The sequence below is a fragment of the Chionomys nivalis genome, chromosome 23 (assembly GCF_950005125.1).
Source record: "Chionomys nivalis chromosome 23, mChiNiv1.1, whole genome shotgun sequence".
NCBI lineage: Eukaryota > Metazoa > Chordata > Mammalia > Rodentia > Cricetidae > Chionomys > Chionomys nivalis.
The window spans coordinates 18,678,605-19,255,320 of record NC_080108.1 but is presented as its reverse complement, the minus strand read 5'-3'; the positions used below and the strand labels follow the sequence as shown (position 1 = coordinate 19,255,320).

Genomic DNA, 576,716 nt, shown 5'->3' with positions numbered 1-576,716 from the left:
AACTTGCTGTGGGTCCTTGGGCCAGCCACTCAGCTTTCCTGGGCCTTCAAAGACGACACAGTTAGATCAGAGGAGGGGACTTCACAGTCTTTATTTCTCCCTTGTGTATGCTCCTATGACATCACTGATGCCCCCATATACCCCCTCATTTAATAAGATACTCAAAATATCGACAGACCTAGTTTGTTGAATCTCAGCCACATGAACAAGCAGTTTGGGGGGAAAAATCAGTCATAATCTCTGGTCACTTGAAAGACAATTATTTTATAATATTAAATACATATTTGAGAAAAAGAAGTTTGAATTGAGAAATTATACTGCTCTCTTAAAGATGTCCGGTGGACACTTAGTGATCTGCGCGGTCCTGCTTGACTTAGTTTAACCAGCATATCTGTCTTCCAAAGTGACTAAACACTGGTCTTGTTGGTTGACTCATGATGACTTTGCCACTTCACTGCCCACTGTCTCTCTGCTTTCAGCAGAGGGCATTTAAGAGCCGTCTTGGATATGACTCATTGTTGATTAGACTAGAAAGTGGTCCTTCACCCAGATTCTGTTGATCTACTCAAGTGGTGTATCTTTGGTCTTTGACTCCCATGTTGACTGAAACAGCAAAGAATTATCAGGCTGTGTTGGAAACAAGACCAGTTGGTGAATGAAGAGGAGTAGTGCAAAGTATCTCTATGGTCACCCTGATACAATTTGTTCTTTGGGTTAGCTGTCCATGTATTCCTGAGTGGTGTGTGTGTGTGTGATGTGTATACACATGTGCATGTGTGTTTACCTGTGTATGGGCACACATATGTGTTTATAAATGCATGCAGAGGCCCAGAGGTCTCTATTGCTTTCTGACGCTGAGATTATAGGTGGGCTGCTATGTCCACCTGGCATTTCTGTGCACTCTGGGGATCCAAACTCTGATTTTCAACCTTATGTAGCAGTCACTTTAACCACTGCACCTTGTCGCTAGCCCTCCTGGGACACCTCTTTAGTCTTATAGTAAATTCTCCTTTTCTGCTTTTACTGCTATGAGTGATTTCTGTAACTCACAATGGATAAAATCTAATTTATTTTTTATTTTTTAAGGAATTCCTAATAGCATTTCCTTGAATCTGCAAAGTAGTACACAATGATTTCTTTCAGAGCACCTTGGCAGCAACTGTAGGCTGAGCCAGGAAGACCTCTAACCGTAAAGGCAGGGGCATAGCAGTCTGGGCACTTAGCCTGCTGGTTTGTGGGAAAGCAGATTGTGTTGTAGTCTAGTTTCATTCCTGCTGCTGTGGTTAAATGCCCTGTCAAGAAGCGAATTAGGGGATTGAGTGGCTTATTTCAGCTAACAGTTCTAGGTTTAGCCTATCATTTGGGGATATCAAGGCAGGGTCTCCAAACACACACAGGCAAGAAGAGAGCAAATACATGCAGTATGCTCACTTGTTTGCTTGTGTGCAGCTGCATTTATCCAGGTTTTACAGTTTGAGACCCCTTGCCTAGGGAATGGTGCTGCCCACAGTGGGCAGGGTACTCCTGAAGACGAACTCCTCCTAGCGCCACCACTCCAACCCAGTGCAGGAAAGCTCTCATTAAAACTCTTCCCAGGTGATGCTGGTGGAGTTGACATCGCTAACCATCGCAGGTAGTGTTGGTAAACTTCCAATTGCTATAACCAACATTACATATACTGAATTTAAAAAACAACAACAACAAAGGTTCACTTCAGCCCATAGTTTAGAAGTCCTTGTTCTTTTGAGTCCACGATGATGTAAAATCCACCTATATCACAAGCCAGGAAGCAAAAAAAAGAGGGCTGAGTTCTCAAATCTGCTGGTACCTTCTACCAGATCCCACCTCCAAATGGTTTCCATCTCTTCTCAATACCCTGGGTTCCAAGCCTTTATCTCCCCTACCTCTCTGTCTACCCAACATCAGGACCCAAATCATAGCTGGTGGTTTGGGTTCAAGTGATGTCTGAGGGCAAGTACTCTAACAAACACATAGCTCCAGCAGAATCAGGGAAGCAATATTTGGATGTATATTCTCCTGAAGAATGGCAGGCGCTCAAAAAAGCATTGATTATGTTTTTAAATTTTATGGTATAATATCTTGCAGTGGTCTTATTGACCAGGGAGCAATTTCCCTTCCCAGGATTCACTAATACCTAGAAAAAATAAACAATTTAACTGTTAGTAAGTCTTTCACATACAAACCAAGCAACTTATGGCCCCAATCTCCACCGTCTCTTTCAGCTTGCTTCCATGTGTAAAGTCAGTTTTTGCTCAAGCTTACTTGAACCTAGGCCAGGCACCAGGTAACTGGAGACAGTCTAGACTTCCCAAATCTTCTGGGATTTATTCAAGCCAGTGTTGGTGCTTACTGGAGCCTATCTTTTCCTTTTGAAGTCCAAGACAGACATGGTACTAAAGAAAGAGCTGAGATTTCTACATCTTGATACATAGACAGCAGGAAGAGAACTATGACACTGAGCATAGCTTGAGCATAGGTGACCTCAGAGCCTGCCCCCACGGTGATACACTTTGTCCAACAAGGCCACACCTCCTAATAGTGCCCCTCCCTTTGGGAGCCATTTCCTTTCAAACAACCACAGCTCATTTGTCTTTATCATTGTTATTATTAAACATTATAACATTGTTGTTATTTAATAGAGATGGCCCCTATAGGCTCATATATTTAAATGCTTAGTCCATGGTTGGTGGAAATCTTTGGAAAGGATTAGGACAAGTAATTCTCAACCTATGGGCTTGTTGTTTTGTTTTTTAAGTTTCAGAAGCCCAGACATTCCCAGTTAGCTCTCTCAACTTTCTCTCTGCCTTGTAGTTGTGGATGAGAGGCACGCTCTCAGCTACCGCTCCAGGGCCACGCCTGCTGCCATGCTCTCTGCCATGATAGTCATGGTCCCTAACTCTCTGGACATGTAAACATGCGCCATATAAGTTTTTCTTCTATAAGTTGCCTTGGTTGTGGTATTTCTTCACCACAATAGAAAAGTAACGAGGACAATTATTATTGTGTGTATCTCTCTACGTGTGGTACTGGCAAATAAACACAGGGCATGAGCACAGAGATGAGCTTTCTGCCACGCAATCTTCAGCTATAAGATTTTTACCTGCGATGTTTTGAGCTTCTTCTATAATGCTCCTGGAATGAGTCCACGCTTTCCTGCTAATGATTCAAAAATGCTGTTCAAAGATCCCCATAGTTTTAGGCCTGGGAATAGTTTCAGCTGTTTTCACTTCTTATTTTGACAAATATCTGCTTCTAGAATGGCATCAGATATCTTGATCTTCTCAATCCAGCCTCATCACTTTTAGAAACTCTTAATTTTGATTTCATCATTTCTCATCATTGTATTGGGAGTATTTCTTTAGTGTTTTCTCCTGGTTTGTTTGTCTTCTTATCAAATGCATCTAATTTGCTTCCTATATCTGTGTTGAGATTTTAATTTCAGGGAATTAAGCTTTCCATTTCTAAAACATGTCTCAATTCTCGCTTAAATTGTCTTTAGAAAAAAAATAAAATACTTTTAAAATTTTTTAACACTTTATTATTATACATTTTTGTTCGTTTTTTGTTTTGTTTTGTTTCTTGAGACAGTGTTTCTCTGTGAAACCACCCTGGCTATCCTAGAATTTGCTCTGGAGACCAGGCTGGGCTTCAGACTCACAGAGATCTGCCTGCCTCTGCCTCCCAAGTGCTGAGATTAAAAGCATATGCCACCACTGCCTGGTTAAAATACTTTTAAAAGAATTCTAACCTAAGGCCAGGGACATGGCTCAGTGGGTGAAGGGTATTGTTGCCAGGGCTGATGACCCAAGTTTGATCCTAGGACCCACGTGATAGGAGCGAGTTGATCCTGCTAATGACCATCAGCCCTCCACGTGTACGTTGTGGCACACACACCCAAATAAAAAATAATAGTGTATAATAGATTAAAAAGCCAATTGTGACCTAGGGATTGAGAAGATCACTTAGTTGGTATAGTGCCTGCTTTGCAAGCTTGAGAACCTGAGTTTGATCTGGAATATTTGTATTATTAGAGCAGGTAAAGTGGAGACAGGGGGATACCCACAGTCCACTGACCAGCAAGTCTAACCAGTCAGTCAGCTCTGGGTTCAATGAGAAACCCTCTCTAAGAAAAGAGCATGGTCCAGAAGGACACCCAATGACACATGCACACACTGTCTTGACTTAGTATACAGCTTCATGACTTCCTCCTCTGTAATTCTTTGGCAGTTTTCACAAATTCAGCTGCAGGTCTCTATTTGATTCATTTATCTTTTTGTTTTATTTTTTCCCACTGGGTTTTTGATAACCAGTCAGGGTAGTTGCATGCTGGGTTGAGGAAGTGACCCTGTGACGGGGTTTTGGTTTTGCACTTTGAGAGAGCTAGTTTTCTTGGTTATGTAGTAATGATGTATTCTCCTCTCCAGTTGGGAGTTTTCTAGTGAGTGGCCTAACTTTGGACTTTGCGTGCAGAGATTCTGAGATCATACTTTCTGAAGGCTGCTTCCCTGGTCCCTCCACACACACCACCAGTCTCCTATAAAAACAGTGAGTGTGCTCTTTTCCCAGGCATGGGCAATTGTATTGTCTTGGTTTGGAGGACGGAGTAGCTCTCTTTGGCTCCGGGTTTTATGAAGGATTAAAATGGTGTCTCTGTAGATAGACAGCACAGCTGTCTCCACAAAGTGACGTGACAGTCGGCAGATATGAGGCCCAGGGTCAGGAGGAATTGGGGAAAGAGTTTTTATTCCAGCTCTGCTGTACTGTGGTAGGCGAAGCAGCTGAGTGTCTTACCCTTCATTGCTTCTAGGAGAGTGAGTCTCAAATGTTCTCACCAGGGAGCAGGAGGGCCTTTGTGGGAAGTTTCTTGACTCCTCCCTGTGATACCACATTTTGGTGTTAAGCCCCTGATCTCTGTAATTAGCTACCCACAAGAGCCACAGACAATGAACTTCCCTTTACTTTAGATGCTTGACTCTGAGTTCCTAGGTTTCCCTTTTCTTTCTTCGTCCCCAAAGCTCAGTTGCCTGACTTTTGAATGCCCCTTTTCCCAAGAATACTGTTGGTCCTGTGTTTCTGCATCTCTACCCTTAGCCATCTCCCGTGCATTGCGTTTAAAGTTTAAATAAGATGTAAGAGCTGTCTTGATTCTGTTGTCTCCATATGCTTCCCATCTTCTGTGGGAGCTTAAACAGTCTTTGAAATGTAACCGTTGTTGAAACAAAACATTTTTATAATCATGTTATTACGTCATTTGTGACAAACCTAAAAAGAAAAGCATCTGTAAGTTTTCTTCTTAGGGTAGAAGGAAAAGTGAGGCTGTGAGTGTGGTGTAGAATCAGATAGGGTCTAAACCTTAGCGAGGTGCCGGTTTGAAACGTAAGCACAAACAGAAGGGCCACTTTGCCCTGCTGACCACTGTTAAATGGAGCTGGCACACAGTAAATCAACAATAAATATTCACTTAATGGAGCCTAAGGCAGGAGCCTGAGGCACTATGAATTTGGAGCCAGCCTAGGCTACATAGTAAATTCCAGAACAGCCTAGGCTACAGAGTGAGGCCTTGTTTCTAACTAACTAACTAGCTGACTAAGTAACTAACTAACTACTGACAAAGCAAGCCTGGGAATGTTATTTGGTGGTGAAAAGACTTGATGTGCAATCATAATACCTGAACTCAGATCCCCAGGACCCACGCCAAAGTCTCACATTACATATTACCATAGTGTGGGGATCAAGGTTGGAGCCAGGAGGATTGTGGGTACTTACTAGCATCTAGCCCATTGTACTGGGTGGTTTTCTGTGTCAACTTGACACAAGCTAGAGTCATCAGAGAGGAAGGAGCCTCAGTTGAAAAAACGCTCCTTGAGATCCAACTGTAAGGCATTTTCTCATTTAGTGATCAATGGGGGAGAGCCTAGCCCACATTGGGTGCTGCCACCCCTGGGTTCCTGTTCCTAGGTTCTATAAGAAGGTAGGCTGAGCAAGCAATGGAAAACAAGCCAGCAAGCAATGGAAAACAAGCCAGTAAGCAGCATCACTCCATGCCCTCTGCATCAGCTCCTGCCTCCAGGTTCATGCCCTGTTTGAGTTCCTGTCCTGACTACCTTCAGTGATGAACAGCAATGCTGAAGTATAAGCCAAATAAACCGTTTTCTCCCCAACTTACTTTTTGATCATGGTGTTTTGTCACAGCAGTAGAAACCCTGACTAAGACAGCAATGAACAACAAAGCCCAGTCCAGTGAAAGACTGTATCTCCGAGGAATAAAGCAGAGCATGCTAGAACAGGAGATCCAAAGATCCAACGCCATCTTCTGACTGCTGCACATGCGCGTGGGTGGACATACATATACATATACATGCATGCACACATGACACACTGTTGGTAGCAATATACAAGCAGAACCTGATGAGAGACACTCTCAGATAAGCTGAACTGTCTAGAAGAGGGTTAGATCAGATGAGCTCCCTGAACAAAGTAGAGACCAATACAGTTGCATGGAAGCTCAAACCAACTGAGCTATCTGGAAAGAACACTCTCCAACCTGATGAACTACTTCTAGGGTTCTTAGTGAATGCCAGGTTTCAGGTCTCATGAACTGTCAACCATGCTGGGGGAAGATTTGGTGATGCTACTGTCTTTGAGTAATTTTTGGTCCCATAAATAACCTCTGACCCATATTCACATAAGTAACCCTCTCAAAAGAAAATCTTCATTGGCTTACCAAGTCGTTCTGTTGTTGGGATGAGTCGATATTTGTTCATGTCCTTTAGGGATAGCATCACACACCACCACCACCATCACCAACAACCCCATCACCACCATCACTAACCACACACACACACACACACACACACACACACTGACTGAACCAACAAAAAATTCGAGAATTCTCTGAGATTTTCTATTCTTGCCTGTACAATAAGAGTAACACTGCTACCATCATTCAGTTGGAAACAGCTTGGAAGCAATCTGCTAAGTCCCTGCACCCACAATAAAAATACTGTGGGAGGTTCTAGAAAAGGAAAGACTGTATTTGGTCAGCGAGGACCATGAGAGATTCTGTGGTTTGGCTCCTATTGTTACCCCTTTATGAATGTCTAATCATCGCATCCTTGTGTGCCCTCTGTGCATTTTCTGTTGTCTGCATCACTTGGCTAAGGCTAAGAAGGCTGTCAGAATGGAATGTAGCCCTTGTGGCCCCGAGCACGGTGCTTTTATCTCCTGCCCCTCAGGATGCCCTTTCCAAAGACTCACCCCACAATCACTGCTTGTTTTCTTGTCACCATTTCACTTTAGCTGGTGGCACCTTCCTTGCTGCTGCTGTCATCTCTAGCGTGGCCTCCGCATCCTTCCAGTGCTTTGTAAAGGTCAATTTGGAATTAAGCTCTCCCCCTCCCTCACTTGCTCGTGTGACTACATTGTTTCTGCAGCATGAGGCTCTCACTGAAATAGCGTTTGCCTTTCAGCGGCTTATCTTTTTATTACTTTGTTATTTTTTTTATCATTTTAGATCTACATATGATTTAGGAGATTTTTATAAGTGGACTTTATTTTGGTTTGACCTTTGGCATGTAGACACTTTCTTTCATCTTTCAAACAATCCAATTCCGCTGGGTGATGGTGGCACACACCTTTAATCCCAGCATTTGTGAGGCACAGGTAGGCGGATCTCAGTAAGTTCGAGGCCAGCCTGGTCTACAAAGCAAGTTCCAGGACAGCCAGGACTGTTCCACAGAGAAACCCTGTCTCAAGGAAAACAAAAAACAAAAGCAATCTAGTTCCTTCTTTGTTGACTGCTTATCCTGTGTCCAAGGCTCTATTGGGTACAACAAAATAGAAGTTTCAATCTTCGACTCTCAAAAATGTATAGTTTATTTAGGTGTGGTATAAAATAATGTGTAACCAAGTTGGAAGTTCTATGCCTCAAACCTTTAAGTCTGTGTGAACCTGGAGAGGAAAGAGAGTCCTATGGCCTGGAGTTACCTTTGGAGCTTCATGGGTCTCAATCTCTTTCATGGTCCATGACAGAAAGGAAAGACTGGAATGGGCAGGAGAGTGTCACAGAATGGGGGGGGGCACGAGTAACCATGGGTCACAGAGGAAACTTGCTGTTACAGAACAGAATTTATGCTTGCTGGCCAACACGAGCCACTTAAAAAGGACTGTATTAGAGTCGGAATTCCAGGAGAAATCCTAAAAAGACACAAATTGGAAAGGAGATTAGTGTGTGCCAGTGTGAATGACTTCTAGTCTCCCGGGTCTTCTACCAAAAACCAACCACGTATATTTCAGGCACATGCCAGCCATTCTGGTTTGAGCAGTGCCTGTTGGAAAGAGCTCTCCATCCCAAATATTCGTCTACAAATGCCAAAGGTTTTTTATGGTTGCAGTATGTTCCCAAAGGGTTCATACTTTCAAATTTAGTCTACATTAACAGGTATGTAGAAGCTGACAAGCCAACAATAGTATTCAGAGGTAGAGGCTGTGGGAGGGGATTAAGTTAGATAAGGTCATCAAAGGATGGCTCCTGAAATTGAATAGTGCTGACCTTATGAGAAGGAGAGAAACCAGAGGATACATTGCATGAACTTCCTGTCTCTTGGCACATGATGCCTTATCAGGACTTTGATAGCAAAAAGGCTATCAAGAGATGTGGGCTTGTCTTAAGAAACCTCTTCACCAGTTTACTTTGCCTCAGGCCTTTCAATGTAGCAATGTGATACTGATGGATACAATGCCTTCCATGGAGAGTCACACCATTTCCGTCAACCTGTATAACTGTACCTGCTAACCATACCCAGTAACACAGACAACAGCCCTGTAAGGGCCTCCTGTTCTTCAGCCTCCACCTGCTTATCAGGGACGAGTTACCTGTTTCTTAGATTCTTTCTTGCCTCTTTTTCTGCGTTCACTGTCTGAATGCATTCTCTCCCTTCTGCTCATGGAAGGCAGGTTTGAGTGTAAGTATTTTCTACCCCGGACTGTCAGCAGTTCTTTTATTGAACCAGGAAGGGTTCCCACCTTTCTGTGTGAAGATAATCTCCAGCTGTCTTCATGGGCGAGCGTGTCAGCGCAGGTAGGGTTGGGCTTGGGCTGGCATGAATCAGGAATCTCTTACCATGGGACTGAATTTGACTTGCTGGATTTTGCTAAACTGCTGTAATATCTGAAGTAGGACGTAACGTGTCTGAGACCAAGACGCCGTGGGATGTGAGGCTGCTACTCTAAGGGCTTGGCATGAATTCCTTTGGGCTTCTTTCATTATCATGTTTTACAAGCTCTTTTTTTGAAAGCAGGAAATGATGATGGACTGGGGTGAAATGGGGGACATAGGAAAGGGGCTGTCCCATGTTGTATTTGAGTAGTCCTGTGGTAAGATACAAATTATCTATCCACATGCTCCAGGAATTTGTGAGTTTGACCTGATGTTGCCCTGGTAACCAGAGAATGGCCGAATAACACTAGGAAAACACTGGAAAGATAAATCTGTGGAAAAACCACCCTATTAATGAATTAACAGCAGGAATAATGAAAATGATGATGAGGATGGATGATGGATGGATGGATGGATGGATGGATGGATGGATGGATGCTTTTCAGACCCTTTTACCTTTGTTCTGCATCTGCAGCCTTACCTCCTTTGTTTGGCTCTGACCACTGTGGCAACATAAATGTCAGAGGCAGCAGTTACCTTGTCTTGATATTGTCTAAATCCGGACATGAACTGATTCATTAACACTTTCTTGACTACAGTTAAGAAAAGAGTCAAGAAGAGAGTGGAGAAAGCAATTGTGTCATGTGCAAAAATGAACCCAATAGCAGTTCAAGGGACCATTTTTTAGAATTCCCCCAAGGCCTCCCAACTGTGCAGAAATTACTTGGACTGAGCTGGGTCGATAGATCAGTAGGTTAGTACTTACCTACTGGAGTTTGAATTCCCAGAATCCATGTAAAAACTAGATGTTGAGCCTGTGTCGGTGATGCCAACACTCCTGCAGGTAGACGGGATGTGGAGATAGGTGAATCCTTGGCTTGTGGGACAGCTAGCCTGGCATTCACAATGGAAAAGCACAAGATCCTGAGATCCCGTCACGCCCATGGGGGAAGGGATGACCAAAACCCTCAACTGTCTTCTGCTTTCAACGTGTACACAGTGACAGGCACCTCCTGCCACTCAAACACGTGAAGTTACACACCAAAGTAAAATTAAATTCACAAAACTTTTTAAATGACTTAGGGCTGGTAAGATAGTCTCATGGGTGAAGGCACTTGCTGCCGAACCTGACAACCTGATCCCCAGAACTTCCATGGTGGAAGGAGTGAACTGACCCCCACAAATTGTTCTCAGATTATCACACATGTACCATAGCATGCAGATCCATGGTTCCCCTCTACCCATAATAAATAGGTAAGTAATTAAGTAAATGTAAATGTTTTAAGATTGCTTGTACATGTGAGAACCACACCATCCCGGCACTGCCTGTGGGTTTCCAATCAGCCATGTGCTCTGGGCCAGATGCTTGACCATTAATCTGAGTATAGGAGTTCTACCAAAATGGTGTGCTCAAGGGGCCTCAGAAATGCTGTTTTCCTGGGATCTTAGCTACATACAACAAGTGACAAATCTCAGGGACAGCAATTTGCCTTTTGATTGAAAGTAAAATTCTCCCTTTTATATAACAGATGTTTTTGACAGTCGCTTTTGCTGGTAGCGAATCCCTGTGAGAGAAAATAAGCCCACCAGGTCTGAAGGGGAGGGAAAATGTTGAATAATAAGATCTGAACCTAATTCTTTAGAAGCAGAGCAAGAATGAGGACAGATGACCTACTTATTTTTTTTTTTAAATCGCTGTGAGTTTTTGTTTTGCTTCTGTTTGGCTTCACTCTGAATAGAGATAACTCTGGGTTCGTTAACAGGCATGTGGGTGAGCAGATTTTCATTTGTGGCTTTTGTGCATGTGGGGTAGAACCTACCTGATTTCAGAAAGGGCCACGAACCTGACTTCTTCCCAACTAAATTGGCCTCTCTTCCACCCCTGGGCTCTAACTATAGACCAAGGCTGGCTGGTGTGTGGGTGAGGTTTGAAAACTCTCTTTAGATAATATAGTGTTGTTCAGGAGAAAAACCTGTTGCAATCTGTTTATATCAGAGAAATATTAAGAACAATATTGTTCTGAAGCACAGCTGGTTCGTAGTGCCCTAGTTTCCTTTCCATTACAGTAAGAAAATATCCAGACAAAAAGAAACTAAGGGAAGAAAGGGGTGTTGGGCTTCCAATCCCAGGTCACGGTCTACCCTTGAGAGAAGCCAATGATTGAACTCAAGCAGCAGTTACAGAGTCAAGAGCACAGAGAAACGAATGCTCCCATGCTGCCTACTCGCTTGCTGTATACTCTGCCAGCTCTCGTCACTCTGATAGAGTTTAGGTCCTAGCCCATGAAATGGTGGAACCCACATTCAGTGTGGGTCCTCCACCTCAGTAAACCATCTATACAATCCTCCGATCTAGATAATTCTTCATTAAGATTTTCTTCCTGGTAATAGCTGTGGGGGTGTTGCATGGGAGGAGTTGGAGCAAAGGGAGGAAGAAGAAAAGTCATATAATTTACTCTAAGTTTTTTAAATTGTAAATGATTTTTTAAAAGACTCTTTTCCCAAGTGATCCTAGGCTTTGTCAAGGTGACACTTGACACTAACCAGTCCAGAGGGTTTGAAGAAGGCTGACACACCCAGGTCCTTATGCTTCCTTACCATGTAGAATGAGAATGAATGGGTCTGTCCACATATGGTCCTTTATGTCATGATGTTCTGAATTTGCAAAGCATGGTGCTTGGAAGGTAATGGGCTGCAAATGCATTTGGGATATTGTTGGTTTCTGTTGGTCAGGGTGCAGCCCTAGAGGGAGCAGATGAACCACTTAAGGAGAACTGTCCTTAAAGAGACACACCTCCGGGGAAGTCAGTGAAGGGATTTCTAGAGAGGTTTAACTCAGGATCAAAGAACCACTTTGAAGGTAGCTGATACCACCAAATAGGCTGGGGTCCCAGGCTGTATAAGAGGGTATAAGAGAGAAAGCCAGCTGAGGACTATCATTGGATCTGATATGGAAAAAACAGAGAGCAATCCAACAGACCTTTCAGAACAGGAGGTTGCATGCCGAAGAGGCCAGAACAAACCAGAAGGAGCCTAAATGCCTGGTCATTATGGAGCCTTCAGACAAACTCTGAGCTGCCTACTTCTGAAAATTTCACATCTCAGAAATATGTGTGCTTAATAAACCTTTCAAACATACATACAAATTGTGAAGTAATTGCACAGCAAGCACTCACCATCCAGTTTCTACAGCTAACGCCTCTACGTTTGTTCCAAACATATCCACACATCCATCCATCCACCCCTCTATCACCCAGGCACCTGTATCATTTTTGGTGCATCTCCAATGTACATCAACAGTTTCACTCCTAAACACATCAGCACATATAACCAATTCCTAGAACTTAACATGTTTAAAGCTCGTCTTCCTCTTCCTCTGAGATAGCTTCAGTAGACTGTTTCAGTTTTACTGTGATATTTGATGAGATCTGGAAGACACCTATACCCATCAATGCCATCAGCATTGGTAACAATATTGTCACCCCCTCAAGGATGTCTTTACCTCTGTCCCTTCCCCAGAAGAAACCGTTGTTCTGATTCGTCTTCCTTTGTGAACCATGTGCTGGTTGTCTCTGCTCTGGAACTTCAGATAAATGGGACCGCGGGGCAAACACTCTTTTGTGTTAGGGCTTCTTTCATTCACAAAAGTGTTTTATGATTAAGTCATGTTGTCACATTTATCAGCAGCCCGTGGTTTTCTCCTGTAAGCAGTATTGTGTTTGCGTGTCTATGTGACAGTTTGTTTATCCATTCTGCTGTTGTTGGACACCCGGTCTGTTTCCAGTTTCTGCCTGTTATAAATAAACCCATAAATACAGCATTGTACAGTTAGTTTTATAGGTATTTGCTGTCATTGTCTCTTGTGGAATTGCTGGGCTTTCCAGAGAAATAGAATGGATGGGTGTGAGTGAGTGTATATGTGTGTGTGTGTCCATCTGTGTGTGCATGTGTGTGTGTCCATCTCTGTGTGTATGTGTGTGTGTGTGTCTGTATAGATTTATTCTAAGAAAACTTAGAATAAACTTTCTGTTGACAAGTTCAGATCTGAGTATAGGCAAAGCATGTCGTAGCTCAAGTCCAAAGGCAGTCTGGAGGTCTGCTCCCACTCCTTCTCCTTTGTAGAACACCAGTCTTTCCTCTTAATGCCTTCCAGGCTGGATAGGCTTACCCATTTGTCAGCTGATTGAATGTTAGTCTCATCTAAAGACATCTGGGTACCATGACGCAGCCAAATAGGCACAGAAACATCGCCATCACAAAATAAACATGCAAAATCTTGTGAGAGACCATGCCATTTCCCCGAAAGTATTTGTACTATTTTACATTCTTACCAGATTTTAGATTCTCCTTGTTCAATGTTTTCAGCATTTGGCTACTTTTAGCCTTAGCCAAAGTGTGCTGTGGAGTGGAATCTCACTGAGGTCTCATGATGGAGGAAGGTCATTGGTTAAATAATAAAGAAACTGCTTGGCCCTCATAGGTTAGAACATAGGTGGGTGGAGTAAACAGAACAGAATGCTGGGAGGAAGAGGAAGTGAGCTCAGATGCTATTTCCTCTCCTCTCTGGGGCAGACGCCATGCCGCTGTGCTCCAGGGCAGACGCGATGAAGCTCCAACCCAGGATGGACGTAGGCTAGAATCTTCCCGGTAAGCACACTTTGGGGTGCTACACAGATTATTAGAAATGGGCTAAATTATTACGTGAGAATTAGCCAAGAAGAGGCTAGATATAATGGTTCAAGCAGTGTTTAAAAGAATACAGTTTGTGTGTTGTTATTTTGGGGCATAAGCTAGCCAGGCGACCAGGAGCTGGGGCAGCAGAAACACAGCCCGCAGCTCCCACAACGGTCTCAATTTTTATTTCCCTCATAGTTAATGATGTTGAAGATCATTTTACATATTCATTGGTTAAATGTGTGTGTGCTATGTATATCTTCAGTTGCTTCTTCCATTTATTCATTTGGTTACATGGATGTTTTATTGAGTTTATATGGAATTATTGAGTTGTCAGATATTTGTTTATTTTTAAGAATACTAACATTATTTCTAATTAACTTTATTTTTAAACTTTTCTCATTTTACATGCCTATCCCAGTTCCCACTCCCTCCCCTCTTCCCGCTCCCCCCCTCAAACTGTTCCTTAGAGAGGGTAAGGCTTCCCAAGTGGAGTCAATAAAGTCTGACACATCACTTTGAGGCAGGACTGAGACCCTCCCCCCTATATCTAGGCTGAGCAAGGCATCCCTCCAAAAACAAAGGGTTTCAAAATGCTAGTTCAAGCACTAGGGATAATCCTGGTCCCACTGTCAGTGGCCACACAACTGTCCCCACATTCAGCTGGCCTAGTTTAGTCCTAGGCAGGTTCCTAGTTTGATCCCTGCTATCAGTTCAGAGTCAGTGAGCTCTTACTAGCTTAGGGCAGCTGTTTCTGTGGGTATCACCATTTTGGTCTTGATCCCTTTGCTCATATCATCATTCCTTCTTCTCTTGTACTGGTCTCTGGAAGCTCAGTCCATTGCCAGCTGTGGATCTCTGCATCTGCTTCCATCAGTTGCTGAATGAAGGTTCTATGATGACAACTAAGGTAGTCATCAGTCTGATTACAGGGGAAGGCCAGTTCAGGCACCCTCTCCACTATTGCTTAGGGTCTTATTTGGGATCATTTTTGTCGATTCTTAGGAATTTCCCTAAAGCCAGGTTTCTTGTTAGTCTCATAATGGCTTCCTCAATCAAGATAGCTCTTTCCTTTCTCTTCCTCTCTGTCCTTCCCCCATCTCAACCATCCCGTTCCCTCATGTTTTTCTTCTCTTTCCTCTCCTCCTTCCACCCCCTTCTCCTCCCTCCCATTTTTTCTCAGAAGATCTTGTCTAATTCTCCTTTCCTGGGGGATACATGTATGTCTCTCTAAGGGTTCTTCTTGTTACCTAGCTTCTCTGAGGTCATGGACTATATAGGCTGGTTATCCTTTGTTTTATGTCTAATATCCACTTATGAGTGAATACGTACCATGTTTGTCTTTCTGAGTCTGGGTTACTCCACTCAGGGTGGGTGTTTTTTTCTAGTTCCATTCATTTGCATGCAAATTTCAAGATGTCATTGTTTCTTATTGCTGAGTTGTACTTCATTGTGTAAATATACCACATTATTAATCCATTCTTCAGTTGAGGGGCATCTAGGTTGTTTCCAGGTTCTGGCTATTATGAATAATGCTGCTTTGAACACAGCTGAGCAAATGTCCTTGTGGTATGAGTGTGTATCCTTTGGGTATATGCCCAAGAGTGGTATTGCTGAGTCTTGAGGTAGATTGATTCCCAATTTTCTGAGAAACTGCCATACTGATTTCTAAAGTGGCTGTACAAGTTTGCACTCCCACTCACAATGGAGGAGTGTTCCCTTTACTTGGCATCCTCTCCAGCATAAGCTATCATAAGTATTTTTTATCTTAGCCTTTCTGACAGGAGAAAGATAATATCTCAGAGTTGTTTTGATTTGCATTTCCCTGATGGCTAAGAATGTTGAGAAATTCCTTTCAGCCATTTGCAGTTCTTCTGTTGAGAATTTGCTGTTTAGATCTGTAACCCATTTTTCGATTGAATTATTTGGTATTTTGATATCTAGTTTCTTGAGTTCTTTATATATTTTGGAGATCATTCCTCTGTCCGATGTAGGATTAGTGAAGATTATTTTTTCTATTCTGTAGGCTGCTGTTTTGTCTTATTGACTGTGTCCTTTGCCTTACAGAAGATTCTCAGTTTCAGGAGGTTCCATTTATTAATTGTTGCTCTCAGTGTCTGTGCTACTGGTGTTATATTTAGGAAGTAGTCTCTCATGTCCATTCATTCCAGGCTACTTCCCAGTTTCTCTTCAATGATGTCCGGTGTGGCTGGATTTATGTTGAGGTCTTTAATGCATTTGAACTTGAGTTTTGTGCATGGGAACAGATAGGGATCAATTTATATTCTTCTACATGTCAACATTCAGTTATGGCAGCACCATTTGTTGAAGATGCTTTCTTTTTTTCATTGTATAATTTTAGTTTCTTTGTCAAAAATCAGGTGTTTATAAGTATGTGGATTAATATCAGCATCTTAAATTTGATTCTATTGGTCCACCTCTCTGTTTTTATGTCAACAATAAGCTGTTTTCATTATTATACTGCTATAGTAGAGCTTGAAGTCAGGAATGATGATGCCACCAGAAGTTCCTTTATTGAACAGGATTATTTTGGCTATTATGGATTTTTTAGTTTTTCCATATGAAGTTGAGTATCATTCTTTCAAGGTCTGTGAAGAATTGTGTTGGGATTTTAATGGGGATTGCATTGAATTTGTAGACTGTTTTTGGTAAGATTGCCATTTTTTAATGTTTATCCTACATATCCAAGAGCATGGGAGATCTCTTCATTTTCTCATATCTTCTTCAATTTCTTTCTTCAAAGACTTAAAGTTCTTTTCGTATAGATCTTTCACTCCTTTGGTTAGCATTATCCCAAGATATTTTATGTTATTTGTGACTATTGTAAAGGGTTGTATTTCTCTGATTTTTTTCTCATCCCTTTTATCATTTGTATATTGGAACACTACTAATTTTTTTGAGTTGATCTTGTATCCTGCTATATAAATGAAGGTATTTATTAGTTGTAAGAGTTACCTGGTAAAATTTTGGGGGTCATTTATGTATAGTGTCATATCATCTTCTCAGATATTTATTTAGCAACTGCTTATCTACCTGTAACATACCGGACAGTATTTTTCCATGATTAAAAGTTTTCATTTTATTAAATAAAATATATAATTTTATAAAATTTTTCTTATTGTTTGTCATGGTTTTCTGTGACATGACTCTAAGAAACTTCCTGTTCATAGATTATGAAAGTGTTTTGGTTTCAACAAGAAAGACTATAAATTTCGTTTATAGTCACAGCTGTGATCTGTCTTGAATTTTTTCATGTACAAGGATGAGGACTTTATGGAATCCGTGTCCATTTTTAGTTGTGGCAGCACAACTAAGCTTTCCTTTCCTCACTGCATTGCTTTGGCTCCTTTGTCACAGAATGAGTGTCATTGAGTCTATTTTGGGATACTTTGACACAAAGACTTATTACTAATTATGAAAGCTCAGTCTTAGCTTCGGCTTGTCCCACTAGCTCTTATAACTTAAATTAACCCATTTATTTTAATCTTTGATTTGTCACAAGGCTCGTTACCTCCTCTCTCTGTTCTGCTCATGTGCATCCTCCAAGTCTGGCTGGCAACTCTGCCCTTCCTCTTCCCAGAATCCTCTTTGTCTCTGGAAGTCCTGTCTATACCTCCTGCCTAGTTATTGACTGTTTAGCTTTTAATTACACCAATCAACAGCAAATTTTCACCCAGAGTACAAATATCCCACAACACACTTTGATCTATTTGTTGAGTCTATGTCATATAATACTCTTTTGTACTTGAAATTTATGGTAAAGTGTTGAGTTTAGGTAATTCAAGTAGTTCAACTTTTTAGCTTTTGTAAAGATTTTATTTAGATAGATAACTTTTATATCAATAAAAATTTCAGAATCAGCTTGTCAATTTTTAAAATCTTGCTAACATGATTTGGAGCATGTTGAATCTAAAAACCAATTTGTGAAGAAATGGCATATTAAAAAATATTGAGTATTAAGACCACAAAAAATACTCTTTCTGCATTTATTTAGGTATTCATTTTCTTTCAGCCATGTTCTTATAATTTTCAATACAGAAATTTTACATGTACTTTAAAATTAAATCCTACGTACTTTATGTTTTCTGGTGCTATTATAAATTGGCATGCTTTTATTTAATTGCTTCTTCAACATTAGCCAATATAATTGATTCTGTGTACTTAGTCTACATGGCCCAAACTATTTATATAAATTTATTAATTTTAGTTGCTTTGAAGATTCCTGGGGATTTTTCTGTGTAACTACTCGTGTGATCTTCAAATAAAGACTAATTTCTTAGGCCTCTGTGACACTGATACATTCTGTCACTTGTGGCAGTATTTAATCTTATCTAATCAGGCGAGCATCCCAAGTAAGCCTGACAACAGGTAATGTCAAACACAAGAATGCTTATAGCAGCATTATTTGCCATCTGAAAAATGCTTCCAAATAAACATTCTACAATGGGGGAATTAGTTCAACAAACCCAGGGTCCGTAGCTTATGATGATAAAATACAAGGAATACTTCAAATCTTACTCTTGAATAATACTAAGGATATGTGAGCCTGCTGGTGAAGTATATGAAAACAATACAGCAAGAGAGAAACAAACAGAGCACACTAAGTTATTTTATGTCAGCAAACCATCTCAAAGTCCTGGTTTCTTACTCTAGTACACATTTATGATTGCTGTGGTTCATTGCCACTTAGGCCTCTAACTGGTTGCTCCCTCTGTGACTCTGGGATCCGAGACATGCAGTCTCAGGGAAAGAGAGCCTGGACAACAGAAAGGGAGTGCTATAGTCAACTTTGGTTCATGTCTCATTGGGCAAAATTTGTCATAGTGATCTAATCTTCAAGACCCTTAGCATAGACATGCTCATGACCAGAAGAGGGAAATAATCCAACATTGCTAGGCATCCTTTAAAAGTATGCAGTGTTATTCCAAAATGCCATTCAGATATAAGCATATTTAATATTATAATGGACAGAAAACTGTTTGTGGTCATATATACTCTTCCTTTCTACAAGCCTTTAACTTCTGATGTGGATATGCACATTTATATCTGAAGTTAGTATTCAAGATAAAAAATTTTTTTAGCAACAACAAAAGCTTTTTGAAATTACAATTATTACACAAAACAGAAAAGTCCCCAGATCAATGGAAAACCAGAAAACAATATTGTCTTTTACAAAGTTTCTGAAGAGCAAAAAGTTTGAGGTTGAGGGACATGCTCATTGGAGACAAGCATCTTTCAAGTCAATACCAGCCTGTGATGTGGAAGACAGAAAGGATGGATGGATGGATGCTGTTCAGTGCATCTCTGAAAACTTCCAGCCTCTCTCTGACGTGGCCTGGCACTGAGGAGAAACTGGAGGGCAACTGAAGGACTTTGGTGCCCACAGGTCAGGACTCTTTCCTTACTCACCAAATAACTAAAGCAAAAACGGAGGAGTACCTTCAATGGAACCAGAAGATGCCCAACAGCACTATGGGTAGATGGTAGACCAGGACTTCAGTTGCTCCAGGTGCTGCAATCAGTGTTGGAGGAAAAAGTTTCCAGCAGAGTGATGAATTCTCAGATGCCCCAAAGCACCAACCTAATGCTTTCCTGACTATCATAGTAAGAGCCACGCTGTTCCCTTTACTCCTTCTGGGGTATGTCATGACTGAATGGATTCCAAAGGCCTTGCAAGCAATGTGACACAATGATTAAGCTGGGCACAGCCACCTCTGTTGGCTGAGGTTTCTGTCCTGCCCGGTTCCCTCAGTTGTTAAGTCCCAAAGAAATACACAGAGGTCTACATTAGTTATAAACTGATTGGCCCAGTATCTCAGGCTCTTCTTATTAACTAACTCTTATAACTTACATTAGCCCATAATTCTTTTTTTTTTTCCACCATAATTCTTACCTCGGTTAGCCACGTTGGCTTGGTACCTTTATTGGCAAGGCAGTCACATCTTGCCTCCTCTGCAGCTGGATCACAACTGCAGACTGCGCTCCCCTTTTTCCAGCATTCTCGTTTCCCTGCCTCTACTTCCTGCCTAACTACTGGCCAATCAGCATTTTATTAAAAATAATACAAGTGACAGGATAAAAGACCATTGTCCCATAGCACATCTCTGAAACCTCACATATATCCCCAAAGGGAAATGTTGCTCACAAGCTGTCCACTCCAACACACATAGCATCTGTCCACACATTTAATGTCAAATCCACGTGCTAATCAGATCACGATTCGAGCTTCCAGATCTCACATCACCTCACCCTTCTGTGTTTATTAGCCTGCTGGTGATTGATGTAGCTTTAGCCCACCAGAGTTTCTGAAGCATGAGTATTACTAATATTTTCATATATACAACCTTTCTGGGGATGACACAACATTTCTGGGGGGATCAAGTGAGAAGACACTGAATGTGGGTTTAACAGAAGCTTCCAGCATACACGGCCTCGGGTTTTCTTTACCCAAGTCGAAGGCTTCAGTGACCGAATCAGGGCACAGACAGAACATAAATTATAGCAACTGCTTAAATACCTGCTTCTGTACTGCTAAGGAACCCTGAAGTGGTGATCCTGGTGTCCCTTTCGCACCTTCTGCATGTTCCCCTCACCTTCTGCCAGAACCTTTATGGTGGAATAATGGCAACCTCCTTTTCCACAAGAATCAAGTTCATAGAGGTCCTAAGCTCTCCTGTCCTTTGTGGCTGCTGCAGTGCTCTACCAGGGAAGTGAGATGCTTTCCTTCCAGATGAGGCCCCATTGGCTCCTGTTATGTAGCACTAACCTTACCTGCCCTTGGTAAAGTGCATCCTTTATTACCTACAAGCTTGTCGACCAGGTGTCAAAAAGTGGTTTCTTGAACATATATCCAAAGGCTACAATCCTACTACAAATATACTTGCTCACGTATAGTGGCCTAGATGTCCATTAATGGATGAATGGATAACCAAAGACTGGTTCATTTACACAATGAAGTAATCATCATATGCTAAGGAAAATGAAATTATAAATATTTAGGTTACGGGATAGAACTGGAAGCAGTCATTCTGTTCTATACAATCCAGACCCAGAAATACAAATGTTCCATGTTTTCTCTCACTTATGGGTGTTGGCTTTGAATCTTCAGATCCGTGTATCTCATTGGAATACCCACAGAGGCCAGGAAATTAGTAAGGAGCCAATGAAGGGAAGCTAGAATGCAGTGTTGGAAAAGAGGGAAGGGAACTTATGGAAAAGAGGGATTACATGGGATGGTGAATGAGATTACAAGGTAAAAATGGGACTATGGGGAGGGATAACTAACACTAAAGACCCTCTGAACATGTCATATGAAAAATGCTTCTACAGAAGTTTCCTAAAATAATAGCATATATCCACACAAGAAGGAGCTTAAATGGAATTACCTACAATGGGGAGCAATGACCCTACCAAGCACCACACACTAACAAATTAAAAGCCCAGTGTCAGGAATTGGTTACCTCTAGTGGAGTTGTTGGCTAGTGAGGTCCTATAGACCCCCAAACATTATAGGTACTACCATTTGCCCTTAGGTACCCTTCAGAACTTGACAGTAAGGCCCTATTGCTAAAGACATCATAAACATCATATACTTGAGTGACAGAATGGAGAAATCAAGGTGGTATTGACTTGAAATTTTATCTCTGCCGGATAGTACTATGAAAATAATGCTAGAATTGCTATGCACACTACTGGAGGAGAAAATTAATCATCCATTTTAGCTACCTGTGAACTGAAAGCTACAATAATGGCCTTCTTAGCATGATATCCCCACTGATGCAATAGTGGCATGGATACCATGGAAATAACCAACCACTTTCCATTTTGACTTAAGGTCTACTCCACGTGATTAGCCCATAACTGACGTAGTTATCAGAGTCAAAAACCTGTGGCTAGATAGGTTATAGGCCCTAAGGTAGAACCTACTATTACTCTTGCTCATGGTATTATGCCACATCCCAATGACTTCTTGTTATAAACATAGTGCACCTCACAGCATTCTCAGAGAAGCTTCTATAGTTGGTTATTAACACAGAGACTTACAGCTGGCCAAGGAGCAGAGAATAAGTGACTGTAGTGTATTCAGCCTTGAGTGGACACTTAGATCACGTCCCTCCTCTCAATACTTAATGGCCATTCTTAATTGGAGAAGTGACAGAAAGACTGTCAAGAGCCAGAGGTGGGCTACAGCCTCATGGCGGTACACTGATAGAAATGGGTTAATTTAAGATGTAAGAACTAGCTAGGAATACACTAGAGGCATTAGCCAAACAGTGCTGTAATTGATATAGGTTCTGTGTGATTATTTGGGTCAATCTGTCAGGAAGCAAAAGAGCAGTCTCTGCCTACAGGCCACTGGACTCAAGATATGAGAGATGGATTGGGCCCAATCTCCATCCATCATTTTTTCTCTGAGTGGTTGCTACGTTGCCTGAAAATGACATCAATTCAGAAGGAGGCTCATATAAACTTTGGAAGGTCTGTGTGTTACTTTCTCCTTGGTATAAAGTCACACTAAACAGATGGGTGCAGGTCACCCTGCAAATGGTATTATGGTTTGTATATGAAATGTTTTCCCAGGCCCATGTGTAGGACCCTCAGTCCCCAGGAGGTTGTACTCTGTTGAGAAATTGTGGCAACTTTAGAGTTGGGGTTTAGATGAAAAAAGTATGTCATAGGTACATGCCTCTGAAGGTTAGAGTTGGTTCCTGGCCTCTTCCTTGGTGTCTGCTTCCTGTATGCCATGAGACGAAAAGCCTCCTCCACTACCCATCTACGATGTTCTGCCTCTTCATGACCTCAGAGTCAGCAAAGCCACTGACTAGGGGCCACAGTCTTTGAAACCAGGCACCAAAAGGAACACTTCTTCCTTCTGGTTATCTCTGACAAGTAGTTTATCACAGCCGCACGAAAACTAAGTAAAGCAGGAGGTCTAGAGATAATCACAGTCTTACCTGTGGGTGCTTTATCTGGTTCTTTCTCAAAATACCCAGCTTTCTCTTGGCCAATGACTTACCTTGATTGGGAAATAGATTAGCAGCGATGGCCTCTGTCCATCCACACTTACACCCACATACACAAACATTGAAAGCCAGGACCTACATAGGAAAGAGAGCACATGACACTTGTCTATCTGAGTCCAAGCTATCTGCTTTAATATAATAATTTCCACAGCCATCCATTTTCTTGCACATTTCATAATTTCATTTTTCACAGCTGGATAAAACTCCATTATATTTATGCACCACGTTTCCATTATCTGTTCATTGGTTGATACTTTCTCAAAGTTCCATTTAGTCTTAATTATTCTGTTTGGATTAGCATCCGTAATTTGTTTTAATTTAAAAACTTGGGTGAAATACCCAGTGTTCAGAAGACATCGTGTTGCTGTGGGGGGTTCAGGCTTGGGTGTCGGGGCAACCATGTGGCACAGAAAAAGATGAAGAGAAGGGGTTCCAGGAGAGTTGTGTGTGTGTGTGTGGTGTGTGCTGGTGTGTATGTGTGGGGTGTGCGTGTATGTGTGCATGTGTGTACATGTGCATGTGTGTGCATGTATGCATGTGGTGTGTTTGTGTGTGTGTTTACGCATGCATGAAAAAGCCAAAAGTCAGTCTTGGGTATCATTCCTCAGGAGTAAGACAACTTTTTAAAAAAATTTATTTGCTTATTCTTCTTTCATATATTACACCCTGATCGCAATTTCCTCTCTTTCTTCGTTTTCCAGTTCCCCATCTCCCTAACCTCCTCTCTCCCTTATATTAATTGCTTTTAAACCATTTTCCTTCAGAAAAGAGCAGGCCTCCCAGGGATATCAACCAAACATGACCTAACAAGTTACAATAAGACTAGCCACATACCCTCATATCAAGGCTGGGCGGGGTAACCTAGTAGGAGGAAAAGAGTCCCAAAATCAGACCAAAGAACAGAGACAGCCCCTGCTCCAACTGTTAGGAGTCCTACAATAATACTGTGCTATAAAACCATAACATATATGCAGAGGGCTTAGCTCAGACCCACAGGGCTCCCTGATTGATTCTGTGAGTTGTGGAAAGACAGACTCCTTTGTCAGTCTGGAGCTCCCTGATTAGTCTAGACTAGCTGGTCATCGAGCCCCAGATATCTGCCTGTCTCAGACTCCTTGATGTTGAGATTACAGTGCATACCACTACACCTTTCTCATGTGGGTGCTGGTGGTTGAATTCAACTCCTTGTGCTTGCTACAATGAAGCCAGCTTCTTCAGACTCTTTTTGACTTTTCTGTGGGTGCAGCTTAAATCTGCCAATGAATCTAATATGCAATCTCTTCAGCCCCCCCCCCCCCGCTTGCTGTTAGGTTCCTTTGGGCAAGCTTTTAAAGGGGGTGCCCCCTACTGCTTATGTTGAAGTTAGTTTGTGAAAATGTGTTTCTTCCTAGGATCACCCTGTGGGAATGATGGTTCTGTAATAGCAGTGTTTTATTTTATTCAAGTTTTATCATTTGTATTTAACAAGGCATTCAATAGGAAATACATCTTTTTATTTTAATTGTCAATCAGCACCTCTGGTAGGTGGGCCTCCCTCTTGCTACTGCAATTCAGACATACAGAGGCTCAGTAGAGGGCAGAAATAATGACCATCCATTGAGCATGCTTTAGGGTAAGGAATAAAGGAAAATATCTGAGCATTATCTAAGTGGAAGACCACTCCTGATTACAGTGGATGGCTGGTGGCCGCAGGACAGGCAGGATGTCAGAGCAATCAAATAAGGACACAGAAACATGGGATGAAAGACATCTGGAAAAAATAACACATGGCCACTTCTAGTTTCAGGGGAGCTCACTTCGGATATTTGTCTCTCATCCTCTAGAAGGGGGATATAAGAGGGCTGGACATGAAGCAGATGTTGCTCTCTGACTCAGAAGAGGTCAGGTGTGCAGCTTACCCCTGATAAACCATCTCAGGCCTGTCTGCTAGCCATGTGATATCTTGGATTATGAATATATCTTTTGATGACACAGCCTGGCATATGTTTACCTCGGCTAATGTGGCAAGAAGAGGCCAGGTGTGCAGCTATCAGGAGTGGGGTCAGTGTGTTTGTTCCTTACCTGCAGCTATAGACACGCCATCATTACTGAGCATCCTACATCCATGGTCACAAGTGTTCTTTCTCATCCATATTCATCTACCGCATCAGGGAGCTGCTAAGTGACACAGGTGTCCTTAGGGGCCAAACTCCTTCAAACTGTTCTTTCCTTTGCTTAAAGAAATTATTTTTTTGAGAAAAGGAAACTAAGGAAGCTCAGAAGAATCCCTGAACATGGGCCCGGAAATGTTCCCGTGAACTGTTTTAACCTTGGAACACCTACCCCATGGCCTTGAGCTAAGCATGCCCAGGAATGTCTTTTCTTCTTTAACCATTACTTTAAGCTGGGCATAGAATGTATCTCTTAGACTGAGCATGCTCAACAATGTGTTCCTCACTGACAGCCAGGGAGCCTGCATGGGACTGACCCAGGCCCTCTACATGTGTGTGACAATTGTGTAGCGTGGTCTTCTTGTGGAACTCCTGGTAGTGGGAGCAGGGGCTGTCCCTAACACTTTGGCTGGCTTTGGGGAATCTATTCTTCATACTGGGTTGTTGCCCAACCTTAATACAAGGGGAACAGCTTAGTCCTACCACAACTTGATACGCCATGCTTTGTTGATACCTATGGGAGACCTACCTTTTCTGAACAGAAACAGAGAAGGAATGCATTGGGGGGGGGGTGGTGGAGAAAAGGTAGAGGGGAGGTAATAGGAGGAGAAAAGGTAGGGGAAACAGCAGATGGGATGTAAAATAAATGAATAAATTTAATTTTTTCCTTAAAAAATAGTATACTTACCTATACGAATCTGTTTATGCTCCCTAAATCCAGTATTTTGTTTAGGGAAGGCATTGCTTGGAAATATGTTGTATTCACTTGCTACTCCAAGCAATAACCCTTTATTTCCCAGGCTTGTTTGGGCTGTGGAGCTGGCAGGATATGAACCCAATGCCTTTGGTTATACAACCAGTTCTATCACAATGATTTTGGGGTGCTTCAGTTAGGGCAAGGTGGGACTCTGGAGTAGGCACGAAGGGCTGGTCCATCACCTGCTACCACCTGACCCAGTAGTATTTCTGACCCCAGGTTCCCCTGGTTCCTATGCCTGATACCTCTTATCCCAGTCCCAATGACCTGCTTGCTCCTATTTTTTCCCTCCCTACTTTGACTAATGAGTACCAGAAGCCCTCTTACTGATCCTGCACCTTAAAATCCAAATCTTACGCCTTCCCCAACCTCCCCTTCCATCACATCTTTTAGAGCTTTCACGGCTGGATGGAGGGGCCATATCCTCAAACCATTATATTATACATGGTAGCTTTTTGCATGCCTATATTACAAATGACCATTTCATCTAGGTAGGTGTCCCTCATGATAGGACAGCTTTTCACAGACAAAGGACCCCTGTGGTTTTCTTTCCTTGTGTGGCCTCTTAAAGAGGTCTTACATATGTGTTCTGCTTAAATGATTTCAAACCTATGAATTCCTTTAGCATGGCTTCCTACTGTGTATTATAAATAATTTTCACAGTTGGATTGTTAATTTGGTTTACATTTGTGAACCTCGGAGTTCAAATATCCATGAAGGGGAGGGAAGAAGAATGAATTAAAACTGAGCCTGGCTCGTTGACACTCCCACTTTTCAAGTTCTGAGCCATCTGAAGCTCTCCTCTGCTTGTCCTTTTCCACATTATTCACTGAACAAGTGCCTGGAGCGAGCAGCTGAAGTTATTGCTACCAGCCATAGGTGTCTGAGCTGAGAGCAAGCCAGTCTAAGGTTCTTAAAGTTGCCACCTCCTTTTGTCTAGGCTTCACCCCACTTTACACACTTGGCTTCAACAAAAACAAGGCCATTTTGGAATGAAAGAGAGCTCAAGACACCCCTGAGACCCCAGATACTATGAGAAGAAAAGAATCTAAGAAAAGAAAACAGATTGCAAAGAAAAGGCCTAGGAAAAGAACACAAATAGTTCAACCAAAGAGAACACAGGAATGGACTGGATCTTTTCGAGCTCATTGCATTTAGAGGGAGGGCTCCACAGCAACTAAGTAGTCTGGGCTTTGCTTCTCCTCCCCAGGGTTAGCAGGTGGAGGAGACTATCAAGATAGCACGGCCTATGAAGCATCCAATGAAGCATCTTAACCCTGAATTTGAACTGTGTCTTGCAGCAATGCTGTACCCCCTAAGGGTCCCACAAACATATTTTCTCTGCTCTCAGACTTTTTAAAAGTTAAAGCGTATTGTGCAGAAACTGATGGAGTTCAGCGTGCTGTTTCAGCACTTGGACACAGAAGACACTAATTATATCCAGCCCTTCTTTATTACAGACATTCCCAAAGGTGTGTCTCCCAGATGATTCAGAACCCGGGAAGCTGCTGATTGAAATTAGCCAGCACACTGATGCATTCTGGCAAAATTTCTAGGACTACAGGACTCAAGGTAAAAGAAACTTGTTTTTGAGTAAAGTTCTACTGTCGAGTAACAATCTTGACCTTGAACCAGTGGCACTACTTTGGCATGACTGTATAAAACAAATGTCTCTTACTATATCCCAAGCCACAGGTAGGTGATCACACTTGTGGTTGGTGCCTTCACAGCAGCTAAGCACAAAGTCATGTTAAATGATGGCCAGAGAAGTGATTCTGCCGGGGGCAGGATTCAGGTTTGCAGGTGCTTATGCCCACTCTGGGAGCTGAGTCCTACTCCTTTTGTTAAAGGTTTATTTTCATTATCTATGGTTATATGTTTATGTGGTGTGTCTTCACTCAGCAGAAGAGGGTGTTGGATCTCCTGGAGCTGGAGTTATAGGCTATTATGAGTCACCAGCATTGGGTGCTAGGAATTGAAGAACTCAGGACCCCCGCAAGAGTAGCAAGTACTCTTAAGCCATGGGCCCTCAACACCGCTCCTCTGGTGGAGTCTCCATCTAGGATGACTGCTCATTGAACCACTTACTCCCAAGTGAGAAAAGCTGTTAGCCCCATCTCTATTGCCCTTTGGTGGAAACGCTAGTTCCAGGAGAGGTGGCCTATAGAAGCTAGTTGTGGCTAGAGAATGTGTCAACCTGAGAATACTCTATTTTAGTTAAAGAATGACCCTCCAAGTATCAGGTGTACATTGTGAAGATGTGTCTTTGCCAAGGTGCCTTCTGATTGGTTAAATAAAGAGCTGAAAGGCCAATAGCTAGGCAGGAGGTATAGACAAGATTTCTGGGGAGAGATAGGAAGAGAAGAATCTAAGCACACAGGAGAGGCCAAGAAACACAGAGAGGAAACAGGAGGTGCAAGATGGGAAAGGTAATGCCAAGTGATAGAACATAGATTAATATAAATGGGTTAATTTAAGTTTAAAGGCTAGTTAGGAACAAACCTAAGTGATAGGCTCAGCTTTCATAATTAGTGAGAAGTCTCCATGTCATTATTTAGGAACTGGCTGGTGGGACAGAGAAAGAATCGTTGCACTCAGGCCCTGCCTTGAGAAGACTCCCATGCATATGAACTTCAAGTGTCCTCCCACAAACATCGATGCCCTTAATCTGTACATTCGCTTCCTTCTTAAACCACAGTAAATAAATTCGTCAACTCCCCTCCAATTCTCCCCAGTCCCCATAAATGCAATCCAATTGCTCTGAATGCATTTGCTTCTATTTTGAAAATGTAGATGCCTCCGCGTCACTGTAATTATAGAGTAATGATTTATCTTCCCTTTCACTCTCAGTGTGGTTAGCATTAAAATAACATAATTTACAAAACCGTAATTTAAAAAAAGTGTTCATTTTTTCATTATAGATTTAATGTGTACTTATTAAACAAACAGTTTGGGGAGGAAAAGAAGCAAAATTTGTAGGAGAATGACACTGTAAACATGAGTAATGGCTGCCTTTTGCAGTGCTTTCTTTCAGGTGTGCCTGGGCATGGAGTTTTAAAAATACAGCTGCGACCAAGTCTTAAAGGAAGGTTTTAATATCCCCTTTTCAGACTTAGCCCAGAAAACCCTTCCCATCATAAGACTATAATTATAGCTTAGCCTCCATGGACATAATTTATAAAATATTTATTTATTTTTATGTATACACACACATGGATGCTTCTGCAACTTTATGTGCACAATGTGCATGCAGGTGCCCAAGGAAGTCAGAGCTGTCAGATCCCCTGAAGTTAGAATTACGAGCAGTTACGAGTTACCTGATATGGGTTCGGGGAACTGAAGCAGAGTCTTCTGCAAAAGTTCCTAACTTCTAGGCATCTTTCCAACTCCCCATAGGTCTAATTTTTTTTTAGAGAGAATGATGTTCTATGGGTGCTTAGCATTTGGTTGCTGAGAGTCATCAGCCTGTCTGTGTATAGTCATGTGACTTCACCGTTTTTTATTTCCTTAGGATGGACCCAAAGTAGTGGATTTTTGATGATGATGATGATGATGATGATGATGATAAAGAGGAGTGATTTCTCTTATTTTGACATCCATTCTTTCTTTGGGTAAAGAGATAGCTGTGCACTATGTACCACAGTCCTTATAGACATCGCCTGGGTGTCAGAGACCTTTTCAATCACGGGGAGGGGCTGGAGAGAGGGTTCACTGGTTAAAAGTACTTGCTGCTCTTGTAAAGGACCTGGGTTCAATTCTAAGCACCCACATGTGGGCTCACAGCCACCTGTAACTCTAGTTCGTGGGATCTGGCTCTGTGTTCTGGTTTCTGTAGGCACAAGTCATGCAGGTCATACACCAACACACATGCAAGCCGTCACTCATATACGAATCTTTAAAAATAAATAGATAAAGAAGTAAATAAAGGAAGAAGTTTGCATTGAAGAGCTGAAGTCCTTGTGACTGGACTTAAGACAGGCCTTGAGCAGCCTATGACTAGTAGAGACAGTCACCTTAGTACAGGATGGTGTGTGGCTTATAACCCTACTGATAACAGAGGCAGTCTAAGATGGTAACTCTCAATACTGTATATCCAGCACCATAGAAATCTTATCAGATATTCACAGCTTGGGGGTCCAGTCTGAAATGAATTTTAAAGAATTTCCAGCCTTTTAGGAATACCAGAGGATGTAACTAACAAGCCAAGAAGCATGCTCATACACCAAGATTAAGAATATACACCGTTGTAGGAGAGAGAGATCTGACGTGCAGGCATTCTGAACCCTGCTACCCAAAAAGTGGGCTGCACAATGGCAGCAGCAGAGTCACCTGGGAGCTTGTTAAAATGGACCTCGCATCTGTCCCTAGACCAGCTGAGTCAGAACCACGTGGCTCTTGCTCTCTATAAACTCTGAATCGGCAGGTTTGGTGTGTGCCTCCTGAATTCCCCTCTCACATGAACTTTCAGGCGGGTTACACCTGGAAAAAAAGCAGAGCTCTGTTTGGAGATCTCCATGCTTTAAAAATATATACTAAAAATCAACCTGAAAAACCGCATCATGCTGTAAACATAGCATATGCTACACATTAATCATAACTCTCATTTATTGGTGAAGAAAAAAACCGAGGAGACCGATTTACAGAAGGATGACCTGCTAGCTAGCTCCTGTAGACGGCAGGATGTGGTACTTCTGTGTCCCACCCATTGAGGTAAGGCTTCAGCTGCTGAAAACACTCAGAACTTTAGGTAACAACTGAAACCCCGATCTCGGAGCATTCTTTAACATATGTAGATTTGTCTCCCTAGCTCTGGTTTTGGAGCTCGGCTAATATTTTATCATATAATTACCACTTTCTTCCTAAATATGGGACTCGAAAACTATTAGCTGCCTTATGAGGTGTGACTTCATCTTGAATGTGGAATTTTTTTTTTCCTGGGCCATTACATTTCCAGCTTTGCCCAACACCATTGATTTCTCACGTTACGCCCCTTGAGGACTATCAAACACACCTGGAGCTGTTAATGTCTTAGGTGTTATTTGATCAGAATTGGCTGCCGTTTCTCAGGCATGGACGTTAAGCAGATCATTTTCTAGCGGTGAAGCAGGGGAGCGAAAGGGAAGCATTTGAGCTGCTGCCTGGTGACTGGCTTGTTTTTGTTTTTGTGAATTAGCTTGATCTTCATGTAAACTCGACTTCGGTCTTCACTGCAAATGCAGCCTTGTGTCAAGGCTGATAGATCCCGACCTGTTAAGTGTTAAGCTGTCAGCACAGACCCGTGTCCAGACTCTTCTGTCCAGCCTTCTTAGCCAACAGTCGCTTTCTGGAAGGAGCAGGTTTCATTCCGTACCTGCTACTGATGTGTCAGTCAGCTGGCTGCACGCAGCCTCTGGAGCTATTACCAAGAGAGGAGAAAAGGAAAAAGGCGCATTGCACTTTTAAATTACATTTCAGGCTAAACTATCTCATTACTTCCAAAGTAAGATGAAATACAATATAATTTTGGCATATGCCTTGGCAGCCTCGTTCTTTTCAGTAGAGTTCTGTTGGTACTTGGGGGATGATGGATAAGTGGTGGGAAGAGAGACTTAGCTGGTTCAGTACCACCAAGATCTCGGTCGATATGTAGCAGTAAGTGACGGTAGATAGCTCACCCTGCCACTGTGAGGCAGTTGGACACATTCATTTACACCGACAGCCAGGGAGGTCTGCAGTACAAACAATAGAAAGGACACGCTGAAGGAATGAATGCATAGGACAATTCCACTAGGCATGTTCAGCCTCAACAACTCGCTGCCCACTTGTTAAAAAAAGAAGGGAGGGGGCAAGCCTTACTATTCCCCAGAGTTTATTGCCCAGCTGAGGCAAATTCATGCTTTAATGACTGCGGCACTCTGATTCATTCACCGTACGAATCCCTGTGGCCTGTGCTTTTAAAATGGGGTCTGTGGGGCCTGTGGACACAGAGCCCATTGTGTTTCTGAGCAAAGGAATGTGCATTTTCTGAGGATCCCTAATGATAGGCTCTCTTGAACATTATAGCACCCAATTGACACCAGTTCAATTTATAGTGTGCTGAGCAAGGCAAGAATGGACTATTTGCCTTTGTGCTTTAATTTGGACAGTTCTTGATTCCAACCAAACTGGCAAAACACAAACTACAGACCTGCTTCAAGGCAGCTGGGAAGCTGGCCTGCTGTGTTACTCTGAACCCCTGAGTTTGCTCTTTAACTCCACCAGAGTATGAACCACTGGAGCAGGAGATGTGTCTCTGGGTATTATATTGTGTGCGCCATTCCCATCCCAGACTATGTAAGGATACAGCATCCTCAGTCAGCACTCAAGAGTAACTAAGTCTTCATAGGGCATTTCAGTCATATCAACATTTAATCAGCCAACTGGATAAAGAATAAGGGTCAAAATGGTTACTTTTAGAACGATTTATTCTAATTATATATGTAGGTTTATGTATGTATGTGCATGAGCTTGGGGAGGACAGAAGAAGGTGTCAGAGTCCCTGGAGTTGGAGTTATAGTCAATTTAGTGACCGTTAAGAACAGACCCAGATTGCTCAAGAGACATTGAGCCAGAGAGAAAATGAAGAATGTCACACCAATGAGCAAGAACAAGCAAAAAACCTTTAAAACATCCAAGGAAAAGGATGCAGGTGACGGCCAATGAAGAACAACGGCCGATTTACCGACAGAAACAATGAAAGCCAGACGGCAGTAGAGTGGCATTTTAAAGGACTGGAATAAAAATTTTAAACGCCACCTAGAATTTTATGGTTAGGGGTGGAAAAAAAGCTCTGTCAGAAATGAAAGCAAATAAAGACCTTTGCAGACAGAAAAAGAGAAAGCTAAAAGGATTTTATTGCCATCAGAATCACACCAAAAAGAAATCTGTTAAAGAAAATCCTTTAGACGGAAGGAATGTGATGGCAGGTGGGCATCTGGATCTGCACAAGTGAGGAGATGAGAAGTGGTACCCAAGGGGAAAGGCAGGAGGCGAGACAGGGGCCATGGTGACAGGCAGGAGGCTAGATGTGGTCCATGGGGAGAAGCAGAAGGTTAGATGTGGTACCTAAGGGGAGAGGCAGGAGGCTAGACAGGGTCCATGGTGACAGGCAGGAGGCTAGACAGGGTCCATAGTGACAGGCAGGAAGCTAGAAGCAATATACTCAGGGAAAGGCACGACTTTCTTTTTTGTCATTTTTACATTTCAAAAAAAGAAGATAATTTACTCTTTGAAGCAATAATAATGAACGTATATCGTGGCATCTAAAACATATGTAAAAATTCATATTGATGCCAGCAGAATCAGAAAGGCCAAGAGAGAAGTGGATGGAGCTTTCTGCAAGGCTTTGTACCGCACATAAGGTGAAGCAATGGTATTGTTAAGGAAACTCTGCTAAGTTTAAGATGTGCGTTGGTATACATGTGGAGGATAACTCCGAGGCATCAGCTCTGTCCTTCTGGCTCCAGAAACTGAGCTCAGGTTATCAGGCTTGGTGGCAATCACTTTTAACTACTTGGCCATCTCACTGATCCATATTCTTACTTTTCACTGTATAAATTAATTACACAGAGTATGAAATTTATCATCTTAACCACGTGAGTGTCCAGTTCATCCACGCTCCTTTGTATTCTGGGCAGTTAGTCCCCAGAGCCTCTACTCAATGAGCAAGGACTTCTACTCCTCCCTCCTCCATCCTTCCCCACCCTAGCAACCATTCTGCTTTTCTACCTAACCTAGCTGAATGGCACAGAAGTTTTTCCTTTGATAACAACTTATTTAATTTAATATAATCAAGAATCATTCATGTTTGTCATGTGTCAGAATTTACTTCCTTTTAAATGCTGGACAATATTACATTATCTGTGTATACCATATTTATTTTATCCTTTTGTATATCAATGTTCATATATCTTGACTTTGTGCATAATTCTGAACATGTGTGCAGTTGAGTTGTTATGTTTAAATTTTCTCATATTCTGCTTGTGTAGTTTTAATTTCTCCCTCCCTCCCTCCCTCCCTCCCTCCCTCCCTCCCTCCCTCCCTCCCTTCTTTCTTTCTTTCTTTCTTTCTTTCTTTCCTCTCCAATTTCTTTGCGGCAGGGTCTGGCTTCTAGGTAGCTCTGGCTTTCCTGGAACTCTTTGCGCAAACCGTACTGGCCTCCAACACAGAGATCCACCTGCTTCCTCCTTCTCAGTGATGGAACTAAAGTCATGCACCGATGACCAGCTTTTTTCTTGTTTCTTAAGGAAGAATTTAAATGACTAATTTGAGATTTTAAAAATCCTTTCCTTTCGCTGCTGCGTCCGCAGCCATGAGTTTGCTCAGGCTACAGAAGAGGCTTGCCTCCAGCATCCTCCACTGTGGTAAAAAGAAGGTGGACCCCAATGAGACCAATGAAATCGCCAATGCCAACTCCTGACAGCAGATTCGGAAGGTGATCAAAGATGGGCTAATCATCGGAAGCCTGTGACGGTCCATTCTCAGACTCGATGCCTGAAAAACACTTGGGCTCGACGGAAGGGCAGGCATAAGGGCTTAGGGAAGCCAAAGGGTACTGTAAATGCTCAAATGCCAGAGAAGGTGACCTGGGTGAGAAGAATGCGGATCCTGAGCCGACTTCTCAGGAGATACCGTGAATCCACGAAACTGACCGCCGTATGTATCACAGCGTGCACCTGAAGGTCAAAGAGAAAGTCTTCAAAAACCAGCAGATTCTCATGGGGCACATCCACAAGCTGAAGGCAGACAAGGCCTGCAAGGCGCTCCTGGCTGACCAGGCTGAGGTTCGTAGGTCTAAGACCAATGAAGCAAGAAAGCACCAGGAGGCGCTGAAGGAAGAGACCAAGAAATAAAGCTTCCTTCGTGTCTGTACATAGTGGGCTGCCTGTGGCTTTAGGTGGATCAGTCATTAAAATAAAACAAGCCTTTGTTGAAAAAAAAACATTATCAGCATTTAATGCTATGAATTTCTTTTGATTTTCTATTTTTGATGAACCCATAAATTTTAATAATTGGTGTTTTCATTTTTATTTTGTTAATAATACCTCCTAATTCATATGATGATTTTTTTTCCTATATCTAATGGGTGAGTTAAAAGTGATATTCACAGTACAAATATTTGGGACTATCTGTTATTGATCTATAAACTTCTTTGGGTTCGTAAAACATGCTATGCATTATTTTAGCGTATTTAAATGTATTTGTGTCGGTAAACGTTCTATGTGAATGTGTAAATTCTGTATACCGTGCTGTTTAGGGCCTAATGTACCAGTTAGTTTATTCATTACTGTGACAATATGCCTGCTAAAAACGGTTTAAGGAAGGAAGTATTTGTTCTGGTCAGCAGTTCCCAGGAATACAGTCCATCCTGGCAGGGAAGCCATGGCAACAGGAACAGGAGGCATCAGCATCCAGGAAGCAGGGAACAATGAGTGCTGGTGTTCAGCTATTTTTTCCTTTTTATTCTGTGGGGGATCCCAGTTTATGGGGTGGCTCTTCCATCCTCAATCCATTCAGTCTAGAAACTGTCACAGACTTGCTCAGAGGTTTGTCTGCAGGGGATTCTAGATCCAGTCAGGTGGATACTCAAGGGTAGCCATCTCGGGAAGAATGTAAGAGACCTTAGCTCCTTAAATCTCAATTGAAAGCATTGTTCAGGATGCTTCGACCATCAAAACGCAGCTACAAGCTAAGGACGCACCTAATCATACATCATACAAATCCCAACAACAAACTGAGATGGACCATTTATCTAAATGTAACGCTGACAGTATAAAAATTTTAGAAAAAAAAATTTATAAACACAAACTGAGAGAAGATTTCTCAGCTATAACCGTAAAGGTACAAAACACGGAGAAAATATCACAGAAGACATCATTGAAATGGAAAAACTTTTGCTTGCAAGGATTATGTTAAGGGATTGAAAAGACGACGCATAGTCTGCAAGAAAATACTTTGCTCTGTAGCTGTTTCCTCACAGTGGGACCTAAGCTTGGCTGTCTGCAAGCAAGGGAGCTGCGATCTCCCACAGAGATTCCGTCAATTAACGTACCTTCGCGGAGGGAGGGGCGACTCTTCTCTCAGGAGACCTCTTGGCTCCCCAGGTTATGTTAGAAGTAAACAACCTACTGGGATGGGACTCTTTAGTGGAATTTACACGAGGTAAACGGTTAGCGGGTGGGTCCTCCAGAACTGAAGGTGCTTCCGGTTTCTCAGAGGTACCTCTGCCTCTTAGTCACTCCTCCTGCTCCTGTAAGGGACCCAGTAAACTCACTGCCTCACCAGGCTGGACTTTCTTTGGTTTGTCTGTGCAGTCTCTGTCTGAGACACACAGAAATTTCCTTCTGTCTCCCCAATGGAAAGCATTCAATGTATTTATAAACCACATAGCTGATAAAATGCGTGTATTCCAGATAGGCACAGAGCATCCAAAAGCCAATAAGGTGAAAATCTGACCAAATAAATGAACAGAGGTCTTGCTGGAGTTCATAGAGGACCGTGAAAACATCAAAGGCTGCTCAGTAACATCATTACTGGTTTCTTTATTGATTTGTTTTAGACAAGGAATTTGGGAGACTGATAGCAACATATTTTAAGGTTTGTACATGGTCAGATGTCAGATCTGTGAGTTGAGAGTTGGGGTATCTTCTTGAAAGACTGATGTGTATCACAAAGTTTCACCTTAAATCTGTTTTAGCTCTTAACACTACTACCCCAGCTTTTTTTGGTTTAGGATAAACATTAAATTCTGTTATCAATAATTTTACTTTTCAGTCACTTGCCTATGTATTAGGAACTTCTGCATAAATGCAAATCAAATTTTTTAAAGTCAGGTCAGAAAGATCAATAAAATTTCCCATGATTTTTGTCAGTATATATATATGTGTGTGTGTGTTAAATGAATAGAATAATGGGTGCCATTTTGTGGCATTTTCATGTGTAAGCAGCCGACTTTGTGCTCAGTCCATTTCCTTCTCTTACCCTCGTTCCCTTGACTCCCCTCCTCTCCTAACTGTTGCCCTTTTTAACCTTCCCACAATTTTATCTTAACCTCCATTCTCCACATGACAGAAAACACGTATTTGTGTTTCTGGCTTATTTTATATAGGACTTTGCACCATTCTCCTAAAAATGGTAGGATTGTAATTTTTATAGCAGAATTGGATTCCATTGTGTGTCTATATCAATTTTTATATGTATTTCTGTGTTGATTGCACCTATAATGATCCTGTAACCTGGCTTTGGTGAGTCCTACTATAGTACATAAAGGGAATCATGTCTTTCTATGGTAAAATCCCATGTCTTTAACAACAGACTCTGCGTCCTTCTTATTTATTGGAATAAATTGCTTGCTTTGTCTTATTTATACTATCCTCCAACACTGCCTTCCATCTTAATGTTTTTCCCATTTGGTTTTGTGTGGTTTTCCCTTATTAATAAATTATATGGGTTTTCTCATTTCATTTTTTACCTTACAGCATTTTTTGGAAGATGTTTTTCCAATGTTCTTCTTTTGGTGGTTATCCATAAAAGTCTAACCCTCATAGTTAGTGTAAATTAATCAATATATTTATCCTCCTCCTGACCAATGCATGGGCCTTAGAGTATGTATGTTACCGTCAGTCTCTCAGCCTAGCTGCTATTGCTACCCAGAGATTTCTTTTCATCTTGCTAGTACTTTTAACTCTCACTATTTCCCAGATTGTTTAGATAGCTTCATATTAATTATTTTGTCTCATAACATCTTAAATATAATTCTTTAGATATTCCTTTAATGAAGAATTACAGCCCATAAACTTCTTTCTGATTTGTGCAGAAACACTCTCACTTCGGCAATATTCTTTGAATAGCCAACTATTTCTCGCAATAAACACTTAAAATAAGTATTGGTTAAGAGAACACAAAGAATAATATGTTTATATATATTAAAAAATTAAATTAGCTTTTGAAACTCTGAAAGTAAGCTGTGAACACTCTGGCATATCTCCCTGGACTGTTTCTGTGGGCATCTCTTAAAAGCAGGCACACACTACAAAGCTGCAGGACCACAGTTATGCTGAAGGCATGGTCCAAACGTTCAATATCAGTCCATAGTTAATTGTCTCAAATTGTCTTCAAAACTCCTTGACAGTTCATGCCCCCCCCCAACTTTATTAAGTTTCCATTACTTGATTATTAAATCTATTAGTACTCATTTACCTTACTCTTATGGTCCTTTCCGTAATGAGTTGGTCTTTTATATGGAGCTGTGATCAAAAGCTTGGATTTGGATTTGTCTAGTTTCCACCTGATGTTAGATGTTAAGTTTGTTGAAGGCTCATCATTACCCTTGGAAGATATTATGGGTAGTTATAAAATTCTAGGTAGAAGCTAGATATGGTGGTACATGACTGAAATCTCAGTGTGAGGGCCAGCCATGATAATCTAAGTCTGAGCAAAAAGGAAGTTCTTTACTTCCTCCAACCATTATCACCTGGGACTCTAGCCATCAATAAATTTAAATGGAGTCTAGAGTTTCAATAGTTTACCCTGAGACAATGCCTGGCAGGCTGAGATTACCTGACCTCCACTCAAGAGCAGACCATTCAAAGGAAATTCCTGGCATCCCAAGCACTGTAGACAGAAACACCTGCCAGCACTTCACTAGGACACCCCTAGACAAATGTCAGCCAATCAGCTCAGAGACCCCTCACCGCCACCTTTACTACTATAAAAACCCAATTCTAATTGAGCTCCGGATATCCCAATATGTCGGACATGCGGAGAGACCGAGTTTGCAAACTTGATTAAAATAAAGACTCTTTGCTTTTACATATGGGACTTGGTCTCCTTTGCTGGCTTTTGTGGTGACCCACGGATTTGAGCATAACACTCAGCCTTTGAGATGCAGAGGCAGGATAAGCAGGAGTTCAAGGCCAGCCTAGGATACTTGAGACCTTGTCTCAAGTGATAACAGTGACATCTGTTTCCCCCCCACACACCAGTGCATAGAAAATATCATATTAATGATGTCTTGCATCTCTGTAGCTATTGAGGTGATGTGTCTGTTCATGTCTATCTTTGCTTTTAAAGATTCTGTTATTAAGAATTCCTAGTTGGGATCAGGTGTGATGGGACACAGACAGGTAGATCTTTTTCAGTTCAAATCTAGTCTGGTCATCTACACAGTGAGACCATTAAAAAAAGAAGAAGAAGAAGAAAAAAGGAGGAGGAGGAATAAGAAGAAGAAGGAAGAAGGAACAAGAAGAGCAAGAAGAAGAAGAAGGAAAAGAAGAAGAGGAAGAGGAAGAGGAAGAGGAAGAGGAAGAAGAAGAAGAAGAAGAAGAAGAAGAAGAAGAAGAAGAAGAAGAAGAAGAAGAAGAAAGAAGAAGAAGAAATGGCTCAATTGCTCTTCTAAAAGAACTGAATTTGGTTCCTGCACTCACACTGGAAAACCCATAATGCCCTCCAGGAAAACTTACACCCCCTCCTCTGGTCTCTACGGGTGGGTACTGGTATATATATGAAATACACTCACAGAGATGCATACATGGAAAATAAATAATACTTGGAAGCAAAAGAACTCTGGCTGATAATATTATCTTTTCTTCTGGGTTCTTTAGCTGACTTATGCTGTGCCCACGTTATGGCATGATTTATGGCATGCCCGATTATGCCATGCTCAGGTGTGCCATGTTCAGGTGTGCCATCCCTAGGTAGGTGTAGTCATGCCAAGTTATCCCATGCTCAGGTGTGCTGTGTTCAGGTGTGCCATGCCCACATGTGGCATGCCCAGTTATGCCATGCTCAGGTGTGCTGTGCTCAGGTGTGCTGTGTTCAGGTGTGCCATGCCCAGTTATGCTATGCCTAGGTGCACTGTGCTGAGTTCTGGTGTGCCATGCTTATTTTCCCCTGCTCATTGGATTTCCTGTGTCACCATTAATCCTTCCCTCCATCTGAAAACATGGGTATGGCTGTATGGCATTGTCAGCCAAAGGTTGGGTCACTCATACCTTGGGACTCATGCCACTCCCAGGTCTCAGGTTGGACACACCAAAGTTACTCAAATATTGCTTCTCCTTTGTTCCTTTTCCACTTCTTCGCAGGGTTATCTGGGCTTTGGTTGACCTTCTAACTCGATCCTTCATGGCCCACAACCCCATATTTTCTCTCAACCCTGATGCACGCTGAAATTCTTTAAAACTCCAAATTATCCCTGAGAGCGAAACATTCTCATTTGTAGAGTCAACTGAATTTCTGCACTCTCTCCTTGGCCAATCACAAGCTACTAATGAGCTAACAACTAGATTGAAAACTCTCTGCGTTTGAGACTCTGATCTCGCCTGCTCACAGAGTCAGTTCAGCATCACAGGCCGCAGCTTATGAGGGGGATGCTCAACAGAATTAAAGCACAAAACGGCTTTTCAGTCCCGCGGCGATGCCAAGAATAACAGTCAGTGATTCCTATCATTTCCCCCAAGTTCTTGATGTGGCGACTCAAGCGAAACTGCCTCTCTGTCTCCTTCTCTTTGTTTAGCATTTCCCATTCAGGCCACAGAATGAGGAAATGCCTTGCTCTATAATGTCTGCTTTTAGATAAAAAGCTGAGGATGAGTGTGACAGCTTCAGAGTGGCATTGGGAGACGTTTGTCACCAACAGGTTGCAAGGTGTTTAGCTGTTCCCTGGGTGATGCCACAAAGATCGCCGCTATGCAAGAAACAAACAAAACCCCAAATCATTGTGAGCTCCACCCCAGGAGAGGGATAACTGGATCTATGGATATGCTGTCTGTGCATCTTCCTGGTTGATTGACCGAGTCCAGTGAGGTCAGCCATGGGACACAGTCTGTGGTGGTGACTGCTGATTCTCTACTTGACAAAACCTAGACCCACCTAGGAGGAAACTCTGGGCACAGACTAGACTGGGCACAGCTCTGAGGTGTTATCTAGATTAAGGTAGCCTCTGAGAATGTCTGAGATGACTTGCCTTGATACTGTTAATTGATCTAGGAAGATACTTCTTAATTGTGGGTGGAACCATTCCCCAAGCACTGGATCCTGGACTGTATAAAATGAAGAGAAGAGAGAAAAAAAAAATGAAGAGGGCAAATTGAGCACTAGTATGTGTGCATTCCTGGTTCTCTGTTTCCAATTATGGATGTAATATGACCCACTCCCCCCAAAACTTCTGCTGCTGTGACTTCTCTGCTATAACGAACTATAATCAGAAACTATGTGTCACAATGAACCCTTTATTCCCTAAGTTGCTTTGCTTGGGTATCTTGTCAGAGCAACAGAAGAGGAAACAAAGACAGCGCCCAACACAGGGTTAGAAGTAGGCAGAGCACACAGACAGCAGGCAGATTCACTTCAGCTTCAGTGACTGGGACATCCGGACTTCAGCTAGCTTGCCCATGCAAGGCTTGGTGGGGACACACAAAGATGGGTACGGTTTTGAAATTCCAGAAACACCGGTGCCTCCTGAGCCCACCTGCTTCCCTGAAAGGCTTTACATGCCTTAAACACCAATATACCTGAAGATGGCTCAACTATCAAAGGGCACAGCCTCCTCTTAACAAAGGGCTCCGATGGGAATGCTACTACCACAGTGACCACTTCCCACCACTTCCCAGTTAAGTTTGGCTTCGAAGGGACTCAGAATGCAGAGCAGGAATTTCATCATGGAATATTTCAGAGCGCACTCAAATTTTAAGGAAAATAGCTAAAAGGATTTTCCTTTGAAGTTTAAGGCTTTTCTACTTCAAAGGGCCTGGCTATGTTATTTGATGAGTCTGATTCAAAAGTTTGCTGGGAACCTTTTGTGGAGTGGATGACACAATTTGTTGGAAACACAGGTGAGAGTTCAGCAGTGATTTGATTGTGGGTTTTCAGGTTGTCTTGAGTTTCAATATCAAATGCTTTGAAAGTTTGTTGTAAACCCGTTTATGGACTCAACTGTGTAAACAGCAGCCATGTGAAACTCCCATCTCCCCAAGTCTCCCGCCTCCTCTCTCTCACCAGCCATATTGCTCACTGCTCAATAATATTTCTCCAGGCCTTCTGCTCTAGCCAGGTCCCTTACTTCTGAGTTGAGTCTGTACCTATCCTTATGCAGAAGCCTGAACTTTTCTTTACTTTAGTCAGTATCTCCCTAGACATTTATAACTTCTGCTGTCTGTAATAAAAAACCCTATTCTGACTAGTTTTATGTTAGCTTGACACAAGCTCAAGACACTTGAGAGGAGGGAACCTTAATTAAGAAAATGTCAGAGGCACAGGCCTTTAATCCCAGCACTTGGGAGGCAGAGGCAGGAGGATCTCTGTAAAGTCAAGGCCAGTCTGGTCTACAGAGTCAATTCCAGGATAGCTAGGGATTCATAGTAAAACCCTGTCTCAAAAAAACAAAACTAAAACAATCAAACAAAAATCTCCATAAAATTGGGCTGTAGGCAAGCCAACAGGGCATTTTCTTAATTAGTAATTGTTGTGGGAGGGCCCAGCCCCCAGCCCATTGTGGGTGGCACCATCCCTGGACTGGTAGTCTTGGGTTCTATAAGAAAGTAGGCTGAGCAAGCCATGAGGAGCAAGCCAGTAAGCAGCACTGCTCCATGGTCTCTGTATCAACTTCTGCCTCCAGGTTGCTGTCTTGTTTGAGTTCCTTCCTGACTTCCTTTAGCGATGAACAGGGAGGAGGAAGTGTAAACCAAGTAAGTTCTTTCCTTCCAAAGTTGCCTTTGGTCATGGTGTTTCATCACAGCAATAGTAATCCCCTGCAAAGGGGCCGAGAGATGATGATGATGATGACTCTGATGATGATGATGACTCTGATGATGGTGATGGTGGTGGTGATGTTGATGATGATGGTGGTGGTAGTGGTGGTGGTGATGGATGATGATGACGGTGGTGGTGGTGGTGATGGTGATGATGATGATGACTCTGATGATGATGATGATGATGACTCTGATGATGGCGATGGTGGTGGTGATGTTGATGATGATGGTAGTGGTGGTGGTGATGGATGATGATGATGGTGGTGGTGGTGGTGATGATGATGATGGTGGTGGTGGTGGTGATGGTGATGATGATGATGTTGATGGTGATGTTGTTGATGGTGATGTTGATGATGATGATAACTGAGTAAAGAGCAGTACAAACATAAGGACCCAAATCTGATACCAGAACTCATGTGGAAAACTGGATATGATGATATGTGTTTGTCCCAGGGCTGGGAAGATAGACAAGTGGGTCCCTGGAACTCTCTGGTCAGACAGCCTAGCACAACTGGGGAGTTTCTGCCCAGGAAGGAATCCTGCCTCCAAAATGAAGTGGACAGTTAGTTCTTGAGGGGAAATCACACTTTACATTGTCCTCTGGCCCAGATGTGAGTGCTCAAGTTGCCTCTCAACCTGATTTAACAATAGTTTCAAAAAAAAAAAAAAAAAAACCAACAAGCATTTTTTTTCCCCTCAAAAAATGAGGCCTTGGGTGGTGCGGGTTTCTGGGGCTAATATGACACCCCTGCAATGGAGAGGACTGTCTCTCTTCATGCTTTGTTATTCCAAGCATGCGGTTTTCATCCTCAAGGCTGCCTCAGGATAGCACAATAAATGCTATTGCTACTGCCGTCCCGTTTATATTCCGGCGAGCAACAAGAGAGAGAATCACAAATGCCAAAGAGAATGCCATCTAACCAGCACCCTCTTAAAGAGCGCTCCAGAAGCCTGGTTCAGTAAAGCCAGTGGGAAGATTACAGAGCACCCTAATCGTGTCACTTCTAAATGAGAAATACTGCTGTTTCCTATCTGCACAGTCTCTAGAGCCAGGGGCTGGCGTCTCAGGCCACAGGAGCCATTCTTGCCACAGGCAACTCAGACTAAAAACGCAAGCGCTCACGTCAACCATTCAGGAAGACGCCTCTTCCTTCTCCATGTAACCATGCTACACAAGGCTCCCTTGGCTCATCTTTGGCCACGCCCACCCCACGGTAGCTGTTGACCGCCTCTCTTCCCTGGAGTCCACAGAGACTCTGTCACGGGTGAGTCTCTCACAGCCTGTTTTCTGTGCTTTACCCAGACTCGGAATGCAGAAGGTGTTTAACTTGTTGCCCATTCCACATCAAATCATAAATGCAAGAAGTTCAGAGAAATCCGTTATTGTCATCCCCTGACTTCACCTAGAGGCGGAGGCACTGTCAGAACGGTGACAACTTTTGTTGGCTGAATAAACACACAGGTATGTGATGGCTGACTTTAGTTGTCATCTTGGCCGGATCTGGAACCTATAAGCCTCCTGGCACCCCCTGGAGGACTTTTCTTGATCAACTTCTTTGAAGTAGGAAGATCCATTCTAGATGCCCAGATCAAAGGACATGGGGGACAGAAACTTTGCTTTTTGCCTGTTTGCTATCATTCTCACTGGCAAGTTCATCTTCCTATTGTTATGGCATTCCACTGCTTTTATTAGAACCAGCTTTTTCAGGGTTTCCATGTAGACTTTCCAGGAACTGTCCTTCAGGCCTTCAGCACTAGGCCTGCTTGCTATCATTCTCGCTGGCAAGTTCATCTTCCTATTGTTATGGCATTCCACTGCTTTTATTAGAACCAGCTTTTTCAGGGTTTCCATGTAGACTTTCCAGGAACTGCCCTTCAGGCCTTCAGCACTAGGCTAGGTCAGCTGAGACATCTAGCCATGAGGGCTGACCAACAGCCGGGTTCTCAGCCTCCCCGGCATGAGATAGCCACTGTTGGATGACTACCAACAACGCTGTGTAAGCCAACCTAATAACCCCCTTTTACTGAACACATGTGCCTTCCCAGTTTCGTTCCCTTAGAGAACCCTAACCCTGGAATAAGGAAAGCATGTGTCTGAGCTACTGTTCTGCTACTGTGATGAAGCACCATGACCAAGGCTACTTTAAAGCATTCAATCAGGGGTTTGCTTATAGTTTCAGACCGCGAGTCCATGACCATTGTGGCAGAGAGCATAGCAGCAGGCAGACAAGGTGGGTGCTGGAGCAGCAGCTGAGCGCTTACATCTGATCCGGAGAGAAAAACTGGGCCTCGCAAGGGGTTCTGAAACCTCAAAGCTCACCGCAGTGGCACACTCCTTCCTAATCCTTCCCAAACAGTCCACCAACTCGGGACAAACATTTCAAATAGATGAGTCTATGGGGAACAACTCAGAATGGGAAGCAACCAGGAAACATCAGAAGCCTAAGAGATTAGTGAGTAATGCCCATCAGAATAGACTGTTGCTAACTCCAGATTCTGTCGTTTACATACAGGGTTTAAGAAGCTAGATTCTTTTTTTTTTTTTTTTTTTTTTTTTTTGTGCAGCCATTATTAGAAGATGATGAATTGATGAATTCGTGGCGGATTTTATTCAAATAGAGTCAAAGTTCAGAAGAGGTTCATGAGGATTCTCAGGATTCCCGAGGCTTGCTCTCTTATCTCTTATGTGATTTGTATGTGATACCTTGAGCTAATGGTGTTAAACTTGAAATTTATCCAGTTGCCATTTCGAAAAATCGCCCTTTCCCTCTTAATCCTGCTCAAAATAATTAAGGAGGCAGCGGAGGTCAGCTACCCTCTGAGGTCAAGACAAGAGGGAGCCTGGGGGTGAGTGGATGTGCAGCGCCCCCAGCTGGACTGGGGGAACATCACACCCTGCAAGGTGTCCTGCTCACGGGAAACACTTTATTGGATCTTTCCCCAGAGTCACTTTGGAGATAGAGTGGAGAAGGAAATACTTCTGACAATGGGCTGTGTAGGATTTACTCAGGTAGCGGGATACTCCTTTGTTCTGTTATGCATAAAGAGAAGGGGAAAATGTTTACCCAATAGAGGAATGAATGGTTTTGTTGTCCCAATCAGACATTTGAATACGTAATTAGAAATTTAAAAAGAAATATTTCTGCTGAAGAGGTCTACAATCCAGGAAGCTTGAGAACCCTCTACCATCTGAGACCCAGCTGGTAGACTTTGTACCATTGTTTTTAGCCTGATGAAAAAACACAGGTGAAATCCCAGTTTGACTTTGGGGCTTGTAACTTTAGCAGTAATGGTTTTATTTCACCTTAGTGACTCAAGAGGTTCAATTTGGATTTTGTAACGTGGCTAAATCACAGTGAAGAAGGTTCATGGTGGGGTAAGGGGGGGTCAGGATGGCCACAGCTCATCAAAAGCAAGAAGTAGAAGGAGAGCTGGGACTAGTGGATGTTGGGACCATTTGGAGTCCTGGCCTCCAGCTGCTCTTCCCTGCTAGAGATCTTTACTTTCCTTCTGATTTGAGTTACTGAAAGCTGTGTCAAAGTTGTTTACCAGCTCTGCTTCACGAGCACGTGTTGCCTTGGCCTTGCGGATCAGAGGATAAGGTTTTCACCTGTTGGCCCACCTGACTGTGTTTGGTAAATAAGCCTCCATGGTGCTATTGAATAGGGGGCTTCTTACCAGTGACTTAGAGATCCGTGTCTCTATCTCTCTTTCTCTGTGTCTTTGTGTGTTTCAACCTCCAGCCCCTTTCCTGAAGCTCGCAAACTGTATGGTAGCGCATAGAGCGCAGACAGGCCATGTGCCCGGCAAGTGGGCAGTCATTATGCTCCTGAGGTGGGAATGGGTGGCTTCTGATCATCCCCCCAATAAGAGGAGGGGGTCATCCATACAGAAACAACTAAATGTAAGCGAAAAGTATTTGTAATTCTAGTGGACTGAGTCAGAGCAACAATGTGTCACATTGTTGACGTTTCTGATCATTCGAGAGCAAGCGCTTTAAGTCTATATGGAACTCTAAATTCTAAATATGCTATCTCAAGTCTTTTTTTAAATGTGTGTGTGTGTGTTGCATGTGTATGCACCTGTGTGTGTGTGTGCCTGCATGTGGGGAACTGGAAATTGGCACAAGGAATCTTCCAAAATTCAGCCCTCCCCTATCTTTGGAGAAAGGGTCTCTCACAGAACGCAAAGACCACTTATTGGCTAGACTTACTGGCTCCTCGTGCTTGGGGACTCCACCTGTCTCTGCCTCACCAGTTCCAGGGTTACAGAGATCCTTGACATGCCTGAACTTTACACAGGTGCTGGAGGGTCAGAACTCAGGTCCTTATGCTCACACAGCAGGTACTGTACTGACTGAACCATCTCCCCGGTCCTTAAAGAGTCTTAATAGGTCTGTTCAAGGTGTTCCGGCTTCCGAAGCTCCACAGTTGGTAGACATTCTTGTTATACTCGGGGAGAAATGAGCCTGCTTTCGGGAAACATGATGTATTGCTCTGGAAAAACTCCTTCATAATTGCTCTGGATTAATATGGGTTTCACTCGCCTTGGAAATCACGATGGGATTTTCAGAGGGAATAAATTAATGGCCCGTGTTTTCATGGCTTATGCTAAATGATTTGATCTTTCCTAAGTGTGACAAGTGACCTGGGCAGGAGATCCCGAGAACCTCTTTAGTGATAATTGTCCCGTTTTTGTTTTGAAATGGTTCCTGGGGTCTAAGAACTCAGAGCAGTGTCAAGCCACGGTGTGGCTCAAAGGACAATCTCTCATCTTAATGGGACAACCTGCCTAATAAAAAAAAACAAACGAAAAAACCTGGATCTTTCTTACGAAAGACTGAATTCCTGCTGAGGGCCCCTAAGACTTCAGAGAAACCCCTTTGGATGGGACTGAAGGAAGCTAAGTTCAAAGCTCCCCCTCCCCCCAAGCTTCCTCAACCTGGAAAATGGTCTCACAGGCAGTGGATGGAACCAGAATGAGAGTACAGGATGCTGGTGTTCTGGGGTGGCTCTCTCTGGTGCGTCAACACCTGAAACCTGGAACCCTCAGGCCTGTCTGTGAGCTGGGTAAGTGGTTCAATCCCTTGAAGGCAGTGGTTCGCAACTGGTGTCGGTCTGTCCCCAAGGGGACATCTGACCATGACTAGAGATAGCCCTAAATACCTGGGTTTCATCTAAATATCCTATGATGCCAAGAACAGCCTATCATGAAGAAGGATGTGGCTTCCAACTCTAGAAGTATTGAAGGCAGAAGGCCTTTAAGGTTCTCGGAGCGTGAACTTTGCCAGGAGAGAGGAACAAACACCAGTTCACCTAAGATAGGACAAAAAGACAAGACAAAGAAATGATCCCACTCAAGTCTGTCTTGGTAGATTGGTGATACAATTAGGGTTAGTTACATTTTATTAGGAGCAGGGGTAAGGAACTACTTATAGAACAGTGGGCACCTTACCAGTGTCCACACTGCTGAAGAAAACATCTCACCTTTCTTCAGCAATGGTCAACTTCCTATAAATTCTCAGAGGCAGGTAATGGAACCTCATGGGCTGAATCTTGTTCAGTTTTTGTACAGACAATCTTCGCTGCCAGGCTTTCAAGCAGGGCAGAAGCTGTCATGCCTGGAGGATAGCCTTCCACCTCAATCTAAACCTGGGTCTCCTCTTGGGTAACTATTGATTGATAGTCCTTCTTCAGGGGAGCTTCTGAGAATTGGGTACAGGGTCCTTGATGACCATTCAATAACAGACAGTCACTGTTACACAAGCCATTTGCTACTGCCTGGCATGGTTCAGGCTAGGCTGTATTTTTAATCCATACCTACTCTCTGATGCTCTGTGCCTTTTATATATGGCACTCCATGCTTTAGGGTCTGATATTTGTTGTTGTTTTTCTCTGGCACATAGATGAATTCATTGTTTATGTGGGTTCCTGTTGGGATGCTTTCCTATGCTTGACACTAGACCCCCAGGGTCTCTTAGCCTTGGGCATAAGGCTTGTAGGTCTTTTCCCTCTCAAGTGTAGGACTGAGAGGGAAGTTGCTGCCCACACCACATCTCTTTACAGTGATCTTCATTTTTTGCCTGTACCTGGGAGAGGTTTGTTAGATCAACCCCACTAGGGTGTACCTTCCCATGTTCCCTCTTCCTTCATGGCTGGGGAAATTGGTGGGACCTTGAAACCTAAGAATCTATTTGGTTACTGTAATTTTTTTTTTTAAAATTAGAAGTATAAATTACTCACCATAGTATTTACTTGCCAAAGTGTTCAGTTCAGTGGTTTTTTTGTAAAGATAGTCATAATAATGTTACCATTAACTCAATTTTAGAAAAATTTCATTCTTTTCCCTCATAAAAAACCCTACACATTAACAAGTCCATTTCCTCCAACCCAGACAGTCACTAATATATCTACATTAATATGCACATCCCCTTCTGCTCAGACAATCACTAATGTGCCTTTTTCTGTAGGTTGTCTATTCTAGGCATTTCAAATAATGGATGTAGGGAGTGGAGACAGCCCTAAGTGAGTGTAGTCCCAAGGAGACTTGTGCTGTTGTTGTGGAATCTCCCCAAAGACCCTATATCCTTGGGTTCAGAAGGCCGGCAAAGCGTTTCTGGGGACTAAGTCTGAATCTCGACAGTGTGTGCAGAAAATGATGAACTTTCTGAGTTCTGAGATTTTTCTGGCAAAGAGTGTGGACCACCTGGCCTAGATTTTGTCTCTCTGTGTGTCCATCATTTCTTCATTCCCTAACCGCCCCTAGGCAGATCAAGTCCCTGGAAGCCTTGCGTGAGTGCCCCAGTGGAGTCATAGAAAATGTTGTCTCTGTGATGGGTGGGCTCCCTCACTTAGCACAATGCTGTCAGTAGGCATCCCTATACTAGTATGTCACTCTTTCTTATGATCAAGTAATAGTCTACAGTAAGAATACATCACATTTGGTTTATTGATGGGTTGGTGGCCACTGGAATTATTTCTTCTTTTTGACTATTATGACTAAACTTGCTATGAACATTCACATTCAACTTCTGGGTATCTGTGCATGAATATATACATATAACCATGTCTCTTAAGTACACATTTAGAGATGAAATTAAGAGGTTATAAGTATGCGGGCTTTTATTTTTAACACTTTTGAGGAATTGCACGGCATTTTCAACATTTGCTGCACACCCATCACTCTGCATGCATCTCAGCTGATGCGGGAGTCTGAGCATCTTCATGGTTTTGCAAACCCTTGCTGTTATCACCTTTTAATCCCAGGCACACTAGTAGGTGTGCCATGGCAAGGGAATTTAAAAAACCAAAACAAAACTAAGTTTTTTATAAGGGTTTCCTTCTGTTTGCTCTTCTTTTTGAGTTTAAATTGTTTTGTGTTTATGCACTGTCTCATCTTTTTATCCTTCATCTCTCTAAGCCCTGCAAAATTTCTCAGACTAAATATTGTTATTGGTCGTTTTGTAATATCTACCTAATTCTTTTTTTAAAATTTCATCACTTGGTTTTATTTTCTAATTTTATATAACTTTCTTCTTATTTATTCTGTGTGTCTTTCACATCATGCATCTTGATCCCTTTCATCTTCCTGACCCTTTGTATCTGCCTTCTGCCCTTGAAACCTTCCCCTAAATAAAACAAAACAAAATAAAATTTAAGAGAAATTTAAAAAGAAAGAGAAAAGAAAAAAAGAAAGAAAAATCTCATCATGGAAGGTTTAGTGTGACATACTGAGTCATACAGTATACCCTTTTCTCCAAACATCTTTACTTGCAAGAGTTCATTGTTGTGAGCCATTGGTCTGGTTCGAGGCCTCAGGTTTCTGCTTCACCACGTATACTTGACTCTCACTAGGGCTCCTCTTGGTTATTCTGTTGTTGCCCAATGTCATGGAAATCCTGAAGCTTTGGATCTGCAGAACAGGCCTGTTCACACATTCCAGCAGACCTTGGACGGGGTGATTGTTGAGGTGGGCCAACTCATAACCATGATTTGAGGCCTGGGTAGTTGCAGGATTGGTTTGCCTCTTTCATCACCGTCTTCATCACCAGGGTGAGCTCTATGGCACTGTCCATGCTAGTACACCCCATGCAACAATGAGCAAGGGGCAAGGGCCAGTTCTCCTGTTTGCCCTTACCTACATCATTAGGGCCAACTCACTCTACTATGTTGCTCAGCAAGGAAAAGGAGACACTCTCCTGAGTGCTGCAGATGGTGGGGTCAGAGACAGCTCTTTCTCTCCTATGACCTTAGGGTAAGCTCTCCCTTGTACCAGGAGATGGTTCAGTCGGTAAAATGCTAACTTTATCACAAGCGTGAGGACCTGAGTTCAGATGCTGAGCACCCATGGGAAAAGCCAGGTGCAGTGTTACACACCTGTCCTCCCAGTACTGGGGAGGTAGAGACAGGAGGAGCATTAAAATTCACTGGCCAGCCAGCCTAGCCAAATCAGTGAGCTCCAGGTTCAGTGAGAGACCTTGTCTCAAAAATATAAAGGTGGAGAATGACTGAAGAAGATGGCCAACATTGACCTCTAACCTTCACACACATATGTGTGCACATATTTGGACAGGTCTACATGTACCTATATGAAACATATATTAGACACACACACACACGGAAATGGACCTTGCACCTCATTAGTCTTCCAGACGGTGTGAGCATGTTCCTTCTAATGACCGTATGATGCACACCTCTTTCTGACTGCTTCTCTTTTTCCAGAGACCCCGGGGCTTAGCCTGCACTTGTTTGCTGCAGAAGTTCTGGAATATTTGCTGTTCCCAGTGTTTTCTGGGCCTTCCTTTTCAGGGCTGCCCTAGATATGCTTATTTGGTGTCCCTCTGGTTATTAATGAGTTTCTAGGAGGAAGAGAAACACCCCAGTGATGCAATACACACCCGAAGTCCAGGAAAGTTTCCAAAGCAGTGAAGACCTACCCTGCCCCCTTTCTACCCTTCCCACAAGCCTTTCCCTTCCTTCATGCCATCATGCCAATCCCACCTCCTGTGTCACTTTGTCTCTCTCCTTTCACTGTGGTTAGCACTCTGAGTCTCTTAGAAAAATGCTCTCCACTTCTGTGCTTTGGGGTAGTAAAATGCCAGCCATGTCTCCCCCCAGTGCCTGTCATTTCCCTTTTTGTCCCACTCACTGACCCTGTAAATGGCATTTGTTGCACAAGAGCTGGGACGGTCATTAGTTTAAAATGACTTTTAAAAAAAAAATCGTTCACAGCTCTGAATCCTGTCTTTGAGGGAGGAAAAAAAAAAAGGTGCCCAACAGTAAATTCTCTGGCATCCTTGCTGGCCCAGCTGGAGTCTGATTGCAGAAGAATGACAGGCCCTGTATACCTTAGGTGAGTGACAGAGCACCCCTGCTGTCCTGAAGGCAGGCTCCCAGGACCCACGTGCTTTCCTCTTGTTCCTCTAAAAATGACTTTAATCTTTCCTCTAAAATCTCAAAACAAAGCTTCTATATATGTCCTGTTTGAGTGTTAGCAAAAGCAAACCATGCAAAAGAAGACAGCAAGCAGGAATGTCTAATTAAGCTGTGTAGTGTATCTTAGAACTGCCAGGGATTGAATTCAGCAAGCAGAACAGGGGCCTGTTTGCCCCCCACCCCCACCCCTTCCTCTCCCTCTCTCGGATTCTTCCATTCTGTGTGAAAACCTGAGAGACTCTGGAAACCCTTTGCATTATGCTCTTCCTTTACTTAGAAATGTTGGTTTCCTGAAGTGAAAAGAGCACACATAAGACCACTGCCCATCTGAGAAGGGCACACCTGCATTAAGCCATCTTTGATACCAGGGACATATTGTTCCTGTCTTCTCCCCTTGATTTCCCAGTTACCTTGTGGTCATGTTAGATACCAACCATCTCAATGTTTTTTGAGCTGTGTTGATTCTATCTTCAATCTTATATAGTTTTTGTTTCTGTTTTTTCCTTTTCATTCTTTCCAAAAGTTTGCTGGCTGCTAAAATAAACGCTCTGATGATGTAAGTTGTCTACTTGATTACTGTCAGGAGAAAACTGAACAAAAGAGATTAAATTCAGTTTTTGTTTTGAAAAGAAAAAAAGGGGATACAGATATGATAGGATAAAAGGGCAGATTATTGAATCTACTCTGAAAAAAAAGGAGCATATAGAAATGATAAGATAAAAAGGTGGATTATTGAATTTACTTTTAAAAAGAAACTACTAGTTTTAAATAGTTTATATTGGATTTGAGTTTTGTATATTGTATACAAATTTTTTGTATATTCATGCAAATTTAAGATAAATTTTGTTAAAACATACTGTATGTACATTTCTAATCTTGTTCAAGGTATTGTACCTATAAATCTCATTTAACAACGTAATACAAATTTCTAGTTCTTAAAAGTTGTTATTAGCAACTGTTTAGGTTGATAAGGAAATACAGATTAGTAATTAGTCACCTATTACATTTAAACTTATATTAGGTATCTTTTCAACATCAAACAGAGATACATTTTAAACAGATAAGTCATTTTCAAACACTTCAGAGATCTACAGAATATGGCATTTAAGATGTTTTAATATCATAGGTCCTTTTTTCTTTATGACAATAAGACATATCTGCTCCTGGCAGCACCAATCTACTTTAAAGGAGATAGTGGGCATGGAAGAAACTCCATATGCAGTTTACTTTCTTTGTGGCAAAAGTAAGCTCCTGGGTAAGAAAATGCCTTTGCAGCTACAGCTGACAGTATGCTGTCCTAATTGGACAAACAGGACACACAAAAGAATAACTGCCAAACCTTGTCAAGACAGGGTGGGACAGTCCTTTCAAAATCCTGCATAGAAAAATCTGTTGAATATTCTAGGCCTTTAGGCTGAACATGGGTGCTTCAACATTGCAGAGGAACTGTGAGTGACTGTCCAGACAGCCAGCTGTTTCAGTCATTTCTGTTATTTTTTGAAAGTCACTCGCTTGCACTTCCTGCTTACTCAGTTACTAGTGTTTCTTTCTTCGGTCTCTGAGATAGTTGAAAACTAGATAGTTATAGTTATAGTCTTCTCTTGTTTATGAGACTCAGAAAACATATTCACTAAAGAACTGTAAAGTGTATAAGGTTGAGAGACATCAAAAGATAGTTTTGAATGGGAATGCAAGTTATAACAGAAAGTAAATTAGATACAAGACTTTGGATTCACCAGGATAGAATAGATAATGGAATATGTTCTCTAAATTTGTCAACTGCAAATGGTCTAGACATTGTTGATGTATTTATTGCCTGTATATACTGCGTATAGTTATTGTACTTATTGCATATAGTTTTTTGTATTAATTATAGATTTCTTTTTTATTTTAGACAGAAAAGGGGAAATATAGTGATATTTTACTTGTGTTTAAGTAAATAAAGCTTGCCTGAAGATCAGAGTGCAAAGCTAGATACACTAGTCAACCATATAGGCCAGGCAGTGGTGACACACACCTTTAATCCCAGCAGCCACACTAGTTAGCCATAGAGATCAGATGGTCGTTTAATCCCAGCACTAGAGAGGAATATAGGACAGGATGAGACAGGAACTCACTCGCCTTTCAGCCTGAAGATTTTGTAGAAATAAGAACTCTCTAGTGATTGGCTGCTTTGCTTCTCTGAACCCCAATATCTGTTTCTGGGTTTCTATTAGTCATGCTACAGTGGTTCTTTACACATTGTAGCTGTAATTATAATTACACATTATTCCCCAACTCCACTTCCTGCCTGCACTTGGCTTCCTGACTGAGAAGGTCACCTGTCCCATGCCTTCCTTGTCACGGTGAACCATATACCCTGAAGAATTTCTTGCCAGGTATTTGGTTGCAGTGGGTGAAGGGACACAGCAAACTAGAGCATGTGGCTCTGGTAGGACACGTCCTTCTCCCCCATTCCGTCTGCTAGAAATCTGTTAGATAACTTCCTGAAGCTAGTTACCAAAGTCAATAATCCCTTATTTGGTCACTTTGTCCTCCTGAGGCTGACTACCAATGTCCAGCAATCAGAAGCCCCCTTTATCTCACCTATTAATATGCCCAATTAAACACCTCGTCTTATCACGGGGTTTCCCATTTTACCTTTATAAACCACCATTTGCTTATGTGCCTTGTCTATCTTCTCTATCCAGAGTCAGTCCTTTGCCCCTGCTTCCTTTCCCTTGTCCCCTTCCCCTTCTCCCTCATCCTCTATCTCCTTTACCACTGCATCCTAGATTATTCTAACACAGACGGCCCCTTCTTCTCCTCTTAAAAATTACATCTGCAAAGTCATTTGCTGCTGTTTTTCACTGCCTGAGTCAGAAAGCAGCCACTTAAGTATCTTTCTTCAAAAACAGATGTTTGAGTGTGGTCTGTGCCTAATCAGGGGGGGCTCTGGAAGGGAGCCCCCGCTGTGCAGGAGTCCCCTTCAAGAACAAAAGAAAGTCATGAATATGGCTGACCAGCCCCCAGCAGATCTTCTGCTCACCTGCTATGAATAGAAACATTGCTTTGAAATAATGTAATATTTTTTCTAGCTGTAAGTCATACAGTTCATTTTTAATGTGAAAATGCCATTAAAGTTAGAAAATAATTTGACTAATAGCTTAAAAGTAGAATAACAAAAGTTACTCTGGTAGTGTTAGTGGCTGTATTCTTTTGTGGTCTGTGTGTACACTATTATTATCTATTTTGATATATATTTTCTATTTGGTATATATTCCATACATATGTAATTCTAGACTTCTAAAATTCACACACATATATGATCACAGCATCAGTATCATACTATATAGTTTTCTGTCCCAATCTTTAAAGACTTACTGGTGTATCAGAAGTATTTTCCCATGTCATCAAAAGCTCTTTGTAAATGTATTTAATAGCAGCATAACATTCTATTTTGTAGCCATGCTGCACTTAGATATAACTCTTTTGTGTACTCGGGTTGTTTCCTGTGTCCCAGTATTGAGAATAATATCATAATGAACTGCTTTGTGTATACATCTTCGTGTTTGTTTTTGATGACTTCCTTAGGACCCACTCATGGAAAGGAAAATTACTGATTCAAAGGGATGGAAGTTTTCACAGCTCAAGACAGAATATATATGTGTGTGTGTGTGTGTGTGTGTGTGTGTGTGTGTGTGTGTGTGTGCATTGATTCTAATGGGACTGAAAACCCTTGTCGCTGGTGAATCCAAGAGCATGATTTACCATTTCTTTGTTTAATGCTGGGCCTAAATTTTCTCATCTGTTTTTGGGTATTACCATTTCATTTTCATGAAGCACTTCTTGGTGTTATTCATCCATTTCCCATCATTAGTGGGCTTTATTTCTTTTTTAATATTTATTTTGTCTCTGAGTATTTTTTTAGATGTATGTCTATAACCACACACATGATTGTACCCACTGAGGCCAGAAGAGGGAGTTGGATCTACTGGAGCTGGAGTTACAGACAGGTGTGAGCCACCAGGTGGGTGCTGGGAATTAAACCCTGATCCTCTGGGAGAGGAGCCAGTGCTTTTACCCACTAAGCCAACTTCAGCCCCATTCTCATTTCTCAGGCTATATAACAAATATTTGCTTCCTTCTTTCTGGGTTTTTTTTTTTTTTTTTTAAATTTATTTCCTTCCTCAATGTGGCTCTCCCATAGGGTTCCCATTGTTTCCTCTTGCAGATGGTGGACACTTGGGGTCATAGTTATGATTTTGTTCTGGACATTCAGAAAAGTGTATATTACCCTCTGGTTGGGGTTTAACTCTGTATTGCTGTGCTGGCTAACTTGACAAAAGCTAGGAGGGAGCTTTAACTGAGAAAACGCCTCTATAGGATCCAGTTGTAGGGCATTTCATTAATTGGTGATTGATGGGGGAAGGCCCAACCCATTGTGGGTGGTGCCAACCCTGGTGGTCTTGGGCTCACGAAGAAAGCAGGATCGGCAAGCACGAGGAACAAGCCAGTAAGCAGCACCCCTCCATGGCCTCTGCTTCAGCTCTTGCCTCCAGGTTCCTGCCCTGTTTGAATTCCTGTCCTAACGTCCTTCGTTGATGGAGTACAATGTGGAAGCGTAAGTCAAAGAAACCCTTTCCTCCTCATCCTGTTTTTGGTCATGCTGTTTACTCGCTGCGGTAGCAACCCTACCTAGGACAATTGCCCAAATGACTACTGTTGCTAATTGGGTTCAGATGTTTATTCTCCCACCTGTATTTTCTTCGTTTAGATTCTTTGGAATTATTTGACCATTTCTCTATTTGCGTATTGAGTGTTGAGGGTTTATTTATTCTTAATACACTTCTCTCCTTCCTGGGCAAGCTGTAAATGTTTTCTTGAAACTTGTGCCTGCATTTACATCCTGTAAACTGTTTTGCAGCAAGGCTTTGGTGTTGGAGAGGTGTGATTTATTGTGTTTTTACTTAACAGACTCTGCCTTTGGGGTTGTACCTATGAACTCCTTAATACAGGATCACAATAATGATCTCATTTGTTTTCATCTAGAAGTTTTATGCTCTTAGGCTGTTCGTTTAAGCCTATAATCCATTTGGAGTAAAAATTTATGTAATATGAAATACCTTTGAAAGTCAACTTCTTTGCTTATGGATATCCAGAAGTGTTTGAAAATGTTATCCTTTCTTCTAAGCCTTTGTGACTTTGTAAAGAGATGAATCGAATATATTTGTGTGGGTCTATTACTGAACTCGCTTCTATTTTCTTGATTATGTACCTAGCCATTCACGAATATTATACCATTCTTGATTGTGCATGTCAAATAATCTTAAACCCAGCTAACGTGAAACTTCTGCTTCCATTTTCAAATTTGTTTTGACTATTCTATTGCCTTTTATTTTCCACATAAATAATGGAAGTCCTTTGTGGTATTCTCAGAAGATCACTATTAGATATGCCTAGGCTTAGCATTTGTCCCATGACCAGAGTGGGGAAAAGTGACACCTTCATCTTGTATCTCTCTTAGATTTATGCGTGTTTGTGTTTGTGTGTCACATGTGTGCAGGTGCCTGTGGAGGCCAGAGAGGGTATCAGCTACTCTAGAGCTTGAATTATAAATGATTGTGAACTACCTACGGTGTATGCTAGACCTGAAACTGGGTACTCTGGAAAAGCAGCAAGCACTCTTAACTGCTGAGTCATTTTTCTAGCTCCTAATATTGTATCTTTAGTCTGTAAAAAGGGAATACATATCAGTTCATTTGGATATTGTTTGACTTGTTTCTTCAGGTATTGTTATATTCTAAATTCAAAGCCTACACCTTTTTAATTAGACTTGCACCTACAAATCTTACACTTTTTGCTAAACAGTATTTTGTCTAATAGTTTTGATTTCCAGTTGTTCATTTCTGCTGTATAGAAATATGATTGATAGTTGCATATTCATCTGACAGTCTAGGACTTTGTTAATCTGCCTTTAACATCTTCTATAAAGACTATCATCTCTGAATGAAAACAATTGTATTTTTTCCTTTCCAATCTATAACCCTTTAATTTATTTTCTTCAATACACTATGAATTTTCACAATGTTCAATAGGAAGCTGGGAGGGAACATCCTTCCTTGTCTTGGGGGAAGGCATTAAATCTTCCACTCTTAAGTGTGTTTGCTGCAGGTGTTCCATGGATGTACTTTATCAAATTAAAGAAGTGTCCTTCTGTTCCTAGCTTGTTGCCAGCTTTTATCAAACACTGACTCTGAGCTTTGCCTAACTCTTTCTCTGCCTTCCTTGATACGAACATATGGGTTTACTTAACCTGTGAATCTGGCGAATGGCATTGATTGATTTGTGCATTAGGAGTGCATCTTGTGTTCCCAGAATAAGCTACATTTGACTGCAAAGTATTCGACTTTGCACATACTGTTAGGTTCGATTTGTTAGCTCCTGAAAATTCTTTTATTTTCTACTTTTCCAGTGTTTTAAAATATCTCAATTTTTAAAAGACTCCTATATGTATACATTGTATTTTGAACACAGATCTCTTTCTTCATTCCCTACTTCCTCTCTCCTTTTTTTGTCTCTATTGCCCCCGGTTAGTCTCCTTTGCTCACCTAGACAATTTCGTTTTTTTCTTTACTATATTCACACATACTTTTGTGTAGATTTATGAAATCTAGGACCCACAATACTGCGTTTGTCTTTCTGAGACAGACGGTACTTGTCTAATATAATCACCTCAGTTACATTCATTTTCCTGCACACGGCAAAACTTCATTGTTCTTTATGGTTGAAACAGTTCCACTGGGGAGAGACACCATATTTTCCTTACCCAGCCTTCTGTTGTTGGATACTCAGGTTTGTTTCGTTGTTTTGCTATTTTGTGAATGGTCTGCACGGAACATTGAAGAATACGGCAAACATCTGTATGACTTGTTACTGAGTTAGCTTTCTCATTGCTGTGACAATATGCCTAATGAGAAGCAAATAAAGGGATGAAGGAGTTATGCTCTATAATTCAAAATGATATGGTCCGCTGGAGCAGGGAAAGCATTATGGTAAAGCATAATTAATTAAAAATCAGAGAGAGAAATTGGGGTTCATCCTGAAGATCTGAAAAGCAAAACAGCCAGCCACTGGCTCTTACCTGGACCTCAGTCTGAAATGGCGATCCTGCCTCCAGGAATCTCAGAATGAGACTGTCTGAGAGCTGTCTCCTCCCATGTTATAATCCTTTTTAGTTCTGGGACTAAATGCGTGCACCACCGGGATTAAAGGCCTGCACCGCCCAGTTTCTATGACAAACTAGTGTGGCTAGTGGGATTAAAAGTGTGTGTCACCACTGCTAGGTAGTAAGGCTGACCAGTGGGGCTGTTTTACTCTCTGATCTTCAGGCAAGCTTTATTTATTAAAATACGAGTGAAATGTCACTACATTACAACCTGTGGAGGTTTTCTGTAAAGGTCTCTGCTTAGTGTAAAGGAATCTTTACTCTGAGAGGTGGGAGTCACACTTACCTGCGGGCGTAAGAATAAGCTACAGAATGCAGCTATGAGTCGGGATGGTCTAGGAAAGTGACTGCAGTAGACTGTCTTCTGCTATCCATGATAGCACTAAGCCCAGGTACTTGTCTAGGTTTCTAGTAGCAGGCATAGCTTCCCTCATATTGAGTGGATCTTCTGCAAAATTAGACAGCTGCTGCTTACTGCCAAGATACGCGTGACAGTATTCCACCTTTAGGGATGTCTTGCCAAGATGGTCATTCTTGTAGTTCGCAGCTGGATAGATTATTGAAGTTATGCCACTCGGGGTGGCAGTGCTATCCACAAGAGCCATAGACTATATCTAATAAAACTCTACTATTGGGCACGAGAAACCTCCTCTGAGTTGTTGGTCAGGGTAGTCCAAATGACTCTCAAAAGAATATAGTGTATTGTTGTTGCCCTTCTACCTCTCAGAGGTTCAAGGTTAGCCTCTGAAGACACCACACACTTTAAACACAGGACTTAGGAGAGTTGAGTTGGATCTTTCCTACTGCAGTCTGCTTTCAGAGTTCCAGAAAGTACTATGTGAGGTGTCAAGGAGGAGGGTGGTCAACAAATGAATGATCTTTTTTTGATAGGTTCTTGAATTAGTTTGCAAGTATTTTATTCAGAAATTTTGTGTTTATGTTTATCACAGAGATTGGCCTATAGTTTTCTTTTGTTGTTGTTTTTGTGTCTTTCTCTAGTTTGGGTGTTAGAGTAATAGTAAATTCATAAAAAAAGTTTTTTTTTTCTATTCTGGAATAGTTTGAAAAGAACTACTGATAATTATTTGAATGACTGGCAGAATTCAGCAGTGATTCTATCTGAACATGGTCATTTTCATTTAGGAGATTAATTTTTTTTCCTTTTTTCAATATTGTTATTTACTATAATCTGTTCAAATTACTTATCTCATTTGTGTTTAATTTTGGCATGTCAAAATCATCCAGAAATTTGTCTGTGTATTTTAGACTTCCCAGTTCAGTGTAATGTAAGTTTTTAAGGTATATCCTAATAATTTCCTGAATTTTATCATATTTGTCATTGTGTACCTCATTTCATCTCCAATTTTACTAATTTCTGTCTTCTCTTTCTCTCTTTTGGTTAAATTGGCTAAGGTTTTGTCAATATTGGTTTTCAAAAACTGTTTCATTGAGTTTTCATAATTATTTTTGTTTCCATTTAATTGATTTCTGTCCTGATGTTAGTTATTTCTTTCTACTGATTTTGTATTTGGTTTGTTCTTGTTTGTTCAAGGCCCTAAGGTGCATTACTAAGTTATTTATTTGGGTTTTCTTTAATTTCTTAGTGCAGGTATATATAAACTTCCCTCTTAAGATAATTTTCATTGTATCATATAGACTTTGGTATTTTGTTTTCATTTTTATTTGATTCTGTGAAATTTTTCATTTGATTTTTGATTTTTCCCTGTTTGAGATGTGCTGCTTAAAATTCACACGTTTGTATATATGTTCTAGAGTTTCCCTTGCTCTTTATTTATAGTTTTGTTCGGCTATAATCAGATTTCAAGAAATTACTTCAACTTTTCTGTATTTGTCAGACTTGCTTTGTGTCCTTATATATGATTTAGCTTTAGAGAATATTCCGTGGGCTTCCGAGAACAATGTGTATTCTGTAGTGTTTGGGTAGAATTTTCTGAAGATGTCTGTTAAATCTATTTGATATGTGGTGTCGTTTAATTCAGGTGTTTCTCTGTTGACTTGTCAGTGGGCGATAGTGGAGTGTTGAATCTTGAATCCTATCATAGTGTTGGGATAATCTGTGATTTTATATCTAGTGGTATTTGTTTTATAAAATTAGGTACCCCTCTCACGTTTAATGTGTATATATTTAGAATTATAATGTGCTCTGTATGTATTGTTCCCTTAGTCAATATGAAGAGACCTTGTCTCTTCTAAATAGCTTTGGTTTGATTTCTATTTTTCATATGTTATAATGACATGTACCTGTGCTCTGGTTCCATTTTCTTGGCATACCTCATCCTTTCATGCTAAGGTAACATCTGTCTTTTATGGTGAAGTGCATTTGTTGGATGTAAAAAATAGATGGATTGTGTACTGTAATATACTAGTCTGTGTCTTTTGGTTGATGAATTAAGAATATTAATATCCAGAGTTATTATGAAAAGATGTGAGTTAATGCCATCATTTTATAATGTTTGATAGTTCTCTTATTTAACTGTTATTCTAATGTGGTTTATTCTTCTCAGTGGCTTTAAGGATATGCTTAACTTTATCTTCAGTTCAAAGGATTCCTTCAAGTATCTTTCATCATGAGTTCCTTTAGCTTGTTTTTATTGTGCAATTTTTTCCTCCTTTAATTATGAAAGCTAGTTTTTCTAAGTTGGCCTTTGTTGTGTCTAGAATTTGAAATAAGTCATTCCAAGCTCACCTTGATTTTAAAATTTCTCTCGTCAAGTATCTTTTCACTCTGGTAGGCCTACCCTTATTCATAATTTGGTCTTTCTCTCTTTTTATTAACAGTGTATTTTATTTTCTATATCTAATGGCTTAATTATGTAACAGGGGAAAGTCTTTTTCAGGTCTTGTCTGTTTGGTGTTCTAAATCCTCTTCTATCCTAATTGGCATCTTTATCCAAATTTGGGGGCATTTATTTTCTGATATGGTTTTGTTGAAGTTTTCTGTGACTTTAGAATAAAATTATTTTCCTTTTTTGATGCTTAAGGTCTTATATTTAGTTTATATATCTCAAGCATTCCAATCATACTTACATGTTATTTTTTTAATTTTTTATTTATTTGATATTCCAATCCCTCCTCCATCTTTTCAAGCACAGACAATATGTGTCCCCCTTGATCTATTCTTTTGCTGAGGTCTTCCATGGAGCTTTTTATTTGACTTGGTATGTTTTTTATTTTCACTACTTCTGTTTTTTTAAGTGCTTCTCTTCTTTGATGAATCCCTCTTTTGTAGCTTGTATTGATTTTCTCATTTCATTCAGTTGTTTGTGTTTCCTTGAAGTTCATAAGAAGATTTTGTTGTCTTTGATTTTTTGAACATATTTATAATCATTCTTTTGAGTTTTTTTTTGTTTTGTTTTTGTCTGAGATTCCTGTGGGATGAGTAGATTCTGGAGAAGTTACATTCCTGTGGCTTCTCAGAATACTTGTGTTCTTTGGATTCTAACTTATGCATCCAGAGTCAGGTCATTGCTTTATTTATTTGTTTGTTTGTTTATTTAAAAGTCTCCTTATTCTTTCATTGCAAGGATTTGAGCCTTACAAGACAACTTAGGCTATGGTAGGGTTGCAGTGTATTTTCTCACTGCTAACCTGGTGGTCAGGGCACAAGGTTCAAATCTTAGTACTTGCCTTTAATTACTGTATTACCTGCAACACCAATCACTATCAATGCATGGGCCTACTGTGAAAGTATAGTACCAGTCAAATAAAAACTAATCACTTTTTAAATTCCACCCATTTTAGGAAATAAAGGAACACTGATAGTTGTGTATGCACAGACTGTGGATAATGCATGAAAAGAAAAGAAAAAGAAAACATGGTAACACATGATAAGTATTGGGTGTAGAGGGGGAAAAATAGAGCAGGTAAACATACCTTGAAAACAAACAATAGGGACAAAGGAGAGGGAGATGACGCATTGTTAGCTAGAGATTGCCTGAAAGGGGGCAGGCAAAGGAATAGAGTCAAAAGCCCTATGCTGTTCCCTGCTTTAAGTAGGCAGAGATACAGAGACTGCTTCAACCAGGCCAGCCTGTGCTCTTTGGAAGTGAAAGATGAACAAAGAAGCCAGTGGGGGATAGGGCTAAGGTAGTGGAGTGGTTTGCTAAACTTCAGGTGCCGAACACACTCATGGGCATTCCTACAGGTGACTGTTTGCTAGTTCGGGCCCCATCTCCTGCTCCCGCCCACTCTCCATAACTGGTCTTCATCAGTCTGGCTCGTTTCTGGAATTCCCAATGTTGTTCCTGTACACAGTTCACTGGTGGAGACCACCCAGATCTGCAAGGTCAGCAGTAGCAGGGCCAAGGCCGGAGGCAGTCAGGGTGAGAGGGCCAAGGAGTGCAGGCTCTGTCTGTAAGTAGGCAGGTGAGGCTACTGCGCTGTTGTAAACAGGGATAAACAGTGGGTTTGGAGCCAAAGCGAGCAGGTGCTGTCATCGAGACAACTTGGAGCCATGGCAAGCAGGCTGTAGTTACAAAGTTGGCGGTGAGCGTGATATGGAGGATGTGGGTACCATGGTGGAGTCCCCTAAAGGGTCCCTTCACAGTTGAAGAACATTAAGGCTTCCCCTCTTGCAGGGAATTTCCTTGCTACAATGGTTAAGACTGTTCCACAGAGTGGCTTTGGTCACCTTGACTGTGTCAACCGTAGCAGTGGTGGCAGCAGAGGTGGGTGGGTATCCAGGTCCATTCCTGGTAGAAGTTTGCTGGCAGGTGGGGTGAAGACTATTAGGTGAGAAGTAGATGTAGCAGAAGCAGCTGACTCGGCAGTAGCTGTAGCAGCCCCCATCTTTCCCCTCCCCTCAATTATCTCCTACACACGCAGCAGCTGCAGCTCCCAGTCTGCAATGATGCCTAGAAGTCAACAGGTTTAAACTTTCTGTTGATGTTGATTAGAAGTTTGTTTTCCTGTAAACTGGATTTAGTAGTGCATGCAAAGCAGAATTCACTGTGGTCAGGTAGGGTTTATCCCTGGGATGCAAAGATAGTTTAATATATAAATAAATGTGACATACTATCTCAATAAAACGAAACAATCCCGTACAATAAAAGAGCTTGTTTCTCCTTCACCGTCATCACAGTGACTGTGCTTCAAACTACTGGCAACCTGACCACTAAGGCCATAGCCTGGGAGGAATTTTGTTCCCAAGACAACAGCTGAGTTGCTGCACTAAAGGTGCTTCTAACTAAATATCTATAGTTATAATAAAACTCCCAAAGACTAGGGCAGAAACCTTTGAGCTCAAAAAATCAGAGTAGCAACTGACTTTCTCTCTTTGCTCGTGTCCGGGAAGTCACTCCCTTCTTCACAGCCCCAACTAAGAAAAACACCCTGGTTCCTCCCTGCTACTTCCAGTCAACCAGTTGATAACCCTGCCTCTCTGAACCCAGGTTAATTTTATTTAAATTGTTTAATTATTTAATTAAATTTTATTCAAATACAACAAATCTTTATATAGTTAACAAATGCAGCATGAAGAAATGTAACACATTTTTGTCTGGTTAAAAAATATTCCACACAAGAGCTTCTAGAGGGGTCATCATCCCTGATTTCAAGCTCCATTATAGAGCTATAGTAATAAAAATCACAGGGTACTGCCATAAGAACATACTGCTGGATTAATGGAATCGAATCAAAGACACAGACATAAACCCATACATCTATTTTAGACAAAAAAACCAAAATTATACAATGGAAAAATGGTGCTGGTATGGTTGGATATTTGCATGCAGAAGAAGGCAAATAAATTCATATCTTGCACCATACAGAAAAGTCCAAGTTGATAAAAGACCTCAACATAAATCCAGATACACTGAACTCTGACAGAAGAGAAAGTGGAAAATAGGCTTGAACTCATTGGCATAGGAGACAACTTCCTGAACAGGACACCAAGATCAACAATTAATAAATGGAACCTTGAGAAACTAAACATTTTATGTAAGGCAAAGGACACTGTCAATAGGACAAAAAAGCAGCCTACAGAATGGGAAAAGATCTTCACCAACTCCATATCTGACAGAGGGCTGATTTCCAGAATATATAAAGAACTAAAGAAACTAGACATCAACAAACCAAATAATCCAGTTTAAAAATGGAGTACTGATCTAAACAGAGAATTCTCAATAGAGAAATCTCAAATGGCTGAGAAACACTTAAATATTCAACCTCCTTATCCATCAGGGAAATGCAAAGGAAAATGAGTCTTACACCTGTTGAAACAGCGAAGATCAAAAACACAAGTGACAGCTCATGCTGGAAAGGATATAGAGCAAGGGGAACACTCATCCACATCCACTGTCGGTGGGAGTGCAAACTTGTATAGCCACTTTAGAGGTCAATATGATGATTTTTCAGAAAGCTGGAACCTACAAACAACCTAGATGTTCCTTATCCAAGGAATGAATAAAGAAAATGTGATATATTCACACAATGGAGTATTACTCAGCTATTAAAAACAATGGCATCATAAAATTTGTAGGCAAATGGATGGGAAAACATCCTGAGTGAGGTAACCCAGACCCAGAAAGACAAACATGGTATATACTCACTCATAAGTAGATATTAGCTGTAAAATAAAGAATAACTATACTATAATCCACAGACCCAGAGAGACTAGATAACAAGGAGAGTTAAAGGGGGGGATGCCAGAATCTCCTTGGGAAGGGGCAATAGAATTGATTTTGTGAGTGGACTGTGGGCAGGTGGGGTGGGAACATGATCAATCAGCTTGGGTTGAGGAATTGGAAGGAAAGAGTACTGAAAGCGATTACTGGAAAGCGGAGAGGCATTTCATGGTCAGGTAAACCTGGCACAAGGGAATTTCCCAGGAATCTACAAGGATGGCCCCAGGTAAGATTCCTAACAATAGTGGATACTTAGCCTGAACTGACCATCACCTATGGCCAGGCAAGACTTCCAGTGGAGGGTCTGGGACACCAATCCAGCCACATAACCTTCTATTTGTAATCTGTCCTGCCTATGGGTTGTGCTGGGATTGGTGCCTAGCCCAACTGTCACCTTAGAGGCTTCTTCTAGCAACTGATAGAAATGGATGCAGACCCACCGCCGAACATTAGGTGGAGCTCAGGGAACCCTGAAGAGGAAGGGGAGAGAGGATCCTAGGAGCCAGAGGGGTCAAGGATACCACAAGAAAACCCACAGAATCAACTAACCTGGGTTCACAGGGGCTCACAGAGACTAAGGCAACAACCAGGGAAGCTGTATGGGACTGACTAGGCATTCTGCATACATGTTACAGTTGTGTACTTTGGTCTTCTTGTGGGACTCCAAACACTGGGAGCAGCGGCTGTCTCTGACTCTTTTACAGGCCTCTGGGACCGTACTCCTCATACTGGGTTGCTTTTGCCCAGCCTGAATACATGGTGAGGTATTTAATCTTACTGCAACTTGATATGCCATGTTTTGTTGATATCCATGGGAGACCTGCCCTTTCCTAAACAGAAATGGGGGAGAAGTGGATTCGGGGATAGGAACAGAGTAGGGGGAGTGAGGGTGAAAACTGGTGTAGATTGTTCTTCACTATCCTTTGAATATTTTAAACTATCCGTGCTCATGTCCATCTCTTTCATTCTTAAAACTGGGAGCCTATGTGTTTCCATTTTTGTTCAGTATTGCTAAAGGGAAATTCATTCCATTGATCTTTTCAAAGAATTGGCTTTCACTTATATTGATTTTGATGTATTCTGGTATTTACTTTGTTTCAGTCCTTTTATCTTTATTATTTTCCTCATTTTAATTTCTCTCTTTATTTTTTCCTCTTTCCCATAAATGCTTAAAGCAAATCTTATCTTGTTTAGGGTGGATTTTTCTAATACAGTTTTTTTTTTATTATTATAAATTGTTTGCCATAACTCACAAACTCGGATGTGTTGTAGCTTCATTTCCTCAGTGCAAGTCTTTCTGAGCTTCTCCCGAGACTTTCTATTTCATCTGTGACCTATTTAGATGTGTGTTGCTTTACGTTTGAATATTTACATGTTTTGCAGCCGGTTGTCTGTTAGATTCTAGTGTATGCTTAGGTAGTGAGAGGGCAGATCAGGTGCTGCCCCCTTGTGGCAGGGTGATGAGAAGAATCCCGCTTGTAAAGAGTCTCAGAGAAAGACTGGAAGAGGGGCAGCAGGGTTAGAAAGTGCAGAGGGGCACCCCTGTGGGGAGACAAGCGCTGTGAAGCTGCAGCTATTGGGGATGCTCTCCTAAGGGGAGTGGGAGGGGAAGCCTGCTCTGAAGGTTGGCCAGTCAGCCTTGAAGAGACCAGTGGTCTTGCCCATAGGGCTAAATATGGTTCCCATAAGCCTGCATCCAGCCGGGGATTCTGGTTAGAACATGACTGCTTTGTGAGATAAGCCAGTGATGGACAGTTCTGTTTTGTCTTTCCCCATGTATCCAAAGACTGTGATCAAGTACCGTGCTTTAGAGAGAACCCATTGTTTAAGACTGAGTTAGACCAGTGCTCTGAGAGCAAGAAGCAGTCCCGAAGCTGGGAGTCTGTGGTCAACACGCCACAGCCCAGAGTGGGTGGCGGCTTCAGGGAACAGTTTATAGAGGGCCAAACCCAACGCTTTCAGGAAACTCAGGTGGTCAGAGGTCCAGCTGGGGCTGTGACGGCCACTGTGATTAGTAGAGCAGTCTCAGTTGCTATGAGCTGAGCACCTCATCTAGGGAGAAATGTGGGCTCAGCTCCTAGCCTAAGATCAACAAGTGGTCCAACATTCTTCCTTTGTTTTTGAGATGCTGTGTTTGTTTTCAATTTTTTTTGTTTCTTTATTCTTATATTCTTTGACAGTTTCACTGTCAAATGTAATGGATTTTAGTCGTGAAAAGCCCTATGGGCCCCTCATCCCCTCTCCCTCTTCCACTGAATCACTTCTTCCCAGGAACCCCCTCTTCTATTTTTGTGTCGTTTTGTGTGTGATCCACCAAGTAGGCTACCTTTATGCTGCAAGGGTCACTGTCAGTGAGACCAAGAACCTGGGAGCTCCAGCAGAGCCCTGGATGTTCACAGCCTCATCCATCCAACAGGGAGGTGTAGAGCCCTGTGGGTTCAACATCCCAGATGTCCACCTGCCTGTGTGGATCAGTGCTGTTTGCTTCTCCCACCTCCATCATACTTGGGAGGCATCCCCAGGCTAGACTGTCCATTAATCTAGGGAACACAAACTGAGGAGCCTCAGGAGTAACTGCTCACCCCAGACTGCAAAGCAAAATGTGGTCAGCAGAAGCTGCTGATGGGCAAGGAACAATCCTAAAAGGCAGAGAGCCCGGCAGGCACTCCACATCGTAGAAAGCACAGCAGTATTCTGTGGCAAGGGTCCCTGCCCCAAACTGGCTAACTACAGTTCAAAGCACCAGCAGGAGGTTGCTCCAACATTCACCCTTGTTTTCTGTGCCCTTATATTTCCATTTTTCTTAAAAAATTATAGTTTGTGTATTATTTAAAACAATTTTATATTTTATATTTAGTTGTCTTCTTGCATTTATAGAATATACATTTGAAATAAAAGCAGAAGGTAGGGGTAGCACCTTGGAGAGGAGTAGAAAAAGAGAGGTGTAGGGGAGCAATGATAAGAAATGCACAGTGATAGAGATATGTAAAAATGCCACAGTGAAATCCATTAATTTTATACTAACTAAAGAATAAAAATTTAAACTGGCATATGTCTTAGGGCTTCTATTCCTGTAAAGAGACACCACGACCAGGCAACTCTTATAAAAGAAAACCATTTAATTGGGGTGGCTTACATATTTAGGAATGTAGTCTGCTATCATCATGGTGTAACATGCTGGCATGCAGGCAGACATGGTGCTAGAGAAGGAGCTGATATTCCCATATCTTGACCTGCAGGCAGTGGGCTGAGACACTGGCTGTGGCTTGAGCATATATGAGATCTCAAAGCTCAACTCCCCAGTGACACACTTCTTCCAACAAGGCCACACCTACTCCAACAAGGCATTTTCTTTCAAACCACCACAGAATATAAAACAGTTTATGGGCTGGCGAGCTAGCTCAGTGGGCATTTGCCTTTAAGTCTCGTGTTCAACCCCCAGGACTGATAGGGTGGAAGAAAAGGACAGACTCCTGTGTATAACCCTCTGACCACCACATTGCGATATCCTCATGAATGCACACACAAATTAAATAAATAAACATCATAAAAATGTTTGAACAGTTTCAGATTTGTATTTTCCTATCAGGGGCATGAAATCAGTAAAAAAAATATTAAAACACTCAGGAATCTGAAACAGTTTTGGATGCAAACATTTTGGACAAAATATACACAGCCTATCATATTGTTAGGAAGCTTGGCTGGCTGTCAACATGGCTCACCATGCTAAAGAACTATGACAAAATGGTAATGGCCACTACCTTGCTCAAAACAGTGATCTGTACCCGGGGATTTATATGCATTCGCTCGCATCCTCACAGAGGGCTTTCAAAAGTTAATATCTTAAAATTTTTTCCAAGTTTGAGTCTTGAAGTCATTAAGTACCTTTTCCAAGGTTATATGTCTATTAAAAGACATAAATAGATTTCAAATATAAATTCTTAAAAGGTGTCCAGAACACTCTGCTTTCAGAGAAGAGTGAAAAAGAACTTATTCTTAGACATAAAGTATTAATAAGCTCATCTAAGCTATAGTGTGGGAAAGTGGGGGAATGCTTGAACACTCATTTTGTTTTGAATTTGAAATTTTATCTTAGAATTAGAAACAGCGGCAAAGTGGGAAAGGCCTCACTGGGACATTGCACTGCCCAAGGCCTGAGATTCGTAAAACTATTCCGAGAGATGTGAGCAAAGTCAGGCAAACTATGGCACGGAAAATGAGATGGCTGCTTGCAGTGTGCTATTCCTAGGTAGAACACAAGGAACTCCATTTTCTAATAACTTTCCCCTTAGTAGAATTGGGAACATGGCTGACAGATTTCTCCACAGATTTGTCCCCGTCATTTTCCCACAGGGATGAATCTTGAGGAGCCCCCTGTGGAGTGAAATGAAATGAGTATGTACATGGAAGGGGCATGGTCAGCTTACTTGAGAATTCATTTTCAGTTTCCTGAGGAGCTACCAAACTATTTGCTGTAGGGGCTACACCATGTTGTATTCCAACTTGGAAATCCCAACGCATCCTGCTACACAACCGCTGAGATTTGGACATGGCTGTGTCCCCAGTGGCTCATGTGCTGGACTCTTGGGTCATGGTGTGACAGTGTTGGCTGTAGAACCTCGAGACGGGTGCAGCCTAGTGAGTAGTGACTAGGTCATTAGGGTCAATATTAGAAGAAAGCACCGTTTTGAATTGATATGCACACAAGACTACTCTTCATCACTGTAGAGGGCGGGAGGAAGCACAGCTGCAGCCGCCTCATCACCTCCACCCCTCTCTCCTCCTTTCCTTTCTTCTTCTCCGTCTTCATTCCCCCTTCTCTTCCTCTTCCACTTCTGATTCTCATTCTGCTTCTTCTTTCCTCCTCCTCTTCTTCAGTCATCATTCTTTCTCTTCCTTTGGGACAGAGTCTCACCATGCACCCCATCTCTTATTCCTCCTCTCTTTGGGACAGAGTCTCACCATGCACCCCAGGCTGGCCTTGAACCTCTTGAGTACTGAGTTGTGGGGTATGCCACCATGCCCAGCTCTGGCTTCTTACTTCACTCATTATATCTCTCCCTCTCATTCCTAATCCATTAGGATGCCGCCCACTGTGGTGTGAGATGGAAGGAGGAGATTTATGAGAGTCGATGCCATTATGCCTGGACTTTAGCATCTAAAACTGAACTAAATAAATGTACCTCTCGTCTGTATACATTACTCAGGTTAAAGCATTTTGTGAGAGCATTAAAAAACAGACGAATGAAACACTTATAATCGCATTTTAAAAACCATACCCTCAAAATGGATGTTGAGTTGTAGCTCATTGTGACTTCCTGGTCACCGCTATTTGTGTGTCGTCTTTGGTTCAAGCCATTTGCCTATTCAGAGATCACGTTATTTCTTGCTTTCTCAGTTGTGGGAATTCTTTATATAGTCTGGATATTAGTTCTTTGTCATGATATATTTGCAGTATTTTCTGCCATTTCAAAGGTTTCCTTTTCAGTCTCTTGACCATGCTTTGATGCTCAGAAGTTTTAAATTTTAATGTCGCCCAGCTAGAAGTGGACTCCTGTACTGTCTGTCCTTTTATGACTGGTTCATCTCATGGATATCCTCAAGATTTACCTGTTTGTGAGTGACATGCATCTGGGTATGTATATTTTTATTACCCAGGCAGTTTGTAGTGTGAGCAAAAAGGCAAGCTGAAATTTTATATATACATTTCCATTTCCTTCTGGGAGCTTTATAGTTGCAGCTCTTACCCTTAGGTCTTTGATAAAATTTGAGTTAATTTTTTAATGTGATGTGAAAGTCTAACTTCATTTTTTTGCATGTGAATATTTACTTTCTAAAAGATTTATTTTTATTTTATGTGTATCAGTGTTTTGCCTTAATAAATATATATCAGTGCACTGCATTCATGCCTGGTGCCTACAGAGACCAAAAGGGGGCACTGGGTACCCTGGAACAAGTTACAAATAGTTGAGAGCAGTTATGTTGGTGATGGGCTTGGAACTCAGGTTTTCTGCAAGAGCAGCTGGTACTCTTAACTGCTGAGCCATCTCTCCAACCATTGTTTGTTTGTTAGTAAAGGATTTTTTTTCTCTGTTTAATGATCTTGTCACTTAAAAAAAATCATTCGGTTCATTGGACTGGAGAGATGACTTGATAGATAAGCACTCACCACACTAATGTGAGGTTCAGATCCCAGCACCCATGTGACTGCCAGGTAGGCATGGTGGCCTGTTAACAGTTCCATCGTACACAGTAGACAGAAACAGGATCCACAGAGTCAGCTGGCTAAAGAGATTAGTTGCAGCAGTAAATTCTGGGAGAGAACTCAAAGAATAAGGGAGAGAGAGATGGAGAAAGACAACCAGTGTTAACCTCTTGCCTTCACAGTTTTAGGGATATGTGTGCACATATACTCCACCAACATGTGCCCTCACGTGCAAACATGAATACACACTATACATATATACACACAATCATTTGATCATATATTCAAGAATTTATTCATGGGCTCCATTCTGTTCTATAGATCTATCAGTGTTTGCCAGAACCATACTGATCTGACTATCATAGTTTTCCAGTGCATTTTGAAATCAAGTATTTTCTTTTTGCTTCTTTCTTGTTTTTCAAGAGTGCTCATTTTTGTTATTTGAAGTCTTGTAGATTCTGTAAGATGTGCTTTTCTGTTTTCTGCCTTTGCAAGCACGTTGCTTGGATGGTGGTGGGAATTGTTGAGTCTTTGGATTGCTTTGGACATTTAAACAACTCTAATTTCCAAAGTTCCTGGACGTGGAGTGAATGTCTTTTCGTGGGTGTCATCTTTTCATCTTTTTTATCCATATATGGATTTTTCTTTTTTTTAAAATAACCACTGCATTTATAATAGTAAAGATTGCAAACAACTTAAATGCTTGCCCTTCAGTGAGTGGTTGGTTAAACAATCCACAACCCTGGAACATCCTAGCACCAATAAGAAAAACCTGAGTTTCTTTAGCCAAAACCTGAAGAGAGAGAGGCAGCAGAGCTAGGATCCCACAGAATGGACATTATTGGGCCATCTATTGACCAGAGTGTGGTCCCAGGCAGCAGCTGGGTCTAGATAAGAGGCACATATCAGATTGGTATGAAAGTGATTTCACCCTAACTGAAATGTACTAAATAGTTTTGTCTGCCTCTGATTTACTAGGCAACTGTGAGAGAAAAAACAGAGCAGGGTTCCTCAGGGGGCAATCACAGCAGTTATGACTCAGCACAGCTGCGGTTGTGTTAAACCTAATCCATAAAATAGGCTCCACCCTTACCCACTAGTCAACAAAGGAAGCAAATGCACTGCTGATATCCTCACGATTTCTGCTGAGCCCCCAGAGAACTCCCCTGCGGAAAGTGAATCCTCAAGTGTTGTACACTAAGAGTCCACTTGAATAACATTCGCGAGATGATGAAATTATAAATACGAAAGGTTTGTGATTCCCAAGATTTAAGGGTGGCTTGAGGGCAGGAGGAAAAGGGAGTGTGGTAGCCAGGTGAACAGGGGTACTGTGGTGCTGGAAGGGTTCCGGATCGACAGTGTTGATGCTGATATCCTGTTGTGATGCACAGTGAAACCACTGGGGACACTAAGTAAGTGGTACCTGGGATTTCTGCTGTTTCCTACAACTCTATGCGAATCTATAGCCCTATCAAAATAAAAGGTATAATTTAAAGAAAAAAAGGCACAGAAGTGCACATTATCTTTTAGAATGCTTTCCATAAAATACTGATAACAAAGAGATTCCCCCACCATGCTGCTTGGGAAGTAGGTGGGTATTATAACTCACTTCTCAAGGTCTCTTGAGAACCAAGGGTTTTTGTTTTGATTTGTTCTAATGATGTTCAGAATCAAAGTGTCTTCTAGCCCAAATAACACTGGAAATTTTAGGAATCACAGTTGCTATTAGAAACTAATTGGCACTGAAGAGAAGAAGGAGAATGTGTCCAAGAGGGTGTGATGCCCTTGTCTGAGTCAGGTGGCTTTGAGTCCTGGCCCAGCAGCATGAGTGTGATGACTGCCTGCAGGCTGGTACCTTGCAAGCACTCGCAGGGAAATCTGTACTTGCACAATTAGATAGTGAGGGCTACATTTCATATTGCCCAGTCCAGTCCTAGCCCCGCTTCCAGCCTTATGTTCTGTGAGCAGAGACTGCTCGTTCGTTCCTGGCCACCCAGACCCAAATAATCACACAGAAACTATATTAATTACAACAGTGTTTGGCCTACTTGCTCAGGCTTCTTATTAACTAACTCTTACATCTTAATTAACCCATTTCTATTAACCAATGTATCACCACAAGGTTGTGGCCTACTACTGGTAAAGTTCCGGCATCTGTCTCTTTCAGCAACTACATGGCTTCTCTTTGACTCTTCCTACTCTCTTTCTTTATCTCTTCCAGCCTGGCTATATTCTGCCCTGCTATGGGCCAAAGCAGCTTTATTCATTAACCAACAAGAACAACACATATCCAGGAAGACATCCAGCAGCAATGTTCCATATATAAACATACCAGTTTCTCCATTGTATGTTGAATAAGTGGTGGAAATTTAATCCCAAGAATTCTGAAAGATTGCTAATGGTGTCTATGTGTAAGAGATTAAGCAGCTGATACCTATCTTTTCATTTGTGTGTGTGTGTGTGCGTGTGTGTACATGTCCACACATGCCATGTTGCATTTGTGGAGGTCAGAGGACAGCTTTGTAGAATGGGTTCCCTCCTACCTTCATATTGGTTCCAGGGATTGAATCTGGGTTGTCTGGCTTGGTAGCAAGTGCCCTTACCTGCTAAGGCATCTCAGTGTCCCAGCATTAGACATTTTAAGCAGGAACATATTTAAATTTCATTACAATCTTTTGATGAGTACCTTGTTATCAATTGACAAATTAGGGAACTGTGTGTTGGGAAGAGAAAGCAGATCTCCCATGAATGTTCTGCAAGTGGATGAAGATGCCAGGAAGGATGAAGATGCCGGGAAGGATGAAGATGCCGGGAAGGATGAAGATGCTGGGAAGAAGGCAACCAACTACCCAGTTTAGCCTATATTTGTGGGTGACCTGGGTGGTGAGACTTTTGGTGCCAACAGTAGAGAAGTCCCAGGCAACATGGTCACTCCTGATGGAATGCCAGCCCTAAGTTCACACAACCTCAGAGTCTTCATTCTCTCTGCTGCCCCTCTCCACCTCGCATTTTCTTAGAGACTAGAGAGAATTACATGTGCTAAGGAAAGCAAGTCAAATTGGGCTTTTAAAAGAGGGAAGTGGGAATAATGATGCTACTTGGAGGAACAAGAGAAAGTGGTAGGCAAGGAAACCTGTATTTATATTCTATTCTGTTCAGTTTTCCAAAATAATTGGCGAATAGAAAGAAAGGCAAACAATTAAACTTGAAATGTATTCAAATGAGAAAACAAGGGAGAGGAGAATGGAATTTGTGTGTTTTAAATTGCTCATGAAGTTTTAATAAATAATGTGTGCCCCTCGAAAAACAAATGCTAACGAATGAGATCTGGTGAGCGGCTCACTGGAGGTTTGGAGATCAGCACAAGCAGAACATCAATCCAGACATTGGATGAGTTAATGACTCCACAGGCAAGCCAGAGCCTGCTTCCCCGGGATCGCAGCACACACAGATTTAACCCCTCTTCTCTCTGTAACCTGCTTTCCGAATAAATGTTCACTCTGCAGGAAAAGTGTGATACGATCCTTCGGGAGCAGAGTAACACGGGAGGCGAGATGCAGAACCAGCAATGCGTGGCAGATGCCAAATCCAGTGACCACTGGAGCAGAGTTGGGTAGCAGATGTTGTGTTACCATAGCAACTGGTGGGCAGCTCCAAATGAAGAAGGGACTCCATTTCCAAGGACTGAGACCTGAGGGAGACTTTGAACTCTGCCTGTCTCTAGAGCTCTCTGGCTTTGGAAATGTTGGGGGCAAAGGAGGAAGTGAGAAGAGACTCTCACAGCCTTTTTTTGTCCCCCTTCTCTCTCATTGTCACTGTGCTGTAGGTAAAGGAGAAAGACACAGTTTTCTTTATTTTAATACCAACCTTTGTCAGGAAGCATGCTCCCAGCTGCGAATTAATGAGTTGCCTTGCCTCTGGGAAACTGGGTGATGATCTCCTACTCAGCTGAACTGACGCCGCCTCCCACCTCCCTTCTCGGCTGTCCTTCCCTTCCCAGCTTCTGTTGTTGGCAGCTGAATAAGCAGTGTTACAGAATGACTGCTAGTACCACGCAACCTTCCTATTGTCCTCCCTTTCTGCACCAGACTGCCTCATTGTGCTTTGAATTAATTTTTACTAGGAAAGCCCGAATTAGCATGTGAACACCACAATTACATTGCCTTCTGGTTTTTATGTCAAAAGCCTTGATTTAAAAAAAAAATACAAACAGCTATAATATTTCTTGATTATTTTCACCCCTTCATGGCATTCCATATTTTTCCAAAGGATTCCAAGCATCAAGAAAAGCATCCTACAATGGCCTTCCCTGGCCTCTGGAGGGTCCTTGAGTCTCCATGGGGGAAGAGCAAAGTCTCTGGGAGAGGGCAGGTTCTGAGCCTCAGTTGCTGTTGTTAAAGCTTGGGTCTCCAAAAAGCAATCCCTTAGAGTACGAGCCGCAAATAGGAAGCCTTCTGCTAGTTTTCATCTCATTCTAAAACCTCATTTTCTCAGTTTGTGTCAGTGTTCATAGCATAGGAATGCAATGGCTCATATGCATGTCTGTACAATTTTAAGCTCTGTAAATATCTGTGGAGGTTCCAGCCAATAAACTTTGTACAGACACTTTTAATTCATGCACCACACAACGTGGTTGTTTAGAACATAGAAATCAGAGGCTGGAGATGTGGCTCAGTGGTCTCATGCAGAGACTCTTGGTTTGGATCCGGTACCTGTGTCTTCTGACTCACAATTGCCTGTAACTCCAGTTGCATGGGATCTGACACCCTCTTCTGGCCTGTCTAGGTACTTGTGTGCATGAGGTACACATAAAATCATGCAGGCGCATGCATACCCACACATGCACAAATACACACAAATAAGTAAAAATAAATCTTTAGAGCATGTAAATCGATACTTTTCAGCATGCATGTGTGCAGAATTGTGTGCACGTGATCCCAGATCTCAGAACAGTTCATTCTTACAATAGAAATCCTACACTCCTATGTTTTAGTTCCTTTATATTTACTCCTGCTCCCCAGTTCCTGGTCTCTTAGATCCCGACTAACACTTGTATAAATGATTAACATAAAAGGAGGCACATGATTATGGCCTTTTATTTCTCTCTTCTTTCATTTAACATACTGTTTTCAAGGTCTGCCTGCATTGTAGCATGATTAAACATTCCATCCCTTTATATGGCTAAAGAATATTCGGTTTCACACTGTCCACAAGGGCCTCAAGTAGTTATCTTGGGGTAACTCTTCCCAAACAAGTTCAAGACCTGTAGGATAAAGACGTCAACAAGTCTTTGAAGAAAGAAATCGAAGAAGATATCAGAAGATGGAAAGATCTCTTATGCTCATGAATTGGTAGGATTAACATAGTAAAAATGGCCATCCTATCAAAAGCAATCTACAGATTCAATGCAATCCCCATCAAAATTCCAACACAATTCTTTACAGACCTTGAAAGGACAATTCTCAACTTCAGTTGGAAGTGTGGAAACCGAGAGCATGAGAATGACCCTATAGAGGACTCGTAGTAATGGAGGATGTGGTATCTGAATTGACCATCTTTTGTAGCCAGGCAAGGCTTCCAGTAGTGGAATTGGAGTTGTTGGCCAAGGGTGTCCCATGAAGATCCCTAAACAACCCAGGCTGATGCTGGAATAAGAGCAGCTTTCTGAAAACCAACAACAGGACCCCCTTGCTGAGGAAAGCTTCCAAACAACTCATTGAACAAAGAAAGGTCGAGCTGGTGTAGGCTTGGGGCCTTTATCCCAACATTCTAGTCTCTTTGGCATGAGAAGGTACACTGCAAGCAATGGAAAGAGAAACCTGGACACTAACCCAGCCACAAAACCCTCTGCCTACATCTGTCATGCTTTTAAGATGTGCCAGGGCAATGGTAATGGTGGTTTAACTGAGGCCCATGCCACAAAATGGAGCCCATATCCTACGCTGCCTGCATGGCCAAGAGCCAGAAACTGGATAGCCCAGAGACCTAGAGTAGAAGCAAACATGACTGGTTAAAAAAAAAAAAAATCAGTGAAATGGTTCCTAATGATATTCTTCTATACTCATAGATTGGTGCTTTGCCCATTCATCACTAGAGAGGCTTCCTCTGGAAGCAGATGAGAGCAGATGCAGAGACTCACAACAAGACATTATCTGGAGAGAGAGTCTAAATCGAAGGTCTCCATCAGGTCCCTTCCCTTGGAGATCAGGGAACACCATGGAAGAGGGGAAGAAAGACTGTAGGGTCAGAAGGGGAATGGAGGACACCAGCAGAACATGTCCCACTGAATCAACAAACAAGGCTCACAGAGACTAAGCCTGAAGCCCAGAGCCTGCATGCCTCTGCACTAGGTCCCTCTGTTAGCTTGGTGTTTTTGTGGGACTCCTAACAGAGGGAGCAGGTACAACTCTTTAGCCTGCTCTTGAGACTCTTTTCCTTCTGTTGGGCTGCCTTTCCCAGCTTTGATATGAGGGCTTTTGCTTTGTCTTATCTTGTATCTTGTTTTGTCCTGTTTGGATGTTGTCTCTTGGAGGCCTGCTCTTTTCTGGAGAGGAAATGAAGGGGAAGTGGATCTGGGGGATAAGAAGAGGTGAGGGTGGTAGGAGAACTAGAGGAAGCAGCAAGCAGAAACTGTGGTTTGAATGTACTGTATGAGAAAAGAATCTATTTTTAATTAAAATAATATTCTGTTGTGGTATGTCCATACCACTATGTTTTACTTATTCATCCATTATTAATCTGGTAAAATAACTAAATTTTATAATATACTTCTTATTTCTATAATTGCGTGGGGGGTGTGTGTGTGCGCGCACATATGTGTGTATGTGTGTGTTTTCACAGATTAATATTCAGCCTGGTGTGGTGGTACTCACCCGTGATCCTAGAACCTGGGAGGCCATAACAAGAGGATCATGAGTTCAAGTCTAGCCTGAGTTAGATAGCAAGTTCCAGGCCAGTGTGGTTATAAAATGAGAATTTGTCTCAAAAAACAAATGAAACAAAAATAAAAAAAATGAAGATGCTTATTTGTATCTTGTTTGTATATGTTCGTGATCCATGTATGTGCACACCTTTTCATGTATGTGAAACTCATGCCTACACATGAGTGTTACAATGTGTGGAGATCAAAGGATGACCTCAATGTTGGTCAGTGCTTTCCACCTTGTTTGACACAGGCTCTCATATTCTTTGCAGCTATGTAAGATAGGCTAGCTGGTTTCAGTATTCACTTCCCACCCCAGCATAGGAGTGTTGGGATTATAACTGTACCCCGCTGTCTCTGGATTCAGATGGATTCTTGGGACCTGAACTTGGGTCCTCACATTTGTGAAGCAAGTGTTTTAGGCAGTGATCCATCTCCCCTGCTATTGAAACGTCTTACAACAACAAGGCACTAATAGCATATGAGTGCTGGGAACTCCATAGAGCAACCCTTTCTTTGCTGGAGTCAAGGGATTGAGGGCTGGGGCACTCAGGGCAAAAGCCATCCACCAGCTCTCATGCAAACATTTCAATATCTTGACAACTGATACAGCCGTGTGTGTGTGTGTGTGTGTGTATGTGCAAGCTGAATGCTCCACGTATAGCATGTTCTGGTATATTCTCTGTGAGGTTAAAAGAAGCCATAAACTCAGAAGGGTCTGGGGTTCCTGTTCAGAAAAATGTGGCGCCTTGCCTTGGACAGCAAAGGCTCTTGTAAAAGTTTCGCTTCTCATTCTTTCTATGTAGGACAGCTCCTGCAGCTGAGAGAGTCTCTCCTGTAGAAGCCAATCAGATTAAGCATCTACAGAGAGCTCTTAGGTCTATGGCAGCTGCAGGCAAACTACTGAGACACCAGAAGGAAAATCTCCTGCATGGGTCCCATGGCACCTTCTCCAGAAAAGGAGGAGGAACCTGGCTGGAATTCGATGGAGCAGCCTGGTTATACGGCTGCCAGGAGACAGGAAGCAGAAGAATCTGAACAAAACCCTCTCCTTTCTATTTTTTTTTCTTGGCTTATCTACCCAGACTGTCCTTTGAGTCAGTTGATAGCCTGTTGGTCACTCTTCATTTTTGCCATTACATCTCAGAATTAGTAGGCCACCAGCCCAGAAGGAAAGCCACTTGTACAATATCAAATCCAGACAGACAGGGAGTGAGCAATCTGGGTTGAAGGCAGAGGTCTCTGGGTTGCCAGCTGGGGCTTCTTCCAAGAGACACTTCTCCTGTACAAAGAGCAACAAAAGCAGTTGGGATGACTGTTATGTTCAATAAAATGAATTAAGTATTGACCTCCTCCAAGCCATAATAGTGCCCGGTACCCACACTCTGCCTAGCTGACACGCAAAGTGTAGTCTCACATGCCATGTCTCTCTCTAGTCTACTCCAACCATGTGGAGTAAGAGAAGTTTTAATGACAGAAGTTCTGGTTCACTGGATGATCTAGACTGCAGCTAGGTTGGAATCAGTTTTACTTAGGGGTGTGGCTCCCAGTGGCCTGAGCATACTCTATTGGATGGGCACACATTCAAGTGTGTATGGGCAGCACAAATTAGACTTGGTGAGTTAGGAAAAAAGACAACGCTACGTTGGGAGGGTAGGGAGGTGGTATAGACCTGGAAGGTGTTAGGGTAGAGGAAACATATGTTCAAAATACATTAAAAGAAATTCTTGAAGAACTATAACAATGAGAAAAACAGTAAAGTAGTTAGAAACAGGACTAATGGGAATGGAAGAAAGGATTTATTATAGAAAAATGATGGGGTAGAGGAGTGGTATTTTTGGAGATTTTGTATAGAAAAGATTTACTACAAAGGGATGAGAAGGCAGTTACTCATCTCAAGATGGTGGATTTGGAACTCAACAGGGCTTAGGAGAGATGGAGGTGAGAGTGTGACCTATGCAGATGGTAGTCAGTGAGGCTTCTGCACAGTAGTGGCTGGTGAGGACCAATCTTCCCAAGTTTAAGCCACCTTCCCTTCCATTATGTGCATCAACCTGTTTGGCTGGGAGATGTTGGAAACCCAACTTGGACATCTCGGCAGGGGATGTGGGGAAGCCAGAGATGGCTGGTCCAGGGTCACAGAGCCACCAGTCCGGCTCCTACCTCCACATCACCAGCTGGAATCCAGACAGTATCCAGAGCCTCAGCATTCTTCCATAGTAGGATCAGTGGAAACATTGAACTGAGGATATTCTGAGATGGTTCAGAGATGAAGAATTTGTTTCTCAAAGCATTTTTAAACTGAGAAGTCCAAAATGATGGAGCCGGCTGAGTGCCTGGTGGGGGCCAGTTCCTCATCCACAGATGGCACTTACGGCTTCTCATGTGGCAAAGCCCCTGTCACAAGGACAGTGTTCTCATGATCTCATCACTTCCCAAAGGCTCCATCTCCTGATGACACTGACAGTGAAGGTTATATTTGTGGATTTGGAGAGGATTTCAGTGCATCTAGGCTCAATTCAGGCTGGCACAATTGACAACAAAGGCTTCTCTCCTGCACAGAGGTGGACAACAGGCCAGGACCTATGCACACAAGGGTAAAATGCTCATCCTCATCAACAAAGCCCTGGCTCTTCATCTTGCCTCACTGATGACCTCATTGCCTTCATTCAAACTCTCTTTCCTGGAGGGTTGTGAGGTGATGTTGGGGAGAGACATGGTGATGCACTTTTGTATTCATGGAGAAAGACCCTACGTTCTTATTATAGCATGGGAGCCCTTTTTTTCTCCCAGTTAGGCTCAATAAGTCTGTATGTGTGCTCTGAAGCAGAGGCAATCACCAGGGAAATGCCACGAGTCAGCTGATACTTTACCCTTAGAAAAAAACTATGGGGTGAAGTTTAGGGGTTAGGTATGGTGGTTCTTTGACAGCTGGTTGTCAGAATAAGCCTGATATTCTTGAACTCCTATATGATGTGGGATTCCCTTCTGTATTCTGTGGATATGTTTTATTACTGCTGGTTATTAAAGAAGCTTCTTTGGGCCTATGGCAGAGCAGAATAGAACAAGGCATGAATTCCAAGCAGAGACAGAGGAGAAAAGTAGGCAGAGTCAAGAGACGCCATGTAGCTGCCAAAAGTGATAGGCTCTGGAATTTACTGGTAGGCTACAACCTCGTGGTAAAATATAAGATAATAAAAATTGGTTAATTTATGATGTAAGAATTAGTTAATAAGAAGCCTAAGCTAATAGGTCAATCAGTGTTTTAATTAATATAGTTTCTGTGGGATTATTTCAAGTCTGAGTGGCTGGGAAATGAACTAGCAGTCTCTGCCTACACCCGTATGTAGAATGAAGCTGAGTTGCAGCTCTTATGGTATCAGTCTGATGGTGTGGGTGTTTCTAATCCAGTTTCTGTCCCTTTCCCTTTGTCATTTATGTCATGTTGTCCAACCTTTTCCTCCTCAGCAACACCTCCACAGTCTTTCCTGCAGTATCAGCACTCTGTCAGTGTTCTATTTTTTTCCCTTTAATAAGCTCCCTTGAATTTGTTTAGAAATGGAGCCTTTCAACACAGGAAATAAAAAGTTTGTGTATCATGCTAAAATTATACGGCTGGCATCAAACTAAATAAGATAAACAGTATTCATTAATCTTACCTAGATCCTCTTGTCTATAAAAGTACTTGTTCTGAGGAGCCTCTTATTTTTTGAATGTGTATGAGAGGGTGTGGATGATGATGATGATGATAGTGTGCGTGTGTGTGTGCATATGTGCGTGTGTGCAGATACATATGTCCATGTTCACACAGAGCCAAGAGGAGGACTTCAGGTGTCTGCATGGTCCTTATCTCTCCCTCTATCCCCAGACTCATTTCTTTGAGATGGGGTTACTCACTGAACTTGGATCTAGGCTGGTGACCAGTAAGCCCCACAGACCATCCTGCTTCCTCCTCCCTTTTCCTCCTGCCATTTCCACACAATGAGTAACCTGAGCATTTGGACAGTTATACTGTGTGCTGCTAGTATCAAGCGCTTACAACACCAGATATCATAGTCTATATAACAGTACATCCTTAAAGCAGCAGTGGTTACAGTGAAAAAATTCCTTAGCTCAGAGTGTGGGTGATCTGCCCCAGGCTTTGCAGCAGATGAATTCCTAATAACCAGCATGTATGCTGAGGTCAACAGTATCTTCAAGGAAATTTGTAATGTCTTAGGGAATAAGTAAATGCATGGGCAGAGGGTACACATTCCTCTTTGTAGACAATATTTGGTGGGGTTATGATTCACCTATTTCTTGTCTTAGTTCCCTGCTTCTCCAGGGAGCAAATGCCCCAGGCTGGGGCTGACCGATGCATCAGTTACTTTGCTTGTTGCCTTGGAACAGACCTGACAAACATGACTTGAGAAGGGAAGGTGTGCTTGTGCTCCTGGTTGGGGGAACACAGTTCACAGGGACAGGGAAGGTGTGCTTGTGCTCCTGGTTGGAGGGAACACGGTTCACAGTGACAGGGAGTGTGTGCTGCCGGGAGTGTGAGGTGGCTGGGATCAGTGTGTCCACAGTCAAGAAGCAAAGAGAAAGAGAGGAATTCTGGTCTCAGCCTTTCTCCCTTTTCCTTTTTATTTCATCTGAAATGTTAGTCTAGGGGATGGTGTTGCCCACATTTAGGGAGGGCCTTCTTGCCTCAGTTAAGCCCCTCTGGAAACTCCCTTACAGGCACACCAGAGGTGTGTCTCCTAGGTGAGTCCAAATCCAGTCAAGCTCAGGGTGATGATGTGCTTTACCCAGGAATTTGAGAAGGTACATTTCTGTTGGGCTCATCTGCACAATGCCTGGATTTTGGAGTGGTTGCCTGGCCTGCCTGTGGTGGAAGATAGAATGGGAACTCTCTGTGGGGACCTGAGTGACCACATCTGACCTTTCTCCGCACAGTACTCCAACAACTGAAGGCATTTGAAGTGATAATAGTCACTTTAACCTGCCCAGCTAATCAGACATTCTAAGAACCTCTTCCCAGTGTGAATGGGGAACTAGAGTAATTGTACTAGGCATTAATTATGGGCCAGCCTCTAAGCCAAGCAGTGACAATGCAATAACTTGTTTGAATCCCACGAGCACTGCTTCCTAACTTACTGCCAAATCGAGTTTAGGCTTTGTAGACTGTCCTGAGACCAAGTTCCAGCTCCATAACTGTTTCTTGTGTGAATTTGGATGAGTAGGTTAACCTAGAGCCTTGGTATTCCTGATAGCTACTTAATCAGCTTTCTATGGTTAATAACATTAATACCACAATATATGTAAATGATAAAGGAAGTTTGATTTAGTTCATGGTTCTAATCCAAGGGTGAGGAAATGAATCTGTTAATGGCCTTACTACTAGTAGAGTCCCAAAGTGACACAGGGCATCAGATGCTGAGAGACAAGGAGTGTATGAAACTTAACCAGAGCCACTCTGGAGATAATTTGTTAATCCCTTGCCTATATAAATGGGCTAATTCACCTAAGAGGGCATATTACTAATCATCCCCTCATAAAGGTCCTCTCTGGGAGAGCAGCATGGGGACTTGGCGCAGGCACATATCACATCTCCCCTTAACACTCTCCTTGGTATTTATAGAGCTTTCTGTTTCATTCCTATGTGGTGGCCTGGTGGCCAGAAATCCAGCATGTCTCACCTCAAGATCCACGAGAGATCTTTGAATCTTGTGGGAACCCCACTATCGAGGCTGATTTCTGCACCTCAAAAAGTCTGCTCAAAGCTGCTCTGCCCATCTGGTATCTATGAGCCCTGGACTTCCAGAACAATGACAAGACGCACTACATGGGGAAGGGTGTCTCAAAGGCTGTTGAGCACATCAGTAAATCGGTTACACCCACTCTGGTTACCAAGGAACTGAAGGTTGTTGACCGGAAAAGATCAATAAACTGATGGCTGAGATGGATGGGACCAAAAAGAAATCTAAATTTAGTGCAAATGCCATTCTCGGTGGTGACGAGAGGTCCCTGGCTATCTGCAAAGCTGGTATTGTGGAAAAAGGGGTGTCTCTGCATCACCACATCATCGTCTTAGTTGGAAACTCTAAAGTCGTCCTGCCAACCTTGGCTTGCAATGTGTGTTCAATGGTGGCTTTCATGCTGGCAGCAAACTGGCCATATAAGGGGATACGATCCTCCATGTGGGTGTGTTTAGTTCCCAGGAAGCCATGCATATTGGAGCAGACATTTACCACAACCCGAAGAACACTATCAAGGAGAAATATGGGAAAGGAAAACATGTAGCTGATGAAGGCAACTGACATCCTGGAGTGCTGCAGATGTTGAAGAATGTAACCGGGAAGGCTAGCAACACTGATCAGGTTGTCATTGGCATATGGGTGCCTTTGACTCCTTCAGGACTTCAAGTTTATGGTCCACCGCTGGCCCTGCTATGCAGCCTTTGGTCTCATCAGGTGAAAATCTCAGATCAGGCGGCTACACGGGTACTGAGAGTTAAGACTGGGGTGAGCTTTCCAGTTCTCATACGTCAAACAGATGTGGTAGATACAGATTTTTCTTCCCCAGCTCAGAAGCAGTTTTCTATGAGTTTAATTTGTACCTGTTTTTCCTGGTGGCAAGAACGCACTCCCAAATAATTGGGGATTTCTTGTTCTTTCCCTGAGTTTATATTTATACTCTGATTGAGTCATCTAAAACCATTATTTTCAGAGCCCAGTGGGTCCTCGGTATCCCAGGAACATGTTCTGTGCTGTCCTCATCTGTCTCTGCCGTCTAGTCATGCCCTTGCTAGACAGGCTACTTGGGGAAGACTGTCTCCATCTGGAACTCCCTTGGCCCTAGATCTGTCATAGTTTCTGAGCATAGGTGTGCTCTTCTTATATCATCTAAGATTTTCCCCTCCTGTGGTACAATGGTAACTGTTTAACCACAAGTACTGGGGTCAGATGGTGAATGTTGAAATCAAAGGCTTGAGGGAAGGAAGTTCGGAATGACAGTTTTTACCATATTCAGGGCATCTGTGGTCTCAGCATGACTAGTTTCAAGCTAGAAATGACATCCAATCCACTCAGAACCTTCTAGAAATTTCCTGATTGTACTGGCTATCCTCTTCCAGCATGCCTTTATCTATTTGCAATTAGTAAATATTGTTAACATTTCTCTGGAAGTGAGTAGATTCTGCCATTTTTCCCTAGCAAGTGTGACGAAGACCATGTAGCTCATACCTCCTAGAAATGAATCTGATTTTCCTACCTGGTCTGACTCAGCTCCAAGATCGGGGCACAGTCTCACTTTTGTGGGACTCTGCATAAGTTACTTCTCTCTCTGCTGTGACAAATTGCCTAACCAAGTCAATTTAAGAAAGGAAGGGTTTATTTTGGCTTGTGCTTTGAGTGTATAGTCAATCATGGTGGGAAGGCATGAGGCAGCTGGTCACATTGTAGCTGCAGTCAGAAAGCAGAGAGATGGATGCCAGTGTCTCCCTCCCTCCCTCCCTCCCTCCCTCCCTCCCTCCCTCCCTCCCTCCCTCCCTCCCTCCCTCCCTCCCTCCCTCCCTCTTTCTTTCTTTCTTTCTTTCTTTCTTTCTTTCTTTCTTTCTTTCTTTCTTTCTTTCTTTCTTTCTTTCTTTCTTTCTTTCTTTCTTCACTATAGGACAACTGCGCATGGAATAGTGCTTCCTGTAGTGGCGGTGTTTTTCCTTCTCACTTAATCCAGTCTAGAAACTCCATCACAAACCTGCTCAGAGTTTAGTTCCCTAGGTGATTCTGGATCCTGTCAAGTTGGCAGTTTTAACCATCGTGGGCTCCGCTGCAGTTCCAGCAAACCCTACCATGGCTGTGCTGCCTCTTACTCTTGCTGTTCCGATCGCTGCTTCTTGAAGCCTGGGGAGCACTTTTCTCATTGGTGGATGGATTTGTATCAGAGGCCATCATTTCAGCTTCTCAGTCTGGCTTTCCATCTTGAGTGAGTCTGTTGCCAAAGGCCTTGATTTTACAGTAGCTAATTCCACTGCTCCTTTATCACACATAGCTCCCCTACAGTAGTGAGCACAGAATGGACTGTTCCAATGAAGGGAAGAAAAGGCCAAGAGAGAAACGTAGGTGCAAAAGGAAAGACTCATTAACTTTTTTTTGAAGCACTGTTCCATCATAGATAGAGTAATGTACCATGGGTTGATAGAAAAGATAAAAGATAGGGAGAAAAATGGGAAGAGCTTGAGGCAGAATGTGATATAAAGACAGTGCTACATCACACGGGGTGTCTCTCTCTTTCCTCTACAGGTGAGCTCACCAGACATTGTTTCCACTGTAGTGGGTTAAGCATAGCTCCTAGAAGCACTGCTTACCCTTCTCCATCCCCTCCCCACCCCGAGAATGCTGTTGATGGAAGTCTTTCTATGGAGGAAGGAAGCACACACATTATAAAGAGTTTCCAGATCTTGTACAAAGCAGATTTTAGCTACAGAAGTGAAGGATTAAAGAACAAGCCTCAAAGGTGTTAAACGGGGTTCGATTGCTCAGGACTCTGCTGTATCGTTTGGTGAGGCCTCAGGGATATGTCTTCATCATCCTTGGCTGCTGTGACCAAAGGCTCCACCGACACAACTGAAAGGGAGAAATTATTTGTTTGGGTTCATGGTTTAAAGGTCTCATCTGTGACAACTTGGCTCCATGCTCTTTGACAGGTATCGTGGTGGCGAGCATACACAGTACAGAGAAGCTTCAGTATATGGCAAACAGGAAGATCAAAGCAAGGGGTGAGGTGTCCGGTAGAAGTTTCAAAGGCGCATCCCCAGTGACCATCTTTCTCTAGACAGGTCCTCCAGACAGGTCCTACCTCCTGAAGTTTCTACAACCTCCCAGAATAATGCCAGCTGGTGGGAACAAGTCTTTTACACCTGAGTCTATGAGAGTCATTCTGTATTCAAACTGTTACAGGGCATATGGTGTATTGATGATACTGCATCCCATGTCCCCATTTACAGGTCTGGCTTAGTCTTTGTGTTCCACTAAACCATCCTGAACCCTTTGCTGCCTGTTAGATGACATGTGTGATCAGGAAATAGCCATTGACTTTTCTTATTATTTCCCTGGCTTCACTATGGATTTTCTCCATTAGAAGCCACCTCCACTCAAGAGGGGATGGAAAAGGTACATTTTTCAGTGTCATACTGCTTGATTGTAATCTTCTAGGCCTACCTAATCTATTGTTTCTAACTGGTTTGAGTTGCTATCACCTTCTACATAGGGGACAGGGATGGAATGACCATTTCACGTTCATCCAGTCTCTAGCTATGGCCATGTCTTAACACTGAAAAGGTATGGCTGTGTTTCCAAATAGAAAGACCCGTTAGAGGCCAGTGAAGACTGATTTCTCCGTGGCATGGGAAAGAGGCTGGTATATGGTTGATTTAATCCCCTGAAGCCCATGCTCAACATAGCTTTGATCTCGTGGAGATGGAAGATCTTGGGGAGAATGGAGCAAAGGGAATTAGGGATCAGCAGTTGGTAACAAATTCTCCTGCTTCATCATTGACTTGGATTACTAGGAGCGCCAGCTGCCTGCAACCCTGGGTGGGTCCTTGAAGAAAATAATGTGGCAAAGATCAAGCCAGAAAAATCCCATCAAATGCAAGGCCAGGCTCTTGGCAGGGAGAAATAATGAGAAGGACCCTCATTATTTTTTTTCCTCTCTCAAGAAAAGATGTATCTGATATTGCAACTGGGAGAAAGTATCTTAAATCTTAACTACAGATTTCTTTTGAATCTGAGGGCATAATTTTTTAAATTTCAATGTTATTATTTTAATTATCTTCATTTTTACTTCTTAAAGAGCTTAATATAATGTGTTTTGATCATATTCTCCCCTCCCCCATCTCTCCCAGATCTATCCACCCTTTTCTACCCACACAATATTTTCTTTTTTTCTTTTTTTTTTTAACCCATCAAGAACAGTTTGTGCCACCCATATACTCTTGGATGCATGGCTTTCACTGAAGGGTGGTGAACCCACTGGGGGCTGCACCATTAAATAAAATGGTCTCTTCCTCCCAACAGCTGTCAAGTGTCAATAATTTCTTAGCTAGGGGTTGGACTTCAGGCCTGTCCCCTCTCTTCATGCTGGATTTTATTTGCCCCGAGGCCCCACAGATCTTGAACATGCTGTTTCGTTTGCTGTGAATTAATATGTTCAACTTTCCTGCTGTGTCCAGAAAACTCTTGTAGCCAAGGCTCTACAGTAGCCACGGCTCTTGTAGCTTACGGGCTCTACAGTTCCTCCTCCCTTTTCACCAGTTGATCCCTGAACCTTGGAAGGAGATCATGCAATACAGGTGTCCTATTTAGAACTGAATATTCTACAGGCTCTTTTTGCATTTTGACCCATTGCTGGTCTCTATGTGAACTGCCATCTACTGCAAAATAATAATGATGATGATGATGATGATGATAATAATAATAATAATAATGAAGCTTCTCTGATGAGGGCTGACTGATATAGTAATCTGTGGATCTAAGAATGAGTCAGTTTAATGCTGTGTTCATTTAGCGGAGTAATAGTAGTACATTATTCCCTGGGGCCTGTGACCTGTTTGGCCTCAGGTTCTTGGCCCCAGAAAAGGTGCCAGGCATGGGTTTCAAATTGTTGGGTGGCCCTTAAATGTAACCAGGAGGCGATAGCTAACTCCCGTGATATTCATGCCACTACTGCACCAGAGAACATGCCTTGCCAGGCTGGTCATTGATATAGTTCTCCGGGTTCACAATTGGATAAGAGTAGTGGTTCTCTTTCTCCTCTGCTAGCTTGCATGGCACTGTCCAGCACTATGAAAGATGTCAAGTAGGGACGAAGCTTCCCTGTGAGAAGCAGCTTGATTTCGCCATGCTCCGTGTGTGTGGTGTCTTCAACAATAAGGTCTTACAGTCACGTTGTGGAGGATAACCAAAAGCAATGGCAGTATAAAAGTAGAAAATGGGGTTTCTATGGGACCTCATTTCCCAACAAATACAAAAAAGGTAACCCATTCTTGTCAGTAGGTTTTTTGTTTACTATCCTGTGGCTTCCAGTAGAGACACTGTTGCTCCATTATAGGGTAATTTGATTTTAAGTTTTATATATGTGGATTGTATATTTCAGGAAGCTTCTACAGTCGTAGGTTTCCCTATGATTTTTTTCTAAACATCTTTAAATGTTCGTTGTCCCTCACTCTATTCCTTCCTGTATCCTGGCCTTCCATATTTGCTCCATTATACCCTTTCTGTACTATAATTCTGCTATAACTGCTTATTACTTTGTGTTCCATCTCTCTCTTATTATTTTAATTTTTGTGTGTGATGTGTGACAATATGTGTGAGTGTAGGTTCCTATGGAGGCCAGAAGAGGGTGTTGGATCTTCTGGAGCTGGAGTCACAGGGAGTTGTGAGCCATCCACTGTGGGTGGTAGGAACCACACTCAGGGCCTCCTCACTGAGAAATCCACTCTAGACCCTTGGGTCCCATTCTTCACAACCATGGTAGCATATAATTATTATATAGTTGTGCTAGGGAGTGGCACCATTAGGAGGTGTGGCTTTGTTGGAGTGGGTATGGCCTTGCTGGAAGAAGTGTGTCACTGTGGGGGCAGGCTTTGAGGTTTCCTATACTCAGGATACAAAAAAGACACATCATTTCTCTCTGTGTTATGATTTTAGCAAAAAATCTGGGCAGCTCTTAAGAATGTGTATAGTTGGAATACTCTGGGTATCAGGCCATCACACTGGCCACATAATTTTCCGTTTTAGGTGACTGGACAGAAAGCTACTTAATGCAATTTAAGAGTTCTCTGGAATAATAATGGTTAAAGAATGCAACAAGACACAAAAAATATCCCTAAAAAGGAAATATGTAGGTCTAAACATGATTAATAAAGAGTATGGATGCTATGGCAGCAAAGGGTTAGGGAAACCAGCAGCAAATTCTTACTTCTCGCAACTGAGCCTTATGAATCGGGGAAGAAGGTAGAGTTGCGGGCTTTTCATGTATCACTACTGAGTTTTGTGGGTTTTTAAGGCATTTCCATCCCAGCTTTTGCCTGTGGAGCCCAGAAGCATTTGGAAGTGTATTCCTTCTAGGGATACTAGGACAGGGTAAGATGCTACATGGAAACTATGAACAAATTATTGAACCATGGGCAAGAAGTCAAGCTCAAAGAACTAATCCCAGGAAGCACCATTGTTTTCTCAGTGTGGATGCATTTATCTTCCTTTCCTGCACTTTTCGCTACTCATGGTTTCAGTTACCTTTGGCTAACCACAGTTAAGAAGATAAAGTGGAAAATTCGAGAAGTCAGTAGTTCCTAAGTTTTAAATTTTGTACTGCTCCGAACATTGCCATAAAATCTTGCATGGTTCTCCTGAGAGGAGAGTCACCCCTTTGTCTAAGTATCTTTGCTGTATTGTTATCTGCTGGCACTGGCTAGTTTTATGTCAGTTTGATGCAAGCTATAGCCATCTGAGAGGAGGGAACCTCAACTGAGAAAATGCCCCCAAAAGATCAGGCTGTAGGCAAGCCTGTAGAGCATTCTTAATTAGTGATTGTTTGGTTGTGGAAGGGCCCTGCTCATTTTAGGTGGTACCCCCTCTGGACTGGTAGTCCTAGGTTCTAATTAGTCAGGGTTCTCTAGACTCACAAAACTTATGGAATGAATCTATCTATCTATCTATCTATCTATCTATCTATCTATCTATCTATCTATCTATCTATCTATCTATCTATCTATCATCTACCTACCTATGTATGTATACATCTATGTATGTATGTATGTATGTGTGTATGTATGTATGTATGTATGTATGTATCTATCTATCTATCTATCTATCTATCTATCTATCTATCTTCTATCTATCGTCTATCTCTGGGAATTTATGGTAATGACTTATAGGCAGCAGTCTAACAATGACTAACTCTGAAAGAAAAATCTAAGACTGTCGTAGTTGTTCAGTCCTACAAGGATGGGCGTCTCATTTGGTCTTCTGAATATGCTAGAATCCCAGAGAAGTAGGCTCCACTGCCTGTGAAAGAAGGACTATGCTGACAAGGCAAGGCAAGCAGCTGAAGAGCAAACAAACCCTTCCTTCTTCCATTGTCCTGTATAGGCTTCTAGCAGAGAGTGTGGTCCAGATTACAGATGGGCCTTCTACCTCAAGATCTGGATTAAAGGCATATGCCACCCTGCCTCCAACCTGGACCATAAGTGAGTCCTCCATTTCTGGATTGTTCATTCCAGATATAGTCAAGTGGAAAACAAAAGAACAACCATCACAGCAAACCATGGAGAGGAAGCCAATAAGCAGCACCCCTCCATAGCCTCTGATTCAGCCCCTGCCTACCTCCAGGTTTCTGCCCAGTTTGACTGAGTTCCTGTCTTGACTTCCCTCAATAGACTATGATTCAGAAGATGTGAGCCGAATAAACCCCCACTTCCCCAAGTTGCTTTTGGTAACAGTGTTCCATCACAGCGGCAGTGACCCTAACTGCCCGCTCGCCACTTCTTTCCTATCCGATGCACCGTCACAGTAGTGCGGGGTGTGTTTTCAAGTATTTTTTAGTTGACTTAACAGTGGCTCCAAAGTTGATAAATAATGATGCTGGCTATCCAAGTAGTCTAAAAAGAAGCTATAATATACTCAGAATGAAATGTAAAGTTTTATTATAGGTTTGCACGTGTAGGAAAAACCATGTAGTGTTCCATATCATCCACGATTTCCAACATGCGCAAGGCATCTTGGAAATGTATCCCAGAAGATTGCTGTGCAGATGCTGGATGTTGAAGGAGAAGAATATTTAAACTAAGAGGGGGAGGTAGTGTTATAATTGATGTATGGAAGAAGGGATTAAAACTCTGGGCCTCACCGTGCTCTAAATGGGTCATGAAGTAAAGACTGAGAATGGTCAGGAACCCAGCTCTCAGTTACCAAAGATTCCTGCAAAGTGTAACCCTGCCAGGTCTCTTCCTTGACAGAAGTGGATGATGAGAAATACCAAGTTCTGGATCATCCTGTGTTTTAGTATTATAGTATTATTTCTGTTTTTTTTTTTTTCTGAATCATACTGTATGAGCATTTAACATTTTGCCAGATTTCCCATAGTGACTATATTAAATTATGTTCTAGCACTTGCCGTGTGTCTTGGCAGGAGATAGCATGAGTGTGAATGTTTTGCCAGAATTTTAGATGAAAATGTAGTAAAAACTGGTCCTTTGAAAAGACCGTGTTTATTTGCTTAGTGAGTCTAAACATGTGGAGGACCACAGTGGCTTTTCCTGAATTTTTCTGTCAGGTTTACAGTGATGGTGAGGGCAGTAACAGACTCGGGTTTGTGTGATTAAGCAGCCCCTTCCCCTTGTCTCTGTCTTTCTCTCTCTCACTCACATACATAAAAGAGATTATATGTATTGATAGTAACTGTTGTTTATAGATATTTTAACTTGCTTGCTTGTGTTAAGCTGCCTGGTTTGAGAATACAGCTACTTTAGTTTTAAAATAGTCAGGTCTAACCTGCCTTTCATCTGTGAATTTTTGGTATTTTCTGTCTTCCCCCTAATTTTTATAGTTATTGTGCATTTTTATTTATTTAAACTGCTTTGAATTTGTCTTTGGCAAGCAGTAACAGATAAAATTTATTTCTAATTTGTTTCTTTGAACTATTAATTGAATAATCTGATTTTTTTTTCTTCAGATTCAAAATGCTTTCTTTTAACTTATATGTTCTAGGTCACACATATACAAATGTCTGTTTATGGATGCTTTTTCTGGGCTTTTTATGTATTTTTCTGGTCTGGTGTTGTGAGAATGCCACTTTTTTTGAAATAGGAGATCTCGGTTAACATGTTGATTTTGAGGGTTCCTATTTTTAGATAATTTTTTAAAATCATATTTTAAGAACTTCAATGGTGATGCTTAAGCATTTACATAGTGTGATTTGGGAAGTATATTTCAGTTTTATTAGAAACTGTTGAGGTTTTCATGGAGATTGCATTGAAATTACAGGTTCGTTTGTGGGGAAGGGATCGCATTTTACCGGTATTTAGCCACCTGATCTAGGAATACCATAATGGCCTCCAGTTTCCATTTTGTTACTTTTATCTCAGAAAATGCTTTATAGCTGATGCAGAGATCCGCAGCTAAGCACTGGGTGGAGCTCCCAGAATCTAGTCAAAGAGAGAGAGGAGCTATAATATGAGCAAAGGGGTTAAGACAGCTTACCTGAACTAGTGGGAGCTCACTGACTCCAGACTGATGGCTGGGGAACCTGCATAGGTACAATTGTGTGGCTTGGGCAGTTTGTGGGACCAGTATTTATTTCTAGTGCATGAACTGGCTTTTTGGAGCCCATTCCGTATGGAGGGATACCTTGCTCAACCTAGATACAGTGGGGGTGCTTTTTTCCTGTCTCAATGTGATATGCCAGACTTTGTTGACTCCCCATGGGAGGCCTCACCCTCTCTGAAGAGTGGATAGGGGTGGGGGTGGGAGGGGAGATGGAGGAGGGGAGGGAGAGAAGACTGGGATTGGTATGTAAAATAAAAAAGATTGTTTAAAAAATAACACGAAAAGATTTTTTTTTTTTTAAAAAAGGAAATGGTTTATAGTTGCTACAAATAACATTTCTGCTAGGTTTATCTGTGGGACCCTGGGGGTGAGAAAGCATAGTCAACGCTGTAACGCTTGCTCCTGAGTATGAACCCCTTCACATATGAATTGGGTAAGTATGGCTTCCATGTAAGTCTGGGTTTGCCTGAGGCAAGTAGCACATTCATAGTCACCCAGTAACAGAAATCTGTCAGTGCTTGCCCTGCCCAAGACAAAAGGATGTGCTGATTTGGGCAAATAAAGACACAGCCCTGACTCTGGGTTCACACCTGCCAGGAAATAGAGCATCAGTTCACACCACCAGTTCCCACAGACGGTCACCAATGTCTAAAGGACAAGCCCATTTGTACAGAACTGGGATCTGGTTATTATTTTTTGGAGGTGCACATTTTAAGTCAGGATCTCATGATGTAGCTCAGGTTGGCTTTGCACTCTGGGTCCACTTTTCTCAGTCTCCCAAGAGCCTGGGAGCTCCCATGAGCTCCAAGGCCAGGTGAATAATTTTCTATTAAAAAACAACTCAAGAATTTTTCCAATGAAGTCTGATTGGCTAAACATTAGAAGGATTATTACATGCCTTCCAAAGGTTGAAAATGGCAGCCTCCTGTGTCTGGCTGATCTTTACTGAAAGTGTTTCCTCTCCCGGTTCATTTTAAAGCAGCTTGGAATTCTCAAAGGTAGGCAGGACCTAACCACTAAGGCTATTCCAAGTATGCAGGGATACTAAATACACTCATGTTGATTTCTGCAATCTTCTGGGTACAAAGATTTTTCTTGTATGAAGAACACGTGATTAAGAGTTTTTTTCGGCAGTAACCTCTTGAGGTCCTCTCTGGCTGCCATCTTGGAACAGACGGTTCTGTTTTCTTTTATGACAGGAACAAAGTCAGAACTAGTGGGAAGGACACTCTTCCTCTTTGGGATTTATCCGGTGCTAAAATAAAGTTTTATGGTTTCCTTATCTCTACCTCACAGAAGTATTCGGAGCACCTAAGAAGAGTACCACTGTAGACTGCCACCAACATTCACAAATGAAGAATGGCATAAAAATTCATGTGATAAACACATCCTGATTCTCTTGTGGCACTTAGAGTGATAAACAGGGGGCATAGGTTCAAAAACAAAGCCCCAAGCCCCATGTTCCTAAGTAGAAGAACAATGACGATGTTAAAAGGGAAAATAGTCATTGTTACTCTGGATTCACAAACTTGAATCCTGATAATCATAACCATTTTATTTTGGAATTCATGAGAAATTCAGAGAGTTTATAAACTCAGTTTCTGAAATCTTTTCAATTTTTCGTGTGGTTATTGTGTTGTTGGACACTATAGCATATATCATGGTCTTTGCATCCTGTTTAAAATCACATTCTCAATCTGGTTCCCCTGTATCTCTTTATAGCATTACATTCTCTTTCTCCATCCTTGGATGACCCCTTCCTCCCCACTGGTCCTTTACTGACTACCTAAATTCTGGGGTTATTTGTATTTGTAAAGTTCAAAAGCTTGCATCCCACATATAAAGGAAAACATGCAGGGTCTGTCTTTTTTGGGTCTGGGTTAGCTCACTCAAATCAAGCAACACATCATCCAGATAAAATATTTATTTGCTGAGAGCTTTAGTCCAGAATACTGCCTTATCTGCTTTTACACAAAGATCAAGAGGATTTGCTGTGTGGCTGGCAGTCACAGCCATAGCTTTTCGGAGGGACAGGGACATGTTTCTAAGACTGAATGCATGATGATTTGGGGGGGGGGGAATTAATATGTAATTTGAATTCAGACGACAAGCTTAAAAAGAAAATCCCGCTTGGAGAAGCATTCTGAAATATCTCTGGGGAATACATTTCTTTTATTAATCCAGTCAGCCACTGGATGTCATTCTCCCAATTTAATTACGTTTATCTGCCAATGGGTGATTCTGTTCCTTATGCATGTAATTTTAGTCGGTGCAAATGGTGATGGCAAACAATTGTCCTGAGGGAGATAATTGCTGTTATAATTATTTACTCATGCAAGTTAGCCGTGTTTGCATTTTACCTCAGCCAGATGATCTGGAAATGGGAGTGAGAGAAGACATCTCCTAGCTCTTGGACATTCTCTAGATGGAATATCCAGTACTGAGTACTCTAAGTATGTCACCCCACGATTCCTCACGGGCTTCCTAGGCTGGCCACAGTGACCTTGACACTACTGATGAGGGAATTAAGATTCAAGGCCAGGTCGGCAGGCTGGTACAAAATAATCTGTACAGGCTGCTGCTGCTGCTAAAACGAGGTGACATCTTTGTATAGTAGGGGGCTGGTGAGGTTGCTCAGGGTGGTTAAGGGTGCTTGCCAGTGAGCTTAATGATCTAAGTTTGGTACCCACGTGGGAGGAGAGAAGTGAATCCTACAGGCTGTTCTCTGACCTCCACACACATACTCAACACACACACATAGATAGATGTAATTACAAAGTTAAAAGGTATCCTAGTGCTTACGAGTGCTGCTGTCGTCTTAGGTCCTCTTACTTCTGCAATCAGGCCCTGCCTGCATTCAGTTTCTCATTTCCACAGAAGGTTGAACATCATACATTGGTTCTGAATGATACACAACTACATCTAGGAGATACGGTAGATATCCCACCTAGCCAGTTATTGGGAATTCTCTTCTCTCTGCAATCCCATCCTCACATCCCTCCCATTCTGTAGGAGCCCTTGGATATTCAGGGCTCTCGTGTCTTTTTCTTGTGCTCAGACTCACTCTTTATCATTCCAGGCTAAAGTCTTATTTGGATACAGGGCCTTGTTAAACTTCTCAGAGAGTACCAGGCTCTGTGCCAGGTGCTGGATGAATACGCTTTGAAGAAGTATCAGATCTATGCAGAAATAACTAGCTGATGTTGAGAAGGTAGCAGGACATTCAGGTGCAATTGAACTGGCCGTGTGGTTTATCTGAGAGACTCTCTTGAGGTTGTGGCATCTTGCATCGCTATCACTTGTTGGCTTCCCTGCCTCTTTAGATGATTTCAGTATGTTATAGTGCTGTGGCATGCTGAGAGAGGGAGTTTGAGAACTTCTTTTGGAAAATGTGGCATTATCAACATCTTCCTCCCATCTCTCTCTTTCCCCTTCCCATGCAAAGATCCAGAGAAAGGAATGAGGGGTCCTGTTCTTAGGGGAGAGGTGAAATGTTCATGAAGAGGAATACTGTTTAGTGGCCCTCTCTGCATTTGAGGGTTGGGGCTCAGAAAGCAATTGCTTACAGTGTGTGTGTGTGTGTGTGTGTGTGTGTGTGTGTGTGTATGTGTATGTGTGTGTGTACACGCGCACATGCATAGTAGTTATTGGTCATGTCAGCACTCAAGCTGGCTGACTTTTCACTATCCAACTAGGATGGAGTGGTACAGGAGGACACTGGAGACATGAGGCCATGGAAGAGAGAAGCAAGGACAGCTTTTGATAAGTGACTTTTACACATAACTAGGAATGATTCTGTTTAGATTACCTAACTCAGATGACATTGGAGATGTAGGACTCCTCGGGGGCTTTCTGACTGCAGGAGTAGGTGCTTACTGCATAGAAATGAAATCCTTGGCTGTTAATCGGAGGTGCCAATCAAAGAAGAGTGCCAGAACCAACGCAAGCTCCTTGGGATCGAATCTCCCTTCAGTCAGGCTGGGTGAGGACTGTCTGCCCTCACACCAACCATAACTGGCAAAGGCATTACATTTTGCCATAGGTAGTGTGGGAAACAAATAGTGCTCCTCTATTTGGCTTCCACACCTCCTCTTGAAGCCAACCTTGGAGAAGGAAGAAGGAATGGGAGAGTAAAAACCTCCTTGCCACTCAAGGACCCTGAGTCACAGGCCTGACCTGCACTTAGAGTGGGAATGTGTGACTGGAATATGAGGCCAAAGCTTCCAAATGAGTAGGATTAGGTCTTAACAATAGAAATGTATTTCCTTTATCAAGTGAAAATGACTGAAAGCTGAGGAACTGACCGAGAAGCCACCGTAGAAGAAGGCTACAGGAAACACAGAGCTGATTTCTATTTAGATGGTGAAGGATGATACTTATCATGACGTCTATTCCTTTGTCCCCACAGGGGACACTGTGGCCAGACATAGCTGAGCTTGTCAAGATGTATCCCAAGTAGGCTGTCACTTTCTATTTCAGGGCCACAGAGAGCCTAAGGTCGGGTGTGAGATCTGGCTTGATAACCTGGCTATGTAATAAGCATCTGAACCAGGAGACCAACTGATCACTGCTCTTTCCACTAAGTCATCCAGCTTTCCCAGCACAGAGTGTCTACTGTGTGCAGAGAACTTTACAGAGTCTTCTTGGAGCTTTACCCAGACTTTAAAGATGATATACATCTAAATGGAATTAATTAACCATTTAGAGCATGCATTTCCAGGGAGCCCAAGACACCATGTTTAGCGTGAGACCAATCAGAGTGAGTGGGGGTCTCATGTGTTCTTTAAGTCCCTTCCTCAATCCTGCGTGAATCCCATTTTTTGCTTCCTCTCTTAAGTTGTTTTCTGGGCATTTTTTCGTCCTAAGATCAATCCACTGATATATTCTGAGAAAATGTCTTACAATAATTGATCCTTCAGAAGTCATGTTTCCGGGCACAGTTGTGTTGGAAGTTTCCAATGTCCTGTTTAGCAGGAATGCCTCCTTCTGTAGCATCACTGTGTTGAATCTAATTGGCATCAAACTCGAGGTTGGTAGTGATGGTTTTAGAAATAGGAGCAGTAACTGACATTTTCTTTGGGCGGTTCTGGCTTTTTTTTTTTAATCCAATTTTGAGCATTGATTTCTTTATGACAGTATAGTCTGCTCAATGCAGAACAACTCTCCAAGGAACTTGAAGCATAAGACAGAAGGATGGGTGTGGAGTTTAAATGTAGAGGGTCTCCACATCCACTTCGTTGGGAAGACTTTGCCCCTGTTGGTCCTTGTTGCCATGGAACAGAGAAACTTTACAGGAAAATGCTTCCTCCGCTTTGTAGAGGAGGACTTCAGTCACATCAAACTCAAATCCAAGGGGCTGTGAAGTGTATTGGACACAGAAGCCTTTGTGCTTGTTACCCTGGTGTAGTATTCTTGGTGGTTTCCTTATTTCAGCTCTTAATTATTGCACAAGGGATAGGGGAGTGCGATACTAGAAGATGCAGCATGACCTCCATTGGGGACTCCGATGAATGCATGTCCACAGACTCCACAGCTGGAGGGGTCCAGGAAGGTTACAGCACCTTTCAAAAACTTTCCAGAAAAGAAATCAGTCTCTGCCCCGCACATTAACATTAACTGTAGACCAGAATACGTGCTATAGAAGCTTCGTAGGCTATCATTAAGTAAAGAAAACAAAGGGCTCTGGAAAATGGCTACTCAAGTGGCTCTGAATCCTTTGGAGGCCATAAAAGAACTTGCTTTTAATCCAGTTGAACATAACACTTCTGAGCAGAGACTGGGGCAAAGGTGAAAATGAATCTTAGGATGGATAAATGTATATCTGGTTCTAGACCATGGTCACCCATGATTGCTCATAGGGACTGTAGAAGAGATGGCTGTGGGCTGAGAGATGGCTCATTGGTTAAGAGCACAGGCTGCTCTTCCAGAGGTCCTGAGTTCAATTCCCAGCAACCACATGGTGGCTCACAACCATCTGAAATGAGATATGGCGCCCTCTTCTGGCACGCAGGCGTACATGGAGGCAGAATGTTGTATACATAATAAAAATAAATAAATAAATCTTAAAAATAAGCTTTAAAAAAAAGAGAGATGGCTGTCAGGGTCTATGCTAAGCCATCTCTTTTCTCTGAATTGTTTGAATAACTTCCAGGTTTAATCTCTCATGTATTATTAACCTCTGTAGTAGGAATCTCTTCACTATAAACAAGAAAGAGTGGTTTTAAAAAGATTAAGCAGAGGGGACATAATTCTGTAAGTTTCCAAGCACCACCATCCAAACAACACCAAGCCCCTAATAAACAAGCGAAACAAACAGAAACTCCCTGGGTACCACATGTGTAGATGTTGTATGGAAGCAACATCTCTCTGCCTTCTTTTACCTCCTCTGACTTTCTGGTGAAGGTGAAGCCATCTTCCTTAGGAAGAAAACACCACTTTTTCAACTGATTCAGCATCTTTTCACATCAGGATGGAGGATGTTGAAATTGCATTTTCTTGGGACTTTTGTGCTAGAGAGGATAAATCATGTTGACTCATGAAGATTAAAAACAATCACATAAATAACTGGTCCACACTAAAGAGGAGTCTGAAGGACCCACTGGTGTGGTGATCAGGCCTTTAAGGAAGGTTGAACTCATTGTTTCCTTAAAGTCTGGAGCAAAAAGACAAGCAGGGATGAGATGGGTACAATCTTCAAGGGATGCTGGCTTGATAAGCTTTGATTTGTGGGTGAGTCTAACTGCAAAGGACACCAGTATGGAGGGGAAGATCTGGGCTGGGACGAGCAGGAAGAAAGTGGGTGAGTAATCAGAGCTAGCCCCACTCCTGTGACACATCCAGGCATTTGCCTGGATAAGTTGTCACAGACTGGATCTGGAAGCACCTGTCCCTGGAGCTGCAGGCTGACTGCAGAACAGGACAGGAACATCTCTAAGGTGCCGGCAAATGGCAAGATCAACTCACCCAACTTGCTCATGGGAGGTTGGAGTCCAGCCAGTGAATAAGAATGTGGAAGTGAAGCTTACTGGGGAGAAGCTTGGTAAGGTATAGGAAGGCAGCTGCTGCTAAATGCACGGTGAGTCACAATGCTAGAAAGGGAGGTGAATGATGGGGCTGTGCTAGAAGAGGAGAAATACAGTCAGAGTAGTGCAGGCTCCTGCTTCTAAGGCTGGTTGTTCAAAGCCTGTTTCCATACCCAGTAGCTATTGAACACTGTATTGAACAGTGCAGGTGTATTGAGCTGACGATATTGCCCCCTCTCCCATGCTGATACGGTGGGGGTGTCAGAGAGGAAACTGGAGGGGGTGGTGTCAAGGGCAGGACCGTTGATGCATTCACAGCAGCTGCATCAGTGCAGTGGAATCTAATTCCAGCATCAGGTTGTGGGAGCAACAAACAATAGCCATACTTGTGTGGAGCCCTGAGTTTGGAACCTTCATATGCATCTTCACTTAAATGCCGGTGCAGCTGTCTTAAAGCCATCAGCAATGTTTCTACTTTGCAGATGACACTGGCACTCTATCATGTCAGATCGCTTGACTGGCATCATATCGGTAGCAAGTGCTGGGGGTGGAGGGGAGAGGATCCGGATTTGGGTCCATTTTGACTCCAAAACCTGTGCTTTGGGGCGCGTATCAAAGCCCAGAAATAGAAACTACACACAGCTAGAAGCAGAACTTTGTTAGGCTAGCTCTGCTGAGAGATACAGGAAAAGATAACAGAGTTTACAGCATGAGACAGAGGAAGAATTAAAATAGTGCTTTTAATATAATTTTCAGCAAATGTACAGTATATACTCTATATCATGTATCTCTAAACTGCTCATCTGGAAAATATAAGCTGCAAAAAAAAAAAAAATACAGACGACCACGCTCAGAATCTATTAAGTGTGTGCTTTTCTTCCTCTTCTCTTCTGGGAACCTGGATTTTTACACCCTTCTGCGAAAGTCCGGTCTCTGGTGGTTTCTTTGGAACTGTTAAGAGTTAAGAGTGTTCCATCAGAGAAGTATCTCCCAAAAGGGGGAGGTTTCTAAAGCATGTCAGAAAGCCATCCCTCAGAAGCTAGAAGAGAGACAGGCCAAAGGAAATTTGCACATCAGGTCAACCTTGCTTCTTAGGAATGATGCCCACTCTGGAGGGCTCCTGAGCACGTGACACCCCCTTAGTCCTTGTCATGGGCCTGTGCTTGAAGCCTCAAAGGACCAGACACTGGATCATCCACACAGGACCCCTTGGGTTTCCGGGCAGCGTAGCGCTATGTCAGGCCTTGAGGTCTGTGAGCGGTAGTGGTGGCGGCGGGCGGCAATGGTAGGCTCTGCCATCAGAGAGGGCAGCCCTCAGCTTCGCACAAAGGAGTCTTCTGAAGGTGACTCAGGGCAGGTCTTCTCAGTCTCAATGTCTTGGTACTCTGTGCCTAAAGGGGAAGGAGGGAAGAAGAGCCAAGAGGAAAAAGAGATGGATCTTTTCTTCATTTCCTACTTTCTATTAGACTTACATCATAGCGTCACGGCTTTCCAGTCAGAGGGATGTGCAGGAAGGAACGGCGGTAACTGCCTAGCTTTCTCTCCAAGCCCAAGAGCATCTATGGAGGCTCGATCTCTCAGAGCCTCTCAAAGCATGTTTATTCATACTCTCATATCAATACTCATTGTGGGAGCGAGCAGATGTACCCCAAACCTGACTTTTTTTCTTTTACGTAAGTCACCAGTAATTGATCTTGTGTCCAAGGGTTACTTGGACTCCAAGAGTCTTTATTAAAGAGCAGGCTGAGTGCTAGGGAGAACCACCTGAACCACAGTCGTGCTTTCTCCTGTAGCACTGGGGACCAGTTCATGGTCCATTCATCCAGACAGTCACTGCGTGGCAAGTGAAGCAACTTCCTCATCTCGGCCAGGTCTGAGGAAATGTCACGCCTCCATAAATGATGCTGTGACTTTATTTGAAAGGTATTAACAATTTAGCTCATCCCAGTGGCAATCTGCAAGCCATGCAGGACTCATTCATGGTGACGGGTGACTTTTTTTGTTCACGGACAGGTAAACAGAGACCATAGAAACCCCTGGCTATTGATCTGTCCTCTTTCGATTTTGACCTGTTAGTTTAAAAGGTGGCAACAGTCTGCACTCAGCACTTCGAAGTTGAGACTTGGCCCATCGAGAAAGAAGCCCATGTTCTGGGCTTTACTTTTTGCAAGGTTCATGTTCTTACAGTCTTGGGAAAGCTCACTGGAGAACTCCCCAGAGGATTATCTTTCCAAAAGCATGTCAGAATGCCAACTCTGCAGAGGGAGAGGAGGAATGGGATGGAGGAAATGCACGTATGGATTGGCACTGCTCTTTGGGGCAGGGCAGGAGTGAGAGCGGGGGCTGCTTCTTACTCAGCACAACTGGCTGGGAAGCGTTTGGTGTGGCTAAGATGGAAGAAGGCAGGCTCTGCCAGGTCTCTACTTGTTAACTATTAGAGTGAAACCGGCTTTCTCATTTTACGGTCCTGGGTTAGCAGGCAACCTTTCGCAGAGATCTTACTTCTAGCTCTTGGCTCATTTCTCTGGCAAGCTATCAACTCACAGTGGGAGCAGGACAGTCTTGTATCAGCACCCTGTCCCCTCACCATCCCTCCTCCTTGTAGAAGGATGTTCTGCTGACTTCCAGGTTCCCACTTCGGTGGTAGTGTGCTGGACTAGAAAGGGCCCTAGTTCAGCAATCAGGAAGACCTGGTCCTGTCTTCTGATGACCCTAACTAGCTGGTGAGCTTGGGAAACTTGAGTTTTCTTGGCCCTCCTTTTCTGATCTGTAGAGACGGGGAAAATGACTTACCTGTTAGAGATACCCCAAGTGGGCTATTGGGGTCAACTGGGATTCTGCATTCATGGACCTGGCATGCAACTGGTAGGCTCAATAAACAAGAGCCCCCAAGCCCTTCTCCCTTTATGGTCTGGATTTAAGCTCAACCTGTGTTTTAGTTGTGTTCACTTCTAACACACTTCCTGCATTGCACTGCCGTACTTCATTTTATGGCCTCAGATCCTAAATCAAACATTCTTGCCAAATTTGTTTCCACGAGAGCCACCTCCTATTTGATTAGCGTGAACTTAAGAAAAACAGTAAGGAGATAGCAAAAAATTTCAGCCTACCAAATGTCACATCTCCCGAAAATTGGCTATATTATTCCATTTGCTCATAGCAAAAATAATAATCACTTCTATCTTATGGAAAAATATTCAAAATGTATGATTATTATCAAGCCCTGATTGTCGACTTGAGCTGTTATTATGAAAATGGAAATGTCTAGATGCTCGGCTTTTTCAAAGGCAGCAGTCTGGAAAGAGTAAGATACAGTGTACACTTAACATGCCTGGAACCCCTGAGTCACGGCTGAGCGTACGAGATGGACGTGACCATATCTGGTAAGGAGGCAGGGGTTGTTGGGAGCTCCTGCCTGGTACTGAGAATAACCTCCAGGACTCTTGATCCATTTCAGAATGCATTCCTTGTTTCCCTTTACCTGCTCATCTTGGGTGGAACACCTTGTATACATGGACCACTGGGATAAGGGATAAAGAACATCCATAGCTAAAAGAGGGAGGGTAGACACTCTGTCCAGAATACAGCTGCCATGGTGTCCTGCTTATTATATCAGGGGGCATATATGAGTGGGAGGCCTAGTTCATTTAAGTCAGACTTTGAGATTAGGTATTTCCTGGAGGCAAGGAATGAATGAGGCTCCCTTATATCTACCTTGGTAGGGAGGGAACATTCATCATGGTTACCAACAGGCACTTTGGGCTCATTCTTGGGTTTGAATTTTGGCTTTTCTCATGACCTTGAGCCAATTCTGAATGCTTCCAAGTCTCATTTTCGTCCCCTGTAAAATAAAACTAACGATAGTCCCTGCCTCGAAGGGTTAGTGTTAAGATGAAACGTGTTAATGCATGTAATCAGTTCAGCCCAGAAGCTAGTTCAGAGTAAGTACCCGATAAATGTTAGAGACTGTTATTATTAGCTATTACTAGTGCTTACCAGTTATTCTCCCTGACAGATTGACTAGCTCTGGAGTGCCAATGTTTTATGTTGGTGCTGAGGAGGGAGAGGAGAAAAAGGGCTTGAAGTTCCGTTCAGTATCTGGAACCACTCCTCTTTCCCTGTTTCCTGTATTTCTCCCTCATGTGTCTGTATCCATCATTTAAGGGGGAAAAAGTTGGGTCAGTCTAGTTGAAATGTCAAGTGTCAGGCTGGAAGGGACGGTAGGTTCTGTAGTTCAAATTCTCAACTTCACCCAAGAGAAAAATAAGGTTGCCTCAACTCCAAAGTTGGACAACAAAGGGGCACTTTTTTCCTCGTTGTAAACAAGTGAGATGCTTGAATTAGATTGCTGTGGTCAGGGACATTAGAGTTGATGTTCATCTACTTTAGGACCCTTTGGAGAAATGACTCAGCCAATGCTATGGCCAATATTTAGGTGCCAGATGTGCCCTACCTATTCAGAATGGATGGTGTCTCCAAGACATTTAGTGCTGCCTCAGCACACCATGACCTCCTTTCAGTCACTAATTGTTTTTGTAAATAAAACTTTATTGGTACACAGCTTGGGCATTGTTTCACTTATTGCTCTGAGTTGATCTGGGTTGACAACACAGGGTAAATAGTTTTGACAATTTGCTGGCCTAAAAGGTTTGAAGGATTTTACTAGACAGTCCTGAACAAGAGTAATGTGTTGTCCTTGCTTTGGTGACTCTGTGTATGGTGATAGGAGTGATTTTTTTCCTTCATCTTTTTAGTAGGTACCCGGGAGACACCCACTGTTATTTAGTCTCCAGGATCCCCTCTTCTCTTTCTCTCTCCTCTTTGATTACTGCAGCTATCAATCAAAGATTGCTATCAGCATGAGTGGGCTCTGAGTCATTTCTCACATGCAGACAGAACCTGGCTCGGAATGTTCTTTTGTTTGTGTTAAAATCTGTCCAGTTTACTGAGCTGTGAGCTCTTGGAGGAGAGGAGCCATGCACTTAGCTTATAGGGTGGCACACAGCCCAATAGTTTAGATAAAGGAATGAATACATCATGTTCAAACACCACATTCTTGAGAAAAACAAACCCTGCAATGAAAAATTATGCTAGCATGGATGGTCTCTGATAAGTCTAAGCTCCTGTCTTCATCTCCGAGGCAGGCAAATACTCCTGAGGTATGAAACAATCTTTGCTTATCTGAATTTTCCCATGTAGGTTTACCAGGTCATGTTGATCCTGCCATGGCGTAGAAGTAGCTGAGATTCCTTACAGGTGTGAAGAACAAGGGAGACAATGTAGAGTAAGGGGTTCCAGGGGTTCCACAAAGAAGTGGTCCCTATCAAAGGCCTGCGAGCAACAAACTTGGACTGCCAGCCTGGTTTATGAGTGGCGGTAATACTCTAGAGGAGATGGGACCCACAGCCTGTCACTTTGGGTCAGCTGCCCTATGAAATTGGGTTTTGAGTCAGAGAGAAAGAGTTTGGTGTGGATTGGGTGAGGCAGGACATAGTGAATGAGGAGAGAAAGCAGAAGGAAAAAGGCTATGCTTGGATACCAAATAAATTTCCTAAACCAGAATGTATTTCATGACCACCCTGTCTTGAAAAATGTGGTAGCTCTTAGGTATTCAACCTGGTATGTTGAGGGAAAAACCCAGATGAACTGTCCAGGTTCTAATTTTTGGTACTGCCCCTGACTTCTGGCCAGAGAGCTGGCTGGCCCATCCATCAAAATAACCAGACTAGAACAGTAATGGCCAGAAGATACTTTCCATCTGTTAGACTGGGGGGGAAGGGGAGAAAGCCGCTCACCTGCGTCTCTCTGCTCATCACAACCAAACCAAACACACAGCAAAAACAGAGCAAGACTCCAATAAACAGCAACGGTAGCTTCCTTATTCCATCCTTGTCTATCTGTATGATCAGATAGTTGATTTCCACATACTGATATTTATTATTCAATGTTACGGAGTAATGCTTTAAAAACTGTCATGTAGATCTTAGGACACACCCCATAGTTGACAAGCTGGGGGGGGTGGATGAGAGAACCACTTTTCCCCAAGACCAGAAGCAGCAGATGGGCAGACTGGTGACCAACAATTGTGTTTCCTCGGAGCATTTGTCTGTGAGTTCGCATGCATACTTACACTTTCTGGGTTCCTTTATAAAAGCCTCCCCAGAAGCTACTGAAGAGGAGGGACCAACCCTACATCACAATTATATACTCAGGAAAAATCCTCGGGGCAGTGTGACTATTGGCTGGGTGGGTATCCTTGTGTAGGACATTCCTGTGGGTTATGTCAGGCCTACAAGGCTTTTCACAGTGTGAGGAGAAATTCCAGAGCATCACTGGATCTGAGGATCTAAATGGATAAGGTACCACACACAACCCAACTTAAAAGTCACCCCCAGAACAGCTATCCCACTGTGAGGTAGAGAAAAGGAAATGACTGTTAGTCACGCTGCCTTCCTGAACTCCCCAATCGCTCATCGGGGGGCTCTTGGCTGTTTTTTTTTTTTTAAATTATTCTGCTGTTAAGCACTAACAGTGAGATCCTTAGGGGGACCCAAAAAGGATTCTCTTGCTCTTTATTTGCTGTGAGAAGAGTCTGGCCATTCTGTGGCTTTGTTATTATCCCCAGGGTATCAGAGCATCGTGGCCTTCCTTGTGGAGGTGGGAAGCGAGTAACAGAGACATAGGTGTCCCTGACAGCATACAACCTCAGCTGACGGAAGAAAAGCAGGTTTCCCACACATGGGAAGCAACACAGGTACAGAGCCTAAAACCTGCGTGGTCTACATGGAAGAGGCTTAAAGATCTGTCAAAAGCCACAATGGAGACCTTTTCATCCATCCTTGTGTGCATTCAACTAAGATGGTGGAGGGACGACCTTAGAAGACAGAACTCCGATTTCATTTTTTTAGATCTTCTCCGTTCCTCTCAGGTTTGCTTTCTGTATGTTCAAGGGAGATCTTAGCAGGACAGTTCTCATGCAGAATGCCACTCAAAACCAGACAACCAAGGGGCTGGATCTAGCCTTGGATGCCAGTGTTGTTTTTTTTTAAATATAATCAAAAGGAAAATTTAAAGTCGATTGAATGTTCTCTTCTGTCATACATGAGAGAAATTGAAAAATTTAAAGATAGTACAATATTCATTGAAATCATTTTGCCACAGGGAGATTTTAAATTTATAAATAACTGTTTATAAACATGAGCCCTGGAGTTGGGTTCCTTTGTTGTCTTTGAGAACATTTTAGGGAAAAAAGCAATCCAAGATACAAAGAGCTTAAAAATTATATTTTTTTTTTCAAAAAGCAAATCAATCTCATGAAACAAAGTGTACATCCCAGGGCCTCAGTTTGGAGAGATACACAGCAGCAGAGAGAGGCCAGTTAATCTCTTAGTCATTTAGTTTCAAAACAAGACAGAACGGAAACCTGTTTGGAATGTGACCAACACCTTCAGAGCAACAGAACTCACTTCATGAACTGATCTGGAGAACCATTCCCCCTTTCCTAGTCACAGACTCGATGAACACCCTGTCTGTGTTTATGAACAAGGCTAGGCTAATGCCGGTCTGTTTTAGAAGCACCCTTGAAGGAGGCAGTGGATCACAGCCACACGGCCACACAGCATTCTCTAGGTTATCTTGGTTTGATGCTTCCTCCAACTTGGGGCTATCATCCAGACCTCCCCATTTACACTGTCCCTTAAAAAACTCTGGCACATCCCCGTCTTTACTCTTCTGGCCTTTATTCTTTCATTGCTTCAGGTGAACTGTAAATGGCTGTTTAAGGTGAAAAATTAAAACCAAACATCCTTCGTGGCCTATTCCAGGGTATGTCTACAACACAGGCCAACAAAAAGGCATGAAGGGTGATCTGACTGGGCCCTTGGCTATACATGTATGTGCTCCCTTCTGACCCAGTCCCTGAAGACAGTGGCCATACTGTCTTAAGCGTGCTGGTGCAAGAGATTCCCCTACAGGACTCTTATCCCAAATGACCATGCAGGTCTCTGAGGTTCAGCCGCTTTTGACACACTGAGTTCGGGATTGACCTGGGACCTGTCACTGCCATGTTCATGCATTAAACACGTGATCACTTCTGCACTTGTGGGTTGATGATCACAGATACCACAGCCCACTCAACAGGAACCACACTTCCTCTCTCTCCTGTTTCCAGGAGCAAGGTTCCCATCCACACAGACCCACATCTGAGCGAGTCTCCTTCACAGGCTAAAAGGAAGGCCTGTTGCAACATGAAGCATGAATATGAAAGCGCTTCCCATGACAGTGACATCACCATGGGGAACAAAGCCAGAAGGCAGATTTGCAGCTTGTCACGTTATCCCAGGATCTCAAATGTGCATCTTTTAAAGCTGCATTTACACTCTCTCTTTCTGGGGCATCTTTTTCTTACAACACGCTGTGCATTTTTCTGCACGGGATCAGAATGAGGATTAAAAATGACAATGGATTAACTGCATCCCTTGAATCACTTTATATTTTTGGTGCATTAAAAAAAGGAGAAAAGTGAAAGCCTTGTTAGTGACTGAAGGGTTAACACAGACTCCAGAAGCAGTTAAAAATAGTATCAGAGGATTATACATACAACAGTTGGAAATTCGTACGCTTTGTAATTTTTTTGTTGTTTTTGAAAAAAAATGGTAAAATGTTTGGCAAATGTAAGCAAATGACTTAGGCTATGTTGGGGCTCACAGGCTCTGAGCGGGTCAGTCATAGCCAGGTGAGGCCCACAGCTTCCTGAGGTCACACTGTGGGGCTAGTCGGGAGGAGGTGCTAGGAGATGGGGAGGGACATGTCCCCCCCACCCAGCTCCCCCTTGGGCCCTCAGTCTTGATATGGAAATGGAGCTGGTGAGAGGTGCCAACCACAGACTCCAGTCCGGATGGCCCATCAGCATCCGTTCTCAGAGAACTCTGGGGACTCGAACCACACGCAGACTGGGTAAGTGGTCTACACAGTGACCCATATTGCGACAGTTGGAGAGAGGAGTGGGGCTTCCACCCCTCCAACCTGCACACCCCCCCGCCCTGATGGAGGGAAAGGGTGTCACTAGTGCTGATCCTGGCCATGTTTCCAACTTGAACTTGTGATTTTAGTAGACTCGTTTTTTTTTTTTTTTAATGCTTTTAAAGTTTTGCATGTGTGTGCATATCCAGCAACGTCCATCCTCCAAGCTGGCCACAAGTGTTCCCTGAATTTGGCAGTGCCTGTTGCTTGTAGCTGTTGGCATCGTGAAAAACCATGAGGTACCTTCCAAGCAGAGCCCAGCAGGGTGCGTGTCCTCCAGGGCCATCCCATCCTCTCTTTATTCTGAATCCTGACTGACTCTGAATTCTTTGAATAAGACAAAGGTCTTTGTGTGTGTGTGTGTGTATGTGTCTCTCTCTGTGTGTGTCTGTCTCTGTCTTTGAAATCCTTTTTTTTCGTTCTCTCTCTTTTTGATTAAGAAAAATGACCCTTTGTTCACAGAGTTCAGCCCTCCTCCCGTAGTCACTATAAGACGGATTCCATGTTTTCACACCACTCATGGTCTTCCAGGTTATAGATAAACTTTGTCCTATGTGTCTGGTGCGCGGGCACAGGGTCCCTCCCCAGATTGTCTAGGGTCAGAGTAGAGGCAAAGAACTCACTGGTGCTCAGCCCGCCCTCGTGGTTTTTGATGTAGCGTTTATAGTTTTTCCGCAGGCACTGCCACGTGGTGGTGTAGAGGATGAAGGCAAAGGACTTGAGCGCAATGGCGATGCTGACGTACAGGTATCTGTAGACCACATTGTCGTAGAGGACGCAGGCGCCTTGCTCCCCACAGAAGGTGCTCCAGAACAGACAGGTGGAGTCGATACCAGCCCCGAAGATGAGAGGTGGGGGGATGAAACCTGTCAGAAGGAAGAGATCATTTCAGATTTTTTGGCTCAGTTGGGCAGTTCACTGCCAAGAAGGGATCTTCCATCCCTGGCTGGGCATTTGTTGATAGGACTGCTTGGAGCATTCGCTGGATTGCTAGGCTCGACAGTGCAGTGGTTCAAACCACTGGATCACACATCCTAGTTCAGCCTTTCGTTATCCAGACAAAATCATCGAGCTTTCGATGCCCGAGGCTGGCTAAACTAATACATGAGAAGCATTTAGGGTGCTATGTGTTGTGCCTGGTAATTAGGAGATAAGTGACAGCTGTCATTATTCTGGGATGGAAAAATGTCTTTCCTGGAGCCTTAGTGTTTGTCAACCTCCCAGAGGGAATCTCAAGGAGATGTGTGGCTCTGCTCACTGCCCTGTTGCGTAGGGTTTGCAGGGCTGTGTGAATGCCCAGTGGAGGGACCAGCGACCAGAAGTAGAATGTGAATGTGTCATACTGTGTGAGCACATAAGTAGACAGAGTTATAGTGTAAAATGGGACATGTGACAAACATACTCATGATTACTGTTGGTCTAGTTATTAAACTGGTGTGAATTCTTTTCATGTGGAGCTGATACCAGATTCCCACAGCAATTATCGTAAATGCTAGATGAGATGAGGACTGTCCCATTCTTAACTCAGGACCAGGACAATCTGCTGGTCTATTTGCCTGTTCTCAACCCTTCACTCCAATGCCATCTGACCCCACTTAGACCACCCACAGCCATCAAAATCCTGGTGTTTATGTTTATGATACAGCTCTATCATTACATGTTTGTTTTCTATTTTAAAGACACTGTACAGGCTGTACTTAAACTCATGGGCTCATGTGATCCTCCTGCTTCAGTATTCAGTGTAGCTGAATGCCAAGTACTTGGGTCCTTACTGCCATCCTGGGGTCTGTCATGTGCACTCTCTGTCTCTCTCTGTCTCTCTCTGTCTCTCTCTGTCTCTCTCTGTCTCTCTCTGTCTCTCTCTGTCTCTCTCTGTCTCTGTCTCTGTCTCTGTCTCTCTCTCTCTCTCTCTCTCTCTCTGTGTGTGTGCACACACATATGTGGAAACCAGAATTTAGCATTCAGTGTTGTTCAACTGGAATTGCCTACTTTGTTTTCTGAGACAGGGTTTCTGATTTCCTTAGAACTTGCCAGTTTAGTTATGCTGGGTGCTCAGGGACCTCCAGAGATGCAACCATTCCTGCTGCTTCCCCAGCATTGGGATTACAACCCTTTTATATTTGTTTTAATGTGAGAATCTAGTCCTGCTTGCATGGCAAGCTTGAGGTTTGATCCTCAGCATTGAAAAAAAAATCCTAGGTTATTCTGGTCTGTTTTGAGGAGCCTTATTTATAGGTTGGGGGAAAAATGAATAGGTTAATAAGTTACTAATACAAATTCATTGTTCAAGATTTCTAGCACTCCCTGAGGCTAGACTATGGGACCAGCGACCTTCAGTGACAGACCTCAGTTGTGACACATGATGGCTGCAATTAGATGCAGACAATCCTGAGATGGTAGGACTGGTGCGCCAGTCCTGGAGTGTTCCTTCCAAGGTCAGTCCTGGACATAAAATTTCACTTTTCACTAAAGTCTTTTTGAGGATTCGATTACATGTAGATCCTCTGTCCAGAAAAAAAGACATATTCTCCAAGCACGTGGCTTAGGGGGTCAGAGAACTGTTTATTCAACCCACAGTGGACAGAATCTTTCAGATGTCTAAATGATACAGCACCACCATCCCGAGGGGGTGCATAGGTATTGGAGAGCTGCATGGAGGCTTCAGCACCTCCCTCACCTCCCTGTTTTAAGATGGGCCTGAACAGATTGCTAGGTTCTATCTTGCCCTCTTTGGAACTGAGAGGTTAGCAGAGCTGCCTTCTAGGTCTTGGAGTCTTGGACCTTCTCCTAAGTCTGCTGCTTGTTACCCCAGAGAGGAAACCCCACATGATGGATTCTAATGGAATCCCCATTAAACTCCTCAAACAGCTTGATTTAATAACTATCATAAGCTCAGAATCCCCTACAAGCTGTTCTCTGTTCCTGGTGCAGACTTGGGTCCTGCAGAGTGGAAACACGTCTGCTTCACTCCCTGTGACACCCAGGCTGCTTAGGAGCTCATGTCTTCCCCACTAACTGGGCTGGAGCATGTTCTCCCCACTGCAACATGGAGGGATTTCCATGGCAACTGATGCAAATGTGGATGGATCCATAGCTAAATGGCACTGATTTGACCTATTCTCGGGCACAGTGGGACAGTGTAAATCCATTCACCTTTTCTGTTTCTGTGGTTTCATTTCGTGATTAGATGCCAAATGCTCTTTCTACCCCTTGGGACCAATCTTGAGGTCATTAGCCTTTGCCCTAGCTACTAGTCACCCAGCGGTGAAAAGCCAGTACTGACAGTCACCCTGCTCAAGAGACATCCTGTTGAAAAAGTCTGTCACAGGGAGGAGCTAAAATCTAGATATTCTTTACTCCATAATGCATGGATTCTCAGACACATAGGTACATTTGGAAAATCAGGATATATTTTCATCCTATCACAGGACATCTGGAGTATAAGGGAGCCATTTGTTAGTACTTGTTTAAGCTCAAACTCATTGCGCGCCTCCTTCATGATCCTGAGTCTGAATGTTTATAATATTCACTTGTCTTTAAGTAGATTATGGGTGCTCTGTGCTCTGAAGGTATCAGTTTTATTCCATTGCCTGGTTCCTCTAGCAAATGATGATGCCCCTGAAAGAACTAGAAAAAGCCTTCAAGTAGTTAGAAAGTTCAGTGTCCATTAAAGTTTTCTATGTTGTACTCAAGATCTTAAAATGTTGGTGGCAGAGATGGGAGAGTCCTGACTTAAGGAGCTGGAAATTCTGAGGCGTGTCACTTGCCCTCTCAGTGTCTCTGTAAAAAATGGAGCCACTATCACCTTCTAGGGTACAAGTAATTTTGCAAGGGACCTGACCCATTCATATGGCCAGAACTTTTGCTAACTCATTCATCTTCTACAGGGACTTAAGGTGGGGGATTTCTGAATAAATGCTAGGCTTAGTAATATAAGAATAGCCTTCATGAGACTTCTTTTGTATGTCTACATAAAGCATTAGCTTTCTTTTCTGCTACATTAAACTCCTCCCTTTTATTGACTTGAATTCTCTTCAAAAGGGCAGACTCTGAGTTCCATGCTTGGGGAGACAACACAGATGTCGATCTGAAGCACCCCTTTCCTCTGGAAGTCTTTGCTATTCTGGAACTCCCTTGAGAGTTACTTATCAGATTCCTAACCCCTTGGCGCTAATTTTCACACTCAGCCATTTGTGTGTGTGTGTGTGTATGAAAAATCAGAACAAGCTGCCCTCAGAAGATGCTGGCCCACACTGAGACCAATGGGAGACTTCTATATGATTAGTAAACCAGTCAGCTAAGCACTGGAGAGGCTGCAGCTCCATCCGCCATAATTCCTTTCATAACTCATAACCTCTCTTATTGTAAAGGGAAAGAGGCCAAGAGCCCAAATCTAGTCATTTGCTTTTCTTCTAATTCAAAGTTCATTAATTTGAGAAGCTTTTAGACCTTTTCTCTGGGATTTCCAGCGTTACAGAGAACAGGTTATTTATTTACCTTCTGCTAAGCTCCTGGAAACCCTGTTTTGATGTGTGGAGAGAGAGAAACACACAGGCATTCCGATCCTTGCCAATTGTAGAGTTCTCCCTCCTCTGGGCTTGTTAATGCATAGAGAAACTGGGAGCCTGATTTGTAAACACGCGTCCCAGTGTCTGGCAGAATGCCTCTGGCAGCACCGGCAGACACTTGTCAGCAGGGAGAGACACTCTGTCATCAATGTCCTTGCCACCTTTTTTTTTTTCTCAGTCAGGGTGCTCACATCTGGAGGTCCTCCTGGTGAACGAGGAAATTCTATTCCATCTTTGTCACTTGGGAACTGGGACTTTGGGCAAGTTCCACAACTTCACTGAATCTCAGCCCCTTTATAAAATGGGTACAAGTGTACTTTCTTGGTGTAGGAGTGTATTTCGTGTGTCTGTGTACATGTCTGTGTAAGGGCAGGAGGACATGGAGAACAGAGTCAGTATTAAGAGTCTTCCTCAATCCCGTTCCGTTTTATTATTTTTGAGACAGAGTTTCTCACTGTTCCTGAAAGTCATCGACAGACTTGCTTGTCAGTGAGTTCCAGACAGCATCCTTTCTCTGCCCGCCCCCCAAGTGCTCAGGGGTTACAGGTAAATGCCACCAGGCCAACCTTTCACATAAGAGCTGGGGATCAAAACTTAGGTCCTCAAGTGCTTCAAGAATTTAACCATCTTCTCAGCCCCCAAATTATACATTCAATTTTTTAATTGAGAAAATATGGATAGAGGATGCTTACTAATTGGGTTCTTACCCTGTTTTTAGGCTTTTGTTCTCAGTCCCTTTGGCTACTGACCACCTGCTCTTTTTAAAAACCCCATTTCCATAGTAACAAATATGTAAGGAAACCTTTCAAGCCAAGAGATTGTGGGTTACCCCTCACCCCTTAATGCTGTGGGACAATGGTCTTTTATCCTATCACTTGTATTATTTTTAATAAAATGCTGCTTGGCCAGTAGCCAGGCAGGAAGTAGAGGTGTGGCTATGAGAATTATGGGAAAACGAAAGATTCAGTCTGTAGTCATCACCCAGACACAGAGCAAGCAAGATGTGACTGCCTCACCGAAAAAGGTACCAAGCCACGTGGCCAACACAGACAAGAATAATGGGCTAATATAAGATGTAAGAAAGAATTAATAAGAAGCCTGAGCTACTAGGCAATTAGTTTATAATTAATCTAGACCTCTGTGTGTTTTCTTTGGGACTGAATGACTGCTGGACCAGGTGGGACAGAAACTCCTGTCAACGCCTTAAGAGTGAGTCTATTTTAGAAGACAATCAGATGTTTCTGGAAGGGAGGCAGGCACATATCAGCGTCTCTTCTCATTTGGGTGTCTCCATTGTGGTACACCCTTACTATGAAAGAAGTGGGAGGCAGGGGCGATAATGGAGTATTTTTGTTAGAAACATCTCCCTTCCCTTTGTGTCTCCTGGGCAGAAACTGGAGTATGAAACCTGCCTCAACAGGGCGTCACCATATGTTGGCAGAATATATGACAAGCTCAGTGCTACTTGCTCTTTCAAAAAATATTAGAAGAATTGAATCTTCCTTATACTCCAGCTCACATATGTGTACACACATATATATGACACACAGATATATAGTGCACATACAACACATATACACATACTGTGTATGAGCAAAACCCTCTATGCTGCTTAAGGAGACAGTCTCTGCTTTTCTGAAATCTATTAACAGAGATTAACCCTCAAGGCCCTATATCTTGGCTCTTTTATTCCTTCTCATGGCTGAGAAGGCAAGGCCTATTCATATACTTTGGTCTCAACTTAAAGAGTGAATTGAAAGGCTTTTGTGAGAAAAATAAGTCCACGTTCCTTTACAGGACAAAAACGGAGGCTGAAAATGGTTGTGCCATTTACATTTATAGAAAGATAACGGTTCTTCTTTCGCTTACCTGCCAAGACTCGAATTCACCCCGGATTCCATTCAACCCAGAGCAATTACTGTTAGCGGCGGCTCCAGCTAGAGGGGAATGTTGAAGGGTGTATTCTCCTGAAAAGATTGACGCATTCCTCTCCATCAGCGGTACCGAGAGAGGGATCGGACTATTGACACCAGGCAGGTGCTTTCCAGGGACACCTGCCACTCACTTTTTCTGAATTCCGAGAACTCAGCAGTTACTGCATCCTCACCTCATTCCTGTGTCCTTTGTTAAAAAAAGTCTGGAAAGTTCCAGAGCTTAGGTAGTCTGCCAAAGGCCACCTAGACAGGAGTGACAGCGAGCTGTGCCTGGCTGTAGAGGGCTCAGTGGTCAAAGCGCTATCTCTCTTGGCCAGGTAAGAGAAGCGGACTCAGTGTGTGTGGATAGTGTCCAACAACTATTTATGAATTAAAGAGGAACAGTGGGCTGGGGAAGAGTCCTCCCTGCTTTCTGGACACCGACCCCTGCTCCTGCCCACATGGGGCCCTTCGAGTGCACTGTGTTTCCCTTCTCTCATAAAGCACGAACTGATATGTGTGCTTCTTCTTGCCTGTGCACCTCCTCTATTCTAGGCTATGCCCAGAGCCAAAGCTCAACAAACCCATGAAGATCTGCATCAGGTTTCTAAGAAATGCCTCCCCAGAGTCATGCATGATTCAAAGACAAGACCTAAGACTCAAGGCCAGGACGCCCAGGAATAAACACGCATGTGCAGATGCATACAAAGGACCTTCCAGTGCTGGCTGTCTAGCAGCTTAGCTCTGTCGAACTCTGCATGGTGATTGGTGGGTGGAGATTTCATGGTGAATCCAGCCTGTTCTGCTCGATACCTTTGAGACCTCTGGTTGGTTGGTATCTGTTCTGTTGGTCCATTCAGGGCTTCCCAGTATCACAGGACCCGAACTTAAACCTCAACTTCATCTTGCTCTCTGTTTCTTCTTCGCTCAAATCTACTTAGTTGGTTACAGATATGGGGAGGTGGTTTAAAAGACACTGTCTCCACGTCGTGGCAGCCATTCCCTTCTGCCTTCTAGGCTTCCTGCTCTAGTCTCGATCAATAGATTTTCACTTTGATCAATGTATTTTCACTTTGATATGCATGTACGTGTGTGTGTATGTGTATGCGTCATTAATTTTTACCTTTTTTTGGAGACAAGGTCTTTCACTGAATTTGGAGTCTATCTAGTTGTTTGGGCTGGCTGGCCAGAGATCCTACCTCCCCAGAGTTGGAATTATAGCTTTTTATATGGGTTCTGGGGATTCCTAACTCAGGTTCTTGCGTTTCTGTTAGAAGTGCTTTACCAACTAAGTCATCTTCTCCACAGCCACACCTTGATGCCTTTGATGAACTGTCCTGCATCCCGCCAGCCTCGCTGTCAGGCTAATCTCCCCTAATCAGACCATCGAATGTGTGTCCACGCTCCCATCTGAGACCCCCCTCTGCCCCGCAGCTGAGTGCAATCTTTCCCCTTGAAATTCAACGTGCTCTTTAACTCTGCTCATAGGAAGCCTTCCCCTGCTTTGCCCCTACCTACTCCACACCCCTGCTTCCAGGATCCTAAAGGCAGGATGGTATCTCTGGTTCCTTACATTCTTTGTGAAACCCAGAGCCTTAGACACGAGTCACCGTGCATGTTTGTTTCCAGGGATTTGAGTTGATGTGACATCCATGGTAGGAAGTTGACCTCAGGGGCCATTTACTTTTTGCTTTAGCAGGGCTAGGGAATCAAACCCGTGGCTTTCCACTTGCAAGTAAGCACTCTACCACTGAACAATACCACCAGTCCCAGGACCAGACCCCATGAGCAAATGGCTGGCCTATCACCCAGACATAAAAGCAGTGATTAGGGCATTTGTCATAGTAGGAAGGAGGTGGGATCTACCGCACCAGGATTTCTGCTGAGGGAGCATCCAGGTCATTCTGAGTTAAACGACCCTTCTCCAGCTCTGTGGCCTGCTGCTTCACTTCAGCCACTGGCCTGGATGACATGTGTTCCCACACTCTGGCCTTTTGTGGCTCTCAGTGTTGAGGTCCCATTCCATCAAGTTCTTACGACTCCTTTATCCCTTTGCCCCTTTCTGTGACCTCTTATTTTACCTCTTCTTTATCCAGGCCAGGAATTACCATTAATCATGTTAGCTTCACTTTGGCCACTAGCCTCATTTTTTTTTTTTTTTAAAGAAGGTCTCATGTAGCCCAAGCTTGCTATGTGGCCCTACATGACCTTGAACCTCTGATCTTCCTGTCCCTGCCTTCCTCTTCCTGGGAGTATATCATCAAGCCTGGCTTTATATGGTGCTGGAGCTCAAAGCCATCTTTGATGGCTAGGCATGTATTCTAACAGTTGAGCTACATTCCTGGAACTTAGCATCCTTACTTTTCTTGCTTTGCGCTCCTTGCACCTCATCTGCCACTGATACCGCCAACTGACATCTTATTTCTGCCCTAGGGCTACTAGGGAAGTTCTCAGCCCACAGTGCCACTGAGGTCTCTGCTCTGCCTGCGAGCTCTTCTCCATTGGCGACTAAAATCACTCAGGAAACTAACGTTACCTTCACTTCTGGATCCTGCAATTCTTTTCTATCCTGTCCATAGCCCAGTGCGATCTTCTATGCCAATGTACTTCCTTCTGCCCTGATGTATTCTTGCCCTTATACACCTCTGTTGAGTATGACAGCCACTGGCCACATGAGGCTACATTAATGGAAACCAATCAAGGGTGAATAAAGTAGTCCACCCAAGCCATCTTTCAAGTACTCAAAATAGGATGAGATAAAGAACATTTCTGTTGTCACCCCAGGACAGCCCAGCCATGGTCCACGCCTCTCCTCACCTGCCTCTTGGGTCACCTGCCTATCTCAAACACCGGTATCTCCAACCCATCTTCCTGCATACTTTATACCATTCCTGGATTGTCCAAAATACACAATACAACGTAAATACTATATTAGGCAGCTTATACTATTGTTTAAGAAGTGGTGACATGAAAAGCCAGTGTGGGCATGCTCAGTATGGACACTGTGTTGTTCTTTTGGTATGCTGAATTTGTCTATTTGAAACTTGCAGAGGTGGAGAGCCAACTGAACTTCAATTCGGAGACCAAGTCATGAAGGGTCATCCCCATTAACTTTTAATCCAGTATCTCAACACAAAACCCTCTCTCCACTCTAACTTGGCCATACCTTATTAGGAAATTGGACAGAATTCCTTTCTTAGGTACACAGTGACTCTTGTCCCTGCCTTGGTAAAGCCTATCTATCTATCTATCTATCTATCTATCTATCTATCTATCTATCTATCTATCTATCTATCTATCTATCTTCAGCTTCTATTTGTCCTAAAGAAAAAAAATCAAAGCTACCCCAGCGACAGGAGACCTTTCTCATCAAGTTCCTAGCTTACCACCTTCACCAGCCCCAGGTTACACTATCTCCACCCCACCCTACTTCCCTCACCAAGATCTCAAGATCCTGGAAGCTTTATCCCTGTAGGCCCCCTTGTCTAAAGCACTCTTTCCTCTCCCTGTATATCTTCACAATCTTACTTACTCTCAGCTCAGGGTATCATGCCCATATCCCAAGGTAAAAGTGAGATGGCCCTTCCCCAAGTCACTGTTGTCCCGGCGCAGACTCCATCACAGATCTCGTCACACTCAATTTCAATGTCCCCATCGTATTCCCATTACCCACATGGGGCACCATGAAGGCTGGCGGTGTCATAGGATCTGATTTATTCATTGGCCTCACATTAACAATAATGGCCATTAATCTTATAGGGTTCTGGAGGAGATAGAATTAGGCCAGATGCCAAGACTTTTCTGCTAAGCCGCTTTTAATTAAACGATGAGACAGTGTCATATCCTCTTAGCGCGGGGGTTTTCCAAACTGATTTGTGACCCATAATGGGCAATAGAATCAATATGCTGGGTCATGACCAACTTTTCATAAAGCATGGAGTGGAATAGAGAATATGTGAATGAGTTGCACACGTTTTCCCATGAAATTTTTGTCTCAGCTATATCTATGCATATGCATGTGTGTAATGGGCCATAACGATAAAGTTATCTCTTGTTCTGGCTTACAGTCACAGAAATGGAAACTTCCCTGTTCCCGATGGTGCCTGCTTTCCCGGAGGCAGATAGACAGATTGCGTTGACTTCAGAGCGGTGAGGGTTTATCTTAAGTGCATCACCTTAAGATACGTCAGTTTTCAGTTTTGTCTTCAGTTATTCTATAATTTTCAGAAACGTCTTATTCTTTTAAAATTTTTGGGCTATCAAAATTATTATGAAGGATCCTGTTTTCACATATATGTGTGTATGCATCTAGCTATGGTCTGGAAGCTCAGAATAACAGAAGTGTTACGGAAATGTCAGCTGGTGTAACTATCGTGGAATTGTTCTACCACTTTCCCAAAGGAGGCTTTCTAGATTGTTGGTATGCCCATCTATCTACCTACCCTTGTTGGTATGCCCATCTATCTACCTACCCTTGTTGGTATGCCCATCTATCTACCTACCCTTGTTGGTATGCCCATCTATCTACCTATCCTTGGTGCTGGTCCTCAGACACTGTCCACATGTCCACATTTTGTCTGAGATGGGGTCTCTCATTACCTTGGGACTCTTCCCCATAGGCTAGGCCAGTGGTTTTCAACCTTCCTAATGCTACGTACGGCCTTTAATACAGTTCTTCATGTTGTGGTGACCCCTGATTATAATATCATTTCTGTTTCTACTTCAGAACTGTAACTTTGACACTGTAATATAAATATCCATTATGCAGGATATCTGATATGTGACCCCTGTGAAAGAGTTGTTTAGCCCCAAAGAGGTCACGATCCACAGGCTGAGACCTGCTGGGCTAGGTGCTAGCCTGGTATTTCCGGGGATCCACCTCTCTCTATTTCCTGAGTTACTGTTGTCAGGATTATTGGCATGCACCATGGTACCTAGCTTTATACATGGGCTCAGGGGATCAGAACACGGGTTCTCATGCTTGTGACGTTGTATATGGGCTCAGGGGATCAGAACACAGGTCCTCATTCTTGTGATGTTGTATATGGGCTCAGGGGATCAGTACATGGGTTCTCATTCTCGTGAGGCAAGTCCTTTACTGCCCAGGACATCTCCCTAGCCCTGGTGTTTCAGATCGTGGGCAGACTCTTTAACATGGTTTAGATATGCAGTGGCCTCTACAGAAACTCTACAGATGGGGGTAAAACATCCATTTTCTTTTGAGCCCTGATATGGAGAAACAAACTCTCAAGGGCAGGGCTGTGGTCACCTGTCTCGGTATGGCCTGGGTGCTTGGGAAATGTCATCTTGTGGCATAACTATCTGTGGGATAGTTCTAACACTTTCCAAAAGGAGGACTGCTAACTTATTGGTATTTCATGTCCATCTATCTCTCCAGCTACTTTACCACTGAGGGCAGGAGATGTGATAACACATTTGGCTCCACTTCCAATGGCACACACAAAAAAATCGGCATCATTGTATCTCTGGTGGTAGAAGTTTTCAAGCTACCACAGTTTCCCAGAAACACCCACGTGTTTTAATTTGAAAGATGGATTAATGTTTGTCATCTGGGGCATCTCCATAGCTATATATTTCTATTTCTGATGAAACAGAAATAAGATAAGGAAGCCATTTATATCCCTCACCCCCACCCCATACATCAACACACACTGATCCTGAGACCTGCGACACAGGGAACAGGGATGATGATGGGGACGATTATTACCAAAGACAATGGAGGCAGAAACTCTTGGGGTGTTTCCTTTATCATTTATACAGGAATTAACAGCATTATAAAAGTATATATCTGTATAGATCGTCAAAAGTTTCAGTTTAGAAAATATAAAATCTTATTACTTAAAGCTATCTGGTACCATTTTGATGTTTACCTTCCCAATATTTTTCCATATTTATTCATGCTTTATAAACATCTGAATCTATTGGCGAGTAGGCCACCTTTGTCCCTTCCACATGTCACAGGTCCTTTCTAAGTCTAGACAAATTTTTCTTTCCAGAATTTAAAAGGGAGGCATGGTTCCCACCTGGATTGCAGACCATCACTGAATTAACTAATTCCCGGCTGCTGGATAATGGTGCCGATGGGAAAATGCTTTTACAAACCTCACGTTTCTAGTGCCAGATCTTTGTGCCCATCCATGTCTACAGACTGCCAGGGAGAGCTTTATGCTCATTCTTAAGGTGACAGTCACAGTTACCTCCCTTTCCGCCCTCAGTTCCCATGTAAAGTTCACTCAAATCATTTTGACCTTGGTTTTGAAAAGCAGATATTCGTGACGTAACAGCATGGCATAAGGAGAAAAGTGTGACAGAGGGGTGGGGTCAGGCCACTTGTTGGAAACTCAAGGTAAATAAATAACATTTGGGGAAACCCAAAAGGCTGCGAGGTGATGGGTTTGTGGCCTCTTATGGGAGGCGGCTCATAAAGCAAACCTGTCTCAGGCTGCTCAGGGCCTTCTTAATGGGAAGTTTCTAGTCAGCTTGACACAAATTAGAGCCGTCTGGAAAGAGAGAACCTCAATTACAAACAATGCCTCTACTGGGTTGACCGGGTAGGCAAGTCTGTGGGACAATTTCTTGACTGATGATGGATTTGAGTAGACACAGCTCACCGTAGCTGGTATCACTCCTATGCGAGTGGCTGTGTATTATGTAGGAACGCAAACCAAGCAGGCCTGCAAACAGTGTTCACCCACAGCCTCTGCTTTGGTTCCTGCCTTCAGGTTAGGCTCAGTGATAGGCTGCGATCCATGTACGCCAAACAAACCCTTCCCTCCCCCAAGTTTCTTTGGGCCATGGTGCTTATTCTAGTAATAGAAAGCAAATTAGGACCAAATTGTACGACTAAAAGTTTTCTCCCTTTCGGTGCCACTGCCTTTTCGCCTTAGCTAATGCAAATTCAGGGTGGCATGAGGACCCAAGTGGGTAATATATGAGGCCTATGAGATCAGGGATCTAGAATGGTGCTGTCTGAACTTGGAGCAAAATGTTCAGATTTCAGGTGATAAGGTTAGATGAAATCTGTCAACATGCCAGACCTAGAATCACCTGAGAAAGCAGTCTCAGTGCAGGGCTATCTGGATCAAGCTGGCCTATGAACATGGCTGTGAGGAACTGCCTTTATTATGTTATTTGAAGTGGGGAGAGCCCCTTGGTGTGTCACTGTCCCATGGAGTTTGGGTCCTTGACAGCACACAGATGGGAAGATGGGAGAGGCACACATCAGCACGTAGGCGCTCATTCCCTCTCTATTCTCAACTACGGAGGCGGCCAGCTGCTTCAGATTCCTGCTGCCCCGACCTCTAGCAATGACGGACTATAAGTGGAATACACCCTTTCTCCCCTAAATTTGCTTGTGTTGGGTTGTCCTGTTATTGCAACAGGAATTAAACGTGGGAGACAGATAAGCAAACATCATAGAAAAAGAAAAGAGGCCGACTCAGGAACGGGGACAATTTCACCAACTCTCACTTACCTGGTTATACACATCCAGTGCATTATGGAGGGGGTAAAAAGAGACAATACGTACCCAACAAACGAAGGAGGAGAAAAAGAACTCCCAACGCGTAAGATTTGAGTTCAGGGCTGACTGTCCTACGTAGAAAAGAGACGGAGGGGAGAAAAAAGATTCTTATCACTCCATTTTAATGAACAGACCCAGAGCTATTTGTTGCTGTCCATTAGATCCTACCTTAGAAAATGACTAATAGGTTTTCTTCTCTCTTTTTTTTTCCTTGCCCAAAGTCTAAAAATTGACTGCAACTGTGGGACCAAGATAAGTTTAGAAATTAGGTGGGTTTTTTTCTACCTTAAATAACTTGAGCTTGAAGGGCTGGATGAGGTCTATACTTAGAGCTGTGTCCTTTTGTTCCAGGGAAGAATCATCATAGGTGGGTAGGGGATGTGCAATGTGGGACACCAGCTCAGCAAATTTCTGAAGAGTAGCCAAAACCGTGAACACCTTCACCATTTTGGGGGCCATTTGTAAGATCCACCAGGTCTGCATGCATTGGCATCCCGGGTGGGACAGCTGGAACGCAGGTGTGTGTACCGAGTTTTAGTGCCTTGTAATCTTGATCGGTTCCTCCCGCTGGCCACTAGACTCTCTGCTTTGAGCTGACTCAATCTTCCTGACCTGGGTTGGCCCATGTATTGTCCCTAAGAACGATCTCACATGCTCTCCAGAGTGTGGTGTTTTTGGAAGGGGAGTAACTATGGAGCCAGTTTAAGAGTGATGACAGATTTTAGATAGGTTATATTATCCACACAGGGGATAATGCCTCTTACGCTTACAGCTAGGATTTATTCAACGCTTGCCTTCTCTCCTCAAGGCTAAGAACAACTTGCCTTGTAGTTACTTCTGTGATCTCAACCACACTTACTTAGCTCTAGCACTCCGCCTGTGCTGAGGGAATATGTAAGTGGGCAACAAGCTGGGCAGATGTCTCCGACTTACCACCCAGGGAACCTCTACCTGTGGTTTTGTGGTGAAGGACTCCGAGGGAAAGAGATTGGACACGATGCACATGGGGCGGGCTTTGGGTTATGCAGAGTGTCACCTCTTATCTCTGTCACCACTGTGTCTCCTTAGGGGAGAAAGGGATGTATGTGACTACACCTCTGGAAAGACGTGGCCAGGCATGGAGCCAGTCATTATGGCCGAATCTTACATGTGCTGGAGCATTTTAGTACGACTGGAGGACTAGAGACCAGAGCCACATTGTGAAATGAGGCTGTGGGAGTAAGTTCTGTAGAAAATAAAGGTTAGGAGCAGAATTACTCATGGAGTATCTGGTATAATAGGTACATATTATTGTCTATTGTCTGGGTGGTGTGAGAGAGAAGAGTATCAGAAGTCAATGCCAGATGTCTTCCTCAGTCCCTCTCTCCCTTGCTTTTGAGCCAGGGTCTTTTACTGAACCTAAGTTCCAAAAACTTGCTCGCCCTAGCATCAGCGTCCCATCAAGGTCATTGTGTCTGGTATTTATGTGGGTGCTGGGAATATAAACTTAGGTTCTGGTACTTACGTGACACTTAACTGACTGAATAATGTTCCCAGGCCTAGAATAATATTCCTAAATGATCCCAAGGTCATTTATCCAGCAACCCATTGACAGTCATCCAGTGATCTGTGACTTAGGTTGAGCCTTTTTGTGCGTGCTTCCGGCTTCTTGTTATAACAGGTCAAAAGTGGTCATACAACCAAAAGAAATTGCATATATGCTATAGACGGACACTTTCTCGTCCCCAAATTCTTCCATTCAAGCCTAACCCCTAAAGTGATAGTGGGACCTTTAAGAGGTGCTTAAATCCTGAGGGTGGGGCCTGCAGGAATGGATTAGTGCCCTTCTGGGGACAAATGTCTAAGAGAGATCCGTTGTCTTTTTACCACCTTGGGACACAAAGAGAATCTGTCATCTCTGTGCTGGAAGTGGCCCTCACCAGTTAACGTAGCCTTGCTCTTCAATGTCCTGGTCTCCAGACCGGAGAGAAACAAATTCCTATTGTTTATAAACTACCTTGTCTATGATATTTTGTCATAGGAGTCTGCAAAAGACTATGCAACAGTAGCTTTTATAATATTTGCTAAATTCTAAGATTCCCAGTAAAACCAACAGGTGCTATTCGAGGGGAAATGCAACACATCTTTTTAATTATGGAGAGTGTGGTCCAGATGCATGACCTCAGTGCAGCATGTTTCCGACCTCCACTGGGCCACCGGCTCAGGACTCTGGCTGACAAGCCAGACACCAGTTCCAGGTCATGAGATCTGCATCTCTGGGCAGAACTATGGCTCTTTGGAAGACACGCATAACAAAACCCAAGTCCCTCATGTTGTTCCTGCTCCATGGCTACAGATTTGGCACTTTCATTCGAAGGCTTCACTTGAAAGACACGTAAATAAAAGCAGATCTCCTTATCAAGAAAACATGCCGCTGTAATGAGCTAGGGTGTTTATCACTTGCAATGCGATTTCCTTTCAGCTGGCATGTCACTGGGAACAAAGTGAGGAAGGTGCTAAGATCTTTCTTCATATCCTGTGGAGAGGCTGGTTCCTCTAAGAACCAGGGATCTTAGGAAGAAATGGAGGGCTCAGGCAGGATGTTACTGAAAGACCAGGGATGCAGACTTAGCATCATTAACATACCAGCTGTGAGACCCTGAGAATACTGTGTGGTCACTGGTTGGACAAGTTTCTTCATGGGTAAAACAGGAATGTTTGCAAGGGTGCAAATGCAGCAATTTAAAATAAGGGCCCAGAGATGAGACTTAACATCAGCCCAATGACCATCCACTTTCCGGCTTCCTTCTCAGCATTCTTTTTAAATATGCTGTGTGTATATGTGTGCATGCGTGCGTTCATGTGCTCACATGCACACATACAAGTGCATGTTTGTTTGTATAGATGCCCGAAAACAACTTCGGGAGTCATTCTTATGAATGGCATCCATCTTCTTAGAGACAAGGACTCCCACACGCAGGAAGTGCATCGGTTAGGCTAGGCTGGCAGGCTAGCGAACCCCAGGGATCCTCCTGTCTTTCCATCTTTCCACTTCCCCACTGTTGGGATCACAAGTATGCCTCACCATGCCTGATATTTTTACAAGGATTCTGGCAAATGAACTGGGGTCTTCATGCTTGTGAAGTCAGTGCTTTGCCAAGTGAGCCTCCTCCTTAGTCTCACTTCCTCCACTGTCCCTGTTGACAACCCCTGGCCAGCATAAGAATGAGTCCACAGCTTCGGATCAGGCAAGGATTGGTAAATTATCTGCTGTGGTCAGCCTGCATGGGGCAGCCTTATTCCTGCCTAGAATTTCGGTGACGGCAAGCTAGACTGTAAAAGGGATGGAAGGATGCACAGGATCCCTTCTCAACAGGAATGTGAACATGTGCCTATAGCTAACAAGGGGTTCATAGATCTATGTGGTCAGCACAGGTCATTGGGATCATCAGCTCTTGATCCATCTAAAAAGAACCCAGCATTGCCTGAAAATTGGCAAGACCTGTTTATCAAGCGGAGGCTTGGAAACAGCTGAAATCTCCATAGTGAAAATTTTATCATGAATGGGAACTCATGGTGAGGGAAAGGAGTGGAGCGGCCATGACTAAGGGTGGCGAGGGTCCCTCTTCCCATCTCTGGTGCCTTCTGTGTGTGAGTACTGCAATACAGTTTCAGGAGAATTTCTAATGAAAAATAAACGGCTCATAATTCAGTCAGCATAAACTCATACGTGAAACCTGATGGGGTTTGTTCATATGCATATTATATATAATCGCCTTCCACGGACGTACAGTTTTAAATTCAATGGCTCATTTCATAAACACTTCTCACAGCCTTAAGATTTTTCATTATTCCTGGAACTGCAGTTCCATAATTTAACTCACTGCTTCAATTCAGGTGTTTCTGCCATTATAGTTAACGTTGTAATAAAAAATCTGTCTGTATTGAGCTTTATTTTTTTCTTGTAGAGAGGTATTTCCTTGAGATAAATGGCCAGGAATGGGGATAGGTTACTGTAAGGGCCTGAATATTTTTATGGCTCTTGACTTATACTGGCATATTGCATTTTTGAGCGGACTGATAGGCTTTTCAAAGCCACTAGCAAAAAGCGATTTGACTTACTTGACCACAGACCTCCAAAGCACTGGGATGAATTTGTCGAACTTCCTAAGTGTAAGATGCCAATTTGCTATTGTACCCTTAATGCCTCTGCACATTCCTAAGACATTGCTAACGATCATCTGGGTAGCGCATGGGCTTCCTATAAATCTACTTTCAGGAGAGTTGCCAGCAAGACCAGAGATTGTGGCAGGGAGGGCTCAGGCAATGGGAGAGCTGGGTAAAGCAGTTGGTATCGTGGTGCAAGAAATCCAAGTGGCTCCAAGCTCCCCATTTCCATCCCCAGGCCTTGAACTGCCTTGCCTATGTTTCTAATGAGGTGAGCCTTTCTGTGGGATATATTTGTTCTTCTGGCTCAGATGGACACTAGGGTATGGCTCAGTGTTTTTCTGGGTACCTTGTTCAAATCCAGATAGCAATAGCATTGCAAATGATGAAATTTGCTCAGAATATTGCTAGCCCTTCATCTGCCTCCAGGCAGGCTTCCCAGACCCAGGGGCTACAGAGTCCTGGTTGTCTCACTGCAACCATTTATGAGTACAAGAGCAGTCACCATCTGCACATGGTGGGCCTCTTGGCATGGTCAGCCTCTCGTGTCTCCAGAGTAGTCTGCACACATGACCTGGAAGGGTCCAGATTATGGCAGAAAGCAGGCAGAACAGTGCTGCAATCTCTTTAACAGACTCAGATACAGACATGGGGGGCCATGTTGTGTCCAAGGCATATGGCTAATTGACACAGAAGGACAAGGTTAAGATATAAGGATTTGGTCAGTCTAATGCCATTTTCAAATCTTTGTGCGTGTGTGTCCATGTGGGTGTATGTATGTATGTAAGTCAGAGGATAAGCTTGAATGTTGTTCCTTGGGAGCTTTCCCCTCTTTAGTTTTGAGACCAGGTCTCTCACTGGCCTAACACTTCCCTGAGCAGGCTAGACTAACTGTCCTGTAAGCTTCCAGGGATCTGCCAGTTTCTACCTCCCACCGCTCTATCATGTGATAATGAGCACACTCTACTACATCTAGGTTTTATAGGGGTTCTAGGGAGTGAACCCATGCCCATGCTTGTGAAGCAGGTGCCATTGCCAACTGAGCCATCTCCTCAGCCCATGATCTTCATTTCACTTCACCAACAAGGCCTGCTGAAAATATCAGTGTGCAATGCTTTTTCGCCTTCAAATGCCTTCCTTCTGAATTTGAGGAGGTGAGGCTCTAACTCTCAGGTTATTCCTGGGAGGCCATGAGAGTGGCCTTCTCCTGCTGTCCTGTTGGGCTATGAAGTCCCAGCTGATGGATGGCTCCTAACTGATTCCTCTGAGCCTCGAACAGCTGTGTTCCCAGCTGCAGCCCCCATCTCGCCTCGCTTTCAGGGCTCGCGTGGCTCTGACCCACAGGAGCCCTGCAGATGTGTGCCAGGTGAAAGGGCATAGACCAGCCAGGCTGACTCCCAAGTTCTCGGGACTCACTGGGCAGCTTACCTGATGAGGATGATGACGGAGGGCGTTTGGGCCATGGCCCCGATCAGGCTGCACACACACATCACACAGAGGAAGGTGAGGAAGGCCTCTTGGCACCCAGGACTGGGGCATTTTCCTGGCACCACAGTGGCATTCTCAGGGGGGACGGTGGTGAGGCATGCACAGCCTGTGAGGTTCTGGAAGGGAAGGTTCAGCCGTTTTAAACTGGGGGCGTCTCGTTTCCACACCCAAGGCAATCCATCAGCTAAGCTTGTCACAGCCTAGTTATACATTCTATGGCATTCCATTAATTGGGCCTGAATAAGCGTGGTAGCTTTTTAAGGAATCTGCAAAAACACATGCAAATAAAGTAATATTTATGGGGAGGAGAGCAGGTTTTCTTGTCTCCTGTGTATTTCATTCCCATTCTTAAGGAACCTTCAATAAGTTGCGCTGTAGATAAATGTGTCCCCCCAATACAATTAGAGAGGAAATTGTGCTTCTACAGTATGATAAAACATTGCCAAATTAACATCGTAATTACTTGCCAATTTGTCTTCCCTTTATGCAGTTATAATTACACCAAAGTGTATTAAAAGAAGTAAATCAGGTAACCCACATATTGTTGCCGGTTCAGTGCCTGGCATGGCACTCGGAACAAAGGGTGCACGCTGTCATGCATGAAGCCATTGTGCCTGCGAGACCCTGATGGAAGGAAGCTGATGGAACACTTGCCCAGCGGCTGAGGAAGCCGAGGGAGCTAAGGGATCCTAGGCAGCTGACAGTAGCTCTCAGAAAGCAGATCAAGAGTCTGATGGGATACATTTATTAATATAGGATCAGAGAGGAGAAAGAAAAGCGACCAGGTTCCATTTGATCTTCCGAGGGGCTCTGGATCAGCAGCCCCTGTTCCCAAGTAAGGTTTGCTCTCACACTCTCCTGCAAGCTTGCCAGCTCGCTCCAGGGATTTCTGATCGCAGAGGGAGGAGCAGGGGCTGGAGGAGGCTGTTCAGAGTGCCAAGCCAATTAAGGTTTGATAATAATAGTGCAGAGGCCTTTAATGAATACAAAGCGAAAACAATCATCAATGATTCATGGCTTTCTGAGCGCTTGCCCAGCAGGTAAACACTCCTGAGGGGTCAGGCAAACTAAGTCTAAGATTCTCCTCTTCTGCCCTTCTCCCTTCTCTTTTTCCTGCTCCCCCTTTCTTTCGCCACAGGATATATTACAGATATGGGGTAATTGTCCAATATGAGATAGCGTCAGGGGTGTCCCAAACCCACTAAGTTTACCCCAACTGTGGCCACCCTGCATGGCTGGGTGGGGCAGATGGTACTGGCTGGCTAGACCTCTTCTAAATGGTGTGCCCAGGGCAGGCATCTGTGTAAATGGTACTGTTATATACCTGAGTGTTTATGGCAATTCCCAGGTGCTGAGGTCTGGCATCCCCTACTTCTTGTCTTATACCTGGAGACTTTACCTGGCTTTCCCACATCTAACAAACACCACACCCCTTTTCTAGCTCCCCTACAGCTGAGAAGCTCCCCTTCTCCCCTCCTGGACCCTCTAAGCTCTGACCTGAGCATGCCCTACAGAAGATATGGGAACTGTCAGTCAGGAGTGTCCCGGGACAAGACTGTGTTTGGTGCACTTTCCAGAGCATTTCCTTGCACAGTGCTGCTGGGTACTAGATGAGACCTAGAAAACAAGTTTCAGAATGCACAGGTTGATCGCTTAGCCCCTGCTGTTTCTAGGAGCAGGATCCCCCCTCCCCCAGCTGAAGCTTACCATGCCATCCTCTACAGAGAGAAGAGTATGTGACATCACCGAGGTCACAGGCAAACCTCTCCACGCTCATCTCATTCTAACCGGCTTCTCTCTCCGCTCGTATGAATCAGATCTCATAAAGTTCCCCTGTGGCATCCTTTCTCCTCTCAGCGCAGCTCCATTTGCTCCCTGTCTCCCAGGCCTCCATTCCTTGGGTTCCCGTTTGCTTTTTTTTAGGCTACACCTTGTCTTTCTTTCTTGGCAGTTTCCCCCTTTCCCATGCTAACATGCAGGAACAACTCAGGGCTACATTTTCCTAATTGGTTCATGATTTCCCTCAACTTCATCTCTAGTCCATATCCCCCCTGGATATGTGATCTGTCTTTTCCTGACACGCGTTATCAAGCTGAACATATGTTGCCTACTTGACACACTTGCCCTTGGAAGGCTGGGAGCTTCTCACAGAGGTCCATCTCTAGCATGGTTTAGAGTTGGGCAGGAAAACACAGTATGATGCAGAAACCAGGAGTCACAGGAGACCAGATCACACTACCCTAAAATATGCCTCTTTGGTACAAGGATTATTTTGAGCTGGCCATGTGAAGACATTTACAGACCCAGGAGAAGATGGGACAACACAGAAGCTACCAGTTTCTGAAGAAAAATTTGCAGTCAGTGGTTTCTTCATATCCAAGAATATTGAGTTCCAGGATACCATACACATACTAGACTCTAGAGATGGCTGAATCCCGGACAGAAGATGGTATAAATCCTACACGCCTCCTTCTGTATGCATAAACCATATCTAGATGACTTTATATCTAATACAATGCAGCACTATGGACACACTCATTATACTGCATTGCTTAGGGAATATGATATAGCAGATTCTGTATAAGTTTGGTACAGATACAATTCCCCCCTGATTATCTGCAGTTCACTGAAGCCACAGAAATGAAAGTTATGTGTACAAGGTCCTATTGCATAAAGGAAATACTGTGTTTACACTTAATGAGACATGAAGTCTTGCTTCGTTGCTCAGACTGGTTTCAGATTTCTGAGCTCAAACGACCCTCTGGTCTTAGTCTCCTGAGTAGGTAGGCTACAGGCACACACCACTGCCCCGGCTCAGAAATCTCTGTCTGTAGGGGAGTCTCCCTTCTGTACTAGGAAGAGGAGGCGATGGAGAAAGTGCTAACTAGATCCATAGAACAAACCCTGTGCTAAGCGTATTTTCCCTGGTCACTTCCCCATTGCCAGCCTTCCCATGCCCTTCTTTTTTGAAGTCTGGATTCAAAGCTGCCTGTGTGTGAGTCACTCACTTCCCTGGGTACCTCCCATGTAACTGAAGGCATGTGGTGTGAATATCTTCCCTTTCTGTTCTTGCTAATATGTCTCTTGTTAGAGGCATCCATCCCAGCTAGGAACCACAAAGGGCAGAGGGAGCAATAACTTCCCTTCCCCTGTGAATTAAGAAGAGGCCACTGCCCTCAGAAGGTTATTGGTTGAAAGTAGGGCTGGACACAAGTGTCCCTGGTACTCTGTTGACCAACAGCGCTTCCATGCTGCCCCCTGTGACCCGACTCCTCAGGCCTCTCTCCAGGTCCTCCTTTCTGGTCCTGCATCAGAGTAAGCTCAGGGATGTGGCTTATGGATACAGCTTCTTGGGTTTCGCAATCAGCTGTAAATCTCCATGGAGACAGTACATTTCTCTTCCATCTCACTTTTTCCACCCTTCATCTCTCCTAGTCAAACAGTTCCGATTTCTTTATTCATCCCTCCTTCTTCCAGACACTGTATGGGCTGTTTTCCTGATCAATTCCTGATGAGACTTCCTAGTCCCGAATTCCTTGGCTTTACCATCTCTTAGTAACAATGGCCATCTCCCTAGGAACCAGGTGATAATTCTGATGCCACCTAACCTCGCATCAAACTCTCTTCCTCCTGACTCTAAGGCTAACGAATGGAGGCCACTGTAGTTTTGTTACCTAATGTACTCTCATTTGTATTAGATGGTTTGGCTCACACACCCCAAAAATGTTTTAATGTATATGTAAGTCCTGATACCTTTCATTTCTCTAAAGGATGTAAACCCTGACCCAGGTCCAGTTACTCTTTTGATCGATCTCTCTCTTTGATCGATGTAGTAGCTTGGCTAGGAAAACATCTGTGACTGGGGCCTCAGACTCATGGGGACTTAGAAAAACAAAGAAGGATAAATGGGGACAGTTCCTCTTGGGTTGTCTTACTGAATGCCACATGAACTGAATGCTGGCTTGTATGGTTTCTCAAGAAACACACCTCAGCGACCAAGCCAGAACCCCATGAATTAAGACACGTCACTTTTGTTGGGCTTATCAATCATTTGTCTCAGTATCTGTGTCTGTCTTTAGTTCGGAACTAGACCTAAGCTATAACCCATTGTATTACATTTGCCAAAAAATGAGGTTACTGGAGAGATAGCTCAGTTGGTAAAGTACTTGGTGTTCAAACATGATGACCTAGATTATATATGTGTGTGTGTGTGTGTATGTGTGTATAAATGTGTATGTGTTTTCTCTCCATGTATGTATGTGTATCATGTGTGCACAGTGCCCATGGGGGCCAGAGTTGGAGTTATAGGTGGATGTGAACCATTGTATGGATGCCAGGAACTGAACTTTGGTCTTCTCCAAGAACAACAAGTGCTCCTAACCTCTGAGTCATCTCTCCAACTCCAAGGACCTGGGTTTGTTTTTCAGCACCAATGTCTGAAGCTAGTGGCACAAGTTTGTAATCCCAGCACTGTGGTGACAGACCAGGTGGGTCCCTGGGGCCGTTGGGCTAGCCAGCGGGCTGAATTGGCAAATTCTAGGTCCTAGTGGGAGATCTCTAAGTGTCTTTAAGGCAGTAAAATGAATGAGACACGATTTTGGAGCTCTGTGTAGATGTAGACAAGCTAATTACCTGTCCAGCTGTATTCCATGAACAAAGTAAGACAACAGTGCTGTCAGATGCTATGCGGTTTGTCTCAAAGGCAATGTGGAACAGAGACAAGCAAGGTATAGAGATAAGGTGGGGTGGGGACCAAGCAGATCTATGTGAAAATGTGTGTCCTCTCTAAATTTGTGCGGTCAAACCTAACTACTTAGGAGGGTATGAAGCTACTGGAGGAGGGGGTGTAGTCATGAGGGTACAACCCACATGAATGGTTTTTTTTTTCTTTTAATAAATGAGACCACAGAGAGCTACTATATCTTTCAATTACATGAAGATACAGTGACAAGATGCCACTTGAGAACTAGGAAGTGGCCTTCACCAGGCAGAGAATCTGCCAGTGTCTTGATCTTGGATTTCCTAGCTTCCAGAACCATAAGAAATTGGTTACTATGGTTTATAAGTCAGCCTGTCTGTGGCACTTCCCCACAGTACTCTGAATAGAATGAGGGAGGGAGCTGCAGGCTGCACACAGAGAGGGATGTTGGAGACCAGGATAGGACCAGTGAGGACACAAAGCTGGAAATGGATGGAATCCTTCCAAAGGATCTACACAAGAACAGATAGGGTCTGATTCATGTGAAAAGGGTTCAGAAGGAGGAGAGGTTAGAAGCCTGGGTCATCAGAGCAAGAACATACGGGGTGTGTTTTTCCATTTGATGAACCAATTGGATTTGAGGAGGAAACGCCGGGTGGTCTCATGGCATGGGACATCTTTGAAGCTCTTCTGGTAGTGAATCTAAAGAAGAGTGCTGGGACATCCTCAGAGTGCAAGCTCACTTGTATTTAGGTGGCAGAAGAGAAATCTGGAGCTAAAAGACCTAGGAGTTCAGGTGTTCAGGGATGTTAGCATCTTCACTAAGACTCAAATGCTGCAGAAGGAACTGCAGGTGGGGACATGTTTGGCCTCACTTTCCCCAGGGTGCACACTTGAGGCAGATGATTTCTTACAGAATTAGTAGGAGCACCCCCAAACATGAGAAGCTCTGAGCAGTGGGAAGCCTGTGTAGACAGAGAGGCTGAGTATGAAAATGGTACACTTCAGTTTAATAAAGGAGGGTGGATGCTCATTCTCTCCTCCAGTGGATGATGCAAATTGAAGATGCTTCTAGAACATTCTGTGGACAGAATGACAGGTGTCTAGAGCTTTCTCTGGCAGGTCCTGCAATGGTGAAGTACTAAGAAATTGTACTATATTTCCAATTTATTCATGATTCCCAACTTGGCTAGGGACCACTTTCTCCCTCTCCCTGTCTCCCTCCCCCATTCCTCTCTCTCCCTGTGTCTTTCAAGTACCCCAGGCTAACCCCAAACTCACTATGTAGTTTTTTTTTCTTCCCAATTGCTGGATTACAGGTGTAAGCTCCTTTGTCCAATGAGGGTTGGGTTTTTCACCCCTATTCCAAGGCAATGTCTTTGCACTGTATGATTTTTTTTTCTGGGAAGTGATGTAGTCCCTATTGTCCCCAGAGAGTTGGATTCTCTGTCTGCTGTCACAGTATGAGGTATCAGTATCTAGCTTTCCTGTCATTAAAATACCCTGTCATCCTTCACGTGGACAATTAGAGCCCTGTGCTCACAGAAAAGGCCTGAGAAGCTTGTTGAACAAGATGACAGAAGGGAGCTGGCTTGCAAATCTCACAAGGATTCTTCTAGTAGATAGGCTTGCCCAGGCCCAGGGTGACAGATGAATGACATAAACCAACTATGGTTTGTAAGAGTTGATGGCTATCTAAATATTTAACTATTTCTGCTTTAATGGGCTCTATTGGGTCAACATAATAGAAGACTGCAAAGCTATTTTTTAAAAAAGTACTTTTTTTTGGTCTGATGGAAAGAGGCCCAACATAAAAATCCTTAACTAAAAATCTAAAACACAGGAACAAAGAAGGATCTTCTAGGCACATTGAAAATCTGTAAGAATATATGAAGATACAATACAGAATACCCAAATCCAAACTTTTTTGAGCACTGACATGATTCCCTGAATTATGTCATTCACTTGGCTTCATGGGAGTGGCTGCAACCAAAATACAGTACGTTCAGCACCTCCAAGGACCTCTTAGCCCCCTGTGGTTGTATCTCTCTCTCTCTCTCTCTCTCTCTCTCTCTCTCTCTCTCTCTCTCTCCTCTCTCTCTCTCTCTGTCTCTCTCACTCACACACACACACACACACACAAACTGTATATGTGAGTGCATGTGTCCATGCATGTGCATGCAGAAGTGCAGGTTTCTTACACCATCACTTTCGGCAATTAACACCTTGAGTCAGAGTGTCTCACTGAAGCTCAACCTTGCTTTTGCTAGCCTGGCAGGTCAATGAACAGTGGGTTGAGCTGTCACTGCCTGCCGTGGCACTAAGGTTACTTGGCTATTTTGATTTGAGCTCAAATTCAGGTGTACATAGCAGTCAGGGCTCTTGTCCATCGTACCATCTCCCCAACCCATGAGCATCCCTCTTGATCATATTTTATCAATATCTCATGACACACATGCAAAGACTATAAAATCTATAAGAACCCTAAGCCCTAAATTACCATAAAGGGGTTTCAGTTAAGGGGCACTCAACGGCATGCCTGCACCTATGGTGGGTACGGTCTGTTGGCAGGTTGAGAAGTGAGGAAGAGAGGACAGAGAGGAGGGAAGAATTCTTATGGTTTGTCTTCATTCGCGATGGTTTTAAAACTTACAAATGCTGTGTATATTTTAAAAATTAAAAACTCCACACCAGTAAAGAATAAAAGAAGAAATCAATGAACGAGCAGTTGCCCCTATCTGCAAGCTACATCCTTTGGATCCCACATATGGCCACTGATTTCAAAGGAGAAATGCTTCTAACACATGCAAGAAGGCAGGGGCAGATAATCATGATGGCAATAAAAGCTGAAGACCATCAGTGCAAAAAAACATTGATTCCCCGGGTCTTGGATGTGTTTTTCTACTGATGAGGGAAAAGGCAAGCACGCTATTTTGACAGCTCATCCTACAAGAACAAGACACTCGTCAGCGTGCCTTACAAATCGTGGCAAATGAAGTTGCTGCTGTTTTGTGCGGCCCATCATTCAGTACTGATAGGTCAATTCTGAATGGGCCAGGAGAAATGGATTCCCAGGGTGACGGATTACGTCTGTGAGGGCATGGTGTGGGCTGGATGATGTCACTGGTGAGAAAGCCTTGCAGGAAAACGTGAGAGAAAGATGGCTAGCCTCCTTACTCTGGAAGCATTAAGATGTCAGGAAGTCATGACTGTTCCCTAATTTGTGGTCCAGAAGGGATTTTCCAGCCTGAGTGTCCACGTAAGCCAGGCTTCCTCCTGATTCTGCCTAGGAGACCTTCATTTTTTAAAATGTTAATATATTAATTATTACTATATTAAGCAATAATGAGGTGGTACAGTGTTAACTAGAAAAAAGTAGGAATAAACTGCAGGTGTTGTGTGAAGAGCTTGGGTGAGTTGTGAAGGAATCTAGGCCTAGGAAGATGCTGCCATTCTCAGATAAATGTCCCTGTCTACTAGGGGCCATGCCCCAGTCCTTTGCCTCTTCAATATTAGGATGTCAGGGACAAACCTGGCATTCCCATGTATGGAACTCGTTCCTCATTTATAAAGAACCCTGGTGACCCTCCTACCAGCTCCTAGCAGAGATATGTGGAAAAAAATAACCGTGAGAAGAAAGATACTCTGCCCTCTTTCCTTGGCAGATTACCGATGGAAAGATAATGGTCAGGAGGAAAGATGCCAAGGAGAGGGGAAGACCTGGTCTACCTGCACCCTCCCTTGTAGGACCAGGGCTGGGGCCTGTCCCAACAGAGGTGACTTACCTCCTGCTGGAGGGCAGCCACAGGGCTGCTTTCTGGGGGGTGGGCAGTTCTGCTGTGGATCTTCCACCACAGGCAGGACACAGAGTACAGCACTGAAAGGGGGGATGTGACCGTAGGTTCAAGTGAACCCTCCACCCTATGTCTCTCCTTCTTGTGTTCTGTCTCTAGATTTCAAATTCTGCCATGCCGGTTCAAACACATTTATTATGACCACTTTTATTATTATGTAATAGTCAACCCTGGTACAACTTAGGCAAGCACCTTCTTATTGGTCCACACCCCTAGTGTATCCCTAGGACATTCGTACAGGGATATCCTTCAAGGCTGGGCCACCAGGCAAAAGCCTGCTCACCCTCAGGGCGAAGGCCTGCCCTGGGACAAAGGCCCCCCTCTCTCTTTCTAGCCAGTCTCCCACAGAGCTCATTTCTACCCTAGGGGCATAACAGCACAAGGCCACTAAGTGGGCTACCTAATCACTTCCTTATATTAAAATATATTTCTATTTAACTTCCTCTTAATATTGGAGCTTAAAAATAAAACTTTTCCTTATTAGAAAAGCAATATGTGATCATTTAGGGGCAATTCCAAAATACGCAGAAAATCCGGAAGAAATGAACAAAACCTATTTTCTTACTTCCCCATCAAGGTAGTCATCAACGGATACAAGCAACTGCTTATAGATTCATCCAGCTTTTCCTTTGTGTTTATATTTGCACATGCATGTGCATGTATAGGTCAACATTGACTGGCTTCCTCAATCGCTCTCAATTTATTTGTGGTTTGGAGACAGGGTCTCTGTGAACATAAGCTCACCAATTTGGCTCCTCAGGGATCCTCTGCCTCTGCCCCCTGTTGGCTAGCCCTGGAACTGTAGGCACACACTGCCATTTCTGCTGTATTCATGAATCTGAGATATTGAATTCTTCTTCTCATGCTTACATGACTCAGCCACCTCTCTACTGCCCCAATCTTTTATTTAAAATCTTTTGTGAGATTATAATATAGTTACTTTATCTCCTCCTTCCCTTTCTTCCTTCTGAGCCCTCCCATAAACACCTCTCTTCTCTCTTTCAAATTTATGGCCTCTTTTCTCATTAATTGTTGTTACATATACATTTGAGATGAAATTCTAAATATTAAAATTTTAATATTTGATCACGTTTCCTCCCCAACTCCTACCAGAAGCTCCCTGCCTACCCACCCAACTTCATGTTCTTTTTCTCTCTTTCTTTCAAACAAAACCCACTACAAAATGCCAAAATGAGAATCAGAACAAATAACCAAAAGAGCAGTAAGACAAAAAAATTCTAAATATTTTTTCCATTTTTTTCTTTTTCTTTACTGGAATATTTTTTCTTTTATGGTCTATTGTTTCTGATGTATTCTTTTCACTTAACTATAAAGCTGGACTGAATATTGTTTTTTGTTATTTTCTTGTACAAGCTTCTAGAAAACACCATAGTGCATTGTACAGGAAATACAGGCCTTGAACCCGATTCATCTCTGCATCTGTGATGCCTAGCACTGGGCCTGAGATGTGGCAGGTGTCACAGCTGGTAAAACTCTAGCGGGGCTTTATTTGAGCGTCCCCAAGGTCCTTATCATGTATCATTACCGGGACGAGCACAGATTGTTAAGTCAATGTTGGGGAGCTGGGCCATGCTCTGGGAGAGATGTTCACAAACTCAAGTGTTTGGGTCAGACCAGAAAATAGACACAGAAGAAAAAGTGGCTGAGGCGAGGGTGGCTGTTAATGTGGATGATGACTACACAGAGAACAGGGAAGGATGAGCCAGGTCTTAGCTGCAGCTAACTTCCCACTGCCTTTCATGGCTGCAGAACACCCGTTGGCTACCTTCCAGCCTTCCAACAGAGGCCCAAATCTAGATCCACATACAAAGCCTCCAAGCTAAACGCTTAGTTTAATCTTGCCTAGCCCACCAGAAATGGGTCCTTAGGGTGTGCGAGCCTAATTAGCATGCGCCAGCTGCACGGGCTGCACACGCTGACAGGGCATTTCCGACACTCCGTCTGGCACGTGCGGAAGAGAGCGCAACAGCTCAAGGCTGGAGATCCCAGCACACGCCTCACCTCTTCTAGGGTTGCAGTGTCCCCAGGGACACGCGGCCACGTCTCACGACATCTGTGGTGGCCAGATAAACTTGAAAGGCTGGTGGATGAAGTCAAGAATGTGGCTAAGCGTCCTTGATGTGGTTGGCATACAGGACAGCTCCTAGGGAGAAAGAATTGTCTGCCTCAAAGTATTAGCAAGGCCAAGGTGGAGAAACTGTCTATTACCACAGTGGCTTCCAACCCTGGTCGCAAATGAAGAACACTTGAGAGGCATAAAAACAAAAATCACATGCCAAAAACATGGAAGACTCTCTGAGTAGAGCTCAGACCCTCTGTTGGAAAAGTCCCCAGGGATTCTAAGATGTGGCTGGATTGAGGACTGTGAGGTGGAATCACTAGATCCCAGCATGCTCCTTGGTGGAATCCTTCTCCTTGCACAGGACCTATTCACTCAATAGATATTTTGTGACCTGGATGGGGGTAGATCAGTCACCTGTCATTTACACCCTACAAACTGCTGTGTTTGGCTTGTACTGACTTTTAACCTATTGGTGGCTAATAAAAGCCGTCTTCCCCCTCCCAGTCAATTATTCAGGCCGTCCGACGGGCAAAACTTCCGGCGTGCAAACATGCTTTCTGCTGAATAATTACTTCTGAAAGTGAACGGTCTGCAAACAATCTATGCAGTATATTCATAACAAAGGAGGCTGATAAAATCAACTCCATCTTTCTGCCATCCCTCCTCACCACAGGCAATGACAAAGTTTAGAAACGGAACAGCAAATGCAGGCTAGAAAGTTCCACTGCTATCGCTTGAGAGGTAAAAGAAGAAAATCAAAAACAAAAAACCCAATTAAGACCATAAAGAAAGTAAAGATAGGAACAGTTGATGCTGACTGTTTCATTAGCATCTCAATGATCTGATTGGTTGGCTTGTTTGCATCTAATGCAGGCCTGGGGTAGACTTTCCATGGGTCCTGATAATATAAATATTGTAAGGACAAAGGTGCACCTTGAAATTAGGAACATCCTGTCTACTTTCTTGCCAGCTGCTGCCCAAGAGCACTACCCACTGGAGTCACCTGTTGAAGGATGCATGGGAACACCAAGGGACACTTGGGAAGGCTGAGTCTTTGTCCGGATTTCTGACACTGTGGGGGTCAAAGGTCTACAACACAGCCCCATCCCTGAAGCCTGGTAAGAGACTGTAATGCTGAAGTCAATGAGCCATTGGCACCTTTGACCTTTAAATCTTGCCAGGTGAGAACAGGTGTGGTGGACACACACATTGTCTGGAAGTGGTGTTGAGGTAGGAGACAGTGTTGTAGGAGCAGGGAAATTACAAAGAAGCCTGAGCCTTGGTGGGTAGGCAAGACAGGACCAACACACACAGGGGGGACTAGTCTATATAGCATGAATGGCATGGCAAAGGTCCAGAGGCAAAGAAGAGCCTGTCTGTCAGTAAGAGCATCATTTAACAAGTGGCTGCTTAGGAGACAGGAAGAGAAGGGAGGATGAGGCTGGAGCGGCAGCCAGGGCAGACGTGAAGGCTGAATGTATTGAGTGTGACTGGCGAGCACGAAGATGCTGTTTCGTGTAGGAAAAAGATGAGCGTCCTGAGGATGAGTGGCTGAGTGCAGAGAAAGATTCTGAGCTTGGTTTGGAGGGTCCCAGAATCCCCACCACATTCTACTGTATGATCCTGGTGAGCTATCACATGTTTGGATCAAACAGTCATACATAGTACCTCATACAGGCAGAGATACAGACAGGCCAGAAGAGCCCAGGGAACTTACAGGGAAGGGCTGAGCCCGTACTGAGACAGCCTGTCTCTAGAGACAGGGAAAGAAACCATGGAAGATTAGAGAGGCAAGAGGGGCCCCTTCACGTGGGGAAGAGTAGTCCTGGAGACCAAAAGGACAGGAAGCTAAAAGGAGAGGAGGAGGAGAGAAGGTGGAACACCAGGAACATACCCTCGTTTGGCATTTCTTCTGAATACTGCCTCAGAGATTTTTTGCTCATTTTTGGATGTTGTCCCAAGAATCCGTTTGACTGGAGGCCACCTTGTCACAAGTGGAGCAGGGGAAACCCAGCGCCTGGCCTAAGCCAGGCTCTCAGCCTGCAGTTCCTGCAAGCTCACCAGTGGCTTGTTTTTAAGGTTCAGCAACTACAATGACCCCATTCAGGGTGAACAGACTCTGTCTCTGAAGCCAGGGCCACCCAGAGGCCTGCTTCAGTGGGCAAAAAGCGGAACGCCATGGCCACTCCAGCAGGCAAGGTGAGGGTTGGAGTCACGAAGTGGAGAGCAGGTGTCTGGGGAACGAGTATCATGTCCCGAGCTTAGCCTGAGCCTGCTGTCCTGGAATCACCTCTCCCAGCTATTCAGCTTCAGTGGCCACAAGTGAACACGTGGCTTGAACAAACTGCTACTCAAAAAAACCTCTTCAGGTTTGGGTCAGTGTGCCCCCCTCTCCCAGAATAAAGGCCTGCTGGGTCTCAGGACAAGGCTACTCAGAGTTACTCAAGGGTTCATCACAGGACAATGGCGGAAGCTGCTGACAGATTCTGGATATTAAAATGTCAATGAAGTTGTTCTTAGGAGAAATAATAACTTGTGCTTTTATTTGAACCGCTCTCCAGGTCCCAACCCCCTTTTAATATTTCCTTCTACTCACATAAAGAAATTGCTTTATCATCTAGTTTATAAAACTGGGTCTTCCCCACCCCCAATCCGCAGTGATTTATTTTCTTTATAGGAAATATGTTAATGACTGGCCAGGAATCTAAATTTTAAAAGCATGCAAAAATGAAATCTTTGAAAATGAAAACAAATGATTCTTTTTTTTTTCCCCCACCCTTTCAGGGAACTGCTGCTCTTTAAGATGCAGGAGGCAAGGCAGGGCAGAAAGAAATGACTCGAATTAGTTCCCTGAAAGCAGCCCCCCTGGCAAGTGTCTCTCCCTTCCCATCTGCACATTGTCTGAGAAATTATCAAGTACTTCTGAAGCAACAGTGTCCCTAGTTCAAGAGAGCCAAGGATCAAAGTCAGACAGACGCTTGCTACAGCAAAAGAAACACACTCAGGAAGGAACAGGCGTCTGGAGACTCAAAAGCAAGAGCTCCAAAGGGAAAAAGAGGGGATCATTTCAGAGTAGCAGGCATTGGAAGAGGGTATTGAGGGATGAATAGGAGTTGTCCAACAGGAGTGAGAGAAGACTGAATGGCCATCTAGAGCATTGGTTCTCAACCTTTCCAATGCTGCGACTTCAACCTTTCCAATGCTGCGACTCTTGAATACAGTTCCTCATGCTGTGGTGACCCCAACCATAAAATCATTTTTGTTGCTGCTTCATAACTGTAATTCAGATACTGTTATGAATTGCAAATATCTATGTTTTTCAGCGGTCTTAGGTGACCCCTGTGAAGAGGCCTTTTGTCTCCCCTCCCCAAAGGGGTCATGACCCACAGACTGAGAACCACTGATCTAGAGGGCAAAGAGACAGCTGGAGATGCATGTGAACTGGGCTCAGTGCCCCACAGGGCAACATGGGGAAGGGGCATCTGAAGTGTCCCAGGAATCCTTCTGGCGGTAGCGTGAGGACGTAGGAGGGGGCAGCCCTGGAAGGCTAGCAAGGTGACCACGGCACAGGTCCAGATGAGAAGACAGACAGCCCGCAATGGAGCAAGGCAGCATGGAGCATACGACGCACAGGTGGAAGGGGCACCTGGGAGGCGGGAGCAACAGGACAGCATGGCAGGTCACTTGGCGCAAGGCATTCACACAGAGAATGTGGAGGATGGCGGGCTGGCGGCCAAATGAAAAATGTGTGCTAATGAGGAAGGAAAGGAAAGGCATGGTGGGAAGAAAGAAGCGTGAAGGAGGCTAAGCTTCAGTCAGTCAGGGTTTCCCATCTTTCCCATTAATTAATTAATTCTGTAGTGGGCAGCTCACCACTGCACACAGCTTTATCCCCTGCCACCTTTTGCAAGTACCTCGTGCCCTTCTTTCCAGCTTCATGGACATAGTTCCCTTTGACTTTTACTTTTGGTTGCTCTGGGGAGTATTTTAGAAGCCCGTTTGACTTAGCAAAGGCCCGAGGAACTGCCATGTCCTGTTATCTCCCGATAGAGGATTCTATGTTAGACCAGGGCAAAGAAACAGCCAAAGACTCTAGACTGTGAGCAGCTGGGGCTGCCTGGATCCTACCCCCCCGCCCCCCGCCAGCCCGAGGCTTCAATTACCGTGCTATTGCAGCCGGCGAAGCAGGCTGACAGGTAGGTGATGCCGTCGGCCCCACACACTGGGGTGAAGGAATCGGTCTGGCATTCACAGTTCTTGTTGCACAGAGAGTAGGGGTCAAGGGCCGAGCCACGCGCTGAGCTGGAAATGAAGAGTTAAAGGGGACTCCTTAGAAGTTGGGGTGGACTAGGACTGTTGAGGGCATTCTGCTCTGCCGGGCTTTGTGGTACCCTTGCTCAGCATGTTGCCCTGGTCTGCCTGGCCTTTCCCTTTTCATTCTTCCTGTTTTAGCCCTGACCTGCAAGTGCCTGTCCAGGGCCACTGCCAAGAGCCCACGCTGCTGTACCCCTTTAGGTCTTCCATCAAAGTGAGGAGGGGACTTTTTTTTTTTTTTTTTGTAGTTTGTAACCTTGTGCCCTATGACTGATGGCGGCTGGGGCTTAGCTTAGGGTTGTCCACTCCAGGACACTATTCTAGATGGCCACCCTTCTCCCCACAACTCCTTCTGCACTGATGGAGGCCCCCATGCCCGCCTGTTTCTCCCTCTCCTGTGTATAGGACGTCCAGCCTGGCTCCAACAGCCACCTTCCTACAGGTTCACTATACCAAGAAATACAATGAGTGCTAGGGTGTTTTATACGTGCCTGTTTATTACAAAGACCAGATACCAAGAACACATAAACTGGAGAGATCAAAAGGGAAATTGAGGCTGGACCAGCTGAATTGTCCATCCGGATGTATATAGTGTCTGAGTGTGGAAAATGCGCGAGAGCTGGGTAGTGTGAACACAGGCCTTGAGCTTTTTATATGTTTTTCGTTTATTGGGCACCGTGTCATTATACCGTGACCTGGTGCGTGCAGTTCTAATCACTACAGTTTACCGCTTGTACTGTTGGCCCTCCACAGGGAGGGGTGCTGTTCAGAGTGAACTGCCAGCCGGAGGGGACTCTCTGTGTGTGAGGAACTGGGAGGGGGGATTGCCTGACATGCACCCAAGTCTGGGAGAAGCTGCCTCTCCCTGCTCTTCCTACTTTATTCTCAAAGGGTAGCAGCTGAGACCCAGCTCTCCCAGTCTCCAGGCTCCTTAGTGCAGCTCAGTGACCTGCCTGGAGGAGGAGCCTGACTGTGTGACCTGCAGGGTAGCCACGGTGCAGCTTGTCTGGGCTAGACCCCACAGCCTGACTGTAACCTACAGGGTAGCCACAGTTCAGGGTGGTCTCAGAGTCCCACAAGGAAAGGAGACACTGAGCATAGAGATAATATAACCCCATAATCTATTTGAAGAGCAATCTCTATGGGGACTCAGGTCCACAGTCCTGGGATAACAGCCAGGGCATAAGGAAAGAGACACCATAGCAACCAGCTGGTCTCTGACACCCCCTGCCTTCCCTCCTTGTTTTTTTTTTTTCTGTCCCTTTCTTCCTCCACCACTTAAACATGCTCACCAAGGGCCAGACTTAGTGATGACTATGTGAGTCGGGTGGCAGCTTCTAACTCGGGTAGGAATTATTGAAATTGATTCTGTCTTTTATTTTCAACTGAATTTCGAAATAAGGTTTATTGTTATTTTCTATCTTCGCATCATTCCTGAAGTCAAATGTCAGAAAGAGCGAGTGGACTGGAGAATGAGCCACTGCCCTGCTCTTGGGGCTGCCTTGCCACGGTGGGGAGAAAAGGTCAGCTCTCAAAGGACAGGCTGAGTCTTCCAACAACAAGAAGAAATTAAGGTCTCCTGGGCTTTTCCTCTCAGCATCACTAGCAACCAATCTAGCTCTATTAGCCTGAGTCAGAGAGTCCTGATGTCCCTGGGCAGGGTTAAGCTAGTTTTGTAAGCCACAGTTACAGTAAAGGTATCCCTGGTGTCCCTGTTGCCCCTGGGCAGGGTCAAGCTAAGAGTTTAGATACTTACTTGTTTCCATAGGGAACAGTGACCCCAGCCACAGGGCCTGTGTCACAGCCCAGGAAGAGGAAGGAGACGTAGCAGGCCGTGGACACTAGGTTGACCAGCATGGCCATCCGAATGGCCCCCAGAGCAGACAGGCTCAGCTTCTTCACCAAGAGGCCACCCAGGAAGATGCCCAGGCAGGCACAGGGGATTGCCGTCATCCCTGAAGAAGGAGAACAGTGGGGTATGAGTAGCAGAAGAGGGGCTGGAAGGTGGCAAGGGCTCTGTGACTTCATGTAACCCCAGTGTCTTCATGATGGGCCTTATTTCTGTCCTCAGAGAACTCCCAGAAAACAAGGGGAGACAGATTCGGAAAAGTCAGTCATTGTGAGCCAAAACACACACTGCTGGCACGCCATGCCTAATGCCATCCAAAAGGATGTACGTGGGGCCAATGTACATGATACACGAGTTGAATCTGGAAAGCTAGGGACCCAGGTGTGAAATCCAGGAGATCTGGGGGAGCAATAGTATGGTCTTTGTATTAATTATATCTATAGATCTATCTATCTATCTACATCTATATTATCCACCCACCCATCCATCCATCCATCCATCCATCCATCCATCCATCCATCCATCCATCCATCCACCCACCCACCCACCCACCCATCCATCCATCCATTTATCTGTTTGGTGGTATTCTATAGACCAGACTAGCTTCAAACACTTGGCAATCTTTTTACCTCAGCTACCCAAGTAATGGGATTAAAGGCACATCCTACGAAGTTCAACTTCTCTGTGAATCATGCATGTGAATGTGTTTGTGTGCATGTACACATATGTGCCTGTATCACATAGAAGCCAGAGGATAGCCTTGGGTGTTATTTCTCAGGCACCTACTTTTGAGATGCCTTCTCTCGCTTTGGCTTTTATGTTTCTCACTGTATCTGAGTTCTGAGCATGGAACTCAGATCCTTAGTCACCATGCCACATGAGCATCTCCGGGCATATCTGCAGTGACCCCTAAAGGGGACTTAAGATTATCTGAGAGTTTAGGGAGGGGGAGATGGTTTAGTAGACAAAGTGACTGTCATGCAACCATGAAGGCTGGAGCTCTGATCCTTAGAAGCCACAGAAATGCCAAGCAGGCCTGGTGGTCTCAATATATAGGAGACAGAGATAAGATCCTGAAGACAAACCATAAAGGTAGACTGGCGGAAGATGTCAAAGTGCCAAGCTCAGCAAGAAACTCCACCTCAAAAGATTGAGTGGGGGAGTAGCTGAGGAGATTGACATCAACTTCTTGCCTACACACACATTCCCATATACTTCAGTTGCAGACAGATACACACTTATACATGTGAACACACATGGATTCAGCATACACACTCACACACTCTCAGACCTATACAAACTTATACATGTGAACATACACACACGAAATACACACACCCACACTCTGAGGATTTTTTCTTCCTCTTCTAGTGAGGCAAGGCAAGGACAGTTCATAGGCTCCAAAGCTGTTTAAGCCAAAGGCTGGAGGACACCATTTAGCCAGTTCTGCCACGCCTCAGGAAGCGGTATCAGTCACATCACTATGTTCTGCAATACCTGGTTAATAATTAGTGAGTATACGTAGTCTCTCTCTTCTACACTGAGCTATCTCATAGGCAGCAGGCCCAAAAACTGTTTCCCAGGACTCTCAGAGACCCAGAGTACTGTCAGAGAACCAAAGGACGCTGCTATCCCAATCTCCTCTTTGTTGGGGTTCTCTTCTGATTCATTTCGTCTGCGACTTGTCTTTAAATTACTGAGTGTCATTTATCTACCGTGTAGATTATGCATGGCCAATTTTCCAGCCTAGGCTGTCTCCCCCCTGCCAATCAACCGACCCCTAGGTCAATCGACTACATTACCAGCTGGTACGTGCTGAGGGAATGCAAATTAATTTTTCATATTACGGTAAGAAAATAAAATTGGGAAGGCTTAGCTTGCCAAGGCCCTATCCTGGCCATGCTTGAAACAGACACAGATCTGTGTGCTACTGGCTGTCTCTGACATCTGAGCTTAGTTTCCACATGATCTTGTCCTGTGAGCCTCCATCCCCAGCCCAGGCCACTGGCTACTCTAACCACACCCGTTTTTTTTTCTACTTTCTCTCCCTGGAAATGTCTAGGTGCCCAGAGTGCCGCAGTCTTTGCATACACATTGTTTCTATTCCTAGGACATACTTGTCCATCTTTCCTGGAATGGTCTCCCCCTCTCCTAAGAAGCTGCATCAGCCCCCACTCCTCTGGTGACATACAAAGGGGACTTATGACCATCTGAGGATCTGGGGCAGGAAACATGGCTCAGTGGATAAAACACCCGTGGTACCAGTGAGATCCCACCTCTGGGATCTCATGGGCAGGTGGTGGTGGCCCACCTGTAACTGTACATTTTGGAGGAAGAGACAGGGGATGTCCATGGTAAGCCATCCAGCTGGTCTACCTGGCATCAGGGAGCTCTTGGTTCAGTAACAGTCTCCTGTTGTCCCTAGGCAGAATTCCTGTTGCCATGGTTCTCCCTGACATCTAAAACTGCTGTGTTTATTTTTGCCCATCCTGTATCCTGCTCTCCTCTTCTATCAGCATGGAGTTTCCAGGAGGAAGGGTACCCTCTGCGTCCCATTCAGTCCAGCCCAAATCCCAGAGTCTAATAGAGCACCCTGCGCTGGCCAGCATTCAGACATCCCTTTGAGAAAGAGTGAATCTGTGAGCAGCCTGGATCTGTGTGGATAAGCCTTGGTGACAACATGCCTACTCCTGGAGAGCATCTTGGGCTTTGTGTCATTTTCTAGTTGAGACAGTGGGGGTGTCACCTGGTGATGATGGTAACCATGGCAACAACAGGATTTCAGCAACTCCTCTCCCAGTCACTATTAGCCTCCCTTTCCCTTCCTCTATGATGTGTGTACATATCCTTAACACCCCTGGCCATTGCCAGAACTTCACAGGACCAAAACTAATGCTCATTAGATTAACTTATGTAGATTGAGCCCTTTTAATCTATACTCATAAATCAATGTCATCGGCCCCTGGCTTGTCTACACTGCTCTTCTCTGAACTCTGACCCATTTGCTGATGACTTTGTGGGTGGCCCAGAGTCTTTCCTGCATAGTACTGCACACACACTATCTTCCAGGAGCACAGGAGCTATTCTGAGAGCATCTCCCTACATAAGCATCCCCTAGCACACCCTGCCCGCCCCTCCTGCAGTGGGCTGTCCCTAGTACACACTGATTGGATCTATGCCATTGGCTAGACATAGAAACAGGAGATGCTGGCTGTCTGCCTGGAGACTACGAAGAGATCCCCACCCCCTTTCTTCCCACCTTGTTAAGCACTCTAACAAGCAGGAACCATTGGGAAACAAACAGATGTTAGGTAGCAGAATTGTTTTTCTGACCTTCTGCCCTGGAGACTATTGATTTGTGTGTCGATAGAAAGCTTAGGCATTTGTTCCAAAATAGGACCTGGCCCTGAAGATGCAACGGTGCAAGCACAATCAAGATGGAAGACGTAGCAGCAGAGAAACCAGGAGGTGGGAGATAACCTCTGGGGTGCTGCTGCAGAGCCAAACCCCAGATCCTAGAGACAGCAAACACTACAGCTTTCACCATAAGGAGAAGTGGGTTTTTTTCCCCTCCATTCTGCAAGTATTAAGAAGCTGCATTTTGCTCATACTCTGACCAAAGGGTAGGTGGCAAGAATGACTAGTGAAAAGAGAGGAGAAAAAAAAAAAAACCCAAAAAACAAAAACCACTACCACCACCACCAACAACAAACACAAAAAACTTGTATTCCTCCTCTTCAGTTTTCATGGAGGAAAAAACTATAGCATGTTATCATGATGGTAAGGGTTTAAATTTCTTTTTAATTTGAGATGTGAAACACACAAGACCATGATGCTGAACTTTCCAATATGCAAACGCACCCACAACCAGCATTCAGGTCAAGCTTAAAACTCCTGGGGCTTGGGAGTGCTTGATCCTCAGCACTTTCATAAAAGCCAGGAGTAGGGGTGCACACTTGGAACCCCAGTGCTGGGCTGTAGGGAGACACATGGAGCCCAGCATCACGCTAGCCAGTGAGAGACTTTGCATGGAAAACTAAGGTGTGGAGGGACTGAAGAGAATACCTGCTGTGGATCTCTGGCCTCACATGCATATGTGTGAATGTGTATCTGTATTCACACGCACACACACACATATGCACATGCACACACACACATGCATATATGCGCAGCTGCCTAGGAGGCTCCTGAGTACCTCCGCCCAGTTGTAAGCCTCAAGGACAACTGTGGCTCTCGCTTCTTTTATCTTAATTGACGATTCTTTTTTTTTTTTTTTACGACCTATAAATTCTCTTTGTGTGTGACAAATTTAAACTCATACCCATTTACATGGACGTCTGTGTGAGAGTTCGTCCTTTCCCAAGCTGTGTGGTATAGAATGAACAGTCTATAGTTTATTTACCCATTCTGCTGTAGACAGACATTTGGGCTGGTTCCAGTTTGAGAGAATTATGCACAAAACCGCTCCGAACGTTGTTATATATGCATATGCAAATGAGCGGACCTAAACACTCCATTCTGTTGGAGAAGTGCCCAGAAACGGAACTGATGGATCACAGCTCAGGCATATGCTGAGCTTTAATGGAGGGTGTAAAAACCGCCCGAAGCAGAGGTTCTGTTGTGCATTCCCATCCCAGTGTGGGTTCCAGTTCCTCCTCGTCCTCCCCAACACTCGGGGCTATCATCTAGTTGGTGTGTCATAGCGCCTCCTTGAGGTTTCAATGTGCATTTCCCTCATCATGCCAGCCAGAATCTTTGTTATTTATGGGCCATTTTGTGAAGCAACGGGAGGAATCTCTCTCTCTCTCTCTCTCTCTCTCTCTCTCTCTCTCTCTCTCCCCCCCTCCCCCCCCGTGTGTGTGTACATGCATGTGTGTGTGCACGCACAGGTGTACATAGGTATGTGAAGGCTAGAGGCTAATGTCAGGTACCTTTATCTATGGCTCTCCATTTTATTTTAAAATTTACTTTATTTTATGTATATGGGTATCTTGCCTGCATGTGTGCTTGTGTACCATGCTATGACTAATGCCCAGGAGCCAGAAGAGAGCTCTAAATCCCCTGACACTCAAGGTATTAGCAGTTCTAAGCTACCGTGTGGGTGATGGGAATTTAACCCGGGTACTCAGAGAGCAGTCTGTGCTCTTAACCTCTGAGCTATTTTTTTAAGCCTCTGCACCTTTGTTTTTTGAGATGGGTGGTTCACTGAACTCAAGAGTTTACCCATTGGCTAGACTGGCTGGGTTTGATGCTCATGGCCACCTATCACTCTGGCTCAAAGGGACCCCACACCTTCTTCTGACCTGCAGGCACCTGGAATGCACACGGCGCACACATACCCGTTCAGGCAAAGCATGCATACCTAAAATGACGTAAAGAATCTTTGAACCAAAACAACTCCTGGGGCTGTAGAAATAGTTCAATATGTAAAGTCCCTGCTGTGGGGTGTATGGTGCTGAGATCATTCCTTAGCCTAATAAAAATCTATTAATCTAACATGGACTTTGATTGCTTTCTTCATATGTGCTTCAAAATCTCCCGTTCACATCAGTCAAGGGACTTCCTGGCCTCTCATAATGCTTCCTACATGTACCTTCTATTGTTGTTCTTCCTTATAATATGGTTTTGTTTTTAAATTTATTATTATTATTATTTATGCCTGAGTGTGTCATGGTACCCATGTTGATTCTCATCTCCAAAGGTGGGTTCTGGGTTTTGAACTTGTGTCACCAGCCTTGAGTAACAAATACTTTCCCTGCTCAGCCATCTCGCAGACCCTATAATACGTTTTTAGTATTTGTCTCAAGTATGAAAAAATCTCATTCCGAAGTTCCTTGCAAAGAAAGGTCACAGATACACCACACCACTATTGGCTTAGCATAGCCCTGCACACTTCCTGGCTCTCAGTGCATTCTCTGAGCATCTGGGTATGACCGGAGGGCAAAGAGACCCACTCACCGAGCAGCTGGTTGGCAGAGGAGGTGGTGAGGTTGAACTGCTGTTCCAGGTACTTGCCCAGGAAGGCAGCGAAGCCAGCCACCACAGCAATCTCCATGCAGGCAGCCAGGACGATACAGGTGAACACGGGGTTTGAGAGCAGGTGCTTGGTGACCTTGGGGATCACTGTGGGGAGGGACAGAGAGCAAGGTCAAGGTCACACGTGTTGAGTGCCTACTCGAGACCTCATTAGAGACTCCTTCTTGATGCACTCTTGCCTGTTTCTTTAAACAACACCCAAAGGCACTTGGGTGGCTCAGGCCAGAATCTTTATCTTTATGTAGGTCATTTGTAACTTTGAGAACTCTAGATTCAAAACTCACCAATATCCTACAAAGTAAGCCATCTTCTACTAAAACAGGCTGCTCTATCTGGCTTCTTCAATGCCACAACTTCAGGGGCTCACATGAGATAGTCAGGTATCTTTTAAGGAATTACAAGATTTTTTTGTCCCTCACTCCACTCCAAAAGGAGATCTGTTTGGGAATTTTCCCCCCAAGGTGAAAACTGTTACATATATAAGTTTTATACATCAAATTATTTAGGTATAAGTCAACATGCCCAATATATGAGCAACATATACACTCTATGTGCAGTCAGAGAATAGGTTTAACATTATCAGTGTCAAGAAAGAAGTGAATCTCTTATCTTTTACAAAATAAGTATGAACCAAATCAAGTCTTCCTCTCAGGTCTTATCTACAGGGCCGGCGCAATCCATGGGGGTCTGAGCTAACAGCCTTGATTTGATCATACCCTACATAGTAACTAATAAGATCAGCTTAAAGGTTTTACTGCTAGAGTGTCCACAGTAGGGAGAGCCACAGCAGGGAGTCTATAATTTACAGTCTGGTACTCTAGGTTTTGGTCTACTTCTTGGTACTGGGACAGTCCCAGAATGTTTGACCTTCCCTCCCCATTCCCAGACCTTGAGCCCCTCTGAGCAGCATCCACATTGTATGCTAGGTCTTCTTCATCTACTGTAATGTTCTTCTCCTAAATGTTTACCACGCTCATACCCCGCCTCCCAGGTACACTTTCCTCATTGCCCAACCTAACCTGGAAGAGGTTCCCAGACCACTGTAGGTGCCCAGGGACTCAGGAGAGTTGGCTTGCAGCATGCACACCCTGGAGCTGTGCACTGCCTTACGTCTCAGCAGGGCCTGACAGTGGTGTGGAGGCCACATGGTTCCATCTTATTTACTGTGGTCTATTTGCATTACAGCATGGTTTCGTAAGCCACCAAAACCTCCTCTTTTATCGGTGCTCCTAAAAACTGGAGATTGGTTTCTGTACTTTGAAAATAAGTACAATTACTCAAGTTTCTAGTAAGTAGAGTTCTTGGCACATGGTCTTCAATCAGCTCTCCTCAATTGATGTATATATTCTGGATGATGCTAGGTTAGCCCTATCTTTTCTGCACTGATGCCTTATTTATTTACTTATGTATTGTGTGTGTGTAAATGCAGATGCACGTATGCCAAAGCATGCATATGGAGGTCAGCCTTGGGGGTCAGTACTTTCCTTTCACTTTGAGATAGTCCATCTCCTTCTTGCCTTCCTACCACAGGTTAGCAGGCCTGCAGAGTTTCTGGGGATTCTCCTATCTCCGCTTCCCACTTACCCGAAGTTAGATATTTGTGCCGTTCATCCAGCTTTTACATAGACTCTGGGGGTTCAAACTTAGGTCTTTAGACTTGCATGGCAAACACTTTTTACCAAGTAAACCATTTCATACTCTACACATTTATTTTGGTGTCTGTACTGGACACCAAAATCTACACACGCTCAAATCTATTATATAGAACGGTATATTATTGGTCTGTAACTCACACCCATTCTTCGATGTACCGTAAGTCTTTTCTAAACCATTAACATCAAATACAAGGCGGATGCTATGCAAGTAGCTACTAGAGCACATTGTGTAGGGAATCATGATAACGACAAAGTCTGTACTTGTTCAGTACAGATGCAGTTGTCCGTGGCGTGCATTTCAATCAGCAGTTAGTTAGGTCTGCGGATGTAGAACTTACACAGATGGAAGCCAATGGTATTTACAAAATAATTAACCAAATAGAGCTGATTCATCAAGAGCTATGGCTTAAGACAAGCAAACTTGATTTCAAGTAATTTGAAGACAAGTCTTATTTAAATCATAAATAAGTCTCTATTAATAGTAAGGATAGAGGTGAGCTGTAGGTTACAGCCAACACTGTCCAAGTGTTGTGCTGTGATTAGACTTGGGGCTGGTTGGCAGTGGGGCTCAGTTAGTAGAGTGGCTTGCCACGCATGCACATAGCCTTGGGTTTGATCTCTAGGGCTGCACAAAACAGGTTGGCAATCTCAACCCCTGGGAGGTTGAAGCAGGAGGATCAAGATGGTTCTCAGCTACACAATGGGTTTGGGGCCAGCCTGAGATACATGAGACCCTGTCTCACACAAAAAAGGAGAATTCTATTTTGTTATACTCATATTAGTAAGAAAAATGAGGCATGGTGACAGGGTCTACTTGTTTCCCCTTGTGCACATGGAAAAGATCAGACACAGAGACTCATGTGAAGTCAGATTAAGTATTAGAAAAGCCCAGTAAAGTGCCTGCGGCCATATAAAATGAATAGGTGGGCTGGGAGCCCAACCCTGCACTCCAAGGTGACGACTGAGCCAGCTGTCCTAAAGAAGAGAGCTAATTACACAGGCTCAATTGCATCTCCTAGGAGACGAAACCTCCAAATGGCCCATCTAATTAGAATAAAATAATAATAGGAGACACATAAGTTTTTAATAACATTAACAGACAAGCTCAATGCATCAAAATGACAGAACAATAGGCCAGGGACTGGCAGATATACAAAACTTAAAATTTATCATCTCTGGGAAAGATATCAAGTTTCCAAAGTGAAACTCTCCAGAGGTGTGTGTGTGTGGGGGGGGGGATTTAAGGGTTTAGTTACAGCACGGTGCTGGACCAGATGAGTGGAAGCCGGGATTACTGTGAACTGAGCCCTGAATCTGAAGGAACATAGTCAATAACCAGAGTCGATGGCCTCAGCTGTTCTACTTGTGTTTCTGAGGTTTTAGGAAGGCAGCTTTAGGGTTAACGAAATGTGCAAAAAAAATTAAAGTCCAAACTTTACGAAGTGTATGAACCAAGACGGCAAACAAACAGCTTCAAGTCCTTGGTGTTCATGCCCGCACACTGTGCTTAGAGTTTCCTGGTCTTTATGGGCACGCTGTGTGTATACTTTACACGCCTTTAAACATTTATGGCAATCTGACTTTTCAGAAGTATCATTTCAAATAAATGCCTAGGAGTGTTTGCTTTTAAAATCTGTGTTTAAATGTTAAGAAACTTTCCTTTGTTAAGTCCATATTGTTTTAAAGTATTGTACAAATACTCAGAGAACTGTTGACTCGGCAGCGTTTAAAGTGGAGCTCAACAAATACGGAAAACGAACACAATGGCCGTAAACAGAGGGTGATTTGTTCTTTATGGACAAAAGTGCTTTGGGTATCAAGACTGGTAAATCACTGTTGAGGAGCCAAGGTAAACTTGAGACAGGGTGTGCCAAGCACGAGGCTAGTCTGTACCCAGAATCAGGGACTGGTGGGTCATAGCCACACACCATAGGGAGAGTAGTACAGATCACACCACTCGGTCGCAGCAGCTCCCTGGAATGGGTGACTACGAACCTAAGTCCTGGCTGCTGTTGTGTCACGGCAGACACCACTGTTACTTAGTCACTGTGTTCTTTCAGATGACACAGAGATTCTGGAAGCCCGGCCAAAAGTGAAGCGGCAGGTTCGAGACAATCCACATAGATCTAGGATCTCCGCCATGCTTTCTCTGTAGGCTTTATTTCCTCAGGGGAAGTGCAGTCTCTGCTGAGCGGGACTCCAGAAGAATGAGGAGCTTTGTAATTCCCCTTGGATCACACCACCAGGAGCCTCCCACAGCAAAGTTTATCTGGCTCCAAAATGACACTAGCGATGATGGTTTGAGTCAATTAGCACATCTCTGCAGACCTCACTATGGCCTTAATCTTCATTAGATTCTTCATGATCTGTTTCAGGGTAGGAAGGGCTCTGGCCCCATGAAGATGCAATTCCGGTTAATAGAACATTTCTGTATTTCTTCAGGCTTTTAATTATTCTCGAGTTCATTCCACTCTGCAAGAAGAGCTCCTAGTTAAGACAGGAGCCTTCCTGCTTGCCTTAAGGCCTAACGACTAACTTCTCCTTGAATTAGATGTGAAAATGATTAAGTTCAAGAATCACTGGGCTGGGGGAAGGCCTGGGATGCCTTATTTGCGCGACCCTTTTCTCTCTGTAGCCAAGCTGACTGGCTTCCTCAAGTTCTGCTCTCTTCCTCCCACACTGAGCCTCCCATGCCCAATTTTATCACAACAACGTCCAGCCATCAAAAGCCGACTCCCTTTTCACAGGTTCAGCCCACCTTCCATACCCCAGCTTGGAAATGAGGCCTTAGTTAGCTTGGCTTTAGGGCTCTCCTAGTGCCCCAAGCAGATTGCTAAACCCATAAAAGTCAGCCTTTCAAGGAAGGAGTGGCTAAGGAGTGGCCCAGATGAGCAGAGACTGGTGAACCAGGGCCACAGCAGGTCACTGAACATCTGCAGCCTCCCTCAGCCATTTAACTCTCCATTACTGATTTAGCCTTGGTACTAGAGCTGGGGCCTAAGGGGTTGGACTGAATCATCTACCAACCTGGGAAACCTTTCACGCTCTCACTGGGAGCGTCACCAGTAGGATGGTACAAACTTGGAAATAGCTCAGGGGAGCCAGATCCACGGAAAGCAGGCTGTCTACTGTGAGCCCCCAGAAGACATTCCTGTGGGACAGAGGACTGTTGTTCATTTATGGGTCATTTGGGGACATCCTAAGGACCAATGTCATTGGGACTTTGTCTATGTGCCAAGTGCCATCCTAAGTGTTCATCACCAACTCACAGACTCACAATAAACATGATCTTTGAACCATGAAATGCTCCATTTACAAACGGGGAAACTGAGGCAGGGATGGTCCCACAATTAGAGCAACATAGCAGAAACTCCAGCCACAGCACCAGCCACCACAGCACATTGTGAGAAGGGTGTTGTTCTGACCTGGATTCTCTGAGCCACTACTGTTATTATGAAGATTAAGCAAGCAGGCTGGACCTGCCGGTAAGAAACCATGACCAAAGTAGAATAGAAGGAAGGGTTTATTTGGGGGGCTTACAGTTTCAGAGAGGGAGTCCATGACGATTACGGGAGAGAGTAGGGTGGGCCAACTCATAGCCTGAGTGGTAGCTGGGTTTGTCAGCCCACCAGTTCTACCTCATCCTCATCACCAGGAAGAGCTCTTAAGCACGGCCCCAGCACGTTCACCCTGTGCGGCAAGCAGCAAAGGGCAGGGCTAGACCTCCAGCTTTCAGGCCCCCACGGCCAACCCACACCTACACCATGAGGGTGAACCCTACTGTGCTGCCCAGGCAAGGTGCAGGGGCCGCTCTCCTGAGTGCTGCAGCTGGCGAGGGGCAGGGTCTACTCTCTCACCTGCCACAGATGGCAAGGGGTGAGAGGGGCAGGGCCTCTTTCCCCTGCTCTTGCCACCACGGCGGGGGCACACCTCCCGCTTCCATGTTCTCAGGGCTGGCTCACCCACGCCCCTGCCAACAGGGTCAGCTCTACTATGCTTACCCTGGTGAGAGACAGGACCTATTGTCCTGAGTGCTGTAGCCAAGGCCATACTTACAGATCCTTCCCAAACAGTTCCACCAGCTGGGGACCAAGTATTCAAATATATTAGTGTATGGGGGAATTCTCTTTCAGGCCACCTCACTGAGAAAAATGATCTGGTGTAGTGTGTGCCTGGGACATAGTGCAAGATTTTTCTTTTCTTTTCTTTTTTTTTTTTTGAAGAAAGGAGTTAGGAAGTTGGGGGGGGGCAGGAAGAAATAAGAGACAGAGTTGAAGGGCTGAAGGAAGAGCTAAGAACCAAAGAAAAAATGTGGCTGAGGAAAGTTGTGCCACATCAAGTCAGGGACTATGCTCTAAAGAGGCAGGTGCTGTGGATTTACATTTTGGATTGAAGACTTGGTAGGTCTGGGACTCATCCCTACCCATCTGTGAAGATGAAAAGACCCCAGATCAAGAAGCACGTGATCCAGCATTCCTGACACATAGGCAGGAGCTCAGTGAGAGCCAAGACGAGCAGGCAGAAGCAAGACCAGGTGAGGGATCGGTGGCATTTGTACAGTGTGCCATGAAGTCACCAGGCTGGCTTTGGTAATTCATCTCTATGAGGGGACTGTTGAGTGACAGTTGGCAGAAGATTGGGGCAGGGTTCCTATGGCCATGGAGATAGTATGTTGAGTTCCTGGGAGTCAACATTGGAGCCGAGGGTTTCCCTAATAGAGGCCCCTCTTCCGTAGAGCAAATCCACAGGCCAGGCTAGGAGTCAAGTATCTTACTACCCTCCCAAGACTCAGAGGAGGCCCAGCAGTGGTTCTTGTGAGGCTCCATGGAGACCCCACCAGATTAAATTTAGTAATCTACACTTAGTAAATTACACTTAGTGTAATCTAGAGCCTAATGTTTTTCTAAAAGCTGAGTGGCCATGAAGCATTTTGTAACAGGTAGGGCTCAAGAGAACAGAGGAGTGGAGAGAGCTGGAGAAACAGAAATCATCACAATTGGATGGAAGGGTGGATGAAAGGAAGGAGGAGGAGGAGAATGGGGAATACCATGACAGAGACAGAAGAGTGACTCCAAGACTAAGGGCACATCCTGGGAAAGATGGAACATTACGATGTGGCAGCCTCCCTGCCGGTCCTCCATGTGCCCAAACCAGAGCTGCCGTTACTGGCAACAGTGCCTAGCCTCGTCTTTCCCAGGCTAGTGAGAGCAGGGATGAAAAGACAAAGGCGCCATGTCCCAGAAGAGCATATGTCAAACAAACGCAGGAGACGGAAAGGGTTAAGGAATCCAGTGACTAAGTGAGTAGATCAGCCTCAGAGGCCTGGAGGGGAGTGGTGTGCAGGCTTTTGAGAGACAAAGGTGCACTTACAGCCAAACTCCGAGTGACTCCCACAGGTTCACGTCTATGGTGGAAGTGGGACAATTAACTCAGCCAGGTGAGTGACACCTTGGCTCTGGGACATGTGTCTCTTCTCACTCCCACTGACGGTTCTAGAGTTGTCTAGATCATTCCTTTGGTTGAGAGTAGAAGAAAGCCCAGGTAGAAGAGGAACCCAGCAGCGACTAGGAATTTTCTGGAAGCAAGCATCTACTACACACTGGCCTCAGGCTGGCCAGCCTCTGGTTGCAGGTATAGGTCTGTTGTGGCATTACCAGTCAAGTTGAGCCAGTTAGCTGGTGTCCGCCCTGACCTCTCTTGTGGCTCTCTTATGGGAACTAACTCCCAGCTGCCCCGTCCTTAGAAGGGAACAGGCACAGGGCAACACTTTCTTTGTAAGAAGAAAAGTGTGGCCCGGGTGAGCAAACAGAAAACTGCCAGCCTCAAACCAACACTTAGAATGAAACCTAAGTGTGAGCTGGTGTGTGTGTGTGTGTGTGTGTGAACTGGTGTACGCTGACCAGGGCAGCCATAGCCGAGAACTGATTGATTCTACTGATTCTTTCGGGACCAACAGGAGGGTCTAAGAGAAAAGACGTGGTGGGGCCACTCAGAAGTCTATTTAAAGCAAGAACTAAGAGTTGGGCTATAGGTCCACATTGGTGCTATCCAGGGTCTTCCCTTTCTATGGATGGCCCAAGAGGCACAGGCTTACCCAGGAGGACAGAGACGACAGGAGAAAGGAGGCTCAGAGACAGCGGCTGCTTTTTCCGACCCAAGCGTTGTATCTTTCCAAGGCAAAGATAGCAGCAAGAAAATGACTTAGGCAATAACAAGTCTTGGAAGCAAACAGACACCTCTACTTCACGCCTGTATCTAAAAACCTCCTCTGTGAAAATGCATTCTGTCCTGGAAGGCTTGCTGTACCTCCTAGTTCTGAAAGTGAAAACCCAGAAATGTGAGAATTCGTTCTTGGAAAGTTTACAAAGACAAACAGTAGCATTCTGGTAAAGCAAGGTGACACACAGTCTACCTCAAAATCGAGCCCCTACCCCCTACCCTGCTTGCTTGCAGCACGACCTCATGACACTCAGGTCACTGGGGGAGCCCATTCTGTCCCAACTTGTTTGTGACAGAATTCTCTCAGCACTTGAATTTATGTAAGCTCAACTGTGGGGAAGTAGCAGGGATGGGTGGTGGGAGGAGGAGGTGCTCTGATCTGTCAGCCCTTCATGGGGACTCATGGGGACCCAGCAAGGGTCGTCCTTGTCTCTGGTATTCATATCCAGTTAGGAATTTACTTAGAATCACTTCAGGGACTTTCAGATATCATCATCCCCGAGCCTCTCCTTCTTGCTTTACCTCATGGGAGCAGACTTTCCCGGAGGGTGGATACAAAGTGGTATTGTAAGACATTGTACAGGTGGAGTTGACTCAAACTGCTGGTGGGGAAACTTGGGTTGATAAAACAAAGTCCAGACACTTTTACCTGAAGGTCAGTGCCAAGGCATTGATGATTCATTCATAATGCACCCAGGACTTCTTTTTCAGATACCAGACACTCTGCTACACATGGGACTGTCCCCATCTGACCTCTTCCACACCCTTTTCTAAATCACACACAAACCAGATGCCCATCTCCTAAGCACACCCGAGTACACAATGTCCATGCATGCTGCCTCTGCTTGCTCCCAGAGCAAGGTCACTGTCCTCTTCTCTCGTCCTTCAGTGCAGTCTTCAAGAACACGCTCTACGGTCCCTAGTACATTCTTCTGAACTGTGTGGGGTCCTTTCATCTTGTACCCTGGACTGTGGAACCCTTTGCTAATGGTTACAGAGGTAGTATAGTCTTGCAGCCATGCAGCTATGAGAAATCTGGATTAAAATGAAATCATCCAGCCTCCCATGGAGCTGGCCTTCTCGGAGCTGTTAACAGGCTGATATGAAGCATGATCCTCAAATGGGGAGAAATTGTTCAGCTGGTAAGAGTGCCTACTATACTATCAGGACCTGCGTTCAATCCCCAATATCCACGGAAAAGAACGTGGCATGGCGGTACACGTGTGTTGGCTAGTCTTAGGTCAACTTGGCATAAGCTAGTTATCTAAAAGGAGGGAGCCTCAACTGAGAAGATGCCTCCAAAAGATCAGGCTGTAGGGTAGCTTGTAGGGCATTTTGGTTTGTTTGTTTTTCTTTTTGGTTTTTGGAGACAGGGTTTCTCTGTATGACAGTCTTGGCTGTCCTGGACCTCTCTTTGTAGACCAGGTTGGCCTCGAACTTACTGAGATCAACCTGCCTCTGCCTCCTAAGTGCTGGGATTAAAGATGTGCGCCACCACCGCCTGGAACATTTTCTTAATTAGTGACTGATTGGGGAAAGTCCAACCCATTGTGGGTTATGCCATCCCTAGGCTGGTTGTCCTGGATTCTATAAGAAAGCAACACCCCGCCATGGCCTCTGTATCAGCTCCTGCTTCTAGGTTCCTGCCCTGCTGGAGTTCCTGTCCTGACTTCTTCCTGTGATGAACAGTGATATGGAAGTAGAGCAAAAAAAAAAAAAAAAAAAAAAAAAAAAAAACAACAACAACAAAAAACCCCGTTTCTCCTCAACCTGATTTTGGTCGTGGTGTTTCATCATAGCAATAGTAACCCTAACTACGAAACACGCTTGTTACGCTAACACCTGGAAGGTGCCAAGAAATAGCTCTCCCTGTGTCTTGCTGGCTAGCCAGCCAGTCTAGATACTTCCACCAGTTCCAGGTTAGTGAGAACCCTATCTGAACAAAAACACAACAACACAATAAAGAAAACGACAACAAATCCGCAGATGGCTCCTAAGGAATGAAACATGAGGTTGAACTCTGGCCTCTGTATTTATGTGCACATATGCACATGTCCGTCTGCACACACATATGAACTTGCCTTCCCCCCTACAACGTGAGAAGGCCATGGACAGGTTTCCACATGTTTGGATAGCCACTGCTTTCCTATCCTGATGTTGTTCTGGTTCAAAGACGTCCCTCTGGGAAACACTACCTTCTAGCTATTTCCTTTGCCTATTCGTTCAGCTGACATTCTGACACGCCAACCATGACCGGCATCCTACTGGGTGCTCTCTTCTGTTCAGCTCAGTGGCTTTGCTGAAATAGCCAGAAGAGAACATCACATGAGCGGGTACTCCAGGGCTGGCTCCCAGCGGGCACCCTATGCTAAGAACACTATGAACTCACTGACTAGCCTGGTCCCTGGTGAATCCTAACCAAAGCCCTGGGACTCAGCAGGATGCAAGGCATAGCCTGGTGCAAGACTGCCAAGGTTTGGGACGGCAGATTGGTTTTTCACCATGGAAGCAAGAACGCAGAATTTCATAGTATGAGAGATCACAGTATGAGAGATCACAGTATGAGAGAGGTCAGCTGTGGAGACAAATCATGTAATAGACAGCATTCAGCAGGCAGCATGAGCATGCTCAGACTACCAGGCTCCTCAAACACAACTGAATGAAAGGTACAGCAGCCAAATAAGAAAAATGGAGCAGAAACCAACTGCTGAGCTGAGAAGGGATGGAAGAAGCCAGGGCTGGAGCGGGGTCCAACAGACCCTTCCTGACACAGTTGGGTCACTTGTAGGCTTATGGCGGCATACAGACATGTACAGCATTTACCATGCGTTCCCAGGTGGGTCATATGGAAGCCACCACTTGGGTGGGTTGGCGTAGAGGTGGCTGGGATACTTCAAGAAAACGAAAGTGCACTGGGCCTGGTAATGCCCCTTCCATGATCCTTCATTCCTCCCCTTACCACAGGGGAGGATGTAGTCCCAGGGTGTCAACAAAATTGGGAGGGTCTCCACCTTCATGGAGGTACAAAGGAAGTCACACATCACCCGTCAGAAAGTAAAATGAAGCCATGATGGAGGTAGGTCTTGTATTTATCTGTTGCTTTCATTGGTTAATCAATAAAGAAAACTGCTTGCCCCTGATAGGACAGAAAATTAGGTAGGTCGAGTAGACAGAACAGAATGCTGGGAGAAAGAAGCCGAGCCAGTGAGTCGCCATGATTCTCCCACTCCAGACAGATGCAGGTTAAGATCTTTCCTGGTAAGCCAGCTCGTGGTGCTACACAGAATATTAGAAATGGGTTAGATCGATATGTAAGAGCTAGCCAATAAGAGGTTAAAACTAATGGGCAAAGCAGTGTTTAAAAGAATACAATTTGTGTGTTGTTATTTCGGGGCATAAGCTAGCCAGGCGGCCGGGAGCTGGGGCGGCAGGAACACAGCCCGCTGCTCCTATTACAACAAAGCCGTGCCAGGGAAGGGGTCCCTCCAGGAAGTCAGGAAGCTGTGCTTTAGAAGCAAAAGGCAGGTGGTGTCCAAGATGGGATGCGGCTTCTGGAAAAGGGCATTGGAAGCCATTTTCGAAGCGGGCAGGGGACAATGGAGTACTTCTAAGGAGACTGGGGACTGCCATGGCAGAACAAGGTAGGGGTGACAAGGGAGCCACAGCAGGGCTCTGCCACCGTTCCTTTAGGAAGCAGGTAGCACCATGATCAGGTGCTCCATCGTGTTTGCTGCTGTGACAAAATACACGTCTGAAGTGACTTGAAGGAGGAAGGGTTTACGCTGGCTCACAGTCTGAGGGGCCCAAAGGCGCTACACAGGCATGCCGGGTGCCTGGCTGGTCACGCGGTGTCCTCAGTGAGGAAGCAGAAAGGGTACATATTTGATTGACTCTGGCACTGAGGTCCTGGGATGGAACTGCCTATATTCAGGGTGGCTCTTCCTTGCCTTAAAGACACACCCAGAGGTGGCGCATGCCTTTAATTCTAGCATTCCGGAGGCAGAGGCAGGCGGATCTCTGTGAGTTTGAGGTCAGCCTTGCCTACACAGCAAGTTCCAGGACAGCCAGTGCTATGCTGAGAAACCCTGTCTCAAAACAATAAAAACAACAACAACAACAACAAAAGAACCAAACAAAAAAACTCTGAAATATGTTTCAATGATGATTCCAATGAAGCTGCCAATGAAGATGAGGCATCATGGATGGTTTAGGTCAGGAAGAGACCTTGGGTAGACAGGAGGTGGGGGAGACTGGGGACAGGATCCAGCCGTTGAGGTTTAGTAGAGAAGGGCCACTGACCACAGTGCTGGGCCGGGCTGGGCCAGGGTGACATCTCAAGGCAGAGCTGTGTTCCTCTCCCAATGAGGCTGCACTAGAGAAAGTACACAGGGCTCAGCTGTCTTTTCAAGGACATTAAGAGGCCACTTTTCTGTCGGCCACTTGTCTCTCTCTCTCTCTCTCTCTCTCTCTCTCTCTCTCTCTCTCTCTCTCTCTGTGTGTGTGTGTGTGTGTGTTTGTGTGTGTGTGGAGGGCTGAGACAAGAGCGCTCAGTTCATCTTCTGATTGCTGCTCTAGAGATCAAACTCAGGGATCGCCCTGAGGATTTGGAGCCTTGACATAGGCAGTTACACCGATCCTAGCAGGTCAGGACCTGCCAGAGCCAGCAGGGAGCAGGGGCTTCCTTCCTTTTCAGCTGCAGCCCCATTGGAAGCTACCTTGTTTTAGGGGACATCTGTGCCGCTGCAGAAGACAGTTACAGCACACACACTTGTTTTTCTAATTGAGTCTACTCAGTGACAGAGGCGGCATCATACCAAGCTTATGGAGACAGGCTTTGTTTTCTCCACACTGATTCAAGTGTCCCTTCGTCCCTTCGTCCCTTCGTCCCTTCCTTCCTTCCTTCCTTCCTTCCTTCCTTCCTTCCTTCCTTCCTTCCTTCCTTCCTTCCTTCCTTCCCATCTCTAAGTTTGATTTCCATATCTGTAGAACAGTGCCAGTGTCTCACAGGGTTGGGGAGATTCAATGGGGTAATGGATGAGAACCAGCATTTTTGTTGTTGCGGTTGTTTGTGATGGTGTGAGTGTGTGAGTGTGTGTGTGTGTGTTCAGACACCTCTATAGAGACCAGAAATTGATGTTGAGTGTCTTGAGTGTTTCCTTATAGTGCTTTCCATCCTCCATTCTGAGATAGAGCCGCTCACTGAATCGGAGCTTGCTGATTCAGCTAGACTGGCTGAGAGCCCCAAGGCCTTGCCTGTCTCTACTTCCTGATTATGGGTGTGTGTGTGCCACTGTGCGTGGCATTTTATATGGATGCTGGAGATCTGAACTCAGACGCTTAGGCTTCTGTGGCAAGCACTTGACTGAGTCATGCTACCAGCCCCTGCTGTGTGTGTGTGTGTGTGCGTGTGTGTGTACACATGTTAGCAAAGTGTTCATTTGTTACTTCATTCACTAAAATGGCACCATTTTCATGGCAGGCACTGCCTCGCACCGTAAATAAACAGATGCATGAGAGCTTTGTTTTGGAGTAGATGCAGAGCACCACTCTGGGGGCACCAGACTACAGTGGGGACATAGCAGTAGCAGGGGCTTTGCAGAGGCCAAGTGGATGGTAGGGCAATGCAGCTGACCTTGTCCTGAATACAAGGCACGCACCTAGAATGGCAATGCATGCATGCATACATACATACGTGCATGTGTATACATGTGTGACACGCGTGCACTCAAAAAGGGGTGGAAGGACAGAGACATCCCAACAGTGTATTAAGGGGAGAAGGCCATTTGAGGCAAAATGAAGAGCAAAGAGGGGGTGTCCTGATGCACTGCACAAATCACACAAAGCAAGCAGATCAAGGGGGGCAGATCACTTCACTGGGGATCCAGATCCCGTCCATCAAGGCTTCCCAGGTTATCTGGGACAACGTAAAAATAAAATGCAAAACTACAGACGTGACATGGATCGCAGCACCCGAAAGCACCACACATGTTTGCTATGAAAGCATGCCTGTGTCTATCACACAGCGGTGGGTGTGAGGTTTAACAGGCAAGTGATGAGCATATTGAGTGTTTATTTTATAACAATGAATGATTTGTATTTATTTATGTGTGTGTGGCAGTGTGCCATGGCATGTATGTGAAGGGTGAAGGTTAGAGGACAACTTGCAGGCATTAGTTCTTTTGGGGGACCACGTGAGTTCTGGGGATGAAACGGATGGGTCAGGCTTGGCAGCAGCACCTTTATTCAGTGAGCCACCTTACCGGCCCTGGGTTATCTATTACACTCTCATGGAGCGGTTCTCCCCTCTAGGCTGCCTTTCATTAATTCTGCACACACTGTCCAGCTGCTGGGTCCAAGAGGGTCATGCCCCGTGCCAATATATAATGTATTGGCATAAAAGGGGAGGGAAGAAGAGTACCAGGCGCCAGGATGAAGGTGACAGTGAGGGCACCTCAACTGTGGGGTCACCGGGGCAGAAGGGCTGCAGGGCCAAGACTTAGAAGCAAAGACATTTGGTGGCCTGTTGAGATCCAGCATTATGCCTGGGTTTGGCAGCCTCCCACCTGGGGGCGACTCTGCAGCTTAATAAACCCAAGCATGTGTTTGTCTGCCGTCTGCTTTACCGAAGTGCTTATGGGACAGGTGCTACAAGCTGGGGACTTCCAGGCTATTATGAAACCAGATTCCATGCTTTCCACCCCTCATCTTCTGCAGAGACCTGCAAACTCAGTCAACGGCTGGCTCTGTTGGCGACAAACACCCATATCATGACAGGGTAAGCACCCTGTATACCGTGATAAATAAGACAGACAGCTGCTGTAAAGAAGAAGCCAGATCCCCATGTTAAAGCCAAGTAGAGCTAGATGTCATGACCGAGGTGCAAGGAGGCACAGCGGGGAAGTGGCTGAGATCAGAATGTTCCACTCCAGGCAGGCTACTCTGTGTCACTCTCAGACACTGGGAAGGCTGCATGGTGGGGTTGAAGGCTGCTCTAGGCAGATTTTCTGAGCATGGCCTGGGACTCAAATAGATTGTGCAAGAAGAAAAACCTTTGTTAAGCTCCAAAGAGATGCATGAGAAAGGGTCATTAGTATCTGAGATGATTTTTTTTTTTTTTTTTTTTTTTTTTGGTGAATCAGATGAAGAATCAGTGTGGGAACATCAACAGCACTGAAGGCTGCATTGGGTGAATGTGTTACTGGGGCAAAACCACTTAGCTCATGGGGGAAGAAAGGATGTAAAGACAGCGGGTCCTTCTCTGTGGCCAGCACTAGATGACGGTTGATTAGCACAATAGTTCACGCCACTGAATTCCTGCTCTAGGGGAAATCTGGAGTCACAGTTTTCCTGCCCTGCTGGAGTGTCCTCTAGGAGTCCACTGTGGACCAACGAAGTAGGAACTGTTCATCCTTAATGAAAAATTGTTACTCTGGAAGTGTGTTCACACCGATGCCATGCCCAAACCATTTCTGATCTAGTGAGTTCCAAACCCACTGACCCGAATGCATACTTCTCAGCCCAGGCCAACTACTTGAGGTTCATCTTGACTTTGATGTGTCCTCTCTTGTAGCCTGCCTCCTCTATTGAATTATAAGTTCTAGGACACAAGTCACTTAATTGCGGCCATGTTCCCAGCCCCCAGTAGGAGTAGGATATCTACGCTTGACTATAAAGCAGGATGGCTGAACCTTATCCCAGGAACTCTGAAATTGTGACAGCCTGTAGCTCGGGACCCAGCTGAGCTAGGCCCCTTACCCTCCCTGGCCTTCCCCAAGCCTGTCTCCCTGTACCACTGGCTGTCTTTGATGGCTTGCCGGCGAGGTCTTTAACGGCCTAGTTGTTTCTTTTTTTATCTCTGTATATCCAGAGATGAAAGGGAGGGTCTACAAATGTGGTTTGTAGGAGACAGAACTGTCACCTGAACAAAGAAGGAACTGGACAGGCTGCCACGACTGGGGACCAGGGTCCTCTTTCGCCAGAGCGACTCTGATGCCAGCCTGATGGATTACTGTAGGCCAGGGGCTTGAGATTACAGTCAGCTGTGCTCTCAAGATAATGACAGGCCTCACCCTCCAACTGACTGGAGACTTCTGCAATGTGGTAGAGGCAATTTACAGCCTTATTGCGAGGGTGGTCCCAGCTAAGGCAACCTCCAGGGACATACAGTAGCTGGACTTCTCACCTATGAGTGCATCCTGAGTTTAAAAGAGGAATTTTAAGGCCATCAATTGGCTCGCAGCACTTGTAGATACCGACAGAGAACATGGGACCAGACGTGACATCAGGTTATTAAATTAGTGTCTTTGCAGAAATAGCACAGGTCTGTCCGGCTCCTCGTGGACTTGCAGGTTTGATTAAGTGTCTCTACAGGCAGAGCTTTTATTATCAGGATAATGACATGACAGGAGAATCCTGCAGTCTTAAACTTGTGGAACCATGGTGGGGGGGAGGGAATGGAGCAACCTCACAGCCAGTGTGGAGGGGGATAGGGAAAGACCCTGGGGTCCGTCAAAGGCTGTGGTTATCAAGCGCACGCCACAGGGGCACCTCTTCCTACAGGTGCTCACCTTGACTTTGATTTGACCTCTGGGCAATGCTGAATGGTGTCTTGGCATGTGGCCCATGTGGCTACTAAAGGCTGGCTTAGAAGAGGTGATGTCCTCCCATTGTCCTTCCATCCCAACTTCTCTGAGAGGGGGTACATCAGCCTACATCGCATCCAGGCACCTACCTGCAGCCAACTGCTCTTGTTTAAACTCCAGCAGGTACCCTGTAGGTCCCTCATATGTGTGTGTACATGCATGAGAGAGAGAGAGAGAGAGAAGGACAGACAGATGGAGGCATGGAGCAGCCCAAGGCTGCTGGGCCATGTTCCTTATAGCCATTGCACTAACTTCACCATCATTTTCTATGCCTTTAAGGTATCATGCTGAAAGCGGAAACCACCCAGAACACACCTTTTTGGGTTGACATCCTTATCTGCCTTTTTTGTTGTTGTTGTTGTTTTGCCATTTTGTCAAAGAAAAGCTGCGTCCAATTTTCACTTCACTTCTAAAAAAGTGTAGAGCTTTGCTGCACCCCATTTATTGATGAAATCACCAGGGGTTCACCAAGAAATGGCGGTTACCTTACTTTTGCACTCATTGTGTCTGGTCATAAGTTAGGCATAAGATTTGTGCGTCCAATTACATAAAATTCTGAAAACCCCCAGTGGCCAGACTTTCCATCACGACACCCCCATTGTTGTGACCATGCAGTTCCATTCTGGGTGCTTACCTCTCAGCTGCTGGAAGCAGGAGGCACTGCTGTCTGGCTCCAGAGGGTGTCTCAGAACCCCATTGCTGGGCTTGGGCCTCTCGTATTCTCTCTCTGGGAGCATTGCCTGCTCACTCTCCATGGCGGGGTCTGAGTGTGGGGGCAGGGACTGTGGGAACCCAAACATCAAGAGGGACGAGAAGAAGAGCAAGGCACCGCAGAGCAGAAAGCCGCCCCACCAGGCTCCAATCCAGCGTGGGTCATCTGGAGTGATGTCCAGGTTACCTGCCAACAGAAAGGGCACCGTTTAGTGGAGAGGCGGGACATTTGGGCTGTGGGGACTCTGCTTGGAGAGAGATGTCCCCTGCATGGAGTTCAAGGGCTGTAGAAATGGGTGAGGGGGTGGAGCTCTGAGCTGGGAAACTATCTTCCCCACGTCAGAGCTCCTGTTTCTCCCATCACCGGGGACGGAGCATGTTTCCCCCTTAATTTCCCTGTCTGCTCCACGCTTTATAATCTGTCTAAACAAAAACAGCAAGGAGCCAGACAGCCGAGGCAGGCTGGAATTGACTCATCTCGCTGCATTGCAAAGCCGAGTTCATGAAAACACAAGCAAATATTCGCTATCCAAGGGCGGACTGTCACTAGGTATACGCTCTCTCACCTGAAACAAACGGCTGGCCTGAAATTTCATTCCAACTCTCGCAGCATGAATTAAAGCAAGCTCATAACTAAAAAGAGCAGGTGCGGAATGCAATTCAAGGAAATGGATGCCCATGACGCTTGAATGAAAATCCTGCCCTTTTGGAGATAGTTTTGAACTTTATGCCTCAGTTTACAAATCTGCAGACAGGGATGATGACGATGACAACATCCACCTTGCAGAGTCATTAGTAAGGGCCAGAAAACCACACCAGACACATGTCTGCATACTCGGGGACGACAATCTGTCATTTATGGTGCCTAAGATTCTACTGGCTAGGATGACCCAAGTCTTGAAGATGGCTCTGGCTGGGCCCCAGCCCTCTATTAGAAAGCTCTGGCACAGCTTCGGTGCTCAAAGACACCATGCATCACCATGCCGTTTGGCTACGTGGATCCAGGCAGCTTGGTGCTGGCACGTCTCTAATTTACCAACCCAAGTCCTGGGAACGAACGGGAACTGCAGCTTACTCCCTGGATTTTGCTGTCCATTTTACAGCTGCCCCGCAAAGTGGTGTGTTCGGGATGAGCTCCCTAGAAATGCCTTTTTAAATGAGAAACCGTGTGCTCCCAGAACCCAAAAAGAGATTCTTGGGGACCTGGAGAATAGTAGGTGAGGCAAGGAAAATGGGGCTGCAGGCCAGGACCAGATGGATGGACGGCTGGGGAAGAGTGATGGCCACAGACACCAGATGAACATTTTGCCCTTTGCAAAGTGCCCCGTCTCCCGCCAAGCCTCTTAACACTGGCTATCATTTTCCCCGGTCTCCTCCGCACCAGGAGTCACACGCAGCACACTCTTGCTGTTCCAGTAAATTCTTCCTATAAGCTGATAAAATAGGGTCGTTCATGCCCTCCATTTGGTGTGAAAATTGAGGCTTGGAGAGCCTAGGTTCTTTGCTTGAGTCCACATGAACACAGAGGTCTTTACACACAGGCCCCCTCGGTACAGCATCTCATTTTAGATTTCTCTTTAGTCCGTCTTCAACATCCGGCCGTTGTGGGTGAACACTAGATTCCTGTACTCTGTGCATTGAACTCAAGGCCACCGATTGTTCTGGTTAGGTACAAACTGGTTTTGGGATGCTGATATTCTCTACCCTGACTGATGCTCAGTGGTCCTCCCCATGCTACGATGGACCAGTTGCTTTTGCATAGCCACATGTTGGAGAGGAGAGAGCTTAGCTGTAGAGGGCTGGGGTGGCGGTGCTGAATCCCGGCTCTGCAGCTCACTAGCAACCCCTGAGCCTTTTCATCATTTGTGAAATAAAGATGCCACCGCTGGAGTGGTTGTAAGGATAAAAGGTAACAAGCAAGCATCCCTTGGCACACAGGCGCTCTTTGGATATGGCAGCTCTTATTCTTTTCCCCCTACGTATATGAATGGGCTTTTCCATGTACAGGTTTTATTTTTAAACAGAATGCCAGGGCCCAGGAAATCTCAAGGTGATCCTGGAAGCAGCTTCATGCAAATGAGGGAGGAGAAAAGGAAGTACAATCACCTGGGGTGGCTGAATAGGGCTGTTTTCCCTGCTTGTCACTTACTGTTTCTTCACCTGCTGCCAGGCAAGGGAAGAAAACAAAGGGGAAGGGAGCCACCGCTGTCTACAAGCTCCAGAGGAGAGCAAGACAGAGAAACCCTAGCAGTTGCTGGAGGGGAACAAAATTAGTGCCCTGCAGAAAGTCACGAGAAATCAGTGATTCTTCTGGATGCGAGAAAAACATCCCGGAGGGTGTCTTGGCATAGGCTCTGTGTCCCCTTCTTCCCTGTAGGTGTGCATGTATAGAAAGCTGACTGCTCGAGAATGGAAAGACAGCAAGAACATGTCACCTGGGTCAGGCTAGAAGGGGCCTCATGTGAAGGTGTGGAGGAAGGCAGGATTCACAAACCACTGTTGGCTTTCTGGGGAGCTCACACTTCTCCATGTCAGTGACTCACGAGCCATACTGTGGCAGGAGAGAGACGGCACACTGACAGGACACCACTTGGCTTCCGTGTGTGCCGGGGGAGGCCGAGTGAGTGACTCTCTACCTGACTTAGAGAAGACAGCTCAAGCTTGAACCTGTCTCAGAAACTCTTCTACCAGTGTCTACACCAAAACATAGTGCACGTCTAAATGCACGTGTGCCTAAGGGAGCCTCATGTTTGTGTGCATCAATGTGGCTGTTGTGGCGGAGGCCAACTCGGCTATGGCTATTATTCTTCCAGAGCTAGCCACTCTGTTTCATGAATCAGAATCTCTCATTGTCCTGTAGCTCACCAATTTGCCTACTGGCCAGCAAGCCCCAGGGGTGTTCTTTTGTCCCTACCTCTCTAGTCCTGGGGTCACAGCATGCACCACAATACCTGGCTTTTTCATGTGGATCTGGGTTTGAACTCATGTCCTTAGACATGTGGGCTATACTAAGTGAACTATCCCTCAAACTCCTCAAATAATATTTTTATGAGGAATTCTGGCTACTTAATAGTCAAAAAACAAAACAACAACAACAACAAAAACCCTCTCTACATGCATGGCAATTCTCAAAGCTCAGGAGACACTGTTCTTGAATAGCTGATAGTGAGATAGGATTCTTTATGTTGACAAAGAACCAATCGGAAGATGCCATTAAGGTCTGGATTCCGACCAGCTCTTCTTCTGGATTCGAAGAGTATATGTCCCTGGCTTGGTGAAGCGTGGCCACATAATAGAGTTTTACAGAGAAAAACGTGAGCAGGGGAACAGGCATCGCTTCTGTGTGTGCCTGTGTAGTGCTGTGTGTGGTTCCCACGTTTCGTCTTCCCAAGAGGAATATATGAACAAGCCACAGTGAACAAAATGTCCCCATTGACCTGCTTTGGATACTTGGGGGGAACAGGATATAAACACCATCCTAATGCACAGATTTGGGGACATAGTTGTTACTGTGGCATGAACTAGCCTACCCTGACTACCACAAATGGCTTGGGAATTAGCCACCCCTCTCTGGGGAAGCTGAGGACAGCCAGAGCACTGTTTCAGGGAGCACTGTCTTAAGCACTTGGCCCAAAGCTTGAGAACCTATTTATTTCTCTTTCCAGTTCTAGTTCCTGTATTGACTTTAAAGCTTGTCTTCAGCCTGTTGTTTGAAGGTGGCTGTTTGCAAGATGTCCAGGACAAACTGAAAAGCACCAATCCGTCTCATTTGCTCAGAGACATTAATACACCAATGAAAGAAGACGCGGGGATGAGGAGAGCTATGGATCAGAACAGAGTGGGGGTAGTGCTTCAGGCTGAGGGCCATGCCAGGGGAAGCACTATATACAGGGAAAGCACTCTGCTGCCACTTGCCCACATTTGGTTTCTCTAGGAGCTGGGAAGACATAGGATCTCAGTCTCAGGGTAGTTCTATCAATCAGAAGGGCAAAGTTCTGGAAGAGGCTGAAACCACAACACTATCTGCTAGCTGTGCCTGGACGGGACACATCCATCACGAGATGGTACACGTCCATCACGAGATGGTACACAGCTGGGGACTCTCTTTGCAAATGTCTTGGACATGCATACAGTCTCCCTCTTTAGACGATCCATTTTTTTTATTTGTGTGTCTCTGTGTGTTTGTGTGTATTGTATGTTATGTGTGTTCTTCTGCATGGGCACATGAGTGTGGGTCTGTGTGCCCCTGTCGAGTCTGGAGCATGATGCCCGGGTGTCTTCCTCTATTGTTTTTTATTCTTTCTCGCCTTGAGATGGGGCCTCTCACTGACCCGGAAGCTCACCATGTTGGTTAGGTTGGCTGGCTAGCACATTCTGGAGACCTGTGTTTCTGCCCTCCACTGCCCTCCCAGTCCTGCAGTTCTAGACTTGCATAGCCATGCTTTGCTTGTTCACGTGGGTGCTAGGGATTCAAACCCAAGTCTTCAAACTCATGGAGAAAGTCTACTACCCAATGAGCCCTCTCTCCAGCCCCAAGATTCACTTCTCTAAGTGTTTCATTTCGACATCTGGGTTGCTTTTATTCTTTCTAGCTCTGTTGAACAAAGGGAGCAAGTCACTAATATCAGTTTGCCACCTCTGCAAAGAGCAAGTGACTACAAGGGGCCTATCAGGGCTTTGTCCCCATTTCCAAGGTTAAAAAAGAAAGAAAAACGGGAGGAACAGGGAGAAACCAGCACACAACTCATTAGCAGGTCTACCCATGAGACTTTGAGAAGAGTGGGCCAAAGCAAATTGGGGACAGTCGCTTCTTTCTCTTGGGCCATCCTGGTGTGTGAGAGCCATTATGGCTCTTGGGGCATTTTTAGGTTCATGTGCCTATTTGCTTAACCCACGTTATCAGTCTCTTTCTATGGGATTCAGGACTTCCAAGAGTATCGTTAAGTTGCAAACCTAATTAGAAAGTGGAGGCAGGGAGGGTGTGGAACATTCCAGATCCCAGCCATCCAGCTAACAGGTCCAAAGGGAAGGGGTCTGGCATCAGAGCCGGTGACCTTCTCCCACAAGCACACAGACCATGTCATCTTGTGGTAGCTACGGATGCCACGGAGCTGCCAGGGTGATTTCCAACAAGGGTTCAGAGGAGGGTGGGTGAGGTTAGAACTACCAGGGGGAGGTTTCTGTGGATGGGGAGCGGCAGCCTTCTGGTTCAGTTCAGGTTTTAGGGAGACAATTACTAGGCTGAGAGGAAGCCTTGGAAGTCAGAGCTGAAAGCATGCTGGGTCCCCCAGTAACTGCAGACTTCTAGAGGACCTCTCAGACACCCCATTATATATAACCTTTATGGCATGCTTCCCATATGCCAGACACTGTCTGGGCACTCTGCATGGTTCTCTTGGCTGCCCTAGGATCACAGAGCTCAAGGGAGTGGTGTCTTGGTTTCTATTGCTACTATAAAACACACAATCAAAGGGAAAGTTGGGAAGGAAAGGGTTTATCTGGCTTACACTTCAGCATTGCCGTTCATCACTGGAAATAAGGACAGGAACTCAAGCAGGGCAAGATTCTGGAGGCAGGAGCTGATGCAGAGGCCATAAAGGGGTGCTGATTACTGGCTTGCTTCCCTTGGCTTGCTCAACCCAACTTCTTATAGCACCATGGACCAGCAGCCCAGGGATGGCACTACCCACCATGGGCTGGGGCCTCTCCCATTGATCACTAAATGAGAAAATGCCTTACAGTTGGATCTCATCAAGGCATTTCCTCAACCGAGGCTCCATCCTCTGACAGCTCTAGCTTGTGTCAAGTTTACACACAAAGCTAGCCTGTTGTGGGACAATGGTCTTGTATTGTTTTAATAAAATGTTGATTGGCCAGCAGCCAGGCAGGAAGTATAGGTGGGGCGATGAGAACAGGAGAATTCCGGGAAGAGGAAAGAGTCAGTCTGCAGTTGTCACCCAGACACAGAGGAAGCAAGATAAGAACGCCTCGCTGATAAAAAGTACCAAGCCATGTGGCTAACACAGACAAGAATTATGGGTTAAAGTAAGATATAAGAGTTAATAAGAAGCCTGAGCTAATAGGCCAACCAGTTTATAATTAATGTAAACCTCTGTGTGTTTCTTTGGGACCGAACGACTGCAGGACCGGGTGGGACAGAAATCTCTGTCAACACTAGCCAGTACAAGTGTGATCTAGATTCACAGGGGTCTGGAATCTAACTCTGTAGACCAGGCCAACCTTAAACTCATGTAGATCTGCCTGCCTCTGCTTCCCAAATTCTGGTATTAAAGGCATGTGCCACCGCTTGACCATTACACACAAAACCTTATCAGATAGAAGCGCCACTCCCAAGTTCAGAATGAGACAGCACACATGCACCTTTAATAACTGTTGAACCATGGCAGATGCTCTTCCTAATCTTGTAATAAACCCACACTACTGGTTGATTCAACAACTGGGGTAACCCCCCAAACCAAGTCCTTTCTTTCAAGGTTCTGCTCTCCTTGAATTTTAGCTTTATCAAGATAGCCTAAAAAAAATGAAATTCTGAAAGTCTCATCATTTACCCCCAGCGTTCACAGGAGGAATCTATTCACCTTAAGAGGGACGAACAGAGCCAAACAGGATCAAACATAGATGAGAGGCAGCAGCCACTGAGTCTTGTGCCTAAGCCAGGCCAGATGAGCCTCCAGGCAAGCTGCCTATGCCCAGCCCCTCTAGAGGATCTTCTCCAGGACTGCCTGCTCAGTCCTACAGGCTACCTGTTCCCCTGCCCCAGCAGGGACTCTGACTGCCAGCGTGGTCCACCTTTCTCCTTGCAAGTTGCCTCCTTAGTCACTGCCAGGCCAGGGGAGAGGTCATTTTTTTTTCCCTCCACCTGCCCCACAACACAGGTCTTCCACGGGTGCCATTTTCACCAGCACAGAAACTCTAGGCCAGCCATTGCCTTCCCTGCCCTCTCCCCAATCCCAGGTTTCAGAGATGCATGCATGCCTATGTATATACAGACATTCATGTGGAATTCAACATTCCCGTGTGGTGGGCAGCTCTAAAGGAGAGCTATTTCAGGAAGTGGACAAGATGGTGGCAGCGGGGGGGATTAAAGAACAGAGAATTTTTACCTCAAAATGCAGCCCAAATGCACCCAAATGTGATAAGGTTCTGCCACCAGATCAAAAACAATAAAAATTGCTTGGAAAGGAGATTTTTCCAGGCTGACTCCCTGAAAGAGTTAGTGATGTTCTTTTGCCCTCTAGTGGTGAGAATCAGCATCGTCCTTCAGGCAGCTTCAAGAAGAAGTAGACATCCTTTCTTAGCAACAGTATGGGCAGGCTGCCACTAGTAAGATGCCCAGACAGCAAAGAAAAGTGTCCATCTGAGGTATGGATGGGAGGCATCAATGTCAACGAGCCTACAAGTGTGGAGGAGGCTTCTTTACTTCTCAAAGGGCTTAGGGAAGCAAGCAGAGATGATGAGAATAAGGGGTCTGCTTTGGAAAGCGGGGCCTTGTGGGTACCCAGGTATCACTCTACCCACAGTTACTCCGGGCACCAAGAGAACAGGCTCTTTCATGGGGTGTGGGGGAGAGAGGATCATGAATGGGAGAGATCTCCCAAGCGGCTCAGGAGATTTGGGTTTTAAACAGATATGTTTCCCCTGGTGGGGTTCCTTCCCTTCTCAGTCTGAGACTTGGGTTCCTCATTAGTATAATGAAAACTCCAAAAGAGAAAGCTGCCCAAGGTTTTTTCTGACTCAGACCTTCTGGCCGTTCCTACGACCTTGGTTTGATGGGTCACTGCTTGGTTTGTACTGGTCACTGCCCAGTACAAAATACATTACCCTCCATATTCTCAAGGTAGCTTGCTCCTCTCCAAGGCTCTTGCTGCCCCTGGATTTTGCTGCCTTTGGGACACCGAAGGAAGCCAGATTTTCTGTCTGGATGAGATGGCAGCTGACACTTCATCTAGTATGTCCCTTACCAGTCCAACCTGACTCTCTAGGAGCGGGCTTCTAAGGGTCAGGCTGCTGGGAAACAGAAGCGTCTAATCCCTTCCTGAAAGAGGCCTAGCGCTTGACAAGAATAAATACAGGCAGCTGTATCTGATTTTATTTTCTCCTTGAAAATTGGTAACATCATTAGCGACAAGTAAATATATCAGTGGGATTAATCGAGTGAGCCACAGTGCGGCTTGATTGGATTGAGGACCACATTATTTCTTTGGGGGTGAATTAGTAAATTTAGCACTGTCAAGAGATGATGGATTGGGAACCCAGGGAACTGAAAGTTCTTATTGATCCCGAGAACAGATCAGCCCAAGAAGCAGCTACAACAGCCTCCCACCCCCACTCCCACCCCACCACCCCCCGCAGAGAAAGGAGATGTGGCTATATGACTGATGGAACGATCCAGAAATCCTGTGCTCTCTTTCAGATACCGGCCGTGATATTTGAGAATACAAGCATTGGGGTATCTGGGGTGACACCCCTGTGTGGATGTGAACCAACTGGCCCCCAGAGGACCTAGGGAATGGTACTATTAGGAAGTGTGGCCTTGTTGGAGTAGGTGTGGCTTCTTTGAAGGAGGTGTGTCACTAGGGGCTGGACTTTGAGGTCTCAGAAGCTCAAGCTACACCCAGTGTCACTCTCTCTTCTTGCTGATCTAGGTGTAAACTCTCAGCTGTCTCTCCAGCACCGTGTGTCTCCTGCATGCCGCCATGCTTCCCACCATGATGGTAATGGACCAAAGCTCTGAACTGCAAGCCAGCCCCGGTTAAATGTTTTCCTTTGTAAGAACTGCCATGGTCGTGATGTCTCTTCACAGCAATAGAGACCCTAATAGAGACAGCCCCCCAAATCCCCACCTCCACCTGAATTCATATTCTCGTATAGGAACCCTGCTTCTGTGGGCCCATGTGACTGGCTGTCTCCTAGCAAAGAGAGCTGGAGACATACCACAAAGTCATCCAGCAGACTAGCTTACAAAATATGGTGGCTCCTTCTCTCGGGGACTCTCTCTCATCTTCTCTACAGGAGGATTGGTGACAAAGTCCTGAAGAGAGGACCGAGAGTCAGGGTGACCAACACTGGATGGGCTCGGAGTTAGATCCTCTCTCTTTTGGTTGTTAAGGGGACTGCAGCCTAGGTTGTGACTTGGTCCCTTCCCCCTGAAGCTGCTCCTGAGTCCCAGACCCAGCATGAGTCACTCTCCATGTGGTGTCATTGTTATAGACATGCTTTTTAATGACAGGGACACGACAGGGCCATCGCTCTTCACCACGGGCTTTGAGGACCAGTGGATACACGCCTGAGACTCTACCCACTGGGATCAGGATAAAGACTTGTGGACCTGGGTCCCAGAGAGACCATGGTGAGTGGATCCTTCTCAACCCCAGTCTGTTCTGAACAGGTTATCTACAAAATTAATTTTTAGTATACCTAGTCACTTGAATTTGAGACTATCTGTCACCACAACACAGTCACAATGGCCAATCCCTATTGCTAACTTGATGGGATGTACCTGGGAGACAAGCCTCTGGGGACGCCTGCGAGGTATTATCTATCTAGACTGGGTTAACAGAGGTGCTAAAATCCACCCCTTGCGGCTGACAGCAACAGTCCCATGCTTGGGTTTCTGGCAGGAATTGAAAAGGATAAATTTGTGATGCGTTTCTGCCCTCTAGTGGTAAGAGGCAGTAACACATCTCATCAAGACGGAATGGCTACTGGCAATGGGATACATACATATACACGGTTGGTTATTTGGCTACAAAGAACAATGAAACACAGGTAAATGGTCCACATCAGACAGAGCTGGAAAAAAAATCATTGTGAGTGATGCAACCCAAGTCCAGTAAGACAACTGTTACGTTTTTCTCTCCTATGTGGGTTCCAGATTGGAAAGCTTGGATATGTGTGTTTAAACTAGAGAACCCATAGAAGTCTGAAAACCGAAAGGGGGCTTTGAGGAGATCTCAAGGGGTGAAACATTATTTGATGTACTCGACAAGGCTGCCATCCACATGAACTCAGTGGACATGACTGCATACAAAACACACACACACACACACACACACGATCAAGGGCAACAAAATCTCAGCATGGATTAGGGGCTGCCCATGAAGTCCTGCTCTTAGCTGAGAAGCCACAGGCAGCCAAGGGTGACTGGGGAAAGGGGGGAAGTTTTTGTCGGGTATGACGACCCTGCGAGGCTACCCATCCTCCAGCAGGTGGTCCCACACTCATGCACATACTGGCAGCATTAAGTGGACTCAGTGGGCTCAAGGGGAGACAGAGCATGCACAGGAAATAGGGAGGGGAAAGTGGTGGATGTGGGAGGAGTTAGAGGAGAGAGAACAAGAGAGAGAACAAGAATGGAGGTGTGTGGATTTGATTCATGCAGGCATTATATGCATGCATGAAATTCCCAATACAAAACCCTACTTCCAAGATGGCAGAAGACCACAAAAAGCTGAACATGATGGTTCACTGCTCTCTACTTCCTGACGATGGCTGCACCATGGTCAGCAGCCTCAGGCTTCCACTGCCATGTCTTCCCCACCACGGTGGACTCTCAGAGTTATAAACCAAAATAAAGTTTTCACCTCACAAGATGCTTTCTGTCAAGTGATCCACTTTGCTTTGCTGTTGCTGAGATCAATCGCTTTATTTTATTATTTTTTTTTTCACTAGTCAGGCTAGGAACTCAGGGCAGAAACCTGGAAGCAGGAGCTGAAGCCGACACCACAGAAGAATGCTACTTATTGGCTCACGCCCAGGCCCACACCCAGTTATCTTTCTTATAAAGCCCTGACGCACCTACCTAGGGATGATACTCCCTCCCCCAGTGGGCCGAGCCGTCCTATATCAGCTAGCCATCAAGAAAATGCCCCACAGACACGTTTCCATCTAATGGAGGTAATTTCTCAGTGGAGGTGCCCTCTTCCCAGGTGTGTCAAGTTCACACCCGAGACTAACCATCCCATGTTTGATCTCAGCGATCAGACATGTAACTAAAAACAGTATCATTTACCCTGACAGTCATTCAGTTTAGTCTCAGAATCACCGGAGGGAAGCCCAGTGCACCTGAGAAACATATGTCCTCTTCCTATTAAGAACACAGCAAGTTTTTCCCAAGATGGCTTTATTTTTATATTTTGCATATATCTGTGTAGTGCATGCGTGCATGTGTGTGTGTGTGTGTGTCGGTGTGTGTACCTTTGGGAGATGGGGCCTTGTGGCAAAAGTTAGATTGTCGTGGCAAGCCTTAGAAGAGGATATGGGGACCCTGGCTTCCTGCTTTCTCTTCCCTTCCCAGCCACCATGTGTTATATAGCTCTGTTCTATCTTATGTTCCTCCTCATAAAGTGATGTTACCCAGAGACCCCCAACAACACGTCAACCAGAGATCGACTCTGAAACCAGGAGCCAGCGCAGGCCCTTGTTTTCCCTTGATTGTCTCAGGCGTATATGTCACAATAACAGAAAGCTGAGAAGCACAAGAATATTGCTTAGTGTATGTGGAGTGTTAGAACCCCGTAGGCTAACAACGCCTTCGTGAGAGCAGGGATGGTTGCAGGGGTGCTTAGCAATTCTGATCTTGTATTTCTTACTTGTGTCAATGAAGACGGCATCCACATAGATTTTGGTACAGAAAGAGCCCAGAATAAATCCACAGGCTGGTCCAAATACCAACATCGTGAACAGGATTCCTGCAAGAAGAAATGAAAAGTTAGGTTAAAACAGAGAAGCCTTTCAAAGAGTGAGATCATCAAAGACCCAAGAGATTATCTTACACTAACCAGGTAAGATAACTGGTTATTACAAATGACAGTACAAGGACTTAGTCCAAACACCACAGACGGGATAATTAGTGAATTTCCAACTTTGAAGACTCTATGGAAATACTGCGTATCATGCTAGAGTCCCGCAGGATTCTGTTTTAGATTTTGTTACTGTTTTACATCAAGTATAAGTGTGGATCTACGCATGTGTGTGCTGTGACCTCAGAGGCTGGCAGAGGGCATTATATCCTCCGGAGCTGGAGTTAGAGGTAGTTGTGAGCCACCTGGTATGCATGCTGAGGACAAACCTGAATCTTTTCTCTGCAAGAGAAGCAAGCACTGTTAACCACGGAGCCATCCCTCCAGCCCCTCTCCAGGAATTTGATTGGTTGCTCTAGCAAGGTTGTCATAGACCCCCATTTCTCTTACCTTTAGGGGACTTTGTGCCACATCAATGAGAAATACTAAAATAATCCAAATCTGTCATTATGTAGTTTTTCTACCACGAAGAAATCTGCAGGGGAGGTGAGCTGAAGATATGGCTCGGTTGGCAAAGCGCCCCCAGCATAAATATATGAACCTAATGTGGATCTGTAGAACATAAAAGCCAACTGTGGCAGCCACTCTGTAATCCCAATACTAGGAAGGTGGGGACATAAAGATCCATGGAGCTCATTAGTCACCCAGCCTAGCCTAATGGGTAAGGTTTAGGGTGACACTGCGGCTCAAAAAAAGGAAGGTGTAGAGCCACCAGGGAGGATACCTGTCACCTGATGCCAGCCTCTACTTTCCAAATGCACATACAAACATGTGCACAGGCGCCTGCGCATATACACGCACACCCCCTCCCTATGTGCACATACACTCCACACACACACACACACATACACCACACACACACACCACACACACATATACCACACACACACACCACACACACACATCATACACACATACACCACACACACACCACACACACACATACACAACACACACACAAACCACACACACACCACACACACATACACATACACCACACACACACAACCACAAAAAGAATTTTGCAACTGTTTTTACATTCACTTTAGCTATAGACACTTCTTCCTTCCCTCCCTCCCTCTCTCCTTCTTCCCTTCCTTCCTTTCTTTCTCTTTTCTTTCGCTAATCTAGGCACTCACACAAATTCAAGAACTCTTGGGAAGTGAGAAAAACCCAATCCACAAATTGTTTTCAAATGCAACCAAATATTTATAATCTCTAAATATATTAACTATGAAAATCCACACAGAGGTGTGGATTGAGAAGAAGTGACTAGACCCTGGATAATCCAGTTTTGCCACCCCCCACTGTGGAATCACTGGCAATGGTAGTTCGGGGCTGAAGCCTGTCTGGGAACCCGAGAAGATGGCAGGCCTTGGCTGTGTATAGAGTTACCTGGAGACTATAGCACGTAAGTTTTACACAAGGCGTTTGCATGACTCTTGGAAAAGCACCAAGCCTGAACTGAAACTCACAGGCTATATATAACTGCTTAACTGACTTCCATTCTTCAGAGGAATTTCCTGAGCACTGATCATCCCTGAACCATGAAAATGAAGAGGAAAGTTGCAATCCCTCATGACAAAGACAGTCATCTGATGTGGACAGCCAGTAACTTATGCCCAAGTGGTTGATCTAGAACGGCGGGTACCAGCGGGTCTACCTGGGAATCAGTGTCATGATGGGAACCTAAGCTCACGGGAGGACACATATGTCTACTGACTGGCTCCGTCAGAGCTGGGCTCAGAGTACATGGCTCACTGTGTGTGTGTTATAGGTACATTTTATCACTCTGCCTCCTGCTCACCATGAAGCCAGTGGCTCTGCCCTGCCATTCCCTTCTGCATGGAATTCTGCTTCACCAAAGGCCTAAAATCAATAGAACCGAGTGACCATGGACTGAGACATGACAACATGAGCCAAAATAAACCCTTTGTTGGCTCAGTTGTTTCTCCCCGTATTTTGTCGCAGCCATGTGCACCTGCTAACACACAAGCTCCTTCTATGAGCCGAGCACCAAGCTCAGGCTTGGAGATTCAGTACAAAACTTCAGACAGTTAGGAGTCCTGGTCTTCATAGAGCTCACTGACTTACTGGAGGGACCCAAAAGAAAACTCCAGAAGCTGTAGGCCTAAGTTCAAATGTTTCTAAGTGTTTGGGAAGGAAACTAGGTCTTTACAAATAGGAGCCCAGAGCCCCAAAGCAATCACTTGATTTTGTCCTACGGACAGTTAGACGGACACAATGCAAAATAATGGTCTGTGTCACAAGAATGGGCCGCTGGAAAGAAACTAATCTGCTTCACAATATTCTAAGAACAGCCACAGACTCCAAATCCCACAGCTGTTCTTACTTAAAGGGAAGTTTCAAAAGGCACAACATGTTAACTTTGGAAAGGAACGGTGTTCATAGGACCAGTGCGCCAGTGTGCTTTGTCATGTTGCAGACAGTTGAGGATAGCCTAACAAAGATTGGTGTGTGTGCACGCGTGTGCATGCATGTGAGAAAGACACACACACGCACGCACACACACACAGTGTGTGGCAGTGATGCAGAGATGGACCCCAGAGCCCAGGGAATTACAAGCTAGTGTTCCATCACTGTATATAGCCCTAGCTGAGTCTCTGGGGCCAAGTTGCTCCTCCGCAGAGAGAAACCATAGCAAACCTACAGTAAGTTGGTTTCGAAAAGTTTTCTATGAACAGCCCTATAGTAGGATGTGGGAAGGGTCGCCTCACATCAGGAGGCCCAAGAATTCAGATGGAGCGGCCTTGGGGTAAGGCCCTGGGTCCTTAGGGAAAGCTGCAGACCTGAGGCACATGGGGATCTCACAGTTACTTGTGAATTTGTTGTGCCAGCTCTCTTTTCGCCAAGCTGTGGTTTAGTTTAGCTTGTTAGTTAGTTTTTTGGGTCTTTTTTTGTTGTTGTTGTTTTTTAAACTTAGCAAAACTACCTCAAAATGACACCTGGCTGTAATATCCCTGTGTGAGACAGGTCCTGGCCCAGAGGAAATGTTTCTGTTGTCGTTCTTTTAAATTTGTGACTCAAGAGTGCCCTCTGCTGTCTGCCTGGTGTCTCTACATCATAGGAAGGGCAAGCTGTCAAAGAGCCTGAGAAAGGGAAGCCAGGAAACCAGGAAGCCAGAGTGGTTTTCCATCTACTGCCTCTCTAACCCAAACCACTTCACACCTCTAGTCCCCTGCAGTCTCTTCAATGATTCAAAGAGCAAGTTCGTACATAGATGCATTCTCAAACGCTCCTTACTGCGTCTGCAGCGTGTAACTCAATCCATCACACGCAGGGGGCCAGAGGTCGGAACTGGCCAGTCTGCTGAGGGGACTGTCCTGGTGAGGACTGGAGAGCCTGGACCGAAACCCATATCTACTATTTCCTATCCTCACCAGAGCTCACTTGCTTCTCTGATGTTAGCTGCCAAGGACAGTGGATGCTGCCCTTGCTTTCTAGTGGTGATATGCCTAGAAAGAGGAAACAGGGCCTCAGGAGGGAGCAGGGGATGCTGGTGGTGAAGCTGTGACATCCTTAAAATTACTGTACATCTGCAGTTGCCAAACTGGGTGCTGAGGTGCTGAGAGACCATGAGCCCCCTCCATGAACTCACAGGATACTGCAGAATAACCTTTCTCTGTCTTTCTATTTTTTTTTCATTTATTTTATATACCAACCACTTCCCCCTCCCTCCTCTCCTCCCCTCCCCTCCCCTTTTCCATCCACCCCCTCCTCCCCATCCACTCCTCCATCTCCATACAGAAAGGGACAGGCTTCCCACGGGCTTGTAGAAAGCATGACACATCAAGTTGAGGCAAGACCGAGCTCCTCCCCTTACATCAAGGCGGGGCCAGGTAATCCAGCATGGGAAACAGGTTACCAAAAGTCAGCTAAGCACCAGGAAGAGGTCCTGCTCTCAGTGTTAAAAGCCTTACTTCCTTTTTCCTTTCTTTCTTCCTCCCTCCCTTCCTTCTTTCTTCATTTACTTTGTTTAGTTTTTCAAGACACAGCTTCTCTGTGTAACAGCCCTGTTACTCTCTCTGTAGACCAGGCTGGCCTCGAACTCAGATATTCACCTGTCTCTGCCTCCCAAGTGCTGGGATTAAAGGAGCATGCCACCACCACCCAGTGTGGTCATCATAAAATAACACCAGATACTAGATTACCACATATTACTATATATTATTATGTATGTAGTATGATACACATATGCCCACATGTCTAAAAGTAACTGTAAAGGCCCTTCAGATGTGGAGGGTACAGAAGAGTCAGGGTAGAAGCTGATGATGGACCGGAGAGATGGCATTAAGAAAAATACTTGACCACTCACACTGGCCTTGAAGGAGTGAGATGCCACTAGTCAAGAATATGAGCACCCTACAGAAATCAAAAATCAAACAAACAAAAACAAAACAAAATAAAAAAAACCCTGCTCCTCCAGAAAGGATTTTAGTCTGGCCATCTTGGCTTTAGATCCACATGTCCCCTTATGGACTTGAGATCTCCAAAAGTACAATATGACAATAGTGTGTGGTCACTCTGTCTGTGACGTATTAAAGACATGCAAATTAATCACTTTGGCCAAACTTTGCTAGTAAAATCAGCTGAAGATAAATCCACCTTCTGACGGGTGGTTCTCGCTCTCAGGAAGTATTCCCAGGGGTACTAGGAGACACACCCAATAACGCTCGCACCATCACTCTGTGAGACCTCTGTCCTGAGAATACACTGTCTGCTCAGACACCCTGCAGTTGCTACATCCTGGAGTGTCTGTGTGGCAAAGAACACGGGTCACTCACAGGGTGGCCGCTGCCAACCAGCCACAGCATTACCATGAACCTTAAAGGGCACAGGAGAGTCTTAGTCTGTGCGTCCAGATCCAAGGTGGCAAAACGAAACCAGAAGAGAGACAGGCAACGCTGGAGCCCAGGGAAATAAGTCGTACAGAAGTCAGAACTGAAGCTAGGATGGAGAGAAGGGGAGTTGTTCATATCATTATTACACTTTTGTGTGTACAAAGTAGCTGTGGGTATGTGGGTGTGCATGAGCGCTCGAGTGTGCGAGCCACGGCCCGTGTATGGAGTTCAGATGACAGCCTTGGATGCTGGTCCTCATCTTCCCCCTTGTTTGAAATGTTCTTTTTGTTGTTTTCCATTGTGATACCAGTGTGGCTGACCTGAGCTTCCGGGTGCTCCTGTTACCTCCTCCCATCTCGTCCTAGGAGCACTGGGGTCACAATGCTGGTGCTGTGTGTGTTCATGTTCCTCATGGGGTTTCCCCATGGGTCCATCTCTTTAGTTCCTATCTATTATTATTAGTCGTATGATTGATAAATAGGCGGACGGGGCTACAAAAGGAGGCAATTCCACAGTGTCAATTCTATAGTTTGTTTATAGGTTATATGACTATTTTTTTTATCACAATGTGTGAAGCCAGATATCTGTGTTCTCTGTTGGAGAAAAATGTCTGTGCATACGTGATTCTGAGTATCACTCACACACATGTGTGAGCGTGTGCGCAAACACACACACAAACACACACACCTCTTTGTTCAGTGCTTCTATGGGGTGCTAAAGGACCATGTGATTTTCACTGATGATCTCATGGTTCCTTTAACAGTGCAGTCTGCTACCCTCATTGCAGATTTACTCAAGGAGAGATGTGGCTCACAGAATCTCAGTTATTTTGTTCCCTGACTTGTGACTTCTAGGTTGTCAGCTAGGTCACTGGGTCTGCAGGGGGCTCATACAGATAAATAAGACTGAGGCCAAATCGAACTCCACGCTTGGCTGGGAAAGGCAGCTATTTAAATGCAGAGCCATTTGAAAGAATCTTGGGCTAACCGGATCTGTACAAACACAGTAGGGAGGCTCTCGCAGCCCCCTCAGAAGCAGCTAGCACGGGCCCCAGTGGTTTACAGAGCAGGCGGTGAGGGTTCCAGGATCTCTCAGCTGCTGAAAAGACCTCACGCACCCCTTAGCCTTGCCAGCTGGGCTTCCATCTGAAAGAAGCATGCTAACAAGATCAGTTTTAAGGAGCTGTAGTGAGGAATGCCACTACCAGTGTCAGCCTGGTGTGACCCTGGCACAGATGCAAATGATCGGCTTCCACCCATGTCCACAGCCTGGCTCTGTGTTAGCAGAAGAAAGGAAGGAAAGACAGTGGAACTACATTGGAACCTCCCATTTGGGAGTGCATGTTAACTCCTCCTGTGAATATCTGCTCACCACGGCCACCAACTTAGGGCATTGGTGGTGGGCTGCAGGGGGCATGGCTGGCATCACTGTGAGGGAAAGGGTGAGCTTTCCTTCCAGCCCGTATCTTTCTCTGTGTCAAAGTGACACGGGGCGTGGTTCTCATATGGGAGTAAAGGATATAAGCTAACCCGAGGGTACTGCTGGCCTCTGCGATCCGGCGGCATGAGCTCTTCATGAATTGAAAGCAATACCAGGACAGCCTCCTGCAAATCCAGGCCCTTTCCCTAACACCTCCGATCACTTTGCCGCCAGTGTTTCTGAGTCACAACTTCCCTTTGTGGGACAGGACCCAGGTGTGACCTGCAGAGGGTGGGTTAGCTCTGCTAACAGTCTGTCTGCGAGCACGGTGCCAAGTGTGTATGTGTCTCAGTTTCTTCTCTGTGATATGGACTGACAACAACCCTATATCCAAAGAGTCTTAGAGTATCAAGTGTGTGATGCATATAACAGTCTTCAAACTCATTTCTGAACCTGGTCTCTGGACTCATCCATTGTGTTTATTCTCTTGCTGGTGCTCCTGCTTTAGGAGTTTTACTTCTTTTGATCACTTAGGTAAGAGCGGCTTCTTTTAGAGAATATAGAAAATACAGAATCGGAGAGACCGCTTTCCTAGTTCCTTTTATGCACTACTGTATTTGTGAGTTATTTCTTCAAATCCATGCTCATCCGAGGCAAGAGCAATAAGAGAGGAGGAGAGTCCACCACTGTATTCCAGAGCACTGACCCTGGAGCCGGGCTGCTCGCAACTAGACTCACCAGCTGTGCAGCCCTGGGAAGCGCTTGCCTCTGCACACTCATCTTAGACTGGCTGTAAGAAAAGTCCCTGCCTTGCTGGGCTGCTGTGGTGGTTTAATGTGTATCAAAGGCCTTTCACAGTTCTTTGCATACAGTTAAATGCTTGGCACTTTTCTGAATCATGATTGTCAATACATCAGCATCTCTATCACCCACAGAGAAACGCTGATGTGCATTTAGTTAAGGCCTGACAGTCTACTCCCAAGTGTAAGGTTCATTTCTTAGCGTAATTAGAGGAGACGGGCATAGCTTTCCTAATGACTGGAATCCCAGGGACAAATGAAGAAAGTTTCTAAAGATTATTTCTTTTCTTCCTTTTTATTCTAAACTCAGTGTTCATGTGTGTGTGTGTGTGTGCGTGCAACTGCACATGCATTTGTGTGTATGTGTGTGCATGTGTACAACCACACACCTGACTCAGTGCACACACACACGATAGAGGACAGCCTTGCACGTTCCAGTCACTGTCCATCTTGCTTGTCACAGGGTCTCTTTGTCCCCACTGTGTATTCCAGGAGAGTAGCCCCCAGCTTCTGCAGGAGCCCCCCTTCTTGCCTTTGGATCACAGGGACCCAGCTTGACATGGTTCTGGAGTTCATTCAGGCCCTCACTCTTGCAAGGCAAATGCCCTATTCCCTGAGCCACTTCTCCAGCCCCTAAAGACCGTATCTGAAGAACAGGATGTCGGAGTGCAATAGCAGCCGAGGCACCAACCAAAGGGAAATGCAAGGAGCAGGCATCCTGGGCGACCTTGAGAAAGTGCTAGGCGAGGATCTAATAACGCCCAGCCCCAGGAGGGCAGGAGAGGACAGAGGTCTCCTGTGACATTCCTGACTTCTTAGCAATAGCGGGGACATCACAGGATGGGGAAGGGCAGAGCTGGCGGTTCTGGGCTTGACAAAAACCCACTTTTTTTAAAAAAGAGAAAGTGGAGGGTTTTCTTGGGAGAGAGATGGATATTGCTCTCAGAAAGTGAAGGGTTCTCTTCATGGCATCTTCTAGGCTGGTAGTATGAGTGACTGCTTCCGACTCTGGGAGCAAAGTGGCCCAACTCCAGTTTGTGCAGTTGGAAGAGTAATGCACTCTGAACGTAGGGTCGCTTTTACCTTGCCATTCTGGAGCAACCACCCCTTCAGATTTCCATCTCATAAAGTTGTGACCCAGGAGTAATTCTGAGGAGCATGGCAGAGGCTTATGATGAGAAAATCTAAACTCGGAGAGGTGTGTTAGTAGCTCAAAGAACATCAGTGGCCATACAGTGAAGGGAATTCGGCCTCCGATTCTAGGCACTGGTTCTTCAAAGAGCTAATATGATGACATAGAAAGGACCGTAGAATCAGTCAGATCTAACCCCTTTGGATCACACCTCAATTTCTAGATGACCAATACTAATCTCAATGCTATACCTGGAAATAAGAATATCTACCTTGTGTAGCAGGGACCATTAGACACAATAGTGGGTACGCACACAGGATAGATGTGACCTAGAACTGTATCGGGATTAAAGAGTCTGGGGAGGATGTCCTGCAAAGTTGCCCCTCCCAAGTATGTGGCTGCCTGGTCCACCACTCTGGTGGGATAAGCAAATAAGGCTGGTTGTGACTCTTCCCACTAGAGGGCAGCACCAGACTAGCAAAGAATGCGCTCCCAGCTTGTCAAACACTGACATGCTCTACTTCCCAACGGCAGGTGAAACCCTTGGTCGGAAGGTTGCTCTCCTCATCCTACACTTGCCTTCCTTGCCCTCGATTTATATAACTATAGTCCCTTGCCTTGAAATTCCCAGGCTGGAAATTCTCCCCTCTTAGGGAGCCTTCTTCTGCATTCAACATGCATGAATAAAACATGATCCATAAGCAGCAGGAAGCCTACAAAACACACAATACATATTTATCCGTTGCTCACTGTCCACAGCCTGACAGCCTTTTAACTGATGTGCTCATGTCTGGGGTTTTGGAGGAGGTGAGAGGGGGGCAACCATTTATGGAGTATTTAAGGCATGCCAGAGAGAGCACAGTTCCTGTAGCAGAATCATTCCTGGTATAAATTTTATAAACCAAGGATAACACAGACGTGGCTAAGGCCACATGGTACGTGATAAAGGCAGAGCCGCTTCCCGGGGTATCATACTGTTACCTCTTAGGCCAGATATATCACTGATCTCAAATTTAGCTCCATAGAAGAGTCCCTAGGAAACTTAATGCTAACTCCTTAGGCGTGGCCCCTGAAGATGCCGATTAAGGTAGACTGGGATACTGTGTGGGTACTACCCCCCCCACCGTTGTATTACTTTTCTTGTCACTGTGACCAAATACCTGACAAAGGAAATATTTATCTTGGCTGATAGTTTGAGGACATGGAGTATCATGGCGGGAAAGCACATGGGAGCAACGGGAGTTGGTGGCTGTGCCTCAAGAGCTCTGGGCTACCTGCTCACACTGGGATGGACAGAGAGAGAGAGAGAGAAAGAAAGAGAAGAGAGAGAGAGAGAGAGAGAGAGAGAGAGAGAGAGAGAGAGAGAGAGAGCGCAGACAGGAAAAGCAGGAAAAGGGCAGGTATAGCAACTTAAAGCCTGTTCTCCAATGATCTGCTTTCTACCTTTAGGCTCCATCTACCGAAAGGTCCACAGCCTCTCAGACAATACCACCTGCCGGGAACTAAGTGCTCACACACAGAAGTCTGTGCGAGAGATTTCAGATATAAACACACACAAATGTAACACTGGGCAATTTTATATGTGAGGAAGAGACCTACGTGATCAGTCGTCCTCATCAACTTAGATCATGAAGCCCAATATGCACAGCTCAACAGACTCGCCATATATAAGCTGCCCATGCATGATTCAGCATTGCCAGGGCATAAATGAATTAATTATTACATTAATTTTATATGTAGTTAGGTGGATAACCCTGGGCTGTCTTTGTGGCTCTTGATGGAGGTTTAGGTCCAAGGCATCAGATAGTATCTAGAAGGCACACGGAGATAAGAAAGGGCTCGGGCACTATCTGATGCTAACCAAGGTAGCAAGGCAGCTGGTCTAGAGCATTGGAGCAGAACTTCAACGTCACGTGCAGCCTGTCAATCACCTGTGCACACGCTGATGGAAGCCTGGCATGCCTGGTGGGGCCTCTAATGCTAGACAACATGGCCTCACTCAGTTCAGACCTCAGCTCAGGCTTTCTCCACTGCAGGCAGACCTGAAATTCCTCACACCATTTTAAGTTGTTCTTTAAAAGACGGTCCCTTCTGTGGATCCTTCCTAGATCGCCTCATTTTTCTTCCCTTCTCTCTCTTGCCACACAACTGGTCTGAGAGGTCCTCAGAGTTCTGCTCATTGTCTGGATACAAACCCACAATTTCCTATTTGGGACAGACCGTACAATTAAAGACATGGGGAAGGCAGATATCCTGGGCTTTGCTGTTGTTGTTTTAATTATATTTCCCCTGAGCGCAACAGAGCCACTGGTGGGGGGCAAGGAGCCCGTGTCTATCTGCTGATAGGTCAGTTGACTGGCAGCGGGGCTGGGAGAGGTGGGAAATCACACATTATGGAAAATGATGCAGGTAAATGAACCCCATTCCATGTGGTTGGGCCTCTCTATGATGAGTGGGGAGGCTTTGTTACTGCTAGAAGCTGCAGCTGCTGTCTATCTCGGTTTTTCAACCCAGCGAAAAGAAACTTCTTTCTTTCCTTCCAGCTTTCATGGCAGTGCGATCACACGCCTCTGACGAGCGGTTTCCAGGCACCCGGATGTAATGCATGGACCAAGGAGCTTGAGTCAAGGATGCTCCTCTACAAAGGTGAGTGTATGTCATGCCTCTATCCCAGAGCCACTGGGATACAGCCATTTGAATACCTCTCAAAATGTGACTGTTTGGAGACAAGGCCTTGAAAATGGCAATTAAGTTAAAACAAGGTTCTTATGATGGGTCTTAATCCATTCTGACTACTGTCCATATAAGAGAAAATGAGGACACAGAGAGCAGTGCTAAGACCACAGACATAAGGGATAAGTTGTATGAGTAGACACACAGGCCATCTGTAAGTCAAGGAAAGGGACTCAGACCCCACTCTTGCCTATGCCTCCACCAGCATGGTGTAAATAAATGTCACTACCTTAAGCTTGCAGTGTTATGTCATACAGCCTTCGAAGGCATGCAGCTCAAGGTGGGCGTGTCATGATAATATTCCAGAGAATGCTAGCAACTGCGGTGTGCTACTCAAATGGTTCAATGTCTGAGGTGGGATGATGAATGTCAACGCATCCTTCCCAGCAGTTCCGGGTGTCAGAAGGGAATCACTGTACTCCCTGGTTAGGGCTGGATGGACACACCACCTACAGGAAACTCTCACACAGGACCCTGATATTATCATCACCAAACTCCTCACTGTGCCCAGCACACGGGGTGAAGGTGGCTCTGGAATAAGGATGCTCAATGTTGCTTATAAGGCAAACAGGGATGATCTTGAGAATGGCATGAGAACTTCAGGGTTTCAGGAAGGGGGTAGGGATGACCCGATCACATGGGGCAGGGCGGGGTTTGAAGGCTTATTGCTGGTGAGGATGATGATGAAGAGATGGTGGTACCGAAAGCCCTGAAGCGGAGGGCCAAGGACTAGCGCTGTCCATATACCATCTCACACGACACCCTCCACAATAGATATGCATTCATTTTACAGACGAGGAAATCGAGCCGCCGTGAGATCAATTTGAAAAGTAAATGGAAAGTGGAAATAAAAACAAAGAAGATTTAAGGAAAGTGAGGAAAGTAGAGAAGAGGGCACGGAGCAGCTGGGCAAAGGCAGAGAGAGGTAGGAACGTAGGACAGGAAGAAGATGGAGGAGGAGGCCCCAGCCAGCACTCTGAGGCACGGCTTGGAGAGACAGGCTGAGCTTAGCAGTCAGAGCACAGAAGGACTGGTGTGTGGCTCCCGGGCTCAGGCATGTGCACCTCAAGATTTAAGCTTCAACAATAAACCTACAGATGGCGCACGGATGCTAGGGAGGGGAAGGAGCGAGCAGGCAGCAGGGAGGCCAGCTGAGGTACTCAGGTAGCAGTCTGAGTACATTTCCTGAGCTCCAACTGACTGCGTGAGATACTGCATCTCCTGTTCCCTTTGTCCCCAGGTGGCATTACATGCTAAACTCCCAACATCAGTAGTGGTTAAGTTCTTAGTCCTAGCGACTTTGCCCCCTGAGAGTGACTCCAGGGAGTTAGAGTACCAGCTCATAGGCATGTGACTGCATAGTAGCCCAAGATTATCAGGACTTGACCAGACTCTTGTCTCTCCCAAGGGGAAAAAGCAACAGAATGGCCTTGACCCGCAGAAATCCTTCTAGTAAGTTCTAAAGGAACCAGTCTTGTTGTAGGATTCCGAAAATGAGGCTTTGACCACAGTCCGACTATTGCTCAGAACCTCAGTGTCAGACTTGAGTCAACGCGGGGTTCTCCTGAGGACGGCCTCCTCTGTCAGAGAGTGGAGGTCCGTGGCCCCACGTTCATCTAGCCATCCACCCCACAAGTCCAGGGACCATCTCTGTGGAAATGGTGGTAACGAGCAGGTAACAGAAGTTGTCACTAGAGGGCGCCAGACACCTTCACATGCCAAGGAGTGCCCTCCTCCCTGGTGTGTGCTTTCCAGCTCCAGGCTGGAGGATCACCTGCTCCTCTGAAGGTGCCTTGCAACCAAGGCTCAGGTTGTTGGGGGACATCTGTGGTCATCAGTGACTGCCTTCATCAAAATGCCTACGAAGGGAAGAGAGACTGTCACCCCAGCAGGCTCTGAGCCTTGAGTCTGCACTTGCTGAGATGAAACGCTAGCAAACTTGTCAACTCAAATCCTCCTCTCATAACAAATGTCCAGAGCCACCTAGTGCACCTCTGAGTTCTGGGTAGACTAGTTTCTCAAAGTAGGCTGGAGATCCCAGGCCACGCCAGGCTGGGGTAGGGGTCCACTGGGGCCTTCTGCTGAGTGTACACAGCAGGGTGGAGCCGCCTCAGCTCTGTGTTGCGGCGGGAATCCCACCATCAGAACGCCATCCTGCATCCAGAAGCACTGATGGCAACAGAGCCACGCTGCAGCTGCGGAAATCTCCCCCTCCCTCTCCCCACGTGGCTGGGGAGGCAGAGCTGGTGTCTCTAGGCCCCAACTGGAAGAAACAGACTGGAGAGGTGACAGCCAGGTGAACCAGCTGTAGGGAGCAGCTGTGATCTCGAACCTCTGCCACCCCACCTCCGGCAGTGCTGAGACGCCAAGCGTTTTGTTTGAAGCCTTGTGGCAGAGAGTCAGGGTGTGTGTGAAATGCTAATTTCACCCTGATTTATCACCAAGAAGGACAAGGCTGTTTGCTGACATGACAGACTGCTGATTGTTGAAGCCTGGTGGAATCTGAGGATAGATTATTAAACCCTGGATTCATGGGCTCTGTGAGCGGGGAGCTGTTGCCGTCAGGTGTCGGCAGGGTTCGGCAGGAGAAAGTTGAGCCAGACCAACTCCATTTCCTCTGTGGTTTTTCTGAGAGGGTCAGAGGCTGATTAGAGTGGAAAAGCCATGAACACACGGAGTCGGGAGGCAAGTGCAGACTGGACAAACTGCTGGCTCGGTGCTCAGGAGAGGGGGGGAAATGCACAGGACCAGAATAGGAGCTTGGTGAAGCATGGTGAGCAAGCAAGCAAGATGTGGGGGGCTGGCCAGCCAGAACGGGGTCTCTGATGCGCCCGGAAGCTTTCTCCTATCCTCTTTTCTCTGTGCATGCAGTAAAACACATCTCTCCAACATGATCACTTGAGAGAGGCTGGGTTAATAAACTGAAGACAGAACATCGGTCCAGGACTGATAAGACAGGCTAAATCCATGGGTAAGAGAGGTGTAATGTACCCGCCATTCACATCCAGGGACTCAGAGACAGGATGATAGAAGCATGGTGCACTGGATCTTTGGGGTGGGAACAGTTTTAGTCAACAACGATCTTCGAACAAAATCCATCAGGGCAGCTGCTACCCCAAACTCCAATGTAATTCTGACGCACTGGCAGACCCCGGGGACAAGGAGGGGGTCCATTCATCTCACATATGACATCCAACACTGAGGTAAGACCACTGCCAGACTAGTTTATCCCCTGGAACGGTACCTGGCAGAGGGAGGAATCTAGAAGGCAGGCAGGCACTGGGTGAAAAGACATAACTGAAATGCCACCATGCGGGCTAAGGACCCATCCTCTGGGTTTCTCTGCACGAGCCCAAAGGAGATGCTTGATCTACTTCTGACACAGCAGATGACAAGAGACTTCAGATACAGGTGATCAGGGTGTCCTGAGGCTACCGAAGGCCTCACTACCAGGCGTCTTCCAGGGGAGGCCATGTGTCCCTGGAACTGACTTGAGGGACTTTGTTACTGCCAGTTGCTAGGAAGACAGGGTGGCTTGCAGGAATTTGAGATTTTCATCTGGGCAAACGGGCAGCCGCTTCTCATCAGTCCAGACACAGGATACAAAATCTCCATCAACTTCTCCATCACTAGACCCGTGAAGCATCTTCCCACAGGTACAGAAATGACCATACATAGCCGGGCGGTGGTGGCGCACGCCTTTAATCGCAGCACTTGGGAGGCAGAGGCAGGCGGATCTCTGTGAGTTTGGGGCCAGCCTGGTCTACAAGAGCTAGTTCCAGGACAGGAACCAAAAAGCTACGGAGAAACCCTGTCTCGAAAATCCAAAGAAAAAAGAAAAAAGGAAAAAAAAAAAAAAAAGAAATGACCATACACAGCACTGCATGAGTACATGAGTACAGGATAGAGGAACCCACAGAAAGCCATGTCAACCCCCAGCTGCCACACTATCCACCAACTTCTCAAGAGCCCCACACAGAACCAGTAGCAGCCAACTTAATCTCCCAGGCCATTTCTGAAAATCTTCTCTGTGAAGACATTTTCTCTAGGGTTTTGAGACATGGTACCCCAGCTCATACTGGAGAATGACAGAATAGTTGCTAAACAGAAACTAGCTAAAAAAGCCAACAGGATAGACACCAGGATGGGAGAACTGGCAGGCCTTTGGACCACACCATATACACCGTGGCCGTAGGCAGTAGTCTCCAGGGCCCACCTGGGAACAGAATTGGAGTGAGCATCCTATACAAGCCTAATTATGCTAGATCCTGTTAGGAGCTAGAAAGGGAGGAGCTGGTTTTGCAAACCAGCGTTTGGTTCTGCCACATGACTCGGTCCGTGGACACCTCCCATCTCAAACTCTGGGCAGGCAGCAATCCCAGCCTCTTAGTATGTTTAATCCTAAAAGGAGGAATGACTAGAAAGTGCTGGTGTTCACCAGGCTGCCTAAGATGAAGTTCTTAGAGTCTAGAGCCGTGGTTCTCAACCAGGGGCAATTTTTCTCAAGGGACATCCGGTTAAGCCAGGAGTAAAGAGCCTTGATTATGACCCAGGACTGCTGATCTCCTCTCAATCTCATAAGGACACAGTGGTACAGACAATAGTTTACTATCATAGGCGGAGGTGTCAGACTGTCTTGGACAAGCCCTTGTCACCTGCCCTAGCTCATTTCCTAGCCTAGGACTCTGACTCAAAGTCTCCTCACACCTCTCTGTTAAAACTTGAGTTTCAAGCCGGGCGGTGGTGGCGCACGCCTTTAATCCCAGCACTTGGGAGGCAGAGGCAGGCGGATCTCTGTGAGTTCGAGACCAGTGTGGTCTACAAGAGCTAGTTCCAGGACAGACTCCAAAACCACAGAGAAACCCTGTCTCGAAAAACCAAAAAAAAAAAAAAAAAAAAAACTAGAGTTTCATACAGGGCTCCTTAAAGCTGGGGTTCATAATAGGAAGTGGGGAGAAGCTGAATGGATGGATATAACTGAAAGAGTTGATATAACTTGGGTCCCCCATACCTTATTATTATTATTATTATTTTTTGGTATGCTAGGTAGATTTCTACATAAAGTTCTTATGAGAGATGAAGAGTTGGTGCCTTCCCAAATATGCAACAACCGACATCCAGTAATGGATATCTGTGTGTGTATACACACGCACACACACACACATATAAATATATGCATATGTATGCATATATATGTATACACATACTTATATATTCATCAGAAAGAGACTCATTGCCAAAATTTGAAGTTCGTCACCTCCACTGGCTTTTCTCTCAGACATTCTATTTATTTAACTCCAGTGCAAAGACACAAAAATAAAATTAGTGCTAAACAAGGTGGATTAAGCAAAGATTTCGACAGATAGCCTTCTAAAGATATTTCATTCAAAATCCAGGGAAGGGACCCAAACAAAGGACCAGACAGAACCAACCAGCCCTGCGTTAGATAACCTGCACTATCAACTTCATCAGACCAAGGAATATACCTCTGGGCAGGTCGGTCTGTTTCCTGATGAATTCATTGAACTGAGAAAAACCCGCCCTAAGTGTGGGCAACACCATCTCATTAACTGGAGTCCTGGACCAGATAAAAAAGAGAAAGTGAGCAGAGGGTCAGCATATGACTAGTGACCTCACGGTCCCACTGCCACGCCTCCTCTGCAATGCACCAGAATGGTAGCAGTGCTATTTAGGATCAATGTTTTCTCCTTTCTCTCAAAACACCTTCATGTTACACTATCTAAAACCTGCTGAAGCTTATCAACTAACGGAGAAGCTGTCAGGATCCAGGAAGAAAACACAGGTGCCCTGCTCTGTGGCCAGCCATCTTCCACGGGGCTCGTCACAAGTAAGTGCTGATTTGTGTCAGTAACTTACCCTGGCAATTGAAAGAAGAATGGGCCTCTGGCTAAGTGCTCCTCATGCCCTCAGCAAGTGACTCAGTAGACGGGGCCAAAGCTCCTCACACTCGGGGCCCCAAATCACACGTGAGACACATCCAGTGTCCTTCGTGAGCCAGGAATAACTGCAAACACGGGTACAAATGGCCTGTCAGCAGGAACTAGTCTGCGTAACTAAGTAAATGGGAGGCACCAGAGAGGGCTCAGCTTCTCATTCCAATGTGGGGACTCTGAAACCTGAGGGGAAAAGGGACGTGTGCTTAGATCTCACAACTGAAACATTAGTTCCAAAAGAGGACCCAGCGCCTGCCAAGGAATAGCCACACTGCCACAGTGATCCTCACCACCACCCTAGAACCTTCCATCAGGACAAGTGCTCGGGGTCGCCAGTTATCCTGAGGAACCTCATGACGGGGGAAGGTTTTCTGAACTACTGAGATGCCTGGCACTTTGCTTTGACGCTCTACCTTTGAGATGAGCTTTGTAAAAGCTAAAGGGGTGTGTAACCTCCTTTAGTTCCCAAATCCTCCACCCTGTCCTCTGGATCCCTTCCAGCTGAGAAGACTGTGTTCCCTCATCTGGAGCCTTGCAGACTGGGAGCTGCCCCAAGCTCAGGGCTGCCCCACCTACGCCCCACACTCTAGGGATGGGGGCATGAACCAGGGAAGCCCGCTCCCCGGGAAAGAGCATCATGGCTGGGCTGTTTTTCTCTCTCCCACCCCTGTAAACACCCACTCCTCTAGTCCTGCCAAGACTGTTGCCCTGAAACACTGATTTCAGTGGCCACACCTTAAGTTCATCTCTCACCCCAGTGTCCCCAGGCTTGGTACTTTCCACAGTTTTTAACATGTTCCCAGAAAAAGGCTTCAGGAGCCTTGAATGCTGGACCCCCAGATTTCGGTTTTTCTTTCTGTCTCTGCATTTCCCACAGCCTGTGTATTTGAGTTATTGTCTTTCCTACCATGTGTCTATTGGATGGTGGCAAAGCTGATAAAAAAATTTACCACCTGACTATTCTGTTTATAAGTGAATGGTGCATGCTCACTTGGGCAACCACTCTCTACAGCTCTTCTTTGAAAGACAAGTTTAAATGATGCACATTTCAACTTGGAAAGATCAGACGAGAATCATGAAGGTCCAGACACCCATCACTCACCATAGCCATCATCACTTCTTGCTCATCTTTCTCCTGCTCCTCTTGCTCTGTGGGATGTCGGTACCTACCCCAGACACCATAGGAATCCTCCCAGCCAAAGCACTGCAAGATGCCACCTTTAAAAGATGGTATGAAATCCATAGGGATGCCCTCATACCCTGAGATCTACTGATAATTCTGGAAGGTTGCTTAACTTTCACGGCCTTAACTTATCACATCCCAAAATCAGTGGTGTGAGGAGGTACCACTGAAACCCACTTTGCAGACCAATAAGAGGGGCGGGGGGGGGGGTACTCTGACAGGTCAGGTGATCGCATAAGAAAGCTCCTGGTGGCTATCACTTTGGTTTTGTGAATCAGAGCCCCACGTGATCTTTCTACTCTGCCTTCACCTCCTTGAGGGGCGAGTGACTTGCTGGGAGCAGCTGGCTCTGAATGAGCCTCAGGCCCACACAGCAGAGCCTTCAGTCTTTGCTGTACCTTGCCCTTCCTGAGTTTGAGTGGGAATCCTCAGAATTCTTTACTTTTCATATTTTAACAGTCTAAAGTTCTAGCTGTGGCCACGTTAATGACTTTCTGCCTTATTTGCCAGCTTTTGGGAGAGAGGCAGGAAAGGAACGACAGATTTCTGCTGCCTGGGTGGATTCTTAGGCGCAGTCGCTCCAGGGAGGGCATTCCCCAGTGATTCACCGTGACTCATTCATAACTTCCCCAGCAGAGCTCAGCAGAGCATGCAAACGCAAGGGATTCTCATTGCTGAATGCAGCTTTGTCCCCAAGAGGGCTGGGCTCCCACACTGGGGTCCCTCCGGCCTTGGAACCTTTTGTCTGGGGGTGGATTTTGACTGGAAATGGTGGGAACCAAGAACTGAAGTCTTGTAGGAATACGAGACTTATCTGCGTGCATGGGATAACACAGCCCTCGTATAGGAAATCTGTGGGTGCAAATGACTTCTTCCTCATATACGCCCTGCTGTGATGAAGTCTGAAGTTCAGTACTGAGCGAAGGATGGCAGGTGTGACCTCTCACTGAGACGCCCAGGCTCTCAGTCCGCTATATGCACTGAACATGTCCTCTATATGTTCTCAAGTTCCAACCACACTGCAATGAAAGCACCTGCATGCACATCCTAGTTGGTCTGTTTGGATCAGGGTCTCTGAGCACCAGTCCTATAGTCATCAAAAGGTAAGCAATTTCTGTATGAGAGGGGCTATGCCCTGGGCATCTCAGGTACTTAGATGCACCCTCTTCCCACCAGTCATGGTAAGAAAATCTATCCAGGTATTGCCCAATATCTCAGAGAGGGGAGAAATGTCCCTGATGGAAAACTGATTCAGACAACAGACTAAGGTGGCATGTGATCTCTTAGTTCTCCATGTTTCTACAATGCTTAGCATGAGTAGAAATCTCTAAATATGTGTGGGTTCCTAGGAACCACCATGGGAAGCAAGTTGGGAGATACAGTGTGTTACAGATGGGACAGGTGAGGCTTAGAAGGTTCTGGTCTCTTCGGCTACACAGTTGGTAGGGACACAGCAAGTCTGAGTGCGGATACATCATTGTCAAATCCCGGTGAAGGGAAGGGAGAAAATGAGGAGCTCAGAAGAGGAGCTGGCTCTGAACCTCCAGCTCTCTAGCTCTGACAGCCAAGGAGCAAGGCAGATGATGCCACATGGACAGAACCTTCCAAGTGATTGCAGCTGTTAATTATGGAGGTGCGTGTTCCGAGGCTTATTTCAGTCCGGGTGTGCCATCTGCAAACCGCCTGGGGCCTTGTGGTCCTACCAAGCATGGGGAGAGCAGGGTAAATTCTGAAAAGCTTTCTCTAGCGCCTTAAACCCTAGAATCAATGATACATGGTAACGGTTTGAAGCCTATAAGCAATGTGAGGTGACCAGAGGAGGCTCAGGGCCCCAGTGCAATGGCTGTGTGAATGAGTTTAGTTCCAAGGTTGGAGTGCTGCCTTAATTAGGTTTGGATCTCACCCTCTTTTTCTTGTCAGGGAAATAGAACCGAATAAATAATATGATTCATATTTGAGGGTGGGGTGGGGATTCATGTGGTTTGTGAATGGGCCCAATGGGCCGAGCAGAAGAGTCGAATTCTATCTCCATGTAGGCTTTTATTTTCAGCTGATGAAGAGGCTAGACAGGTTCCCACATCTATACCCCGCCACTCAAATGCACTCACACGATCTGAGCTTGCATGGCAGTGTAGTTAGAAGGTAGCCAGGGGTGGAGGTAGTTAGGGGCAGTGTTGCCACGCCCCGAGTGTTTCCGCTTTCCTGAAATTCACGTGTTGAAAGGTTTATAGACAGAACTTTCCTGACTAAAATTAGTCAGCTCGTAAAAGACACCTTGGAGGGTTCCCTCGCCTTGCCTGCCAAGTTAGGAGACAGCGAGATTGCTCACCAAAAGAGAAAAAAAAAAACAAAACAAAAAACAAACAAAAAACTAGCCTCTTGACTGGATGGGTACCTTGATTTACAGAGGTTCTGATCTGGGACACCCCAGCCCCAGAACTACAAAATATTACATTTTCTGTTTGGCAATCTATGTTTCTGCAATAAGCATAAAAACACAGTGCCAAGTGTGGGATACCTTCCGTTGACTTGTTGGTCAGAGGTGTCCTAGAGACCCTGCAAACCATCCAGGAGACCCTGCAAACCATCCAGGAGACCCTGCAAACCATCCAGGAGACCCTGCAAACCATGCTAGAGACCCTCCAAACCGTCCAAGCTGTTGCCATTGCTCTTGCTTGCCCACGAGAAGAACTTAGTGGTAGGACCCTATTGCTGATGATACCAAACATGTCGGTCATGTCACACAGAGAAATCAAGTTGGTACTGACCAGGAAGCTTCTTCCTAGAAAATTCTGTGAGGACTTTTGTGGGGATAAGTTATCAACAGTCTTACCCCACTGGATGCCATGTGACCAACAATATGACCACCGAGGCAAAGCATGCCCATGGCGCATGGTAGAATAGATGTTATGGGGGTAACCGATATCTGCTCCATAGGAGGAAATGATGCTACTGTAAACCTGGCACTGTACCAGGAACCCATGCCAGGGGAGCTAATAGGTCCCAGGGGTAATCCTATTACAATTATAACAGGTCAAAGTATCAAAGCACCACTACATTCCCATCTCCAGACCCATAGATTAGTATAGCTCTCAGCCTTCATCAGAGACATTTCCACGTGCAGTGGGTGGTGGTAAATGCAGAAACTGACCCCTGGCTAAAATGAAGACTGTCAGTGTAGTGCCCATCCACTCACAGGACAGCTGTGCCACATCTTCCTAAGGCTCAGGGACCATCAAAGAAGGGGTTGAAGGAGTGTACGAGCCAGAGGTCCAGGAGGGCTGCAGTGACCTTCTGGACATCATAGTGACTTCCTGTACACGGCAGGACTGCTGTGCTCAGGGAACTCACAGCATCCGTGGCTGCCAGCACAAGACCTACACAAGATCAAGACAGTCGACACTCAGGCATGCAATGAGAAGGGGCTCCTGAGCCCTTACTCGCAACTCAGAAACTGTGGAGAGTTGATGGCTTCTTGGGGAAAGAGGATCAATTTTCTTTAAGGGTGGCCATGAGCCAGAGGAGAGAGCTCCACGTTCAGGAGTCTATGGGCCGCATAAATTAGGAGACACAAACTTGGGGGTACAGGGAGAAAGGGTCGATCTAGGAGGAGATGGGGAGAAGTGTGAAGGGGTGAATTTGTCCAAAATATAAAATTCTCAAAGAATTAATAAAAATACAATAAAAAAACCCAACATTTCCGTTGCTACGAAACCGCCCATTCTCCGGCATTTGATGATGGCAGCCTGAACGGACAGGTAGCATTCCTTCCAAGGGAGGGCTAGTGGCTGTAAGGGAAAGCATGGATGTATTATGCATTGATGCTGATGATTCTTGAAAGCTTGTCTGAAAAGTTATAGCATGGTCTACTTGCAGTCAGGCAATTAATGAGGCTTATTTATTGGTCCAACTGATGACACCCGACACTCCATTAAAGTCTTTATTCCATAATGCTTTCTTTTGCAAGTATGTTGGAAGATCTTTTTCCCCCAGCCAGGAGACAGGAAAGCAATGGTCATGGTTCTCAGGTACCCTCACAATGCAATGGTCTTGGCGTGGCTTGCTTGTGCTGTGTGCACACGGCAACGGCTCTCTTGGGGACACAAGAGCAACAGCCTGGGACTCATAGGGAGAGACTTTGGAGCTCAGGTGAGGACCAAACACCCCAGGCTCTGGAACTCATAGGAGAGACAGAAAAAGGCAAGGATTGGCCTTGTTGATGCTCACTTATTGCTGGAACTTCAATGCTCTTGTTTGTGCTGACCTGAGGCTTCTTTATTTTAAACTCGGCAGTCACGAGCTTACTGGGCCCAACAAGACTATCTATCATACAACTTTTTATCCACATTAAAGGAAAAATAACAGGGGTATTGTAAAATTTGTGACATTGGTTGCACAACACTGTAAATTAAGTATATAAGACAAATGGATTTTATGGCATATAAATTTCATCTCAGTAACACTGCTACAAAAGAGAAAGGGAGTAACAGGTTTTTAAAAGGGCTATAAAGAGGCTTGAGCAAATGGAATTCCCTTAATTACTCTGGATGCAGGGACTACATGGGGAAGGCTAGTTGTTCATTTATGATATTATTTAGCCTTATGACAATTCTCCTTTTTATTGCAGTAGGGAAACTTGAATTAGAACAATACTTTGTTTCAATTCCTTTGAAAATTTTCAATTACATCTCTCTCTCTCTCTCTCTGTGTGTGAGCGCGTGCACACACGCGCATGTACATGTATGCACCCACATGTATGCATATATAAACATTACAGTGTGTATGTGGAGGACAGAGGACGACACATTATGACTCAGTTCTCTCCCCCCTACCATGTTAGTCCTTGGTGGAAAGCCCCTTTATCCTCTGGGCTACCTCACTAGTCCCTAACTCAGTCTTCCTTAATGAACCCAAAACAGAGTTTAGCCCACATCTGGGGGGCATCCATAGGAGGCTCTGTCGGGAGAGTGCCTATCTCTAATGTGGCCTCAAGGTCATCCTGCTGAAGACACTAACTTGTCCCCAGTCACAAGTTAGCACAGAACAAACAACCGTAAATGTCATTCACACCTTCTACAAAACGGGGCCAACTTTAGCATCTACTTCACAGAGTTATATAAGAAAGTCCGCAGAGAAAGCAGAAAGTAGGAACAATGCTAGACTCTGGTACTTTTAATATTAATTATTCTGCTAAAAGGATAAATTGAGTCAGGTGAAGCTCCCACTGTGTGCTAAGCTGTGATTCTGACTGATCCTTCTACATCACCATGGTTCATGTTTGGGATGGATTTTACTGCCCCCATTTCCTAGAGAGAGAAAGAGAGATCCCTAAGGGATAGGGCAATGCCCAGTTCACCTAGCTAACGCGTTGCAGAACTGGGCCTTGTAGCCAGGTCCGTATGACTTTGGGGCACTTGTCACTCGACCATTCTCTGTGCCATGTGCCAAGAACTACACCTTTGTTTCCAAGGCATAGGCTGAAATGCCTTTCACTGGAGATCTATGCATGAGGGTTTCAGCCTTTATCACGTGACACTACTATTCTCCAGATATTGCTGAGGTCCCTCTCAGTTGCCATTGTTATGTATATCCTAAAATGAATCACACACCAGCAAATTAGCCATGCCCCAAATGGTTAAATTCCCTTTATCTTGGAGCTTGATACCACATGCAAAATCTGAGCTAGCTGTGCAGGGCTATTTTTAGCTACCCATGTTGGCCATCCCTTTTGGGTGACCTCATGGCGCAGGCCAAGCTGGTATCTGCTCTTTCCCCATCTCTAGCTCTCACATTCAGAAAGTCACAGACTCCAAAGGACTGGTCTAACACAGATATGCAGTTTCTGACTCACTGGGAAGGAATACAGCAAGAAGGAAGCAGGAGGCATTGGTCCAGAAGGCATCCCCAGGAAGCCCCATTGTGGGAGAGATGGGATGAGAGCCAGTATCTTTGGGGCACATTGATTTCTAGAGATTGCCCTGATAAGCATGCAAGAGAAGGACCACAGTGGTGGTACTGGTGGCTATGCACCAGGCTTTGGTCTGACTATGTAGTAAGAGCTCAAAAGAGTGACCACGTCTGGCACATCAGAGGCCACCTCAGGCTTTGATGCTGGATCACACCACCTTAAAACCACCATTGGCCATATCTGCTAGTCCACAATTAGAGAGTCTCTCCTTGATCCAGCTGGTCTACCCTATGACAAACCACACCTTTTTGAGCCTTCTCCCTTTTTCCGTTGTTGCTTACTGAGTCACCCTATCCAGGACTCAAGTGTGACCATATCACACACCTCCTCAGAGCTCAGAGTCTTCAAGGCCTTGCAAATGACACATTCTCTCAAATGTCACCATCGCCATAAAGATACCCCTGCCCTTCCCATCAAGCTCTTGGAGGAATTCCATTCCGCAGAGAAGAACCAAGGCTCAGCCCAAGTTTGCTGCTCTGAATTAACCTAAGGCACCTTATTTCAATTAAAATATGCAAATTCTTCTGGAAAAACAAAACGTCCTTAGTCACTGGCCCTTCTGTGACAGCATGCTCCTGTGTGTTTTCCTGAGACAGTGGAGGGGACACCCACGGCCAGATGTGGTGGGATAGAGAAAGACACAGGATGCTCTGGGAAGGCTCTCTAAGGAGAGATCTGTCTGTGGTAGGCTCTGCCTCCAGTTCAGAGTCCTTCTAACTCTTGTTTTCTACAATAGCATTTTAAAAAGTCATTAAAATAAATCATGCAAGACCCAAGCAAAAAATCGCCACTGTGGGACAGCGCTATATCCTGGGGTTGAAACCTGAGGTGTTCACAGTCTCCTGGCAGAGAATGACATGGGAACCTACCCTTCTGGAACAAACACACTGGGCCCTGGGACTGTAGGAAGGGCAGGTGGCCACCTTCTGATGCAGGCAAAGAGTGCCCTCTAGCTCATCTTCAGGTAAATAGAACAATTTTGACAGAGGACATATAATTTACCCAAACCTCCCAAACTTGGGGGTTACATGTCACACACCCCACATGGAGAATATGACTCTGACCAGAGTCTGTGGGGCAGACGACATTGGGTTGGGCGGTCACGTGCTGGTAGCAGGGGACTGGATTCCACCCCTCTTCCTGAAAGGGGCCAGATGTTAGAAATTCACCTCAACCCCAGGATTACACCAGCATTCACTGAAGTACTGACCTGGGGACTGTGCTGAGCCTGGGCTTGGGCTAGACACAGCAGTGGCTGAGAGGATTGAGTGTCAACCCCCTGCTGTGGCTGTGTCCTAAGGGGATGCTACTTCTGTGGGGCGTGTGTGTGTGTGTGTGTGTGTGTGTGTGTGTGTCCTCTGGCCATGAAGAAGAAGTGGCATAACCATCCCTGGGGATACCAGACGGTTCCATATTCCCCAGTCCTTTCCTAGTGTCCTATGAATAGTTAACCCTTACCTAGCCATTATTCATTGTTAAGGCTCTCGCACCCCCTTTAAAACAATAAGCAAAAGTCAATGCGCCATGGGTTACGTCCATCCCCACCTTACAGGTGGAGAACTATCAGTGAGGGAATGTCCTTAGACAGGGTCATGCAGACACTATCAGAAGAAAGGGGTATGAACCGGAGAGAAGCTGCCAGAACCATCTCATTTAACCACAAGGGTATGCAGAAGCCAGGACTGGCTTTGCTTTTCTATGCACAACCCAAGGCCTGAAGCAGCTGTCATTGCCTCTAGCACACTTGTGAATGAGCCACCAAGGAGCTTCTGCAAGTGAACTCATGGTCCACAGTCCACGTTGCCTTTGGGATTTACCATGGTCTATTTTCACCACCTCTTACCCAGCATTCCCCAGGATGCATTCAGTTACCCTTCCTTCCTTCTCTGGAAAAAAATTGTTCTCATGAACCAGAGTTCTGATTCGACTTTGTATGGCTTCCTTGGGCATTACCGACTCTCAAGTCAGAAACGATGCCTTTTCCAGAAAGACTGATGCTGGAAAAGGCAAGTTTCTGGTCTCAAGTGAACGAATCACAAAGGTCAGGCAGGCCGGGACCTCGCTGCTCTCCGGTCTGGTAGAAATGAAAACGAAAAGCCCTGGACGAGTTCACAGGGCTCCTTCAGGGAGAAGAGAAACTATAAAGGGTTTTCAGAGACTGGGATGCAGGAGGGACCATCCCCACTGTCAGACCCACTTCCAGTTATAAGGGCCAGGGTGGCAGGTCTCACTATATGGGGTTCAAGGGAACGACAACTTACAACATGGCTTTTGGCCTGGAAGTGCCCTGCTCAGAAATGCATGGGCCAGACTTTCATCCCCAGGGGATGCGGGAACAGACAATGATGTGAGGGAATTTGTTGATCTTGGCCTTGCTGTTTCCTCTGGGGGTAATTATGCTCCCCATCTATGCCAAGACAGTCTGCCCTTTCTACCCAGAAAAGAGCAAGCGACTGCTTTATCCACTTCCCAGGGGCCATCACTTCCTCTTGGCTGTTGAGGAAGGAGAAGTTAGGGTCTAGTCCCATTTCTGCCATATACCTTTCCCCCTTACCTGGGTCTCAGCGTTACCAAACAATTATCATCATTATCACCATCATCACTATCATTATCATCATTATAATTTTAATGTGTATGGGTGTTTTGCTTGCATGTATGTCTGTGTACCACGAGTGTTCCTGGTTGCCCAAGGAGGCCAGAAGAGGGCACTGGTTTCCCAGGAACTGGAGTTGCAGAGAGTCATGAGTAACCATGGGTGCAGGCATCAAACTCTCGTCCTCGGGAAGAGCAGTGGGTGTTCTTAACCACTGAGCCATCTTCCTAGCACCTACTAAACAGCATCCTAACATGGAGATCCCACCTCTCTCCTCCAGCATGCAGTTATTAAAAGATAAATTAGAGCATCAAGCACATGCTTTGAATGCTGTCAGGACTCTGGCAAGAACCAAAAGCAACGATTGCTGGGATAATCAGAGGAGTGAAACTTGGAAAGTCTAACTTCACTTTTCCTGGTGGCCTTTCTCTTAAGTCACCGCAGGTGGGACTAGAGTCCCCAAAGTAAAGTTTGCCTTTGCAAGATCTCCCATCCTGGTTCAAAGCAGATCATCCGATGACCGATGGGGGGCCCTTACCCTCAGAGTAACTATCTCACTGTCTGGGTCCTGGGTCCCAGGAACTAAGGGTCTATTTGATCAGAGGATATGGGGAAGGTTCCTCTCCATTACAATTAGTAGATTGTAAAACCAGAACTCCCTGGATCAGAGGAAAGGGAACTGATTCTTATCTGTGGCCCTGGGAGACCATGACATTCTCAACTTCCCAGAAGGACTTTAATTGGTAATTACTCAAACCTACTTCCAGGAACCTTAAACCTTCTAAGATTACCAACCTGCAAGAGGCTTTCTGATGAAGAAAAGAGATATATCACCGGCCCCTCCTTAAGGGTCAAATCAGGGGCTTGCTAGCCACGTGGATAGCACAAAGGCCCTCCCAGGAAATACTGCTGATTCTGGGGACTTTAGAAATAATAATTAAAGGCATTTTAAAATGTAGACTGATAAGATGATCTCTGGCCATTGTCAGCTTTCCTGAGTGGCACTATCCTCCACTCTGTAATAAACTCTGTTTCTCCAGAACACCTTGGATGTGTGCTTGATTTCTTTTAAAGCTGTCCTGCCCAGGGGAGTCTACAGTGACTCCCCCCCCCCCCCGCCCTCCACCACATCACATAAGGCCTGTCACATAGGCAGTCACTCAGCCAGCAGTTCAAGTCTTCATGATCAGAAAGGACATCTCTTCCTTTCTCATTTCTGGACCAGAGCTCAGCAAGCTCACCCTGCATCCACATCTGCATCCGTGTCTGCCCGAGCTCGGGCTGCTCTCTGCAGTCCTCTGATTCTGTTAATGCTGAGCAGCAAGCATGAATCACACAACCTCCATTTACTCGCAGAACCAAGGACAGGAGTCCAGAGAGACTTGTTTATTACACACCTCCTCCATGCCATTCCCAGTGCAAAGGTAGAAAAGATGGGAAACCAATTCACAGCATCCAGTAAGAGTAAGGCACGTCCTGAGGTACCCCAGATACCAAAATGTCAGACACCAGTCTAGCCTACATAAGCCCAGATCCAAACTCCCCAATATGAGTACGTCAGAAGTGTTTCTTGGCACCAGCTCTAGGCTAGGTTAGAGCTACAGCTCAAATTGTGCTGGGCTCATGAAGTCACAGGAGCTTCTGTACACGTGGGGGCTTCTACATCTACACACCCCCTTCTCCTCCATCAGTTACGGGTTCGGTTTCTTGATGGAGGGAACTGGGCCACTCGGCTTACAGTGGAATGAGGAGCCCGGGACGCCCTATGTGCCATCTGGTCAGGGACACACAACTCATAGTGGGCACCGTTCCAGCCGCTGCTCACAAGCTAGATAGTGAGAGAAGTGACAAGCTTCCCTAGGGCCAGGTACATGTCCTGCAAAGTTCAGGGAGAGGTGCTGGGGGAGGGGAAGAAGGAGGGAGCTTCCTAGGACACGCATACAGAGTTAGAGAAAAGGTCCAGTGCCAAGTGCCAAGGATGGAAGGCTTTGGAGAGTTATCGATCCCAGCCCCAGCCTTGGGACAGAGGGAAAGCTAAGCCAGCCAGCCGCAGGGCTCCCATCTGCTTCCTGGGAAGAGAGCGGCAGCCCAGCACAGTCAGGAGCTGGTCCAGAGCCTTTCTCTTCTGATGAGCTTACTACAGCAAGGATGCAGCAGGAAGACGCCAGTCTCTTTAACCCTAAGCCTTGCCACGATTTCCTAACTCGCTGCTAAACTATGAGAGAACCCCAACAGAATGGACTGAAGAGTGTCAGTGTCCCTAATGAGACCATGTATGTGCACAGGCATTAACGTCAGTACCTCTGACCTTATGTCCTGATGGGGTCATTGGAGATGACTAAGCATCTCATATAAGATCACCTTAGTTTGAATAGATAAATCCCCTTATAAGACAAAGGAAATGTGAGACACACAGAGGAGAAGCCCGGTGAAGATGAAGGCTGGGTATGAAGAGATGCATTAAGTTTCTAAGCCAAACCCCACCAAAGATATTAGAAACTACTAGAAGTTAGTAGGGTAGCTTGGAACAGATTCCATCTCAGACTTTGGAAGGAAATAACCCTACCAATGCCTTGTTCTCTTAGCTTCTGGTCTCCCAAAAGAATATATTTTCGTTCCTTTAAGCCACCCAGTTTATTGAACAGACCCAGGGAATGAAAACAACTGATGGTCACGGCAGCCTGGGAACTCCTGATGGAGCTGTTGCTCACAGCGCCTTAGAATAATGCCCCCACATAACCGGGGGCCTCGCCCGTGAGCTGTCAGATGCGGTCAACCAATGGGATGGAGTCATTCCGAGAGGAATACAGTCTCCAAGGTTATCTGAAATCCACCTTTCTCTCACAGCAGGACAGACTGAGGCCAAGGCTGAATGGGAAGAGTTGATTTCAGCCTCCTGGGTGATTTTTAATTTCATAAGACAAAAGGAGATAAATTCAATACATCAAAATTTTTATTCATTTGTTTTTATTGATGTGTGCGTGCGTGCGTGCACAACTCTGTGGAGTCACATCTTTCCCCCCACCCTTTAAGTGGGTTCTGGGGACTGAACTCAGGCCGTCAAGCTTACATAGCAAGTCCCTCTACTCACAGAGTCATCTCGCTGGCCAGAAGCTACTCATATTTCACTAATTTTCTGGGTTAGAGCTTACAAATGCCTCAGTTCTAAATAGTAGAAAGATCTTGTAATTTACAGTTTCACCGTGACCTGTTTTCTAATCTAGGAAACGCCACCCAACCTCCCAGGGATGCAAAGATGTGACAGGGATAGGACACGCCCTTGTGCACCCAGGAACCCAGCCCCAAACTCGAAAGAGGATGCACCTAATTACTAGAGGTGACAAGGCTCAGGTCTAAGCCTAAGTCTATCTGATTCTACCCCAGCCTGTGATAAGGACACATCCCTTCTTTGTCCCCTTGTTTGTGAAGCCAGGGCTAATACTGCATATCAAAGTTATGATAAAAAGGAAGACAGCAAATACCCCCAACCTTGAAGCCTAGACAGGGACAAGGGCATAGTTATCAGTCACTGTCAGAATAGGAGCCAAACCTGTGCTCTGTTGTTCTATTATCGTATGGTAGGGACAGGGGACAGAGACCCCTGTAGCTTTTGCTGGAGACCGGCCTGGTACAGGAGCATCTATGAGACTGCGTGTAACGGAGTAATGAACACTCCCCACTGTCAGAATATCGCTCCCTGGCTGTCTTCCCTAATGTCTGAAGACTAAAATGTCACAGAGGCTCAAGAGCAGGCCTTAACTGGATTGCCTCCCAACTTCAAATGGGGGCCCTGAGGAGCTCAGTCTCTCTGGGGGACTGCTACACACCAGCCCTTCTAGGAGGATAGGTGTATCCACCCAGAAAAACTCCACATGCTTACTGGACCTTCCTGCAGGCTATTTTCTCTGAGGACTACGTGGGCTGTTTGGTGCCCATCAACCTTTTAATTCTAACCATGAAGTCATGACACAATAATATAAAAAACCTATTTTTGCCTCTTCTGCAATCTGTATGCTTGGTGAAAGGACACAATGTAAGGTTCCTGCATTGCTGGCCTCAGCCAGAACCTTCTTATCTGCACTCCTGGCAATGGCCCTAGCAGCCTGCGATTCCAGTGACAAGGAGCTTGTTGTGCTGATAGATGAGAAAGGCATTGTTAGGTACAGGCGGCCTTCTGGAAGGGGACAGGCAGGGAGACCCAACAGTCCAGGGAATGCATATTCTACCTGGAAGGAGAAGATAGCATGATGTTTTATCTACCCATTAGGAAAAACCAATCAGGTGATATGCTCTAAAAGTGCCCTACGAGCCAAACACTTCCGGACACAAGCCGGAGGCAAGGAGGTCTGAGCAGGTTGCAACAAGAAAGGTGAATCAACAGGAGAATCAACACAGAAGGGAAGTCTTTCCTTTATAGAAAAATAACTGGGAATTTTGCTTTAAAGAGCAATTTCAAGGAAAAAAGATTTCAGATATTTTTTGGTTGGGGGAAATGTTCTGTGTGATTCTATAGTTGTTTTCAAATGAAATTAAAAGGGAGAAGTTACTTCAAGAAGGAGGCAGAGAAGAGACACATTCCCTGGAACTCACTTAATCTTCTCAACAGCCATACAGGATGAGCATAAAAATAGTTCCACTTTAATACAAAGTGAATACAGAGCCTCTCCCCTCATTCTAGAGACTAATAAGTTACCCCTCCCCCCGCCAAAGAAAATTGATGGCTATGTGTCAAAGGGATGCAGGAGTATGCTGAAAGAGCCCTAAGGACCAAAGCTGGGATAATTTAAGCAACAGGATATTATAGTACAAATTAAATACCCATAAATCCACACTGCCATAAATCAATAATTGACTAAACACACAGAAGCAGTGCAGACAGGTTTCCAATGTAGGGGAATTATGAGTAATTAATGTAGACTGGCCATGGTTGAGGAGACAGAACAAGACTCCCACTCTACAGCCGGGACTACATGTAACCACTGCCTCCCGGACGGCACAGAGGGATCAGAGTAAAAACGGTAAGATACGGGGGAGAAACACACAACCTCAGCCAGGTGACCCAGGCCAACATGGCGACCTTGAACATGACAAGCCACTCGGTTCTCTCTGCATGGATACCAGGTCTGTCTTCCCCCCCTCAAACCACACAACCCCATTCTGATCACTGGGGGAAATATTCAGAAGAAACACAATGAAGGGGCTGTCTGGAAATGATTTGACTAGTACTCCCTGAAGTCAGTGAGGTCATCAAAAACGAGATCTCAGCCAAGAGGACCCTAGAGAAACACGGTATCTACATGTGACATGATGGCCTGAATGGTACCCCGAGACGCAATGGTATTAGGAAATTGGTGAAGACTTACGGGCATCTGTGTAAAGCCTGGGATGTAGTCAACAACGCCCCACTGTCCATTCGTCAATGTCCTATGTGACCCATGACATCAGCTATCAGTAACAGAAGAAAGTGGCTCAGGGGTACATGGCGCGTCTCTTCACAGGTTTTGCATAGATCTAAAGCTGCTCGGGATATTTTAAAAAGGAAAATAGGACTCTGGGGCTACACTGACCTCATGGGCCCATCTGTTTTCCCTAGTACCACCATCTTGCTTCTGAGACTTTGTGACTGACATCCACTCCCCTGCCCCTTAATCTCAGGAGAGAAACAAGCACCTGTCTCGTTCACTCTCACACCCCACCCGCTGTCCTGCAGTGTGATTTGTTCTTCCAAAGGCTCTGGAGCTAAAGCATGGACTCTGGTGTGGGGATGTTGAGAGGCAGCGGGTCCTTTAAGAGATGGGCACAGTGGACCCGACACCATCTCTTGACCTGTGTCTGCACTCAGCTTGTGATCTCTCCTTGCATGGTTTCTGACCGTGATGCCATTTGTCCTGGTGAGACAGAACCAGAGGGGGTGGCATCTCACCAGAGTCAGCACAGCTCTCAACTTTCAGGTTCCCCAGACTGAGCTAAGGACCGCTTGCCTTTCACTCTCCAATATTTTGTTGGAACAGAAAAATGGCTAATAATTCCACCAGAGTATCTAGCATCGTACTGGACACATCGTAGGTACTTAACTCAGGCTTGCGAATAAAAGACAGGCAAAGAGCTGGAGATAAAAGACACAGCTCACAAGCACGGGGAAGGCTGTCCGACAAAAGGGTTGACTCCAGCTACTCTAGACAGACCTAAAGCAGCTCTATTCATGCACGGCCGAGTGGGAACCACACAAGAAGTTTGGATTTTCACTAGTAGGCACTTTAAAAAATGACACAGGAGGAACTGACTTTCATGATATATTTTATTGAACTCAACATGTACTCAATATTATTTGGGAGGCTGGAGAGACGGCTCAGTTAGTAAAGCGTTTATTGCACCAGCATGAGGACCTAGGTTTGCCGCCCAGAAGTCATGTAGAAAGTCAGGCATGGTAGCATGAACTACAATCCCAGAACAAGATATGTAGAAACAGGTAAGTTTTGGGGGCTTCCTCGCTAGCCAGCCTAGCCTAATCTGATAGTCCCAGTCCTAGAGAGATAGCTTACTTTAAAAATAAAGTAGACGGCTCTAGAGAAATGATGCTTTTTTTCACCCTTAGACTTTACACACAAGCGTACACTACCTTCTTAAAGAGAAAACCAGGATATTATTTGAACCTGAAAACAAACCTAACAAAAATGTTTTAGTACAAATATAAAATGTACTGATACATGCATAAGTTTATTAACGGCATAATCTCTATTTTCTCCATAAAGTTAGCAAAGTCCCACAGCACATTTTATGATCCCACTGTGCGTTGATGGAATAAAGAACATGGGAAGGACTGAACTCCCCATGATCGAAGGTTTGCAAGTAGAAGCTGTGTGACTACTGGCAGGAAGCCTTTGAGCCTCAGAGGATGGGATGTGGACTAGAGGAGCCCGTGGAACTCCATCCTGTTCTCACAGTGCTCTCAAGGAAGGATCCAATGCTTGGACATCTGCTGTCTTCTCGCGATTCCTGGTAGAATGCAAAAAGCCAAAGCACGCACCATCATATCTGATTCTCTTCTAACTTTGCCATCTAGTCCAATCTAGTCCATGCTGTGCTATTCACCGGGATAAAGAAACCCGGGAACAGAGTGGAAAGCCCCCTAAAACCTTCCTGAGACGAAGGCAAGAGACATAGGTCCCTGGCAGCATGTAGGGCTTTGTCTTAGGAAATTTCACTTAAGTATCCAGTTGGGTCACTAGGGTTCTGTGTGCACTTGGTAGCTGGGGGCGCAGAGGGCCTGAAGGTATGGTGCTGCCATACGGCAGAGGCAGTAGGGGGGCTTGTGAGCAGGGGACAATGCTTTTGCTGTGAACTGGAGGTCCATGGGACCCAGGGCTGCTAGAGCAGAGCTTGCTTGGATCCTAACAGCTGTGTCATTTGGTCTTGAAAGTCACACCCTAGTGAGGTCATTACCAACTGCTCCACAAAACACTGGTCCCAAAATAGCACTGACATCTGGATGGTTTATTTTTATTTTTTTTAAGCATTATGGTTGTGGAATTATAAAGAACATCTGACCCTCGTTATGCAGGGCTTTTTGCCTCTGTTCAGCTTGAGTTAGGAGAGGCAGCAGGAAACCATCAATGGAAACTATATCTTCCTGGAACAGTTTTGAGTCCCCCACAGCCGTTTCCCAGTGTTGCTGATCTCTGAGTGGTCCACACCCAGCACACTTGGGAACACCAAAGTGATTGCTCAAAATAGGGTTGGACAATAAGTTGTCATTGCCCCAGGGTCCCTCTTTGGTTCTCTTCGTATTGGCACACCCTTCCTACTTCACCAGGGTTCGCTCCTAGATCACCAGCCTCTTGAAAAACACTCCACCTCAGTTTTCAAATCATATCTAAACCCACTGAGCAAATCTAGGGCCATCTGTATATGCCTTGTTGTCTGGTGACTTTTCCTGCCCACAGGACAAAGTTCAAATGCTACACCCTAAGTCCCAGCCTGCTGGTGTCTATGCTTCAAAACAGGCATGTGGCTCAAAAGCCATGTTCACAGGGTGACCTGCCCATTAGCCTTTGTACCTTCATTACCTCTATTTCTTCTTCCAATCTGGCAAATCACAGTCTGTTTCAAGTTCAAGTTCAAATGCTTCCTTCCCACGGAAGCTTTGTCTTCTGGGGGTCCCTGAGCACAATGTATTTCTTATCAAGTAATTAATCACAGCCAAATAGAAGAGTAAGGTAATCCTAGGCAAGAAGGCATGGCATGGGTATGTTACCCAGTGACATGGGGTAGGGGACAACTCTGGAGGAGTGACCAAGGATCCATTCCAAGGAGATGGAGGTACAGGGGAAGATGGATGTCCTAGGTAGAAGTGAGATTTTAAGAGAGAGACTGGGAGCTTGTGACTTGATGACCAGGGGCATAGGAGAAGCGTATATGCCAAAGAAATAGCTTTTGGGCAGTCTGCCAGAAGCACACTAAGCAGGGACTCAACATAACAAACAAGTGGGGTCGCGGAGTGAGTAATGGATTGATTACAGAATGGGCTCAGCAGGCAGGCGCTGGGAACAGTGGGCAAGACAGCATAGCGGCTCAGAGATGAAAAAATGCGGCAGACTGGAGCAGGATCTGATGCCAAAGCCGAGCGCATTATGGACCAGGTCTAGTGGTTGAGAAGGGCCCTGACCACATGCCAGCGTGAGATTCTGGAGAAGGGAGGGAGCCCTTTCATGAGCCTCTGGATGGTAGACCTGTGCCTCCAGGGCTGAAGGTATGAGGGTGCCACGGAGGCTTATGCGTATGAGCCCTGCAAAGGTAGGGCTTACTTCAGTCACATGTCAACTGTCTGCTCTCAATCTGGTCATCCCTCTGCAGCCCAGGACTCCTGAAAGGCAAGGATCAGGCAGAATGAGCCAATCACAGTGGAGACCGTAACCAGCCTGCACCATGCCTAGGCAAAGGGGAGAGGTGATGGGAGTGACAGTGGCATCACTGGTCACAGCCTAGAGAACCGCGACACCACCCAAAGCGTGAGGCCGTGCTTATTTACACGTAATGTCATGTAAGCGTGCTGGTTCAACATCACACAGGTGACAGGCCCCAGAAACACTCTGGTCAACCCCAAGGTCTATGGGGTGGGTGTCTGTGGGTTGTTTCTACGCTAGAAGAAATTCTAAAACTCTATATGTTTTTTTTTTCTTTTTCTTTTCTTTTCTACAATCCAAAGGCTCCCAGGATGACCTGAGCTTTTCAGAGAGTCCGGCGCATTGACGTCATGATACATGGCTAAGCTATCCCTCTCCCATACTCTGTTCTTGCCTTGCCCGGATCACCTCTGTGTCTATTTCCTCCCGGATGTCTCCGAATGTCAGTAATCTCATGGAAATTGACCACTGCTGTTGCTAATATCTGGGCTGCCAGCCCCCTAGCAGCAGCCTTGGGATTTGTCACGAACTATTAACTAGCTAACTCTTCATTATGTGTTGGTAATGATCAGCTTCTGAGGTGCTGATCGGGCTTTTCGTGTTTGCTAAATGGAAGGAACAGACATGCCTGCTCAGAGCCGCCACAGCTGCACTAGGCAGGAAGCTGCAGACGAGGTACCACTGGTCGGTAAAATCTTTGTTCAACAGGAACTAGGAAAACTGGGGCCGGTTACCACAGTACCTGCTGAGCAAGGACAGCTAATGGGCACTGGAAAGCTCACAGGGGGTGGAGACATTAACGACTTCCTCTCCTCATCCAGCCCAGTCCCAGACTCATGCCACTGATTGGCCTAGGAGTTAATGATTTGCTAGAACTGAGCCAACCACAGTTTCTCCCGAGAAACTATGTTTGAGGCACAGAGGCTAAGGGACTTAAAAAAGGTTGTGGGTGGAGAAAGTACTGAAGCTTCTGAGGAGAAGAGACTATGAGGGGAACCTGTGTGCAGAAAGATGCAGACATAGCAATGCCATGGTTATACTTCGAGACCCTTTCTTCTGAAGTCAAACTTCTCTTCCTGTGCTCAGCTGCCGGCACTGTCCCACTCTATCCTTCCAATAACCCGCTGGCACTAGGATTATTTTCTCCACGTAGCCAATCCTCCCTAACACCATAGACTTTGGCACCACACCAACCAGGATTCAGATTCTGTCTCTGGTTCTTACTGAGGTGACAGCCCACTTACACATGGCTTTGAGGAGTCACGTTCCTCATCTACACAATGGGACCCAAGCCACTCATTCCTTAGGCTCACTGTGAACATGACCTGAGTCAATGTTCACTGAAGAACATGCATCACAGTGATGAACAACCTGTTAAATGAACACTCTACTCTGAAACAGGAGAGCTGACCTGGGGCAGCTGGCCACATCTGGGTAGTTTTGGCATTCTTATAACTTGAGGAAAAGGCACTCCTGATGTTGGTGGACAGAAGCCCGGGGTGATGCTAAAGATCTTACAATGCACAGGACCGCCCATAACCAGGGTTGATCCATCTTAAAATATCCACACTACCGAGGCAGGGAGTCACCTGTGAAGACCAGATTATGTAGTGAAGAGGCGCTGCGGGCTGCGTTCCCAGCCCAGCCACCCGGCTAGTTTTCACCCAAAATAATTACATGGAAACTGTATTCTTTTAAATACTGCTTGGCCCATTAGTTCTAGCCTCTTACTGGCTAATTCTCACATCTTGCTTTAACCCATATTTAGTAATCTGTGTAGCACCACGAGGTGGTGGCTTATCAAAAAAGATTCAGCATGTCTAACCTGGCGGCTGGCCCCATGGCGTCTTGCTCCCTGCCTTCTTCCTCCCAGCGTTCTGTTCTGTTTACTCCGCCTACCTAATTTTCTGTCCTATCAAAGGGCCAAGGCAGTCTCTTTATTAACCAATGAAAATAACACATAGACAGAAGGCCCATCTACATCAAGATTATCCCTGTCAAGCCTAACAGATTACGTACGATGATAACATAGCCATCTCCACAACAGGGGGATGAGGACCCTTTGGGGTTTCCCCAGGGAGAGGCCAGAAAGGATGGCAGCCCAGTGTGAGGGTCAGAGGGAGCAGAGATAACTTGACTATAGCAGAACTGAATGCTGGTATTGGGGGAAGAGGATGTTTTAGGATGATGGATAGGGTGGGATCGAGGAAGCCTCAGGCAAGAGTCAAATCTGGACATGAAGGTACGTATTGTTGTCAGGGGTGTCTCAGGATGTCTGAGACACTATAAACTAACCCGATATAGCCTGTCCTGGCCAGCTTTCTGAGAGCACAACTCAGAATGAATGGCAAGATCAACCTTGCTCTTTACGGCAGCTATGGGTGTCTGTCACTGCACAAGTCTGGGGAGGTAGATTTAGGGCACAGAGTGGATCCAACTAAAATTGCCATCTGATGCCTAAGGCTTAGCAGGAAGGAAAGAGCCTTAGGTCATGACCTGGGCTGGGACAAAATGCCCAAAGCACTCTGCATTTCAAATGATGGGAGGAGGAGGAACGCCATATATCACACAAGGATGGCCACTTTATCATTATTCTTACTTTTTTGGCGTGTGGTACATGTGTGATGTAGGAATGTGCACACGTGCTTAAGGGTGTGCACATGTGAAAGAATGCATGGAGACCAGAGATGCTGATGTTGGGAGTCTTTCTCAATATCTCTCCATCCTTATTTTCCTTTGTTGTTTTGGAGGTTTTTCTTGTTTGTTTATCTGTTTGATGAGACAGGGTCTCACTATGGAGCCCTGGCTGTCCATGAAGACCAAACTTTCCTTGAACTTATAGAGATCAACTCACCTTGGTTCCTGAGTGCAAGGTCTCATCATTCCTAGTCCTCTTATTTCTTGAGACAAAATGCTCATTGAACCTGGACTTTGTGGGTATGGCTGAACTATCCTGGCCACTGAGCTCCAGGGTTCTGTCTGTCTTCACCTCACCAGCAGGGGGATTACAGATGTGTGCTGAAGATTACAGATGTGTGCTGCAGATTACAGGTGTACGCTGTGGATTACAGGTGTGTGCTGTAGAGTACAGGTGTAAGAAGAGGGTTACAGGTGTGTACTGAGGGTTACAGGTGTGATCTGAGGGTTACAGAAGTGTGCTGCAGTCTGACTTTTACATTGGTGCTGGGGATAGAAACTCAGGTCCTCCTGCTTTCATGGTAAACTCTTTACTGATGGCACCATTTCCTATATTAAGCGTTCTTCTACCACTGAGCTTCCCCCACCCCCCACTGCCTTTTTAATGACCTAAAGCCATGAGGTGTTCAATGTGTGATCCCCAAATAAGTGCATCAGCATCCTAGGGGAGCTCACAAGAAACTGCCTGGAAACTCCACTGTGCCACAGTAACTCGGCTCTCTATCTGAGAAGTGCCTGCCTAAGAGAAGAAAACCAGGTAACGCATTCTGAATGCCCAGAGTTTTAAGACATTAGGAAACATATTTCTAGCTGGGATCAAACCCTTCTCCCAACTCTCTTCTACCTGGAGTAAACCATTGCTTTCACAGGAGAACAACACATGGTTCAGCTCTGTATTAACAAGGTACACTGGCTAGAAATTGCCACACTGTATTAGTTAGCCCGTATACACTGGCTAGAAATTGCCACACTGTATGAGATAGCCCGTATACACTGGCTAGAAATTGCCACACTGTATTAGTTAGCCCGTATACACTGGCTAGAAATTGCCACACTGTATTAGTTAGCCTGTATACACTGGCTAGAAATTGCCACACTGTATTAGTTAGCCCGTATACACTGGCTAGAAATTGCCACACTGTATTAGATAGCCCGTATACACTGGCTAGAAACTGCCGCACTGTACAGGATAACCCATGTGGCATCCTATCATAGCTACAAATTCTTACACATCAGCAAAGAAAAGGCAACATATAATTCTACATTACCCACCCAGACACTGGTCCAGTGGCTCGTCTAACAGAGAGAGCCATCTCTTAAAGATCCATTTACCATAGGCCATCCAACATAACTTCCAGTGCCCTGAACATAATGCTGAAAAAGCCCTCTATACCTCATAGCTCCCTTTGGAAAATGACAAAGTGCCTTCCGGCTCTGATTAGGTGGGAAGTTAGCCTTAGAAACATCCATTAGCTACCCAGGGGGATCGCATCATCCAGTTCAGAGAGGGCAGATACAATAGCAGAACATGGACACATGACATCGGCCACTCCTCTCATCAGCTCTTAGCTCTTCCCTCCGAGGCACAGAGCGGGGCAATGCAACCACCACTGCGGAGGGCTGGAGCCGACCTCAGCCTGCCAAGTGGGCAATGGGCGTCAAGTGGCTTGAGATTGTTTCTTTTTTTTTTTTTCTTTTCTGGAAAAGTGGCTCCGAAGCTTATGTAAGAAAGGAAAGCTTGTGATGTGGAGACTGGCACTCAGCACACTCAGAAGTGGCTCAATAAATGTGCTTTTCCTCTGTAATACAACGAATGTGGCCTCGCATGCCACAGGAAACTAATGGCCAGTTAGAGACCATGGAGGGGCGTGATTTATAAGGCCGGGAGGCTAGAAACCATAAAATCACCTCTAGGAGAAGATAGATGAAATCAATCAGTCATACTGGCCTATGACTGGAAGTTCCTACTCCGCTGTTAAAAACGCTGTTGAAGACAAATTAGTAAGAAGGGAGATTTCTCATAATGTAGTAATTAAAGAACAAAGATATAAATGGCACAATACCCGTTATGTAAAATAACATGTGTCTTATATATGCAAGCATATTTAATTTTCAAAAAGATATTTCTACCTTGCAATACTATTATCTGGGTCGTACAGTGAAAAGTTGTTTTTAATCTGCATATCCCTTTTGTTACTGGAAACACATTTTATAGTGCTGGGGACACACACTTGCCTAGTGTGTGCACAAGGCCCTGGGTCCAATCCACAGATCATCAATCAGAGTCAGTTAATGAACCTACTAACAAATCAACCTGCATTCTATAGTGAGTATGTGTTACTCTAAGAAACACCACTATTAATTTTAGACATATGGAGCAGTGGGTTGTGTCTGGGTTGGGTGCTGGCTGGAGATGGGAGGTGGGCAAAATGTAGAGGGGGTGCTCAGGACAGAAACAAACTGATAGAACTGAGCAGGTATGAGGAGGGTGAAGCATGGGGGCCCCCGGAACTGCTTGTGTGACCTCAGAGGCCATGCACGGAGGTAGGAGAAAAACCAATCAAGGGGCAGATGGGGACAGGACAGACAATCAGTGCCCAAGTGCAGGACAGACAGAAGCCCAGGGACCTAGGAGGAGGAATAAGATAAGCCTCTGATGGAGGTGGCCCTCAAGAAAGGAGTTGGCAGAGATACTATGGGAAGGAAAACCCAGTGGGACCGACCTTATCTGGTTACCCAGGGAAAGATTAAGAGCCAGAGCCAGAGCCAGAGCCATAGGCTCTTACATTTGCTGGCCTTTGGGACTAAACATGTGGCAGAACTGTCACTGAACCTCCCAAGGACTAAAGTGTAGAACTGGAGGCTATCAGGCCTGGATAAGAGATGAGTAGAAAAGGCTTGGGTAGAGTGCTTGCATAGCAAATACAGAGCCCTGGGTTCCTCAGCACTGCATAAAACTAGGGGTGGTGATACAAACCTACAGACCCCAGCTCTCAAGAAATGAAGGCAGGAAGTTTAGAAGGTCAAGGCTATCCTTGCTACAAAGCAAGTGAGTGCTAGGCCAGCCTTCGATACATGAGACACTAGAGAAGAGAGACAAAGAGACGAGAAGAGACAGAGAGATGAGGAGAGAGACTCAGGGTGGATGGCACGGGTAGAGAAAGGGGAGGAGAAGAGAAGCCTATGAAGTTGCTTTTTCAATGGTCACTGGGGAGACAGGGCTACCCCAGAAAGAAAGGAAGGGAGAGAGTCACCCTTGCCCCACCTTCAGGAAGCCAGGAGGAGAATATCACAGGGAGAGTGAGTGATCCCAGGGACAAGATGGAGTTCCAAGGGGACAGTGAAGTTACTGAAGAGATGGAGGAGGTAGGCAGAAGGGATGCAGAAGCTTCTCTGAGCCCCTCCAGGACTGAGCTCTAAGACTGGAGCTGTCATTTCACCCTCAGTGTTCTGACTTAGGGTGCAGAATACCTCTGCCATACTGGGTACTCGGTCAACAGGCGAGATGATCGTGATGTGGAATAAAGGAAAGAGCTTGGATGCAATGAACTGTGACCCAGGAACTACCTAGGTACTCCCCCTAAGGCAAAATGCAAATGAAACCAAACTCCTCAACACCTGGGAGCATATCTGCTAGCCGGCATTCAAATGTGGGCTGTCTAGAATAGAAGGTACAAAGGGCACGGTCCTGTAACCCTGAGCTCTGACGAGGGTGGCATGGGATGGTCTCACACATGGGCCTGACTGTCACGGTCTAATCTGGTCAGTGAGGCTACAATCCTTATTTCAGGGACCTGATATTTATAGCTCTCTAGGCAGAGTAGAGCTTCTGTCGTGGTTTCCCGCCTAATCCTTATGGGGAGCTGCTGAAGAGGGAGGGGGGGATATGGGTCCTTTCCAAGTCCTCCAATTGCATTTCTGCATGCTCTTGATGTTACCAAAATCCTCTGAGTTCAGATGTGAAACAGTCACACTGAGGTGTGAGAACGGCAGGAAGGACAGAGAGTATAAGATAGAGGCCGGCTATTGTTTCATCTCTTCTCGGCACCTTTGATGGAGAGGCAGGGTGCCTAGAATCCCACGGAGGATCTGTCCTTGTGCCCGCAGTCAGTTGGTCATGGTTTTGTGACTGAAACAGGTGCAGGAACTTCCTCCCACCCACCTGCCCCTGGGAGCAAGGCCAGAGCTAGAAGGCTAGCTTTGGCCAACCAGCAAGGTCAAAACATGCCCTTGGCCAGTCATTAAAATTGTAGCCCAAACAATGGGGACAGAAGACACTCAACTGGTGAAGCTGCCACAGCTGTGACAATGGCCCCAAACTGGGTCACAAGAAATCACACAATTACTAGACCAGAAAGACTCATCCTATCTACCTTTCTTCTATAGCATCCCCTGCTATCTTTTCATAATTCTCCAGCCACCCAAGTCATGTTCTTAAAATATGTATTTTAAAACCCTCTGATGACTTCCCATATCCTGACAGAAGCCCTGGCACCCTCAGCTTGGGTATGGCTATCCACATCCTGACATCCTCTTTCCTTTTTCCTTAGCTTGTTTAAAGGGTGACGGCTGTGAAACTTGCCTTGTTCTTCCACACGTCTGTTTCTGTATCTCAGCAGAAACCGTCTCCTCGGCATCAGCCACCTTCTTGACTTGCTGGTCAACTCCCACTCTCTCAGTTCTGCTGAAGACCCTGCCTGCTGCACCCACATGACAGTCAATGGCTTACTCGTCAAGCCCCATGGCTAGCTTGGAACACTAGACTCCTCTGTAAGTTCCTCCAAAGAGTGATCTGACATCTCCTAGTGCTCAATGGAGAGCCTGTCACACAGTTTGGGTGTTCAGGGCATGTATCAAGAAGTCAAGCAGTCTTAGAGATCATGGTTACCCAACTGTCTAAGTGTTCTAAATCATCCTCTAGAAGCCATAAGTAACCAGTCTTAGGTCATTCCACCTGGGTTGGCAGCAGTCAGCATCTTACCCTTTGGAAACTCAGTTCAGATCCACTAAACAAGATGCTGAACAGAGGATTCATATAGCCTCTGCCCAGAACATTGTTAATGACCGATGTATGCTAAAGGCTAGCAATGAAAAGAAGAGATGAAGAGCTTGGCACTGGCTGAGATGAGAGAAAACAGCATGTTCCGTTGAACATCCTGGCAGTGAGAAGATAGGACAGGGTTACTCTTGGAACTAGACCTCTTACCTGCTCCTTTCCACTCTCTCTAGAAGGTGCCTTCAGCGGCTCACTTAATTTGAAGCTGAGTCTCATGGCCAGTGAATTCAATAACTGTCTGTACTCCTTCCTGCCAAACCTCCAATTAAATGATTAGACTGTGTTCAGTATTACTTAGCTAGGAATCTACAGCAGATTGATCGTCCAGAGGAATAAAACAAAGTATTTCAATGCCATTTCACTTACCCTGTGCCTTTACATACAGCACAGTCTTCATCCCTTTTTGTATTTCTGGTACTCCAGCTCCTTGGCTCTCTACGGTTTCTCTCAGGTATTTACCTCAGGGGCGGAGGATGATCGCGGAGTTCTAAACAAGTGTACCATCCTCTGGATTCTAATCAGACACAGACAAGCAGGTGTCCCAAGACGCCTGACTCTCCCTTCATTTAAAACATATCCATCAAGACCTGATAGTTCATTCAGAAATCCATGAGTGGGAAGAATGTAGCTTTGCTCGATCCCACCCCCCAACATGTCTGAATTCCTAGGACACTAAAGAGACTGTGAAATTCATCTCCACCCACACATTAGCTGATTTCATAGCAGATCTGTTCATCTGCCAAGCATCATCTGACTCCTGTGCTGAGGCTGCACCCCTCCCCCTCATTCCAACCTATAGGGCTGGGACTGTTTTTCACACATTGTCTGTGTCTCCCTCCCCCAATACAATAGCGCTGGTAACTGTTACTCACATACATGCAAGGCAGGAGCCCTGAGGGGAAAAAAAACCTGTTGATTCCTAGAAGTATAAATGTGTTAGTTAGACATGCCTAAAAAGGGGGTAATAGAGAATGTTTACTTATATTAGGAATCATAGGAAATGAAGCCAGTTCTACCTTTTTTTTTTTTTTTTTTTTTTTTTTTTTTTAAATTTGAAGCTCAGGATGGCTTCATGCCATCAAGGTTAGCTTTGAACTCTTGGTCCTCCTGCCCCATCTCTGGAGTAGTGGGATTACAGGAATATGACACCATGTGGGGCTTAGTTCTATTTCTAGACCATGGTCTTTTCAAGGCACTAACATCTATGGTGACTTTATCCAGACGAGATACTTTCTATAAAAGCATCAAGTTAAGTGCATGTTCAAAGCCACTCTATGGATGATGATGAACATCACAAGAAGGCTGAAGGCCTGGGGCAATGCGGCATGCAGGGAAGAAAGAGGGCAGGCTAGCTCTGGTGAGAAGCTGACTGACTCAAATCTTCCTTCTCCATTGCCTGCTCTTGGCCACTCCACCTTCCTGGTTCTTGGGACTCTGAGGAAGAAAAGTACATGCTTGATCGGATCTCCTCTTGGGGAATCTCTGTATGCTGCAGATTAAGAGGTCTACTAGAAACCAGGAAGTCCCAAATTCACCAGCTGGACAACATCCAAGGAACAGCCAAGGGTCATGAGAGAGTCAAACCGTTGCCTGTTGGCCTCCAGAAGAAAAAAAGGTGTGTTTTTGAGACTGTAACATGTGGCTTTCCTAAAAAGAGTAGGATCTATGGAACTGCAATCTTAGTAGGAATGTTTGTGAAGTCGGGTAACAAGATTACACAGGACCTCTAAATGACCATCTTCTGTTTCCATAGCAGACACTCTACCATGAGTAATCTTCTCTGTGTATACAGAAAAACTAACAATGATCTCTTACATTGGTATGGACATGTGGTTTACCAAGTCCTTGGCGATTCACCAAACTTACTATTTTTTGGATGGAGTCTGTCTATGTAGCCCAGGCTGGCCACAAAAGTGCCATTCTCTTTTTTTAACCTCCTACATGATGGGATTACAGGCATGTATCCCCACACCTCATTTAGCTAGTACTTTTTCACATAGGAGTCCATGGAACAATCAACATGGTTTTGCTCAACTAGAGTAATTATTATTTCCATTTTATAGATAAGGACACAGCATGGGAGACACGGTTATACACTCAGCCTTACTGGTTCCTTGGGAAACACAGTGGAACATAGGTCATTTGGGTCCTTCTTGCTCTGCTGCTATAACTCTCACGACAGCTCCTCATTCACCTTTAGACAAGATCTGTGTTGATGGCAGGGAAGACAAAACTTCAGAGGTTTTTTTTTTTACCACACATGTGAAGTTAAATGTCCTCCTCATGGCCTAGAACACAACATGTCCCCGATCCCATCTCCCACTGGAAAATCCGCAGGCACCATGGTTCAGATTTCCATTAAAAACCAGTGTCTCACTGACAGGAATACAACTGGACCAATGGCCACATTTAAGAGTGGACTCATAGGTCACTGAACGAATACCAGGACCTGGTCCTGAAGACAAGCCTTGCTGGAATGTTCACCTATACCATAAACTGAGGAGGGTTCAATGTACACCCCTGTGGTCTGGCTTTCTTCCCACCCCCATTATTATCTTCCCTTGCTCGCCAACCCCTTGTTAAGATATCATGTATCCCAAGTTTACATAGCTGAGCATGATTTTGAACATCTGATTCTCCTGTCCTTCCGCACAAAGTGCTAGCTTTAGAGGTGTGGACCAGCACAGTCAGTTTGAACAATGCTAGGGACGTAATTTGGGGCCTTATTTGTCCCAGGGAAGTGCTCTACCACCTGAGCTACATCTCAGCTCTTCGTCCCCACCTACAGCCTTCTTTGATCACACTTTCATTAATGACTGAAAGAAAATTGTATTTACTATGAGTTTTGGGGCCTTCCTAGCAGAGCAGAACAAACGTGTTGGAGGCTCACCTCTGTGACAGAGAGTGCATAGTGGGGTAACAGGAATGTATAATTGGTTTGTAGCACACTTTCCACATACAACCAGGCAGAGGTGACGACAGCACTATTAATTTTAAAATAAAACTGACTATCTTTGAAGTAGGCAAACAGCTCCCCGTGAAGGTGGATAAAACGGCTGAGCTATTTAAGTTCTCTGCTCAGGTGTAGAGGATACCAGGCTGGCAGTTGCTAACCCCCCCAGATTAGCCTTCAGGAGCTGAAGCCCTCCTCCTGTTTTGGCAAAGCAGAATTTTCTGTGAGAGAAGAAAAAAAGGGTACTTGAAGAGAATCATTTTGGGAGAGTCCAAGAGGGTCTGTCAGCTGCTGAAGCAGCCCTTCAACAGCCTGGCCCTGGGGGCACTCATTTTCCCAAGCCAAGTCTCATATCTGAAAGGAAGAAGAAAATATGCTCCAGGCAAAGATCCACTTTGGGTTTTCTGAAACCTCACTGTTTGGAAAGCACCCCCTCCTCTCTCACACACACGCACAACCCAGGAAACAGGGGAGATGTCCTCTTCTCTTAGAGTATGGCCCCGAGAAATTCTGTGGTTGTCATGGAGCTTGGAAGTGTTGATCCAGATGTGAGGTTCTGGGGGTACAGTTACACTGATGGAAGTGTCATGTCACAGGCAGAAATCTGGTGCTTGCTGCAGTCTCTGCTAAGCAGAGTGGAAACGTCATTGCCAAGATGCCCAGGCTGAGGCCCACCTTCACAGCGCCATATTGTGGAGCTTAGTGTACAGGCGGGCCTGTGGGCATGTCTATGGGGATTATCTGGGTTGCTTACATTGAACTGGAAAGACCTGCCCACTGTGGGTGGCACCATTCCCCGGGCAGAAGATTCCAGAGTGTGGAATAGGAGTGTGAACTGAGCTGAGCGCTGGCATGCTTGCACTAATTCATGGTTCTTGTCTCTCTTGCCACCGTGACTTCCCTGCCATGACAGTTTATGACCTGGCATTTTGAGCTGCGGTACAAACTCTTTCTCCCCTATGTTGGTTTGGCTTGAGCATTTTATCACAGAAATAGGTCAGGATTTCCATATGCCCTGAGGCCATACAATAAGGATTTTTTTTTTATATAAAGCAAATGTAGTTTGGACAAGGAAAAAAGCAAAGACAAAGAGGGACATTTATTACTTGTAGAGTTTACTTATGTACCGCTATATATTTGACTTATTGAGCACAGACCATTTTTATTCCAGTCATTATCAGCCTGATCTCATGCCTTATACAAATCCATATACCTGTGTGCTAGGTTCTCTGGCAGAAAGGGTGGGGGCAGAGCCGGACCTGCCGGACATTCCCTGGGGCTGAGTGGGATGGTGAGCAGGGGCTTCCATTCCCGTCAGCTCTGGACCGCGCTGACCTGAAAGGAATACTCTCTGCTAAGCAACTGCATGACCTGTCAACCACTCCCTGCAAGTCCTATGCCGGTTTAGTTAGCAGGTGGCATTGGGGATGGTTCAGAACCCAGCCTGTGCAAGTGAGACCCACCCTTATGTATGAATTCAGTAACTCCCCTGGCATTGCCCTTCCCTCCTTTATTGCCATTCAGCCACCAGCCATTCTGTGTCGAATTACTCTTTACCATCTGTCTCCCCCAAGATTATGAGATCTGAGAGGGGAGGGTCTGTTTTGTTTGCAGCGTTGTCTTTGGCTCTTCGAACAGTGTGTGGCATCGGGCAGAGGTTCTGGCTCAGGCAGCGCACTCCAACCCCAGCAGGGACAGCTCCATTCTTCTTTGATCAGGCTCTCGGTGTTATAATCTCCTGGCAGGTTTCCATTCTACATGTGCACCTAGTGGCACAGCCTTGAGTGGCACTGCGTTCCCACTCAGAGCATAGGAAGTCGAGGGAGAATAAAGAGGAGCTGTCCGGGTGAAACACGGTTCTCTTTCACACAGCTCTTCTTCTAAGGGGAAGAAGATAACTTATTCTGAGCCAAAAATAGGAATGGCCATGGCTGAGGAACACGGGCTCAGGTTGCCCTGCACAATATGATACACTAGGAAATAGGTAGGTGGACATTTTACAGTCAGAGAACAAAAGGGAGCTATGGATTAGTCAATGGGTTTGACAAATACATTGGTGGACACTCCTGGGAGGGGGTTACAGCAAAGTGGGGGAGCGGCTGTAGCTGTCAGATGCTATATGATGACATCCTTAGCCCCGTGGTTGGTGGAAGTTAGTGGGTCTTCTTTCTTTCTTTTTTTTTTTTTAAATTTATTTATTTTTCATTGATTTTATTGAGCTATGTTAGTGGTTTTTCAAGTTAAGAGTCTTCTTTCTTTCTTTTTTAAATTTATTTATTTTTCATTGATTTTATTGAGCTATGTTAGTGGTTTTTCAAGTTAAGACACTAACGGTTTTCCTTGATAGAAGGATGTTAGATCAGATCAGTGGCTATTACGAAGACTAAAAATAACACAAGATAATTTTAGCTCTGGATCTGCAATGCTTCACACCTCTCTAGAATCACCAAGGCTAATCAATCAACTTTCTAGTGGGGTCTTCTCTTAGGTTTGGGCTTCTCAGGAAACTTCAGTTGACAGGTGTTACCAGGGATCACGGATAGGGTAAAATGATGGAGGGTAGGAAGACAACAAAGAGGAGAAAAGCTGGAAGGAAGAAGCGTGAATTTTAACACTTCCAAGGTCTTAGAAAACACGCTCAAATATCCTTCAATTGACTCCTTGTAATTATCACCAGTTGATCAGATTCAATGTTGAAATCCACAAAACAGAAAAGTTAGAATACACGACGCCCTATCTATACAGGGTTTTGTCTTAGTTTTCTTCTTACATCTGAGAGTCTTTGACAAAACCTGAAATTCTATGAAGATAATGAAATACATTATCTTTTCAGTACTTAAATACTTTCTGGCATTCTTTCAAGTACCATCTCCTCACTGCATTTCCTGGGGGCTTGATAGGAAGGCCCCAACAGCTCACTGCTCTTTCCTACTCCAAGCCCCCAGGACCACAGCCAGAGCCTTTGTCAGAATCCAGGGCATCTCTATGATCTCAGTACATCATCTATTACAGTCATAGTAAAACCTAAAATCCCAGAACTTTATCCAAAATTCTTCCTTCCCACTTCATTTCTGACCACCGACCTGCCTTAACTACTCTGGTAACTACTTCAGGGCAGCAGGAGCCCCAGCCTGGGACCCCTGATGACGGTGCAGGGTCCCACACTTTCTGATTTTATAAAGAAAGGCATTTGTGCCCTTCTCTTTAGCTATCTGACTACCAATTCAAAAGTCCCACTCAAAATACGAACTTCCCAGGAGGTTCACAAGGAGAAAGGAAAAGGCTGATGCCTGGGGCCAGTCAGGAAGAGCTGTCACACGCACAGTTCTGATGACTACCTTGCAGGACACTCTGGAGCAGAGAAGTGTCAAAAGTGGGTGAGACCACTGCTTGACCAGCACTTCACAGTCACACAAACCTTCTGCTTTCTACTGAGAACTAAATGCCATGTCAGGGTCCCAAAGACAGACTTAGGGACAGGGATGGCTGGAACTGCTTCTTCCTTTCCCCTTGAGAGCACCTGAGCTCAGTTCGTTTCTTTGCTTTTCATTATTACCTGGCTTTTCACTTGGCCTGCTGAGGCTGGGGGCCTGAGCATCTTTTGGGGTTGCCAGTCCCAGGCTTCGACACTAACAAACTCTGATAACACTGGGGATCCTCAAGGAAGAAAGCATGGTGCTCCCGGAAGAACATCCCCTTCTTTGAAAACCAGGTGGACCAGTGGCTCAAAGTAGGACACACTGTGTAACAACACTAGTACTAACTACAATGGCCACCGTTGTCACTGTGTCCTTGCTCCAGGCCTCGGAGTAGCCACAGCAGACACCCTGTTTACAAATGATCAACGGGGGCTCACAGAAGGCTCTGACACTCCCCTGGCAAGCACCACATTGCAGACAAGAGTGCAGACTTGCTTGCTGCAAAGACCCAGCTCCCTGCTCACGCCTACGAGTGATGGCAGCCAGGGAAGACACGTATCCTCATCTCAGATAAATCCCACCTCTATGTAGTGAGCACCAGCTTCCAAAGAGTCACCATAATGAACTCATGACCCTAACTCAGGAGCTGAAGGGCTCATGAGCAGAGCAACCCAGCAGCCACTTGGCCCTGTATTTGGATTTGCAAAAAGTGTTACTGTCAGATGGGTGGCTTCAACCAAACAAAACAGGCTCCTGTCCTGCTGTGCACTGAACAACTTCTAAAAGGTTAGCGTAATTAACACTCTCCTTTCACGGCGTGCTTTTCAAATTCTCTTTATACTGCTATTATTTCTCCACTGAGTCATCTCTGGAAGAAGAAGAAAAAAAAAACCTCCTGGTGTTCAGCTTCTTCAATTTTTTTCCTCTTTCAAGGCTCCATCCTTTGTCTTTCCCCTGGGGTCCTAGTACTTCTAAATAAAGCACAGGGGGCATCCAGAATGCACATAGAACATGTCTTTAACTGCTAGGGCATTCCTGATAAACGGCCTCCTCCCCTCTCTCCCTCCCAGCAGCAGTGTGACCCTACTGGGACTCCATATTGCCTCTGTAGCTGATTCAGCTTCTATTATATTGATGCAAGCCTCTGGGTTTCCAAGTCAGACTGTGTGCTGGCTCGTTTTATGTCAACTTTACACATGTTAGAGCTATCTGAGAGGAGGGACCCTCAATAGAAAAAAAAAATGCCTTCACGGGATGGGCTTGTAGTGTATTTTCTTAATTCATTGTTGATGTGGGAGGGTCCAGCCCATAGTGGGCGGTGCTCCCCTTGAGCTGGTTGGTGGCCCTGGGTGTTGTAAGAAAGCAGGCTGAGGGAGCCATGAGGAGCAAGCAAGCCAGCAAACAGCACTCCTCCATGGCCTCTGCACCAGCTCCTGCCTCCAGGTTCCTGTCCTGCTTGAGTTCCTGCCTTGGCTTCCTTTGATGATGAACGACAATGAACTACATGAGGAAGCATAGGACAAACTAAAGCCCTGTCCTCTCCACATCGCTTTTGGCTATGGTGTTCATCACAGCGACAGCGACCCTAACTAAGACAGGGTACCACAAGTTTCCTGGCATCTGTTTCCAGACGCTGAGGGCTGAACCATCAGGGTTTACAGTTTCCATAGAAGCATGTGGACGCACGGCAAGTGCCCCATCCTTAGCATGTAAGCATTGCAGGTAGCAAGGGCTGTTGTTTGGATTTCAGAGGACGTAAGTTCCAAGCTCCTGCCACTGTGGCAGTGACTATAGGGATAATGTTCAGAGCATCCCTTTCCAAGTCTGTAAATCAAAGGTCTAAGCAGAGGCATACCCCGAGGACTCCATTTAGGTAGTGTCCATGTCACCACACAGGTGCACTCAATTTATATTGGGGACTGCAGCCGACTGGGATTCTGCCCTGAGGCGCCACTTGACAGCTTCCTGGCAAATCCCAGAGTCATTTCTCTCATCTCATAACTTATCTCACAAGTTCCATAGAAAGCAAGAAGCTGTCCACTCCTGCAGGATGAGAAATCCACAGAAGACAACATAGGGGGGGCAGGGAGTGAGAAAGAGAGAGATGGGGATAGAGAGAGAGAAAAAGAGGAAAGGAGAAGAGAGGGAAGAGAGAGAGAGACGGAAGGGGAGGAGGGAGAGGGAAAGAGAAAGGTGTGAGAAAGAGAGGAGGGAAGGAGAGAGGGAAAGAGAGAGATTCAGCTCTTTCCAATACATAGCTTTTGAAAACCAACTAACCCTTTGGAGCATTCTGTGAAATAAATACACAGAAAGAATCAACGGGAGGAAAGCATTCAATTATTCAAAGGCACATCATTAAAGCAAACTGCGCCGCGCTGGTGGGGCCTGGGCAGCGACTGTGTTCAAGGCAAATACTCAATTCCCCTGAGACCTTTGTTACTGATGGTTACAAAAACATAGCCTAGAATATCCCATTAGTGTCATAATGGCATAATGACTGGGCAGGCAGGCTGCAAATTCTCAGCTGTTCCGAGGCAAGGGACCTGTGGTCTTTTGAGGCTCACAGATTCCTCACCTGAGCCAGGAAGGGGCCTGATTGAATTATAGGTCTGTTAGCTTTTGTCACAGGAAATAGAAGAAATTCTATTAAAATACAGGACGGCAAGAGCACACACCTCAGCTCCAAGGGACACCCAGCTCCTTGGGCCAGAGATCACTCACTTTTCCTCTCAACGAAATCCCAGAAAAGAACTCATTATATTTACACAGGGTCCGCTTGGCTCAAGAACCTATGTGTGTTTTCCGGCGGGGGCGGGGAGGAGGGGCGGGTGGCACACAGACAAAAATGTACTTTATCCTTTCTTTATGAGAAAACAGATAATCCCTGTTTTCTTTCTTAAGTGTTCAAATTGTCTACAGAGAGCATGTGTTCTTTTATGAGAAACCATAAACAGTTTTCCAAAACAAACCATCTCCAGGGCCCGCGCCTGAGCAGTGACTACACTTTGGTAGGGAAAGGGGCACAGAGTGGAGTTTATATATTGCCATCCTCCAGGCCTGGGAATGATCCCAGCCTTGGTTCAATGCAAATGTCTTTAACCTCCAGGGCAAAAGGGCTTATGCCCACCTCAGCACGGGGTCTGGCTGGTGGAAGGCATGAACAATCCCTGGGGTTCCTCCCCACATCGCCAGTGACAAATCCTAAATTTGGCATCCGCTGGAAGCGGACAGGTTCCTTTTTCTTCCCCCCAGAGTCCCAGACCTGGCCCAGAACTGCGACAGGCTGTGGTTTTCAAAGAAACGCTTTCCTTTGGAAAAATTCTCTCCTGCTTTTAGCAGAACTTTCCCAGAAGACCGCGGCCACCTACTGCCACTTGTTTAAGCGATTACTTGGCACCAGGATGCAACTTAATTAAAGATTTTACTTAAATGTGTGCCCTTTGGGGCTGGGAGGAAACAAGGGTATTTTTCTAGTCAACTGGCAGCATGGGGGTAGTGGGTGGCTGGACCATGGTATCAGGCTTTTTATGATGTACACACACACATACACACACACACACACTTCTGAAACAAGACTCTCAAGACCTCTAGGTTGATGTACCAGCTAAAAGCTTTCAAAATTCCCAGAGCTTATGAAATTCTTGGGAATGCCAAACTTCTGGGATTTGCTACTTGGCTTCAGAAGGTGTGAGAAAGTGCCAAAAACAGGATCTGCCCTAAAGAAACAAGAAGCAGGGATTTCATTGTATCAGCGTGAAACACAATCTACTTTTTTTTTTCTGTTCCCCCTGCTTAGTCTAGGGAAAAAGTGCCTTCTCTCTATGCTGCTTGAATATTACACTGAGTTTAATATCCCGATAGTTTTCCTTCTTGGCTAGGATGACTGCCAGTTTTGTAGACTGGTAATTCATGTTATTTCTTGGTTCCTTTATCTCTATTTTATTAAAAAAATGTGTCTCCAGTGTATAGCGCATTCTCTGGTGCTGCCAGCCGTCACTATAGATTTTCTGAATGAATGCACCTGCTGAGAGGAGCACAAGGGAGCTGTGTGTTTTTATGTGTATGTGTGTGTGAGTGTGTATGCATGTGTGAATGTGTGTGTGCGTGTATGTGTGTGTATGTGTGTGTGCGCGCGTGTGTGTGTATGTATGTATGTGTGTGTGTGTATGCATGTGTAGATGTGTCCTTTGTGCCTGGGGCCAGCAGGGTGTCAGGACACACATCAGTGTCTAGGCTCCATGAGTGCACAGACCTGAACTCTGGTAAGGATGTAGCTATCTCTTGGCTGGTGGCGTTAAGGGAATCAGTGACATCACCAGGAGACATCTAGACATTCCTGACCAATCACGACCTGCCATGTAACTAACCAGGTGCCATTCCCCGAAGCTTCCTATAGGAATCTGTTCTTCATATCCTCCCTCAGTGCTTGGAGTTCAGTTCAAATGGCAGCAGGTCAGGGAAATGGAGGGCCTGCTGCCTACCACTAATGTTCAAGACAGAAATCCTCAACCATGTGGTTTGTGGACATTGAGAGGAACATACATCAGGGAAATTGGTGTGAGTTCTGAACTACACACGCACACTGTCACAAACTGCAGGAGAGCCTTTCTTGCTCACACACGTGCCCTACAAAAACTAGAACTCAATAGGATGCTGCAGAGATACACACTCGGTAAGAACTTTCCTGGTCTCTGCCCAGGAGTGTGGCAAATGGGCTATTTTATGCTATCTTGGGCAGAATCTGTTCTCCTCACCTGTTTTGATAGATCAGGAGAAGCAGTGAAGTACATGTGTCTTACGTTAAAATGTTGGCTACCACAAAGCAACTCCACACCAGTGCAGTCCATTAGTTGGTACGGCAAAGGCACATCCCTCTGCTACCTGTGACCCCGGAAGACAGTCTGGGGTTGCGGTCAAGAGCATAAGTAATGGAGACAGAAAACCTAGATGAGAACTTTACAGGGCTGTTGTTGGCCCTGTGGCCTTGGCCAAGTCGGTTAATCTGAGTTTTAGGTTGCTCATTATCTACACACGAAACAATGATGCTACTTTCTTTATATGGTTCATTAGAGGATCGTATGGGAGAAGGTGGGGAGGGGCTTGCTTCGTGTCCAACCACACACCACTCACCTCGCAGTAAATGCGAGCAATGCGCTGCAGGTTAGCAGTGTAAAGAAGCGGGCTCTGCAACTTCAGGAAATCACACCACAGCTCTCTGCTTGACATAACAGCACCCATATCAAAATGATAAGGCGGTTTGCCTTGGCTTGTTTTCAGAGTGTTCACGACAGCTCCCCGTAATCTTCTATCCACACTCACCATCTGCTTCAGAACGCCCCTCTAGACAAATGGGGTGGAGAATGCTCCCCGCTCATTCTTGCTCTGCCATGGTCTACATTTTCGGAACCCATCTTTGCCTGCTTATTAACAACCGTGAAAACTGCACCTGTCTCCTTGGTGCATTTCTCATGCTGTTGCTTGTGACTTCAAAATGTTTTTATGGGGAATCAAGTAGTATCATCACACACACACACACACACACACACACACCATATCACATTTAAATCATGCTAAATAGATCTATAGCCTCAAGCATTTACCCTTTTTTCAAACTCCATTTTAGTAGCTTCTTGCAGTGTCCAGCCTATTATCACACTTACTACCTCCGATCTACAGAATTTCTTACTCTTCCTAACTATAACTTAGTACCCGCTGGCTACTTTCCCCCTGCTCGCCAACCTGCTTCTGGCAGCTACCACTCTCCTGTCAATTACTATGAGATCAAAAGTTTTATACCCAATATAATAGAGCCAGGACATACTTGTATTTTTGTGCCCACTTACTTCATTCTTCTGATGGCTTCAGAGTATTGCAGACTCAATGATTAATTAACCATTTATGGTATATACAACCTTTTCACTGTTTGGTTATTGTGTATGCTGCTGTAGTGAGGACTTTTGGAGTGCAGCGTGTATGGGCATGGGCATGACAAACACGTGCCTGCTTTCCCTTCCCTTCCCTCCACTCAGCAGATAAGAAGGCCAAGGGTCTTATCTGTTGCCAGGCCTCTGAGATCAATCAGACTGGAAGAGGGACTCTAGCTGCACTTATCTCGCCAGCTCTCTTGAGGTCAGTGCCTTACAAAGCCATTGAGTGTAGATCTACAGTTCCATGCCTGAACTTTGTCTCCTGATGGGATGCTGACTTATCCTATACCTATATTCGGTGACTGGACCCTGGTTTGTCCAGTGCCTGTGTCTGGGGACACACAGGAGACATGGGACATCCATAGGACAGAAAATAATGCAGCCAGGCAGGCCCTCTATTGCACACTGAGCAGAGCTGCTGGGGAAGCAGTGATACGTGTGTAACAAATGAAGGCACAGGGATTTGTAAACAGCCAATGCCAATCACGGATCACCCCAGCTCAATAAAACGTCTTTATGGGGTAATTAGCAGTTCATAAAATCTGTTGAGTCACTTGCAAAGCTCTGCAGCCCTCCTTCAGCGCTCTTGCTGCCAGTGGGCCCCGGGGAGGCATTAGCTTTCACTATGATGAATCGTAAGCCGTCCACAAGGTAGACAGCAGCTGCTCACACACAGGACAGTACACAAAACGTCTCTCTGTTTCTGCTGACTGCAAAGGCAGTCCTCAGCCAACCCAGAGGAATACTATGCTGTCGCAGGAGTTGGCTACGGGAAGAGTCGGGGAAGGAGGAACTGATTGCTTCCCCATCCTCAGGTTCCAGAGTCTCATTTTACTAACAGGTGGAACACCGCGGATGGCTCCTTGCAGAATTAGAAAGCAATCGTGTGAGCTGCCTGCTCCTAGTGCCTAGCACAGCTCCAACCCTCTGGTGGCTCCTACCTGTGTGTCCACTAGCCATGATGTTGCTGTTGGCAAGTTAGCATCTGTCAAGCACTCCAGCCAACACCCACATTCCTCACCAGAACCCTACAATGGATCATCTTCAGCCTTCAAATGGGAACCCAAGATTTAGGAAGGATAAACTGGGTTTACCTTCGAGCTAGTATCCCTAAGCGCTTCCTGAATTTAAAAACATATGGCTGGGAAAAAAAACTACTCTTAAAGTACAGAGAGACTAAAATATCATAGCAGAAAACAAATATTCCTTATAAGTTAAAGATGAAAAGAAAAAAGTACTTCTACCCAGTGGCTCTGAGGAGGTGACAATAATCCTCCTGCACAATTGCACTGGGGAGACGGAGGTTGCTTGGGTTGGGTGAGTGGGTTAGAAGGTGGGTGGGTGGGCAGGTGCATGGTTAGACTATGTAGATGGACAGGTGAGATAATAGAGGGGTGGATGAGTGAGAGGATGCATGTACGGGCAGATGAATGGACAGGTCTAAGTGAGATGGACAGATGAAGGGATGCAAAGACTGTATAGATGGGTGGATGGGAGAATAGACAAACATAGGAGTGAATGAGGCCTCTCTGTGGGTTTCCGGAATACTTCCCGGGGTCATTGTACTTAGTCTAATTCTTTATTTACTTGTTGCCTCTCCAGTGAGACTTTTCATCCATCTCTTACTGTTAAAGAATTTCTTCCCTACTCTGTAGCCGTAACCACTATTTTTGCTTTAACCAGAGCATTTATTACTACTTGATACTTAATTTTAAAACATATTTATATTTATTTTAGGTGTATTAGTGTGTATATATATGTACATGCATATATATACGTACTGGTGGTAACATGTGTTGCTTGTGACTAAGGAGGTCAAAAGAGGTCACTGGAGACTCTGGAACTAGGGTCAAAGACAGTTGTGAGCCACCCTCTAGGTGCCGAAATTGAGCATCTGGAAGAGCAGCCAATGCTCTTAACCTCTGAGCCGTCCCCTCGGCCCCTACTTGGTACTTTTCTATGTTTGTAATTTTCTCTCTCTCTTACGTTAAAGTGCAAGCAGCATGAGGATTTTAAACTAGACTGGCCATGGTTATCCCGAAGACTGAGAAAATCAGCTCAGAGTGGGCACAAAGATCCCTTAAAAGGTACATGGGTTCGTCGAAGAATAGAGGCATATACATTGCATGTCACATAGCAACATACATTAACACATGGTATCCCATCTCCTCTTAAATACATATTCTGGATTTCTGAAAACAAAAAAAAGGGTCAGAACTGGTGATAAAATCAAGCTGGATATATATTTCAATGCAGCTCCCACTGAACCTGCAGCATGCTGGCAGGAGAGGAAGAATCCAACTCATGGGCCAGCTGTTTCTAGGTGACAAACTGCCATCAGGACATGAACAGAGAAAGAGACTTTGCTCAAGCAATCACTGAGAACAACGACCCACGATGTTTACAAACTGCAAAGTCCCATTAGTTTCCTTTTTCTTCATTCGTGGTTTTACATTCATCCGGGACTGCTGTGTCGGAGTCGTATAGCATTATCGGCCACCAATAACAAAGGGACAACTTAAACCCCAAGGGCTGACCAGGCCCAGTTGTGGGGTCCCCAAGGTGGAGGGACGACCGGAGAGAGGCTTCCAGACCTAGTTACTCCAGTTGGTTCTGGATAGCATGCTTGCATCTACAGAAAACACCCTACTCTGCCACCAAAAATAACCAAGCGGCTTTGGATCAAACAGTGTGACAGAATATATAATTCGGGAAGTTATGGGAGGAAGTATTGTTGCCCATGTTGATATGAGGTAGAAACAGGTCTCCTTTGAGGGAAGATGGGTAGAAGTGGATTCAGCCAAGCTCCCATGCCCCTCAATGGTCTGGCTACTAACAGGCTTCCTCTCTGTAGGAAGAAGCAAGTGGTCCATGAAGCTAGGCTATCCCTTTCAGCAGGCCATCCATTCCCCTCACGTGAGGTACCAATAAGACAGTATAAGCACGGGAGTCAATAGTCTTCGCTGTGTTACAACAAGTGAAGGAAAATACCATCCAAGCCCCTTTCAAGGAGAGAGAATTCTGAGGGTGAGAGCCAAGGGCATCAGTGAGAACAGGTGCGGGAGTTAATGTTTCCGCCAAATCAACTTCTGTGCAGGATGAAAATATTCTAACAGACACTTAGTCCCTCCTCGTTGGTCTTGAAGCCCTGAAACAATGGTCCTCAGGACACTGGAATTCCCTGATCATCTCACACTCAGAGCAGGGACCACCGAAGCTTAGTGACAGCTAGAGATGGGACTTGCCTCCTGGAAGAGAGTCTATACACTTCTGACAGCTGGTCAGGGTCACCTTGCAGGAGAGACGTGAGCCCAGATCATGATACTGAGGGTGATTGCACAGACTGGGGCTGCATAGTTCCACACACCTCTAGCCTTCCCTTCAAACTCAAGCCTCAGGTCAGGACCTGACAATAGGTTAGGGAGTGTGGGTTCCCTAGACTTCTTTGTCTCTCCTCAAGGGGGCCACGTTGAGTACGTTTTCTTTTTCTGCTTTTCACTGTTTCTCTTTAGCTGGCTTTCCTGAAACTGGGGGCAGATCCTAGATTGTTGGGGCTGCCAGGGTTCAGGCTCTGACACTAACGATTCTGTCAGGTAATGGTCTGACCTCAGCATACGCAAATTCTCACTCCCGTAGACTCCACTTCTACGGCACAAATGACACGTGGTGAGCAATGCCAACCTCACTGAGCTGATGCATCAGCTGCCAGCTCTCACACACGCCACCGTAAGGAGCAAGAGCATCTTCTCTGGATGCACGCACCTGTCTTGTTAATGACGCACATGCTCCCCATTAAGACACACAGTTCACAGTGGCAGCTCGGTTCGGTTCAGTTAGAGCATTCTAAAAATAGCCTCCTGAAAACACAAACACACACACACACACACACACCCCAAACCAAACAGCCCCACTTGTGGTTTGCTCCAGGTCTCGCGCCGACGAAGGAGACAGCGGCAGTAGCATCCCAGGCTGCAGTCATGCCTTTGCAACTGCAGTCCCCAGGCCCACACTGCATCTGACAGGCACAGCGGTACAGCGATCTGTTTGTAAGCTTGGCGAGACCTCACCCCTGTGTCCGTGCAGTCAGGTGGAGCCCGTAGGGTGACCCTGGATGACCCCTCCTGGTGGCCTGAGTCACAGTGGTCCTCTTCCTGTTTCAGGCCTCCAGCCTTTCCCATCTAAGCTTCGAGGGGGAGTAAATGAACCCCAGCTGGGAAATTTAGAACTGGCATTTCCTACAAAAGGGAAGTAGTTGTGACACAAGATGACGGCCACCTGCAGCTGCTGCAGAGAGCAAGTCCCCTGGGGGCATGTGCAAGGACCAAGCAAGGGAGCAGATGAGGAGGCACTGCATTCTGGATGTAACCAGGCTGGGGTATGACAAGCTGAGGCAGATACAGCCCAGGCCACCGCTCTAAGTCACCACCAGGATCCCTGGTTGGGCCACTCAGATGTTGCAGACAGTGGATGAAAAATAATGGCAGTAAGCCCTCATCTGGGATCTCTAGGTGATGTAGCCAAGGACACACAGTTACTTACTGGCAAAGCGGTTAAGAATCCAACAGGCCCCCGACTCCTACCTCTGACTTCATGTTTGTCCTCTTCAGTCTGTCCCCTGGCACGACAGAGGTCACAACCAAGTCCCATCCTACGTCATCACCTGTTTCGTGTTGCCTCGCTTTGGAATCTCCGATCTGACTCTTGTCGCCCTGTGTCACCATCCGCTTCACTCCTTCCGGAAGTTCTCCTCCCTGTTTCCAGATGTCTCATTGCTGGAAGTCTCCCTGCCCAGGCCATCAGCTTCCTGTGTGCCCATCTTGGCACTTCTGTGTAAATGTGACACTCAGGCTAGTTTGCTGCATAAAAACCTGTCCACATTCTCCCATCTGCCTGCGGGGTGTGCTTGTAGCAAGAACACAGTCACACACCGGTGGTTTCCCCTTCCTTTCTTCTCTGAGCACCCAAGATAACCCGTATCTGTCAGACCAGCATCTCTCCTCCCAGCCCCCATATCCGACATGACTCAGTACAAGGGCTCCTTTCCTACATTACATTCTGGACTCTTAAGTGGTTGCTACTTCTTCCATTTTCTTCTTCTAACCTTGAATTAGAAGGGGAATGTAACTGACTCCCTAAGGATAAATACCTCCCTTATCTTCCAAAGCAAGCTTCATACTTCCCTTTCTCTTCTGGCCAGCCAGTTCCACATACCTCATGCCAGAGGAGTACTCTACGGCCTGACCACAGAGAAGTCACAGCTCACCCAATGCCCACTGCACTCTTATGCCACACAGATGACTTTGACTACCACTGCCCAGTCTTCCATCCGCTATGTCTGCTTGGACATGGAACCATATCAGAAGGCCACAGACTCGGGGGAGATTACACATGGAACACTGGAACTTCCTCCATTAGGGGAACTCGGTCTTCATAGCCAGATTGGCTCTCCCCACATTAGCTATGGGCCGGATCCTCCATCTTTCTCTCTCTTTTTCTTCCACTCATTAATTAACGTTGCTGAATTTCCAGAATGCTTGGTGCCTGAAAACCCCCAGTCTTATTTCCCCATGAAGGAACAATGTCGTGAAAGCTCCCATTTTCCTTTCTGCCTCTCCCCCACAGCCTGGCACACTTGAAACTCAGCAATTTGAATTAATGTGGTTTCTGGAGGGAAGTGACGTAGTGAGCACACACTGGAAAGGACAAGGTAGGTTTTCTGTGGCAGAAGGCAGGGGGTAGGTCTGCATTCTCTCATTGCTCTCCAGCCCCGAGGCCCCTTTCTTAGCTCTTGGCACACTGCTGCTACCAGGCCTGGCTGATTTCCCATGTTTACAGAGCCCAGGGCAAGCATAGTTCAGTGCTCATAATAGCAATAAATTATGACTATAATTTAAAGTGCAGGCTGGTGAAGAAACACCGATCGCATACCATTCTTGGGCTAGTAACCCTCCCAAGAGGGCTGGTTCTCCTCCCAGCTCTTACTTTATTCTACCTTTGCTTCAACTTCCTGACTAGGTACTGGGTTTCCACTCCTGCTACATTAAAAAGAGGCAGCAGGTAGTCAGTCGCCCACAGCAGCTCAGTGAACTGTGGAGACCTAGTGCGTAGCCTGGCTTGGCTCCTTATTTTCCTTCGAGGAGGCGGAACAACAACAAAAAAGAGGAATTAAATTTTTTTGCATGTATTTCTCCTATGCTGGGGTTTGGAAAGATGAGATTATATGAAAGCTTCAGGCTGGAACAGGGACAATGAGGCTCCTTGGCTTCACCTATTAGAAACAAGGTTGTGCTGCATTCCTATAAAGAGGATGAAGAGTAGAAGCAACCAGACAAAGGAGCAGTATAGCTCGCATCTGAAATATACCCCAAAACTCCAGTTGGGGTACACAGTGGCCAGTTGGTGAAGCTATTTTAGAAGACTGTGAACTTTAGGAGGCAGGACCTAGCTGCAGAATGTGGGTGACTAGAAGGGGCCTCTGGAGGTTCTACCTGGACCTTTGTTCCTGCCACTCTGTCTGTCTTCTGGTCTCCTAGGCTATCAAGAGTCTTCATACACACGAGCACAGATATGGTTCCCTGACTTCTCTGACTGAAACTCTCTGAAATCATAAGCCAAAATAAGTCTCTCTCCCTTAACATTGTTCCTGCCAGATATTTTGGTTATAGCAACACACACACACACAAAACAAACAAAAGACAAATACAAGGAAGTCATCTGTTTTTGGTAAATATGCACCTACAAATGTCCATCCTTTTATATCAATACCCCCTCGGATCCCTGCCAGCTCTCTGTAACCTGTTAGTCAATGTTAGATCAGTGCTATCCTAAGTGAGAAACTAGGATCCACAGAGGCTTCCTGTATTGTTCAATGCCACAGAGTTACACAGGGCAGGCCCCTTTCCCCCAGTAGTACCTCTTGAAGAAAGCACCTTTGCTCTCCCTTCAGACCTCATAACTTTATGAAGGAGCTCAATCATAGCTGGGTTTCAACAAAGTAATGAAGTTTGACTGTGACTTATTTTCTATATAGTTAAAAATGACCTTTTTATATTATCTTAATAATGTATCTCTTAGGCTGATGAATATACTCTAGCTTCTGTTTTGTGTTGATTTCATTGGTTAAATAAAGAAACTGCCTTGGCTTTTTGATAGGGCAGAAAATTAGGTAGGCGGAGTAGACAGAACAGGATTCTGGGTAGAAGGCAGTGTGGCAGATACCATGGCTCTCCTCTTCGAGATGGATACTGGTTAGACTCATCCCAGTAAGCCACAGTCAAGTGGCCATACAGATTATTAGAAATGGGTTAAATCAATATGTAAGAGCTAGCCAATAAGAGGTTAGAACTAATGGGCCAGGCAGTGTTTAAATGAATACAGTTTCCATGTAATTATTTCAGGAGTAAACTAACTGGGCATCCTGATGCCGGGAACGCAGCAGCCCGCTGCTCCTTTTACATCACTGTGCATGTCTCAGTGATGAAGAGTTCCCTATGGAAGGTTCCTTGGGGAAATCAGAGCACAGTGACAAAGCACAACATTTTGCCTCCCATCCCATCAGCATCTCTGCCCTCACGGGCGACAAGATCTGACACCAGATCATTAGAACAGACACATTGACACATTGCTTGGCCCACATTACAGGCCATCTCCTGCAGAAGTACGAGAGCAAAAGGTATATAGTCTTCAGCAGGAGTTGTGTCTACACGACTCAATGCAATCTAGAGGGTCCCCTAGCCTCTACATTACTGTGTGTGAAATGGGGATGCCACCACCAGCCACTCAGAGCACGGATACATTCAAGGAAACTAAGTATAAAATTGACTCTGCTCTATGCCAAGAACAACCTTGTCTTGTTCCATTGCACAATGGCTACTGTATCCCCTGGCTTCAGGGCTTGTGATATAATGTCCCACCCACCTTTCTTCCTCCAGTCAGGGTAAGGCCCAAATTCCTTTCTCTCCAAGCCACATTACCAGGGCTTCCAGGCCACGGGCTATTTTCTTGGAGGGTCAGAGGAAGCAGGGTTGCAGTAGAAACTCTACGGAAACTCTGAGGGACAAACTGCAACAGCACTTGAACTTCTACACTCAACAGATGATGTTATCTTTTTCATAAATGACTCAGGAATTATCCAGCCACCTCTCTGTGGTATGTTGGCACTCTCTCTAGCATCCTGGACACTCTGTGAGGACTCAGGGACTAGAGCACCGTCTTTACCAGCTGCCTGAGCTGGAGAAAAGTATTTAAACGACCGAGAAAAATCAAACCTGTATGTGGCATTTCACTACACCAATGTACTCTCCATGGGCAACCATTTCTGGAGGCACCGAGGCCAAAGCTTGCCCTGGGCATAGATTTTTGTCAGTGTTTTACATTAAGTGATGGCAGGAATGGCACACGTAGTCCTTTGGTTTTGAGGTGATTGCAGGAAATGACCTTAGGGACCTTTGTCTCTGCTGTGCTGGATCCATTGTAAGGAGGGCAAAGCCTTCTTTTTTGGTACCCAAACTGACATCTCTGAATAAGATGTCTATTCCAAGGGTGAGCTGCTCCAATCTCAAAGGTGTGCGCGTGTGAAAACACAGCAGCATTTGTGCGAGGCAGTAAGGGCCAGCACTGGTACCAGGTACACAATGTACCTGCAATCGATGACACTTGCTCTTACAGAACACGCGTCTTGAGTAGCAGGGAGTTGCTGACATTACTGGTTCACGTCTGCAGGGCTCTGCCTTCTGCCTCTTTCTCTCCTTCCTGCATTCTATGTGCTACCTCCCTCCACTCCACCCCAAGGCTTCAGTCCTCACCCCAGTACTGATGAATCTCTGACTCTTATCTCAGCTGTAACAGGCTTTGAGCTTGGGGAAAGCCACCAGGCTGAGCTGTTCCAGATAACACAGTAAGCTGAGTCTTTTCGTGACGTCCACAACTGTTTGCTCATAATGGATCCTGGTCACGTCAGTGTGTGATGCTATGACCCACCCTCTACTCAACAATCAGTCCCTGAGCTCAGCCGGCACATCACATAATATTGTAAGAGCTTGAGACACGGCTAAGAGCAAAGCCAGTCTCATGTCCCACGCAGCTGATGTCCCCATGGTCAAAGGAGACAGACAGATAAACAATGGCTGAGATGATGCACCACAGAGCCAACACGCAAGGTGTTAATAAAAAGCAGGGAATGAATTAGGAAATGGCTGTTGCCGAAGGGCTGGGAGGCAGGAAGTTAATTTACACGGAGGTATGGGAGAGCCTGTCTGATACAGCGGCATATGATAGACAGCAGAGGTAAGAGAGGAAATGAACCGACTGAACATCAGAGGAAGGTGTCTCTGGCAGAAAGAACAAGGGAAGAAACTGAAATGCTACAATGCAGTACCACGCCTGGAACATTCTAGAACAGGAAGTATAAGGATGCTTTTGCCCAGTGGATGCATTAGACTGTGGCCGAGATCTTGCTCAAGATGGGCCTCGACTATGTGTTGGGAAGAACCTGGGCATTTCTTGGGGACAGGGATTCTTCAGTCAACCTTCCATCAGTATAGCGAAGTTTCTGATGGAGGCCACTTATGATGCAAAGAGACATCCACTTAACTCAGTTGTGGAAGTCTGAAGCTCAATCTAAGGAGACCTCAGAGGTTTGTCCTTAGAGGAGGGTGGTGGATGGTGGCGCATCATAGCGAGAAAACGTTGTAACACATGGTTCACGTGTTGAACCGGAACAGAGAGAGATGGGTACAGTTCCACAATCCCTTCTGGAGTGGGCTCATCCCAGTGATACCAGGACTTCCTGTAAGGTTCTGTCTCTTTAGTGTCAAAAGCATCTCTTGATACCATGAGCCAGGAGACTTAGACTTTAACTCGGGGACCTTGTATTAAAGACACCACACCCAAACCAAACTGAACCAAACCCAAATCCAAACCCATGTTCTGTCAGGATCACTGCAGCTTCTACGTTATAGGCAGACTGATCCAGCTGGCGACTGTGACGAGCACAAAAATGCAGAACATTGGCTTGGAGTGACTGCCTGACAAGGAAGGTGTTGAGGAGGGACATCCCAGATACACTTCCATTGTCACGCTGACTATGTGACGGAGATGGCTGAGGAAATCTCGAGAGCTGCCTCGGACTGTCCAGTGGCTCCCATCCCATCATCTACAACTGCTCATGGGACTTAAGGCAACAAAGAGATCATTGATTCGAGAGACCGAACGAGCCTCCTCTGTGGAAAAATATATCTGTCAGACCATTAGATCTCTGCTAACAACAAAGTTCAGGGAGAAACATATAAATAAGATTGATTTTGTAGCCAAGCATGTGTAAGGTATTCTAGCTGCACTTAAACACCTTCACCAAATCCTATTCATGACAGCTGTCCACTTATTACAAAGAGATGCACAAAGATTTATGATTGTAGACCCATAGCAATCAGTACGACACTGACTGATGGTTCCCAATATGCAGGAGACAGTAGTAAGGGTCCTGGGAAGATGTGTAAAAGGCTGAGAACATTGGGCCGACTACAGATAAACTGGGTTTTTGGTGCGCAAATTCCTCAGGCCTTTCCTATGGTAAGCAGCAGCATCACTCCCCAACAGAGACCTTTATGGAGCCCATACATCTTGTAGCTGGTGTTTTAATGGCTTCCTTTCCAACCATAATGATCCTAGGAACACCATGGAGAAATACCGAGTAGATTCACCAATATCATCTGAGCGTCAGTCCTGAGGGTCTGTAGGCCCCAAAATTCAACAAAATGTTTCTGAGATCCTTTACTGGGTTCTGAGGAGGCACAAAGAATAATTTGTACCCACGGTGGTCTGTCCTGCAGGGGGACAAGCACCTGTTCTTGTCTACTATCTGCATAATTCCAGCCCTTTAAAGGGATGCAGCTGGAGGAATGGGTCAAGTGCACGAGGCTGGCAGCAGGTGCTTCTCTCTATAATATTCTCCGATTCACAGACCCTCGATGAGCACCAGGATTCAGAAAAGGTTTCTATGGGATGCTCGCCTATATAACACTGCGAAGGAATACCGGCCACAGTGCCTTCTCATGCGAGCCAAAAAACAATGGCTGTGATCCATTCACTGTCCAGACTGACTCAGCATCATCTTCTGGCCAGTTAAGGTCAGAAGCTTGCCTTCATAAATTTCAAAAGGAGGAACCATCTGTTACACGTCTTTGGCTTATTCACTCTCTTCAGTTGGGATACACATTCTGCCAGTCAGGACAGCTCGCTCCTTTCCCACCCAAAGAGCACAGCATGGTTCTATAGAATCGGATTTTACTCTCGCTCTCCACTCCTGGCTTTTCCCGTAAGGTCTGGGCATCTTCAACAATGTGACAGAGAAAACAAGAATCAACTGAAGGAATAAGGTGATATCTACCTTGTGGTAGAAGTAGACAAAGCAGGTTTGGCGGTAAACAAAGAACAAGACAAAGAAGGGTACCATCTGTAGGTATCTTTTCTTCAGCCAAGGATGTAGCCCACTACGGGGGGGAGGGGGGGGACCAGATTAGGCATGTGTAAATCTTTTCTGTAAGTCAGCATTCAGCCATCAGGTAACATTAATTGAATTGCCATGTGTAGGGAGCAAAATAAAATAAAGTTCTGAGAGAATGAAGTCCTGAGTCAACATGTGCTGTTGCCATGGGAATGGTCATATCAAGGGCCCTATAGCTACAGGCTCAGAGGGACAGCCAAGCCTTCCTGGGGGGCTAAGTATGACTATTGGCAGTTTGTGCAGAAAAAATGTCTACTGTATCTTTCTCTTCCTGGAACTTGATAGTTTTAAGATTGTTCTCCTACGTAGACTGCTCCTATTAAGATTAGATAGGCCCATCTCCTTGATACAGCTATATACCATAGACCCTATTGCCTTTGGTTTTTAATATAATAGCCCCGCCTCCTTGTCCAGATGTGTCATAATTCTGCCTCCCAGTTCAACTGTATACAAGGAACATGCAGAGCCTTCTAGGTGCTTTGGCTTCTTCCTCAGTGATCCCAGTCCACCAGATCCCAGCTTTGCTGTGTGTCCATGTGTCTGTCTTTTTTTTCATTCTCTTACCACCTTCAGTCAGGCCAAGTCCCCAGGGTCACATGCCTATATGAGCTTACCCAACTAACATGTACAGAGCATCTGCTTTGTGCTATGACCACTTCAGAATACAGATACAGCAGAATAGCCTGAAAGACTAGAACAATGCAGTATAAGATGACTTTGGGATGATTGAGGTTTCTCACCAGTCCATGGTCAAGTCAAGTGACATAATTTAGGATGGGAACAAAGACATATATTTTTGTATCTGATTTCTACATCTGTGGTGTCAACCAATCAGACTGAAAAATACTCAAGACCATTCACCTGCACTGAACATGTTCAGAATTTTTTTCATGTCATTACTCTCTGAGGGATACAATTTAGCAACAATGAACAAGGCGTTTACATTGCATTAGGTATTAAACGTAATGTAGATGTAATTTGAAGCAGACAAGAGGATCTGTGTCGGTCCTACGCAAATACTACAGCATCACACAGAGGGGTTTAAACATCCTCAGATTAGGATCTGCGTGGGGAATCCCAGAACCCATTTTGAATGGAGATCAAGGGCTGACGCTATTTACTTCATTCATCATTACAGCATTTTGATATAAGCAAGTATCTTCACCCCAGTTTTATAGATTAGAAGCTCAGGGAGTCCAGCATCTTGGGGGTTACACAGATACATACAACAGAGACACAATAATTGACACTATTCTGCACAGGGCTGACACTGCATAAGCAATGCCATGAGCATAGGTACCCTCAGCGTTCTACAAGAGAAGATGTGTTAATTAACCAAGCTTGTTTAATTGAAAGGGAAACACATTGGGGAAAGCCTAATTCAAATAGTACAGAGTATTCAATAAAAACACAGTCCCCTGTCTACTGCAGGCCACGTGGGAGAGAAAACTGCTCTTACCAGTTTGGAGAACAGCTTTACCATGAAACTCTTAATCTACCATGAATGCAATAAACAAATCAAATTAATTGTTTGGAAAGGCTGAAGTCAGTAAGAAGAGAATTCTCAGAATGACAAGGAGAATGCAATAGACGTGTGTTCCATGCGAATGGCCTTCCCTGCTAAGGATGATAAAAAGCACACGGTATGCCCACATTCTGCTTTCATCACCTGGCCGTTACAGAATTACCAGTGTGGCAGACTAATAAAATGCACATTGGTTTTTGCAGATAGGTCTTTGGCGCAGGCATCATTCAGAGCAGCCTCAGGGCTAGTTTCTCCCTCCTGGCTTATCTTAGTGATAAGGGCTGTACTTGGTGTTTCACCTCTCAGAACAGGGCTTGGCCTCTTCTCTGAGTCAAGTAACTCCTGGGGCAGGGCAGTGGTAGATGGGTGCTTCTCTCTCAGTGTACAAACAGAGATGGAGACAGAAGAGAAAACCACACATCTGTCTCTTGATTTAAGGAGCTTCTCACTGAGCAAAACACTGTGTCCATGTGTGTAAGAGCTCAATACCAACTCCACAGTTCCTCTCCTGGTGTACTTAGGTATTTAGAAGCATGCTAGAAGATGAAGCTCTCGGATCCTTCAATTCCAGGATGGTGAAATCTGCATCAAGTAGGCACGCATCTAAGGAGCTAATATGAAAGAAGCCATTCAGCCTCCTTGAACGTCATTTTTCACAATTCTAACATGCCAGACAATGGGGAAGAATTCACTAAATACCAGGTAACTGGGCAGCAGAGCTACACCGAAAGACCTTTTCTCTACAAGCAGCTACAGGATTCAGCCAAGAACACAGATTCTCTTGCGATAAAAGTATACATGGACTGTTTGTGTCTCTGCACGGTCTTCATACCATAAAACATTTTCCCTGGGGGCATAGCTGAGATGCACAGCTGACCCAACAGGAAGGCATTCTCCTCACATCAGCCAGTGTCTTCAGCTCTCGATGGTTAGGCTGGAGTGAGAGGTGACTGTTTATTCCACCCTGCAGTCCAGCCTGCACAAGGGGCCTCTTAGGCCAGAGAGTTCCTACAGGGCCACTGCAGCGAAAGGGCAGCCACGCCGTAAACATCAACTCCTTGGCACGGGCTGTGTGCCTTTTTCAAGTCCCAGGCCCCACAGTTTGATGTCCTCCTTTGCCAAGGCACATAGAGTGGCTATGGCAAAGACCTAAAGAGACAAATCATATCCGGTACCTCCCTTCCTAGTCTGTAAGGCCAGTCTACTGCTTATTCAGATAAAATGACTTATAGGGATAAATCGTGCTTGGTTCTGATTAGGCGTTCATAGTTACATCTTGGTGATGAATGGCTGGAAATGAAGTACGTGAGTGAGCTGGGGAGTAGCTACCAGATGAACCTGACAAGGTGAATGACCACATTAGGGATCAGAGACAATGACAGATGCACTGATATGCCATGCTCCTGATTACAATCCGCAAAGGGAAATGAAAAACCAACACACAAAGCCCCTTCAGGTACTCCCAGGTCACAGATATCAGAGCATCCCCAGTTGCCAAGGGAACACCAGCTGAGCGAAAGATAAATACAACCTCATACACAGGGCCTTGGAGACCCACACCCATGCACAAACATGTTCCTTCACAAAGAGACAGACAGACAGGGAATGTTCCTAACAGGTAGATCTCTACATACCTTCTGTGAACACATCTGAAGGATGTGGGTGGCTGCTGGTCAATGAAGAATTTTAAACCCACAGAGAAAAGAATTCAATTACCATTAATAGTGTTCAACCATAAGAGACACTGATGTGAGCAATAGTGACTACCAGTTTCCAGTTTTCTTTTTACCAAGCCAAAGCCTCCTGTTTACTCTGATTTGAACCAACTTCATCCTCCTATGTCTGATCTTCTAGATGTATGATCTAAGCATGGTTTTATATTTGAGTAAATATATTTACAAATATTTACATATGATGTATATAATATATATTACCATATACTGCTATAGTATAGATAAGAAAACTACAGATCATCACTAATATGAGGCCAAACTGGAGTCCTTTAATTTTGATTGGCAACCAGATTCGAAGATACAGTGTTTCTAAAGGCAAAAGACCATCTTGACCAATATTAGATGAGGGTCAGTGTAACCTTGCAACATCTGTTTTGGCAGAACACAGTAGTTATTTCAGATACAACATGACAATTTTTATCAGGTATTCGAGCTTATATTCAGTTTGTACAAACATTAATTATTTTGGTTAATATGTCTGGACCGTGGTCAGGGGCATGGGAAACCCCAAATATGTTGCCAAGGTGAATGTAATAGTTGAGGGTTGTAGAGGGCTAAGAAATGTATAAGCAGACACAAAATGGAGACAGGACAAGATGCCATTACCTCATTCACTTCAAAACAAAGCGCCACTTGATGCTTTTCCAAGAGTTACTTAACAGAATTCACCCATAGCTCCTTTCCTGAATCTGTATTAAAGAATCCAAGCCCATCTGATTCATTTAAAATATTCACAGCACTATTTTATATATAAAACATACGACCCATTTCCTACTTGGTAGGCATTTAGACTGTCTCAACTCTTACAAGGAATGCTATAGTGGATATTACATAAATCTGTCTCTTCAGAGACATACATACTTCTCTCTGAAGTGTATTGACAGAACAAATATTGATTTGTAATAGAAAATGCCACCTTTGCGGGCGGTGGTGGCGCACGTCTTTAATCCCTGCACTCGGGAGGCAGAGGCAGGTGGATCTTTGTGAGTTCGAGGCCAGCCTGGTCTACAAAAGTTAATTCCAGGACAGGCTCCAAAGCTACAGAGAAACCCTGTCTCAAAAAAAAAAAAAAAAAAAAAAAACCCAAAACCAAAAAAAGAAAAAAGAAAGATAGAAAGAAAGCGAAACAAACAAACAAACAAACAAAGAAAATGCCACCTTTTCTTTAAAGTTGATTTGTCCAGTGTTTATTCTCAGTAACACTGCATAAAATCTCTCAGACCTTGCATTATGGGAATCCCCAGTATCAAGTTCTAACTACCACTGGCAAGCTAAGAGCTGTTCACTGGTGTCTTATATTGTTTTACATTTATATTTGATGTGTGATTGGCCAGTGAACTTGGGCCTCTGCTCATGATAACTGATCATTTCCTAACTCACATTCCCACAATTCTACTTTTTATTCATTTTTTTTTAGAAAATGTGTCCATGTTTGTATGTGTGCATGTATGCATGCATGTGTGTGTGCGTGCATGCGTGCGTGCGTGTGTGTTTGTGTGTGTGTGTGTAAGCGGGAGGATAACTTTGGGTGTCATCCTCAGAACACTGCCCATAATCTTTGAGACAGGGTCTCTCATTGGCCCAGAGCTCAGTAGTTAGGTTAGATGGGTTTCCCAGCGAGCTCTGGGGATTCTTCTGACTCCACCTTTCTAAGGCTTGGCTTACAAGGTGTGGTTCCACACCTGCGATTCTTACATGAATTCTGGGGATTGGACTCATGTCCTCATGCTCGCCATAAATCTCACACCAGAAGGGACAACCCTAGATTTGAACCCCCGCCTCCTGATTCTGCGCTGTGCTTTCTACTGTCTCCGTGTGCTTCCTCCACATCTCCATATAGAGCCAATGGAGAGTTACCTCTGGCCCCACAAAGCAGACCCCACAGAGCCCCTTTTCTTTCTTTGCTATATTTTTGTCTCCAATCACTTTGTAAATTAGTGGCTGGGGCTCTGAACCGCCCACTCTGAAGAATGCTATGAAAAATACCATTAAGCATAGGAAATGGTTCATTGTTGCTAGCCCATGACCTAACCGTGAAGGTCAGGGATACTCAGCAGGTAGTTTCTTAGGTAGGAGTGAGTCAGCAGAACAGCCCAGTAGGAGCTCTTCTGCAAATTGTGGTCCTGTGGGTTTGGAGCTGGGCACAGGACCAGAGGACAGAGAGTAAGCACACAGAGTCCATGTCTACAGAACGCTGTGTGACAAGAGTCATCCAGCCCAGAACAGAGTCTTTGTCAGTGAACAGGAGAGAAGTAGGGGAAGGGAGCAGCATTGACTCCAAGCAGAGGGATTCCATACTTCAGTCCATTTAACTTGTAAAACATCCCCAAATGGAAGGTGGTGGTTTTGATTCCATAGGTGAATGAAGAGACGGTTCAAGAAATAATTTACCCATGACACTTTCAAAGCCTAAACAATGACCATGCTGGATTCAACACTAGATTTCAATTGTGCCTTTGATACCAACCCTGCACTGTATCAGTCATATGATTCTGAAAACAGGCTTCTTAAAGAGAACACACCACAGTTATTGAGAACACAGGCTTCAGCTGAACTAATGAATTTAGATCTCAACTTAGCTTTATGCAAATTCTGTGACTCCTGCCTTGTGATGTCAACATTTCCGGGCCTCAGCCTCTAGATAACAAAACAAGAATAACAATTCTCTGGAAGAATCTGAATCAAAGGGTTGCTTTGGGAATTCATGGATTAGCATCTGTAGAGACCTTAGAACAATCCCTGTCACATATTAAGGGTTCTATAACAGTAATCCGCTGTTTAAGAGATTGCCTGGAAACATGGAGGCTTAAAACATCACAGACACATACAAGTTTTATAAGTCCCGAGCTTGGCTCTAGCTTCTGATCCCCCATGAAGATGCAACGAAGACATCAGCTACACTCAAGTTTATGAAAGGCTTGACAGGTACTGGAAGGCTACTTTCAAGATGACTCAGTCACCTTGGCAAATTGAGGCTTCCAGCTGGCAAAAAGCCTTGACTTGCGGAACTGTACCATGGCTTGCCTGAGCAGGTAATCCAAGAAACAGTGGTAGCTTTAGGTTTCAGTCTTGGGGTTCACACAGCATCATTTTTGCAGTATCTTAAAGTTCACATAGATTAGCCACATTTGTTTTGGGAGGAAACCACACAGAGCGTGAAAGAGTCTTGCAGGCTGGCTACTGTGGACAAGGCCTGTTAAAGGAAGGAAGTGGATTTTAACTGTGCTTATATGCTACATACATGCCTCACACATCATGAGACCATCGAGAAACATCCATCGGAAGAACAGATGTACGTGTAGACAGGATGAATGTCCACATCATCCCAGCCAAGTTCCATCTCAGCTCTGCCACATTTTACTGTCTGTTTTCTCAGCCACTTGTGAGGAAGGAAGTATTTGCTTTCAATTTCTACTCTAAGTCATTATCTCTGTGTTTTATTAGTTCTCAAATTTCATTTTGATATAAAGGAACCTGGAGTGGTAACCTCAGACCAAAAGTGCTGTTTAACATTCTGCTTCACCAAGCATAACAATATAAAATACTTCCTCTGAATTCAAAAGGCTCAAAACAAAGACAGCTGAAATTTTATGACCTGGTTGAAATGTGTGTGCCATGTGCTCATACAGAGAGTAGAATGCATCCCCAAAACAATGGTGGGAAAGTTTCTCCTTGCACAAAGGCGGGCTTTCTGCTTCCTCTTTTTTCTCAGAGATATACTTAGCAGATAAGACTGAATGAAAACCCTGAAAGGCTGTTCACTGAAGCCAGTGAAATACCAAGAAGCTAAGAAAGCACTGCCTGAGGCCTGGACAGACTACTACCTCAGGATGGGGCCCAGGATGCTCTTCCAAGTTCCCTCAGATTCTTCTTCTCAGGAACACCAGAGTTGGCATTTTTCTCAGAAAAGATCCATGACAGATATCTATGACACGAGGCTGTATCACAGCAATGATACCTTAGGATGACCTTTCCAACATCTGCAGCCAGACCTAAGTGGCCATATCACTTGCACCTTTGCCTCAACTCACTAGTTGTGAAGCCATTTGCTCCTAGACAGTGTTGATAGTATGTGTTTCCTGCCACGCTGAAGATGTCACCAACAGAAGCTGGTGACATCCTTTCAGTAGCAAATGAGCAAAAGGACCATGGCCCTGGCTTTCCCCAGGCATTGAGAAGGCTAATGTTGATCACAGAGAATCACACTCAGGTAACCAACAGCTACCAATATACTCATCATTCCCAGCCAGGAGCTCACGGTTAAACTGCTGCCCACCTTCTGATGTCTTGAGTTGGAGAGACTTATTTCACAGAGAAGGAGAGTGAGTGCCATTTCCAGGCCTGAAGAAAGGTAGCAGGAAGATATGTTCCCAGCATGGGAAAACTTGAGAAGGTAGTTGGGAAGAGAAGCGAGTTTTGAGATGTGATCATCAGCCTGGGAATTATTTTGGAGACTAACAGTCTAAGTGGAGATGTCCTAGTGGCTTGTGGCAATACATCCCTGAATACACAGAGACTAGAGCCAGGAACACTGCCTTGGGGATGCCCAGAGGCAAGAGGAAGAGAGAGGAAATGAACCAGTTCAGGATGCTGAGGATGCGCAGTGTCAACAGAGCCTCTGAAATCATTGAGAGCAGCTCATAGGTACTCAAGCTTTCCAAGGAAGCAGCCAACAGTAGGTACCAAACCATGCTTGGTTAGACCACCACAATTAGCCCCAGTTCTCCTCAGGCTATGAGGAGAACTCATCTTTAAAGCTATGGCTGGTGCTGCCACAAAGTTTAACCTGCAATTTCACTAAGCCACAATTGCTTCAAAACACTTTCTCCTTCCCTTGCACAATACCCCACTATCCAAGGTTTGTCTCCCAAGAAAGGAACTGTATTTCTTTCATCTTCAAGCAATGTCCCATTTTTTTTTTAAAATCTATTGTATGTGCACTGTGGATGTGGTAGGCATGGTAATTGTCACTGGAAATACACATCAGAACTGAGGTCACAAACACATACAACATTTTCCATGAATATAAATCTGTAGTAACCCCTGTTGAAGGAAACAAAACAAGTTTTTATTCTTGTAATCATTTTGTCCAACTACAATGAACACCTTCCGAAGTGCCTCCATTTGAATAGAAGTGAGGGTTCAGACCATTTCTGGTCCTCTGATTTATTAGTGCCAGAATATAAAAGCTGTTATAGTTATCTATGGATAAGTCTTTTGTGATACTCATTCATGCCCCTGGGTGGGTAGCCATGAATTGCTTTTCATTAGTAGATAAATAATACTCCGATTCTCTCCTAAAACAATTACCCTAAGTAGAGTGAGATTCGGCTGGTTCCCAGATGCAGAGTAGCAATGTAATAGGAATCTCAGGGCTTCTCATTAGTGCTTCATTTGGACCATGACTCTGTAACTCTTTTTCAAATATCAGTGATGGGAGCTCTCCACAGTCCCTTTATTAACTGTGATTTCACCCTGTTCGCTTTTATCAACTGAGAAATCTGGGATGAAAACCATACAGTAGCAAATATTTGTTCTGTCTCTGATACATGTGGATGGGGACTTGTGTTCCAAAATCCAAGGGGCTTTATCTGATGCGCTTGAACTTCCCCCATGATGGTAGAGGAGCAACTAATTGCAAATGGGCTATGCCTTGCTGGACCCAGCATAACCTGACTATCAAATTGTCAATGAGATGCACCTAATTTATTAACCATCGCAGTTCAGGGTATCCACTCTTTCCACCACGATGGGATGACGGACAGGGAGCAATGGCTCACTACTGCTGCTGCCCAGCACCAAGAGAGGGTACCAGACGACATGGTGCCAGTCTAGAAAAGATCAAAGGCAACATTCAAAGTATGAGTCTACCACACGTGTTTGCTTTTGTACTGTTTTGCAACAGAAAGGACCTACATTGAGCCTTTGTAAATCAGAGTCTAAATGTGCATTACGAATGATAACGGAGTGGTAAGTGGCTTCGGGGGAATCTATACAATGCATAGAAAGAGTAGGAAGGAGGGTGTGGATACAGATGAGCAGAGCAGCCTGTTGTGGAGGTGGCAGCTGAGAAGGGTTCTCCAAGAGTTAAACTTCGCAGTGAGGGAGAAGAGGAGTTTGAGCAAGGGCTTGGTGAGATGAGCAGCAATGTGGTGTGTGTAAGAAAACTACTAAGATTTATTAGTATCCACCCCTATACACCATTGATTACCAGTGTACAAGTTTATTTTTTCATGAGCAACACACATTGAATCAGTACCTCAAAGGGCTCTGGAATTTTCAGTTCCATACTTGTGATGAACAGGCTATCCTTTGTTTTTTTTTTTTTTTTTTTCTTGCTGATTTTTTTTATTAATTAATTAATTTAATTATTAAAGATTTCTGCCTCTTCCCCGCCACCACCTCCCATTCCCTCCCCCTCCCCCAATCAAGTCTTCCTTCCTCCTCAGCCCAAAGAGCAAGCAGGTTTCTCTGCCCTGTGGGAGGTCCAAGGACCACCCACCTCCATCCAGGTCTATTAAGGTGAGCATCCAAACTACCTGGGCTCCCACAAAGCCATTACATGCAATAGGATCAAGAACCCATTGCTATGGAAAAAAAAAAAAAAAAAAAGAATGAAGTAAAATAACCAAGACAATTTCATGGCTATCAATGATTACTATATAATAATAGTAGCACTCCAAATTGTTAAAATAAATAAATAAATAAACAGTTATTCCTTAAATGGCATCAGCGAAATCAGCTATACATTAAAAATACAAAAAAAAAAAAAAAAAAAAAAAAAAGAAAACCACTAAGAGGCCCTGTGTCTGCAGGAGATGGGAGGGTAAACGAGAAGAGATAGTGAGAAGAGCCAGCTTACACACAGACTCATTCCAGTATCCCCGGGGGAGACGACAGTGTTTAACTAGGCGGGCACACCAAGGGAAGCTAAAAGGAAGGGTGGAAACGGCCAACAGGTGATGGGTTTCCCCCTAATTCTTGTTGCACACATGATAAATCAGGCCACATCGTGATCAAGATTGGAATCCTATCTGAATAGGAAGTAAATATGAAATAGACACTTAAAAACAAGCTTCGGAAGTAGCACGAAGAAAGTAAGCTATAGGGAAACCTGTGTGCGATGGAAACATGAAGATCAGCATGAAGATACCGGAAAGCCCATGTGTCTGTTTTGCTGGTCTTCAAACTGGTAGATGTTGGACCCTCTGCAGGGAAGACTTAGATCAGTGCGAAACGCTGGTCCTCACCCCGCAGTTCATAATCACCCAGATCCGGGGTGGGTGGAGCATGCAAATTTGCATTTTTCACAAGTTCCCAATCGGTGCTGATGCTATTGACTCAAGAACTATAGTAAGCCAAGTGTGGAGATGCGCACTTTTAATCCCAGCATCCAGGAAGCAGAGGCAGGTGGAGCTCTGTGAGTTTCAAGTCAGCCTAGCCTACAGAGTGAGCGAGTTCCTCTGGTTACACAGAGAAACCCTGTCTCAAGCCTCCTCAAAGAGAACTAGAGTAAAATTGCCGAACTGTACCTTTCCACACACCCACCCACCCATCCACCCCCCCTCCCACCCCCCCACCCCCCACACTCCAGTCTCATACACTTAATACAAGGATGGACCATAAATCCTACTAACCTAGGAATGAGTTGAGTACAGAAAACAGGGATAAGTTGAATATGGAAAAGAGAAGAATTCACACACCTCACCAATAAATATTGTATTGATCACTTATTAGAATTGTAATATCTTGACTATACCACTAAGATCAATACATCCCTTTCGGTCTACTTTAAGGATGTAGCTAGGAAGCCATGTAGCTCATGTTTTATTTCTTCCAGATAGCACTGGGAAGACAAGTCCAAAGAGACCATGCTGGAATGGGCAGAAAGGGTGAGGGTTCCCATTGTCATAAAAGTGCACAGGATACATCCCCACTTCCTTTTCCTCTTAAGTGTGGAATGTCACAAAGCTTGTGACCTCAAATAGAGGCTCAGTGGCTTGACCAACATCACTCACCCCTTGAACCTTACACTGGGTACTTAGTAGGGGACAAGCAAAAGAGTGGAGTGCCCCTCATTTTATAAAAATCCCTCTGTGAACTTCATCCTCCCACATTCCTCAAAGGAACCCAAATCTGGGAGACCAGGTTTCAACTTGCAATTCTGTCTTTTCACATGGGAAGGTAGTTTATATAATCCCTGGATCTGGTGCCATGCTGGACTTGTTCCAGCTTCTTGGAAGGCCTCTTCATGTGTATGCAGACTGGGAGCCTAGGGGCTCAAGCTCCATACATTCCTCTATTCTGCCATACATGACTAAGCCAGTCACCATGGCTTAGCGACCAAACAGGCCACATTCTGTAGGAAAAGCGGGCTCTGGAATTTTCCCCCGAACCTTTAGTTGGGTCCTAGTAAATATCATTAAGAGGACCACATTCCAAGGGCTCCACCAAGACTTCCAAGCAGCAAGATCAAGACACTGTTCTTAAACATCCCAAACTGCATACAATGTAGAATAGATGCCTTCCGTGTAGAACAGATGAATCAGAAGTTCTAGGGTCATGCAAAGAGTACCCAGGAACAGACCGGACACACCACAGTCACGTGTGAAGAAAGGGATGGATCCAACAGATACAGAACAAAGGACATGGTGATGGCGTGTGCACAAAATCACCACCTGTATCCAGTTCAAAACTAGGTCAAAGTTACTAGGTGAGAGTTAATTACTTTGCAGAAGAGCAAGGCAGAAAAGCAGTTGGGGCGCCACACTGCTAGTAGCTTTTGGAATGGTCGATTTTCAGGGAAGTTTATCAAGCTGTTCATGTACCCTCAATGCTTTCCTCTATGTGTGATATGCTTCAGCTGAACCAAAAGTTCCTAGGGATTGGGGGAAGGCCCAGTGGATAGGAGAGAAATCTATAGAGGCTTGAAGACCTGAGTTAGACACTTCAGTAGCCAAGAAAAAAGCTAGGCATGGCTGTGCATGCTTTTAATCCCAGCATTGGCAGGGGTTTGGGGGTGGCAGAGACAAGGAGGTCACCAGAGATTCGTGGCCTGCTACCCTAGACAAAAGGATGACCTCACGAGACAGACAGCAATAGAGGAAACAACCTGACATCCTGCAATAGCCTCTGTATATGTATACATGGGTGTATATACCCACACACTCACGTACACACAGCATACGCCTACATGCGTGTGCCACACCGCTAGGCTGTACCCATTCCTACAGTTCCTAAAATCAATGATTCCTACAAAAAGATGTGTGAAATAAAGACAATAATGCAAACATGGTATCAAATAATGGCAAGGTCTCTCATCCGCCTACTAAGCTCATAGGACAAAGTTAAAGATTCAGAAAAATTGCAAATTATGAGGAAAAATATTTGAAATATAGATTTTTACCCAAGGCTGTAAATGTCAGTCTGAATTTATATTTTTTGTGTCTTGACCAAGTAACTGTAGGTAGTTTGAAGCCACCAGGGCTAGATGGACAATTTAAAATACATTTATTTTATGGTTAATCTCCTCTTTTTGTATGTATGTTGGATGGTTTTATAATATGCCTTGTATATTAACAGAGACTACATTGTAAGTATAAAGTACAAGTATCACTGGTGCTTATCAAGATTCCCATGGCTGGAGTTTAAGCAAAAACTCTTATCTCGCAGCATGGATATAAATATACCATCTTATCTCTGAGGGAAAGGGCTTCAGGGTATTACAATTCTGTAGACATTCCCTGCTTTTAGAATATTGGTAAGTCTCCAATAAGGAAGATACTAGCATCATCTGGGAAATCTTTAGATTTTCAGTTTTTCTTTACTTGTGAAAACATGGCTGAAGGAGGATGTTAAATTTAACTCCATCTTCCTTTGAAGCTGAAGAAATAGTCTGGAGACAGGATTTCTGTCACAGCCCTGAGTTCCCACTGTGGCATCTTGATAAAGACCAACAAAGGGGATCCAGCAGCTCACAACTCGGCCAGACAAGCAATTAACGAGGAAGGCACAAATCAAACTCTCCTTTTCAATGGGAGGGATGGGACGTACTTCTGACCCCATGACCCTGTCTGGATAAATAGAACCTTGTTTGGTCTGGAGCTGGTTGGAGTGCAACAGCTGAACTGGAAAGCCTGTGACCAGCAAACACAGCCACTCTCGCAAGCACCTGTTTTCCTTTTTTTGTGTATATGTGATATGCATGTATGCTGTGTGCATGCGCGTGTGCATGCGTGCATGTGTGTGCATGCATGTGTGTGTGTGTGTGTATGTGAGCATGAGCGTGGTGCCTGTGCATGGCATGCATATAGAAGGCAGAGGACTATCTCAGCTGTCTGCCTCAGGTGCCATCCATCCTGAGTTTTGAGACATGGTCTCTCACTGGGCAGGAGCTCACTGTTAGGCTAGGCTCCAGCCCTGCGGATCTACTGCCTCCACCTGTCCAACACTGGAATTACAGGCACTCACCACCACTTTCACTTTTTAACCTAGGCCCTTGTTCCCCTGCTTGTTAGGTGAACACTTTACCTATAATTTATCTCCCTAGCCCCTGCTCGACTGGTCAGCCTTGTTTCCACAGACAGGCTCATGTGTACAATCCACAGCAGAGCCTTCTGGACAGATGAGAGAGATGCAATGGTTCCCAAAGGTGCCTGGTTGAGTATTGTTTAAGTGGACATATGTAGTCAGAGTTGTGTACACACATCCGTGAAATTCAAATTTCCCGCACCCTGTTTTTTTTTTTTATCATGGCCAATTGCTAATTGGTTATTGCTTTCTTAAAATTAAAATATAATTGAATCATTTCCTTCTATCCCCTTTCTTTCTCTTCAACTCCTCCCATGTCTCCAATCCCTACTACCTCTCAAATCCCTGCCCTTCTCTTCTTTACTTGTGACACACACACATGTTGCTTGCATGGACATGACTTCAGGGTTGCTCAGCTGGTATTAGGTAATCAATTAGGGAGGCCCTCACTGGGAGAAGACATTCAGGATCCCTTAGTTGCCTGTGGTTCTTTGTCTAGGGGTGGGATCCCAAGAAATCCCCCCTTCTACATTAGGATGCCTATTAGATTTGAAATATTCCCTTCACTGGGTTCCAGTTCCTACAGCTTCCTAGGCCACAGAGAAGCAAATGCCCCTTTTATTGCCTCCAGAAGGATATATGTTATTTGTAAAAGAAAGCTGGGTATGGGGGAAAATGAAGTCTTGGGCTTTCCTTCCGATGGGAAGTTCTCAGTCTCTCCAATAAAACCCGTTAAAGATGAAGTTGGAATTGAAGAGAGGCTTTCTAGGCTGGCTTAGGTAGGCAGCTCTTTTATTGGGCCAAACAAGGTATAAAGATGAAAGATGTGGCAGCCAGGCTGTCCTCTCAGCAGAAGCCCTAGGGAAGTTTTCTATAAAAGAAAGTGCTCCCGAGCCAGGACTTAGGGCCGAACTTAGAGAAGAATGCAGAAGAGGTGCGCTGGGACTTGTTAACTAAAATTCTCAGCTGGGATGGCCAGAAAATGAGGGTTCTACAGACATGCAATCAGCTGTCATAAAGTAGACAAAGAATAGATGCTCATCGGGACCTGGAGCTCATAGTTACAGATCATTACAGCCTGGTCAAAAGGCCAACGTCCCTGTGCAGTAGTGCTTGGTAAAACGTGACGGTCACTTCTGACAACTCCCTTGCTCATTTTCAATGGAAGCAAGGTCACAAGGTCAGGGAAGCAAAAGAGAGAATAGTTAATTTGGAGTGGGCCCAGCTTCTTGCTGTGGCTAGTATACTCCCAAGTAAGGGATGCCAACCTGCAAGGGAATAGACACCCCAGTTCTTAGGCATCTATTCAGGGTCCAGAGCAGGTAAGCTGTCCCTAGAAGATTTGTGTCCTTTATTGGGTATAGCGTGGAGATCTGGTTATATTAACCCAGCAAAAAAAATAAAAAGAGATAAAACACGCTACCCTCTTAATATCATGATATACCATCTAGGGGCTGGTAGCTAACACTCCAACTTCCTGCCACCTACCTGTGCATGGCATACAAACAACCTTTGACATCTACAACTCCAGGAAACCGATATTCCTCCCTGATTAAGGATAGTGGGTGTTCAGTTGCTTTCTCAGACATACTGTGTGGGATGGGGGCAGAGGGAGTCAAGGACATGGAATCCCATGCTCATCACCCACGTCACCACCTCTCCCAGCTCATCTCTGCTGTTTTCCATTTTGGATCTCTAGGTCTTTGTCTGAACCAAGTAGTCTCCAGTGAAAGAAGAAATTGTGTATGAAAATCACAGTTGTAGGGAGGATTGATATTAGGAACACTTATATGAACGTCCATGGGGATCTTAAAGAAATTGTATAATTATCTTGCCCATGGCAGTGTCTCAGTGGGCCTCCCAAAGGCGGAGGCCAGACAGTGAACTTGCTGCTTCTATAAGCACTCCTGTGGCAGCAAGGTCTTAAGGTGAAGGCCTTGCTAAAACATAGTGTAAAACAAGAAGCGACCTTCTAGGTTTCTGTATAAAGAATGCATGGGAGCTGTGACCTGGAGGTAGTCCCTCCCTGGTCCCTAGCCGTGATATCAGCCACAGCTTCAGCTTGCTGGTGGTAGCGGGGCCACACCTTGCACACCACACACTTTGTCACTGTGTGAATACCCCTCCCTTGCTGATGTGTGTGACTTCACTGGGTTGTGCTGGAACGCAGAGGAAGTCACAATGTGGCTTGTGACCCTTAGTACTAGATGGCCCTAGTTGGATGATAAATTCTATGACCACCGTACACATAAACTGCCTCTTGTAGGACCTACAGAATGTCCACAGGGAGGAGTCATTCTATAAGGTGGAAAACCCCAGACAAAAATCCCAGGAGGCATGGGAGCAGAGGGATTTGATAAACGTGTCCAGGAGGAATCGGGTTTGACTGAAGCCCACAACCAAAGTATCTGTAAGGACAGACAGGAGAAACATGCATGAACTTTAATGGGCCTGGTCCTGAGTTTGAACTCCTGTTTCCTTGCTGTCCAGGGAGCCTGCTGAGATGGAAACGGTGTATTCAGCAGTGGTATGTAGCCAAAAGAAAGGCAGAGGGATGGGCAGGTTGAGCTACAGGAGAAAAGAGGGCCTAACTACTGGGACGGGAATCCTGGCATCCTGGAGGCCAGACATTTGAGCCATCTTGTCCCGCCCCCTAACTTACATGGCTGCCTGTCATTGTCAGGAACGTGGCTCTTTCTCCCTCTGGGACAAGCCACCACTTCCTGGACCTACACTGGCTTCGGGGGCTATTTTTGGTTATCCCAGGCCAGTGCCTGAGAAGAAGGCACAGCTGCAAGGCGCTCCCCACTTCAGTAGGATTTGTTGTTCCCCAAGGGCTGTGCTGTTTTCTGCACATGACTGATGGTTACCTAGACACAAGGGCAAGGGAAGGTGAAATTGCCAGGGACCCTGTCTTTCCCGGCTCTGGGAAAAGTAAAGAAACGTGCCTTCGTGTTTGTATGAAAACAAACAAGCATTGGTGTCTAGGCTATGTTTGTGGGGGTGAGGACCAGAGCACTGGGAGAACAAGCAAATGCAAATTCAGTCTGTCCTGCACCTAGCAATACAACCCAGTCAAGGTTCACCTTCCTACAGAAACAAAGGACACCTAGTCCAGGAGTCATGATCAGAAGTATCCCCATTCCAAACAGGAACAGAGAAACTCAGGGACTCTGACTTCCACCCTATCCAGTTGAGTTGCCCCTCTTCTTCACCCATCCACCCTCTCCTGCTGAAAGTCCTTCCAAACTCCCTCTTCTCCCAGCCCCCAAGCTCCTGCCTGTGAGATACACACTCCGAACTGGGGCCACCAGTGATGAATCACCCACCGGCAGAACTACTGGTCTTTGAGTATTCTGTGGCCAGTGTCAACGTGAATGTCTAGGGAACAGAAAGGCAGACAAGTGAATCGGCACACACGAGTAGTGTAGCCTTGTCCAGCCCCCTCCTGAGAACTGCGCAGGGAACCATAGCCCTCTGAGAACAGCCAAGGCTGAGGGGCGAGACTGGAAAAGCCGCCACTGGGTAAAATGGGAGTCAGTTCAGTTGAAAGACATGGGCAGGCCAGACTCTCATATGGATTTCCTTTTCGAGTGAGTCTCTATAGCCATCCTGGGCACGACAACAGAGTTTATTCCCCCAGCACAATAAGTCTTGAGTTTGCTTCCTCTGTGCTAGCAGAAGCTGGTAGACCACTCTGTGGCAGAGGTTTGGCAGGCCATTATCACCGGCTTTGTCGGGTATGGGTAGAGCTGACGAATGCCACAACCCTCACCAATGCTTTGCAGCTTGGGAAATTAGTAACAGCGAAGATGAAAATGACAGTGTTCTCACTTAATTAGTATACACTGGGTAGGAGACACTGCGATAAGCATTGGCGGTCCTCACTTTGCACAGTGACAGCAGGAGGGAAGGTAGATGTCATATCTCATTTGCGTTTAGTGGTGTTCCTCAAAGCCCCACAGCTACCGTGACTGAACAGTGATGGAAATGCTGGGCGCTGACCTGTTCCATGGAGGACCATTTCTTTTGGGAATGGTCTGAATGGGCACACTCTTTCGAGGAAATGGCAGAAAGTGGAATTCACCCAGGGGGAGGGTCGACCTGCCACTGGGCACTCTACTGGCTGATGTACATGTGGACACTCGCCCCGATCCCGCAGACGAAGCACCCCAAGCTCAGGGATTGAAGTGAGCAGTGATAACTAGTTCAAGGGCAGAAAATGGAGGACGGAAAGCCAGTCTCAGTAACCGAGGAAAACACCCACGCTGAGATGGCGTTGTAGCCCAAGTGTTGCGCAAACCAGACACTGGGCAGGTTTGTTTGATGTTTGATTTTTCTGCAAAGGGCTAGAGAGTCAATGGGACTTGGTCCATGGGCTAAGCTCATATTCTGATGACCATAAGCTAGCTGATGAGGACGTATTTGAAGGGCTGATTCAATGAAACTCCTGTTCTTTTCAAATTTTATTCTTCTACATGTATTTATTTATGAGGGTGGGCATGTAAGTATGTGGGAGTCGGGACAACTCAAGGGAGTCGAGTTGCTCCTTCTACTAAGTGGGTACGGGGATCCAACTCAAGTGCCCAGCCTGGCAACAGGGGCTTTTACATACTGAGCCCATTTTCTGGTCCCAAAGCCTCTGGCTCTTTGTCTGTTTGTTTTGTTTGGGATACATTTATTTATACATGTATGGGTGTTTTCCCTGCTTGTATGTCATGCACCATGTGCCAAACAGTGCCCATAGAGGCCAGACGAATCACTGGATCCTCTGGAGGTGGAGTTTTAGGCACTGGGTGAGCTTCTGTGTGGATGCTGGGAATCAAACCTGGGTTGCTGAAGAAGCAGCCAGTGCTCTTGATGGCTAAGCTGTCTCTCCAGCCTCCAAGCTTTTGGGAAATTAGCTTTCATGTATGAACTCATTGCTAACTTCTTTGTCTTGGTTGATTTTGGTCCTGTTATTTTTTTCCTTGTATTTTGGAAATAGGGCCTTACACTGTAGCCCAGAGTGAGCCGAAACTCACAGCATAGTCCAGACTGACCTTGACCCCTCCATAATTCTCCTGCCTCAGCTGGGTTACAGCCATGAGCCCCCACCTTGGGCTCTCATTCATAACTTCTGAGAGCTCCTTTTGTGCTGCGAACCTCCAACCGCCAGCATATTCTGTCAAAAGGCAGAAGTGGGTCATGATGAACATCAACGCCAGTGGGGAATCGCTAAGGCGCACACTACTTTTATAGTGAGAACAATAAGGAACAGTATTCCCACTGGAGGAGAAACACACTCTGGGTAACACATTCATACCCTGATCTCTAAATCCGTAACAGAGCCCAAGCGGACACTGTCGTCCAAATCCCTTGCTCCTCTCTACAGCAGGGGCCAGGGCTTAGGCCACCTGATGCTTTGGATATGCAAGATAGTCAGAATCTCTATTTAAGAGACACTTGCTCAGGGGATCTGCTGTCTCTACCTTTCGCAGCTGGAATTACAGCAGGATGTTATGCACATGACATTGATGTGGGAATCCAACGCCAGTCCTCATTCTTGCACGTCACGTAGTTTAACCACTGAGCTCTAATTTCCCATCCCTCATACTCTGTTATCAAACACACATAAAACTTGTCTCGTGGCTTGTTTATGTATACGATGCCGAAAAACTACAACCATTATCAACAGTTTCAAAACCTTAATAAGAATGCCCCAAATCTATTAGGCAGTCACTCCCACACCCATCTCCCCTAGGCCCTGGCAACCTTACCAACCTGCATTCTCTGACTATGGAGTTGCCTATCCAGCCACTTTCTAAAACTAGTATCACATAGCATATGGCTCTTGAGGCTGGCTTCATTCACTTGGTATATGTTTTTAAGGTACACCCACGTTGCAGCCACTATCAGCGATTCATTCCTTCTGTATGGCATGGTGAGGGTATAATACATCATGCTTATTCTCTCATCCAGAGATGGGCTTTTGATCCCTTTTTACCCTTTGAATGATATGAGGAGCTCTTCTATGAATGCTCATATTAACGTTTGGCTTGAGCACCTATTTTTAGTACTTTGAGGAACATATCAATTTAGTGATCCTGTATGGGGGGGTTCCTGAATCCAGGCTTTTATAGATCTACTACTGAGCCCCACTTTTAACCCCATGATATCTTTACAGTCATTTTAAAACTTCTGTTGTATATCAGACATATGGCTTATAGGAGGTGAGAGAGGGTGTTATTAGAAAAGTGATTAAACATGGTCTATGCCCCCCAAGAGCTGAAGTTGTATAAAGTAGAAACACCAGTAAAACACTAGCCACAGGGTACCACTGACAGCTAGGGCACTGCACACCTACCAGGTGACAGGAGCCTTTTGTTCTCCCTCATCTAATTCTTACAAGATACCTTTGAGGAAGATATTTCTAACATCATCTTTGGAAACAGAATATTAAGGCCATATGTGGAAAAGGGGAATTGATCTGTGTTTGAGAGTGGAACCACAGAAGAGTCCTCAGAAAAGGCCAGGCAGAAGCAAGAAGTAAACAGAGATACCGAGATGCAAAGGCATGGAAGAAAGCATTCTGAGGAGAGTGGAGAAACGGGTCTGAAAGAGGAGGCCCTTGAGATATATCCAAAGAAGGAGGCCACAGAGAATGGTTCAAAGAGAGACTTGAAAGACATTGAGAAGAGACAGGTCAACAACGCCAAGGGCAGGGATGTCTAGGTGAGCACTGGCAAGTTGGTCTACTGGGGCTAAGGAGCAAAGCTACAGGAGATGGCAGCCCCCTGCTGGGATGCTACACCAGCAGGCAGGCACTGAGGCAGGGCTGGGAGCAAATGGGCAAAGCCCCAGGGGCAGAGGAACAGATGATTTTTCAAGGAATCAAACTAGAAAGGTAAAGGGAGGGAAGGGGTAGGGATAAGAGAGGGAGTTTTTGCCAGGTGGTGGCCACACCTTTAATCCGGCCCTTGGGAGGCAGAGGCAGGAGGATCTCTGTGAGTTCAATGCCAGTCTGGTCTACAGAGTGAGTTCCAAGACAACTAGAGCTACACAGAGACGCCCTACACACACACACACACACACACACACACACAGAGAGAGAGAGAGAGAGAGAGAGAGAGAGAGAGAGAGAGAGAGAGGGAGGGAGGGAGGGAGGGAGGGAGGGAGGGAGGGAGGGAGGGAGGGAGGGAGGGAGGGAGAGAGAGAGTGTTAGTTTCTGGTTGGCACATTCTTTTTTGTTTGTTTTCGTTTTTTTGAGACAAAGATTTTTTTGTGTAGCCTTGGCTGTCCTAGAACTAGCTCCGCAGACCAGACTGGCCTCAAACTCAGAGTGATCTGCCTCCCAAGTGCTTGTATTAAAGGCATGCACCACCACCCTCAGGCTCTGACTGAGCAGGAGAAAAACAAAGACTCTAGGGAAAGAGGAAGAAATGGATAAAAGACAGGTTATGGGAGTTAAGTCTGGCAGAACAGCGAGTTCCTGCAAAAATGAGCCAACCACAGAGGGATATGCACTCACACCTAGATGTCCTTGGGGTCAAAGAAGCAGGCCAGGGGGACAGGGAATCCCAGGGCAGGCTGACCTGAGGATACTCACTGCCTCATCCCACCAAGAAACAAAGGGTCAGTGAGATGGCTCCCTGAGTAAAGGTGCTTGCTGCCAAGACTGACAGCCTGAGTTAAATTCTGAGACCCACACGGCGGAAGGAGAGAACTGACTGAGGGTTGTCGTCTGACTTCACACTCACATCATGGCACACAGACATGTAAACTTCCACATAACGTGCACACAATGTGTACACACGCATGCACGTGTGCTTACACGCACACACACACACACACACACACACTAAATCTAATAAAAGATCTGAACACAAATGGCCATTTTGAGTTGGCCTCCTTACTACATTATTACAGTCTACAAATTAATAGGAACACCAAGAAGAAGAAATATTCATGGAAAAATAATTATGTAATAAATTACTCAGTCTGTTTGGAACCACAGACTCTGCAACTTCAGAAGATACTAATAACTAGAAATTGGCAGGAACAAAAAGGGGAGTATATATTGATTTTCTTGCTGCTCCTCTCTTTTCTGGAATGCCAAAGATTAGAGGCATGGGGCGGGGGGGGGCAAGCAGATGTTGAGGTGGAAAAGGTGAGCTATGAGTGAAGGAAACGGAGCCATGTGACTCCCCAGAGGTAAGGGCACCGATGCCGAGCACAGTGCTGGGTCCCAGAAGCGGACACACAGTTCCTGAAGTTTCCCAGGAAGGGTCTTTGTTGCTACTAAAACTCCTGGCATGGAATTTGATGGTGACTGAACTCCTAGGCTCAAGGAAACCCAGGTGCTTTAATTCACAGTGCACCCAAGTATATATGGTGACAGCTGGCTCACCGTGAGGCTAATCCTGAAACAGCATCCCCTGTCTGTCCCCTCTGTTTATCACAACTTCCTGTGGCCTCTGCCTTGTGTTCAGGGAGCCAAGGGCAGAGGACACTACACGTATGAGGCACAGCTGGCTTATGACAGAGGGGTGGTGTGGAAGGCGGGCTGTGCACCATGCTGGTTCCCAGCAAAGGCGTTGGAACACAAATTTAAAAGCGTGTCCACCTGTCAGTCAGCTGCATCCTCGCTGGCTGCCAGTCCATAATCTCAGACCCAGAATAGGGCACTTTCTTTTATGCCCCCGCCCCCACTGACTTAAATGGGAACAGAGGCCAGTACTGGCTAATGCTGTATTTACTATGCTCCAGGCTCTGTTCCAGGCACTCTTTGCACAAAATCATCTCATCTCATAAACCATCTAGAATGCAGAGCCATGTATTATTCCCTTCTCAAATGGAAAAAGTGCAAAACAGAGAAACGAAGGGAGTTGTCTCAGACTGCATAACAAAGGGCTGGAGAAGTTAGGGTGGGAACTCAGGCTCCAGGGCCAGAGCCAGACCCAGAGCCAAGGCTCGGGCCAGGGACCTCTATCAGGGAGCCCAGCAGAGGCCTCAAACTCACACTGAACCATGCAAGATATCCCTTGTCTTGTGGGTCTTCACAGAAAGCTCTGAGCCCCCAGCCTGGCCTCTCCGGCTCACAGACATTGTCACTCATTGCTCTTACCGTCTACCTGTGCCAGCCGTTCTGCCAGGACTCAACTCCCAGAGAGATTGCATCTTGTTTAATACAAAAAGCTTGCAAGAAAAAAAAATCAGCCTGTAGCCAGGAGTGATGACAGGCCAGAGGAAACACCTTTGCTGAAGTTTCTAGATAGACTGTGGAATTTTCCAGCACAGGAAATGTAACCGGAACCCACAGGGAAAGCGTTATTCATGGCTGTCACGACACTCACCCGTCCCTTGGGCTGTGACCCCGGAGGGCCGACAGACAGATTTCCTTCAAGAAGCTCAGGCATTACTCATGTCACGGGTCTAATGACTCTGTGTGTCCTGGATGCTGTAGGATGCTGACGCACACTCCAGACCGCTTAGCATCAGATCCTAGCAGCAATGCTCCCACTTTCCAGCCACACTGTGACAATCTGGACATGGCCACATGTCCTCGGAGGTACAAAGTCACTTGGCCAGAACCACTGGCTCGAGGAACTCTGTGCCTAACTCCCAGCTTCCTCATCCTCAATAGCGACATTGCTTTAGATCAGGGATTCTCAACCTTCCTTTGGGGTCATATATCGACTATCTTTCATATCAGATATTTGCATGACAATTCATAACAATAAGCCAAGATTACAGTTATGAAATAGCAATGAAACTAATTTTATGGTTGGGAGGGTCACCGTAACATGAGGAACTATATTAAAGGGTTGCAGCATTAGGAAGGTTGAGAACCATTACTTTAGACACTTAGGGAAAACCCCACTTCTGATGTTTGATCTTTTTTTTTTTTTTTTCTTCAGTGTGATGGTTAGCGTCTGCTACCAACTTGGAAGGATGTTGAATCACCTAGGAGACAGCTCTCTGAGTATGTCTGGTGGGGGTTCTAGATGGGGTTGATTGGCATGGAAAAACCCATCCTATATGAGTAGCAGTATCCATGGGCTGAGGTCCTGAATGAGCACATGAGCTGACATCATCATCACTCATCCCTCTGCTTCCTGCCTGGGACTGGCTGCCCTGAGTTCCTGCTGCCTTCCCCACCACGACACACTGCACCCGCAATCTGTGAGCCAAAATAAGCCCTTTCTTCCTTAAGCTGCTTCTGTGAGGTGTTTTGTCTAACAAGAATATCAATAAATACACCTAGAAAGCCAATACTAAAGATAATTGCCTTTTTTGTTAACGCATGCGTTAGTCTATAGTCTAATCTCATATTAGCTGTGGGCCTGCTCACAGTTTGAGTAATCTCCCTATGCCTGAGGACCCACTGCATTCTCTCCCAGGAGAGGGATTAACATCCCACCTCCTGCCACAGGCCTACCCTGTCCACTGTCCTTTATCCATCCCCAGTGTAATCTCAAAAGTTCAGGAAGCATCAGGAGCTGCCCTGGTGGCTAGAGAGGATATACTTAGGCCGCTGCACTGAATCAGGCTCCATAGGCCCATGAATGCAAGAACTTTTAGCAACAACAGACAAGGGAGGATTTCTCTGAGTCAGTTCAGCTGCTCTAGCAAATTACCGCACCCTGGGTAGTTTATCAACACTATTTTATTTCTCATGGTCTTAGACATGGGAAATCCAAGTGAAAACATTGGCAGATTTAGTGCCTGATGTGGGCCATTTGCCATGCCCCTGTAGAGTGGAAGGGGCAAGGCAGTGCCCCCTAGAGTATTTTTATAATGGCACAAATTCCATTCCCAAGGGTTTCACCCACTGGACCAAATCACCTTTTGAAGGCCCTTTCTGAATCCTCTCCTAGGGGGTTAGGATTTCAGTGTAAGAATACGAGGGAAAGCAAACATCCAGGCCACAGTACCCGCTTTGCATCGAAACTCTAAACTCTCAGATTCACCCTCCAGTGTGGTACCGCCGATTGTGTGAAAACACACAGTAAATGCCGACGATCTCTCCCCATGATTTCAGCTGAAGTGCTCTCAAATACTGAAAACTTGCTCCGCTCCTTCATCACTTTGTACGGCGAGTTCTCATCCTCTGAGGAAGTCATGCTCTGTAAAGTCATCCCAGACCTCACCTGGCAAATGCTGGACCACTATTCCTTGCGGGAAATGCCAGACACATTCCTCCAAGCTTTGGTTAAGTGTATATTGTGGCATCCATCAGTAAAGAACTCGGCCATATGCATGCTTCTGTTTAAAGGTACTCCACTTATCAGGCAATGCTTGCTCATTAGTACTGGATTCAGGCCGACAGTGCCATCACTCACGCGTGTGTCTAACAAGTGTACTTTTCCCGCAAGGCACATCGCACACTTGTGCCTGGACACAACACACAACACTTTGGCACGATGCTTGAGGGCCACGTTAAATAGCAAAATCCCTCACAAACAGCCACAAACGGGCAGATGAGACATGAAATAGACCACAGAAAGGAAATGTGTTTACAACAGGCTGCAGCGAGAAGACAGACTGTCGCCTTATTTGACCTCTGCTGGGAACACGAGCAACAGGAAAGCAGCTCAAACAATCCACCATGCCGTCCATCTGCATCACAGCTCACGGGCAAATCTGTAGGTATGGACTCCAGGAGTAATGAGGATAGAGTGTGCGTGCCTATGCTCATACCTATATGAGGACTCTTTCTCCTCCTCCTCTACCCCTCCCCTTCCTCCTCCCTCTCTCCATCCCTCCCTCCTCATTCTCTGTCTGTCTCTCTCTTTCACACACACACTGGTGGTTGGGCATACATTTCTGGGGAAGTAAACCCTGGCACTCCTGCTAAAAATCATCTCAAGCCAGGCAGAATAGAACTTCTGGCCACTCTTCTGGATGGGAAGGAAGGCTGCTGGATTCCAGGAGGAAATTTTTGTGTCTACATGAACTCCATCTATCCAAGATGACCACTGTCTAACTTAGACACTTAAAATGTCAGTTCTACCCTCAGTATCTGTTTTACCCCACAAGAAGCTGGGGGAATTAATGGAGGATAAGGGTCACCTTTAAATAAAGAGAGAAGGAAACAGCTTCTTGTCTCCCCGGCTGAGGTCCTTGTGGGGAAGACCTCCAGGATTCCCCTCTTGTTTTAGTTCCCTCTTCGCAGACTGAGCATACAGTCACACATATACTTAAGATTTCACATCACCTCTGCTTGGGTGTGGAGTATAGGGAAGAAGGAGAACCTGGGCCCTATGCTCCCCATCAGCCCCTCCTATCTCTTGGGTACCCAGGCAGCTTTGCTTGGGCTCCAGCTGGTGACTGAGGCCCAGGCTCCAGTCTTGAGACCCATTCCCCAGCAGAGGGTCTCAACACAGCTCTTGTTGTGTTACAAGCAGGGCCTGCAGCCAGGCTCCATAACACAGGGCTCAGGGACAGACTCTGAAGGCATCTACTGCTTCTGACATGGTCCACAAAGGCCTTGCTCGGGACATGTTCCAAGCAGCTTTTCCCCAAGCTGTTCTGGATTCTGTAAACATGATAAAACAGCCATAGGGTTATGAAGAAAGAGAATGATAACATATAGAAATAGAAATTCTAATAGTCTTCCATCCCAGCTTTGGAGATAGTGTCTTACACAGTGGAGCCATAATGTTAGGTTCCAAAGTCAAAATACATGATGGATATAACAGACTACCAATTTCTTGCAGGAATAATTTAAAAGGAATTGTTTAGGAGACTGAGAAGTGGTCAAACCAGTTGATAAATAAACACACAAGTCCAATGAAACTAGTTTTTTTCGTTTCCGTTTTGGAGCTAAAAGGTTTTCTGAGTGATCAAACTATATATACACATGCATGCACACACATCAGTTCATACACAAACGCATGTACATGCATACACATAGATGCATGCACACATAAAAACACACATGTACTCACCCATACAAGCCTACATACACACATGCGTGCATGCACATGTACATACAAGTCTTTTGACTTTTAGGTGAAGTAACTCAGTGAGATGAGTCTTGGTCAAATGTCACACTAGAAAATTTGAATACGTGAAGAAACTAAGAGGTTTAGCATTCAACCCAACCATTGCACTAAGTTTAAACTTCCTCCTAGCCAGCAGCTCAAACGGCTGGCCCTGTTGAGGTCACCAAACTCAGTCTAGATCTGTGGTTAGTCTCCACCATCAGGAGACCATAGATGTAGCATAGTCTCTCATGGGGAATGGAGATTTATATTGAGAGAAGTAAACAGGGAGTCCACACACTGCCAGCAGCCCTACAGAGCACTTCTACCAGAAAAGGAACTGCTGACAGTGAACACTGAAGATAAATGTAAATTTGGGTAAAGCACTTGACAGAAATAGTGACCGTACTAAGATACATTTTACTCCACAAAACAATGAGTTCTTAGTGCTCAGGTCAGGCTCTGTCCCAAAGGGATTCGCTCGTTCACTCATCCATTCACCAGATATCTCCGGGTCACTTGCATGTTCCTGGCACTTTTCTGTGCAGCTCCTTCACGTGCAATGCCAAGACAAGGTTTGCCATTCAGAGAAGTGGGAAGACAGGCACATGGGCCATGGATGCAGCACCGTAAGTGTCGATTAAGGCTGAGGATGCTGCAAATACAGTGGCATTGGCCACGAGTCCTGTATATACGTGGGGTGGGGCAGAGGAGGCTTCCTAGAAGACAGGGCCCTAGGGCTGACACCACATGGAACACAAGGGGTTTGCCAGATCCTCTGGGAGGAAGAAAGAGAAAGAAGATTCTGTGCGCAAGTTGTACTAGGCACCAAGCACACAGGCTCAAGTAAATAAGGCTGCCCTATGGGTGACCACAGTTAATTGGGTGCCTCTGGTCAGGACACAGGGATACTGAATAGGTGTGACAATGCATGCACATGTGTAAAGACCGAGCTTGTGTATCTGTGTGTCCTCGTGGAGACAGGACCAACGCTGCTAGGACAGAAAGGTAGGGGCCACCCATCTTCACCTCCAACTTCTTCATACTCCCTGTTGGTGGCCACACTTTCCTCTGCAGCATCTAGATTAGCTGTGCTTATTCACGAGGGTGGTCTGTAGAGCCCCATTCTTCTGACCTAGAGAGCAAGCATGATAGGCAGAAGCAGTGCTCTGGTCACAACCTCTCTGAGCCAAATTAGAAACAGGACCAGAAAAATCAGAGAAGACCATACGAGGACTCATGTTTCCTGTAATCATTCCAGCAGAGTTCAGCACAGTCTATCTGAGAGAAAGTTCACTGAGCTAGAAAGAACCCAGTCGACAGGCCAGATAAACTGCTCCCTGTGCCTTGCTCTTCTTTGCATGCAGCGAAGGAAAGTCTGCAAAGAATTCAGTTTTCCTGGCCTCTGATTCTGTGCTCAAATCCGGGTATGCTGTCTCCTCTGTGGCCCACAGGGATTATTTCCTCTAAGAAATGAGCCGGGCGCTGCGCTTTGATGGACAGACAGTACTGGCCTAGGCACTTCATACATTTATTAGACAGGACTGGAGAAGCTGCCCAAAGCATCTGAACAAATAAGCCAATGAGGATGGAAAAGAAGACACAGGTATTCCAAGTTACCTTGCAACTCCGTGGAGAGTTTGCTGGGGGAGGGTAGAGGAGCCCTCCTCTCCATGTCACTGCCCAGGTCTGTGTTCACGAGAAATTTCAACAATGACACAGGAAGAGAGCTTCATACCACTGAGAGCTGAGAGATGGCTAGGGAAAGCGACCAGAGTCTTCAATCCTACCTCTATGTCCAGTACCTCTAGATAGTAGGCTGGCGGACAACAGCCCAGCCCTAAACCTTGCTTTTGATATTTGATACATAAGGGTGTGTCTGGATATGGGATACAAGACAGTAGGCACCAAGATCTAGGAAAATAGAACAAGGACCAAATAATCAACCCATGTGTAAATGAGTTCAACTGATTTCTTATCTATAGTAAAGGTAGAGATGCTAAGGGCATGGGTATGTTTATGTGAGCAAGTGGTATGTACATGTGTGTGCACTTACATATTATGTATGTGGCGCCTCAGAAGCCACCTTGCCCATTGAGACAAGATCCCCCATTGGCTTGGTACTCATGAAGTAGCTAGGCTGGCTGGGCAGGGAGACCCAGGGCTTTGCCTGACTCTGTCTCCCTGGGATTACAAGTACATGCCACAACACCCAGATTTTCAAAGTGGGTTCTAGAGACCAAACTAGAGTCCTTGCGCCTATAAAGCAAGCACTCTATACCCTGAGCTCTCTCTCCAGTCTCTGTGTAGATCATCATTGTATGTCAAATGCTATCTGTCTGCAACATGAGACAGTGCTTCTAGGCCGTATCTCCAAATCAGATTCTGTGGACTTGGAAAGGAAGTGACATATGTCATCCAAAGAAAAAGGCCATGCTGGAGTGCATATTCTGCCTCAAATCACGTACAAAGTTGGGAGCTGTCTGCACTCTCTGAATTAACCCAGAGCAGAGTTCACTTCTGTGCAGAGCAATTAAGTGGGCAACTGTACTCTCTGCCTCCTTATTTTTCTGCAATATGCTCAGAGTGCTGAAAACCTCTCTTTTGCTTGGAATTTTTATTAGATTTAAAGTAAATATCTGAGCAAGACCTCCTGGCTTTATTTGGACACAAGTCTCTACCACCTAATGATTTATAGATACTGATTTTTTTTCACTTTCAAAATTATTTTTAAAGTGTGTTTGTGTGCGTGTATGCGTGCATGCATGTGCCTGCATGCACATGTGCATGCATATGTTTGCAATGTCCAAAAGAGGGCATGGGATCTCTGGAGCTGAACTTATATGCAATTTGTGAGCCACTTGATGTAGATGCTGTGAACCAAACTCAAGACCTCTGCAATATCAGAATAAGTTCTTAACTGCTAAGTCATCTCTACATCCCCATATAATACCAGCCCTATAGATAAAGGCACTTAGAGATCAGAATTCACTACTTCCAGATCATTTACAACGATAGTTTTAATACTCGTTATAAAGTAACTTAAAACACGACTTTTATCCCAGCTCCCTTTCTGTCCAAAGGGGGTTGTGTGTACAAAGTTTTCGGGAGTTAGACGACACAGAGAATGTGTATAATGTGGCATGGCAGCTAAGGCACCACACAGAGGCAACTGGTGCTTACATCCCACCAACTTCCAGATGATCATTCTGCCTAAGAAAGAAACCATTTCTTGGCATGCATAATGCCAGCTGCTGGGTTTACTAAGTGTCACCCCCACCCAGGCACAGATGCTTTCCAGTGCTGGAGCATGCTCATACGCCAGGTTAAATGGGATCAGAGATTGCTACTACTCTCCTGGGCCCCATTCAATTTAATGCTCCTAGGAGTTTCCTTTGACAAGCATATATCACCATTTGATGATACAAGGCAGACCTGAGCCTGCATAATTAGAGTACAGGACAATGTACTCTGACAGGGTCACATTCAGAACTGCTCAGAAATGTAAGCTTTCAAAGCTCTTTGTGTGGGGGGTGCACATTTGTTCTGGGGTGCATATGTAGAGATGAGAGAACAAGTTCCAACGTCAGTCCCTGTCTCCATGCTATGTGAGAGATGGGGTCTTTTGCTGTTTGCTGCTGTGCGCTCCCAGCTGGCCGAGGAGTCTCCCGTTTCTGCCTACCATCTCACTGGAGGAGAGCTGGGAGTACAGACATGTTGCCTCAGCTGCCTTTGCAAGGGGCTCTGGGAAACTCAGGTCCTCATGTGTGTGTGCAAAGTGCTTTACCCACTGAGTCATCTCCTCAAGTCCCTAGAACTGTAAATATTGACCAAGCTCTTGCAGATTTTCTGCTCCAGGCACACGGTGAAGCTGCAGTCTGATGCTGAGTGTGAATCTGAACACAAGCCATTAGAATTCTCTTCAGCTTAAACTCTGGGCTGCCCAGGTCCTGGCTTCCCTGGCTAGGAACTTATCATTGCTTAGGCATCAGAACTGGACTGACCAGTAAAAAGCCTGAATTCCTCTTTTCTCAGCGTCCCCAATCTGTCATGAAGCAAACATGCCCTGACCTCATCCCAGACACGGGTGCAGCCACCATGCAGGCAGGACTGCCAGTCCAAATGTCTGCCTCTGTCTGGATCATTTTTCAACCTATCCCAACTCCAACCTCGTTGCTTCGGATCAGAGATGCCCATAATTAGCCAAGTACAAATGGCCTACGGCTGCCAAAGTGATGAGGCTCCGATGCCTTCTGGGTGACTCACTGGACGAACCAGGCAAGATGAAATGCACGGACTCTAAGCCGGGCTGCAGAAGATGACACAGAACAAGCTTCACAAAATTCCCTCTGGGGCTTTGATGCTAGTTTTGCTTCTGCTTCAACTAGAGTAGAGGCTGGAATACAGCCACCCAGGACTAGAAGACCTCAAATGGCCAGAGTGCCTTCCTTCCCACTGCCTCCAGAGGAGGCATCTAGAAGTGTCTCCTATTCATTCACAAGCATTGACCCCACTCCCTAGTTACAATCTGCATATTCCTGGAGGGAAATCATCCCTTCTCCCCTCTGTACTTCTCAAGCAGGGCCTCCCCAAGGCCAAGACTGCCAACTCCCACTGCACACAACAAGCTGGCCAGGACTGGCAATGATAAGCCTAGCAACACAGCAAGAAACTAAGGAAAGTGGAGAAGGGAGTCTGGATTCTATGGTCCAAAGTGAGCCGTGGGTGCAGCGTGTTGCTGAAGAGTCTGGAATGCGAAGCCTACGTGAGACTGCAGATCACCTTGGAGTGTGTTTGTGAGGCCCTGGCAGGGTCTAAAAGTCCTTTGGTGCACTCATTAGACATCCTATCCTCCAGGGATCTGTGTCCCCATCAAGGGTCCCCTGAGGAGCTCAGCCTGGCTTTTGGGGCACTGGATGGTAATGTGCAGCTCTTACCCAAAACACCGAAGACACCGCCACCCACTTGGTAACCTTTTCAACCCTCTCCGCCCAACCAGCCTGCTGCCATTGAGGATGCAAGGGTCCAATGTGCCCTCTATCATAGTAGCCACAATCGTCCCCAGAGCTGGCATGATGCTGACACACAGAAGAGCATCTAGTCATTTGGCTTCTGGGCACACTCCATTCCTCATGAAGAGCAGGCACCAAGTCAGGAGTGGGATGAGCCTGAGCTTGCTGGATGCTAGACTGGCACTAGCCCCACCCCCAGCCTGTGCCTTAGGCAAGTTACTGGCATTTCTTGCTTTCCATGTCTTCACCTGCAACTTGGGAACTGGAGGAAAGAATTTCTAAGAAACGCTCTGAAGTGCCTAAGAAACTCTGGGTATGGTACATTAACACTGACTCACTGAGACAAAGGCTGCCTAGCAGTGGGGCCCAATTCCGTTGTTTTCTGAACTTATGGGATAGGTACTTGGCCCACAATTCCAGGTTTGGCCACAGGACTAAGCTCTGGCTACTGAGGTGCAAGAGGCAACCTGTGCCATTTTTGGCCTGGCTCATATGACTTCCCACACCACGTTCTTCCCATCTCCTGATGCAAACAAGCACAGGAGTCTTGAAAGTAATGTCCTATTGACAATGGCAGCTCTAAGAAGGCAAGTGCCACCACTAGAGGGGGACAGCCCATGGATTTGCCAAACTTACTCTGGACTTCACCTGAGCATAAAATATACATCCTTAACAAACTATCTACGTATGTGAGGGGACTTGCTTGTTACAGCAGCTGCTGGTTCCCATACACAAAAAAGGGGCAACAGTATGAGACACTACTAAATGTTCTTCCCTAAACTGACAAAAAAACAACCATTCACAAATGACAGAGATACTGTTCCTAGGTTTAGAGCTCAGATGACGACTCTGATCTCATGTGACAGAATGTTGCAGGTAAGTATGTCATCTCCAAAGAATTTTCACCATATATTTCCTTTGTTTGACCTTTGTTTGACCCATGGCAAACAACCAGAGTCCCTTACCCACAGTTGATAGCCACTGCCTTAAAGTCCTTCTGAACATCTCACATCTGACCCAGGGTAGTGAGGGTGCTGTCCTCAGTGTCCAAGCCTTTTTCCATCAGGGTGGTCCTCCCTTGGGGTGAGATCTTAACTTCCAAGACCATCTGGGTGTGTTGTTGGGCAAGGAGGACACTGAGCAGCCTGAGAGGGTCTCATCATGTGTCATTTGGCATCTGCCCCAGGTCTATGATCTCTCCCAAGTCATTCCTCCATTCCTCCCCTCCCTCCTTGCTTTGCCTCCCAAGTGTTCTCCGCAGCTTTGGGGGAGTTTTCCATGCTTCCTGTTTTCCTTTTTGCACCATAGGAAATGCCTGCTCCACAGCCTTTAAAATTTCCACTCTGGGGTCATTGGTTGCTATATCACATGTCACCCCTTGCTGCACTCTGGTGTCTCTTGGGAATACCCAGATGTCCCGCAGAGATTGAGCCCTGTAAACCTGAGAGATGGAGGGCCACAGTGGGACCCAGAAGGGCTAAATGTAGCTCTTGACCCAGCTGTGATCTCCCTTGTGACCCAAGTAATTGTCACGTAATCTCCAGCCTGCATTCTTCCCTGTATTGTGAGGATTACACTTCCTTCGCCCCAGGCATTCGTTCCATGGGCAGTTACTATCTTGTTCTGTGTTCCAAGAAACACATGAAACTTTAAACACATAATTATGGCATTGTGTGCTCATGGGACTAGCTTTCTGACAAAACCAAATAAATATATGGCTTGACCAGTGAAGGTGTGTGCTGGGAAGGGAAAGAAAGCCAAGGAAAGGAACCGAGAGAAATGGCCACCGGTTGGTAGGGAAAGGGTGCTTGGGGAAGGTCTCTCTGTTGGGAGGGTAGAGGAGCAGAGGTCTGGGAGGTGGGAGAGAATAGGGGCAAATATCACTACACTCCTCTCCCCTCTCAGTAGATACACACTTCTGCACAGGTCCTTCCCTGAAGATCAGAGAACCCAAACCTTTAAGAAAATCAAGAGAGCAACCCTGTGAAGTTCAAACAGAGGACTTGGCAGACAGTTTCCATGTCTCTCTGTTGTCCATCTCCTCTAGTCCTCCAAGCTTAATGAATCTTCCAGAAACACTCTGTGTATTCTCCCGGGGTCACAATTAATGCAGTTAGGAAAAAGACAGAAAGGAAGAACCTGCATGAGATGAAACTGAGAAGATAAAAAATCACTCATTTCAACACAGGTAACGGAAGCCACCTGGCTGAGTGCAGGACAGCTGGGGACAGAGAGAAGAGCAGCTAGGCAAGAGATAGGGAGGGGTGATGTGGTGACCAGATGAAGAGAAAAACAAGAGAAATTGTGGGAAAGCAGGCCTGTGTCAGAAGGGCGTCTGCAGAGCTGAGGAATACAGCATTCTGTAGATGTCTGCTTGACCAACTTCAGAACAGCTCCGGTATCTGGGGCCTGACACAGGTGTAAGCAGCACTCAGCAAGCTAGCCTGCACACATCCAATCAAAGATTTCCTTTCCCACACCAAAGCACATGAGTTTTCCTCACAATACCATGGCAATAAACACAGATCCACATCCGGTCAACGTGCAGAGAGTAAGAGACTTTGGGGAGCTCAGATCCAAATGGGATGTCCATATGGCGTCCCTCCCTTCAAGACTCGGGGACCATTCTTAAAGGGCAGGCAGAAAGACTGTGAGGGCCAGAAGTGGGGGATGACTTCAAGGAAACTTTCCCAGACACAAAGGGCCAGATGCACGTATGAATGTACAGTGGGTGTGGCAGTGTGACAAACTAGACAAAGCTCTGGCACGGAGGAGGAGTCCTGAAGTCCCACCCTACCTGAGGAACTGTTGGGACCTGAGAGCTGCCGGGAGAGGGAGAATCGGTGTGACACCTGGCTTATCATCCACACTCCAGGGTACACCCTATACTCAGGAGGAGCTGACCAATACAAACTGGAAGGGTTTTGAGATGTGGGAGAATAGCCAGCCAGCCAGCAAGACAGACAGACAATGAAGTTGGGTGGGTCGGAAGGTGGGGGCATCTAGGTGCAGGAAGGAGATGAAGATGCATCGCATAGAATTCTCCAATTATTTATGGAAACATCTTTTTTTTTATTCTTGTTTAAATTTTTTTAATATACATTTTGATTATATTCTTTCACCTCTCTACTCACTCAACTTCTTATTCTCTCTCTAAAAACACCGCAAAACAAGTAGCAAAGGTCAAAACCAACCAACCAAACAAACAAACAAAACCAGTAAGACAAAAAGTATAAAAACAAAACAAAAACACATACATGAAAACCATGGAGTCTGTTTTATGTTGTCCAAATATTCCTTAGGCATGGGACCTCCCATGAAGTGCGGTTAATATACCCAGTGACCCGCCACCCAAAGAAACAGACTTTCCCTTTCCCAGGGTCTATCAACTTGAAATGGCTTCTTGGTTACGGATGGGACTTTGTGTACGCTCCCTTTCCCAGTGCTGGGGTTCATCTGGTTTCAATATCACTCAGCCCTAAAGAAGATGTCTTTATCAAACCCCTTTCTTCAAGGCTCAGGGATATATGCAGAAGAGGAGGCAAAAGGATTATCAGAGCTAGAGGTGATGGGTGACTCCAAAAAACAGTGTCTTCCAGATGTAACAAGATTGATATACATTAATTCACAGAGACTGTGACAGCATGAACAAGACCTGGACTATTGAAACCAGATGGAAACATCTTTTTAAAAGATGTAATAGGGCTGGAGAGATAGGAGCAGTTGAAAGAGCCTCTGATTCTCTTCTAAACGGCCCGGTTCTCTTCCTAGCACCCTTACTGGGCAGCTCACAAACACCTATAGTTCCAGTTCCAGAAGATATGGCACCGTCTTCTGAACTATGGGCACTCGCATGTGTACATACAATCCCCCCCCCACATACACATAGTTAAAAATAAAATTTTCAAAAGAGTAGAAACTACTTAAATGCCCATCATTAATGGATGAATGGGTAAACAAAGTATGGTGTGGCCATATGATAATGTGTTACCTGCTCAGGGAAAAGAATGAAGTACAGATATATTATAACTGGATAAAGCTTCAAACCATTATGGCAAGTGAAAGAGGTTGTCATGGGCAAATATATATTGCACAATTCCATACATATGAATGGCAATGATAAGCCAAGTTCTAGAGATGCAAAGTAGACTTGTTGCCAGGGACCCGGCCGATAGGGAATCACTGAGGATGCCTGCGAATATGTGTGGGCTTCCTCATGGGGAGATGATGGAAATGTTTTCAAATGGGGCTGTGCCAACAGCCGTGCGATGCTATTGAACTATGTGCACCACACGGGTTAAGGTCACAGCATGCAAATTCGATCTTACTGAGGCTGTCCAGAAAAGACAGTTTCCTGTGTTTGTCTGAAATGAGCGATTCCAGGAGAATTAGAAGATACTAAGCATGCAGGTATGGCATTGCTCTTCACTCTCCAAGTGAAGAGAGGAGGGTTCTGACAGGAAGCTAAGATCCCCAGCCATGCCCAGCAGGAGCCAGAAGGACTCAAGTTCAAACCCAGGGCTTCTTAGGCCAGACACAGAATTTATCTTTCTTTTATCTTCCTCCCTCCCTCCCTCCTCCTTCCTTTTCCTTCCTTCCTTCCTTCCTTCCTTCCTTCCTTCCTTCCTTCCTTCCTTCCTTCCTTCTATTCTTCCTTTCACCTTTGTTACACATGGTCAACAGGGCCTGTCTGATGAGATTATACCTTAGCCAAGCAAAGGAAGGTCAGGAGGACACTGGGGTGAGATCACTCAGGGGACAGAAATAGCAGGTGCAAAGGTACTGAGGTAGGAATGTGCCTTATGTATAGAGGAATGTCAGACATCACTAAGACTAAGAAAACAAGGAAGAGCCCAATTGGAAATGAGGTTCAAAAGGCAAAGGGGAGATAGACATGTTCACGGCTCATCTTTGTAATCCTAGCACTTGGGAGGCTAAGTCAGGAAGTACTGGCAGATCAAGGATAATATATATATATATATATATATATATATATATATATATATATATATGCGCTATGGAATAAGTTCCCGGCCACCCTAGGCTACACAATAAGATGTTGTCTCAAAACTCCAAAAATAAATAAATTGGCAGATAGACTGATCCCATAATGCTTTGCTGGCTGCAAAAAGGCAAAGTTTGGAGTCTGAATGATGCAGGAGGCATCAGAGGCCTTGCTCCACAGTTGGGACAAAACTGGGGCATGCTCACTCCACATCCACAGTTAGTGGGTGCAGTCAGGCAGACATTCAGGAGTCTGGGTGGAAGTTTACAGCAATAGCCCAGCCCCAGAACTTCTGGAAGCTTCTAAAAGGAGGATATCAAAGGTGACTGGGCAGAGAAAACAAACACCTCCCCACAGTACTGAAATGGCACAGGCTTGGGGTTCAGGCTCTGTCTCCTTGGGAGTGGATGGCATTCTGGCTTCAGTAAGGGACAGATTTGTCCTTTCCCGAAGATGCCAGAGGAAGGCTAAGTTCCCTTCTGCAAGCTCACACAACAAAGTTCCCTGCACACCAGAGGCTAGGTCCTACTGCCAGATGAGCCATTTATCCCAACTTACATTTTTTTCATCTTTTGTAAACTGCTTTCCTTTGAAAATTTCTGCTTACTCTGCTTCCAAATAAATATACCAGCTGATATGCAGAGCTGGAGGGGGAAATCCAGAACAGGTCTTCCTGGGCTGCCCAGCATAGTCAGTGTGAAATAGCTGACATTAGCCTTCTGTCTCCAACCCCTTGGGCCCATTGGCAGAGAGCATTCCTCCATCATCGGCTCCCAGTGGTGAGTTAAGGCCACTCCCCACCCCCAAGCCAGAAGGCTTTCTGGGGAGTTCAGCAACCAGTCAGCACCAGCAGAAAGTCAGAGATAAATCCAGAGCCATGGCCAGGCCTTTGCTGGGTTTCCTTCTGAAGCTGGTCTCCAACCCCAGCCCACACTCCAAGGATGGGCTTTCTGGCCACCATCTTGACAAGTGTTTCTCTGCTTCACGTTCTTTCTGGGAATACACAGTCCAGGGCTGTGCTCGGTGAGTGGTAGCCCCAGGGGCTCTGGCTTTGGTGAAAGAGAAAACAGCATACCTTTGGTTGGGCAGAATTTTAAGACAGAGCAGAAACCTGCCCTAGAAACAGCCTCCAGCACTGAGCATGGTTTCAGAGCCTGTCCTGTCTTTAAGATCTGATCTACCTGCCACCAAAGATGCCACCTTTACATGTGGCACTCATACGGTTTGATCCTTTTCATTCTCTCCATCACTTACTTCTTTCTTAAAGTCAGAAGCATGAGGCATGATGTCCAGGAAGAGGGAGGATAAGATGGAGTCATGTATCAAACTTATAGTGAGGACCTACTGTGTGTCTGGTCCAGGGATGCAAACACATGGCCCAGAACTGGAAGGAAAATGACAGGAATAAGAAGTAGCTGAGGGCAACAGTCTGAACTCCAGCCAGAATCAAGGCTCTTGACAGTCCAGCTACAATACACTTGCACTCTGCTTTTGTTCTAAAGTACTGACTCCTCAGAATTTGGGGTCACATCTCATCTCCCTAGTACACACTGACTCAATATTTATTCTTTATTTTTTATAATCCTTGCCACACTCCACCTTCTATCCCAGGCTGGCCTTGAAATCACTGGGTGGTCCTGTGGCTGAGGATGATCTTGGGCTTCTTTCTAATCCTCCTACCTCTGCCTCTCAAATGCTGGTTTTACAGCCATGTACCAACAAGCCAGTTTTCAATGCAGTATTGCGGACTGAACCCAGGGCCTCGGGCATGCAAGGCAAGCAATCTAGAAACTGAGCTATAACCCAGCCACATTTTATATCTCTTTAGCTGGTATATTGGAAGAGATGGCTAAACTCAGCCTGGTGGGGTTGTCGGGACCCAGGGTTTCTATCCTGATGTTCCAGCCTTGCAATTCTGCCCTAGCTATGTGGCCTTCTAATGCTCTGGGCCTCTGTTTCCCTGCCTGTAAAATAACCCTAAGAACTAGCCCACAGTGGAGGACCAGATGAGGGACTGAAGTGGAAAGCTCAGAAGAGGAGCCACAGTGTGAAAAGCTTCTGTTGTGCTTATAGACGAGGCAAGATAGACATGCGGCTCTTATCCACGTGTAGGTGGGTGAGGGGAATGAAAGACCGCTGAGCAGAATATGAGTTCACAGGACGAATGGTGAGGGTCCTAGGCAGAGGGAACAACGTGGATCTTTTATTGATCTGGGGATGATGTCTGGGACTGGGAGACAGTGTGGTGTTTTGAGGGTCAAAGGAAGGTGAGGGACACCTTTGAGAGAATGGTCCTCTTGTATTCAGACAAGCCAGGGACTTCTTATTCTGAAGTCCTTTCTGCATTGGAGCAGGAAGGAGAGGGCCCTTATCCTTCAGTGTGCCCTCCTGAGTTCCAATCCCAGGGACTCCTGTCCTGTTAAAAGCCCCTCGGCCACTGTCTCCATACACAGTGCTCTTCACCCAGCCTACGCCTTCCTCTTTTTCTTCCAGTCCATGCTTGGGTTCACCTTTCACAGTGGTCTACAATGTTCAGGAAAGGCCCAGGCACTTGTCACTGTGTCTGTGGCTTTATTGTAGCCATGATATAAACACTGACCCCCTTCACTATTCACAGAAACATGGACCCTGGAAAGTGTGGAGGTCAATACTTATGCTTCAGTGTTTAGTGTGGCATGGGCCTTCTCACAGTGCAGGGCCACAATCAGAGGAGAGCACTCAGGATCTGCCAACTTAGGGGGCACAAATTAATCTGAGCAACTTTCAACGCTAGGGAGCTATGAAGACATTAGCAGTCTTGAAGATCATTGAGGATGGACCCCTCTCCGCTTCATAATCAGTGACGTGTTAACCAGGATAAAACTGCAGGACTTGGATTACTGGTCCAAAGAATGGGATATGAGTTGTATCTTAGGCCCTGGGAAGAGACATACCATTCTAAACTACCCAAATGATCTTAAGGAAAAAAAGGCATACCATCGTTCATCTTTTCCTTGAAGAGTTAATCCAAATGGGTCTGCCCAATACTGGGGCAGGAAAACATATTCCAGAAAGCCAGCAGCTTCAGGGCCTTTAAAAATAATATAAAGACTGTCAAGGCATAGAATAGCAATGGTGTCTTGGGCCATTGTTTATTCTCATCCCTAGACAGTCTTTTACTCGACAATGGCGTCTCTGGCCACTGTCTACTCTCATGACTGAGAAGGACTCATACCATCATGGAATGCCCTCTGTCTTCTGTGCTATGACCTGTCTCATTCAGCCCATGGAGATGGTAAGAATCAGGAGCAGAGGCGAGGACAGAGCGTGGTTCTTGTGAGACGTTCCTTAGACAAGTCAGGATGTGGTAGAATGAGGTACCCATGAGCCTTCCCACCCAGCAGATTCTCAAACAATAGATTGAGAACTAAAGGCCTCCGATACTGCACAGGGCATCTGAGAGATTAAAACCATCCCTATAGCAATCAGACCGCTAAGATCAAATCTGCCTTGTGAGCTCTTGCCTTCTGCTGAGCCTGCAAGGCAGGTTTCTGAAAGGCATGCTCACAGACCTCAAACCTGTCTGGTTTGAACTGCTAATACAGTAAACAGCCACAGCTATAACCTGGGTCATCCCAAGGTCCTTGAGGTCCTCAAATGATCCGCAAGAGTCCGAGAGTCCCCAAAGTCGACAGTTGACGAATGCCATTCACAATGTGAATCCAGCCATCCCCACATTCTTACCAGCAAAAATACACCATTCCAAAGATGGGTCCATTAGCAGAAAGTGTAGGATGAAGAGGAGCTTCCAGACTCGGGGCAGGCAATTTCTCCAGACATTTATTTATAGGCACCGTGGGTACAAGAACAGTCCTAAAAGCCCAGGTCACCCCATCCTAAATCTCTTGTGGAGCTTAGCGGTAATGTGGGGTTATCACTGTTATCCTCCCTTTTGCCATGCCTGGGTGAAGTCAGCCACCAGGGTGACGTGGGTCACCGTATGAGAAGACTCACAGTAACCATGAAAAGGGTACTTGAGGCCATGCTCACAGAAAGTAATACCAACCCCAGAGTGACACAGACCCTCCCCAAGTCTCTATACCTGAGACCCTCCCAGCTCTCTCCCCCTGACCAAGGTTCTTGGTACAGATGGATCTCCATATGAGATCTCAGCCCCTTTCCTCTTCCACACCCAGCAGTATGGTGGGAGAATGCACCTAAGACTCCGGAAATGTCACAGAGCAGTGTCGCCTGCAGGAGGAGATCTACAGATGCGTGTTGAGAGGATGGGATCAATACGTGACAACTGTAATTCTCGGGGTGATAATTACACAGCGTCTCCAGGGCTTTGCAGAGCCACTCCATTGACTTCAGGAAAGCATATCTGCTGCATCCCAAACACGGCACTGGCAAGCCCAGCTCTGCACTCCCATCTCCCTTTCAGTGGACTTAAAAATAATCTCCAGGCACAGGGTGCCTCTGAAAGCAATCTTACAGCTTTGGCCTCTGTGGTTTTGCTAGGCAATTCATTATCCACTTTGGCCTACCTCACCCAGATCCATTTTTTTTGCTCTCAGAAAAAGGCAAAAGAGAATCCTTTCTCTCTCTCCTCAACTCTACAGTTCCTACTTCATGCTGGGCACTCGCCTAAGAACTACTGAGGCAAAGATGCAAATATTCTCTGGTGGAGTTTCTGAGGTGCTAGCCTCCTTGGTAGTCTGCCGGAAGCCATGACTGGTGTGGTGAACAGTACAAGTCCAAAATGCATACTGAAAACAAGTTCCAGAATGAGGAGAGATATTCAGGGTTTAGTGTTTAGACGAGATTAAGAAATCTTACAATTCAACAATAAAAAGAATTACTTAGCATTTTAAATAGTATTAGGGTGGCTCAGTGAGCAACGTTGTTGCTTTGTATGCATGGGGATCTAGGGTTGATCACCCCCAGTCACCACCAAGAATCAATGTAAGAAGGGTAGGGCACGTGGAACACACTGGCAATGCCCGCATTAGTGAGGCAGATCCCAGGATTTGCTGGTCGTACTCGGCGAGCTCCAGGCTGGTGAGAGATCCTGCCTCATGAAACACTGGGGATGGATGACTCCTGAGAAATGGCAGCCAAGATTGTCTACCACACATAGGATCCTGCACATGTCCAACCTGAACACACGGATCCAGACAGACATTTCTTCCAGAAAAATATAGAAATGTCCAATAGTACCATAAGGAGATGGTCAATATCATGGAGGTTGTACGAATGCAAACCGCTTCACACAGCAACACAGTGACACTCAGGCGGAGAAGAAACTGGAAGCTGTGGACAGAACTTCTAGAAAAGTAAAAAGGCAGGGTCACTGTGGGATGCAGGCAAGCTGCTCAAGTGACAGTGCCCACAGCACTGGGCAGTTACGTCTGAGCTGCTCATCTAGGAAAAGTGGATGTACTGTCTGCACAGAAGACTGCACAAGAGGGATCAGAGCTACATTCGTTCAAAGAGATTGTTGTATTTTAAACGTGTGTGTGCACGTGTGTGAGTGTGTGTATTTGTGTGTAGTTGTCTGTGGAGTCCAAAAGAGGGTGTAGGATGTCACTTATATCTCATAAGATGTATTCATAAGGATCCGTTGTCAGCTGAAAAGCATCTCACCCCCCAGGGAACTGTAGGAACAGACTGTTATGTGAGACCACACACACTAGCTTAAGCGTCTCTGTCAAATGAAGGAAAAGCCAGAGAAACAATTCTAGTTTGTTTTTGTCTTTCTCAGGCTGGAGATTAGCCGCCTGTCACTGGAATCACACAGGGTAGCTCCCCGGATACATTTCCCAAGACATCTGTCACCGGATCACTAAAGGAGAATCAGTAACCCACTCGCCATGAAATTCAATAGCGTCAAAGACCTTCAGGTAATGACACATTCACCAGTGCCCATGCCAAAGGCAGGGGACAGGAGCGAGAGTCATCAGACAGGCTGTAAAGTAACAGACACAAATGAAACCAGACAAACAGATATCTATCTGCTCCTGAGGAAGAAACACTGAGAAGAGGGGAATATAAGGGATTCAAGCGCATTTACAAACTAGGAGCCCTGAGTGCATAGAAAGAACAGCTAGGTCATAGAACCGTTAGCCGAACCCCTTGGGAGTCATATGCCTGTGTGTGGGGGTGTCCTACCTCACTGCATGGCACCCTTGTCCTATCCTGTGGCTGCCTCATCTACATGGATTAGGGACCTCACTTGTTCAAGGCTCATAATGGAGGGCCAGCAGGTACTTATCAAGCTTCCAGGGAGAAGGCGGTGGTGAGAAAGAAAGCCCAGAAGAACGACTACCATAGCCAGGGCCCAGGGACTTCTTTCAACTTGCCGGCTCACAGGTTAAAGAACATGGGTGGTTTGAGAAGGAAGGCAAAAGCCCTTTCTTCCTTCTCTCTATTTGGCTGTATTTGCCATCGGATGCCACAGTCCAACAAGAACGCTCCCTCGGAACGAGAAAGGCTGCTGTCAAACAGACTGGACTTTTATGGGTATAGGGGACTTGCCAGCAGCTCTGTCAGGAACAGACCCCAGGCTAGCACTATGCAGTGTGCAGAGCAAGCACGAATCACCAAGTCATCGGAAAGCCTGGGGCACAGACATAAAGGGCATGGCGGTTCAGGTGGGGCAAAAGAGGCCTGCCTTAGGTAGGACACAGCCACTCACTGTGCCCAGCATGCTGTTACAGAGAAGCTGAGGCCAGAAGCTGACTCTACTTTTCATAGACCCTGGGATGCACTGAAAGAAAAAAATAATGACTGAATGCTGATGGGCCAAGCTTCTTGCTATTGCCACACTGTCTACAGAGACCTTTTCCTGCCACTGACAATCAACTCCCAGTGTCCTTTCTTATCTGCCCAGTTTAGAGCTCCCTGCAGAAAATCTACCATCGAACCCTCAGAACAGAGAAGGTGCAAGAGGGTGTGTGGGGTGCCACACTAACCATGCATGAGGCAGAGAGCCAAACTAAGAAGCCAGCACCATTCTCTGATATATATTCCAAAGTTAAGGAACCTTAATGATTACTCCTCTGAGTTGGCACAGATTCCATCATTTTCCTGACTCAAGCATTCCGTAACCCGAGGTCCTCGGATGACAACTCAGTTTTAGTGTATAGTGTTTACACGCTTGTTTTACTGGAGCAGGAACACTGGAGATGTACTGTATCAAAGGGAGTCGGGCTTCCGATTATGTGTGGCCTTTTTCTGTCTCTGTACATGCAGGCAACTGTCCCTGAACATGCCACAACTGGTGATACTCTTTGTGTATTGGGAGGCAGAGGTCAACATCAGATTTCTTTTCCCATCTCCACCTTGTTTTTGAGAAGGCCTCTCACTGAAGGAACTCACCAGATTTAGTTAGACCAGCCGGTAATGCTCCAAACAGGACCCTCCTGCTCCTGCCTCCCCGGTGCAGGGTTACAGGTATGGATGACTGCAGCAGGCCTTTTTATGTGGGTGCCTAGGATGGAAGACAGGTCCTCATGCTTGCACAGCAAGCAAGCACTCTTGCACGGTGAGCTGTCTCCCTGGCCCCTCCTTCTTTTTAAAGAAAACTTTCATATTTCTGTCTTTGACAGACTTACCAAATCAAAGAGGCTTTTACTTCCCGACTTACATTCAGGTTGAATATCTGTTCTCGGAAACATCCAGAACGAAAAGGATGTCCAGATTTGGAAGATCTGCATATATGTAAGGAGACCTCTTGGGATGCATCTCAAATCTCAACACAAAAGTCATTTATGTTTCACACACACACTTGACACGCCGAGCCTGAAGCTAATTTGATGCCGAGCCCTTAGTGCACCTGTTCTCTGATCGCAAACCGCTGTATGAAGGCAGGTGTGGAATTTTCCACTCACAACCCTGTGCGGTTTGCCTCCTGGGATGCTGAGAAGTGCCTTGGCTTTTTATATTCAAACATGTCAGAGAAATGCATTCCTTCAGACTGTGGTATGGAGGAGTGAATGTGGGTGAGCATTGGTCATCTTCAAACTCTCCCCTCTGGCCTCAGAGCTCCTGGCTGGTTCTGTGCAGCACCCACAACTCAGGGTGTCTCAGAATGGCCAGGCAAGGGATGGGATCAGGGCCCACAGTCCAGGCTAACCCCAAAGGTAGGAGTGTAGTTCACACTCAAAGACATTAAGCCTGGCTCTCTGCCCTGACCAGGGAGTGACCATCAGGCAAGTGCTCAACCTACCTGCAGAGATGAAACCGAACTGGTTATGGCTCTGTCTTCTCAGAGCTTGAGAAATCAGAACCTAGTGGACACTCGACTCTACCTCCCCCTTTCTTCCCGTGCCCCACTATCTGCTGGGATTCCTCTCCGCTGTACCTGGGAAATCCCTCTCAACTCTAACTTCACTACCCTTCACTCCATCTTCCAGGCCAGTATTTTCATCTAACTGCTGCTGCAAATATGTCACCTATTTCGAGGTGGCAAGGCATGGGCAGATCACCATTCCTATTGAAGTTAGACAGAGATGAGTCTCAATAAAACCCAGCAAAACATAGCAGGACCTTAATGAGGCCCACTGGTCCCTGTTGTAGCCACTGCCGCCACCTCTTGCCTTCTCCGTCTACCTCCCGGCGATTCTGGCATGAGGGTCTGTGGTATTTTTCTATGGAGTAAGTTCCCTTCCTCTCTACAGCAATTCTTTAAGCATATGGCTCCCTCTGCCTGCAGTGACAGCCCCCACCCCCTTCTCCAGTATTCATTCACATTTACAATTATGTTGTTTACTTATTTACTCCTTTTATTTTTTTTGGTATGTCCTGCACCTACTGCACCCCACCCCCAGAATAGAACCATGGGACTTTGTTTCTTTACGTATGCACCCAACTGCACTGAAATATTTAACGAATATTTGTTGAGCAAGTAGCACAAGTATACAGGTCACAGCTCAGAATGAAACCTGCCTAAGGTCAGCTCAATTAAGGTTTAAGTATTCACTCCAAGGAATAGAGGGTAACGGAAGAACCTGTAATCTGGGTGTGGCAAGGGCATCACTATGGGAAGTTTCGGAGAGGGGGATGCTTCTGCTCTACTTCAAGTGTGCACGTGCATGTGCACAAGTGTATTGCATGAGTGTAAGTGTATGAATGAGTTTGTGTGCACGTGCATGAGTCTGCTAGAGTGGCAAGTGTGGGTGCCATGGCACGCACCGTGCATCTGCTCCCTGTCCCCAGTCCCTCCTCAATTTCTGCCTGCAGACACCTCTCCTGCACTGGCGCTCTCTCCTGCTGTACTCAAGTATATCAGCTCAAAGGGAGCTGCTTTTCTCCTGCGTAGGCCGTTAGGAGATAGCAGAGGTCATCACTAAGACTCCTCCACAGCAGAAATCCACACCCTTCAGAACCCAGAGGAACTCAGTATCCCGTAGTCTGCCTGCCAGGGTCAGATCAGGACAGCAGAGCACAGAGAGGATATGGTAGGATGTGGAGCAGTCACCTCTGTGAGACCTGAGCCTCTCAGAGCCCAGCTTTGCAAACTCAATGACCAGGTGCCGAGAGGAAGGCCCGGCCCATCTAGGGTTCTTAATCATACTTTTCTTTGTCATCCTTGATTTTTTTTTTTTGTGCCTCCAGCTCAGTGACCAAGAACTGCTGAATCTGAGGGGTTCACACGGTAACAAGACAGTTCCAGGGAACCCCCACCAGCTGCAGTCTTAACAGGGACCCTGCAAAAGAATACAGTGATCTAGTACTTGGGAGGCAGAGAGGCAGGTGGATCTCTGCAAGTTTGAGGTCATCCTGGTCTATAGAGCTAGTTCCGGGACAGCTAGGACTGTTATACAGAGAAACCCTGTCTCGAAAAACCAAAAGAAAGGAAGGAAGAAAGGAAGGAAGGAGGGAGGGAGAGAGGGAGGGAGGGAGGGAGGGAAGGAGGGAGGGAGGGAGGGAAGGAGGGAGGGAGGGAGGGAGGGAGAAAATACAGTGATCACTGAAAGGGAATGGGAAACAATGGAGGGCTCACTTTGTAGGCAGGCCAACAACATTAGGTAAACAGTTAACCGATGAGGGAGATCTAGGCAAAGAATGCTTGCTCCATTGTACCCAGGTTCTCTGCTAGTAACTGGTCCTCTCCATAAAGATGTGATCTCAAGGCATCCACTGAAGTGTACCCAAGGGAAGGCAGTTGCTAGAGGAAGGACAGGGCCAAGGGATCCACTGAGGCTCACCAAGGCACAGGTGACTGGAAGGGATCCACAAGCCTCAGCTCCAAAAATGGAAGAGGGGAGACCTGTCATTAGAATCCAGCAAGAGACAGCCAGGAAGAGTAAGGGATATAAAGGAACCCTGGTTCAGCTGGGAAGCTCAACTGGGATGCTCCGCTGGGATGCTCAGCCCAGATGGTGAGAATGCGCTCCCACACTTGTGCCTCCTATTCAGGGCTCATATTTCCTGTTGGAGCCTCCCAGGAGCTTGCATTTCACTATCAATGAAACAGAGCAATTGTGCAGTGACCCTGTAGGAGTATGGAAGAGAATATGGCAGTTTCTCAAGGAACCAAATCATAGAATGCTTCCCAATTCAGCTTTTCCACTTCTGGGTACACACCCGACAGAGATTCTCAGGGACATCTGAAGGTGCATTCAATGCAGCCAGATTCACAATACATCTGCAAGTGCATTCAATGCAGCAGGATTCACATATATCTGCAAGTGCATTCAATGCAGCAGGACTCAAAAGAGTCCAGGCATGGAGCACCACAGGCAGATGTGGGATACACATATAATGGAATATTATTCCACCTTTAATAAGCAAAATCTAGGACCTAAGAAAATATTGATGTCTGGAGCTCCCTGGCCAGCCAGTCTAGCAGAATCAAGGAGATTCAAGTTCAGTGAGACATCCTGTCTTTAAAAATAGGGTAGAAAGAGGCTAAGGAAGTTGTCCAGCATTGACCTCTGGCCTACACACACACACACACACCACTACCCCACACACATTCATATAAACACGTACACATGAAGGAAATTCTAACACACAACTACAACATGCAAGAGACTTGAAGAAACAACATTAAACAAAATAAGTGTAAAAAGAAATCGGACGTATGGGGCACCTAGAGCAGTGACATCCTACGAAGACAGAAAACAGAAGCTGCTACGAGCTGCGGTAGGGATCAAGGGTGGTGTGTGTGTGTGAAGGACAGAGTCTCAGTTTTGCAAGATTAAGAATTCTGTGAATTAGTTCCACAATGATACTTAACACAAAACTATATACTTGTCAATAATCAAGATGGCAAAATTTATGTTTTATGTTTTTAAATAAGTAACCACAGGAAGTACAATGGACCAGAGACTTTTGACAGCATGTTTGTGTTGTCTTTCCATCACAGGGGCATAAGACCCCCCAGAGGTGCTTTTAGGGGAGAGTAGGGAGGGAAAGGGGGTGAGGGGAAGTTGTCCAGCTGAGTATTCACAAACTCTCTTGGCAGAGTGGCTTTGCTGAATCTGGGTGACTCTGGGGTTCTCCTGAAAATTTTCAACAGGCAAAGTGCTGCTTGGATCCAAAGGTAGACATTTTAAATCTAGAGAGGAGACTTCCAAATCAGGGTCCAAGACACGTGATTCAAATGCCTGGCTAAGTACAGCGCCCCCTGGAGGAGTAGCACTGAACTGCTCAGAAGTCAGCTTTATCATTTGCTCAGCTGCAAGGGGCCTTTGGGGTTTCACATGAGAACTGTGTAGTGCTCCTATCTGAGCCCTGTAGAGGGATGACAAAGATGGGTACATAGTACATGGCCCAGCCTACACTTAGGGATGCCATAGTCTAGCTAGATGCCAATAGTGCATGCAGGGCACAAGGCTTCTTCTATTTCTGTTATCAAAGTGTAAGGATGATGGTTACTATGAAGCAAATGATCTCCAAAGATTATAGGTTGGGGTTATCATTTCTGGATAAAAAGCAGGACTCTTTAGGTTCTTACAAACTTTTCCATATTTTTTCACGGCAACCATGGTAGGTAGATGGCAAGCAGTTTCCTGTCAACACACACTGGGCACCCTGGTACAGAACCCCACCTATACCACCACAGCTGCCCCTGTAGGCCAGTTCCCACCTGTGCTTTTAGAACTGAAGGTCCCTGACACCAGGTGATATTAATGGAGCCCCTGCAGTATACAGAGCCAAGCAGAAAATGAAACTGGATGCTCTAAGACTTTGTTCCCATAGGAGAGAAACTCCACAACATTGGTAAATACAAGATATTTACACTAGTAACAAGGGAAAGGGGGGGAGGATAAATACCCCATCTGGGAAAAGACACAGAACCCATGGGAGACTCAAAGTTCCAGCCCGTAGGTGATGGAGAATCATACTATAGACAGACCTCCAGCTCCTCTCCCTTCTTTTTCTCCTTTCACAAAAAGGGTAAAAGGTGTGTGTGTGTGGGGGGGGGGCTTAGACAAGCCAAGCTACTCAGCCAAGGTCACCCAGCTTTGATTTTGAGGCATGGCCTTCTCTGAAGCCAGGAAAATAATCACCTCACTGGATAAGCAGGGAGTGCTGGAGGGTTACCTCTTGATTCCCAGGGACTGTTAAGTCTTCAGGGCTGAGCCCCATTGGCCATTTGTCCTTCTCTCTTCCTAGCACACCGAAATAAGCTCCCAGCCCTTTCCCATGAGAACCCCATGACCTTCCCATAGAAGGAAACACACCTACCTGCCTGCCTGCCTTGCTCCTTCCTGGGAGCTATTTCACCCATAACCTGCAGGGATCCTGCAGAATTAATTCCACATTGTAGCTGCCTAACGGCCTCTAATTGCATGGCTGAAGACTCCCACAGTAACGCCGAGGAAAGGACCATAAATTTAAAAGGTTAATTTCCTCTCCACTCCCCATTCAGACTTCTGCTCAATAAATTACCTTCCCAAACTGGCAGGGTGGCAGAGTCCAAGGACAAAGGTCAAGAGCCCCTGACTCGGTCCCTCATTAACATTTGGTAATCTCTGCCCAGGACACCCCACAAGGCTTGTAGAAATGCCAGGTGGTCAGAAGGTGACAGGACACTTTACTCAGAGAAGACTTGACAAGATGCAGAACAGAGCCTAACATCATCCACAGACAAGGACACTCACTAGACAACTAGCTCAGGTTGGTACTCAGCACATCCTGAAAGAGTAGCCATCTCAATATGATCCCTAGGCACACTGGCTAACAACTAGCGGGGGGAGTGATCCTCTTCAGAAACACACATGTGTGTCAGGGGTGATCTGGGGGCAAAGGGGGGTCCTGGGCAACTGCTGTTCTTGGATCATCTTGTGGATTTCCAGGACCATAAAAATAATGTGTAAGTTTAAGCATTGTCTTGGAATTCACTATCCTAGCTGTACTACCTCTGTATATACGGGCAGGTGCCTGGCAATACAGCAAGGGTCAGGGTCTGAGGCTAGGGTCCCAGATTCAACCCTGCTAGCCAAGGCTCACTCATCCCACGTCCCTCTTCTCTAAACAGTCGAGCAGGGAAGAGGGTCAAGGGCAATGAAGGGCTCTCATGGAGCTGGCCTGCTAGGCTTGGTAAATACCCTCATCTATTCCGACTGTTTATACTGAGGCCAGGTAAATGTCAGGCCCCTGAGGAAGGTGCTAGAAACAGAAATGATGCCGACCCAAGCCTGGATAAGTAAAGAACACAGAAGCCCGACTCTCTCCAATCCAGGCAGGAATGGGCTGTGACGAAGTAAGGCCCAAGGAGGAAAAGAGGAGGAAATGAGTGACAGAGATCTGGGAGGGCAGGATGGGAAGGAATGGCAACGGTTCTTAGTGTACAGCGAAGAAACAGACAAAGGTACAAACACTGCCCCAGGGCTAGAGTGACTAGATTCAGGGCACAACTCTGCTATTCCAGCTGCATGGCTCTGGGCAAACCACATTGGCTTACTGTCCCACCTGCCAAGGCTTAGCTGTATCTACAGAAGGGACCCCGTAGTCAATACAAGCTTTTATAGCAAGACAACAAAGGTGGGTCTTGGGGGTGGGACTCTTACTGCACGGAGACTTTGAAGAAGCTGCAAAGAATGGAGGTAACAGGGCAGTGAGGGCTGAGTATAAACCGTGGACCAGAGCCCGTGGAGAAATAGGAAACGGTAACTTACAACCCATTTTGCTTCCTTTGCTCACCCAGAAGTGGGTCCCATGATGGCTTTATGAAAGGCTTCAGGGTACATCTCCTCAGTGCAGCCTGGCTTGGCTGCGGGCATAGAGTAAATGAAGGATAGAGGTTTTCTCTTCTTGCTACAGAGCCATGGTTTCCTCCCCATGTCCAAGGCAGATGCTAGGAACAGAGCCTAAAAGGTAGAGCATCCCAATCCAGGCTTGGGAAAGCTAACCTCCTCCATACAACTTCCTGGACAAGGCTGGAATCAACCATGACTTAAGTATGCTTTCTCTTCACTTTTATCTGCCATGGCACCTCTGGGATCCCTAATCATAGGTGGGTCCGATGGACACATAAATGCTGAGCAGGAAAAGCAGCTCCCACTGGTTCTGGAATTCTCTAAGTTATCAGGCACCTAACGAGTCTATTAATTAATTTCCCGCTGCTGTGACAAAAACGTCTGACAGAAAGCAAGTTCAGGCCAAAGGGTTTAGCTTGAGGGCACAGTCCACCAAGGCAGAGAAGGTAGACCAGCAGGAGCAGGGGGCCGCTGCTCCCACTGTGTCCACAGTCAGGCGTCAGAGAGAGAAATGCTAGCGTGCAGTCTGATTTCTCCTTTTGATTCAGTGCAAGACCCCAGCGGTGCAGTGATGCTGTCCAGATTTGGACTAGATAAACTTCTTTCACTGGATAAACCTCTCTGGAAATACCCTGCTGACATGATCAGCAGTGTGGCTCCTAGATGATTCTAAGTCCAGTCAATATGAACCATTGCAGGTTGAAAGCATTGATTATGGGCTTCTGGGATCGAGGACCCCTAGGAACTAATCCACTGGACCCTGGCTGGATGAGTTTATTTCCCAGTTCTTTCATTTGTAATTGGAGAGAAACAATCACACATTTTATGGATATCTGGAGGCTACCCCAGCAAACTTTAGCACAGTGTTAGATTCAGATAGGAGGAATGCACTCTGGAGCTTTGTGGCATAACAGAAAATACAGTCAACAGTAATGCGCTATGTATCTCAAAAGAGCTACAAGGGAGGAGTTTGAATGCTCCCATCATACAGAAATGAGAGAAACTGAAGGTGAGGAATATGGTGATCACCCTGATTTGATCATTACCTAGTGCATGCGTTGAACCCAAACATCACAATATGTCAGTCAAAAAAATTAAGAAAAATAAAAGGTTATAAGTTAGCTTGGGGTCATAATTACACAGCTTTCTAGTGGCTAAGTCAAAAATCTAATAGAAGTTTATATGATTCTCCTTCATCTCTGCGAAAAGCTGTTGGCTTATAGGTACTTACTTAAAGGCCTAAAATGGAAGTTCTGAAAACTCTTAAAATTTGCTTGCAGAAAAATGACACACACACACACACATACACACACACACACACACACCATTGTTGTCATCATCATCACCATCTAGAGTAGCTTGGTACAGGGGAAAAAAAACTATTGCACTGCTTATAAAGGGACCATTTTGTAGCTATGACACAAATCCCCAGATACCAACAGGCTGTGTGCTGGGTTTTCTAGCAGCATTGCGTGCAGCTCCTAGACTCCCTCCCTCCCTCAGCGGTTAGGTCCTCCTCCCTCCAGTGCCATTCACCCCATTACTTATTGGTTTAACAGGAAAGGGGCTTCTGAGTAGAAGACGGGAGGGACCTAACATTCTCTGTGCCTCGCCCTGCACAGTGATCTTGGCGGTATTAAATTTCAATTTCACGAGGCGCTTCCTAGAGGGTGCCCCTATTCTAACGAGCAGACCGAGCCTCGGTAAGCTCCGAGCAGCTGGCATAGGGGGAATGGCAGAGGTGTTCTGAATTCAACTCCAGAGGCAATTTCTAGCATTTGTTCGTTCAGAGACTCATCTGTTCACGTGTGCGTATGTACAAGCGTATTCACAAATGTGCAGGTATATATGTGTATGTGAGGGTGTGTAGGCCCTTGCAGGCTAGATGAATTCTCTCACTTTTACCTGAGACCCATGCATTTGGCTAGACTAGCTGGGCAGTGTCTCTGCCCCTTCAGCACTGGGACAAATGCTCTTCCCCACACCTGGCTGTCTGTGCAATCTGTCCTGACTAAGCCATATCCCCAGCTCCAACTTCCCTGTCACTTAGAATCAAACAGAGGAAAGGGTGAAACGATTACAATGAGAGCTCCTCACCGAGGGCTTCTGTGCACCAGGCGATGTTCTGAACACCGTCTGTTCTTAAGCGGATCCCCACCAGTGAGCTTCTGCCCATTTTACAGATGTGAACGGCCCCAGACTGCACACTCGGAAGTCGGGAAGATGTTCCTGTGCAGCATTGGAAACACATGCAACAGATTGTGTCTGGAATGTTCACTCCTGTTCTTTCCTGTCCACTGATTCCCGTGCTTCACCCTCTTTTGAAAGATAGGCTCAGAAGCCATCCCCCCCGCACCCGCTTCCCTGCGTGCTCTGTGGGCAGGCATAGTGACAGCCTCCCACGGGGCCTGCCACCAAGAGCGCACTGCTCGGCTACCTGCTCACTAGGTAGAGCAGGCAGATGACAGCTGGGCACACAGCCCTTATTAATGTCGTCTCTAATGAGCCCTCAGGAGCATACGCAGAAACACATTTTTCACGCTAGTGGGTGGCTTCCCTTTCTATCCTTGGCATGCAAGACAGCGGTTATTTAGCCACAGAGTGTACACAGCTTTCCCCCCTGCTTCTCACGCAGACAGAACCCACAAAACAGGGAACTGAAGCTTCCTGGCCCTTGACCCTCTGCAGGATAGGCCCGTACTCAGTGCAGAAGTGAAAGGCTCCATGTCCCACAGCCATAGCAACCATGTTTTGTAGAACCCATATTGGGACATTTGGTGGCTATCAAGGGGGAAGGGACAGAACGTGAGAACTCAGGAATGTGCAGCCTCAATACCCAGAAAGCCTGTCCACACAGAGGACTGTGGAGCTCAAAGGCAACTGGGGACTGTTATACCTCTCCGGACGACCTCATCCGTTTCCCCGGAGGAGCGCCCTGGCTCTCAGCTGCACCTGAAGGGCCTCATTATCTCTAGGAACCTGGACTCCATGGAGTCAGTACGCATTTTTCTAATTGCACAAAAAAACCTGGTACCGGGAATAGAGCTCTAGAATTAAACACTGGGTCCTTGCTCTGCTGTTCCGATTCTCGGAATTCACACACTGTAGACCGGAGCTGCACCAAAGAACCTTGGGAAGGGGCAAGTGGGTTCCACAACCTGCATTCTCCACACGGGATCTGACAGCTACTTGCTGAGTCGAGAAAGTTCTAAGGCAGGTGAGGTACTGAAGGGTCAAGGCCATGTACCTTTAATGACTTTGTACCCACGTGTGGCTAATGAGGGTCCCATTAGTACATCCCTGGTGGTACACAGGGGAAAAAAAAACACCTGTCTTTTAAATCTAGAAACTTTATGGGCCTATAGGTGGGGCTTGTGATGACAGACCACTGCTTTTGTATGTACGAGTTGAGCACTTCCTGTGAGCCAGAAACATACCTTCCAGTCAGATCTTCAATAAGGGAAACACCAGCACCCCTTTATCAGCTGTAAAGGAACAGCCACAGAGCTGGAAAGTAGCAAGGAACCAGGAGGAAACCTAGGCAGCCAAGTCTGTTGCCCAGCCCTCCATCAGAATCCACGTGGGGCCTTGCTGTGGTTAGCTTAAGAACTGGGCTTATGGTGCTCGTGCCAAGAACAGCTGTGCAGACTTTTATGGTCCAGTCTTAATTCTCCTCCCCTGTTCCCAAGGCTAATAATGCCATCCCTTGAAACAGTCTGGAGGTCTTGAAAGACGCCATTGTGCTTGCTTAAACAGAAATGCCTTCCACGAAGAGGCCAAAGAGAAGCGTAAAATCTCCAGAAACAGCAGCTACCACGGACTCTTAACTGCTCAGCAACACCTCCGCCCAGCGCACAGGCCAGATGCGCTGAGAAGTCACCAGCAAGTGCTCTACTGTGGGTACCCTGCAGGCCAGGCACTGTGAAAATGCCCCAAATTCCACTACTGTTCATTAACATCCACAAACATTTCATTCATTTTTTTTTTCTCTTGGAAAATATACGAATTCTTTAAGAAGTTAAAACTCAGAGGGGGGAAAAAGTATTATTTTTCTATTTTTTTTTTTTTTTTTGGTTTTTCGAGACAGGGTTTCTCTGTGGTTTTGGAGCCTGTCCTGGAACTAGCTCTTGTAGACCAGGCTGGTCTCGAACTCACAGAGATCCGCCTGCCTCTGCCTCCTGAGTGCTGGGATTAAAGGCGTGCGCCACCACCGCCCGGCTTATTTTTCTACTTTAAAAAAATGCTGATAATTTTGATCCAGCACCACACAGCTTCAATGACCACGCTGGTGGAACTGAACTGTTCTTGTCCTGGCAGAGAACAGAGATAGACTAGATTTTAAGGGGAAGGGGACTTCACATGCCTTCCCTGCCCTGGGGCCTCTATTTCCCCCCTCCAGCATTCTTCCTCCACACTTCAGTTCCTGTACTTGGCACCCGTTCCCCTCAGTGGCGCAGCGTTAAGACCACATCAACAAACACACAATGTGTTGCTTCTCTCAGTCCAGCTGAAGAGGCTCTTCTTGCATCGACTCTACAGAGATGGGACCGTCATCATTTCTCCTCTGACCTAAGAACCCCCAGGAACGTCACTGGCTGCCAAACCAGAGGGCTCCCTCCAAAGAGAGTTTCCACCCAAAGGTCAATGACTTTGCTCTTGGGAGAGCTGAAGTGAAATGCAGGGCTTCAGAAGGGCAGTGGCCCACAGAATGATAGAGAACACCGGCAAGGGAAGCAGAACAGGAAGGAAATAAGAGCCTGAGCTCCTAGCAAGGAGACTGACCACTGAATTCACAGTCATCCCTCCGGCTGCTTTCAAACTGGTCTCCATGACAAAAAAAAAAGAAAGAAAGAAAGAAAGAAAGAAAGAAAGAAAGAAAGAAAGAAAGAAAGAAAGAAAGAAAGAAAGATAGAAAGAAAGAGCCTGTCAGTTTCAACATGGTGATATTTATTAGAAGCACCATGGGAAGAGAAAACTAGCTATCATGTGTCTAATGATGGATATACAGGGTGGGCACTTTCACTCAGATCCCCAAATTCAAAAGGTCTCAACCCCAAAACTTCTTCCAGTATCTGCATTACACTCTTTAAGTCCTGTGCATATATTATGTGACAATTTGGAACTGAATACAGGTTTACCTGTTGGACCATTTGGGATCTTGAATTTCTAGATTAGGTTTGTTCAAGCAGTAAAAGACCAGGCGAATCTTCCAGATTGTGAAAGGCTCAGTTCTGGTCCCACAAATAGGACAAGAGAAATATTCAAACTGTGTGGGTCATCCCATGTAAGGTGCCTTCTACCAAAACCAGACAGGACTGCAGATCCACAACAAACTGAAGGTGAGTGTATAGCCAGGAGGCAGAAGGGTGGGCCAACGAGCAGCCAGGGGACTACAGAAGACTACAGGGCAACCAATCAAGTTCTTTAAAGCTGGGCAGAAGAAAGTGGTAGAAGGAACTGTTCCAAAAAATGCATCTTAAGACAAGTCTACAAAGTAGGCACAGAACACATATGTGCAACTCCTTACTCAGGATACTGAGGCAGGAGAATAGTCCTAAGTCCAAGGCCAAACTTGTCTATACAACCAGATTTAGAACAACCATGTCCTCAATGGCCGAAAAGGCCTATTCCTCCCCTAGTCTTCCATAGACACAAGTTCATGTCCAGTGCCATCCTGCTGCTGAAGGTCTTCAGAACGCCCCAGGGCTCAGCCACCAGAAATGTCAAGTCTTGTGCCAGATTGGGAGGTTCTGTGCCTAGCACTGCTTTAACTAGCAACGTTCTGCTTGTTCCCTCGTCTTACTCACATGTCCACCTGTGATCTGGAACTGTCTTCCTCTCCCTACCTGTCCCAGATGTGACCGAGCTTGCATAGAACAAATCCACCTGGCAGGCCCTGGGCATTGGAAGACTCAAGTCCAGGCTGCAGAATCATGATGAATATGTATAGCGATTAAATGCTGCGGGGGCCAAAAACGTAAACAAAGACAGCTGGGGACTGAGATTTTCTTCCTGTAGGAAAGAGGGGTGGGTGTTGAAAACAACGCTCCCCCAGCCCTCTTTGTAAAGCTTCATCTGATACAGTTTATAATCTCCAGTGAGTTTAATCCTGAGGATCCTAGGCTTCTCCTGGGAAAGAGTTTTCTGAGGACTTCATTGTTACTGACAAAATGACAAAGTGCCCAGCCATGTATGAAGAGATACACCAACAGAGAGAGAGAGAGAGAGAGAGAGAGAGAGAGAGAAAGAGAGAGAGAGCGCACTCACTTGCGTGTGCTAGTGAGCATTACCAATTATGGAGGCCAGAGATCAGTGCCAAGTGTTTTTCTCAATAGCTCTTCATGTTGGTTTTTTTGACACAGTCTCTCATTAGACCTGGAACTATTTCAGTTAGACTGGCAGACCAACCACGTCCCCAAGATCTGCCTTCCCCTAGACACATGCTACCACACCTGGCTTCCATGTAATTGCTCAAGATCTGCACTTCAGTTCTGATGCGTGCAGGGCAGGCATCTATCTCCCTGAGCCATTCCAGGTCGCTTTTCCCACTAAGTGTGACCTTTGTAGTATGGAATTACCTCGATGGTAACAGAAGCACAGGGGTAAGACTGGGTACAGGACAATGGACAATGGTAATCTCAGCCTTGCCATTCACCAGCTATAGGAGCCTGGGCAAGTTACTCGCCCCACTGCAGCTTCAATGTTTTCCATCTATGAGTAATATTTATCTCCCTGGACTTCCTGAGGAGGGAACGAGCATACGTCACAGCTCGGACCCCCATAAATGTCAAGCTAGTGCCTTCAATGTCATTACGGTCATTATCCAAATTCACAAGCATTCTGTACACTTGCCTAAAGAAGCAGGCGGCTGTGAAAGTTTCTTTGCGAAAATAATGGATTCTAAAATTAAACAGTAGCTTGCAACCAGTAAGAAGGCCCTTACCCCAAACCTAAAATCAGATATACCAACGTGAGCTATGGCATGTTCTTTCCTCTGCCTAATGGCCTGATAAAACTTGCCTTTAGCTCCGGGATCACGGAGCCACCTAGATGTGAGGTAGATCTGTATACAGACTGAAGCCAGGGTGGGCAAAATGACTGAGAGCTAATAATAAATGCTGCTGGGTCACAAAAGGTTCTGAGTGCCCATACACAATTCTGGAATCTATTAGAGCCTCGCGGTGCTAATGAGACCTCTTACTGGGAATTCAAATTCCCTTTGTAAACTCCATTAGCAACCCACAAAGCAGGTGGGCAAACGTGAACCTTTCCTAGGGAAAAATGTCTTGCCTAGAAAGGGAAGCAGGGAGAAAGATGGATTGCATCTCTCCTTGGAGACAAGTCAGAACACACACACTGTCTCTCTCTCTCTCTCTTTCAGATACACACACACCTGAAATAGGATGCTGTGGTACAAAAACATCTTTACCTACAGAGGAAGCAGGAATTATCCCCCACTAAAGTTTTGCCAACATGTCTGCTCCATTCCCCAGATATTTCCCCAAATGAATGCTTGGGTCCCTTATGACTCTGTCTTTGCCTTGCAAGGCCCCAATAAACTATTTCTGAATAAGAACACATGGAAACTTCTGACTCTGAGAGTTCAAATTCTATTAATGACTCCAATGCATTTTTAAAAAATGTTTTTTCCTTAAAACAGCATCAACAGAGTTTTGATCTTATCTGTGTATTAGTTCAAACCAGCACAGAAAATTGCTGAATATTACCCAAAATAGACACAGCTAGGCAAAAGGAAGGAATGGAAAAATCCAGCTTTAAAAGAATTCCGTGTAGGAAAAGAGGAGAGGGTCATAGGAAGAGAACAGACAGGGGCCATCAAGGCCACCGGGAACACATTCTGATTCCCCACCCATGTGGCCTAAGTGATGCTTAAAAGCTTTGTGTTATTGGGACCCTGACTCTCCAGGGAGCAGTTTGACTTGAGACCCAAACACTGAATAACACTCAGCCTATCTCACCACAACCATCTTACATTTATCCACCTTGTCTGTCGTCATCAAGGTCACCCCAATATTAGCACTTTATGAAGATTTAACCATTTGGAGGTCAAGAGCCTTGCCAAGACGCATGGAGAAATTTTCCCTAAAAGAGCATATAGAAGTCTCCGTCTCCATCTAAATTTAGAAGGGCAAGGAGCACCACCTCCACCAAGCACGCCGAAGAAGCTTCGGCTTGGAGAAGCCGGGTTAAGTCACCAGCAATGAGATCTAGCATTTGTAAGCCAAATTCCCGGATTCCAATTTTAATGATGATACTTAAGGTTTTATGAGTATTCATTAACCAACTAAGACTCTGATATCTGCAGAGTCCATCTGTGTGTGGACTAAAATAAGCTTGCTTGTGCAAGTGCACACAGACACACACACGCACGCACACACTGCACACACACAAACTTGGCAGGAGGGAAATGGTATAGCTGAGTTGGATGGAACATACTCATTTAGCTTATTCATTCTTGACAATATGAAGTCATTAGGGGGAGTTAGAGAAGCTTTGCCAGCATGGAAAGAGACCAGGGTTGGTTCTGTTTCTCCATTCAATAAACAATGCCATTGACTAAGCTGTGTACTCACCACTCTGCCCACGTAAGTAATTTGTTATTTATTAAATACATACTGTTCCTGTCAAAGGCTTGACAATGGATTATTTTTACATGCTTGAGTTTGGAGGTATAAAGACAAAGGGTGGGGCACTCCTCTTGACCTCTGGGTCCCTGAACTGCAGCTTAAATGACCATGAAATAATGAAAGAAAGAACTAAGCCAGGACCTTCAGCCTAGCACTCAGACTTTTATGCACTGGGTCAGGAGCGCTTCAGAGTACCATGATGCATATCTTGGTGTAGTGAAAGAGCCAGCACTTCCTTCAGAGGTCACCTACCTCATATGAGTTTAGCCCTGGTTATGGTTTGAATGTGAAGTACCATGGTTAGGATCACGCACTGAGCGCAGGTAACATTTGGGAAGGGGAGATCCTCAGCCTTAGACGGCAAGGCTGAGCTGGACAAGCAGATAGATCACTGGGGCTGTGAAGCTGAAGACTAAAACTGTTCCCTTGTTCCTGTTCACATTCTGACCCCTACCCTCTATGGTGTGAACTGCTTCTTCTTTCTGCTATAATGTCCTGCCTCACCATGTCCCAGAACCTGGAGTCAAAGATTATGGACTGAAATCTCTAAGCCAAGAGGCAACATTCATCCTTTAAGTTGGTTTTCTCTGGCGCATGGTCATACCATTAATAAAACTATTTTATTCATCTTTCAAAGTGCCTGGTTGAATCACAAGAGGAAAGCAATCCAACTCAAGTCCTATGTGACCTAACGGTGTTCAAGCCTAAAGAGTCGGCATCTTGTCTCTACTGCAAGTGCTGGGAAGGATGATTTACGTAACCAAGCAACTAGGATTTTGAGGGCTGGCTTTGGTTAGGTTCAAGAACAGTCAGATCCAGGACACTCTCCTACCCTCTAATTCTGGTTTACTGTCTTTGGTACTGGCCTCATTTCCTCTGTCTACCACAGCCAAGATGGGCATTTGATTCCTTGCACATCCTGGGTTCTTACAGTTAGCTGTCCTAGGAAGAATGTGACCAGTGTGTGTCAGAGTCCAGAGTAGATTCTGATTAAACCTACTCCTTGGGCCAAAATCACCATAGATCAGAACCTTTTTTGTGTGTCATAATTGGCTGTGCCTGGACCACATGATCATTCATGTAGCTCACAGTAACTGGGATAAGAAAGGCTATCCCCTGTATGAGAACAAGACGGTGGGCAGAGAGATAGACTCCAGCAAATCTCTGTAGCATTCTTTCATGCTTCTCTAGCGAGCAAGAGTCGTTAACCCAAGTGCATTGCTTTCCATAAGCCAAACTCTTCATTCCACTGATTCTTACAGAATGCTTCTGAGGGGCGCAAAGAACACAAAGGAAGTCAAGATTTGTTCTTAGAAAAAGCAAATCATCTAGAAATAAACTAGACACAAAATACACCTGCTATGGAGAGCTAGCTTAAAATTTTTTCTTTGAGAACAATACTTGTGCTACATTTGAAAGGAAAGATAATAGGTCTGTCTTCCTCAGCCAGGTGCGGTAAGAGGGTGGTGGTGAAAGCCAGTCTTTGATATTCCGGTGGAAGGAAATTGCTTTGCAAGAATCTGCAGCTCTTCACGTCCTCCTGGACCTCTACAGTCTTCTATGCTGTCTAACACCCACTTCCATGCTATGTTTGGATGTCTCTTGGCAAAGATGCAGTCATCCACACAATAGACACGTACGCCTGACCAATCCAAACTGGATTCCTTCTGCATTCCAATGCGTCCTTTAGGGAACTGTAGGCTTTTTCTTCACCTGGTGCCCTTTAGTTTTGAAAAATGATTTTGTTCCTTTTCTATACTTTGTATCATAATTGGCTCATCTTTCTTAATTTTATAAGGCATTAGACGTGGTGGCTGCCTGATCAACACAAGAAAGTCCAGGAGCAGTCTCCTTCGTCCCTGCCAGCAAGTCCTGATACGGGCTGCCAGCGATGACTCACTGATGTGGTTTAAATACGAAACATCTCCCAAAGGCAAGTAGCACTGTTTGGGGAAGCTGTGGAAACTTAAGGCAGAAAGGCTTAGCTTGTGGAAGTAGTTTGCTAGGGAGGTAGCAGATCTTGAGGTTTCAAGTTCCAATCCCACTTCCTGTTACGTTTCGACTTCCTGTTTTATCAAGAAGTGAAGAGTTCAAGTTGCACACTCCCACCGCCCACTACCATGCCTTCCCCATCACAATGGACTTTGTCCTCTCAAACCATGAGCTAAAACCAATCATTGTTACCTTAAGTTGTTTTGTCAATTATTTAGTCAAAGGTTGAGGGATTTCAGTGAGTTGGCAATGTGCTTTGTTTGGAAAATAGGTATCTCTAGGCTCTCTTAAAAATCAGCAGCTCTGGTGCAGCTGGAGTGATGGTTCAGTGGCTAAAAGTACTGGTTGCTCTTGCAGAGAACTGGGGTTCAATTTCCAGCACCAACCCGGTAAATCACAGCACCTGTAACTGATGTCCCAGGGGATTTGATACCCAATTCTGACCTCCACAGGGACCAGGCACACAGCTGGTGAACAGACATATATGCATGCCAATCATTCATGTGATAAAGATATGTTAAAATATAACAATCATAATCATAATAATACCAATAGAGCTGGGAAAACTGGCTTTGCATGTTTCACTGAGCTGAGGTTGAGGGGATGAGGTAAGGACCACAGGATCCCCAAAGCTACTGAGTTGGCTCTGCTTATTTGTTAACACAGCACTTAAATTGCAACCCTGCAGCATAGGCCGCAGCCTGCCCAAAGCCTGTTTGCAGGATGTACTGATGCAGCATCCTTTTATCTTTTGGAAAGAGCCATAGGAAGCCAAATAACAGGTTTTCAAATCACACTGATGATATTTGAGGCAACCTGAGCTTGAACAGTTTCTGGCTAGTGTGGATGAGGCTAAATTTCCATAGACATTGATCTCCTAAATGTCCAAAGAGCCAAGTACAACATATCTAGAATGACAAAGTGATATGCAATTATGTAAATATGTATCATCCTTTATGCCACAGAAAAGTTTATATGGGTTGACTAGTCCTACTCCAAAAACCCCAAAAGCACTCTTCTCCAAATCATGCTGGCACTCAAGCCTTGGGTTTCAGAATATGTCAGAGTTAGAATTTTGGATTAGGACTGCACAGTCATAAACTCTAAGCAAACATTCCCCAAATTTCCAAAATCTAAATCTGTAGTAGCCCTTAGAATGATGGCTTCTGAACCTGAAGGTGACAAACAGCATCATCAGAGCTAAGCAAAACTGTTTACATAGAAATGACTTATATGAAATATACCTAAATAAATACTGACTTGTTTTCCTAAGTCAAAAATTGCTCGTGTCATTTCCCTCAATTTTGTTAGAACAAGAATTTCATCCTTTAAAAACAAACAAAAACAAACTAAACAGCATTATTTGTAACAGCCAGAACCTGGAACAACCTAGTCGCCCCTCATCCAAGGAATGGATAAAGAAAATGTAGTACATTTACACAATGGATTACTACTCAGTGTTAAAAAAAATGCGTCTTTAAATTTGCACCCTATAGTCCCCAATCCCAGAGAAGCTTGAACTCTCTTCCAGAAACAGATGGAAGCAGATGCAGAGATCCACAACTAACCACTGAGCCGAGATCCCAGAGTACAAAGGTAGTGGGAAGGAGAGATAATATGAACAAAGGGGTCAAAACCATGATGGGGAAACCCACAGAACCAGTTGATCTGAACTACTGGGAGAACAAGGACTTTGGACTGACAGCTGGGGAAACTGCACAGGACCGAACTAGAACCCCTGAATACAGGTGATAATGTTGTAGTTTGGGTAGTCTATGGTGGGTGCCAGAGGCAATGGGACCAGAATCTAACTCTAATGCATGAATTGACTTTGTAGAGCCCGTTCTCTATAGAGAGATGCCTTGCTCAACCTAGATTGGGTAGGGGAGCTTGGCCTGTCTCAAGGAGTTAATGGGACAGACTTAGTTGACTTCCCAGGGGAGGCCTTACCCTCTCTGAGGAGCAGGTGGGAGATGGGGTGGAGAGAAGAGGAGGGAGTGAAAAGAGAGGAGGGAGAACTGGTATTGGTATGTAAAAATAAATAAATAAAATTATTCAAAAGTTGAACTAATATTCTCCCAAATTAAGAAGCAACGTGTCAGAATTCAGAATGCCATGCTCTTTTAAATTAATTTTAAATTAACACAGACTTGCCCCGCAGCATCCTGAGGCTGCATGCACAAGTACTTCATAGACTAAGATGAGCCACCGAAGAGCATCTGCGGGAGAGGAAGAGCTAAGGCAATTTCTTTCAGGACTGAAAAGCTCCCAGCTCTACAATACAGATCATACCCACTGTTGAAAATCAGAACCCAGGGACTCTTATCCAAAGTCCTGTCCCCAATCCAGATAAGCCCATCACTTATCTATGCCTCTGTGTCCAGATGTAGAAATGGAGACACGATAAAGAGGACCGAGGAAGTGCTCATTGATTCTGCCCTCCCCTTAAGATACACAAAATTCTTGTTGCTTAGGAACAGTGTGCCTACCAGATCCCATGGTAACCTGGTAAGGTGATGGGTTCATAGCTACAGGAAACCAAGCCAGTCTGCAGGAGTGATGTCCACAGAACAACCAGAATTCAAATCTTGAAGTGACTGCAAGAAGCCTCACTCAGAATACCCAAGTTAACCTGGGTGGTGAGCACAGCCAGGAAACTGTGAGCCACTGAATGTGAAATCCACGCATTTAGAAAGGGATGAGAAACAGCCACCAGCTCAGTCAATATGGAAGCAGCAGATAAGGACTCGGGGTGAGCTGTTTAACATACTGTCAAGAACACGCCAAAGTGGCCTATCACCAGCAGCTGGGATGATAGGCTGGAACCTGGCCAAAATGAGCTGACCACTTCCAGTGTCATTGAGCTCAAAAGAAGAAATTAATGAGAGAAAACTTCAATATCAATAAAGTTGCAAGAATATAATGAGCTACGCTTGCTCCCAGGAGGAACAGCTTTTCAATTATTTCTTTTAGAAGAATTGCAGTCATGGTGTATTTGATCCATACCCGACCCACACTCTTTGGAGAATTAAAACCCATTTTATCCAATGTCAAGTTAAAATAAAAACTCATCAGAAGCAAAATAACTCTTTGCTCCCAGGGCTCTAAAAAGAAAGCGGTTCTCTTTGGTGACTGGCTGGTACGCCTGTGACCTTTGTATTAAACTAACACTTGGCAGATGAAATCTGAGAATAATTCTCTTTGCATCATTAGCTGAAACACAGAGGGCTGCTCTGGGTTTCGATATAAGTGATAACAAAGAAAACACGGCACATTGGGTCGAATAGATGTGCCACTAAGCTCAGAGCAATTGTCCTGTGTAATCAAGCACACTGCCACGGTCTCCCCTCCCCGCATGGGTCCTCTGCAAGATGCCCTCAGACAGCCACTTCCCTCTGGCTAGATCCCACTCCTTCCAGAACAGCCATTCTCAAGAGACGTGGTAGCCACACCTCTGTCTGTGTCTTCCTCTTTGTGTGTTAGTATTGTGCATGAATCTACCAAACACACGTACGCAGTTCAAGAGGATCTGGCTTCACCTTGATCCTGATCTGTGTCATTAAAACTATAGCACACACATGGGACTATCATACAGATAGCCCACTTCCCCAACGAATGAATGCATAGCATAAAAAACAGGAGGAATTTCAGTGGATGCTATGTGTTTTCCAATGCTCACATCCTCTTTGGGGGGTAAGGGAATGCTGTTGTTCTTTGTTTTGTTTTATGGTACTCAGGGTCAAGCTCCCTATGCATGCTAGATAAATATTCTAACACTGAGCCACAACTCTGCGTGTGTGTGTGTATACATGTGTTTTCCTCTATGTGGGTACATGCATCTGCAGTAAAAAACCAAAGGATAACTTTGAGTGTCTCTCTCCTCAGGCATTAGCAACCTTCTTTTGAGAAGTCTTTCACTGCTGGAACTTGGCAAATGAGCTAGGCTGGCTGGCCAGAGAACCCCCAGGGTCCACCTCTCTACCTCTCCAGCACTGGAATTACCTGTGCATGTTGCCAAGTCAGGTATATTTTAAATATGAGGTCTGAAGATCAAACACAGCTCCTCATTCTGACAAAGCAAGCACTTTACTGACTGAGCTATCATTATGTTACATGAAGGAAATCTGAATGAAAGGTGCAGGGGGCTTCTCTATAGTTTGAAACTATCGGTGACTCTATCATTAAATACTTAGTTGAATAGGGCCTTTGAAGAGGTCATTGGGGTTAAATGTCATGCCCCCACCCTCTGTCCATGAATGGGTCCTAACCCAATCAGACTTGTTAGAGAAGGAAATTGAGGTCATATAAGTCATCCCAGGGTCACGTGGGCCTAGAGCCAGAGAAGAATCAGCAGTAGGGTAACCTCTGAGCTACAGAGAGAGGCTTCTGGAAATCCCAGCCTCACCTACAACTTGACCTTGAACCCCTAACCTCTCAAGAATGGCGAGTAAACATTTTCTTTCTGCCCAGTGAGGGATGCTGTGCTCAGCAAACTGATGCACAGTCCACGTGTCCTAAGCCCTCCATTCACTTGGTTTTGTCTTCTGTCTGGTCCAGTCCTCCAGTCCTTGATACCTCTCCTTGAAGTAGAAGTGAGGATGGAACCCATTAAGCAAGGAAGACTCAGGCTCTCAGGAGCCCTTCCCTGCCCATGCAAGGCTGGTACTCAGAGGAGTCACCACACTACGGAAAGGAGGGCAGAAATGTGTCTGTTGGGCCCAGGGTACACAGTGAGAAAGATGGTCAGAGGAAGCTGTAAGGAGGAGAAGCTCCACCACGCTGTGAGGCCAACTTCCGGATGGTACCCATGGCCGGAGCAAATTGAGAATGGGAGGAATGGGCGTGGTGTACTGCCCACAATGCTGGAGCAGAAGGGAGACTCTACCAGCCGCCTTGTCTGAGGAGCTGAGCTCTGATCTCAATTCATCTTCATATATGATAGAACAAGGGTACATCTCTTTCCAGAACCCTTTATGCCCACCTCCTGTCTCCATCCTATTCTTGTACCCCTCTTCTAGTTTGGACCCCCCACTATTCACACTAACAGCACCTCCCTCCTTGGACTTCAAACACCATCCCATCTCTTCCCCCTTCACGACACTCGACATTTCCTGGAGGCTCCAAGCACTCTGGTAAAAGCCCTTGATTTCTTCTGGACCCTGGCCCATGCACCCACCAGCCAAACACAGCCCTCTGAATGAACCTCAGATACCAGATACCCCTGGAATAGGCAGCACTCTCCTGGCCAGAGCCCAGCCAACATCCAGATCAAGTGATTTGGGGCAAATAATTTAATCTCTAGGAATCACTGTTTAGCCATCCGCTTCCCTTCTGACAGCAGAAATTCTGAAAACTCCTTTTTAACAACAGACTACATTACTTGCATGATGTACGTTCACAAGGGAATATTTTGTATGCAGCAAGAACCATAGAAGACTATTTAGTAACAGGGTAACAAAGCTCATGAAATATTAAGAGAAATGAAATTACAAAATCTTTTTTTCTCATAAGTGCACTGTTGCTGAAAAGGACATTAATGCAGAAAAAGAGACTAGAATTATATATACTCTGAAGCCAGGAGTAACTGTTCTCTTGTTACTCTTTTTCCTATGTTTCAAAACCTGCTAATGGGAAATGTGTAATAAATACCTTTTCTAGTTACTTAAGAAAATCATTATTATCTTTTTACCTTTCTATTCCTAAAAAACGATAAATAAATAAAGCAGCAACAAACTAAAGCAGCAACCCAGTAAAAGGCCGCTGTAAAGTAAGTGTATGGTATCCTCTCATAGTACCATAGAAAGCAAATACCACCTGATGTGTTTGAACTTAGAGAGAAAAGGACAGCTAAGAAAAAGAGGCTGGTCACAACTTGGAGTTAAGACATGACTGCATTCCTAAAGGGTTGATTCTTAGACCTCAGGAGGACCCAAACAGTTTCCACTGCCACCCTGCCCACTCAATCCCCATGGAAACAAAGAGTGACACGGGTGCCACCCACAGGTCATTATCCGGCCGTCCTGTGAGGCTGAGCCCCACACACTGCTGTACAGAAATGTCTTGAAAAGGCTGCCAGGAGAGCTGAGTCCTCATTCATACAGTTTTATCCCCGGGTAATAAGTACCTCCACTCCCTCTTCATTCTCGAAAAGACTGGCTTCAGAACAGGGCTGGCCTTTTGAACGGCCCATGCAAGAATCCAGGAGCTCGGCCATAGTTCAGCCACAAGAGTCAGTAGAAATAGCCTGAATTTCAGTTAGGAAACCCTGGAGGGACTTCAGCTGAACTGCTTCACTTTTGTCTGGATGTGGGAGTCCATGACCTCGCCATAGATGTGTGACTAGGACTCATCTGGTGACCTACTCTAAAAACAACTAACAACAGATCTGGTCTCTGATGACCCGCAGCCTAGTTAGTGTGGGCTGACCCTCCAGGCCCACACAGAAAGGATTCCTTGGAAACAAGCGTGTTCCATGTATAGCGTGTGCATTGCTTCCATCTCCAATCCAGAATTAAGTAGGCATGTTGACAAAAAGGCTCCCTCCAGACAAGCTTTTCTGGAGCTGGAATTGGGCATAACGAATACTCTCACTTCCCATATAATTCACATCCATACCTATAGTCTCAGCTTCACGTCCTCCTGACTTCCGACAGCCCTCCTCTCTGCAGTGGGCTCCATCAAATACTTTCAAAAGCCACGTTAAGAGGCTTCCAGAACCAGGGCCTAATTAGACTAGATAAATGCTGCGACTGTTTCATGACCGTGGCCATGTCTTTATGGTCCCTGCCATAAACGAATGCGCCACCTCCTCTCTGCATATGCTACGGCCTTCTGAAACTGCTCTTAGAGACGTCATTGAAAAGCCACCTATGGAGGCCGATCTGTACAGAAGGCTTGCTCTCGGCTACTCCCTCTAAACAGATCCATGAAACTATTTCAGAGAGACCCAGAACAGCTATCTGCACAGTTGTGTATGACTATATTTTGGAATTTGGTCAGACAGATCAGAGTACTACAATATCTTTGTATTGTGCAAAAATAACACTCAAGCAACTCTTCTGTAGAGGGAAAAGGGAGCCCAAGCAAACATTTGGATGAAACAATCTTCCTACCAAAAGCTTACTACACATCTCATGGACAACACTAGAGAAATCAAAAACGCATCTTGCCTTGATTTGTCCTATTACTCTTAGGTCGACATCCCATCTCCCAAACCCAAATGCCCCCTTAGCCAACAATTCACATCCAATCCAGTTGGAGAAATACCAGAGAGTAACTCATCAGAGAACATCTCCCGAAGAAGATAGGTCCAGGGAATGTTCGAGAAGCCCTAAACCTACTTGACTGAGAGCTAATAAGAAATGTGGAGCGATTTCTAGGGAGAGATTTTTCAATGTTTCATTGCCCATATCCTTCCAAGTGGTGTGTATGATCTGTTTCTGCTACCAGAAAACCTCTTTCCCAGGGCCCTGGGGTGACATCAGTCAAATCGAAGACCAATTGTCCACCTGAAGTTCTGGATGCAGTTTTAACAACATGCTGGTTTAACAGCAGCAAAAACGAAAAGATCACCTTAGTTGCCACATCAGGGGGACCCTGCCCAGCTACAACCCAAGCCCTTACCATATGGAGAGAGGGGGCCAGGACTGTGCGTCTTTAACTCAACAGTCCTAAGTACTATCATACAATTAAGTTCTCACTGGGTTTGCCTTGTTCCAGCTCTGGACAGGAAGGTGCTCTCTCTACTTTTCCCGCCCACAGCTCCTCTCACGTTAAGGTCACGCATCTATATAGAATACACTTGTTCAATCAAGGCATCAACTCTACAACAAGCCTCTGGGTGGCTACCTGCTCCCATCTATCCTACCTCATAAATCTCGGGCTGCATAAAGTAGAAGCCTGGTAGACATGAAGCTCATGTCAAATTTGGTTCAAATTCGATTTTCACTTAAGCCTTTAGAATTAGCTCAATGCCTCAAGGCACACTGATGCCAGTGACATTGCCCAGGCAGAGGTCATTTTCTCAGTTCCACACTCAGTGACTGAGAATGTCTCCATTGGAGGCAAAATTAGACGCAGTACGTCAGGGCTGGAGATACCTGGCGAGCAACCATTCAAGCCACCTGCACTTGATCAAGGACATCATTTGTCACGTGAGCAAACTGCCACTTAGCTGTTTCTGAAAACCCTAGACCGTGGGGCTCCTCCATCTTTCTGGTCTAAAATATCAGAAACTACTACAGCAGAAAATGGTTTTTAAAGTTTGCACATCCTTCATTTCTTCCTAAACACCCAGTTCCTGAGTGGACCGTTAGTGAAAACATTACCAGAAGTCACCAGCTTTGAGTTTTACCAAATGCCAACAGTGCAATCAATTGCCTTGCTTTAGGTCCAAAATGGGGGGGAAATAAGAGGTGAAGGTTTTGATTCTTCAAAGTTGAGGTTTCCTAGATAAAGACCCCAAATATATCTTGGTGAACACTAGGAAGCCCCAAATCTCTGCACTACGGGAACACACACACACACACACACAGAGAGAGAGAGAGAGAGAGAGAGAGAGAGAGAGAGAGAGAGAGAGAGAGAGAGAGATCCCAAACCGCTCCAGACCAGATCTTTCCCTGCAAGGTCTGGTAAGATGCAGGCAGCATCTAAACATCCTTTGGAAAGATTTTCGAAAGTGCTCTAGTTGGGTGGCCCCTGCATCAAGCATGTGAGAATTATTCCTGGGCATTTAATGTGGGTATCGGTGTTTTGCAAAACTCTGGAGATGGTTAGCCAGTTCCGCAAACCAGCGCACCAGGAAAACAAGGTCCCAATTTTGTACCAGTATACCAACACATAAAGAAGAGGCAGCGCCTACCTATATAGAGCGAGGAGTCCTTCCTCCGCACGTGGTCGTCAATGTAGGAGACCCCCAGGGGCTGCACGGGGGTAGCACCGATGCCCAGCAGCACCTGAGCCCCAATGAGCAGCAAGTACATCATGTTGGTGGCTGTCCGGTTACGGCAGATAAGGTCGGGGTCAGGCCCCTCATCACTGCTGGAGCCATTGGAGGCACAGACGTCGCGGCCCTCTGCGCCCCAGCGGATCTCGCCAGCCTCGTACTTGTACTGGTGGGTGAGGAACTCTGGCAGTGCTGAAAGCAGTGCGCCCAACGCCATGACGATGCCGCCGCAGCCAATAAGGCGCGGCCGGTGCCCACGTGCTCCGAAATAGCTCACGAAGAGAATCAGCGCCAGGTTCCCAATCTCGAAGCTGCTGGCAATCACGCCCACATCAGCACTCTGAAGGTTGAACCTGCGTTCCAGGGTGGTCAACACGCTCACCTGAGGGTGGGAAAAGGTAATTTCAAAATCTGTCTTAGAAGACCCTCCCCAAGACACCACCTGTTCTTCCTGGACCCTCCCACCTGCCTGGTAATGTGGTACCAAATACCAAAGACAAGTAGAAGCCCAATGAATGAATCGGAGAAGCATTCCCTTCGAATGAAACCCTAATTTAACTGAAGAATTCACTTTCGTAGTATCAAAGATGATTTTTCCCAATATCTGCCTGCATCTTCAAGAGTGCCATGTACTTCATGGGGTGGGGGGCTACAAAGACATTGTAAGTCCCAACGTCCATAGGTTACACACTCCCAAATACATGCTCTATCAGTCAAAACAACCTAAGCAGCAAAGCTGACCAGCTAGCTAGCTTAGCTCAATAGAATATAATATATTCATCCATGCATCCAACCATCCATTCTTTTCTGGGTCCTAGGGACTGACCTCAAGACCTAACGCATGCTAGGGAAACACACCGCCACTGAGCTACATTCCCAGAATTCTTTTCACTTTTTATTTTGAGATCTGGAGGCCATGACGACCCTGAATGCACTCTCTGTCAGCCAAGCAGGCTTTGCACTCACTCTGTAGGCCAGAAGAGTCTTGAACCTATTTGATCCTCCTCCTACAGCTTCCCAAACAGCTGGGATCACAGACCGACACAAACAGGCCTGGTAGTGGGATCATACTTAGCTGTCCTTCCTTCTGGGAGTTTCTAAATGACACGGATTTGCCTAAAGGAATATCTTATAAAACAAATAACAATGACAAGCCCCTCCTGTCTGTTCTAAACACTGTAGCCTGCCCGGGAAATTTTCATGGGATATTTTTGCCTTCTCTCCCTCTTTTGTATTCCTGTCTGCCTGTACTTGTTCGACAATATTTACTAAACATACGCTATTTGCCTAGGAATAGCCTGCATAAAAAGGACAGAAAAATGAGGACACCTGGCCTTAAAAGGCCACCTGGCAGGAAAGTACACACAGATACAACTAGAACATCTATTGATAAAAGATCACATTCACAAAACAAAGCAGAGTCCACCCTGGGGGGCTAAGGGGTGACACTTTATCATAAGGATTATTGACGGAGAGATGGAGTCCCTCTCCTGTTTGTGGGGACCGTGACCTGTATGTATCACAGGAAGACAGCTGTCTCTGTCATGAGAGATCTGGCAGATGACCGAGGTCCTTGCTGGGCCAGGAAGAAGCACTTTGCGCGAAGGTATGAACAAGACGGGCATGAATTCCTGACGAAGTGGAGGACTGACCCGGATCGTTAGTGAGGAGCACCACAGTGAGGAACGGGGCAGTCCGTGCAGTGTGGAGGCAGGAGTGCAGGGCACCAAGAGAGAAAACAGAGACGAATCCCTGCTATTTCCTCCCTCCGCTGTGACCCTCGCCAGCTCAGTTACCCTCCCTCGGCTCTGATGCTGAGAAATCAGAATCCTAACAGCCCTAGCGTGATGGATATGAACGCTGGAATAATGGTGCAAATGGGCTGGACAGGAAAGCCTTCCATCTCATGGCAGGAAAGTAAGGAAAGACAGTGAAGTACAAGGGCCCGGGTGGGTATCACATGGGCTCACCCTCATCCTAACTCCAGGTAATCAAGTTACTGTGCGCTTTAGCACGCTCATCTCTGAAGCAACAGTAAGAGCTGGGGCCAGGATAAACCTAAACCATGCACATGTGGGCTCTGTGAAAGGGTAAGCTTTAAACCTGACGAACACCAGTATTTCTGTGATTCTCTGGGAGCATCTGGGGTTTTAACAGCCACACCACCTATGGGAAAGGAATGCTGGAAGAAAGAAGAAATGAACGCAGGTGGACAAAACAGCCAGGCTTCTATGGACGATGTCCCTCATCAGCACACAGTGACAGGCAAGAAAGGAGGGAAGGGCATTTCAGGAGAACTTTCTTTCAGGCAGACTGCCCTACATCTGCAGACCAAGTGGGTATGTGCTGTTAAAGAAAGGGCAGCGAGGAGAGTCCCTTCCTCTAAGATTATACATAGGGGCACGGTTATAAACACCAAAGCCTTGGCAGGCTTCCAGCCATGTCCCATCTGCTGGTATCCATCCCCCTGTGTGCCCATACTGTCAAAAGGACAGCGTGGCCAGGTTATTACTCCTTGCTTCCTTTCAGTACATGTATTTTAAATCCCCGGAGCCCAGAGGATCTTAGCCCCATCTGAAGAGCCTAAGCTCTTAGTGCCTTAGTACCTGGGCTCCCGCAGCGTTGGTGACTCAGCTGGGCCCCAGGGTAGCTTTGAATCTGATCCCCAGAAGGAAGGTGAGAGGCAGGCTGCTAAGGCGATGACACATGATGAGGATCTTTCTTTTCTTCAGCACTCTTTCATGGGCCAGTCCCACAGGGCAGCTTTGAAGCTTCTGTCATACCCAAGGTTCCCATTCAGGTTCCAATTCCCTTGTGCTTTCCGGCCAAGGCCAACCCACAACTCACTCAGCCCACGCTAGGAGATTAGATGGCTCCTTTCTCGGAATACCAGAGTGCAGTTGTTGAGAACAGAAGATAAACGGGCCCTGGCCTGGTTACAAGGGGCTCTAAGAGGCTCCCAAATGATGCTCTTTTTGAAAGCTCTGGGCAAGGGAAACTAAGAGCTTCAATTATTCGCTTCTTTCTGCCGTGACAGAACCGTGCACGGCAGACCAAATGGCTTTTAACAGGTGATGTGGTGTGGAGGGGAAATGCATAGGTGGCCTAAAGGGCTGGGAGGTCGAGAACCACATGTTGAGTCTAGAAAGATGCACAGAAAAGGCTGGCCGAGAAGAAAGCAGGGACTAGTTAGGTGAGGGACCCCAGACAGTCTGATGGTGTCTTAGCATCACCACTGCTGCGGCAGATACCTAATACAAACAACATGAAGGAAGATTTGCTCGGACTTGTTTGAAAGGTTTCAGTCCAAAGTCACTTGGCATCATCCTTTCAGATCTATGGATAGGCAGACTATGATGGGGGGGGGAGGGACACCATTTGGTGGAACAGGATGCTACTGCTTCACAAAAGCCAGGAAGTAAGATGAGAAAGGAAGGAAGGAGATGGGGACTCCAAGGGGTCATCTTCAGTGACCAAAGTACCTTTCACTAAGCTTGCCTGCCTCCAAACACTGCAGGCTGTAATGAAGCCTTCAGTGCACGGCCCAAAGATGCAAGCCTCAATGGGCAGATCTGCTGGTGACACTCTCCACCATGGAGGTAGACGGTTACACAGTGGAGGAGAGGCTGAAGTATAGTCATTTTTTATTTCTGCCATGATGCATGAGGCCAGGCACAGAAAACAGCATATCTGAAGCCTGGAACCCTGACAATAGCTCCAATTCAGCAAATATCCCATCTCAAACTCTCTCACAAAGTGCATGTTTACGATGCCAGGTAAAGGTCATGCCGGGGTCATACCAACAGACAGTGGCAGGCAAGGCACAAATAGTGAGTTCTTTAGATTCAGTTCCTACCCGGGCTCTGAGTCCGCCTCCGACCAGGGTCTTTGCTCTTGTATCCTCTTGTCATCCTCAGCGATGCTCGTCTAGACCAACACTTAAAGTTCCTGCCGCTGTGCTGAAACTGCGCTTTGTGGATCAATTAGATCGGGGGGCTAATGCCTTTACTCATTTAAAGCACAATTTTGAGAAGCTGGACTAATTAAGTATGTATGAGGCCATAAAAGCCACTTGTGGATTTTTATGTGGCAGAGAACAATCCAGCACTGAGGGAGCAGACTGCTGAAGGGAATGGCTGCCTTTACTTAATGGGTAACAGGACTAGAGAAAACAGCTGGATAATTAGAGACAGAGACAAAGGGGCAGGGACTGCAGGAGGAAAAGAAAGGAGGAAGTGCCCTTACCCTGGGCCAAGGGGAAATGAAGTTAGTTTGGGAAGCAGGCAGAATCTGTCAGGCTTCTGCTGCATTAACTAAGAGGGAGGGAGGGAGGGAAGGAAGAGAGAGATCCACATTTCTGCATCTCTTGAACTTTTATTAAGAACAGAGTCCCAGGGCCGGGCGATGACTCAGGGAAGTGTTTGCTAAACAGACATGAGGACCTGAGTTCAATCTCGAACAAACAATCATGTCCAAAGCTGGGCATGATGGCACACAGTGCCAGGGAGGCAGCAGCAGGCAGATGCCTGGGTTCCCTGGTCAGCTGGCCTAGAATCCTTATGGAGTCCCAGGTCCCAGGGAGAGACCCTGTCTCATAAAACAAGAAGGATGACTTCTGAAGAATACCTGAGATCGACCCCTGACCTACATATATATCCGCATGCCAGTTCAAGTGCATGCATGCACACACACACCTGTACGCACACATGCATGCACGCACGCACACACACAATGTCTAAAATAGAACCTAGTAGCACGAAGAATGCTTATTCTTTACTTTTTATGATTTTTGTTTGTGGTGCTGAGACTGTAACCCAGGGCCTCCTGCATCCTATACAAATGCACAGAGCTCTGGTCCTAGCACCAGCACAGGGTTCTAAAATGCTGCTGCTTATCTTGGAATGACACCATCAGTGACAGGGACATGCTCAGCCCATGATCAACCTGAAGCCTGGTTCTCAACGCTTGTCGGCAAAACCTGACCCAGAGAGCGTCATTGTTTAATTCTGAGTGCTTTGGATTTCACAGCCTTGTGGCGAGGCCAGAGGGCCTGCGATTCTAAGAAGTCCACTTGCTGCTGCTGATGATCAGAGGACTGGGGAATCTACCCTTCGCTGCCTCTCCTCCCATCCCCAACCATCTGATGCTGAAAGGCTCCACTTCTAAGTCAATATAAAGTACAAGTCCCTCTCCTTTGACACTCACAGGGCAGGGGGGAGCCTTGTCTCCTAGGCTGCTGCAGTCACTCTGGGGCTGACCGCAGTTAAGGGAACTCAGTCTAAAGGTTGAACTTTCATACATGTTGACATCAGTACTGTAGGACAGGATGGCCGGTGGGCAGGCACATCTGATTCTTCCCCTCCTTTCTAAGGAAGTAGCCTGGGGAGGTTGCCAAGCACTCGTTAGCAGGAATTCAGATTCTTAGGGCCATAGTGGAAGGCTGGGATCTTCTAAGACATGAGCCCACGTTTTCCTTCTGCCTTAGGTGGTGAGGCTGGGCCTAGCTTCTGCAATCCCCTAGGGAATCTCTGAACAAATGTCAGTCGCCTGTTCCTGGGGCCTCTATCACAAAGGTGATGGCTCGCTCAAGGAGGTGGAGTGTGTTCTGTGTGTACCTATGGCATATGTGTGCCCAGAGCCCTGGATAGCACTGCAACCTGATCTATCCCTAGAGCTCTTTTAGAGTTCAGTAGGGAACTCCTGATTTGGGGTAGGAGGTCTTGTCAGGGGATGAATATATCCATCCCAGTCTGACCATGAACTCATTCTGCAGTCCAAGGAGGCTATAAACTTGAGGTCCTCCTGCCTTAGCCTAGGATTATGGGCCACAAAGTCAAACCAATCTTTTCAGAGCCTGTTTCCAAGCCTTTGCCACAGGTACAACGGTGTGTGCTCTTGTGAGTACCACCTGAGGTCCAGTAGCTAGCACTCAGTAAGTATATACATTAAGGAACTATCATCATCACTGGCATGCATGATCTGTGTGCTTTTTTCCATTTAATCCGATTCCACGCACCCCAGTGCCTGCTGCGTGGGCAGTTCAAGAAGCCTTGGCTGCGATTAAGAGACAATCCGTATATGGCAGAATGAAACCATTTAGTAACAGCATAGGCTACAGCACCACAACAGAGAGGCAGAGCATCCAAGGGAATGAAAACACCGACAACAGATCTGAGACACAACAAGAGTGAACTGGATTCTAAAAGACATGGAGTGGGAGAAGTTGCCACAGCAGTGCAAAAGCAAAGATCAGGAAAAGGAAGACACACCAGGTGGAGCCTTCGAACCAGTCTGGGGCGAGAAGAAATGACACAGGTCTTCAAAGTGCATTGCAGCAAGGGAGTCAACTGACATAAAGCAGATTTGAAGGCCACACTGAGGATCTGCACTGGGTTTAGATGTCAACGGGGAAGGGAAGCTGTTGAGCAGAAGCCATCCTTTAGAAATAGCATAGCAGGTCAACTTCACTGTGGTCATAACAAAGAAATGTGGGTGCCTCTCTCAGGGGTTCCTGGAAAGATTTTGACACACTTACTCTGGAAAGAGTCAGACAGTCAACATTTTAGGCTCCCAGGTCATGTGGTCACCATAGCAACACTGGCATCTGCCATTATAGCCCAACACAGCATCCATGACAACCTGTACATAAATGGACATTGCTGAGTTCCAATAAAACTTTACTAACAAAAGCAGGCAGAGGGCCAGATTTGGTCCCATACCCCTTTGTAGACTGCTCAAACCTTGGCTCTACACATTATATCTTTAACTGAAAATAAAAACTTCCCATTCATAATAAATATATGAAACACTCCTGTTAAAAATACACATTATATCTTTAACTTATAATAAAACTTCCCATTCATAATAAATTTATGAAACACTCCTATTAAAAATACCAAAAAAAGAGAGTCATTTCTAGACAGCTCATCACCAGTTTGTGAAGGCTGGAGAGTTTAGTTTTCTTTTTAAACCCCACACAGTGGTTTGCAAAGAAACTTTAATTTCTTAGCAGCCCTTTCAAGGACACGTCTCCCTGAACGGAGGGGAACAGTCTCCAGCTTCTGGGATAAAGCTGTAGTACTAATCTCAGCTCAAGGAGGCTCCATGTGCTACTCTGCTTCTCATCTGAACAGCCGCTGTGCCTTGTGGTGACAAGTTCGAGGCACTGAGGAAATGGTGAGGTCTAGGACACCAGGTCTTCACAGCCCGGTGGCCTAGGGCACCATAGTCCCAGCCCCTTGCTCTTGCTCCAACCTCACCACTGGGCTGGGTGAAGAAGACATTGGCAAGGCTGCTTGATGTCTGCTGCAGTGTTAGCACACATTGGGAGATAAATGGGTATAATTTTCAAATCAGCCTTCCTTAAAAGGCAGAGAATGAATTAGACAGAACAGCTTTTGAGACACTGACCGTGGCCCCTGGGCATGTACAAGAGCATCAATGGTAACCAGTTTACAAAGCAATCCTGTTGTTGTCCAAAGCAAACTTCATTTTTGCAGGAGCATGAAAATAATCTCAAGGAACATTCAGTCTCCTGTCTGTCATGCCAAGGCCATGTCTTTTTTTCTAGAACATTCTCCCGCTGTGAAGCCCAGGCTGGTCTCAAACCTCAGCTTCCCAAGGGCTGAGATTACAAGTCTGTACTGCCACAAGCCATTAGAACATGCCTTCTTACAGAGGGATGAGCAGGGGACATAGGGGAGATTTTAAGAGACAGGGTCAGGCTCTGCAAGACATGCCCTGAGATTCCTTTTCTAGTCTGTCTGTGAGTGGCTGTCTGTCCACAAGCAAGAAAAGCTCCAGGCTCTAGTATGAACTGTGGCCATGTGCAGAGCTGGGCTTCAGCATGCTCCCTAACCAAAGTCCTCTCAGGCCTCTCCCTGGGTGACTCTTTGTATCCTGATCTTACACGCCCTTGCTGTCACTTTCGTAGACTACCTGGAATGACAGTGGCAGCGTCTGCCTACCCAGATTGACAAAAACCTCCCTGGCCTCTCATTCTCTAAGAACCCATCTATGTACACTTCAGGTTCCTCCATTCCATCATCCACATCTTTCTGGGACCCTTTCTTCCCCTCCTCTGGACTGCAGGTCCTCTCATCTTTTCTCACTGCCTTCCCGAAAATGACTCTGGTTTTTGATCCCTTTTATCCTGTGAATTTTATGTTTGTTTAATCCATTATAAGAGAATGCGCAATGGTTTATGATCCTCCCACTCAAAATAAATAAACAAACAAATAAAGTAAGCAAGCATCACTAAATGTAATTGCTTCCAAAATGCAAAACATATCATTGATTCCCCCCATCCTCGCCCCCACAACCCCCTCATTGCTCCTCATTTCAGCTTAGATAAACAAAGGTTCCAGCTCTCCACCACCCTCAATCAACAGAGTTCCCTGTACTCTGCGCCTGAGCCCTGGCAACACTGACAGGTACTTTGGCATCAGGCCTAGTCTTACAATAATTTGTATTGAGCCTTGCACATCACAGCCCAGAGCATTGTTTCAACTCGAAACGTGTTTGGTACCTGTTTGTTTCTATTGGAGGGCAACAGGAACTCAGTGGTTTCCTCAGTTTTCAATCAAGTATGGCAGGCCAGGCAAAGGCCTACAACAGATCTTGGTGTAAGGCTCACACTAAAGATTTATTTCAACACAGGCTCCTCGGGCAGAGCTGTTTTGTGTTTAGTCAGAATCTCTGCATGCCCCAGGCCCTCAGAATACTGTTGAGTGCATTGAAAAGCCCCCATTTGAGCTGGAAGATGGCTTAGTAAAGTATTTGATACACAAGGCTGAGGACCTAAGGTGAATCCCCAGAACCCATATAAAAAAGCTGGTGTGAACAAGGAAGTGGTGGCTCACACCTTTAATCCAGCACTCAGGAGGCATAGGCAGGCGGATTTCTGAGTTTGCGGCCAGCCTCACTACAGAGTGAGTTCCAGGACAGCCAGGGCTACACAGAGAAACCCTGTCTCAAAAACAATAACAAAAACAAAATGAAAAACAACCAAACAATCAAACAAAATAAACAAGAAAAAACAAAACAGAACAACATCAACAAAGGCAGGTGTGGTGATATAGTATCTCAAGGAACAACACTGTATGTATGCATCTATGTATGTATGTGTGTATATATGTATATATGTATGTGTCTTTCTGTATACCTATATATCTCTATTATCTATGTCTCTATCTATTATATATTTGTCTGTATCTATCATTTAGATATCTATCTTTGTCTATTTATCTCTGTGTGTATAAAGACCATTATTATATGTAAATAATAAGTGAATATAAAAGAGGTAAAGGGGTAGGAAGAAGATTGTTAAAAGACATATGGGGAAGAAAAGAATTCAACGATCATATGGAATTTTGTTTTTGAACTCTGAGATATTTTAAAGGTGTCTTTTTGTTGTTTTTGAGGCTGGATCTCATATAGCTCACCATATAGTTAAGGTTAGCCTAGAACTTCTGACCCTCCTATTTCTTAGGTAGGCCCTGGCCCTCCTAAGTCCTGGAATCACAGGAGCAGCTACCATATGCAGCTCTTCAACTCTGAGCTAAACAAAGATAAACATAGGAGAAGATTTCCAAATGGCCATGATCATTATCAACCTTTGACAGAGTATATAACATAGAAACATTTAAAACAGTGTGTATGTGTCTATTAAGAAAAATGGTTATTATGGCCGATCTGAGAAAAACTTTCATCAATGGCTAACTGGAAAAAGCTCTTCATAGAAACTAATTTCCATATTTCTCCCATCTACCCTGAAACAAAAACTTAATAAGCAGTGACTTTGAAACTGCATTTCTCATGCCAGGCAGTGGTGGTGCACACTGTTAATCACAACCGTCGGGAGGCAGGGACAGGCAGATCTCTATGAGTTCAAGGCCGGCCTGGTCTACAGAGCAAGTTCCAGTACAGCTAGGACTATTACACAGAGAAACCCTGTGTCAAAAACAAAAATAAAACAAAACAAAAAACAAACAATACCCCCCCCCCAAAAAAAACGCATTTCTCTTTTTTCTTTGTGTACTGAGAATCTAATACCTGAATCTCCAGCCATACTACAGCAATGGTAAGGTGTCAGTGCTAAACATATGTACAGGTGTGTGTGTATGTACATGCGTGTGTGTGTATGTGTGCATGTGTGTGTGCATGTGTATGTGTGTGTTTCTTGTTCTAAAATCCCACTGCTGACAAAAGGCCCTTACCAACCCAAGGAACAGAATTATCGTATATTAACTCCTCAAGACCAAAGTACCAGACATGCCATACCGGGATTCAGCAGACAGGTTAAATCCTAAAACCCGAGACAATCCATTCCACCGAATCATCTAATCATTCTCTCGAGAATGAACCCCACAACTAAGCTGGTAATAACTAAAGCTGTGCCTCCGGGTGGAAGATAAACACGGGGTAGGAGTAGAGAACACTTGCCCAAGGCAGCATTAACAAGCTTCCAACCTCTGGGGTCACAGCAGTAAAGACAAGTGACACATCTTAGGGACTCCTCTTCCTCAGCTTGCCCACACAGCCCACTGATGGCATATGGCGCTTGGTCCTTCTATCCTTATTCATGTGTATCCCAGGCACCCAACACCCCCAGCTTCACATAAGATGCTCGGTGCCCAACGACAGACCCAACAGACACCGCTGCTGATATGATCACTGATGATTACCATGACCGGACCCGTTCTTCACAGTCTGTAGGGAGGAGCCTGACTCCCTAAGGGCCACAAATTTACTCAAGATCCCAATGTCCTGACAGGGCCATCTCCTGATGCCTTCTGCAGCCCCTTCCCCTTCACACAGGAAGAAAAGCAGGCACCCCCACTTGTCCTGATCCCCTCCCACGGTGACAAGCTCACTACTTCTAGGCGCTGACAATGCTGTACCAACAAGTATCAAAATAAAAGCCAAAAGGCAGGCCTGTCATGGAGGGCAGAGTGGAGAGGCTAACATAGGTGTATGCTAGGGTCTCAATATGAGCTGTCCCCTAGAGACTCTTGTGTCTGAGGACTGTGCTCCCTAGCTGGTAGATCAATCGCCCTACCTACCTACCTACTACCTACCTACCTACCTACCTACCTACCTACCTACCTACCTACCTACCTTTCCAAAACAGTGTTTCTCTATGGAAGAGCACCGGCTGTCCTAGAACTAGCTCTGGTCTTGAACTCACGGAGATCTACCTGTCTCTGCCTCCTGAGTGCTGGGATTAAAAGCGTGTGCCACCACCATCCGGGTGACTATGAGTTTGATAGCCCAGCCACACTTCCATTCTTCTCGCTGTTTCTGATGCACGAAGATATTGTAAACTGTGCAAGACCCAGCCCTGACTTCCTTGCTGTGATGGACTCTGTCCTCTTAAGCCATGAGCCCAAATAAACCCTTCCTTCCTTCAGTTGTTTATATCAGATATTTTGTCATAGTAACAAAAAAAGTAACCAATACAGTGTGTGTGTGTGTGTATGCGTGTGCGTGTGTGTATGCGCGTGCGTGCGCGCATGCATGTGTGTGTGTGCATGCGTGCACAGGGCAGGTGATAACAGCAGAGGAAGGGGTGTTAGCAGAAGGGCAAAGGAAAGGGTGTAGAGCACCCAACTCACCTCCACCAAGACGAAGACCAGCCTCCGTCCATTATGAATCCTGCCCCTTCTTATCTCCCGAAGGCCTTTCTCCATCTACCCCCAACTGGCTTCATCCTTATCTTGTCCCCACACACAAGTACAACGAACTAAAAATAACATTTCTAATCCCTGCCATGCTCCTCCTTTCTGTCTTCCAGCACTGTCCACAAAGTCCCCCTTTGTTGGGTACAGCTGCCACTGAACACAGGTCCCATTCCTATCACTGCCCTGTTCTGGCCACAGGAAGCTGCAATGGATAAAGATTGCCCATGCCCTGTGTCTTCTTTGATACAAACGCTGCTTTCCTTCTCCTACCACACCGGGTTTCTCTGTGATTTCTGGCACAGTTGACCCTCCCTTGTGACAGGCATGAACTAGAAGTCCGTTGTGCTCCTCCTGGCTAATCAGCCTTCTCTCTTCTGTAGCCAGAAACTGTAGAAAACCATGTTCCACGCCGACACTCTCTTGTCTGATTCTTTCACACTGACAGCACCCAATCTCTCTGTGGTGCAGCTTCCTGCAGTTGACAAATGACTAGGCCTCTACTTCGGGCCATAGTACCCACACTTCCCTAACCCAAAACAGGTTTGTCCCTTTCCACCCATCCAGCCTGCCCTGCTCTTCTGATGGCTCGTTCCCTGAACATCAGCACCTCACACACCCCTAGGCACCCCAGGGCCCCGACCCCTCCAGCTAGTTGCCTAGTTCGATCCTGCCTGTAGGTCCCAAGTACCTTGCAGATCCACTCAGGCTGACCTTCTCTACATGTCCTCTGACCTTCCAGACCTGCTCAAGCTGACCTTCTCTACATGTCCTCTGACCTTCCAGACCTGCTCAAGCTGACCTTCTCTACATGTCCTCTGACCTTCCAGACCTGCTCAAGCTGACCTTCTCTACATGTCCTCTGACCTTTCTCACATATCCCATCCACTCTCCTCACAATTCTCATCCCTTACCACCCTGTTTAATACTCTAGTGAAAACCACCACCAAAAGGAAAAGTTCACGCCCTTTTGGCTTCAGGTGACAGCTCTGCTGATATATAGTCACACCCTGCCTCTTTGGCCTCTCTGCACCAATCCCGAGTAATATTTCCCATTCCCTAGTCTTCAGATGAGCCAAATTCCCAGCCCTGTGGTTCTTCCTCTTTGTACTAACATCTAAATCATATGCCCACTGCTAAAGGTTCCAGAAGGCAGGGAATCTCTGAAAGGGTGGCAACGTTGGTAATCAGTTACTTAGAAGCTCGGGTCTATGTGCAGCTCTGGTCTCAAACCCAATCCTGCAAGACTATTATAGCATGAACACTGTGAAGAGTTCCTTGGAAGAAGGGAAAACACACCAGCCGGGCTTCAGTTCCTCTGCCGTTGCTCCTCCCAGGACCGACAGTTCCTGAGAACTGCCTGCACTTCTTAGGAACATGGAGTATCACTAGATGACGGGAGGGCAGACAGATCTGACCGTGTTCATGCATCAGACAAGGACTGGGAGATGGAGTAAAGCACTAAGGGATATGTAGTCTCCCCCATGGCTGATCTAATAAAAAGAGCCAATAGTGAAGTGTCCACAGTACCATCTGCAGTTGGTACAGGTAAGCTTAGCTAAGCCCATTCCATTCTGACTACCTAACTATATTAAGTAGTGAATGTCATTCCTCTTTACAGATAAAGAAACAGGCACAGAGGAGAAATCTTTTGCTCAAGGTCTTACAGGCAGCAAAGGGCAAGGCAGTACTCATACAAGTCTAGACAGTGTGGATGCAAAGCCCACACTTTTTACTGCCATACAAATTCTCCTCTCTAGGAGTTGGGAAAGACTACAGGGCTGAGTGGAAAGGAGAGAACCTTGGCAAATCCCCTTCTCAAAGGTCAGTGTGTTTTCGGACACCTACCAGAAGGAGCCGTGTAAGCTTCCAAGGGTGGGAGGCAACCATCAGTGTGTTATACCCAGATATGACACTTATGAATTAAAACAATGATTGACAAGGCATGATATCCCTAAGGGTGCAAGAGTGGCTACAATGATGGTACCAACAGCTCTCTAATTGGACTTAGTGTCCATTCTACAAGAGGAAAATCATGTCTGATACTAGAAACTTAGCCAACTACCTAGGGCTAAAGATGTCATGTATCTTAGACCAGAAAATACCACTGCGATTTTACTAAACCAACACAATTCCTAGCTACATTCCAAACTAAATATCTATCTTTATAGCCACAGGTAGGTATAGGTCTCAAGCCCCATCAAAGAAATATCTCCTTGCAACAGATGGAGACCATTACAGAAAATCACAACTTTGTCTGCCAAAGCCTGGGCTGTGGGGTCACCTCAGCTTCATGCATGGGTCAAACCAACCCACCGGGCTCCCAGGTTCCAGAGAGACTATGAAGAGGATAGTGCCAACACCTACAGTGAGATCACCCTCCACAGTGTTCTAAAACTCAGAGAGACAGGGCACAGGAATGACCAGAAACCAAAGCCATTCATTTACTGGCCATGCATGTTGAAAATCAGGATAAGTAGTTAGTGGGAACACACACCCAGTCTCTTCATGGTTTTCTATAAAAGGCAACCATTTGTACAAATGGTGGCAGTGGGGCACAACTCATCTGTGTTGAGTCACTTTTCAATGGCTGTGAAGAGACACTATGACCAAGGTAGCTTAAAAGAGTTTAGTAGGGTCTTATAGTTTCAGAAGGTAAAGTCCATGATCATCATGGTGGGGAGCATGGCAGCAGGCAGGCAGACATGGTGCTGAAGCAGTAGCCAGGAGTTTACATCTCACCCACAAGCTGGAGGCAGAGAGGAAGCTAACTGGAAAGGAATGGATTTTAGAAACCTCAAGGCCCAGTCCCTCATGACAGACCTTCTCCAACAAGGCCACACTCCTCACTCCTCCCCAAACAGGTTCTACCAACCGGGGACCAAGCATTCCAATGTACATGTCTCCGGGGGCCATTTTCACTTATACCACCACACTCTCTATTCTTGTGAGTTTTAAAAACTTTCCAGCTGCCAAGAACGTGCAGAGACAGAATTCCAATTCAGAGTCAGGTGGCATCTAAGCATGTGGTGAGGTCTCACTCTGGAGACCCAACTGCCCTGGAGATCCCTAAATCGTTCAGGCTTTGCCTCAAACTCATGCAGTCTGAGGACTGCAGCCACGATGACCAGCTTAGGACATGGACTTTTTTTTTAATTCGGTTGTCAGGTTAAAGCTTTCTCCGCTCTGTTTCAGGGTCATTGTGGGGTCCTCATCAGGGAAGAGGCCCATATGCAGTCACTGGAGACATTTCCACCAACACTGAAAATATCTCCACCTCACAGAACCAGGGTATGATCTACAGGTGATCACCAAATCGCTCTCTCACGCCATCACTGCTTCTATTTTCTTGCCTTTTTCTTTTAGCCATTACCTCTGTAGATAGCTAACATCCCACTGGTGGAACAGGAGTGGCAAAACAACAACAACAACACACACACACACACAATAAAATAAACAACAGCAAAAACAAACACTGGGAATTGGAGGATTTTTTTTTCTTCCTCTGAGGAGCAAATTGCACCCAGAGTCCTATCTAAACAGCTTCCTCTTTAGAGCAAATATTGGTCCCGTGAACTGAGGCTGGATTGAGACAGCTCATTGTCCCCCATGATACTAAAAGGATCTACATGGGCTCGAAAGGGATGATTTGCATTTATTAGAAGGGAGGAACATCATAAAAATGCAAAACACTGCATGATAACTTAATAAAGCTGCAATGATAAATGCCTCCGCACTTGGGCACTTGGAAGCTGAGACAGAAGCAAGCCGGGTGCAGGCTTGGTGCAATCACCCTCGGAGTTCAGGCTGGAGGATGTCAAGAAAATAGCTCCCGTCTCTCAGCAGCATCCAAAGTGGGCCAGATGATGAGAAGCCTGCGAGCAGCTCCGTGAATCGATGGTATTGGCTGAGAAACCAGACGGCAACTTGAAGTCATTTTCCTCCAGTAATCAAATGCTAGCTCCATTTATAAAGTGCTTCCGTATGGAATCCACCCTCAGTAAAACACTCTACGCTGCCCCCTGGGTGATCAATATGGTTGAGCTAGCCCCTCCTGTACAAAGGAATATACTCATTTCCAAACACCCTTAAAGCCTCCAGCCTCATAATAGGTTTCACTTACAGTGATGCTGGCAGCCAAAAGCATCTCCTGAACTTGACATTTCCTCTGCCCGCTCATGGTCTCATTAAGGAACGGTTCCACTACAAGAAGCAGACCTTTGGAGTCAAACTTCCTCTCTGCTTACACTGATCACTCCACTCTTAATATTGCTAGTGATGCGACCTCCCTTCTCCCATCCAACATCAAGTAAATATGTTGTTAATAACACAGGGATGAATGCACCCAGAATCATGCTTGCCGCCTACACGCCCAGGGGCCGTGCTGCTTTTTAAGGCTTCCTTTTCATGTAAAATATATCCCCTCAAATGTACTTCTAGAGATTGGACTTGAAGAGATGAGCCTGCACTGCCACAGGCTGTAAAATAATTGCCAGGGAAGTCTGTTCCCCAGGGACCAACAAAGGAACAGGGACTTCTGAGTTCTCAGAGAGCGAAGTTTTTCAGTCTCTGGAGGCACTGAAGCTACAAGTCCCAGGTGTCCATGTGGATCCCGAGCCAGAAGTTCAGCATAGAGTCTTGAATGCCCTTCCAGGCTAATGACAAGCTGACCCTCTCAGGCAGCAGTTCTCAACCTGTGGGTTGAGACCCCCAGGGTAGAGAACAACCTTTTCATCTGCACATCAGATATTATAATTCATAATAGTAACAAAATTACAGTTATGAAGTAGCAATGAAGATAATTTTATGGTTGGGGGTCACTACCACATGCGGAACTGTATTAAAGCGTCACAGCATTAGGAAGGTTGAGAACCACTGCTCTAAAGCTCACTTCCGGGTGCTTTCTTCTGGCAGAAGCCTACGCAGAATTAACAAAAGTCCTTGCTGGTTCACAGGGGCTCCCTGGTTAGTGGCATCCACTGAGAACCTCATAGAAATGCAAACTCTCAAAGCTGGCACACTGCTGGGTCAGATTCTGTATTTAGCAAAGACTCCAGGTGGTATGGTCAACCCATGGAAGTCAAAGGCACACCTATTCCCAACTTGTTATCATCTGTGGTGGCACCCGGGGTACTCTTACCCAGATCATGAGAAGGATGACAATTTCATGACATAGATTAAAGGCATCCTGGAAAGGATGTTTTCTTTCCAAGACAGTTACTATGGCAATGCTCGGTCTTTCCACCAGCCAAGGACCAACCAGGAAGTGAATCATAATATGCTATTATATCCTTTCCTCACCAATGAGCAAGTTTTTTAGAGTTAAGACAATAGCTTCTATAGTAATCTAGAAGAGTTAGAAAAATAGAACAGGAACATGGATGGAAGGGTGGATGATGGGTGGTATATTGGTTTGAATAAAAATGGCTCTTATAGGCTCATATGTTTGAATGCTTAGTCATCAGGAAGTGGTACTACTTGGGGGGTGATTAAGGAGGCATGGCCTTGTTGGAGTAAGTGTAGCCTGGCTAGCGGAAGTCACTAGGGTAGGGCGTTAAGGTTTCGAAAGCCCAAGTCAGGTCTCTTTTTGCAAATCTGGACGTAAAGCTCTCAGCTACCTCTCCAGTACCATGTCTGGTTGCATGCTACCATGCTCCGCACAGTGAGAACAATGAACTAAACCTCTGAAACTGTAAGCCAGCCCCAGCCAAATGCTTTGCTTTGTAAGAACTGCCATGGTCATGGTGTCTCTTCACAGTAATAAAACATGGACTAAGACCGGTGGATTAAAGGAAGAAAGAAAAACATTGGCCTTTTTGGACTCTAGTTCTATGGATCTAGAGTTATGTCTTCATTTTAATCACCCATGCGATTGAAGCATGGTAATATTGGACTGCTATGGTTTGAAGGTTTCTACCCTGAAACTGCCCCTCACCCAAATACATTCCTATATTAAAACCTATTTCCCAGTATCAATGGCACTGGTGGGGAAGGCCTCTGGAAGGTGTGGAAGGAGGTTAGATGACAGGAGAGTGGCTCTCACACAGCACAGAAGGGAGCGAGTGTGAACAGGAGGCAGGCATCGCTACACACTAGATTTGCCAATGGTGCCATGGAGCCTTAAGAAGTAGAGTTTTGGGGGGTCTGGAAGTTGCTTTGAGGTATCTTGTTAATAGTATGGTGGGGTGAGTATGACAGGGAGAGACCCTCTGCAAATACCCCATGCTCTGGGAATCTGCTGTCGGCTCTGTTCTTTTGCCAATTTTCTCCAACTAGTGCGTAAAAACACATATCAATGACTCCATGAATTGTGCTGACAGAGAAGGAACACAATGAGCCCCAGGTTTATATAAAAAAGCCATCATCTGCCTAAGCAACAAAACCACAGGCAACCCTCTTCTCAGCTCCTTAGAATATCTGGCAGACTTAAACCTCTTAGGGGCAAAGATAAGGGGTGGGGTTGAAGCAGTTCATTCTTCTGGTGTTACACAGACGCAGTTTAATAGACCAATCCAAGAAATGCTTATCTAGGTCAGGGGGTCTGCACACGGCGCCAGTGCTCTTCAGCCAAATCTCACCAGCCACCTGTTTTGCTACTAGAGTGTCCCTGGATCACAGCCATGCCCCGTTTGTGCAGTCAGCATGGCTGTGTTCTCACTACAACACAGATCTTAGAAGTTGTGAGCATGCAAGGCGGGACCGTATGGCCTGCAGAACCTGAAATATTTACTATCTGTCTGGTTAAAGGAAGTGTGCTAAATCCTGACGTAGAGGGATATAGCTGGGCTGGCTTGGTTTTACTGTTGATTATGTATCAAAGACACTGTGAAGCTACAAGTTACACACACACACACACACACAAAGTTTCATCTATCTCAAGCTCCCACGCTGGCTTCTGACCTCCTAAATACTGGAATTTGGCATGTGCTACCGTGTTTGGTTTATGAAGCACTAGAGTATAAACTTGGGGTCTCATGGGTACTAGGCAGGCACTCTGCCACCTGCCTATAGCCCCAGTCCCAGGACATATACAAATTCTAAATCTTGCTATCATACATTGGGCTCTCTTTGTATTGACCCTGAAAGACAATGGTGGATTACAAGTTGAACAAGTCAGCCCTGCAGAAAGAGTGGAAGAGACCAGTAGATTGGAGATAGGTTAGATTTGAGGCCGGCAGTAAGGTAATATGGATAACCCTTGAGAGATTCTAGCCGTGGGGAGCAGCTTGGCTCTGATACCCACTGGTGAAGTAGGCACAGGGTATAGGAAGGCTTGGATGACAAACTGGTTTCAACCAAGCCATTCCCTGAAGAGAGCAGACAGCAGGGAGCCTTCGGCTGGCAGGCATCCCAGAAGTACGTGAGGCTGATCTCAGTGGTACCGCAGCATCCTTGCCACCATCACCTCACATGTGCCCAATATATGTCTTCTAACATTCCTTCTTTGAAAGATGCCTCTAAACACTAAAGCCTTTGAGGTACCCCTCTGAGCTAGCTTTACCAACTTAGTGATTCCCTCATTCAGCAACTTTAAAATAAGAATCTGAGGGGAGCTAGAAGAGGGGGAAACCATAATCAGAAAATGTCGTATGAAAAAGAATCTATTTTCAACCAAAAAATAAGGAGTCTAGAATAATCAGAGAGGCACATTTTTAACTTTTTAGCCATTGTGTGTTAGTGGAGGGTGCATGTTGAACAATAAAAAAATTATATTAATAAGTTGTTATGTGTTGTTTGAACTAACTCACTTGAGAAGGTAGCCCTGGAATTGAGGTCCCTCCTGCAACCATTTTAGACCCAAGCATGTTTGTATAAAAATTCTCCTCCGAGGAGGTCTGTCTTTTCTGGGATGGGTTGACCTTTTTCCTCTGTAACAGGGAGAAGAGTGAACATCAAAACAGCCCAAGGGGGAAAAAAAACCACTGCCATTGAGAACAGCTTGATGGTAAGTCCTTTCCAAAAGCTTTCTATCATTTACCCCACGATATTAAAGTGCCCGAGGTGGGAAAGGGAACCTGGGAGTTCAGCAGATAACCATATTCACTATCTTCCTGGTGCCAAGCTTGATTGGGAGGAAGGTATATGGGTGTAGCTCAACCTGGAACTCCAGCTGACTCACTCGACTTCCCCAGTTGCTTTCTGCTGGATGTTGTGAGTGCGGATGGGACAATCTGATGCTGTTTTTTGCTATGTGTTACTATTTGCTCTTTGACTCAGAAGTCCCACTGAAGGAGATGGGTATTTTGCTCTCAGCCTGGGACTCCCCCCATGGAGAATTACAGATGGCAGTCTGAAGGGGACTTCCCTGGTCAGTTTCTCTGTGGGTGTCGTGAGTGCCCAATCTGGTGGCGTTCTCTCTGTTTCTATTTGTTCTTTTACTTGGAAGCATCCCTGGAGGGGACACTCTGTCTTTCCTGGTCATTGCATTAGGGAACTCTAGCGATTTTCTGTAATGGAACTTCCCCAGTTGGTTTCTGTTGGATATCTGTAATATGCCTTTGATTTGATGAGTTCCCTTTCTGCTGTTATTTGTTCTTTGACTTGGAAGTCTCACCAAGGGGACACTTTGCTCCACTGGGGACTCTCTCCATAGGGAACTCCAGCTGATTGCCTCAACAAGGCTTCCCCAGTCGATTCCTGCTGGATGTTTTGAGCACTTGATTTGATGTTGTTTTGCTCTCTTGTTCTTGTTCCCTTTACATTTGACTTGCTATATACTCAATAAGCCCACACATTCAAAGCAGAATGTATGGCTACAACAGGTCATTATCTAGACCATACAAAACAGACCATTATTGTCACACTATACCAGGTACTTGTTTAAAATGAATGGACACCTGAAGCATGGCTTCTTTTCCTCTGGGCCTCAGAGTCCAACAAAGACAGTATCTTCGCATCTGGTATTGACTGCCTGCCTCTTGAAGAGCACAGGATGGCTGGCAGAAGGCTTAAGGAGGCAGCCAGAGAGTTCTAGAAAAAATACCAAGGAGGGATTTGGAGGCTCTATCAATGGACCATGTGAGAGTCTTAAAAGACACATAGCTTCTTCCTGGTGAGTTCTCGGGGGTGGGGATCAGGCAGAATCTTCTCAGAAGGTCTCTGATGTCCTTTTGTGTGAGGTACAGAGTAGGAGACAGTGTCTTGAACATTCTATCTCTCAAAAGGCAGGGAGCAACAGAATCCCAAAGGCCAAGCACAGAGGGATATCACTGCTGAGGGTCATCAGGGTCAACAGGGGGCTCTGTGGACCAATAACAGTCTCTAGGTCTCTGTAAGTAGTCCCTGCAAGGCTCAGGGAAGTCCAGGATGTACCACAGGCTTCCTGCAAAATGAGCAGTGGCCTGGTCACTGACAGCTGACAACTTGAGAAACAATAGCAGCAAGAAGATGGAAATGGATGGATGCAGGGATGGAGAGATGAAAATTACATAGCAACGCATGGGAAACCATGTGTCCCCTGTAGAAATGCTGCAGGGGGCATACAGGTGTCAACCAAATAATTCCAGTCTTCTTTATGCTCGAAAAGTTGCATAAAATACTGAGGGGAAATGATGCTTGCAGGGAGCCAAAAATAATTTCATTCTCTATAAGTGACCGCATCTGTAAAATATTCATATCGATACAAATGCACATAGAAAATATAACTAAGGCAAACATGAATGTGTAAAATGCAGTAATGTAAACGAATAAAGCACATACCTATACATAGAGTACTGGGCATGGCTACAAAGAGAAATACTTAAGTTGCAGATACAGTTTGTTTTTAGCTCGGAATAAATGTCACAACGCTTCGTGGACTGTGTAATTCAGGAAATTGTATACTATTTTTCCCTTAAAGTAAGTTATTCTTCAGTGTAACAAAAGCTGCTCGGGGCAGTATTTATGAACTAGAAGCCCGAGAATCACAATACTTCCCAGTGATGCCAAATGAAGTCATCCTAGCAACCCCAGGAAAAAGAGCAAAACCCAAACAGCGGACTTCCACGTGAGTGGCCAGCTGAACTGAACTGCCCGGGCGGATGAGCAGGAAGAAGACCCATGAACTAAGGTCTGTATCTTTTCCTATGTCAAACCAACACCAGTTACACCTTGTCACTTTTCACAGGCAGTCACCATCAGTGATGGGAGGGGAAGGGCAACTTCATTTGAATCGGTAGCTCGGTTTCCAGGACCTAAGTTTATACAAGGAAGCATGGCGTACCTTATCACGCTACTCCAATGGCCAAGGTGACTCTGGGATACATGGAGAGTCAGGGTGATCTCAGGACTGGGACCCAGGGAGGTTCTATGGGTGGCAATGAAGAGTGAGCTGTGGGTAACTGCCTCCGGAGAGACAGCAGAGTCATAGGGGTGCCTTGGAGGATTTTCACTGCACTCCAGGTTCCGTAAGGCTGCCCAGCCCATTCTTGCTGACGATTAACAAAAACTAAGGAAACCCGAATGGCCCGTGAGATGGCTTAACAGGTAAAGGCACTTGCCACAAGCATAGTGACCCGAGTTCCATGCCTGGAACCCACATGATAGAGAAAACCAACTCCCACAAGCTGTCCTCTGCCTGTGCACCATGGTACATGCCCACCCCCACACACATATATAAGTGTAATAAAGTTTTAAAAGGGTAAGCTCTCAGGCTGGGAGGCAGATTGTTGGTACAGTGATGCGCTTCATTCTAGTCCCAGGTCCCATGTGAGAAAGCCAGAACTGGTGATACACACTTGCAATCTCGGCCCAGTGAAAGGCAGAGATGGGTGGATCCCTGGGTACCACTGGCCAGTCGTTAGGCAAGTTCCAGGCCAATGCCAGACCCTCCATACAGTGCTCCTCAGCTTCTGGGGACGAGCACCTGAGGCTGTCCTTTGGCCTCCACACGCATGAACACATACAACACATATGCACTGGCACACACATGTGTCACATGTGTGAACTCACACACATGAACACACGCATACAAATAAAAAAAGTAAACTTCAAAGAATAACAGGATTCGGGGTGCACAGCCACCTGACACCTACTTATCTGGACATGCTGATTCTACAATAACGAGTACTTGAATATCTATTGCTAATGCTCGTCCAGGTGATTTGCTTACGGGGCCTTTCTCTTGGGAGGGGCACTGTGCTGAGCACTCTTACAAACTGATCTTGCTCATCCGCCTCCCTACAACCCCACGAAGCAAGCGCTGTCACTGTTCCGCTTGGCAGGAAACAGAAGCGAGGTTTCTCGTTCCTGGCCAAGCCAGCATAAACAGGTGCGGGACCTGGAATCCCAGCCGGCCAACCTCAGAACCACTTGGTCTCAAAGCTCACACGGTGACACATGTGTCACTGGGAGGGCTGCGCCACCCTGCAGAGATCAAGTGAACGAGGAGCAACAGCAATAGTAGCCATGGGGACAAAGGCTGCACACATGCATTAGGAGAGTCAGCTGTCCGTGCAAAGGTACCATCGGTCTCTGACCCTCACTCAGATGGCAATGGCCAGCCCAGTCTGAGACCAAGGGAGCTGGGAGCCCTGCAGAGAAAGAAGTGGCTCCTGATGCCAGCCTGTCCTGCATTCCAAACAGCAATGGGCGGGTGGGGGAATGTGGTGAGCATTCTCAGATCCATTTGTCATAATGCAAGCGAACCACAAATGTGGGTATAATTAAAGCTCTTTTACTTTGGTTGAAAAAAATATATATCTGAAATCTTCCAGATCACTACAGATAGTGAAGTGGTGTGTCATGGTGTTGGTCTGGCTTTTCCCTCTCTTCCATGGGATGCTATCTGAGGAGGCTAAATATCTGCCGAGTACTCGGGGTGTGCCAGGCCCCGAGCACAGTACTTGGCACAAATATTATCTCATTAAATCCCAATTTAATGAGATATTAATTGTGGTATTACTGACTTCAATTTAAAGAGATGTAAGGAAAAGCTCAGAGAAGGCAAGGAACTGATGCAAAGGCGCACAGCTAGCATGACAGGATGGTATTTTAAAACTTAAGGGCTTCCATCCAGCCTAGGTGTCATGAAACCACGTGGCTATCTTAGACTCCTTTCATCACAAAGACAGACAGAGAGGAGGAAGCAGGTTTTCAAACTTCTGAGAATTCATATCTGCCATTTATATGAAGTGGCAAATCACCTCAGCAGGGCACCCTTAGCACCCGCTGGGTTTCTAAAAGGCAAAACCTGCCAGGCCATTCCGAGAAGCCACGATAAGACTAAGCATTGTGTAGTACCAGCTGCCATAGGGTCTGTGTACACACAGGCAGTACCATATCCCTCAATGGGGGAGGGCACGTGAATGACTGTGAGACCAAAGTCATTAAGGTTAATAGGGTCCCAAAATCAAAGCCTTCGAGTCACTTAGAGGAAGTACCACTTGAAAGGGGGGAAAGCCAGGCAAGCAATCCCAGTGTGTCCTGCATGCTGGGCAAAGGACACCATCAGGGAGGGAGGGTAGAAAGGAACGGCAGCACTCCGGATGAGAGGAAGAAGATGCTGAAATTACTTATATACCTGCTCTCCATCACATCTCAGACCTGGAGCACTGACCAAGGCCCAAAGAAATGTTCATTGACACCTGTCCCATTCACACGTCAGGCCATTTGCCTTCCCATAAACAGCCTTAAAAGCCAGCACACAGTGCCCTGGGACACTGAGGTTTCATCACTCTACAGGACCTCAGCATGGAGGCGGGGACAGGTTCCTCCCCTGTGCTGGTCAGTCACCAGGCCAGCTGTCAGCAGAGCTGTTAACCTCAGGCTCAGGTTCCAAAGGGCCGCACAACTATAGAGTTTGAAATGCTACATGGGACACTCGCCGGCACCTGCCATCCAGCTGGGACTCATGTGATGACTGACAATGCCAACATTTAAATAGTCGGGCAGAGTGGTATCACTACATCCCACTGAGCTCCTGCCTAGAGCCGAGCTCAACTGTTCAAAACAAGGGAGGGGAATGGTGAGGCTTTCCATCCACTGTAAGGCACCTAATACGGTGTCAGTGAGTCACTTGGTAGCCAGTCCATCCCTAAACATTATGTCACTGCCGAAATGACGCTGAGGTTGGGACACACCACTCACCCTGCCTCAAGAATTGTGCCTCTAAGTCTCTCACTGAGTCCCTGCAGCAGCCACACCGAGCACCATGGACTGGAGCATTCCACAGAAGTCATATGGCTCAGACTGACATGCAGACAGCAAACAGGGGCTCCCCTAACCCAAGACAGGGTCAGTGGACCCGCAGCTAAAAAGCAGACTCCAGGAAATATCACTGAGCGACACAGGCTGGGACAGCTGATGTCATTGTCCAGCTGATAAAGTCAGGTGGTGAGAAAGAAGATCCGGTCATTGCAGCGTGGGGATTTTGTGCTTTGTCACTCCAGAAAGCAAATACTTTCCACTGCATAGTTCCAGGAGACCAAGGGCAAGGGCGGGACTCACTGCAGGAAAGAGACAACCGGAGGCCAAGGGCAGGGATGGAGACAGATGCTGGGACAGGGGCTGATCAGATTTTCCCAGCTATCCCTCTGTGCTCATCCTCTGCCTTCTGCTTCCTCGGGGGGAGACTCATTACCCTTTCCAGTCTCCAACCCCAGGCCTTTGTATTTTCTATTCCCTCTATCGGAAACACCTTAACTCCAAATAATTGCTAGAATTTGATGCTGTACTTAATTTGAGTTGACTTCATTTAAATGATACCTGCCCAGAGAGAGGCCACTATATGGAAAAGAGTCCACTGTTTTAATAGATTTCCCCATGCCTCCAGAGTCACAAAAATAAGAGAACAGGAAGGGATGGAGGAAGCCATTCGGGTGGTCCACACCTCAGACTGCCCACTGTGCATGCAATCAAGGCGAGAGAATTCTAGAAAGACTTGCCTTACTGCCACTGTACAGGGAAGGTGAGGTCTCGAAATTTTGGAAGTCAAACAGGAGTCTATTTGAGTATCACTGAAAGATTGCAGGGAGCAGGGGGAAGGGACAACCAACGGGCAGCAGCCAGGGGCTACTTCTTCCAGGTCTATGGGGTCAAGCCACATAAAGAGGCTCCTGCCTGAGACAAGGTAGCCTAGAGAATGACCCTGTCACCTGGAGACGCTCCCTAACTCATCACTCACTTGAGGAGAGGTGGCCACAGTCCTCTGTTTCTACTCTTTAGGACCGAGTTCTCAGAAAAGAGTCAAGGAGAGTGGAGATAAAGAAAAGCCAGTATAGTGTGTGTTCCTGTCTTGGGCCTGGTGAGTGACGTGCAAAAAAGCCAGGGAAGATGAGACTTGGGTCTCTCGTAGACCACGACAAGATGACCCAGAGAGCTTGTAAAACTTGGCACCATTGCCCAATACCGCCACCTGCTTTCTGCATGCCTGTGTGGGGTGGCAAGGCTCTTCCCTACTAAAGGAGTGCCAGCTGGAGAAGCATCAGATGACGTACCTGGAAGGCACCAGTGGACATCAGGATGGGGACAGCGTTAAAAACCAGCTTCAACAATACTCGTACATTTCAGGGTAGGAGCTTGACAACTAGAATTATTAGGCAAGAATAGGGGTAGCTATGTAAAATGAGAAAAGATTGTATTAAAAAATTCTTATAAAAAGAATTATTAAGCAAAAGGAACAGAGACTTAGGAGACAGAATCAGCGGACAGCATCGGGAGGGACATGCAGTGAGTACTGAATCCGCTTTATTCTTCCACATGCTTATATACTTAACTCCAAAAGGGAGGGGGAGGCAACAGAGTTCATTCGCATGACACAGGAATAGACTTGAGTTCTCTAAGCTTCGGTCCAGGTGGAGGGGACCTCGTTCAACACTCAAAGTACTAATTAACCACGCCCTAGGCCAGAATCGTTCGTTTGTAGCCACACCTGTTGTTACAACTTTAAGAGAGCAAAAATAAGCTCAAACTCTCTGACCTTCAGACTAGGTGGAATGGGTTTATATCTGTGTGTGCTCCGACAGGATAGACACTAACTTCCACACACTCTGTTTCCTCAGACCTAAAGCATCTCTAAGATTTAGCTATACCTATCCAGTAGGTTTTTATGAGGATCCAACAGTTTAATAGTATCATAGTTTCCTTGGTTGTCAACGTGACAAAAACTTAGAGTCATCTGGCAAGAGGGAGAAATACATGCTGAATTGTCTCATTAGATTGATTAGATTGACCTATGTGTCTCTCTCTCTCTCTCTCTCTCTCTCTCTCTCTATATATATATATATATATATATATATATATATATATGGCATTTTTTTAATTGCTAATAGAAGGAGGGTCCAGGTTGTTCCGAGGTATATAAGAAAGGTTGATAGCAATCCAGAAAGCAGAATCCCTCTGTAGCTACTGCTTCAAGTACCTGTCTTGAGTTCCTGCCTTAGCTGTCCCTGGATGACACTGTAACTCACAAGCCAAATAAGCCTTCTCCTCCCCAAGTTGCTTACGCTGATGTTTGCTAAACTTCCTTCCCTGGCGAAGATGTAAACAATGTCTACCCAACCACAAACTAAGGTATCATTCCTCCAATGTTTACCCTGGGAAACAACTGAACCAAATACTCACAGAGCAATGGGTAAAGGATTATGAGCAGACGCATTAGTGACTTTAAAGCAACCACACCGGAAGCTCTGAAGCCAGTGTGGATGATGACTCCCCCATGACCATGCAGATGGAACCCCCTCCCATGGTCCCCCCCTGTGTAAATAATCTAGTGCTTCTGCAGACTCCAGGGCCACGTGCACTTGCAATAGGATAGAAATACACACGATTAGCTAGGGAGGTTGGTCAGAGACTCGGGCGAGGGTCCCGTCATCCTCCCTGCCTCCTCCTACTGTCATCACCAACAGTCAACAAGCCTAACCAAGGTGATCTTTTGCAAGCATGCCCAACCAAACTCCTGAAGACGGGAGCAGCATGGCTTAGAGGCTAGTCCAGTACAATAGTTATGATGTTTATCACTGCAATAGAAAATAAACTAGAACAGGCTGGGTGGTGGTGGCAGCGCATGCCTTCAACCCAGCATTTGAAAGGCAGAGGCAGGCTGATCTCTGTGAGTTCAAGGACAGCCTGGTCTATAAGAGCTAGTTCCAGGACTGACTCCAAAACAACAGAGAAACCCTGTCTTGAAAAACTAAAAGGAAAGGAAGAAAGAAAGAAAGAAAGAAAGAGAAAGAAAGAAAGAGAGAGAGAAAGAAAGAAAACTAGAAAAAATAGAAAATTCCTTTTAGACCAGTAATAGGCACTATTAGTGCTGGCATCCTTGGAGTTAAAGGAGACATGAAAAATATTCAGGAAGGGACCTGATGTAGAACAGACCAGGAAAAAAAAAGCTTAACTTGAACAAATCATTCTGATGATGTAAAATGTTAAAAAAAAACCCTGAACCTAATTATCAAAGCTTCTAGAGACATGAATTAAGAGACCACTTAAACTCCATTTAATACCAGAAAATCGACAACTCAGAATAATTTCTAATTTTAGTGATTTGCATAATATCTGTTAAAAGATCAATAATGGTGTCTTTAAGTTTTTTTTTAAGTTGTATTCTTTCAAAAAGGCCCTGAAGGGGTGGAAAGATGGCTCAGATGGTAAAACCTAGTGTTCAATCCCCAGGATCTATATTTAAACAAAGAAAAGCCAGATGTCACAGTGTCCACCGGGCACTTCCGCGGTGCTTACAGACCGAGCCATAGCAAGCCCTAGAACAGTATCATATTGACTATCCATCTGTGCTAGCTAGCTAGAGTGTAACTGGCCCCCTATAAGCTCACAGGGCGTGGCACTATTAGGAGGTGTGGTCTTATTGAGTGGGTATGGCCTTGCTGGAGGAAGTGTGTCACTGTGAAAGTGGTCTTTGAGGTTTCCTCTGCCCGGTGCCTGCGACCACTTCCTGACATCATATGATCAAGATGTAGCTAACGCCATGTCTGCCTGCATGTCACCACGCTTCTTAGCATTGATAATGAACTGAGCCTCTCAACTGTAAACCGCCACCTCAATTAAATGTTTTCCTTTGTAAGACTTGCCATGGCCATGGTGTCTCTTCTCAGCAATAGAAACCCAGACTAAGACATCATCTTCTGTTCTGATCCACATTTGGCCACTGACAGCATTGCTCGGGTGGGGCTGCAGAGGGAGAGTTTGTAAATCACGCCAGAGCTTGTATGGACCAGGCTGCTTACGGGGTGTATGATCCGGTCGGTGTAACACTGCTGCTTACAATCCGGGCTTTACAAACACCATTCTTCTTGGAAACAGTTAGAACTCAGTTTCTGCACACCGACCAGAAGAGTGCATGACATCATTCTGAGAGCATGAGTCACATGGGGATGTACCGCCTCGTAATTACTAGGGGTTATAAACACGGACTTGGAATTTATCACCCACAGCTACTTAAAATGACAGAAAGGAGGATAATGACAAATGATTAAAAAGGAGGGGGGGAATCCCTGTGGAAATGGCTGCTATGGGGAAGGAAGTTTCGAAAGGCTCCAGTGAGTTAAAGAAAGGCAGGTACCACAAAGGGGTTTTCTGGGGAGAAGCCCAGGCATCAAGGCAAGCAGACGTGAGGTCAGGGACTACATGCTTCAACCCCAATGTGGCGCTGCTTTCCCAAGGAGCCTGGGGTCTATGACATCTCACACCTCGGTGGCTACAGTGAAGTTACAAAGAGGATGGCAGGGTCTCCGTGCCAAGTTCCTCTCTGCACTCTCAGGACAAATGGGTTTCAAAACAGCATGCCCACCACTGGTGTAAGTGAAACCCAGGCTGTTTATTGCCAGGTATAAAATTGGGGTGAGTGTCTTATTATCAACCAGGCTCAGAAACGTGGAGGTCGAGATCAGCTAACGACACAGGCCTGAAGTCTGGACAAGGGAGAGGCTCACGGCTACTTCCTAAGACCTTGTCGCTTACCTCTCGGCTTACACACTCGGTGCCTGCCTGCACTTTGGCAGCTGGCCCAGAAGTGACGTCCCTCTTCCTAGGCACTAACAGAGCAGCCCTGGCAAGTTCTTATAGAGCAAAGTGACACCTAGCTCCTTGGGAGACAGGGTGATACCTCAGACAGAACCCCAGTGCTCTCCAGGCCACAGTTCAAGCAGCTTTGGGAAAGTTCTCGGATCGGCCCATTTTCACTAAGATCAGAGAAATGAGAGATTATCCGTGGTGGGTTGCAGGTGAGAGGCGGAAGTCCTGAATCTATACCATGCTAGTAAAGTTGCATAGCTTTTCTGCTCGACCATCCATCCATCACTTTAGCAAATATTTACTAAAGGCCATCAGCTGGCTGACCCTGAAGGGGGACCTGTGAGCACAAAGAAAAGGAAATGCGGGATTTCAACAATACAACCTCTAAAGTGCCGGGATGGTTTGTCCCCTGGCCATCAATTCTCACCAGCCCTCCTCCATGTGTGCGATCTCCTCACATAAGGGAGACTCTAGTCTTCTGAGGTAAGCCCTGTTCACAGGTCCCTGCCCCAGAATATTCTTCTAGACAGTGACACCGTATCTTTGGATAGCAGACTACCTATATACAAGGTTGGCCACACCTGCTGTCTTAGAATCCAGATCTCTAGAAAGGAGCATTTATTTTTGAGGTACTTAAAAAGGTTGTTTTTTTGTTTGTTTGTTTTTGTTTTTTATTTTAATATATTGGAGTTCAAAGGAGAGAAAGCAAACTTGGGGGACGACAGGAAAGCCAGTTGCATTTAGTTACATGGAGTTTTTTTTTTTTTTTTTTTGCAAGATAAAAACTTATATCATTTCTGGGAGGGGGGAGAAAAAGGTTCCCAACGTTGCTTCCGTTTTCCTTCTTAATCATCTCTGCATGCTATTTGTTTGCCACAGAGTAGTCACATCCTGTTACCGTCAGTAGAAAGTCCTAGAAAGTCTGAGAACTCACGGGTAGACTGAGAGTCCCTGGTGTTAAAAAATGTCCACTCTACAACCAGGGTTTCCTGAGTGGTCTTTTAAATACCTCGTGTCAAGACAAAGCCTTTCCTTTGGGTGGGTGGGGTCGGTGGCTTGGATTAGACAGGCAGAAGGAAGAGTGGGCAGTCTGCTGGGGGAAGACACAGAGAAAGAAACAGTTTTGATATGAAGTCTCTAGGTCTGCCCACTTAGCCCATTTCCTGATTAACCTCAAACAGGGAGCACAGACCCGTGGCTGTGGTGCCACGAATGGCTTAGATGTTTAAAGGCTGCAACTGCTGAGCAATGCCAGTGCATTTTATCTTTTCAAGCCAAGTGGCACACGCGTTCAAAATGAAAACCAGCCAATGAGGCTAAGGAAGAGACTCTCTTCCGCTTTCTGTCCTAGAGTAACGGTCAACATCTCAGTGACCTCCCCTTAGGGGCCAAGCAGATGGTATCATGTCCTCTTTGCCACAGGCTTTCCAGGAAGGGCACTAACCCACCACTCACCAGGCGAGTTCCCATAAGATAAGTGTAGCTGCCCGCATGCAGGTCTTGGGGCCCAGAGTGCTCTGGCTACCTCTGTGAGGAGACTGTCTACCACACAGTAGCGCCATCCCGGTGCAGGATTCCATCAGCCAGCTAGCCACCATGTTCTCTACAGAAACCCCTGGCCTTGCTGCTGCAGGATAGAACCCTGCTGAGAACTCTGAAGACTGGATCCATGCACAAGGCTTCCCCATTCTGCACTGTTAGGGCCCCACCCATATGCACAAACACTTCTGATTAAAAAGATAAGCACGGCCCAATGTCTTTCTAGGCGGGATTGATGCAACAACCCGAGGTACTTCTGCACCAAGGGCTATCATTCAGCAAGAAAAAGGAATGAATTATTAATGCATACAACAACTTGGATGGATCTCAAGAGATTCGAGCTGAGTGAAGAAAACCAATCTCAAAGGGTTGCTTGATGAATGATTCCATTTCTATCCCATTCTTAAAGTGATGGCATTAGAGAGATGGAGAAAAGATGGGTAGTGGCCCGGGCAGGGGAGCAGGGAAGAGTGTAACGGTAACAGGAACATGGTGGCAGCCACATACACCAACATGTGATGAAACCACGGAAAATTAAATACACAAACACACATGGACATCCACGTACACACACACACACACAGTGTGAGCTCAGGTAACATGAGGGTTGTTCAGACTGAATCACTCCGGGTTCCCTGACTGAGACTGTACTGCCATGAATTCTGGGCTTAAACAGAAAACACCTCTGGAGGGACATCTAAGCAACTGTAGTCATCAGACCACACTCTAAAACTCAATGTGCTCAGCGGTTGGGATTATATAAATCCTCTGGCTTCCCTTTTTTGCGTTTTATTCCTGAATTTGTAACATATGCATCACACAAATGGAGATCTCTATTGTGTGCACACACATCATGCAAGCCACAATTGCAGAAGTTCGCTGCTCTCTTAAACATACTCAGAATTTCTCCCAAGTGCTGTATAAATTTCAAACCGTTAAGTAGAATGATTTTATACTGGCCTTTTGGATGCTACTAACCCTCACCTCCATGAATGACATCAGTGTTTCCATAGTAACTAATGTACTTCAAAGTGGCCAATGCAGACGGAGGCTTTAAAAAAGAATTAAGTGACAGAAACCAAGCACATTGCAGTGTCTGTGGTAATGCAGGACATTACATTATGGGCGCCAGTTTGGGGGCAAGAAATAAATATTTCAGCAGAACCTTTACACTACCAGATACATTGTATAACAATGGCCTCTGGAATTCCACAATTGGCGTTGAAAATGTGGCTGCCTGATTCAACATGCTAACTCCTCAGAGTCTACATGTGAGTAAAAGCATGTGCTCACCCACTTACATGCAAACCAAAGCTAGCTTCCAAAACAGCCACATAATGTTAGAAATGGGCTGCCATTGTGCCTGCCAGAGAACAGCTACTTCCAAAGTATTCTAGTGACAGGAAGAAAAATAATGCAACTGATTAAGAGAGAAAACTGGAAAAAAATGGATGTGGGAGAAAAAAACACAACAACAAAAGCCCTAGTTCCTACATCCTAGATGTAGGGAAACAGAAAGTGAAATTTCCAGATGTGGCCTTCGTCCGCTTATGGATATACTCCCTTTGATGAAGCCTGAATACTTTCTCAGTTCTTTTAACTATCTGGTTGTTTAGGCATCTGTGAATAAGGGCCTTTCCAGGGATGGAAGCCCACGCCTTAAGTCCTGAGGCAGGGAGCTGGGAAGTAACAGTTCTGGGTGGTTTCATACAAACCGGAACCCAGTCTTAACATAACTGAATAGAGTGGGAACGTTGGTCTGTCCCAGTCAAAATGTCACTCTCACTATTACATACAGAATAGAAGCACCAGGAAGTCTCCTCAGCTGCTCCCCATGTTGCCAAAAATCTATATCTAGAAGAGGGTGATGACAGATAGCCTGTTGTGTATACAGCCCAGGCGCCCATTTCTCTTGGTGACCTTAAGTTGCCGCCAGGGGCAAGGAACACACAAGAGCCCGTGGAAAACACCAAAAGAGTTATCGCGTCTCCTGGTAATGGTGTGACCTCTGTGGTATGAGACTCGGCCTCATTTTGCAGGGTAATCCCCGTGTCCCTGCCCAGCAACTCCTTCACAAAAACGGCAGTGCCATCCTTTCCACAGGATGGTGTACAGAAGGCCCCGTCACTGAGGGCTGGGAGGACATGCCATCTGTATATCTTCTCCTACTTCTAGCCACTCAGAAGAGGCTGTGGTTCTTAAGTTAGCATCTATCACTAGAATATATACTTGAGATGACCACCTGAGAAGTAGAAAAAAAGTTTATTCTGCTTCACAGCTTTCGAGCTTTCATTCCACGATCAACTGGCCCTGTGGTTTGCGGGCCTATGGTGAAGAATGATGTCTTGGAGGAGAGGATGGCAAAGCAAAATTGCTCACATTAGGGCAGAAAGACAAAAAGCAAAAGTGGGGAGGGCTGGGGCCATACAGTGGACCCTCAGGGGCATACCCACAGTGACCTAAATCCCCTCTACTGGGTTCCACTTCTTAAAGGTCCAACCAGCTATCAACAGCATCAAGCTAGGAACCAAATAATTAACACGTGTTCCCCTGAGGAACATTACAGACACAAATTATAGCAGGTCTTAAAATGCTATGAGGCTCTCTGAGCTGTGCTCATCCTGATATCTTTTTCTATAGTCCACAATGCTTTTGTAGAAATGAACGAAGGCTCATTTTTGCCTACTAGACTGAGCCTAGAACTCAAGGCCTTTCTCTTTACCTACCTGTAACTTCCATCCAACCCAGCCATCTTCCCTCATGATCCAGAGCTTTTTTTGTGATATCATCCCCTCCTCCACTGAGAGCATATGTCCCCTCCCTACTTAGCCTCCATTCTGAAGGGTCCACCTGGACCTCTGCCCACTCCCCATGCAGCTTCAAGGGTTTCCCCATCTCTATAAAGTTACTGTTACAGTCTTTTAAGAATAGCATCCAGTCCTCTATTGTCACTAGCAAAGTATCACAACAGACATCCCTTTACTGCATTAGTTCCCAAGTGGTTTTACCATCCTCTGCCCCCACCAGTGTCTGGACAAGTGCCTAGAAAATCAGAGAACCTTGACAGTCATTAGGTCCAAGATAAATAAGGTAGCTTTAGAGAGTAAAAAATATTTAAGGGTAAGACAAGGGAGAGGTAAGTCTGATATCAAAAAGAAATTGAGGGATGGTGTGTGGCTCAGTTGGTATGGTGCTTGCCTAGTAGGCTTGGCCGTGGCTTTACAATGTCTGCTTCTTATTCCCTGACTTCCAGCTACCACCAGTGCTTCTTTACCACAGAGGCCTATAAAGTCCCCACAGCCATCGCCAGTGACTCACAGAAGAAACAGCAGCAATAGGAAGGCAGATGTAATCGCGCCCAGGCACCAGGTACCAGACTTGGTCTGTCACGTGAAGCGACAACACTTCACACTCAGGAGATCTCCCTGTGTGCTCGGGTCACAGTCAAGGAAACTCAAGGCTACAGAGTGACAGGCCTGCCTGGAGTCACCCAGGATGGGCGGAGCCTAAATAGAGTCCAGGCAGTCTTGCTCAAGAACCAAGTAAGTTGCCAAGTCAAGGCAGCTCTGACATCAGGCCACACAGCTGAGGGGACAGACCACGGGGGTGGGGGGTAAGGAAAGAGGAAAGTAATAGAGACAGACCTCAAAAGTAGCTTCATTATAAAAATGCAGCAATGTCCTCAATGCTGAGTAACGCTTGGGGACAATACTGCCATGTCTGAAGAGCAGCATGTGTTGAGGACTCCATCCTATGCCAGGCGGAGGGACACTCAGGAAATGGTAGACACTATGTCTAGGGGTAAGCGTCGTCTCATCTGTTAAAAGGGTACCCCCTGGATGTCTCGTCACTGTCAAGGGAATGAACGTCCCTCTCCCGTGAAGACATCTGCATGTGCCATCCGTCTTAACTCACGGTCAAACTGCACATCACGAACTCGGTCCCCCAGACACTGTAGCATGGGGTCCTTAAATTCACCGCCAGGTTTTCAAACATCGAGTGAAACTCAGAAACGGCAAAGCAAGAACTTACCTTCAGAGTGCAGAAAGTATGGGGACGTAGGGCATTTGGATGAAACCAGAAGGAAATATCCAAGTTCACAGTAGGGAATAGGGCTCTGGGGAGATGGAACCCACCAACAAAGAGTGAAATAAGACCAAATGCAGAGTGTGACCTAGCAAACTGTCACCCAACATGCGGGAGACAGGAACTCCTAGGGTCCCAAATCTGAAGTATTCAGGTCTGGGTGGTGAAGAGAGGCCGATGGACTGTATTCTAACAGCTACCTTTTGGTTTGGGTTTTGAGAAACTAGAACAAAGAGCTAAAGATAAAAGTGGAATTACTCTGAAACAATATAATACTCATCACTACTTTGAAGTCCAATGAACAAACATTTCACATTCGTAAGATGGTATTGTGCCCATATTGCCTTCTGAGAAACCTGAAAGGTGACCGTTTGCTGAACAAGCCAGCACTCTTCGGGGAGTCTGCTCACTCTGGCACCGAGCGCTGTAATTTTGTGGGGATTGTGATGGCAAAATTCTTACGTAATGGCTCTTGCTTCTGAGTGGCTGGCTGTTCAGACAAATATGCGAGTGAGACTGGGTGTGCAGGTGACAAGACGCTGGGAACATTTTCAAAGGACTCTTATCACTTGTCCGAGCCACCAGGCCATGACTAGGGAGGAGCTGACAGCCAGGGACAGTTAGTTCTCTGTCCCAGGCATAGTCATGGTCAGAGTTTTCCTGAGTATTTTTTTTTTTAATAAGTGAATAGTGTTGTTTTTTTTTTTCAAGGAGTGAATAGCGTTTTCTCACAAGTAGTGACATGCTAGTAGTAACATCAAAACACTCAGTCCCCTCAGAGTCCTCAGCTCTGGCCCACCCTCACCCAGCACCCCCCCCTTCTCTGGGTGTGAGCCATGAAAAGGGCTATTAGAGCAGATAAACGGCAAGACCTGGAAAGGAAGCACTAACAAAAATAGCAAGATCTTTCACCTATGCGAGCCTCCATTCAGGGTGAAGACCCCTTATCTGAAATGCCCAGCACCAGACTCCTGAGATTCTAGAGTACTTCTAGATATATGAGGAGAGATACCCTGAGAGATTCTGGGGGCAGGGCTCAATCCCACACAGGAGACTCACTCAGATTTCACCCCCTCCTTACACAGAGCCTGAAGGTCATTTCATGCGGCATCTTTGCTATGCTTGCCACAGCAGTTACACAGGGTCACACAGTCACGGGTGGAATTTTCCATTTGTGTCCTTGTGATGGTCCCTCCTTCATGGTGGCTCAGGATTTTGAGGTATTTCAGACTGCAAAGCATCTTGGACTTTTAGACTTACAGCGAAGGATACCCGACCCTGCCCGGGGATAAACGTTCCCACATCTGTGGGAGTCACATCAGATCCACAGGTACTCCCCTCACTACACCACATCCCCAAAACATCGATTCCTCTCCCACAGAGGCTCCATCTTGGCTCTGTCTTTATGACCATCCCTTTTAGTCCCCTCAGCCTATTTCACAATTCAGGGGACAACACAAGAGGGAACAGCAAGCAGCTCTAAGAAACTGCCACCCAAAAAACAAGGCTGGGATGGACGGAGGGAGTATTATACAGACTTCGGAATTTTATCAGAGACTTCCTAATTAGACAGTGGGATTTACATGCAAAATCCCTAAACTTAATTCAGTTTAAAGCAGGAATAATCATGGGTCAGAAAGAGTGGGAGAGGGAGAAAATGAGAACACCTCGGGGTCAAAACCTTCAAAAATAAAATACAGAAGAGGAAAAGGACAGTGACAGAGAGGGGAAGTATGCAAGGCTTATAGTTCCTCACCCACTTCCCTAAAGAGGAAAATACAGACAAACACAATGACCAAGTATGGAAGGGAGCAATATGAGGGGGAATTTGTAGATCTCTCCTCTCCCAAGAAACATCCACCGGGAACAAAGGCAGAAGAAGCCCGTAGCCCTGATAGCGGCTCTGCTGGAAGGAACCGAAGACTTTGGTGTACACAGTCAAACTTGGAGTTGACGTCATAGCCAAGCACCACCAGAGGGGGCAGTGTGTGTCTCACACCTGAAGGCTGAACCCACAGCACAGGACTCTTAAATGATCCAGAAGTAAAAGCCACAGCTTCCAGGCAAGCTGATCGGGTGCTGAGATTTTCTCACCTCCACAGCTTCACTCCACCCCAACCACAGCGTATCCCTGGGCTGCTAAAAGCATACCCAGAAATGGAAAAACAGGCTTCGAACTTCAGTTTGGTGGCAACTGAGAAGGTAACTGAGTCAAGTAACTCACCCAGGATAACAGATAAGAGCGGACTTACTTAGACGATAGTAAACCAAGCAGCAAGCAAATCACATGTGTTGGACAGTGATAAACAGAGATTCTTAGGGGAAAGGCAAAGACTCCAAGACAAAGAGGATCCAGAAGGTCTAAGCTCCACAGGACTTAATAAAGCTATGTGATCACTACACAGAGAATAAAAAGCCAACAGGAGTGGGGGTGAGGGGAAGGGAGAAGATGATGACAAGTGTGACCCTTAAAAAAAAATAAACTGGGAGTCAAAATAAAAACATTCAACAGAATCCACAGAGAACTTGAGAAACATCAGTTTGCCGAATGGAGATTTAAAAACAAACACGGTGGATTTAGAAATAGACAAAGAATCCAAGCAAAGCAATTAACTGCAGAGTTCAAAGCCAAGGCAGGACACAGTCAACTGATGCTCTTAACTGCAGAGAACCAAGAGAGAAAAAGGAGTCAAAGAGACGATGGCAGAAAATGCTGGAATGCATCTAGGGTTGACTCTGTTGGCTGAGAGAATACACATAACAAGTTCCAAAGGGGAGGGCAGGCATCCACCATGTGCTAAGCTGTGGTGGGATTCAGTTGTATGCCACATGTTAAGACACCGTTTATTTAGTCTGTAGGCAATTACTTAAAGGGAGGTGAGGACAGGAATTGACAGAAATGACCAGTGATGGAAGGGGGTGGCTTGAGGTTCGCTGAAGGAAACTCTCTACCAAATTTCAATGAAATTAAAGGTACTGCTTGGTATTTGAAGAGCATACATGTTGTGAGTTATATCTAGGCTGCTACTTTTCCAAAAGTAACAGAAAGAACTCAGAGATGGGCCAGGTGCTCCAACTTAGAAGAGCTGGACTTATAAGAGCTCAGATTATAATTCTTCAGCTTCATGGTAGTGCAGAAGTATTACTACACATTCCCATGGAAAATTCATCTTCAGCCCATATTCAGTAAACCACTGCAATACAGACTATACTGTGTGGCAGGCAGTTCTTCTCTGCTACAGGCAGCTGTTCTGAGCTCATTTCAGGTAGGCTGTCTTAAGCTATGGTACTCAGTGGATGGAGGGATAGAAGATGCATTTTAGGCTTAAGATGTTTTCAACATAAAATGAGCCTATCACCATGACCCCAATGTAGGTCAAAGAGCACCCGCATTTCTGCCGTAGCTTCTTTTCCTGTCGCTGCAATGAAAGACCCTTACATAAACAAAATACAGGAGAGGTGTTTATTTTTGAAAGTTCATAGTTGGAGGCCTGCCCATCGTGGCAGAGAAGGCAGAGAAGCTTGAAGCAACTGGTTATCTTCTGTCCATGGACAGAAGACAGCAATGAAGACATACATTCAACAGTGGGTTCCTTGTTCTCTTTTACACAGTCTAGAATGCCATGCCCAAGGAACAGTGCCACCCACAGACAAGATGGTACTAAAAACAAATGGTAGGATCTAAATGGCAGATAATTAGGTCATGGGGGGAACCATCCTTGGAGGGGATTAAGGTAGTTCTCACAAGGCTATGTTAGTTCTCATGAGACCCAGTGAAATAAAGAAAAGCCATTCCGTGTGTCTGGTCCTTCTGCGTGCATCCATTTCTCTTTCTGCTGCTTTGCCATGTTGTAATGCAACCATGGGCCCCTTGCCAGATGCTGGCCCATTCTGTGTGAGCTTCCCAGTGACCTGGATCAAAAGCTAAATAAGCCTCCTTACTCTGTTACGCCACCTATCTAGGTTATTTGATGAGACGAACACAAAACTAAGAAAGAAATTTTAATTAGTCTAGAAAGTTTACGTATATAATATGGAGTTCTGCATGGAAATGGCACCAAACAACGATACAATGTACAACAGTACCTCCTAACATGAAAGAGGGATCAGTTACAATGCTAAACACTGAAACTAAATAAGTAAATAAACAGACTGGACTAGGAAACATTTTGCCCAGAGGGAAACCATGCCAAAGAAATCCTCAACCAGGTTCCCAACTTCCATTGACTGTTTGGAGGCCAACCGCTCTCCCTAATCCTAGGTGCGGCCAATGCCAACAAAGTAGTCCCCCCTCTGCTCTCTGCCAGGTTCTTTCAGAGGGAACTGCACGAGAAAATTTAAACTATACACACCCACATTTTGTTTGGAGGAGTTTCCTATGTCCAAATATGGTTTGTTTCTGTTACCAGCCTTAAAGTTATCCAAAACTGATATACCCAAGGCCAAAAAGAGTGTTATAAACAGCCAACATACATTAAAGTATTTTCATAACTTTAGGTCATGTTGCAGCAATCTGCAGGTGATTCAAAAGAGCATTTCAGTACAGAGGGACCACGGTGTCCTCTGGTCCCCCACCCTGGTGAGCACCATGTTCTAGGACATCCAAGGTACAGAGGCCAGCTTCTCTCCCTAATCCTAGTGACTGTCTATGCCAACAAGGAGTGCCCCTCTACACTTAAACAAAGCATGCCTTTAGCCATGCCATGCCATGGCTGCCTTCCTGAGTCTGAGCATGCCCAGATCCACCTTCCCTCCACCAGCTAGCGGGCTGGATGCCAGCAGCATCTTACCATACAACTTCAAAGCTGGGAGGCAGGAGGACAGCAGCTTTGCCAAAACAGGTGCCGGCAACCCCCACACTGCTGCCTGGAGTTGAGACTCCAAAGTACCAGGCCTGTGGCTGTGGTATTGGTTTCCTATCCTGCCCCTCCTCCCCCAGAGTCCCGAGGCCCATCTCCACCCACCTCCTGCCAGCTCTCTACCTCATCACTTTATGTCTCCAACTGTGAACACCTTCCCTACCCACCCTGGCTAGTCTCTAACACCTTCCACTTCCAGCCTGATGCTTTGCTTCTGGGATGCCACACTGGCCTGTGTAGAAACCAGAGCAGATGGAAGACTCCATGATCGCTCAGCCCCTGCTTGGACCCAGGACTGAAGTCATTCTGATGAATGAACTATTAACGAAAACCGTCGAAATAGGCCATCTTCCCTGTTGGGAGGTATGGACCCCATAAAGGCCACACCTTTCTCCCGTATATTGCTTGCATCATCTAAAAAAAGTTGTTAATGAGTCTGGCAGAAACCATGCTAAAACCACGTTTAGAAGGAGCCTATGCTAAGAAATTATGAGAATTATCATGCCCATTCCTCCCCGAAGGAGCATTGCTATAGATGGAAGCAGAATATAGATATCCGGTCCTAATATAACACCTACCTGGCCATTCTTTCAAACATAAGGCCTATGCCTATCATCACTGTTCCTACTGAACCCAAACCCTGTAAGACAGTGGTTGTCAACCTTCCTAATGCTGTGACCCTTTAACACAGTTCCTCATGCTGTGGTGACCTCCAATCATAAAATTATTTTCAATGCTACTGCATAGCTGTTAATTTTGTTACTGTCGTGAATCACAATGTAAATATCTGTGCTTTCCAATGGTCTTAGGTGACCCCTGTGAAAAGGTCATTCTATCCCCAAAGGGGTCACGACCCACATGTTAAGAACGGCTGCCTTAAGGGGAACGAACGTCTTTGTGTCCTCAGTCTCACGGGCACACCCGTGCTCTACAGGCAAGAATGATTCCCTCCCCAACGAGATGCTCAAATTCCTGTTCCCAGTGTCTGTAGACACTGATGTGTCTGCCAACGAATTCTTTGCAGATGTAAACAAGCCAAACTGAGGTCATCAGGGGCACACCCTAGCCGATCTGACCTGTGTCCTTACGAGACAAGAGACATGAGGGAAATGCCATCAGGTGATAGGAAGAGACGGGTGACATTGCTTCAAGCCAATGACCACCAGGGACCAAAGGGGTCACCACTAGAAGCTAGGCAGACCCAAGGACAGATTCCACCCAGCACCACAGACAGCATAAGCAGTTGGCTTCAGATCTGCATCCTCCAGGCCTGGGGGAAAATGAATCTGTCCTTCTAAGCCATCCGGTCTGTGAAAATGTATTAGAGTCGTCCTAGGAAGCTGAGACAGTTGGTCTCTTCCTTCAGAAGTGTCCGCCCTCTGGCTTTCAGCCCATTTCCCTTTCGCTACAGAGATAGCAAATCACTTTCTCTTTACTACCGAAATTTGCCTAACAGCCAAGACACCGGAAATCTTTGAGAACCTCCATAAAAATCAAGGATTTAAGGAAAGTATAGCAGGCTGGGTCCCCCCCTCCTGAGCAAGAATAAAGAACAGCAGAGTTGGCCTGTAGTCTTGGGTGAAAAGTGGACCTGGAGTTTGAAGATCTACATTGAAGAGGTAAAGAACCCAGTCATATGGTCCATGAGGAAGGATGGTGGGGACAGAGAGAAGGTGGCATTGGAAGAACAAAGCCAATACCACCCACAGCACAAACCTGCCTGGAGGGACCAAGCCACCAGTCCCATCCCAGAGGACCCATATCTGTGACCGTGACATCCTGTCAGGGCTGGCTAAGTGTGGCACCAATGGGGTCAGAGCCAGTAAAGAGAAGTAAAAAGGCATTGAATAAAACAGGCAGGAGGCGTGGGGGCTGAGCCGAGCACCTGTGACCGAACACCTGTGACGGGCATGGTTCAGTTCACTGGGCACAAACAGAAAAGCAACCACAAAGGCCACAGACCCGAACACAGACACTCAGCCTCCTCATCTGCAAGGGAAATGAAAACACGTCCCTTGTCATTCAGACTCTCACAGCCTTAGGCACCATGAGACCTGGACAGACTTTTAAAGGTGGCCCTTTTCTAGTGCTCTTATAGTGAGAATCCCCAAAGGGTCAGGAGGCAAAATAAATATGAATGTATTTATCTTCATCTGCTGCCTAGATTAAGGACTGATATGGTATCTACTAGAAAATACGAAGACCATTTTTCTCTAAATCAAAAAGGGGCGATTTCTGCTCCCTAGATTAAGGACTGATATGGTATCCATTAGAAAATATGAAGCCGGCTCTCCCCTTCCTGTTCCCTTGGCGTGCGCACGTGTGTCTCTCTGTCTCTCTGTCTGTCCTTCTCTCTCTCCCTCTCTCCCTCAATAAATGTTTTATGGCTATAAAAAAAAGAAAATATGAAGCCGCTTTTCTCTAAAACAAATATGAGGGGTGTGGACTTTGAAAACGTGAGAGAATTGCACGTGTTTTTGCTTGCTTTGTTTGCTTGTTTGTTTGTTTGGCTTTGCTTTTTTTTTTTTTTTCAGTATTCACGAAAGCCCTACAGGCTCAGTAGCATCTTTTTTTACAAGATACTTAGGCCACAAAAGTTTCACATTTGAGGGCTCTTTTGTTACAAATTGTGATATATTTACACATACACAGTGAGCTAGCGAGGGAATGAGAGCCGAGTCAAAACACGCAATTCACTTACGTTTTTTATACTTCTCCTACACACACTCTGCAGGTAATTTTATACAATATTTTATTGCAGCCACATTTTGACCACCTGTCACACATGAGATCAAGTGTGGAATGTTCCCCCCATTGCCACACGTCAGCGCTCAAAAGTTGGAGAATCTGAAGCCTTTTGGATCCTAACATCAAAGATGCCGTACACTGTGCCTTAATTTACACGTGCTTACGATCGTTAAGACTAAAAAATTCTTTCCACTGCCTGCTTCCAGGCTACCTGCTCGCACCTGCCAGCGAAGGTAGGCATGTCCTAAGAGCAAAGCTGCACACTTGGGAAGTGTTAATTCTGTGCCCTAATTTTGTCTAAAAGGAAAGCAACAAGTGCAGACATTACTGTTCTAGGATGTCTTTTTATAACCGCGAGGCACAGATTCCCGGAACAGCCCTCATACCAAATCTACATATGTTCAAATCCCTTATATTAAAGAGTCACAGAGGGACTGGGGACGGCGCTCAGCTGGTATAACGCTTGCTTGGCGTGCACAAAGCCCTGGGATCATTCCACAGCGCTACATAAAACCAAGCCTTGGCACCACATACCAATGTCCCAGGCATCGAGGCATGGAAGCAGGCAGATCAGAAGTCATACAGTCATGTGGCTACGCAGCAACTGCACGCAATCCTATACTTTAGATAATTTTATGGGTATGAATGTTTTGCTCTCATATATGTATGTATATGTACCATGTGCATGCCCAGGGCCTTTGGAGACCAGAAGAGGGCATCAGATCTTCTGGAACTGGAGTTACAGACCATGGTAAGCCTGTGTGGGTACTGAAAGTTGTCCTCTGGAAGAGCAGCCAGTGCTAACTGCTGAGCTATCTCTCCAAATTATAAATAAAATTTATTTAAAAAGGTTTGTGACTGTGCACCTGTGTGGATGTGATACTACCACAAAAAGAATGAAACAGAATGAATAATATTTGAATATGATCTATATTTATCTCCTTGTATACTTTAGATTACTTGTGATAGCTAATTAAATATAACTACCATGTAAATATTGGCTATACTCTATTGCCTAGAGAACAATGGTGAGACAATTAAAGTCTATATATGTTCAGTTCCAATGTGAGCTCTTTTCCACTATTTTTGTTTTGAATCAATGAAAAAGGAACCCTGGGTACAGAGGGCCAAACTATATTTAAGAAGGCCTATGAACAGATCTTTGAATGACAGGCTCAGGCAAGCTTGGGACAGAGGGGCAATATGCAAAGAGAACACTCACTTCGACCTATGAATTCAGCTGCACTTGGACTTGACCTGCTAGCTGCAGGCTCTATGCACCACTCTGGGCTGGGGTGCAAGGCAAGACTCCCCACTGGCTCCTGCCAACTGCCAGCTGCAAAACTGCAGAGCTGCTCACCGACTTTCTGATCTATTTATACAAACCTCCATGGCTTGGCGAAGGTAAACGGAAGGTGCTAATTTGTGTGTTGGGTTTCTAAAAGGTGCCTTCTCTTTGGCTGGCTGAGAAAGTGTGTTGTTGGCATGTAAAGCCCACTATGCAAGTATTTACCAGCACGGGGAAGGCGCTATACATACTGCATAATAAATCAGAAGCCACGTCCTATTTTTTTTTTTCAAAAGGATGGAGGACGGAAATGTCTTGTCTGAAGCTCTTCTATAGCTATTTCAAGATACCTAGTTCCATTGAAGTCTTTTCTTTTCCAATTCTCATCTTGTCAAAAAAAAAAAATCCTTAACCTACATCTCAAGAAAAATCTTGACTCAGTGAAATGTGCTGTGGGCGCCACACATTACATACCACACTGCATAGCTTCAAGGACAGGATGGCTAGGGTTGGTGGATGTAGGCCAGTTGACTAAGTACTTGGTTAGCACACAAAAAGCCCTGGGGTTGACCTGCACAACCAGGCATGGTGTAGCACACCTGTAATCCTAGCACTTAGGAGTTAAAGACAGGAAGAGCATCCTCAGCTATGTAACAAGTTCAAATCCAGCCTCGACTGAGAGCCAGGGGGAAGAGAAGTAGGTGCCATACTGGAATACATGCAAATTATGAACATTATCCCATAAGATGCAACAAATGTCCAGGGCTAGAGGAATAATACAGCCCAAGGAAAACATTAATCATAACCTATGTTGTTCAGTCACGCATGCAGAGGACCACTGCACTTCACATGCGGTCGCTAAAGAAGGCCTTCAAGGAGGAGAGTTAAAGTAACCACAGGCCTAGTGTGAGCTCTGTGCACCCCTGAAGGGCAGGGAGGCTAGTGCTGAAGCCATGACCAGCGTGGATGCTGGGGGATTGCTGTAGATGGCTCTGTGGATCTACTTCAAGCCATTCTGACCCAAAAAGCTAACGGAGAGCTTAACTAAACAGCATCATTCTTGATTTTACAGATCGGATCACAAGAATTGAATCTTACATAAGGAAAATAAAAAAAAAACCATATGGGTCCAGCTGTGTAGAAATTTTCATCTTCATTAAGGGAATTCTTAGCAGAGTAAACACACAATTTCAGGTACAATATTTTAAAGCTTATGCAATCAGCCCAGGGCAGTTTTCCAACCTGCTTTTATCCAAGGTGGTAATTTCTCATTCTCATCAGCAGAAGATGGGAGAGCATATCCAACAATTAGAGAAAGAGCATGCCTGGTTTACATAAGCCTTTTCCAAAGGAGGGAAAAGACAGTAGCCATCCCCTATGAATAATTTACAATAGTCTTTAATTGAAAAACACCACGTGACACTGTTCTCCTACACCAAGCCTGCAGGTGCATGGGGAAGAAGTGAAAGAGTCACTTCTCCCTTTGGGCAGATTTCTTGGATGTGGGACCTGTGTTGTCAGAAATGGTCTGCCTTGTTTCTATCCTAAGCTCTGTCCCAGGACTGTGTGCTGAGTGTCTGTTGGGACCCTGCTTATTTCTCCTAACTCTACAAAACTAGAATCTTGGGTGTCTGCAGAGAGGACTGTATGGGCTTTAGTTGTGTTACAGCTTAGATATGAAATGTCCCAACCTTCCTAATGCAGCAGCCCTTTAACATAGTTCCTCATATTGTGGCATCCCACCCACCATACAATTATCTTGTTACTACTTTATAATTGTAATTCTACTACTGTTATGAATCATAATGCAAATATCTGATATGCAAATATCTTAGGTGGTCCCCGTGAAATGATTGGCCCCCAAAGGCATTGTGACCCACTAAGTGAGAAATGCTGCCTTAGGCAAATGTGTTGAATGTGTGGGCACTTTTCTAGAAGGTGGTAGAACCTTCTAGAACTAGGGAGTGGAGCCTAGTTGGATAAGTAGGTGACTGACCTGGTCCGCACATATCCACTTCCATCATGTCTCACCCAAACACATTGTGTTAAGTGACCACGAACTAAGCCTTCTGGAAAAAGGAGCAAAATAAATCTTCTCTTTTGCAAGTTGGTCTCCCACGTGTTATATAACAAAAAATTAATACAGAAGATATGAAGGAAGATTCCCAAGGGCTACCTGGACAGTCAAGTTCATCATCTAGAGACACAACGCTGCCCTGCAGGGCAACTGATGAACTAGAATCAGCCCCATGCTGTACGGCATCAGAGGGAGTGCGGCGAGAGAGAGTGGATGAGCAGACATCGTGCCGGTAGGACATGCACCACTCCCCTCCAGATTCAGACTGGGTTCTTGTAAAGGCCCAGCAATGAGCTGCCAGTGCGTGGCCCTTCTGCCATGTTAAAGATGTGGCAGACTCACCATGGGCTATTCCAATGTTTGCAGACGCAGCCTGCTCAGGGATTTCAGAGAGTTCACGTTAATGATTTAAATAAAAATCAATGCAGGCAGTGTTCGCTTCGAGTCCTTACCAGGTGAATCGAACGTTGCTGGGCTTGTCACAAGCCTGGGGAACAGAGTGCCAAAGAGTAATGGCCAGCTATTTATGGAGGGAACTGGAAGCAAAGAGAAGGGTGGGCCCACATGCTGTCCTCCCCCCACTGAATCAGGACTGCCTTTCATTTTAAAGTATTTTCAATACATGACTTTTGTTTAAACCCAGGAACATTCTAACCATCAACGACTATAGCTTAAACAGTAAGATCTTTACTCCAATGTCTGAAGAGGAATGACCCACGACTGGAGACACAGCTGAGTGGGTTACCACCATTGTGACTAAAGAGAGCCACCAACTAGGTCCCCAGGTAGGAAGGGTTTCCGTTTACCTGGGAACTAGACTCAAAGTCACAAGAAGTGCCAACAAACCCTGGGAATTGCTGGATGTTGGGATTCTGCCCATCACCAAGGGACTGTTTCCCATCTCTGTTGTCACTGGAAAGCCCAGAAGAAGGCTCTGTAGGTGAGCTCACTGCAGGTCATAGCCACAGAGGATCCAGTTCTTTTCATTAGGTCACCACAGGCTCAGCAGGCTTTGGGGGCTCTGTGGTCCTCTGGGCAATCCTTCGTATCTGGACAGGGTCTGAAAACCTTACCTGGTGTATAACACTGCAACCCAATTCACCAACATGACCCCGTTTGCGTCTTTTTCCTTCCTAGGGTCAGGATCAAGGATCCTAAGGACAGGAAGGCTGTAGAGACTACACGGGAGGCCAGTGCGAGGAAACCACACTCCTGAACAAGTCCTTGTGTCAGGAGTAGTGAGAAGGAAGACACTGGATGGGAAACCTGACTGTTTCAACAGCACCCTGGTTCTGCTTTGGAGAAAGCGAGGTTGTAACAGGAGATGTGTGCACACGTGTGCTTACAGAGCCTGCTTTCTGCAACATAAAGCATCAAGGTGAAGTAGGAGAGCAGTCCAGCCCTGAGCCCTTCTGGGCCACCAAGCTGAGGTTCCAGGTTTCTTGTCTGATGCCAGGCTACCTAAAGGGCAGTGTATGTCCTTGGTTCTCTCCCTCCTGATGTCTCAAGATCACCTGAAGTATCCACTCAGCCTTATGACCACAGAAGTGGAACAAGCTCCAGGAGCTAATATCATCAGTTTTAGGAACACAAAACCAGGCTATATACAAGCTCCCAAATCTTCAGGTGCCTGCTGGTACTTAGGTCAATGACCTTACCCCATTCCTGCTAAAGTAGTCAGTAACTATGGTACTCTGTAAGAGCTACTCTATCACATGCCCATTCATTTAGACTTCTGAGCTAAATGAATACACTAAGATATATTAGCCCCATTGTTCAGTTGAGCAAATTTGAGGCTCTGATAATTCAAACCATCTACATTCAAACCAGTCTAAGGGGTTTAGGGTGATCTGGCTGCGACATCTGTCACCCCACTGATTGCCAGCATTGATCCGGCTGATTTGGCTGGCTAGGTGGATGCCCCCTTCCTCCCTCACTGCTCCATGTGTGTCCCTTTGGAAGCTGCATGCTAGGACGAAGAGGACAACCTTCAGACAACCTTCTTGGAAGAGAGGAGGACCAGTCTTTTGGTCAAGGATATATGAGTAACTGCTTCCCTGTTAGAACCCCCAAACAAGCTCTCAAAAGCAGGCTAAGTCAGCTCTTACGGTTCTGTCCTTAGTCTTGGCTACCATATAGCCTTAGACCTGAGTGACAGAAAGAAAGATCATCCCAGTGTGAGACCATCAACACTCATTTCTCCCAGTCACCAGCTCCTCTCCTAAGTACTCATGGCCCATAAAAGGACAGACATAAATATACATAAATGACCAATGCTGTGGTGGCTCCCTTACACACACAAACACACACACATACACACACACGCCTCATTTATAGACTCTTTAATATGAATTGTTATGATAAGCAAATAAAAGAATTAGCAGTCATGACTTAACTTACTTCATACTTTCAAACCATTTTCTCCCTCCCAGACAGGTGTTTATTCAGAAATATAAGCTTCCTAGGTCTGCAGCTCACTAAACCAAAGCCAGGGCCCGACTGAAATAATTTTATTATTATTCAGTGATTGGGATTACAACATCATTATTCCTTCAGGAAATGTGTGCAGGCGTGTTGATAATAATGGCTAATGTGTACTGGGTACTTACTATATGCCAGGTGGAATTCAAATGCTTTACGGGTCCTGGAGCAGAAACTCTGACAGTATCCCAGGGATCACAGTTATCCTCGTTTTCAAAGGATAAACACACACACACACACACATACACACACACAAGGAAGAAACAGGTTGAGTCACTGGCCTAATGGTCAGAGAGATGAAAAGGGACAGGCCACAGAAATGTCATCCAGTGAGCCACCCCCATCAGACACGTGCTAATCTCCACCTTAAACTTTAATCGCTTCATGGGAGTTTTAACCACTGGCAAGTAGCCTCTCCCATGGCTGCCTTAAAGATGCATGTCTTTGAAATGTGTCAGATTCACTTATCCTATGAATAAAGGTCAATAATTACTTCTTTATCTGTAGATAAAGAAGTAGAAAGGGGAAAAAAAAACAACCAAGTAAATAAGAGCAGGAAGCAAAAATATCTTTCTGGGGCACAAGCTACCCCCAGCATTTCCAAAGAGGCAATCAAATAGAGCCAAAGTTGTCTTGAGAGAGCCTGGCATCTAAACCCATATGAAGACACACAATCAAGTTACCATTAAGGAATTGGAAGTGTAGCTCAGTGATAGAGTACTTGCCTATCATGTGCAAGTCCTGGGTTCAATTCCCAATACCAAAGGAAAAAAAAAAACCTACAAAACTCCATTGCAGGCCGGGCGATGGTGGCGCACGCCTTTAATCCCAGCACTTGGGAGGCAGAGGCAGGCGGATCTCTGTGAGTTTGAGACCAGCCTGGTCTACAGAGCTAGTTCCAGGACAGGCTCCAAAGCCACAGAGAAACCCTGTCTCGAAAAAAAAAAAACAAAAAACAAAAAACAAAAAAACCTCCATTGCAAATTTTCAAAAAAATAAAAAAAAAGGAAGCATATGACATTCAGAATTATCCAGATTTGTATGTAAATAATTCAGAGCGTGCAACCATGCACAGGACACGAGTACTTATGAAAAGTGGGAGCAAAGAGAAGGTCAATGTCATGGCTCTTTTTCATAGGTGTGTGCTTGTCAACTGACATAGTCTGTGAAATGTGTGCCCTTTAAATGGATGTGGAGGCTGGGAGTCGCTCTAGAGAGAGGTGGCGCATCAAATGAGACTCTGTCTACATTGTTTTGGCAGCAGTACACTGACCCATACCCTGGCCGCGCTGCTAGGGAAGCATGACCCTGATCAAAGTAGAGCCCTCATGTCTGCCATCAGATCTGCAAAACAAATCCAAAGAGCTTCCTGTTGGAACTCTAACTGCCCCGTGGTCCATGGATCATAAAGAAGGAACCTCCTGCAGCCTGCCAAGGGAAAATGCCTACCAGCCGCAGGCAGGAGGAGCCAGAATGTCAGAGTACCCACCTGCTTGTCAGGGCAGCACCACACAGCCTGAATTCTGGACCCTCTGTAGAAGGTATGGCAATTGAATGGGGGTAGGGGCGGGGCTAACAAAACCCAGGAAAGAAACCTTGCTCACTGTACAAGAAATCCAGTTAGTTAAAGCACATGCACCCCTCCTCAGATGCACCCCAAAGAAACAAAGGCATGTAGGGACACAAACCTGGTTGAAGAGAATTTTCAGAAATATACTTTTTCCTTAAGGAGAGTTAGTAAAATATTTTAAACAAAGCTATAAGGGAAAAAAAATTAGGGAATTTTTTTATTACCTGAGGCTATTTAGTAAGTACGCAAATAGCATGGAATTTGTCATTATGAGTAAGCACAAGTGTATAAAATAATTCGATTAAGTAAAATACAGTTACCTTAGTCGTCCTACTATTTTGACAAGGACTTTAAAAACGTTTTTCAGCCTTCAGCTTCTAGACTAGCTATGCAAGTCTTCAAAAAGATGCTTTTTTAGAGAAAAAAGGAAAATATCAACCGTGGCAGCTGATTGTAAACCTGCTAAATGTTCTCTGGCCTAAAAATAAGTGATTATAAAGCAGAGACAGTGCCTCATTAGCCACACTCGATCATCTATGTCTTTACCCTGTAACCACACCCCCAGACACACTTCTGCATAACTCTAAATAGGAAAAGGTCCGCCTCAGCTTCATGGGGTCCCTGAAGACCCGATTCCAGAGACTCCCACTGGCCTTTATTCCATGTGCATCCTAAAGCAATTCAAGAACATCTGTCATGAGCTTCATTCGCAACCATCTAAGGTGTCAGAAGTTTTAATTTCCTGTCTGTATCCTTATCTCCTCAAGTCCTCAGCAATGCCATAGCGCGCGCGTGCGCGCGCATGCGCGCGCACACACACACACACACACCTCTGCAGGGTTACCTGGCTCACCCATTTCAGTAAGCCTCCACAATGCACAGACATATCTACATAAATGGCTTTCTCTCCAGTTGGTTTCCATGTGCCTGGATGGCCTTACAATAGCCCAAGACTTCCACAGCAGTTACATCCCTGCAAACAGGGCAATAAAGATGGGAGCCACTGGAAGCAAACACCCAGGTACCAGAAATACACATGGCCCTGTCTTGGACAAATAGTTAAGGTACAAAGACCATTAAACTCTGTGGGCCTCTTCTTAGACAGGATAGATAGATAGATAGATAGATAGATAGATAGATAGATAGATAGATAGATAGATAGATAGATAGATGATAGATAGACGATATATCATATATATATATCATAGCCAACCAAGCTGTTTAAGACACTGCAGTACAACAATGTTCTAAGTGTTGATTTCAGAGTCCCTGGCTAAGCTGGGTGGCATCTGGATTACCTTATCTCTATTGTCCTGCCAAAATCCACCAAGAATGCCACTTCCTGGAAGGCTTCAAGACCCAAGCAAAAAGTTGCAGTTTCCCAGAGTAGCATGGCTTGTATTATCCAGTTCTTTGAGTGTCCTGGACAGGCAGATTCTTAAGAGAAGCCAATCAATCAAAATTGCAATCTCTCAAACTCTCTTCCTTTTCTTCCTCTCCTCCTCTCCTTTTCTCCCGCTTTCCCCCCCCCCTCTTGTTCTCACTCCATCCCTTTCCTCTCCCCCTCTTTCTTATCCCTCTCCAACACCCCACCCCCAACCCCAGGACAGGCACACAGGCGTTCTACTTTTCAGGACAGCTTCTCAAATCACAGGCCACTTCCTGCCTCACTTCTGCCATCGGGAAACCTACACCTACACCAACGTCGCTGAGGACACACTAAGGACAACGAGAAATCTTTCTTTTCAGAACGAAAGAGAAAAAGGAAATGGCCCTTCCGAATACTTAAAAACAAAAAGGCACCCAAGGAGATGAAAAAAAAAAAGAAAGAAAGAAAGAAAAGGTAGCTGCATGGACTTTAGAAATCCAATAGGAAAGGGTGTCATTGACATCCTCCAGATTTCAGTTATTCTCCTTATGGATAAGGAAGCAGCGCCGGCATTGTACCTGAAAATACTTTCTCAGCAGAGCATGCTGTCCCTGCTGAAAAGACCACATATACACACACCCTTTGTACACGGATCACCTGTGTTCATCTACAGACACAGGGTCTCAGGCTTCCTATGAAAGACGCAGGACATTTTAAAAGTAAGAAAATCTGCTGTTCCCTCGACCCTCCTGTAGTAAGTGATTTCCCCAAATATCCAGAGAGAGAGAGCTTCTGTCGTTGAAAGAAAAGCACAACTTTCCCAACCTGTCCAAAACGACAGAGGAAGAGAAGCCTCTTAGGTGACCCAGGAGATTGAAGCCTAGTAGCAGGCTGACGGGGTCGGTCCCTGCAAGCTACCCACTCTTCACCTGAGGTGCATATAGTACAAGGACGTCAAGGGCAGCGGGGCAGAGCAAGGCCCTGAGAACCTTATGCGTGCCCTGCTACTGATTAAAATTAATTCAATTTCCTAGGCCCGTCCTCTCCTGGGCCTCCATCTGTTTTATGCAAGGCACCTGTTGGCTCCTTATCCTTTACACACCTCCCCCCCACCACAGGAGTTTCCATCAGGGACAGAAGCGTCCAGATGCCACGTGCAGATGGATTGAGTGCCTTCTGCCTTTCCCTCATCCCGAGATTCATGGTAACCCCTCTCCTCCCAGGGCCAGCCCTGCTTGGGGACTTTGCCCCGGTAGAAGCACTTGCTCTTTAACTTTCCAAAAAGAACAAGGCTGCTCATCTGCTTGTGGCTCAGCTTCACTTCCTTCTAAAACCCTTAAGTCACTGCACGCGAAAACTCCTAAGCTCGGGCATTCATCATTCCCGGGAAGAGAAGTACAACCTTGCTGTTTGACACATGTGAGGACTGTACTCTTAAGCAAAACTGGTTTGAGGCGAAGGAACTGTTAAACAAGAGCCAGCTGCTGACAGACTCATTGCCTCCGTTTACATGAAGACCTAGTTAGACAGAACATAGTTTGCATACGCTACAGACTCACAGCTATCAGTAACAATGCGACCTGCCTCTAATAACGTGTGTACCTTTCTAAGTATTTTACCAGTCAAATCACCCCTAAAGAAGCTGCCCCTCCAAACACGTTCATTCTCATCAAGCAAATTCCCAAGTTTGCAGCATAGTATTCGAATCATAGACAAAATGATAAAAAAAAAAAAAAAACACTTTTGGCCCCAGAGTTCAGTGACAACATACATGCACAAGACAGAGACGGAGGTTTAAAAGCTGTTTATCTAGGGAGTAGCAACAGAAATGCATTTGATTTCTTAATCCCTCTGGAGTTCTGTCTCCCCAGGAACAGGACTGAAGCCCTAGAGGTCCCATACCCCCATCCCCCAGTCACCACATAACTAACTTTCATCAAGCACTGCTCCACTTCACCTTAGCCTGTAGGAGCCTTGGGAAATTGTTCGTGGTTCTGGGTATTCAGCGTCTGGCCCTCATTAACTTTAACCCAGGGCCAGGAATGAGGGCTTCATGATAACATCAGAATACACATGGCTCTATCACTGGATGTCTTCAATAGCTTTTGAAATCTTGTCCGATGCGATCTCCATCAACCTTGCTTACTAACACTTCAAATCTATGACATCTGATTCCAGTTTCAGGTCAATAGCCACGTAAAGATTTAACACTCTCCACTCCGAGACATCTTTTCCTCTTAAAACAGGACCGGTCTGGAAGTGCACTGTCTGCTACAAAAGTGCGGACCACCTGAGCAATGCAGGAGAAAGCAACAAAGTAGGAACTTGACAGTGCTGAGTCATTACAAGCGGATTCTTTGGGTCTAGTAGGCGTCCATGGGCCTTTTGAGCATCAATAATCCCTTCCTAGAGACAAATAAAATAGATACATATTGTACACAGAGATCCACTGCCCGTGTGGCCGAGAAGCGACCATGGTAGGGAATCAAGCTAGAACTACACAAACTCACAGCTGCTCTCCAGGTACTGTAACTTTATCCCCACACTGAAAGATGGCTATTGGGATCTGGGTGGGACTAACTAGTCGCCCCCGCAGCAACCACTCAGATCAGGGCCACACTCCGGCGCCTTTTACTCTAAGCTGCTAAATTTCCCTGGCAATTGGCGGATGGAGAAAGAGCCTGGGGAAAAATGATGCATAATGATTCGTTCTCCGGGCGGATGAAACGGAGAGTAGAGGACGCAGGATGCTAACTGGCTTTTCCTCCCATGTGCAGGTCACCTGAACCGCGATGCCTTTCTAGTCTCCGAGGAGATTCCCTGAACTCGCCATCTGGCTCCGTTTTCAAGACGGGAGAAGAAACAGTTTCATGCCCACCTGCCCGCGGCGTCTCCTCTCGGGCACCCCTCCGCCCCGGCCCCCAGCCCCTGCCAGGCGCACGAGCTGCTGCCGGCATCCACGGTCCCGCCCGCTCCGGGCTCGGGCCGGCAGCTCCCCCGGCGGCCGCCTCTGCACCAGTCGCCAACCTCCGCGCCCGGCCGAGGTCATGCCCGCCTGCCCCCGGTGCCGGCGAGCCCCCTCCCGGTGCCAGTCGGCAAGCCGGAGAAGCGCCGGCAGGGAAGGGGGTCCGTAGCAGAGTTGGCACCCGGACTCACCAGGTAGGCGCCCACCGTTCCCTGCGCCAACATCAAGGCGCACTCAGATACCAGGAAGATCTTGATGTTGGAGAAGCAAGACACCTTCTTTTTCTTCTTCTTGTTTCTCTGCGCCTCGTCCCCCTGCAGCTCGCCGCTCCGGCCGCCGCCCGACGAGCCTCCCGGCTTCTTCCCCTGCATCCTTCCCCCTCCGCCGCTGCCGCCGCCGCTGCCGCCGCCGCCGCTTTCCCGCTCGCCCCGGGTGTCGTGGCCGTTGCCGGGCGGGGGTGCGCGCCGCGAGGCTGCGTGCTGTCCCCGCCCCGGACCCGCGGCGGCCGCCCCCGTCCTACCGCGGCTGGAGAGGTTGAAGGCTCCGCTCCTCGCCGCCGCGCTCGCCCCCTTTCTCCTCCTCCTTCTCCTCCTCCTCCTCCTCCGCCCTCCCCTCGCTGCCTCCTCCAGCTCGGGCTGTGCCAATCACAGGGACTCCTCGCGCCGCCCGCCGCTCCCGCCGCTTCGCCTCCCTCAGACGCCCGCCGTTGCCTTCACCGGCTCCCCCTGGCCCGCCGGCCTCGCCTGCCTTCACCCCTAGCTCCCCAAAACCGGGCCACGGTCTGGTCGTCGCCTTGAGCCGCGAGCTGCACTGCTACTGGCTCCGGGTTCGCCCCTGGGAGGCACGAGGGGACCTGTTTGGGACGCTGAGGGCTGACTGATGGTCATGACAAGGGATCTAGCTGCCCCCGAGAAATTGCAGAATCGGGGAGTCCTGGTGGGGTGGGAAGCTGAGCCGGGAAGGTGCACCCGGCCACTAGGAGGCACTGTGCGGCCCCGGGCTCTAGGACGGAAACTGGGTGGTCGGTAGGGTGGCTAGCAATGGGGCGCAGAAGTGGGGGGTGCCCAGGAACCCTACTTCTAGTGCCAGTTCCTAATGCTTAGGTACCGGAATTCTAAGGCGGGGGAGGAAAAGCTGCCTCCATAAAGAGAGAATCCCGGGTACTGGTGTTGTATTTGGCTTGGTTCCGGGGTTTCTGGGCACAGTTATTGCACTCCGGGGCTCCGGAAGATGCCAGAGGTCAGAGCTGCCAGGGGCTTCTTCCTCGACTTGCCTTAGCTTCTGTACTCGGCGGTGGCTATTGAACGTGTCTAAATCGCCCACTCCCGGAAAATGGGTGAGAAACAGAAGCACCGAGAAGGGAAGTTAGATCTTACGGGAGTCTCACTGACTGATGAACTCCCCTAAGCCTCGGCGACTGCAGGTCACAAGGACCCCAGCAGAGGGCCTTGCTTAGTGCTCCAGCTGCTTGCGGGCAGAATTCAGGAAGCAGTGAGCCATGAGTCTGTCCCGTCCCCACCCATCTCCTGACTATATGGCCCTCCCTGGCCCTGACCTGAAGGTCCACAGGCAACAGAGCCCAGTTGTCATTAGACCTTACCCGCAGCGTTCCCTAGGACTTTGGTCCAAAAGACACTTCTGATAGGATCCACGGGTTCCAGCAACAGCTTTTGGAAGCAGAGAGGAAAGTGGTCAGGAACAGGAAATATCTAGCGTTGTCCGCTTTAGCAGTTGAAAGGCCAAATACATTTGGAAAACTTTGTCCTACTAATCATATCCAAAAAGGGACTCACTTCTCCCTGGGGTCTACATCCCAATGCCAAGGTTCTCATTCAAAAGTACACAGCAATTAGCGCCGCCATAATTCCTACTTTCTTCCAGAGAAACTGAGTAAGAATAGACCGTGGCACAGTGGGGGTGTGGTGTTTACTTTACCATTTAAATATAAATTGCTTCATCCGTCTGTCTTCCAGACATGACCTCACCTAGTCTTGGTGTGGTTTTCAAAGTGCCTCCCCTTGTCTGGGTACCTTCTGCCCAAATTGCTCCCTGGCATCACTGGCTACCCTGTTCTCCACCAGTGGTATTGCAACCAGAGTTGTTAGGGTCAAAAAAGCTGGGGCTCTGGCAGACCTAAGAGGGCAGACTCAGCCACCTGTCCTTACTACGCCAATTAAAGGGGCAAGTAACAGTCAAAAGCAGAGAAGGGAGACCCATTCAATGTGGGTACATCGGGGAGAGTTACAGCTGGATCTGTCCAGTGTTCCGCATGCACTTTAGCTTTAACGTACAAAAAGAAAGGTACACATCACCAAGTGGTCCTGGCCAAGGTATAGTTCTACTCATCATTAACCCATTATCGTCTGAGTTTCCGTCTCCTGCGAGGGAGTCTGACAAGTTGTCATAACCCTGTGGAATATCTTCCTTGTAGACAAGTTCTTCCTGTGACTGGCACCTTGTCATCCCCCCATGAGATTGGTAGGGAAATTTCAGTTCCTTCGGGGTCACTAATTCAATAGTTTGATAGTCTCTGGGCTCCTGTCTGAACCTATTATGCCATGGTTGAAATCCTTACTGCCTGGTTGTCCTCCCTCTACCACCTCTGGTCACACAATGCTAGCTTTCTTCAGTATGTTCAGCTTCTTGCCCTTGTTGCTTCTTGGCACTCTGGCCTTACAGAATCCTTCCTCACTCATGAAGTTCCTTGATGAGCGGCGGCTGGCAGCAGTGGGTTGGGGGGGGGGTGATGGGGTCGGCTTGCGACCACCAAGTGCTTCCATTTTGCCATCCCTGATACACAAAGGCAGAGGCAGCAAACTAACAACCATTGGGTCTGCACAGCTCCCAAAAGCTTATCAAGTTGTGATGGCTGCCCCCTTCTCCATCCCACATCCACGGAGATCGGGATCTACTGAGCCCCTTACTACAAAGAAAGAGCAACAAGTGGCCCTGTGGTATTCAGAGCAGTTGACAGAGACTGAACCTTCATGCTCCAGCAGGAACTAATAGCGATAACCAAAAAGAAGAGAAATGAGAGAGGAAGAAGCAGACTAGGGGGCTGAGCTCTCCTGATGCCAGTGTTACTCCCTCTTACCACCTTTAGAAAAAGATAGTCCACCAGGACTTGAAGAGCAAGACAAGCTGAGTCTAAAGCCCACAGAGACCTCCTTGACAAGATGACCTTGATATTGTCACAGAGAAATCAGAAACATTCCAGTGTCCAGCTGGGGTCTTTTTGGTCTACCTACCCCCGTAGCAGTGAGTAGTGAGGTTAGGGATGGGTCGGTAGTTGGTGCCCACAGAGACCTTGCATTTAGTTTTGTTTGTCAACCACTTTTCTGGGCAAGGTAACTCTTCGTAGTTAGAAGAAAACATTGCTAGTAAGGCCTTGGCTCTCAGAGTCTTATTTGGTTGACTACTGGCAGTGTTCTGGACACTGGAGAGCTACATAATTTTGAAGTCAGACCCAGGAAATCCAGAAGACTATTTCCTAACATGAGAAGACAAATTGACCTCAAAGGAAGTCCTAAAATATTAACTTGTGATAGGTAAATACTGTGTGGTCAGGATTGGTAGAGCTTGTCTCTCCCACCGTAGAGGAGAAATAGCTTACGTGTATAGACACACATGCACACACTCGTACACACACACAGTGACAATCTTCCACAATCACCGGGCTGTGGCAATATTTCATATCAAGCTGCCTCAATGTAATTCAGCACAATGAGAAACTGTGGTTCAGATAATTCACACGAGTCATCTTTTGCCAACTCCAATTTTGTTCACAGCAAATACGAGGTTGGAAAGCAAATGCATAGAGTGATTTCTGATTGTCACTGAAGTGGAAAAAGAAGTGCTGAGATGCTTACCCTGTAGAAGATGGAAATATATACAATACATGAGTAAGATATAATAAATATCCAATAATAAATTCAATAAATATTCTATATTGATCTTATTAGTATAGAATATATAATAACTTATTATTATTGTTACCAAGGATAGAACTTCTTCAGCTTGCAAGCTATGTCTGCACTGAGGTGAAGTTTGCTCATATTCCTTACTGTCTTTCTCTTCCACCAAGCCATTTTCCAGTTTGCCTGGTAGATAGATGCCTGTCTACCATAGCCTCCATTAGCTACCCACTATATTCTGAGATTCATATTATAAGTCGTCTCTCTTAACTTGAATATGTCCTGAAGCTCGACAAAGAATCAAAAGGATAAACATCCATGTAGATACGCTTTGCAGCCACGTGACTCTGAAATCCAGGTGGAAAATGAGAAGGCATGGGGAAAAACTGGAACATTAACAGAGGATAAGTAGGGTTCTGAGAAATGTGCTATGTTCATGACAGATTAGTTTTGAGGTTAAAAAAAAGGAATAACTCAGCCACGCTTGTGATTTCAGGATCTCCCCTCAGGGTCTTCTGTTGGTTTAAAAATAAGTAGAATTTGTTTATCCAAATAGGCTACTTAATTCTTAGTATAAAAAGAATATGTGCATATACATCATGGTTTGAGAAAAATCAGCCTAAAGTCAGTTCAAAAGAAACCAACATTGTATTTTAGTATGATATTCATGTTTGTTTCTGATTTTGAGCTTCAGAAAAAAAAAGCACCATCTTCAAAGGAAGTGCTGGGTGTTTTCATTCTGATGGTGTCAGCTCACTGGCATCCTGCAGGGAAATCGCCTGAGCCACTAATGACATAGCCGGGCACTTGAGGATAGAGTCCACCTGCTTTTGTCTTGTGTTGATTGTTGTTTCAGCCGCACATCTGAACTACAGAACGAGAGGAAGGATGCTGAACTTCAGATCACAGTAGCTGCCTGGATGTTTCTTTTCCGATATCTGTTCAAATACCCGTGAGCATTCCAAAAGACTGCCAGGACATCAAGGGGCTGAGAGTCAAGATGCGGAATACAGCATGTCAGATTCCTGAGGAAGTTATCCCTAACAGAGGAGCAAGGATGAGTATCTCCTCCTATCCTAGGAAGAAGGGAAGTGACTCTGGGGGAATCCAGGCTGGTTTCTCCACCAGAAAGTCTGAAAGATTCCCCCCCGGACCCACCATGCACCCTACACTCTCATTTTGCTGGGTCTACCTGTGCAGTTGTGGCTCCCAGCAATGCATTATGGGACTGGGTGAAGGGAAAGGTAACTGCAGATTAAGTACTGATATGCCAATTAAATACAAAGATGTTCATATGGATAGTGTGGACAACATTGTAGTTGTTATCTAGGGTCATCTAGGAAGCCAACTTCTAACTTGGTGGTCTAAACAGTGATACTGACTTTGACCAACATTTATTCTTCCATCAGAAGTGGATACCCTAGGCTAGTTGTCAGCTAAGTAGCTGGATGACTGGGACAGGGAATTCTGTAGCTGTTCTCATTTGAGATTTTAGGACTGTCTCTTGGTCTAGGAAGACTCAAATCCCTGGGAGCTAGAACATCTACTTTCTGTAGATGATTTTGCTTCTTGTCATGACCAAGTTCCTGATAAGGAGCCTCTTACGGGGCTGACTTTGGCGTATTGTCGGAGGTTCTACATTCTCTCATGGCAGGAAGGGCATGGCTGCTGCCCCAGGGTATGACTGCACACATTGCGTCTGTAATCAGGAAGTAGAGAGTGGACAGGAAATCTAAGGCTTGTCCCAGTGGCCCACTTCCTCCCGGAAGGCTCTACCTCATAAAACTCCCAAACCTACCCACTCAGTACCACCAGCTGGAGGCTGTGTTAAAAAACATAAGCCTATGGGGACTGTTTCACATGCTAACTACATCGGCCTCCTTGGACAAATAAACAGAAGGCAAATTTGAGCTTGATTTAAAAAAAAAAAGTAGACCACATTTTTGCACCACATTTTAGACAAAAAAAAAATGCTAAATAAAAAATGCACAGACATAATCATGAAAATTTGTTTGCATATAAAAGATACTTTAAAAAAGTTCTACAACCATCCAGAGAAAAATACAAGTGTGACTATGTAGGATAAAAATGAGCCCAATGAGCTGGCAAGACATCGTAAGAGTAGATGCCCCCACAGAGCATAGTCTAAGTGGTACTGGGGAGAAAACATTTCCGACTGAAATGTCAGTTTGTGAAGAAGACAGTACACAGCGAAACAATCTAATGAAGAGCTGCAGAAAAAGACCCCCTTCTGTACTTTTATTGGAAAGCCAAAAGATCATCTCTGTGGAAACAATATGTAAGAGACAGAAAGCCTCATGAATAGCAAAGACATGTTCAAAATGATTGTAACGGTTCCAGCTAAATATACCAAATTAGGTTTTGAAATATTGAAAAAATATTAGAATAAATACTTTTCTTGCTTTCTTGAGATTACTAGACATAAACACAATAGTTTATTTGTCTATGATTCTAAATGATGTTGGCATGAATTGTGGGAAATGGAGGCGTTGAAGAAAGAGGAGGATTGGGATGGCTTTCCATTGGTAGAGTGGTTGCCTAGGCACACAGAGCCCGGACTCCATCCCTAGGATCACATACATCATGTGTGCTGGTTCACAGCTGTTATCCCAGCACTTGGGGGTGAGAGCAGGACAATTAGAAATTAGAAAGTTCCTTCTCAGCTACATAGTACGTTTGGGGTCAACCAAGGCTACATGAAGCCTGTCTAAAGGAAGGAAAATCTTTATATTCCAAGGAGGGAGTCAAAACTTTTGTTTTACTGCTGGGCTCTGTGGCATATACCTGTAACCCTGTGGGGAGGCAGACGCAGGAAGATGGCAAGGATGAGGCCAGCATGGGCTACAGAGCAAGCCTCCATCTCAACATAGATTCCATTACTTGGTAGCCCCAAGTACTCCTATTGTTTGGGAAACAGGAGCTTCAAGTTCAATGTCAGTTTGTGTTACATAGTAAGTCCCAGGCCAGCCTGGGTTACATAACAAGAACTTTGAGGAACAACAGAAGTTACAGTGTTCACGAATTTGATCTATGTTCTTAGGGTGATCTTTAAGAAAAATCTCAAATTTAGGGGCTAAGAGACAACAGGTAAAAGCACTTGACCCCAGGGCACACATAGTGGAAAGACAGAAACAGCTCCCACAAATTGTCCTCTGACCTTTACATACCATGAGACTCACCTGTACTCCTGCCTACATGCACGCATGCATACTAAATAAATGTAACAATTTTCAAAATCTTAAGTGCAAAGAATTAAAAAGAGGTGATGTACCTAGTGTTGCCGATTACTGTTGTTGTTTTGATGGAGTCTAGAATCCTCTGGGAGATGGTCCTCTGCACACCTGTGAGGGGATATCTTGACTATGTGAACTGACATAGGGAGATTCATCTTAAGAGTGAGGTGGGCAGCTTTCTTGGAGGGGTTGTGCGCCTGAATAAAATAGAGAAGAGAAGCTGGTTCCGAGCTTGCCTTCTTCCCATTCTCTTTCCTGAATGTGATGCAATGTGACCAGCTACCTGGAGCTAGTGCCGCCTTGACTCTCCACCAGGATGGACCACACCTTGAACCATAAGCTAAAACAAGCCCATTTCCAGTCAAGCTGTTCTCCTGAAAGTTTTATTTGAATTCCAGTTCACTATTCCCTTTCCTCTCTCCAAACCTTCCCACTTATCTTTCCCCACTTTCCTTCAACTTCATGGCCTCCTTTTTCATCGGTTGTTATTTGGTGTATTTCATCACAGCAATGAGAAAAGAAACCAAGGCACTAACAAAGTGGAGAAAATAAAATCCGGGAAAATTACAAGATAGCCTTGTGGGCTTCGGAGTCAGAGGTTCCTGATTCAGAATGTCCCATTGCTCACTCTCGCTAGCTGTGGTCTGGATAATTCACGGGTACTTAGAGCCTGAGGTCTCTTGTCTGCAAAATGAAGAACTTGGATCACTCTAGAAGATATGCAAAGGCAAAGAGAGAAAACAAACCTGAAAAGTAGAAAAGGAATGTAAAAGTAAATGGGAGTTTTTATAGATTATAGATATGCTATTTAAGAAAGGTCACATAACTTTGAGAGGCTGAAGCAAATGAAAGTTTTCATGGCAAATTTCACCTGTCCCTAAAGAGAGGTCATGAACTTGGTACCTACACACACATACATATGATCTACCTGTCTCCGCATTTGGGGGCAGATGGGCTGCCATACCCAGACTGGGGATCTGAACTTGGGTCTGTCTTCATGTTTGCAAGTAAGCCTTTTGGTTAACAACCTCTCTCTCCAGCCCATGAGTTATAATTCTCAAAGTTAAAAAATGTTTTTAAAAAGGAAAATTGGAACAATTAATCAGTGGGCTTATCCTTCTAGATATTAGGATATCAGCAGCAGTAAGTGGAACTGAATATTACTAGCTAGCTTGGGAACCGGCCCCTTGATGGACAGGCTAGAGCAACCACTCTGAACTAGACTCCAGCATTTATCCCAGCTTAAGAAAAGAAACCTAGCAACAACAATTCTTTAAAAATGGAGAAGGGAATGTTATTTATCAAATAGCTGGGAAAATTGATGAGCTCAAACCATGGCCTCACCATGATCACAGCCTCAAACCAAAACAATAAAAACAGATGGATTAAGGAACCACACATAGATGAACCGTTTTTAAAAAAATTAATGGCTCTTTGGTAAAGAAAAGGCATTCTAAGTTTAAAAAAATACTGTGCAAGTAATTACCAAGGAAACGCTAGACAGATTTTACTCCGACACCATTAAAACTGCTAAATGCTCCACCTCAGGAAATGTGGCTCGAAACAATCAAATGACAAATTGGAAAAAGTTGTTGAAGCAGCAAGGCAGACGGAGGATGTGATTAAATGAGCACAGAATGCACTCTTTCAAATCGGTAAATAAAATCCTAATACTGCAAGGAGATACACGCCAGATCCACCCAGAACCATCGACAGAAAATGCAAACTCTGGTGCACATAGAAAAAAAATAATGTTCTCACAACTAATCAAATGGCTATGAGATGTAATTATTCCCCCACACAGTTGGCAAAATTCTCTATATATTTATTGATTGATGAGTGTGTATGCGCGTGTGCGTGTGTGTCTGTGCCACAGCACATGTAACAGAGGACTGCTTGCAGAAATCAGTTCTCCTCTTTCAGCATATGAGTTCAGAGGATCAAATTTCAGCTCAGCAGCAAGTGCCTGCTGAGCCATCATGCTGGCTGACTTCCTTAAAGAGAATGTTCTGTTAAGGTCTTATGGGAAAGGCTCCCTCACAAGTTGTTGCCCCCAGTATGAATGTACACAAATTCTGATTGGCCGCTAGCTACCTGGGTCATCAAATTGCTCCCTCCCTTTGTGCCACTAATCCCCTGCTGGTGCCTCTAGCCTGAGAAAGTAGCTGGAGACACAAACACAAAAGATAAATATTATGCTTTACTGTACGATGTGTATTGAGTCATTTTTATAACATGGAGAGATTGAAGGACTCTATGTCTTACAAGACTAGCAAAATTAAATTTCCCTTCTGTTTCCTCATGTTGTTTCAACTATGTACCTGGCTCCTTTTTCTTTTGACACAGTGTCCCACTAAGTTGCCCAAGCTGATCTTAAACTCCATAGCCAAGCAGGCCTGAAGCAAGCAATCTGTCACCTCAGCATCCTGGGTAGTTTAGATTATACACACATCTTACCAGGTCTAGGGGAAAAAAAAAACTGCAATTTTAATCCTCAACTACTTAAAAAAAATTGTTCAAAAAGAACTGTATGACTGGAGAAATGTTGGTAAGGCAAGTGACCCAAGGATCCCGAATGGTGGCACTGCCCAACTATAGCACACACAAGACCGTGGGTTCTAGAATCAAGCTCCATGGATTCGAATCACAATCTACCATGTATAGATTTGACTATAGATAATTGACTTATGTAATCCTCAGTTTACACACCTTAAAGATGGGTTATCAACACAAGAGCTGGAAAGATACGAAACAACATACCGGACAGATCAAAGTGTTATTTTGTGTTAAGTACCTTCCACACACCTAGCCCATAAATGAAAGGTTTTACATTCAAACACTTAGGAATTGCTTGCATTAAGCAAACAACATCGAAACATTTCCTGATGTAAAGGATACTGTACACTTTACATCATCCCTGGACCCAATTGTCTTGGTTAATGGAACTCTGGGACCACTACATCCCTCCCTCACCCTGCCCCCACTCAGTGGGGTGAGTGCAAACTGAACAGCTGTCCCAGTCCTCTCGGGGTCTTAGCACATCTGATACAACCACGCTATCTACTTTCTAGTCTGTGTCTTCCACTTTCTGATCCAAAGCCCTCTTCATGAATGGGATGGTGATCAGGCCCCAAGGTGGTGACTCTCAACCTGTTGATGGGAAATAAATGGGCAAAGACTGCAGCATACCCAGGACATTTTCAGATCTCCTGAGCAAAGAGCCCAGCAAGCCTGGGGTAGCAGCCCTTGGAACCACTCATCAAAACTATGTGAAACCAGAATCTGTGGAGATAAATTGACTAACAGAGATGAAGCTGGAGGGGTGTGTGTAGCAGGAGAACATCCACCCTCCCCAAGACCTAAGGAAGAGAATTTCCAGAGGTGGCATTTCTTCCTATTTTTACCATTCAATGGGGGGAGGAGGGGGTATCAATGAGGAAGAATTACAAAGACAGACACGTAACTGCTGGTAGAAAGGCACAGATGAAGGGGAAAAGAAGGGTCTCCAGATGGAACCCCGAACACTCAAGGAAACACTTTGTCGAGAGCAAAGCCAAGCCCTTCTTGGAAGACACAAAGCCAACACACCACCATCCAGAACTCCTCTGGAGCACAAAAGGTCTACCCTTCCCAGGTGGCCAACACACCATGTGGCCTGAGAATTGAACTTGAGTACTTTTGTTTGGGACCACAGGGAGGTAGGGGAACACAGGCCAAGTGTGAGGGTCTGCAGCCATCAGCCTTCTGTGAAGAGCAGTAGCAAAGCTGACTTAATCCAGGGCTAAAACTATGAAACAGCTAAGGGGCAAGCTGAAGTCATTTGTTACATCCCTGCTTGAAAAGTCTTGGTGGTCAATAAGACACCCTGCCGCAAAGGCGATCAAGGGCAGTGGCTTTAATATGATAGCGGTGTTACGATACGGTAATGGGCAGACTCAGAGCCAGTCTTCTTGGTCTAAGTCTATCAGCAGTAGTGCTTCCTTGTCTATATTCATGGCTCTCCTCTCTTTCCCTGTCTCTCTTTATTTCTCTTTGTCTCTCTGTCTGCCTCTGTCTGTCTGTCTCACTCTCTCTCTCTCTCTCTCTCTCTCTCTCTCTCTCTCTCTCTCACACACACACACACACTCTTGCTCTGTCTCTGGAAAACCCAGGTGTTACAGATGTCAGAGACATGAAAAGGTGCCAAAAGGACAAATGAGCCAGCTTAGAGTTTTCTCACTACCCAAGCTACAATTTGAGCATCCAAAAGGATATAATAATTGTGGTTAATTGAAATGGGATGAGTTTGTGAAAGACATAATTTCGCAGTGATATTCAGAAAGAAACTTAATTTGAACTCTGCTATAGGTAATTAGGATGAACACAGAAGTTTGGCTATAAAGAGGTATGTTTAATCTTTTATTAATTTTAATGAGAGGTGGTTAATATAAATTGGTATTTTATTTCTTCTACTAACTCTGCTTGATTTTTAAGAGCTAGTGAAGCTCATTTCTATCTGCCCAAGTACCAGGGAGCAGTAAATTAGGCAAACTGCCTTGGGAAAACATACAGAAACGTAGAAAGACCAGGAGAGAAAATGAACACCAGTGGACACACACAAACCTAGACAAAGATTCAGAACTGAATTCTAAGAAGGAATTTGTCAGATGTTTTAAACGAGGGACAGTGGGCACTACCTCAGTTCAAGCTTTTCTAGCCTGAGGGCTCTAGCTGGCCTCAGGACCGTGTGACTTTTCCTGGGAAAACGGGAACAAGCTCCTCCTTGCCCCAGATTGGACACAGCTGACAGGCTGAAGACACAAGTCAATCCAAGTCTGGCATGCTAAGACAATAAATACTTCTAGGATTATGAGTGAACGATTATTTAATAAGGAGCACGGTGACTCAGGAATTGGTGTGACTAGCAGCTCGTGCCAGCACAGGTAACAACTCATAGTGGCATCGCTAGAGCTCCTTACGCACGCAACGTGAGGGCAACTTCTCCAAAGAGCCTTCTCTGCTGCTTGCTGATTTTTATCACCATATGAAGATCACTCCATGACTTTCTCAGACATGTTGTGCGCCTCTGCCCTCCCTATTCCATGAAGGAATATTTCAGTCCAGCGGAAACAGCTACACAAGTGTCCATTGAATACAATGAACACCATTCAGGCACTATACATTTTTGTTTGCTTGCTTGTTTTGGGGTGGGCGAATATTCCAGCTTATAGGTTACAGGAACTCAAGCAGGGTAGGAACGTGAAAGCAGGAACTAGAAAAGAGGAATTCCATTGGGGAATAATTCTTCTTTAATTTATTGTTTTTAATTGAGCTATACGTTTTCCCCACTCCTCTTCCTCTTTCCCGTTTCCCCTTCCACACAGCCCCTTGCCCCCACATTCCCAATTTACAAGGAGAGCTTGTCTTTTTCTCCTTCCTAGGCAGATCCATGCATATCTCTTTTAAGATCTTCTTTGTTGTCTAGATTTTTTGAGATTGTGGACTGTAGGCTGGAGAAATGCTTCTTGTTGATTTGCTCTCCAATTCTCCCTTAGTTTTTCTAGTTTGGTTTCTTTTCTGTTTTCTTTTATTGAAAATAGATTCTTTTCTCATGCAACATATCCTGATTTCTCCTCCGTCTGCTCCTCCCAGTTCCTCCCTTCCTTCCACCCTCTGGATCCACTCTGTTTCTGTCTCTCATTAAAGAAGAACAGGCTTCTAAGAGATAACAACCAAACAGGACGAAATAAGATAAGATGAAGTAATAATTGTCTTATTGCAGTTGGACACAGCGAGCCAAAAGGAGGAAAGGAGTCCCAGGAGCAGGCAAGAGTCACAGACCCACTGGTTCTCATAGTCTGGAGTCCTCTAAAATACTAAGCTGACAGCTATAACATATAAGCAGAGAACTTGGTTAGACCCATGTAGACCTGTGCTTGCTGCTTCAGTCTCTGTGAACTTGGTGGAGACCTCCAGTGTAGATTCTCTCTCCACATAATGTCTGACTGTGGATCTCTGCATCTGTTTTCATCTGCTGCCATGGGAAGCCTCTCTGATAATGACTGGATAAGGCACTGCTCTGTGAGTAGAGCAGAACATCTGGGCTATCTAGTCTCTAATTCTTGGTTACCAAAGCAGTATTAGGTATGGGTTCTTTCTCATGAGATGGGGCCTTAAGTCAAATCAGACATTGGTGGGTTACTTCCACAAGTTCTGTGTCACCATTGGCCCCCTACAATACTCCCCCAAACACACATACATGCAATTAAAATAATATTAAGTTATTTTTCAAAAAGAAAACTGTATTTATATTCTTAAGAAATATAGAAGATGATTTAGTGGTTAAGAGTATTTGCTGAGCTTTCAAAGAACCTGGATTTGGTTCCCAGCATCCATGGTGGGCACCTCATAATGATCTACAACTCCAGATTTAGGGGATCCAATACCCTCCCTGGTTTCTGTGCATGACCACAAGCCACCCCACTCCCACATCACACACACACGCACATGGGTGCACACACACACAAAACATAAATAAATAAAAGCAAACCTTAAAAAACAAGAAATATAGGTGGTATTTAAAAATAATGGTAGAAGAGAAGGTGTTCACATTTTAGGAAGGTATAGAGACCTAAGTCCAGTCATGTTCTTTATGATCGCTATATTTGTATACATTTTGTTTGGTTGCTTTGTATGTTTAGAATGTTTTAAAGAATGTCAAGGGAAACACAATACATTTTCCCTTAAAACAAATGACACATGGTGGATTTTTTAAAATGAGCTTTCCAGGTTAGTTTCCATTGCAGGTTGGAGAGGAAATGTCAGGGTGGAGTGGGTTATAAGTTAATATAAGCAGGTGAGACAGGAAAGGAAAGACAGATGAGGCAGTTATCATGGAGGAAAAATGTGAGCGAGTGCCAATAAGCAGCGGGGTTAAGATTAATATTTCAAGGCAGTGCTTTTAAAAGTCAGAACCGATGCAGAAGAGTCTATGATGAGCAGAATAGTGTGGTTTCCAGCACAACATAGAAACTAAGGTGCCCACAATGGGTGATTTGAAGGAACTGGTTAGTTCAAGAAATAGGAGAGGTTGTGTGGAATAAAGAAAATGCAAGTCCATGGAGACATGCTGTCTTGCTTGTTTATTTTAGAGGCTGAAGACCCTTGAATCCTACACCTTCAGCTGTCAACTTGACACGGTCCAGAGTTACCTAAGGGAGTCTCCGTTTGCAGGGGTAGGGGTATGTTGGTCAGATGGATTGAGGTCATGTCTGTCCAGATATTTTCTTAATAACTGATGTAGGAGGGCCCAGTCTATTGTGAGTGGTACTATCTTTAGGCAGGGAGTTCTGGGCTGTTTATAGTAAGGAAAGTTAGTAGTAAGGAAACGTACTATTGTAGAAGCTTCTTAAAATAGATATGAAAGAAATGTAAATGGAGTTACCAAATAACAGGGGAGACAATGCCCCAAATAGACGTCTTTTGCCAACAAGTAAAATATCCAGTGCCAGATATGGGTTATGTTACAGTTGAGTCATTGACCAAAGGGGGCCCATGTAAACCCCCAAACAACTCGGGCTATTTCTAAGTCTATTGGTTGCTTTCCACAAACTGATGGCAAGGCCCTGTTGGTGAAGACAACACTTACAAATCTCATTGAACATGCAGAAGTTGAACTAGCTCCTAACTGACTAGTGTTCAGGGTATTGGAAGGTATTTTGCATGCTACTAGAGAAGAAAGGCAACCACCAACCCGGCTACAAACCCTGGAATCTACAACGGTGGCCTGGCTGCATGAGAGTGGTACAGATGTTGTGCGAGTAACCAACCAATCACTCTCCGATTGTATCTAAGGTCCACTTTTTTTTTTAAAAAAGGAAAACTAGCATATCTTTTGTTTATTTTTGGACAGTTTCACACATGAACATGTACTCTATCAACTCCCTTTCCCTTCAGGCACCCCATGTCCCTCTCCCTCGACCATGTCCCTTTCACCCTGACTATGCCCCCCCCCTTGCACTTTCATGCCCACTCAGATTTATTCACGGTATCAATGTTTAAATAACCCACTGAATCCAACTAGTGCTGCCTGTGAGGTTATTGACGGAGCTCGTTGGCTTGATCTTATTCAAGTCTTGTGCAGGCAGCCATGGCTACCGTGAGTTCCTGAGTTCAAGGCCATGTCATGGTCAAAGGACTGATTTAGAGCACATCCTCAGTCTCTTACATTCTTACCACCCCTTCTTCTGTGACATTCCCTGAGCCTTGCAGGGCAGGGGGGGTTGATGTGGATGTCCCATTTAGAAAAGACTACTCAATGGTCACTTATTCTGACCAGGCACCAGCCTCTGCATCAACCGCCAACTATCATAGACTGGAGCTTCTCTGGCCAAAGTCAAGGGCGGCACTGATCTATAATCCTGTCCTTCCTTAAGTAGATTTGTCACAGCAATGAAAAAAACCTGACCCGGATGTGGAACACTGCCTGACACCTCCCCAAACTGCTCTCCGACGTTTCTAGGCAGGTAGTGAAGGATGGAGTGAGGGAAAGGTAATAGCGGTAATAGTGTAACTCTGACTCGGGATTATAGGCAGGTGAGATCAGAAGCTTTAACCGTCCCTCCTCCGAGAATCCTGTGCCTCCAACTTTTTTCACATTAAAGCCAATCAGTTATCTGGTATTTGTTGTCAGGGTCTGCATTCTTCTGGCCTTGGGTCCCCAGAGTCTGGGAAGCTAGCAGCAGGGATGGGGAGTTCTCACCTGTTTTGATCTCTCTTTGAAATCTGGGCCAGCTCTCTGGAAAGAAACAGGCCTTGTATTCTGGGGCACAGCTTTTGTTCTCAGACTTCAAAGTCTAACATTGGAATAAAAAGTCTTCCCCCACCTAAGCCTATGGATTTTCCCAGGGGAGAGGGACGGATTTATGTTTAATCAAATTTGGGGGAACGATCAGGGTGTGAGCCGGCTTCACGGACTTCTCTATGGAAGAACCTCAGTCACTGAGCATGCGCATTGGATTCGAACTTGCAGGAAGCGTGGCATGCTGTTCCACATATAAGAAACCGACAGGAAAAGTCAGGATTTATTTTCTGGTCTCTTTTTTGTTTCTAACCAAACGTAAGTATTGGATCTAATGGATAGTACAATTCTTTTCGACAGGGCTGTCTCAAAGAACAAGACAGAGAGACAGTGAAAAGTCACGAATCATGGGGACTGGTTCCTCGCCAGCTCTTCACTCATTGCTGGGACGAGATACTTAATAAGAAGCAATTTAAGGAGGACGGGGTTTATTGAGTTCACAGGTTGTAGGTCTAGTCCATCACAGCGGGGTTGGGTTGGCAGCTACAATGGCTCTCAGGGTGGCAGGAGGGTGAGGCAGCTGGTCACGTTCTGCCCACACTCAAGAAGCAGAGAAAGATGAATGCTTATGCTTAGCACACTTTCTCCTTTTGGGTCGTACCCTAGCCCATGGGGTGATACCACCCACATTTAAAAGTACGTGTTCCCTCCTCAGTTAAAATTCTCTGGAAGCGGCCTTACAGTCACAGCCAAGAGGTGTGTCTTGTAGGTGATTCTAATTCCAGTTTAGCTGATAATGAAGATTAGATATCAGGGTATTTTATTTGGGTGACTAAGAAACCTAAATAGATTTCTCTCTCACCAGGAAAACCAGTAGCATTACTGAATGCAGGGCTGTAGACTTGAGAATGCGAAGAATTGATGGTTTGATCTACAGTGGTACAGAAATACTGTTGGATCCTCAGGCTGGAGAAACCTGGAGAGACTACATGGACAGGCAATAGAGAGGTTCATGTAAGCTTAGAAAGAGTAGGTGAGATTATACCCTCTTCACTCTGCCGTTTGTTACAATGAACTCCCAGGAGGCTGGGTGGCTCCTTTTCACACCAAGGGTGGATGTTACATGTTCTATTCACCTGTTCGTATACAATCTTCACTAAACATGTTCACAAATACACCTGGAGAAGTCAAATACTCCATTTAAACACAAAACTGCCCAAGCTTCCCTTTTACTACAAGACAAACAGGATTGATATCTACTGAAGCTTTGGATGTAAAAATCACCAGCTACCTGACTATGTCTTAATGTAATCAAGCTTTGGCATCATAAGTCAACCAACCCAAGTGTTACAGTCCATTTTATGTTGCTAAAAACAAAATACTTCATACTGGATAACTTAGAGGAACAGGATTTTATTTTCTCTTATTTATACAGGCTGTGTAGTCTGAGATCAAAGTACTGTCGGGATATCTAGTGAGGTTGGCACTCCAAAGTGGCATCTTATGCATTCTCCATTGGGGAGGAGTACTGTGTCCACAAGCCACAGAAAGGCAAGAGAATGGGATGCTTCCTGAATCCCCCTTTAAGTCCTTATTCACACCTGTAAATGAGGAGCCCTGTGACCTATTAACCCCTTAAGGAGCCCCATTCTTAAGGCGGTAACAGTGGCAACACCTGGATTTTAGAGACCGCATAGTGACTCCATGAAGCAAATAAAGACCTTAAGGTGGGAAGAAGAGTAGGCACAGCATGGAGTGGTTGGGTTAATGACTGTCTGAAGGAATGAATGAGTCAGTGGATAAATAAGGGAATCAATGATTAAAGGTGATCTGCCACCCACTGCCCATCTCAAAGCCAAAGGCTCATCTCTGAGTGAAATCCTCACGGCAGCATGAAGCGGGGGGTGGGAGGTAGGAGACTATTTTCCTGGGGTGTAATTATTTACCTGGGGTCCAGATAAAACAAGATTAAGTAGATCTTCCTCCTTTTTACCTGATGATTGACATAGGAAGCTGTCTATCCAACCACCCATGCCCCATTCCCGGTGACCACTTGTCCAACTTTGGTTTGAGGATGGCAGACAAGTGACACACAAGCATCATTCTCTAACGTTCTCATTCCCTAACTGTGTCGTCTCCAGGGACCACACACACACACACACACACACACACACACACACACACTGGTCCCGATGTTTCACCACCCAATTCAAATGGAACAAGCAAAGACTGAACATAACATGTTCATGTGTCCTCATTGTTTAGGACCAGCAAAGCTTGGTAGAGAAGAAGAATGGCTTTCATTTCATCTCATCTGCACGAGCTCTCCTGTAACTCACCAGTTCTGCAATGGAGCGAAGCGGACAGTTCTTCATTGTGCACCTTTATCATGCAACCCTTAAAGCAGAACGCTGAAAATACAAGAATAGGTGCTTGGCCTTATAACGAACTAGCACATCACCTCTCTGAGTTCTGAGGCAGCCACACTAGCGGGGAAGCCCTGGGTACGGCTACTGGAAAACCATATCATGAAAGAGATGCTTTTGGTCATCACGTATCAGAAGTCACAGAAAACACCTCTGGAAAAGAGCTGGGTGGGCACTGGCTTGTGCTCAGATGAAGAGGATTGCTGAAGTGGTGCCTGCCACACACCAGCTTGAAAGGGTGCTTACACAAACCTGTTTCCAAACCTACTTCTCCAATGCCATGCTTCTTAATCCACCCAAGTTTTGACATCCCAAATCAATCAACCCAAGTGCCCGTTTATGTTGCTGCAACAAAATGCTTAACACTGGCTAGCTTAGAGGACGGGAACTTTATTTATCCTTAGTTCTAGAGGTTGTGCAGTCCAAAATCATGGTACTGTCAGGTTGTCCAATGAGGGTGATGCTCCTCCTCCAAAATGGCATGAAGGAAAATGATGGCTTGGCTCCTAGTGTGGGATATTCACTTTCACTGTTGGTACCCAACCTCTCCCATGCCGTTGGGGCTCAGGGGAGTGCTGATGAGATGCTGTCTTCACTGTGAGCGTGACTGTCCTCTCAATAAAGAAACCCGACTCGTGGGCACTTGTGCAGTTCTTTCTGTTACTTTTATGCAGTAATGGAGATGGCCGCTGATTGTGGATACAGGGTAAGAGAGTGAGTCTGATGGGAAGGAGCAGGTATTCGTTATGGAGAAGGAGTTCTATGTGCTTGCTCAAGGCAGAAGCAAATAGCTGAGGTCAAGGCAAATTGTGTCTAAGAAACAGGGTAGATTTATAAGAAATTGGCTAAAAATGAAGGCTGACACTATGAGTCAAGCAAAAGACAATTGACAGGCAATAAACAACCACGGGATTCTTCAGGCTGAAGGCAAATATGAAGCAAAGAACGCAAGGAGCCTATATGATAGAGGCAGCATTTTGGCAGCTGCTGCTGCTGCAGTTCAGGGAAACTTCCTACCCCTTTGGCCATTCCTGTCTTGATCAGGGTACAGATTTTCTCCTCAAAAAAAGAAGCCACAGCTGTATTTGGCCCCAGACATATTTCTAGGCCCATCACAGTTGCATGTCCACAGCTATCTCTCACACTGTTTGAATGTGGAATCTCTGACACAGGTTACAGGCTCATAGACTAGATGGTGCATTTCCAGCTGGCAATGCTGATAATAGGGGACTGTATCATGAGAGCAACAATCTCATTTATCACTGGGTTCATAACTGAATGAACACTGAGGTGATGTCTGGTTAGAGGAGGCTGCTGTGGGCATGTCTTTGAAAGCTGTACCTTGTCCCTACTCTTTCTCTCTCCCTCTCGTGTGTGTGTGTGTGTGTGTGTGTGTGCGTGCTTACACACACGTGTGTATGCAAGTACACTCATACACATATTGATCCAGGTATTGCTTTTTAATTATTATCAGGCCTACTTTTGAAATATAGCTAAGTCTGCAGAGAGGCAACCAAATATCCCAGGAAAGATATCTCCTAAGCATAACCAAAAGGAAGTATGAGGAAGAGCCTTAGGGAGTCTCAGGCACTATCTGTTACTTCTTTGAGCTAGACTCTGGAGGTCACAGAATTGGGTGCAGTTGAGCAGTTGGAGAGAGCTAGTCTTCACATTTTACAACTGGTGGGAGTCCATGACAACCACACCCTGTCCAGTTGACTTTGACAAATCCACTCCGAGCTTCTCCACACCTAGGGTACTTTTTCTTGATTATGTTCCTGAATTAATTGAGGAGGATCTGGGATTAAAGATTGACCTTCTCTGAAGGAGACTCCATTAATGGGAACCGAGACTTCAAGCTAATAATGGAATTTATCTAAACAAACCCCGGGGCTTGGGAGATGGACCAAAGCAAAGAGTCAGAATGAGATCCAGCCTGTACCTCCTTGGAAGGAATTAGAAAATTGAACTAAAAGAAATGTTCTTGGCGCTAGAGTTGCATGCCCAAGGTTATTAGGGAAAAATGTATTTATGCAATGTTTAAAATTATTAAACAAATATGTAATTTATTCTCCCTTGTAAGTGAAGCTGTAACAGAATCCCAGAGAACACTGGGAGTTATATGCTATTTCTGCAAAGAGAAGCTATGTACATAAGCAAGTGCCAGGATGGAGAACAGGGGAAATCCTCCTTCTAGCTTGTGTAATACAGAGAAGAAAAGGAGAAGAGTATGGGTACTAGAAGTCAAACCTAATTATCTTGATATCCTTACCCAATGAATGACTAGGAAACACATATCCAGACCACCATTTTTGTTGACTTCATTCATATTGATTCTTGACTTTCTCTTCTGCAGTGTGTGTGTGTCTGTGTGTGTATGTGATTTTAGTGTGTGAATTTTGCAAGCTTTTGCAATCATCTTGCAATGAAGAGAATTATATATTCATTACAAGAATATATAAAAATGAAGAAAAACAGTATAAAGAGACTCAGTCCAGATAATTAAATGGTCTTCAGTTTCAGAAAGAAACAGAGAAGACCTACACATGTTCATTTTATTCATCTAGGAAGTGTTGGAGAAGTTTGTCTTCTCTTCTGTTAATAAATGAAATATTGGGTGTGCATGTGTGTATGGATATGTGTGTGTGTGCATATATGTGTGGTGGTGGATTGGCAGGCATAGAGTTGATGCTAAGGTTGCTAAATATTTCATGAGATGGAAAGTGACGCAGAGCACATCACACACACACACACCATATGTCAATTTTCAGAGAATTAGAACATGATCAAGTTCACGTAACACTAAAATATGCTGCACATAATTTTAAGCTTTCTTTGATGATTCAGAAACTATTTTAGGTTCCTGCGCTTCTGGGTTATTACTATGAACATAAGTTATTATCATGCAATTCTGCAAAATCTAAGTTGTTCACAGTTCTCTGGCTGTTTTATTCTGAGTGAATGAGAGTTTTAGAGCAATGTTTTAATTATTGTGCAGAATTAAAAGTGAAGGTCCAGGTCATCCCGAGGTGTGACTGGAAAAGAGAAACATCTAAGATTGTGAGGAACATGCAAACTGCAGCTTGTACTCTTTGGGTGATGAGTTCTCAGATCTTATCCACAATTCCCATGCAGGAAGAATTCATGTTTACTTAAAGAAGTGAGATGGCATTTTAATAGAGAGATTGTATTTTAGCAAGGTCTGCAGATAACAGTCAATTCATCAAGATAAGGGGCCATTCCAGATGAAATCAGGATGGAAACCCAGAGCCGGGGAGGTGCTGAGTAAAGCCCTTCACTTCTCAAAGTATGAAAGAGGTGGTGTGTGGAACATTAGCATCTATGCCCCTAGCCGTGCCCAGAAATTCAGACTTGGGGACCAGAGAAAGGAATGAGCTTCTAACTGCAGTGCTGTTCTTTCAGAGGACTGGAGTTCATTTCCCAATATCATGTCTCACCAAACTCCAGCTCCAGGGCATGTATCTCTCTCTCTCTCTCTCTCTCTCTCTCTCTCTCTCTCTCTCTCTCTCTCTCTCTCTCTCTCACACACACACACACACACACACACACACACACTCACACACCGCACCACACACAGTCCTGATAAATGAAAGTATAAATTACTCCGTGTTTCACAGGCAAATGAAATCTAGAGAAACCTTGGCTGAGCATATTGCTGGTACTATTTGCGCATGAGACCGGAAGTTTTGCCCCATAGTAAAGCCCTGATATCATAAAAATGAATTTAAATCTTTTTCTGTAAGTCACAGAAAACATTGATATCTTCAAAGTAGATATTGAATTGCAGAATGTACCCTAGCCCATCAGGATTCATGCTGTCCTTACTATACAGGAAGGTCCAAAGAGCTCCCTCATGTGAGACTCTCCTGAACTCGAAGTCCTGACCCGGTCCAGCAGGCTACAGATCACTGCTGGGACTGTCAGTGGCTATTTGCCACCTACTGTTGAGACTGTCATCAAGGAAGAGTATCGCTGCGGTTCCCAAACTTTATATGACTATTAATAGGGAGAAATAGCTTCAAACAAGAACTTAATTTTTAATTAAGCAGGGGATTTTCTTCTAAATTTGTTACTATAACAGAATACATATGCCTGAATTATTTAAGCATAAAAGAGGTTTGTTCGAGTTTACAGTTTAGGCTTCATTAGTCTCTGTTAAGATTCTGATGGCACACTCCCATTACAAAATCCAGTGTTTATTTGCAAAGATAATGAAGCAGGCATGAGAAAGGAAACAGAAGACCAGAGCCTTGCTTTATAGCATCCTTGTGATGGGCAAGCCCCCATGATCTAATTATCCATTAGAGGTCTTAATATTATTCTACTGAGATTCAAATTTCAGCCTGAGTTTTGGAAGGGACAGACAACATTCAAGTCATACGATGAGGACCATTGAGCATCTAAAATCACTTGACAAATGAACAGAACACGACACGGCACTCCCAGCAGGGCCTAACTTGCAGCCATGGCATACCTGGCTTTGTTTCAGGCCTTGGGGAGTCAAAGTGAAGTATGCTCTTCTGAGGTAACTCAAACCTAGACACAGAGGCAAGCAGGAAGCCTACAGTTTCCAAGTATCAGGGGAGGAGTCCAGTAGCTCCTGTGTAGCACAAGAGAACCCCGTGTGAGTGACTGTGGGTTGCAGCATGTCTAACTTAAAGAGGAGGGCTGCACACCAGACCGCATATGGAGATGCGAGGCTTCAGGGTAGCAGTCAGAGGGCAAGCATGCAGGAGGAGGTGAGAACAGGAGTTGAAAGGCCTTTCTATGAACGACAGTGTTAAAGAATGTGACTTTATCATATAGGAGAATGTATGGAGATTCTAGAAAGAATATAGGCGGAATTGCATTTTTCAGTAAATTATTTTGTTGATAGCAAGGACAGTGAATGAAAAGAGAGTAACACAGGACATGTCCTACTTAGAAGTCTAGTTCTACAATCCAAGAAACAGGAGTAAGAGCATGGATAGGGACGGTGTAAGGGGCATAGGGGTAGAGGGTGCATTTCTGACCTGTAAGGAAGTGGTCGGGGTCAGAGCTTGTCAACTAGATTGTTGTGAAAGTTTAAAAAGGAGAAGAGCCTAGTGATGCATTAGGGTGCAAGATGGACATTAGGGGGAGACTCTAATTTATTTAGAGGTTGTGTCTTTGAAGGACCATGTGGCACTTTGGTAGAGGAATTCAGTGTGGACCTAGGAGCTTGGCAGAGGCCAAGAGAGGGAGATAGATGTTTTCGAAGCATGGAAGTAGAGACTTGTGTAGGGTAGAAGGCAGAAAAGAAAGGAGTGAGGTGTGAGAAGAGGGATTAAGAAAGGCCTTTTGATGGCAGGGAAAAGTAGGGGTTATAGGATGACCTTACAAAAGAGCCAGGACAGAAAAAAAAATGAATCATAGAATTAGTCATAGGACATGGAGAAAGTGCAGGCAATTCTGTATAAACCTCCGTTAGACCAAGTGGATTGGGAGCTAGAAAAATAAAGACTATCATTGTGTGGGTGATGTAAAGGTTCTAGGTATCCTTCAAGAAGATGGACTCCATGGAGAATAGGTACAGGATGTAAACTAAGAAAAGGGGGAACACATCATGCCATGAGGTTCATCTGCAGCCAGTGGAATACGGAACCTTATAAAATAAGAGAGATCACAGATATATACTTTTTAATGTATCAAATTCTCTCCTGTGGAAATACAATTTATTGCCTGTCATGGAATATTCCTTTACACTGTGTGAAGATATGTCACTGTGATTGGTTAAATAAAAGCTTAATGGCCAATAGCTAGGCAGGATTTCCAGGCCGAGAGGATGCTAGAAAGAAGGGCAGAGTTACCAGCCAGATGCAGAGCAATCTGGATGGGCACTACAGAGATGAGGTAATAAAGTTCTAGGCAGAAAGTAGATTGATAGGAATGGGTTAATGTAAGTTCTAAAAGCTAGTTAGAAACAAGTCTAAACTATCTGCCAAGATTTCATAATTAATAATAAGTCTCTGTGTCATTATTTGGGAGCAGATGGTCCTGACAAAAAAGTCCGATTATAAATGCCTTACAACCCCTATCCCTTACCTCTTTTTTTTTCTAGGAAAGTAATACTATGTAATTGATAATTGTGAAATGAATGACTTTTCAAAAATTCATGGATGAGACATTTTGGTTATCTTAACCCTTCAATCACAATTTTCAAATGTTTGAATGAGAATTGCCTCACTTTGAAGAACTGGAGTTTCCACTCAGCTTTGGAGAAATGGAAATGATGAAACTTAATAAACTTGCCCAAAATCGTTTTTCGTCTCTCTTGCCAGTATTGTCCAATTTTGTTAGAAATTGGGTGACAGGCACAGATCTTTCCCTCAAAGTGTACTCAATTCAACTAGGTTTCCATTATAAACACGCTAGGAAGGCTTATTTACTCTAGGATACACAAGAGTGGAAGAGGATATGTTGGAATTAAGATGCAGATCCATAAAATATCTGTATAAATACAGCCAACACATAATGTTTATTAAAGATCAGCCACATCTGGGTTACTCAGTAACTGTTATGGTTTAAATCTAAAATGTCCTCCCCTACAGGTTCACGTCTTCCCCTCCCCACCCCCCCCCACTGGTGACACTTTTTGGGAGACTGTAAACCTAAGGAGGTGTGTTCTAGCTAGAGGAAGAGGGTTACAATGGGAGAGCCATTGGAATTCCAAATGTTCTCTGCTTCCTGCCCTGCTATGACCACACACTCTCTATCCCATAGTCCCGCAACCATGCCTTCCCTTGCCACAAGGGGTTAAACTATAAAACCATAGCCCAGATAAACGTTTCCCCCCGCAAGTTGTTTCCCATGGGTGCTTCAGTCACAGTGATGAGAAAGTAAATGAAACAGTGACCTTGGCACATGACCTTCATTTCACCTTCACAAGGAACCCATGACATAGTCATTTCCAAGCCTATGTGAAAACCCAGGGGCCGGCAGAGGTTGGTATGAGTTATTTGCTCATGGTTCCTGGGGTTATCTAGTTCTGCTGCAATCTCAAGGGCCACACTGTGTCATACCATGTGACCTCTTGAGAAAATAAAAACTAAGCACTTTTTCTGATTAAGGTAGTTATTATATTTTCCAGGGTGATGGACAGCCAAAGGAGAAATGAAAAGGGGGATGGGTACAGGACGTCTCTCAGAGTCTGGTGGGACCCGGCGAGCTGATCTGAGGTTTGCCGGGTGATGCTGTGTAAAGAGGAGGTTCTCAGAGTTCTTTGGGGGAGTAACAGATGTGAGTGTGCAGAGGCTTTGGGGAAATGAAGCTTCCTTCTTTAGAGGGGAGTTGAATGCTATAGAATCTAGAAACTGATGCTAGTTGATGGTGTTGCTGATGTAAAAGACACTGTGTTAGAGCAGTGACTATGTTAATAGCTTGTTATAACTAGGTGGGCATGATTTGTGTGCCTATCAGCTTACTCTGAGAATTTGATGTTCGTGAGCCTGTTGGTTTCATCTGGACCCAGATATGCCTTCTGTGATAAAGGAAATGGTGATCATTTATTGAGTGCCTATTGTGTGGACCCCATGCCCAGTGTTACGTGTTTACATCATCCCTTCGATCCCTCCCTTTGTTCTGTGAAGTTGATACTGTTTTTACCCCTCGATATTCAGACACAGAAACTTAGAGAAATGACAACATCTACTTAATAGATAATAAGTGGGAAAAAACTGGCTTGTACTCACGTCTACTGATTACAAACCAAATTATTGGAATATCTATACTTTGCTATTATATATATGCACATATATAGATGACCTTTCTAATTATTTGTTTACTTCACTGGCTGGGAGTCAAATGATAGTACTAACTCATATTTCAGGACTCCTGGAGCCTAAAGCAGTGGCTGCCACATAGAACTGGAAGAAAGAAAGATGAAGGATGAGCGATGGGAGAAGGAAGGGAAGGGGCTTATTATTAATATTTAATGGTCCATTATCTGGTCTTTTCTGCAGGTATATAGAAATCTTTTTGCATGCTTAGTGTCTGTTAACCCACATTTTAACTTAATAGGCTACAAGGAGTTTCTCCCATGTAATGATTTTTCTGCAAAATTGACTCTCATGTTAAGCAAATAGTTTGCGTCAACCTCATTCTTCTTGGCAGAAAACAACCTTTGCATTGAGATAAAGTATAAAAATGTGTTACCTTGAGATTCTGTCATGGGCTCTATAAGCACTTAGGATTTTATTTTATTTTATTTCAAAGTGAATCTTCACACGCAAGCTCGCGTGCATGCCACACACCATACTGAAGGAAGGTTTAGGTAGAGTTAGAAGATCGAAGACTGAAACCACTTTTGCCAATTTTATCTCATCCCAGGGTCACAAAATTTAATAAAATGGAGTTGTGACCTTTAAAACGGCATAAAGGGGAAATCAGACTAAATTAATAATGTCACCACTGCTAGAATATTTTTGTTTTGTTTTCAAGGTCTAAGGAAGTTCACAGCAAAGACCACTTATTTCAGCGTGCACATATGCGACTGGTGTTCACTACATGTTACTCAGTCATTGGTTTGGAAGCTGAATCTCTTGCAAGCTTGCTTCCAGAACTCCATGTTTTCCCACCAGGGCTTAGAAACAGGGATGTGATTTGCAGACTTGGAGCCTGGTGATTTAATCCCCAGTATGGCTGGGTCTGGAGAATCCCTGTAGCTTTAGGACATTTGTTGGAATCTAGATAACCAGTTCCTGTTCAGCACCAGCTTCAGGCCTTGCTCCCAGTGGTGGAGCTGGAACAACCATGAAGGGAGGGGGATGGTTGAGGGGGGTGATGGCTTGTGTCAAATCACCCTGTGTCAAATCTCACTCATCCTTTTACCTCTGGAGGCAGACACAAGTCATCCCATCTTAACTAGCATTATTGGTCCATTGTTCTTGCTATAACCAAATACCTATCTGGTGCTTTACAAAGAGATGAGGTTTATTAAATTCACAGTTTTCAAAGTCTCAGATTAGGCCTGGCCCCTTAGCTACATCATAACACGGCTGAAGAGTGGGAAGAAAGATAGACAAGAACAGCTCCCCCCCAACACCAAATACAGAAGAGGCTTTCTACTTCAATATGTGAGACCAGCATTAACTACTCCTGAGATCAGGGGCTTCAGTAACCCACCCCAACCGATCTCCAACTAGACCCCGCCTCTTCTCACATTGCCATATGGATAACCAAGCTTCCAGAACATAAGCCCTGGGAACAGGATGCATCCAAACCCTGTCGAGCCATGGGACTGGCTTATTCTTCAGTTGTCTGCAGGAGTCTATGTTTCTTGCTTCTGCATGGGAAACTCTGTCATACTTTGGCCTCATTTTCAGAGTGCTGAGAAGAGGTGCTGAGAGGTTGTGTCTCTGACTGCTCATCTAGTTTGTGCACAAACATCTATTATCATGGGTAGGCTATTCAGGGATCTGGGGTCATAGGGATTTGGAAACCTAGCAACAAAGTCACACTAAGCCTCAGATTGCCTCTCCAAAATGAGAATAATAAATACACATTTTAATCAAAGTTCTGAGAATTAAGTGAGAAAATAACATTGCAAAGTGAGCAATGTAGCATTATTTAATCAATAATGTACATTAAATATTGACTTTATGCCAAACACTGAGATTTCCATTGATGAGACAAACAGACATGATTCTTTTCCACAAGGTATATTCCAGTAAATTTAACAAGGGCTAATAAGATTTTGCTATTATTATATGTTTAGTCCGTTATTTACTGCAATGGAAAACATGCCAGCACCCAAAGGTTTAAATTAATAAACCTTTATTATCTATATTTGAATGAGCTAGGGAATTTGGAATAGTCTGGCTGTTCCAAATGTTATTAGTATCTCTTATAGCTCCGGGATACTAATGATTTCTCCTGGACTTGTTTGTAGCTATCTTAAATCCTAAGACTGGGGGACCTGCCCTAAAATGGCACCATATGGATGTTGGTCAGAGCCCTTTCTTTCTCCCCACATAGTCTTTTCCACATTGATGCCAAAGTCCCCTTACAACACAGCAGCCAACTACTTCCAGAACAAGAATTCCACAGAAGAGACCCATGTCCTGTCGCTTCTACCATAGTCTATGAGACTACAGTCAGAAGGCTAACCACATTTGAAGGGAGGAATCTTGGGCTTAAGATTTTAGAGGGTAGAGTTTGGAAGAAGGTATAAAAATGTTTGTTTTATTTTTTAACTACCATATAAAGTATGATGAAGGATTGGGAGAAGAAACTAGGGTGGTTGGTTGGGGCCAGACTCACAGATGTCAATCAGTGCTTTCTGAAGGCAGTGGGCTGGGTTTCCAGCTAAAGGCCACACGAGCTAGCCTGCTGGGTTTGTGGAGAACGATACACGATGAACCTGTGAAGGAAGCGTACTGGGGTTGTGAGAGTGACCTTTATCTGAGCTTGTTCTCTTATACAAGGTCCAACAAATGTTGAAGACCCATTTCTGGAAAGTTCCTGGCTTCCTTTCCATCTCTGTTTCTCTTAAGGTCCATGAGAAGGGCCCAGATTTTTCTGATATCTAGAGCACTGAACTCATTTCTTAAGTCTTTAAATGAACTTCTCACGAAGAGAATCTTGTTAACATTTGTGAAGTTGGAATTTCATGTTCGAGCACCTTAGTGCAATATTTTGGATTTTCTTAGCAGTGTTGCAAGTTCAAGACTCTCCAGCCCTTTCTCATATTTGTAGCCATCTCTGGGATGACGATTACACAGAAGAGAGATGAAGTCCCCATTTGATTTACCTCCTTTTGCTGATTCATTCCTCCGAGGAAGACGTATATATCTAAAAGGGCCTGGGATTCTTTAGCAAAGGGAAACTTTCCACACATCATGAAAAACTCCGAAGGCTTGCAGTGCCGGGCATCTGCAGAGAGGCCCTGGAGTGTATGACATGTGCATATGTTTACTCTTGGTAGCCACCACCCTGAGTACAGAGTGTTATCCTATGTCTCTCTTTTTTTTTTTTTTTTTTTTTTTTTTTTTTTTTTTTTTTTTGGTTTTTCGAGACAGGGTTTCTCTGTGGTTTTTTGGAGCCTGTCCTGGAACTTGCTCTGTAGACCAGGCTGGTCTCGAACTCCCAGAGATCCGCCTGCCTCTGCCTCCCGAGTGCTGGGATTAAAGGCGTGCGCCACCACCGCCCGGCCTTCCTATGTCTCTCTTAAAGAGTGAGAGTTGGTGAAAGATTTCCATTGGGAAAACATCTGAAAACCCATGTGGAGCTCTTTGAAGGACTTCACAGATTTTTTTAAACATATATATTTACCTCCTTGTTAATTGCCTCCGATTAGGTGAATGCACTGAGGAAGGAAGAGCATCTTCTGTTTTCTCCCTCTCTTTAAGACCCTGTTTCCACTTGCAAGGTAAGGAAGACCTGTGGTACTTACCTTTTTTATTATTCTACATGTTTCTGTGCACAAGACTCTGGATCGCCTGGTCCTCTCTTGCTTCCATCTCCACTTTTAACCACTCCTCCTTTCCTTTCTGTTCACTCACGCTCCTTCTTGTGCCCCTTGTTCTTTTGATGCCACCTGCACAGGACTTCTGCACATGCTGTGTATGTTCCTGACATCCATCCCAGCTTCACTTAGGCATCACTCATATCCCAGCGGAAAGCTCCCAACAGTCACCACACTCTTCATTTTACCATTTATTGCTATTTGAACACATGGATTTCTGTTCTGGTTGGGTCCGTTAAGTGGGCATAACACAAAATTATCCAGGAAGAGAATACCAATTTAGGAAAAGCCTAGATCAAATTGGCCTGAGGGTATGTATGTCAGGATTGTCTTGATTGTTTATTGATGTAGGGTGGTTCATCTTCGACCAGGCAGCATCCCTCCCTATGTAGTGACCGTAACTGTAAAGGAGAACTAGCTGAACAGAAATAAGCCTGCCTGCCAGAAAGCAGGCAACACCCTCTGTGGTTCCTGCTACCCTTCTCTGGCTATGAAATGAATTCTTCTGTCTGAGGTAATGCTGTGTGAGATAGCCATCAGGCAAGCATTCAGGTGTTTTGCCTTGAGTTCCTGCTTTCATACTATTGGGTTCCCCAGTGATGGACCATAACCTGAAGCTGTAAGACGACAGAGACCCTTTATTCCCTCAGTTGCTTTTCGTTACTGTGTTCGTCACAGCAACAAAAACGTAGACAACTTGTATAACAAGTCCCCTTCAACCTTCTTGGTACATAAAAAGTAAAGACTGGGTGCTTTTAATCATGCTCGTCCCTTGGTATCTGGAACCTCACAGGTGCTCAGCCAGAATTTACCGAGGAAAGACGCCGAGACACTAATATTTGACTTCCATCCTTTGCATGTCTCAGTCCCGCGAACTTGGGGACATTACTCAACTTTTCCCTGGTTAAATTTGTCGTCTGTCAGATGGAGGTGATAATGCACACTGCCCTCTTGGGATTGCCATGAAGATGAAGTGACGTCATTAATGTAAAAACTGGCACTTAACACAATGCCAGGCTCGTAGAAGAAAATAAATGTTTGAGCATTTTCATTCATCTTCAGCTATCACATAATCCCCTCCAGAAGCACGGTGGTTTTCTTGTGCTTACTGGCCAACACGGTGTTTAGTGCAATCTGGACTAGCGCACTTCCATCTTTACATAGATAGAAATAGAAGAAGAGAAGGGTTTAGATTCTCGACCAAGGCCAGTGGTTATCTAAGGTCCGTTGTTCATTTTGGCAAAGTCAGCATTACTTTCTTGAGTGTGGAAGTCTCCAGACACTAAGGAAGAGGGATTGCCATAAATCTGAGAGCAATCTGGGCTACGTAGCAAAACCTTGTGTCAACAGGCTCCAAAACCACAGAGAAACCCTGTCTCGAAAAAAAAAAACCAACCCCCCCCAAAAAAAGTAAACAAACAAACAAACAAAGAAACCAAGTACTTAACAGAAGAGGCTAGTTTCCTCTTCTTTGCCCCTTTGACTTTCCCCTTCAGAGTTCCTCCATCATTTTTGGGTAAGATTTTTCTCTTGCTGTTACGCTTCAATAAATGAAGCACTGAGAACCATTCTTTCAATTAGCTGAGCTTAGTTCTGATACCACGAGGATCAGATTCCAGGATCTGCTCTTTAGCTTGCATGTGTTACAAACACACTGCATGGGATTGAGTCCCGATGCTCGCAGATGACGGCAGGGCAGGCAGGAGACTTTCAAGCGCTGGTCTTAAGCTGCTTTCGTTTCCATGGATGTTGGGGGGCAGCGAGTGACTGAGAGAAGTATGGCCTGTTTTCATGTTAGACAGGAAACAAAGACAATCTTTTTGTCTGAGCCTTGTTACTTTGATGGGGCATTTGACAAGGACCCAGAGAGCTTGATCACTCTGTGTCATGACAGACAACGGTACTGAACCTTTGAATTCAAAGAACATTGGTTCCGGATGCTGATGTGCCAACATCCTAGAATCCCTGGACTTGACCTGCTTGACCTCACTGTGCTCCCTTCAGTGAGTTCTAGCATCTGTGCTGAGAAACGGAAACTCTCTTAAGCTGGAGAAGGATTGAGACAACGCTAAACCTCCCAACAATAAGGAAGTCAGTGTTGTGCCTGTTCCCAATTAGCAGCCCTTGTAGGAAATGATGATGATGATGATGATGATGATGATGATGACAGAGCTTTATAGTTATAGAATGATTTCTCTTTCCAATAGACTTTAGTCTCTGGCAGCAGAGGAGAAATTGCTGGCCGAGGTTATTTCCCTCTTGCTATAAGAACACACTATAAGTTTTGAGTTTCTCATCATGTAGCTCCTAACTTTGATTTAATAATGTTGAAAACTGTTTTTTGAAACTCACGTTTTGTCTTTTTCATTTTTTATATGAATCATGTATTATCTAGTATCATTCCTCTGCCCTCCTTTCCTTCCCATGTATCTCTTTCTTTCTCTGTTCTTCCTCTTGGTATCTACCATTCCTCGTGCTGTTCTCTGCTGAGGGACAGTTTCCTCACTTCTTTTCCTGTTCTCTCTCAGACTGTTTCTCAGGTAGACTCCCAGGGGACCTTCAGAGCATAACAGTGGAGGTAAGGATGGTAACATTCACTTCGACCACCAGAATAAAAACCACAAAGAACAATTCTCACTGAATGCCTTTTTGATCTCATCATTTCTTCCCACACATAAATAAGAATTATAAAAAAAAAATCAGATATCATCTTTTTCAAGAAGCTCTATCACTCATTAAACCATCTAACTTATACAAATATTGGCACTGGGAACTGGGGGCATAGTGTAGGAGCAGAGTAGTAGCCTAGGCCCCCGGGTTCAAATCCCACTGCTATCAAAATACAACACTACAAAAGTTGACATTGGTAAAGCGAATAATTCTAATAACATCAGAATTATTCTAAGCAAAAAAAAAAAAAAAGACCCTTGTTTCTAGTCTGGAGAGTTGTGGGGCAGATGTTTAGAAAAGTCAGCACACCCAAAGGTATGCAATTTTCTTTAGGCCCCCACCCATATGCTAACTCCCTGGTTGTGTGCTCAGTCACTCATGTTTCTGTCCTATGCTACACTGGGCACAGACAAAACCAAGACCCAGCTGCTTCTGCAGTCAAATGCCTGCTAGCAAGTGGAGGAGCCGCTATGTCTTGTGTTTAAACTGGGTTACAAACACATACATTGCCAGAGGCCATTTTGAGATGCTTTTCCATGTCTGCAGAACAGATACATCTAAATCAAATAAATGTAAGCAAAACCATCTTGGTAGCCTCGAGGCCGATCGCAGCACAGTATAATCACCAAGGGACATAACTCGGACTCAAAGGATCTTTGAAAAGTAGTGCATTCGGAGAAGTTCTCTGGAGGAGGCAGGAGCAGAAGGGAAAGGATGATGTAAGAGTGAATCACAATACTCAGACCCTTTCCAAGGGCTGATTCGCTACCTTAAACTCATCGGTAACACGAGTCCCACGAAATGCACGCATTCTGTTTGCCATTCCTTAAGCACAACACTGCATATCCAGATGGTGAATGAAGATGTCTGGCCCAATAAGATGGCGACAAGTTCAAAGAGAGATTCTGGCCTCAGTGTATTTGGAAGTTGCCTATTGTACAAGACTGGAATCTCCAGCATCATGTTTTCTGCCATGCATGAACTGAGCCATCCAACAAGAAGCACATTTTATGGGTACCACACTCTAACTCTATAATAAGATATATCGTTTTGAGAAAGGAAAAATTTCAGAGTGTGCGTGGGGGGAAGGCTTTTTCCCTGATTCTGTCTCTTCTTTCCATTAGAGCAATGATTCGATTATACATTTAAAAATGCCTTGTACAATAACATAAAATGTTACTTCCAAAAGCAGGGAGGGATAGCTAAAGGTTTCTCTCTTCCATGAGTCAGAGCCAGACCTGAATTAGTCATTCTATGCTTATCCATGACTAGTTACTGAATGCCATCCAATTAATACACTTTTTTTCCCATCAAAATTTAGATTTGTAGATAACAAAATAAAATGACAATTTATCACTGGATTATCAACATACCTGATGATGCCATGCTTTAACTCTCTAGATTTCATTTAAAACTTATTATTATTATTATTAATTTATTGTGTGTGTGCATGGGAACACTGCAGTGGATATGTATAGATCAGAGGATAACCTCAGATGTAGGTCCTCACTTTTCACCATGTTAGAGACAGGATCTCATGTTTAGTGCTGTGCACCCTAGGCTGTTTGACACTTGAGTGGCCATGGAGTCTCCCTCCCATCCTTCCCGGGGAGAGCTTGGAGTAAAGATGCATGCAGCAGCACCCAGCACTGCATAGGTTCTGGTACTTCAAACTCAGTCCCTAGAGCTTGGGATACAGATGCATACAGATGCATGGAACTGCCCCAGCACTGCATAGGTTCTGCTATTCTAAATTCAGCCCCTCACATTTGCACGAGTACTTAACCTACCCCATCTTCACAGCCATAAACTACTTTCCTTTTTTCAGTACTGGGCATTGAGTCTAGGATCTCATGCATATGAGACAAATCATGTTCTCCTAAAGGAAACAAAGAGAAAAGAAGAAAAAGAAAAGAAAAAGGGGCATCTTGCTGGGTACTTGTGCATTTCCTTTTCTTATTTAAAAGGCAGTGTTGGGATCCAAATGGATTCACATTTGTACTTCAGTTACACCATGTCTGCTGGAATATAAGCAGATTGAAGGGGCAAGGCTGGATGTGCAGTCAGTGTAAGAAATGAATACAAAACCCATTCAAGAAGACCATCAAGTTGGAGCTCTCTGTAGTCTGGTCAGACCTGAAAGGTCTCTAGTTACAGGGAAGATTGCTGATGTGGGACCATGAACAATGATGGAAGGAGCTGGAGTAGGAATGGAGAAGGATGAGAAAGGAGGAGGAGCAGGGGGAAGAGTGAGTACTGAGACCAAAAGCCAGGTGTATGGGTATGCCAGCCCTGAATATGCAAGAAGAGTATGTGATGCAGTCAGGAGGAACACTTTAGGCTTTGTGAAGATTTGGTTGGCATCATTTATCTTTTCCCTGGGTGATGCAAGAGTAGATGCCAAAAGCAGAAGAGCTCAGCATCTCTCCAAACCATCTATGGCACAGTAAAATCATCAGTTATGCATGCATATACTCCACATATTAGCTAAGTCCATGGGTATTCGGCAAATCAATTTTTTAGACCTCCTTGAAGCTGGGGGCAACTGTGATCACTTTCCATGAGACTATAAAGAGATCTAGTGTGTGCAAGTTCAAGAAACTATCATGAAAAAGGGAAGCTGTGATCTTCTGCTGTTCTCTTTGGAAAGCGGATGTAAAAGCTAGAATGGAACCGACATCTTGAACTTTACATTCAAGGCTTTCTGTTGATAATGATAAAATATCACATAAAAAAATCTATCTCTAAGTTATATGCATTTTTGAGAGGAAAATGCACTTTTTCTTAACTTGATATATTTATTTCTTGCTTTAAAGACATTTTATTTATAGAGCAGTTTTAGCTTCACTACAAAACATAGAAAATATAGATAGTCTCATACTCCCATCTCCCACGCAAATCTAGCCTTCCTTATTGTCACCATCCCTGAAGTAAACGGAGTGGTCTTTACCACTGGTAAGCCTGCATAGATACACCATTAGTACTCAAATCCATAGTTTCACTGGACTTCATTCTTGGTTCAGTGTATTCTATGGCTTTGAACAAGCATGCAGTGATGAGTATGTGCCCTTATAGTGTCAGAATGTTTCCATTGTCCTACAGATCTTCCAAATTCTGCCTTTTCATCCGTTGCTGTTCCTAATTCCTGGTAACGTCCAATATTTTATTTGTCTTCACAGTTTTGCCTTTTTCAGGATACTACATAGTTGAAGTCACACAGGACACAGCCTTTGCCTGTTGGCTTCTTTCATTGCATTATATGCTCATAGGTTTATCCCACCTCCTTTATGATTGGTAGTTTGTATTCCATTATCTAGATGTGCAACATTTACCAATTGACCTACCGCAGGACATCCTGTTTGTGTCTATGTTTTGGCAATCATGAAATAAAAGGCACTTTCAGTATGGTTTGGGGAATTATTGGCTAGCATGATGGCTGGATCGTAATGTAAGAGTATGATTAATAAGAAGCTGCCAAACTATCTTCTGAATGGCAGCAGCATTTCACATTCCCACAAGCCATGAATAAGAGTTCCCGTTGCTCTACACTCTTGCCAGCATTTGCTGTTGTCAGTTTCCTGGATTTGGGCCATTCTTTGGCACATATTTTTTTTTTCTCCAGCTTGTGGTTTATCTTTTTATTCTCCTGACAGCCCATGTCTTTTGCAGAGTGAAAAAAAAATTAGTGAAGTCAGACTCATTCATTATTCTGTCCTTTAGCATTCCTGTCTGTCTCTCCCACCCAGGGGCAGGGACATTGCCTTCTTCAACCTAGCTTCTCTTACTGTATTAAAGAGTGATGTTGCTTTACAGTTTGTTCAACTTCCTCCATATTGGTAGGTTGGGGTGGTAACTTCTAGATTCCTTACATTGGCAGTTGAAGTTAGGAGTCCAGTGCTTTTCTTTTTCTTATTCGGGCATGTTATTTTCAGTTCTCAGGAACAGGAAGGAAGGAAGGAAGGAAGGAAGGAAGGAAGGAAGGAAGGAAGGAAGGAAGGAAGGAAGAAAGAAAGAGATAGAAACAAGAGCCTGTTGTTTTCAGACTTGTAATCACAATGTTCCACCCTATTTTACTTTTACTTTCTCTATTTTCAAAAGGTAGGTGTGTGTGTATGTGTGTGTGTATGTGTGTGTGTGTGTATGTGCGTGTGTATGTGCGTGTGTGTATGTGTGTGTATGTGTGTGTGTATGTGTGTGTGTGTGTGTATGTGTGTGTTGGCTAATCTGAATTGTCAACTTGATAGGTCTAAGGATCATCACAGAAGGAATTTTCTGAGCATGTCTGTGAGGGATTATCTAGATTATGTTAAATGAGGTGGGAGTGCCCACCCTAAACGTGAGTGGGGAAATTCCATGGACTGGGGTCTCAGGCTGAGTAAAAGACAAAAAGCAAGCTAAGGGCAGGCATTCGTCACTCCCTGCTTGACTGTGGGTACAATGTGACCAGCTGACACCTGCCTGTGCTGCCAAGACTCCACTACCATGATGAACTGCATCCTTTTGAAAGGTAAACTGAAATTTAAAGAAACCATCTCCCCTTAGGTTGCTTCTTGTCGGGCATTTTGTTGTAGCAACGAAGCAAGTGACCAATTCAGTGAGGGGAGAGAAATCTGATGGGAAACCATGGGCTAAGTGAGAGATGCTAGGACAAAACTGGTTTCCTGGTATTTGAGGGATGAGAAAGTTATTCCAGATTTATTGTAACAATATGGAAGATGTGCTGTGGGTAAAAAAGAAAGACCAATGGATATTCACAGAAAGATGACTCTTTCCTGGAATGTTGAGATTACTTCCTTCTTTGGCTGTACTTGAAGTGGTACATAAATTGTCTCTAAATCCTTACCCTCCTTCAAACCCACTTTATATATTCCTATAATAGCCTTGCTGTGACAAAGTCAGGTTATAGCCTCTAACAAGGGAAAAGAGAATGTTTAGGATCAGGAGTTAGCTTGTAGCCAAGGATGAGTTCTACATTTTTCAGTGGCTGAAAGAAAATAAAGAGAAGATAATTACTTTGTGACACATGGAAGCTGTGTGGAATTCATACTTGAGAGTCCATAAATAAAATTTTATTGGCACATTGCTATGCCCAATTGTTTACTCGCTATCTTTGGCTACTTTTACACTCTTTTGGCAAGGTTAAGAAGTTGGATCAAAGGAACAACCCATCCCACAAAGGCCTAAACGGTTTGCCATCTTTCACTTTATAGAAAAGATTTACAACTCCTACAGTAGGTAGAAGTGGTAGTCTTGGTTGGAAGTTCATTTCCTTTTACCTCCAGCTTCCTAAGTTTGCCTGGAATGGGCCCTTAACTTCTTTTTTGTTCAGTTTCCTTATATCTGTATTCAATCATTCTTCGGATAGACTTTTGTGAGAGAAAATAATCCAGACACTTTTGGTTATTTTCCAGCTTAGGTTATATGTCTGAATATAATAGCTTCCATTAATTCATTGCCCTACAACAAAGTCTACCATTGTTGTAGTGTTTGTTGTCATTGTTCTTTTGTTGTTGTTTTGTGTGTGCGCATGCGCATGCTTGTATGTTTATGCCCATGCACACATGTAGAAGTCAGAGGACAAATTTTCTGAACCTGGTCTCTCCTTTTGCTATGGATTGTGGGGATGGAACCCAAGTCTTCAGGCTTGCAGGATGAGCACTTTTACACACTGTACCACAATGCCAGTTTCTCCACAGACCTGGGCTCGTTAAGATAACCTTTCTTCATGCACATACATGCACTTACATTTCAGGATACAGTCTACAGAATTATTACCAATTGTAAGACTAAAGCAAATGACACTGTTGTGACTAAGATATTTATACTTCCTAGTGGTTTCTGAATCTTTACCTGAGCTCCTGACACACACACACACACACACATTGATTGTGAATCCTGGGGTATTGTTGCTCATCCCTGAAGTTAAGATTTTACTGGTCCTCAATGTTACCTGTAGAGTCTGTCTTTTCTTCCCTTCCTTTCCTTATTAATACACCTGGAGTCAGACACATATAAAATTGATGGCATTATTTGTTCATTTGTTGAATGTTTGTGAGCCTCCTACCCTGTGGTGGGAGACATTGCTGAGATTCTTGTGACAATTAATGATTGTGACAGTCATGGTCCCTGTCTATACCGTCTATAAGAAGTCATAGTAAAACCTCTAATGAATGATCAGCTAGATCCTTGGTCACTTGGAATTGTTAGCTAACCATCTTTGGTTAGTTAAGAAACGGAGAAAAACTCCAGGGCTAAAAGGGGATTTGAAAGGTGTGGAACAATCTCTTCTTTTGAATTTGATATTATTTCTGTGACTTCACTTTATGGCTGTCATAGGGTATCATTCATGAGTTGAGCCACCAAATTGTACTAGATAAGAATGTGTGTGTGTGTGTGTGTGTTGTGTTTGTGTCCTGTAGGAAGTAGAATTGCTTGGCAAAAATTCTGTCTTTACATATGTTAACAAAACTATTCTGAGTATATACCACATCACTCCAATGGCTTTGTTTTCCTCCAATCCTTTGAACTTAGTCATTCTGCTCACTAAATAAAATGTTTTCTGTTTATAATATTATTATCTTTCGCTAACTCCCATGGTAACCGAGCTGGAACAATGATACTCAACAACTATATTCCTCTCTGGTTGCCTTTATCTCCTTCATAGAACTTGATACCACCTGGATTAATAGCATGTTATTTATTTATTTTGTTAGCGTATGTTTGCTGTCACCCAAACCAACCTGAAAGGTCACAGGGTGAGGAAGTTGGCTCTGTTTAGCACTGGATCGCCAGGGCAGGTGTTGGCTTTCATAGCACTTGGTAAGTGTTTGTTGAGTGAATGAATGGTAATAGTGTTGCATCTATACTTTCAGATCTACATGAGTACACGTTCTTCTGTCTCCTCCCTACCAGCATCCTTCATCCTCCCATTTATTCCATCGCTGCTTTCCTAGGCCCTCTCACTTGGGATGACATGGAACTTCCTACAAGGAAGGGACCACTTGAAAACTATTCCCATGCTATGATGTCGAGACCCTAAGTTATATGACTGGTGACCCTGACAACTCCTGGGTGTATTGTCGTTAACCTTGATCAGATCCCTTGCAATGGCTTTGGACATATGTAAATTTCTTAGTCATCCTCATGTCGGTGACTGTAGATTCCCCTACTCGGGGCAGCATTTGAAGTGCTTCTCTAGTCCAGGATGAAAAAAAAAAAAAGAGTGAGCATGACCTTAAGTGTCTTTTGGCCATTTGAACTTCTTCTGTTGAGAATTCTCTGTTCATCTCAGTGCCCCATTTTATAATTGTGTTGATTAGCCTTTTACGGTCTAGTTTCTTGACTTTTTTATATATTTTGGAGATCAGACCTTTGTCAGTTGCGGGGTTGGTGAAGATCTTCTCCCAGTCAGTGGGTTGCCTTTTTGTCTTAGTGACAGTGTCCTTTGCTTTACAGAAGCTTCTCAGTCTCAGGAGGTCCCATTTATTCAATGAGGCCCTTAATGTCTGTGCTGCTGGGGTTATACGGAGGAAGTGGTCTCCTGTGCCCATGTGTTGTAGAGTACTTCCCACTTTCTCTTCTATCAGGTTCAGTGTGTTCAGACTGATACTGAGCATGGGATAAAACCGGACTCGCTGAACATAGTGGACAATGAGGACTACTGAGAACTCAAGAACAATGGCAATGGGTTTTTGATCCTACTGCACGTACTGGCTTTGTGGGAGCCTAGGCAGTTTGGATGCTCACCTTACTAGACCGGGATGGAGGTGGGTTGTCCTTGGGCTTCCCACAGGGCAGGGAACGCTGATTGCTTTTCTGGCTGACGAGGGAGGGAGACTTGATTGGGGGAGGGGGAGGGAAATGGGAGGTGGTGGTGGGGAGGAGGCAGAAATCTTTAATAAATAAATAAATTAATTAATTAAAAACAGAGTGGTTTCACTTTCAAAGAACAGTCAGAATTCTATTTCTGAGTTCTATATGCTGCTCCTGACATACCCTCTATGTGGAGGGTCATCTATTACAGAATGCTCCTGGCCTCTCACCACCCCTTGCTAGCTCAGCCCTGGGAGAGTAGGAGGGGCTTCCAAGTGGTACACATCCCTTATCTCTTCCCTCAGGAAGTGACTTCTGGGCGGATTCTTCTGCCTCAGTTTGTTCTCATGCTATAAGGACTCTTTGCAGTCAAGACCCTGCTACTGTTGGGGGAGGGTGTTGTCTAGAGCGGCCAACTACTCGGTAAGTATTTCTGATTAATGGTGGCGATGTAATTATGAGAAACTCATTTTCTGAGATGTCTATTGATTCTTCACCAATGGTATTATGGCTATTTTAAACTTCATCATCAGAGCACATTTGTCTCATTTTGGTTGATTTAAATGTGGGTCATAAGAAAGGTTCATGAAACAATTAAGATCCAAATAAATTAAAAAGAGAGGGATAATATAGTTGTAGTCTTCTCTTCACTCAGTAATTATGGGATTCAGAAGTTAGGTTCTCACAAATTCTCTTCCCGTGTCTAGCAAAATGATGGCAGCCCTATTTTTGTTTCCTTTTTTCTGTGTATGTAAGATAGAGCATCATGGGAAGTGGAGTACCCAGAGATCAAAGACCTCTCTTGGGTTTTTTTTTTTTAAATAAAAAACTTAGACAATGGATAAACATTAGGATGTTAGGGAAGTAGCCTTGCACACTTTCAAGGGTGTGTTGAGAATGCCCCGTCCCTCTTTGAAGTCATGACAAGGATTTCCTGGAACCTCTGCCTTATGGCTAATCATCTTTTTCCAGTTCTCCTCTCATACGTCTCCCTGTCTTCAGAAAATAGGCTGTCTGGGGGTGAATCCATTGCCATCACTTTAATGGCTTTGCATTTTAATTGGATTCTAAGAACGAACTAACTTCTAGCGGGTGTTGGGTATGATTCATAATCTCTAGTAACATTCGGATGCTTTTAATCTCTCAGAACAAGCACAGTAATGACGATCCTAGGCAGTGATTCAAGTCTTCTATCTAGAGGCTAAGGAGTTTGGTCAAGATGAAGATCTAGAGAGCTCTTTTCTATCAATTACTTTGCAATTTGTTTTCTAGAAGCCCCAGCCATGATCTCTACTGCTTTGGAAGCTCTGGACATGCATTCATATGCCTTAGTTTGCTTCTTGTCTCATCCTGATCAGCTGTGTCCTCCATGTCTGATCTTTTCTGCCTGTCATGAACAGTTTACTATTTTTGTTAGCCTTAACCAGAATATATAAACTCTAAGGATATCCCTGTTGGTTATCCCTGTTTCATAAGGGGTGGAAGAGATGCTAGAAGCAGTCAGATTAAGAATGGAAGATAAAATTCATTGACATTGAAAGTTTTTTTGCATACTACAATCCATAGAATTCTTTTGTTATTTGGTCATTAAGGCCATGAACAAACCATTGCTCACAGGAATAAACAAGGGGGAGTAGGAGGCAATGATTCAGTGGAAAGGACAAATCTGCCTTGAGAAAGGGTCAGTAAATGAAGACTTTAGTAATTAGGTGACTGAGAGATGCAGAGATGTATGAGACAGGACATTTCCGTAATTACTTATCTGAGCCTGCATAACTTGAAGACAGGTCCTGATCATCCCCAGAGACAAGAACTGGAGCTTTCACCAGACTCAGCAGTGCATTTTCTCATCACTGGCAGGCCTAGGTGCTGTGCATTCAACACACGTTATGTGTGCTATTGCGTGCCATGTTCACTGCCTTCCAAATAGAAGGCAGTATACCTCCTCCATAGAGATGCAAAGTTGGGGAGAAGCTACCTGTAAAGGTTATTAATTGAGGTGCAGGACTGGACTTTAAAAGATCAGCCTTTCCTGAACCCAGAAGCTTCACACCTTGCCTTGCTGCCCCAAACTGGATGCTCTCTACTTCCTGTGGTTTCTTCATTCATTTCTGATCTTTTCCATCCACTGCGGTGAAGCACTTGCCCTCTAGAAGGTCACAATCTGGTGTTTGACAGGAAGCCAGAAGCTGAGGCTGGGACTGCAGTGTGCCCAGGGAGTGCTGTTTCTGGCTGCTCTTTAGCCATGGTCCACAAAGCATCTACCCAGGATGGTTTTATTTTTCCTAAGAGGAAGAGAGAGACGCTAGGAAGGTGCCAGGTTGCTTTTATCCTAGGCCCCGGGAGAAATCTATTCTCTGAGAAAGAAGCAAATCTAAGCACAAATGAGGGAAGATAATTAGGCTCAGATCAGGAGAGCGCTGAAGGCTCACAACTCGCTCATTTCCAAAGACTTCCTCTCAGTCCGATGTTGGTTTGTTCTGCTCCCTCTGTGGAAAGACCATCATGCTTGCCTGTGGAAAAAAAATCTAGAAGGGGAAACTGTATTGTTTGCTCGTTATGTCTTGATCCAGGAACGATCAAAGTATAAACATCAGGCATACAAAATAGGGTGTAATTGTTCCTCTGTGCCTGTGCTTTCCACATTTGCAGATTCAACAAAAGTGGATTGAAAATATTAGAGGGGAAACCATAATACAACAACATAAATAATACAAATGAAAATATGACCTAAGAATTGCTTGTGTAGTGCTTACATTGTGTTAGATACCAGAAGTAATTTAGACATGATTTGAAGTTGATAGGTTACATGTGAATAGTAGGCCATTTGCCATAGCAGACTCGGAATCATGTATTTTGGTATCCGAGAAAGGGTCTAGGGAATGAATGCATTTGAATATGAAACGGGTCAGTTCCTTTACATAGTCTAATTGAGAGCATATCGAGCTTGGTTTGGGCTATGGAAATTCAGAGAGAATTAAGCTTTATGCCAAAACACTGACTACAAAAGAAACAGGTAAACCCAGGTTTACCCACGACGTTGAAAGCTTTTGGTGAGAGAATGCTGCATAAACCTAAAGTATTGCGAAGACTGAAATCTATGCCTCACCTCTCGCTGAGACTAATGAGGTTTCTAAATCTGCCTGGGCATCCTCTCTGTGCCAAGAACAGTGACATTCTAACCTCTCCTCATTTGCCCACCAAATCTGGGGCAGCCAGCAACACTATCCTCACTTGGGATGGTGGACCAGCGAGTTCCTGCCAAAGGGCACACTTGGGTCATTGCCCCAGAGCCGTGTCAGATAGCTGTCTAAATTTTTAAATACACTCTTAAGCCTCAGGCCACTGATCAGAACTGGTTCAATGGCAGGGCAAGAGGAATGATCCATGTTGTTCGGGTTGCTGAGGCAGGAGGATCAGATGAACCAGGGGCCCACCCAGCACTGGAGACATACAATCTCAGCTACTCTTTACTGTGGCTTACCTCACAGCCACTAACACTCCCCTTTCAGGTCTAGGGACTGAAAATAGCACAGACATTTTAGAGTCAACAATGCTTTCTCAAGGCTCACCTCCAAGGCAACCCTGAACCAGATATACGCTCACGACTGGCCTACAGGCTAATTCTGCATCCTGACAGGCTATCCCATCTGTTTCTGACTTGGATTCTTTAACTCTTTCAGGCCTAGACTACACTGCTAATCTTGCCTCTGGAATGAAGCCTATTTGCTTCTACCATCTGACCCAGGTTTGGCTTTCACGTGGCCAATGACACCATCCCCTATTTTTACTTGTGTTGAACTGTTACCTCCAGCACATTGCCTACTGCTTGAATTACCCCTCCTAGGAGTGTTAGGAGGCATAACCACTGCCGAGTGTTAACACAAACTCTAAAGCCATAGTAATTAAAGCAGTGTAGGACCCAATGCGCAAACACACAGATAATCCTAGCAGTAGGCGAGGGAATCTAGAAAACATAGGATAGTCTTCTCTTGGCGTTACATAAGGCTGTTTTCAAGATCTCAGTTGACGCCTTAATGTGAAGATGCTGAAGTCCCCCAAAGGCAAGGATGTTGTATTTGCAAGAATGTACTCACATTCTCCTTCATGCTTTGAAATATCCTTTGATTACTAACGTCTAAAGCAAATACATAAAGACTTCTCATGGTATACTGTCCAGAGAGCGATGACAAGAAGAAAAGTGTGTTCAGAAGTAATTTCTTCCTTGACTGAGTGATAATTCAGTTAAGGGTTGTTTAGTTTCCTTGAGTTTGTGGGCTTTTGCTGAGTTCTGCTGTTGGGTGCTCTCCTTCTCTCTGCAAGACTAGATGAATTTAGGAGGCCAAATTGAAGTTATCAAAAAGTTTTCAATTTGAGACCTGAATAGGTTTTAAGGATTTTTTCATCATCGTAATTAATACATTTTATCTCATTAGGGCATGTCTATCTAGAAAGCTTGAATTCACATAGACAAAAGGTCAGGAAGCTATAGCTTTCCACAGTGGTTTGTTGGCCTCTCATTCAAATGAATGTTTTCAAAAAGTCACTTAGGACCATTAGGGTTTTTTAAAATCAACTTAAGGAATGATAACATTTTATTTCTTTTCTTTTATCTAGCAATCTATGTGAACCTTTATTTTAATTCTTTGAACAGGAGGCTACAAACCTGGAAAATATAGTGAAGACCAAAGGTAGCAGAAGTATACCACATATTATTTTTTATTATTAAAGTTAGATCATAATTCACATATAAAAGCTAAGCTTTAACAAAGTATTTGAAATAAAGAAAGGAGGTAAGACATCTCAACTTGTGTTCATGGCTATTGTGAAACTGAGAACAAGACCAGGTTCAGTTACTAGCCAGTGCCTACAAAACATGCATCAATGAGAGTCCTGATGTGATGGACATGCCCACACTCAACCCTCAGAGCACCTGTAGATACTAGGACCATGTGGTTAAAGCGAATCATGTGGAGTATGTGTTTTTGTCTGAAGCACAATTAATAAAAGCTCAGGGTCAGAAATTGGGTTTCAACCTAAGATCCGAAAAGCAAAACAGCCAGCCACTGGCTCTTACCTCGACCTCAGTCTGAAATGGCGGACCTGCCTCCAGTAATCTCAGAATGAGACTGTGTCTGAGAGCTATCTCTTCCCGTTTTATAATCTTCTCTAGGGCTGGGATTAAAGGCAGGCTCCACTGGGATTAAGGGCAGGCACCACCCGATTTCTATAGCAATGAGTGTGGCTACTGGGGTTAAAGGTGTGTGTTACCATAATCTGGTCTGTAAGGCTGACCAGTGGGACTGTTTTGCTCTCAGATCCTCAGGCAGTCTTTACTTATTAAAGTACAATTTAAATGCCCCTACAATTGCTCACCTACTTTTAGATAAGGATAAAGTTTTTAATGAATAAAGCCTGCATATTCTGAAATATCGGAAATGTTCCACGATGCTGTTAAGAATGTACACCCTTTTGGTTCTGAAAATAGATATACAATGAACGACTTCTGCTGAAGTGTAAACTCCCTACTCCTCAGAGTGGAGTAATAAACGTCTCAGATAAGCTGCCGTTGCCAGCCTGCCAGCCTTACTGGCCATGAACTGAAGACTTTCCTTCCCATCTGTTAAATCCTAATATCCTTTGTATATTATAGAAATACCACTCACTCATTAGTTAAATAATTCCTCAAATATTGAGAGCCTCCTGGGCATGTACAGGGAAGTTAAAATGGACAGAGTGGCCTGGTTTCATTGGATGAACACCAAGTGGTACCGTGCATTAAAAGACGTTACGCAGAAGACAGGTGTGGTGGTGCCTCCCGTGTGACAAAGCAGACTTGAAGACAACAGAAGCAAGTTTACTGTCAAGGTAATCACTATGACAGGAAGCCTTTGTTTTGTATGCATATACGAAGACACATGTGGAGCTTGGCTGGTGATGGTGAAAGATTATCCTGAAGGTCAGGTGACACAAAAAACTTGGAAAACACTGACCTAGAAAAAGTGCTTTTATCCTGAGATGGTCCTAAGAAGCACCGAAGAGCTCTAACCCTCAGATTTTAAATTTTGCCACCATTATCCTTTGTAATAAATAATAATAAAATAATAATAAGAGGAATGTAATAACCATACCATCATTTTTAGATTTTTTTTTACACATAACCTCACAAAAATCCTCATATGTAGCTTGAGTAAAGGAAGTAGTGACCCCTGGTTTTGAGCTGAATATGTTCCTTCCAGACTTTAACTGTCCTGGCATTTCTTAAACCCATGTCTTCCTACATGCCTGGTAGCATTCCTATGTTGTTCTGTCCCCGTGGAGTCTCAGAATTCCTTTCTCAAGCAGGTTTGGAGTTTTAGGATTATCCTCTGCGTATTCAGCTCCTTATGACTGGCTCTGGATCACGTGACCGGGAGAACCTCCCCACCATAAACACACCTATAACTCCCTCTTGGAGTCTGGCATTAGACAATCATTCTGCAGTCCTCATCTGGGAGGCTATAAAAAACTCTTCACTCGATGGCAAGTCTGGAAAACAGGGCCACAGGGGTGTTCTCCTACTGTCTCGCCTCTTTTCTAGCTTTCTGGGGAGGGGACATGAATTATAAAATTATCAGACCAAGGTTTCTGGAGGTCTTGGTGTGTTATATAACTCCTTTCAGAGGATCCCCTGAGGGTTTGGAAAACTCCCTCTGTCCCTGAAAAACTAAAGGCGTCTGGAGAGAGGCAGCAGGACTTGGCTTCAGGCCCAGCCAGTTGAGCGTTCAGCTCCTTTACCCACGTGTGCTCCTGGCAGGTCCCAAAGCCCAGCGACACAGCTGCTATGGGTTGACTGTAAAATATACCCTCACCACTCCCGCTCATGTTTGTGCGTTTGAACATTTGGTTCCTAGATGGGGTGCTGTCTCAGAGGTTGTGGAAACCTTGAGGAAGGAGGTATGGCTGGCAGAGATGTGTCTTGGAGTGGGTCTTTGGGAGCTGTTATTCCACCCTACTTCTGGGCCTAAGCTCTCTGTTTCTTGATTGCCACTATAATATAAACAGCTGCAAGGTCCCACTGCCACACTAATTGCTATGCTGTCCCCTCTATGATAAACCGTACCCGTGAGCCAAAATAAGTCATTAGGTTGCTTCCATATGGTGGGATGTCACAATAGCTGAGCTGGCCTTGCACACAGCCAGTCACAATCCCAATGCCATGGTTTTAGCCATTGTGACGTGACACTGTTTCTGACATGAGTGGAGAAAACTTACAGGACTTGATCCTTTGGGGTTTCCCAGAACAACTGACCCAGACAGGAGACTGAGGCCTGGGCAAGTCCTACCCAGGAATCAGGCAGTAGATGGCTGGACCGTCTTCCATGATGCCAGTGTCCAGATTACCAGGACAGTTGAAAATAGGAGGAAAGAGTGACTGTTTGTCCAAGGAAGTCAGAGAGATGAGCCAAAAGAAAGAAAACATGAAAAAAGAGCCCTCTCCAGCTTTTTGGAAAAGCCATGGGGGTTAAACTTTTCTTCTGTCACCCTGTCAAAGACATGAGTTTGAACCATGACACAATATGAGTTCACTCTGCCTCCTGTAACGAAATACCTTAGACTGGCTAACATAAATCACATACATTTGTTTTTCATTCTAGTTGCTTGAAAGGCTAAGGTGCTTGCAGATAGATATTGGGTGTGCCGAGGTCCCATCGTTTGGCTCGTAAGTAGCTTCACATGGTGAAAGAAGCAAGCAAACACCCTTGAGCCAATCACATTCATGAGGGACTCTGACCCCTCCTAGAGGGCCTGTCTCCTAATACTATGACCCGGAAATTAGGTCTCTCTGCAAGAATTCAGGAGAAAGGGAGGGCATAGAAAGCTAAATCATAGTAAAGTTGGCGACGTGAAGCCATCATTCCTGTCTTCCTGTATTTATGGAATTTCAACAGCAAGCAAAATAAAAACTAGCACTGAAGATGCTAACTCAGTTTCTAGTGACAGGACCCGCCCAACAGTGAAGCATCTGGAAGAGGCCAGGGAACACAGGGAGATCCCATAAGCCCTGAATTCTCTAGCAGGCTCAATTTGCCTTACCTGGTCAGGGCTGATACCTGCTGAGAAACAGAGACTGACAGTCATCCCCAGTACCCATCAGCAGGGCAGACACAGTTCAAAAAGCCCTTCAGGCTTGGCTGGAGACTAATATTAATGACAGTCAGATGCAGAGATGCAGAGGATCTCTTATTTGCAATGTTTTCGTAGCCACTGTAAACCAGGGTGCATAATCAATGGTGAGAGAATTTCGGAAGTCGCTTCTATTTGGAAGTCAGGAGCCAAGCTAAGTCTGGGTTGGTGGCTTCCTGGATAGGATAGCTATCTAGGCTGGGGGAATTTCCAAACAACATGCTACCACCTGCCTCCTACAGACTGACGGGTGGTCCCTAAGAGGACCCTGGAGCAAGGAAACAGATGAAGAGAGCAAGGAAGAAAGAACTGGGCAACCACTGTCCACTGTCATAGCCAAGGAATGGGGGCAGGAGACTTGAAAATCAGCCAACATTTTTCTCAAGGACTGTGAACCAGTAGCTTTGACAGCCTGCTTCATAATGGTGGATAAGGCTTTTGAAGTAGCTAAGCATCTTGTGTATCAAACTGGATAAGTTTCTCACTGGGAAGAGTTTCAGAACCTTACGGGTATATTTAAGTCATCGCTAATCATAGCTAATTTTCAGCTCTAATGGTCCAAAATAAGACCAAGAGAAATGAAAGTGAGGGTGGGGACTGGGAGAAGCAGCAGTTTTGAGACAGGCAGGAGAGAGATGGGCATAACCTTGAGGGGTGTAAGGATATAGTGCCAGTCAATATAATCATCTATGATTGATTGTCCAAAGACTAAGCATCTTGTCATGGTGGAGTGACACTTTAATGCTAGGGTCAATACTTTCAAACAATTTTCTAACTCTAGATCTCGTAGAGAAAATATGATATCTAGACATCTATCTACACACCCATCTATCTTCAACCTATTTACCTATCTACAGTTTCCCCTATAATCTACCTACCTACCCACCTACTCAATCATGTATTCACTCCATCAACCTACTTAACCACCCATCCATCCATCCATCCATCCATCCATCCACCTATACATTTACTTGCCTGCCCATCTATCATCCATCCATCCATTTAATTAAGTGTGTGCTAGAAGCAGGCACTAGAGACATAGAAAGAAATAAGACATGCTCCATTGTATACGGATCCTCAGAGTATTACCCAAGAGAAATGCTGCTACATGAATAATTACAGTGAAACTAAATTAGCGATATGATCTAGTTAGTAACCAAATACATCAGAGGAACTGGGTGTGGGTGTTCTCCTCAAGGTGTGGCAGATGTTTCTTGCCTTCATGGAGGCCCAAACCCGTACAAAGCAATCCTCTTGTTTAGGGACTGGAACAAATCCAGCGTCTTGGTTCTGCTAAAGGACCGTGCACACTTTTTTCTTTCTTACTGTTTGGTTGACTGTGTCTTTCTCATGGTTTGGTGATCTGGGGCTGCTGGTCCAGTTCAGGTAGCACTAAATTTTGAGAGGGATAACTAAGGGACCTTGGGAAAACTCTTGCCAGCTGTTGTGTTTACTATGCTGTTTGTTAATTCAGATTAACAACGGCAAATCTTTAGTGATGTGGGACTGGAAATTAATGCTGGCACTAAATGCACACCACACCTATAATTAATTCAAGGTGTGTGTGTGTGTGTGTTGTGTCAAAGAGAGGTGGGAGAGAGAGAGAGAGAGAGAGAGAGAGAGAGAGAGAGAGAGAGAGAGAGAGAGAGGAGAGTGGCAGGAGAGAAGAGAGAGGAGAGGAGAAAGAGCTGAGAGGAGATGAGAGAGAAGAGAAAGGAAAGAGATTATATACACCTAGGTAAATTGTCTGGATACATAACAAACATGTATACATAAATGTATTTTATGGAGATGTGAACATGTCTAAGCTTAAGCCAGCTCCTTAGTCAATCAAACATCATTTTATATTCAAAATAATTTATAAAAACTGAGTGCAGGTCTTCTTAAAACCATTGTATTTAGAATTTAGAAATCCAAAGAATTACTATTATGCATTCCTAAGAGCTTGCTACAATGCAGACCTGCTCCACATTCACAGCCTCCTGGGGTAGGTACCATTCCTCTCATTGTGAAGACGAATGGACTTTAAAGCATTTAAAATTTTGAATTTTGATCACACAGCTAAGTGTAGTAAGCAGAGCAGGGATAACTTCTCTTTCTCTCACTTCATCCTGACCCAGCATATTGAGAGGACAGAACTTTTGTCAAGGGAGGTCACTTTGGTGGCTTTTAGGATTACATACCTAAAATGTGTGGTCCAGAGAGACTTTGCACAGTGGACCTGAGCTAGGCTGCTCATGCACGGGGCTGTCTGGCACAAAACACTGATATCGGAAGCATAAGATACTGTTCCACCTCCTCGTTTGTCAGTCAACCAGGTCAGCATCCAGACTTTAGGAAGTGTGGCTGTCTCGTGCCCTTGGAATAGATGGCGATACCAAATGGCCTCTCTGTTACCAATACAGTGTGAAGAGAGAAACTGCTTTGAGATAAATACTCATGACGGTGTGTATCTGAGAACCCACACATACACCAGGAATAAGGGAAGCCTCTTGCAGAAGGCACACTTAGGAAACAGGGTGGTGCTGCATGCATCCCACATTATTGCTTAGCAAGGGCTTCCTAAGTGATGACATAACACTTCATCAGTATTCTTCAAATACGGTTGGAAGGGAGAATGACTTCCTATGTCTTCTTATATGTTCCTTTTGGGAGGTTAAAAATCCTCCTAACTGTAGCCACAGGGTTCTGCAAGTTTAACCAAAGGGGAATTGAAACCAGGGGCATCTTATTCTACACTGTTCTACGGTGGAGGGCATCTTATTCTAAACTGTCTTACAGTGGAGGGGAGGTTAGTGATCGTCAGGTAAGGAACACATTCCACTAGAAAAGCAGAGTAGAGGATGGCATTCTGAAGTCAGATGTGGGTGTGAAGGTAACAAGAAGTTTTGACTCCATGACCGGAATGGACCCATCACAAAAGACAGATGTTAGATAAAAGGACCTTGCCCAGGCATGAAGCTCATTCTTGTAAATCTGACCTTCTGGTCCAACCCCTCCTTGTGCTTCTTTGTCAAAGTCATGTACTAATTCAACACTCACCAAATCAGCTCTGGTACCCTCTTCACACCAGGAGATCTCCCCCCCCAATCCTTAAGAGCTCTTCTCTGCCCCTTCCCTGAGATCTTTATCCTTTGGGGCCTGATAGTTGAGCTATCTAGATTTGTGTTCCACCATCTCCTTCAGTTACAAACTCAATAAGGAAGAGCATGGGTCTCTACATCATGATCCTGGCACACGCTGACTTTTGTCTCTGTCTAGAGCAGAACAGGGCTCACCACAAAGTTTGCTAGCACCAACTCCCAGAAAAGTCAAAACAAAACAAAACAAAAACCCAACTAAACAACAGCAAAAATCAAAAGAATCACAAGAAATCCCCAAGCAAGTCTCTGGTGGATGAAACTGCAATGTGGTGAGTGCTGAAACGTAGGAGGAGCTGGCAGTCATGTTAGTTTCTCTGATATGATAACATGCAGGCTCTGCCTCAGGCCTCGACAGGATCAGTGACTCCCACACTTCTTTACCTTGTAGTCCCTTGATCTGGAAACCTAAAACAGCAGGTCCCTCTGACAAGATTAGCCTCATCCCGGACCTGAGCGCACATCGGTTAAGTATGCTTAACATTCTCTATCAGGCCAGGTTTGAGTAAGACCCTCGCAGTTCTGAGACCTTGGCCCAGTGACTGGTCATTTCCCCAGTTTCTGTCCCACTGCCCAGTTTCCAATTAGACAGAGTTCTGACTCTGAACGTCAGTCCCCTTTCCTGGACATCACATCTATGTTATGTCATGCTCTCCAAGTGCTCCTGGTCCTTTCCCTGGGGTCCCTTAGTTATCACCCCTAATCTAGGCCTCCAGTTTGGACAGATGCGTATAACAGGCCACTGTGATCAGATGTCAACCCTGGCAGCTGTCCAGTTCCAACGGGATGCTTTGGGGATCCTCAGCTTGCTCCCAAGGCAGAAGGAGATATAAAAATTCAGATTTAATAAGAAAATAGCCAGCAACTTCCTCAAGCCCTGAAGAGTGGATCTCTAGATTTCATATGCGCTTGACTCTGGTCCTGGCTCCCTATGAAAATGCTTCACCTGTTCCTGACCTGGGCTACTGCCTGACCCCAGTCCCAACATGAGGTCAAAGAGAAAACCAACACTCTGAAGATCACTAACCAAGGTTCAAGTTTCGCTCCTTAAAGGGATGTTGGGAAAGTTATTTGAACCCATTAAGGTCACTCTTCTCAGTTGCATGGATGGAAATATATATATATATATATATATATATATATATATATATATATATTGCTAATATCTGTTAAATGAGAGTTTTGAATTCAGAATCTAGACCACTGTTTGGCATGAAAAGGTGATCAGTATCTCTTCCCTCTCCTTGCCTAGCCCAGCCCCACCTGTGATACATTCAAACCTAAGGTATTCTAAAGCTCTTTCATCTGCTTAAATATCTATTCTTTACTCTTCTGCATGTCTGTTATTAGACAACCTTTGTGTTAGGTTCACGGGCAAGACTGTCACCCACTACATTTGAATTGTTTGACCAGGTAAAGCTCTCCTATTGGTAGCATTGCTCAGTATTGGGTTTTGTGAGTTAGCTCGTTGGTAAGCTCTGACCCTAACTTGTGAACTTTGGAAGGGGTATTCATCAGGTCAGAGGCAGCCTTGTGTATCAGAAAGAGGTAATGGGAGAAATGGTCAGGAAATGTTCAGGGTCCCAGTCAGACAGAGCAGGCGGGTCTCCCATTGACCTTGACACATCCTACCGTGGCTCTTGTCCAGGGAGGAGGAAAGTCTAACCTTTCAACTGGTGTGAACTTGGACTGCTGCAGAGGTTCATCCGGGCACTGTGAAGGATCTCCGGCCTGCTCTCGAGGTAGGGGCCTGGTGTCAGCGCTAAACATTAATAATAAAAGGCCAGAAGCTTCCCCGAGCTCTAGAGAGCAAATGTCTGGAACTTGGCTCTATTTTTAATACCAATTTTCTCCCCACCTCGTTCCTCTCTCGTATATAAAGATGACCTCCGTGGCAAAACCATGATTTCCCCTAAAGTGGGAGAGAGAGCCAAAGAGTTTCTGGTTGATTAGACTTGGGAGTTTTTCCTGTGACTGCTACAGTTAAATAGATATTGGCAAATAGTGTAACCTGCAGGGAACCAAGCAGGGGAGAGCACGGCCGGATGTAATTAGAAATATCCATCATTCTCTTTCCCCAATGCGCAAGAGAGTGGCATTTAAGGGGATGGACAGTCCACGAAGAGCCTTCACTCAGCAACAGCTGAAAGCGCCCTTGTAAATGACGGCACCTACTGCAAGCGTAGTTAAGACTATCCATCTAATAGTTCACAGCACACCTCAAGCCCTGTTGACGGACAGCTCAGAGATGAATTTGGAGGCCTGGAAGCATGAGACAGTTCCATCTCAGCAACAAATTATATACCTAGATACGCAGCTGTTTTTTTTGTTTGTTTGTTTGTTTGTTTTGTTTTTTCAGTTTGTATTGTGCCTGTATGTGTTGAGAAAGATGATTATCCTGTCATTTAGGGGGAAAAAAAGGAGACAAATAGGTTTAAAACCAGAACACGTAGAAAGACCCACTCATGTGCCATGGCTCCGAATAGGCCACTAGGAAAATAATTTCCTTTTCTTTAAATATCTGGGTCCACTTTAGTTGTATGAAAATAAACACCGATTAAACATTAGTCTTTGCACCCATGCAGAGAGAGTGGGGATAATGGGTGATGGGTTGGGTGGTGGAAAGATGAATTAGGCAGTGTTACCCAGTGGTGGTGTAGGTGGACTTGGGTGCTTGAGTGGTTAGATTGCAATTTTCTTCAGCTGTTTTCTAACCTCATGACTTTCAGCAAGTTACTTAACCTTTTCCAGCCTTGGGGTCTTTATTTGTAAGTAGGAATCAAAATAGCTATTATGTTTTTAACGTGGTTACTATGAGAGACTGCTCAGTGGCCAATAGCCAATATCATGGGCCCTGGGGCATCGTGGAGAAAGCCTCCGCGACAGAGGCAAGCCTGCAAATACAGGTCGTCTGCTTCTTCTCCCTTTGTGGGGCCAACAGTGTTTCACATTTCAGGGCTTCTTAATTTTTATTTTTGTGTAGACTTTACTTGTTGAGCATTCTAATCAGAAAAATCCCAAACCTTCATGTTCTAAATCGAAAACTGTTTGAAGCATCGTGTCTGCGCCCCCAAACGTAGGAATTCTGAGGCACTGCAGATTTTTGGACTGGGAATCCTCCAAATGAAAGGTATTTTTTTTATAAAATCCAGTACATCCCTATGGTAGCATTGATATGTTTCCATACAGGTGTCCCTTTGGCTCGAGTAGTAATCCCTCCTTGGAGCTGGCACCTACCTCATTCTAAAGAAGAGGAGGAGGAGGAGGAGAGAAGGGGGAGGAAGATGAGGAGGAGGAGGAGTAAAATGAGATAAGTAAATGGTCAGATGGAAAGAGCATTGTAGATACGGAGCATAAAAGTCGTCTAGGCAGAGAGGCACGCATTTCTAACTGAACTGGAACAAGGCAATGTCACTGCTCACGGTCTTTCCCAGGAGCAGGATGACAGCACAGACCAGAGTGAAAGAGAAAAAACCAGAGCAAGCCCAGGTGAGCAGGAAGACACAAAGGGACAGCAGGGAATGCTATGAAATATGTGCTCATCAAGCTTCCATAAGACCCAGAGGGTTTGAAAAGGAACATCAAAGAAAAAGCAGAAGGCGGCTTTAGTTTTGGGTGATTGACTCGGAACTCTGCTGGTGATGCCTTAGATTAGCTCACTGTTTTTTCCTATAAGCCCCCAAGGTAACCAATTTATAAAGAAAAGCTTCTATGAGCTCCAGATCGGTTTGTTTGTTTGTGTTTTGAGATCTGGCCGGGTGACCCTGTTGCTTTTGGACCTGTGACATGAAGTGACCCACCATGGGCAGAGTACCAAGGGAGATGGCTGCTCACTATAAGAAAAAAAGTGAGAAAGAGGAAGAGGGGCTAGAGTCTCAATATCCTTCCCACGAGAATATGCCCAGCAACCTTCCTTCCTTCCACTAAGCCCTACTCCTTAAGGCTTTCATCAATTCCCAGCGGCACCATGGACTGGAGACCAGTTCTTCAACACATAGACATCTGGAGAATATTCAAGATCTAAAGACAGCATGCCCAGTATGGTTGTAGATTTATTCTGTAAAGTACTGAAAACTGATAAAGGTGTGACCATAGTTGACATTTTATCAGAGCTATGCAGGGCCTGGCCTGGAGGTACCATGTTATTTAGAACTGGAGAAAAAGGGAAGACAGAGAGAGCTTCCTGGTATGAAGGTGAAGAAAAAGGCACAGAGCGACCGCCCGTCTTTGGATTTCCTGGGCTGGGCAAGGGAGATCGATTCTTGACTCTTTTTTCTTAAGCAGTAGAGGGAGATGAAAACTGTGAATTGTTGGCAATATCTTAACTGTGGCTTACTGTATATCTGCAGAGGGTAAAAATTTCCTTGAGGTCTAAAGATGCGCGACAGGAAAGCCCACTGAGCTACAGAGGACTTGGCACTGGGCTAATCTCACACTTGATGCCCAGCGGCTACGTCATGGCTGAGGAGGGAGTCTGGCAGAGTTGTTTTGTATGTCTTCCTGTTTCAGGAATCCTCTGAGGAGAGAAGCTGTAGAAATAGACACATTTGAGACACTCATCCTTGATATTTAAAGAGTTGGACAGGGAGTCACAGTAGTCTTTAAGGCAAGTCACTGATAAAAAGTTAAGTTGAAGAAATAGCAATATGTGGGTGTGCCCTTCTGCTCTGATGACACAGAATGGCCCAAGAAAGAAACTGTGAACAGTGGCCTTGAAAGATGGCCCTCAGAGAGTGCTGCTTGCTGACACGTGTGTGTTGGAGGGAGGCGGACAAAGTAACAAGCTTTTAGTAGAAACACATGGAACTCAGAGAGGGTGTCATTTCTGAATCTAATTTTCTTATTTTTCTGTGAAATAAGGCTTCACTGTGTAGCCCAGGCTAGCCTGAAACTCACTTTGTAGCTCAGGCTGCTTCAAATTTGTGATTCTCCTGCCCTGGCTTTCCGAGTGTTGAGATTACAGGTGTGCACCACCATACCAAGTTAAGACTGTGACTTCTAGGCAGGTGGTGGTGGTGGCACATGCCGTGAATCCTAGCACTTTGAAGGCAGAGGCAGGTGGATCTCAGTGAGTTCGAGGTCAGCCTGGTCTACAGAGTGAGTTTCAGTACAGTCAGGACTGTTACACAGGGAAACCCTGTCTCAACCCCCCCCCCCCCAAAAAAAAAGGCTGTGACTTCTAAAGCCTGGGACTTTTATATTTCTAGATCTCTGTCTCTTGCCCCTCACTCTCTTTCTTGCCTTCTTGGTCTGCTCCCTGTGATGAAGCCTGTTGCCATATTGGGAAGGACGTGGGGCAAGGACAACAGCATGATTCCAGGTAATATCCAGGGGGATATTCTGCCAACAACCCTGTGAGTGAGTGCCAATCAGACCTCTCTCTTGAGGTAACTCTCGATGTAACCAGCAACCTGTAAGATCTGAGACTGAGGACCCAGCAGCCTCACACTCATTCCTGACCCAGGAACCTGTGAGGTAACAGACATGTTCTTCAAGTGGCCACGTTAGGGAGCGACTTCTGTGGGACCAGCCAGCTAATGTCAGCTGAGCAGTCCTCCGGTGCAGCACCCAATGGTTAATCTTGCTTAGTTCCTCGTTTTACTTCTGAGAAAACCCTCTATCTAAGAACACAGAATGTTCTAGAGATTTCCTACCCAGGGAGTACAAGTCAGTTTCCAAGGAGGCTTGATTAGTTCCTGATCTGCACACAGCCAAAAGATGGACTCTCCCAGGAAAGAGTAGCTAATGCTTATGCTAGGCTTAAAAACTTCATTAAGAGATATATTATGGTAAAAATAAAAGACAAAGGATAAAAGACAGCTGATTAATTCTTATGTGTTTCAGTATAACTATAAGGAACCATAGGCACGGAAAGAGGAATAAATAATAACAGTAACAACTACTAAAACCTGCACCACCACTGCCTTTCCCACATCTGCTTCACAGATTTTGTTGCATTTTCAATTTTAATAGATTTCAATTAAAATATAATTACATAACTTTACCCCTTTTCTTTTCTCTCCAGCCTCTCCTAAGTCCTCTCCCTTCAACTCCTTCCATTCTCAAGTTGACAGCCTTTCATTCCCCGATTATTGGAGATTATATATATATATATATATACATATGTAGATGGGTGTCTGTACATATGCGTATGCCCAGATATATAAATAGAAACTGCTGAGTCTGTTTTTGTTGTTTGTTCATCCCTCACATGGTTTAAAAGATGGTCACTTTTTATTAGACAGTCGGTTAGTGGGCTAATCCCGGGAGAGGTTTTTTACGAGCAAAACACCATCGATAAAGTTGAAGAGATATTTGAAAGAGCTCTAAGGTCACTTCTTATTCTCCTACCCTCCCACCCCTAAACCACCATCTTGATAGTGTGGATACTATTCCCACATAGATTTTTGTATTTTTACCATATATACATATGCGTGTATGTAAATACATGTGTGGGGGGACATGGTCCAAGAATGGAGCTGTGTGAGGAGAATTCTGAGTGCTGTGGAAAAGACTCCTAAAGAACACAAGTCACATGACCTCAGTGTCCTCAAAAAACATAGAATTGTTCCTGGGTTATGTTTTCATGCTTCTCCCAGCTGTAGCAGGTAGGAGTGAATTCACTTCAGATTGTTCGTTAAAACTGGCCGTTGTGATTTGTTTCTATGCCTCTACGGGAAACCATGATCCTGCTGTGAGCAGCTTCCCCATCATGTGCAGCCTGCCCCTGTGACTGTGCACTTGATTCATGTGACTCCTCTTAGCCCTCAGAGTAGACGCTGTCTGATGCTCTGAACAAAGTTGGCTGTTGCCTGAGACTTTTGTCCACCTCATTTATTGGCTCCATCCTCCCAGGTACCACTTCCTCTTTAGCAATAAGCACATACTTGTATGTACATATCTATAGTTAGTAAAATACACATGATAATATGTTTTAGTAAAACATATGGTATAGATATAGATAGATAGATAGATAGATAGATAGATAGATAGATAGATAGATGTGTGTGCGTACCATGTGTAACAGTTTACACGAATTAATCTAAATTTCAGACGAAGGATATAATATTCTGCATAACTTTGTGATTGCTTTTTTAATTTTAAAATGTATTATTTTTATAATTGTATTACTTCTATTTGTATGTGTGCTGTGTTCACGCCATGGTGCCCACAGCTCTGGGGTTACTATGGTCATGAGCCACTGTGCCTGGCTTTTTAACACGGGTTCTGGGGATAGGAACTTAGCTTCTTATGCTTGCGTGGCAGGCAATTCACTAACGGAATCATCTCCCCCAGCCCTTTATTTTTATTTTAAAAGAACTGGTTCAGAATTTACACTGAGATTTTACATGTTGGTACATATAGTTTTATCCTGGTTGTTTTTCTGTCAACACACTCCAAAGTCACCAAGAGGATGGGGAAGCTGAATTGAAGAATTGCCTTCCTCAGATTAGTCTGTGAGTAGGTCTTTTGGGCATTTTTAAAATTATAACTGTTGTACGGGGGCTCTGCCCACTGTGGGTAGTGCCATTCCTGGGTAGCTGGGCCTGGGCTGTATTGGAAAGAGCCGAGCAATCCAGACAGCAAAGCAGGACACAGGATTCCTCCATAGCCACTGATTATATTCTGGGCTCCTACCCTTGTTTCCTTATTGATGGACTCTAACTTCTAAGTCAAAGAAAACTTTGCCTCCCCAGGTAGCTTTTGGTCATAGGGTTTACCACAGCAATGCACAGCAAACTAGGTCATAACCCCAGTTCACCTATTTCAGCTGCTGTTCACTTTTGAACAGATGACCATTTCATCTTTCAAATAAAATTCTGTCTTCTGTTGATATGTTTATATTTTTTCCTTTGCTTTCACTCTTTTCATTGCTGCCACTACACACAATGCAGCCATGGAATTCTCCTACCAGGCTCCTTGTGCTTACAGGCAAAAGCATTTCTATGGAAATGAAGCATTGCTGGGTAGCAGAGGATGCAGGCTTCCAGATTGTCACACATCGGCTTAGTGCCTTTCAAAGTTGTTCTAGCTGACTGTGATGGTGCACGCTTTCAGGCCTTGCAACTCAGGATGCTGAGGCAGGTAAATCATGGGTTCAAGGCCAGCCTGGGCCACATAGAGAGAAACCTGTCTTGAAACAAACAAGAAGCCAGAATGAGTAAGTAGATGAAATAGATTTGTACCAATCTCCAATTCTCTTCCAATGTCTGAGCCTTTCCTTCAGCTCAAATCTTCTTTTGCACACCAAGGTTTCCTGATACAAGTCCACCCATGGCCCTGTTCTCCTGTATGTTCTGGGATCTTTCCTAACTCTTGTGCTCAGGATTGGATGGAAGGACTCAGATATAAAGCACATCACACAGAGTTTGTTGAGATTTTCCCTCCCTCGGTTCCACAGTGAATATCCTCTGATTTCCTCCTAAGGATACATTATCTCATTTTAAGCAACCGCCTCCTTGGTTGCTCATCTTTCCCATCCTTAAGTTTTCTGGTGAAGCATGAGTAGCTGGAGACTCACAAAAATAGTTCAGTGAATCTACTACCTTAACTCTCAACTTACATTTGCTTGTTTTTGTCCTGTGTTTTGTTGAGACAGGATCTGACTCTGGAGTACAGACTGACTTGGATCTCATTATGTGGTCATGAGTGGCCTCAAACTTGTGGCAGTCATATGCCTCAGCCTCCTATGTACTGGGATTTTAAGCAAAAGTTGCAAAGCCTAAATTTTGGAGGGAATTGAGAAATTTCTGAAAATGAAATAAATAAAAGCTACATACATACCACACACACACACATTGTGAGATACTATTTTTGTACACTTTGGAGATACATCTCTGTCAAGGCACCTTTTCATTGGTTTGATAAAAAGCTGAACAGTCAACAGCTGGGCAGGAGAGCATAGGCAGGACTTCCAGACAATGATAGTAATTATAAGGAGTTCAGAACTCCCCAGAGAGACACAGAGAAAGTCAGACATACAGTACTGAGGAGGAGTAACAAGCCATATGGCAGAATGTAGATTATTATAAATGGGTCAATTTAAGTTTTAAGAGTCAGTTGGGAACAAGCCTAAGTTAAGGCCAAGATTTCATACTTAATGAGAAATCTCTGGGTCATTATTTGAGAGCTGGCAGTCCAAAGAAAGTCTGACCACACACACACACACACACACACACACACACACACACACACACCCATTTTACATGCAATTCTGAAAGGTTCATTGACACCTGAAGTCAGTCTTTGGCTCTGTGACCTTTTCTGAACAGACCTTTAGGAGGAAGTGCTGCAGAAGAACTTTTTGCATGGAAATATCATCTAAACTTTGTGTATTGAACATAGACTCCAATGCTCCAGGGATTTGTAGATTTTTTAGAGGAAAATGCTTTTAGAGTTATCAATATTTTGTCATCATTGGTAATATATTTTAATAAAGATTTCCAGTGAGATTCCATGTTGCTGGTATTCCTTTCTACAGGGTAAACAGAAAGTGCTAGCAATGTACAGAACCAAGTTCATCTTGGCCTGTTCTGTCCTGGATGGGATATATAACCTCTGCAGGAGGTTATTTTCCTCATATCTCATGTGAACTCTTATTTCTTATTTCAAAAGATTCTTTTGAGATTTAATCGTTTCCTTAGTTTTTGGAAAGTGGTAAATATTTAACCAGTGTTGGTTTTCTCTGCCTACTGAAACTCATCTAGTAGATCTATGCAAAGAAACAAAAGTTAGGGTTCCCTTCTACTGTAAGCTTTAGTGAGACTTCTTACAGATTATGTCCCGTGAAGTGCACCCCATCCACCCATAATAATTTCCTCAAAACCAATCAAGGGGACCTGTTTCAATATTATGTATTCCCAACATTAATATCTACGATCAGAGGATTGTTTAGCTTGTCAGTCATCTCTGTAGCAACTGTTCCCTTTCTTACTCCACCGTGGATGAAGCTGCCTTTGATGGTCTCCATCCATGCCTGGATCTATCTTGATGGGTCACAAAATGGATTCTTGGATTTGGGGAAAGCCCCTGACTCCTCAAATGCCTTTCCATGACATGCATTGTCTCAGACACCATGAGTTATTTATGGACCAGTATTAATGTTGCATCCATACTGAACCTCTTTATCTGTACAAGGCCTCAAACAGATTTGATAGAATTTTTCTCCCAAGTCAAAGATTAATTGCTGTTTCTTCAGTAATATCCATATCCTAAAAGCAACACCTCTGATACCTTCCACTTGTAAACATGAAGAAAAGGATTTTGAAGAAGTATGATTGCTAAACCCATTCTATTCCTGTCCCTGTCAACTCTCAAAGTCCTGCCAAGAACAGTTTATCTTAAAAAGAGAATCACATCCCCATCAGCAATAACTCCTCCTGCCACTAAAGAATCAAAAATGAATTTGGGAAGGGAAGGATTCCTCTGAACTTGGTCACCCCAGGCCTTTCATTTTCCAGGTGGCCAGAAGGACAATGGGTGATTGGCGTTGGTAAGTCAGGGGATACTGATGACTAAGATGTGATTTGGTATGAAAACAGGTATCTGTGGTCACTGGGCAACAGGTAGGCAAGAAGGCAATGAAGTCTAAGCTCCATCTTTGAGGTCATAATATCATGGGATAATATTTATTCATGATGAAAATATTGATGACTCTTGAAAACTGTCATCTCCAAACAGAGAGCTTTGGGTCAGTTACTGAATCAACAAACACACAAAGGGCAAAACCCCACCCAGCATTTTCTCTGACTTAAGTTCAGCCAGTTCTTCTGTGTGCTAGCTAGCTTCCCAGAGAGATAAAGGTAGACTCGGAAGTAGATAGATGGGTATGGACATAGACAAATAGATCAATGGTAGAGATAGAGACAGAGATAGATAGGAGGAGACATGAGTTAAATCATTGTTTCATTGATTAGTTTTTCAGAACTTGTGATAGATTTTATAAAACTATAGAGGAAATGTGAATCCTTTATTACATTACCAACGAGCCGTTTTAATGGAAAGAGATATGATTTTCCATCTTACTGACTTTGGTTTGCCTGTGGAAAATCTGCCATTCACAGAGCGTGTGAGTGACATCATAATAAAACCATCACTACTCATCTAGACTATATATCCTTCTGGAGGCCAGTGCTCTCCTAAGTGCCACTGACTCGTTCACTTCCTTACTCCCAGGAGACAGAGGGCATAATCCCTGCCCTAGAGGAGCTAAATGCTTAGTTCATGGAGAATGGAAAGTGGAATAGAACACAAATGTAATATTTGTCAGAATCAAGATTCTAAATGATTTTGATGGACTAGATTTGGAACCAAAATTAAATACAGTTGTAAAAAAAATGAGAAGTCTTGATACTGAACATGAAAATAATGCAGTATAAGGTAAAAAGACTTGACTTGTCTGCAACATATTTTCATTTATTTATTCCTCTTTTTGTATGCAGTATACTCTCACATGTGTACCTGTCTGTGTATTAAGTGCCTTTGCGTGTCCACATGGACTCCAGAGGTCAATGTCAGATGGCTTTCTCTGTCACTGTTCCCCTTATTTTTGAGACAGTCTTTCACCGGATCTTGGTCACTGGTCAGTTAGATAGTCTTACCAGTGACTCTGGGGCCTGCCTGTCTCCACACCCCTACCCTGTGGCTAGTGCTAGGGCTACAGACACATGCCACCATGCCCAGGTTTGTTTGTGGGCGTTGGATCTTAGGCAATAGTGCTTATACAGCAAACCCACTGCCTGCTGAGCCGGATCTTTTCTCCCTTGTAGAGTGCATCTCAAGTGACATATTCATTTGCTAGAACTACTATGACAAAATGCCATGGACTGTTCAGACAATGGTTTGCCCCTTCATAGTTGTGGGGACAGAGGCCTGAGGTTGAGACCCCAGTGGAGATGGTTGCTTTTGCATGCTTAGCTTCTCATGGACTGCAGGAAATATCTAGTGTTCCTTGATTAGTAATCCTATGTCATTCCCTAAATTTTTCTATTTTAGGAGAACACTACTCTGCCTTAGAGACCATCCCCAATGACTTTATCCTACCGAAATGCATTTCCCATGTCTGCGTTTGCAAGCAAGTTCACATTCTGAGCTATGGGGAATTAGGACTTCAGCAAAGGTAGAAGACCAACATGGGTCAACTCAATATGCATGAGGCCCTAGGTTCAATTTTTTTCAGTCCCATAATTAAAGAAAAAGTTCTTACACTAGGATTGATTCTATCCCTGTAATCTTAGCACTTGGGAAGTGCTCCTGGATCAGGAGTTGAAAGTCATTCTTGGCTACATGTCAAATTTGAACCCAGTCCTCGCTACATGAGACTCGTGTCCCAGTTTCACTTCTGTTTCTGTAATAAATACCCTGGCAAGGGCTTGTTTTAGTTCATAATCCCGTATTATAGTCCATCATGTGGGTAATCAAGGCAGGAGCTTGAGAGCAACTTTAATGTATTCATAGAGAAGGGCAGAAAATATGAACACATACATGCTTGCTTACTTGTGCCCAGCTGAATTTCTATACTCTTGCACAGCTCAGAACACCTTTCCTAGGGAAAGGTGCCACCCACGGTAGACTGGGTCTTCTCATATAAATTAAGTTAATTCAAATACCCCTTCCCCATCATGCCCACAAGTCAACCTAAAGTAGAAAGTTGCTCACTGAGATCCTCTTTCTTGATGATTCTAGGCTGGGTCAAGTTATCAGTTAAAACCTCATCACACCCAAACAAAACAGAACAAAGCACTAACTGTAGAAACTGGGTCTAGATCCAGATCAGATTCGTCTCGGTGCTTTCTTGGGGAGTCTTTGAAATCCTGCTCCACTCCTTGGTCTTATCATTTAACTAGTCTCATCTGGCTCAGAGTATAGCACACCTATTATTGAAGCAACTCATTTTTCAGAAGAGTTTTTTTTTTTTCCAAAGGCCAAGTATGAAGAGATAAGAGATGCAAATATCAAACCTGGGGAGATTGGTGTGGTAAAGAGGCAAGTTGTCTCTGACATGGGGAGAGGGGACTGGATGCTGACTGCTCTGTGGTGTGTGCGGGCAGTAGCTGGACTCTGGCTCTTCACAGTGCACACATGCAGAGGATGGTGGTGTTAATGGAAGGTGGGAGTGCTGTTCTCAGCCCATTGATCTCTGAAGGCAATCACTTTGGAAACTTGCACAGGCTGAAGTGGAAAGTCAGTGGTTTCAGCAGGAGGAAATCTCAAGTCCTTAAAAAATAATGGGGGCAACTCAGATGTCCACATGCCACAGCCATGATCTACAGCAAAGGGAGTAGGACACTAGTACATTGTCCAGCTGCACGACCTCCAAAATTGGGGATGTTTAAGGACATTAAAAGCAAGTGAAGCTAGACAGTTTAGACAAATTTCCCATCAATTTCAATATTTTTGTGAATACACTTCAATTAAGTTATCAATTCTCAGTCCCTGGATAATTTGAGTTTCTATTTGCAAAACAGACAAATGGAATCTGGAACAGAGTAACCACGGAACAACATTCCAACATGTTTCCTCCCTGGTATCTCTGCCTTGTCCCTCTTGGTTACCCTGAGGTTATTTGCAAGGCTGTCAGATCTGATTGGAGTTGTCCTTAAGCATATAAGTTAGAAGGCTCAAATTTCAACTCTGTAAAAGGTTTCATAACCTACATAAGGATGTAAAAACTGCAAGTAGCAAAGGCCCTGGGTAGATATGGCTAGCTTCCATGGGCAGAAAGTTCTCACTGGGTTGAAACTCTATATGTAGTTAGTCACAACAAGAAAACCTGATATGGGAAATCCTTCTGTGTGTGTTGCTTAGACATGGGAAGTCCTTCTGTCTATGTTGTAGTAAGGGGGCTGTTAGTTAGTTCCCAGCCACTTAGCCCTGAAATAATCACACAGAAACTGTATTATTTAAATCACTGCTTGGTCCATTAGCTCTAGCTTCTTATTTGCTAACTCTTACATCTTAATTCAATCATCTCCATTAATCTGTGCATCACCATGAGGTCATGGCCTACCAGCAAAGTTTTAGCATGTCTGTCTTCAGCAGTGGCTCCATGGCTTCTCTCTCTGACTCCACCCTTCTTTCTCCCAGCATTCAGTTTAGTTTTCCCCACCTAGCTTTTTTCCCCTATAGCTTGCTATAGACTCAAAGCAGTTCCTTTATTAACCAATGATATTCACAGCATACAGAAGGGAATACCATATCACTATTGTTGCTTAATGATATGGAAAGTTCTTCTGTCCTATGTGTTGCTTTTATTGGTGAATAAATAAATCTGCCTCGGGTCGGTGGCTTTAGCAGAATAGAACAAGGCAGAAGTTCCAAGCAGACAGAGGAGCATAGATACACTGTATTTAGTCACTTGACCTTATCAGGTGAGCCTCTTGCACTAATCCAAATGGTTCGATTTTTAAGTAGGGTATGGCATGTGCATTTTATTTACAAATAAGTAAATCTTCCAGCAGGACATGTGATATATAGGCTAATGCCTCAAATTCCTGCATGTTCCACCACTCCTTTTATGTGTAACTTGAATCTCAATGTCCTTTGGTTTTGTCACCTATTGCAACCAATTATTTCTTTTCTTTTCTCTCTCTCTCTTTTTTTTTTTTTTTTTTGGTTTTTCGAGACAGGGTTTCTCTGTGGTTTTGGAGCCTGTCCTGGAACTAGCTCTTGTAGACCAGGCTGGTCTCGAACTCACAGAGATCCGCCTGCCTCTGCCTCCCAATGCTGGGATTAAAGGCGTGCGCCACCACCGCCCGGCACAACCAATTATTTCTAACAATAATAAATAACTCAAATACCTCAAAGGATAAATATACACTTAATTAATTTTGAAACATTATATTTCATAGGATAGAGTAGATAGAGGCAGTTTGTCCCTTGTTTTCACTAACATGTGTGACAACATACCCAGCAGGGAAAGTTGTCACTCACACACACATGCACAGGCATGTACACACACACACACACACACACACACACACACACACACACACACATGGAAGCATGCATATATATTCTAAAATAGCTATGTATTCCTGAACTTGGAGTCTCCATACCATATTAAAGATGACTTCCTTAGGACTGTATCCTTACTAAGGAAGAAAATTAGAGCAAAAGACTTTAGAATGTGCTGAAAATTTTTAGCCGAAGCCTATTTTTTCTCCTAAGCTAATGATTATGCTTAGCACATTTAAACCAGTAAGCAATGATCATTGATTCTGACATTGTAGAAGACAGATTGTCCTAATGTGTAAAGGCTCAATGCCATGAACAAAGAAAATGGGAATCTGAAGAGCAGAAGTCTTAACAACAGACCATGATCTGTTAGCAAGAAGGGTGTTTGTGTCAGTTCAACAAAACAACTCCCATGGTCTCCATTTATACCTGCTGCATGAGTAATGTTCATAATACAATTAGCATGTTTTAACAGGAAAAAGCTTGTTGTTTGTGTATGTGTGTGTGTGCACCCCACAGTGCTTATGTGTGTGGAAGGAAGGAAACAACCACAGGTGTCAGCCTTTGACATTCACCTGTTTGAGACAGGGTCTCTTTGTTGTTCTTTACTGTATGTACCAGGTTCCCTGACCCATGAACTTTGGAGTGGCTTCCCTTTCTACCTCCCACCTAACTGCAGGAGCACCAGGTTACAGATGTGAGCCTCCATATCCAATCGCGCAGGTCCTGGGGATGTAAAATCTGGCCCTTGCATTTTACCCGCTGGACCACCTCACCAGCCGAAAAAAGAAATTATGACGGCTTTCGTGGATTATAACATTAAAGCCAAAGAGATCATTGGCATGGGATTTTCATCTCATTCTATATTGGGCAAATACCAAGACAGATGTTGAAAAGCATAGATCTTCCCAAATCTTTAAGATGCCCAGACTCCTGATGTTTAAAAAAAAAATCAAGTCGCTGGGGGGAGTCTTTTTTTACAGTATGTGTATCCACATGCATTTGTGTACTCATGCATGCGTGTATGAGTGCATGTATGTCATTTGTTACTTTGACAATGAGAACACACAGTGAGAGCTTAGGCATGGCTTTTCAATTAATGAATATATTCCCATAATAAAATATTAATTGTTGGGTAGGTGGTGTCCTCTAATATGATGTGATTTATTTAACTAATTCTCTATTCTTGGGACCCTAAGAAGTGTCAAGACTGCAAGAAATATTTGTGCAGTGAATGGCTTCACAACTAAATCTTGGTGTTTATCCATAGGGAAAGATCTTGTACAGAAACACGAGAAAATGTGTATGTACAAGTTTAAGTCTTTGAATTGCTCTTACCACAGTGTCATGTTGGAGGAGGAGAGATGGCTCAGCAGTTAAGAGGATGTACTGTTCCTGCGGAGGACTGGAGCACAATTCCCAGCACCATGGCAGACAGCTTACAACTGCCTGTAACACCAGCTCCCTGGGGAACTGATGGTTCTGGTCTTATGTGCACAAATTCCACCCCCATACACACATGCACATAATTAAAAATAAAATTTAAAAATGTTATATTAAAATTTATTCTCCACTACAATTTATGTCAAAATGCTAGAAGAAAGAATTTTGAATGCTTGTACCATAAAAAATTGATAGCTACTTGAGCACAGTGCAAAACTGATTTAAACAGCTCTCTCTCACCCACATACACTATATATATACATATACACACACACACATATATATATGTACACACTATATATATGCATGAAAGATTTATTCACCATTAATGTGCATCTTTTGTTTGTGTTTTATTTAAAAGATTAATTTATATTTCAATAAATAAGTAGTAAGAACTTTCATCCACATAATTTTGATTGAATAACCTATTTTTACATTTAGACAGTAATGACCCTGCCAGTTCCATTACCACAGTATATACTGATATAGAAAGACATACCTACACAGAGACACATGCACACGAGAGACACACATACATACACACACACACACACAGGCACATGCACACGTGTGTGGGGCCACAATGTGGGTGACAGATACTGGAAATCATCAACAACTGGCAAAAGGATCATTGTAATAACCTCCGAGAAGCAGGATGCTCCAGAGTCTTGTTGGTTTTGTTCCTATCCGATGACTATCACCTACCAATGAGACCCCTACTTCTTTCTGTCTGTCTGTGTCTGTCCCTTTATCTGTCTGTCTTTCTGTGTGTGTGCGTGTGTATGAGTATGAACATACATTTAGAAAAACCAGAACTTGGACAGCATTACTGATAGCAACAGTTGTAGAAAAGAAGCCAAGAGGGTCGAAAACCTGGGGATGGTTGGATGGAGGTTGACAGTTGGGGTCTAGGATGGAAGACAGAAGAAGCGCTAGTTAGCTGCTTCCTTTGTTGTAAATACCCATTCTGCATGCTTATGCTCCTATGTTCCTTTCATTTAGATGGTTCTGGTAGACTGTGAGTGAAAGTATCTTTACTACTTTTAGGCTGTGGCTTTTGAAATACCCAAACATAGGACTTCCAGTTTCTCTCTTACCCCATGATATTGGCATGGGAAGTAAGACTGAGACATGAGAATAAATCCACCTGGGTCCCCAAGCACTTACTGGAGCAGAGCTCTGCTTACTTTTTGGTCATATAGATTAGTAGAAGTAGTAAATGAACCTCTACTGAGATCTGCGAATTGACATTTTATCGCCTAATTAGTCTAGTTTAGTTAATACTAAGGGTCACAAGGGGTAAAGGGAGGAAGATAAATTTATAGACAATCACCTAGAAAGTCTTGCTAATCGTGGGCTCTTCCACTTCACGGTGTGTCTGGGAAGCCGTGTACAGGACAGCTGGGAGCAGGGATGTTCTGATGAGTTTTTCTTCCTCACATGGCAGCCCTGGTAAGGCCTCTCTATGACCCTCTAAGACTGGTTTGGATTCACTGGCCCAAGCATAAATAACATCTGTAGCTGCCTAGAGTGTTTGGCTCAGAGAGACAAGTCTAGATCAGGAGATGATTGAAGCCGTGTTCAGTAAGCCTGAGATCCTCAGTCTCCCAACTCAGAACCTCTCCAAGTGGTCAGAAATAGGCATGGAGGTGATACCAGAATAGACCCTATGTCCTCAAGGCCACTGAAGTGAGAAAGGGTGAAAAGGTAAGCCCCCAGCATCTTTCCATTTTGAGGAAAGGGTTTTGTGAGAGGTATTTGTAGAAGTATTTACTTTTTGTTCCTAAGTGAAGCCCCCTGGGGATTTCAAACAGCAGGAAGTTCAGTAGAAGGTTTGCAATTAACCAATTAATATGATGGAATGCGAACAAAAACTCAAAAAATGGGCCAAAAGAATGATCTCCCTGGGCCTGACTAAAGAGAACTGGCTGTTTATAATCTATCAGGTTAGCAATGTGAATACCAAACTCTGCCTTCGATTCATGCTGTGTGGGCAGGTGCCCGGGTCTGCTCCATCCGGGAGCAGGATTTTAATGATGTGTGTTTTATAATGAACGACCACATGCTGCCTTGGAAACTTTGCTAAGTCAAGTCCACTGGCATCAGCTCAGTTCTTCCTTTTCAGATTGGGACACTCGGGCTGTCTTGTCACAACCTACAAATGTCTACATCTCCCTTGTTGATGAACTGTTGTGTTCCACTCTGTTGGAGAACCTCGATGAGCTTAGGAATTGAGGAAGTACAACTCAGTTCTTCTGAGCCCCAAAAAAGTTTTTTCTAGTTCGAGAACTTATCCTCTGTATGAATTTTCTTGCTGCTGTAACGAGATATCTGACAAATGTTTAATTCACTTAGGGTGTATTTTTGGACCACCCTTCCAGGGTTCAGTTCCCTGTAATCATTACATGAAGAGCTTGAGGCAGCGACCATATTGTATCTGCAGTTGAAAAGGGAGAAAGAGCTGAATGTTAGTACATAGCTCACTTGTTCCTTTTTATTTAGTCCAGGACTCCAGCTCATGGAAGAGTGCTACCTACACAGAAGACATCATTGTTTGGAATAGATATAAAGTTGTTTTCAAGGTCTTAAGAACAGAAGAACACCTCTGACAGAGACGCTCCCATGTGTGCATTATTTTGCAATCCTTCCCAGGTCCCGTGAAATAGACAAGATGCTGTTGAGTCGCTGGTCTGACGTTTAAGCAGGAGAGTGTTACAGAGATGCCCCTCCTCACAGAATGCTGTCCCTTGGAGGCAACACCATTTCCACAGTGCTTCGATTATTGTTTAGTGATGCCCCAAGTTGGAAGGTTTCTTTAAACTCAAAGATGAAAACAGAAAAGGAAAGCTCAGGTTCAATTTTCACTTTCCTCTTCTGTCCCCTTGTCCACTGTACCACTGACTTATGGCGCATCTAGGTGACCTTCATTGCTCTATCGGATGAAGATACACCTGGAGTCTTAGCTAGGAGGTGAGGCACCTCCTAGGTTCATCTGGATATAGTTCGTATTTCCTAGCCAAATAATGTCTTTTTTAACAGGCCCTTCTGTGTCTGTGGACAACACTGCCAGTGAAATTTTATATACATATATTTTCCCACAAGACCAAGGGAACATGCCCAGAAGGCTGTGCTCAGTGCTTAAAGTTGGATGAAATTGTATTCCCAGAGGATAAGTTGGACCTCTGAAGCCATTTGAGTTCTAAACAAACTACTTCATTTAAGGGCCTGGCACAGGGTAGTGCTTAATGTTTTTCCCATTGACAGGCCTTTCCACAAAGGTCACTGAGACCACAATCTTCAGACGGAGAAGTGACAATCAGACCTTTGTGAGTCAGTCTAGGCCATGGTGCTCCTGAGAGGGACTTTGGGGGGATGTCACCGACTTCCCACACTCTTTGGAAAGCTGACAGAATCCCAGACGTCCTCAGTCCCTTAAGCTTGATATTCAGAGCAGCGTTGGAGCGTCCTCCATTATGATTTCATGCACAGCTATCACTGTGACCAGTGTGAAATGAGAAATTGGTGACAGGGGCTTATTTTAAATGTCCTTGCAAGTCAGCACCGAGCGCGGACCATAGGAGACTTGGGGCTGTTCTTTTCTTGTAAAATGTAGCTAATAAATATGTAAATCGCACTATCTTTATTCATAACCTGGCAGGGATCAGACATGAAAATAACAGCCAAAACCCACTATTTTATCTATAATATTATGTTGAGTTAATATATCAAAACCTCAAACACCGAGAAAACAGTATGGAAAAAAAAACCACATTATTTTTATAGTCAACTTCTTGGTGAGCAATATTTAACAGGCCTGTCAATTCTCTCTGTGCACAGGCTTGGAACCTGAAATTGCACAGACGCACAGATATATCTGTATTTCTCCCTTTCCGTAACCACCTTGTACTTCCAGCTGAGCGTGCATCGCCCTATTCTTTAAAGGCACAAGCTCATGTTGCTTCAGTCTGATGATTACTCTGCTGCCAGGCGCTGCTCTGTCAGCCGTGGCCCCATCCTTCTTACTATTATTAGGATGCTCAGAAGTGTCAGCAAAAAGTCCCTAGTGCTTTTTTTTCCCCTTCGACTTCAGGACCACTGAGGTGGTGGAAGCCCCCCTGGGAGAAAGCTTTCATTGTTGTCTCATCCATGCTCACTCCCTGGCCTGTTGGTGTTATTTCCCGGCTCCATCCTTATACCAACCCTGGGGACTCATTCACATTGCTAGTGGGGCTGAGAAATGACCTTCCTGCTTGCTTGGGAGGTGTGTTTGGTGCTGGGTCATCCAATTATTCTCACCCACAAGAGTAATTACCTTGAGGCCAGGGGCTTTTGGAGTCGGAGGACCTCAGAGGTTACCCATCTGAGTTTACACTTGGATCTCCTGAGGAAAAAGCTGCCTGGAAATGGAGATGAATTCTTGTCTCCTCTGTCATTTCTTTAGTTTTGTGACCCAGCCTCAACCAGTTCTCTTTCTTCTGAGCCTTGTAGTTCTTATCTGTAAAACTGAGCTGAAGATGCGTGCATCCAGACTAGAGCAAGTTCCTGAGGGGTGTGTTAGTGTGGTGAGGGGCACAGTGGAGGTGGTTGTTCGATGTGCATTTCCACCCTTCTTGTTGTCCTGTCCAACTGAGATTACAAAAGTTTACTTTAGCCGTTGGATCGTATGGAAGAGATGCGCCTCCCTAAAATAACAAACATCTGTTTAATAGTTCATAATATGGCTGATCTTTTCCCATGTGTTGTCTCATTTCAATCTTGCAAGGGGAGCTGGTGCGTCACCCACATTTTATATATGAGCTTGCTCGTTCTCTGGGAGATTGACCTATTTTCAAGACTCTTACACCATTGGCTTATTCTGCACCTGCTCTCTGATTTACTTCTTCCCTGGTCCTTGGGATTTTTTTCACTTGTATAATCAAGGTTGGTTATTTATTGTCCTGTCCATCTTGGATAGAACCTGAGCCTCACTAGGGCAGCCCCTCAAAACTTGATTCATCTAGCTTAAGTGCCCAGCCCAGTATGCTCAGCATGTATTTGACTCTCACATCAAATCAGACGAATCAACTGGGACAGATGAATCAAGAGGGACAAAGAAGGGATTAATCCCCGAGCTCCTGCCTTTAAGTTCTACTTTCCCAGATGTCAAAGCTGTGATATTGATTAGCATTTGAGTCAATCAAGATAGGAAAGGAAGAGGGAGAGAGGGAGAGGGAGAAGTAGAAGAGAGAGAGCAAGCACTAGAAAGTGATCTAGAGGATCGCTGGGAATGAGGAAAAAGAGGGAAAGGACAGAATGAAGATCAGATTAGTGTTTGCTAAGGGAGGAAGCCCCCAAGACCTTTTACTTTCAGTGCACTAAGTGGGCATCGTGATTCCCATGGCAAGACCTCTGGGAACTCTGAGGCATAATTCCCCACTTAGATGATGAGCTTGCCGGCTGATCCTGATTGCCAACCTGATTGGAGTGTATGTGTGAGTCTGCTACTAGGAAAGTTTAACTGAGGAGAAAGACCTGTCCCCCCACAAATATACCCAAAACTATCTCATTGGCTGGAGTCCAGGACTGAAGAGGTAAAAGAAAGTGAGTCAAACACCAGTGTTCATCTTTCTCTGGTTCCTGATTGCACAAGCAGTGTGATCAGCCACCTCATGCTGTTCCCCCATGCCTGCCCTGCCATGAGAGAATGTCTCTCTACCAATCATATACCTAACGGAACCCCTTTTTCCTTAAGCTTCTTTAGCCATTTTTTTTCCATAACAACAAGAAAAATAATGAATACAATGGACCATGAGGTGTCTACCACCCAGTTCCCTCATGGATGTGAGGATCAATACAACCAGGCACAGCATCCCATGGTCTCCTCCCCAGACTCCTATTTAGCTGAAGAAACAACTCCATGGGGACAGGAGAGGTGACATGATTTTCTAAGTGTGCACATTCAAGGTGACATTTCCGTGCATCAAGGCAATGCCCAGGACTGGCTCCACGGAGCAGTGCCATCAATCACCAGTGTGGACATAAAGCAGTGACCTCCCCGGGGATTTGAGGAAGAAAAGACACTGGGAAGTCTCGCCAATCAGAGCAGGGAGTTACCTTCCAGAAGTTACACTAGAGTCACAGCAAAGGGATAGAGACTAGACCGTAAGTCATTTGGAGTTTTTGTAAGCTGCTTTCTGGAAACCAGAGTTTATGGTCCCAAGCCCCAAAACCTGGAGTCAGTTCCCAGAAAAGTTTTGATATTCTAGTGATGGAGGCTTTTTGAACCCCAGCCACTGTGGAATATTTCCTGTTTCCTTTGAGTAGGTAGACGAAAAGCAAGGGATTTTCCCCCTACCCATCAGAATTTGGCATACGAGAGCTTTTTTGTTGCTCAAGAAGAAAGTTTCAGCATACTGCACTGTGCTAAAGAAAGTTCCAGTATACTGCGCTGTGCCAAGAAATGACACGCCCTCTTTCTCCACGGGTCATTTCCTTCCTTGCACAGTTTCCAGTATTCACCATGGCTATGTCTTATAAAGGCTCCAGGAGCGCTGAGTTAGTCAAGACTCAACTGTTATTTCTCACGGAACTTCAGGGTTAGCTTCTGGGACCCTGGTCACACATCCATCCATCGGGTGATTCATAGCCTTGTTTTATGCCGCGCACTGCTCCCTCGTGTCTGCGCCCTGTGCGCTGGCACCCAGTTACCGAGCTTCGGGCAAGGGGCAGGAGGTTAAAATACACAGACACACACAGACAGAGAGACAGCGACACGGGTCATCCTCAAATTCCCCAAGAATGCCCCCTTTATTGTGTTCAGGGGCAGATTATATAGAGATAGCCACGCCCCAGCCAAACCCACCAGAAACCACTCTCCTGCCATCAGGAACTCCTGAAGGTCTCGTGCTCAGAGCAGCTGTAGGCACTCAGGTCAGGAGATTACAAGAAATTCAGGATCTGGGGTCTCACTGCTCCCAACAGTTATGTGTTCTAAATAATCACACACACACACACACACACACACACACACACACACACACACACACACACACATATATGTAATATTTATATACTATATTATCTATATTATGTTATTTTAATATTTTATATATGTGTGTGGTTGTATGTGTTAATATATATGTTCGTTAATTGACATAGAATTTATGTCCCACAACACTGTATATACCTCATGCCTGGATGGAGCTATATATTTTTCCCACCGGACACATTCCAGCTATCTTGCACTTAGAAACACTGGACAGCATGGTACTCTATGCATGGGAGGGGGGGGATCCAAATAGCAAAGTCAGCAACCAAAGACACAAAATCCACAACAACAATGAGTCGTGTCTTTGGACAGACTGCAAAAACCAGAACTTTCTTACATTAGGAGTTATGATAGGAAGTGGTGAAGACTTGCAAGCCATGTGCAACCAAAGACAATTTTGAATAAAGAATGGATGTGACTGAATTCCTAAAGAACATTATTTCCAAAATCAAGTGAGTCCTTAGTTTTCCCAGGGACTATAGTTTGCTGACCTCTAATATAGACCTCCATTTGTGTACAGAAAGGGTTGTCTCCTACCTGTGTCTCAGATGTGTCTACAAAGATCTACAAGAGATCAAGCAAGACAGTCTTTAAAGAAACTTGAGTAAGTAAAGTAATAAAAACACACTGTAATATTGTGCTCAAATTGCCCTCTGTTTTCTACACAGCATCCCAGAAGCCCAGTTGTGGCATTATGAGAGGAGAGATAAATAATTGAAAGTTATCATCACCCTCACTATCTTTATTTCACCACCCCCAATGCTGTCACCATTGGCAACACCACCATCATCACCATCATCATCCCCAACAAGTCACTTATTAAACACTGTGTGTTGACAGTGCTCCCAGGACTCTATGTGCTCAGCCTTTACAAGAATCACCAGGTTAGATTCCATTTTCATCTTTATATTATCAGAGAGGAAATGAAAGCCCAGGGATGTTAAACACTGAGCTAGTTACAATTAGGAACCATGAAGTTCATGTGAACAGATATTGATTCCCTCAACTTTTTATGCTACATTCAAAAGTCACATATGACTTATATGTAGCCCCACCTCTATTTCCAAAAGACTATCGTATGATTAAAGCCCCTGTGCTATGCTACCCCTTTCTCTAGATGCCCTATCATGAATGTCTGCCTATTCACCCCTGAAAACATGGGAACATACTACATCTCCTTGGTGAATTATTTCCCTTTATTCTTTTTTACACCTTCTCCACATATAGAAACAATGGCTCTCTCCAACCTATTTTTAGCATGATACATAAGACAATGAATTTTGCAAATATTAGTGGCTTCATGCCTTGGTCCCACTTAGGTTTGTGACCTTCCTTTGTAATAAAGTCTCTAGCACACAGTAAGTGCTTAAGAGATGCGTTTGAACATAAGTATATTATTGGCCCATTTAGAAAAACACTCAGAGATCCTCTCTGAAATAGACTATTAAATAAAAAGAAAAAGAATATCACCTTAAGTTGGAATTGTGTTCCTCTGTAGCTCAGGGGGTTATTTGAAAGGGGCAATTGCTTTTTGCTATCAGGGAGGCTGCATCATTTCCTGAAATGTCAATCTAAAAATCATCTAGGATGTCATCCACGAAATTACCTCAACCGCTCTCTAATAAAACCGACATTTTCATTTTGCTGTGCTTACGTTTATCACTTTATTGCCCCCTCAGGGGGCAACAGTTGTAGGAGGCAACAAAACATGGCCACAAAGGCTGGGGATGTGGCGCCAGTACCAACACTACCCTGGGAGTCTCTAGGACAGTGGACATGATCTTGGATGTTTTGACTTACAATCTTCTCTATAACATGGGACTAAAAGTCCTTTTGTTACATGGCTGTCTCGGATTGCAAATGAGACAATACATGTCAAATGCGTTTCAAATGTGCAGAGCATTTTGAAACTAGTGCTTCTATAACCAAGTTTATTAATATTTCATTATGTATCTTCGTAATATCTGAATTTATTCCATTTTCACAGACCCCATGGCCACATGGCATGGTATAGTATGTGTGTTTTTGTTCCCTCCCCCAGGGTTCATCATGGCAGACATCACTAATCAACCACAATATTCTCTGGTCTTCTGATCTTTCTAAGTACAATGTCCACCCAATCAAGGACAAATGTCTCAAATTATTGGTTCTGGATAGCCAACTTATCTTTTTTGTAATTGTCAAACTCTGGCAAGTAGGAACACGTTCTTAGTGTACATGACTATCACAGAGCCCATGCAGCACAAGAACCATGATGCCAGTCTGAGAACACCAAACACAGCCCATGACCTGCTGACCGATCACATTAGTGGATACCGTGGTAACATTAACTTGCATTAAGAGTTTTCTAAATGCTAATTTTCAGCTTCTGATCTTGGGTTAGGCTTTTCAAGTTGTTCCTATAGGAATCAGGTCTCTGTTGACGGGGGTTAGCCTGTGAAATTAGCCCCCTTTAATATTCCTGACCCCAGTTCTTCCTCTCTAAAATGAGATGAATACCACCAGCCATGCAGACTCTTAGGTGAATCAAAGAAGACAAAGAACAAGAGAGCTCTTTGTAAACTGGTGCTATCCAAACACTAGGTTCTGACTTCGATCCAGATATACATTTCTTAGTCCTTGAAAACTAGATAACAATATCTATGAAAGCTTTGCTCCATAAACGGAGCTGACTTTCTCATTATTACAGTCTTTTCCTTCGTGTTTGTTTTTCTAAACCAAGTATATTTATATTTTTTGTCTATTCTGGTCTGCTAGTATTTCAAACCTATTATAAGAGGATATTAAATGTCACTTGCTTTCAGCAGGACCCCACAGTATTAGAATGTGACAGGTGCCAAGTACCCCGCATCCTTGACAGGGGATGCTGGGAAACTGGAAAACTTGTCCTACTTCTAGGCCTGAGGGAGGAAGGCTTGGGAGAAAGAGACTTCAGTGCACAAAGTTACTAGAATGCAGGCTCCACCCTCCATTCCCGGGGCGAGCAGAAGGATTTCTGCATAGCTTGAAGTCAAGGGAAAGGGAATCGAGGGAGTTAGCCATGTGGGCTAAGCAGAACACCCTGAAGTCTGTGCTCGGCCATTGTCACATGAAGACTCAGTGCAAGGGACAAACGAAGATGTCCTGGAGAAAAGATGTGGTCCCGAGAGGTGCACAGGCGATCAGGAGGCCAGAGCCTGAGGAGAGGGGGCCATTGGTGCTGGGAAAGTTGATCCCAGAATTGTCTATGTGTGAGGGGAGAGAGGATCAGCAGGAACCCTTCCCAGATTCCATAAGAGAGAAACAAAGCAAAACAAAATGTGTATCTTTCACCCTCCATCCAGAGGAAGCCGTGTCAGGCAGTACCTGCAGGGAAGCCCAGTTCCTTTAGCCCAGTGGGTATCAACCTTCCTAAGGCTGTGACCCTTTAATACTGTTCCTCATTTTGTGGTGACTCCCAACCATAAGATTATTTTTTTTACCACCCCATAACTGTAATTTTGCTACTGTTATGAATCATAATATACATATCTGATATGTGATGTCCAAAGAGGTCACGACCCACAGGTTGAGAACCATTGCTTTAGTGGTTACCTCAGGGATTTGGCCAGATTTGACTGGTAGATTTCGAGGGTACTCAATACATGAGTTCTGAAACAAAGGTTGCTTTGCATCTTATCTCAAAGCCATTAAGAAGGCAATGGGTCCTGCCTGAGCCTTCACTCTGAATAGGACATAAAGTTTGATTTCAAGGGACAAAGGAAGGAAAAATTAAATCAACTCTCACAACCCTCCCTGGAGTCAAACATATTCAAAGAGCAGGATTTCCTTCCTGGACTACTACAGTTGGTACTCTTTGGCAAACTGCCACATTAAGAAGGTTAATGGGTTTTGGAAACGCATAAAGATGATAAAGAGAACACTGTGCCTGTCACCGAGCCATCTGACAGCATCCTTCCTGGGCTCTTCCTCTATCTGCTGCATCAGCATCATCCTCCCCTGACTCAGCCACAGCCTGAAGGTGCTCACACAGCATCCTGTCTGCTATTCTGTGTACTTAAAAACCATTGCATTTTGTTTATCTATTTTGTATGTGCAAGGGCATGAAGGGGGACAAGTGTACCACAGTGCTTTTATGGAGGTCAGAGGACAGCTTGGATTTGTAAGAGCCGGCTTTCTCCTTATCACAAAATAGGTCCTGGAAATCCAGCTTATATTCTCCTGCTTGTCAACAGTTACCTCTATCTGCTGAGCCATCTTGTGTGCCCTACATGTACTTGGACTTGAGATTGGAATTAGTTTGGTTTTGCTTCACTTCCTTGGCATTAAAGTTCTCCAGCCTAGTCCTACTTGTGGGTAGCCACCATGCTTGCAGTAATACTGGTATTAATGTTGACAATGCAATCAGCTAGATTTAGAGGTACCACTTCGTGGTTGGAGGGAGCATGCTATTTGGGAGACAGGCAAGGAAAACATGGCTTTTTGACTAGGAATACTAATTGTAATAGATGCTTGATCTCTGGCCATGTTATGCCATCCCTGAGGGCTGGTTGATAAAACAGTGAGCACACAAAATGCTCCTGCTGTGGACTGAAGGGTCTCTGAGAAAGGCAGTTCCTGTGTTTGGGTGTTTGCTGCAAGAGGAAGTGTCTGTATGTTAAAAAAATTGAAATGACATTTTAACTCATGACAAGGATGGAGAAAGACTCTAGTTATTCAGAAAGTTCCTAAAAATACATGAAGTGAGACTATCACTTTAAATAAAGCTGACAAACTGTGTTGCCAGTGACAGAATTCAAGTAAAAATTGGAATTTGAAAAAGCTTTTATTTGCCAGTGTGACCTTGGCAGCCTTTTTTGATGAAATTATTGATGCTCTCAAAAAATGTAACTTTTTGATATTGTAAAAAGAAAGACATAAAATCATCATAAGTTGATGAATTTATGTATTATGAATGAGTAATAAATGTTTGCAGGTTATATATGCAAAGGACAAAATTGAACCGATAGATTTTAATGTAATCATGTATAGAAAAGCACACTGACAGCAGTTTAAATTCTCTGCTGGAACTAATCCTTTAAAAAGTCCTCCTTGCTGGGTTTGGTTGTGCTAGTAAAGAAAAATATTCCTAATTCTTAAAAAATATAGGGGCGGTATTAAAATATCCTGTATTTTCATCTGCAAAACTGAGTGGAACTTAAAGTAGGCAGCGAACGTTTGAAAGAACACATAACCATGCTTTTAACTTTCTACTCTCCTTTTTGAAAGTCTGAAAATTGTTCACGAAAAGTATGGTATTTACCTAACTGGTTCACTATTTAATAAATTCATAGATGGGTTTGAATTTTTCAGTTTTTACTATTTAAGGATAAATTCTGATAGGTATAACTCAGATGAACAATTGCTTTTTGAGGCTCCCACACATTTTTATGAGGCAAAGTTTCCTGAAAGTGAAATTCTCCAACTCAGAAAAGTCTATTACATCATGCATATCTGATAGAGACATCATTAACGAAATAACCAAATACTGTGGCTGAATGGTAGCTGTGGCCTTTGAGTTACGACAGATCATGTAGGAGGGCATGCAAAGAGAAATGGACAATCACAATGACCCTGTTGTTAAAGGACTTACAGTGTGCTAGGACAGATGAACAGCTAAGCAGCTAAAAGAGATTAATATGGTTTAAAAGCAAATTTGTTCAAGAGCCTGTGCTGATCGTGAGGACTGAGAGCGTGAATCTCAGAGGCATCTTCTCAAGTTCAAAGATGAAGCATTCTGGCACAGCCAATCATCAAAGGGTAAGTTGTTAAAACTGATGACTAACTACTTGAGGACACTGCTGAGAGGAGGCAATGATCAGATTGCATTAATATTGATATAATCTTAATCTAACCTTAATCCAGGGAGGAGAAATGGAAACGAGGGGGACAGGTGTCTACAGTCTAATGTGACTCATCAGAAAGATACTTTCTTAATCTCACTCGCTGAAAGCTATTGTCCTTGAAGAAGGGGAAATCTAGTCACTCTACAATCAACAGATGTTCCTGAGTCATTTAAAAGATCTCAACAAAGTGACCCTTCATGTCATAGTGCACTGGCTCCTTTGAGAACTTTCCATTCTCTTGGAAGATTATACAATTTATTACTTACCCTAAATGCTTTTGGGGGTAAACAAGCCCTTCAAATGTTCCCAAGGAAAGTTTAAAACAAGGTCCACTTTTCTTCCCTGGTCATCATCACAATGTCTGTTCTGTCCCTCTGAAATCCATGAGGCTCTCTCCCCATTGGCTGAGTATAGGGCAGTTTTGGAAGAGAATATATTTGCATTCAGATCTAAAAGAAGACATGCTATTCTGAAGTATTAAGAAATGAGGTTGAGATGGTCCTAACCTCAGTTGATGAGGCGTCTCCCACCTGAAATGCAGTGCTACTAAAGGGGGAAGTTTCATTTCCAGATTCCACCTGCAATTTCCCCTCTCCTCACAACATCAGATCACAGACTCAGAAGAGGATGGTTGGAGGCAGGAGTGGGGAAATCAGCAAGGGTCCTATTGTCTGTAGTTTTGGGGAAATACTTTCATTTTTTTTCTGCCTAAGAAGCAACAAGGAACCATTGAAGAATTTAATTTTGGACAATTATGGTCAAACTAGTATTTTTAAAATGATAAATACAGCTAGAACTAGCTGTAGGAAGGCAGGAGAGGTTGCTGAAAGAGCAACAGGAACTGCCAAAGTGCTCCAAGTAAGAAATGAAGGCTTTACCTAATGAAGTGTCCCCAGATACTGGCAGATTAGAGGGAAATTTTGCATGGAGAAATAATGAGACTTGATATTACTTGTCTTAATTAGGGTTTTATTGTTGTGAAGAGACACCACAACCATGGCAACTCTTATTAAGGAAAGCATTTAACTGGAACTGGCTTATAGTTAGTTCAGAACTTTAGTTTATTATCATCATTGTGGGAAGCATGCTGTCACATACGCAGACATGGCATTGGAGAGGAAGCTGAGAGTTCTGCATCTGGATCTATAGGCTACAGTGAGCCTGGCTTGAGCTTCTGAAACCTCAAAGCCCAGCCCTTAGGGACACACTTTCTCCAACAAGGCTGTGCCTACTGCAATAAAGTCACACCTCCTAATAGTGCCACTCCCTACAGGCCTATGGGGGCTGTGGTAGTTCAAATGTAACTGGTCCCTGTAAGATCATAGAGAGTGGCATTATTAGGAGGTGTGACATTATTTAAGGAAGTGTTTTAGTGTGAGGGTGGGCTTTGAGGTCTCCTATGCTCAAGCTACACTCAGTGTCTCAGTTTACTTCCTGTTGCCTAAAGAACAAGATGAAAGGACTCTGACCTTCTTCTCCACCACCATGCCAGTCTGCATGCCATCATGTTTCCCACCATGATAATGGACTAAACCTCTGAAACTGTAAGATACCCAATTGAATGTTTTCATTTTAAGAATTGTTGTGGTCATGATGTACCTTCACAGCATTAGAAACCCTAACTAAAACAGGGACCATTTTTGTTCAAACCACCTCATTCCACTCCCTAGTCCCCATAGACTTGTAGCCATATCATAATGCAAAATGCATTCAATTCGATTTCAAAAGTTTCCATAGTCTATAGCAAAGTCAAATGTGTTTAAAAGTCCAAGGTTCAAAGTCTTTTCTAAACTAATGGCAATCTCTTAATTGTAACCTCTGTAAAATCAAAATGAAGAGGCAGGTCACATACTTGAAACATACAGTGGTACAAGATATGTACTACTGTTCCAGAAGAGAGGAAGGGGAGCATAGTGAGGAAATACTGAACCAAAGCAAGACCAAAAACCAGTTGGACAAACTCTAAACTCTGTAGCTAGAAGTCCTATGTCAAAGTGCTCATCAGATCTCCAATTCCTTTCAATTATGTAGACTATAACACACTTCTTTCTCTTGGGCTGGCCCCACTCCCTGTTAACAGCTTTCCTTGACAGGTATCTCATGACTTTGGCGTCTCCAATGTCTTGGGGTCTCCAAGGCAATCCAAGATTCATCTTCACAGCTTCACACAATGGTCTCTCTAGGCTCCCATGCAGGAACACCACAGACACATACCTGGCCTCAACAGCTTTCCTTAGTCACTAAAAGAAATTCTATAACTCCTTTCTTAGATCCTTGACTCTAAAAGCAAAACCACATCGCCGAATCTCCCAAGTTCTGCTGCTTGCTGGTGCTGGAACATGACCCTCTAACTCAATTCCGGCTTCACCAGCTTTCTGTTCTTGATGATTTCCTTCATGGCTAACTTTGGCTGTCCTGGAACTCACTCTATCGACCAGGCTGGCTTCAAATCCAGAGACCTAAAGCTTCTGCCTTTTGAGTGCTGGGATTAAAGATATGCACCACCATGCCTGAACCTAAGCTTTTTATCTTTTCTTTAATTTTATCTTTTCTTTAATTCTTTTTCACAAACTGGAAGCTTAACTGGATGGGGTTTGCTCTGAGGTCACAAACTCCCTGTATCCCACTTACCATTAGGTTTTTCTTTAATCTCTTTACACTTCCTGATGCTCCTTTTTCCTCCAACTGTGTATTTGTATTTTCCCTTGCTCGGCTTGCTGCTTTTCATTACAGATCTGCATGAGGCTGTCTGCTAATAGCCACACAACACAATTAATGCTAGGCTGTTTGGAAGTCTCTTCTGCCAAAGCTGTTAATCCATAACTTCAGTTTAGCCTTAGGCAGATTTTGTTTTGTTTTGTTTTGTTTGTGTACAAGGCCAGAAGGCAGTCATATCCTTCACCAAAACATCACAAGAAAATCTCTAGGCTGCATACTGAAATTCTTCTCTGAAATCTTTTTAGCTAGGTGCCCACAGTTCCTATCACCCCCAGCAACACTATCTCCCACGTTTCTATAAGTATGGCTTAATGGCTCCACCTAAAGCATTCAACTGCTTTTCTAATCCAAAATCTCAAAGCCCACATTCCTTCAAACAAGAGCACAGTCAGGCCTATCATAGCAATACCCCAATCACTAGTAGCAACTTATGTCTTAATTAAGGTTTAATTGCTGAGAAGAGACACCATGACAATGGCAACTCTTATAAAGGAAAACATTTAACCAGAGCTAACTTACAGTTCAGAGGTTTAGTCCATTATCCTCATGGTGGGAAACATGGTATCATGCAGGTAGACTTGATGCTTGGAGAGGCAGCTGACAGTTATACATCTGGATCTGCATGAAGCAAGAAGAGGCAACAAGAGAGTTAGCCATTAGGCCTGACTTGAGCTTCTGAAACCTCAAAGCCTCCAGGGACTCACTTCCTCCAAAAGAACCACACCTCCTGATACTGTCACTCCCTCTGAACCAATGGAGGTCATTTTTATTCAAACCACTGCATTACAGCAGACTTATATTATGGCACTCTTTCATAGGAAACAGGAAGACGACAGGCATGGAGCAGGAGCTGTGAGTGCTGAGTGGACATACTGATTGCAATAGACATGCTAATTGTATATTAGCATATATAAATATATTGTATATATAAATTGTATATTAGCATGTATATAAAAAAATCATTTGCTAATGGACAAATGACCAGACAGTTCTAGAGTTCAGAGGAACAGGCTGGAATTAGAAATGGATGCTCGAGTTTCTCCATATGACTGTAATCGAAGCAGCAGCATGGAAGGACTTGGCTACATAGGACATACAGGGTAGGAAGGGGAAAGGGGGTGGGGGAAGCAAATCCTGGGAAAACAAACAGAACATAGGGGCAATTAGCAGTAGGAATACAAACTGGCACATTATGGTATATGGAAAGAGCTTGTAGAAAAGTATTTATGCAAGCAATCTTAAGAGAATGAAGAGAAAAGAAACATGTAAGAGCTAAAGGAATGTTTGGGGCAAGAAAGTCTTCCTTCTCCATTCCTCAGCAGGCCCAGCACAGTGTCCAGATGGACCCTTGTTGAGAAACTCCAATGATACAGCGGGTTATTGGCTTAGGAAGAGAGTCTAGATCTATTTCCTAGCAACAAGAAAGAACAAGAGTATGTTCCTCTTTCCATCCTAAGAGTCAACTGAATCTCATCATAGTCTTTAAAAATTTGTTGCACAGTTGTAGTGACATGAGTCCCCATGCAGAAGGGCAGTGTGGGCCAGTGAGATGGCTCAGTGTATAAAGACACTGGCGACCAAAACTGGTGACTGGAGTTTGGTCACTGGGACCCACAGGGTGGAAGGAGAGAACCGGCATCTACAAGTTGTACTCAAACTTCCACATGCATCAGTGTGTGGGAGCACCCCTCGCAGTCTTGAGTTCCTTGCTCGTGCTCACTCTCCTTCTGCTCCTCCTTTGGATCGTGAGACTTCAGTCCAGTGCTCCAATGTTGGTCTCTGTCTCTGTCTTCTTTCATCGCCTGATGAAGGTTAATATTCAGGGGGATGCTTATATGTTTTTCTTTGGGTTCACCTTCTTATTTAGCTTCTTTAGAATCACGAATTATAGTCTCAATGTCCTTTATTTATGGCTAGAAACCAAATATGAGTGAGTACATCCCATGTTCCTCTTTTCCCACACACTGAGGCAATGGGGATGTTCTATCGGGAACTCACCAAGGCCAGCTGGCCGGGGTCTGAAAAAGCATGGGACAAAACCGGTCTCGCTGAACATAATGGACAATGAGGACTACTGAGAACTGAAGAACAATGACAATGGATTCTTGATCCTATTGCACGTAATGGCTTTGTGGGAGCCCAGGTAGTTTGGATGCTCACCTTAATAGACCTGGATGGAGGTGGGTGGTCCTTGGACCTCCCACAGGGCAGAGAAACCTGCTTGCTCTTTGGGCTGAGGAGGAAGGAAGACTTGATTGGGGGAGGGGGAGGGAATGGGAGGTGGTGGCGGGGAAGAGGCAGAAATCTTTAATAATTAAATAAATTAATTAATAAAAAAAAAAGAAAAAAAAACTTCCACATGCATGTAATAGTGCATGTACACACACACACAAATCACCAACTGGCTTTGTGGGAGCCTAGGCAGTTTGGATGCTCACCTTACTAGACCTGGATGGAGGTGGGTGGTCCTTGGACTTCCCATAGGGCAGGGAACCCGGATTACTCTTAGGGATGATGAGGGAGGGGGACTTGATGGGAGAGGGGGAGGGAAATGGGAGGTGGTGGTAGGGAGAAGGCAGAAATCTTTAATAAATAAATAAACAATAAAAAATAAAGAGCTACAATCAGAGAATAAAAAAAGTATAAAAATATGAATCACTTAGAATCCTCAAACGAGACATTGTGTGGATGCTTTCTTGTATATTTATGGACTGGAATGTATCAGAAGACAGCTAAAACCAGGAAAAGTCCAGAGGTAATGAGGGAATTACTTCCAGTACATTCAGAAAGCATGACAAACTAGGTTTTTGGAACCTACTTATAAGCATGATATTGTGGATCTCCACATTTGGTGGTGGTGGTGGTGGAGGTGGTGGTGGTGGTGGTGGTGGTGGTGGTGGTGGTGGTGGTGGTGGTGGTGGTGGTGGTGGAGATGGTGGTAGAGGTGGTGGTAGTAGTGGAGGTGGTGGTGGTATGTGTGTGTTACAGTGCTGAGGATGAACACAGGGCTCTATGCTTTCTAGGTGAGCATTTTATTCACTCTGAGTCCCTACATGTTTTTATTCAATGTCATAAAAGATAAAAAGAAATGGCTTGGGTCAACCAGTAAAGCTCGTCCATTATACAAAGCTCCCAAAAGATCAAAGAAGCAGAAGCAGCACTAGACACAGACACAGACTAAATCCTCTTTGTCCTCTGAGTCATCACGCCTCTAAAAGCAGAGGAATGTACTAAGGAGATGGACGGAAGAGAATAATACTACTGTGGGGTTTGCAACTTGCAGGCCAAAGGGAAGGAAAAGGCTTCCCGAGAAAACGTTGGATGTCCAGGCGGGGTGAGAGGTTCAGGCAGGGCAAGATACCTCAGCAACAAGAATCAGAATAGTGATTTTTATAAAGAACGTGAGAAATGGTTTCCAGAGTATATGCACTCCCATGTCAGAAATATTATGGTTTGAGCATTCCTAGTCTCCAAATCTGCATCTGAAATCCTTGGAACTCTGCATCTCTGAGTGAAAACAAGACATTGCAAGAGCAAAATTCCAAAGCATGAAATAAAATTTCATGTGCAGATTTATTTTAAACATGGTATAAAGTCAGCCCCAGGCAATGCACATAAGATCCATATAACTTGAGTACATTTCCTGTTTGGAAACTGGTCTCCAGCCCAAGATAACCTCGTATGCATGTTCAAATATATACATAGATTTTTCCCCAAGATCAGTCAAGTGCGTAGTCTAGAAATCTACCACTGGTCTTAAATGAACCTGTGACAAGTTCAGAGGAGAGGGAAGGGAAGGAAGATGGAAGGCAATGAGCGTGAGACATAGAACCAATGAAAGGATGGCATATTACCCAGAACTGGGTAGATGGCATTCTTGTTAGGCACCCTGACTCAGGGCAGAACGACATGAGAAAGATGGCTGCAGAGGAGTCTTTATGAGTTTCTGGAACCCTTATCCCACTCGCATGCGCAACTCCTACCAGCAGGATCCTGGTACCGAAGGCGTAAGTCACAAACAATCCCACACCAATTTGGGATTATGATTAATAGAATGGTTATTTATTTAAAGGGGAAAAATTACAGATCACCGCATCCCAGACAACAGCCCTCTGCGCGATCAGGAAAGGAGTCTAGTAGCTGGAAGCAGAGCCGGAAGCAAGAGAGAGAGGAGAGGGCTGCGCTGCTTTTTTTAAAGAGAGAGAGACCATGCCCCAGTGGACTGGTATCTCAGCGGCTATTGGCTGAAGGAGCGTATTGAAGATTAAGGCTGCAACAATGGGATTCCTTTCAGATCTGCATTGACTTTCAGCCACTAACTGCCCTTTCTGCAGTGCTAGAATACTGAGACTATAGGCCAGAAAGACAAGCTTTAAGCTTGGGCTAACATTTCACCATCATGTTGCTTAGCAATTCTAGCTAGTCTTCTAACAACTAAACTTCTTCAACAGCTAAATTCTCAGGAATCCAGGTTGTCAAGGAGGATGGGAAGGTCATTTCAATGACCTCAAAATCATGTGGCAATTGTCATAGCAAATAAAATACTAAATGTAAATCACAAACTGTACCTAGCAAAGGAATGAAGAGGGTTTCCTCCTGTGTTCAGTTTTACAGTTGGTAGAAATGAACCATGTTTTCAGACATTTGTCTATAAAATCACAGCTCTTAAAATTGATTAAACAATTCTCTCTTCATGAAACTTTAGAGATTAAAACACACCCGAGCATATCACCTCAAACTACAGAGGAACTGAGGATGCAGGGTGCCATAGAGAAGAAGCCAACCAAGGTTTGGAATGTTGAGCAAGTTGTCCTGGCTCAGATTTGGGAATGATAAGAATGGGTATTTGGTTACCATGGCAAAGAACACCCCCCCCCCAAAAAAAAACACTGATGATACTTTATTAAGGACTCCAAAAGGAAAATAGCAACTGTTTTGTTTTAGTTTCTTGAAGTAGTGACTCGGAGGCTCTGAGGAACAGCAGACTCAGAGATCTCACTAATTCAAGATGCTGGCATGGTGGGGCTTCTGCTTCTGCTTTCTTGTCCGGCTCTCTACCCTTTCCCACACTGCCCAATTCAAGGCTGTTGTGTTGTGACTTATTTTGTCCTTCCACTTGTTCATCATAGCACCTCTCTGATCTTCACATCTTAAATTATTTGTGATCACAAAGGCAGGTGGCACTTCCCACACCAAAAACAAGCTGTGTGACCTTCATCTACAAACATCAGCAAAGTCAGTGTTATCATTCTCTGATGTCTCTGACAAAGAGCCAAATGGCAAAAAAGCAAGGCTTATTTTGTTTATAACTTAGGCAGTGATATCATCGATATGCCATATGTAACACATATGTAAGACAGAAATGCAGAGTAAATGGCTAAAAAGTACATAAATGCTCATAATAGCTATGGGTTTCTCCATGAAGACTGACTTTCATGCTCCTCTTTCCTTTTTTGATAACTGCTCTCACATTTATTTGTTTTCAGCATTATTAATTGCTTTGCAGGAGGAGGTAAAGTAAGATTTAATGGAGTTTTTCTCTCTTTGTTTTCTTCTGGGCAGAAGTCATGCAAGGAAAATCTATTTGAATCCAGCAGTACAACAATGAGGAAAGAGGCCTTAGGAAATGGAGAAGCAACAGCCAAGGAAGAGGAAGTGAGCTTCATCCACATCTAACTCATACGCAGACTCAGTGCACTCCATTCTACCTCCCTAAGAGACACGAGAGAGGATCGATCTTAAGATGTTCCACCCACCCAACCAAAGAACTTTACAACTTAAAGATTAATTACAAAACTGAGGGTGTGAGGTCATTCAAGCATTCACACAAACCATTCAGTAGCCTCCTTACCCACCTACTCATGGGGTTTCTTCTTATTTGATAAAATGATTAATAGAAATATTCTATCTGTGAAGAAAACACAGAAGTTTCTTGGGAAACAATTGGAAGGGGCCCTCCAGGCTCTGTCTCTGTGAGAAGACCAGTAAGCCCAGAAGACTTGAGAGACTGAGACTGCTTTGGGGAATGGGGATCCTGGCCTCGAAGCAAATCAGGAAATCAGGGTGGGGTGGGAGTGTTTGTTTGCAGTTACTCCCTGAACCACAGGGCTGTGTGGAAGAGGGGTGAGCAAGGGAGTCCCAAACACAACCTTTTGCCGTTTACTGAACGGTCTTCAAGGTCTTCACAAAGACCCAAGCAGCTTAGTCCCACAAAAAGGTGAGCACATCATTTATTCACTGGCTCCTTTTAAATTTTATTTTGGTTGAGTAATTAATTGATTGAATAATTAATTCATCCATCCATTTATTCATTCACTGTAGCTTGTTGTTTTGAGAGAGGATCTTGCTGTGTAGCCCAGATTGGACTCCAGCCCCTGACCCACCTGTCATCATTTTCTCAGAGGGCTAGGTTTACAGATGTGTACCATGGCTTGGCAGGCTATTTTCTGTTCCCCAGAACCAAAGTGGTCTTAGTTAAATATTTCTGCTAATTTTGGTAAACATGCCAACGTCAGAGTGGGGAGTGAAGAGGGAAAAAATCACCCCATTGGTCCCTGGAGGTCCAGGTGAAATCAAGAACAAAACTGTTAGTTTGTAATGGGAAGAAGCAAAACTCCAAGATACACTCTTTGCTTCCTGTCTGCTCCCCAGTCTTCACCGCACATCAAAGCTCAGCGGGATATTCCATGGCAGCAAAGGGTGTCCTGCTGTGGTCCTGGGTGATGGCTGGCCACTTCTGCCCAGTAGGACCTGGTGCCTGGAATGCTTCCTGCTGTCATAGGATTCAGCATGGTAAGGTATCATGCTGCAGGAGCACCTGTGAAGGACTGGGGCTCAGTCGGATGACTATGTGAAAAGGCCCCACTGCTTGGGTTCATCTTGCTCAAGATCATATGTCATAAGCCTCTCCTTAGTTAATGTTTAAATATCTCAGTGACAAAAACCTAGGAGCATCCAACAATGTATAATTGGCAACATACTAGACACACATGGGGACAAAAGAACAATTCACTCTAGGCCTAGCAACATATTTCTTTATGACAAAATTTTTACTTTACTTTCCAAGAGCAGCTATTACATAGCCTCCTTTTATAAGGAAAGAATTAATAATTCTCCCTCAATAGATGTTTTATATTTTGCATATGGCTTCTGATATTTGTCAAATTCTTCCTTGGTTAATTTCTAATTTTCTTCTTCCTTCTCCTCTTCCTCCTCCTTTTTCTTAATTTGCTTGTTTGCTTGTTGTCATTAGTTCATTTGTTTTTATAAAATAGTACCTTGCTTTGTTTCCAACTTGTCTAGGATGATCTTGAATTCGTGGGCTTAAACAATCTTGGAAGTGTCCGAAACATAAGTGTACAATGCAAGTTTGGGCTCAATTATCTTTCCTGAACACCCACACAGATAGAGAACCAAAATTATCATGGGGTGTCTTTAATCCTCTTCATAGCCATCTATCTCCTCCTGGATCTGACCTTATTTTATTCCATACCAGGCAAAACTTTGAACCATTATTAGTCATCTGATCATTATCTCACTAGCTTCCACCTACCCATATGCTGAGAATGTCATCAGATAATATTGGAAACATAGTAGAGATTTCTCATTTTTGCTGTAATCCACCTGCTTGATGTTCCCACCAATGTAATTGGCCAAGGCATTGGTTTATGACTTTCTTTTATTCTGTGACCACACGAAGTTCCTGGAACTTCTGTGGTGCAGCAAATCCTTGTTCCTATGCCATGGCCATTGATTCATTAGCTCAGAATGAACTCTTAACTTTTTTTGTATCAAGAGCTGCGTTTCATATGGACAGACACATTCTTGCTCTCCTCTTAATCTTTATCAACAACTTTGTTCAACATGTGATGTGTGCACATTGGGTAGCGTTCCTCCTTGTCTGCAACCACTTAATTCATTCTTGATCTTGTTTTGGCTTGACCTTTTTCCTTTAACTTCCCCGGTTGTATGATTGAATGAAAGAGAGTAAGATGTACACGAGACAAAAACAATCCCATCCTGCTACACTTCTGTGTGTCAGATTTTTTTCCCCAGGCCTGGCTGTGTTTATCATTATCTGAGATCTGGGGCCTTTGCAGAATGATGCTTTGGCCTGCTTGATTCTCTGTTCCTCTTTTTGGTCTGACTTCAACTTTGGGAGACAGATATTTATGGAACATTATCTAGAAACTGGAGGTCACAGAAGTCAATTCATATGAACAAGCAAACAAAAGCCAAATCTCCATTAACACAAGATTTATACATTTTCCTATAATCCTAAGGTGAGGCTGGGGAGATGATTTGAAAAGTGTTTGTCACACGAGTATGGGGACTTGAAGATGGATCCCTGGCACCCATATTAAGACTGGATACAGTCATAAGGCACCTGGAACCCCATTACTGGGGTAGTGGGGGTGGAAATATTCATTGCTGGGCACCAACTCTGGTTGAAACGATCAGTTCCAGGTTCTTTGAGAAACCTTGTCTCTGAACCCACAGTAAAGAACACCTGAGGAAGAGATCTCATGCCAACAACATGCATGTGGACACATGTCTGTGAGTACCTGTTTACACTCAAGCAGTAAACACATAGGTATCCTGATGGCCTGTCAATCACTTTCTCTAAGTGAGAAATGAACACACCAGAAGGCTCAACTTGTCCCTCACTTCCACACATTTATTATCACTTGAAGGCATAGGCCTCCTGGAAAGGAAGTCTCTGTGAATTTGCATATTTTTATTTTAATTCAAGATTTTCTTTTCTGGTCCAGGGATACCCCCTTATTTGCTATCCATGATCTCTCAGTTAAAATAAAGACAAACTTGTTGATTCATTTCAAAGTAAAAATTGTATTCAATATGGCTTGTCTTATTTATACTTTGGGACTGTGTATCCATATATATAATCTTTGTTTACATAGGAATATAATTGTATATCTACATGTATAAATGTAGCTAATTATTTATGGCATAAGATGTATTGTCCAAGATATTAAAAGTGTTTTTTGTCTATATATATATGTATGTGTGTGTATAGTAATTTACATTTCATATATACCTTACATACACAGCCTGGTGATAATTTTATATAATACCTTTAATAATTTTGTCTATAAAAATTACATGTATGAAAGATGATTCTCACAGAAGGTCAAGGGTGACATTTTTCATTTTCAGATATTCTGCTGAGGAACGTTCAACCTGTACATAAGGCAGAACTGAGACTGAATCACCAAGCACACTCTGGGCTTGAGTTGTCTGTGCTTGTCCTGTTGTCTGCAATGCCTTCTGCAGAACTGAGGCCTCTCAGCTTCCCCGGCTTCCCAGACACCTTCCTTGCTGTGTTCAATGTTTACTGGTGGTAACACCAAAGCTGCTGTTTGTGCATTTGTTCCGGGGTCTGGTTTTGCATACACACACACACATTTTTGTTACTGTTTTTGAAAAGGAAGGCAATTTTTCCTGGTTCAAGGGAAGAAGAAAGCTGAAAGCTATATCCTTGAGCAGGTGGCTCACTGTGGAGAAAACTCACAGTGTTCGATGTTTCCATGGAACTTGGACCATACTTTCAGAGGGAAAAACAGAGGCAATTTGCGTTAACTAATGACCGGATGTTTAACTTGTCTTCTTTGGTTTTGTCTTGTGTTTTGAATGGCTTGCTGAAATAATGTTCTCTCCCTTGGGCTCTCATTTGCTTTGTCATGGGTATCAGACCCCGTGTGGAGTTGCTCATGTAAGAACAGCTCAACTCATGATGAATTAACCATATGAGATCTGGGAAGTGCTAGATGCCTAAAATAAATGAAATCTGTTATTGAGGCCATAATAGGACTTAGTTCTTCTAAATTTCGTTCACTTTACTTTTAATAGTGGGGAATAAAATTAGGTAACATTATGGTTGACATTAAAACAACACTCTGTTGTGATAATAGTTGTTGATGTTTACTTCTGTCAGTGTTGAATAGGTAGATCGTCGTTCAACACCGATTATATGGTAGAGATACACAACCTACTGCATCTGATGACTGGCTTTCTGGATCAGGCTTCTTGGTGATGATGTTTCATCTCCTTTGTTTGCTGAGTTTATTTACTGCCGGTATTGATTCTCCAGCCCAGGGTGTCTCAGTAGTGCTGGGTTTGAGAACTATATTAAAAATATTCACCAAAAGAGGATTTTTTTTTCAGGCAAATATGTGATGAAGCTTCTGATGGTGCCAAATGACATTTCCCAGTGGCTATTCATCATGTCTATTGCCTAATTTTGCTGGGAGTGAAACTGGAGATTTCAGTAAGACTTCTGGTTTTATGGTTTCACAGGGAACATTCAACAACTCGACCAGAAGTTCATGTTGGTGGTGGTTGAGAGCTCACTGAATCTACTAAGTTGTGGGAGCATATTATACACAAAGTCTCTTTGTAGTAGTTTTTTAAGGAGGATCTCCTGTTCTCCATCATCACTTTGTTTTCTCCATAATTAGGCATAGATGTAAATTTTCTTTAGTCTGTGATTGAGTGTTCCAAAATGAAAAATACCCGGGAAGGTGCTGTCAAACTCCATCACTCAGAAGTGATCTTGTGCAGTGGCCTGTTGTCTGTGATTTCTGAAGAAATTTTAATTTTAAGACATTTACTTGGAGATGTTATCAGATTTTTAAAGAAAGGTTGAGAATTTACTCAACTTTCCCAACTGTTAGCGTCATGCAAAATCCTAGTATAATTGCAAAAGCGAAGAAATTCATACTGCTACCTAAACTATCTACATAATAAACTATTCTGACCTACTCTCTAAACTACTTGTTTTGCTAGACTTAATTTCTTCCTGGTTTTCACTCCAGGACACCACATTATGTGTGGCTTGTCTCTATTCTCTATTCTGCTCCAGTGTCTACATCTGCTTTGCCTTGTTTCTCATGACCTTGACATTGTTAGAAGACATTTGGTCAGATATTTGAGATGTTTTTCTACTTTTGTCTTATTTTGAGTTTTTCTCATGAGCAAGCAGGGTCTGGGGATTTGGAGGTGGGTAAGATACTATGGATGTCAAGAACCTTTCTCACTTTGCCAGTTTGGGAAACACACATCATTAACATGATTCATTGACCTTCGTGCTTCTCAATGAACAGTTACTTTCTTATAAGTTTCTTTGGGGACACTGGAAAGGAAGGCTAAATTAGACTCAAGGGTATGGGAATTAATTTCTACCTCTTTGGAGAGAGAAAAATCTGTATGTATTATTGGGTATTGTAAATCCTTTTTCTTCCACATAGTTAGTTGTTCATTAGGTTAATAACATCATTAAGGTTCTTTTTAAAAAGTAAGTAATAATAACCTATTTGTCATGGAACTGTGATGTGCATTAATCCATGTAAAAAAACAAAACAAGCTATTGGGTTTAAATTTTCTTTACCTTCTTTGCTTACAGAAGAAGCTGTGGCAGACATAATAAAAAGAAAGAAAATAAACTCTACATATTTATCTTGAATGGAGTACTGTAAGAATTACTGCAGGAAGAGAAATACATATTAGTTGCCACGAAAAATCATTAATCTCTCTATGATGTAAGAAGCCCAATGTATCAGTTGACTACCCTTTGATAGGCAGGTCCCCCTGGATGGTTTCATATAAAGGCATCATGTTGACTTCCATTAGATAAACTCTTAGCAGATAAGCCGGGTGAGAGAGAGGAAGTCTTGGGAATTTGAGACAATTTTTTTTATTGGTTTTGTTTTTCATTAATGACTATTAAAGCGATTTGCCTATAAGTCTTGAGCAAATTCTTATATACAAGGGAAAAGAGACTTGCTGACATTTGTAAGAGATACAATCTTAGACTCTCAGGATCTCCTAGGTAAATGAAAAATCCTGGTGCCTGAGAGAATAGCACCATGTAGAAGACGGTATCATTCTAAAATCTCATGGCTCATACAATATTGGGGTTCACCAGCATTTTCTGAATGCCTCTCTCTGCCTAAACATACTTGGGGTGTCATTGGCTTTACTCAGATATAAGAGCTGCATGAGGATCTGCTTCCTGGGACACAGTGCTGGCAGCAAAGAGTAGGCAGAGGTCGGGGGCAGCAAAGGGAAGGATGAAAGAAGGTGGGTCCCCAGAGTGTCTTATTGAAAGGTGCTCTCTTACCCCTCACGGTGACTCTCCACCATGCCACAATCAGCAGATTTTATCTTGCTTATTCATCTACTTGTTTCCTGTTTGTCTCCATTACTAAAATATAAAGTCTACAAGGGAGAACCACCATTCTGTCTCATCATTTCTGTACACTAGTGTACGAAGCAATGCCTACCCCACCTCCTAGGTCCTCAGTGAAGATTCGTTGAATCTGTGATTCATCGGAAGATCATCATTTCTGTACCCTAGTGCATGAAACAATGCCTGTCGCCTAATCGGTTTTCGGCGAAGATTAGTTGAATCTGTGATTCATCGGAAGATCTCATCTTGTTCCATAAGCCATATATCACTGTGTCAATAAGTGTGCGGTGACTATAAGCCATTCCGATGATGATAAATTTTGTCTTGTCGTCCTACAGTCTGCAGAGCTCAGTGGTTAGGAAGAACATTATTTTCTGTCAGTCTCGGGACTTGCTTTTAACAAGGCAGCCAGCTGCGGCACCGAATAGCTGCGCCCTTTGGAGTCAGGCAGATACATCTCAGTAGCTATGACCCTGCATGAGGCCATGGGGCATTTTTCAACGGTTTGGCATATATTTGCATAACATTCCAAGAAGGGCACTCGGATGCCATCTTTTACCCCATCGAGAATGGTTCTTTGTCGACAGAGAAAGAACTGGTCCCTGTCCAGTGCAGCCCTGGGAAATTCCTCAGCCAAACATCAGGAACAGTGCTGGATTGTTCCAACCGCCCTTGTTCCAGGGTTATCTTAACTCCTCAGCTCCCAAGTCCACTTGACCCCAATCAGTGTCAAAGGGACAGCAGCCAATCTCCATATTCTGGGCAGTCTGAGGTCAAGCCAATGGCTGACACCCTTAGCCCTCCCCTCAGTGCTGCTTAGCGAATGAAACAATTGTATTCAAGATTGAGCTGCCCAAGCGTCGCCAGCAAGGCACTGTTTGCAGGAGGCAGCAGTCACTTTGTATTCTAACTATAAAAAGGACCCGAAGAATCTGGGTATAGTGGCACCTGTGTATAATCTCAGCACTCAGGAGAAAAAGGCAAGATGTTTGAGTCTAACCTCAGTTACATCATGAGTTGTTTTAAGCCAATAGATGGTTCATAGCGAGGCCTTGTCTATAGAAACAAACAAAGGGACTGAAATGAAAGACCAAACAAATGTAGGATTCATAGGGACACTGACCAGAACATTCTCTCTGCTTCTCCTTGCCAACTGGCACTGGACTCCGGGTGCTTTGTTTTGGCCACACGATGAGGGCCAAGTGACAGATTCGGGGCTATGGTATCTGAGTGCAGGGAGAAAAGGATATCCCATGTGTTAGCATTTTCCTTGTTGTGTCAAATATCTGACAGAAAGTCAAAGAGTGGAGGGCTTATTTTGATGCACGGTTTTAAGGGAAAGTGTCCATTGTGTAGGGGAAGACATGGCAGCAGGGATGAGGCAGCTGGCCACCCTAAAGCCTCAGTTATACAGTCAAGTACCCCAGCTCATAGTATCAGGCTGCTCACTCACATTTAGGGTGGGCATTCCCACTTTATTAAACCTAATCTAGATAATCCCATAAGCATGCCTGGTTCTAGACCCTGTCAAGTTGACAGTAATAATCATTAACCATTAACACATTGACTGTCTATATACTATCTCCCAAATCCACCTCATGGTGGGGTTTCCATATTTGAGAGAGATGAGATCCACCTGTGCCCTGTCTGGGACGTTATCAGTCTATTGCTGTTCCAGTTGGTCCCTGCTGGTGTGTGCGATGCAAGGGAACAGAACGACTCCTCTCTTGGGCAGGGAAATCCCCAACAGCACCTTCTTGCTCTGTCTCCCTTCGGATCTACACAGCTGACACATGGGCCTATGCAAAAACTTTCTTTTTTTTTTGCTAAACAAAAGCAGAAATTTCCAGAAGGGAAGTTCAAGATGAGAAAAGGAAGAGAGAACATCATTCTGGCTAATTTCAGCCTTCATTATCTCTTCCGGGAAAGACAGCTTGATGGAACCAACAAGCTGATAACAACAGCTAACATGGGCATGGTTGAAAATGTGTTGGTAGAGATGCACCTCCCCAAGAGGTTGAAGAGCTAGAACAAAAGCACCTCCTTAGGAGGAGATCTAGACATGATGTTCGTGTGTCTTGTCTTAGGAGGAGATCTAGACATGATGTTCGTGTGTCTTGTCTTAGGAGGAGATCTAGACATGATGTTCGTGTGTCTTGTCTTAGGAGGAGATCTAGACATGATGTTCGTGTGTCTTGTCTTAGGAGGAGATCTAGAGATGATGTTCGTGTGTCTTGTCTTAGGAGGAGATCTAGACATGATGTTCGTGTGTCTTGTCTTAGGAGGAGATCTAGACATGATGTTCGTGTGTCTTGTCTTAGGAGGAGATCTAGACATGATGTTCGTGTGTCTTGTCTTAGGAGGAGATCTAGACATGATGTTCGTGTGTCTTGGTATAGTTTCAAAGGTAAGACATTTTACTTGCAAGGATCACCCCTCTATTCCCATCTCATTTTATTTTCTGTGACAAATGCACACGGCCTCTGATTGCTGGGGTAGTGGTGCGGCTGAGCGTGTCCGTGAGATGGGCGACTGTGCAGAGAATGCATTCAATCTCAGTAAGATATATAGCCAAAAACTGTAGATCATCTACAAAAGACATGTCAAACAGGAAAATTATCAAAATATCGTATTATTTGCTGTATTGGTGTATTGATCCGTTGTTTAAAATGTGCAATTTGTTGTGAATTCTTTCTGTGTTATAAGCCAATGACCATTTATGAAGTAATTTAAAAACACCATCAGCAATTGCAGGGATTAATGGTTCTTCAACCATTTTAGGCACATGCCCATTACGCCATTTCCAAATCCACCCCTGATGTTTTCCTGTCCTTCCCACTCTCCGTTTTCCCACTCCTTTTCTTTTCCTTTATAATTACTCCCACCCAGCTTTTTGTCTTCTAAACAGGAGAGAAATAATACAGTACTTGTCTTCATGCGCTCGGCTTACTTTGCTTAGCACAGTGATCTCCAGTTCATCCAATTTTTATGTGACACAGTACCAACCTTATCTTGGAGTACATGCACTGCATATTACTTAATTTTGTTCATCTGATCGTGCTCATGTAGGCTAGTACTGTGACAAGCCCTGGTGTGTTGCTATCCCTCTTATATGCTGACTTCATTTCCTTTGTGTGTGAACCAGGAATGGGCACATCTGGACCATGTGGTATTGAACAGGTTTGTGTGCCTGGTTTTGTAATCTATTCTCTAATAAAGACTCCTAAATTGCAGGTCTCAAGACTGTAAACTCTCACTGTGTATTTTGCTTGTAGCTGTCTTTCAACAGTGGACTTTGCCTTCTCTTCTGACTTAGCACAGCTGTGCACAACACTCCTAATTTCTCACAGTCTGACAACCCTGTTGTTCATGTGGGAAGAACCTACTCTTGCTACCAAAGAGAGCTCATCTACCCCAGTCTCCAATTCCATCTTCTGAGACTTGTCTTGACTCCAGTCAGGTGAGCAATATTGCATCTTGGAGACTGAAGGTAAAGAGAAATTCAAGGAGTTGAGCGCAAAAATAAGGCTCAGTCCTTCCATGTGAGGCTTCTTTATAGTTATGGCATACGATTCCCATTGCAATTCTATATAGAAAACACATTGTCCCTCACAAATATTTTTATAAGTTTTTACTCTTTAATCACATGTATATGTGGGGGGTGGTTGGGGGTTTGGACTATGTGCATGTGAGTTCAGTTGCCTGCAGCACACACTCGCAACCGCTGAGCCATCTCTCTGGCCCCTATTTGTTTTCTCTCAAAGAGCATGAAACAGGAAATCACAAGAAACAACAATTTTCTTTCATTTCAACAGCGCTGCAGTGCGGCCCTGAGAGATGGGATGATGGCCTCCTGTTCTGTAGCAGCGTTAGTTAGTGCTCTTCCTGGCTTTGTTTGAGATAGATGTCAGAATGGGTATGGCCTCCCCGAATGATTGCACTGAGCTTATGCCCAGCTTAAGGGAGATTTGCTGATGAGCCACGGCTTAGTGCTGCTCATGGCAATTATCTTTGTTTTGAAAGCAATAGAGTTGAAGGAAACATTTTCGATATGTACTGAATTAAACCCCTTCAGTTAACTGAGCAACTGAGCACTGACTATGTACCAACACCAGAAAAATATAAATTCACTAGTCCTTTCTTTATTTGTATGAAACCACTGCAAAAAAATAATTAAGGGGGCTGGTGAGATAGAAACAGCTGTTTTAAAGCACTTATTAATTGCACAAGAAGACCCAGGTTGAGTTTCTGGCACCGGCATAGTGGTTGACAACTCAGTTACAGGAGATGCAAACTCTCTTCTGTCCCCCATAAACATCAAACATGCTTGTGATGCATAGCATATATTCAGGCAAAACACTCAAGAACAAAAATCAAATAAAAATTTTGAAGTGATTAAGGAGGGCAAACAACAAAAGAACAGAAGAATACCTGAAAATAAAATAAAATGGTATTTTGATGTTAGCCGACACTTTGTATTATTGCTGTTTTAGGCACAGGTTTTGTATTTGAATACGTTTTCCCACTGAGTCTAGCCTTCACAATAAGCTTCAAATAGGCATTATTGTTATACCTCAGGTAAGTCTGCTGGGGTGTAGAGATGTTCCATAGAGTTACATGGCTCAAGGGCAGAGTTGCAGTTCAAGCTGAGACCTATCTGCAGATGCCGTTCATGGTGCCAACTGCTTTGTATCTCTGACATGTGCCATGGGGTCATTCTCCCCACCATCCCAGTATCCAATTTCCATCAGAGAACAATGAGAGATGGCCTGATATGATGTTGCTCTCAGACCTAATAATGAAATATTGAAATTTCTCCCCAAATATCTGGAATAAGGACATGGATCCTGCCAGTATCATCTGAGGCCAGGGAGAATCATGTTATATAGCCCAGACTGGTTTGTAACTCATGATCCTCCTGCTCCAGCCTCTCCAGTACTGACTGGGCTTATAAGTGTGTGCCAGCATGCCTGGCTCACTTGTCAACTTTTTCCATTGTTATACTTTGAAAGTATTATCTAACACAATAAGTAAAGCAAATAAATGAAACAAAGACTGGAAAGGAAGCAATAAAGCGGTTATTATTTGTATATTACATATAAAAGTAACATAGATAAATAATAAGTAAAAAAAATGCTACATAACAGTTAATAAGTGCCGGGTGGTGGTGGCACATGCTTTTAATCCCAGCATTTGGGAGGCAGAGGCAAGAGCAATTTTGTGAGTTCAAGGCTAACCTGGTCTGTATAGCAAGTTCCAGGACAGATTCCAAAGCTATACAGACAAACCCTGTCTCGAAAAAAAAAAAAAAAAAAAACAAACAAAAACAAAAAACAAAAACAAAATATCAACAAACAAACAAAAAAGTTAGTGTGTTAGATGGCAGGAGAAAAGCTACCTAAGGACCTAAGAGAGGATTTATTTTTGGCTCATGGTGTCAGAGGCGTCAGCTGATGATTGGCTGGCTCCATCACTTTGGGCCAGAGGAAAGACAGAAATATGGTGGTGGCAGAGGCTGCTCACTTCACAGCGGTTGGGAGACAGACATACAGAGGAGAGAGGCTGGGCTTGGGGCTCACCTTTCAAAGGCATGCCCTCAGAGACCGACTTCCTCTCGCCAGGCCCCCTTTTCTGCAGAGTCTACCCTTTCCCAATAAACCCAGAAAACTAGAAATCTGTCACCGGATCAACCCATGAATTACACCAGAGTCCTTATGATTCAGTTATTTCTTAACGGTTGGCTCCAGAAACTGACAAGCACACCTGATCAGGAGTTCAAAACCAGCCTTGGCTACCTAGTGAATCTAGGGTCAGCATGAGATTCTCCAAAAATAAATAAGGGGCAGGAGAAGTAGCACAGAGGGTAGAGTGCTTGCCTAGCATCTAGGAAATCCTGAGTTCGATTCCCAGGCATGGTGGTGTGTGCCTGTAATCCCAGCACTCAGGAGCTAGAGACTCCGGAATCAGTAACGTGAGGATAACCTCGACTAGACTGCTAGATTGAGGTTATCCTGGGATACATGGGAATCTTTAAAAAATTAAAATAAAAGGACCAGCACTAATGTAGAAGAGCTGATCTCTAGGGAGATTACTACCAAATTTCAAGTGACTGCGATGTTTCAGGATTAGAGTGGCATCGGCGTGATGGGAACAAAAGAGACAGATCATTAAATACTAGATCAACAGCAAATATTAGCAAGTCTCCATGCACTCACCTCCTTCAAATAGGAGACCAGCTGCATTGACTGGACAAGTGTGCCCACCTGGAGAGCTATTAAGTAACGTGGGGCACGGGGCACTCAGGCCTCTGGAGCGCTTCACCTGCCATGACTGATTTTTCTTTGACAGGATGGCCCCTGGAGCAGAAAAAGGAAGGCATTTGTTGGAGAGCATTCTTGAAGGAGAGACTCAGAACACACCGCCATGTACAGGGGTGGAAGGCGTATTAGCCAAATCGGGGGAACTGTGGGTGCTGAGGAGGAAGAAACTGAAAGAGTGGAAGGATGATGGAAATGTTTAAAGGGGGGCCTGCGAGTAGAAGAGATGCGTGCTGGAATGAACAATTTCTTCCTCTGCAGGGAGGAATGCTTAGAGGTCAGTCAGATTGCAAGAAAGGTTGCCCACAAAGCCCCTTGCTGAGATGGCAGACAGCCACTTACCGAGGACACCAGCTGCCAGGCCAGCTCCAGGCCTTCTCCTGTCCTCCCTACCTCTTGTTTCTGTGTTTGAAACACACACACACACACACACACACACACACACACACGAGAGAGAGAGAGAGAGAGAGAGAAATTTTTGCCACAGTGACATACAAAAGTCTCCTAGTTAGATTCAATTGTTAACTTGACACAGCCTAGAGTCATCTGAGGATGTCTGAATTGCATTGCAGAATTTTATTAATCAGACTGGCCTGTGGGCATGTCCTTTTTTAAACTGTTAATTGGTGAAGGAAAGCCCAGGCCATTGTGGTGGGTGCTTCCCTTCGACAGACAGTCTCAGGTGGGATAAGGAAGCTGGCTGAGCATGAACCAGACAGAGCACTGAGGAGGGCCGCTCTATAGTTTCTGCTTCAGCATCCTGCCTTGAATTCCTGACTTGGGTTCTCTTGACAAAACCCATCAGCTAGCAGAGGAAGGTAGCTTCAATAGGGCTGGTCACAAACAAAGATCAAGCTATCATTGACTGATTAGGACATTCAGCCCCACCTCCAGCCTCTAGGGAATAGAGAGCAGAGACAGCCAAAGCTGGGTTATTCATGGATGACAAATAATGCCTATATCATTGCCATACCGACCAAATCGAGCCTCCATAAGAACCCAAAAGAACTATGTCCTGTGTCCAGATAGATGGATGTGTGATTTTGAAGATGGATATCTAACTTGAGAAAGCATAGAAGTTCCAGCATCCCTCGCCTTCTTTGTCCCATGCATCTCTCCCATCTGTATTTTCACTAAATCCATTGTAATAGCCTTTAAAACAGACGAGTAGTCAAAGGTGAAGTGTACCCTTGAGGTCTGTGAGCCACTTTATCATATTATTCAAGCCCGTGGATGCTGAGTCAGTTAGGTTTCTATTGCTATAATAAAACCCTATGACCAAAACCAAGTTGGGGGTGGGGGGAAGCTTCCAGTTTGTAATCTACCATGGGAGGAAGTCAGGGTGGGAATGCAAGGCAGGAGAGACTGGAGGCTGGAATTAAAGCAGAGGCGGTGGGGGAGTGCTGCTTACTGGTTTGCCTCTCGTGGCTTACTCAGTTGCTCTCCGTACACCTCAGAATCAGCTGTCCAGGCATGGCACCACACACAGTGGCCTGGACCCTTTCACACCAACCATCAATAGAGAAAATGTACTACTGGCTTGCCTACAGGCCAATCCTAGGGGATGATTTCAGAATTAAGGTTCCCTTTTCTCAGATAACTCTAGCTTTAGTCAAGTTGACAAAACAACAACAAAACTAACCAACACTAAAGGAGGCACAGGAGCCCCTGGTGTATGGTTGGTTGGTCATAAACAGACCTGTCTTGTGGGCACATCTGAAGTAGGGCTGGCTTGGGCTGTAAGACCTTACTTGTGGGCTTTGATGCTCCCTGTTGTGGAATATAATTTTAAGATGTATTGCATTTGTTTATGCTGTGGAATGTTTGTTTTAATGATGCAAAGATGTGTTGTATTCTTTTATGCCGCATCTGGGAAGCTGTGTTACTTTGTCTAAAATACCCGATTAGTCTCATAAAGAGCTGAACAGCCAATAACCAGGCAGGAGAAAGGATAGGCAGGCCTGGAAGGCAGAGAAAATAAATAGAAAGAGAAGTCTGAAAGGAAAAAGCAAGGAGCAAGGAAAAGAAAGGGCCAGCCATCCAGCCACACAGCCTGGCATGGAATAAGAAGGAAAGAAAAGATATACAAAAACAGAGAAAAATAAAAGCCCAGAGGCAAAAGTTAGGTGGGATAACTTAAGAAAAACTGGCTAGAAATAAGCCAAGCTAAGGCCATACATTTATAAGAAAGACTACACCTCCATGTGATTTATTTGGGAGCTGGGTAGTGGCCCACTCAAAGAGCAGAGTAAAGAGCCAAAAGTAAAAAGCAAGCAACTACAGCGATCTTCAAGAAGATAGTGTCAACATTAAACTGAATCAGGGAACACAAGCTAGCATTTGCTACAGAACTGCATGATTTGGGGTCTGTGGGGAAAAATTCCAATATGTTCATTGTAGAACTAATAGTTGAAATATCAACATGGGGAAATCTCTTTAATGAACTTTTCTTTCCCACTCGAAGAATTCAGAGTGATTTGAAAATGTTTAACCTCTTGTTTGTTGTGCTCCACTTTTCTCATTGAGAGAGTCCATACTCTTGTGGATGTGAGCAGAAGTTCCTACACATTATGACCTATCTAGCACAATGGAAAAGACAAGGCACTGAAAACAAGTTCTTGGAATTCATCACGCTGTCTCCAAGACAACTTATCTAGTGGTCTAGTGACACAAAGAAGTGACAAGTACACTCTTCATGGCCTCTTATGACGCACATGGATGTGCCCCTAGAATTGTACAGGTTTATTTCATTCTTCCAATATGTCAGGTAGACCCACGGACTTCTTTGTAAACCAGAAGAGGAAAAATGAAACTATTTCACATCAGCTAAAATATCTTCAGTTTGCAGCTCATACTTAGAATCATGGTGGGGGTGGACAATGAAATTCATCAATATGGATTCATTCCTGCTCATAAAGAAAGATCAGTTAAATAGGAAAAGTACAGAATTGATTTGGTTTTTGAAGACTGCCCTAAGAGGAGTGGCTGAATGATCTTTTATCCGTTTGTGAACCAAGAAACTACATATCCATATTGGTAAACTTGGTGTCCAGCCACATTGTGCTCCGCCTTCATTAACTTGGCTATTCTGATCATTATTGAATTACAGCCAAGTCACCTAGCAGAGATGACTGAATATGTGGCACGGGGAATTTATTAAATAAGTCTCTCCTTCTTGTTTCCCTTCTCAGCCACAGCTGATTTCTCTGTCATCTTGGGCACCAGGCCTTTCATGTCTTAATTCTTGAAAAAAATCAAATGTATTGGACCCTTTCCTTATGTCCTGTGGCCTGACAGTAAATGCCCTCATAGGCTCATGTGTTTGAACACTTAGTCCTCAGCTGGTGGCACTGCTTTGGAAGATTGTGAAACCTTCACTAGATAGAGCCTTGCTGGAAGGAGGTTATCAGTGACAGACCCTAAGGTTTATAGCCCACCTCCTGTCTCCATCCTAGGATATTTTTTTGTCTAACTTTGGTGTGCGAAGTACTTCTATATATGTGTTGCTTTTATTAGTTAATTAATAAGAAGCTGCTTTGGCCAATGGCTTAATAGACTATAGCCAGGCTGGAAAAGATATATAGAGAGTAGGCAGGGTCAGGGAGAAGCCATGGAGACACCAGAGGAGAAAGATACAAGCCACTATAGGCAGAGTCAGTAAGAAGCTATGTAGTCCCACCGAAGATAGATACTGGACAGAACTTTACCGGGTAAGCCTCAGCCATGTGGCGATACACAGATTAATAAAAATGGGTTAATTTAAGACATAGAAGTTAGCCAGAAATATGCTTAAGATGTTGGCCAAAGAATATTGCAAATAATATCGTTTCTGAGTGAGTGTTTCAGGTCTGGGCAACCAGGAATGAACGAGCAGCCTCTAACAACATAACTTGAGCTTACAAGTGTCTTGTACATACTGTCACAACCACTGTGAGTTCAACAGCTCTTAATACGACATTCTTATCATGTGCTCTTCAGTGATCCCTTCCTTTTTTTTCACCTGGGAATAGTCTTGTAGCCACTAGAAAGGAAGAAGAATTTTTTTTTGTTGTTTCTGTTTTACCTGAACTCATCAGCAGCTTTAAATAAAAATAAAACTAATGCTATTCCATATGAAGTTGAGAATTACTCTTTTGAGGTTTGTGAAAAATTTTTCTGGGATTTTGCTGGGCATTGCATTGAATCTGTAGATTGTTTTTGGTAAGATTGTCATTTTTACTATGCTAATTCTACCTATCAATGAACATGGAAATTTTTCCATTTTCCAGTGTCTTCTTCAATTTCTTTCTTCAAAGATTTAAAGTTCTTGCCATACAGGTCTTCCACTTGTTTGCTTAGAATTACTCTAAAATATTTTATATTATTTGTAGCCACTTGTGAAGGGTGATGTTAGCCAAAACAATCCTGTTACAGTAAAGAAACTTCAGAAGGCATCACAATCTCTGACTTCAAACTCTACTACAGAGCTACAGTACTGAAAACAGCTTGGTATCGGCATAAAAACAGACAGGAGGACAAAAGGAACTGAATCAAAGACACAGATATCAATCTATGAACACCTGATTTTTGACAAAGAAGCAAAAAATATAGAATGAATAAAGAAAGCATATTTAACAAATGGTGCTGACATAATTGTATATCAAGATGTAGAAGAATGAAAATAGACCCATATCTATCTCCATGCACAAAACTCAAGTCCAAATGGATCAAAGACCTCACCATAAAATCAAGCACACTGAACCTCATAGAAGAGAAAGTGGGAAGTACATTTGAACACGTTGGCACAGGAGATCACTTCCTAAATATAACCCCAGTAGCACAGACACTGAGAACAATAAAAGTTTCTGTAAAGCAAAGGACACAGTCAACAAGACAAAATGACAACCTACCGAATGGGGAAAGGGTTTTTTTTTTTTCCAACCCTACATTAGACAGAAGACTGATCTCCAAAATATAGAAAGAACTCAAAAATTGGTCATCAAAAGAAAAAATAATATAATAAAAATGGGGTACTGATCTAAATGGAGAACTCTCAATAGATAGATCTAAAATGGCTGAAAGACAATTAAGGAAATGCTCAACATCTTTAGCCATCAAAGAAATGCAACTCAAAACAACTCTGAGATTCCATCTGACATCTGTTAGAATGGCCAAGATCAAAAGCATTGATGACAACTTATGTTGTAGAGGTTGTGAGGAAAAGGGAACACTCCTGCATTCATGGTGGGGAACTGGTACAATTTCTGGATATCAGTATGGCGATTTCTCAGAAAATTAGGAGACAACTTACCTCAAGACCCAGCAATACCACCCACAAGGTATGGTCAAAAAATGCTCAGTCACACCACAAGGACATGTGTTCAACTATATTCATAGTAGCACTATTTGTAATAGTCAGAACCTGGAAACAATCTACATGCCCCCTGACTGAAGAATGGATAAAGAAGATATGGTACATTTATACAATGGAGTACTACACAGCAGAAAAAATAATAACATCTTGAAATTTGTGGACAAATGGATGGATCTAGAAAATACCATAGTGAGTGAGGTAACCCAGATCTGGAAATGCAAATATAGTATTACTCACTTATAAGTGACTTTTAGACATAAAGCAAAGAAAAACCAGCTACAATCAAAATCCTTGAGAACCTAGACAACAAAAAGGACCCAAAGAGAGACATTCATGGATCTAATCTACATGGGAAGTAGAAAAAGACAAAATTTCATGAGTAAATTTGGAGTGTGGGGTTTGTGGGAGAAGGTAGAAGGGAAGGGGGAAGAAGGGAGGGGAGCAGAGAAAAATATATAGCTCAATAAAATCAATAAAAAAAGAAAACTAATGAAAAGTGGTCCAATCTGATGATAGAAGCTCAGCACTCATAATCTAGGGAACTTTTCTATTCCCTGTGAAATTCTTTAAATATCAATACAGTTAGCCTGCCTTGTTTTATGAGTTTTGCTTCAATGCCATGCCCCTTAATATAAAGGAATATTAATCTAATATTATACTAATAGTTAATGCTTTGTATTTATTATATATCAATTTACCAAGCGCTTTGCATACTTTAGTCGACTTAATTCTCATAACAAGTGACCCCATACACAGTGGGTATCGGAGAAAGGTTATAAAGCCCTTCAAGGTCATGCAACAAGGTCATAGAGCAGCTTGGTCTGCCCTGATGTCATGGTCACCTTTCACAGAGTCTCTTTCATGTGTAGTGACTCATTCCATCTGTCTACACTGCCAAGATGTGACTTCTATAGAAAGCCCTTGGTTTCTTATGTAACATCTGTGGCCAGAGGGATGTTGGAAACCAGAAATGTCATAAAGGAGGGATGGTCTGCAATTTATCCGTTGTTGGGGCGAGGGAGCAGAGACACAGCTAGCTTCACACCACCATCTTCAGCAGCCTCACGAATTCCCCTAAACTTTTAGGGCTCTGAACTAATACCAAACTGGCATTTATGGCTTTGACAATAAAAAGAATTTCAGGAATAGTGTGTTGGTTAATACTTATCATCAAATTGATGCAACTAGCGCCACCTGAGAAGAGGGAAATTAATTCGGTGTTTGCCTTGATAAGGAGGCCTGTGATAAAAGTCTGGGGAACAGTGTCTTGATTGATATTAGATGTAGGAGGACCCAGCCCACCCATAGGTGGATTCATCCCCAAACTCAGAGCTTTATAAGAACGCTAAGGGTTTATAGACCTGGGAGAAAACCAGTGAGACGTGAGACAATAAACATCCCTCCACGGTTTCTGCTTCAGTTCTTGCCCTGATGCCCCAATGATGGGTTACTGTGGCCTGGAAGTATCAGAAAAACAACAACAACAATATAAACAGAAAACAAACAAACAAACCTTTCTCTATGGTGCTTTTGTTCAGAGTGTTTAATGGCAGGCACAGAAAGGAAACAAGAATGTCTACCCAGTTTCTGATGAAGCAGAGTTGGAGACTTTTTAATGTATCTTAGTAGAGGCACAAAACACATCTGAGCATATCTGTGTTCTCCCAGAAAGTTACAAAAAGAAGCCATATCTGAGTGAGTAAGGTATGGCTTCCTCTATGGGCGTGGGGGAGTCACAATTACTTGTCTTTCTTAGCATTAACCACATATACATTTGATGGCTCCCAAGTGGCATATTGAATTATTACTAAGAACACCCCCAAACCCTTTCTTCCTCTTTGCAGAAGTGAGGTAAGTGGGATAACTCTAGAGGTGCCTTGGTTGACAAGGCTAACCCTGAAGCCACTAGGGTTGCACAGGAAATTTAATACACATCCTTTCACTGTAAATGGAGTTTCTGTGAGATGCCGGCAAAATTGCTGGCTTACAGCTGTGAAGGAAAAATGGCCTCATGCATGTGCCATTGTGCTGGAGTTATTGCTTCTCTGATGAAGAGGCTCCAACCGGATCCTGGGTGTGGGGTTGCTTTGTCTTCTTGCATCTTTCAGATTTTTCCTGCCTTTCTCTCCCGCCTCATGTATAATGTATAGTACCCCTGCTGCGATCAGAGGTGGCCCTGCACAGCTGTGATGGTTAAACATGATTGTCTCCTCAAACTGTGAGCCAAAGTAAATCCTGCCTCCTGAAGTTGCTTTTGATTAGGTGTACAGTCACAGGAACAAAAAAAAGAGTAAGTAACATAATAATCAATGTCAATGTTGATAATGGGATAAACATGAAGGAATGCTAATGTAGATATTAATATTTATACAGTAGTGCAGTGATCATTTGGTAAATAAGCACCCAACCAGAATTTCAGTGCTGCCTTTTTGAACCAAGAACTGGGTTGGGGGTTGGGTCACTTCCTAAGCTCAATCCTGCCCCTCTAATATCACAGCAATTGTTCACCGTAGGAAGCACAGTGCTCAGATTTTTTAAAAACTCTCCCTATAAATACCCTCAATGGTCTCTAGGAACAGGGACCATCTCCTCTTCTTAGGGTGACTGGGACTCTGAGTTTAAGTCATTTTCTCCTGGTCATAGGTTAGCACGTGACACAGGCTAGATGGGAATGAAGCTTTGATGGATTCCAAAGTGCTACAGTAACTTAGTTTTGAAAATGCAAGCTTAAATGAAGTCCCAAGGAACTGACAAATTGTCAGTTGGTGAGCCACCGATTTCTTCAAAATCACAGGTTGTGGACCTGCTTTCCGGCAGCCAGGGATCTGTGGCCATGATGTCCATTCTCACCAAAGTGTGCCCTTGTGCTTTCGATACCTTTGGTTTACTTTCTTCAATACAGTGAGAAAGCTGAGGTTCAACTGAATAAACACCCAACAGAACACTTGTATCCCTGTGTCTCCATCCTTGTGGAAAGAAGCCTGAATGCATCAAATGCAAACACCCATTCCATTCACATTTCTCCCAAGAGGCCCAGGACAATTGCAATCCACATTTTGCTGCTATCAGCCCATCTTAGTATCTAACAAAGCAGAAGCACAGACACGGGGGTGGTTTCCTGTCATTTTCTCTGCCTGAGCTAAGAGGCTGCAGAGGAGCAGAGAAGAGTGATCCAGAACACAGCCATGGGTTGCCCCTCACACCACATCCCTGCATTTGCTGCACGTGTTCAACATAAACATAAACCTCTGTGTTAATATTTATACCAAGTGGGGCAAATGATTGTCTTCCCAGTAAGTGGCATAGCCAGGCTCTGAGGAAATTTTGAACTGATGTCTGGATTGGGGGATGAGCCCTTCCATGTGCTGACTCTTGCTCTAACGTGTAGTGGTACAGACACAGTTCACCATCTAGTGAGTGGTTGTTAAGCAGCAGTTAATGAGAGAAACACAGATACAAGCAGCCTCATGAAATGTCCCTTGTGACCTTGAAAAGGATCATTGTGGGTGACTGATCTATTATATATAAAAAGAAGACTCTGAGACACTCAGTTCCCATAAATAACATGAGCCACTGATCCAGGATTCAAACCTACATTTCTCTAATACCAAAGCCCCCACTACCAGTCCTTGTACCATTTACAGTCACTTCCCTCACCTGCTGTGCCACCTGCATGATCTTCAGTGTAGAATGTCACAATTTTATATTTATGTAGCTTTTCCTCTCCAGATATTCAGACCTCACTCTGATTTACCAGGAAATTTGGTCCACTGGTTTTAATATATCCCCAAAGACATCAGGTAGGCAAATCAACTGCACTGGGAGGCAGAGGGATGCTGTGTTCCATTGCCATAAATTTCCTTCATCTCAGAATCATTTGAATACAATGAATGACAGTAAATAAAGAGACTGATGGCACCCAATGCTGAAAAGATGCCACAGATGGAGACTCAACCCTAAATAAGACATTAATACCACCCAGGTAAGGCTTGGGGAGTATTGTAGAAGAGAGGGTAGGAAGTATGGAAGAGTCAGGAGATAGAATGAAGGACTTTAAAATGTCATCATCTGGACTCACACAACCATTTCAATATCAGTCACAACAACTGTGGGTACCTACATTGGGCCCCCAGAAGACCACCACCCCAAGTAAGGCTTAGGGACTCTTGTAGAAGAAGAGGTGGAAAGTATATAAGAGTCAGGAGCCAGGATGAAGAGCTTTAAAAAGTCATCAACTAGACTTGTACAACCATTTCAATATCAGGTCACAACAACTGTGGTTGTCTGCACAAGGTCCACAAAAGACCAGCTCTATGAACAGTCATGGAAGGGGAATGGTCTCATGGGGCTCTACCCTTTCTTGTTGAAATATGGTTGTTGATAGATTCTAGGAGAGGGTGATTCACTGTCTTTAGCCACTACTGAGCCTACCTGACTTCAGTAGGTAGCTCCAAACATATAGTCAACAGAGATGGTTCTGTTCAAACAACACAGCCAATCACAACACAACTAACAGGTGAGAGAGAGAGAGGTGGGTGGGGGAAAGAGTGGTCAGGATGCAATGTGAACATGGGTTAAATTACCCAACTTGAAATATAATGTGTTGAATTAGAATAAATAATAGTACTATTATCATGTTGCTGTATATATGTGTATATATATATACATATGTGTGTATGTATAAAGCTTTCCCCATTTATATATAAAGTTTAGTCAATCATTTAATTACTTTTGTGGGCTAAGCTACATCCCTTCAAGGAAAATTCCTCCAAGCACGGGTGCAGTGAAAGTGGCCTTGGTGTGAAATAATATTACATGGAAGCAATCAATTTTAGGAAGTTCTTAGAATGGATTCTGGCATAACATAGCTGATACCCTATTTTACAAGAGGGACGTCCCACGGAGAAAGACCAGAGGGACTAGAATGTGAAGACCTGGGGGAAACGAGCCCTGTGACTGCAGCAATGTAAGTCTTGTAGTTCCGAGAGGGAAGGCAAATGCAGGGAGCCAGAAGGAGAAAGGGAGGCTTCTCCTCTAGAGCCATCAGAAAGAGCATGGTCCCGCCCATTCCTTCTCAGATTTCCAGCTGACTGAATTAAGACCAAACTCTGTCATTTGAAGCCCTCTAGGTTGGGGTATCCTGTCATGGTAGCCACAGGAACCTACTAGGACCATGAGTAATGATGGCCACTGTGTTTCAGGCTTTGTACCAGGCTGGAGAAAGAATAGAATCTACAATCAAGCACTAGTGACAGATACTTAACCAGTTGTATGGATTGAGATTCATGACTGTGGTACATACAGTAAGAAGAAGATTCTCTACAAGAACTTGAGGTTTTGACCTCAACTGGTTATTGAGGTTTTCCATGGGAAGAGAAACTGAGATCTGAAGGTCTTTGGAGGTGGGGAAGAGCATGATAGTGAGAACAAACTATTTATAAAGCCATGTAAAAAGGGATGAAAAGACATGGGGGTGGAGGGAGGGAGAGGAGAGAGCCAGGGAACTGATTTTGTTGATAATTATCAGTGTTCAGCGCGAGGATTTGAACTCCATGCTGTCTGTGTCACTCACCCATCCTGAGCACTGGCCCTAAACAAGGTCTTCTGGGAAGAAGCAGTCTTGACTAGATGTCACCATGACGGCAATGTGTACTGCTCAGCCGTGTTTGCACTAGGTCTCAGAGAGCCTTCAGTTCCCACCCCGCTATGCCTATGCTAGAGGGGTACCAACTGGGAAGATTGATGCTTGCTTGAAGCTCAGCTGCCATGGACACAGATTCAAGGGTCTTGGAAAAGTCCCCTTAGTTATGGTCAAACGGTCTGTGACGACGGTTTAGGGCGGTAAATGTCTCTTTTCAATATCTCAGATTTCAGGATTGTGACAATGGGAAAGGAAGTGATTGATTGTCCCCATCACCTAAGACACAGTGCGGAGGAGCACCAAGGCTGCTTGTCTGGGTTCAGCGTTGTGCTTGCCTTGGTGCACACATCCCAGCTCCTTTGGTCTCTCTCTGACCTTCAACTCAGATTATTTTTTTCTTGTTAAAATAAAAGGGCCAGGAAGAGGAGGGAGTTCAGGAGTAAAGGGGTGTGGGGGAGAGGGACTGGGAAGGAAGAATGTGGGGAGGCTGTCTGCCTCAAACTAAAATTTGTATGAGAATAAAGCAAAACAACAATAAAAACAAAGAAACAATAATAAAAAACAACAACAACAACAACAACAAAAAAAAAAAACACTTCTCAGACTACCTGGACCTTGGTAAGCATTCAATTGACATTCAATATTATCACTATCTTTCCTCGCATTAATTGACATTTGCAACCATATGCACAGACTTTTAGACTTTCAGGTGCCTAAGTACATTCGCACATTCTTTCTAATCAAGTCTAAGCATGAGTAAGTGATTAGTGGTGGTAATGTTAATTAACTCTCCGCAGTAAAAAAGGGGCCAGGGAGAGCCCTGCGCTTAAACAGTTGATTGCGAGGAAGGGGTTCTGTTCTGCAAATGCGCTCGAAGGGGGCCCTCTGCTTTGCACTCAGAGGCAACAGAAGTTAGCTCGATCACCACTCCCCTCCTTTTTAATTAGAAAGCGCTAAGAAGATGAAAATGCGTAATAAGACTCTGCAGTAGTTAAGTGTAATTCAAGTAATGTGTGCCTGGGGACCCTCTCCATCACTGCGCTGGCACACGGCAGTACAGTGAGGAGCTGCCTTGTCAGGGCACGCGGAGGCCTGAGCTGGCTTCCTTGTCAGCTCTTAGGTGCTAGCTGTGGGGCATTTCCAGGGCACTTAGCCTTCTCTAGGCCTCGGTTTCCTAGCCGCAAGGACAGTGACTCTGATATCTTGATGGCGTTTGGAAAGTAAACCATAACAGTGTGACAAACAATCATACCAATTACCCTTGTGTTCAGAACTTAGAGCAGGCACACGGTAGGGACCCTTCATAGTGTCACTGGGCGGCGTGAAAATCAAGCATCCAGGAAACGGAGATCGGGGATCGTTTATGGCAACTGAAGTAAACCAGCCGCAAAAACGGACTACGGAAGTTCTCTTAGAATCACGTGAGCAGCACAAATTGGAGTGTGGAGAGATTAGTAAACAGGAAGAGAACACAAACCTGGAGGGGTAGGGAGTTGGGGTGGCTCTAGCGGAGTTGGGAGAAGGGGGAGGTGAGTGTGATCAAAGTACATTGCAGGAAAATTTCAAAGATTTAGTACTATATTGTATTTAATTAAGATAGAATACCGGCAGGTCTGGGACTTACGGACTTAACCTAGGAGCCACCAGTGAAAGAATGAAAGATTATATATATATACAAGTTTTATTTATCCAGAAGAATAGTACCAATTTGTCTTTTGACATTTGCAGGAATATGGATGGAACCTGAGAACATCATGTTCACCTTTGTCAGTGGAATCTAAGGGAGGGGGGACATGAAAGCAGGAGAGGGGTGATAACCCTGTGGAAGGTGAAACGGGGGAGGGGCAACAGGGACAGAAAGTTAATGTGAGCCAAGTAGGTTGCATGTATGCCTGGAAGTGACAAAAGGAAGCCTCTCAACCTGGCATGAGTCATATATGCTAATAAGAATCTAGGGGGAAACTAGAAGATGCTGAAGCTAATGTACAAGTTGCTCTAGGTGCAATAGGACTTGGATTTTTGTCTAAGAGACTTTTGTGTCCAGGTGTGACTTAGCAGATGGACAACTGGGACCCTGGCAATCACATAGCTGCTGCATCCACAGCTTCTCCCAAGGTTTCCTGTCACCTTCAGGGGAAATGTCAGAAGCCACCTGAGGACCCGTGAGCCGCTTGCCTGCCCTTCCCAAGCTTTCAGAGACTGTCCTGTCACTAGCCCTCTTCACAACCCAGAGCTGTCTTTGACTCTGCTGGAAAGCCCCTACTTATTCTTCACTGGCCAGCATACTTGTATTACTTTTTTTCCCCTTATGTTTCCTTCTTTAGTGACTTCTGTCCCTGCACCCACCTCCTACACAGAGCTAATGCTCCTGCAAGTGCTGCTTATACCGCTTCCTCCCCAATTAAAAGGTGACCTCTCCTAAATGGGGTCTGTGCTTCCCTTGTGATCACACCCTTTAGAATTTAATGTAGGAGCCTGCCCCCTTCCCCAGGAGGCCAGTAGTATATGTGGCTATTGAGATTCAGTTGCTAGGATACTTTCCATGAGGATACAGTTTTCTTTCTCCCCTGAAGATTGTCACCAGGAAAGCTGCCCTCCTAAGGTTTTGTTAATAACCACCGGATGTGATATTTCACTGCTTTCGAGAAAGGAAGTCAGTTGGATACTAGAGAAAAGGCTAAATGTAAAATACACCTTAAAATTCAAAATATGGAAGAGGATGAAATTCCCACCAAACACAAACAGAAACCCGCTTTAAACATGCAGAACCAGTTCTCCCTAGTGTTGCAGCCAGTGAGGGGCCTGATCAACTCTGTGCTGCCCTTTTCTCCTGGCCTTCGGTGTTATCAGGAGCCAAGGATCTCAACACAGAATGCAGCAGCACCAGGGCCGTGAACTCAGACATGGTCCATGGGCCCCGGCAGCAGCTCAGCCCCAGAAAGATATCAGATATGCCTCTATCCACAGGACACGAACCATTCTCATTCTCTCTCTCTCTCTCTCTCTCTCTCTCTCTCTCTCTCTCTCTCTCCCACACACACATACCACTCCATACATTTGTTCGCCATAATAGAGCTTATCAGCCCTGCACCACAAGGCACCAGGTGGGCCTCTGTTTTCTCCTCTTTTTTCACCCATATATTATGTGGGTGACTGCTGAGTTTCATTCTTGGGGTATAGATGTCTGTATAGTTTTGCTTTTTTGTCCAGCTCTGTGGACAAGAATTGTGATAGCTCATGCATCGGCAGCAGGGCTGGGTAGCTCTTGTCTTTGTGATTGGGGAACTATTTCTAGGACCAGTGGGCTAGCTGGGGCCTTCTCATCTCACAGAGATGGCATACGAGCAAGAGGGTGAATAGAGCATGCGTGGTCCCTTAAGGGCTGGCTTTCATGTCTGTGTTATGTGAAATCAAAAATTAAATTGCAGTGAAAAACAAGACTTAAAGAGCATTTTAAACCAGATGTGAAAGGCCCAGAGGGAATCAGGACATGAGGAGTTATCAAGCTGCTGCCTGAGGAAATGCACCTTTGAACTGTACCCAGAGATGTGAGTGCTCGAATGGACTAAGTCTGTGAAGGCCACCAATAGTTTTCAATGACAGCTGCAACTGTCAAAAATAGACGCTTCACCTCAAGCTCTCCCTGCCAAGCAATCGTGTGCAACCCATCATCTACAGTGATGTATGGCTTGGTGTAAGGACGGCTTTTCTTCACCGGTCACCTCTTCTGTGTAACTCGTGGGATTGCTCTTATTGCTGTTCCTTCAATGGTCCTGCAGCCCTACCTGGGACATCCAGCCACACCTGAGCCCATGTTTCCAAACTGCAATTCTCAAGGCCTCAAAGTTTATTAATGATTTTCTAGCTTAATTAATTGATATCTGTTAGCCAAAATAAGTTTCCTGTGTGGCCACGCTCAGAATCTAGCTTCAGCATGCAAAGCCGCAGATCCAGGATAGGGTGAGGAACCAGAGCAAGCAGCATAATCTATTGCCTGGTTATTACTATTTACTCCTGGTTTTCCAATGTAGATAGCCATCCTTACAATAAGGAAGCACCAAGTGCCACAGAGATCAGAGAAAGGCACATGTCACTCAGCACAGGGACAGTAGACTTTCCTAAGAGGAATCAGATGAGCTGGTGTATGTATGGAAGGTGAGCAGATGGGTGTCTTAGTTATGATTTTGTTGCTGTGAAGAGGTACCATGACCCTGGCAACTCTTAGAAAAGAAAAAAAAAATAAAATTTAATTGGTGCTGACTTACAGTTCAAAGGTTGAGTTCATTATCATCATGGCAGGGAGCACAGCAGCATGCTGGCAGACAAGGTGCTGGAGAAGGAGCTGAGAGTTCTGCATCTGGATCAGCGGGCAGCAGGAAGAGAGAGTGACACTGGGCCTGGCTTGAGCATCTGAAGCCCAACCCCAGTGACACACTTCCTCCAGCAAAGCCCCATTGTACTCCAACAAGGCCACACCTCCTAATAGTGCTCCTCTCTATGAGCCTATGGGGACTATTTTCATTCAAACCACCAGACTGGGGAACAATTGAAGAGGAGCCATCATTATGCCCACTTTGGGGAACCTGTTACTGGCAGGCTTGTGTGTTTGAAGTGGTAACAAAGTAACAACACGCCCTCTTGCAGAAGTTTTTATTCATCCTGTGACTCTCAAGGTGTCAAAGAATGTTTAGGGTGACTTAGCACTCACCTGTGTTTCCACAGTTCATTGTGCGAGTCAGTTTCTTTCTCTTGTGGTCCCCACTTACCAACCTGAATGCATGAACAAAAAGTAATGGATCCCGAAACCACGATCAGGGATTCTAAGTGCAATCTTAGGGCATTGTAGAACTCCAAGTGGGAATTCTGACTCCTATACCTCTTGGGTCACTGGTATAGAAGAGTCGCTCACATTTGCTTGGTGTGCCCATAGGTTTGAAATAATGGAATTCTTCCATGTGGGTAGCATCATTCCCTCACTGTGATGGGACATACTTTCTGCCAGAGGATCCAAACATTTACTCTTGTATAGTTGACCACAAACTACATTTTCTCTCCTCTACTTTGTAGTCCTTGTAATTTTTTAATATTTTCTTCCATTCCTTTGCACACCCTCTAAACTAGACACAGTCACATTTGCCAGAAAGTGCTCTTACCAATATAGGCTGCAGCACGGGCTATGCCCACTGATAGGAGAAGAGCATTCTCTTGCACATAAACCCTTGAATTCATTTGGATTTTTGTGTTTCTCTTTCACATCCCATTTCTCTTTAGTAGTACAACTTGGACACATTATTTAAACTTAATGCCTCTGTTTTCTTACACTAGGTGTAATATTGGAATACTAACTATGCTCATATCATTGACGCTTCAATATTACATGTAAAAAAATCTAGAAGAGGGTCTGCTTTACCTTGTAAGGGCTCCAGAAATAGTGATAGCTACCATAGTAACAATCTTGGCCACATCTATTTTTGTCTTATGGCTTACTCTGTTAATTGATATCACTGGCCAGGAGCAATACAATCACACAGGGCAAAGCAATGAACAACTGGAACAAAAGTATTGAAGAACTAGGACTGGGTAATCCTGAAATATAATCAGTTCAGTATGACAAAGGGCTAATTAACTCCAGAGAATGGACTGCATTCAACACCTACCAAGGCAGCAATTGTGTTTTCGAAAGGTGCCCTGTCTTATCTCTCCTGCCCTTTGCAAGATGCATTGTATTTCTACAAGTTCTTAGCGACCAAATTTTGTTACCATAAAACATTATGGCAGCAGTGATGGCCCTAACCCAGACAGAAACAATCAGTGTGGACTGACATCTTAAATCAGAGCTGTGTGGCTAACAGTGATTAGGAAAAAAGCTTAGAAACTGTCAGAATCATGGATTTAACCAGAAGGGAAACTTCATGAGAAAGATTATAGTGGTGCAGAAGCCAGGCTGTGTTAAAAAGGAAAGAGGGGGAAAAGGGAGAAGGGGGGTAGTGGAAAGGGGATGGGAGGGAGGGAAGGAGGGAAAGGAGGGAGAGAGAGAGAGAGCGCTCACCTGACAGTGAGGTAAATGATTTATAATCTAGTGGGGGAGCAGGAGGAAGCAACATGTGCTTACAAGAAAACTGAACATTTCAAAGTCATCTGTGGGTGTTTATAAGAAGGAGGCCACAGCTTCCTTTGAACTCAGACAGGAAGGAAAATAAAGCAAGTTCAGGATCAGACAGGGAGAGATAAATAGATATGATCAAATTGGAGTCAGCCTTTGAGCCAAATGGGGATTTGAAAGTGAAAGTTAGGGAGAAAAATTAGGCTAGAAAGCCAGCCCTCCCACTCTTCAACTGGACTCAGGGAGCTCAGTCCAGTGCTCCGATGTGGGTCTCTGCCTCAGTTGCTGGATGAAGGTTCTATGGTGATATTTAAGATATTCATCAGTCTGACTACAGGACAAGTCAAGATCAGACCCCCTCTCTTCTATTGCTTAGGGTCTTAGCCTGGGTAGAGGTCAAGACCATGATGGGTTCACCCACTGAAACAGTCTACCTGAGCTAATGGGAGCTCACCAGCTCCAGCCAGAATGGGAAAGAACAAGCATAGGACCAAACCAGTCCCTCTGAATGTGGTTGACAGTTGCATGGCTGGGGCAGACTGGGGGCCCACTGGTAGTGGCACCAGGATTTATCTCTACTGCGTGTACTGGCTTTTTGGGAACCTATTCTCTTTGGATGGATACCTTGCTCAACCTAGATACAATAGGTAGGGCCTTGGACCTTCTACAAAGCAGTGTGCCTTACCCACTCTGAGGATTGGATGGGGTGGGGTGGGAGGGTTTGTGGAGGGAATGGGAGGAGGGAAGGGAGTGGGAACTTGGATTGGTATGTATAATGAAAAAAAAGAGAGTCTGTTTTCTTTTTTAAAAAAAAATTATAAAAAAGAAAATACAGCTAGAAAGAAGCCAAGTGAAGGCCAGGCATTTATAGAAAGAAAGAAAGAAAGAAAGAAAGAAAGAAAGAAAGAAAGAAAGAAAGAAAGAGAAAAGAAAGTCAGTCAGCCCTTCTCAACCTGGAGAGATGGCTCAGCAATTAAGAGCATTTGCTGCTCTTCCAGTGGGCACAGATTTGGTTCCCAGCACTAACATCAGGCAGCTTGCCTGCCTATAACTCTAGTTCCATGAGATCCAATGCTCTCTTCTGGCCTCAGAAGGTCCCTGTATATATGTTGCACGAATACATACATTCAGGCACACACACACACACACACACTTATGAAATAAGTCAATACATCTTTTAAAAACACAAGAAGTGATTCACTTTCCACTGGCAAGTTTCACTGCATGTCTTTTCGCTGCTCCGTGCCTGGTCCGAGGTCTATCGCAATGGAAGAAGAAAACACTGGACTCATCACTGCCAATGACTCCAGCATGTGCAAAGCTAACTTTGCTGGGGATGATGTCTACATTGCCCCCAACACCAGAGCATCATGGTTGACATAGACCAGAAAGACTCCTTTGTGGATGATAAGGCCCAGAGTAAGAGGGGTATCCTGACCCTATCAAGCATCAAATTGCCCCAACTGTGAGGGCAAAGGAGAAAAATCTGGCACTATACCTTCTATAAATGAGCTGCACGTGGCCCCTGAGGAAAACCCAGGGCTTCTGGCCAGAGTTTCAACCCCAATCCTAAGGCTAACAGGAAGATGACAATGTGCCTGCCATGTGCATGGCCATTCAGGTGGTGTTGTCCCTATATGCCTCTGGCATTGTCATGGTTCCTGGTGATTGGGTCATACATACAGTGATTATCTATAAGGGCCATGGCCTTTCTCATATCATTTTTGTAGCTGGGTCCTGACAGACTACTTCAGGAAGATCTTAACAGAGAGGGGTTGCAGCTTCATCCCACGGCTGAGTGGGAGATTGTGCATGACATTAAGGAGAAGCTATATACACTGCCCTGGATTTTTGGCAAGAAGTGGCCACTGCTGCATCCTCCTGCTCCTTGGAGAAGAGCTGCTCACTGTCTGATAGGCAGGTGATCACCATAGGCAATGAGAGATTCCAGTCCCTGAAAGTGCTCGTCCATTCCTCTTTAATATGCATGGAGCCTGTGGTACCCATGAGACCACTTCAACCACCATGGGCATCGCTGACAGGATGCTGAAGGAGATCAAGGTCATTGCTGCCCTGGGCACCCCTCTCTCCACTGTGCACAAGTACTGAGTCTGGATTGGAGGCTCCATTTTGTCTTCACTGTCTAGCTTCTAACAGATGTGGATCAGTAAGCAGAAATATGGTGAGTTGGGCCCCTCCACTATTCAATGCAGATGCTTCTAGAGGAATTGAGCCAGACATCTGGTGCATGCGCTGTTTCTCAAGTATCAATTTGTCCTGGCTAAAGTGCACACCTCCCACTAGCTGCATGAAACTGGAATAAGCCTTTGAGAAGAAATTTGTGTTTGAAGCTTGTGTCTGATATCAGCACTGGGCTGTAGAACTTGTTGCTGATTTTTGACCGTGTATTCAAGTTAACTATTTCCTTGGTATATGTTTTAATCCTTGGTGAATATCTTGATTTAGTCTCTAGTCCCTGCGGCTCACTCATTAGGTGACTTTGTAGAGCATGCTATGGAAAAGAAACCTCCAGCCTGGTGACTCCATGCGAACACCATGAAATGTACTCTCCTGGCTATTAACTAACAGCTGACCAATCTCGTGAGACCTGCAAGGTTCCTGAAGCTCTTAACACATCCATGTCGCTGTCCAATGTGGTGGGAAAGTTCATCCTTAGGACCAAGTTTTCATTCCCTTGTTCTTCCTCCTGACCACTGACCCTGACCACTGTGACTCGTAATTTGCCCGAGTTGGGAATTCATGCCTATGAATGTATTCATCTTTTTAATTTATGTAAGTTTTTTCACACAGATCTTTAAGAAATGACAAATTATGGTTTTCTACTGTTTGTTGAAAACATTAGGTCCCGGCCACACATCATAAGTGCTGCGACAGCTACAAAGAAATTAAAAAAATAAATGAAAGAAATGGTAGAGGGAAATGAGAAGAATTTCTGAAACAAACAAACAGACAAACAAAGAAATAAAATCAACTTCCTGACTCCATTCAACGGTGTTTATCAAGAGCCTGCGGTGGCTCATACGCTGAGCTGTGCTGAAGAGAAGCAGAAGCGTCACCCACCTCCACCGCCACAACATGCCCACCAGAGATTGGCTGTGCCTAGTGGCGCACAGATGACAGTGCCTATACTCACATTGGGTTTACAGAAGGTTCTATCCATCCTCACAACAGCCCCATGGGTATAGAGGGCAGATATTATTATTTCAATTTCACACACTAGGAAGTTGCCTGCTCATGGCAATGGAGCAATGGTCCATTGGGCACAGAGGCCCTGTAGACAATAGGACCAGAGGTCCTGCCTCCCTCCTGACTCCTAACTCTGGCAAGCCCACCCCTGCCCATAACGGGTTAGCTCACATTGTGTTGATTAAGCCCAGGGCATTTTCTGTTATACTTATAAATCTATATTTCTATTTTTCCTTGACTCCCAGACTATAATTCCCCTAAGAAGCCTGGGGCATTTATACATTTAAAATTCTGATCCATTCTATTCTCCTTGGGAGACAGAATGACACAGAATTCCCCAGTGGTAGGCGCTTAATGGAAAACCAAGAAACACAACCATTTACTTGTCCATATATATATATATATATATATATATATATATATATATATATATATATATATGAAGAGCCTCTGACCTCCTGGTAGGAAAGCAAATGTAAATTAGTAATGAAATGAGGTTAGAAACAATAATGAAGTCAGAACAGAAGGAAAGTCCCAGGGCAAAACCGGAGCATTTGTATTCCAAGATGTTTTTCAGTGGAGATTCCCAAAGCCAAGAATGCGAACAAGGGGCTTGACCACACAGAACAGTCAAACAAACAGGATCAGAGGAACGTCAGGGGAGACATCAGCCCGCAAAATCCTTTCTCACCACCCAGCCAATTTCCTTTCTTCTGATAATTGTGTTTTTCACGCTACAGGGTCGGAATTAATCGCTTGCGTTTGTCGTGGGTTCATGCATATTGAGGTTGAAAGCTTTGCCTTCCCAAACATTTGCTTTTGTTTGCACAGGTTTAGTCTGTACCTTGTAAACAGGACAAAAAACAGCCTCAGCTTACATATAATTGTCTTTGTTTTCTAAAAGCCTGTTTATAACTGACTGGTATTTATTCACTGTTCAACCCGGAACTTGATGGCTGCTTTCTCTCTGTTCTCCTCCATGGAGCATCTGTCTCTGTAGGGGGAACATTGGGCCCCTGGATTGTCCTACCATTGTTCTGCATATGTAGAGGAGTCCCCAATGTTGTTCTTGTTTCTCATACTAACACCAGAGAGAGGATTTCAAAATGCAACTTTGCAAGTTCAAAACCTGTCGTGGTTACAGAGTGAGTTCAAGGCCTGCCAGAGGAACTTAGAGAGCTTCTACTTAAATAACAACAACAACAACAACAATAATAATAATGTCTTAAGAGGGCTGCAGCGCAGGGGTGGTGGAGAGATGGCTCAGTAGTTTAGTGTGCTTCTTGCTTTTGCAGAGGACTCAGGTTCGATTCTCAGCATCCACACGGTGACTCACAACTATCCTAACTGTAGTTCCAGGGATCCTGACGCCCTTTTTCCAACCACGGCAGGGACACATATGAACACCTGACAAAACATCCATATACATGAAATTGATACATCTTAGAAAAACCAAAGGGGTGGGGGTACAACTCTGGCAGAGCACAGGCTTAGTGTGTGTGAGGCAGTGGCATCTTAGCCTCTTCAGGAAACCGCCCAAAGTGCTACGACCACTCTGTTTCTTTCCTTAAAGAGACTCAGGGCTAGCCGGGTGGTGGTGGCGCACACCTTTAATCCCAGCACTCGGGAGGAAGAGGCAGGCGGATCTCTGTGAGTTCAAGGCCAGCCTGGTCTACAAAGGGAGTTCCAGGACAGGCTCCAAAGCTACAGAGAAACCCTGTCTCAAAAAAACCAAAAAAAAAAAAAGAGCCCCAGGGCTTCCTACTGCATCGGGACAAACTTCAAAACCCCTCATTCAGTTGAGAGGCCCCTCTGATGTCTGACCCGGTCTTCATCCCCAATCCTAGTTTAAAATATTCTAATTCACTCATATTCGTGATGTAGGAGGCTTGCCCCCCTCAGTCCCCTGCTCCATGTTTGCAGGTGCCAGGCTCTCCAAGAGAACACACCTTTGCTCTCTTCTGTTCCTGAAGCCTGCCAACTTGTACAAGCCCCTCACATGAGACAGCCCACCTCTTTGCCTCTTACATTTTTATCTCATATTTACCACATAAAATTTACATTTTTTTACTTCCTTCCCCTGTAGTGAACTTCTACCTAAGATAATATACTGTGAACACCATTTTCCAAGTTTCTGGTGGCTACATTAAAAACCGGAAAATTTCTATGTGGTTAACCTTAACAGCATATCTTGTTGGCCCTCGTCCATCCAAAAATATTTTCATTTTGACATGAAATAAATACATGAACTATCAGAGTGTTTCCTATTTTCATAATTATTCTTAGGAACGTTGTGTCTATTTTACACACACAGCACATACCAAACAGGATACTAAAAGCCTACACTTCGTACTTTTTATACTTGCATAAGTTTCATAGAGTTCAAAAAGGAGATCCAGAGCCAGGAGAGGGGTCGTCAGGTAAAACCTCTTGGCTTAAAAACCCGAGGACCTGAGTTCAGTGCTTGAGTTAGTTCTGACAATACACTTAACGCTGTGCCTCACACATACCTGTTCTCTCTTTCTCTTCCTCCCTATCTCTCCCAACACACAAACAAGCCATGAATAAATAATTATTTTAAAGAAGCCTATATTATTAATAATAATTTAATATTTTAATTCCATTTATTATTTAAATTTAATATATTAATTCAAACCAAATATAAAGTTTTCTTACTGGATTATGATTTTTTTCATTGAAATTAAATGAAGTCACAAATGTTCCTCCATTGATTTCGGGAATATCACAGTCCCAAGCAGACAGGACTAGACTATACTTGGGGCAGCCCAGGCCTAGGCAGTGAGGTCCTTGAGAAACAGTGTTCCTTCTAGCTGCACACTCCCTGTGTCCTTTCCTTGCATTCTGTGTGGATGGAGCAGCCTGGACAGGCCGTGTCTCTTTGATCTGCGTGTCTCACATAGTGCAGAGCTCACATTCACTTTGCAGGCGGATGTTCAGGGTAGTAGTGTGGAGAAGTAACTGAACTTCAGATGGGCTCTCTGGTGTCAGTTTAATGGAGACGTGAGGCACAAAGAAACAACCAGATTCTCGTTCTGAATGACAGGAGACTGTGTGTCATGAAATCAAAAATGTTAAAAAAGCCTTCAGTGAACTTTATTTCAGAAAGTTTGCCCAATTTTGATGTGACTCTGTGAGTCTAGATTCACATCGAGATCCCCAAATAGCACTACAGTACTAGCACTGCGAGAGAGAGAGAGAGAGAGAGAGAGAGAGAGAGAGAGAGAGAGAGAGAGAGAGAGAGAGAGGAGCCACTGGTTCCAAAACAGAAAAAAAGTTCCAGAAATGTAGCCCAGTTTTAACAGTTTCTTTTGGGGAAATGTTGAACACTGAACACATAGTAGCTTTGGGTCTTGGTTAGGAATCATGTTTGAAGGGCCGAGGCAGGTGGCCAGACCACACAGGCCCCACTTTCTCATGGCCTGAATAGACAGGGACATTCCTTCTGGGATAACTCTACACTGCTACAACTAAAAGGGCAGAGAGAGGAGGAGGGACTGGGAGGGGGCAAGAGCCCCCGAAAAATAGAGAGCGGTGTGTGGCCACACTGCCAGCTGATTTCGAACAAGCATTTATAAATAACTGCCTTTGGCTAGTGCGTGTAATCAGTGAACGAAGATGGAGAGCCCGTCATGGCTGGAAGTAATGTTACGTAGATAACTAACTTAAATCTGATTTAGGGAACACCTGGGCTCTTGAAAGAGAGAGGAGGGAGCAGACAGATCTGTCAGTTATGTCCTAACTCCACCCAAGCCCAGCTACAGCTTTATCTGCTACAGGAAGCTCTGGAATCCCCCACCCCAAATCCTCCCCCCAGTCTCCCCCTCCCACTCTGCCCCGCAAGCCATCTTCAGCATTCACCCAGCAATAAATGGTCCGTTCCAAAAGACTGGCCCAAAGGGATCAAGAGCTTTGGGTCATGTCACTACCTGACAGTCATCAGGACTTATCCCTCTCCATTTTAAAATGAGAAATATTCTGTTCTCATCCTTAGGAGATGCACTGAATTCTTGGAGGGGCAGACCATCTCTTCCTGCCTTTACCTGCAAGTCAGAACCTGAGGAAAACTGAGAAGACAGAGTTCCGTGAAACAAAAGGTGTGTAGTGTCTTTACCGTTTCTCCACAGCCCAGTGTGTTGTGTAAACAGAGCTAAACTGGAGTCGTTCAGGTAGGAGGTGGGTACAATCACTGCTATTAAGTAATAGGCTTCTGTCTAGAAAATCTCAACTAAAAAGGACAGGGGAGATGAGGAAGAAGGAAGACAAGAAACATTGTGTTCACTTCCTTGTCGTGTTCTCCCCAAGTCAAAGCAATTCACTCCTTGAGCTGTGTGATTCCTGTTGCTTATCCACACGTAAAGTGCTCCCTGAATTGTCCTCACGTTAGAACGTCTCGCCTGGAGGCAACATATTCCTGGGATGCTTTCTTGCAATAACAGCTGGCTAGTGGGAGCATTCAGTGGCTATCCCCATCCCTTCAATGCACAGAAACCCCAGAGGTCCATCCGTCTACCTCTAGAGTTCCCTGGAGACTGGCGGAGACCTTGCTGAGCCTGTTCTGTAGCTCACGTCAAGTCCTCCTCCTGCCCTCTGCTGCTCACTCCTCTCCCGTTGCTCCTGAATCCAAACATCTGTGCTTCAGCTGAGCACCAGGGTAAAGTAACTGGCCTGAGGGAAGAGTCCATGATCCAAGATGAGTAGACATTTTTAACACGAGAGTCAACTTTGCTGCCCAATGATACCTGTAAGACCCTGCCAGGCTAAAAAGCTAGAATATTTAAATCTTCCACTTACGTGCAGTATAAAAAGTGGCACAGGAGGCCTATGGGGGGGCGTGTGGGCACATATACATGATCTTACATAACTTAGAAAATGTGTACTGTGATTCTAGTGTCACTTTAATACATATGTATGTTACATGTAAGGACTTAATATTCAAATTGAACCCACAAACGCCTTCTGTGCCCAATCCAACCTCAAACATCAGTGATCTTTCCAATAACCATTTAGCCCCAGCCTGTCATTCATTATTTTCACGGGTGTTTCGTCTATCCCATGCATAGGATAAGTGCAATCTTCCTTCCTGTGGAATTTACATTCCGAGAGAGACTAATGTAAGCATACAGTGTGTTCTAAGTTGTGATGAATCTCTTTAAATGCACAGACACCATGCAAGAAGAGCCTGCAAGAGTGACGAAGGTGAGTGCAGAACTCAGCAAGGCTTACCTTGGGAAATGACATTGCAGCTGGGGCTGATGAGTGGATAGCTTCAGGTTTGGCCTCTTCCCCTTGCTCTAGGCTGATCAGATAGATATTTTTAAAGTGTTGCCTTGCTCCAAGCTCTGGGCAGGACAAAAAAGAAGCCAGGGACACGAATGCATAGGCATTCATCTTAAGGGAAAGATGATGGTCACCTGGGAGAGGGTGGACCTCAGAGACACTGGGAAGAGCATTGGAGAAGACTGGGACCCCAAATGGATAGACTGAAGATGCATAGGGCAAGACCCTGTCTGTCTTGCCAAGAAACTATGAACTCCTGACTCAGAAATTCGCCTCTGGTTTTGGTGTCAGTGAAATTATGGAAATTGAGAAGATAAAATCATACTCCATGTCAATGAAAATCTTAATATTTGCCACCTAAAATATAACAACATTCTCAGAGACTTACACAGGTTCTAAAAGTTGTCCCTGGGACCATGGTGAGAGAGAGACACGAGAGGAAGACAAATTCTCATTTGATGGCTTCTTATCCATGGGACTTGGCAACCAAGTCTCGAATTACACAATCCATTTATCAATTCAGAAGGTGAAATCGTTAATCTTACCTTTGACAATTTGATACATGAATATAGTACATTTTGATCATACACACCCCCTCATTGACCGATTTTATCCTCTCCTTAACTCCTTCTGGATGCCTTCTTCCTCCCCAGCTTCCCTCCTACTTCCGCATCCTTCTTTTTTTTTTATTAATTAATTTATTTAATTATTAAAGATTTCTGCCTCTTCCCCGCCACCACCTTCCATTCCCCCCCCTCCCCCAATCAAGTCTTCCTCCCTCCTCAACCCAAAGAGCAAGCAGGTTTCCCTGCCCTGTGGGAGGTCCAAGGACCACCCACCTCCATCCAGGTCTATTAAGGTAAGCATCCAAACTACCTGGGCTCCCACAAAGCCATTACGTGCAATAGGATCAAGAACCCATTGCCATTGTTCTTCAGTTCTCAGTAGTCCTCATTGTCCGTTATGTTCAGCGAGACCGATTTTGTCCCATGCTTTTTCAGACCCCGGCCAGCTGGCCTTGGTGAGTTCCCGATAGAACATCCCCATTGCCCCAGTCGGACGCATCCTTCTTAATGACTGGTTGAGTTTAATCAAGGTGGTTTGCAGGAGTGTAGTTTGTAGGGCTAGTCACAAGAGTGCGGGCAATTTAGCAGTGGCTGTATCACTGAAAAAAAGGTGCCCCTTCTCCCAGCAACCAATAACTGTCAATAGCTCCTCAGCTAGGGGTGGGGCTTTGCCACCCCTCTTCCATCAATGCCAGGTATTTATTGAACAAGCTGTATCTGTGAAGAATGATGCCAGCCTATAGATGTATGAGTAGAGCTTCCAAAGGAGAATAGTTAATAAGAACTCCACTCGCCATGTCCAGAGAAAGACAGTAGCAACAATAACAGAAGGACGGCTGTGACTCCCCCATCCTTCACTAAAGGCAGTGTGCGGGGAGGTGGTACCCAAAGAGAACCATATGAATCTGGAGCTGAGAGACACTGCAATCCCTGGCCTCAGCATCTTTTGGGGACACGCCTCATACCAACTCATAGCTAGAGATTCTCCAATGGTCCTTTCCACTTCCCTGGGTACTGTGTTCCCTACTGGGTTTGTCTTATTCTTGTGACATACCAGGGACATATCTTGCGGGGAATCTGCCTCACTGAAAGGCAAAGTGACTTGGGACTAAAGAAGTTTCTGGAACGACTGCATGAACGACATCACATCGCTGAAAGGAGAGCGGCAAAGTCTGGCTTCTCTCCATCCTAACCCCAGCCCAACTTCGATCTGGTTTAGACTGATGTTTTGAACTTGAGATTTTCCCATGCCTTTGTGTGCAAGAAGGCCCACGAGCTGTTGACAGAAGCGTGGAAAACCTCTGTCATTCCTTCTGAGGACATTGCTGACCCAGCAGTTGAGAACCCTGAGGGCACCCTGTAAGGACCCATCAACCGTGAGGAACGGCACTTCACAATGACACTGAGGAATGCGGCCACCTCTGCATGCAGAGCGCAGGGTGGCGTGGCCTGGTACAACCCACCCTTCTCGGCCTTGGGGACCAGCCGGGTGTGAAAGATTCGGGAGACAACGTCTGTGCAGTTGTTTCTTACTGTAAGTGTCCAGGACCGAGAAGAAGGAAAGCATCGTGGAGTTTTCGCTCCTCAGCAGTGTTTTGGAACAGACTTTTCCTCATTTGCACCAGATGCTCCAGCGCACCGCCCGGTTTTCATGACTTCGTGTTAAATTAACCTCTCATGTGTGGAGACCGCTTGCTGCAATGCAGCCTGGGAGGAAAACCAAACGGAACGGAACCAGTATGTAGGCCATGACTTAGCTCCCACTGCAGTCCCATCTGCCTCCAGGACTGAATCTTATCTGATCATTTCCATGGCAACAGCTGTGGGATTAGAATAGGATGAAGGTTTAGGAAGAGTTGCTGGAATTCGGTCCTAAACAAGTGAGGATTATTTAACTACGCTCTCGTGTTGCCATGGGAACACAAATTTACAAATCAGGCAGGATTTTTGTAGCTCTGAAGCACAGAATTATATTCTCAGGGCTGCTTCAAATCCTCCAGTTCCATTTTCGGGCCCGTGGGGGTGGGCATAATTACCTCGCTGGACACAGCTTGACTTTTCCACAAATACTTTTATTTTTACTTTAGAACCAGGGGAACAGACCAAGTTCAAGATCAAAGTAATAGTCCTTAAAACGCTGTCCTAATTTTTGAAAAGTCAAATTTGATTTAGCTCAGAGGGAGAATGTTAAACATATGCTAAGGAGCATAGACAGAGTCACTAACCTCATATATGAATCAAAACCAAAATTATCCTCATTAAAATGGTATTTATTTCTCTTAATGCCAGTCAACCCTGGACTTTTAATTTGTTTAATAAAAAATGAATGTCGAGTCAATAAAGCTTCGTCTTTGATCAGTGTTTTAGGGTTTACAAACTGCTTTCACCAACAATAGCTTGCCTTCATCTTCTAAATACATACAATTTAATAAGAAGAATAATAAAGAATAGCAAACAAGAGTGCCAGTACCTGTCTCAGAGCCTGACCACACCCCTTACCTTCATCAGAACATCTGCCAGAAAACCAAAGATGCTGACAATTGAGTTTTATTCTTAGTAGTTCCCTACCAACTCCCAAACACCCCAACTACTATTTTCCACTCCCCACCCCTTCCTGTGGCACAAATACTCCAAGCCTCCCATGTAGGTGACACCACCTTCTGTCGCGATTATCCATACCAGCTGCTTAAGTCAGTACGATGACAGGGAGCTGTCAGAAGTGGAGTGACTTCCCTCAAGGTTAAGCAGGAATACAAAGGGAGAACGGGGCCATCAGTCAGAGCCGTAAAATCAGAGTGGGAACTAATGGGGCTCTCTTTTGGACAGGGCAGGAATAGGCTATTTGCATATTGATGGTATCTGTGCCGTGAGTCTTGGAGACCTGGCTGTCAAGAAGGAAAACTGCAGACAAAAGAGCTGAGCAATCATCTTTGTATTAAGCTTGCAGCCACATGCTTGGAGCACATTACTTAAACCTCAGCCAAGCCTGGGTGTGCTCAAGCCTGTGATCTAAGAGAGGGGTACAACTTAGTTTAGTACAAAAGACGTTCTGAAATATATACTCGTTCTTGGGTCCCCGGAGGATGTGAGCTACAGTCTGTTGGGCTACCTGGTCACATTTATCAACATCCAAATATCATATAACTTTTCACCCCTGACTTCCTTCCTGTCAACCACTATGTGGAGATGTTTATTTGATATGATTCATAATAGTAAAACATGAAATGAAACCATAAGTGTGTGGAGACAGCCTAAATATAAATATGAAAATGGCAGAAATATCAACAGATGCTACACTGTTCAGTGGGTTTGATTGGCCCATATGTGCAAACATGGAAATAACTCCCAAACGCAGCACTTCATAGGACAGGCACGGGTAGAACAGTAGAACAGTGGGCAGTCCTGTGTGTGTGTGTGTGTGTGTGTGTGTGTGTGTGTGTGAATGCAGAGCATGGGTCATGGGCTGGGAACACACAAATGAGGTCTGAAAAGTCCCTAGGAAGCCATGGGTAATAGCTACATCCAGAGAGTGGGACGGCAGCTCCTGAAGCACGAGAGAGCACTGATTTGTCATTTGACAGATTTCACTCATTTTTATTTTTAAAATATACACACATGTATATTTTCATGTTAGTTTTGAGACAAGTCCTCATGTAGCCCAAGCTGGCTACAAATGAGCTTTGTGGTTGAGAATTCCTAGAACTCCCGATTCTCCGGCCTCTAGCTCTGACCGCTGGGGTTACAGACTTGGGCCACCATGTCTGCTGTCAGCATGTAGGACTATGTACACGCCGGACAAGCACTCCGCCATGTGAGCTATATCCCCAGCCCCACATACTAATAATTCCTTATTAGAATTGCATGATTAGAAAAATCACAGGATGGGAGGGATTGAACTGGTGCGGCAGACTCACCGCAAGGTGGAAATGATAAGAAGATAAAAGAAGGAGAAAGTAAACAGAAAACTTCTTTAATTAGCAGACGCCGAATGATCTTTATAGGATCTTTCAAAAAAACGTGAACAGCTTTGTTGATGTATAATTTGCATACTATAAAGCCCCAGACATTTTTAAAGTGTAGAACTGCATGGAGTTTTAAGCATACTTATAAAATTACGCGGTTATGACTATCATCTAACTTTAAACTATTTCCATCACTTTGAAAGAACCTTCTACCCATTAGCCATCGTTCCTCATTATCCACTCCGGCCACATATTCTTTGACAGCCACTAATTCGCTTTCTGTTGGTTTGTCTTTTCTGGACACTTCCTGTAATTGGAATTAAACAGCATGGGGTCCCCGGAGACTAGATTCTTTCACTTGACAGAATGTTTTCAAGATTGACTCATGTTACATGAGTTATCTCTCCTTTTATGTTATCTTTTCCGTATCTATCCATCAATCGATGGGCTACTGCCATGAACACACATGTAAAACTCTCATCTGATAGCATATTTTCCTCCTGGGTAAATACATAGGATTTGCTAGATAAAAGAATATGTGCTAAAGCTTTTAAGAAACCGCTACCCTGCTTTGCAAAGTTTAATTAATTAAAATTAATTAACATTCAAAATTAGTGTTAGTTTTCCAGAGAAGTACGGGAGTCCTGGCTCTTTTCATGTGCTTTGCTTCTTTCTGGACTCAATATGCCTTTTATTTCATTTTCTTGTTTTATTGCTCTGGCTAGAACTCCTGGCATCATGCTGTACAGTACCCAAGGACAACCAGGTTTTGCTTGTCCCTGATCCTGGCGGTGATGGTGGAGGGTGGGGCACTTTTCCATATTTCAACATTAAGTTGTAGGAATTTTATAGACAACTATTGCTAGTCTGAGAACTTTCCCTTAAATTTCCAGTTTACTGAATTTAGACATGATGAAATGAGGTTACATTTTTATCGAATTTTGTTGTCCACATTCTTTTCTGTATCTTTAGATTTTGTACTTCACTCAATTGACAATATAAAAAATGTTATTTGAATCTTTAAATAATTTTTCATTTTATGATAAATGTCCTGACCACAGTGCATAATCCCTTAAATATTTTTCTTTTTTAGAACATAGATATTTTCATACACTATATTATTATGATTATGATTCTCCTCACTCTACTCCCACTTCCTCCTCCCCTCCTTTTAAGACCCACACACTTTCTGTTTCTCCTTAGAAACAAACAGACACCTAAGGAATATTAATAAAATAAAATTAACAAACAAATTAGAATATAGAAAAATAACCAAACAAGAAAAAAAGCCAAAGAAAAAGCACAATGAATACATATAGATGCAGAAAGACCATGTTCACACACAAGAGTCCCATAAAAGCCTCAAAACTGGAAGTGATAATATATCTAATATATCCACAAAGGATCTGCAAGGTAGAAAAAAAGTTCAGATTTACTATTATGAGACAAAGAACCTCCCTCCAAAGATGCTGTTGAGCTTGGTTTGTGTTGTCATCTATTGCTGGGTGTGTAGCCTACCCTTAAGGGGGATTTGTTTCCCCAATATCTTTATGGGGCTGTGGTAGCGCACGCCTTCAATCCCAGCACTCGGGGAGGCAGAGACAGGTAGATCTCTGTGAGTTTGAGGCCAGCCTGGTCTACAGAGTGAGTTCCAGGAGAGTCAGAGAAACATAGAGAAACTCTGTCTCAGAGAGAGAGAGAGAGAGAGAGAGAGAGAGAGACTCCCTGGAAGAAAATTAAGTTTTCATTTGCAAGTGGCTATCAATTGAGACAGAGTCTGGATTAGGGATGAGGGTAAATGTTCATTCTCCTTTCATTCAATTATAGAAAGTTTTTGATTTCTTTTCTAATTTCTGCCATGACTCATTTTTCAGTCAGGAGAGAGTTGTTCACTTTCCTTGAGTTTGTAAGCATTCTGTTGTTTCTGTTGATATACAGCTCTAATCCATGATGGTCTAATAGGATGCACGGAGTTATTTCAATTTTCTTGTATTTTCTGTTGAAACTTGCCTTGTGTCTGAGTATATGGCCAATTTTGGAGAAAGTTCCAATTTTGGAAAAAGGTGTATTCTTTTGATTTGGCTGAAATGTTCCATAAATAGCCGTTGGGTCCATTTGGCTTATGAAATAAGTTAGCTCCAGAATTTCTTTGTTTAGTTTTTGTCTGGATGACCTGTCCATTGGCAAGAGTCAGGCACTGAAGTCTCCCACTATCACTGCGTGAGGGATAATATGTGATTTGAACAGTGCTTCTTTTAGGAACTCGGGGGCTCTTGTCTTAGTGCATACATGTTAAGGATTGCAATACCATCTCTTGGTGGATTTTCCCTTTGATGAATGACCCTGGCTATTCCTTCTGATTGGTTTTGCTTTGAAGTCTGTTTTGTCAGATATTAAAAGGACTGTACTATATCAGCTTGCTTCTCAGGCTCTTTTGCCTAGAAGAATTTTTCCATTCTTTTACCTTGAACTGATGTCTATCCTTGATGTTAAGGTGTATTTCTTCTTGCAGAAGAAGCCTGGATCATGTTTTCAAATCCATTCTGTTAATCTATTCCTTTTATGAGGGAATTGAGGCCATGGATATTGAAAGTTATCACTGAACAGTGTTTTGTCAAACCCTATTATTTTGTTATTATGGTGTTCAGTTACACTTTCCTACTCACCATTTTACTGATCTAGGATGATTTATTCCTTGTGTTTTCTTAGTTGTGGTTAACCTCTTAAGGTTGGGGTTGGAGTTTTCCTTCTAGCACCTGCTGCAGGGCTATATTTATAGACAGATACTGCTTAAATTTGGATTTATCATAGAATGTCTTCATTTTTCCATCTATTGTGATTGAAAATTTTGCTGGGCATAGTAGTCTGGGTTGGCATCTGTGGTTCTTTTGGAGTTTGTAGAACATCTTTCCTGGCATTTCTGGCTTTTAGAATCTTGATTGTAAAGTCAGATCTTATTCTAATAGGCTTGAATTTATGATATTTGTTTTTTTCTCTTGCAGCTTTTAATATTCTTTGTTCTGTAAGTTTAGTGTCTTGGTTATTATATGCTGAGAGGAACATCTTTTCTGATCCAGTCTATTTGTGCCTTGACGGATATCTCCTTTATGTTGGGAAATTTTTCTTCTGTGTTTTTATTGAAAATATTTTCTGTGCTTTTGAACTGGATTTCTTTTTCATCTTCTATTCCTATTATTCTTAGATTTGGTCTTTTCATAGTACTCATTTTCAATGAACTCTTTGTGCCAGGATCTTTTTAGAGTTTGATGGAGGATCCTATTTCTTCTATCTTGTCTTCAGCATCTAAGATACTCTTTCATCCTTTGCATTCTGTTGGTGAGGCTTTCTAAGCTTTCAAGCTTTCAAGCTCCTAAATCTATCAGTTTCGGTGTTCCCTCAGTTTGAGTTTTCTTTATTGATTCTATTTCCACTTTCATGTCTTGAACAGTTCTCTTTATTTCTTTTAACTGTTGCTTATGTTTTCACAGATGTCTTTAAGAGATTCATGTCCTCTGTAAGGCCCTCTGACATATTCACTCAAAGCTATTTTGAAGTCCGTGTCTTGTGCTTCAGCTGTGTTGCATTTCTTCTAGCCTACCGTGGTAGGGTTGCTGGCCTTAAGTGGAGACATATTGTCCTGGATGTTATTGGTTATGTTTTTATACTGGCTTCTAGGCATCTGAGTTTGAGAAGATTTTAATTCTAGGTACTGATATTTGGTGTTGTCTTTGTTGGGTGGGTGTTCTCTTCCTTGGTTTCTGCTACCCTTTCTGGTTCCAAGGAGACTTTGGTGGCTGTGGGTTTCCAGGTAGGGAATGTTTCTGAGATTCTGCCAGATGTAGCCATTGAAGGTTCCAGTTAGCTTGTGTTTCTAGGGATTGGGGCCTGACACTTAGGGATGGAAGGAATGCTGAGAGGGTCCACAGGATGGAAGAAAGCAGGCTATACCACCAGGATCTACTTAGTCTTCTGTGACTGGGAGTTAAGAGGGAGGAGGAGGATCTACAGCTGGGTGTCTACTGTAGAACTGGAGAGGAAACTGGGGGATTGAATTTGAAGGAAAAGATGGCGAGTGAAGGTTTTTACCATCACCTACTTTCTTCCCTGCCTGGCATAGCCTGGCCAGAAGGCTCCCAGGGAATGCCTGAAGCAGTTGGCAGTGGGGACAAAGGGATGGGCAATGAGAGAACTTGTGGAAGAAGGATCTGTGTGGTCTGCTGGAAATAGCCCTGTGTTAGTCAGGGTTCTCCAGAGTAATAGAACTGTAGAATGAATCTCTACATAGAGAAAAAGTATTTATTAGAATAACTTAACTTACAGGCTGTGGTCCAGCTAATCCAACAATGACTGCTCCCAAAGGGAGGTCCAAAAATCTAGTAGTTGTTCACTGCACAAGTTACACACTGGAATCCCAAAGAAGTAGGCTCTAATGCCAGCTAAGGACTAGACTTGCTAGTGAAGGGAGAACAAGCAGGTAAAGAGCAAAGCTCCTTTCTTCCATATCCTTTTATAGGCTGCCAGCAGCAGGTGCGCCCAGATTTGAGGTGGGTCTCTCCACCTCAAAAGATCTAGATGAAAGGTGTCTTTTCCCACCTCACAGATCTCAATATCAAGTGGATCTTCCTACTTCAAATTAAACAAAACTATCTCACAAATGTGCACTGACATTTTATGTTTTAGTTAATTCTAGATTTAGTCACGTTGACAACCAAGCATAGCCACCACAGACTCCCTTTAATATTTTGATGGGATCTACTGGAGTCTGTATGGTGGGAATTTTTTTCCAACCATGTTCTTGAGAAATAGTGATTTTATTATTGTCTTGCGATATCATTTTTTGGCTTTACTATCAGGCAACAATAAGCTCACAGAGTGAATTGGCGAGGAATTCATGTTTTCATTTGTAAACCATTAAGAATAAGTTTTAGAAAGCTGTTATGTTAGAAATTACATTGATCTAGTCAAGTGGCAATAGAAGGTTCTGCACTAAGATACATTACCTCACCAGACCTGAATAGTTGGCCTGGTTTCCAGTACCAGGCATCCTGTTTCCTGTTGAGCAGGCCTTAAGTCTGATTGGTAGCCACCAATCTATGAACACCCTCGCTGTGCCATTAGGGATTTCTTGGCATGCTGATTACTTTTATGGTTCATAGGCATCACAACTGGATAGGACTGTGGACTGCTTCCCTCCTTTGGGATATGGCAGCTTGAATATCACCTTCTAGACCATGAAAGCTAGATCTTAGGAAGAGGCTTTCGGTTAGATGTAGCTCGGAAATTTTGAGTCCTGTCTCTGAAGTGTGTGGTGTCTTCAGCAATAGGGAATTACTTTCAACTGCTGAGAGGCAACCAAAGGCAAAGACAATAGAATATATTGTTTGGGGAGTCACCTGGATTACTTGACCAAAAACTCAAATGGAAGATTCTCATGTCTGGTACTGGGGTTTTTGTTGTATAGTCTATGATCTTCTGAGGATTATTATAGCATAAGCATCATGGTTCCATTTAATATATTTGTAGTATATATATATATATATATATATATCTTTAAATAAATATAAAGTGGTATATTTATTTATATTTGATAAAACCTTGAGGTTTTATCAAAATTCTTTAGTGTTATTTTTCCCTCCTTCTGTATTAACCACCCTTCCACATAACCAATTAAAGACCTCCCCATTTTTTCTGTTTCCCACTTGATATCTGTATCCTGATATATTCCTCCCATACCTCCTCATACTCACCTCATACTTTCTGGTTTCTATGGTTACTACATGTTGTGTGCTCATATCTGAGAATTTAGAGCTAGGATCCACAGATGAGAGAGAGCATGCACCATTTGTCTTTGTTGATCTGGTTTGCTTCCCTCAGTGTAAGTGTTCTAGTTCTATCCATTTACCTGAAAATTTCATTGCTTACTTTGCATTTATAGTTGAATAGTATTTCACTGTATATATGGTATGGACCACATTTTCACTATCTATGCATCCATAGAAGGGTATTATCTTGTTTCCATCTCCCAGCTATTGTGAATAGGATAGCAATGGACATTTCTGAGCAAGAATATGTAGAGTAGGAAGTCAAATCCTCAGGACACATGCCTAGGAGTGGCATTCCATGTAGCTCTCATTCTACATCAAAGAAGCTTCCTTTTGCAGCAAAGAGAGCCCATTACAGAAAGACGCAACTGGTCATGATTCAGAGAAGAACGGATCCTGGGGAACCCAGTTCAAATGTATATATCTGTAACACAGCACAGAGGACATCACTGAAGAGAGTGTAGAAAGATTGCAAGATTCAACCATATGACTGCCTAAATATGACTGGACAATGATAATACCAACAGACTCAGTAATGTGACAGGGAGAGACTGCACTTGTTCCCACCCTTAGACAGAACAACCAATGATTGCAGAGAGAGAGAGAGAGAGAGAGAGAGAGAGAGAGAGAGAGAGAGAGAGAGAAGAGAGAGAGAGACTTCAAGGTAGATAGATAATTATCTGCTACATCTGTTGCAGAATGAATGATAACCTCTTAATTTTAAAGCCCTACATCCTTGCATCTTCTCATTTGGTAAGAAGATGATTGCAGGTGACATTAGTAAAGTAGGTGCAGCTTACTGAACCCTAGTGCATTATGGGAATATCTTTATAAAAGGGAGAGTTTTGTCCACAGGGACTGGCATGGATAAAAGGAAAATGATTAAGGATATAGAGAGAAGGTAGTCAAGAAAGCGTTGGCACAGGAACTTCCTGTATAGTCCTCAGAAAGAACTGATCTGTTGACATTTTGAGTTTGGACTTCTGGCCTGCTGAACTGGGAGAAAATCCTTTCTCTTTGTTTCAGACAGCTTTGCTGTCATACTTGGTTAAGAGTATCCTTGCTAATAAAACCTCTGGGCATTTTCTATTCCTCATTGTTCCTGAGTTTCACAGGTGGAAAAATATATATGTAAAAGAATGAGAGAAAAGGAAAAGAGCTAGCTCTCCTGGAAAAAAAAAAAAACATAAAAAACAACAAAAACAAAGCTTCTCTTCTGAGTGTCCAGTGGTTTGCGTGCTGTTTGCGGCTTTCCATGCTGATGAAGCTGCCCGAAGCCTCTGCTTTAAGGCATGAATGAGATCTCATCTCGTGTTCCCTGGGAGTACATGTGGACCGCTAGGAAAGGAAACAAGCTCTGAATCCAAAATACAGGCCTCTTTCCCCGCTTCTAAGGACAAAGATGTTCAAGATAGGAGAGTCCAAGCAGATGGGTGAGATGGAAATCTGCAAAGTAGAGGTAACTCATTTGTCAGAGAAAAGGTCATTTCATTTCTATGCATTTCCCATAGGCAGGCAGACTTCAAGATCTGTGGGTGGTTGGATGTCTTCCTACATAGGCAAACTAAACATTTCTCCGTTAATAAACACACTGCCTTCTCTCTAAATGGAGCTCACTGAGCTCTGAAAACTGACAGGATCTTTCCATTCATCCTTATCTTCCTAGGGACAGTTCTGAGACAGATGCTGCGAAGCTTGTGAAACCAGAGCCACAGCAGTCCTCACACACCTCTGACTGGCTGAACCCCTGATGCAGCGAATCAGGGCCCCTTAGCCATCCTGTACAGAGACACCTGCCTTCGTGCCTTCCAATTTGTCTAAAGAGTCCTGACATGCCATGTCTGAAGTCCAGAGGAGAAATTCACTAGCAAAGGCCTGCAAGTCATTATCTCTTGGCCAGGAATGCTGCCCGGTAGAGGGGCAAAGGGCTTCCCTTATGTGCTGTGGTCTACCTCCAGCACCTGCTAAGGATTCAGGGCAGAATACACAGACTGCTGCCCACTGGACTCTCCCTTGTGGTCAGGTTTTCTTTGGTGAAGAGCAGCTCAAGGAAAACCAACAACTGGCGAAAGAACAAGGGTGAAGAACGGGAAGAGGGTGTGATCTTGGCCAAGACCTGTCAGGAGGTTAACTGAAAGGCAACTATTCCTGAGTCTTTATTGAGCGTTTACTATGCACCCTCTTCTCTTCCAAACACTGGAGATGTAGCAGTGAACGGAATAGGCAAGATTTACTACTCTCGTAAACCCTGAGTGGAGGAGGAAGTACAGTAAAAAGCCTGAATAAGTAAAGCTGGAGTATACCAGATGGTGGGAAGCTCTCTCTATGTGGGAAATCGAGCAAGGGGGTGGGTGTGCACGCCAAAGTTTGGAGGAGGGTGTAGAATTTTAAACAGGATGGTCAATGCCGAAGAGGAGGTGATTCAGCATTTGTATTCATTCATGGAGTATCGTGCTTGGGACTCCAGATGACACGTGCAGCTGGGAACACAGACTCCAGAGGATGGGGGTACCCCCTAGGCAGCTTCCTCGTAAGTTACACACTGCTGTTCCTCTTCAGGGTCTTTTGTTGTGGGTTGTGATTCAGTCCTGTTAGAATTCGGCACTGTCACACCTGGATCATAAATATCACTTAAGTGTGGATGAGACTTAAAGGGGCCCATGCTGCCAACTGATACACTTGAAGAAGGGACTCCAAGCAACAGTATGAGGGAGCTGCTGGGCACAGTGCCTTGGGCCTTGGAGTTTACTCCTCCATGAGGCTCTTCGCTTGTTTCATGCCCGGAGTATTTGGAGGTGTATCTTCACAGAAGGAAGGGGAGAGGAATCTCAGACCAGTTTCTTGCTGGGACTTTGTTAATTGAGGTGAGTTTGACCTCACACTGCCTGGGTACACATTTGACGTCCGACCTAGGTTTTTTTTCATGTACAACAAACTGTAGCCTAACATGATATATAAATAGTAGGATGGGCGATTACTCAACCCGTAATCAAATAAGATGGACAGGAGCTGTGACCAATCAGATTGGTTCCACGCCACTTTGTCCTCTCTGGTTTACTGTAACCTGTCCATTTGGTAAGATGGAGCATTCTGAAACTTTTATGGTCTGGTCTGTTATCTCACTCCAGAATTATAATTAAAGCATTTAAGATGTTAAAAAAAAAAAAAAAGTCAGGTGGTGCTGCCTTTAATCCCAGCCCTCGGAAGGCAGAGGCAGGTGGAGCTCTGTGAGTTTGAGACCAGCCAGGTCTACAGAACGAGTTCCAGGACAGACTCCAAAGCTACATAGAGAAATCCTGTTTCAATTAAAAAAAAAAGATTTATCATAATTTTATTTTACAGACTAAATTGAGGTAAATGTAAATGAAGCTACAAAACATATGATAGAAAATAAGGGTTTGGGGGCTGTCAAAAATAAGAGGGAAGGGGGGGGCAGAGAAGTAGCAAGAACAGAAGCCTGGGTAGGAAGAGGAGAAAGGCCTGACTTGTTCTAGGAGTTGCTGGAAGGCCAGTGTGTCCAGATATGGTGATATATGAACTGAGAAGAAGATGAGCAGATAAGTGACAGGCCATCAGCGTCTCCTAGGAAGACCCTGGGAAGAAGTTTAGTTTCTTTTAAATTTAATGGAAAATAAAGGAAGAGGTGAAGACACAGGACAGTATGGTTTTTTGTTGTTGTTGTTTTTTGTTTTTTGGCTGTGGGACTGGGATCTGGACCTGGAATCCTCTCCCAAGCCTTCAGGTTTCTTCCAGCAGAGGTTGGCAGAGTCCCTGGTTTCTCAATGATCTGAGCAAAAACTGAATGAGTCTTGACACAAAAATGAAAATCCCTGATTAACATGACCAATGAGGATGAATGATAGCAATTGCCCAGGAAATGAGCAAGTATTAATCTTTCAGTTAACGCTTAATTGCCTGAGAGCACAGGGTTTTGGCCTAGACTTTCTTGTCCAAAGCGAGGCTCCCGGACCTTGGTAGTGATACAGAATCTTGGGCTGGAGAGAGAGAGGTGGCTCAGTGCTTTCTGCTTTTGCAAGAGGCCCTGGATTCAAGTCCCAGGACCAGTAGTGGGTAGCCCACAACTGGCAGAAATGCTAGCTGCAGAGGATTTGACGCCCCTTTTAATTTGTGTGAATTCTACTCGGCATCATCTCTACAAATTGGGGTACATGTTACCCGTCAGCCTTGGTTTCCCCACCTGTAACATGGAGATGAATTTGCAACCTTTCTTATTGCCTGCTACGTAAATAACTAAATATCTTAAGCTCTTGACACCTTGTGGAATAAATGTTAAATTATTAATAGTGTTAGCTATGATTATTACTGTATACAGCAGGTAATAAATGATTGGTAATGTGAAGGGATCTGAAAGGACTTTGTTTGCTTAGAAAGGCAGGTGTAAGTCCCTGCTGGGCTCGCTGAATAGTATTTCTTTGGCTAAAAGCCCTAAATGTATAAGGCAACTATTAATTAAATAAATTAAGCTTCTTTTAGCTAAGTATATTTAGCTATCTTAATTAAGGTTAAAAAAAGAGAATAGATCCATCAACAAGTCAATGTATTACTAAAAGGCAATTGACAGAGGTGTAGAGATATTTTAATGAGGTAAACTCAGGTTTAAGGCAAAGAAGGTAGGGACGAGATGGAAGTAATTTCACAGGACATGTACTTCAGATAATCCAGAGGAAACCAGCACAAAGATCATTGATACTAGAGGTATTGTGAGCACCATAAACATCAGTGATGGTCAGAGGGAGAGCAGGGGGTCTTTTCCGAGGTGGTAGTTATCTGGAAATCAAGTCAGTAGCCTTGGGGCAAGTTCAAGTCAGAGGATCGGGCAACATGTTTAAGGAGACTGAAGCCAGAGAAAAGAGCGGCTGCTGGGGTCTGGAGAGCACTCACGAGCAGGAGAAAATAAGAGTGTTGGGCTTGTTTAGACAAACACCTCCTCCAGGTCAAGTGGGATGCCAGGCTCCATCCAGCCTCCCAGGCCATGATAGACTAAATATGAGCTGCTTTGCGACTGTTTGAGAGGAGATCATTTTTAGATTGGTCCTGAGTTCGTAGCAACATTAAGTGAAAGTCACAGAGTTTTTGCTGATTTCTTTACTATTTCCATGCACACAAACAGACAAACAGACTCTCTCTCTCCCCCTCTCTCCACACACACACATATACACACACACACACACACAGAGAGAGAGAGAGAGAGAGACATAGACAGACAGACAGAGACAGGATCTGTTCTTGCGTCACCATCACTCACTAGTGCTACAGTAATCAAATTATTTATTAGAACTGATGAGTGCCGGCACCTCGTTCCCATTCAAAGCGCATAGCTGAATGAGCGTTTGCTCGTGGTATTGTTCATTTCACAGTCGATTATATTTACAATGGCATTTATCAGCTCTCGTGGTGCTGTAGAGAGTCATCTTAAATCCTCTGCACCCCTCCTATTCAGCCTTCATTTCTCCTAACTCCTGGCAGCCAATGACCTTGCACTGCCTCTGTAGCTCTGTCTTCTATAGACTGTTGTATAGTTGGAGTCTCACAGTGAGTAATGGCTTCTATCTCTGAGTACACATTTAAGTTTCCTCCACTTGTTTCCTTGACTCGATTGTTCCTGTGTGGAGCAGAATAGTATTCCACTGTCTGGATATAGCACAGTTTATTCATTCACTGAAGGGTATCTTAATTGCATCCAAACTCTGACAATTAGGGATAAAGCTGCTGTAAACATCCATGTGCAGGCTTTTGTGTGGACACGTTTCTAATTCCTTTCAGTAAGTTCCAAGGGCTGCGATTACTAGATTGTCCGCGAAGAGTGTGATTAGTTCTGTAAGGAACTGCCAAACGGCCTTTCAAATTAGCCAGGTCATTTTCTGCTCCTGCTCGTGATGAATGAATGGTTCCATTGCTGCACGCTCTGGCCAGGATTTGCTGTTGTCACTTGTTGGACTCTAATAGGCACGGGGTGGTGAATGAAGGGCTCTTGCAGGCCCAGGCATGGAAAACGTGGCGCCGCAGGTCTTGCCCTTCCCCCCTCCCTCTCCCTTGCTCACCCATTAGATTATTTTCATAAAGCTAGCAAACAAGCTCTCTCCCCTTATTTGGCCACTTTCTTGTGCCCCACTCATTCCTGAGGCTGACCACCAAGGTCCAGCTATGAAAACATCAAGTACAGCCATCAAAATCTACATTTGGCTAATGAAAAGACTTAATCAGAACATACCAACCCATCTAACACAGACCCCATTCCATTTTTCCTCTTAAAGGATCTCCTTGTGTTTGGAGATTGGTGTTTCAGTATGGTGTGCCTAATCTGGGGTCCAGAGGGGAGAACCCGCAGTATGTAGGTCCCTTCTGTGAGTCCTTGTTTTGCCTTTCTCTGATAACATACAATTTGTGACAACTTGTCCTGCATTCATTTGCCGCCACCTCTATGTCTTCTTTAGGATGGTCTGTGGTCCCATTTTAACCTCAGTTACTCGTTGTCATATAGCTACATTAAAGAGTCCTTTGTATAATTTGGACAATACTCCTTTATCAAATATATCATTTGCAAACATTCTCCACATATGTGGGCTTTTTTTCCCCCAGTGTATTGCTATTTAACAACTTTGAAACCTTAGAAAAGTGACTTGACTCTTTCAGTACTGTGTCTTCTTCAGATCAGTCTTTCAGCCACCGCCTGATGATGAACATGGCAAGGCTTAAGAGATGACACATGGCGTCCAGCCCTGCATGTGACTTGACACACAGTTAGTGTTCAGAAAAACTGATTGGCCTTGCTGCCACCACTGTTCTCAGAACACATGATCATGTTACAAAAGTGAAGTGTTGGTTGATATCAATGCCCGTCACGACTTTGTCAACATCTTCCCAAATCTCCTCCATGTATTTTATTTTACATCAGTTTTTAATATTTTTTAATGCATATTCCTGGATTTCCATAGAAGACCACTTTTCTTGAACTTGAAACACGTTGATGGACATGAAAACCCATTTTCTACAGACTCTATACAAAGAAAACAGCCCAGAGACTGAGCCAATGTAAACACTGAATAAATATATGTTGGGTAGTCACATTATTGTCACTTGATGCCACTTTCCTATTTGGCTTCTGGACTCCCTACATAGGCTATGGGCTCCTTGAACCAGGGCAGAGCTCCATTTTCATCTCTCATGGAACTTCACAATTGGATTTATATATTTATTGTTTGTCTACCTCATCTGCTATGATGGCTAAGTGTTTTCAATTTGATAGGATCTACAATCACCTGGGAGATGGGCCTCTGGTGGTTCTAAGTGAATCTTGTTCTCAGGCATGGTACCTGCTTGTGGTGTAACAAGTCTCTCTAGGCCTATTTCTCAGCTTTCTTCACATAGGTCTAGCTTCGCATTTATTTAGTTAGGATCAGGCACCTTGTTCCTGAAAGTTAGTTTTGCTGAGATGTCTTCTGAATTTGGAAATGTTCAACAAAGGTTTCACTCTGGCCCTCTGCGATTTAGGGGTCACCCCTCCTGTGTGTGCTCGAGTAGAACGCCAAAGCGCAGGTCCCTACAACCTGTGTCTCTGAGTTTGTGGAGTCTCTGTGCATGCACAGTTTGTTATCTGCCCTAAAACACCAGGACACCGTTGTATCCTTTCACGGAACTGGAACTTTAGTTTTCCAAACCCCATTCCCTTCAGCACCTTGTTCTTCAGACTCCTGCTGTGTCAGCAACTCTGAATCCTGTTTGGGGGCTTCTCTTTCCAAAGTCTTGGTTTAGAAGATAGCCAAGGGCCGAAATTCAGGATGATTGAGGAGCTTACCACTCTTTGGTCAGGTGTTAAAATCGACTTCTACCGTTTGTTTCACATATGAAAACAGTTAATGTTCTCTGTGTTCTCTAGTTTCTAATGTTCCTATTCAAACGATACTAGAAGGGCTAGCCTGGTATCATTTCTTCAGTCATTATCAAAAATAGAGGTTCTGGGATGTGGAGTGAACCCAGGGAGAGAATAGGCTGTTCTAGCCATCCAGAAGTGGAACATGAAGGCTTCACTCGCCAAAACTGACATTGAGAATAAGGATCCCAAGTTGATCCCTCAACACCCAAATAAAATGAAGTCAACAGAGATCCACCCCAAAGGATTTTAGTCCTTAATCATTTGGCTGACTAGTTATTTCTGCAACTTTTTATACTGAGAGATTTGAGAAATGTTTTCTTTACATTCTATCAAGGAAATGTGTAAGATAATGCATTTATTAAGCTTTATTTGCATGAATGTCATTACCTGAATGTTCATCAAAAGATTTTCATGAGGGCACTCAGAGATAAAACTCTCAGTGTATTTTTTTTTTTGACAAATATGTTTTGGATCTTTATTTTTTCGCTGCCAGTTTTAGGTAGGCCCCCTTTTCTCAATATTAATGTATAAGAGAAGTGTTTTTAGATTCTTCCCCATAGCACACACACATAAAAGGGAAGGAAAAAGAAAGGCAAGAAGGGAATTTGTTGCCATCCCCTTGTGTCTCTGAGTTTACAACAAGCAGGTCAGTGTTTTATCAAAGGCCTGTGATGTACTGATCATGTAGTAGACAGTGCGGGACTACATCAAAGGGCAAGAGGTTGCTTTTGACCTTGGAGGGATCTTAATGTAACAACAGGCGATGGTAAAATAAATAGCGAGAAGCTACGGTACTCATGCTGGCTGTGGTCTGGGTGGAAGTGGGGGAGACAGGATTTAGTGTTTCGTCACTGTTACCTTTAGAAAAACTCTGAGCACTGGTTACTTGGTTATTTCATTATCTAGAAACCATCTACTGTTTCTCAGCCTACAATTCTGCCCTTAGCAATTTTGATCAAATCCACTCCACGAAGGGAGCAATCTCAGCAGGATGACTACTAAAGGCTCCCAAGTGTGACTATTTTGCACCTCAGGTTGACAACTGCTAGGCTGTACAGAAGGGGCCAAGTTACTGAGTCATCAACGATAGACAGTCAGCCAGAATCCCAGCACATGGGTCTTAGCAAATGCCGAGCAGTTCCCAACTTTGACATTCCTTGGGGTTTGATGAAGAAAAGTCGGAAGTTCCTCCGGTGTTGTGGAACCTGTGGTGGGGTAGAGGCCAGTCATGGTAGATTTGTGATGGCAGAGAATGTGGTGGGAGGCATTGTGACAGAAGCTGCCGTCTCTGACTGAGTGATGCAGCCAACTGGTAGCAACCTGGGGAGTGAGATACAGAAATAAACATTCTTCTCTCTCCTCCCTCCCTCCCTTCAATCAGTCTTCTCCAAGATGATGGAGCCCACTCAGAAGCTGGAGGGAAGAGAACATCATGTAGTGCATGTAACTTCGCTTTCTGAGGCCCAGCCCAGCATGCACAGCGGGCTTGATTATGAGAGGAAAACATTCCGTTTAGGTCCTTTTCAACAGGCAGAACATAGAGACCCTGAAAGCGCAGAATACTGGCCATTCCCTTTCCCCCCAAGAGAGAGTTTACAGTACCAAAGATACTGGTTTGGAGAGCAGATTGAGTGTTCATTGTTAGTCTTTAAGTGCTGTATTATGGTCCTAACAGAATGTTCATAGACTAGCCCTGGGGTGTTCATACTCCGCTGACTCAGCACCTCTTGCTCCAAGGAGTCTTTGCCAGCAAAAGAAGCTGGGATTTTTAAAAATACAATTTCATGCAAGGGATATGTAACCAGGCATCATTCAAACGGTGGTGCGCCAAGTCCTGTACACTTCTCAGAGACTAGGATGCTCGAGGAATAACTATTTATCTTCTCAAGGACAATGCATCCAAGGTCTGGGCATCAGCAGTAGCTGCAGAGATGGCAGATGGCATTCTGGAGGATGTCGTTCATGGCCTCCTAGGACCGGGTGAGATACATCTGTTTGTTGACACCATTCTTCTGACTGCAAAGTGATAAAGGTCCAATCACGATAAAGCAATTCAAAATAGGAGATGCTTTTGATGAAAGAAACTGTGCATATCTCATAGAAACAGGGTGTGAACTGCAGAAGTTCTCGTTATCAGTAGTAAGAGAACATTTAGAATCAAGACATCTTCTCTGTACAATGTCACAAGTCTTCAGCTCTCTGCACATGGGCAAGCATCTTCTCTCCTTGGGGGATGCTCCAGGGCACTCCACTTTCATGGGCTGAGGATGAAATTTAGCCCCCAGGGATCTTTTGGGATAACCCATTGTTTCAAGTTTGGCCCATGTCCTAAAAGATATATAAGAGTACCTCACCTATAATGTTATTTAGACATTAGATCATTGCAACAGTCATCATTTAAGATGAAAATCCACAGAAGTAGGGTGGGCCCCTTAGCCACTAACAAAAGAAGGGGAAGAAGAACAAAGACATAAACATTTAGACTAAAGAGTCACGTGACAACTGAGGCAGAAACTGAGTGACACATCCACATGCTAAGAACCATCTCAGATCACTGTCACTGTCCAATCCAAGGCCAAAAAGAGACAAGAAAGGATTCTTTGAGTACAGATTTCAGAGGGCAACATAGACTTGCTAACACCTTGAGTTTGAATGTCTGCCTTCTAACAAATCCTTATTGAAGCCTCACAGGATATGGTCTTTTGTTATGAAAATTTTAGAAAATGAATCTGCCAGGCTTCAGAGTTTGTATCTGTCAAGAATGAGAAAATTCCACTGCACTTGCTTAGTCATACTTACCAGCTTTGGTAGGAGATCTTTGAGTTCTCTAAACTGGATATACCTTTGGCTTACTAGAAATGTAAATTCTCAACCCAGTCCAGCTTTACTGAATGGGAGACTCTGGAGGTTGGCCCAAGGGACCCACTACCAAAAGCTCCCCTGATGACCATGATGAATCCACAAATTTAGACCTCACTGGGCAAAAGGAAGGGCTGCAGGAGTGTGGGAAGCAGGGTTGTGCAGCCACTGAAAGGACTTCAGTGTCATGAGTGGGTGGAGCTACAATTCCTGAGGAAAGGAGGTGGAGAAGAGGAGAGTAAATTCCAGAAACTGATTAGCCTTCTCCCTTGAACTACAAGAGAGGCAGCTAGGAACGGGACCAGAAGGCTTACTTTTTGTTATTGCTATAGAGACAGTCATATTCCAAGGCTCTTCTGGAATAAGGTAATGTATATTACCAATAATAAGATGGCATAATTGCTTTAGATATTGTAGTTTTCCTATTCTCTGTAGCAGTATTTCTGTACTGGACCTAGGATGCATATTGGAACCACCTGAAGAGCTTCCACAAATGGATTTGGCTCACCAGCTCTCCTTCCATTGATTCATGATGTAATGCAGGCATATTAGGAGTTTAAAAAGCTCCCCAGGTGATTTCAGAGCACAATTACATTTGAGAACTATGAGGCTTAAAGTGTATCATCCAGCCTGTAAGCTTCAGGTATATTTGTGCCAGTGGTAAGAAATAACATTTCTTTGAGTTGAGTTTCACAAGCAAAGGAACTAACAAGCAGAGTTGAACTTAGTACTGTTTGCTTTGGTAGAGTGAGGTTGTGTCTGTTATTTTTTTTCTTTTTTGTATTTTCGAGACAGGGTTTCTCTGTAGCTTTTGGTTCTTGTCCTGGAACTAGCTCTTGTAGACCAGGCTGGCCTCCAACTCACTGAGATCCGCCTGCCTCTGCCTCCTGAGTGCTGGGATTAAAGGTGTGTGCCACCACCGCCCAGCGGTTGTGTCTGTTATGGTAGGTGGTAAAAAATAACTCAACATTCATTGAGTTTCTGGTGAATACCAGGGCAGGACAGATGTCACGCTTCCATGTTCATCTCTCTTTCTAGATGCACAGTGAAAACTGGTCTGCTGTGTTGTCTTCCCTCTGCTAGTTCTCAAGGTGAGGGCAAAAGCATATGTGATAGTCAACTTCCTGTTGCTGTAACAAAAGAACTGAGGAAAACAGAGGGTGAAAGAGCTCTCTTGGCTCACGGTTTAGGAGTACTCAGTCCATGGCTAGACGACATCATTACCTTTATGTCTATGAGAAGGTAGAAACCTCATGGTGACAGAATGGTGTGGAAGAGAGGCTGCTCACCTCACAGTAGCCAGGAAGCAAAGACAGGGAGAAAGGAAGAGAGAAAAGCAGAAAGAGAGAGGTAAGGTGGTTGGAAATGGTCGGGGATACGATAAACTCTTCTAAGGTACCCATCTAGTAAAATTCTTCCCCCAAGTAGGGCCTACCTCCTAAAGTTTCCACCACCTCCTAATGTCCTAATGATACCATCAACTGATGACCAAGTTTCCAACACATGCCTCTGAGAACCATTTCAGAGAAACTACAACCGTGCATTGCTGAGAGTGATTAGTATGCTCTATATGCTAAGAGCCAAGGTGGAAACACCAGAGATCGCAAGTCATTTCATCTAGATTTTAAAGGTTACCCTATGCTCGCAACTATGTCCAAAACCATATCCACTTGATCACTTAAATTCTAGTATTGCATGAGAATCAGAGATAGAATTATGATTAGGAATTGTTTATCAGCTACAAAATACAATTAACCTAATTCAAAATTACATATGAAAGATGCAATCACATCTGTAGTTTGACCAATATGATCAGTGATATCAACAAGACAGTGTATCAATTTGTCACATACATAGTTATAAGACATGTGAGAAATATGTAAATAGTGCAGCAGGAGTATGGATACATGGTTGTAATTCTAGACACTTGGAAGATGGAGAATGGAGGATCATAAGTTTAAGGCTTGACTTGGCTATAGAGCAAGTTTAAAGTCCCCTTGGGTAATTTGGCGAGATTTAATCTAAAAATAGAGGCACAAGGAAGACCATATATGTATCCCAGCAATAAATAGGGCACCTGTCTAGTGTGGGCAAAACTTTTGGTTCAATACTCAATACAAGAAGAAGAGGAAGAGGAAGAGGAAGAGGAGGAGGAAGAAGAGGAAGAAGAGGAAGAAGAGGAAGAAGAAGAAGAAGAAGAAGAAGAAGAAGAAGAAGAAGAAGAAGAAGAAGAAGAAGAAGAAGAAGAAGAAGAAGAAGAAGAAGAAGAAGAAGTAAATAACAAAAAGATGGAGGAAATACTACTGGAGCAGAGTTGAAGTTAGTGAGCCCATAGCCAAGTATCACCTGAGAGCTTTAGGAAAGCTGGGGTCTCATCTTTGTGTTACCACTGGTGTCCTAATGTCCTGAACAGGAGGTCCTGTTGAAGTGCTGAACTCAATGACAGTTTTATGGATAATTTAATAGCTCAGAGTGGTTCTCATTTTAGTGTCTCGGGGCACTAACAATAGAAATGACAAACCTTTTCAGGCTGGTGCGCTCACAGGGCAGGTGGGCTGCTAAGGTATTATTCAGTCCTGCTAAGGACTTCCTGAGCAGGCTCGGAAGTCCTGGGTGCCATCTTCACACAGGCTGCACTACGTTTCTATTTTCTTCTCTTGGCACCCAAGTGGAAAAGACTTCCTGCTGTAACAGCATATTCCCAGGTGGTTGGTCCAGGTGAGCGTGGCCTGGGTGACATACCCAGTGGGATCCTACTATTGTAAGGGCCAAGTCATATGTTTAGCTCAGGAGGAACAATGTAGGCTCAGACAAATTGGCTGAATAGTGGAGAGATGGTCCCCCTAAAGAACTGGTTGCAATTTCTGTCTCCACCAAAAGCTGTTTGCGTTTTTGTTTTGGTAAAGTGGGCATAACATAAAGTAGGTACAATGTGAAGAACTGGATGGTCAGGCAAAGTAACTTGTTCAGAATCCTACATGTGGAGACAGAGGAGGTGCACTCAGATCACTAATGTCTGTAGCCTGGCTTATGATTTATGGCCTGGGAGGCTAAGGGAGTACAGGATTCAGGCTACTGATGCACATGAAGGCGCCTTTTCCAATAAAAGACAAAACTTGCCTGGTGCCTTTGCTCAGAGTGTTGTGCTAACCCGTGGAAGCTCCAGGTTGCCCTGGATCCTGTTTGATTCCTTGTATCCTCTTCCTTTTGCCTAGTGCCCCTTTCTATCTGCCATCACTACAGCCTCTTTTAAGAAACATCTTCCCTAAATCCCTTTCTCTGGCTTCCACAATAAAACACCACTCCCTAGTCATGACATTTTCTTGGAAGGTTTTCTGGGAAACCTGCTAGTTTTGTGTGACAGTGACCCAAATTCCCGACCGAAAGGACTTAAGAAAGATTTGGCCCACGGTTTCAAGGGATTTCAGTCTGTTGTAGCATGAAGGGCAGGGTGCAGCGGCACCACCTCTGATGGATGGTAGGAGTGGGAGACAGAGGCTATCCACGTGCAGAGGACCAGGAGGCAGATAATGCCACAGTCAGTGGCCTTCCCAGGTTCTCTTTCTGGAGACTCTGCTGCTCCAAGTTATGCTATCGATTTAATGAACAAACACACAAAACATAGCTTGAAGGCTGGAGAAAAAGCAAAGGGGTTCGGAGTACATGCTGCTCTTGCAGAGAATCTCACATGGTAGCTTTCAACCCTCATAGTCATAAAAAGTTAAAAAAAATATATGAACCTGTAGGGGACATTACATATTTAAGCAAGGGTACCTGACATGGCCACTTCATGCTATTTATTCTTTGCATATCTTATCATTCTGCAGAAATGCAAGACATTCTCAGGGTGACTGTAGCTTTTTCATGGTTTCCATGGTAGCAAACATATTGCTAACAAGGAGTGTGTGTGTAGTTCATTCCTGTTGGGTGAGTTGATGTAGAATCTATGACACAGGAACCACGAGTGCAAAGGGCTTCATTGTTGATTTTCTTGAACTCCTGGCTTAGAATTCGTATATGTGGGGACCAATATCTTACCTTGTTTCCCTCAAACAGGAAATTAATTGCTCTGTACCAGGAATGTGGAAGATTTTCCCCAGTCGAGACTTGGGGAGATAAAGGTGTGAAATATATTGCCAGCAGATATTCATCTAGATTTGCAAGGGAACAGAAAGAACGCAGTAGAGGAGTCACTAAAAATGTTTCATAATTTTTCGGTTCTTCTCCTCTGGGACTCTTTGCCCACTTATTTGGATTATAAAGAGGTGGTTAGGTTGCTATTAAACTTTTGCTGATGAAAATTTATTAGTAGAAGACAGCTTCAGGTCTCTCCCAATGGTCTGAGCACTAAAAACAATAGGCTTCTCTTATGCACATTGAGTTACCCAAACAAAGAAAGCACAACTCCTCTGTAGAGCCTATTTCCTATACTTGGCAGCCTGGCTCTCCTATCTTATGATGGGTAAATCTTTAAGTACAGGATGTTTTTCTAATTACTTTTAAGTGCATTTTGTTTTTCCTTACTGAAAATGTAATGCATGCTCATTGTGGGACAGGCACAGAAATACGAAGCAGAGGGTGAAATAAAACCATGCCTGTGGGAGCATTTTCTTTTGTAGAATTCTTAATGCTTTGACCGAGGGCTCTGTGTGCATTGATGGAGAATTGCTAATTTCATTCCCCCAGTATGTTTCTGCGCATGCCCCTACTGAGACCTTAAAATGCTATTTTGGAACAATTGGAGAGGAACTATCACTTCGCCCACCCGTAGAAAAAGTCTTACCAATCTGTTAATGAATATGATTTAGATGAAACCAGCAGACTCAAGAAGTAGGTGTACATATGTCAAGGAAGAGGAATCCAAGCCCCACAGGCCAGAGCTGCAGGCGACCTGATTTGCATACAGACTGTAGCTACATTTCAATTTCCAAGAGCAGATGATTCTCTAAAACCATCTATTGTTAGAGCAGCTTCCGGAATTTTTGTTATCATTTCTAGTCTCTTCTAGAAATCAGAGTGGCTCATGGAAGACTCCTGAATTGTTGGAATGCAATATGAAAGAGAAAAAAAACATAAGAGAGTTTTGCACCAGGAAGAAGTACGAGAAGGCCAGATGTGGTGGTGACCCTTGACCTTGATGGATGCACTGGGGTGGAGTCTGGAGTGGGGTTAGGAATTGGGAGCTGGGGATGCAGTGTGAAGGAGGGAACATTTCCTACCGACTAGTCCTTTGGCATTGGAAATCGGCTACTTACTAACCCTGTGTGGATGTCAATCAAAATCTAGACTAACCCTTGCCAGCTCCAGCCTGGAGTGTAAACATCACCCCCTCAGGATCATATCCTTCAAACTTATTGTGTCTAACATAACACCCATCTTCTAAAAGCTCAGCTCACAATTAGCCGTTAGAAACTTTGCGTGAAATTATTTAGCCAGATATTTAAAACCACTTTGTCGAGAAATGATGGACAAGTAACAAGCTTGGTACGTAGCTAAGGTACGCATCCTAATGACTTTGGGGCAAGTGTGCTGCTGTGAGACATGTCCTCCTCAGGGCCACATCCTAACAAGCTCCTCCCAAGGTTCACTCTCGGACATTCTCTTCACTACTTGATGGAGGAAGGTCATTGGTTAAAAAATAAAGAAACTGCTTGGCCCTCATAGGTTAGAACATAGGTGGGTGGAGTAAACAGAACAGAATGCTGGGAGGAACAGGAAGTGAGCTCAGACTCGATAGCTCTCCTCTCTGGGGCAGACGCGATGAAGCTCCAACCCAGGATGGACGTAGGCTAGAATCTTCTCGGTAAGCGCACCTTGGGGTGCTACACAGATTATTAGAAATGGGCTAAATTAATACGTGAGAATTAGCCAAGAAGAGGCCAGATATAATGGGCCAAGCAGTGTTTAAAAGAATACAGTTTGTGTGTTGTTGTTTCGGGGCATAAGCTAGCCAGGCGACCAGGAGCTGGGGCGGCAGGAACACAGCCAGCAGCTCCCCACTACAACTACTATTACTACTGTCATTCTTTTGTGAATTTCATCCACAATACAGTGGTTAATAACTATAAGCATTGTGAGGATATGTACATATATATATATATATATATATGACCCTAGTCTATATATAGTACAATGTATAATGCAAGTATATATAACATAATTACATATACACATACACATATAAGACTGTATTATACATAATCAGTTAGTGTTGGGATTCAGGTTCCCATGATTGCAAGGCCAACATTTTATCAACCGAACTATCACTCCAACCCTGAGATATTTATGTCTGTAACCATTACCTCTCCATTTTTTTCCAGGCCCAGGTAACACTATTCAGCTCCCTCTTCTATGAATTTGAGTCATCTAGATTTCATATAAACGTGAAATTATGTGGCATCCGCCTTTCCGAGTCTGTCTTATTTTACTCAATGCAATGCCCTCCAGGGTTTGTATAGGTCCCTCCAGGCAGGCTCAGCACACGCAGGTCATGTTAGGAGCTCCTGTCATTTGCTTCTATTGCAACAACTGAAAGAAGTGCTTCAGTCTTCAGTGTTTCAGACTCGGCAATAGAAAGTAGATTAAAAACTGAGACGAAATAAATTGCTAACTGCCATGCCACCCACAATAGACGGTCTTACACTTCTCGTTGGCACTGTTCCTAGGTTAATGTCTTGAACCCGTTTTCTGAATAAAGGTGTAAGTGAATCAACCTTCCAATTATATTTCCTTATAGCTGTTATCAGCATTGTTCATTAAAATTATCCCTCTCACTGTGAAGTCACAGTCCCTTTGAACTTCTTGATCCCCTTGAATTTGACAGAGCCAGTGAATTGTGAATTAACATGAAACTGAAAACCCCATGGAGAGATGCTTGCCATCTGGGTGTTTGGGAGGATAGGAAGGAAGAGAGGGCATTGGCTTATAGCACTTTCCAGCTTCTACAGCGTAAACATTGCCACCATGGCTAATTTCCAGCTACCATCCCACCATCCAAGGACGTGCAGTTGTACCCATTTGGCTGTTGAGTGCTGTTGTAAGCTCTCTCCCGCACAGCACTTTGTGAGTCACTGTGGTGCCAAAGACTTAGCTGCTGGCCCCTGCAACCTTTCCCTATGCCACGACACCTGCTAACACTTAAGGGAGCATCACTTTCACCAGTTTGGATACCAGTTTAAAGAGCAAGAGTTCCCAGGTTTCCAGCAGTGAGCAGGTCACGTGAGTGAGGGATAAATAGTTGTTTAATGCTTTAGTGATGAGCATAACATCTGACTGACATGTCCTAACTAACATGATTGGGGGTGCATCATTTAATATCACCGACAAACTGACTTCTATGATCATGTCTTCTTCATGACTCAATGATAACCAAAAAAACTTTATTCCACTCTGCCACTTGTACTATGACAATAATATGGTCTCAATGTTTTAGCATAGCATCCCAAACTCGGAAAATATGTTTGTTTACACGCCACATTTTCTCTTTAAAATTTATCATCTTGCTCCTTTCTCTCCTCCCAGATTTCCCCTTCTATTTATACTCTATACCTGCTAGTCCCACCTATCCTTGCTCCTGCCTCACTATTGGCTCTTCATCTCTTTACTAGGACCATCTGGTGTTTTAGACAGGCACAATAGCACAGCTCCACAGAGTTAAACAAATGCAGCATAAACCAAAGTCACACACCTGAAAAGAATATTCCCTAAGATGTTTCTTTATCTCTATTCATCTTATTGTTTTGAGACAAAGGCTCTCACTGTACCTGGAGCTCACCAAATGGCTAGACTGGCTGGCCCCCAAGCCCACGGGATACACCTGTCTCTGTCCTATAGCACTGGGGTTACAGATGGGTACCATTTCCCCCTGGCTTTTATGTATTTACTGAGGGTTCAAACTCAAGTCCTTATGCATGTGGAGCAAGCATTTTACACACTCATCCATCTCTCCAGAGTTTCACAGACAATCAAAAATGAAACCACACAACAAAACCAAAAACTGTATGTAGTATATAAATATCAAAACCAAGTGCTATATATCATGAAACCTGCTCCTGGGTCTCAACTGATTACTCACTGGAGTCCCTGTGAAGTCAGCACCCAAGCCTGTGAAAACTGTCTGCCACACTAAAGCATTCAGCTGTCTTTTGCCAAGTCCACCCCTACTGCCAGGATGGAGAGCTTGCCCAGATTTAACCATTTCATGTTCATATTATCAAGAGGAGAATTCACTTTGTGGTTGCAGGGCAGTGGATACAGACTGCACACTGGGGGTTTTCCTTCAGCATTGGCTTTTGCTTCTTTGGTGTTGAAAGAAAGGCAGACTCAGAATTACCAAGGTGTCAGGATGGACCAGAAGGGCATCAGAGAGATAATTTAGATGAAGACAAAGAAAAGCTAAAGGAACTAGACTTCCTACTTCTAGTTGGTAGATGAGTTGACTTAAGAGAACATAATTGGACTGAACAACCAGGTAGTAAGGAGACTCGAAGGGACCACGAGTCACTGGAGCACTGTAACACCTTTGTAAGTAAGTGAAAGTGCATTTTTATGCTGAATGCTTGACTGTGGGACTCCTGAGGAAAACTGTCTTTGATAACACTTAGCAACTGCTGTACCTGTTATAGGAACTTTGAAAGCCAGTAATTTCAGAGTAACTACGGTATTATATGGGATAAGATGTCAGTACAACCCTTTATTCCATCTAGCATTGCCTTGCATATAAAGCTGTGTGGTGTAGATTAAGCAGAATGTTCTCTTCCTGTCTTAAAAATTCTGGTTTGTGATTCTGTGAACTGCTGGCACAGAGTGGAATGCTTGCACGCCCCCTTTAATCAATTATTTATCTCTTCCAGGATCTCTCCTTGGTTGTACAGACTCTTCCTTCCCTTTCTCATGTTCGTCAAGAAAGCAGTATTATGACAATAATAATGTACATATGGCAATAAAAATGTATGTTTAATATTTTGTTCTATCTGAGCATCAATATCAATGCCATTCAACTATCATTAAAAGGTTTTTAGTTTCTCCCTTACACTGAAGGCACAGTAAAGATTTCTGCAGAAGGACCTTTATTTAGACACACACCCCTGATATCAGCATGACTTTATAGGTAATAGGCATTAATAATATTTGAGAAATTGATGGGCAAATAAATACTTTCAGTTCTTTCTGATGAATTACTTTTTTTGTTGTTTCTGGGTTTTTTGTTTTGTTTTTGTTTTTGTTTCTGTTTTTCTTTTGTTTTGCTTGTTGAAGCAGGGTTTCACTATGTATCCCTGGCTGGCTTAGAACTCATATGTGCCAAACACTCTGTAGGAAGCTTTGTTTACCCTGAAAACAACAGATAAATTTTATAAGGGCTGGTGGAGAGCCCTGCAGTCCAAAAGAGCCCAGGTCATCTTGCATTGATCCAGTACTGGGATCCCTGGCTGATGTCTAAAGAAAGCTCTTTGTCTTCCATTAGCATTGGCTGCATCCTCTACCCAGATGCATTCCTGGGGTAAATTAGATGCTTGAAATTTTATTAGTCAGTATTAAAACTTTTGGAAAATTCTCATTGAATTCTAAAATGTACTCTCCTTTCTTTTTACTTTCTCTCTCTCTCTCTCTCTCTCTCTCTCTCTCTCTCTGTGTGTGTGTGTGGGGGGGGGGCGGGGTATATATGTAGAGATCAGAGGATACCTTGCAGGAATAAGGAGGTTGGGTCCCCGGGATTCAATGTATCTCATCAGCCTTGGTATCAAGTTCCTTTACCCTATAAGAATTCTCACTCCCCCCACACACTATTTAGTATACACTGGTGGGTTTTCTACAATCAACCCTCGCCCAACAGCTACATCCTTTGAGATGGAGCCCCTACCCTCAACAGGCTCTGCAGCCTTGGTCACCTGCCAGTCACTGGAAATGGCCACAGCCATTTCTCAGGTGCTCACTATAACACCGTCCCTCGTAGCAGCAAAGGATATCTTTCACACACCACTTATGAAAAGTGGGAAAATGAAGCACCATTTGAGGAGGAGAATGAACACACTTATATAGAAGTTCATACCAAGGCACCTAGCATGCAAGTCATCAGACCACGCCTCCTTAGGAATGCCGCAAGAAATAGCCCGCCTAGCCCTTGCAGGATTTTCTTCCTATGTCTAATCAAATTTCCTTTCTACTGGGGCACATTATCAAATATATTCATTACTAAGACTTAAACTAGGAAGGGAATTGAGTCAGTAGAGATAAACCCTCTTTGTGCTTTTGGGTTCCAGCCCAGAAATGTGACATCAACCCCTTCATAAATTCAAGAGTAAAGGTATTTGCATAGCTGTTACAGAGCAGCCACAGGATCCTGATAGCACCGGCAATCAGTGCTTTGGTCTGACCGAGCTTCTGCGTGGCAGGGTGACCTTTTTTCTTCTACCCTTAGCGCTACAGCCACACAGGCTTTGTCTCAGTCCTATCTTTATCACGCGACGACGAACAGAGCTCAAAGACACTTAAACGGAACTGGCTTATCACTAGCCAAATGTGTTTCCACCAGCCTGAGTTGCTCCAAATACTGATTATCACATTACCAATCCAGCTGTCAAGACTTCAGATCACCTCCCCCAACCAAGCAGTCACGTGACCAGCCAGTAGTACAGTGAAAACCCGTTGGGAGAAGTAATGGAAGCATTAGAATGTATTCATGTCTTCCAGTGGGATAATTAAGGAGAGAGGAGCGGGGAGGAGAGAGGAAGGAAGAGAGAGAGAGAGTGAGGAGAAGGAGTGAAGGGAGAGAAGGAGAAGGCGGGTGAAAAGGGAGGAAGGAAAGAGAGAAGGTGGAGGGAGGGAAGAGAGAGGAAGGAAGAAGACCAAAAGAAGGGAGAGAAAAACTGTGTTCGTTTGCTATAGCTGCCAGGACAAAGGACTGCAGACAGAATGGTTTAACCAAAATTAATGTATCCCTTGACATGTTTGGAGGCTGCCAGTTCAAGTTTCTGGGGTCGACAGAACTGGTTCCTTCGGAGGCAGGGGGAGGTCTGTCTCTGCCCCCTCTCCCTTGTCTGTCTGGGGTTGTATTGTGAGTTTCCTCTTTAAGCGTCTGTAGCTTTTCCTCTTCTTCTAAGGACATCAATTTTATTGGATCTGGACTCACTTTAACAAACCATATCTCTCTATTTGCAGGCCTATCTCTAAGCACGCTGATGTGCTGAGGTCCTGGGGTACAGGAGTCTGAAGGGGGTACCTCAATAACAGTCCTCCTTCCTGCACTCATTAACTCACAGAGACAGTTAGGAAACCTTCTAACAGTAAGATGGAAAAATCATCCAATCCAATCCAGAGTGAATCACTCTCAATATTTTGACACAATTTTCTTCTCGGTTTCATTCTTTTGGTAATGTGTAATTTTGCTTCTTTTACATGACTGAAATCATACCAAGTACATGGTCTTGACCTGGCTATTGGGACGTATGTCAGCTTAGGTTCTTTATATCATGAGTATTTACATTTATTTTTTTAAAGAACACAGAGTCATTTCTATTTTCTAATTTAATAGCATTCATTAATACAGTACGTGCAATTATTTTATGTTGAATAATTATCCTTTCTTAGCTTAAAATGGTACATTTTTTCAAGTTTCTCTACTTGCTCATTATTTTCTTTATCAACATCAATTTTGTTAGGGTTTTCAAAGATGAAATTGTGATGGTTTATCATTTGCACTGTTTCTTTTACATTTTCCTAGATTTGCTTCTTTTGCTTTTATGCCCTGCCTTTGATTTTCCCTGACATGATTATGCATTCGAAATTCTAACAATTCACACATTAGTACATTTTCTTTCTTTTAAAATGTTTCTTTTTTAAAGATGTATATGTATATGTATGTAAGTTTGTCTGAGAATATGTGCACTACATGTATACAGGAGCCCGTGGAAGCCAGAAAAGGGTGCTGGATGCCCTGGAACTGGAATTACAAGTAGTTGTGAGCTGCCATGTGGGTGCTGGCAACTAAACCCTAGGTACCAGCAGAAGTACCAAGTGTCTATAGCAACTGAGCCATCTCTCCAGCCCATTGTTTACTATGCTTCTAAAGAAATTTATTGTGGGTTCTACACTGTCAATTACCTATAAGTTTTCTACTGAATTCCAGTTAAACATTTTATTAAAATATTAGATATAATATTGAGAACAATGATCTTATTTCACTGTTGGAATGCATAGTTAGAAATGATGCTAAATTTCATAAACTTAAATATTTTGTACCTTGAATAGATGAGCTAATCTACTCTTACTAATAACAATGCTTGTTTATTTAGCAGGTTTGTGTGTGTGTGTAAGAAAGAGAGAGAGATCACATTCTTGTGGGTATTAGTGCACATGTGTGTATGTATGGATGCGTGCACTCCTGTGTGTGTACATGTGTATTGAGGTCAGAGGAAAGCCAGGCGTCTTATGTCAGGTGACTTCCACTTCTTATTGAAGACAGTCTCTTGTGGGTCTGGAACGTCACCAATTGTGTTAGGTTGGCGGATAAGTGAGTTCCAGGAATCTTATCTGCCTGTCATGGCTTCCAATCTCAACATTGCTGGGATCACAATCATGCTCCCCCATGCCAGGGTTTTTAATATGAGTTCTGGGGATCTCAGGTTCTCAGGCGTGACAGACAAGTATTTGCAGACTGAGCTATTGCCCAGCTCGTGATACCCGTTTTGAGAAAACCAGAGCAAATGTCTGTAGTACATTCTTAAACCAAGAAACATAAATCATTGTATCCATCTGATGGCAGCTTTTTACAACAATATTTACTCACATGGGAAAAAGTAGAAAACAAAAATTACGATAAATTCTTTCTTTTGTAAAAAATCATTCTCAAATATTGTGGTTACATAAAATATTTCTTTTTCTTGATGCAACCAAAAGGAAAGAATTACGGCTCTAAGAAAATTGGCGGTTGGTGCTTTTAAAAATCAGAACATTATTCTTTTGAATGAAAGGCACCTTTTCAAAAGGGCCCTGGGAGCCTTAAGTGCCCTACCCAGACTGGCGAGGGAGCATGGAGCAATCGACTGTGTTCTTTGTCAAACGTTGCTGCAGTTGCTCCCCGTCATTCTGCGCCCTTTCACCAGAGGGATTTTCCATGTCCACTCTGAGAGGGCTGCGGGACCAGGTGACCATAATCTGCGAGTGTCTGCAGAGCTGTTTCTTCCCTGGCCAGTGGTGGAAATCCCTGAGAAGGCTGGGTTTCATACAGGAAAATGGAAATTGGCAGCAGGTGGTTTTCAGTCATGTCGACAGCCCCTCAATTGAGCTGGCTCCACCTTCTAAAGTTCACAGGGATGGGGGGAGGGAATGGCTCAGTTTTCGTCCCTGTATGAGGGCATGCCCTTTTGAAGAATTTCCTTCAAAAGCATTTCCAAAGTAGATAAAAAGACGTTGGCTGCCTCAGACAGCGAACAGGGCATTAGAACAATGTAAGTGGGCTGTGTAGTCTCACCTGGGCATTGTTTGCAACTGTGTTTATTCCAGGAAGCCAGGTTATATGGATACTGTATGTGGATCTAATAAAACAGAAAGCAGATATTTCTGATAAGATTGGGGGCGGGGCTGGAGAGATGGCTCAGCGGTTAAGAGCACTGCCTGCTCTTCCAAAGGTCCTGAGTTCAATTCCCAGCAACCACATGATGGCTCACAACCATTTGTAATGAGGTCTGGTGCCCTCTTCTGGCCTTCAGGCATACACACAGAAAGAATATTGTATACATAATAAATAAATAAATATTTTTAAAAAAAAAGATTGGGGGAGACTGCTCTTTCTAATCCCAAGGCCAGCATTTATTAATGTCAGGCTCTTGAATGAGAGAGAAAGAAAGAAAGAAAGAAAGAAAGAAAGAAAGAAAGAAAGAAAGAAAGAAAGAAAGAAGGGAAGAAAGAAAGAAAGAAAGAAAGAAAGAAAGAAAGAAGGGAAGAAAGAAAGAAAGAAAGAAAGAAAGAAGGGAAGAAAGAGAAAGAAAGAAAAGATAATATAGTGTAAACAGAGAAAATAAAAAAAGACAAAGTGTAGTTCCAAAAGCAGAGATGATCTGTCCTCACTGGGTGCTGATTACAATCAAGTAGTTCTTTTGTATCAGTCAGTTTATCAATAGTTACTTCGATATAGAAACTAAATTTGGGTGTGACCTTACATTCCTACAATTCTAGTACTCTAGACCTGAGGCAGGAAGATAATAAGTCTGAAGCCAGCCTAGACTATGAAGTGAGTTCTAGGCCAGCCTAAGGAGAGGCTGCATCAGACGTACGTATAAACTAAAGACAATATTTTTTTTTTTGATTTTTTTGAGACAGGGTTTCTCTGTAGCTTTTGGTTCCTGTCCTGGAACTAGCTCTTGTAGACCAGGCTGGCCTCGAACTCACAGAGATCCGCCTGTCTCTGCTGGGATTAAAGGCGTGCGCCACCACCACCTGGCTAAAGATAATATTTAAAAATAAGAAACGCTGCAGTTTAGTCAGGGACCTGCAAGTTCACTTTGCTTTTGAAGCCTGTATTCTGAACAGCTCAAAGACGTGTCCTTTTCAAAGAGGGCAACAAGGTTCCAGTGGATCCAGCCAAGCTACAGGACAAAATTCTCAATGAAAGAAATAGAACAGGCTAATCTGAACTTGCAAGTCGAGATGCACTTGAGACTTTGGTGAAACTCAAAACCACATGAAAAAACATGAAAAAGAAAGTTGGAGGGAATGGCACCCACAACAGTACACTGTCTGTTAGGGTTTTGTGTGTTTGCTTGGGTTTGATTTTAAGATTTATTTTTATTTTATGTATGTTGGTGTTTTGCCTGGTGAAGGTCCATGTACCAATCAAGAGATGCCAGGAAAATGACAATTACAATTTTCAGTCTTTATCTCCGATCAAGATTAAAATTCAGGGAATTACTTAAATATAGGAATATAGTATAGCTGTTATAGTCTGGATGTGGTTTGAATGACTCCCTCAGTGGAAGCTCAGTTCCCAGTGTGTCCATGTTGGGATGTGATGGAAATGGCCAGAGGTTGGGCTTAGAAGGAAGTAATCTGGTCATGGAGGCATCACTCTTAGGAATGGATCAGTGTTGATTGATGGAGGTTGTAGCTCTTGTAAGATCAGATTAGAGGTACAAGAGAAGGGTGTTACAAGGCCTGACTATCTGCCCCATGTCTGCATGTGGCCATTTATATATTTATTTCCTTTTTTCGGCTGTGTTGTAATGAAGCCCAGGGGGCCCTCAACAGAGGCTATATAGATGGGACCTTTCCATTGTGAACTCAGTCTCCAAAGCTGTGAAAGCAAAACTCTTCTTTATCATTGACTCAGTACCCGGTATCGTTACTGCAGCATAAATCACCTGCCAAACGAGCAAAAAATAAGAATATAACAAAAAGTGCCAGTCATGAGATAATTTTTTTTTTTTTTTGGTTTTTCGAGACAGGGTTCCTCTGTGGTTTTGGAGCCTGTCCTGGAACTAGCTCTTGTAGACCAGGCTGGTCTCGAACTCACAAAGATCCGCCTGCCTCTGCCTCCCGAGTGCTGGGATTAAAGGCGTGCGCCACCACCGCCCGGCCATGAGATAATTTTTAATTTATTACTTTATGCATGTGTGTGCTTGTGTGGGAGTGTGCACAGACATGTGTGAGTAGGTGTGCACGTGTAGAGAGGATAGAGGGCAAAACTTTCAGGAGTCAATTCTTCCCTTCAGCCACAGGAGTCCTGGGGACTGAACTCAAGGTCAGCAGAGTCGGTCACAGCTTCCTTTATCAGCTGGGCATCTCACCAGCCAATGAATAAACATTTTGCCAACTATGTTATATCCATTTCTTATTAATTCTTCCAACAATCCCTATAGAATTATTGATTTTTACCACTAACATATAGGTGAGAAAATTGATATTTAAAGAGTCTAAATAGCTTTTCAAACTTAGAGACCTGAAATGAAAAGAAAAACTTGGGTCTTTTGAGAACAAAGGAAGACTAGGAACGAGGCATCTGAACACCAAGACTCCCCTTGCAGTGAGTGCCCGAGGCTGGCACATTTATTCAAAGCCTAGTTAAGCTTAAAGTTTATGGGACTTAATTTTATGGATGGAGAGTCACGTGAATGGATTTTTCAGTAGCAAATTTATTTCATCTCCAATACTTTTAATTGATGAATTATATAAATGAAAATTATGAGTACCAAATGGTTCTGGAGACTGGCTGAAGGGACCGATAGCGGTTTAAAGGTTCTGGAGAAACATGGTCAAGGAAACAAGCCCAGGCTTCTCTTCGGATGGAGGCCAAAATCACCTTTTTTCCCCCCAGGATTTCAATCTCCCTACCAAATATTTTGTAGGTCACACTTGCTGTGGAGTGATATAAGCCCCACTGATATAATATAATAAAGTGGTTGAGGTGTAAAGCATTGCACCAGAGTCATGGCAGTAGGGCGCTGGGATGCTGTGAGACCATCCCCTTGAAGCAGGGATTGAGATGCCCCATCACCAGAAATTCCAGAGCACTGACAGAATTGTCATATGTTACGGAGGAAATCCTATGCCCTCCTACGGATCTAAATATCAGTAAGAGAAGTTAAGAAATGGCTAAAATGGAAGTTTAAGAAGAATTTAGTGCAAGTGTAAAAGAAAACCCCAGGATAGACAAGCAGAAGTCTGGGCAGCTACCGGGACAAGAAAGATGGAGATGAAGAGGTTAGAAAATGGTTCTGCTAAAGATAAGCCAGCACGGAGGTCAGCTACATGGTGGACAAGTGGATAGAACATGAAGGGACACTAGCCCACTCGGTCACGTGGCTCTGGCAGGTCTTGCTTTTCAACCATTAGATCACATTTCTAAAGCTGGCCACCAAGTCTATTCCCTTATTTGGCCCCTTTCTCCTCATGAGGCTAATTACCAAAGTCCAAAAATCAGAAGCCCCCTTCGGTTCACCTAATTTCCATGCCCAGTTAAAATTAAGCTCTGCATCCTAACACGGGGTTTCCCCCTTTACCTTTTTAAACCACCATTTGCTTATGTGCCACATCTGTCTCCTCTCTATCCAGAGGCAGCCCTTTGTTCCTCCAGGACAACTACTCCTGCCTCATTCCCCTTGTTCTCCTTCTCCCTCATCCTCTATCTGCTTTACCACTCATCCTGGCCCATCCTCACACAGACTTCCCTTTTTCCTACTCTTAAAATGACACCTGCAGCCACTTTAACTTTTCTTCTCCTGATTAATGAAGGATCTTGCTGTGAAAACAGGTGTTTGGGCATGTGCTTTGTGCCTAATCTGGGGCAGAAGAACGAGCTCCCATTGGTCACGAGTCCCCTTCAGGAGAGATCTTTAGAGATGGAGTAAGGAACCCCAAAGTAACACAAAAAGGACACTTAGGCTCCGGCCAGAGTATGAGAGAAAAGCATGGAAGAGAAAAGAAAAAAAAAGGAACAGTTAAGACCTTTTTAAGTCAGGACTCAGAAAAATGGGTAGACCAGCCAAACCTTATGCCAGTTCCTACTGACCGTCAGGAACTGAGTAAGGAAAAACACATGACCTCACTAAATGATTCATTATTCCTCCTGCCTCTTTTGGCGTAGTTTAAAGTAGACACGCCTTCCTGAAGGGTGGTCCTTGGTCAAGTGATTGACCTGCCAGACCGGATGTATGCTTAGGGGAGGAAACCAGGACCTGACTCCACATGGATTCTGTTCTTTTCTGTAGTACTCCACTTGAGGACTCCAATATTATTTCACACTGGAACTGCCCCCTTCAGTCACCAGGCATCTCTAAACCTCGGAGTGTCTGTCTTCATAGGGTTATAATGTTCTACATAAACAGAGTGCAAACTTGACATAAAATTCTTGTATCTCCGAGTTTGAGAGGGCCTCAAGGATGCTAGCTCACCTATCATACAAGTCATGTGGCAATTGCTGTGCATCCTGGACTTGAGTCAAGTGGTTCTGAATTAAGGGAAGGAGGTAGTTTTATGCAATTCTTTTGTACTAAAGGAAGGAGACAGGAAAAAGAAAGAGATATTTTGTTGTTTTTCAGTGGGAATAATCTGAGTCCATCTGAGATACCAGGGCCGGAGCCCTATCAATTGTCTCTTCTCCCTGAATACATTTCTGCTTGCAGAGGTTGCCCCCAGTGATGCCCCATGGAGGTCCCATGGACACTAGTGGCACATTCCTAGTGATGGCATGCGTTTGAGTACAGCTTGTTCATTTTGAGGTCACTCCAGGAAGATGGTGCAGGCGGGCCAGGAAGCAGAGGAAAACGAATCAAAGGCCCATTAGAGATCAGATTGTGTCTGTGGACCCTAAAGGAAGTGGAGCATTATGTACTCCAAGCCAAATACCTTGCAGACTCTGCATTTTCGGGAGCTTTTAAAAATTCATTAGGTGGGTTTATTGCATGACTCACTACGTCACGCTACGGCTTCTATGAATATATTATTTCCTCTTTTTTTCTTCCTTTTTCTTTTTTGTTGGGGGGAGAGGGCAGATTTGTGGGGATGGAAAATGATGAATGGGATTGAGCTGCAAGAAGTGGAAGACACAAAAACAAACAAACAAAAAGAAAGTGAAAGAAAAAGAATTCACTATTTGGAAGGGTAGCACAGAAAATTCTTTGGCACACTTCTTGTCAATGGCTATTCAGTGCTGTTTCTCCAAATACCCACTTTTCAGGTAAGCTGCCCGACTAGCAACCAGACGCTTCATTGCATAGTCTCATCTTGTGAGCTCACATAAATGCATGTCTCCAAATGCTCTCCTAACTGCTATAAACCATCTAGGCAGTCTTGAAGCTTTTTCCTTTTGTCCAAATTCTACTTTGAAATAATTTGTGGCTACTGACCAGCAATTGAGCTGTTGGACATGCATGTATACCAGTATCAATTTACACAGTGTAGATGGTCAGCCTTCTTGGAACCAGAGACTAGCAGAGTTTCATTTTACACATGTAATCCATCAAAGGAAGGAGATAAAAGAAGGCATGTATGTGTGGTGTCGTATTCTCCTCATAGCAGGACCCAGACACAGGCTAACAGTTTTACATATGTAAATTTATGAAGTCGAATAAAAACACCATGTAACAGGTTTAATTATTTTCATCCTTACAGATAAAGAAACTAGACTACAGAGAGATTAAGTAGCTTTTCTACTATCTCAGAGCTAACAGAGGAGCAGGATGGAAACAGGCAGGCTGGCTCTCTGGACCATTCTTAAGCATGGCTGGTTCTCCTCCACATGCATTTGTGTGTGTGTGTGTGTGTGTCCTAAGGCTAGTCAGAAACCTGTCAAAAACACGTAGATAATAAATGGTGGTTTACTTTTATCCCACTCTGAAGTCAGAACTGGGCAATTCTTCATGTTCAACAAACTTGCTTCTGCCAGCCTTTTCTTAGTATTTTCCCCGACAGATTTTTCATGAGAATCTGTTTGATGGGAAAATCCTACATATTCAATTTTTATTTATTTCTGTATCTGGAATGAAGCTTACTTTATAGAGAATTGGACATGGATAATTTTCTATCTATTTTACTTCTCAATCTGGATTTGGAGATTTATTAAACTTAGCCTCAGAGTAAAGGGGCTGGTAGATTAGTCAAAGTAGCTCGTAGGAGATACATTTAGGACAAATGACTATAAAGACGATAATGGAGCTTGCAGTCCCAAGATAGGAAAATATAAATAGGTTCAAAGATGGCTGAGATAAATTCGTAAATGACAGCCCTGAAGGATGTTATTAAGAGAAATTGTACATGGATGAAAATGTCCTGCCTATTTATGGAGTTTTGTGTAGCTGCATCTTTCCTTCGCCTACCATTTTTGGAATGACTCGTCCTGGTCTCATAACAAGCTTTCAATGAGAGGAGGCTTTTGCAGCCTCCTGGTTTACTCTGTTGCTAGTAGAATTCTGAAAACCAGAAAACTAATCTTAGAGAAATTGTCTTGCTTCTTAGCAGAGTGGACCTGAGTCCACTGTACTCTGGCTTCTTTTGGCCACACATCCCTATTCTGCAGGAAGTCCTTGGCAGAAAAGTGTATTTCTCGCTACACGGTACATGCTAACAGGAATAGTGATATCATACTACACAAAAATATCTGTCACATGTATTTTTGAAAAAGGCTAAACGTAGCAATCCAGCAATTTGTTTGGGATTATTATAAGACCCTTGCAGGTGCTTGAAGGCTAATCCTTTTATTTGATAGGTGAGAAAAGTAAGGCCCAGTGTTCCAATAACGGATTGTTGACTGAGAAACTATCTTCACTTTTAGTTGTTCAAACAATAACTATTTTTATTGGAACTTGTGATTTTGGAGGCACGAATTTGGACAAGGCTCAGCTAGGTGATCTGTTTGCCCACCTATACTGTACTGTAGGTTGATGGAGGACCCTTACACTTTCCAAAATTTCAGATCAGGCTATTCAACTTTGCCGTGGGTCATTTTCCCAAAGATGGGGAATCACTTAAAGAATTCCAAATTGCTTTCTAAAGGTATTTTATTTTTTAATGACCAAGGACCAGGAGCTTATATCAAGGTGTTGAAGGACACACTTCTTGTTCTCACTTCTGTGCCCTCAGTGGTTTTTCAAGTTGTCTTTTGCCTCCTCATCTTCCCCCTTCGCCTGCTCCTCTTCATCCTCCACATCCTCCACAACCTCCTCTTTGTTTTGACTTTTGAAAGAGTTGTGCTGTGCAGCCCAAGCTGGTCTCCATCCCGAGATCTTCCCGCATTTGTCTCTTGAGTGCTGGGATTCAAAGCATGTGCCAATCTGAGCCCCAGGTTCTTCTGTTTAAAATGAGCCAGTATCTGTTAGCTACTAGCTGCTCTCCCCATACCTCCTTTGGGTTCGTACCTTCGTGCCTTCTCTACCTCTTGGCAGTGAACATTTGCCTCTTTCAGCAGGTGGCTATAGCAAAAGGAAGCCAGGAGCAGAGTGAGCCCGACCAGTGCCACTAAGCCCACTTACTTTCCAGTCCCGTAGCTTCTATTTCTGTTACTTACTGACAGATAGGTAGCAGGTGTTGAGGGAAATCAGCAGCCTATACTGTCATTTATTTTTCTGGAGAAGCCAGCTGTTCTGAACAATGATACCTAATATGAGTCTGGGACCAGGTGACTTTAGACCTTGGGATTTTTTCGCACTTCCTCTCAGAGAAAAAATGTGATCGCACGTACACATGTAAGTGTGGTATTAAGCTATTATTTAAAACTTATCTAATACAGGAACATACAGTTGTACACGTTATATCAAAAAGTTTGCCCCACTTTGAATCCTGATCACAGTTTCCCCTCTTTTATTCCTCCCATCCCCCTACCTCTCTTCTTCCCCAGGTCCACTCTTCCTCTATCTCTCTTCATAAAAGGACAGGCCTCCAAGAGACAACATTCAAACAAGACAAGGCAAAAGCCCTCACACCAAGGCTGGACAAGGCAACCTCACAGGATGAAAAGAGTCCCAAGAGCAGGCAAAAGAGTCATAGATACACCTGCTCCCACAGTCGAGAATCCCACAAAACACCAAGCTAAGAGCCATGCATATACATGAAGATTAGAGCAGACCCCTGCAGGCCCCGTGCTTGCCACTTCAATCTCGGTGAGCCCATGTGTTTCCTGCTTAGTTGATTCAATGAGCTGTGTTCTCCTGGTGTCCTCCAACTCCTCTGACTCTGACAATCCTTCTGTCACATCTCCCTTGGGATTCTTTGGGGAATCCCAAGGGAGACCTTCAATTTAGATTCTCTCTCTACATAATGCCTGCCTGTGGGTCTCTGTGTCTGCTGTCGTCTGCTCCCAGGAGAAACCTCTCTAATGATGACCCAACAAGGAATGGATCTATGAGGATAGCAGAATATCATTAGGAATAATTTCTTCATTTTTGTTTGATTGTATGAAGACCAGACATGTTTTATTCTACCCTGGGTCTCTGGGCTATCCAATCTTGGGTTCCTAGCCATTCCAGCAGTATCAGGCATGGGTTCCCTCTCACAGACTGGGCCTCAAGTAAAACCAGACTCTGGTTGCTGACTCCCAAAAGTTCTGCGACACCATTGCCCCAACACATTTTGCAGACAGGAAAGATTGTAGGTCAAAGGTTTTGTGGCTAGGTGGGTGTCCATATTTCTCTTTCAATAGCCCACAGAGTACTTTTTCACACCAAAGAGACTAGAACTTAAGGATGAAGGTTCCATGTAGTCACTAGCTCGACCTCTCCAATGAGCTGTGTGGAGACTATACTCAGCACTGGTGCCCCTGCTGTCAGTTTGCAGAGTGACTGCCTGTCCTAGCACCAGCCTGGGTTATTTGGGGATCTCCATGTGACCCACTCTATCAACAACTCACCTGAATGCAACCCAGTCCTGCCCCTGGAAGTCTTGCCTGGCTACAATAGATGGTCAGTTCATACTCCTTATCCCTCATTATTAGGAGTCCTCGTTGGGATCACTTACCTAGATTCCAGTAAGTTTTCACTGCACTAGGTTTCTATACTGCTCTCCAAGTGCCCCCTCTAATTCCAGTTGTCTCTCCCTGTACTTCCTCTAAATTTAGACTTAGAGAAAAGTAGCAGAAGTAGTACTCAAAATTGATCTCTCTCTCTCTCTCTCCCTCTCTCTCTCTGTCTCTCTCTCATATATTTACTTGCTGATCATCTATTATTCATCTTTCCTATATTTCTTTGAACTGCGTAAGTGAATAATACTCTTATACCTCTACGTATTTGTTAGTGTTTCTAAAAATATGAATGCCATCTAATATAGCCATAGTGTGATTATCAAAACTGGGGACTTAATTTCAACATAGCAATATTGAATATTAACTTCCATCCATTGTCCCACCAAATGTCCTATACGTCAAAGAAAACCCTTTTTAGTTCAGAATCCTATTCCCAATCATACACTGCAGTTATGTGCAATGGACCCATAGGTTTACTTAATTCAAAACAGGCCCTACTCTTTTGTGGTTGGCAGTTTAGAATAATACACACATGTATTTTGTGGAATGTTTCTCACTTTGGCTTTGCCTGAAGTCTCCTTGAGTATAGACTCATGGTAAGCCTAAGTGTTCCTCTCGAAATGCCATATCAGGAGGCACGAGATGATATCTCTCATTCTTGAGACTGTAGATGAGTATTGTGCTATTCATTCCAATTTTTAAAATATCGGCCTTCACCATGGTAGCGTCAGGGGGTAGGGCCTTTGGAAAGTGATGAGTCAGGAGTGCCGGTACAATCAGTGCCTTAGAGAGGAAGACTCGTGAGAGCTCCATTGCTTCTTCCACCAAGTGAGGATATAACGAGGAGACAGACCTTTGTGAAGAGCAAGTGGACAGAAGCCCTGCTGACACCGAGACTTTAGACTCTAACATATAAATTCACTTTATAAGACTTCCAGTCTGTGATACACTGCTGCGGTCGCTCAGGGACAAGACCACGCATAATGATTTCTATGAATAGGTTAAGGTGACCTCTGCAGCGTGTTCCCCCTGCAACATTATTATTTTTTAAATTATCAGGTACATATAACAATTTTCATCACCTCCTTCCCCAATAATTGTGGCACACTTGTTTCATCCCTGAAACTATTATTGCTGTAGTGGTTGCCAGTGCACAGTGGCAATCTATTTTCTTCTATCTCCTGTAGTTGGAGCTGGAGGAATCCCTCTGTGAAGACTTGCTTTCTTTCTGCAACACCCCTCAGAGTTTTTACTTTGTTCTGTGGGTAACTGTGTTTATAAACTTGGTTGCTCAAAATGTTCTGTGTATTCCTTTAAGCTTAGTTTTGATGTACTTTTAATGGTACTCCCATTTCATGTGATTATTTTTTACCCCTAGCCTGGAATCAACTTTTCCCTCTGGCAGCCCTGGTCTTTTGATTTATGAGTGGATATTACATAATTTTAAAGAGATGCTCATTCTTTCCCCTCCTTTTCTTTGGGAATAATTGATCATCTGTTACATTGGCGGGCTAGAGGCTGGTGCTCTGGAGGCTAAGGAATATGGGGACTCACCCTAGAGTCCTGGGATCCATGGGAAACACACATAGAGGTGAGCACACCCGGTTAGAGTAGGGCAGTGCAGGGAGGTTGAACCTGAAATGCTGTGGCTCAGAGCAGAGGGGGAGCTGCTCAGTCTACGAACACTAAAATGGCATCACGAGAGAGGTGCGTTTGAGCTATAAAGTAGGATTTGATTAGATGAAAATGTGAAGGAAAGGGAAGGGTGATCAAGCAAGGCAATAATCAGAGCAACAGCTACACACTTTCCAGATGAATTTATCAACAGCCACCTTTGGGAAAAATAGGCCATAAATTGCCAAACATTAAGGAATTAAGCATGGCACTTTTCATTATTTGACAACAATCAGACAAAATTTTGAGGCGAAGGAAAATCAAGAGCATGGTTCAGCTAATCATACTCTTATCAAATTCATATTTCATATTTTTCACATAGTAGACGAGATGAAAGAAAACATGTTTTCCTCAAGGGTGGATGATGTGGAGTAAAGGCGAGAAGAGACCTCGGCTAGTTCAATACACAATCTGCCCAGTGGGATTCTATCTAAATAGGCTTGCCTTTGGAGCTAGCCAAGCCTCAGTCTGTGCTTTTGGAGCTGCTTCTAAACGTCCCTCCCCCAAGTTTAGTACTGCTACCAGCAGGAAATCATCCCATTAGCAACAGCTCCCTTACTCTCTCTGGTCATCTAGCAAGTGTCTTCCGCCCAAGGACTGCATTTTCCTGGTGTGGGAACTTGATTCAATTGGGAAGCAGGGACCATCAATGCCCTAGGTCCCATCACTCACACAGAAGTGTTTCAGACCCTGACATGACAGCAAGCTGCTGAAAGTTAGGACCCCAGTTTCTGGATACCTGTGTACAACACCTCTGCTTCTTACTTTAACTCTGAGGGGTACTTGGCTTGTAACATTTTATTACTAATGCAGGTGTTCTGAGCCATCCAGGGTGAATTTGTCCTAGAATCTACAGGCCAGGGATAGAGCTCAATGGATAGAAAGTGTCTCTTGTATTCATGTGGTTCCAGGTTTGAACCTCAGTGCCACATACATCAGAATGGTTCTGGACCATCCAGTCCGCTTACAGATGACCTGGTCCCACCCAGCTCTTCGCCCCTCTGGGAAGGTAGGTTTGGGTTTCAAACACAAAACTTTCATGGTGTCTTTCTGGTAATGGCCACAGCATCCTCTCGGAGGTCCTGCTTATTTCCTAATGAATCTCCAACTTTGGTCCACAGGTTCATTTAAAAGAACAAAAGGGAAGCATTTAGTAATTATGCTTTTCGTCTTGTGTCTCACAAGCTAACTGGGACAAATATGTGGTAGAAAATTATTTCTTAATCCGAAACTCAAATTTAACCAGACAACTTAAGTTTTATCCAGCAACCACTGTCTTGGACAGAAACCAGTACAGACTTCTGGTCCTGTGACTTCTTCCTCCTGAGCACACCAACAGCCAGTAAATGGCTTCCAGATCATGATCTGTACCCCCTATAATTCTGCAGTGTGAGGCTGGTGACTAGATTGGATGTTGTAGGGAATTTTAATCAGATAATATATATGTATACCCCAAGATAAATTGCCCATATTAGTTTGTATTTAAACTATAATTGAATATGTGAAAAGAAAATCAGTGTAACGTATTGATGCCATCTGTGCCTCTAATTTTATGCTAGTGTTTTCATCTGTCTTAATTTAAATGAGATTGAATTTCCCACCTATATATAATTCTGTTGCATTAATTGCTTTGTTTCCACTAAGATACCATCATGTTGGCCATGAGCTGAAGCGGCTTTAATAATTTGTAAACAACAGAACAGGAATGATGTCTTCAATAAACCAATGATCTTGCTGATTGCACAGCTGCTGAAACCCGACACTTTACCTGCATAAAAAGACTGTGTGCCTTCCAAAATAACATTGCACCTCTCCAGGAATTTATTTCAACAGAATCCAAGGAACTCACTCACACTCACATATGCTTTCTGTGTCTAACAACCACCTCCTGCGTGACAGAGACTTACTGGGAACCAAGGAGAAAAAGAAATAAAAAGCAATAGTGCTGATATTTTAAGCTGGCAAGAGAATCAGACCTATAAACAGATAACAACTGTGTGATCCAATAAGACACAATTTAAGTACTCTGGAGACATGGTAGGAAGAGTCTCGATCTGATAAAAACGAAGAGAAATGAGAGAGGAGGAGATAGAGCCAGAGAAATGAGCAACCGGGCAGCAAGGAACATTAGTCACACAATCCCATTTTCTAATCCATTGTTGTTTATGAAACACACTCACAGATTTACACACACACACACTGGAAAAGAGCAGTGTGAGCTTGCCATTCAACTGTAAAGAATTACAGAGCAGAATAAGACAAAAGGCAGATGAGATCTGGGAACTTCACAAAGAGGGCAAGAGGGTAGAGCATGGTCAACTCATCTGGTCTGGGCTCTTGGTTTATGCGACTTGGCCTTGTGCATTTGCCTATGTAAACAATTGCAAACCACCCTGTTTTCTCTTCCATGTGTGTTTAATATTAGAAGCCTCAGGGTACAGTTGATAAACAACCATTGGATCTAATCCATGTGAATACTCCTTCCTATCTCCAGAGAACTTGAAATAGGACTGTGTCCTTTATTTCGGCCTGTCCAGTGGAGTCGGGGTTGTGTCTTCCATTATAAGATAGTTCTCAAAGGGAAGAGGAATGGCTACTGGCAAGCTGAACTCGGCTAGGTTCTTTATGAGCGCACCTGCTGATCAACCACATATCCTCATCTGCTCTTCTTCCTGAATCCACCTTTCAGAATCACGTGCCCCCCCCCCCCCCCCCCGGCTGCAAAGCATTCTCCAGTGTTGAGACCTCATCAACCCCCTGGTCCACCTCCAGCTCAGCCAAAGGGATGCCACACTTTCTCAGCTCACTGCATCTAACTCTGAGGACAGGGTTCTCTCACAGAGCCTGCTCTGCTCTTGATGATCTCAGCTCATGTTCTGACCATTTTAATCAATAAAATCAATATGAAAATCTCTATCTAGGAGGCCGGCCATGTCCCTTGTACCATAGCTTGTTCCGAGGTTACAGCTGATACATGGTCTTTGACATTTTCTTTGTTCTCTAGGTCCTTGGCCAACACTCAAGGTGATCGCAAATGTTTGCCTAGTGAGGCCACTCCAACCTTCCTTTCCACAGCGTGTTCACCCTTTTGTGGTCCTGCCTACTTGCACGTTGTGTTCAGCATGGCTGAACTAAAAGCACTTGGGTTAACCTTTATAATCATTCACAGCCCACTGCTTAGTTAAACACTGCTTCTTTTTTATAGGATTCAGTACCCCAGCCAATAATCTAGCACCTTTTTTGATGGTTGAGTGAATAGCACAAGGAACTCTGAGTGGCCAGATGGCATTCCAAGTGTCCTGATTCTATGGCAACACTATTGTGTTCATGGGCATGGGTAGTTTTCTAACTAGGTTCTAAAACTTCTAAGACTTAATACACATTATGGTTCTAGAAAGAAAAGCAAAAAGCTTACCAGTCATTCATTAGGTTTAATTATATGAGATGTAGCCAGTTATTATCTATGTAATGTACTATGTGTCATATTTTGTCATATGATCATGAGAGTCATTGAACAACACATTAAATGACCTATGAGATACTCAAGACTACATCCCTTTCGAGAAAGGTTTAATCTGTCAATTAGGTTTTAGCAGTGGTGTGACTGACAAGGAAATAAGACTCAAGGGATGAATGGTTTCAGATAGTGGAGAAGACTTCTCAAACCTTTCACCTCTTAGGTCCCCTGTGTTTCTCCAAATACAATGATACAAATTTTTGATTAGTAGCTAACATAGTGAAGTTAACTTCTCAATAGCAGATAGCTAGATAAGCCTGGTAAAGAGGAATCCTGGCTGCTGGGCACTCTGCTCCTTCTACCAGCAATCTGCCTATTGGAAGGACACTGGGAGCCTGAGGGAAATAGGATGATGGACTTTCACAGATGGGGAAGGCTTTTTTACTGACTTTCCCAAGCAATAGAAGCACTGACACTCTTACCTCTGGGAGCTATTCCAGAAACTCCACAAGCATCCTCTCCAAAAGTCTTTGGTCACCAATGCTCTTGCTTCTTCCAAGCTCCTGACCATGTGGCCAAGTTTTCAGTCACTGTCTATGAATCAGTGTAAAAACTCAGCAAGCTATTTCTCCTTCTAAATCAAATGGCCAAGGACAAGGGCTGTTGGATCTGAGCCCATTTGCCTTCTCATTTGTTTTCAAGATCATCTCTACATAATTGCAAAATTACTTTTTAAATATGTCAGTTTACTTGAACAATTGTCAGACTATCGTACCCTATTATCTAATTTTTTTTCTTCATTATTGCCTTGCAACCTTTGAGACCACAGATGTGAGTTGAGGGGTTTAGCACACTTTCTAATATTCCTTGAGACCTTATTACCCATGAAGCCACCAGGATTCTTATGCCTCCTCCAAGATACTCCCCACCTCACATGACTCCTTGCCTTTTCTTTCTCTCTACTTAGAAAACAAACAGGTAAACAAACAACAAACCAACTGACCAGAATCTTAATAAAAGAAAAAGGAAAGGAAAAGCACAAGAAAAACAGACAGACATACAACCATAAAATGTAAAACACAAACCCAGAAACCATAATGTATAAGCAAAAGCCAGAAAGAAAAAAAAAAGCTCAGACAAAGCAATCTGAGACAAAAAGCCCACAAAAATACCACTGAGTTCATTTTTTTGTTGGATACAGAACACAATTATTAGATGCTTATGCTCATGCATGCAAGTCTTGAAAACTCGCACAACTGTAGAACATCATTAAGAATTGGGAGAGGGATCTGGAGAGACAGCTCAGTGGTGAAGAGAGCTTGCTGCTCTTGCGGAGAGTCAGGGTTCAGGACCCAGCATCAGCACCTGCTGCCTCGTGACTGCCTGTAACTCCAGCAACAAGGAGTCATACTTCCTCTTCTTTGCAGTACTGGCACACATGCACTTGCATGTACAGGGACACACACACACAAAACTTTTAGAAAATATTTTTGAGTGAGCCACCAGGCTCCAGTGGCTAGTTCCAGACTCTGTCCACACCGAAGGTGGTGGTTAACGTTAGCCATAAATCAAAACAAAAAGACACCAGTGTGGGGAGGACATTGCAAGGAGCACGAAGGATCATGAGGTGGAAGGGAGACAGGACACAGTGGGGTAAACAAGATGCAGTGCATATGTCTCTGAAATGACCGAACCTGTGTCAGCCATAAAGAAAAGAACTCTGAAGAACAATGATCACCTGTCATTTTTAACTGCTCTGTCTTCAGTACCCAACCCAGTGCCTGGATTATAGTACTAGTGCTTGCTATTAAACACATTGCATAAAAACAGCATACGCAGCTGCATTTTAATTTCAGATGAACGAATTAATTTTGATATAAAGATGTCCTGTGCAATACTCAGGACATATTTGTGCTGGTTGGATTTTGTCACACAAATCTAGGCTTGCCAGGGAAGAGGGGAATCTTAATTGAGAAAATACCTCTATTAGATTACCCAGAGGCATGTTTGCAATGCATTTTTTTTGATTAATGATTCATGTCCTTGGGCCCATCTCAAGGGTGGCATTGCTACCCCTGGTCTGGTAGTCTTGGGTGATATAAGAAAGTAGGATGAAAGCCATGAGGGCCAAACCAGTAAGCAACACTCCTCCATGGCCTCTACGTCAGCTCCTGCCTCCAGGTCCCTGCCCTGGGTTCCCATTCTGACTTCCTTTGATGATGGACTCTGATATTGAAGTACAAGTGAAGTCAACCTTTCCCTCCCTAAGCTGTTTTTGGTTATGTCATTCATTAGAACAACAGAAACCTAAGACTTCTTTATCATTAAAAATTGTTCTTCTCCTAAAATTCAAGTTTAATGAGTATCCTATGTTAATACAGCAGGTAACCTAGCAGTGGGGTCTAAATAAGCGCTCCTGTACAAACAAACAGGCAAAGGAAATAATTCAAACCCCGGGATTCACTTAGTTTATACTCTAACTCGTTCACTTTACTGAGTTCTCCCCTGGGTCTAGTAGTTCGTGGTAGAGATGGCTATCTTTACCCCGGTTGATAAGCTGTACTGTGGAGACCCAAGAACATAAAAATGTAAAGGCTTCAATGTAAAATTGAGAAATTGCAGAATAGCCTCAAAACCAGTATTTTGTGTGTGTGTGTGTGTGTGTATATGTATGTCCTTAGACACGAACAAAGTGAGGCAGATTGCATAAGAATTATTTCTAAAAGGATGGCTGCTCTGTGGGTATCTAACTAGCTAAATGACTGAGAGGGGATGATTAGGATTTCCAGAAAGATGAGTGGATCTAAAGATGGAGGTGATCTCTGCCCTCCTTCTGCTCTGTTCTCAGGAATTTGGGTTAGTTACTTCGATGTACAAATAGCTATGAAGTCTTTGGGGCTCTAGTACTTGGTATCTATCTTTACTCAAAGGTGTGAGGGTTGCTGATCATATTCTGTTTCAGGTGAGGGTCTCCTCCATGTTCCCTTCAGAGATGGAAGGTCAAGAGGCAACGACCCTGGTAAAGGCGGCCCATGGCAGAGGGACAGAGGCTCTACTGGGCTAGACTCTGTCACTTCCACTCACATGCTTTTGGTCAAAATGAGTTCAAGGCCAAGTTCAACATCAATGAAGTCTGAGGGCAACTTTATTTGCAGAAGTGAAGAAAGAAAGAGGCTGAAAAATAGTCAAATAATAACTGAATCTGTAACAGGCAGTCAACACTTGCAAAGAGCCTTCAAGCAGGAAGGGTGAGACACTCTTGTTGAGACCTTAACTCTTTTCTTTGGAGAGAGGGGACAGAGAATGACTTCCCCATGTGGCCTAGAATGTATGCAAATGGGGTAGCATGATGACAAAGTTATGCAAATGCTGGTGATCATTTGCACCATTTGCCAGCTCTGCCTGAGCTATGGCTTCAGCCATCACCAACCTGGCCAATACACATTGGCCACGTTAGCACCATTTGCTGAAAGAAGTTGACATTTTTATCTGAAATGGTTTTTCTACTCAACTTGCAATCAATAAGTTATATTCAACTTATAAACAATAATCCTGTTTCATGTGGTAGAAGACCAAGGCTGGGAAATTGGGGTGTTTAGTTTGGGAGCTATAGCAAGAATTAGAAGAATTGGGGTTGGAACCCATGTGGACTGAGTAGGAAGCCCTAGGCTTGCTTCCATGTGACTCCAGGTTCCCTCCCTCTGGAGGTTCTCATCTGCCTTCCCCCAGGAGCTTCAGATGTACTCACAGATGTCAGCTATATAAACCTGGTGAGCAGGTTTATGAAGTGAACCAAGCCCCTCTCATGATGGGAGTTTGGTAAAGGACTGGCAACCAAGATCATCAGAGCCCAGAAAAGCATCTCCTTTACCAGGCTTTGGGAAAGCAGAGCTTGCTTGCCTCCAGGCAGCCTGAGGAGTCTTCCTGCTGCCAGAAGAGGCTAGGCTACTGTTGGCATGCAGACTGGCAGGCTCTCACAGCTGCCCTGAAGTTTCCCTACCTCTAGTAACATTCTATTTATTGAGCTCCTGGCTGTGCCCATGGCCTTGTCAGCTGCTGCTGAGTCAGTAGGGTAGGTAGTTAATTAAAGTCGTGGTGGTGCTGTAGAAATGGAAGGCTGGGAAGGTAGCCAGTCTCAGCGGTCCTTGTTCCTGGTTCCACTGCCAGGTCCCGGCATACAAGGCAGCCAGTCCCAGTGGGAGGGCCTGTTCCACCTGGAATGTTCCGCTCCAACAGTGTGGCATTGAACTTTATGAAGCTGTGCTCTTGAATGGAGGGGATGCAAGTTTTCTATAATGAAAAAAAAATCACTCTGCAGAGCCCGTAGCCATGGTGTGAAGTCAAGTTATGATGCTACTGAATTACATTGGGGACCAAACTCTACTTCTGGAGCGACACAAACAAGGAACAGTGGGACATGGAGAACCTATATACTGCTAGTTGCAGTTGATAGATTGGACTTGGCCCCAGGTAACACTCATGTAATTTGGGTCAGGGTAAGTGGCCCAGGCCAAGGTGAAGGGTCCTTCTTGCTCCTAAACCCCAACAAGAGCATAGGATGTGAATCATTCTTAGGCAGCATGCTGGGAGGTACCGCAGGTGGCTGAGTGGCCTGAGCTAGCCCAGGAATAGGGGCACAGGTGGAGAGGAACAAATACTGGGCCCCAGGGTTGTTTTAACTAGTTATGGTAGCCAGCTTGCTGGTAGATGGTGGTCTGCCACCACTGGTACTCCTACAGGCATGTGGATGAGCAGAATATCAACTCTTCCTGCCCAACACAAGCCCAGGAAGTTTGATCTGGTGAGAGGCAGGGTGTTCCCACCAGGCCAGAACCCAGAATTGAAGTGTAACATGTAGGTAGCACTTGCCTGGAAACAGTTGACTTTTTCTGGAAGGTAAAGAGTGTTTGAAAAGTTTGGATGACACACAAGAATGTGTCTTTTCTCTCTGGAAACTTCCTTGAGCCTCCCCTGCTTACTAGGCCTCTTCCCTCCTACTGTGAGCTGAGAATTGTGGGGAGCACCTCTTTGTGTTAGTTTCTATACAGGAACATGTTATCCCAGCCCTGAACTGTGTGTTTATATACATCCTATTCCAGCCCTGAACTGTGATTATGAGGATCAGTTGACCTGGTCTGTAGTTTTCACTCAGTATTTACAGGGGAACAACATAGGACTCCCACTGAATCCCTACCAAAATCTTACAATGTTCCCTTTTCACGGAATCTTTACAATTCTCCACTCATAGTTATGTTTCCCTGTGCTGACAAAAGTTATTTAAGGAAGAAAGGGTTTATTTTGCAAGGTAGATAGGAATCATCATGGGTGGGGCAGGCACTTAATGGAGGTGTCACATTGTATCCACAGTCGAAACCCAGACAGCGATGGTTACTTATACTCAGCTCCTTTCTCCTTTACAGTCCAGTCCAGGATCCAATCCCAGGGAGTGATGCCACCCACAGTGAGTAGGTCTTTGCACCTCAATTAAACCAATGAATATAATCCTCCCCAGGGATATCCAAAGGCCTGTCTCCTGGGTGACACTAGATTTCATTAAGTTGACATTTGTGATAAACCATCACACTCCCTGTATATTTCAAATCAACTCTATTACTTGCATACCTAATGTATGTTATATATACATTATATGTTATATGCATAACAAATATGATATATTATATACAATGAATAATGCTATGTTGTATGATTTAAAGTATATGGACAGAAGTTTTCACAGCTGTGAATCATTAGAAAGTATTTCATCTGCTGTTTGTTGGGTCCACAGACAGAATTCAGCTGCTGTTGATTGGATTTGTTGACTCTTACTTGGGATTCTGTAATTGAATCTTCAGTCTTTTTATTCTTCATCCACCTATGCGCTGGATGCTTATTTCTCTCACTGTGTCCTTTCTGAGTGATGTAAGTTTTCCATCATTTCAGTGGTATAAAGCAAAATTCTCAGCGTGTCCTCTAGTTCAGAAGTCAGGAGGTTAACCTACTTCATCCATTAATACCTCATTAAGACTCTAAAAATGCAGTTCTGTCTTTTTTTTTTCCATTATCACAGGGGAACAAACGATCCAGAGTACTGTGAACTTAGCCACCCTATTTATCCAGAATTGAAATGAGTAAATAAAGTAGTAAATTTGGAGCTTAACCACCAAGTAAAATGACAGCAATTGTCTCTGCACAGCCTGTGCTTAGACATATTGGCGTTTGGTATAAGTCTTAACTGATTTGTCTCTTATGTGAAATCACAAATAAAGACCATACTTAAGAAGCTTTAAAATCCACAGTTGCTCTCAGTCACTCAGTGCAGCCAGAGCCCCCCAGGAGAAAATTAACTGCTGTTGAAAAGAGAAACACACGTGTGCCACTCCGCACAGGCTGCGGTCTTTGGCGCCACAGTATTGATGCTTTTAATTTCTTCTTGAGCAGTGATGGAAGCAAGGGCAGTTAGCTACCCATTTATCACGGTTTCAGCCTTTGCAATTTGGCAGAAGCTAAGTAACGGGGTGGTGATATTCTGACTTCAGACACCATTTCTATAAAGGGAAGCTCTCGAGTAACGCTGGGAAGCACTTGACTCTCATGGCTTTCTTATGCCTTGATATTTTAGTAGAGGTGAAAGCTCTGGGTGGGGCATGAGATGCTGAAAGGGGGGGGTTGTCCATGTCAGCCGTCAGCACTGGCCAAGCCTTCTGCCAGCAGCGGACTTTAGGTAGCCAGAGATGTCTTTGAGATATATAATATATATGTTATATACATGTGTGTATATATAATGTTTAACACACACATATATATACACATATATACTAACATGTATTCACTATACGAATTAATGGAATTCACTGATACATACATGCATTTTGTGAATTGTTCATTGTCACTGATCCTTTTATCTTTGATTGTTACCCTTCCAGTCCCTAGAAATCTCTCTCCTCTTTTCAGAGTTTTTCTTAGTTTTATTTTTTTCCATATGTGAGAATATTGTGTGCGGTCTTTGTATTTCCATCTTTATTTTTGAGATCTTTATCTCCTCTCATGGGACCTTCAGCCCTTTAGAACCATAACTCTCAGGTTAGACATTAAGCCACCAGAGGGGCGAGGGGCCACAAATAGTATTTTATCTTCTTTTTTTTCTGTATTGGGTCTTAAAAGTTTAGTTTATCTTCTAGGATTTAAAAACATGTTATATAGGTTTATCCTCAAGATGTTTCCAATTTTGTAGTTAATTGTAGGGACAAATAAAATTCTAAAAACAAAGCAAAACAAAACAACCTAGATTCTGTGGAATTCGGAGCAGTCTCTACCATTACTCCTGCTTTCCACATATGACATTTAGTGTCTCCTTTACTTTTCTGGTTTTAGGTTTTGAGGTGTTTATATCTCCCATCTGATTTAAATACTCTTATCAGATATATGAGCCATAGCTGAGTGATCTAGAGAGCTGAGAAGTGACTACAAGATGGATCCAAGCATCTCTTTGCACAGTTATCCGAGACATCGCTGGGATGTCTTCATATACAAGAGCACTTATAAATTAGATGTCAGTATCACATAGCTCTCTCTAACAAGTGTTCTGATGGTGGGCTCTCAAGTGATTGAGGCACAGTTATTTAGTTTAAGAAGCTAAGACTGAGGACTTGGGGACTGACTGGGGATAACAAGAGCAGTTGGTTACTCCTGGGATTGCATGGTGGCTTGCTTTGGGACAACAGATCTCAGATGGAACATTTAGCTTCCCAGGGGCTACTTGGCAATTCCTGGAGAAGTAGGGTTGCATAATAGGGGACATCCTATAGTCTATAAGGCAGTCTTGCACACATGTGAACTCACACACATGTACACATACATTTATACATGCACACACACATCAGTAGTTCTGAACTTGAGAGCTCATGGCTTAGGAAATGGTATTCAACCTCACAGAGACTTTCTTGGAAGAACAATGGGGAAGACAAAATTACTTCTACTTGAATTGAACCCCACCATACCAAGGAGGGCGTGCATTTGTTGGGGCTTGCTCACATTCTAAATGAGTTTCCCTCAGGGCTATATTGGAAAATGGAGCCGAGAGAAAAGCACTTCCTCTTGTAACTGGGGTTATTAAGCCCCTGTATCCTCTACCCTCAGCACTCTCCCTCCCTGTAAGCCCTTCTCTCAGGATAGAATTTGCCATTCTAATGAGATATCAGTACACACACTGAAAAAAAAAATGATAGCAGTGCAAAACACATTTCCCTTGAGTAAAATTAATTTAGGTGTATAAAATTTCAATTGAAATATGTCTTTTTAAAAAGTATATTTTTCCAGATTGTGACCTTGTAATAAATGTGGCTTCCATGGTATCCCTAGGAGAGAGTTGCCAAGGAAACCAATAGCCCTCCTCACTGCTGTGCACTCCTTCCCATGGATTACCATTATGGCCCATCAGTCATTTTGAGAGTTAGAGACACTGTGGTGAACAAAATGATGACTTTATCTGTTTGTCCCAGGAGAGCAGTTTTGAGAAATAGATTTACCCAATGCCATCAGAAGATTATCGAATGACCCCTCCTGGTAATGAAACAGAAAATAGATGTTTCTCACAGTAATGCCATCTTGGAATACATTTCTCAGTCCTTAATACTGTTATTATAAAGATGCAAAATATGGCTGCCTGTATACTGAAAGACTACAGCACAATACTGACTCTCGGTGAGGCCAATTATAGACTGGCTAGCCACGGTCATTGTTTGAAGCACAGTACATTAACTAAAATATAACCCCTGTATAGTTGTTACAAAAGCTGACTAAAAGGAATAACGAAATTCTCCCACATATTGCCAGGCCCAAAATGTATTTTTATGGAATTTATTAGTGTGATTATATTTGGAACAATGCCCCCAAACAAAGGCTAGAAAAGGGTTTCAGTCAACGTGACCAGGATTTCAGAGTGATGGAAGAACCAGCTGTTAGGAACTGTGGTAGGGATTATTATAAGGATGGAAAGGTGCCTCTTAGGACCAGCAGGGCTGACATGCTAGTGGGTCCAAGGCATCACCTGAAGCTACAGCAGCTCAAACATGGAGTGTGCTAGAGTCTGAAAGAATGAAGGCTCCCCAGCTTCTGTCTGTGATGATTTCAAGTTGATTTGTTTGTTTGTTCTTTTCCTGACTATCCACCAGTTTAGTGGCATTTGTTTGCCCCATATCTAGGCCTTTTGGGTTCTGCCTTTGCACCCAAGGCAATCCCTCAACTCCCTTATGGGGGGGGTGACCTTAGCTCTTTTGTGCCCTAGAACTTGTTTTCTGCCCTCCCCATGTACATACCAAATACCACTCCAGCACAACCTTGACCCCTCTGCCCCCCTGCCCCTGGCATAGGCACATGGACTGTGTTTTTCTTTGCCCCAGGCCTGTGAACCAACTCTGCTCCAAAACCAGTGAGCCTCTTAGCCATTGGTGAACTTTATCTACCTGTACCTTCTTCTTTCATGAGATGGTAACCTGTCTTAGTTTCCTTGTTCCTGTGATAAGCATCATGATCAAAGGCCACCTGAGTGGGTAGGAGAGGATGCAGTCATCATCAAAGGAAGCCAACGCGGCAACTCAAGCAGGAACCAGGAGGCCTGAAATGGAGCAAAGCCCATAGGAACTACTGATAACTGGCTTGCTCAGTCTGCTTTCTGATACCACAAGGACGACCTGCCAGGAGTGGTACTGCCACAGTAGTCTGTCCCCATTCAAGACCAAGAAAATGTCTCATAGACATACCCAAAGGCCAACCTGATGGAGGCAATTTCTCTGCTCTGTTTGTGTCTTCTTTACTTTCTGTCAAGTTGCTAAAACACCAAACAGCAGTTGTTCTTACGGGAGCAGCCTTGCTCCATCACAAGTTTCTCTTCTGAGTTTTCTTCTCATCCTGACCAGGAGAAGCTGCATCTTCGTGCATATTGTGGTCCTCCTGCTGAAATTACTTCACAGGGCCTGCCTTTTGGTTATAGCCAGAATGATATGCTTTCCCCCCTTCTCTCCCAGTGCCCAGGAGTTGATGACAGATCATAAACATAAAATCTAGGCAATTTGTCTTGTTGTTGTGAGCAACACCTATGAGCGGATGCAGACTGCAGAAGCTCTCACATGTTTCCCAGAGCCTGGTCTCTAAGGGGTCAGAGGTGATGGCTCTACAAACACGTAAACTAAAACAAGCAGAGCTTTTCTAGGCTCCGAGGAAATGCAAATGCTCTTCAGACAGGAAGTCTCCTTCTTTTCCTACAGAGCGCGGTGGTTTCTAAAATTGCTATTACATCAGAGCCCCAGTTCTGTCTTCCTTAGCAAAACAGCATCATTTTCTCCTCTCTGATCCATAAATATCAGCCTCTGTGTCTATATATACACATTTCCTCTTCCCTGTGTGAGTGTGTGTGTGTGTGTGCGTGTGTGTGCCTGCGCGCACATTTGGGGGTGCACATGCACGTGGTGAAGTTGCTCTTACATAACACTTAACATGTATGGTATCTTTGTGTACTAACTCATTTAATCTTAATCACACCACCAGACAGGTACAATTAACACTCCCATTTGCAAATGAGAAAATTAGGGCCATGTGGGCTTGGTTCATCTTGCTCAAGGCAGTACGGTCAGTTGGCACGTCTCAGTTCACCTGCGCCAATATCAGGGTTGACCACTTGCACCTAAAGCAAGAGAAGTTAATGAGCTCGTGATCCTAGGTATGTGTCTCTTTGTTGTACATGATTCAACGTAGAAGCGGGGAAATCACAAACATGATGAGCTCTGTTACCTCATTTGTGTTTAGCCTGGTGGGGTGGAGGATTGAAAATAAACATCAAGTCAGGCTTTCCCTGCCCTTCCCCCTCTTCCCTGGCTGATGCGTCAATTTCTTTCCAGTTATCGCATCTCTCACACACAGGGAAGGCTGAAGAAGGCAAGAATATAGTGTCAAGTTCACAGACAGCTAGGGGCATTGCAAATAGAACAAGGGAGTGGGCAGGAGAGGATGGCTTTAAAATTAATAAAATTATAATATTTCTGAAAGTAAACTGGGCTCCTGAAAAGACACATATTGGTAGAAGCTAGAACTGACCTGGCAAAGCCATGCATTGGGCAAGCCTCTGCAAAGTAGAGGAAAGACATATATTTTTTTCTGCCCTCCCCCCTTAAAAAATTCCCATAAAATTAGTGGCTTAATTTAGTCACATATCTGCAGCATGGCCATGGTTAGGCAGTTATCTTGTCTGCTACACCCATGGAACTGTGGCAGCTGGAAGGCTGGTGTCAAGAGTCATCTAAGACTAAGGCACACACGTACCAAAAGAATACAATGCTGGCGTTCCAGCAAGGACACAGATGGGTGGCATTAGCTCTGCTGTGTGGCTATTCGGGCTCACCACAGTTTGGAGGCAAGGTTACAAAGGGGACCAGTGGTAGCTTCACTACCTTTTCTAGCAGGGACTTGGAGATCTACTGTGTCCTACTCTTGGAAACCACCGTCAAAGCCTTCCCAGTATTAAGGGGAAGAATACAGTCCCTGTTGTTGATGAGCGACTCCAATCTCATCCTGCAGCACAATAACCCTGGACTTAAATACATCTGTGCATTTTGTCTTTGGAAACTAAAAGTCCCTCCCTCCTAGAATGTGATTTGTGGATTAACTACCTTGAGAAGAACAGAGCATAGGAAGGCACTAAAAGACCATGGAGCCTGATCTGATGACCCAAACAACCTTCAAACATGATGAGAGTGACTGAACCAAGATAGGGGGATCAAAGCAGCAGGAAATGAATTCAAGATTTGCATTCTAGTTTAGCAGCAGGCTAAATACCAATGACTCTGAAGACAAAGGAAGAAGAGTAAGGCAGGCACAAAGGAACAGGGTCATGGGCTCTAAGGAGAGTTACCGGTTAGGAGCACTTACTGCTCTTCCAAAGCCCACCAATTTGGTTCCAATCACCCACATTTGGGCAACTTGCTAATGCCTGTAACTCCAGGGGATCTGACATCCTCTCCTGGCTGCCATAGGTACCTGCACAGCATGCGACATACAGACACAGATATGCACCTGAAAGGAAGGCATATGTTCATCTGCAAAAGCACACATGCCCTTAGGGGAATATATTTCTATTTCTTACGTGTACCCTCCAAGTACCCACCAACCCTTGAAGTCCCTACTGGGAGTCAGGTAAAGGTGGAGTTGCATGTTTGTTGCTATTATTTTAAGCACTCATTATTTCGAATGGATGTCTGGGCAGAACAGGGCCACTATGTGAAATAAAACCCTGTGATTGACTTGCAATTAATACCTCATTTTGGTAATAAAAGAAAATGTAGAATGTTGCCTATGTTTCTGCAGAAAACCATGAGATAGTCTGTTTTAGACATAGGCTGTAACCAACACAAGGTTTCTCTTGGACACATGCATCACTGCCTTCTTTTCTACAGCAGCCATGAGATGTATTCTCTCCTAAGTGTATTGGGAAACAATGGTACCATTTCCATAGGCCATCACATGTCAATGGAAACAGCCCATTCCCATTGTATTCAGCTTCTTCCTTCTCATAAACATGCACGAAAGGGCACTTGCTTTGCAATCAGACAGTTCTCAGTTCCAACTCTGCTGTTTTCCACTTGCCTGACCATTAGCAAGTGGTTTCACCTTTCTGGGCCTTAGTTGTCTTCTCTGTACGATGCTAATAAGGGCTTACATCATGGGTTTTACTCTAAATATTAAATGCAGCAGCAAGACGGTAATACAGAGCCTGACACATCTAGATGCCACACTGTTTAACTGTCCATTGCTCCATTCCTAACAGCTGGCATCAGGCATCCAGCATGTTAGCGAGCACCTCCACTGCCTGCTGGCCATGGTCAGGTAACATCCTTTCATGGCTCGGTGACTTAACATTTAGAAGATGGAACGTTCACAGTGAGAGCCCGTTGAAAAATAAGTCAAGCTCCAGAGAGCACTTAGGCGCAAACCAGCTTAGATGCAGGTGGCTTTCTCAGCTCTGCCTGCCAGCTGGATGGCTTTTGCATTCTACCCAAGCAAAACTCCTCTGTCCCAGAGGTTTTCGCGAATTCGCTAGTGCTGAATGCCTGTCAGAAACTCTGGGAGAGATTAGCTTTGAAAAGCTGACATTTTGGTACATATCAAAAAAGCCCAGAGCAAACAGGGGTCTAAGAAACACTTGGAAGGTCTTCAGCAGGGTCAGTGAGAGCCATCACCAGACTCAACCTTGCAAGTATCAGGGGAAGTACAGAAGGTCATCTGAGCCATCTAGACACTAGCAAGCTTGCAGCCCTTGGAAACACCCAGATGATTGGATTTTTTTTTTTAAACTCCTCTCTCTGTAGCCTTCTATCAGAGCCCAACTTAACGCATTCCTACAGATATGTCAAAATGCAATCTCTTCCTGGGTGCTTTCCCTGATAAAGGAGGAGGGTTTCTTTCGACCAACCACCGTGGCTGTTTCTCTTGGAGCATCCCAAAGGGGGGCAGGCGCTGTAACGAACTTTCTACCAGGATTGCATTTGATCATCTACGGAGCAAAGAGTAACTGACCAACTACGGGCTGTCAGTGATGGGGTACTATATCATCACTGAGCCCCCTAAGTTTCAAAGAAGCAAAGTGAACTACGCCAAGTCCTTTGAGGGGCGGGTGGGAGAGTCAGAACCTGTATGAACACACTTTCCACATTATTTCCAGAAAATTATAGTTCCCGGGGGTAGGGGGATGGCGGTGTCCATAGTGTCAACTTGATGAGATTTAGAATCCTCATTTCCCAAAAAGACACCCTGACTTTTAAGAGCTTTGTTAGTTCTTGTTATTATATTATATATTGCATTATAAAACATGTATTTAGGCAGAACATTTCTGCCTTCACTTCCATGAATAGAATGCCAGAAAAAGAATTTTGAAGGTAAGGGTTACAAATCTTCTCAAGACACTTGAATTGCAAGAACTCAACTTCTTCTCCTAGAGGCTAGACATCTTTGCTTAGAATTCCTTCCAGCTGTGTCAAATGTGTCTCTGGAAGCACTCACCTTCCAAAACTGAATATCTGAATATCGTCTTTTTTCCCCCCAAACAGTTCTATGAATCTGATAGGTTCAATGAGTGAGGTGAAAAACTGTTTAAACGTTTGTTGTATATCTTGGCATTAGAATGCCTTTTGCTCCTTCCCATTTGTTTTGTGTGAAATTATGCTTCTCCTAACTTTCGAAATGAATTGCTGATGTATGAAGGACATAAAAGCCAGAAGACCATCTGAACTGCTATGAGACTGACTCCTAGAGATGACTTGGATGCTGTACCTGTGGTGTCACAACAATATGGCTGCCAGAGAAAGCCTGAACAGGACAACAATAATAGACATGATAACAGAGAAAGGGAAAGTCTCAAGGGGCCCCACTCCTACACAAAGAACTACGGGTGATAAAGGAATGTTGGGCATGGGAGAGATAATCTTTCCAGGGAAGTACACATTAACAGATTATCCAATTTCTCTCTTTTAGCTTAAAAAAGATCTTCTCAGTCCTATTTCTAGATATGAACATTATTTCCATCTATCTCTTAGTATTTTTCATTTTTTTTTTTTTTTAAAAAAAAGCAAACCCACTTCTGGGTAAAGTCACACGATATATGACTGGCATTTACTAGGAACTTATCACTTACATTTTGCTTCCTTATTTTTTAGGAAATTCTATTGCCGCTATTGATTGTGCATTTTAATACAGTGCCTTGGTTCCAAGGCAGTCATAAAAAGGCACAACCACCCACATAACTAATGAAGAATAAATTGTTTTCCTCTTACTTCATTTTTCAGGAGGAGAAATGCTAATTGTTGATCAGGCATGAAGCATATCCTGTTTTGAGTCAAACAAGTTTGATTTATAGATATTGGGGGCCAAGCTAGAAATCAATTGGAGTATTGAATTATTAAACTCTGCTGTGTTCCAAGTAGCTATGCGCGGTATCTGACAGCTGCAAAATGAATTCTAACCCAAAGTATTTCTCTGAGTTGTTAACCAGAACTCAGTGACATAGACCAGCATAACTTTGCAATGCAAAAGAAAATGCCAGACGAACTCCTGCAACCGCGCACAATTTATCACAGTTGGTTGAAAGGGAGAAATGCATAATTTTTTTGATCCAGCTGACACATTCAATTATCTCTAAAACTTTCTATCACAGTAGTCCTTCCCAGCCATTTATTGGGGACAAAAATGTAATCCATAATTATGGATATTTCATGTGCCCTGTATCAAACATTCAACAATCCTGTCCCCAGGCTTCCTGTCTAGCAGACGAATGGAGAAAAGAAAATAAATGCTTAGCAATCAAGATTTGCAAAGTGGCCATGAGGGGCCGTCAAGACACTGACAGCTGAAAACAAGGGGGAGAAATGTGTGCAGCCTAGCCTGGGGTCTGGGTTTGCAGAGGAAATGATTTGGTATGTAATCACGGATTTACAGATGTCGGGGACTGGATGAAGCTCTGTGGGCATTAATTTGGTGCTTCTACTGGATAGTTTTTTGCTACAACTTAGCAATAATGAAGAGAATTCTCCCAAACTGTGTACATGTCTTGAAGATGTGAGATGATCAGAAAAATGAGAGGACAGGCTTAAGATTTCCTTGGTTACTAATGGATTTTACCAAAATAATTGTGTATTATTCAGGAAATTCTTCCCTGAATACGTAGAAGGCAACTAATATTGTCTGAATTCTTGTAATGCTAATGAGATACTATGGATAGTTAACAATACACGACAATTATTTATATTCCTCCTCCAGCCCTTCCACTAAGAGATTTGGAAAGGCAAACTGTCAACTAATCTTGAGATATTTACCAATGTTTGCCAGACACACAGAATACACATAGGGTATATGATATGTGGTTGTATGTAGATATGTGATTAGTTATGTTTCAACATGTATGCACCTGCATTTAAAGGCCAGAGATTGACATTGGGTGGGTTCCTTGATTGCTCTTAGACTTGTTAAAATACAGGATCTCTCATTGAACCTGGCGCTCATTGATTCCGTCATACTGCCTGGATAATGAACTCTAGGAATTCGTCTGTCTCTGCCACTTTCGTCACTGTCGCTGGAGCTACAGATGCAAGCTGCAATGCCTGGTATATGTGGCACTGGAGATCTGAACTCAGATCCTCATGCTTGTCTGGTGGGCACTTTACCAAATGAGCCTTCTCCACAGTCCTTATCTTATATTTTAACTGTAGGAGATTTACAGTGTTTCTTCTGATCACTTAATGGAGTCATAGAATAGGAATGGTCAAGCCTGGTGACATAAGTTTTCCCTTGATGTTTGTTGTAGTTTTGATGGTAGCCATTCATAAATGATTCAGGGCACTTCTGTCCTTCCTGTAAGTCTTCAGAGAGATTAGAACTAGCAAGAAGATTGTATTTCTGAATAAGACCTGACAAATACCTTTCTTTTCCCTTCACCTGATAGATCCCAGCCTCCACACCATGTGTTCTGTATTTAGAATTCTAAGAAGGGATACCTAAGACATAGAACCTGCTTGAATCATCTTCATTGTCTGGCCCATCACAAGTCAAGAAGATCTATTGTGAAGTTCAGTGCCAATATCTATGAGCTCCTTTTTGGTTGAAATTATTTTGATCCTTGCATTCCCTCAAACAGACATTGTCAACCTATTGCATCAAATGCTTTTCTGTTCTATTGAAAACGCATGACACTGGCTGTTATGAAGCAAAAAAAAATCATTCATTTATGGAAAATGTTTAATAAAATAAAGAGAACTTAGCAGAATGTCTTTTCCTATTCAGATTAGTCAAACTTAAGCCAGAAAGGTCTGGGAAGCATCAAGAGGTTAAATAAGTTAACAAAGGAGTGAGCTGTAATTGGACACTCATTTATTTTCTGATTTTTCTATTTCAAAGCTAGCAGGAATTTCAAAGCAGCAGGAATTTGCACAACCGAGGTTATTGGCTCTGAAGTCACCATTTAAAAGAACTCATAAAAGTTACCAAGTCATAGAAGAAAGATTCACATTGTTTGGTATAAAGGAAAAGGCAGTAGTTTCTGGTACTCAATTTGCAATAAAAAAAACCAAAATTACAGAAAGGAACCAGTGATTGTCAACCCAACAGTTATCATCATTGTGTGTGTGTGTGTGTGAGTGTGTGTGTGATTGTGTGTGACTGTTAACAGTGTGGTAGTTAAAATTATTGCCAAGCATGTTGGTGTAGATCTATAATCCAAGCTACTCATGAGGCTAAGGCAGGGGGATGATAAGTTCAAAGCCCGACTGGACTACAGAACAAATTATAAGCTAGCCTGGAAGTATAGTGAGACGTTATCTTAATATCTATCTATCTATCTATCTATCTATCTATCTATCTATCTATCTCCATTTATTTTATTTAATAAAAGATATGGGGATATGACTCAGTGATTAAGTGCCTCTAAACAAGTGTGGGGTCCTAAGTTCAATTGGCAGTAAAGAGAGACAGAAACAAGAAACAGAGAGGGGAAAGGGAGAGAAAGAAGAAGAAAAGAAGGGGGAAAGGAGGGAAATAATTACTGCTGATCCAATATTCACACCTTCCATCAGTTTGCTATCAATTCAATTTTCCCTGACCCACAGATGCTGGAATTGCCATGTGGTTTGCTTTGACCAATGGGATGCAAGTCCAGGTGACACTAGCAAAGACCTTAAATGTGCTATTGTCTTTGTCTTTCCTGGCTCTCTAATGACCCAGTGTTTAAAGAGAACAGCTCGGGCAGTTAGAATTGCTTCTTGTTCACTGCATGTTCCTGAAATAAACACATAGAAACAGAGTCTTCTTCTCAGTAGCTGGGAGCTAAGCCTGATTCAATGACAGCTTAAAACAGAGCTGCCCAGTCAAGCCCACAGTAACAAAATCAACCTGCAGAGATTTAAAACAAAAGAACACATATGTCTTTGTAATGCACCGAGTTCTGGAGTGGTTGGTGAGATAGCCTCACTCTGTCAATCGCTTGTCATTTTGATAAGTTACCAGTGGCCAGGATGTATATGCCAAACTTTGATGACAAGATCAACAGGTAGGTGATATTCTTAACACTGTCCTAGAGATGAGATAAAAAGTTCTGAAGGATTGGTAAGTTTACCCAAGAAGCTATAATAATGGCAGTTCATGCGCATAGCTTTAATCAATCTTATTCATTACAATGTCTTTGCTATGGCTCAACTGTGTTCACATCTGACACGGGAGAATTTAAAGTCATGCTTGGTGCTTGCTGAAGAGGTTATGCTTTCAGCAGGAAACAAAACAACTGTGACTCAGCCCTTCTATTTCATTTCAACTGGTACCACACATAAATTGTTAAGGGTTGTATTTCAACCTCCGCCAAGAACACGGCTGACTCAGCTCTTGGAAGTCCGTCCCAAGAACTAATTGGTAAAGAATTCTCCTGGGGAGACAGACAACCCAGCAACTTCTCAGATGACTTCCAAAGTAAAAATGACAAAATGGGGCAGGTATGTTGTGGCCATGGAAACCCAGAATAAAAACACAGCTCTGCTGTCTGTTGTCCCTCTTGAATTCTCTGTGACCATGGTCATCATTACTGTACGACATATCTATAAGTTCACAGGGGGCAAGGGAAACCTAAAAAGATATTCTTTTTTTGAAGTTTTTCATTTTATTTTTTTTTTTAATTGAGCTCTACATTTTTCTCTGCTCTCTCCCTACCTTTCCCCTCAACCCTCTCCCAAGGTCCCCATGCTCCCCATTTACTCAGGAGATCTTATCTTTTTCTACTTTTCATGTAGATTAGATCTACGTATGTCTCTCTTAAGGTCCTCATTGTTGTCTAGGTTCTCTGGGATTGTGATTTGTAGGCTGAATTTCTTTACTACAAATGAAAGACAGCTTTTCCCTGGCTCCTTTAGTGTTATGCAGTCTTTTCGTGTACTTACCCTTGGGCATCAAAACCACCTCAGTCAGTGTCTGAAATTTCAGTTTCTTACTAGGCAGAGAAAGACTCTTGGCTCCAACTCTCCCCACCCTCATCCAATGACATCATTCCTTCTACTTTCCCCCTCTTCTCCAAACTTACAGTACTGGGCAGTGTCCTAAACTATGAGGAACTGGCTGGGTTCTCTCACTTCCTTAGTTATAGTAAGGCTATTATATTAAAAAGAAAAAAGGGAAAGAGAATAGTTTGGGGCATCTTTTATAAGCGATAAGCTCTAGATGGCATCTTCCACGTGAGATGGATCTTCTTATCAGCAGGAAGGAGGTAGGAAATTATGGCCAATAGAGCTCAGTACCCAATGGTACCCAAGGGAAAGGGAATCCCCTTTCCACTGAAAGGGATAAAATTCACAGTAAAACGAGACGATTGAGCCATGTGAGAATCTGGGAGAGAAATGCTTTGGTGTGACCACAGAAAAAACGTCAAAGTCAGGTGAGATGAACAGTGGCAAGAGATGAGGTACGAGAAGGTTAGGGGAGCTGATTGTGAGACACACTTAGGACTTGAATTTGGGGCTAGTTACCTTTCTCACTGCTGTAACAATACAGTTGGAAAAGACAGGAAAAGAAGGAAATATTCTAGCTCACAGCTTCAGTAGCAAAACAGTCTTCTTATTAATTCCATTTCCTCAGCAAATGAGAGCAGTTGAAGCTGAAAACAAGAACGGAGGTTTGAGGTGAAAGGAGGAGCTGGCAGTCAGCTGGGATAGCTGGATTTGATAGGTATAGCACGGTGGCCTTGATAGCAATAACCTCAGTGTCCACAGACCAGAGCATCACAGGCAGCCTGGCGTGGGTCTCTGCTGTCACACTCAGTATGACCATGGTAGTCGGGGAATTGGATTTACAGGTGTGAAACGGAAGCGGGACAACAGGTTGAGTCGACAGTCTCCTTGGCAGACAGCAGTGTGGAACAATAAATTCCCCTGTTTCTAGGCATTTTATAAATCCTGTTTCCCAGTATGATGTGTTCCTGTTTAAAATAGGCTAAGTGCTGCTGAGGTGGAGAGGAGCTGGTGATGAGTTTCATTCTTGATATGAATTCTATTATCATCATTATATTTCATGCTGCTATGAGCGGAATGGCATTGCAGGCAAAATGTCTGAATCTTAAGCGACAATCAATGACAATAATCCAATTAAGTCAAGGTAAGTATGCCTTGTAGTGTGTAATAATGCAAAATTCATTATGTAATAATGAGTATTACAGATATACTAATAAATAGTAGAAATCTAGAGAAATCGAACAAAGCTCCCTATCAAACTCCGCAAAGCACAAAGGTCAAAGTCATGGAGAAACAACCCTTCCTTTCTCAGCATCGACCCCACAGACAGCCCTTTCTTCCAACCAAGGATATTTCTTCAGGATGCATTCTGCTCAAACTTCCTCTGCTTTTCTTTTGTCTCTCTGTCTTATTTTATTTTCATTAATCTTATTTCTCTTTTTCCCCTTCTCTCCCTCCTCCTGTCACTGTTCTTTCTCTCTCTTATCTGTTTTCTTTTATTTTTAAAATTCTCATGCACCATTAAAAGGGGCAAAAATGCACCTCGGTTTTATAATGCCGCAGCCCACCTGTGTTAAGCCCACCACCTCTCCTCCCCTCTCTTCTCCTCTCAAGAGCTTTTTCTGATTATATCATTTTAGAACTTGGAGAGTAACCATGGTAACTGTCTTCCAACCTTTTCCTTTGAAAATAATCCATCCTGCCCCACGAGAATCACCTGCAAAGTAGCCATCCAGCTGCCTTTGTTCTGCTCTGTCTGGTCTTCACCCATTATCTGCCATCAGAGTTAGGTCAAGAGCCTTTTCGATGACCTGTGAAGGGGAACAGCATCCTCAGGGGCTGGTCCAGGGCTGTGCTACAACCTGCATACTCCTTCTACATGTGCAATAGATGGGCTGAGACGAGGAATAGGGCCACTGTGAAGTCTTTCTTCAAAAATACCTGGATTTCCTTTAAACTGAGCCCAGCTTTCAAGGTATAGAGTTCAGGTCTTAGAACTTGAAAAGTTCTGACTGTCACCAGTGGGAATTTCCCTCTGCATTGGTTTTCTGAAGAGTAAAAGAAGTGATACTAATCTCCTGCCACTTAAATGAGGGCATGTTCATCACGTTTGGCCCAAGGGATACTTGTCAGAATTGGAAGGCTGTGTTCATTAATGGAGAGGAAGGCTAGTCATGATTGCTCAGTTACTGCATGGGTTCTGCCTTGCTTGCCCCTACCCTTCCTTCCTCCCTTCCAATCCTTCTGCCCATTACTGTGGTAGAATCTTCATTGTTGGTCCAGCATTTATCTTTTCATGATAGCTACGGAAAGAGATCACAGATGAAAAAACTGGTGGTGAAAGTGGCCTGGATAGAGAGTGCACTAGTTTATCTATATGCCTCATTTTTTTGTTGCTGTTTGTTTGTTTGTTTTTGTTTAAAAACTAGAGGGGCAGATGTTATTTTCCAATCATCTGTTTCTTCTCAGCAGCAACCACAAATTTGATATTAGGATCATTTGGTGCTGGTCTGGGGAGTATCTGCATGCCTATGCTGGCAAGAATCTTTCCAATCTTGAGTAGAGTCTCAAACAGACCCAGAGATAATAGTAAGGGACTCAAGGAGTTGCCTTTCCTTATAAAAGAAAGAAAAACCTTGATTTTGCAAACCTTTTATTAAAATGAAACTAAGTAATAAGTAACTAAAGTAGGGGTCAACTCAGGACTATAATTTTTTTATATAATACTGAATCCATTTTCCTGATGTTTGCCAACTTTTAGACTCCTTCCTTTTGCCTCCACAAAGTGAGGAACTGTTAAGAAAGCCTGTGGTTGTTCCAGTGAGAGCTTCCAGAGCTGCATAAGGGCAGGCTGGCATAGTACTTATGCCTATAATCCCAGTACTCAGGAGGCTAAGATAGAAAGGTCACAGGTTTGAGGTCATCCTGTGCTGCACAGGGAGACTGCCTCAGACAACAGCAATGACAAAATTACCAAGCCTGACTCCTTTTCCTGCTCTCTCACGATATATCAAATCCAGCTTTAGAGGCATGCTCTGACCTCCCCAGAAATCACGCGTGATTAACCTTCTGAACTCCTTCTGTGTGCATGTGGTAGCATCAGTTTTGACATCTGCACTTAACCTGGGAATAGAATCACCTTGATTTTGCTTAATGACTATAAAAATTTGTGGATAGCAGGATGAGGAAGCATTCTTTCCAAGCAAAGGGTAGTTCTAATGATAACCCCACCTGTCACTGCATACAATAGAGAGAAGGAGACAAGACTGCACATCACTTAGGTTCTATATTTCCTCCGACTCGATCAACCAAAGTAGGAGACAGAGGTACCCATACAAGGATAGGCCAAGTTTCACCAAAGGAAGACTCCAAAACCTCTTGTACCTCCTCTGGTTCATTTTCCATCACATGACGGAAGCTGATTAGTAGAAGGTAAGCAAAGCATCATAGAGGAAAATAGAAAACAGACATGGCAACTGGAGTGAACTATGGAACAGAATGTGTAACCAGAAATAAAACTACTTTATACGGACACTTGATTCTTCCCATTTGGTAAAGCAATCCAGAGATGGACAGAGAATGTTTTCAGTAATTGGGGTACAATAATTAATGTGTATTTAAAATAAATAGATACCAACTCTAGTCCTGTGACGATTAATTTGAGATGTGTGAGAAACTCAAATGTAACTATGAAGCTATGATGCTTAGGGAAGAATATACAAGGGAATACTTTATGATGTATTGACATAATAAGCTTTCTTATTATGAAAGTGATAACTTCTAGAAAAGAAGTGATAAATTACTTGCAATCAATATTAGACTTCTTATCACTGGATATTTTGATTAAGAAAACTAACAAAGGGCTTGGAGGTGGAGCTCACTGACAGAGTGCTCATCCAGTTTGCACAAGGCCCTGTGTTTAACCGCCAGCTCTGCAAAATAAACAAACTCAATGAGAACGTTGTTAGCTCGGAGAAAATAGTCAAGTTCATGTACCTAACAAAGGATTATAATGTAAGATAAAATTTCGAACAACAGGTTTCAGGCTTTGTCAGAAAATTTTCAGAGCAGGATAAACAAATAGCCAGTGAACTCTTGAAATGATAAAATCACTTCTCTCTCTCTCATTTTTTTAATCAACAAATGCAAATAGAAACCAGGATGAAAGAAGCAGCACTCACATTCACATCAGGGAGTAGAGGGGATGTGGAGCCACTGGTCCAGCCTTTGACTGTTGATGGTGCTGCAAATTATATGATCAGCTTAGAAAAGAGAAAGTCGTTTCTGATAAAGCTAAATGTATACCCCAGTCACCATCCAATTGCATTTACCCCTGAAGAACTGAAAATGTGTAAATACAAAAGAAAACACCATGTTTAAATGTGTTCATAGCTTTATGTACAGCAGACATAAACAAACTGGTCTCTTGTTCATTTGCACAAAAATGGATAAAGAAAACATGTAATAGAACATTGAAATAATGGACTACTATACAATAATGAAAACTTAGAATGAACCTCCCAATACTAGACTGAATGGAAGAAACTTTACAGACAGAAGGACACATGCCATGTGATTCTTCAATGCAAAGTCTTAAGACAGGTAAAACCTACCTGTGGTGAAGAACACAGGATTGTAATTGTCTGTGAAGGCAAGTGATGGCCATCAACCATGGGAAGAAAATTCTGGAATAATTATATTTTTGACCTTGGTAAGGAGTTAGATTGTATACGAAGAGATTTGTTCATTTCACTGTTTGAGATAAGGGTTGGAAACCCTGTAAACAAATGATAGTTTTCAGTGGACTGAGTCATGCTGACCTGCTTTCTGGGGGCGCACTGACATGCGGGCTTTGAATCTCACTGATCAGATAAGCCCCATGGATGGTTAGAATGGAGAGACAAACAAATATAAAGTAACTGTTGAAAAATTTTATTATAGAATCCAGGCATAGAAAATTGTTCTCAGCTGCAAAGTTCCAGAAATCATGCTAAGTGAACTATGCCAGGCCCCTAAAGACAAGCAGCACATGGTTCTTCTCATTTGTGGAATCGAGGGTCTGAAAAACAGCAAAGAAAGATGTGAAAATAAAAGGAGCCATGGGATGTGAAAAGGGAAGAAGGATGGAGAGAAGGATTTTTAAAAAATACTAAAGTGTCCACCTACAAAATGGCTCCGTGGGCAACCTGATGACCTGAGATTGATTCCCAGATCCCACACTATGCAAAGAGAAAACGAACTCCTGTGAGGTTTTCTCTGACCTTCACATGCATAAAATAAGTAAACAAACAAATAAATAGATAAATGCAAAAATGTTTTCAAAAGAAAGATATAAAGAGGAGAAATAAAACTATAATAAATTATATGCATGTCTGATAACATATTCAAATCTCTACATAATTAGTATTCAATAATAAAAATAAAAAAATGTTAAGAAATATAGTATTTTATCTATATGTGAAATTTTTCATAATCAAATGGTTTGAGGTGTGGAGAAGTATTAATAAGCTAAAAGAAAATCTACTTTTTGGTCCTGCTATGCTAATTCCAGACCAGGGAACCTGCTGAGAGCTGTTTATCAGAGAGTCCCAAAAGGACAAAGGGCATTGCTATCACCCTTGGTTGCTCACAGAATTTGAAGGTAAGACTGCTGCTGAAGACACCACACATTTCAGACACAGGGTTTAAGGATTAAAACTAGAATGACCTGAAAGCCTCCTTCCTGAACACTAGCTCTCCTAGTATCAGAAGACGCCATACAAGCTGCCAGGGGAGAAAAAGCAACCTATAGTCCTATTTAGCTGCAAAGCCTATGAACCTCAAAAAAGACAGAGCAGGCAAGACATCCCCCAGTGGTGCAATAGTACCACTTTTAACTCAGGGACAATCAACAGTTTTCTAATGGGTCTTAGGAGGGGACTCACGCCAGTTCGCCAAACTCAGCCCACTTTATCTGTGTCTGAAGACATCATAGACCCTAGAGGAAAGCCTACGACTGCCGTTTTCCTAAACCAACATAATTTCTAGCTGTGTTCTAAATACCCGTCCGTATACCCACAGGTAAGTATGGCTATCACCCTTCATCAAAGATGACTTATTTTGCAGTAGACAGTGACTACTACAGGAACTCACAACTGGTCAAAATCAGGGCTTGTAGAACATCCAATCCCAGTGGATACAGTTACAGCACATTCCTGCACAAAAGGCTCAGGGAAATTTCAAGAGGGGGCCAGTAAGTGTGGAAGAGTCAGAGGATCAGAACTCCTGCTGCATGATAGTATCTTCTAGACAAGGCAAGGAAACTGCACCCATGAAACCTCAACAGTATAGTTACCCAAACAAAACCTATACAATGACAGGACCAGCTAGCATGCTAAAATTGATGGGAGAAATCCCACAAGCACCCTCCTCCCCAATGCATACAACCTTGATGTATACCTACACTCAATGGTTGCTGAGAGGGATCGCCAGTTTTCTCCAATGACAAGCCCCCTGATTGGTGATGCAATCCTAAATAGTCATCTCCTTTCTTGCTGTTGTTGTTTGTTTGTTTTTTGTTTTTTCAAGACAGCATCAAATGAACTCAGTAGGCTACCTATATATACAACATGTCTATATACATGTAGCAATAATAATTAAAAAGAAGAGGTCATAAATTTGAGAGATAGTAAGGATGGACAGAGGGAATTGGAGAGGGTGAGGGAGGGATGAAAATTGTGCAAATGAAGTACAAAGTTTTCACAACATTTAAAACTGTTGAGAGGGGACACTGACAATAACAAAGAACAAGAAAAACAGAAAAATATGTATTTCTGACACCAACAAAACATGGAAATAAGTATAATCCCAAACCACAAAATGTGAAACACTCACATGCGTGAGCCAAAAGTGCTTACACTTTCCAAATAATAATTCACACTCACGCAGAAGTTAAATACAAAGGCAGCCCTTGAAATTGCTGGACTACAAGGACAATAAATAAATAAATCGTAAAGCTAAGCAGGTAGAAACATCTTGTCCCAATAAGATGAGCACATTCAAATGACCCTCATGATTCTGTACCCTAGCACCTAAAGCCAGAGAGAGTGGAGGAATA

General features: G+C 44.4%; 1 protein-coding gene and 2 pseudogenes across 2 annotated transcripts; 2 read left to right on the top strand and 1 right to left on the bottom strand.

Moving 5' to 3' along the window:
- The first annotated feature begins 34,132 nt into the window (after window positions 1–34,132).
- Window positions 34,133–34,673, top strand: LOC130865560 (60S ribosomal protein L19-like; annotated as a pseudogene).
- Window positions 34,674–74,803: 40,130 nt separating this feature from the next.
- LOC130865559 (alpha-enolase-like) lies at window positions 74,804–86,183 on the top strand (annotated as a pseudogene).
- A 15,865-nt stretch (window positions 86,184–102,048) lies between these two features.
- Window positions 102,049–374,692, bottom strand: Slco3a1 (solute carrier organic anion transporter family member 3A1). Of its 2 annotated transcripts, XM_057756255.1 has the most exons (11): window positions 374,320–374,692; window positions 319,439–319,904; window positions 181,662–181,760; window positions 169,973–170,236; window positions 152,745–152,909; window positions 146,694–146,892; window positions 144,787–144,925; window positions 129,928–130,103; window positions 124,360–124,424; window positions 110,953–111,195; window positions 102,049–102,699 (listed from the first exon to the last, which is right to left on the bottom strand). In XM_057756255.1, exons 1-11 carry the CDS (start codon window positions 374,497–374,499, stop codon window positions 102,623–102,625), a joined length of 2,073 nt encoding a protein of 690 aa, XP_057612238.1. In that variant the 5' UTR covers window positions 374,500–374,692; the 3' UTR covers window positions 102,049–102,622. The 2 variants fall into 2 exon arrangements, with proteins under 2 accessions (XP_057612238.1, XP_057612237.1); XM_057756254.1 differs by lacking the exon at window positions 102,049–102,699 and having other exon boundaries at window positions 108,523–111,195.
- Window positions 374,693–576,716: the final 202,024 nt, after the last annotated feature.

Excerpts from the sequence above, each read along its gene's own strand:
- Slco3a1 (XM_057756254.1), bottom strand. The coding sequence starts at position 374,499 with ATGCAGGGGAAGAAGCCGGGAGGCTCGTCGGGCGGCGGCCGGAGCGGC. Across the intron at positions 152,910-169,972 it reads CTGCTTCCAGCAGCTGAGAG|TGATCCCCAAGGTCACCAAG; the intron begins GTAAGCACCCAG and ends CCCTCCCCACAG. Across the intron at positions 111,196-124,359 it reads TCTCCTCCTTCGTTTGTTGG|GTTTCATCCCCCCACCTCTC; the intron begins GTACGTATTGTC and ends TCCTTCTGACAG.